A 526,792-nucleotide genomic window follows, 5' to 3' on the forward strand; every position below is an offset into this window, starting at 1 on the left:
TCCCCGCGCTCCCCCGCCCCTCCGGTTTCCACTTCAGGCCACACGAGGAGATGAGGTAGAACTCCGCAGCTTTGGGCAGCAAATCGCCTCCTCTATCGTCCCAGCAACCGGTGGGATCTTGCCAAAGCTGCCAAGAGAACACCAGACCTTAACCCAGGGCTACGGCTCCCGTCTCTGTACTTTGAGCTTTGAAGAATAAAAGAATCCCGCGAGTAAATGTTTCCTTGAACCTCGAGCATAAAGGTAGCTTTGATTCACGCGGATAAAAATGGCCTTGAACCTTTAGGGGCGGCGCGGCGGGGGCGGGGCGGCGCGGGACAACGTGACCTTAGCCCAACGCCCGGGCAGCGCACCAGCCCGGGAGGAAACGACGGGCGAGGTGGGCACCACCAGGGGCGGGGCAGGCGCCAGCCCGCAGCGCCTCCCCAGCGCCTGCGCTCGCACGTCGCGCCCCAAGACCATGGGGAAGCTGGTGGCGCTTACCCTGCTGGGCGCCGGCCTGGCCCTAATCGGGGAGAGGTTAATGACGCTTAGGTGAGTTGGCATCTTGATGGGAACATCCTCGGCTCCTATTCTCTTCTTCCAAGTTAGGTTAAGGGCTGCCCGGTGCCGCCTTCCTATAGCGGGTAAGAATGAGCAGTTTGGGACCCCATTCCTCAATCCCACCTAGCAAACTGTCCCTTGAGAAGCGCACATAGAGTGAGCTGACTTCTTGCCTTTCCTAAGATGGTGGGGCAGAAATGCCGCCCCGCACCCACCCCTTTCCCAGGTCGCCTTTAGCATTCAGCTCCTGAACAAACTAACTCTTTTGGAAGCGCTGAACTTGGGGTAGGGAGCCAGCCTATAAGCTGGATGTTTTTTGGCTGACTCAGAGGTTGCCCAAGGCAAGTTCCACACTGAGGAATACTGGGTTACCAACTCATCCCAGACTAAAAGAGCTAGGTGGACGGCAGGGAAATGAGCCAAAACCTGCAGGGGGAGCCTGGCATTTTGTAGGTATCTGACCTTTTGAGTTGGAAGATCTCTTGGTGATAGCCATCCCAGAAATATCTCAGGAAAAGTTAATACTGGGCTGGTAAGAAGAAACGTTAGGTGATGATGTGCATTTCTGAGTGGATCTATTAGCCTCTACTTGCCTTCAATTGTCTTTGGGTTGTTTTTATTTATTTCTTTAAGTAGAAACTGGTTGTCTCCTCAGAGGTTCACGTCTAGAATCTACTGAGGAGCCTAATGCCTTTTTTTTTCCCTCTTAATTTACTTATTTATTTATTTATTTTTGGCTGCGTTGGGTCTTCGCGCTGCTGCGCGGGCTTTCTCTAGTTGCGGAGAGCAGGGACTACTGTTTGTTGCTGTGTGCAGGCTTCTCCTTGTGGTGGCTTCTCTTGTTGCAGAGCAACGGGCTCTAGGCACGCCAGCTTCAGTAGTTATGGCACGCAGGCTCAGTAGTTGTGGCTCACGGGCTCTAGAGCGCAGGCTCAGTAGTTGTGGCGCAGGGTCTTAGTTGCTCTGCGGCATGTGGGATTTTCCCTGACCAGGGCTCGAACCCACGTGCCCTGCATTGGCAGGCGGATTCTTAACCACTGCGCCACCAGGGAATTCCCGAGCCTAATGCCTTTTGATAATACTTTCTAGTTCAGCTTGAAAGAGTTTATTGTTACATTTGCTCCCAATGCACCCAAGTGAGAGAATCATAAAAAAAAAAATAATTATAAAGCTGATCTAAGGAGTATTTTTTTTAAAGTGACAGTAGGATAAGTCTAAGTGTAGAGTCTTCCTGAATACAATTTAATAAAAATGTAAAATTATTCCTGGTATTTAGAAGAATGTTTCACTGTGGAAACAAAAACACTATTCAGAAATAGTTTGGCCAATTGTTTAAATTGTGGTCAGTTTAATGAATTTAAATACTTGCAAAGTAAATTAGCGTAAAAATTTAAAAATAATAAAGTTAAAGCAAAAGTTACAGGGTTTAGCTATTAAAATACCCTGTTGAATTTGGGAAAGCAGTAGGGGGCACAGGGATCAAAAGGCAAAACTATAGGGGGTTAAGGGAACCAAAGTGCAGATTTATAATAGGCAATACTTGAGCACATTAAATAATATTATTTTGTGCATTTAAATTAATATTTATTTACTATTAAATAAGTAATATAGGCACATTACCCAGATAATGTCCACATTATATAAATAAATAAAAGATGTTTACTTATTTGTGATATCATCCATAAATGATGAGAAAGAGAGTTAATGAATACGAAGGTGATTAAAGACCATGTTTAGACATTGATTTTGGATGTTGTGCATTGACCTCCAATGTTTTTATCTTCTACAGAGAAAGAACTAATGCATATCGAGAAGTGGAGCCAGTAGAACCCCAGAACTGCCACCTTATTGAGGGACTTGGTATGTATGTGACAGTACAATTTCTTGGTACCATCCACCTGACAAAGGCCGCCAGCTAATTTAATTTGCTGCTGCTACTTAAACCCTCCTATTGAGCCTTCAGCCTCATCAGCTGTACCCAAGCTACCTCATCCCACATCTCCAAGAGGTCTCCTAAATGTCAAAATCTGTGGCTTTTTCTCAGTCCTCTTTCTTACTGATATCTCTCAATCATTTGAAAAATGTTATTGACTACTCTTTGGTTGGTCCCTTGCTGAACTGTGCTCCTGTCCCTTCTGTGAAATTTCACTTCCTTCTCTGTCTTCTTCTGTTGCCTATCTCACTTCTTTTTTTTCTTCTCCCCTCTCCTTGATGATATTCCTAACTTCAAGTGTCACTTCCTTCAAAACTTATCTGCAAGTACTAAGAGGAATATGACTTAGCCCTTATTCTCAAGAACCTCACAACCAACTGAGTTGTTTTTTTTTTAATTAATTGAAAATCCATAGCTCGATCCCTAATCACTCAAACCGCAGGCCTTCTTTTCCCGTCTGAAATCTACTTTACCTTTCTGTCATTTCCTCCCTCATGCCCCCACCTATAACCAGCTCTTCTTCTAGACTTCTCCTAAGCATGGTACCCGCATTGTCAAAGAGACTCAGTTCAAAATTTAGCAACCATTTGTTGTCCCCTCATCGCTCACTGTTTCACGTGAGATATGTTGGCCTCTCCTGGGCCGCCACACAGAGCTGATCTCATTTACTCCTTACTGCCTCAACTGCTTCTTCTGGCTCCAAGTCTTTCACTGTCCCTGACAATACTACTAGAAAAACAAAATTCTAGCTAGATTCTGTTCACCGTTCTGGGAATGTGTTCTTTCATTTTCTCACCTTTGCTCATGAAATTACCCCCAATGATTTCTTCATCTCTGCTGGCTGAAATCAGCTGGAAACTCCTCTCGTACCTCTGAACTCTCACAGCACTCTGAAACTCTGATTCACTTGTGACACCTACTAAATGCTTTATTTTAGAGCCAGCAGTGTTCTTTCTTTCTCTCACAATCAGACTGTAAACCTCCTAGGGTCAGGGACTGTGATTTATTTCAGTATGTGACAGGATGAAAGCATAGTTTATTGTGACATAAGAGAGATTATATATATATTATATATTATATAGCTCTCCAAGATATGTTACTAATATATATATATATGTATATATTTTTTCTGATATACATATATACATCAGAAAAAATAAGAGCCCTTTTGATTTTAGTTTTCTGTCTTTTTTCCCTCTCAACTTCTAAAAAAGGAAGAGAAGTAGCCTGGTCCTTGCGCTCACTGGTCTTAGATGAGGTCTGTGCTGCCAGCTAGAAAGCAGAATGAACTGATGACAAACTACTTCCTGAGTTTGGTTTTTAAAAACCTGAGCTCCTTCAAGGGATTCTGATGGAGATGGGAGAAGAATATGTGGGTTTTCTGAATAACAAGGACCTTTGCCCCATTCTGGGGGAAGATCAAGACCTAGGAAGGAATGGTTAGAAAGTATCTTTAGGGAGCCTGGATCCTTTATACCGTGTGTCACAGCCCGAGCAAAGGTTATATGCACACACACGCAGGACGTGGAAGTGGCAAAATTGTCTAAGTTAAAGGGACCACAGGGGCTTGGCAGTGAGTAATTCAGTGGTGACTAGTGTAGAATAAAGGCCAGATGGACTTTCCCAAATATTCAGCGTCGTTTTAAAATTCACCACCTATGGTATCTGCACAACCCTGGCAGAGAGACTCAGGTTGAATTTCCCTCCAATTTAGTGGAACGTGGGCTCAGGGTCAGATTGAATTTGATTTAAAAAATAAGGAAATATAACATTTAATCATTTGTTCACTGTCTTGTGGAGTAATATTCATATTGACTACACATATATCTCCCAAAAGATAAGAGCCCTGCCAAGTAATTTAGAGGGGTAATTAGACTAGATCATTTCTAATATCTAGTCCAACTCTCAGATTGTATGATTCAAACAGACTTGAGAAGTTAAAACTAGAGCAGAAGAAAAAACTGTCATTTCGCTTCTCATGTCTGTTGGCCTGTGTACATTTTATATTTGTAGAACTAAACAAGTGAGAATGATCATGGGTCATTTGTCAGTAGGACAATATTGCTATATATCTAAAAATAATAATACTGCCTTATCAAAGGCCTAGTGTCTATGAGCTTTCTGCTGAGTCCTTTGGAAACGTTTACATCATCCTCACAACCACCCTATAAGGTGGGTGCTGCCATCTGTCTTTGTAGATTAGGAAACTGACACCCAGAAGAATGAAGTTACTTGCCCAGTGGTCCAGAACTAGAGGGTGACAGGCCTAGATTATGAGTCAGAGCAGTTTTCTTCTATGCCTTTGTACTCTCTGTTGTGTAACACTGCCTTTCTTATCTACTGACAGCACATTTTTATTATGAAGCTTCAGGGAAGTATGATAGCAGCAGAAAACAGAAAATCTGAGGTGCAAAAAGGTGAAATATTAATAAATAGAGCTGACCGAGACAAGGCAGGCTAGATATTGAAATAAACCTCACTAATAAGATAATACTCGCAAGACCCAACTATTCCAGAGTGAAAGCTTTATGAAACAATGGAAAACACTAAAGGATTGAAGGCAGGGTGTGGTAGGTAGGCAGTAACAGAGCTGGGGAAAAATTCTGATTTGTGTTTTCTTCAAGACCTAGAGTTTTGTGGTTAATTTTATTGGTGAACAAACTCTTCCTTTTTTTGTTTTCCTTCCCCAGTATTCTTTCTGGGAAGAAAGGTTGAAAGGTGAAATAATTCTAACCTCCAAAAACCATACCTCAAAGATCTTTTTGTGTTAAGTTCATCCTTTTTCCAAGGCTTTGAGGCTCAAGGACTGTCTTAACTAGGAAGTCCTTTGGTTAATCAAAGCTGCACTTGAAATATGAATAGCTTTATCAGCTTGCCCTTGGCAGGATTATCAAGTAGACAGACAGCCATTGTATGCGGTGTCTTCCTATCTTCCCCTCCATCTCTTTTCCCTCCTATAGCTTCCAGCTTCTCCAAGATATGTTTCTACTCCACGGTAGGTTCCATTTGTTTTCTTAGCTGGCTTTCAGAACCTTCTCTCCAAGATGTGAAATGAGGATAATATTACTTGATAGTAATTTGGTGTGACATTCTTTCAGGATGTCTGTAGAGAACTATTGGAGGCCAAAGAAATGAAGTTATGCCAACTAATAGGGTTGACAGATTAAAAGGCAGTAGATGCCTATTTGTAAGCCTTGTTTTAGACTTGGCAGTGGGGTTTTAAGGTTAGTTGTGCACAGGTTAACGAGTATGTGGAGGGGACTCAGGGGCGGGTTCCTGGGGACTCTTACTCCCACAGGTGCCAGTGTTTCTGAGATGCATTCGGCCATCATGCAGATGCAGTGTAGGTGGGGGAGGAGGGCAAAGGAGGGTCAGGAGTAAAGTACAGTCAGCTACTAATTCTTTTCCACATCTGAGTGCAAAGCACCAGCTTCCCTATCCTCTGGGTAGAGCAAGTAAAGACAAGCATAGTCCCTTTGGAAAATGCCCACTCCTGTTGCAGGTGAATTACTGAAGTGGTTAATGCTATCATGGGAGATATGCGACATGGTGTATGGAAGATAAAAAGACCAAACCAGAGAGTATACAACTCAGGACATCTTCTACTCAGAAATTAACACACACTTGTCAATAATTTAACTTCAAGACAAGACAAAGTTCAAGAAACTAAAGCAGTGTATAATTTTTAGTCAGCATACCAGCTTTTACTGAAAGCTTTTACAGTGAAAAGGCAGGTATTATATTGGGTACAAGCATACCGCACTGAATAAAACCTGGTCCTTGTTTCCAGGAAGCTTACTTTCTAGTAGGACATTAACAAATGCAGGAGGTCGCAGCCCAAGTGTGGAAAATGTCGTGGTGGATGCAGTCACAGGTGACTGTATTAGTACATAAAATGGATGCTGAAGCCAAGAGAGGTTGAAAAGGCCGAGAAGGTAGCATTCAACTCATCTTTAAGAGCCCGGGATACTCAGCCCAGTGGAGGTGAGGGTGGTGTGGGACAGGTGTGGGTTGCCAAGAAGCACAGAGCAGCATGTGCTCAGGCATGTAGGTGAGTAAGTTTGGCACGTTTTAGGAACTGCCGACAGAAGTACTGCAGCACACCTGGAATGGAGAGTGAAGAGTGGGAGCCCCAAGAATTGAGACCAGAGCCTCAATTCTGTGGAGAATTTGGGACTTATACTGCCAGCCCTAGTGGACCATTGGTGGGTTTTAAGCAGGGGCGTAACAAGGTCAACTTTGCAATTTAAAAAGATGACTGTCAACAGTGCAGAGAAGGGTTGTAGGGGAGCAAAGCTGACCCATTTGGAAGCTATTACAGAAATCCAGGAGGGAGTTCTAGAGCTTGAAAGCCTTGTGATTAGTTAGATTGGGGGAGTAAGGAAAAGGAAAGCATCAAAGATAACTCCAAGGTTCCTACTTTGTGTACTTGGGGGATAGAAGTGTCATCCACGGAAATTGAAATATAGAAAATGGAGCAGATTCAAGAGGGAAATTTCCAGGTCAGTTTGAGACATGTTGAGTATGAGAAATGAAAAGGCCAGGTAGAAATGTCTAATATACAGGTGAATACAGAGGCCTGGAAATTGGGCTTGATTTAGAGATTGGAGAATCAAGAGCATGTGAGTGGAAGCTGAAGCCATGGGGCTAGAGTCAATGATGCAGGTAGGATGAGTACTCTGCCCCTAGAAACAGCCAAGGGCAGGTAGAGCCTGGGGAGTATCCACATCCAGGATGGAGGTGGGAAGGAGCTCGGGCAAAAGGAAACCAAGAAGTGATTGTTTAGAGAAAAAAAAAGTGAGAGAAAAAAGTTTGTTCAAAAACTAACCCACCCATATTCAACATGATTTTTAAAATTGCTTTATTCATTTTGCTGGATTCTCCCAAAGTCTATTTTACTCCATGTAGAAAAAGCACTAAATCTTTCAGGCCATCAAAATACCATATATAGGTAAATCTTGATTAACTGGATTGCTTAGAAAATGGAAAGCTCTGATTAATGTAATTATTAGGTTACTGGTTGGGGATTAGTTTCAACCTTCAGCATAATCAACATGATTAAATCTCTGTCCTCCAATTTTCAGTGCCTATTGTTTATTATTCTGTTGATTCAAATTTGCATTTTCTTTGGCTTTGTTCCACTTTTCTTTCCCCTGTTCTCCTCTATCCTCTCTCAATTGCCTTTTGACACACTAATAACCCATTACCTTAGGTAACCATTTTCCCATGTATTCCATTTACTATAGCTGTGCAACAAACTACCCCAAAACTTAGGGACTTGAAAGGACAATAGGACTTCCCTGGTGGCACAGTGGTTAAGAATCTCCTTGCAGGGGACATGGGTTCGATCCCTGGTCCGGGAAGATCCCACATGCTGCAGAGCATATAAGCCTGTGCGCCACAACTACAGATCCTGCTCTCTAGAGCCAGCGTGCCACAACTACTGAGCCCACGTGCTGCAAGTACGGAAGCCCTCGCGCCTAGAGCCCGTGCTCTGCAACAAAAGAAGCCTCTGCAATGAGAAGCCCATGCACCACAACGAAGAGTAGCCTCCGCTAGCTGCAACTAGAGAAAGCCCATGCACAGCGACAAGACCCAACGCAGCCAAAATAAATAAATACCCTGTTTTTTTAAAAAAATAAAAAGGCAATAGTTATTTTGCTTATGAGTTTGCAGTTTGGGCAGGGCTTAGTGGAGACAGCTCATCTCTGTTCCATTTGCGTCAGCTACGGTGACTGAAAGGCTGGGAACTGAAGTCATGTGAGACTCCTCCAGACCTCTCTCTGCACTGTGTGGTCTCTCCACAGTCTCTCTTCTGTAGCTTTAAAATACCAGACTTCTTATTTTTAGGTTCAGGGGTCCCAAAGTACATGCCTTGAGAGAGAAAGAAAGCAGTGGCAGGTTTGGTTATGACTTTACCTTGTATGTCAGGTGGCATCACTTCCTCTTCATTCTGTTTGTCAAAGCAGTTAGGAAGGTCTACCCAGGTTCAAGCAGAGAGGATACAGATGTAGCCTCTTAATGGAAGAGTATGAACATCACATTTTAAGACAAGCATGTGAGGAGTGGTTCAAGATGGCAGAGTAGAAGGACGTGTGCACACTCCCTCCTGCAAGAGCACAGGAATCACAACTAACTGCTGAGCAATCATCCACAGGAAGACATGGGAACTCACCAAAAAAGATACCCCACATCCAAAGACAAAGGAGAAGCCACAGTGAGATGGTAGGAGGGGCGCAATCACAGTAAAATCAAATCCCATAACTGATGGGTGGGTGACTCACAAACTGGAGAACACTTATACCACAGAAATCCACCCACTGGAGTGAAGGTTCTAAGCCCCACATCAGGCTTCCCAACCTGGAGCTCCGGCAATGGGAGGAGGAATTCCCAGAGAATCAGACTTTGAAGGCTAGCAGGATTTGATTGAAGGACTTTGACAGGACTGGGGGAAATAGAGACTCCACTCTTAGAAGGCACACACAAAGTAGTGTGTGCATCAGAGCCCAGGGGGAAGGAATAGTGACCCCATAGGAGACTGAACCAGACCTACCTGCTAGTGTTGGAGGGTCTCCTACAGAGGTTGGGGTGGCTGTGGCTCACCACGGGGACAAGGACCCTGGCAGCAGAAGTTCTGGGAAGTACTCTTTGGTGTGAGGCCTCCCAGAGTCCACCATTAGCCCCACCAAAGAGCCTGTAGGCTCCACTGCTGGGTCGCCTGAGGCCAAACAACCAACAGGGAGGGAACTCAGCCCCACCCATCAGCAGACAAGCGGATTAAAGTTTTACTGAGCTCTGCCCACCAGAGCAACACCCAGCTCTACCCACCACCAGTCCCTCCCATCAGGAAACTTCCACAAGCCTCTTAGATAGCCTAATCCACCAGAGGGCAGACAGCAGAAGCAAGAACTACAATCCTGCAACCTGTGGAACAAAAACCACATTCACAGAAAGATAGAAAAAATGAAAAGGAGAGGACTATGTACCACATGAAGGAACAAGATAAAACCCCAGAAAAACAACTAAATGAAGCAGAGATAGGCAAACTTCCAGAAAAAGAATTCAGAATAATGATAGTGAACATTATCCAGGATCTCGGGAAAGAATGGAGGCAAAGGTCAAGAAGATAAAAGAAATGTTTAACAAAGACCTAGAAGAATTAAAGAACAAACAAACAGAGATGAACAATACAATAACTGAAATGAAAAATACCCTAGAAGGAATCAATAGCAGAATAACTGAGGCAGAAGAACGGAGAAGTGACCTGGAAGACAGAATGGTGGAAATCACTACCGTGAAACAAAATAAAGAAAAAAGAATGAAAAGAAATGAAGACAGCCTAAGAGACCTCTGAAACAGCATTAAATGCACCAACATTCACATTATAGGGGTCCCAAAGGAGAAGAGAGACAGAAAGGACCCCAGAAAATATTTGAAGAGATTATAGTCCAAAACGTCCCTAACATGGGAAAGGAAATAGCCACCCAAGTCCAGGAAGTGCAGAGAGTTCCAGGCAGGATAAACCCAAGGAGAAACACACTGAGACACATAGTAATCAAATTGACAAAAATTAAAGACAAAGAAAAATTATTCAAAGCAACAAGGGAAAAATGACAACATACAATGGAACGCCCATAACGTTAACAGCTGATTTCTCAGCAGAAACTTTACAAACCAGAAGGAAGTGGCATGATATATTTAAAGTGATGAAAGGGAAGAAACTGCAACCAGGATTACTCTACCTGGCAAGGATCTCATTCAGATTTGATGGAGAAATCAAAAGCCTTACAGACAAGCAAAAGTTAAGAGAATTCAGCACCACCAAACCAGCTCTATAGCAGATGCTAAAGGAACTTCTCTAAGTGGGAAACACAAGAGAAGAAAAGGAGCTACAAAAACAAACCCAAAACAATTAAGAGAATGGTAATAGGAACATACATATCAATCATTACCTTAAACATGAATGGATTAAATGCTCCAACCAAAAGGCACAGGCTTGCTGAATGGGTAAAAAAACAAGACCCATATATATGCTGTCTACAAGAGACCCACTTGAGACCTAGGGACACATACAGACTGAAAGTGAGGGGATGGAAAAAGATATTCCATGCAAATGGAAACCAAAAGAAAGCTGGAGTAGCAATTCTCATATCAGAAAAAATAGACTTTAAAATAAAGACTATTACAAGAGACAAAGAAGGACACTACATAATGATCAAGGGATCAATCCAAGAAGACAATATAACAATTGTAAATATTTATGCACCCAACATAGGAGCACCACAATACATAAGGCAAATGCTAACAGCTATAAAAGAGGAAATCGACAGTAACACAATAATAGTGGGGGACTTTTAACACCTCAGTTACACTAATGGACAGATCATACAGACACAAAATTAAGGAAACACAAGCTTTAAATGATACAATAGACCAGATAGATTTAATTGATATTTATAGGACATTCCATCTGAAAACAGCAGATTACACTTTCTTCTCAAGTGCACATGGAACATTCTCCAGGATAGATCACATCTTGGGTCACAAATCAAGAGTCGGTAAATTTAAGAAAATGTAAACCATATCAAGCATCTTTTCCGACCACAATGCTTGAAAGATTAGAAATCAATTACAGGGGAAAAAAATGTAAAAAACACAAACACATGGAGGTTAAACACTACATTACTAAATAACCAAGAGATCACTGAAGAAATCAAAGAAGAAATCAAAAAATACCTACAGACAAATGACAATGAAAACACAACAATCCAAACCCCATGGGATGCAGCAAAATCAGTTCTAAGAGGGAAGTTTATAGCAATACAATCCTACCTCAAGAAACAAGAAAAATCTCAAATAAACAATCTAACCTTACACCTAAAGGAACTAGAGAAAGAACAAGCAAAACCCAAATAGTAGAAGGAAAGAAATCATAAAGATCAGAGCAGAAATAAATGAAATAGAAACAAACAAAACAATAGCAAAGATCAATAAAACTAAAAGCTGGTTCTCTGAGAAGATAAACAAAATTGATAAACCTTTAGCCAGACTCATCAAGAAAAAGAGGGAGAGGACTCAAATCAATAAAATTAGAAATTAAAAAGGAGAAGTTACAACAGACACCGCAGAAATACAAAGCATCATAAGAGACTACTACAAGCAACACTATGCCAATAAAATGGACAACCTGGAAGAAATGGGCAAATTCTTAAGAAGGTATAACCTTCCAAGACTGAACCAGGAAGAAATAGAAAATATGAACACACCAGTCACAAGTAGTGAAATTGAAACTGTGATTAAAAATCTTCCAACAGGGCTTCCCTGGTGGCGCAGTGGTTGACAGTCCGCCTGCTGAAGCAGGGGACACAGGTTCGTGCCCCGGTCCAGGAAGATCCCACATGCCACGGAGTGGCTGGGCCCCTGAGCCATGGCTGCTGAGCCTGAGTGTCCGGAGCCTGTGCTCCGCAACGGGAGAGGCCACAACAGTGAGAGACCCACGTACCACAAAAAAAAAAAAAAATCTTCCAACAAACAAAACTCCAGGACCAGATGGCTTCACAGGTGAATTCTGTCAGACATTTAGAGAATAGCTAACACCCATCTTTCTCAAAATCTTCCAGAAAATTGCAGAGGCAGAAACACTCCCAAACTCATTGTATGAGGCCACCATCACCCTGATACCAAAATCAGACAAAGATACTACAAAAAAAGAAAATTACAGACCAATATCACTGATGAATATAGATGCAAAAATCCTCAACAAAATACTAGCAAACAGAATCAAACAACACATTAAAATGATCATACACCATGATTAAGTGGGATTTATCCCAGGGATGCAAGGATTCTTCAATATACTCAAATCAACCAGTGTGACACACCATATTAACAAATTAAAGAATAAAAACCATATGATCATCTCAATAGATGCAGAAAAAGCTTTTGAAAAAATTCAACACCGATTTATGATTAAAAAACTCTCCAGAAAGTGCGCATAGAGGGAACCTACCTTAACATAATCAAGGCCATATATGACAAACCCACAGCAAACATCATTCTCAATGGTGAAAAACTGAAAGCATTTCCTCTAAGATCAGGAACAAGACAAGAATGTCCACTCTCACCACTATTATTCAACATAGTTTTGGAAGTCCTAGCCACAGCAAGCAGAGAAGAAAAAGAAATAAAAGGAATACAAATTGGAAAAGATGACACAAACAGATGCAGAGATATACCATGTTCTTGGATTGGAAGAATCAACATTGTGAAAATGACTATACTACCCAAAGCAATCTACAGATTCAATGCAATCCCTATCAAATTACCAATGGCATTTTTACAGAATTAGAACAAAAAATCTTAAAATTTGTATGAACAAACAAAAGACCCCTAATAGCCAAAGCAATCTTGAGGGAAAAAAATGGAGCTGGAGGAATCAGACTCTCTGACTTCAGACTATACTACAAAGCTAAAGTAATCAAGACAATACGGTACTGGCACAAAAATAGAAATATAGATCAATGGAACAGGATAGAAGCCCAGAGATAAACCCACACACCTATGGTCAACTAATCTATGACAAAGGAGGCAAGGTTATACAATGGAGAAAAGACAGTCTCTTCAATAAGCAGTGCTGGGAAAACTGGACAGCTACATGTAAAAGAATGAAATTAGAACACTACCTAACACCATACACAAAAATAAACTCAAAATGGATTAAAGACCTAAATATAAGACCAGACACTATAAAACTCTTAGAGGAAAACATAGGAAGAACACTCTTTGACATAAATCACAGCAAGATCTTTTTTGACCCACTTCCTAGAGTAATGGAAATAAAAACAAAAACAAACAAATGGGACCTAATGAAACATAAAAGCTTTTGCACAGCAAAGGAAACTATAAACAAGACGAAAAAACAACCCTCAGAATGGGAGAAAATATTTGCAAACGATTCAATGGACAAAGGATTACTCTCCAAAATATATAAACTGCTCATGCAACTCAATATTAAAAAAACAAGCAACCCAATCTAAAAATGGGCAGAAGACCTAAATAGACATTTCTCCAAAGAAGACATACAGATGGCCAAGAGGCACATGAAAAGCTACTCAACATCACTAATTATTAGAGAAATGCAAATCAAAACTACGATGAGGTATCACCTCACACTGGTTAGAATGGGCATCTGCGGCGAGCCGTTTCTGACCGGCAGAATAACGAGCCGCCACACGCAAGATTCTTCTCGTATCACACTTTATTGGAGCACAGCTTGGTTGAAGAAAGATGGAAGGAAGACCCCGCAATCCTAGAGCAGTCTGCTTATATAGGGATTAAGAACATGTGTCGCTCTGTGATTGGCTTTCGCCGATGGTGCGATTTGTGAGCCAGCATCGGATAGGTCGCTACTTTAAAACCTCATTAGTATACTTAGCGCAAGCGCAGTGGCCACAGGAAGGATGACTCAGCTTATTTCAGCTTCCTGCTGCGTAGCAGTTAGCTGACCGCGCCCTACAGGCATCATCAGAAAATCTACAAACAACAAATGCTGGAGAGGGTGTGGAGAAAAGGGAACCCTCTTGCACTATTAGTGAGAATGTAAATTGATACAGCCACTATGGAGAACAGTATGGAGGTTCCTTAAAAAACTAAAAATAGAATTACCTTATGACACAGCAATCCCACTATTGGGCATATACCCAAAGAAAACCATAATTCAAAAAGACACATGCACCCCAATGTTCATTGCAGCACTGTTTACAGTAGCCAGGTCATGGAAGCAACCTAAATGCCCATCGACAGACGAATGGATAAAGAAGATATGGTACATATGTACAAAGGAATATTACTCAGCCATAAAAAGGAATGAAATTGGGTCATTTGTAGAGATGTGGATGGACCTAGAGACTGTCATACAGAGTGAAGTAAGTCATATATCGTATATTATTGTGTATATGTGGAATCTAGAAAAATGGTACAGATGAACCGGTTTGCAAGGCAGAAATAGAGACACAGATGTAGAGAACAAACATTTGGACACCACAGGGGTAAAGTGGGGTGGGGGGGTGGTGGTGGTGGGATGAATTGGGAGATTGGGATTGACATATATACACTAATATGTATAAAATAGATATCTAATAAGAACCTGCTGTATAAAAATAAATAAAATAAAATTCAAATTAAAAAAAAGAGCATGTGGCTTTGATACATCCTGTTTCTACCATATTTGTAAATTACAGTTTACCACACTCAATAACCATTGCCTTCATTTCACCCTCAATGCTGCCTGCTTGGGTTCACATTATATGTGGGTCTATCTCTCTACTAGAAGCTACGAGAGCCCCTTTTTCATCCTGTTCTTAGTCATATCTTACTTATCATATGCTCTTTCCATAGAAAAATGCTCATGACCAGCTCTCAGTGAGAAAAAGATCTGACTAAAATGTTTCAAATTCAATTATTTCCAATAGTTCAACCCAAGATCTATTGGTTTTATAACAGAGAACAGTTACTCAGTAATTTCCCAGTATGATAGGAGAAGGATAGATTTTTCAGGCCTCAACAAGTTGGAGAGGAGAAATACTTGGCAGAAAGGCCTTTAAGAGAGCTTCGCAGTGAGGACTTTCCAAACGTTATCACTTGGTCTGTAGATAAGTATTCTGTGGGGAATAAAGCTGAATCTCTTAGGACATACCCTGAGAGTTTTTATTTAAAGAATAAATCTAGGATATGAATTTGTTTTATAGTTATTTGCTTTTTTCCTCCTGAAAATGGACTTCTAAAAAAAAAAGAATTTAGTATTTCAAGAGTCTGGCTCAGGTTTTAGTGGCGTGTATCATGCCTGTGGCAGTCCTGAAAGTTAATATAGTTTCCCAAGTAAATAGTTAAAAAAGTTAAGGTAGTTTCCAGAAGAAGTTCAAAGTCTTGACTATGTGTGAGATTTACTTTTTAAGCCTTTGTACATGCATCTTTCTGATCCTCTGCTTCTTTTGCAGAAAATGGCTCTGAAGATATCGACATACTTCCTAGGGGGCTGGCTTTTATCTCCAGTGTGAGTATTTTCCATGTCCCTCAGATGCTCATGTCAATTGCTGCATGGACAGTACATTAATGTTGCCGACTACAGCTGCCAGATAGATCCCTATACATTCATCCTGCCCGTGGGTAAACTAGTCAACTAAAAAAGCCAAAATGGGATTCCAGAAGGCTAATTAAGATACCACGGAAATGCCAGGCTTGCCTAACCCTTGGTGGGCAGCTCCCTGTGGGCAGTTATATACCCAGTAGTGTCTCAATAAATGTATATTGAATTCCGTTAGATTCCTAGACGAGGCACCAGATTTGCTCAGCTGTTGTTCATCCTCATCATCACCCTATTTGCTGGGCCTCAGCTTCTGGAAATCATCTTCTCACTAATTAGTATTCCTCTCATCATGCCTTCCTATGTTTGGAGCTCAGTAAATGTTTGTGGATTGAACGTTAACCATGTTACTCAATTCAAAATCCTGAGCATTTTCCATCTTGGATCCCTTGCCTTTCAAAGAGAAGCTCTTTCAAAGAGGAGTAGGGAAAAACCTGCATTTTATTCTCAATACAACCTTCACAGGTTTGGGATGATGAGGAAGCTATGTGAAGGACTGAATTTCAATAAATTAAAATGTATATGTTGTGAAGATGTTGAAAATTATCATGTACTTATTAAATCAGTTGCATTTGGAACGGGACCTAGGATTTTGAAAAAAGTAGATTGACTACATTTCCAATGTGAATTCTGATTGCTGGAATTGCATGCTCTAATATTCCATTTTGGCCAATAAAATACTACCAAATAACATAAAATTTTTAAATCTATATCTTTTTGGCCAGAAACAGGGCATATAATATAATATAATATTCCTTAATGGCCCCAATTTCTAAATTCTTAAGTATAGTCAGGGTCTCATTTGGATTTTAAATTGCTGCTGCTGGTGGTACATGTGAGGGTGGGAGGGTGAGTGGGAGGGATTTTATTTCTTTAGTTTTCCTCCAAAACCAAAAATAAAACAAAGCTGTCTAGAAAAGCTTTTTCTTTGTTGACTTAAATTACCTATTGTCAATTTAGATTTTCAATGTTATGCCAAATAGACCTTTAAAAATAATTACTTTACAGCTAGGAGATTTCTTTGCTATTAGGAAATAATATTTGTAGTTCCTACTATATGTTTCTTTTCTATTTTCACTAGAACTAAGTGTACTAAATTCTTGCTATTCAGAAAGTAGAGATTTTCATCACAAATAATTCCATGAGAAATGTTAGCTCTTTTTGCAAAATAACAAACAACTCATTCTTATAGGATAAGGATAATGTTCTTTGCTTATTTTTAATCTTTCTGTACTGCAATAAATTGAAGTTCTTGTTCTTGGTTACCTCCTACTGCCCTTTCTTGCCATCCTAGAACATGTTTGGAAGATGCTGATTTAGAGAGTAATTCTGTGCAATAGATATCTTTAGTGTATTTAGAGGTGCCAAGCAGGCTGTTGCTTCCTTACCTTGGGACTTGGCATGCTCTTTGCCGGCAAGATTACTCCCTTCTTCAATGTTATTGACTAACGCCTAGTTCTCTATGAGGGCTCATCGTGGTGGCACTTTAATTCCTCAGGAAAATCCCTAACACTCTCTTTCTGGGCAAGGAGGCTCTTTGATGGTCCTACAGGTTCCCTGTGGTTAGGGTCTTAGATGCCACACCATATCTGATACACTTGCTCAGTGCTGCCTCCCTGGATTTCAATCCTTTTGAGACCAGGACTTTGGAATGTACATTGCCACACTAGCACCTAACATACTACCTGGCATACACAGGTGCTTGACTACTTACTGAATGTATGTACTGGTGAATGAGGGCAGTGGAGGAGTTCCATGCCTGTCCACATGTACCTGTAGTCTGTTGGTGGAAATAAGATGCCTGCACATGCAGGTGATTTTGACCATTTTCAGTAGTGAATGGTATCAAAAGAATTGCTTGCAATCACTTGCCACAGATTCTTACCCAACTGCCTTAAACAGAAAACCAGGCAAGTGTGAAGCCATTTCTTAGAAGAGTTTCATTCATCATGATGCTTAACGTAGGCCAAGTTTGTTTGCCATGCCCTACCCTTATTCCCCAATCAAATCATTTCCATTTCCAGACCACCCAGTCCTTCTACTAGCTGTCAGTGCCTTCACATTCCCCCAAGCTCCCACGGTACTTGCTGTGGTGTTCCACCTTGAGCTACCTTCCTGAGCAATATTCTCTACTGTCAAACCTTTCTTTACGGTGTGGCAGAAAGAGGCTGTACAACTAATGATCTGAGTGATTTAGGCAATTCACTTCTCTGGGCTTAATTTTCCTTAGGTGAAAAAGGGAAGAATTAGATGTCTCTGACGTTTTTCCCCCAGTGTTACTGGACTTGGTGACAAATTGACTATGGAGGGAAGGGTAGACTTGGAGACTCAATTTTCTGGCCTGATGTTGGGGAGAGCAGTGATTCCCTTAACAGAGAAGAATAGATACAAATGAGATCAAGGATTCTAGGAGAGATGGTTCTGGTTTTGACCATTTGATTTTGAGCTGCCCTTAGGAAGAAGTTGGGATGCAAGCTAGGGCTCCAAAGAGGGGTTCCAGGGAAATGTGCATATTTGAAAATCACTGGTATAGAAGAAATACCTGTAACCTTATAAATAAGAGCTACAAGGGAAGAGTGTAGAATGAGAAGGAAAGAGGGATGGATGAGGACAGAGGAGGAAAGGGCAGGAAGAGAATTTAGACTAGCCCTATACAGTATAAGAGCTAGAACAGGGCAAAGGGACTTGGCAAAGAATTTGATAAGGAAGCAGTAAGCAAAGAGTGAGTCTTCCTTAGGAGATGGGCTCTTGACTGACGATGGCAGATTCGAGCTCTGGAAGCAGAAGTTTGTGGCTAGGGACATGCCTATCTCTCCTCTAGGTGTGGTGACTTAAGGAGAGGGAATGATAGAGGGAATAGACCTTCCACTGATGGGCTTCAGTGGCCAGTATTGTCTGGGGAAAGCTAGATTTCCCATAAGATTTAAGCATAGAAGAACTGTTTTAAGAAAAGCTTGAAGATATAGGTGGGGTTGTTTGAAACTGAAGATTGACTACCCCAGGGGTTGGGGGCAGGGAAGGGAGGGACATTGGAAGGGCCAAGAATAGTATAATTGTAAGTAAGAGTGTGTGTGTGTGTGTGTGTGTGTGTGTAAGAAAGGAAGGGGAGAGGGAGAGCAAAGGAGAAGGTAGAGTAGGAAGAAGGAAGAAGGAGGGAAAAGAGAGGGAGAGAAGGAAAGAATTTAAACTGATTATAAGTGGAAATGAGGGTACAAGGAAAGATAGATACAATATTGTTGATGTTGATATACATCAGAGTGATGGGGGAAGGATACAGGGAGGAAGTGGGCTGAGTTTTGTAATTGGTATAGAATAAACCAACCCCAAGTTTTGACACAATGACCTGGGATGCAGCAAAGGCCCAATACATTCAGGATGCCTATTATTGGTTGATAAACACCTGGTTCTTCCAGGAGAAAAAGCCACTGTTCAAGTTACTGGAATGAACTTTTTACAATATTTGGAGAAAAGGATTCACATCCAAATCTTTGGACATATCTGTAGGAACAAAATAGGTCAGAAATAGTAAACTGTATGAAACTGGTTACCCTCTGTTAATTCTTGGCTGATTATTCTCTTTGTCATGACATAATATAAAGGATGTAGGATGGGAGCAGTGCAATAAACCCATACCTCCCTCTCTCTGCTTTGAGGAGCGTTCATTATATATAGAATAGGACTAGAAAGAACCTTCTCAATTAAATATTTTAATTGCCTCATTTTATAAATGAGAAACCTGTAGTACAGGCAGGTCAAGGGACTCAAACAAAGTAATACAGCTTAGTCTCTTGCATTATGCTTTTTGGTCTCATTCCTTCTCTATATATTAAAAATTGAACATAGGTTCTTCCCATATTCCCATTTGCAATGGCTTAGATGACATTGGTAATTCCTCAGATCAGATAATGGCAATACCTGACAGTGTAAAAAATCCCAGAAATCTAAAAGAAATTTAGAGCTTTGAACATTTTTGTTAGGCCTTGAGATTTTAGCTTCCATGTGAAAACGTTGCTTTGATATGTGTATATTTGCATACTTATTCTCTATATTTTAAAGGGATTAAAATATCCAGGCATGCCAAACTTTGCACCAGATGAGCCAGGACAAATCTTCTTGATGGATTTAAATGAGCAAAACCCAAGGGTCCAGGCACTAAACATCAGTGATGGTTTTGACAAAGCATCATTTAATCCACATGGGATCAGTACTTTCATCGACAAAGGTAAAGCTTGAATGCTTAAGAATAAGGGGAAAATGAGGGAAATACAAACCACTCATCCTCAACTCTTCAACATGTATGTGAAAGGAGGGAAGATGCTATTTTACCATGAAGATGTATATTTATAAGATAATAAATATGTATCAAAACATTTTTTAACGTCACGTTAAAGAGGGGGAGACTAGACTGTGGTCACACCCTCTTTCTCCTACCCCCTTTTCTTCTCATCTGACCATCAAAACCAGTTGGGATATTGTTCTCAGAAATCTAACATATAAACTAAAGGCCCTTTGAAAATAATCTCGTGACATTTATAAAGCAACATAAAAGGAAACAATGGATGAATTAGACATTGTTAAAATTAAAAACTTCAAAAGACACCATCAAGGAAGTGAAAAAACAACCTAAAGCATAAGAGAAAAAGATGTGCAAATCAGATATCTGATGAGGCTTATGTCCAGAATATATAATTTTTACATCTCAACAACAAAAAGACAAATACCCAGTTAAAAAATGGACAAAGGATCTCAGTATATCTTTCCAAAGAGATACACAAATGGCCAATAAACACATGAAAAGATACTCAGTATCCTTAGTCATTAGGGAAATGCAAATCAAACCCATGATGAGATACCACTTCACACCCATAGGGTGGCTATAATTTAAAATGACAGACAGTAACAAACATTGGCAAGGACGTAGGGAAACTGGCATCCTCACACTTTGCTGGTGGGATTGAGTGCAGTCATTTTTGAATGCAGTTTGACAGTTCCCCAAAATGTTAAAGGTAGATCTACCATATGACGCAGAAACTCTACTCCTTGGCACATACCTCAGAGAACTGAAAACATAGGTCTATACAAAAACTTACACACATATATTCATAGCAACATTACTCCTAATACTCAAAAGGTGAAAATAATCCAAATTCCCATGAAATGCTGAATGCATAATCAAAAGGTGGTATGTTTATACAATGGAATATTATTCGGCGATAAAAAGAAATGAAGTATTGATGAATGCTACAACATGGATGAACCTTGTAAACATTATCCTAAGTGAAGGAATTCAATGACTAAATGCCACATATTGTATGATTCCATTTATATTAAATGTGCAGAATAGGCAAATTTATAGAGACAAAAAGTAGATTAGTGGTTGGCAGGGACTTGGGGGGGGGCGGGGAATGGGGAGTGACAGCCAATGGATATGGGATTTCTTTTTAGGGTGATGAAAATATTCTGGAACTAGATAGTGGTTATGGTTGCACAACTCTGTGAGTACACTAAAAACCACTAAACTATACATTTTGAAAGTGTGAGTTTAATGGCAAGTGAATTATATCTCAAAAAAGCTATTGTAGAAAGCAAAGCATAGTTATGAATACACTGTATATGCTTTAAAACAATAATTTCCAATATTAGTTTTTACTTTATAGTTTATAATTCCAGACTAACTTAATTTTTAGACATTTGTGGGTCCACAGATCATGTAGGAGATAAGAATGAAGCCTCACTAGTAGTAACTATTAATACGTGAAGGGAAGGCCAAATGGAAATGTTGCAAATCAAAATTTTAAAATAAATGGTGTTTTAATTCTTCCAAATACATACTGAAGTTACAAGGCATTGTTAATTGTGAAGTTAAATTTGCTAGAGTGATTTAAATGAATAAAAAATGACTAATAATTATCTCAATCCACTTATCCAACCGATCAATGTTTCATTCTTTCCTCTGCACCAACAGACTTGTTCATTTTTAAACAAATGGGTACCTTTTAAAATGCTTGAATACTATTTTACTAAGTAGGTTAAATATTCCCCTGAAATCTAATATATGATGTTTACTTGCCTAGCAAGCCCTTCTTTAAAAGATAATTGTACCTAACAATTTTATATTGCTTTACAGTTTATAAAGCACTTTATATATATTTTATTCCTCAAAATAAAACTCTGGGCCTAACCTTGACTCTTCCCCTCTCCCTGTCGCATTCAGTCAACTAGTTACAAAGTTCTGTCCAATTTAACCCTCAAATATCTCTCCAAGCTGCTGACCTCTCCCCATCCTCACTGCACCATCCCAGTCCAAGTCCCCAACATGTCTATCCTAGATTCTGCAGTGGTCCCTGATTGCACTTTCCCTCTTGTACCAACTCAAGCCATTTTTATAAGCAAGCATTATTTTTTATACAAATCTGATCATGTCACTCCCTTGTGAAAATTCACCATATTGTTCCTGTCACTCTGAAGATAAACCCCAAATCTCCAGAATGGTTTCCTAGGTGCTACACCTACATATTCTGGCATCTGGATGCTCTCTCCAGCCTCAGTGGACACCCCTGTCTCCCTGACTCTCTGGACTAGTCACACTGGATTTCCTTTAGTCCTGCAGAATGCTGAATGCCTCAGGGACTTTGCATCTGTAATTCCCTCTGCCTGGAATGTCTTTCCATTTATTTCTGGCTTATTCTTTTTCATCATTCAGGTCTCAGCTTAAATGTCACCTTCTCAGGGAAGCCTTCCCATCATCTTATTTCAGGCTGTGAACCTTGCTATTATTTCTTCTCAAGGAACTTCCTCTTTTAGCACTCATCAAAATGGTAATTAATGCTTTTTATTAATGTTAAAAGATAACAACATTCTTTCCCTCTCCCACTATTGCTCTATAGTGGGCTCCTTCTCATCTCTAGATCCAAGCTTAACTGTCACTTTTCAAGTGGGTACCACTGTATGAAGAAGGCATATCTCCCCACTCCCATATTCTTTTATTTACTAATTATTTCCTTCCTGTTTTCTTCTCTAGAATGTAACCATCATAAAAGCATATGTGACTTGTTGATTGCTGGATTCCCAGAGTCTAGAACAGTGTCTACAGCATGTTAGGTGCTCTGTGAACATGTGTTAAATGAATAAATGAATGAACCCTATGAGTCAGGCAGGGCGCAGATACTGATAGTTTTATAGATGGAGAAATGGAGTTTAGAGACATGCAGTAAAGTGTGACTTCACTTCTGTCATTAGTAAATGGCAATGCCAGAAGTAGAACCCAGATGGTCTTACTTCTAATCCTACGTCCTTAATTCAGGTGAAATTTGGGCTCCTGGCTCTATTTAAATAATTTGAGAGTCATCACTTTTTTGCCTGACACCTGACTAGACATATGATGCTTCATTGGAGAAGGTGTAATGAGTGATCAGATTAGCCTGGAGCTATTTTATTCCATGGGATAGTGTTAGAGTTGGGTTTTTTGTGTTTTTTGTAAGGGGGGGAAGGGGAGGTGAGGGTTGGTTTTGGTTTGTTTTTTCTTTTTTTTTTTTAAGATGGGACCAGTTTACAGATTAATCCTCAGGCATATAATCAGGCTTTCAGAAGTTAAGTGTGTTATGATTGACAACTTATTTTATTTGTTAGTGACCTCCCTTAATTATGTATTTAATTCATAAGGCCAAAACATTACACATAAATTGGCATGAATGAGAAGACAGAAAACAAAAGTCTTCTCACCAAGCATCTCTTATATGAAAAGAGGATGCCTTAAGAAGGGGGTAAAGCCAGAGCAGCAATGTATTTTTCATGCTGTGTCCAGCAAGAATGTCTTGTCGAAGGGCCATGTGAGGGCTAAATGCTACTCAGGTTCTGCTTGCCAAGTCCCTGGAACAGAGTTGCCGTGCCCTGGAACAGAGTTGGGTCAGACCAAAAGAAAGATTCATCTGCGAGGGAGCACTTTTCCTTAATTCAGGTAAAGGTGCCCTTGTGGTTCAGGGGCCCTGAGTATAAGCCCCACATCTCAGGGCTCTGGCTTGCCCCGCTGCATGATTGGAAACCCCATCAAGAAAGGAACTGGGGAGATGAACGCAGATCAAATCCTGAATGGGAGCATGGGCCCAGGCTCTTTCAAACTCCAGAGTGCATCTGACTTAGAACTCCTTATAAGTCAGAAAACAGGACTCTGAGAAGCTAGAGTACTGCCCCCAATCCTGTTCACAGCAGTTCACATTCCAGTATGAGAACAGATAGGTGAACATTCCTGAGGTTGGTTATACCTAAAATGGCTAATCTATTTTCTTCTACATTCGTATTTACCTTCCACGTCTACTGGGTTCATGAATAACTAAATATCGTTACTGCAACCTCAGGTAGGTGACTTGTGTCAGGAGTTCATTCTCTACCTGGGAAATGTTCATTTTAAAATATTTACACAGGCCTGACACTTCTTGAACGTGTGTTGCAATGTAGGCAGTTCTCACAGAAAAGAATTCTCGGCAAAGCTTTGCTTGCTGTACCCACTTCTCTTGTTGAGGGGCCATCTTGGGAAACCACATCCGTGTTTATGTACCACTGTAGTTCTGCATCTTCCTGTTAGAGAGGGTGTGCAGGTGAGGCTGAAGGGAGCATTGCAGAAACATGTGGGCTTGGCTTTGCCACTGGGTGGTGATGAAATTGCTGATGAGTTATTAACCTTCTGAGTGTCAGTTTCTTCAATAAAATGAGGATTCTGGCATTTGTTTGACTTACCTATCAGATGGGTTGCAAGGATCAAATGCAAGATGTATAAGAAAAATCCTTGGACGTGACCAAGTTCTACACTAGGTGTAATAATAGTTGCAACAGAAGCAAACTTCTTGGAAATTATGTCTTTTTTCCACTTTAGACCAAATTGTTTATCTTTATGTTGTGAACCATCCCCACATGGAGTCCACTGTGGAGATATTTAAATTTGAGGAGCAACAACGTTCTTTGGTACACCTGAAAACTATAAAACACGAACTTCTCAAAAGGTATGGAATTGAAGTATTTCATTTGTGCCTCTGCTGTGTGCTTTGTTTTCTTTAGTTCACAGCCTTTGTTAAACTTTTGTTTTGAAGCTTTTTCTTCTAAAGCTTTCTAAAGGTTCTCATGGTGACACTGCCCAGCACCTCACTAGAAATTGCTGTATTCGGTATTGAATATCTTTATATTCTCCAACTTTTTGAAAGCATTTTAACCCTATAAAGTTGCTCTAATTCCATCCTCCATAACACAACAGTGCAGAACCTGCTATTGGGCTCTTTAAACACCCACACCCTTTAGTTGTCCTGGTAGGTTGTATTCTGAAAGCCATACCCATTGGGTGTTATAACCAGCCTCCAGAAGGACCATTCCTTTGTTCAATCAAAGTTTTAAAGTAACATTTGAAAAAAGGCCTGTAGGCCTATATAAAAATTCACATTTATTAAGTATTGACTATGTGCCAGGCACTGTGCCAAAATCCCTAATTCCCTTTCACTCTCACAAGTGCCTTTAGTAATAGGCATGAGTAAACAGAGACTTAGAGCAGTTTGGGGTAAGTTACTTACCCAAATTACATAATTTGTAAGTGGTAGAACTAGGGTGTAAACCTTGACCCATCTGAATTCAAAGCTGGGCTCTTAATCACTGTGGTGAACAGCTTTGAGAAAAATTGTAAGTTTTTTACTGGCTAGGTTGCCTGTTTCAAGCCTGTAACAAACAGTGAAGAATCTTTTATAAAATGGATTCAACGCTGAAAGACTGGTTCTAAAACAGTAGAGGTTAATCTTTCCATGAGGTAGAAGAGTAGGGAAAGAAAAGGAAGGAAGTTCATCTTCTCTCCTTTGCTCTCTTTTTCAACAACACATTTGAATTTCTCCCCATAGAATTTAGGGGCAACAAAAGGAGAGGCAGAAGTAGTAAGAGAACTTGAAGTTGTTGACTTTTCCCATGATGCACTGTGCTGGGTTCTGAGGCTCAGTGGGGACCAGGACTGCCACTGCTGTGTGACTGAGAAACTGTGGACAAGTCACTTAACCTGTGCTTCAGTTTTCCTCAGCAAAATGGGGTTTCCCTCAAAGGCCTGACTTACCTACCTGGTGATTGTGAGGGTCAAATGCAATAACATCTCCTTGTGGGAAGAGCGCCTCAGAAAGCACAGCCTGAGGGAAAACTCAAGACACAGCTCCTTTGTTAGGGAGTGCCAGCCCAGGATGCAGAAGTCAGAGACCAGCCTGAGGCAGGGAAAGCGGAGTGTTATGGGTTGAATTGTGTCTCCTCAAAATGATATGTTGACATTTTAACCCCTGATACCCCAGAACATGACCTTATGTGGAAATAGGATCCTTACAGATGTAATTAGTTAAGATGAGGCTGTATTAGAGCTGAGTGCGCCCTTAATCCAATATGATTGATGTCCTTATAAGAAGACAGACGGACACACGGGGAGAATGCGTGTGAAGATGGAAAGTGAGATTGGAGGGATGCGTCTACAAGCCAAGGAATGCCTGAGGCTACCAGAAGCTAGAAGAGGCAAGGAGGGATCCACCGGTAGAACCTTCAGAGGGAGCATGGCTCTGTCAACAATTTGATTTCAGACTCTGGCCTCCAGAACTATGAGACAGTAAATTTGTGTTGTCTTAAGCCACCCAGTTTGTGGTACTTTGTTACAGCAGCACCAGGAAACTCATATGGGAGAGAGTCTATAGCAAATGCATTGTTAAGCCAGCTACTGCTAAGTGCAACTGACTGCTTGAAACCATGGGATTGCCCTCCAGTAAGCAACATAAACCTCATTTCAAGACAATCTGGCCAAGATAAGAAAGGAAGAGGAGTTTATCCACCCCCGCCCCCCATCTCTCAGTAGTCAGAGGTTTGCCTCAAGGGGTGTTAATTCCTGCACATACCTTTTTACCCATGTGCAAGGCAAGTCTGGTGATATCCTGTGCTTTGAATTTGACACGGAAGCCTGGAAATGGGAGTAAGAGGCCTATAACAGACATGAGGTAAGGCGCCATAAGGGTACACTGTGGAAAGTCTGTCAGATCCTATGCAGAGCTGGTTGAAATAGTGCCAGCTGGAATAGGGCAGGCGTGGCTTTGAGGATCTAAAGAGGACCTTGAGAGGTGCCCTGATAAACACATACCCAAGCATTTCAAAGGGTAGAACAAAGTGCTATGGAACAAATTATGAGGGAATTTAACTTAATCTATGGTGATAATACTTTTTGGAAGAAGGACTGCGTAAGCTGAGACCTAAAAGACAAGTAGCCCAATAACATGGGGAGAGTCATTGTACAACAAAACCTCAAAGTATTTCCTGATTCATCCAAATTTTTCTTTCCTAAATTTAATGTAAACTTGTATGGATATAACTGAATCACTTTGCTGTACACCTGTAACTAACACATCATTGTTAACTATACTCCAATATAAAATAAAAATTTTTTTAAATCATAAATGCCATTAGAAAGGGTGACACATTAACTTTATTGACAATATTGTGTATTTTAGAAAGTTGCTGAGTAAAGAAGTTTCACACACACACACACACACACACACACACAGGTTCAATCTTTTTTTTTTTTTACATTTTTTTCTAGTCATCATCTCTTTTTTTCTTTTCCAAAATAGAAATGATTTTGTTTTAATTGTTGTGCGAATGAGACTTGTTCATTTAAAAATTTCAATGGTATTGAACATAAATAAGAAAGAATAACACTCATAATCCCACCTATGCAGAGAAAATATAAAGGTCAGGATGAACTGGGTCTTGCTACAATAATAGGAAAGAAAAACCCTAGCATCTTTAATGGCTCAAACCCACAAAGTTTTGTCTTGTTTTCATACTCATGCTACATATCCAATGTAGGTGATTCAGGGAGTCAGTTTTATGGTGTCCTCATTTAGAACCTTAAGAGAGGACCACACTCTCGTTTATCAGAAAAGTTGCTGGTTACTGTGGAAGAGTGAGTGAAGCATGGTGGATCTTGGACTGCCTCTTAAAGACTCCCATCTCGGAAGCTACATACATTACTTCATTTTTTTTTTAACTTTTTTTTTTTAACATCTTCATTGGAGTATAATTGCTTTACAATGGTGTGTTAGTTTCTGCTTTATAACAAAGTGAATCAGCTATACGTATACGTATATCCCCAGATCTCCTCCCTCTTGCGTCTCCCTCCCACCCCTCTAGGAGGACACAAAGCACCGAGCTGATCTGCCTGACCAGCTCTTTATCGGCAACCTGATCATGAGGTGGACAGATCAGAGCTTAAAGATTTTTTTCAAAATTAGGGGAATATGGTGGAGCTGCATATTAACAACAGTGGGAAATTACCCAGTTTTGGGTTCGTTGTGTTTGATGATTCTGAGCCTGTTCAGAAGGTGCTTAGCAACAGGCCCATCATGTTCAGAGGTGAGGTCCATCTGAATGTGGAAGAAAAGAAGACTCGAGCCGCCCAGGAAGGGGACCGCCGAGATAACCACCTGCAGGGACCTGGAGGCCCTCGAGGTGGGCTGGGTGGTGGGATGAGAGGCCCACCCTGTGGAGGCATGGTGCAGAAACCAGGATTTGCAGTGGGAAGGGGCAGTGCTCCAAGGCAGTGAATTGCTCTTCACCGATCTTCAGGCAGCAGTACAAACCCTAGCTCCCACAAAACGGTAAATTTCTTCAGCCAACCTTTGGTATCTTGGAATCTGATCCTAGTCTATCATAAACTGCTTAAGTTTGTAAAATTTTACTTTTTGTGTTAATGGTGTGTGCTCCTTAGCCCCCACCCCCATTTTAGTCCTTCACTTCCAATTTTGTGGAATGATATTTTAGGAAAAATGGATTTTTAAAGAAGAAAAAAAAAAGACTGCATTTCCCTGCTTTACTTGCATATACAGACTGGATTTTTTTTAACAGTTTCCCCAAAGGAATGTTTCTTCCTTATTACTGACATTTGATATGTTTCATTCACTGGAATATTTCTTACTTATTTTCTACATGTTTCAAAATCCTGGGAGAATTACAGGATTTGATAAACATTTTGAAGGCAGGAAAAACCCAAATTGTCTCTTCTTTGAGAGTCAGGACTACCTTCTGGTGCAGAAAAATTGCCGTTGGAAAAATTGACAATTTAGATTCTCTCTGGTATGGTTAAAAATGGAATAAAAGGTGTTAGTGGAGTTTTTCTTTGGATACGCGATCACCAAACAGTTCCAAAACCTACTGTTTTTACCACTGAAATTTAAATTGTGAGATAGGTTTTAAATGCCTAGAATGCAACTGATAAGCTTTTCTTGAACTGTTAGACTTTTTTTTGAAGTAGAGTTTTTTCATGTTTAATTTGTATTTGTAAAAAAAAGAAAACAAAAAAATTTTAAAAATCTGAATAACATAAAACCAGAGCAAAACTGTTGTGCCTTCTATTTATCTTTGATTCCAGTCTTGGCAATTGTTTAAAGAAAAATAATAATAATTTTAAAAAACCTAGATTTGTTCTATCAGGTTCAGAGTGTGTTGGGAATTATAGAATCCCTCTTTCACCTGTAAAAAAAAAAAAAAAACAGTCGCAAGCCAACAGATATAGATTTGAGGTTTATTTGTATACTTGTCTGTTTTTGCTGATTTCTGTGGAAGGGAGGAGTGAGAAAATAACAAATGGCTAAAAGAAAATCCATCAGGGCAATGAAAAGTCATGTACTTTCTGTGGAATCCTTTAATCCATACTAGTTCATGTATACTTTTTCAAACTGATGAATTTATTGGTCTTTGAGATTTAGTGATTTTAAATAGCCCATGGTTTTTTTCTTTTCCTCTCTCTGTCTCTTTCTTTTTTTTTTTTTTCTTTTTCATTTTAGTGTGAATGACATTGTGGTTCTCGGAGCAGAACAGTTCTATGCCACCAGAGACCACTATTTTACCAACTTCTTCTTGGTACTATTAGAGATGGTCATGGATCTTCGCTGGACTTACATTCTTTTCTACAGTCCAAGAGAGGTTAAAGTGGTGGCCAAAGGATTTATTTCTGCCAATGGGATCACCATCTCACCAGACAAGAAGTAAGCTCTTTTATAAATTCCAACCCTTTACCCTTGACATTTTCATGGATTCCTTCCCTGAAGAAGTGCTTACTTCCTGAGGCTTAAGTAGTCAATACATGTGTGGAGGGATCCAGCGTGGCCAGGGTTCACAATAAATGTGTGATCTTAAGCCAACCATGCCCTCTTGCACTTTAGGGTCCCCCAACAAAATGAGGGATTTTGACTCAAGGATATGAGGTCCTTGTTCCAGACTCTTATGTGACTAGAAAAGAGTATAAATGCAGGATACCTCTGCCCCTTATGAAGCTAGAAGGTCTTTAATCACTTATACTAAGTTCAGTTACCCAAAAGTTCTTATTGGAGAGGGAGACCCAACTTAGATTGGGCATTGGGATTGTATAAGTTTCAGACTTACTGTTATACTACAACAGAATTTTCTATGAGAAGACATTATTTTATGCAGCATAAAATTTTATGAGAAACTCTTTTAAAGTGTTTTTAAAATGGAAGGTTATTTAAAAAGAAGAGTACCATGAATATTAAATGTAAAGGTGACATAATAAATAGAGATGATCCCTGTGGAAAACTACACTAAGTATTCTTCCTCTTTTTAAAAATAATTGTGACTGAGTTTCATGATCATCTGCTACTTCTTTTCAAGCATGAGTTTCTGGAAGTATAGGCTCTATTGGACTTATGAGAAGTCCACTTACCTCCATTCAATTTAAAGAATAAAGTGTGATTCATAACTGATGAGACTGAGCCTATATGTCAGCTAGAAACACAATTCCATTACCTTATGGTCATATCTCGTATTCAACGCTTACTTAAAGCACTTCAAGAGTATTAAAAATACCAGTCCATTATCTTTTACTGTAGTTTAGAAAGGCACTGTAGTGGCACTTTGAGCTATTGTGAATTTGTATACTTCTTCTCCAAAATAAAAGTTAGTATCATCTCTCATTACTACTTGCTTAAATGTAAATGTTACTTACTTCAAAGGTATATCTATGTAGCTGATGTACTGGATAAGAACATTCATGTAATGAAAAAACATGACAACTGGGATTTAACTCAACTTAAGGTAAAAGTACCCTGTCTTCCCACACAACGTGTTCTATTACATTAGTTCCCAAGCTTGACCTGGGAATGCGCTCCCTGAATGAAGGAAACGAGACTGTTTTAGAAGAATGTTGGTGAGATTATGCTTGCACTTCTAAAATTCAGTAGCAAAAATCTAATTTCAGGAGCCAGAAGGAGCTGGTGGGAGGGAGGAGGTAGGGAAGAAAGTCAAAACAATGTCTTCACTACTTCCTCTTTGTTGGAAGGTAATCCAGTTGGGCACCTTAGTGGATAACTTAACTGTTGATCCTGACACGGGAGATATTTTGGCAGGATGCCATCCTAATGCCATCAAGCTGCTGATGTATAATACTGAGGATCCTCCAGGGTCAGAAGTAAGTTCTTATACTTCTCTACGCTCATGGGAAAAGCGGCAAGAACAATCAATTTGTTGAGGTGACTTGGGAGAATTTAGCAGGTCATATGTGATGTTCCAGAACTGAACAAATTCTGCATATGGGAAGAGTAAAGATTTGGGGCAGGATGGGGAGATACAGCCCATTAACCCCTTCAAGTCACCTGGTGACTGTTTAACATCAGTGCTAAACAGCATATCCCATCCTTGCAAAGGCTGTACTTGCTATTGGGAAACATGGGAAAATATGAGCTTGATTATTCAAATTGACCCAGATTCCCATATCATAGTTCCAATCAGGATGTAGGCTCTGAGCAGGACCTAAAGTTAGGCAAAGGGAGAGTCATATATGGAAACATCTTTCATACTGCCCAACAGGAAGCTCCCATGAAAGGGTTTAAACGACTGTAGTCTCATAACAAAATTAGATTTTGCCCGCAGGTTCTATTATATATGATAGTGTTGAAGAATGTCTCACTTTATAGATGTTCTTTTAAATCTCTTCTAAAATAATATCATATGCCATTGAATTTTATATGGCATTAGAAATAAAGCATTGCAATTTCTATAGCATTGAGCTTAAGAATAAAAAAATCTCTAGTGAATTTAAATACAGATATAAATTCTTGGCACACATACTAGGAGAGATTTTTTCACAAAAATTTACTGAGCACTTATAATGTACTAGTCTTTATTCTAATGCTTAGAAAATAATCAGAAAACAAAACATACAAAGATCCCTGCTGTTAGGGAGGGAGAAAGACAATGAACAATAAGCATAAGAAATAAGTAAATTAGATAGTAAGTTTGCAAGTGGTAAGTTCTATGGGAAGAAAAAGCATAACAGTAAAAGGGATCAGGATTACTGTGAACAGAGGGATGGCAGGTCTTATTAAATATGGAGACTAGGCTATGACTCATTGAGAAGGTAAAGTTTGAACAAAGAGGAGAATGTTTGAATCTAGGTTTGGGGAGTTGGGAAATTGAGACTCAAATCCCACCCTGGTAATTGGCCCAGTGGGTAAAGTAGAACATACAGTTATTCTGCTTCCAATATTGCTATTCTTTAGTCTAAAAAAATTGTTTTAAAAAGATTTGTTTCTTTTATTAACATATTAGTCACAACTTTTTTTGTTTTGTTTTTGGCTCTGCCACATGGCTTGTGGGATCTTAGTTCCCTGACCAGGGATTGAACCCGTGCCCTCGCCAGTGAAAGCCCGGAGTCCTAACCACTGGACTGCCAGAGAATTCCCTAGTCAACATTTTCTTGACAAAAACCAACAACAACCAAAAACAAACAAACAAACAAAACACCCCAAAACATCAAAAAATATAAAAAGAAACAAAAGTCCAGCCTGAGACTAGAACCTGAAGAATTGTTACCCTAAGCTACCCTGGCCTCAGATATATGCCCCCCAAAGTGATACACATAACTTTTCTACAAATGCCCAACAACATCTGCTTTAAGAGAATGAAAATACGATCCACAGAATGATAAGAAAATTGTTTAGACTCTTTTTCTTGTCTCCATTTTCAAGTTTAATCATTTGTTTATTTTAGATAAGACTTCTTTCTTCATAATTACTGACACCCTTTATTTTTGGTGGAGGCTAATGTTTTCTACATGAGTTCCAGCTTGAGTATTTCCATGTAACAAACCTGAGATAAAGTTGTAGGATCTTTCTCAAGATAAAACAAAAACAAAAAACCCTAAATTCTATTTTAATAAGAGATGTTGATATAGACTCATGACTCATGAAATCCTAATCCTCAATTAAATCCTAATTTAATTCACATCATGCCCTATTTGAGTGAACTTCATCCAGGCTATTTGGAAACCTGAGCACTTATGTATTTACTGATTAGCAAACTAAACTGTGTAAATCCTGTGGATCAATAACAGTACTAGGCAGTGATGTGTCAGATTGAATTCCAAAGTAAGCATTCTTTATGCTTCCTTGAGGGAGGGGTCCAGCTGTGAAAACTACCATCTACTGGTTCTGGGTTGGGTTGGCTGGCTAACTGGTTGTCCCTTCATTTTCTTGTCCCATGTTTCCCTCCTCATCCTGAATGCCCAGTCAAAGGCAAGAACCTTTCCACAGAGGGAGCAACACTGTTCACCGAAGATTAGATAAGAGCATTCACGGTTCTTACCTCTCTCTATAGAGAAGTCTGAACTATCAAAATTGTGTAAACCATCTGCTGAGGAATTTGGCTAATGTGAGATCACTAGTCCACTTGACTGACTAGATATCGTTAGGACACTGATACTTTCATCAGAAGAAGAAAAAGAAAAGATTGAAGATGTATGGATTTTTAGCTTATTGATTTCTGAGAAACATATTACTCCTGGAGTATTTGGGAAGGAAAACATCTCTGATGGCTGTTTGTTCATAGTCTACTAATGAATGATCTTTCTTGACAGGTACTTCGCATCCAGAATGCTTTGTCTGAGAAGCCCAGGATAAGCACTGAGTATGCCAACAACGGCTCAGTGCTTCAGGGCAGCTCTGTGGCTTCTGTGTACCAGGGGAAGCTTCTCATAGGCACCGTATTTCACAAAGCTCTGTACTGTGTGCTCTAGAGTCCAGATATTCCAAAAAGTCTACATATTTGGTAAAAGTAAACCCTTAATTACATAATGACTGGAACTGTAAGTAAATGACAATAAAAATAACTAAATAATAAATTTTTATTGGACACACCAATAAAAATGTGTCCGACTTTTCTCATGGATAGAAGTAAAGAAGCAGAGAGATTATGTAATATCCACCTAATTGCAAGTCAAGATAGTGACAGTCCAACAAGAAACTAAACCTCTTAATTCTTTTTATCTACCACCCCCAATATTCTTTCTACAATAAGATGAGTGAGCTGTGGTAAGTGAGGTGTCCAGCTCACCTAGGGCTCCTTGGTAACTGTGTGGCAAAATTAACCTCCTGCAACTGTGATGTTCTGAGCCTCCTGCAGTCCAGACCAGGAGAAAAGCTAATGTTCAAATATTTATAATTCCCCCTCTCTTCCCTCAATTGCACAAGGCACAAACTACCAATCAAGTGCCCAGCCCATGGATAAAAGCAAGAATTGGCATCATGGGACTGCCCAAAGTCCTCCTTGAACTCGCATTCCCCAACGTAGACACAGGAAATCAGATTCTGGAAAATCTGACAAAGACAGACCACACTGCCTACTTTAAGGCAGGGCAGGGCTAATCTGATCTTTGTAACAGGTCTTTATTTGTAGGGATATCTGTATCTGAAGTGTTGTAATCAGCTTGGCTCTGACCCAGGAGATGGTGCCTCAGGACTGTTATCCTCAGCTGCTTCAAACGTGCTCTTCTGGTTGATTCAATAAACACTTATTAAGCAACATTCCATACACCTGGCCCTAAAGAAGCTGAAATAAATAACTGTATTGTATTGAAATCTTGTCTTACGGACCAACTCAACCTTAGTTTGATGAGAATGAACAGAAGTGTCCCTTTCTTGGTCAAAAACCAGGACAACCTTTAGGAAATCATTAACAGGACTTAGTATACACAAGCACTCCACCCCCTTCCTTTTTTTTTTTTTTTTTTTGCGATACGCGGGCCCCTCACCGCCGCGGCCTCTTCCGTTGCGGAGCACAGGCTCCGGACGCACAGGCTCAGCGGCCCAGACCGGAGCACGAACCCGCATCCCCTGCATCGGCAGGCGAACTCCCAACCACTGCGCCACCAGGGAAGCCCCCTCCCCCCTTCCTTCCACAAAAAAGGAAGCACCCTCCCCCCTTCCTTTTTTGTGACTTTTGCTGGGGAGTGGTTGGTTAATTTTTTTTTTTTCTCTTCTGGGGATGGGGTGTTGGGGTGACCTTTTTATCTCCTAAGTCATTTTGCTCAGTTAGATGTAAGTTTTGTTGAAAAGTTTTGTAGCCGGGTAAATTTTTAGCCCATGTAACCCTTTCTGATTTAGACAATAGGATTGCAGTTTCCATTGCTTTAGGGGATGAATGACTCAGCAAAATGTTATAGTCAGTTCTCAGATTTTAATTTTGAGAAGCCTAACCATTAGGGGGACACAGAGAAAAATAACTAAAAGCATGTATACAGCCAGTTTCGGAAAATATGTCTTATTTTCTGTCCTTAACCCTTACAACTACAAATTAGATAAAGTTTACCAGACTAGGGGGGACATGGAGATCCAGAGATGAGAAGAATAAGTGTATTTAGATCCTGGTGTGTTCCTAAGAATTTGCCCTGCCTTCTTCCCAGGCCAGTTTAGGAAAGGCTTCATGATAAAACTCCCAGAGAGATTTGGGGGATCTCATTGCCAGGGACCAATATGTCCTTTCACAGAGAGGGCCTAGAAAGTTACAAAGCTCTAGAGTGTCCCTTCGTGTAGGCACTTCCAATCTTTATGTGTTTATCTTGAGCCTCTTCCCTCACTTGGCTTGGGAGGGAGAGGGATTGCCCCTCACAATAGATGCTGCATTTTGATGATTCCTTGCCTTTTCTTCCCCAGTCTTTCTGTTTAAATTGTCAGAGATGCAGGTAGGGATACTAGGGTGATGAAGAGGAGGTGGTTGAGCTCAGGAAAGAAAATAGTAAAGATAAGCGCAAAAACCAATGTGGTAGACAGCTCCAAGATGGCCCCCAATGATCCTTAATTTCTGGTATTCATTCTCTTGCACAGTTCCCTTCTACATCAAATATGGCTGATCTGTGTAATCAGTAGGATATTCTAGATGTGATGTGTGACTGTCGAGGCTAGGTTATACAAAAACACTTCCATTTCTATTTTGCTTACAAAAAACTGTGCATAGTGATAAAAGTTTCTGATTGTTTTAAGATGCTAAGCTCTGGACTAATTTGTAATGATAGTCAAAAATGAAACAGAAAACCACATATAATGCAGAGATTAAACAAAAGCCAAAAGTTCATTCTTTAAAAAGATTATTAAAAACTAATACACATCTGGTGAGACTTGCAAAGAAAAAAGAATGACTCAATTATCCAATGTCAGAAATAAAAATAACACATGTAGATGCTATAGATAATACAGAGATAAAAAGAGGGGTTGATGAAACACTTTGTGCCAACAAATGTGAAATTTTTATGAAAAGAACAAACTCCTAGAAAAAAATATAACACTATTAATTGGGGTAAGGCTGACCTACTGTAACATACAAAACAAAACATACAATGCCTAAAAAAAAGGATGATCTATTTCTCTTTTATTTTGCAGTTTTCAGGAAAGTGACTGATGAGGCAGCGTCCCTTGATGGGGCCATCCAGAGAGATCACTGATAGGAATTTTGCAGGAAAGAGAAAGCACACTCAAACAGGGCTGTTGAGAGAAGTTCTTTTAAGGGACTATTGACACAATGGTGGGAATGTAGAAAAGAAACTAACAAGAAAAAGTACAACACTCCATTGTTAGCAATGGAGTGAGAGAGATTGGGGGGGGGGCGGGGGCGGGAGTCCCCTAGGTTTGAAGGAACAAGGGGTGGAAGCAGTTACTAGAACCAGAAGAGAGTAGATAAAGTGGAGACTCTCTCAATAGATGCTCTGGTCATTGGTAGAAAGAGGCAGCTAACCTATGACAACTCAGCAGAGACAGCAGAGGGAATAAATATCTTGACTGAACTCCCCTGCCACCTTCCCAGCTAGAATCCAGAAGGCAGGGAGCTATTAATGGAGCCCAGAAAGCCTCCAGGACACAAAGCAATGGAGAGTTGCATAGAGAGTGTATCTTGAGCAAAAATAGCTTCATCTTATTGCTGCACCATTGCCTAGGTTACTATAGTTATCTGCATGGTGGAAGGCAGGTCACCCCCATGTCTGTATTTCATCAAACTGGAAGGAGAAAGAGGTTGGAGGATGTCAGGGAGAAATACCCCATGTCTTAAGGCCTAGAACCAGGAATGGTAGTCATTATTTCTACTCCCTTACCAATGGTAAAAACTAATCACATGGCTGTACCTAACTAACTGCAAAGAAAAATGGATGATGTAATATGACTGGGGAGACATATGTTCAAGGAGGAGAAAAATAATAAATTCTAGTGAACAATTAGTGGTCTGTGCCGCAGTCCACCTTTTAGCCAACAAATACCCATCTGCACCCTTCTCTTACACATTAGTTCCCTCACCAAGAAATATAACCCCAAATTCCATCGAATTTCTGCATCCAGCTCAAAGCACAGGATCTCTGGGTGATGTTTGGACCTCTGCGTTAGGTCCAGATTTGGCTGCATGAGGCGGCCTAGAAAATAAAATGATTGTCCCCACAATACATCCAATTACAATGGTTGAGTATGAGCTGAATAACTATAATAAACACTCCTAGTTAAAAACAGAAGAGGAGGAGGAGGAGGAGGAGGAGGAGGAGGGGGAGGAGGAGGAGGAGAAGAAGAAGAATAGGATATACTCAGTAGTCACTGGTCCATAACAATATTATTCCACCAGGGAGGAAATGAGGTGGTTACTTGTCTTGGCAGCGGTGTATTTTCCCATGTCCTCTATGAATCCAAATTTTGCCCTTTCAGAATTCTTTCTGGTACATTATGCTGTAAGGCCACATCTAAAGTGAGTCTTGGAAAGACTGTAATTTTAATAGCCTCCTTCTTATAGGTGTAGGTTTGAGAATCTGAGGACATTTCCAGGCAGGCCAGAGTTTTGGTTGCTTTTGAAATGTAAGTATCTAGAAATCTGATAAGCTTCTGCATCTATTTGTTTCCAGTAATTGCCATGTGCCAGCAACAACATTCAGATTTCTTTCTGGAGCTTAGTTTTTTAGCCTACTTTACTTCCCGGTTTCCATGTCTACCCACTTCTCTCTCCCTCATTCAAATGCTGTCTCCTTTGAGGCCATCTGAAGGAATAGGTAAAAGGAAGCAATATAATCTCCCACGGGGCTGGCTCCCTTGGCTTTCCTAACTGGGAGGCATTTGGGAAATGCTATGAGCTGTAGCAATTTTACTTCCTGGTGTTGGGGCACAGAACCAAATTTCTAGACCTTCTCTATAGCCTCTGCTTTAGGCCTGCTAGTTCTTACCTGAGCACATAATTTTATTACAGTCCTCTACTAAAAACATTAAGGAACAACCAACCTTTACATATGAACATTCTGGTTGCTCTCTGGGGAAATGGCCGGCCTTTCAAGATACTGCAGGAAATGGTTTTATTAAATATTTTCGTGAGGAGCGTTACAAGGATCTCCAGCTTTGTAGCCTGTGATGTTTCTTCAACTCTAACCACGTATTTCAGGTTACTTTTAGAACCACTTCTAGGTTCAAATTCCTATATTTTTAAGGTCACGCTAAGCTGTTGTAACAAAGTGACCTCTTATTTAGTGGCTTAAAGAATATAGAATTACTAAAAGATAGTACATCATAGTGGGTGAGAGCACAGATTGCGGAGCCCAATTTTCTAGATTTGAATTCCAGTTGTTACTTACTAACCGTGCAACTCTGGCCTTCTCTGAGTCTCAGTTTTCTCTTCTTCAAAATTGAGGTAGTAAGAGTAACTAGCACTTAGGGCCGGTAAGAGGATTAAAAGAGTTAGGATATGTAAAATTTAGAACAGTGCTTGTTATACACCCGTGTTATATACACGCTTCCTAATTTTAAAAAGCATTTATAACCTCTTTCACGTCAGAGATCTCAGATGACTGTTCCTGAGACGGATAAATATGAAAACTCTGATCCTTGTGGTACTCCAGGGGTCTAGTAGTTTTCACGAAGGAGCGTGTATTCTGCAGAGCATTAACATCTTCACGATCAATCATCATATTGGATTCCATTATATTGGATTCTATCCCATAGAAAAGGGAAAGAGAGGGTGAGGAGACAGGCCAAACATCTTCAGACCCAACCTGGAAATGGCACTCCTACTGACATTCTATTAATAACAGCATAGTCGTATGCTGACACCTAATTGGAAGGGAAGCTGGGAAATTTAGTTTAGCTGGGGAGCCTTATGCCCAGAGAGGAAGGATTTGGGTAGGTAGCCAGTGTCCTCTATCATAGTTCCTTAAACTGACTCAAGAAGAGTTTGTAAATCATTATAATTCTATTACCGTTAAAGAAATTGAGTTTGTAATAAAAAATTTTAATACTAAAAGAAACTAAATACTAGAGATAATCAAGTGTTAATAAAGTTGAAACGGATAAACACATTGTAGTAAACTCATACAATGAAATAGTACACAGCAATGTATACCACAACTAGAGCTATTTGCAACAACATGGATGAATTTCACAAATGATGTTGAGCTAAAGAAAATCAAAATTAATACATGCAGGGTGATTTTATTTGGGTTGAATTCCGAAAAAGGCAAAATTAAACAATGTTGTTGGGGGATGCATGCTTAGGTGGTTACATTAGAGAGAAGAGGAAGATGATGGTTATCACAAAAGTTAGCGTAGTGGTTTCCTCTAGGGAAGGCGGGGGTTGTTTGTGGTCAGGGTAAGATACAGGGGGAAACTTCCGGAGTACTAGCACTGTTACGTTTCCTGACTTGGATGGTAGTTTGCATTGATATTTCTTTATAATTATTCTATAACTGTGTATATATTTTTTTATACACTCAGGTATATACAATGTATCTCACAATAGATTTTTCATGCATATGGAAAAGCTAAGAACAACTTCAGAAAATAAAAATGAAGGGCAGGGATAGACCTAATAATAAAAACAGTTTAGTATTTGTGCAAGAAAAAACCAAACAGACCAATGGAATAGAACAGAGATCTCAGAAACATATTTCTGTCTAGGGAATTCATATAAGATAAAATTAGCAGCACCAATCAATAGGGTAAGGATGTTTGTTTAGGAAACGGAAGTGGGAGAACCGACTCGCACTATGGAAGGACATAAAATTATGTCCTACCTGACATCACTAGGTAACTACCAACCAAGGAGCAACTCTATAACCTTTAGAGTTAATAGGAGACAACATAGGAGAGTATCTTTATGACCTAAGGACAGGGAAGGACTTCTGAAACAAAGTTTCAAAAATATAAACCCTAAAACAAGAAAGTTGATTGAATGAATCACTGAAATTAAGGATTTCCATTCAGTGCAGGACACCATGGACAAAGATAATAGATGAATATCAGAATGAGAATTATTTGCAATGTTAAACTGACAAAATATTAATAAGTAGAATATATTAGGAACTCTTGAGAATAACAAAGTGGAGATAGTAACCCCAAGGAATAGCAGGCAAATAGTGTGAAGAGGCAACCTGCAGAAGAAGGGAAAAAAATAAAGCACATGAAAAGCTCAGAATCTTTAGTTATCAGAGAAGTGCCAATTAAAACAGCACTCTTAAATTACTTTATACCTATTAGGCCAGCAAAATTAAAAGGCTCAATATTGTCAGGTGTGGATGGGAAGTTAAGAATACAGGGAAACTCGTGCATCATAGGTAGGAGTGTAGATGATTTTGGCCACAATAAATAAGACCCAGAGCTCAAGGAATCGTAAGAACTGTAGGATCCAGAGTCATGCCTGCAGCCAAACTAGCAGAGCAGATGCTTGCTATACTGCCTCTTTTTTCAAGGTTTTAAATTTACTCTTGCTCAAGCACTTCTGATTTGAGACACAAAATCACCTCCTGTACTATGGCTTCAAGAGTTATGGAAGTTTAGGTTCTATTTTCCACCTCTTCAGGGTAGTATTAGAAGAGTGGTATCTGACCCCCCCCCAAAAAAAAACCCGCCCATGCCCCAGGTGAAGTTCAGGAACTGATATTCTATAAAACCTCCCTACATGATCTATTATGTAGCCAGGATTTTGAAACACTGCACCCAAAGGGTGTTGGAAAAGTGGTGGATGGTGCTGAGTTGGTGTCTCCACCACACCATCACAGAAGACCTAGGTGCACATACAGTATTATTGATGTACTTGTGTTCATATTGCTTGTCACAATACTGCAGGAAATTGTCTATAGAAAGAAAACAAATCAATTACTTTTTGCCAAAACTCATTTTTCCCATGCAATGTGGTTGTTCAGAAAGCAATTTACTGGAGATGTAAATGACCATAATTAGCACAGTACAGGGCAAGTCATTCAACTGAAAAAATCCAAGAGGAACATGCTTAAGTAGGAACAGAGAATGTAATGGAAACTTTTAACACACAATTTGATACTCTCTGCAACAGACAGAGCAGAAAAAGCTTGGTCCATCAGGGATGACTTTGGGAAATGGTGAAATGATTACTTACCACAAAATTGTGTTCATTGTGTTCAAAGCTCCAGACTTTGCCCACTAGAGGAGCCCTGTGGTTTCTAACAGCTAACTGGTATATCACATAAACCTGTAAAATGTCACTGATTCCATGAAGAAGTAAAACCTAAATGAAGTACTGATGGAGCATTCTGTGGACTGTTAGCAATTTTCACTACAGAAAAAATAGTGGCTTCTGTAGTGAATCTGAAGGCTGCCTGTGGGTAGAATGTAAGTTCAAGATCTTTGGAAAATAGATTATGAGTGGATTCTAGAGAAGCCCACTGGTGTTCAAAATAATCACATCATGTGCTAAAAGTCACACAAACACACACATTCACACACACCCATATACACACACCCCATATATAATTAATGGAAACAATAAGGTCAGATGTGCCCTACCATTAATAGGTTTAAATATTTTGATCCTTTCCTTTTCTTTATCTTGCTACCCTCACTCCTTTCCAGAATTTTTCCTGATGAGCACTCTCAGTAAATCATGTGCTTCTGAAATCCTCTGCTTCTAGGGAACCAGGCACTGACCTTCACTATGATTCCCATTAGCCCAAGAGAAAAGCTAGATACTCACTTTCTCAACCTCTACAGTAGGTTGGATAACTTTTGGCCCAAATATCCTTGTTGTTTTCCATTAGGCAACAACAGAGTATAAATAAATTAACAAGTTGACTTTAGAAACAGTAAGTGATGAAAAAAAATGTGATAATATCAAAAGGTTGCTGGAGGTGGCATGTGCTACTTTTAGCCAGACAGAGCGAAGATAATCTGTTAGAGTCACAGTAAGTGGCTTGAGCTAGGTGTGTACATTTTGGAAACACCAGCATACTGATGGTATGTAAATCCACTGGAATTGATGGGATCACCTTGAGGGAGAATGTAGAAAGAGAAGATACCTCAGAACTAGTCCTAGGGCTTCATCATTTTGAGGTCAGTGACAGGAGGACCCTGCAAAGAAGACCAAGAAAGTAGGAGAAAGACTGTGAGAGGGTGGAATCATGAATCCAAGAAAGTATTTAAAAAGAAGGAAGTGGTGATCTGTGCCCAATGTGGTTACAAGTTAAGTATGATTAGGGCAGAGAAGTAACCACTAGATTGGGTAACACGGATGTTATGAGTGGTTTAATAAGAGCCAATTCTGCAGCTGAGTCAAAGGAACACAAGCTATATTAGAATGGTTAAGTGGAGAATGAGAGATCAAAGATATTCCCTAAAATTAGTTACTGAACCAAACAATCATTTTCTTATGCTAAAATTAGTTACTGAACCAAACAATCATTTTCTTATGCTTATAAATAAGAAAAGAATTTGGGCAGGGCTCAGCAGGCATTCATAGAGACAGCACCAACTTCCGGGGAGGGATCTTGTGCCCCACTTTTCAATAGGAAGAGTGTCAAAGAATTTGTTTCCATCATTAATCTGTTACCAGAGGTGGTAAAATGGAAGCAGCAACTGTTGACATGTCTTTCAAAGAGATTTAAGTTTTTTACAAAAGGAGCAGAGAAAGAGAGCAGTAGGTAGTTAGAATGTGGGATCAAAGAGTATTTTCCCCAGAAAACTATGAGTGACCCTAAAGCATGCTGGTATCTAATGGCAATATTCCAGAAAAAAAAGAAGAGGTGGATGTTGTAGTAGGGAGAAGTTGTAACTGGGACCAAAATCCTTGAGAAGGAAAGAAAAAAAGGGACCCAGAGCAAAGAGAAGAGCCGGCCTTTCATGAACAGGAAACACTTCATTCATGGTAACAGGAGAGAAGGCAGAGACGGGTGTACAGAGGCACCTTCTCCCCTGCTTTGCTCAGAAGTCTCCTTGTCAGTGATGCCGCCCCGACTCCCCTTTCTTAAATGGTACCTCCAGTACGCCCTATACCCTTCCCTGCTTTATTCTTCTCCATAGAATATGTGCATATCCATAGTGCATATTCGCATTATCCATAGCACTGCATATGCAAGAGTGATATATTTTACTGAGTTCTGGCCCATAGCAGGGACTCAGTACATGTCAGCCAAGTGCCTGGAATGAATAAACACTGGAGAGATGTACTTGATGAGCTGTAAAGTCAGGAGTGGTGCGGAACGAGATGCTTGATACCCAGATGTCTGAAGGTGACACACGGTGGTAGACAGGTGAGAATAAAATTATATCTTAGGGGCTCCAATCACAGCCCTCCCTTCCTTCTGTACCTTTTCTGGCTGAGTCACGGTGGGTGATCAAGTTACTGAACCTGAGCCACAAAGATGAGGACCTCGTTAACACAAAGTGAGCGCTCCTCGAAGCCTGGCTCTCCTTTCCCACAGCCCTCCATTTCCTCCAGCCTGCTAGTTCTCCCCTTTTTGCCCGGTCTAGGCAGCTAGTTCTCGGTCTCCTCCCTTTAAAGCGCCAGGAGCGTGCAGCTCCAGGCCGCAGGCGCTGGGCCCAGCTCAGGCCGTCGGCTTCGGCGTCGGCGTCCGGGGCGGGCCGCGTGAGCTGCGCCGCGGGGAGGGGTGGAGCCAATCCCTGGGCGGCCCGAGGCTGCGGGCTGACGGGGGTCTCCCGCTCGTGTCCCGTCCTTGCGTCCGTGTATCCTTCCGTCGTCTGTCCCAGACCATGGCAAAGCTGACAGTGCTCACCCTCGAGACTGGGGCTGGCACTCTTCAGGGATCACCGCTCTTCTTATCTGTAAGTTGAGTTGTGCCGAGGGCTGCGGCCCACCCCGCTTCTTGTCCGTCCCACCCCCTAGCCAGGCCCTGGAGGCTCCCGCCACTCCCAAGCAGGTTCCGGGCTCTTAGAAGATCTGCAGGCGAGCGCTGGACATACGTCCCACAGCGATTGCATCAATATCCAACTTTCCCCGGCCACCTGAAAACGTACCCTTGCTCATGGCCTGGGAGAGAGATTAAGGAGAGTTGTTGTCGGTGTGAGTGGCCCAGCTGTTGGCACACACAAATTAATTTTTCATGAAATCGGTGTATCTTGGCTACAGATTCACTTCCCAACTTTGCTTCAAAATAGATAACCAGATTGGAGGGAGGCCCTGATATTGTGTAAATTTAGGGAAGGAGCTCCCGCCTTGGCTGCCCGGCCGTGGCACAAACCTTCCCAGCTTGGAAGAGACAAAAAACTCACGTGTGGAGCGGAGCAGGTGGGAAGGAATGGGCGCCGTGATGGCCCACCCGCTCCAGTGGGGGATGCGTGGGGCGTCAGGGGAGAGACCCTGGCACTGGCATTTGATGTCCTGGGCTCTTGCTGTGTCCCTTCCATTGTGGGATCTTGGGCAAATCACTTTACATTGCTAACATTAGCTGCTTCAGTAAGCCTCATATAGGAAGCACTTAACAATGTGCCTGGGATATAGTATTCAATAAATGTTAGTGCCCTGCTTTCCTTAAAGTATTTTTATAAAGCTTTAAGTACTATACAAGGGGAAAAAGGTTTCTAAGAATGTATCGGTAGTTTTGTTAGTAACTTTTTTTTTGGCTGCGTTGGGTCTTTGTTGCTGCGCGCCGGTTTCTCTAATTGCGGTGAGCGGGGTCTACCCTTCTTTGCGGTGCGCGGGCTTCTCATTGCAGTGGCTTCTCTTGTTGCGGAGCACGGGCTCTGGGTGCGCAGGCTTCAGTAGTTGCGGCACGTGGACTCAGTAGTTGTGGCTCGCGGGCTCTAGAGCGCAGGCTCAGTAGTTGTGGCGCACGGGGCTTAGTTGCTCCGCGGCATGTGGGATCTTGCCGCACCACGGCTTGAACCCGTGTCCCCTGCGTTGGTAGGCGGATTCTTAACCACCGCGCCACCAGGGAAGTCCTAGTAACTTTTTAATAGGGGTTCAAAGTCTAAAGATCATCCTAATCCCTAAGGCTTAATCAATAAAACCTCATTATTTACTTTGAAGTACAACATCACTAAAAATCAAATTGAACATTTTGGATTTTTAGAAAAAAATCATATGACCCTATGGACTGATTAGAAACATACATTCGGAATACGTTTTTGTAACTATTGGGCTTTTCTTTTCTTCTAATTGTTGGTTATTTTTGGTATCACAAACTGTTAGAAAAAAGTAAGAAACAGTGATTTGGGGTTTTTAATCATGTAAAAATTACGGTTTGTGGATTTTCATTAATCATGGTACTATTTGTTGCCAAAGGAGAATATATATAGTATGTATTACATTTATATGTATATAAATACATTATATATGTATATTTGTGCGGTATTACCCTGGTGTTACCCATTATGAAAATAAATGAGATGTAAATATCTGACACCCCTTCTAGCCTTTCTCCTTTTGATTCTCCATTTACATCTATCCCTGGGTTTGTTCTGCCCACACTCTTCAAATTGCCCCACACAATTTGAAGATAGGCCCTCACTCCTTACTGGCAGATCTGTAATCTTCTAAAGGATTACAGATCTGCCAGGAAGGAGTGAGGGTCTATCTTTCTGGTTTACCTTCCTTAATTTACTCTAAGGGTGGAAACTGTAGGCATTTTGTATATGCTTTTGTGTAAAAGTATAGCTTTACCACTACCATCCTAAAAAGTTTCTCTATCAACGTGAAGTCTTAGCTTATTTGATCCAACATTAATATTTCCCCAAGTTTGTTCACAAGTCACAAGGCATGCTCCATAAAAAATACGTTCCTTGGATAAATAAATTTGCGAAGTGTTGTCTACTGTAGCCTTTTCCCAGAGATTGACAGTGTTTTCTGGCATGTTGAAAGCTTTGAAAAGTCCTTCAGTAACAAAACAAACAAACAGAAAATGATTTTGCTTTGTCATTTCACAGACTTATTTGCCCACATCCTTCACTGCTCTTTTGGTACCATCTATAAACATCCTGTATAACTCTCTGGGATACAGTTTGAGACAGACTATTGTACACCATTGATTAGCACCAAGACTTAAATTTCAACTGAAAAAGTTGAGGCCTGGCCTTGGGCAGCAGATGGACCTTGGCCTTGGTTTCTGGGCCCCAAGCCTGATTCTGATTTGTCTGGAGGGACCAATGCACACTATGGTCATAACTGAACATAGTATCAGTCTCTGTGAGTCTCGCTGTTGGCCTTGCCTGTGGTTTCTTTTTGTGGATGGGGTGCCTGGTGGAGCTGCTTTGCCGTGGGGTTGCTGCAGTGGGATGACCTGGTCTAGTCTGAAGTAAGAACTTACTGTTTTACTTTCAGCACCTGGACCCAGCGAGTCCAGGGGAGGGAGCCTCAGTCCTTGAACTTCCGGCTGTAATCAGATGACTGAGAAGGGAAAAGAAAAGTGGAAGTGGGGTGGACCTCTGGTTTTTGAATAAAAAAGAAGGCTAGAGCAGCCACGGCAGAAGTAGGAGCAGGAATAGAAGCAATGGGCAGCTAGGAGGATGGGTGGTTATGAAGATGGAGGGCGGTTGCAGAGCCTTCGATTAGCCCAGATAGGGGAGGAAGGGAAATTGCACTCACTGTTTGAAAAGCTCTAAAGCCTCACTACTCAAAAGGACTGTGGACGAGATACATGAGCATCATCTGGAGTTCCCAGGACTTGCAGAATCTCGGGCCCCAGCCCACACTATTGAATCAGAATCAGCATTATTTCACAAGCTCCTCAGGGGATGTGTATGCATGTCTCTAAAGTGAGACAGGAGGGAAGGGGGCGGGCATAACCCTTGAAAGAATGACAGAGCCGTTGAGGACACAACAAAAACTGCTTAGCGCATAGCACAGGGAGATCCGCTCGGTGCTTTGTGATCGCCTGGAGGGGTGGGATAGGGAGGGTGGGAGGGAGGGAGACGCAAGAGGGAAGAGATATGGGAACGTGTGTATATATATATAACTGATTCATTTTGTTGTAAAGCAGAAACTAACACACCATTGTAAAGCTATTATACTCCAATAAAGATGTTAAAAAAAAAAAAAGCTTAGAACAGATTAGGCCCGAGATGGCAGAAGATTCCACTTGCAGGAGAACTTGAGCCTCATTATGCACTCATTGTAATATATTACCATATGCCAAACGACACACCCACGGGCGCCATGACACTTCCCCGGCCGACCACAGAAAGCCGAAAAGTGGGCGGTGACGCAATTCCTGGAAATCCTCTCCCCTTTCTCGAAATTGCTGGAATAATCCCCCCACTTGTTAGCCTATGAAATTACTCAGCCCATAAAAACTAACCACTTCTGCACCCCGGGCTTCTTGCCTTCTGAGCCGGCTGGCACTCTGTCTGTGGAGTGTATTTCTCCCAGAGCTGCTCTCCTTCTGAGACGCCCAAGTTCTGTCTCTGGAATGTGTATCTCTGCTTTCCCTTTACTCTGGCTCGCTCTTGAATTCTTTCCTGCCCAGAGCCAAGGACCCTCACTTGGCGGCCCGAGACCTGGGTCATGACCCTCCTCTCATGCCCCATTTTCCTGCAACCTCTTTACAAAGTCTGTTAATAAATCTACTTCTTACCTGTCACTTTGCCTCTCGCTGAAGTCCTTCTGCGCCGAGACATAAAGAACCTGAGGTTCGTTAAGTCCTGAGACTAGGTGTGCGGTTGCAATCAGAAGACTGTGGGTTCGAGCCCCCTCTTAAGCCAGAGATTGTGGATTCCAGCCCCACACGAGGCTCGTCTGTGTTCGCGTCCCACATGAGGTGTGACTGGATTCGAGTCCTATCTGAGGTGCTATCTGAGGTGCGTGGTTTCAAAAGGACGTTCAAATCCTGCGTCACGCATCTGAGAACCAGAGCAAGAGCTCCTGGAGGGTCAGTAAATTACCTTTATCCCCATTTGAGAGATAAGACCTCTGAATGTCAGAGAAAATCATTAATCTGCCCAAAGGAGTGAAGGGACGAGATTATGTCCTGAGACCGGCAGCAGGGTCGGGGTGAATCCGCAGAGGCGATACATCTTTTTTTCCTCAGAGACGCGGCGTATGCGAGTGGGGCAGGCTCGTTAGAAGTTATATAGTCCTGGGGCTGGAAGGAACTTGTGGAAGAATACTTGAGGGGTTCCCGGATGCTTCTGAGGTGATAGCAGCACAGAGCAAAGAAAGACGGGAGCTCCCCTGGATCAGTAGTCTTCCCTGCGCTTCTTTGTAGTTGGCTGCTGTGGCCTCGCGGGTTGTGCACTGCGCAAGTCCCGGAAGTGCCGAGGACTACGATATAAACAGCGTCCCCTGTAGTGTGGAATGTTGCAGCCCCGCGTCTCTGGGACAACTTCCTCATTCCTAAATTGCCCACTGTAATGCGTGAGACCCTTCATTAGAAGGAAACAGCAAAACTAGCATTAATATTTCTGCCACCCCCATGCCCACTCCAGTGGGAAGCACGCTCTAGTGGGAAGAGGGCAGTGGGGGAATTCCAACAGACCTGGGTTGCATCTCAGTTCTGCAACTTTGAAGTCACTTTGTCACTGACCCAGATTCTTGGACTTTTTTTTTTTTTTTTTTTTTTTTTTGCGATACGAGGGCCTCTCACTGTTGTGGCCTCTCCTGTTCCGGAGCACAGGCTCCGGACGCGCAGGCTCAGCGGCCATGGCTTACGGGCCCAGCCGCTCTGCAGCATGTGGGATCTCCTGGACCAGGGCACGAACCCGTGTCCCCTGCATCAGCAGGTGGACTCTCAACCACTGCACCACCAGGGAAGCCCTTTTGGACTTTTTAATCAACAGAAATTGATAACAGGTCAGAAGAGAAATTTAGGCAAGGCTTTTTGGGGACCTGTGCTGCAGCACAGGGAGCGAAAACAAATAACAGGTTCCCTTGCTCGCTCCCTGAGGGAGGGCGATCTGGTCCTTTAAATGGGGTGTGGGTAGGGGCAGATCCAGCAGCTGGGCCAGAGGGGCGGCTTAGGTGGCCTGCCCACCCCCTTGGTGGAGCTGTGTGCAGGGATCACGTGCAGTACCCTGTTTTTGTTCCAGACACCTCATGAATGGCAGTGGGTCTTTGGTCTTTTTGTATCATATTATCCATAATTTGTCCCAACTGCACATGCACGCAGTTATTTTTAGTCCCTTATAGTTTGTATTCTGTTGCTTGAGGAGATGTTTGTCCAAGTGCAAGCATTGCAGCAAAGGGTCCTGGGTCCCAGGTCCCAGCCTGTCTCAACTTTACCATTCTGAGCCTGTTTCTCCACCTAAATATTATGGGCTCATAATACATATCACAGTAGGATATATATCAAATCTGGCACATGAAAGATACTCTGTAAATGTTAGCTTTTATTATTGCCATATGCTATCTCAAAAATCTACCTATGAAGGTTGCAGGATACAAAATTAATGCACAGAAATCTCTGGCATTCCTATACACCAACAACAAAAAATCAGAAAGAGAAATTAAGGAAACACTCCCATTTACCACTGCAACAAAAAGAATAAAACACCTAGGAATAAACCTGCCTAAGGAGGCGAAAGACTTATACTCAGAAAACTATAAAACACTGATGAAAGAAATCAAGGATGACATAAACAGATGGAGAAATAGACCATGTTTTTGGATTGGAAGAATCAATATTGTGAAAATGACTATACTACACAAAGCAATCTACAAATTCAGTGTAATCCCTATCAAACTACCAATAGCATTCTTCACAGAATTAGAACAAAAAAATTTTACAATTCGTATGGAAACACAAAAGACCCCGAAGAGCCAAAGCAATCTTGAGAAAGATAAATGGAGTTAGAGGAGTCAGGCTCCCTGACTTCAAACTATACCACCAAGCTAAGTAATCAAGACAGTATGGTACTGGCACAAAACCAGAAAAATAGATCAATGGTACAGGATAGAATGCCCAGAGATAAACCCACACACATAGGGGTACCTAATTTATGACAAAGGAGGCAAGAACATGCAATGGAGAAAAGACAGCCTCTTCAATAAGTGGTGCTGGGAAAACTGGACAGCTACGTGTAAAAGAATGAAATTAGAACACTCCCTAACACCATACACAAAAATAAACTTCAAATGGATTAAAGACTTAAATGTAAGGCCAGACACTATAAAACTCTTAGAGGAAAACATAGGAAAAACACTCTTTGACATAAACCACTGCAAGATCTTTTTTTGACCCACCTCCTAGAGTAACTAACGGAAATAAAAACAAAAATAAACAAATGGGACTTAATTAAACTTAAAAGCTGTTGCACAACAAAGGAAACCATAAACAAGACGAAAAGACAACCCACAGAATGGGAGAAAATATTTGCAAATGAAACAACAGACAAAGGATTAATCTCCAAAATATAAAAACAGCTCATGGAGCTCAATATCAAAAAAACAAACAATCCAGTTAAAAAATGGGTGGAAGACCTAACGAGACATTTCACCAAGGAAGACATACAGATGGCCAAGAGGCAGGTGAAAAGATGCTCAACATCACTAATTATTAGAGAAATGCAAATCAAAACTACAATGAGGGATACCTCATGCCAGTTAGAATGTCCATTATCAAAAAATCTAGAAACAATAAATTCTGGAAAGGGTGTGGAGAAAAGGGAGCCCTCTTGCACTGTTGGTGGCAATGTAAATTGATACAACCACTATGGAAAACAGTATGGAGGTTCCTTAAAAAACTAAAAATAGAACTACCATATGACCCAGCAATCCCACTACTGGGCATATACCCTGAGAAAACCATAGTTCAAAAAGAGCCATGTACCACAATGTTCATCGCAGCACTATTTACAGTAGCCAGGACATGGAAGCAACCTAAGTGTCCATCGACAGATGAATGGATAAAGAAGATGTGGCACATATATACAATGGAATATTACTCAGCCATAAGAAGAAACGAAATTGAGTTATTTGTAGTGAGGTGGATGGACCTAGAGTCTGTCAAACAGAGTGAAGTAAGTCAGAAAGAGAAAAACAAATACCATGTGCTAACACATATATATGGAATCTAAAAAAAAAAAATGGTACTGATGAGCCTAGTTACAGGGCAGGAATAAAGAGGTAGACATAGAGAATGGACTTGAGGACATGGGGTGGGGAGGGGGAAGCTGGGTCGAAGTGATAGTAGCGTCGACATATACACACTACCAAATGTAAAATAGTTGGCTGGTGGGAAGCAGCGGCATAGCACCGGGAGATCAGCTCCGTGCTTTGTGCTGACACAGGAGTGGGATTGGGAGGATGGAAGGGAGGCTCAGGAGGGAGGGGATATGGGGACATGTATATGCATATGGCTGATTCGCTTTGTTGTGCAATAGAAACTAACACAGTATCATGAAGCAATTACACTCCAATAAAGATCTATTAAAAAAATCTACCTATGAATGATCCACTTAATGAGTGGTACTTGGATATATATTGTGATAATACCTCACTGAGACCATAGGCTAAGGACGAATAACTCACTGGCCCTCCTCTGTCAGTGCAACCAACATCATCTCCATCTGATGCACTAGCCTACTAATTCCACAAAACAATTCAGCAGACATCTACCAAGTACCTTCTTTTTTCCTCGAGTGCTGTATTCATGTGGGAAGTCACAGGGATGAATAGGATGCAGTATTCACTCACAGATTTCAGAGTTTATTGTGAGCAATGAGACCACAAACTGATTACTGTAAAACAATATAGTAAGAGCCTCTGTACCTGTATACGTGAAGGTTCATGAGGATAAATGAAGGAGTTACTAATCCTGTCACAGAGTATCAGTAGGAGCTGCAGACATCGTGAGTAAGAATCTTCCAGGTGGATTAGCAGGAAGGACTAGGTGGAGGGAAAACTTGCATAAGAAAGTGATGTAGAGAAAAGGGTCCTTGGTGTCATGGCACCTGATTTCAAATCCCAATTTCATCTTTTTAAGGATAGTAGGACCCAATAAGGAATATTGAATAATGAGGGGTGTGCAGTGGCAGAAGGTAGACCGGGCGATGATGCATATGGTCCCAAGGAAAGTTCCAGAATGGATTTCTTAATGCATAGCTAAAGATCCTTGCTTTCCTTTGTAAGGAGCTGGCATGTATTTGCAAAGAATAATTCATAGCAGGGAGTATGTGATTTCTGGCCAGAGTTCAGCAGCTTATAAATCAGCGACACATCTCAAACATTGAACTTTATCCTTTAGACCTGGAACATTTGGACTTAATCAAGCCCTTGACAAGATATTTCCTGATAATTGAAAATAAAATAGAAAAATATGAGCTGGCTTATAGTAACGCAAGCTGAATTGTTTTCTGGTACTTCCTTCAGCTTTTTGGAAGTGGTGATACTGGTAAGTTTTGCTGGGCAGAGGACCGAATGTGATCTTTGCATTCATACTTCAGTTCTAATCCCAGCTCAGCCACTTCCTAATTTTGTAGCCTTGAAAAGCCACTTAATCTTAGTCATCTATAAAATAGGGAAAACAATACCTCAGGGAGAGATTTGAGGATTAAAGCAGAGTAATTACAGTACCTGAACTGTGCTAGTAATGCTTAGTCTGTTGAGATTTAACTTCTTTTGGCCACAAATTTGAACCCAGAGCAACTGAGTGCTCACTTAATGCCTCCTTACCTACTGTGGGCTCCCTTTAACAGTGATTATTCTGCCTTTTCCAGGTTAGAGATCAACTTCCATGAGAGAGAAGCCTAAGTTAGAATACGGGCTGATCAGTTCTGCTTTTCTCTGCCCTCTGTGAACACATCACATTTAATGAACCTTGCAAGCCAGGCTGCATACCTCTTCCTCCTGTGTGATTTTGACTCTAAAAAAGCTAATTTGGCTATCCTTGGCATTTTTCCCAAGTCTTGACCCACTCACTGATTGCACGTCACTGACTCTTCTTCTGTGTCACTCTTTGTAATGTCCTTGATTATGACCTCCACTCTTAACATCTTGTACCTGTCCTTTGAGTTCCTTGGGGCACTCTGTGTATATTCACGGAGCTTTCTGTAGACCAGTGTTTTTCAAAATGGTGGATCACAAAATCAATTTAGTAAATTATGATCAACACTTACCTATTTATTTATTTTTATTTTATTATTATTATTTTTTGCGGTACGCAGGCCTCTCACTGTTGTGGCCTCTCCCGTTGCGGAGCACAGGCTCCGGATGCGCAGGCTCAGCGGCCATGGCTCACGGGCCCAGCCACTCCGCGGCATGTGGGATCTTCCCGGACCGGGGCATGAACCCGTGTCGCCTGCATCGGCAGGCGGACTCTCAACCACTGCGCCACCAGGGAAGCCCTATTTTATTATTTTTAAAATTGAAGTATAGTTGACTCACAATATTATATTATTTTCAGGTGTACAACATAGTGATTCAGTATTTTTGTAGATTATACTCCATTTATAATTATTATAAAATATTGGGTGTATTCTCTGTGCTGTACAATATATCCTTGTAGCTTATTTATCTTATGCATAGTAGTTTGTACTTCTTAATCTCCTACCCTTATATTGCCCCTCTCCACTTCTCTCTTCCCATTGGTAACCACTAGTTTGTTCTCTATATCTGTGAGTCTGTTTCTCTTTTGTTATTTTCATTCATTTGTTTATTTCTTAGATCCCACATATAAGTGATAACATACAGTATTTGTCTTTCTATGCCTGACTTATTTCACTAAGCATAATACCTTCCAGGTCCATCCATGTTGTTGAAAATGGCAAATTTCATTATTTGTTATGGCTGAGTAATATTCCATTGTGTGTACATATATATATATACACACACACACACACACATCCTCACCAATATTTGTTATTTGTATGACCAGCATCTTTAAATAAATGAAATAGAATTGAGTAGAAAAGTTAAGAATTTATTAAATGTATTAGGGTGAGTATCACTTTGTGAACTTTGTTTCAGGGGTGTGTGTGTGTGTGTGTGTGTGTGTGTGTGTGTGTGTGTGAGATGTGTGTTTCTACCATGTAAAATGCTTTTCCTAACGAGGGTCTTAGTCTGAAAAGTTGGTAAGGCACTGCTCTAAACTTTCCCTTTTATTTCTTTATTGCAAACTTTTTTGATTATAATGTCAGATTTCTATTGTTGAAATATCTTTTTGTTTCTCAGGTCATGGGGGCAGATCCCAAGTTTCCTTTGAAGTCTGCTTTCTAAGTTTGTGTCCATCATTCAGGGACCCACCCTCTCCTTGCAGGCCAGGCCTTCGTCATCTATCCATTCACCTCTGGATCTCTAGCGCCCAGGTTCTCTACTCTGTGCCTCAAGGTGAACTGTGGTGCTTTAACAAAGCTGATTACTGACCCCACTGCTAACCTCTTAGCTCAGACCCTCGTAGAGGGTAGAATTGATAGCCAGTGGCATGATAGTAGGAGCATGCTACATTTTTATCTGAATGAAAACATGAAATAATCAGTCACCTCCAAATTCCTATTATTTTATACCATATTGTTAGAAATTTTATGCAAAGTGTCCAGTCACCCTTAGCCCATCTTCCTCCTTCTATGAGACTAAATTATCCGTAAGGCAAAGTGAAAACTTTCTCTGCCTGTCTGTCTTTAGTCAAATAAGATTCCTAGGGATTGTTGGATAATTGTTGCTGCTCACTCTGACTGTATTGTATCATTAGTTCTCAAAAAATGTTTATTGTTTAGCTCTCTTGGCCGTGCTAATGTTGTGGTCCATTTCTTTCAAATGCTACGTCAATAGCTCTGTGCTGCGCCGGCAGCCTGCTGGTACTTCGTTCTCACATCTGTTCTTTTTTCCTTTGTCCTTCACTCAAATGTTCCCCGCAATGTTTATGCACTCAGATTTAGTGAGTCACTTTTGGGTGTGTGTATGTGCAATGGCTTTTTATATGTTGGCCTTGGGTATGATTTTCTGAAGTTATAAATCCTTTAAGCCCACCTGCATTTTTCAAGTAACACACCCGAAAGCAGATGTCCAGTCCAGGCTTTGGGGCCACACTGGGCAGATGGGCAGGAGGCCCATCTGTCAGCAGCCCTAAAACATCAATGGAATAAATTGGAACCCTGTTGCTATTTAACCCAAATTTCCACCTAGGACTCCTGACACAGCTGATGAAATAGTTCCTGTTCTGCCAAAGCGCACAGAGTCCTCAAGAGGACACTATGTATCTCCTTTGTGTATCTACCCACCTCTGCTAAATAAATACTGAATGTTGTGCCCAGGGACCCATGTGTCTGGCTCAGGTCTGGTCTGGTAGAATTGCTCAAGTTTCAGGGACCACTAACCCTGGGGTTGAAACCCAGGCAAAAAGTACAGTTAAGGAGAACTTTATTGGCTACTTACCTTTGCAACTTAATTATAATTTCTGGACAGTTTTATGCATAGTTGATTCCTTTTTTTCTCTCCCAGAACAAGAAAAAATGCTTCCCAAGAGTAAAATTGGTAGAACTTCCTAACTGTAAATTAGGGAAAGGAATAGGTAAGTATTTGAGAGGAGGCAGTATCTCGCTTGAAGTATTATCTTGCGAGTTATTTGGTTAATATACTTGTTAAATTTTGTTCAAAAATAAAACTACGAACCAGGAGAGTATTATTAAGTCAGTAGTTAGTTATGAATACCAAATTACTTGACTTTTGACTTTACCAACCTACTGTCAATGTTTTTGACTGTTTTTTGATCATTTGTTTTTGTTTGGTCTGTTTAGCAAAAACAATAGACAGTGTTTGATTTTATGGTAATATAACCTGAGCAGATGGCAGAGGAGGGACAAAAGAGGAATAAAAAACAATGAGTAAAGGATAAAATTTTTAAAAGACCTCACACACCTATGCAGTTACCACAGGGCTTCTCCTCATGCATCTCTCTTTTAATATCTGGGAGGAAAGTTTTTCCCAGAAACTCTCAGCAGATTTTCCCTTAGATCTCATTAATCAGAGCTAGACAACAGGCTGGTGCCCTAGCTGCAAAGGAAGCTGGGAAGGTAATTATGGGCCTCTTTTGTGGAAGACTGACCCTTCAGCAAAGATAAAAGGGCCAGGGAATAGCAGCTGGTAGGCAACCAACAGGAGTGTCGGAGGACTCAAGTCCCCATCTGGCTTCAACCAACCAGTTTTGTTATTTGAGAACAACTTGTTTGACATTCATGCTTTTGTTATTATTTTTTTTAATTTTTATTGGAGTATAGTCGATTTACAATGTTGTGTTAGTTTTAGGTGTACAGCAAAGTGAATCAGTTATACATATATATATATATATATATATCCACTTTTTTTTTTTAGATTCTTTTCCCATGTAAGTCTTTACAGAGTATTGAGTAGAGTTCCCTGTGCTGTACAGCAAGTTCTTATTTGTTATCTATTTTATATATAGTAGTGTGTGTATGTCAGTCCCAATCTGCTTTTGTTATGTTTTGAGGGTTTTTTTTAGAATTATTTATCTCAGTTGACTGAGGTTGGAAAGGCTAGACCACACGACTTAATGCAGTTAGCATCAGTAAGCTTGGTCAGATATCCTTTAGTGTAATCTTTTTTTCTAGAAAACAAACATGATATTGATATTAAATATCACTGGATATTTGAAAAACAAACATCTCCACTAAAATTATTAATACCAAATCAAAAATCCCATATGTCTCGAGATTGATTGAAATCCAAAAAATTTACATGTACTTAAAGCATAACTAATTTGGTGATATTTTATTGATGTTTATATTAATAGTAAAAGCATATTTGGCATATGAAATGTATCCCCATTTTAACCAAAGCATTTGGAATTTGTTTATATTTCCAATAGGGTTTTCAAAGAGTTTATTTGGTTTGGAATTATTAAGTATCAACATATATCGGGAGTTTATGTCTTTAAAAAACAGCAGGCTATTTTCAAATTACTGTACCTTTTGTACATTTAGTGAATTTCCATGTACTTTAAGAGGTTTTGGGCTCTAAGGAAAAAGTTCTAGCCCATCAATTTAAAACAAATATATTAAGTGTACATTTTAAATGTACTTTATTTCAATATATGCATCGCTTTTAATTTTTAAATAATCACAGTAGTCAACTGGAATAAATAAATGAACCTATCAAAGAAGAGCTAAACATGTAGCCCTATTTTCAAGTTAAAAGTGATAAAGAAAAGGACCCTTAGCTTCCTGCAACAGTATGAAACAATCTGTGCTGTCTATTCTCTTTTCTGACAGAAACTGGCTCTGAAGATTTGGAGATACTTCGTAATGGACTGGCTTTCATTAGCTCCGTAAGTGTTTCCTTTCACTTACTGTGCTCTGAATCATTTTCTAGGACTGGCAGCTTGTCTTTTGTTTCAGCCTTTTTCATACCAATGCCCATCTTCATAGAAAATGAGCAGTGATATGGTTCAAAAAACAAACCGTATATGCATTCATACTGATGTTATGATTTTGATAGTATATGTTCTATGCATATTTGTATTCCTGTGTGTACAGTGAACTCTTATATTCCCCTGTCTTCCATTGTGGCAATTTGTGAGTCCAGTGAGTTCAAGAATGGCTTCCCATTCATCTGTCTATTCCTTGAAGCACTTAAGTGGTATATTCAAATATTTGCTGAATTGAGTGTATATATGTGTGTATGTGTGTGAATATATATCCCCTCCCACATCATTTAGATTTTTATCTTTTTTTATACTTTTCAGAATAAGCCTTTTAATTTAAAATCGTTGATATTTTATTCCACAATTTCCAAACTTTGAAGAGAAAAGCCGCCATGTTGTTGACCCTCTCCTGCATATAGAACATTGCGGTTGGTGATATAGCTCAAAACAAGAGAAGTCAACAACCTAGTCTAGGAAAACAGAGTTGATAGGATACAGTATACAAGTCATCCAGCCATTGAAAACCCTTTGCTTCCTGTTGTAGTTCATTCAATCCAGTTTTCTCCTATGAAGATGGAAGACTAGTCATCCTATGTAGAAGTGTCTTACAAACTCTTTTTTAAAGGAACAGAATGTATATTTCCAGCAAAATCTTATATGGGACCCAGATATGTAAAACAAATAGATATGTGTCGTTGTTCTACCTTCAGGCTAAGAAAGGAGTTGTTCCCTTTGCTTACTAGACTTCCCCTAAACCTCGTCTCTGAGATGCTTCCAATAAACCTGCTAGGGGACAGTTTAAAAACCATAACCAATGTTCTGTCCGTGTTCCTTGCTTATATTATTGAAGCCCATTTATAAATGTCTCTTTGGTCTGCTCTTCTTTTTTTTTTCTTTGCCATGGGTTGGTAGCTTGATAGCTGTGATATTCGACACACACGGAAGGGTCTGTGCCTGTTGTGTGAGGTCACCTGGTGGAGCATGTGGCTCCCAGAGACCCCGTGGGCCTATTGCACAAGCCAACTAAGAGGCTTCCCATGTGGCCCTGTGGCCGGAACCAGACAGTGTGAACCCATGTGCCATCTACCACCTCCATCAGCATTTGAAGTATTTATAAAGTGCCTGTGTTTTCTCCTCCGTTATTCTATAAGGGATTAAAATATCCTGGAATAAAGAGCTTTGAACCCAATAAGCCTGGAAAAATACTTCTGACGGACATGAACAGTGGATCATGTCCACTGTTGAAGAGGATACAACAGTGTTGGAACTGAGGATCACTGGAAGTAACTTCGATTCGTCTTCATTTAACCCTCATGGGATTAGCACGTTCACAAATGAAGGTAACAATGTTTATTTAATGTTTATTAAAAATAAAGCCAAATTTAAAAAAAACAGAAAAATGTTAATGAAAGAATATTTCTTTTCATCCAACTAAAGTATAATCATGAACAATGTTCTTACTCTGGGTTTTAAACTTACCCTCATGTTAATTAAATATAAAGTTATAACCACGTAAAGGCTTGAGAATGCTAAAATATTTGAGATTTGCAAAACACCTAATTTTTAAAAATACCAACCTTCACATTATCTCTGTAATTACTATAGTAATGATATTCAGCTCTAATCATTATGGGTTTTTCCAGCTTAAAGAATTTTACAGATCCAGGCATTTACAGGCATAGATTTTTCTAACGTAAGACACCTGCAACCTACAGATCCACTGACGGATGGTCGCTTTCGATGCCTCCCTGCCCACTGGTGCCTCTAGTAGTCTTCAAACTGCTTCTCCACATTTTAACATGTTGCCTCATCCCTTATGCCTTCATCCCACTTCTTCCCTTCTTTTTGCAGCCATTTCCTTGGTCTCTACATTAACTCTCAATCCCGGTTGCACACACAAGCACCTGGAGAGTTTTAAAAAGCCTGATGTCCAGGTCCCAGCCCCAAATATTCTGATTCAGTTGGTCTGAGGGAGGCTTGGGCAGTAGTGCTTGTTACAAGCTCTCCAGGAGATAAAAATGTGAGACCAGGGTTGAGAATCACCCTGTCGTCCATCTCCTCATCAGACAATCCCTTCTTCGGTCCCTGCAGACTTTTCCCATTTTGGTGGGCTAAAATTGCTGCCTTGAAAGTTATCAGCAATGTCTCTCTCTCTCTTCCAACTCTCCCCCTCTGCCTCTCCTTCCTCCTTGCCCTCCCCTCCTCTGCTCCCTCCCTCCCCACTTCGTTCCTCCATCTCATTTTATACTGATCAATCGCCCCTCCCTGATATTCCAGTACACTTGTCTGTCCTCATTCTGATTCTGCTGCAGGTTGTCTCCCCTCTTTATTATTTTGTCACTCATTTAGAATTCTCTGAGCATTCCCCAAAGGACCAATATTTTGTCTCCTCTTTATTTTCTCTATTTTGGAAAGTTCAGCCATGTCACAACTGTAACTGTGCCGGCTTTCTAGGAGAACACCCCCAAAGTGGATGATGATGATGATGATGATATTTTAATCAACTCTTCAGTTCCCTCCCTTCAGCTTATTAGATACTTCTATTTGGGTTCCTCTCCTATAGCCACATTAAACTCAAAATGTTGAAAAGTAATTCTTTATCCTCTTATCTTCCATTCTTCATGTTTACCCCATGTGACTTCTCTTCTTCCATATATGTATCTATGAAATATATCCATATGTCCATATATCTTTCCCTTTCAATGACCTCTTCACCCATTTATCAACACTATATTTTATTTTCAAAATATTTTAAGTGCAAAGAAATAGGGTGTTGGGTGTGTGCATGCTCTTTTAAATTAAAATGGGAAAAGTAACCACATACATATTACACAAGTGCTCGTATAAATTGCTTTTGTATTAAACACTACATCATGGATTCCTTCCTCTGACAGTGCATTTAGAGCTACTTTACAATGGCTCTTTAGGATTTTGTTGTGTGGGAGTACCATAATATAGTTCATCTGTTGATGGATATTAAACCTGTTCCCACCTTTATGCTCATTGAAAACAATGCCAAAATAAACATTCTTGTACATACGTCTTCTGTGAATACTTCCTTAGGATAAATTCCTAGAGGTGGAACCTGCTGTGCAAAATGTGAATCCGGGTTTTAGTCCTCACTTATGTTTGATTTCCGACTCCCTCATTCCTCAGCCATCATCAGGGACTTTTGATACTTCCTGTCAAATGCCTCTCTTGTCCTTTCTTGTCTTTTCCTATCAGTGCCATCTTCCTGGTCCAGTCCCTTATCTCCACGTGCCTGGATTACTGCCATACGCACAGGTCATGTTACTCCTTGGTTGAAAGCCCCCTATAAGTAAGCCCTGGATCCCTATCCTAAGCCTTGAAGACTGGCCTTGGCTTCTGTTTCTGTGGCTTCAGTATTCCCACTCTTTTACTCCCCCAGCCACAACCTCACCATTAAGTGTTCCAAGGAAACGGGTGCCTCAGGCCCTTTGCACACTCTCTTCCTTCAGCCTGGAGCACTCTTTCCCCAGATATTCACATAGTTCAGTTTCTTATTTCGTTAGATCTCTGCTTTGACATCATCTTCTCAGAACTTCCCTGACTCCTGTGAAGAAGACATCTCATTACTCTCCATCCCTTTATCTGGTTTTGTTTTCCCTTGTAGCACTTAGCACCAATTAAAATAAACATTTGCTTGTCAAATGGACTAATGGGAAGCTTCGTAGCTGGCTTTTGTGTTCAGATTTCTTCAATGCAACCTCCTAAACTTTACACTATTTTCCTTTAAACACCAGTTCAGTCACGTCAAAGCTTTCCAAAGACTCACTGCTTCCAAAGGCAAAGACTATGGCCTAATTTCACTTGCTGGTTCTGATCAGACCTTCTTGACCACTTAAACTGGTCTCTTTCATGTGTCAGAGTTGCACTGACTCCCAGAATCTGCTTCCCTTTGATATTATCTCTCGCGTGCTCTTTTTATGGAATTGATCATCTCACACTGTGTAAATTACACCTGAGCACACCTTCTCTTATTGATATTCTTCGCATCTTTTATCTCTTTAATCTCAGTGCTGCATCTTGCTGAGACCATTTGCATTAGAAAGCTTAATAAGCTCTTTGGAGTTTTAGTGTCAAGGGCTGCTCATTCTTAAGTTGAGGATTTTTTTTCCCCTTGTGGAGTCTGGAGTTTTTAGAGACTGTCACTGGGTCTTCCTTTAGCCATTTTTCTTTGGAGCAATCACAAATGCTTCTCTACAAAGACATGAAAATATTCCATCTGCCTGATACCCTAAGTACTGGTTGGAGGTGGGTTGAAATTGCTTTCTGGAGACAGGGCTGACAGCTGACAGCTCGGTTAATGTTTCCATTTTTGTTTTTAATCTCTTCTCAGATAATACCGTGTACCTGCTGGTGGTGAACCATCCAGATTTTAAGTCCACGGTTGAGTTGTTTAAATTTCAAGAAGAAGAAAAGTCACTTTTGCATCTGAAAACCATCAAACACAAACTTCTGCCTAAGTACTGAGATATGTCATATTTCTGTTTTCCTTTAACACCAGTGGATGGTTAATCCACTTTTAGTGTTTCTTTTTGGCAGGGAGTGGGGGACGGGGTGGGGGGATAACGGCAACTCCCCTTTCTAATGATCACAAACTCCTCCAAGCGTTCTTCTGCAGAAACTTTTTTTTTCATATAATTTATTTATTTTATTTATTTATTTTTAGCTGTGTTGGGTCTTCATTGCTGCGTGCAGGCTTTCTCTAGTTGCGGCGAGCGGGGGCTACTCTTCGTTGCGGTGCGTGGGCTTCTCATCGCGGTGGCTTCTCTTGTTGTGGAGCATGGGCTCTAGGCGCACAGGCTCAGTAGTTGTGGCCCGTGAGCTCAGTAGTTGTGGCCCGTGGGCTCAGTAGTTGTGACTCGCGGGCTCTAGAGCGCGGGCTCTAGAGCGCAGGCTCAGTAGTTGTGGTGCACGGGCTTAGTTGCTCCGTGGCATGTGGGATCTTCCTGGACCAGGGATCGAACCCGTGTCCCCTGCATTGGCAGGCGGATTCTTAACCGCTGCGCCACCAGGAAGGTCCTCTGCAGAAGCTTTTGAGGACTCAAGCCCCTCAGAGAAGACCCATCCTCTTCCTCCCTCATTTCCCAGGTTGGCTGGATGCTGCGTCATGGCTCCTGGCCTCAGAGAATGTTCCTTTAATCTTTTAGCAAGAAAACACTCTGCTCTTCTCGAAAACCAGACTTAGTATTTCAAACTCAAGCCAGTTCCATAGACAGATTTCACATTTTGAGCTTATTTGTTATTTATTTTTATATTAAAAGATGTAATATTACATGTTTCTGAGAATTAGAAATACATACCTAAGAGGAGATCTGAAATCTGGTACCTCTAAGACCTCCCTGTGCTGCCTCTTCTGCTGTTTGTTTTGCACACAGTTTTTGAAATAGCAGCTCTTTGGTGACACTGAGCTCCATCCCAGGCTCCTTGACAGTATGACGTACAGAGAAAGAAAACACACCTGGATCCCTGATCCCCAACAACCCAACACAAAGTCAGCATCCTCGCTTGCCTTAGGGTTTGGTTTACGAGGTAGTGATGGATTTAGGAAAGTAATCAGACGCTATCTTCCCAAACAGTTTTTATCCTCTAATCATGATGATTTTCTAGAATCCTACCCTCTATTTGAATAATTTACCTGCAGAATTCAATTATCTCTGACTTTGTAAATCTAGATTTCTTTTAAACCGTGTGGTATGTACATGCAGGTACCTAGCAGAGCACCTGCTAAGTGATGTGTACTCAGTGTTATCAGTGCTCCCTCCTCTCCTTTCTTACCTGGTGGATTTGAAGATGAGGAAACCGAGATCGGCGAGAAATCGAGTTACTGGATGAAAGTCAGTCAACCAATTAGTGGCCATTACAGACTACAGCCCAGGTCTTCATCTGCATGAAAGTTCAGACAACAGCTTTTGGTGGGAGAGTTTCTTCATACATTCATTCAACAAATATATTTTGGAAAGAGAATGAGGACACTGAGTGTCTGGAGAATGTGCTAAATCCCAAGATCTAAATTAGGAGAAAGTATGTAGACTAGAGAAGCTGGGCTAATGGTAATAACAGTAGTGATAATCACAACTTAATGAGCTTCAACTGTAAGTTGGGTGGTGCAGTAACCAATTTAACAGATTATTTTATTAACTTTTTACAAATATATATTTTTTAAATTTTTGGCTGTGTTGGGTCATCATTGCTGCGCGTGGGCTTTCTCTAGTTGCAGCGAACAGGGGCTACTCTTTGTTGTGGTGCGTGGGCTTCTCATTGTGGTGGCTTCTCTTGTTGCGGAGCACGGGCTCTAGAGCTCAGGCTCAGTAGTTGTGCACGGAGCATGGGCTTAGTTGTTCCACAGAATGTGGGATCTTCCTGGACCAGCGATTGAACCCGGGTCCCCTGCATTGGCAGGCGGATTCTTAACCATTGCGCCACTGGGGAAGTCCCACAAATATCTTCTTAATTAGGTTTTATTTCTATACCAGTTTGGAGTAAAGAAAATGAGGCCTGGAGTATTTAATTTGCCTCAGGTGACACTGTCAATAAATGGTACAACTGGAACTTTAACCCTGGTTGCTGGAGTCTGGAGCTTGTGCTCTGAGTCACTATGAAATAGTGAAAACTTATTTTATTTGTTTTACCATTTAATCTTGGAAATCTCAATTTTGTCCAATTTCCCAGGGTTAGAGTATTTTTTTCTGGGCAATTGCAAATATATTGATCTTTGTCAATATAGAACCAAACTATAGTTAGTGCCACAATTAACTAAAATTCTGCTCTCTCCACCCAAGGATCAGCCGTGTATATTTTCTGCTTTGTGTTTGATGGTTGTTTATATGGTTGTCTACAACATTAATATTCCAATGACTATTATAATTTGAGCATGTTATTAATAATAATAACAACACAATGGTCATCATTGGTCATTTACTGTATGCCAGGCATGGTGCTAGGGTCTTTGATTCATTATTTCATTTTATTCTTACCCCAACATTTCAAGGTATGGAGAGGCTCAGAGTTTAGGGACATGCTGTGGCCCCATGGATGATAGCAAGCAACTCCGGAATTCAAATGGAGTTCATCAGATTTCAAAGCTATTACTCTAAACCCTTCTGCTCTTCTCCTTTTTATGAAAAATAGCAAAGGATTATAAAGCAAACTAATTTCAGAAATCTACCTTTAAAAAAGAGAGGAGGGCTTCCCTGGTGGCGCAGTGGTTGAGGGTCCGCCTGCCGATGTAGGGAGCGCGGGTTCGTGCCCTGGTCTGGGAGGGTCCCACGTGCCGCGGAGCGGCTGGGCCCGTGAGCCATGGCTGCTGGGCCTGCGCGTCCGGAGCCTGTGCTCCGCGACGGGAGGGGCCACAGCAGTGAGAGGCCCGTGTACTGCAAAAAATAAAAAAAAAAAAAAGAAAAAAAGAAAAAAAAAAGAGAGGAAAAAACCCCAGCTTGCAGGCTTATGCCTGAAGCCTGTACAGACTAATCCTAAATTCCTAGACCCTTTTTCTCATGTAGTAACTGTGGCTACCACTGATGGAGGCTTTGTGATTGGCGGGCTCCCCGCAAAGCATACAGCAGGCATCATCTCATTGTAATTCCCACTGCAACGCCACAAATGAAGATTCTGACCCTTAGTCGTCTACTAATGAGCTGTATGACTTTGGGAAAATCATTTAACCTCTCTTTACAGATGAGAAAACTGAGGCTCTGTACGCTTATCAAAGTCGCCCAGGAGCCCAGAGCTGCGTCAGAGCTGATGTGCTGGCCATGACGCCCTCCGCAGTGGAGCGGAGATAATTCTCTCCCAGATAATGGCCCCCGGGAACTTCTGTCACCTCAATCAGCGCAGCATGACTCACTTATGTGTTCGCTGTTGTACCTATTAAAGCAGAAAAATAGACTCATATATCTTAGATTTTCAGTAACACAGGGAGAATCAAAATCAGAACAGCACCAAAAAAGCCACAGCATCCTATTTCTGAGCATTCTTGCTCACAGACATTTCACTCCATTTAGAATTATGAAACTTCATGGCTGGATGTGATCCTGTAAGGCTGAAAGATAGACCAGTCCATCTACTCCTTTTTTATAGATAAGGAAACTGAGGCCCTGGGATGTGAAATGATTGATTTTCCGTAGATCACACAGCTAATAGTAGCAGAGCTTTCACTAGAATGAAAGTCTCAAGATTGCCAGGGTTTTTTGCACTGCCTGATGCTGACTTGGACTGTTCTATAGGAGCATCAAGAAATGTGTGGCCCTGATAATGATTCCCGGCCTAATTTAATGTCTGTGGAGTTTAGTCTATCTAAACATACACACACACACACACACACACACACACACACACACACACACACACACTTTTTTAAAGACACAGCTTATAGGATTTTTATGTTCCATTGCTATTAATTAATAACCTTTTAGGGTTTCTTAGGGTAATTATTGTCTTTGAGGATTGTATAGGTTGGACTGATTTCACATAATTCTGGGCTGTAACAGCTATTGTGAAGCCTCCATTCCACTTTTTGGTTTTATAAGTAGACATTAATGAATGCCAATGCATAATCCTGTAACGTACCATGGCTTCACCTGCACGTGTCATATGTGTGTGTTTGAATTGCAGTTTGAATGGCATTGTCGGTGTGGGACCTGAACACTTCTGTGCCATCGGTGATCACTATCTTGTTGACCCCTACCTGAGATCCTGGGAGTTGTATTTGGGTCTAGCGTGCTCATTTGTTGTTTACTACGGTCCAAATGAAGTTCGAGTGGTGGCCAGCGGACTTGATTTTGCTGTGGAATCAACATCTCACCTGATGGCAAGTATGTGAACTCTTTAAAATGCCATGCATGTCCCCAGATTCTCCTTAGACATCTTTAGAGCATATTCATTTCCTAAATGATGGGATGCATTTTAACATGTTATCCCAGTAAGAGGATTAGGGAAAATGTAAAATATCTTAATTTTTCAGGGGGTAACATATATCAAATCAGAATTTTCTGTTTTGTGAAGGCATACTCTTTTTAAATTTCTTTTTTGGGGAAAAAAGTGCATTTCAAGAGGGGGTACTGCAATAAACATTTAGTATTACTAAACAGCTTTGTTTTGAGGGAAGATTTTTGAGTGTATAATGAGATTAACAATTTGTAGGTGTGTATATATCAGTAGTGCTGGTTTGTGACACAACAAAAAGCTTGTACCAAAATGTACATCAAGGCACCACTTCCTTCATAAAGAAAGTGTTACCATGGAGAAAAAAGTCAGCCTCACTAAGTAGTGTGCTTAGTGATGTAGTTGATTTACATTATTTTCTGGTGGTGACCGTGAAACAATTCACAGACCAGCAGTGGTTTGGGGACCACACTTTGGGTAGCATTGGTGTGTATATAAAATCCTCCTCGTCTTGCATCATGAAGGATTTGTAACATACTTAGAAGGTTAGTAACATATTTAGAGGGTAGTAACATATTTAGAGAAAGCAACACAGACAGTTTTCAATTATTCATATCATCTCCTGGTCTTCACAGATAGCAGATAATCACGCAGTCATTTATCTCTTTGTCCTGGGATGCACTGTGCTTAGACTGGCCACAGATCGTTATGATGAATGTGACATTGCACTCAGGGTAGAGGGGAGGAAGTCTCCTCTCAGATACAGGCCGAGCACTTGTCTTCTCTTGTGCTTTCTCTGGCCTAAAACGAGGGGCTAAAATGCAGAACCTGGGGCTTGCCATTACGTTGACAAACCAAGAAAAGCACTGTCATGCTTTTGCTCCCAGTTATTTGAGTTAGAGTTAGTTCCTTCCCTACTAGTCAGTGCCAATTAGCTTCCCACCTTTAGAAATAACTTTTCAGAGATTAAAACTCCTCTGTGCTCTGTCAACTCATTGAGTTCCTTCAGAATTTGGTGTGCTTTGAGACAGGTTCCATTTTCCAGTCTCTAAGCAAAGTTCTTCCCTAGGAAGAGTTATTACAACTTCATGGTAACCTTCTGAATCACATTACTTCACGAGCTTTGATGTAGCTCTTTCTTCTTTGAAGGTATGTCTATATATCTGAAGTGCTGGCTCATAAGATTCATGTGTATGAAAAGCACACTAATTGGACTTTAACTCCATTGAAGGTAAGATGTATTCATACTATAAGTTTGCAGAGTGATAATTAGATTCTAATTGATTTGTGAAATTAAAAGTGAGGAAAAAAGGATTGTCTAATTGGAGTGGGTGAGAACCAATTTTTCACTCTTTTATTGAGTCATCAGCATCATATGGGTTTGTTGTTCACGTTTGCTTAGCTGCAGAGTGGGAAGCAGCAAACCACACTCATCACCTGTGAAACTGATTCTTCCTGCTCTAGTGAATTTTAAGCTTGGCATTGTGTTCTTCAGTTCTCTCTTTCCTTTCTTCCTTCCTCCTTCCCTCCCTCCCCGCCCCCCCTTTTTTTCCCCTCCATGTTGATGGAACAGACAATAGCCTCAACTTGTATACGACAGCACAATATTTACAAAGCCCAAGTACTCACAATGGCCGCCAGGTGCCCTGGCAGCCCATCCCTTTGCTGCCTTTGTCTCCAGCCCTTGGCCCGCTGCTGAGATACTCCTGCTTGAGTATTTCTGGGGCTCCCCCGGCAAGGCCCTGCCTCAGGACGGGGCACTTGTCTCTCTCCTCAGGTGCTCTTCCTCCAGATCTCCACGGCTCTTCCTTCATACCTTTCCAGATTTCGCTAAAATGTCACTTCAGCGAGGCCTTCCCTGGGCACCTAATCTAAACTTGCAATTCTGCTCCTTGCTAAACACACACACACACACACACACACACACACACGCACACACACACACACACACACACACACACACACACACTTCCTCTCCTTTATGGCTTTGTTTTTAGCATCCTTTGCTAACATATTTTGTATTTTACTTCTCTTCTCTGTTGTCTGTGTGCCTCTCCTACTAGGGTATAAGCACCACAGGACAGGTATTTTCCCTATGTGTTCCTGGAAGAATTCCCACACGTAGTAGGCACTGAACAAATTAGTTGTTAATTTAACATGCTGGGACAGGGCATTCTTCAGAGCTTCACCTTCACCTGAACCAATTCTGATCCAGTCTGAAGGTTTGGAGCAAAAGGGGTAAAAACACAAAGGAGAGGAAAGAAGAAGTAAGAGCAAAGTGGAGTATTATGAAAGTAATGCTTGGAAAAACACGAAGATGATGCTCCCCTGACACACCTGCCCACGGCATAGGAAGCGCTGTCCCCAGGCGCCGTGTGACTGTGCCTGTCGGCGCATCTCAGTGACTGTCCTGAGGGGCTTCACTCTGAGAAAATTACCTTGAAGCAACATCAAATGTAACATCATGTTTGACATTAAAATCACTGGCAGGGCTCGTTTGGTATTCAGCTGAAGTAAAATGGAATTACACACTCCTATTGGCTGGGGGAATAAAAACAAATTGTAGTTATAACTATAGGCACTTCTGCAAATTGAAAGTTAAAGGATTTTATAAGAATAAAACCCAATCCAGTATACATTCAACACAGAATCATAAAGGCACTGCTCTTGCCGAGGCAAGATTGAGGGCAAAGCTTATTTCAGGTTTGGCTCCCACTTCTGGCAGCAGATCATGCCTGTCCCCTGACATAACAATTCAGTTGAGACTCCCCCCCTTCAAGGGTAATGTTATTCTTTCTTCTGAAGGATCATATTCATTAAGAGCAGTTAATTGATACCTGGAGTGCCAAGAAATTTGATAAACTAGCTGGGATTGTTCTTAGAATTTGGGATGAGATGCAGATGGGTTTACGTCCTGTCAAAGTGGGGTATATACATACAATGAAATATTATTCAGCCTTAAAAAGGAATGAAGTACTAAATCATGCCGCAACACCTACGAACTTGAAGACATTATGCGAAGTGAAATAAGTTAGACACAAAAAGACAAATAGTGTATGATTCCAGGAACCTAGAAGAGGCACATTCATAAACAGAGAGCGGAATAGAGGTTACCAGGGGATGGGAAAGGGAGGAATGGGGAGCTCCTGGGTACAGTTTCTGTTTGGGATGAGGAAAGGTTCTGGAAATGGATCGTGGTGATGGATTCACCACATTTCGAATGTACTTGATGCCATTGAATTGTACACTGAAAAATGGTTAAAATGACAAATTTCAGGTTTTACATATTTTACCGCAATAAAAACGATCCCCTCCTCAAAAAAAAAAAAAAAAATCCAAGACACAACCAATGAATAGTCTCACTTCAGTGAGTTCCAACTCTCTAAAAATTGGGATATTTGTTAAGAGGTTCCAGTGTTTCCCAAAGAGAATAATTTACTGTTTCCCTTACCAAGGAATGTAAACATTTCCACTGGACTTTGTGGAAGCATGAAACGCGGTCTGAGTGTGCATCGTGGTGAGTTAGTATTGCTAGGAATTACAGATTTGCAAGGGAAGAGTTCATTGCTGAGCCCAAGCTGGGCTCCCTGCTGGACTGTCAGCTCTTGCTCAGCAGGACCCAGGCCTGCCCCTTGCTCAGCAGGTGTGCAAGGCAGGAGCTCATTAATCATGCAATGAATGGACGGGACCCCAGGTTTCTGTGTCCTTCTTCCACTCTCACTCCCCACCCTCATCTTTGCAGCCTTTCATCTGCCACGGAATTCACCAGCTGGCCGTGACCCCTTCCAAAGATAATAGCAGAACGCTGCGACAAACATTTTCCTCACATAAAGAATTTAACGTTATCAGCCTAGAATGTCTGACACTGGGATAGATGGGGTTTGGGGATGGAGGAGACTTGGAGCTGATTTTGGCCAGAGGATGTTTGCTCAGCCGCCTCCTTTGGCCAAACTTGCCGGTTTCCAGGGTAGGAATGAGTGATGGCACTGCATGAAGGTCAAAAGGAGGCTCTGCCTCAATGCTTGAGCCCTCTCGTCCCTTCCCGGCCATGTGGAGAGAGCTCATTTTGAGTAGGAAGCACAGGGCAGCGTGGGCTCACCACAGCTGTCTGCCCACGCTCTGGCCTGTGCAATGAGTCACCGCCGATTATTACAGGGTCTCTGGGTGCTGAGGTAGGCTGGCCTCTGTTTGAGGTACACGGTAGATATTGTTTCTCCAACTGAGAGTTAGAGGTAAACAAATAGATGCGATTTCTCCCCGGTAGAAGGCAGCCAGGATGATGAATGATGGAATTAAGAATCGTTGGTATTATTTATGATCCCGGTACAAAGCCGCGACAGCAATCTGTGCAGTCATCACATGCTTGCAACTTATATTTAGAAAATAAGCAGCAGAAGAACAGGGAGTTGAATAACATCAGGAAGCCAAGGAAGAAACTTTTCCTCAACTCCAAGGCACAAATTAGACCCCGGGTGATCATTTCCCCTCTGGCTGCAGAGCCTGTGATTAGCCATTAAAGAAGAGCCTACATTTCATTGATGTTCTCATCAGAAATGAATCTACATTTCCTGGTTGTTTTCTGAATGCTTATAAAAATATCATTTGCACATGCCGTTTTAGAAGGAACTGTTTTAGGCTGCACTTAAAACTTTTTTTTTTCTTTCAGTTTTAATTTCATACACAGATGTTAGTCCAAATGCCTTCATCTAACTTTTAACAGTCTTTTTTGGTTTTCTGATCTTCCCCCTCCCTCGTGTGTCCTGGAAACCGGCAAAATACTAGCATAGATGGAAAGCTAGAGGAATTCCCTTGAGTGCTAGTGAAATGGGGCAGAATTGTCATGTCCCCGGAGCCAGGAGTGTGGTGACCAAGGAAGGACAGGCTGATAGTTTTCCCTGACGTATTGCTCCATCACCTCTCAAATTTTTTTCACTTTCTCTCCTTCCTTCTCTCCTTGGTTTTCATCTAGAAGCCTCTGGACTTTAACACACTTATGGATAATGTATCCGAGGATCCTGTGACAGGGGACCTTTGGGTTGGTCGCCACCCCAATGGCACGAAAATCTTCTTCTATGACCCAGAGAATCCTACTGGATCAGAGGTTAGTTTGCAAAATGAATCATGTCAGTGGTTGAAAATATAAATCTCAATTATATGTGCAAATAAAAGGGGGACATGGATAGATGACCCCAGAGATCAGATATAAAAGGGAATGGGACTCCGGGAGGCATTTGAATCAGAGTCCAGGTGGGAGACAGATGGTACGTGTAAACTGGGCGATTTGAGGGGACTTCATGAGGGCACTACGTACAGAGGTGTAGGCACAGGCAGTGAACAGGGATAACGCAGTACCCCAAGGCTAACAAGGAAGGCAGGGATGGTAACCGGAAGCCAGACGAGAAGGGAGCTGTGTGTGGAGAAGGCGCTGGGAGGGGAACCTGACCTCTGGTTGAGGGATGTAGCCAACCAGCAAGGGCCTCACGGGGTTGGGGGGCTGGGGTCAGCACCCCACCTCCCTCTCGGCCCTCCCTCTCCCCACCGCTGCTGCTGCTCCGTGGTCAACCTCCACTGGAGGCTGGAGGGCAAGGGAGCCTTGAATGGGCTTCGTACAGGCTGAGCACAGTGGAGGGTGGGCCTGGAGGGCTGGGTTAGGATAGCCAGCACTGGACTGCGGTCCATATCTTTATTTCAATAGTGAGTTTCTCCAACTTGGCAATTCGCAAGAGTCTAAAAAATATACCATACCACATTGCTATGGTCTAATCATTTGTGTGTTACCTGCCTTCCTGTTCAACCCCCTTTTCCTGTGTGTCAGTACACGCACAAGTTTGTGTTATGGACCAGTCCTAAAGCAGGGATGGCCATCCTCTCCAAACCTTCCTGGCAGAATGGAAACCTAAATCCCTTGCTGGAATGATCTGGGCTTAAAAGAACTTCTCTTCCATCTTAGTTTTAGTACCCAAAGACCCTATTGGTGTCCATGGTCTTTTTTTCAGAGGATTGTTTTGGCAGTGCAAACAAGAATTTCAAACTCACTTTGCCAGGGGCATCTGAACGTTTACTATGACTTACCTGGGGTTTTTGACTCGGAGTTTTCAGTAGGTACTAACTGTACTTGTTATTTACGTCAGATACATGGTATACTTTCTGACATGGTTTACTGCTATGTATTCTTTTTAAAGCTCAGTTTTAAGAATCAGTCTCGGGCTTCTCTGGTGGCGCAGTGGTTGAGAGTCCGCCTGCCGATGCAGGAGACATGGGTTCGTGCCCCGGTCCGGGAAGATCCCACATGCCGCGGAGCGGCTGGGCCCGTGAGCCATGGCCGCTGCTCGAGCCTGCGCTTCCGGAGCCTGTGCTCCGCGGCGGGAGAGGCCGCAACAGTGAGAGGCCCGCGTACCGCAAAAAAAAAAAAAAAAAAAAAAAGAGTCAGTCTCATCCCACCCTCCACCCCTGAAAAAAAAAAATTTTTTTTTAAAGGCTACATCTCTTGGATAAGAAACAAAAACCAAATACATATTTCCATTTGCCTGTTGGCCCTTCATGCCCTTTATCTCTGGGTTTACAGGACAACTGTGATTATGGTGAACGGCAATCCTCTGTGCCTTCTGTTAGTTCTTAGCTATTACGACTGCCGTATGGTATGCTGAATAGAATTGAAGAAATGTATGCTGTGGCGTGTTCACTGCTCAGAACTGGGCAGAATGTTAGATTCTAATTTGTTCTTGCTTGTTAGCTCATTTGAGGAACTTGGGCCATTTGCTATAGCATGGACTTAGTTTGCTGTTCTGGAAAAAAAATACTTCCTTTCTAATGATGCATCTGGTAAGGTATAGCAAAAAGTAATAACGATCCATTGTCTAAGGCACTGACCCAGGGGAGAGTGATTTAGTTTTATTAGAAAGTGGTTTCCTAAAGCCAAGGTGCACCATCAACTATTTCCCAGTAACTAACTACGACATGTGAATGCTCCAGCAGTTTCCTAAGACATCTGTCTTTGCTGCCAGCTGTTTTGGAGAGGTCCTTTTAAATGCTCACGTTGACCCTTTCATAAACAAGCACTAGCCTTCCTATTCTGCCATATTTGGTGTTTTTGTATATCGGTATCTGTTCTTCAAGTCACTGTACTTTATCCTAAAGCCTTCAGAAGAACACGAACTTAAAGCTGAAAGCGAATTTAGAGTTAATATGGTCCCACCCATCTCATTCTACAAATGAGAAACAAACAGTTAAGTGGAAGATCCAAAATACAACCTCTGGGCTCCTGCCCTACAGTGTGCTCGGTATAGTAGGTGAATCGTATGAAATTACCATTTTATGGGCCAAAATGGTCAAACATCGGCTATCATGTACAGCCGTCTTAGATACTGTCAACACTATACTGCTGCTAATGATACAATCATATTTCTGCTCAACTAAATGAAGGAAACCAAACTCATGAAATCTTCCACATTTAGAGTTGGGACCCTAAGTTCAGAGGAATGATGAATGTGGTGGAGAGGTATGTTCTTTTTTGGGCAATGCTCTTTTTTGTGTTTGTTTTTATTGCCGCATTTAAAACCCAGGAATTAAGTGTAAACATTCAAATTCCTAGCTTACCTGAAAATATACAAAAACTGGCCTGAATTCCAGCATGGCAATAATTTGACTCTTACTGAGTAATACCCCCTCCTTCCCGCAATTTACCATAGTCCCTACTGCTCCTTTATGTCTCACACCCAGGCTGTACTACTGATTTATAGTTCTTGCCTCTATAGGTCTTTGAGTCTCTATCACTGTTAAAGATCATCTGATCAGAAGCTGTCATCTTGCCAAGGAGGAAACAGGTATGATATAGAGAGTAATTTTGGAACAAAATATGGTTTACCTAAAGGCTGCTTCTTATGGAGAAATGACCCCATATTTAAAGTTATGTCTTGAGTGACTTTAAAAAATATTAATCTAATGTTATTTTTCGATGGGTGCTCCAAATCCAGAAGATTTTAGAAGAACCCAAAGTTACAGTGGTTTAGGCAGAAAATGGTACAGTGTTACGAGGAAGTACGGTTGCCTCTGTATACAAAGGGAAACTGCTGATTGGTACTGTGTTCCACACGGCTCTTTATTGTGAGCTCTAACAGGCTGATTTGCACCCATGCCCTGACAACAGGGAGCTCCTCATTTCAACTGCTTGCCACATCTAAGGGGCCACAGTGATCTCATCTGAACAATGAATGCTGACCCTAAATCTGGACATCACAAGAGATGGAAGTATGTTTAGCTGGGAACAGATGTGATGCATAAGGCTTCTTTGAGAGTACAATATCAAATCAGTCTTGGGATATTTGACAACTTCATTTACCAGTAAAAATCCTTTAAATGGAATTGCTAAAATCATTACATCAGTTGTCAGGTCTTAAGTAACTTAACTATATGTGACCCAGAAAGTCCTTTCCCTAAAACACGTTTTCCCTGAGAGCACGTGAGCTTATTGCTGCCTTGCCTTGTCTTGTTCAAAAAGCAGGATGAACGCACATGTCATCAGAGCCCCAGCACCCAGAGCCTCCAGTTCACGTGCTGGACAACCAGACAGGCACTAAGAAGTTGTCCTCAGCTCCAGGCCTACCTCCTCAGCAAAGCCATTAGACATCCTGGCACACTCAGACCCATTCCCATTTCCCTTCTAAATATGGCTTTCCCAGTAAAGAGAAACCTAAATTACCCCACCTCTCCTTTTACTTTTGTTCATTTTTGCATTGCCAAAGGTTTAGTCACAGATAAATTATGGTTTGTGTGTGTGAGAGAGAGAAATTAATATCCCCCATTTGTTACATTCAGTCTTCTAAACATTTAAGGCTTTAGGAATAAAACTGTTGAAAGGATCCCCATACTCTGGGGTGGGCTGACTCTAAGCTTGCCCTATGCTGCGTGAGGCCAACTGCTTAATGGATTTGTCACAGACCTGCTCCTGGCTAATAGGTTTCAGAAGCTGTGACGGTGAAGCCATGATGGGGACAGAAAGGTGGACGAGGGAGCATGTAGTGGGAGCTTTGATCTTTTAACTTTATGCCCAGTTCCATAATTGTGCTTTCAAATGTAATTCTAGCTGCCAATTTACACTTTACCAGGGCAATTTACACTTTACCAGGGCTGAAACTTATTTTTAGTGTCATTTCCATGGAAAATGTGCACTTTGCTCTTGATTGATAGATGTATTTTGACAGTTAGTACAGGTTTACCCAGTCAAGGCTTGTTTTAGTTGAAAGTGAAAATGGAAGAGGGGGGAAAAAAATTACTTTGACAGACCTTGGTATTTCTCTTTTTATTGCATTCGTTGTCTAACAACAATAATACTCATTGGCAAGAAATTTATTTACACTAACAAATTAAATTTAATCAAGGAATTTTTAGATTGGTTAGAAAACAAAGGACCACTGTGATATTTTGCTTTGAATGCCTCTGAAAACCAAAGAGTAAGAAATGGCGTTTGAAACAGAACAATCTAGAGAAGTACACATTAACCAAGCACAAGAGAACAATCCAGACGTGGCACTATTGTCTCTTCCATGCAAATGATCAGACACCAAAAGGTACAAATTAAAAGTTTCAGATAACATGCTATCCATACTTACTGAACTTAGAATGATTTCCAAACAACTGTTTTCCTTTAGTGATACATAAAGAAAGATGAAAATAAGTCAACTCCTCTACAACGGAATAGAATTCATTCTCTCTCTTTTTTTGTTTTCAGCCGGCCAGTTTTGTTAGTGATACGTAGCAGATGTACTAGTGGTTTAACTGCAACACCATTAAAAGGTACGAAAGCAGCAGTGATGATCATAAATAATATTAAGGAAAACATATACATACATATTTAAGGGTTTTCACTAAGCACTAACTAACTCTGATGTTGTTGGAGGTGTTATCTAGCTGGAGTGCCTCCTAATTTCCACTTTCTAAGGGGATTTAATTATTTTGGCCAATTGTTCTTTCATGGGTGAAAGTTTAAATTCTTAACAGGAAACCTGGGCGTGTGAATAAGACAGCTGAAGGAAATAGAAGTGTACACCTTCCAACAACACACTCGCGCTCCTATCCACTTGTGTTATATTTGGTGATGAGCTAACTGTGGCATCACTCCACGAAAGATGGTGGAGGACCACAAATAAATGGTCCTGTGATAGCAACGCTGCCATCGGAGAGCCAGTAGTTAGTGACTCATGGATCACAGCGACCAAATATGTAATTTCAGAGCGTGAGCGAATGCACAAGAACACACAGTGCAATTTTTAGCCAAGGAAACTGCAATCTGCAGCTGAAAATCCCCAAAGCTGTATAAACTTCTGAGCTTCAACTCAGCAATGTGCAATCTTGACATCAAAGCATTAACCAAACGTGTGAGGAAATTTCATCCTGCTAAAATACCAAGTATCTAATAAACCAGTTTTACCAAAATATATAAACATGTAGAAGGATAAGTACATTTAATAGAAATACATTAAAAAAATCTCTTAAAATCTCATGAGCCATTCAATGTACACACACAAAAGAAGTGGCAATAAGGCTACGATACTGCTCAGGGTCCTATCTGACATTACCAAGTTCCATATACAATATATATTTTGATGCCATGTGATTGCAGTATGTGCATGTATGTACGGTGGGAGATATATTCACACGTATGTAGTTCTGTACGTCTACACAAATGGCATGCACATTCTTGAGACGTTGCCTCTTGTTCTCTTATTCTTTACCTCATTCATTCTCGCGTCCCTAGCGATTTGGGGGGGGGGCTGGGGGGAGGGGGCAAGGATTGGAAATCATCATGTTTCTTTCTTTCCCCACTCTGCAGGTCTGGAAGCGGGTCACGCGCCATGCTTGGTCCACCCACTCACACGTGTGAGCCTTCCAGTAACCACCATTCCCTCAGCGCATCCACACAGACACGCACACACAAGCACGTCAGGACCCTCTGTTGTGCATAAGGTAGAGCCTGATGTTTTCATTTTCCAGGGGAAGTTGCTTCTGTAGGCTTTTTCTTTGCCCTTTGATTTCTAGGTCGGGTCTATTCTATGCCGCTACTTTAAATACTACTGCTGTACTGTCTGGTGTTATTTTTTTCCCCAGTGTTTTGGACCAAGACTAAGTTTCCTGAGACTTTAAATGCCTAAGACAAATATGAACAAGATCTGCCTGCATACACAGGCTGTTCTTCAGGAGTGAATTTCTGTAGCACGTTTGTATTTCTTACAACGCTGCTTCTTTTTGAGAACTTACTTCCCACCCCTATCATCATAACGAAAGCAATTCTAGTAGAAAATATGGACATTTTATTTCTGGACTTCATCCTTAAATGCTTAGCTTCATAACAGTGTGCAGGTAGATCCTTGATTAGGTAAATTGGAAAAAGATATCTTAAAAACTGGGCTTTTCTTTTTCATTTTACCTTTTCATTCAGAAAGCACCTAAGGACTTGGCATTAAGCAGGTGACTTGAACCCTAGTGACTGCTGTCCACCAAGTTGAAATGCCCCTCATCTGCAGCTCTATTGGGACAGTAAATTTACTCCAATGGAAGTTGGTAATTCTGAAATACCTCCATGTAATGAAGGGGCTACATCACATCCCAAGCATAGACATTTGATTTAGAATTGCTGGGATACCTCCTTTGGAAACTTCTTCAATAGTATGGCCAAACACTGGTTCTCCTCTCTTGCAGCTTGGTCTGTATAACCTTTAACACTTACAAATGAGTTAGAATAGCCATATAAATGTGAGTTTTCATTTACCTTTTACAATATAATTTTAAAGCACACATTTCCTATTACACAAAGAACCTAGCTGAGAATTCTTTGTCTTCAGCAGAAACCATAAAGGCTAATTAAAGTGCTAGATCAAACAACCTGGCTGGGGCCTGCAGCTTGGGCCTGGGATATCTCAAGATTTCAGGGTAGCGATGACTACAGGATAAAACAAGGGTTCATTTGGTTCCTCTCTTGGCCTCCTGCCCCTCTGTTTCCAACGACAACAAAGAAGCACAAGGTAGTCTTCCCATTTCACGCCCCGTTTAGAAGCGGAGGGACCCCTATCACACTGCAGTCATGAACTGTTTGGGTTAAAATGCTTACGGGATGTTGAGGGTGGGAAATCCATGTCAACCCCAGCTAAAGGAGGATAGTATAGAGTAGCTTCATTGTCATGAAATTAATGCTGGACTTCAGCAGTGTGTTAGAATGGGCAAAATTAGATTTCTACCCTAACTTATCACTCTGCAGTAAACTTCTGATTCAGGCAAAGAAAGGAGAAAACTACTACATAACCTGTGAGTTACTTTAAGGGAGATAGTCTTTAAATAAAGTAATCTAAGTCCTTTAGTGGAACACCCTGCCCCAGACACCCAGCTCATACAATGCTCTCTGTCTACCGCTTGGCCTCACCACAATCTCCTGTCCCCCAAAGCATTACCTGCACCCCCAAAACACTTTTGGCTTTTGTTTGTTAGAGTCATACTGAGCCGTCGTTGAAGGAATATAGTTCCTAGTAACCAGATATTCCCTTTTTGTTCATTTTCTGATAAATAAAAAAACTACAAAGTCTGTAACGTTCATGAAGCAACAATTCTGGGCTAAACTGTAAGGATACTGAAAACCACTAGCGTTAAAGTTAGGATTGTGTAAGACGCTGGAACCTCAATTAGGCATCATGCACCAGAGTCAATAAAGGAAATAACAGGAAAACAAAATGTTCACAAGATCTGAGGTCCTTCACTTTGTTTTCATATCCTTTTATCAATATGTTTACGCTTTATCCTTTGTTGGACAATCGAATCAATTTCAGCAGTTTTAATTAGTAATGTTAAAATAACTCATTAAGACCTAAAATGACTATAATTTAACTTAAAAAATCAAAACTGTTATACTACAAACTAAATGATTTGAGGAATAAGAATTTGATTTATAATATTGTCAGTTGGTTGTTGATCTAAACATTGGAAGTGTACAAATAAAGTTAAAGAACAATACTTCTAAGACATCTAAAAATGCAATATAATAGATCATAAATTATGTGCAGAGACTGAGACTTATACACATTTCCAGTATATACTTCCATTTTCAAATATTACCAAAGTGTAAACATAACTTAACATAAATCATCCTTCTATTTCCACTCTTAAAATGAATACAGTGAAACTTCCAGTACGATCCAGATCACTTTTTTCCCCCAAAGATAAGCGAAAAGTGGCAAAAATTTACAATAGCAAGCACTAGCATTACCAGATTTTGACTAATTTAGTCTTTTAGTATTGAAAAGATTTGCTGAATTTTGTAGTTCATTGATAGTGGTTCCTGGTTTCCCATGATATTAATAAATAGCAAAGCACCACCTATCTCAAAATATTAATAGAGATTCTAGTATAGAGTTTCATTATCATACCCCAAATGACGATAGAAAAAAATAGGTAGTGACTTTGATAATTGTAAAACACAATGTTACTTTATGCCAGTGTTTCTGAGGATCAAATGAATGATCTATACCTAGTGACAAGGGAACTGAAGCTTAACAGACAACACTGTCACTGAAAAGGAAACAAGCCTTAGGGAAGAACAAGATTATAAATTTCTAGTTTAGACAATTTCAGATTTTGGATATTCAGACAAGCAAAAAAAAAAAAAAAAATCACAATGCTTCAAAATAGGAGATGGAGCTATATGGGAAGAAGCCCCTTTACATTATCTGTTACTTGTAACCTTCAAAAGCCTTCCCCTAAGCTCTGCGTATAGAGCATTTCCAGTGGAAGACAAGGACCGAGACCACCCCCCCTGCCCCCAAAAAACGAAGTAAAGGAAGTAAAATACTTGTCCAAGGATTGGTCTGGCCTCAACTCTTATTTTGAAACTCGTCCTCTGGAAAGTGGATGACCTCATTTTTACAGCCAATGCAGCAAAGAGAACCAGATGCATGAGCATAAAAAGCAAAACAACAACAACAATGACAACAAAAAATCCATCATTTGAAACTTCTCAAGATGAGTTTATTTTCTCCTCCTTCTGCCCCACTCTCCTGCACTTGCATTAGTTTGATGAAACACTGAAATCCTTAATACTGGCTTTAAAATAGTATAACTGCCTGCACTGCCAGCCTGCATCATGTGTACCGTCTTAAATAAACTTTAACTGTAAAGTGGAGATCTCCAAAGAATGAAAGAGAATGGCTCAGAAAAACCATTCAAAACATCTCTAAAATATAACTGACAGCTCTTCTTTATGGGAACATTCTGTGTGCTCAATAAAATTGCTTCTCTGGTTGAATGTTAGTCAAATCTAACTTTTCTCTAACTGGTATTTCTATTTTTCTTAAAAGTACATTTCTTAAAAGTCTAACTGAGCCCACTTGGGAAATCTTGAGTAGAAAATATGTGATGAGTTCCTGATTGTGTCATAGTCAGGCTGAAGACCAGCCAGAATGTTCCCCAGGAGAGGAAACCTGAAAATGTTGGTTTCCTTAAAAATCAATTTTCTGTTCAATTTGTTGGGGAGAAAAGGAACTGTGTTGTGTGTGTCGGTGCTGCTGAAATACTGAACATGCAGCAGTAGCAAAGTAAACAGCAGATCCCGATATCCCATGGCTGCACTAATGTCTGAATTTTTCTTTGCTTGGCTAAATCTGGAGGATAAATGTTACCCTCAGAACCCCAAGGTAATGCCCACATCCGCATTCTTAAGGCTTTTGCTTCCTTCTGGGGTTAACAAATAAGTGTAATTCTTTTCTCTCTTCCCAATGCCCAGCAGGCAGCACAGTTTGCTTGCTTTTTGCCACAGTAGGCAAAGAGCACCCACATTTCCACAGCGGGGTTGTCTCAGTGTCCAGACACAGAAATGAGGGGGAACCTTTCCCACACACCGGGACAGATTCTGCAGCCCAGATCTCATGGCAGAGCGGTGTTCTCGGCCATGCAGATATGTGCCGTTGCTCAGTTTCAGGATCGCATATTGAAAATGCATGGCATTCCATGGACAGCGCCACGGTGTGTCATGCTCTTGTTGAGCAGGATCACGCTGGTTCTTCAAGTGACACCACCCACCCAACACAAGGAAGAGAGAAACACTGCTACTTCGCACCTCTCACAAATGAGATCCTTGGTTTGTTACTAAACCAAAGGTGGCTTGGGATTATTTCAGTAGGTTAAGAGTGAGGGTACTCTATTAATGCAGAAAATGCAGTTATTGAACACACAGTTCCCCAGTCTGCCTAGAGCACATTACCCCTGTCATCAGTTTCTTCTTCATCCTCCGGAGGAGAGCAGGGCAGGAAGAGGCGGAAACTTCTCCGTGTGTGTCACTGCTCACCAGCACCCTCTGTGGCGGCTGCCATCTTCTCTGTCTTTTTAGACTTCCTCTGCATTTGCTCTTGTTCCTTCCTCCTCAGCTTTTCTCTTTGTTTTTCTATTTTCTCTTGGGCCTTCCGAGCCTTCTCTAGAGACACTTTCATTTCTTTGAGTTTTTTTTTGACCACTGCTCGGTCCTGGGATGATGTCATTCCAAGAGCCTAAGAAGGAAACACATAAACAAACTGAATTTGAAAACCAATGGCTTCTCTGCTTATGATGAGGTTGATATCACAAGATGTTCAAACTCAAGAACTAATGTAAACATAATCAAAGAGGTAGAAAGAGCTGATTACATTTGCCAAAAATCTACATACTGTGGGGCTGATCTTTATTTGTTCTTTTATACTTTGAAGTCCCTAGCACAGTACCTCCTAAACCTCAGCAAGTAAATGCTTTCTGAACTGGTAATTAATGGGTCAGTGAATGGAAAAAGGGCACAATTCTGCTTCTCCAACCTTTGGGCTGTAGACATTTACAGCCAAAAGTATTGCTAAACTCACTGATATTTTCAAAAGATAGGAGTGGGCACCTGCTGCCACGGAGGGTTCCAAGAAGGGCAGGAGGAATCGAAGTGGCTTCCTTTCTGCCCATGTATTCATTTACAATGGAGACCAAAAATGTCTCTGGGACCGGAATGCTCATGTCAGCATGATTAGCCATTCTCTCCCTGTAGGCAGACCTATAAAGGAAGCCTGATCATAATGAGGCTGCTCGATGAGCTTGGAATTCAGAATAAGGGGAGTTGGTTCCGTACTTTAAACGTTTCATGACCTTCAGAATCAACAGCGGGATGCATCCATCTCCCCATCAGGGACAGCCTTGTCAATGGGCCTTCATATTCACAGGCTATTGATTGATCTCTAACCTTTTCAAGACTGTCAAGAGCTACTCATCTGCCCGTCAGCCCAGCAGGGGGCCGAGGTTGGGGGTGGCAGGCTGGCTGTGAGCTCCTTTTGCCCTTTTTCCACAGGGGTAGGTGCCACCTCAGCCTCTAAAGGAGATGGACTGGACAGGTGAAAATGAGAGTGCCAGGGCAGGGGAGGGAAGACACGGCCTGCACTTGGTGGGGGAAGAAAGTTCTGGGGAGAACACAGTTCCATTTTTTGAGTGGAATGCAGGGAAGAGGGAGGGTGGGGGGAGCAATGAGTTAAAAAAAGGGAAGCTTCACGGACCTGGGTTTTAACTCTAACGTTATAGGAGAGTCCACATCGGCCATTATTAAAACTCATACTACATAGGAAATAAGTAGAGTTAATACATGGACCATGTGTTGCTTGGCGGAAGCAATGGAGTGAGCCTCTAGCTCTCCTGCTCGGCAGCCTACTGTTTGATTCAGAACCCGACGACTTTCCGAAACTTCCTTTACCACTCAGAAATCATTCAAGGTCCTTTCTGCTAACTGTGAGTGAGAAGTACCTCTCAGATATGCAGGATGCTCTCATCTAACGGAAACATTTTAGGCGCTATGTGTAATACAAATTATACTTGGTAACCTAACACAAACATATAATTCTTTACCTTAAGTTTATTTCCATCCAACTGCAGGAGTTGCTCTCCAGTGATGTTTTGGGCACTGAATTCAGAGACATACTGCTCCAGATTTAGGCTCATTAGCCAGTGAGAAACCTGCTGCACGCTCCATTCATGAACGGCCCGATTCAGACACTGACTGTGTTTGGGAGACTGTCCGTCATCAAGAATCTGAGGTAGGAATGTTACGCAGGGTTGTTAAAGGACCAAGAAGCTGTAGCTCAGTATGGCATGTGATGCTATCAAAAGCCATTTCTTGCCTACTAGAGCCACACTTGTTTTTAAACCATAAAGTAAACGAATGGTTCTAGCTGTATGTGTAACATACACAAAGTTATTAACTCTACATTTTGTTTAGGTATTTGGAAATATAAAAATTCCCCCAAACAAAGCATTTTAATGTAGGAAGTTTAAAACTGAAAAATACACTCCAGTGTTGCAAGTTTTTACATTAAAACACTATGGAAAGATTATCAGATGCAGAAAACGAATACATCATTAATCTCTATATGTAATGCATCACTGCACTGATCCTCTGCTAAGACATCAGAGATATGTAAAGATACATTTAAAAATACTGAGGTATATCTTTTACTTAGAAGGGGAGAACATTAAGTCCTCAAACATACTTAGGGGAAATTTCACAGCCATTATTTCACTTGAGCAGCAAGCAAACCTATGAGGAAGGTAGGACAGGTAATTTCCATAATTACTTTTAATAAACGAGGCAAGTGAGGCCCAGAAAGTCTCCAGATCTGTCCAGTATCACACAGCTAGTGAGTGGTGGAGCTCAGCATTTACTGGTTTATTCCAAATCCCAGGCTCTGTCCAATGCAGGACATTGCTATGAATAGTGCAAAGGGCAGCTGGGTTCCTAGAACCACTAAGCTGAGAGGAGAAGAAGGCAATGATAAATCCGGGAGGAGAGACAGGCGTCACCTCAGTGACCATGCAGGGAACACAGAGGAGGGGATGGGGAAGCTGAGGTGAAGGCAAAGGAGGTGAAACACAATGGGCTGTGTCAGGGTAATGGTGATGGGAGGCACAGCAAGGGAATCTGGAGATCCTCTTGAATGTCTTTTCAACTAAGATATAGACAAGGACAGAGAGTGAAACTATTTAACACGAGGAAACCCTCCACTACAGAGGAAAGTTTCTTGTCTTGTTTGATTTTAAATCATTTGCAAAGAAAAGAAGTGTCAGACAATACCATGTAAGCCACCACACACAGCCCACTGAGAGCTCACCTCGTCATCTATCATATCCAGGCTCTGAGTGAGAGAGCAGCAAAGGAACCAAAAAGAAAAGTGTTACAGGAACAGGAGACACACATGTACAGTACAAAGTTTTAATACAATTAAAATCATGCGAAGCCTGAAGAATACAGGCAGAAGAATTTAAGGGAAAAAAAAAGTTTTACAAAGCAAAAATCACATTAGAAAGAAATAACTAAGAGCAAATATTTAGGGTGAATATATCTTTACTTACAGCGCTTCTCCCCAGCCCCATCCCCGCCCCCAGTACTGGTATTTCTTCCTGCTACTTATCTCTTGGAGCACTAAGTCAATCACCAGTGTAATCTCCTGCCCTCCTGTACACATTATATCTCCTGAGAATCCATTGCAATGCACACTTGACCCCGGCTTCTAAGTAAGTGGTTCTCCCCCAGTTTTCCTTCCTTATCACAAGTGCACCTGTCCCCTGCGGTGATTCTCAGTCAGGGGCCACTCCCCACTCAGAGGGAACATCAGGGATGGTGAAAAAAGTGAGGGAGGAGGGGGATGGATTGTCTGTAAACTCCCTCGAGATTTTTTTTTTTTTTTTTTGCCGCACCTCGCAGCTTGCAGGATCTTAGTTCCCCAGCCAGGGATCGAACCCAGGCCCCCCTGCAGTGGAAGCACGGAGTCCTAAAGACTGGGCCTCCAGGGAATTCCCTCCCTTGGGATTTCTGGGCTGTTCCCTCTTGCTGCTCTCCAGTGCCCAGCCTCCCATTCCCAACCCTCTGTTGATAGTCATCCCATTTATATCAAAGAAAGGCTGAGGAGGTCCCTAGACAGCTTAAAGGGGCTCAGAAATAGTACTCTGCATCCACGTTGAGACAGAGAGGGAGCGAAATCATGAGGACTGATATGCAAAATCTGCCTAAAAACATTTTCCCCGGTGATAGTTCATCGGTAAAACGTATGATCTGAGAAAGCAGCTCTGTCGTCGGTGCCGTGCATGTACCTCATCTGATGAGAGCACCAAGGACTGAGAGAGCCCAGGTGTTTTGGGTTCTGCTCCCAGGCCGCTCAGGTCTGCTGAACTGGTACTGCTGGGGCTGAAGTCATCACTGAAGGTAAAATTCTGAAAAAACAAATAAAGCTCACTGTTAAATGAGCATAGTGAGTGAACCAGAGGTAGGTATGTTTGCAAGTTCTGGAAAGGTTCTTTTTAAGTAATCTTAGAAGAGATTCATATTGGGTTTGGTGACCTTCACCCGGCAGTGGTTGAGAACTGTGCCTTCTGCGCTGGATAGGGAATTCTGGGTGCTTTCTCCATCACATGAAAGGATAGATATCTTAGAGAAATGATTCTTCAACCTCTCTTCAAGGGTACAGCATTCGTTATCCTCTGCAACTGCTCAGAGGGGTAATATTAATAAGCCTATATTCTTTGACCCTAATCGTGATAAGTAACAGTGTAAGTAAAAATACAAGATGGTGTGGTGAGCCTGAGTTATTAGGAACAGATGGCAATCCGTATTAGAAAGGTAGCTTGAGCACCCCCTGGGAAGGATCGCTTGCTGTTGGCCGTGATAAATACTGTGAGAGATGGCAGATCCTCTCCTGGATGTAACCTTCAAGATGATGAGTTCTGGGGTAGGTCACAGTCTGCCATTACACTAGTAGTCACATGCTAAAATACAACTCTTGCACAGCACCAACGGAGTACCAAAGAGGCTGCAGCATGGACAGAAACACATTTCCAAATAACCACCTGGGGGTTGGGGAGGTTGAGGGTGTGTACGTAAAACTTCCCCAGAATTTCATTAAAATGTTCAGTGAATATTAAAGTTAAATAAATTCACAATGACTACATAGCTGCATTTGTAAAAACATTTTAAACCAAATCTGGTGTCTCTCCAGTGCAAGATAATGGTAGAATCTATTCAAACAACATTTAGATTTCTCAGACCCAAGACTGAAAATGTTTCAAGACCAAAGTGGCCTTCTGCTTCCAGAACTTCTTTTGCTAATAATTCTAGAAGGACTGGCTTTCCTGGAACTCTAAGCACCTGACCAACACCATCTTGTTTCCTATTCCCCTTCCTTAGGAACTGGACTGTTAGTTTTCCATTAGGTTCCCTTGCATTGGGTTTAGCTGGTTGTCAAGAATAAATACGATGCCGGAGGCTAGAGAATTCAGTACCAAACAAACGCCAAGTTTGCTAAAACTTCAGAAAAGGAGACGAAATCAGAGCACAAGGAGCTAGGCTAGTAAAACATTTAAGCAGGTGAGCATTTAACACAGCACATTACCATTTGACATTGTCACTGGAGATATGACCCCAAATTCTGTCAAAACCTTATGAGCTGTTGACCTCAAGAAAAGAATTAAATTCAAGTTAACATTAATCACAGGTTTCTGTTTGAGAGAGAAAAGTGAACATTGATAAAGGGAGACCAAACAACATGTGAAAGTTAGCCACTGTATGTGTTTCAATAAAATGTTAGGTAAGGTTTGCAGCGTCATGCTGGAAATAACCATCGTGCATTTAAAAACAAATAAGCATATAATTCCTCGTTCTGCTAAAGTTAAAAAACTTTGGTGATAGAATTGTAACAGTTTATCAACATGGAAGTTTGATTTAAAAGAAGAAATAAGGGTGCTATGTCAGCATTGGTCTGTTTGAAAGAGTTTCATTTAGATATATTGAACACATATTCAGTCCCAAATTTATTTGTTTTCCAGTAAATCTTGAAGAGCACAGCAAAAATAGTTTTGTAATGTAATTTAAAGTGGAATACTTGGTAACAGATCTATCATACTGTTCCATGATTCAAATGCATCTTTCCCAGCATGGCTTGACTGTCAAACTGAGATTAACTAGCAGTATGTGAAAAGACAGGCAAATCAAAGATTAACGTACAATCTAGAACGGAACAGTATTAAAGAAGGTGATGGTTAGATGAGGCTTTCTTCCTCCCCCACACAAGAAATACCATGCATTGTTTACTGCAGTGTTATCACATTGGTTTCTCGGATCCAGAGTACACACACAAGTTGAGAATGCTTTCCAAAGATCGAAGAGGAGGAAGGATTGGGGGTTTTCTTGTTTGCTTTTTAAATCCATGTGTTTTCTACCTTAGACCCCTTTTTATCTGAAATTAGAGTTTCAGGAGAAGGCTGAAGGGGACTTGCAGATGCAGGCAGGTTCCTGAAGGAATAGGATCCTTTCCGGCTTTCGTTAAACCACGAGAAAGGCAGGCCCGCTGATGGCGTGGAGGCCTGAGCAGTGGAGGACAGCTTCGGTTTCCAGTGTTCCAGCCTGCCGCTGAAGATCCTGGGTTATGAAAAGAACGGGTATGTTAGACAAAGAAAAGGCAGATGTAAAACTTACTGAAATGAATTCTGAAGGGACTCTGAATATAGTTTGAAGTCATAGTTTGAGAAATTATTCTACACAACGGATAGAGTAAAAATGTTGCCCTTTTGACTAGAACGTTAATCTTAATAGTTATCTTTTTTTTGTTAATTTTAATTTTTCTTTTCTTTGGGGCCACACCACGCAGCATGCGGAACTTCCCTGACCAGGGATCGAACCTGCGCCACCTGCAGTGGAAGCGCAGCATCTTAGCCACTAGACCACTAGGGAAGTCCAATAGTTATCTTTTTTGCATCTAATTGGATTCTATAACAATGATCAATATTTTGTTATCATTATTGCCACGATGAATTTTATGAAATGTGCCTAATAAATGTATGTGGATAAATTAGTATCAGGGAGGGGCATGGTCTTTTAGGAATTGCTATTAAGTTAATCATCACAGCATTCCCTTTATTTGGGTCACATAACAGTGCCTCACACTAGTGACATGAGCTCATAACCAGCATTCTACCCTGGCCTCCTCTGAGCACAGGTTCTCAAGAGTCTGAGACTTTAGAAAATGATATATTTAAATACTTGGAAATTTCTGGGCTCATGATACTTTAAGCAGAACACACACACCTTATTGGTTTTTCATCATAATCTTAGTGCCTTATCACAGGAGGAACATCAGACCCAAGGTCCTAAAACCGTACACACTTCCTGTGTACCTGGCCTTGGTCCTTCTCTCAGAGTCTATTTCCTCATCCATAAAAGGTGGATATTTTATATATATCATATGTGGTTGTTAAGAATTAAATTAGATAAGTGTGAAAGTGCTTTGAAAATGTAAAGGTATAAAGGTCTATGCTTATTTACTACTTAAAGGACTCAAAGGCATTTGAAAAACACAATTTGAAAACAGACTTTTGGGACTTCCCTGGTGGTGCAGTGGTTAACAATCTACCTGCCAATGCAGGGGACACGGGTTTGAGCCCTGGTCTGGGAAGATCCCATGCACCGCAGAGCAACTAAGCCTATGAGCCACAACTACGGAGTTTGCAAGCCACAACTACTGAACCCGAGTGCCACAATTACTGAAGCCTGTGCGCCTAGAGCCCATGCTCCACAAGAAGAGAAGCCACTGCAGTGAGAAGCCTGTGCACCACAAGGAAGAGTAGCCCCACTTGCCGCAACTAGAAAAAGCCCGTGCGCAGCAATGAAGACCCAATGCAGCCAAAAATAAATAAATTAATTTTAAAAAAAAGAAAGAAAGAAACCAGACTTTTTTCTTAATGCAGTTACCTGCATATCTATATTTACCTTTTGGTTAAAAAAATTTATCAGGAGCTGAGGCAGGAATGGGCAGTAGTTTCTATGCACTTGGAAGAAGTCACCCTCAATATGTCCAAGTGATCTCTGATAATAATGTCTATTATTTGTTAGCTGTTGATGTCATGACAACAAAGAGATTCCCCTTCAATTAAAAGTGCCTCAACAGCATGGCTAACGGACAACTTCTGTCCCAGATGTATACTGAATTTCAACCGTCTCACATCTCATTTCTCATTACTTTGAAATATTTCAAATTTACATAGGTAATACAACTCCTAACAATTTCTGTTCCATTTCCGAAGATTATTGTGAGAATCAAATGGAACAATTAATGTAAAAGCATCTTGTAAACTGTAAAGCAATATATGTATAAGGGGATTATGAGAACGATAACTAAAGAGAATGCAGAAGTCAGCAAAGTTTTGGTAGCATACTGAAACCACAGGTTGGGTCAGTAAAAGTGTTTCTCACACTAAAGATTCCAGCAGATCTGATGATTTTAATGGTGTATTTATTTAAAAAAACAAAACAAACCCAAAGGGGTCTGCAAGGATAATAAAGAACAACCAGAGATGTGTCAACCTTCAATTTTATCCTGACGTTGAAACTAAAAAAAATTTGTATCCTTAAATCCACTTACTATCAAAAAATGGGGGGATGTGGGTTTACAATAACTGAACTTAAGAAAGCATGCTAGCAGAGGCAGATTGGTCTTCTGTAAGAAGCACTTTTTATTCCTGGGTCTTGGACCAGTGCAGTGGTCCCCAAATAAGTCTGATAAGGATCATCTGAAGTAGCTATTCAAATACAAATTCTTGGACTTACCAAGTTAGAATTTGGGGGAGAGGGAGGAGTTGACCTGGAATCTGTATTTTTTAATAATACATGTCTGATCTCACTCTTAAAGTTTTTAATAACTGTATTTATTAATATTATCCTGAATACAAATGTGAGGTGTCTGGAGCAGAAACAGGTTATTATTTACTTACAAAATTTATTGCACTCGTTTCCCATGCCCTAATTTCCTCTTTCCAGGCTGCCACAATGGGAACAAGTTGTCATCGTATACTTGGTCTACATTATAGGTGAGGAATCTAAAAAATATGAATCTGGATGATTATATAGGAGAGGGACAGCTGTCTGCCTTCTTTCCTCTGAGAGGGAGAGATGTCTTATCTCCTTAATGTAAACAATTCAACTTGAGAAGGATCTTGGGTTCTTACGCTTTGGAAAGTAATATATGTCAGAGTAATATATGTAAGTAATATATGTCAGACTAGTGTCTCCAGCTTTGCAGCCCCGGGAACGTCTCCACAGAGTTGGGTCTCAGCCCCCTCTCCATATCCCCACTTCTGGAAAATGTAATCACATACCTCTGGGGAGGTAAATCTCTCTGCAGGTAAATCTGTCTATCTAGTCATAATGTAACTTCTCAGGCTTGTCGTTTAGCTCAGGTCCCACATTCCAGTAAAAGTGCTCACAAAGCTCTGACTGTGCAGAAACATAAAAATATTTCCCCTGTAGCCCCACACTCTTATGGGGATATTTGAGATTAACTGGACCTGATGATTATTTTCCTCCTCTTTGGTTATAAATTTCTGAATCAATTAATCAAAGTAACATGGGAATTTTTTAAAGAGTTCCATCCATAATTCAAGTAAGACATGGTAGTGCTTAAATATACGGATACTGTTTTAAAGGTTATAAACAGGCCATAATGAATGACAGCATGAGTATCTTGTCTTACTCCCAAGTGAACTGCCTTTGTCGCAATGCTTTTAGAACAACCACCACTACCACATTAAAAAAAATTTTTTTTAACATCTTTATTGGAGTATAATTGCTTTACATTGTTGTGTTAGTTGCTGCTGTATAACAAAGTGAATCAGCTACACGTATACATATATCCCCGTATCTCCTCCCTCTTGCGTCTCCCTCCCACCCTCCCTATCGCACCCCTCTAGATGGTCACAAAGCACCGAGCTGATCTCCCTGTGCTATGCGGCTGCTTGCCACTAGCTATCTATTTTACATTTGGTAGTGTATATATGTCCATGCCACTCTCTCACTTCGTCCCAGCTTACCCTTCCCCCCTCCCTGTGTCCTCAAGTCCGTTCTCTACATCTATGTCTTTACTCCTGTCCTGCCCCTAGGTTCTTAGAACCATTAAAATTTTTTTTTTAGATTCCATATATATGTGTTAGCATACAGTATTTGTTTTTCTCTTTCTGACTTACTCTGTATGACAGACTCTAGGTGCATCCGCCTCACTACAAATAACTCAATTTTGTTTCTTTTTACGGCTGAGTAATATTCCATTGTATATATATGCCACATCTTTATCCATTGATCTGTCGATGGACACTTAGGTTGCTTCCATGTCCTGGCTATTGTAAATAGAGCTGCAATGAACATTTTGGTACATGACTCTTTTTGAATTATGGTTTTCTCAGGGTATATGCCCAGTAGTGGGATTGCTGGGTCATATGGTAGTTCTATTTTTAGTTTTTTAAGGAACCTCCACACTTTTCTCCATAGTGGATGTATCAATTTACATTCCCACCAACAGTGCAAGAGGGTTCCCTTTTCTCCACACCCTCTCCAGCATTTATTGTTTCTAGATTTTTTGATGATGGCCATTCTGACCAGTGTGAGGTGATACCTCACTGCAGTTTTGATTTGCATTTCTCTAATGATTAGTGATGTTGAGCATCCTTTCATGTGTTTATTGGCAATCTGTGTATCTTCTTTGGAGAAATGCCTGTTTAGGTCTTCTGCCCATTGTTGGATTGGGTTGTTTGTATTTTTGATATTGAGCTGCATGAGCTGCTTGTATATTTTGTAGATTAATCCTTTGTCAGTTGCTTCATTTGCAAATATTTTCTCCCATTCTGAGGGTTGTCTTTTGGTCTTATTTATGGTTTCCTTTGCTGTGCAAAAAATTTTAAGTCTCATTAGGTCCCATTTGATTTATTTTTGTTTTTATTTCCACTTCTCTAGGAGGTGGGTCAAGAAGGATCTTGCTGTGATTTATGTCATAGAGTGTTCTGCCTATGTTTTCCTCTAAGAGTTTTATAGTGTCTGGGCTTACATTTAGGTCTTTAATCCAGTTGGAGTTTATTTTTGTGTATGGTGTTAGGGAGTGATCTAATTTCATTCTTTTACCTGTAGCTGTCCAGTTTTCCCAGCACCACTTATTGAAGAGGCTGTCTTTTCTCCATTGTATATTCTTGTCTCCTTTATCAAAGATAAGGTGACCATATGTGCATAGATTTATCTCTGGGCTTTCTATCCTGTTCCATTGATCTATATTTCTGTTTTTGTGCCAGTACCATACTGTCTTGATTACTGCACCTTTGTAGTATAGCCTGAAGTCAGGGAGTCTCATTCCTTCAGCTCCATTTTTCTTCCTCAAGATGGCTTTGGCTATTCGGGGTCTTTTGTGTTTCCATACAAATTGTGACATTTTTTGTTCTAGTTCTGTGAAAAATGCCAGTGGTAGTTTGACAGGGATTGCATTAAGTCTGTAGATTGCTTTGGGTAGTATAGTCATTTTCATGATGTTGATTCTTCCAATCCAAGAACATGGTATATTTCTCCATCTGTTTGTATCATCTTTAATTTCTTTCCTCAGGGTCTTACTGTTTTCTGTGTACAGGTCTTTTGTCTCCTTAGGTAGGTTTATTCCTAGGTATTTTTTTATTTTTGTTGCAATGGTGAATGGGAGTGTTTCCTTAATTTCTCTTTCAGATTTTTCATCATTGGTGCATAGGAATGCAAGAGATTTCTGTGAATTAACTTTGTATCCTGCTACTTTACCAAATTCATTGATTAGCTCCAGTAATTTTCTGGTAGCATCTTTAGGATTCTCTATGTATAGTATCATGTCATCCGCAAACAGTGACAGTTTTACTTCTTCTTTTCCGATTTGGATTCCTTTTATTTCTTTTTCATCTCTGACTGCTGTGGCTATAACTTCCAAAACTATGTTGAATAAGAGTGGTGAGAGTGGGCAACCTTGTCTTGTTCCTGATCTTAGTGGAAATGGTTTCAGTTTTTCACCACTGAGAATGATGTAGGCTGTGGGTTTGTCATATATGGCCTTTATTATGTTGAGGTAAGTTCCCTCTATGCCTACTTTCTGGAGGGTTTTTAATCATAAATCGGTGTTGAATTTTGTTGAAAGCTTTTTCTGCATTTATTGAGATTATCATATGGTTTTTCTCCTTCACTTCGTTAATATGGTGTATCACATTGATCAATTTGCGTATATTAAAGAAGCCTTGCGTTTCTGGGATAAATCCCACTTGCTCATGGTGTATGATCCTTTGAATGTGTTGCTGGATTCAGTTTGCTAGTATTCTGTTGAGGATTTTTGCACCGATGTTCATCAGTGATACTGTCCTGTAGTAGTTTTCTTTTTTTGTAACATCGTTGTCTGGTTTTGGTACCAGGCTGATGGTGGCCTTGCAGAATGAATTTGGGAGTTTTCCTCCCTCTGGTATATTTTGGAAGAGTTTGAGAAGGATAGGTGTTAGCTCTTCTCTAAATGTTTGATAGAATTCACCGGTGAATCCATCTAGTCCTGGCCTTTTGTTTGTTGGAAGATTTTTAATCACAGTTTCAATTTCAGTGCTTGTGATTGGTCTGTTTGTCTTTTATATTTCTTCCTGGTTCAGTCTTGGAAGGTCGTGCTTTTCTATGAATTTGTCCATTTCTTCCAGGTTGTCCATTTTATTGGCATATAGTTGCTTGTAGTAATCTCTCATGAACCTTTGTATTTCTGCAGTGTCAGCTGTTACGTCTCCTTTTTCATTTCTAATTCTGTTGATTTGAGTCTTTTCCCTTTTTTTCTTGATGAGTCTGGCTAATGGTTTATCATTTTGTTTATCTTCTCAAAGAACCAGCTTTTAGTTTTATTGATCTTTGCTATCGTTTCCTTCATTTCTTTTTCATGTACTTCTGATCTGATCTTTAGGATTTCTTTCCTTCTGCTAACTTTGGGGTATTTTTGTTTTTCTTCCTCTATTTGCTTAGGTGTAAGGTTAGGTTGTTCATTTGAGATTTTTCTTGTTTCTTGAGGTAGGATTGTACTGCTATAAACTTCCCTCTTAGAACTGCTTTTGCTGCATCCCATAGGTTTTGGGCCATTGTGTTTTCATTGTCATTTGTCTCTAGGTATTTTTTGATTTCCTCTTTGATTTCTTCAGTGGTATCTTGGTTATTTAGTAGCGTATTGTTTAGCCTCCATGTGTTTGTATTTTTTAGTTTTTTTCCTGTAATTGATATCTAGTCTTATAGCATTGTGGTGGGAAAAGATACTTGATATGATTTCAATTTTCTTAAATTTACCAAGGCTTGATTTGTGACCCAAGATATGATCTATCCTGGAGAATATTCCATGAGCACTAGAGAAAAATGTGTATTCTGTTGTTTTGGGATGGAATGTCCTATAAATATCAATTAAGTCCATCTTGTTTAATGTATCATTTAAAGCTTGTGTTTCCTTATTTATTTTCATTTTGGTTGATCTGTCCATTGGTGAAAGTGGGGTGTTAAAGTCCCCTACTCTTACACTGTTACTGTCAATTTCCCCTTTTATGGCTGTTAGCATTTGCCTTATGTATTGAGGTGCTCCTATGTTGGGTGCATAAATATTTACAATTGTTATATCTTCTTCTTGGACTGATCCCTTGATCATTATGTAGTGTCCTTCTTTGTCTCTTGTAATAGTCTTTATTTTAAAGTCCACTTTGTCTGATATGAGAATTGCTACTCCAGCTTTCTTTTGATTTCCATTTGCATGGAGTATCTTTTTCCATCTCCTCACTCCTCTTCTGTATGTGCCCCTAGGTCTGAGGTTGGTCTCTTGTAGACAGCATATATACGTGTCTTGTTTTTGTATCCATTCAGCCAGTCTATGTCTTCTGGTTGGAGCATTTAATCTATTTGCGTTTAAGGTAATTATAGATATGTACGTTCCTATTACCATTTTCTTAATTGTTCTGGGTTTGTTACTGTAGGTCTTTTCCTTCTCTTGTGTTTCCTGCCTAGAGAAGTTCCTTTAGCATTTGTTGTCAAGCTGGTTTGGTGGTGCTGAATTCTCTTAGCTTTTGCATGTATGTAAAGGTTTTAATTTCTCCGTCAAATCTGAAAGAGATCCTTGCTGGGTAGAGTAATCTTGGTTGTAGGTTTTCCCTTTCATCACTTTAAATATGTCCTGCCACTCCCTTCTGGCTTGCAGAGTTTCTGCTGAAAGATCAGCTTTTAACCTTGTGGGAATCCCCTTGTATGTTATTTGTTGCTTTTCCCTTGCTGCTTTTAGTATCTTTTCTTTGTATTTAATTTTTGACAGTTTGATTAATATGTGTCTTGGCGTGTTTCTCCTCAGATTTATCCTGTATGGGACTCTCTGTGCTTCCTGGACATGACTGACTACTTCCTTTCCCATATTAGGGAGGTTTTCAACTATAATCTCTTCAAATATTTTCTCAGTCCCTTTCTTTTACTCTTCTTCTTCTGGGACCCCTATAATTCGAATGTTGGTTTGTTTAATGTTGTCCCAGAGGTCTCTGAGACTGTCCTCAATTCTTTCCATTCTTTTTCCTTTATTCTGCTCTGCAGTAGTTATTTAATACACTATTTTATCTTCCAGGTCACTTAACTGTTCTTCTGCATCAGTTATTCTGCTATTGATTCCTTCTAAAGAATTTTTAATTTCATTTATAGTGTTATTTATCATTGTTTGTTTGCTCTTCGGTTCTTCTAGCTCCTTGGTTAAATGTTTCTTGTATTTTTTCAATTCTCTTTCCAAGATTTTGGATCATCTTTACTATCATTAGTCTGAATTCTTTTTCAGGTAGACTGCTTATTTCCTCTTCACTTGTTAGGTGTGGTGGGTTTTTACCTTGCTCCTTCATCTGCTGCGTATTTCTCTGTCTTCTAGTTTTCCTTAACTTACTGTGTTTGGGGTCTCCCTTTCGCCAGCTGCAGGTTCGTAGTTCCCACTGTTTTTGGTGTCTTCCCCCAGTGGGTAAGGTTGGTTCAGTGGGTTGTGTAGGCTTCCTGGCGGAGGGGACTGGTGCCTGTGTTCTGGTGGATGAGGCTGGAGCTTGTCTTTCTGATGGGCAGGACCACATCCAGTGGTGTGTTTTGGGGTATCTATGAACTTAGTATGATTTTAGGCAGCCTCTCTGCTATTGGGTGGGGTTGTGTTCCTGTCTTGCTAGTTGTTTGGCATGGGGTGTCCAGCACTGGAGCTTGCTGGTCATTGAGTGGAGCTGGGTCTTAGTGTTGAGACAGAGATCTCTGGGAGAGCTCTCGCTGATTGATATTACGTGGGGCCGGGAAGTCTGTGGTGGTCCCATGTCCTGAACTCGGCTCTCCCACCTCAGAGGCTCAGGCCTGACAGCCAGCTGGAGCACCAAGACCCTGTCAGCCACACGGCCAAACTTTAAGCTTGATTTATTTAATTCGAGTGCCCATCCTTGACTCTGTTCCCATATGGAATGGATCTTGATCTTATATATCCTTTTCTTAATCCTCCTTGGAACGAGGAAAAAGAGAGTAATGTATCACTTCATTTCCAGCATAGAGTTCACTGTCCACTACCACTTTTAATAGGTAGGAAATAAGAATATTGTTGCCAAATTGTTGTCATTCTAATGCCCTATTTGAAAAGGACTTTTGGTAGTTCAGATCCTGGCCAGGTAACGTTTCAGAGAAAATCTGCAGACCATGTCTCATTAAACCCTTTCATAAAATTCTCACTGCCAGGGAAATACTAAAGAGTAAAAATTCCATGTGGACTTGTACATCCAGCACTAAAGACGGGTCCGAAGGCCAATGTGATGAATGAGATCATAGAAGCTCAGCCTTGGATAATATCCAGAGGCTTTCTGCTCTAGCTTTCCACACCACGATAATGGAGGAACAAAGGAATAGTCACATAGAAAGCAAAGAAAGCCCACTTCTAAGGAGACAACCACTGTCCTCATAGCTGCAAACCACCAGATCCTGGGATATTTTGAAGACTATTTTCGAGGTCTGGCTGTGCCCCTGCTGGGGCTGTATCCTGTCCCCCTCACTTCTTTGTGTATCCTTGACTCTAAAACTCCCTGAGCTGATGGAACCTCTGTGTGGTTCCTAGTATCCTTCAAAAAACTGAACAGTGATATGCTTCCATTTGCTTGGACCTAGAGTATAGAATATTCATTTAAAAGAGCAAACTCTTCACTACTTTAAAATTATAGACCTATCAGCTCACCAGCTTTCTAAAATAAATGCCAATTTCCTTTTGGATATACAACTCTCGGGCCTACAAAAGGAGCAGAAAGGGTTTGGTAACAGTTATTCTACTATTGACCACTCTTATAGTCTGTTTCACTTTGTGGAGAAATCTGTTAAGAATAACATAAAATTCTTCCTTCCCTCCTTCCCTCCCTCCCTTCTTAACTTTTTTGACTCTGAGGGCAGGTTATGGGCCAAGGGGCATAAACTCCATACAGATCCTTAATAACTCCCTTGAAAAATCAAGATTGGTAGAAATGAATACTTAATAGATCTGAAAATAATTTCTAGAGGATCAAAACAGGTATGTGTTCTATACTTGCTTCATTTTCTTTTTTAGCTTATACACTAATGACTTACTATCATTTTTGGAAAAAATAGATTCATAAATCACTGCTATATCTCTGATTGTTTTATTGTTAGGAACTGGGAGAAAGCATGTCTTCAAATTAAGTCTCTATAATCCGAAAATGCCATTTGCTGGGGGTGTGAGGTGGGGAGAGTAACTGCCTCCTGGCATTTAAATGGTTTAACAACTCTATAAAACAATTAACTCATTTATATATCTTGAAACCAGTTTACCCTGGTGCTAGCACGCCAAAATTAAGTTGCTCAGGTAAACATTCCATGGTGATTTTTTTTTTTTTTGGTTTAATTTTGAATACAATTAAGTATTCAGAGTCTAATTGGATGTCATCAAAATATAATTAGGAGTTCAGGAACTTCCAGAACAGAAAAAGTATAAACAGAATATAGAATTCAAGCAGGTAGTAAAGGAGGTTAATTGAAGAAAGTTAGGTGCAACCAGAGGAAGGATTGCAGACCTCCATTTACTCAAATCAGAGGAAGTAATTCTGCAAGGTTCTAACATCCACCCCTTCTGTAGGGGACTGAGAGACCTGAACAGGTTAACAGCTATAACAAGCAGGTGTCCATCTGCAGCCAGGCCAACAACCTTGAAATATCCTGCTTCTAGATCCTGAGTTATGGTCTAAATATCTGATCAATAACTAACAGCCCATTAGAGATGGTCAGCGTAGAGTGCTTAACCTTAACTTATGATGGGGTTCAGGACACGCTACCCCCAAATAGGGCACACCTTGGCATAGTGAATATTTTAAGCTATGAATATTTTAAGGAATTTGAGAAATGGCAGGTGCAGGAAGGGCTCTCTGACCTTCCCCATCTCCCCTGAACCAGGTCATAAGACCCTCATGTAAGAGAGGTGCCCTCCCTATACCCAGAGGAAAGGAGCATCCTTAATTCCATAGATGGACAGATGCCAAGAGGAACCTGAGCCAATGAATGAACAGGCTTGGTTAAGTTTCCCCAGTTTACTGCCCTTAGGCTCATACCTTTCTGTCCTATCACACTTCCCCACAACTTTCCATGCTTCATCAAACCTACGATAAAAATTCTCCAGGCTTAACTCCTTCTTTGGGTCTTTATTTCCTAATGAAGGCTCCTGTGTCTCATAAAACTTACATTAAATTTGTATGCTTTTCCCTTGTTAATCTGTCTTCTGTCAGTCTAATTTACAGGACTTCAGTTGAAGAACCTAGGAGTGTAGAGGGAAAAATATATTTTTTTCCTCCCGTACACTCACTTGAGATGGAGAAACTGTTCCCTTAATGAGTCTCCCCCATACTGGGAAGATATAAAATGAAACAGCAAGATGATTATGTAAATAAAATCCATATTATCAAAACAAAAATATTAGTTTAGGAATAATAAATATACCGGTTAGTTTTTAAGAAAATTTGTATTATTAGAAACTGAGAAAGAAACTCGTCTATTGAGTCTACCTTAATATATTTAACTGATTTCAGATTTAACTAATTAGGTGTAAAACTACCACACTGATAAAGAGTATTGGGATGTTTAGAGTCACTGTAGTTATTTTAATTTAGTAGATTTTCAAGAGTTTTTTTAAGTAGGAAAAGTGTTGATTTGTTAGGAATGTAAGTTTGTCAGGTTTTAGGCACTGGAAATTACTTAAAAGGAAAACTAAATAGATTAAATTTATATCTGCAGCTAAAAACAGGACAGACAATTATGGGGGAACAGGTCTGCTCTCCTGAGGCTAAGCTAATATTGTTCGAACAATTTTTTTTTATTTCATATAAAATTTTTTTATTTCATATAAAATTTTTTTTTCATATAAAATTTTTTTTATTTCATATAAAATTTTACTCGATGTGTAAAACGAAATGACGGGATTTCTAAGTTGAGCTAAACTCAAAAAAAGCTAGGTTTTAAAATTGGACGCTTTAACAAATTACTCTTAATTTATAACCCAAATAATCCTCTTTTTAAGAACAAAGCTACTACCTTTGGGCATTAAAAATATCAAGTGAAGGGGAGAGCCCACGTGAGCTACATGGCCAAGGTTAAGTTCTCCAGTGGTGAGTTTTTGCCATCACTGTTCCTGGCCACTAGTGGCTTGGTAACGTGCGCTCTAAGACTTTTCAGGCTCAAATTATTCTGCCATTTTCTAATGGCCATTCTCCACCGGCATTTATAGCTACATTTTTGTTTCTTGTTTTTTAAAATGTTTTTTTTTTGAAGGAAAAAGCTGGCTCCTCTCTGGGGTGCCTCTGTGGACCGGGTTTAGGCAGAGAAAGGGGTTTCTCTCTCTGTGTACATGTGTTTATCCCACTCCTCAGCTCTTCTGAAAGGGTGTGTTTCAACTCCAGCTCAGGAGCAGAGGCTTGGCCCTTGCTCAGCAACAGGGCAGAACTGCCCTCCAGATACTTGTCATGCAGTATAATCTCAAACTCACTGTAGTACCATGATTTATCTAAAGTTTCTTTGAGAGAAATGGCATCTATGAAGGATTGCCTGAACTATAATCCATATAGTCCATGTATTCGTCAAGATATTACCAAAGTCACCCCTGCATGAATGAGACTGCCAGAAAAATATGTCCAGAAAATATTTAGTTTTATATCCCTGCAATAAGAATTACTTTAAGCGTTAATAGTGATGATAGCCATTTATATTTATTAAGGACTTAAAATGTGCTTAAATGTGATCTCAACCCCCTTAATGACCTGAAGAGGTAAATATATGTCTCCATCTTATTGATGAGAAAACTGAGGTACAGAGAGGTTAAGTAACTTGCTCAAGAGGACAAGTGGCAGAGCTGCGATTTGAACTCGGGCTCTTAATCGCCTTGACATTATGCTCTTGGCTTTTACTGGAGGTCACTGTTATATTTACTATGAAAGTACTGCTGAAGATGTTCTAAGTACCAACCTTACTTTTTGCTTTATCTTGTTTTACCCTATCTGATTTACTTTTAAAATAAATTATACTGTTGTACCATATATATTTTTGTATATAAACAAATAATATTTGGAACAAAGAGGAGTACATACAGATAAAAAAAGAATGAACAAACAAATGAATACATGCTAATTTACAGACCAACAAAATAAAGAGTCAGAAATCAAGAGTATGGTTTTCATAGAATCATATAGATCAACACTGTCCAATAGAAATATAATATGAACCACATAAGTCAACGAAAATTTTCTAGTGGCCACATGGAAAAAAAGAGGTAAAACTAATTTTTATAATATATTTTATCTCACCCAAAATATTCAAAATATTATTTCAACATGTAATCAGTATTATAAAATTATTAAGATACCAAGATATGTCACATTCTATTCTTTTCCATGCGAAGTCTTTGAAATCGAGCATGCTTTTTCTCCTACAACACATCTCGATAAAGACAAGCTACATTTCAAGTGCTCAAGGGCCACATCTGACTAGAGATTACCATGCTGGATAGTGCAGGCAGAGATGGATAGGGAGTTACAGACCATGTAGTTTTAGTTGACCACACTTATTTTTTGGTAGGAAACCAAAGTCCAAGGAATTCAGACTTACCTATGGCAAAGTCAGGACGAATACTGGATTCCAGCTCAGTGTTTTCTCCACTGTTCACACTTCTAAGGTGAAAGCAGATTTGCTTCCACAGAGGAGCGCCATCTCCCTTCCCCATAATTTTCCCACGCGCCACCCTCTAGCCTTGCTTTGAGATATCTGCTCACAGGGCTTTCCATTCAGTGACTAAAGTGGGAGCTTCTCCTACAGAGCTCACAGGGCTTTCCATTCAGTGACTAAAGTGGGAGCTTCTCCTACAGAGCTCACAGGGCTTTCCATTCAGTGACTAAAGTGGGAGCTTCTCCTACAGAGCTCCAAAAATAGACACTCCACTGACACCAGTGGCTCCTTACTCTTAAGGAGAGTATTTTATCTTACTCTTTGGTATGTACTTTAAGGGATGAACAAGCTCTGACGATTAAGCGTTTCCTGCTTTTGTTATCCGCTATGTTATCTGGTTAAATCAGAAAGTTCACTGAGCACGTATTTGAAAAGGACAGAACCAAACCATATATGTCTGTAGGGTTTACTTCTTCTTATTTTAATCTCATCTATTTGTTTCATGTTGGTCATGTATTTGAATCACTTTGTCTCCACAAGGAATACAGTTAATTCTTTACTCTTTGGGAAGGAAAAAACTAAAACCAAGACCACATTTAGAGAATGTCTGGCCTCTTTCAAGTCCGGTACCCTTAGGTTATCACTGATTGAATGACCTCATCAGATTTTTACAATCTTATAAGAACTGGATGAAAAGCCTAAAAGATAAGATTACTAACTCAATTTGTGAATCCTCCTTTTTCTGAGAAAACCTCACAGGAGTGATGAGTTTACCCCCAGTTCTTCTCCACAACTGCAGTGGGACCCTGCAGCTGATGGTGCTTGCCACCCACCTACCTTCAGGGGCCCTGTGAAACCAATTCAACTGCATTATGCTCCTACTGGGCAGTAACTGTACTTCCTGCAATATGTTCTGAATACGGTTCTGGCCCATTATTCATCTACATAGGAGAATGGAGGCTGTCATTAGATTTGATTACTGTTAACCAATTACTGTGATAGCTCAAAAATTTATTTTTTTGAAACTGAAAAAATCCTTCTTCTTCCCTGCCCTACTGTTTCAATTACATGAATTCCTTTCAGTCCTGTCAACCTTCTACTGTAATTACAAATAATTATGAAACTATGATTCTAACTGAAAACTACTTTGTAATGTTGTACACGTGAATTGTTTGTGACTACTGATGCGGAGAGACTGCAGAGTTAATGTTTTAAAATGTAGCTGACTAGGCAGCCTAGCTGGCTGCTGCTTCAAAAGCTGGTTATCGGCTGCCGTTAAGCAGCACGATGATGACCGCCCACCCTGGACTATGGTGGTTTTGCCTGGAGTAAGGTGAGTATTTGCCAACAGAGTCAAGACCTGCTTGACTTTCACCTGCAATTTACACAAGGGCGTGAGAACTCTCTGGCTCCTACCACGAAATTCAGTCAAACCTTCTCCCCTCCACTCTGTTGGATGCCTGCGCTTATGTCCCATTGAGGGTGGGGCCCCAAAGGTGAGAGGCAGTGGCTGCCTCAGGAGCCCAGGGACCGAAGGGAGCACAGTGTCACTTCAGAAGTGTTCAAGTTTCTCTCCCGTTGTGCATTTGGGCATCTCTCTCTCTCCCTTAAACGGTTTCACTATCTGTTGTTGTTTTTTCCCCTGAGCATATTTGATAGTTTTCTATTCTTAATTCTAAGGCATAAAGTAGACTGTTTTATATTTCTCACTCTAAAACCACACAAAGTTAAAAGTGCTCTTGAGTTGCATTATGGCCTTATTTTTCCTGAGATTCCTGTCCTTAATATAAACAGAGCTTTCTTGCCTTTCTCCATTGTACGGCATAAAGGAAACCCAGACTAACAAAAATAATTAATTTTGGAATTCTCTCTTCTCATCCCTCACCCTCTCCCCCATTCTCCTGTAATCCCAGGGAGAAGGTACAATTTCTCACCAAGGTGTATGGCAGAAAAGAGAAAAAAGGAAACAGCTGGGGACAACCTATAAAATGGATAGGTGGTCCCCAAATAATTTTACATTCTTTTATTCTTAGCATTTTGTCTGTTTCTTCCTTAGTCTATACTATTGGGATGATTCCCAAAATTCATAAATAAATGTAAACATCATTAGATGCTTAAGTAACTAGGAGGTGACATGCAGTGTTGGAAAGACATCTGGACAGGAGGCCAAGCCCCAGCTAACTGACATTAATTGCTTGTTGCATAATCATGGGCTAATCAATTAAATTCTATGAAGGTGAAGTTCTTCATCAATAAAGTATGGTATTATTATCTGCCCTCCCAATCTTATTGTAAGGATCAAATGAAATGATAAATATAAAACTTCTTTGTAACTTGCAAATAATAATAAGAATTATAGCAGATTGCTATCATTATTATTATTATTGAATGCCTCCTATGTGCCAGGTACCATTTTAAACGCTTTACATGAAAACTCATTTAATCCTTACACTAACAGGTAGCTACTCTTATCATCCTCATTTCATATATGAGAAAACAAAGGCACAGAGGCTAAATAACTTGTCGAAGGTTTTAAAGGTAGTGACTGGGAGAGCGCTGATTCAAACCCAGGCAGTTGGACTTCAGAGACAGCTCTGTGCTTTACTGTCTCCCTATATAAACCTAAGTTTACAATTATGTAATCTCAGCATAAAGTTGGGAAAGCTTGACAATGTGCTATACAAAGCTCACTTCTCTATAGGAAAGTCTCTATTGAACAGTAAGCATAGTTGATGGCGCCAGCAAAAATCAACCTAATAGCTGAGTTCAGTGAGACACTGGTCTTTCTTACCCGCATGTGGACCGAACAGTCTTGAAAGCCAACAATATACTTAAATGCAAAATTACCCTTTCAGACTTATAACCAGAAGACACAAGAATTGTGGGTAGCCAGGCAAAAAAGCTGAAATGTGTCTAACTGACACATCACATAGATACATTTATACTGTATTTAGATAAGCATTTATTAAAACTGTTCATGTGACCATAATTCTGCAATTAAGCCAATGGATCTACCCGAGGCCAGGTGTAGGCTTCAATCGGAGTAAGACAAATACCAACTGCAATTTGTTTTCATCTCACCTCTAGCTGTATCACTTCAGCACAGAGATAACGACCACTAATTCCGGTTAACAATGGAAAGGGGCCAGAAAGTTTAGATGCAGAGATACATCTGTTCTTAATCACCCACCCGTACCTGCTACCTGGAGAAAACCTACTGGCTTCTTTCTCTTTTTCTTTCCATTTCTTTCCCTTGTTGGAATTCCTTCGCAAAGGCGCCCTATAATGACAGCACACAGTCAGAAAGGGGAATTTGACATTTTCTCCTTTAATCCTTCTCTTACAGAGGGCTTGCTTTTTAACTTCATGAAGAGCTTACCCCAGATCCACAAACTTCCGCTTAATTTTTCCTCCTCGCACCACCAACAAACTTGATGCCCTCAGTGATCTGGGACCTTTGGCACCATCTAGGATATACATATATGTGAAAAAAGCAATTATTATCATTTTTAAAAAGCTACTGTCAAAAGTCATTGCGTCTCTGAATCTGTGGGGTTTGCATCAATTCCTAACAGTAAAAGAAAATACTGGATGCCTTTATTAACATACAGGAAACATAGCTATGTTGAGGAACATTCAGTCAAACCGGGAGAGGTCCTGTTAGACAGAAGCCCAATACTTATCACAAAGAATTTTAGCTTCAGATAAACTGGAATGAAAAAAAATAAGCAAGAATAAACGCTATCAAATCATTCTTTACATTCAAAGCAGGGACCAAATGACTTTCCTTCTGTTCCTTCTCTGGCTCCAACTCTTTGCTTCAAATGTCTGGGCTCTGTCCTCCATGCCTTTCTTGCCTTTGGGTTCTAGCACCTTCTGACAGGACCCCAGCTCACTTCCCCCATATGTCCCAAGTCCAGTAAAGAACGTCACCCCTGAGAGTCTGAGAGATTAGGGAGAAAGTGAGAGTCAAAGCTTTCCCTTCTCATCTGCCCCTTGCTAATGGCTTGTGGCCAGTCTTGGGATAGAGGAGACAGAACATGGGGGAGACTTCTCAAGCAGGAGCTCAGCTATAAAACATTTATATTTTTGAAAGGTCTTTTTTTAGAAGTTGGCTTTAAGCACAACTTGGCTGGCTTCCCATGATGTGGAAGACGCCAAAAACCTCCCCAGTGCTTGCAGCTGAATGATCTCTGCCTCTCTCCAGAGTTACGCTGGCACTCTAAAGCACAGCAGCTGCTGGGGGATGGGGACCCTTGAAATGATGCCAGAACCAATCAGAGGAGATGCTTTGCCAATGGAATTCAATGTCAGTTGTAGGAACTAGATTCCACTGGTGGCACTTACTCTACCTCGGACAAGGTAGAAACTCCTAAGGCTCTACTTGGAGCTATTTAGCAAAGAATGCTGTTTGGCATTATATTTCAGCATATCCAGTCATCTGAGATCATTAACAAGGGGTGTCTTTGATGCATATCTGTGTATGAAACTGCTCTTTCCCAATTGTCTGTTGGTGTCTTTCTCTTTCTAAAATTGAAAAGAAAATCCAGCAACCTTCTGGCATGGAGTGTAGTTCTCCTAAGAGAATGTTCAATTAACCTTGCAGTTAATTTTGCTTATGCTTTTTGTCTATTTCAGGAGAAACTTCTAAACACACATAACTTACAAGCCATGATGTGCACACAGTTCTCATTTAGGAGTCTATTTCCGAAGCTCTGAAGAGGCACAGGATGTTGAAAAATACTCTAAGGATTTTTAGCAATGAGCTTTTCATAGTTTTAGTTAATGATACACAGATTATAATAATCAATTCCTTGAAATGTACATAATCAAATAGAAGAGTAAGAAATATGTCCACGTCAAAATCCACTTCTAACCTCAAATATTTATTATGGCTCTTTGCATCATTACTCTTTGGGTAACTGAATTAAATAGCCACAGATGTGACACATGCACATAAAAAAATATACACACATGGCACAAACTCACTCTAAGGTGATTTTGCTAATGGACATTAAAAAAAAAAGCAGGATTTCAATTTTCTTAACAGAAGCTGAAGGAAAGAAAGTACTGGATTCTTCCAAATAAATTCTAGAGCAACTCTCAACAGCTAGGAATGTGCAAAGTTAAAAGGAGACTGCCTTATTAATTTCAGAAATAAAGGTGGCTGGGAGATATTTTAACGAGTGGTGCTAAGACCAGATGAAGCAATGTACGTGGCAACACTCTGTGACCTATTAGTGTGGCAGTTATGTGGACATCTTGGGACTAAAAGCCTGATTCTGCCCATCAGAGAGCCTGCTGCTAGGCAACCTCACATCATTATCTCACACATTTGCCAAAGTGTGTTCCAAGGAACACTTCAATGAATTCTTTCAAAAGGCCGAAGAGGCAAGATTAAGTAATATTGCACTTTCCCACTTTAAATCAATCAAATCCATCGTTAATGTACCTCAGAACTTCTAGTCCGCATAAAAACCAACATTGGACTGGTATGATTTCAGGAAAAGAAAAAGAATTGTGACATGTTTGTTTGTTATTTAGCTGTATGTGGAATTTCCATTAGGCTTTTTGAAATCTCTCCAATACTACCTTGACGAGCAATTAGAAGTCCAAGTCCTCACGTTGGGTGACCCAGCTTTAATCTTTGGCAACCTGGTCTTCATTTTCAAAGGTAATGATTGATTTCCTGAGCTAAATACTAAGGCCTTTTCTGGGACTGCATTCTTCTTAGTCTCACTGCAACAAGACCCTTGACTACCTCTTCTTTTATTCTGGGGACTCTGAAATCTACCTCCCAGCCCTGGCTTCTTTTTTTTTTTTTTTTTTTTTGTGGTACTCAGGCCTCTCACTGTTGTGGCCTCTCCCGTTGCGGAGCACAGGCTCCGGACGCGCAGGCTCAGCGGCCATGGCTCACGGGCCCAGCCACTCCGCGGCATGTGGGATCCTCCCGGACTGGGGCACGAACCTGTGTCCCCTGCATCGGCAGGCAGACTCTCAACCACTGCACCACCAGGGAAGCCCCTGGCTTCTCTCTCGAGCTCAAGACCTCCTCTACTAAAAATGAGTTAATCACCTTTCCCTCATAATGCTTCTGATTTCCTACTTTCTATCAATGACAAGACCGTGTTTTCTGAGGCTAGAACCCTGTGATCAGTTTTGACCTCCTCACTCTCTTCCCCCTGATCTCGTCAAGTTACATACGTTTCAACAGTTCTCATATCATTCTTTCCTGTCATTGTCTATTGCTCCTCCACCTTTCAGGGTCTCTTAACTCATCTTCCTCATACCTAGTGTCTTTTCCTTTTTATTCCTCTGCTCAGGCATCTTGTGGTTTTCTAGTAATATGATAAGGTATCTAAGGTATTTAAATTCTAGAGCTATAGACCTAACCTACCTGTTCAATTTTACGAGCAATCACTCTAACCTGAATACCACCAGGCTGGGACAGCCCCACTCCTGTCATTTCATCTTACGTGTGCCTGTCTCTATCAATGCCATCTCCCTGCCTTATATGCCTTCCTTACCTATCTTTTCTGTTTTTTTTAGTCCTTCAGTAGTTACTCTAATTGTATTTTCTTTGTCATGTCTCGTTTACCAATCTCAGCTAGGGTTAACCTCGCCGTCCTCCAAGCAATGATAAAATTTACTATTTCTATATGTATGAAGGCGTAATGCAACATAATAATAAGTGAATCCTGTAAAGATTTCTACTTGCAAGGACATTAATTCAACAAATATTTCTGAAGACATGTTCTGTGTTAGGCAATGCACTAACGGCCACATATACACTTAGAATAATGAACAAATCACAAACAGAAAACTGATAGTACTTCATTTACTCAACCTTGTCTGAACAAAGGCCCACTGCTATGTAAGTCCAGAGACTAAAACTTTAGTATTAGGCTACTCAAAGAATAGACGGGGGGAAAATATTTTCATGCCCTTTATTGCTATATAACTTGCTTAACAAACCTCTAGGAATAATCTTTTACTTTCTCTAATTTTAACTGAAATGGGGTTAGATGTTTATCATTTAGCCAGTTGTAATGGGATTCTTTCTATCCTAGTTTCCACTGAGGTCCCACAAATATGACAGCAAAATTATGACTTGTGAATGTGGTACTGGTGCAATTTAGAAGACACCCAACTTCAGTTAGGTGTTCAATTGAAGAACGGAGAATCTGCCCCAGGAATGTAATCAACTACAGCTGTAACTTAATTATTACCTTTGTGGTACCTTGTTAGATCAAAAGTAATGGTATATCACTTTAAAAAATCTTGATAAACAGCAACCAATGACTAAGACATTTTCAGAGTTTATCCAGCAATGTTGAGTGGAAGAAAATGTATGTCTAAACCAGGAGTCAGCAAACTTTCTGTAAAAGGCCAGAGAGTAAACATTTTAGGTTGTGGGCTACTGACTCTGCCACAGCCACTCAACTCTGCTACTGTAGTATGAAAACAGTATGTAACTGTTTGAGTGTGGTTGTGCTCCAATAAAACTTTACTTATAAAAACGGCTGGCAGGGGCTTCCCTGGTGGCACAGTGGATAAGAATCCGCCTGCCAATGCAGGGAACACAGGTTCAAGCCCTGGTCCAGGAAGATCCCACATGCCGCAGAGCAACTAAACCCGTGCACCATAACTATTGAGCCCACGTGCCACAACTACTGAAGCCCACGTGCCTAGAGCCCGTGCTCTGCAACAAGAGAAGCCACCACAATGAGAAGCCTGCGCACCGCAACAAAGAGTAGCCCCCGCTCGCCACAACTAGAGAAAGCCCACGTGAAGCAACGAAGACCCAGTGCAGTCAAAAATAAATAAATAAATTAATTAATTAAATAAAAGCATTTATCTCATCGGAAAAAAAAAAGGGGGGTGGTGGGACTTCTCTGGTGGTCCAGTGGTAAAGAATCCACCTTACAATCCTTACAATGCAGGGGACGTGGGTTCGATTCCTGGTCAGGGAACTAAGACCCCACATGCTGCGGGGCAACTAACCACAACTACTGAGCTCACGCGCCTCAACTAGAACCCGCGTGCTGCAAACTACACAGCCCAGGCACCTTGGAGCCTGCGCACCACAACTAGAGAAGAGAAAACCCACACGCCACAACTAGAGAGAAGCCCATGCACCACAACGAAGAGCCCGCACACCGCAACAAAAAATCCCACATGCCTCAATGAAGATCCCGTGTGCTGCAACTAAGACCCGATGCAGCCAAAAACTAAATTAAATAAATAAATAAATAAATAAATCTTAAAAAAAAAACGGGTGGGGGCCAAATTTGGTTTGACGACCTCAGTTCTAGAAGACTTGTACTGATTATCTAGAGAGACATACTTATTAATTTGTCCAAGAACCTTATTAACATCAATTATATGCATATACTTTACTAGGGGCCATGAATACAAAGATGAATCAGACAAGTAAGAAAACTCTGGCTCACACTTGACAACCTGATCAGTTCTTATCACACACAAAGTGACAGAAGCAGAAGTAACTGTGAAAATTTCTGTGGGATCAGAGAGAATAATTCACTTTGCCCGGGAATGGGGAGGGTGTGCAAAGGGTCCACTAAAGGAGGTGAGATTTAAGCTGAGCTTTGAAGAAGGACCAGAATTTCCTGGAGTGGCATGTTACGTATGAAGTTTGTACTTGTGAGTACAAATCCCATTCTAGTTCCTTTATTAAGGAGCCAGTGAGTTGTAAGAACCACACACATATAAACACATACACACAGATAAATCAGGCTAACCACACTTAACCTCTGTTGAGTCCTGCTCTGAATAGTCGATTCGTCTCACATGGCAAAGAACTCAAGGATTTCACAGAATGTAAAGAGTCTTGACTGATAGGTTTCTTTGCTATCTTTCAAGGTGCAACAGAGCCTGAGAGTGGAAGGCAGAAAGTACAGGGGCTTCCTGGTTATTGATGGTGGTGGTTGTGTGGTGTCAGAGAGACAGGGTCTGTCACCAAACAAACAAGCAAGCAATAAATCAAAGAGAGAGAGAGAAACAGAGACAGAGAGACAGACAAACAGACTCTAGTCTGCAAACTCCCTGCAGGAAAGGATGGAATATTATCATTGTATATTCAGCCTTTAGCACAATGCCGGACGCAGAGCAGGTGCTCAATAACTATTTGTTGAATAAATACATGAATGAATGGATTAATACTAGTGAACATGGAAGGCACAGGAAGCTCGTCAAGGCTGGAAACTTTTATCGGGAAGGAAAGAATGTGAGGCACTGCTTTCATCGGGTCATAGTTAATGTCTAATAATGGTTATCATACTAGTAACTATTTATAAAGTTAATACTTTATAAAAGTTCAATTAATTGCTGCTTTCTAGTTACCCAGAAGCATGATCAACCCAGGAAAATTAAAAAAATGGGAAAGCTTAAGAGTTTGTCTCTGGAGAAGAAACTACCCACCCCGTATTTCTTGGTCCTGCTTACTACAGCTGGAAGCTTAATCCCAAAGAAGGGGCAGTAGCAAGCAAAGGAGGTTTTGGAGAAAAGATGGAATGCTCACATTTTAATGCTAATCACTGCTAACCACATTTTGCTCTATATTACTGCTAATGGACTGTGAAACACAACTCACTTCCATGTAATACTTCTCCAATTTGAGATGAAACATTTGCTTTTAGAAGGAAAAGGAAAAGAGAAATAATCTAGACAAGATGTAGCCACTTTTAAAAAATTTTAGTCAGATTTCATGTGTGAGGGATCCACTCTCCGACTATAAAGCACTTTCTTTCAGACAGCTAAGTTATGCCTTATAAACTCAAACAGTGGACTACAAAGTATTAACCTATATTTCCAAAATATATGCTCCTGCTCTTTTGCCTTCTTATGAACCAAGTAAGGTCTATACATATTTTTTTTTTCTTGAGGAGATGACAGAGGGCTTCACACAAGTATATTTCTATAAAAGTGCCATTACAATCCACAATTTCGGTTAGTTAATGAGAGTTTCTGAAGCCTTCATTCTTTTGAAAGTAGGTCAAAATCACAGTGTAAGTCCTTCACCAACTTTACAACTGCTTTTGATGAATTAGCAGGCTTGACATACTTTCTCTTGCCTCCGCTAGTATCTTGTACTCCCTAAGTACTTATTTTTTACCTTAAAACGTCTTCTGGAAGACTTGTGCTTAGGACCAGTCTGTGGAAGATAATTCCAGCAAATCAACAGGCTCAGGGAAGGAAACCAGGGAAAATATCAGGGATAAAGCTATGACACTTACTAAGAGTTACAAAACAAGGTAAGCCTCCACCATCAACTGTATTTCTATGTTCAGGATGTATTTGTAGAAAGATTACAACTTTTGCTCTGGTAGAGATAAGTGCGCATGGACTTTTCAGTGTAGCGATGCACAATCGTATCTGTAATGAATGAGTGTGTCCCACATCTTTGCTAGCACTGGTTGGTGGAAGTAATCTGATGGGTTTCTAACTCAAATGACTATTTCTCTGATCATTAATGAGGTTGATCACCTTTTCATATTTTATAAGTAACATGAATTTTCTCTTCCATAAATTGACGATTTATTACCTTAGCCTATGCTTGACTTAAAAAATTCTTCAAAGCTACTTGTATGTTAGACATGTAGAGTCTATCAGTTAACTTTGTATATATATTATTGTCTACTGAAATCAAGAGTATTTTATAAAATAATTTTAGAGTTTAAAGGAAAAACAATAAAATAAACACCCATTTCATTTCTCACCCCACTCCCATGAAGTTTATACCTAGGAAGTCCCCAGTATATTCTCTTCCATTTTCGTTCCCTGACACTCCTCCCAAGTAATTAACTTTGTCATTCCATTTGTAACCTCAACATTTTGTTTGTGTCTCTAAATAATCTGCTAGTTTTGTGTGGCTTAAGATTCACTATTCAGTATGATGTTTTGTCATTGCTCTCTGGTGAATAATCTTATTTAGATGATTTTTTCCTAATACCTTCTTTACTTAACAAGTTTTTATAGGAAATGTCTGAAAAATTATATCAAATTCCTTTCAATGTCTAGTAATATTATAACACTTCACTTTTCCTTTGTTGATATGATGATTCATACAGTTAGATTTTCTAATGTTAAACCATCCTTACATTTCCATAATCAACCCTACATGATTATGGAATATAAGTAATTTTCACTCCTGGATTTAATTTACGAGCATCATATTTAAAATGAATCTACATTTAGATTTTATATAAGATTTTCTTATATAATAAGAAATAAGATATATTTCTTAAGGTATAATAAGATTTTCTTCTTCCACATGATCTTTACTAGTTTTTAAGACTCTAGCTACATAAAATAAATGAAAAACATCTCCTGGAATAATTAACATAAAATAGATGCTCTATTTTATCTTTTCCTATCTATTTTTTTTATAGGTGAGTCAGAATTCAGTTATAAAACCACCTGGGCCCGGTACCTTTCTAAATGGAAGCTATAAAAATATATATTATATTTCTGTACTTACTGGCTTATTCAGGTTTTCTTTTTCTTAGACCATTTTGAGTACTTTATATTTTGGTAGGAAATCCTCTATTTCCTCTAGATTTTCAAATCTTCCATAGAGTTGGCGTGCTATCTTAAAATTTTTTTTAACCTCTGTATCTCCTTTCTCATTTCAAACGCTGTGGGTGTTTTTGGTTTCTCTATTTTTTTTCTTAACCTGTCCTTCCAGGGGGCTATTCACTTTTACATAGCTTTGCTGCGTTTATTTTGTGGAGGTGTTAAGAGTAGGCTTTTCATGTTAATAAAAATTCATTAAACTCAGCTTTTATCTTCATTATCCCCTCCTTTCTATTTTCTGTTTTTTGGTTGTTCTTTCCCTTTATTTTGAATATTTATTTTATTTATTTTCAGTATTTATTTTTTACAATAAAAGCATTTAAAGCCATACATTCTCCTCTGAGTACAATCTACTCTGTCTACCAATTCAACTTTTGGAAATTTATTCTACAGAAATGAAAGCATCAGCATACAAGAATGTAAAGCATCAGAATGCTTATATCTTTTTCACAGTGGTAAGCAAACAAGCAAATAAACAACAACAACCTACCCCCACCTGGGATACAACTTAAATGTCCATCAATACTACAAGGGTTGCCTCAGTTATATTATCGGCTCACTATAGAAGATTATCTTGTCATTTAAATTTGTGTATATTGCACCAGAGGGATGTCCATAAAATATTATCATGTGTATAACAAAACTGCAGAATGTCATTTGTAGAATTCACTTTTATAAAAAAAAGTATATAAAACAAAACACACACCAGAAATTATTTTTGTTTATATATATATATATATATATATATATATACACACATTTGTTTAAAATATATGTGTATATATATACATATGGACACACAAACACACCATATATATCTATGTGCATTTCAGATGTGAAAATAATATAACCAAATCTTCTTGGTTACTTTAAAGGAACACATCAGATGTGGTAGGAAGAGAATGAACCTGTTCTTTATATATCTCTGCATCATTTCACTTGTTTAAACAGGAATTTATTACTTCTATAAATTAAAGCACACAATTAAAAGGACAACAATCTATTGACACTGCTATGAAATTCTGATGCTAATTCTAGGAGCATATTTTCAAATTTATTGACTAATCTCCCTGCATTATCTTTATCATAGCTTTTCTATCACATTCTTTGCAATATAAATTACTGTGAAAATTTCTTCTAAATAAAAACCAATTAATGGGTTAAGACCTATATTGTTTTCACTTTCATATATACATATTTTTTTCTAAATGATTATGTTAGTAGTTATCGAAACTATGGGCTACTATTACACAAAATCTCTCGAAGGCCTCCTGAAGAATTTCCTTCAATAGTAAACTTGTAGAAAGCTGAAGAAGTGAGGTACTAATCAGGTAGGAAAAGGTTTAAAAAAGTAAGATAAAGAGAGAAGGGTGTTCTCTTGTCCCATAATATAAAAGGAATGCAGTATTAATTATTAGCTATGAAAAGACACAGGCCTTGTTTTTGTTGCTTTCGTTTTTTTGAAAAGAGCCATTTTTACATGGCACAAATTGAGGTGTTAGTGAAGTCAGACAAAACAGAAGCTACACAACAACAAAATTAGCGGTACCTTTTTCTTGTAGTATTTTCTTGGTGGTGGCTTGATGGTGGCAAGGAGATTCTTCCATATCATGATCAGATTTTGAAGGAGAGGAGAATGACGTGTCTCCCCCAGTAGAGGAGGAAGGCTCCCTTTCTGGGTGCAGGGGTCCCTCTTGAAATTCAGCTATGTGGTCAGACGAGAAGGGCACACTGCCAGCCACTGGAGTGAGGGATGAAGCACCAGAATCTGATTCTGGAGAAGTTCTCAAACCCTTGGGCAGAAGTGATTTGGTAATGTGCATGTGGTTATAGAAACTGTTTGAAGGCTGTTGGTATAAGAGATTATAAAGGAGGTTATGCCACTGAGCATCAGTCCCATGTGATACTTACTTTGAAATCAGATGGACCTTTTTTTAGTAAATCCCTATGAAAACCCATTTTTGTTGGTTTACAGATAAGACTACATAGTTCACAACAATTCACCATATTACCTTTGTAGCTACCACAGATACCTAAGACATACAGAAACAATGACTTGTACACTCATTATTTACCATCAGATAAAACCAACAGCTGAATATCAAAAGCACCATCATGAAATATGACAATATGGATAATGCTCTTGGTTATTAGTCCATCAAATGAGTACAGAAAGAATTTGAATTACAACGATATATCGAGGTGAATAAGAATTTAGGAGACAAAGAAGTGAACTATTCCAGCTGTTTCCAACTAGAATACAGAATATGGCTGCAGGAAAATCATTATCTTCAATAAGCTGTAGGAACAAGGATACAGCCCAAACTCACAAGTCAGAAAGCGGTCAGGGGCACTCACCTTTCGCTCCAGACTGTCCTCGCCATCTGTTGAACTGACACTATCATAGAGTCTTGTCCTAGAGGGCCTCTGGCGTCTGTTCTTCACGGAAAGCTGGGCCCGGGTTTTCAGTGCTTTTGAATCCAGGCGTTCTGTCTCTGGGACTGCTTCATTAAAGTCTAAGAAAAGAATATTGCAAAATAATGTGTGAAAACTTTGGGGAGGACTGACAGAGACCATAGACACTGATAACAAAATCTCAAGGTTATCAGTAATACCAGGCAGGAAACAGGTGACAACCATGGCAGCCTGTTTGGTAACAGAGGTAACAAAGAAATCAGTGAGATTTAGGAGAAATGTACAAAGCCTAAGGAAAGAAACGAACACTAAAGATGACCAAGTCAACAACAAAAATCTAACATCCAAAGCCCATTAAAACCTTTCTACAACATAACTATTAAAAACACGCACTTGTATTTATTTATTTACAAGAATGCATGCTGGAGTGTTGGATGAACAAAGATACAAGAAGGTGTATCAAAGTTGGGAGATCTTAGAAATCAAGAAAAAAAACTAAAAAAGTCAGGTGCCAGGTCAAGAGCAGATAACAAAAGGTGACCATCAGCATAAATTTTCTACAGCAAAAGTTACCAAGACTGTAACTGTAAGGACTGTACCATTTTGGTCTTAATATATTTTTTTCCACCCAAAACAGAGTTTCTGAAAATTTAGCTTGTGCTTCTTTGAACTCTCTAGAAAGACCAGCAAAGAACTTACCTCAACAGCAAATTTAAGATAGCTGGGGAAATAAAACAAGGTCGGGCTATCCAAGCAAAACAAAAACAAAAAACAGGTAAACCACCACAAGTACTTAATTTACTAGTATTATGGATGAAGTATAATAAACTGACCATTGATAGATGGATGGATAAAGAAGATGTGGTGTGTGTGCGTGCGTGTGTGTGTACACAACAGACTTATTACTCAGCCATAAAAAAAGAATGAAATCTTGCCATTTGTAACAACATGGATGGACCTAGAGGGTATTATGCCAAGTGAAATAAGTCAGACAGAGAAACACAAATACTGTATGATTTCACTTATGTGTGGAATCTAAAAAAGAAAACAAATGAACAAACATAACAAAACAGAAACAGAGTCTTAGATACAGAGAACAAACAGGTGGTGGCCAGAGAGGAAGGGATATGGAAATGAGTGAAATAGGTGAGGGAGATTAAGCAGTACAAGCTTCCAGTTACAAAATAAATGAATCATGGGCATAAAATGTACAGAGTGGGGAATACAGTCAACAATAGCATAATATCTTTGTATAGTAACAGATGGTAAACAGACTTACTGTGGTGATCACTTTGTAATGTATAAAAATATCGAATTGCTATGTTGTGCAACAGGAACTAACATAGTGTTGTAAGGTCAATTATACTTCAAAACCCCCCCCCAACCAACCAAACAAACAAACTCACAGAAAAAAGAGATCAGATTTTGGTTACCAGAGGTGGGGGTGGGAGAAGGGGGACTTAGATGAAGGTAGTTAAAGGTACAGACTTCAGCTATAAGATAAATAAGTACTAGGGATGTAATGTACAACATGATAGATAATTAACACTGCTGTATGTTATATATGACAGTTAAGAGAGTAAATCCTAAGAGTTCTCATCACAAAGAAAAAATATTTTTTTCTCTTTTTCTTTTACTTTGTATCTATGTGAGATGATAGACATTGACTAAACTTATTGTGATAATCATTTCATGATTTATGTAAGTCAAATTATTATGCTGGGGCTTCCCTGGTGGCACAGTGGTTGAGAGTCCGCCTGCCGATGCAGGGGACACGGGTTCGTACCCCGGTCCGGGAAGATCCCACATACCGCGGAGCGGCTGGGCCCGTGAGCCATGGCCACTGAGCCTGCGCGTCCGGAGCCTGTGCTCCGCAGCGAAAGAGGCCATAACAGTGAGAGGCCCGCGTACAGCAAAAAAAAAAAAAAAAAAATTATTATGCTATATGCCTTAAACGTATACAGTGCTGTGTCAACTACATCTCAATAAAACTGTAAGATAAATAAAGTAAAAGAGCTGAAAAGTTAAAAGAAATACCGTCCCCCAATTTCCTTTTATTAACTTTTAAGTTTATATCCCAAGTTATGTGTATGCGTCTTTGTCTCATTTTGTTTTTCTTGGATATCTTCTCTCCCCACCAGAAACTACACTGATTTTTCAAAGGGAAGTGTTTAAGTCTTTAAATAAAAAGACTCAAAGAAAAACAGAGTGAAGTGGAACACACACAAAATGACCTGGTAAAGGCTAGAGGGAGAAACCACTCTAGTTCTCTTTAGTCTGCCTCTCCCCACCCCTTAATCTTGCTGCCCAGAGTCTAAGTCAGGACTCAAAAGTTGCAATTCTGAAAGGGAAGAGGGTAGGTTACCCACGAACACTGGCTGAATAGGCACTGGCTGAGGAAAAGTGTTCCCCTAGTTGAATTTATTTGGAATGCTATTGCTCCTTACATTTGCATATGTAGCCACTCCTTAGAAATAATGAAGTTTGGTCATTAACCCTATATTACCTTTTCAGAGCGGCAGTCATTAAATGAAGTCATAATGTTCAAGAAATTAATGATCAAGTGCTTCTTGGATTTAAATTATTAAGAATAAAGCAAATAACTGAGCTGTAGAAAATATTAATATGTACTGATATTAATAGAGTAAAACAATTTCTCACAGTAGCATTACCCCCAGGAAATTCTTTTCACAGTATTAAATATTATGAAGTATTATGTTCTAAATATATTATATTATAAAAGCAAAACAAGGAAGCACCTCAGGTTGTACCTTTCTTACCTATGGAACTTAGCACTTGGCATATGGTTCTAACAAATAAAATTAAATATATTTTTCCCTGAGAGGTACATCCACTGAATAAAAATATGTACAGGCTTGCCTTTTCATTTCATTTGCCTTTTCTTTCTTGAAAGAAAAGTGGATATTCAGAAAAGTCAGACCATTCAAGTATATTTAAAGACAGCTAAATATTTTCTATCAGTAGTCCCTTTATTTTTTACATGTCAATGAAGAAAAAATAATCTCCTTGATCACTTTAATTTCCTCTTTTCAATAAAATCTGAACTTGTAGCTGCCCATTAGGAGTTGTGATAATTGGGAGAGAATCAACTTCACCAGCTCTTGTTTACATATAAAAAGTGGAAATACCACATGGAGGAATGCAATAATGTAATTAGATATACTGCCATATACACACATCTTACAACTTATCTATCTCATATTTAGACTGTACATTTTATAACACCAAGCACTGTCACATACATCATCTCATTTGTTCCTCACAACAGCCCCAAGAGACAGAGCAGCCAAGTATATTTTTTCCTCTCCTGAAGCTCAGAAAACTTGACTGTCTTGTCCTCATCCACATATCTAGTTTATGAGCTGCCGTGACTACGTATTCTAGTTTTCTGACTCCTAGGCCACTAGTCTGTACACACCAATTTAGCTAGTGTTCAACAAATTATTAGAATAAGATTTTAATGCAATTAGAGTTCAGTGTGTTCAGCTGTCAATTCACAAATGATGTGACTAGTCTAGAAAATTCACTTCTCCAACATGTTATTATGAAATGTTATTAATCTTCCACATTCGTGGAAGAGCATAAAAAAGGAAGACGTTGAAAACTATAGAAAAACTATTTCTCGGATAATTTCTTCTTTGGTTTAGTAACAACTTTGGTTACCTGGTGACAAAAAGAACCAAGTAGGAAGCTCATTCTACTTTTGTAAACATGGTTCCTTTTGCAATAGAGACCTAACTCTGGAGGACCTAGCATAGTATATATAACATCCAGGATTGCAGTAGCTACCTCATCACTAGGTGCTGAACAAATAAAGTGAGGGAACGTGAGAACTGCTTATCAGCAGGGTTGAGAGTAGAGAGAATTATTCTGGGGCTTCTGCCCCATTACTGTTCAGTAATTTGCCTGGTCCTGGTGTTGGACAACCCCCAAATGGCAGTCTTGTATGCTTACTTTATCATCAGCTAGCACTGACTGGGTGCCCACCGCTGGAGCGCACACATGTAATGATACCTATTAAACATGAAGTTAGCTGGAGTCTGAGAAGCAGTGGTTTAAATCCATTATCCAAGTGGCCAACAACTCATCACACCCAATTAACAATTTTTGAGGGCCTGAAAACAAAGATCTCAGGGCCTCTTTATAGCAGTGATTAAAGGGTTATAAACCAGTCATCTGTATTCCCATCCTGAGGAAAAAAATTTTTTTAAGCTTTATAAAACTGGAATGGAGCTAAGGACTTTCACTTCAACAACTCTTATACCAGAAGGAAGTTGGAAGAAATGGCTGTCCAGAGGAAGCAACTACTAAAGACACCGCAAGTAACAACCCCCTCAGGAGTATTAGTGTGAGAGAGGAGGAAAATGTGTACAGGATTATGCTGCTGGGTAACTAGAAGGGTGATCTAATGACCACTAGAAGCTATATTTTTCTATCATGTCATATAAGAATCAGAACACTATAATTCAAACGAACCTTAGGGATTCTGGCCCAGCCTTTTGTCTCAGGTAGGAAAACCAAGGCTCCCAGGTCACTAACTTGTGTACTGACTTTATCACAGTTAATCTGTGGAAGACTGGATAGAGCTCAGTCCTCAGAAGCCTATCCTCTTTCTAGAAGGACACTCTCAAGTCTGAAAGTAAATTTCACAAGTCACCTTCCACCTTCTTCGAAACTTCTTTTTAGTCTTACTCTACGTTCCAAACAAAAATACATGTCAAGGGGTAACTTTGCACAGTCCCAGAAGGATATAGCATCGGAAGAAAAAATAAAATGGAGGGATTTTATTTGACTTTGTATTTATCCAAGGAATAAAATTCTTACATAGAAAAATTAGCTGTCACTTTTGTGGATGATGATGTGGCAGGAGAAATCCAACTGGGTCAACATTTCTAAGTTATGAGCTGCTCAATGTAAGGGCTTCGGTGGCCATGTTCTCTCACTGTCATTCATTCTCTACAGAGATCTTAATCAACAGAATAGCATAACACTACTTTCATAAACGCAAGACCCTGGGTTCTTCCTCTACCCCTTGTCTCCAGTGTACCTTGTTCTGCTGTCCATTAGAATTAGAGGAAAACTTCCTTTTCCTCTCTCCTTTCTTCTCTGTTCTTTCTTTCAGACCCTCCAGACTCTGAAATAGCCTATCTCTGACCCAAATGCAGCTAGAAATACAAAAGAAGAGCAGATACAAGTGGATCAATAAATATAGACAGACAAATGCAGAAAAGGTATGAAGTAGCTAATGATAATGCAGGTGTGAGTGGGTGGGACTCCACCTCAGTACACCTGCATTTTAAGTCTAGCTTCAATATTGCTTCACATTGGATCCTTTAAAAGAAGTTAATGGATTCGATCACAATTTTAGCAGCTGTTATGAAAAATGTTCTGTGAAATTAGGATGTTATAGATCATATCACACAGAGACCAGTTCTCTATAGTAATGCTCTGAGTCATTCAGTTTTTTCACTAGATTGACGTTATTTTTTGACGTAAATGGAATGCTGCTCACAGATCAGACATAGGCTGCGAGGGAAGTAGGGGAATGGTGCAGCATAACAATGGGGTCTGCTCCGCATTCTTACGTTCATTTTTCTCCTCATAAACAGTCATACACACCTTATACCATCACACTGCCTGGCTTGTGCTATTATCAACCGAAATGCCGAGCATAATGAGGCACTCGGTGGCATCTTTAAACTTGAACAGTATCTGCATATCGTTCAGTCACTGCAAGTTCACAAAAGATGGACTCATGGGGCTTTGGGTTGATACACACCGCATTCAGAGGTAGGCTAATGTACCTCAGAGAGGCGGTGTACAATAGTTGCCGTGAGAGGAGACCTGGAGTTAGTCTTCCTTGAACAGAATCCAAAACGGTGGCTCTGTCACTAAATTGGGCAATTCCTCTAATCTCTCTTTCCCTCAGAATCCTCAGCTGCTAAAATGGGCATGATAATAACAACATAATAATAACTGCATTGTCATGAAGACTAAATGCATTAAATAGATATACAAATGCTTGAAAGAGTACATTATAAGCACTCAACAAATGTCTTTACTGACATAAAAAGATTAGCAAGATATTCTTAAGTGACTAAAGCAAGGTGCAGAACAACATGTATATTCATTTTAAATATTAAAAAATCCCAGCAACATAAAATACATTTTTCCAACGGTAAATATATGCATATAACTGCATAGCAAGCGAGCTGGAAAGATATACTTCATACTGATAATGGTGGTTACCTCCAAAGAAGATATTAGATTTGGAGATGTTGGTCAACAGGTACTTTAGTCTTATTTGTAATGTTAAATTTGTGTTTTGTTTTTTTTGCATTAGGTATTAAAAAAGTCTATATATTACTTATGTAGTTAAAATTAATAAAAATGAAAAAACACATATTCAGTAAATTTACTTTTACAGACATCTTAATTCCATTCTAATCTGATAGCTCTAGTGTTCTAGGACTCAGGATTATCAGATGTTGGTATCAGCTCAGGATACTCTGTCAAAATCCCTGTGACTGTCAGCCTGCCCTATGTGAGATGGCTGTTCTTTCATCACATCTATGGAGACCGTTTGCCTGCCTTGCTATTTCACTGCCAGGTGACTGGGACTAAATAAGGGCCCTATAGTTTAGCTTCCTTCCAGTTACTACTTTGTTTCAGTATTGTACGGGGAGGATGTACTGAATCAGACATGGTAATTTGAGACCAAGTTATACAACTTCAGCTCATCTTATGATAGCACTTTGGTTAGGAACCCATCCATGGGTAACTCTCACTCTGAACTCTATTAATAGTCGAATTCTTTATAACCACCCAAAACCTGATAAATTTTGTATCCCAAGTAGTATTTATGAAATTTTAGGAGGCTGATTTGATTTCTTACCATTTTAGAACAAGCAGAAGATTATTGCTGTTTCTTAATTTTTTAATTAGGTCTGAGTTTATTGTTGTATGAACTATATATTTCATTTGCTAATCTTTGAAAAACATTGAGGAATTCTTTTTTTACCTAGTTATGAATAAATGCAATCTCAAAACTATCTGTATGGTTTTGAAACATAATTTGGTAATCTGTTTTAATGTAGTGCTTCTCCAGTGCAGTCTGATATTTAACTTAGCCTTCTTCAGCTTACGGTCAACCTACACTCCTATTCTCAAAGGGGAGAGAGGTCCAAATTTTGCTGTCTATATCTCTTAAGACTATACTTTCAGGGATCATTTCTACAGTTCATATCTCAGGAATGACTCTTTAGTAATGCCACTAGGCTAAACTACCCATGGAAGAAGTGACTACAAGTCAGAAAAAAACTATATAAAAAACTAAGTTCCATCATATATCATTTGAAATACTTGTAAGAGTTGCTTGATTCTGAGAACATAAAGGAATACAGAATTGCGATTTAGACAACAGGGCATTTAAATATCTTCGGACTCCTTCATTGTAAGCTGTCTTTAGACTCTGATAGAAAAGATTTGCATTACCCAAAATTTGAAGAAATGTAAAATCAAATCAAATGGGCAAACCGGCTGGGAATTGCAGACCTCTGTAAGACTATGAAGTCATGTCAGAGCTTGGGTCTAGGCAGGTGGTTTATGTGAATATCCTTTTCTTAACACTATAGTGTCTTTGCCATGACAACAATAAACAAGCTTCTGTATTCTCACTCAGGGCTGCTTATAGGAATCTAATCAGTTTTTCTGTCAATAATCTCTGGATATTAGTAATTCCAAGCATGCTAGTTAGGCAAGTCCCCAAATTATATACTGTGACATAACATCTTCCTTGATTAGTATGGGAAGAACTAAGATTTTACGTCTTTGGTAGAAAATAACCTAAGTTACCTGAGGTGATAATTGTTGGCTTCCAAAACTGTGCAAAAGATACTTGCACAGTATCTTTTGACTAGAGGAAGACTGAGTTGCATAATACAGCATTAGAAGATTTAAGAAAACTTTAAAGATCACAATACTTGTAAGTTTAATAGAACAGATGTATAAGAGCTTCTTAAGTACTTGCAAAGACTGTCAGTTGCTAACAATAGTACTTAAAAAGGAAATCAAATATAAAAAATTTATAAATGCAATTTTAAATGTTTGTACATGTTCAATTAGCTAAGTCTGTAAATAGGAACTAAATATTATTCAACGATCACTTAGCAGTGATTTGCAAATCAAGTTTTAAAATGTAAAGAACTAGGTTTTTGATAATATAACTTGAATAAATCAAACATTAAAACCAAAATAAAAATAAGAATGACTTTTTGGTGCCCCAAACCCTTCTGTTTCATCAGAAAACTCACAAGCAACAGAGTTTTCAGTTTCAAATTTTCAAATACGTTCTAATTTTTCCTAACTTTCCTCATAAGTGGAATTTCCTATAGGTCTCAGAAATAATCAGGGCACAGCATTGAAGTAGAACATTACTTCATGTCCACCTAAGAGAATTCAGTTATAACCTGATGTCTGTGCCCCATATTAACAGAAAAAACCTTAAGGATCTCAGTACTATAACTACTGGAACAATATGGTCAGCAGACTGTTCAGAACCATGCACACAAGAGAATTTTCTGGTCCTAATTCCAGAAATAGCTGTTCGAGTTTTAATTCTATAAATGCTGTGACCCCATGATTGATTGTGTTTCCCTCTTGGCTGGTAGACATCTTAAGTGAAATCTTAAAAAATCTACAGGAACCCACTGCACATACTTCATATATAAACCACCCCGTACAGCATCTTCTCCTTCCTACTTTTATATCCCTCCACCCTGATTTCCCAGCTAATTCGTTTAGTCAGCTTACCTTAGCATAATCATATGCTGTCTTCCAATCTATAAAATTAGGATTCCACGGTGAACCAGAGCATATTTATAAAATATAAGAAACACTTCAAAACACAGCTATCTTGTGACATTTCCTTGAAAAGGAGCTATATTCCACAGTTGGGTTAAAATTGTCTTGACTTCCAGAAGATCATAACCTACCTTTACAGTTCAATTGGCTTTTGAATAAAATTTTATTTTAATTGAATTTTATTCAAAAGCCAAAATAAAATATGAAGTAGCTTACTTTTCCTAAAATGAACAGAAAATTACTTAGCTTCTGAAAAAATAACTTGCTTTCCATCAAAACAACTTTAGATCTCTTCTAGCACTAATACATATTATCAGTATGACTGAAGGGTCTGGTGACTTCTGTGAACTTATGAAGATGCAGTGAGAAACATGAACCAAGGAGAGTTGCCGTTTTGCCACTAAATACCTCCTTTTGAATGCCTCATTGATTTGTCAACAAAAGTCTTAACGGCTTACACATAGACAGATGCAAAACTTGCACAAAACTAGACAGGCAATTTAGGTGCTTTGCTTTTTGAGTAAGAGAACAGATTTTGGCTTTAATGATATGCCAGAAAACAATCAATAAGTAGTGATTTCTCATTTATTTGGCTTGTTCATTAAAATTTTCCACAGTGATTTACTGGGAATGTTCAACCTTTAATTAGTACAATAATATTTCATGGTCAAAATTACTTACTGGGGATCAAGAGTTACTGAAGGGACTTCCCTGGTGGTGCAATGGTTAAGAATCTGCCTGCCAATGCAGGGGACATGGGTTTGAGCCCTGGTCCGGGAAGATCCCACATGTCACGGAGCAACTAAGTCCGTGCACCACAACTACTGAGCCTGCGCTCTAGAGCCCATGCACCGCTACTGAGTCCACGCGCTACAACTACTAAAGCCCACACACCTAGAGCCTGTGCTCTGCAACAAGAGAAGCCACCGCAGTGAGAAGCCCGCGCACTGCAACAAAGAGTAGCCCCCGCTCGCCTCAACAGTGAAAACCCAACGCAGCCAAAAATAAACAAATAAATATTTTTAAAAATTACTGAAAATAACCTGTTCAGGAAAAATAAAAATTGTGAAAGTTTACCAAAAATTTATATCTATAGGCATGATAAAGAAAGCTTGAATGTAGTCAAGAATTCTCCCCTGCCCCAATTTAGAACTAAACAACATGACAGCATGGAATAATTACTTCACTGCTCTGTATCTCATGCTCTTGTATAAGACACTCCTGATGATGTAGTGTAAGCATTCACTTTCCTTTTAATAACTTTCCATTTCATGAATTCTGACTTTAATCATGTCTTTAACCTTCTTTTAAAATTCTGGGTTCCAGTGCTAAAAGTGAATGTTTAATGTACTCTCAGACTCTATCAGGAAATAAATCAGATGCGGTGGTAGGAGTCTGGCCTGGCCTCAAATCTACAGGTAGCAGAAAAGAGCCACTAACATTGAGGGCTCAGGGAAACACAAAGACAACACATAGTTACAGCCTCAGCAGAAAATAATTTCTTGGAGGAGTCCAAACACCTCATGAACTTCCTTATCGATGTAAATGTCTGGCTGGTGCTGGCTTTTTTTTTCTTACAAATCTTAAACTAATATTTTAAGCCTAAAAATTTTTTGTGGTTTTTCTCATTCTCATCTTTTAATTATGCTACTTAATATTTTTTATTTTAAAATATTTTATTTATGCAAAAAAGTATACCATATATGTAAGTCATACAGAAATAGAAGGGGGAAAAAAAGACACCCATGTACCTACTATCAAGCCGAAGAAACAAAATTAGTACTTTTGAAGCCCTCTCTATGTCCCATTCCTAGTTATAACCCCTGTTTTTTTCTCCTAGTTATTCCACAAAAGTATCTCTAAAGAATATACTGATTAATTTTGCTTGCTTTTAAACTTTATACACATGGTAATGAACTGTACATAATATTCTTCAAATCATTTTTTTTGTTTGCTCAACATTATGTTGAAAGGTTTGACTAGAATTAATTAAATTTTTACTGTAGCTATTATGAATGATGTTGCTGTGTATTTTTGAACATGTCTCCTGGTACACAAGAATTTCTGGAGAGCATATATATACACAGGAGTGAACTTATTGGGCCATAGAATTTGTACATCTTCCATTTTACTAGATAATATCAAATTGTTTTAACAAAATAGTTGTATGAGTTTTCTCTTTTTCCCCTACATACTGGCTATCACATATTACTGTGAAACTTTATCTTTGCCAATCATTTTATTTTTATTAATGAGGTTGAATGTTTATTTATGTTCACCAATCTTTGAGTTTCCTCTTTTGTGAACAGATTGCTTATGTGTTCTGTCCATTTTTCTATTATGTTAGTTGTATTTTCTTATGACTGGGGAAAGTTTTAAGTATATTCTGGATAACGATAACAATCTTTTTTCTTAGTTACATGGGCTGTAAATATCTTCTCTCAATTTTTGGCTTCTCTTTCTATGTTTTTATAGTATCTTTTCATGATCAGATTTTCTTAATATTACTGTGGTCAAATTTATCAAACTTTTCTTATGATTTGGATTTTTGTGTGTTAAATAAGAGATCGCATAAGCATTCTCCTACATTTTCTTCTAAAAGTTATAAATGTTGCCTTTCATATTTGAGACTACAATCCATTTGAAATCTATTTCATGAATGAATTCTATTTCATGGGATCCAATTTCATTTTTCTCCATTTGAATCGTCAATTTTCCCAGACATTTGTTAGTCCATCCTTGCCCCACTAATCTGCAATGTCAGTTTTGTATCATTCTCAAACTAACATGAATGGATCAGTCTGTTTCAGACTCTATTCTGTTGCACTGGTCTACTTGTCAATTGCTCAGATTACACTACACTGTCTTAATACTATTGCTTTACAATGAATCTAAGCATCTGAAAGAACAAGTTCCCTCACCTTGGTTTTCTTCAGGAGTATCTTGACTATTCTGGGTCAAGTTGTTCTTCCACCTACATTTTAGAAACAACTTGTCATGTTCCAAAAAAAAACACAAACAAACAAAAAACCCTGTTCAAATTCTGATGGAAACTGTATGGAATACATAGATTAATTTGGCATAATATCATTTTTACAGTATTCAGGCTTCCTATCTCTTTTGATTTATATGGGTCTTCTTGAATGTCTTTTCATGGGTCTTCTTGAATGTCTTTTCATGGGTCTTGAGGTTCTTTTGTTAAATTCATACTAGCTACCTTATATTTTTTGTTGCTATCATAAATGGTAGCTTGTAAAAAATTACGTTTTTTGGGACTTCCCTGGTGGTACAGTGGTTAAGAATCCGCCTGCCAATGCAGGGCATATGGGTTCGAGCCCTGGTCCAGGAAGATCCCACATGCCACGGAGCAACTAAGCCCGTGCGCCCAAACTACTGAGCCTGCGCTCTAGAGCCCACAAACCACAAGTACTGAAGCCCGCGCACCTAGAGCCGGTGCTCCGCAGCAAGGGAAGCCACTGCAGCGAGAAGCCCAAGCACCACAATGAAGAGTAGCCCCCGCTCACCGCAACTAGAGGAAAGCCCGCACGTAGCAACAAAGACCCAACACAGCCAAAAATAAATAAATAAATAAATAAATTTATATTTTAAGAAGTTACGTTTTTTGTCAGAGTTGACTGATGTCTTATGATTCTAAGAGCCATCCACCCTGCTAAATTCTTAATTCTAATGACCTGTAGGCTCGAGTATTTTTATGTATTCAATTTTATTATCTGTGAATAATGATAGTTTTGCCTCTTTTCACTCCTTATATTTTTTTATCTCTTTTGCTTGTCTACTACTTGCTAGGACCTCTAGGATAACATTGAATAGATGTGGTAATAAACATTTAGTGGGGGACTTCCCTGGTGGCACAGTGGTTAAGAATCTGCCTGCCAATGCAGGGGACACAGGTTTGAGCCCTGGTATGGGAACATCCCACATGACGTGCAGCAACTAGGCCCATGAGCCACAACTACTGAGCCTGCACTCTAGAGCCCGTGAGCCACAACTACTGAGCCCTTGTGCCACAGCTACTGAAGCCTGCGCACCTAGAGCCCGTGCTCCACAACAAGAGGAGCCACCACAGTGAGAAGCCCGTGCACCACAACAAACAGTAGCCCCTGCTCACCGCAACTAGGGAAAGCCCGCATGTAGCAACGAAGACCCAATGCAGCCAAGAATAAATAAATAAATAAATTTATTAAAAAAAAACATTTAGTGGTGAAATGTTAAAAATATTCTTAATTTTAAAGGAAATTCTTGATTTTAACATTTGACCACTAAATATGATGATTGATAGAGACTTTTGTTAGCCTCACATAACAAGAAAGTTCCTATGTATTTCTAGCTTAATAAACTTCTTACCATGAATAACTGTTCAACTTTAGTGTTTGTCTTCATCTAATAAAATGATTATATACATTTTTCCTCTAGTTAATGTGTGAATTATATGAGTTTTAAAATGTTGAACCAACTTTGTGTTTCTTACATAGACACAGTTGGTCATGATAATATATATGTAGACTTTAAAATACATTTCTGGATTCAACATTTACCTTTGTGAACAAGTAGGTTTTTTTTTTTAAATAAAGAGAATTCTGGCCAGCCAGTGGGCGTTCACTCCGCTCATCTGAGAGTAGAGGAGGAACTCTATTCCAGAACACAATAATGTTAGTTTAAACCTCAGAAACCTGTATTAACCCCATATCCATCCTAACTGTTAAATATACAGATCTATACTACATTAGCTACACAGAAAACCATACTCAAGGCATTTGCCAGGGAGTATAACCTCTAACTTACTGACAATTTATATTTATTAAAAGCTCACAAAGAACTACAACACTTGTATAAAAAGAATGTTTTCTTGTTTTTAAGAAAAAACAAATCCCCAACGCTTTGAGGATTTTTACCAACTCTTTACTTGGTAATGCAGGTCATGCTCCAATTATGGAAGATATTTTTTTATGCTTAGTTGCAGTAAGGACTCATTCCCAAACAAGACAAGTCATGACTTCACATGGAACCAATAACTGGATTTTTTTTAATAAAAGGAAGACTGGCAAAAAAGCTTGCCCATTCAATTTCAAATATTGGTTATATATAAGGTATAGCCACCGATATTCTTTCATGTTTAGAAATTCTTTGTCATTATTCAAAAAATGCTGTTATTTTATTTTGCGGTACGCGGGCCTCTCACTGTTGTGGCCTCTCCCGTTGCGGAGCACAGGCTCCGGATGCGCAGGCTCAGTGGCCATGGCTCACGGGCCCAGCCACTCAGATCCTCCTGAACCGGGGCACAAACCCGTGTCCCCTGCATCGGCAGGAGGACTCTCAACCACTGCGCCACCAGGGAAGCCCCCCAAAATGTTTTTAATCATGTTAATAAACTTGTTTACAAACAAACAACCCCCCCACAACAGTTGAATGGGGACATCTTAATGAATAGTCAATCCATCCTCTCCAGCAAATATTCTAAATTTTATCTGTAGGTAACCACACAAAGAATAAAGTTAATATAGGAAAAAGTAAATAAGAAAAGAAATCCCCACTTGACTAATGCAAAAGAAGGCAAGAAAGCAGATAAAAAGAACAAAGGAAGATTTTTTGTTAGATTAGAAACAAATAGTAAGATGTTAGATTTAAACTCAATATATCAGTAAATAAATTAAATAGCAACGTTCTAAATGCATCTTAAAGATTGAGAAAATTTTTTAAAAGCAAGATTGAGACTGTAATAGAAATAAACAACTAGCCATTGCTTATAAAAGACATGGAAAATTTGCAGTAAAAGAATGGAAAAAGATACCACAGAAACACTTACTAAAAGAAAGCTGATACAGCTCTTCAAATCTCAAACAAAATCGATAACAAGGTGAACTACTAGAAATAAAGAAGGATATTTCCTAATGATCAGAGGTCAATCTACCAAGAAGGTATAACGATTCTAAATTGTATGTATCCATTAACATCACCTCAAACACATAAAGCAAAAACCGACATAACCAAAAGAAGAAACAGATAAATCTACAATTATAGTGTTATTTTTTGACGCATCTCCCTCAGTAACACACTCTAGAAGTTTTGAATATGGTTAACAAATTTGACCTGACATACATGACAGAGCACCTGAGCACCAACCTAGGTCAACAGAGAGCTAAGTACCATCATTTCTTATACATCCTCTCCTCTCAGTAATTTAAATTGCCTTTACTGAACAGTACATTGTATATTTATGTGATGCCATTAGTCCACACTGAGGTTCACTGTGTGAAAATGCCCTAATACAATCATCAGTGGATCTACTGTAAGGATGTTATCAATATTAATATCACTGCTCCAAATCATGCATTATTTGTACCAGTAGTTATACTTCTCTTGAGCAGATGGTTTATCTTAATCTTATGAACACTGTGTAGGATGTAATGGACCAGGGTTTCCATCTCCTTCTGATGACTAGAAAGTTTACAGCCAAATTAAAGACTTAGCTTCAGAAATAATAAAAATATGGTATATACACTTGTAGCATCATATCTGGTTCTACTCTGTCCTCAGCCTCATTGTTCTCCTTTATTTTGCCACTTTCAATTCACTCTCTCCTGTCATATAAAGGTGTCGCTCCAAGTTATTTCTAGACAGTGCATGATGAATGAAATATAAGAATTTAAAAACACACAGGTGGTGAAAAAGGCAAATACCCTTAATGGCAGTTGTTTACTTCCCCTTGCTCTTCCTGATAAAGACTTTATTTAAATATGAGTAAGTTACAAAAAAACGATTCAATTCAGGAAAATCAGATTCAGTGCAAACCAATAAGCTAACAAATGGGTCACAATAAGCAAATACCATACGATAGGGCCTACTGACCAAAGAATTAGCTGGCCTGAATATCTAAGCAGGCTCAGAGTTCTACTGATATGTCCACAAATCTCAGGTTTGGGACGATGCTTACTGGGTTCAGGATTCAAATGTGGACTACTATCTGAGATCTACTTTTAAGAAATCTGGGGCCTGAGACTTCCCTGGTGGTGCAGTGGTTAAGAATCTGCCTGCCAGTGCAGGTGACACAGGTTCGAGCCCTGGTCCAGGAAGATCCCACATGCCGCGGAGCAACTAGGCCTGTGTGCCACAACTACCAAGCCTGCACTCTAGAGCCCATGAGCCACAACTACTGAGCCGTGTGCCACAACTACTGAAGACCTCGTGCCTAGAGCCGGTGCTCCACAACAAGAGAAGCCACCGCAATGAGAAGCCCGCACACCACTACGGAGAGTAGCCTCCACTCACCGCAACTAGAGAAAGCCCATGGGTAGCAATGAAGACCCAATGCAGCCAAAATAAATAAATAAATAAAAATTAAAAAAAAAAAGAAACCTGGGGTCTTATTGCAACAGCTGAACCATTTTGTGGAAAAAGAGTAAGGGAAAAGAGAAACAGCAAGAAGATATTATTTTCATTATCATTATGCTCCTTTCTCTAGGATATTCTTAAATTACCTAAAAAGTAGCTAAGAAATATTTTTATTTTTAAAGATATTGGGATTGGGACTTTCCTGGTTGTTCCGTGGTAAAGAATCTGCCTTCCAATGCAGGGGACGTGGGTTCGATCCCTGGTTAGGGAACTAAGATCCCATGTGCCGCGGGGCAACTAAGCCCGTGCGCCACAGCTACTGAGCTTGCGTCTCTCACTAGAGAGCCTGCATGCCACAAACTACAGAACCGAAGCACCCTGGAGCCTGCACACCACAACTAGAGAAAAAAAACCCGCACAATGCAACTAGAGAGAAGCCCGCAAGCCACAACAAAAGATCCTGCATGCCGTAACTAAGACCCGATGCAGCCAAACATAAATAAATAAATAAATAAATAACAAATCTTAAAAAAAAAAATATCAGGATTGACTAATTCCAGCCACAATTTACTATGAAAGTCTCGACTTTCCTATAATCCTCTATCTTGCAATTTAAGTCTTTTTTCTTCTTGCACAGTTCTCATTAGAGTTAAGAAATAGTAAGTAACTAAAAGAACTAAGGATAAAATGCTTTATATACCACCTCCATGTTCATACTTTGGAGAAGACAACTTGCAGTGTTATCTAATCAGTGCCCCACTGGCTGAGTAGATGGGTGTGAAATAAAAGAAGCATTTGGTACTAATGCCCAAACTTCAAAGGGATCCTTGAATTACACTTACAAACCTAGCAGTGACCCAGTTCCTGTTATGCCTCAAAACTATTAACGGTATTGCTTTGGATTTCCTGACTTCCTATGATTTCAGCCTTTTCTGGGGGCAAAGAGTTCCTATCAGTTGTCTAGGAGAAGCAGCAGACTCCAGAAAACCAGTACAGTTCAGTTGAATAGTTAAGAAAATGGGCTGTGGAGCTGGATGAGTCCAGCTCCTGGTTCTACCTCTTGCTCACTGAGTGACCTTGGACAGATGGTTTAATTTCTGCATCTGAAGTTTCCTGATCTGTAAAATGGGATGACAGCAATACTACTTCTTAGGGTTGTTGTGAGGATTAAATGAATTGCTGTAACTTAAAACACTGCCTGGCCCGTAGAAACACTACATCAGTTCCCAAGAATAATTTTTTTAAGTGAAGTATGGTTGATTTACAATATTGTGTTAAAGTATTGTTTGTTATCACTACTGCTGACTTTGCAAATGTTATCTTTTTCCATTAAAAGAGTTTTTAATTTCTGAGAAAAAACAAAACTGTTAATGGGTCACAATGCTTACAGAATTAAGTATAAGCTCTTCTTCCGGCATCCAAAGACTACTTTTACTCCAAGAACACCCTATGACACACTTTTAACATAAGGTCCCACTTTTAACATAAGGTCTATGAATCAGGAAAAAAATTATTCTAATTTTATTCACTTTTTTCTCTTCTTCAAACTCCCTCTCATCTCTTAAAATGTTTCTATCATCTATTTGTTTCATACCAAACCCTTCACCTGCCTCAGGAAGAGCATGGTATTTAAGTGAGTTTTTTAGAGAAGTTAATCAAACTACGACTACAACCCTTTTTCCTACCAAGATCTCTCTAACATGCCTGTTTTCTGCTCTTTTTCTAATCCTGACTTGAATATCTGAGTGGCCACAGACATTTCTAGTCACTTCGGGGCCTTTGGATACAAGGTAGAGAACTCTTATACAGACCAGCATTACTCAGACACTAAGAAATTATAAATATGAAACATGGCAGTGGGACAAAACTGTCATTTTTCACATCCTGGAACACATGTAAACTAGTATCTGACCAGCATACTGGTGTAAACTAGAAGGGATTTAGAGTTTGTTTCATCTCTTGGTGAAAAGAAATTGTTATAGTTGCTTTATGGATTTTAAGAAAAAAGTATCAGAATGTGTTAAATAATATATTTGTATATATAATCTGCCAACATTTTTTTTTTTTTTTTTTGGTGACCAGGGATTGAACCCAGGGCCCTCAGCAGTGAGAGCGTAGAGTCCTAACCACTGGACCTCCATGGAATTCCCAATCTGTCAACATTTTAATGAGATACTTGAGTAGGCTTAGTTTATAGAAAGAACCATACATATGATGTTTGGATATAAATTTAACTGTGGCAAATTTTTGCATGGTTTGAAAAACGGTTTTATCACTCTAAAATGTACAATAATTTAATATCGAGAGTCACATAATTAATCCATCCCCAGTTGGGACTCTCGTTCCTAGAAGAACATGAGTTCTTGTGAAGAAGCAGCTGCTAACATGCTCTGCCTTTCCTCCTCTTACCTTTCTGCCTCCTTCACTCTCTCCTTCCTTTTCTTTCACATTTCATTCTAACATAGATTTTCACTGACCTATAACTGATAATCCTTTTGCTTCACTGAGCTGCCTCAGACCCAAAAAGATGCTAAACCACTCATCCTATCAATAAAACACTCCAGTGCTTGGAAAACAAATCAGAACTGGACAGTCCACAGGAGGTGGAGAGGTAAAGCACTGCACCTCAAGGGCGCAGACTAGCAGAACTGACTTCAACCGCTGTACCCATCCTGTTGCAAAAAGGTGTGTGTTGGGGGGGAGGGTGATCATTAAATACCAAATGGCTTGCGTTTGGTCCGCTGCTTTACTTCCTTTTCTGAACCTCTAGGACTTCAGCGTTCCCTAGCAACAGAAGCAAAGGATCACTTTAGAAAAGTGCTTTCCAGAGCATTCCTATCTAGCTACTGACCAAGCCATTTTAGTTTATGTGATCAAGCAACTGAAATTCAAGGAGATTTATCACTGACTGTCCTCGGCAGCAAAACTGGAAGAGTACCGCTTGATATGTATGCTACTAATGTCTGAGATGACTGATTCTACCTCTACTGCACAAGCATGGATTGGTTTCAGGAAGAATTAGTAGTCTCTGCATCTCACCGTGAACCGACAGTGTTGCTAGGGAAACTGATAATTATGTGGCAAAATGGAGGGTGTAGAAGAGAAGAAAAAGGGTTCAGAAGAAATGTAAGGTTTTAATCCAAATCAGCATGTTTATAGTATAGTTTGCTGATATTCTGTAGTAATATAATTTAATAAATACCATTAATTATATGTTTGACAGGATACAGATTTCTGAACTAAAAGAAATGAACAGAAATGAATTAGACTGTGGAAAGCTACTGGTTACTGATCATACTTTGTGTATGGCATAGCAGGAATATATATTTATTATAAACTACGACGAATTTGAAGAATTAAAATATTCAAAAAGGTAAAAAAACACATTGATTTGATTTCTGACTTTTTAAAGAAAACAATCTTATCGAGTTCCAGATATAAAAATTGTAACTCCATAAAAGCTCTAATAAAATTTCTTTTTTTCACCTCAAACACCCTTTAGGGTGAAGAAGAAAGAAGTGTTGCCATTTTGATGTTATACATAGTAAAAAACCAAGCCAGAGAAGTTGAATGACCTTCCTAAAGTCACATACCTCTTCAGTTAGTGGTAATGTGGGTGCTAAATACTCTTCTTTAACTGCCTGGGAGGCATTATTTACAGATTATGTCTTAATAAGGGAAAACACAGCAAAAGGATATAACCTTAGTGAACAGATGCAAATCTCTAAATACCACTTTACTTTTAAATGAAAATTTCCAATACTTCTCACTTTCAACGGCTAAGAGTTTAGTTCTGAAAGTTAACGATATGATATAAACACTTGTTTATCAGGAAAATCTCATTGGAGACATTTTAATATGTGCGAAAGAGCATCAAAGAATTAAACAGCTCATTAGTGATCACAGTTTTACTGCATGTCAAACCACTGCCTGTGAGTTGTCAGTCCCTTCACGACAATGCTGCCACATGACATTCTTTTATTTTCACTTTTTCTAAGGTCTACTAGGTACCTATTTTAAAAGATGAAATAAAAAGTTTTATGTCCGCCTGTGCATTTATCGTTATAAATTCTTATACATCCTCTAATTTATAAATACACTATACGTATTAAAACATTCATACACATTCTTATACACACAGTCTATGCACGGGCGTGTGTGAGGGAAGCAAATAAGTGATTTATTTATGGTTGGTGTATGAAAGAAGACAGCCATTCACAATACAAAATGCTTCCCGTGTTCTGGTCTGATTTGGTCTCTGACAGGAAAGAATGAGACGTATACACAGGACATCGAGGTAAGAGCAGAAAAGTACACAGAACTTCTTAGTGAATTCCAAGTGCTAGAAGTCAGCCTTCTGATGTTATGAAAAAGATCTTCTTTCTAGGGACTTAAAAATCACTCATTTTAAGCCTTACTAATTAATACTTAAGTAGTGTAACTCACCCTATATGGGACGAGCTATCAATTTAAGGCAGTTTATTAAGCTTATCAATTTTATGGTGGTTTAAAAATAATATCTGATTTGTCCGATTTGGAATTTTGTTAATTCTTTACATCAAAGATTTATTTTTGATAAGATGAGAGAAAAATTATAACTTCCTATTTTGATAAGCCCATTTTTCTTTCCCACAGCAGGAAGACTTTTTCAACTTTTAAATCTCTGAGTTAAAAAAAGAAGAATGTAAGGCCAAATTTTACAGTCATTAAAAACATTTTTTATGGTTAGGTTAAACAAACCTTGACTTAGGCCATCTTGACAAGGTGTCTGCTTGACATCCAAGTTCTCCAAGGTATCTCCTTTAGAGACCTCACTAAGAGATGTTCTTCTCTCAAAGATGTTGTTGTTATTGTTAACTTGAGTCCCATTTTGCTTCAGTAGCCGGAACACCTCAGCTTCCAAATCTCTAATCTAAGAGAGAAAAAAAATATCTATTCATGAAACCCTAAATCAGCACTTCTCTCCAAGCACGAGGCAAAACTACCCTATTCTTTTTTTTTAAATTTTATTAAAACATAGTCGATTTACAACGTTGTGTTTAATTTCTGCTATTTAGCAAAGTGACTCAGTTATACATATATATATCCTTTTCAAATTCTTTTCCATTATGGTTTACCACAGGATATTGAACATAGTTCCCCGTGCTATACGGTAAGACCTTGCTGTTCATCCAACCTATATATAATAGCTTGCTTCTGCTAATCCCAAACCCCCAGTCCTTCCCTCCTCAACCCTCCCGCCTCTTTGGCAACCACAAGTCTATTCTCTATGTCTGTAAGTCTGTTTTTGTTTCATAGATATGTTCATTTGTGTTGTATTTTAGATTCCACATGTAAGTGATATCATATGGTATTTGTCTTTCTCTTTCTGACTTACTTCACTTAGTGTGATAATCTCTATTATTTCATTCTTTTTAATGGCTGAGTAGTAGTCCATTGTATACATGTACCACATCTTCTTTATCCATTCATCTGTCAATGGACATTTAGGTTGTTTTCACATCTTGGCTATTGTAAATAGTGCTGCTATGAACATGGGGGTGCATGTATCTTTTCAAATTATACTTTTGTCTGGCTGCCCTATTACTCAGTGGCTTTGAGCATATAACTCACCCGTACTTGTAGGCCTTGAACTTCCACAAGATGAGCTTTTTCCAAATCTTCTATTTTCTTTCTTTCTGCTTCCTGTCTTTTGATGAAATCAAGTTCTCTTAAGAAGAAAATAATAGATCTCATTGCATCAAACACTCAACAAATGAGGAAATGTAAAAATTCCTATCAGAAGCAATGAACTGCACAGTGAAATAAATAACTAGACAGCTGTTTAAATAAACAAAACTCAATCACAGAGAAAAGGTATCTAGTAATGAAAGCAAATAAAATGTCTTAATGGGGGCTTCCCTGGTGGCGCAGTGGCTGAGAGTCTGCCTGCCGATGCAGGGGATGCGGGTTTGTGCTCCGGTCCAGGAAGATCCCACATGCCGTGGAGTGGCTGGGCCCGTGAGCCATGGCCGCTGAGCCTGCGCGTCCGGAGCCTGTGCTCCGCAACGGGAGAGGCCACAACAGTGAGAGGCCCGCGTACCGCAAAAAAAAAAAAAAAAAAAAAATTTTATTGGATTACAAAGTAAAGAAAAATGCTTTGATCCTGCTTACTAAGATTTTCATCTGTAGCTCCTGACTCTAGAGCACCCGTTCATATTTAGATAGAAGCTACTGAACTAATGACCCATGTTGGATAATTTAGTGGAGATAATTACATGTCAAGTAGATATAATTCCACATTTACCTAGTAAACTGATGGAACTGGATGGTAAGAGTTTTAAAAAGATAATTATAATAAGATTGCTTCCTATAAATGGCAGTAGAGGGGCTGTTGGGTCAGAAACACTGAGGGGGAGCTGTCACTACATGCCTGAGGATAATATCGGGAGAAGGAGAAATACCTCCATTTTAAAAGTCTGGAATGCAATATGCAAATTTGGTAGAATTTATTATAAAATTATTACATGAAATAGAGTTAGGTATATTTTTGGTAAAAAGAGTTAAAATAGTGATGTAGTGAATTCATGGTCATAAGAACAATTCCCCCCTTTCTAATACACTTTTTATAGCAATATCTTTTAAACATTACAAACATTATTTCCATGATAGGAAATAATAGTTACGGTGACTCTTACATATATGCTTAGGTTTTTAAAATTTTTTTGCAGTACGCGGGCCTCTCACTGCTGTGGCCTCTCCCGTTGTGGAGCACAGGCTCCAGATGCGCAGGCTCAGCGGCCATGGCTCACAGGCCCAGCCACTCCGCGGCATGTGGGATCTTCCCGGACCGGGGCACGAACCCGTGTCGCCTGCATTAGCAGGCGGACCCTCAACCACTGCGCCACCAGGGAAGCCCTATGCTTAGCTTTTAAGGCTTGACATAGAAGACCAGATGAGATACTGGTGCTACTTTCTATTATTCTAGTTAGCCAGAAGTTAACTGTTGAAAAAAATCCGTAAAAATCTCCCTGGTCAGTCTCCCTGAAATTACACCAAGATTCAACAGATGGAAGCAAAGCAGCATTAGCTCAGAAATAGCAGTTGAAATTTAAAAGCAGAGTGTGGTGATGGTCTCTTACTGCAGTGAACCAAGGCCCTTTTGATTCTCTCAACAGCTGAAAGAAGGAAACTGGCAGGGCAGGAGGTCTTGCTAGTCAATATTTACACTATCTGTAGTGGGAAAATTCTGAGGTTAACTGATTCTAAGAATAGACATAGAAGCAGCCTCATCAAGGCCCCAGTTGCTGCTTTGTAAGTACTTTATCCAATAGTCATTCTGCATGACTTCAGCTGGGCTTCTTGCTTCTAAATCACAGATGTTTCAAAAAGGATAGAGGTTCAAATGGTTTAACAGTTACTATTAATGATTAACAACAACAACAAAACAGGAGGTTGCCAAAAAATTATAGAAGAAAAACTATAATTGCATATGAAAAATGATGCAAGAGATTTCTAAAACTTAATGTCTATTTATGCATTAACTATGCTCCTTAGGGGCATGACTCTGAGGTCACCTTTTCTTTTCCACTAGATATTATGAAATTACTGGATATAAACCTTCTTTAGATACACACAACTATTCTTTAGTCATTAGAAGCTGCTTACTTTTGTTGAAAATCCTTGATCAGTTTCTTTGCCTTGTTGTACTTCTTTTCCAAGGCTTGATACTGGCTTTGAGTCTCTTTGAGGTGCTCGTTCACCGTGTGGCATAACGTTTGAGCCTCAATCCAGTAGCTCTCCAACTTCAACATTCTTTCTTTATTCTCTTCTATATTCTGCTGGAGTTGGGTTTTTTCTAGTTCCCACCTCACTTTCTCATTTTCTGCTGCTTGTAGCTGGACAAAGCAAATATCAAAGCAAGCATTATCTGGGTACTTCTGTAGCAAAAATCCCTCATATTTTTATAGTGTATTTTAAATTCCATTGTTACATATACTCAAATCATCAAACACACTGAGATGAGAAGAGCAAGTATTATTTTCATTATTACACAGATTATAAAATGGAGGCCTTGAAAAGTGAAAATGTTTGTACAAGGTCACACATCTGATAAATGACAAAACGTGGATCTGATTCCAACTCCCATGATCTTTACATCACACTACGTGGTGTATGAAATTCTCTGAGCAGGAAAAAGTATTTTAGAGTTTGATTCTATCCAATGAACTTCAACACGCTTTCTTCTAGAGTTTTTCTTTTTTTTTTTTTAACATATAATTATAAATAAAAAGTTAACTAAAAAGGGAGTGGGGAGAGGCAAGCTGGGAAGGAGAGAGGGGCAGAAGCACACAGTATGGCCTAATGGATAAGAGGGGGACCGTGGGGTCATACAGTTTAGATTTGAATTCCAGGCTCTGCCATTATTGGCCTTTAAACCTTGGACAAGTAAATGAAGTCCTCTAAGACTAAATTATGTTATCTTTAATCGGAACTGTGATATAACACATCAGCACGCTTGGAACAGCTCCCTGGGCATAATAATCTGATAAAAGTGATTTTTACTTTGTTTCTATCCCTTTTGATGATATTATCACATCTTTTATTTCAACTGACATGAACATAGCTCATTATTTTGCTGACACTGTTCTGAGTTTCTAGAGCCTAATAAATCCCGATTTCAATAAAAGTATAAAAGACAGTGTGAGTAAAAATATAAATGATTTCTGAATTAATTTAAATCTCTCTGATGGGACACAAAGGCAGCTTCTTGTGGTTTCTGCTTTCAGGGAAGCTTAGGAACAGATAACACACTGGTCCAAATCCCTCATTTCTGAAGAAATTCAAGACTGATCTCTCAGGTAAGGGGTCAAAGGTCATTTATTCACAATTAACCAGCCAACCTTTAAATGAGTGCTTCACCTACTTCACATGCCTCTGTTAAAGTTCAAAAGGATGCAGTCATTATAAACTATCAATTTTCAAAATCTAAAACATTCCAAAATCATTTGGGAAGTGGAAATATATGTTTTTATGTATATTTTAAACTAAACACATTGGCAAAACAGGTTACAAAGTAAAAAGTAGTCAAAAACATTTCAAAATTAGGAATTCTATTATCAACTTGGATATAAAGAGTCATAGTAAAACAAGCTAATCTATGGCTATTATATGCCAATATGATATTGAGAAAAATATAAAATACTAATTTATAGAATTTTCTAGATTAAATATCTAACACATAAGCTCTGTTAAAGCACTTGCAATCCCAGGTGAATCTTTTTCCCTGATTGTACCTAACAACTAAAAAGAAATCTTCTATTCTTCCGTTCTATGACAAGAAACATGGCAATTTAAAACAGGACTGGGTATTTGCTGCATCTTTTATTAAGCAATGTTTCGTGTTCGAGTTGTTTATTTACCAACCGCTACTAATTTAAAACTTATTATTCACAGAGCTTGGTTGAAACCATGAATGATGTATAGACATGTTTTGACTAAAGAGCTGCAGAGTTATTAGCTAAAAATACCATTTAACCAAAATAGCCTTGCTAAGTCATCTCCATTTAAAACACATGGAAAAACCAAAACAAGTGTATCTAATGTGAACAGGGAAACGGACTGTTAGTAGTGTGAGAGCAATTATGTCTCAATTTTTAAAAGACCATAAAAAATAAAGATTATTGTGTTTTTAAAGTAACTCAAAAGATCTTTTTAAATCTTTGAAATTATGTACTCGATAAAACTAAACACTGTTCAAGAAACTTACAAGTACCTTATAATTTACCAATTAAAAATGCCCTTCTGAATTATGTATTATTTCATATATAAACTAAAAACATATACTCCTTTTATCAAGACCTGTATTTCTCCACAAATTTAAATAACATGAACTAAACTTGTCTAAAGATTTCTGGTAGCACCTGGCACCTAAAATAAATTATTCATATATTAATTAAATTTCATAATACTTAATTACTAGAAATTGGAAGTTTTCTCTATGAAAGATAAGTAATGTGCTATGTTAAAATACATTATCTCTGATGAATAAGTTAAAAATAAATAATTAAACATTTAAGATAAGATAAAGAGATATAGTATAACAGCTTGTGCTTAAGGAATTAGTGGTCAAAATGTAATTTGGATTCTTGAACTACTATAAACATTTACTTTTTAATTTATTTTTTTAAATAGCAGGTTCTTATTAGTTATCCATTTTATACATATTAGTGTATATATGTCAATCCCAATCTCCCAATTCATCACACCAACACATAAACATTACTTTTTGAGGAAAGCTCAGAGGGAACGGGCCACATACGTGCAAATATGTAATTTAAAAATACTGTGCTATTTTCACTGAGGGGTATGGTGGTGCTGACGCCCTAAGAGTATGCACTAGCAGGTTTTTCCGCTAACAGTGGAAATGAATCTCTCACATTTGTATTCTTTCAAATGCACAGAAACAAATTCCTTTAGTCCTCAGGTTGAATTTATTCATAGCATCTGAAGTTTAAAAAGTACAATTCAAACATCATGTATTGGTGCTTACCTTGGTCTTCAATTTTTGAATCTCTGCTTCTGTAACTGCATGTTTGATTTGCAACTGAAAATGGAAAAGAAAGAAAAAATCTGAACTAATTGTATCTATATTTTTAAAGCTTCAGCAGCTAGCAGAATACCTTATTATATAGCTGAAGGCCTAGAAAAGTGCTGCAATGCAGCAGGTTGTAAATTAAAATGTCTAGTGTGTAAAATGACTCTAGGTGCAAACTAATTAACCATGGGGTTTATGGCTCACACTCCCTAACATCAGATTAGGTTACGAATTTAATTGCTCAGGGACCAAAGAGAAGGAAACACATTTTCTTGCCCTCTTTGCAGCTCTTCCTTTATGATTTGAGGGTCAATGAATTGTTTCCTTGCAGTCTTGTGGATTGAACAAGCCTCGGCAGGCAAGTCAGCCAGTGGCCGCGGGAAGCTTCAATTCCAAATCTGGAAGAAAGGTGGCGCTCTGGTTCCGTGAGTCGCACGCATTTTAGGCTTAGCAGCTCTTTTACAGCTCAGGCTGCTGCAAAGCTGGAGAAGAGGATGATGCAGTTCCGCGGCGAAACCTGTAATTTTTTTTTTTTTTTAATTGCAGGAAAAGTACAGATCTAGTTTTCTGTCCTTTAAAAGATCTACTCCTATTGAGGACCTAGACCCCCACCCCCAAAGCTTCAGCTACAGTTTATTCTCCTGAGAGCCACCATTTAGAATTGTTTTGCTTCTCCCCTCCCCCCCCCCCTTTTTCTTCATAGGGAAGAAAAACGAAGGAAACGTTCATTCCTTAAGGGATAAATAAGTACACCAAAATTTACGGAAAACGATTTATGGGTTGAAAGTCACTTTTCTAAAATCCTTGGGGCCAGATGGTTTTGGAATTCCGAGTTCTTTCAATTTCAGAAACGTAGTAAAATGCGTTTTTCCATAAATTGCTTATTGCCCACAGCAGGGTCTGTGGAGGCAACTCTGTAATCAGATACATGAATATGTTTGCCACCAAACATGTGAATATTCTCACTAAGGGGGGGTACCTAAAGACCGTAGACTGTAGCATCCTGTCAGTTTTGGTCAGATTTACTACCCAAGTGAGTGTGCCACAAAATTATTTTTAAAAAACTGTCTCAGACCATTTTGAATTTAGGATTGTACAGAGGGACTGTAAACTTCCCATATTACTGTAATCAAATAAGTCCAAGATTTTCTTATCAGAAAGACGGCTAATGAACAGACAGAAATGTGAACCTTTGGAGATCACACCGCCTCATAACCCTCAGCTCTCTCTCTGGTTTGTAATCTGTACTTCCTTGGTTTTCACCTGGCCAGCAGGGGCGTATGGGAAGGACGACGAGGGAAAGAAGTTAGAATCAAGGACAGGGTTCATTCAACACCCTTAGATGCTGATGAATAAAAGCCCAGAAACTGAGAGGCCCCACGCTCCCTGCAAAATGCCCCCTCCGGGATGCTTTCAGGTTTCCTGTCGGGCTTAAAGCTCTGCGGGCTCTGCAGCTACAGCTCTGCTCCTGCTGAGGGGTGACCTTGAAACTTTCAGATGTGATTCTGCCCCACTCTCCTGCTTTCAGACCTGGTCTCTCTTGCCTCTTCGGCTCTTGCTCCTTTCACCCTCACTGTTCCCAGGGCCTTCTGTGCTCTAACAGTCTCTAGAGAGGAAGTACTCTTTGTTAGCACAGTGTCTAGCATAGAGTAAGTCCTCTATAAAGTTAGCCAAGAATAAGAAAGAATGATTTGAAGAACTCAGATATGATTACCCTAACTCTACTTCTCAGTTAGAAGTGCTAAATGCTGTAAAACGTTGCACCTGAAATAAAAGCCCTCTGGTTCTAAGCTGAAGAGTAGCAAGAAATCAAAAAGGCAGACTTTTTGATGAACACCGCAACTAGGAGGAAGTGCTGTCTCTTATTTTCTCGGTGGTTAACTCCCTGTAGGGTAATATATTGCAATACAACTGGTTGGGACTTTGGATTTTCTTTGTTCAAATCGCCATGTTCTCTAGCAAGCTACTTCTCTGGGCCCCGGTTTCCCATATGAAAAATGAGAGGGCTAGGTGGGAAGAACCCCAGGGCCCCTGCAAGTACTCCAGGTGTGACACTTACGAAATGAAGGGCCTGGAGATGGCTGTCAAGGCTGCAGAGTCAGGGAATTCTCGTCCCAAGCCAGCATTTTCTTCCCTATGAATGCATACACTAGACTAATCCGCTGGTGTGTGGGACAAACTGACGTGAAACTGCAGAGCAGCCAAGTTGATTTTCAGTTATCCTGCCCCTCCCATCTTAGCAAAACAGATAACAGAAGACAGCTGAACTCGTAAGCGGTGAGGTGAGAACGCTGATAAAAGTTTGAAGTGTTACTCAGTATAGCCCAATCCTTTAGCTACAGGAAAGCAGAATGAGGTCTGTAAATTCAGACATTATTCAGAAGATGGACAAAAGTTTTAGTGTGACGTTTCCCCCAGTACTCATAAGGCTGAAAATTATAGATATGTGATTATTTTAATCCTGCATGCACATGAAGAGAACTTCTACAAATCCACCACTATTAACAGGAAAAGCATTAAAAATAAACTAATCTAACATTTTCATTTTATATAGGAAGAAACTGTGTTTCAGTAGTTTAAGTTGCAGAGCTAGTAAGTGTCAAAGCCAGGTTTTACAAATTCCAGTCCACAGTCCTCTCCTCTAATACTAAGTTTCTTACATTCGTAGGACCCTTTTTCCCTTTTTCATCATCTCCTTCCTCACTGCAAATGAATCTGTAAGGGAGGCAGGACAGGCACTGTTAACCTCGCTGTTCAGACAGGGAAAGAGGCTCACAGAAGTTACATGGCTTCTTCAAGTTCCCAGCAGAGGCAGGTGGTGGAATGGAAATTATCCCAGGTCTGACTCCACCTACCTCTGTTCCTCCCTTCCTTATGCCCCTCATCTGAACCAGCTTTGGAATACATTTTTCATTTGATCATCACAGAAACCCTGAGGCATATGTGATCATTGTGACCTCCCAGATGAGAAACTAGGACTCCACCTGGAAACCACGGATCACTTCTGGTAGGCTGAGTATTCTGGCACTACATACAACATGGTGCTCAGTCAGCTGTTATGAGTCATGGAACTTAGAAAGAAATCTCTCCCTCATTATTCAACCAGCATTTACTGAATGAGACTGCGTGCCAGGTGCTGTGCTAGTTGTTGAGGATACACGAAAGCGACATAGAACCTAACTTCGAAACACTTATTACAGGGAAATTAATATATACCACCTCCTGATAGAAGTTCCCAGATGCCTCAGAAAAACTTGGAGAGAAACTTCAGGTGACCTGCGGCTTTGGCCTACGTGTCATATCTCCAACTATGGACCCTGCCTCCCAGGCAAAGTGGGCACGATGGGCCTGGGATACCTCCATTTCACGAGCAAGAGGAAACTGATGTTCAACGAGGTGAAGTGACTTGACAAAAGAAGCACGGTGCATACAAAGTTGAGTTTTCTTATTCTAGAGCAGTTCTCCTTTCATGTTTAATAGGCTTTCCAGAGTACAGCTGTAAGGGTTTGCAGACAACCCCCGAGACTGGTCAGGCTGACTGCAGGGGGGGCAGGGTCTTCAGGGCTGGTTAATAGAAACAGAGCCTGAAATACCTGTTGGACCTTTTGGGCTTCAGAGAATCTAGGTTTGGTGAAAAGACTTGGGAAGGGAGGATACAAATAAAAAGAAAAGGTTAAGGACTGCAGGTCAGTGTCTCTCAACGTATAAGATCAATCTCTTTCATCTCTTCTGTCATCTTGAACATGAATGGCATCAATATCCACCACAGGATTACAGCACAAATAAATACACACACTCCTATGGAGAACAGTAGCTCTCATATAACATTCTGCAGGTGTACCTGCTGTGTTTATTTTCTGTTTATTTCTTTCAAAAATATGAATACAGCACATGTACTCACATCACTGAATCAATATAATCCAAAGATAACTGCACTAGAAATAGAAACATCCTTACACATAAACATTGTAAAACTGAACTTCTGCACTCTTTACTTATCCTGTGCAAGCATGAAAAACAGTTTTCTTTAAAAAGGAAAAATGTTATCTTTGCAGGAAAGATTTTAAGGGCGCTCTAGTACTAGAGATTTTACGGATAAGAGCGACATTCTCTGTTTTTACTTTACAAGGGCAAAATAATAACTGATATTTGCATACAACTTTATGAAGTAGTTTCAGCACTGGAATCAGAATTTTTACAATGATCTCTGTGATACTTTGACTGCAGTCTGTCTTACCTATGACAGTGTAAGTTCCACAAAAGAAGAAATAAGTGCTGTTTTTGCCTATACTTCGGTGCTGTTAAAATGAAACTACGCCATATTGCTTTATAATTTCTGCTCAAAGGTTTATATATGGTACCTATCTTTATATTAACAAAAGTGTTTTTCTCAGGAAACATTATGCAAAACTAGCTGAAATCAGCTGATTGAATGATATCATAACCTAATGTGAATGGCAACACTAACTGCAGTATATGCAGCACAGGGTCACTCTCTAAGGAGGTGCTCATAAACTGGTTATTGATGGTGAAGGTGCTGGATGTAGGTGACAGCCTGTAATTACAGCTACTCTTTAAGTAACTGTTTCTTGTTAAGTACATAACATTTTTTACCTTCTCTACATATTAATGGGAAGTTCCATAAAGATTACTATCTAATGCATTAATAACTTCTTCTAGATTACTTTTCATAGATTCTCTATGACTTAAGTAAGCAAAATAACACAATATTTTACACTCCATATTTTTTCCTCAAGACAAATGCAGAACTGTTTTTACTGGGAGCTAATATCTATGGCTCCCGAGAAGGAGTGGTGGAGGGGAAGCACCGCACAGTCCACTGAAATGGCACCTGGCCAGCAGTTTCCGATTCAGCCTCTTCCTACTTCCCACTAAATTTCCAGTGAAATCACATTACAAAAGAAAAACTCACAACCAAATTGACACTGAAACTAGAAACAACTGTTACTAGAATATGAAGGAGTCATGAAGTTGAATTAAGAAAAATCTATCCAAGCTTCACTCCCAAGACAGGGAGATGCTTTGTGTCTCTCTCACTGATTGCTTGAGATACCAGGTCTACGCAGTGAGGAAGATGGGCAACCTCTACTGTCCTTCCCAGGAGCTGTCCTCAAACCAGGTTCTCTAACTCTCCACCTTCCATATTCATTCAGAAAGCAACTGCTAGATGAGGAAAAGAATGCAGGAAGGGTGGCTGATAGTGGCACATTGCCTACTTTCACCTGCAGACCCCAAAGTGCAGCAATACAGACAGGGGCAGTCACAGTAAGTGCTTTGATAGCAAGGAATAACTTTTTTTTTTCCCCTTTAACTTCAAGAACTGAGTGGCGAGATTTGGATATCCCACCTTAGTACAGAGAACTGCTTTAGATGATAGGTTGCCAGAAAATAGCCACCAGGCTGGAAACTAGGCACATAGATATGTCCTCCTCATGTAGGTCTGGAAATGGAATTCGTAATTTTTAAAAGTGGCTAATTGCTGCTTGAATACAAAAAAAGGTTTTTGCCTCATTTCAAGATAAATAAATGAGAAGAAGGCAAAACTGAGCCTATTACTAAATACTTCAGATCAAGGAAAAGAGAGCATCAACTTGAAAATTCAAATAAGTCAACCTGTGAAAATTATGTATCCCATAAATAAAAAGACATTTTAAAGTAACTCTATGGAACACCAGGATGAAGAGAAAGTGAAGAAGCATGAGGAATAAGTGGAGAGTAAGGAAACTAAAAATGTAATTAAAAGTCATTTTAGAGGTGCTAAAGAGCATACCTGAACTTGAAGTTGAAAGCATATTTAATGCTACAGAAAACTGAATCATTGACATGAGAGGACACATTTGAGAACAATCTCAGAAATAGAAAAAAACAGAAAAGAAACATAAAAAAGATAATACTGAAGACAGGGTTTCTAGAAAAGAAACAGAAACTGAAAAAAATTTAAAAATGAAGAAAATATTCATAGACTAAAATGAAAACACAAACATAAAACAAGGAAAGCAGATTGGAAGAAAAAAATTAATGAAAGGAGGCCTACTTCAAGAAACTGTAAAGAAGATGTGGCACATATATACAGTGGAATATTACTCAGCCATAAAAAGAAACGAAATTGAGTTATTTGAGGTGAAGTGGATGGACCTAGAGTCTGTCAGAGTGTGAAGTAAGTCAGAAAGAGAAAAACAAATACCATATGCTAACACATATATATGGAACCTAAAAGAAAATAAAAAGGTTCTGAAGAACCTAGGGGCAGGACAGGAATACAGATGCAGATGTACAGAACAGATTGAGGACACGGGGAGCGGGAAGGGTAAGCTGGGACAAAGTGAGAGAGTGGCATGGACATACATACACTACCAAATGTAAAATAGCTAGCTAGTGGGAAGCAGCTGCATAGCACAGGGAGATCAGCTCGGTGCTTTGTGACCACCTAGAGGGGTGGGATAGGGAGGGTGGGAGGGAGACACAAGAGGGAGGGGATATAGGGATATATGTATACATATAGCTGACTCACTTTGTTATACAGCAGAAACTAACAGAACATTGTAAAGCAATTATACTCCAATAAAGTTGTTTAAAAAAAAAATTGTGATAAAAAATTTAAAGTACAAGGTTAAAGTAATACAAGCATCCAAATATCTGTTGTCATTAGACTTTTCCTTTACAGTATGCAATGCTAGTTCAAAACAACGAAGCTTGCCCTACAACATTTTCAGGGGAAAAGGTTGTGAATCAAAGTATTAAAACCAGCTAATTATCATTCCTGTGTCACGATAATTAGAATGAGAGGAGAGGAGAGGTAGATAAACATATGCTATGGCTATCATTTTGTTAAATGGTGAAGACATAGCTGCTGATCTCCTTTCTATATTGCTGGGAGAAAATATCCTAAGACTGAGTCAAAGTTACTCAAGGGTAATCTCTAGAAGAATAGGATAAAAATGTATAACTTTTAAGCAGCAGATGAAAATTTGATGTATCTAATGGCAAGTAGGTAAAAAGATCAAAACAAAACAAGAAGCATGGTAACTGTAATATATGAAATAAGGTGGTAGATGTAAGTTCTAATATTAAAATGATTAAAGTAAATATAAATGGGGTAAACTCACCAGTTAACTGACAAAGACTCCTAGAGTAGTATAAAGGATTTAGGAATAGGTTGACTGAAGGAAACACAATTGTGCAAAAGGATACAGAATGGCTGAAAACAAAGAGATGGAAGCAAAAGCAGATATGAAGCAAAAGGAAGACAGTGTTGAATTTTTACTATCAGACAAAATAGAATTTGGAGTAAAATGCATCATTAGAAACAAGGGCGATGTTACAATAAATCGAAAAGCTGTAATAATCCTGAACATATAGGCAGCTAACAGCAAAGATTTAAAATGTATAAAACTACAATTGCTAGAATTATAGGAAGAAAGAAACAACTGTAGCTGGCAACTTTAACATATGCTTTTCAGAATTAGTACATCAAGCCAACAAAATCTAAGCCACACTGCAGAGAAGACGTGTGTGTCTGTATTATTAATCTTATCTATATAAATTTAACTTATATAAATTTCATACCCAAGCACAGAATATGTGTGCTTTTTACATACATGAGAAATATTTAAATACAACTATTTATGAATTAAGTTACAAAAGATGTCTTGAAAATTCTAAATAGCTACCATATGGAATATGTTTTCTGAATAGTGTGATAAAATTAGAACCCAATAACAAAAGGATAGCAAAATAAAGTTGAAATGTGTGGAAAGTAAAATATGCCACTACATAATTCTTGTGTTAAAGAGGAAATTGCAAAAGAAATTACATCTAAATGGCAGTGGCATTCTAAATGTAAAAAAAAAATTGTGACATGTAGCTAAAGCAATATTCAGAAAAAAATTACAGCTTTAAATACACTTATCAGACTGTAAGGGTTATCAAAAGTAAATGTACCAAGTGCAACTGATTAATGCCAAAAAATAAAAAAGGAGGAAAAATAAAGGTATCGATAGGAAATAATAAGTATTTTTTAATTTAAAAAGAAATGTAGGGCTTCCCTGGTGGCACAGTGGTTGAGAGTCCGCCTGCTGATGCAGGGGAAACGGGTTCGTGCCCCGGTCCGGCAGGATCCCACATGCCGCGGAGTGGCTGGGCCCGTGAGCCATGGCCACTGAGCCTGCGCGTTCGGAGCCTGTGCTCCGCAACAGGAGAGGCCACAACAGTGAGAGGCCCGCGTACCGAAAAAAAAAAAAAAAAAAAAAAAAAAAGAAAGAAAGAAAAAAAAGAAATGTAAAGCTAACAGGACAGATAAATTCTAGAAAAAAAACACTGAGAAAAAATTGAAAGTACTCAAATAAAGAAAAGAATAAAAAAAGGAACTAGTTATAGATACTAAAGATTTCAGTATTTTAAAGCTATATTATAAAAATATAAGTTAATAAATATGAATGCCTAGAGGAAATATATGAATTTCTTGAGAAATACAAAATACCAAAATTGGCCCAAGAAAAACCTGAAAACTTGAAAAGACTAATAGTTATTGTAAAAAAGTATTTCAAATCTTCCTCCACAAAGGCACAGATGGTTTTACAGCTGAGTAATAACAAACTTTCAGGGAACAGAAATTGCCATCTTATGCAAGTCATTAAGTGTCTCTTATAAAAGTCATTTCTGAAAATGAAAAATAGAGAAGACTTCTTAACTTATATTGGAGCTAATATAACCTTTGTGGCAGCTTTTGATTAATCCACTCTAGTTAAGATTTTCTTAGGTGACGTTTATATAATAGAGGGGACTATAAAATTTGAGAAAGGGTCAGAAAAAAAAGGCTTGAATTAAACAGATACATTCCATAAACTTGGATTAAAAGAGTCAATGTGATAAAAATGCCAGCTTTCCGCAAGTTAATTTACTATCTTAATGTAATTACAGTACGAAAATGCAAGGAAGTTTTTTCAAGGGAGTTAAAGTGATTCAAGTGTTTTCTTGAATAAGTTGAAAAGTAATGGAATTTCTGAAGAGAAGAGTTAGATGGATCTGATTTATTCCATCAATGTTTTATATATATTCTAACAGTACGGCACCAAAAATTAATGAGAAAGTGGAATACAATATGAAGACCAAAAGCAGTCCAGAGTGTTAAGGCACAAATACTGTAGGTAATAACGCTGGGCCTCCAACCAGAAGGAAATGGGTAAATGAGCATGTAATAAAAGTGCTAGCCCCCTTGTCAGCTATTTGGGAAAATTCAATTAGGGAGCTGTCTTGTTTATACAACAAATTCTAGTATATGCTTGATACCATTCATTCACCAAATATTTAACCACTAACTCCATGCCAAGAACCGTGCAAAGACTGTGGGTACAATATTCAGCAAAAACAGAGGAGCTTAGATCTAGTCCAGCAAGATACATAATGGGCTAAAAGTAGGAATGACTGAGAGAATGTTAGTCTAATTTGCTTTGCCCAAACAGTGTAACATATACTTTTGCTTGAAATAATGTAATTAAGAGAACTCTATGTAATATGAGACTTTCTACAGACTCCAACACAAAATGACTCTCCACCTCCACCCCAGGTTTTGTGTATAATCTTGTGAAAAATATCTAACACTGTACAGTATTTGGGCGCGTATGTTAATCACATAAAGAAATTTCAAACTGTGGTAGTGGCAGTGTACAAGATACAAATCCTGTGACAGGGGGCCACACAGTTGATACTGAGTAGCAATCTCCTGAAGAAATAAATATATTCATATGTTAAATATAAAACAAAAGAGAATAAAAGGATTAGAAGTGAAATGATGTGGTATTTGTCTGTTCTAGAGGTGGTGACAAACCTCCAATTCTTAAAAGCCAAAATTAAAACTACAGATTTGGTTACTCAGGCTAAAACTAAATCAGCCATGCTATATAGAATGGGTCCAGATCATGGAGCAGCCTACACCAACGCCAGCAGCCATTTTCTGTAGAAGTCCAAAGAATTTAGGATTTGGAGGCCATATGGTCTCTGTACAACTACTCAGCTTTACTGTTGTAGAATAAAAGCAACCACAAACAATAAATAAATGCACATCCATGGCTGTGTCTGAATAAAGTTTTATTTACAAAAAAAGGCAGCAGGCCCAATTTGGCCAATGGGCCATAGTTTGCCAGCCCCTGGTCCAGATCACGCAGCTGTCTGCACTATGGAGTCAACTTCAAACAATATTTATGGAGCACTGAGTCCTTGGCTCAATTCAGAAAATGGAGGCTATAACCTTCCATATACTATTTCGGCTTTTTAGGCTCTTTAGCTTCCATTAAAAAAATGTGTACCCTATTTCCAGCTCAATTATCTAACAAAGAGTAGGGGTCATGCTTACCTGGCAACATGGAAGAGCTATATAATAGGCTTTTGCCAGGGTACACAACCTTGTCCTCACTGCCTCAAAGTTGGATTGAGAGTTACAACATTCAAAGAAGATTTTTTTTTTTTTTAGATTCCACATATAAGTGAAACCACATGGTATTATTCTTTTCTTTTTTTTTTTGATTGGAACAAGAATTTATTTGAACAGATTTATCAGAGTTTCACCAAAATCACAGCAGCATCAACCACAACTGCAACCACAAACACAAAACAAACAAAAATATAATACTTTAGAAGACCCTTGGAATTCCATGGGCAACTATCAAGGACATTTGTGAATGATCACAGCTCTTTATTCCTCTATTCCTTTCATTAGATGTATGTCAGAAGATGGGAAGGTGAGTGGACAATAACAAAGAGACAGACTAAATTGAGAGTGTTATATTAATTAGTGCAAAATATGTGAGGATTTCCCAAAGTGTAGCAAGAATGAGATGAGGAAAACAATACAAGCTACAATCAGTAAAATCAGGAATATAAGCAAGGCAGGGGCATCTACTGAATATGACCGAGTCCTCTTACATTTCCTAGAAGGTCCTAGGGTCTTTTTATTTTTATTTTTTAATACAGCAGGTTCTTATTAGTTACCTTTTTATACATATTAGTGTATACATGTCAATCCCAATCTCCCAGTTCATCCCACCACCACCCCCGCCTTTTCCCCCTTGGTGTCCATACATTTGTTCTCTACATCTGCATCTCTATTTCTGCCTTGAAAACCTATTCATCTGTACCATTTTTCTAGATTCCACATATATGCATTAATATACGATATTTTTCTTTTTCTGACTTACTTCACTCTGTATGACAGTCTCTAGGTCCATCCACGTCTCTACAAACGACGCAATTCCATTCCTTTTTATGGCTGAGTAATATTCCATTGTACATATGTACCACATCTTCTTTACCCATTCATCTGTCGATGGGCATTTAGGTTGCTTCCATGACCTGGCTATTGTAAATAGTGCTGTGATGAACACTGGGGTGCATGTGTCTTTTTAAATTATGGTTTTCTCTGGGTATATGCCCAGTAGTGGGATTGCTGGGTCATATGGTAATTCTATTTTTAGTTTTTTAAGGAAACTCCATACTGTTCTCCATAGTGGCTGTATCAATATACATTCCCACCAACAGTGCAAGAGGGTTCCCTTTTCTCTGCACCCTCTCCAGCATTTGTTGTTTGTAGACTTTCTGATGATGTCCATTCTAATTGGCATGAGCTGATACCTTATTGTAGTTTTGATTTGCATTTCTCTAATAATTAGTGATATTGAGCAGCTTTTCATGGCCATCTGTATGTCTTCCTTGGAGAAATGTCTATTTAGGTCTTCTGCCCATTTTTTGATTGGGTTGTTTGTTTTCTTGTTATTGAGCTGTATAAGCTTTTTATATATTTTGGAGGTTAATCCTTTGCCCGTTGATTCACTTGCAAATATTTTCTCCCATTCTGAGGGTTGTCTTTTCGTCTTGTTTATAGTTTCCTTTGCTGTGCAAAAGCTTTTAAGTTTCATTAGGTCCCATTTGTTTATTTTTGTTTTTATTTCCACTACTCTAGGAGGTGGGTCAAAAAGGATCTTGCTGTGATTTATGTCAAAGAGTGTTCTTCCTACGTTTTCATCTAAGAGTTTTATAGTGTCTGGTCTTACATTTAGGTCTTCAAACCATTTCGAGTTTATTTTTGTGTATGGTGTTAGGGAGTGTTCTAATTTCATTCTTTTACATGTAGCTGTCCAGTTTTCCCAGCAACACTTATTGAAGAGACTGTCTTTTCTCAAGGAAGATTTCTTAAAGAACAAATAGTTCATCTACTCTTCAGATAATATGTATTATTGGGCCAATTCAGAGCCAAAGAGAAACAGATTATACCACTTCCTCCCACTCAGTCACTTCCTGCAGAAGAACTTTCTTTTTCTGCATTTTTCTTTGGTTTGAAGATATCAGTTAATCTAGAAAGACTTTATAAGAAATGGTCCTAAGGTAGGCATTGCTACTTCTACTATAAGAGAATTCTAATCATTATATAATAGTGTACTTCATTGTCACTGAGACGTTTGTATCTGATTTAGAACTAGGAATAGTCATAAATCATCTGAAAAACCCATGTATTTTGTCTCAAGGACTCTGTGAACTATATAAATGGAAATGGTTCAACCTGACTAATAACAATATGTGGAAGAGAAATGGGCTCAAAACCACTGGGTGACATAAATAGAAAAGCCATTCTGGTGGCAACTTGGCATTAAGTACAAGTCCCCAAAATATTCATATTCTTTGATCTAATAATTCCACTGTAAGAAATTATCCTAAGGATAATTTATTGCAATATTTATTGCAACATTACTTTTAATAATTTAAAAAGACGTGGAAACAAAGGATATGTTCCAAAACAAAGAATTAAGTAAATTATATAAGATCCATAAGATGAAACAGTAAATAAGCATCATTTATGGAAAAATATTTGATGACATGGGAAAATCCTAATAATACACTTTTAAGTATCAAGAGCAGGAATTTAACACAGTATACATCCTACAATCCCAAATACTACAATACTGGGATTAAGAATGATTTTTTGGCATTTATACAAATCTGTATTTTCTAAAACTCTATAATGAACATAAGTTGTTTTATTTAATAAACACTTACATTTGAAAAGTACATTCACTTTGACACTGGTCTCACAACTATAAATTTGTCATAGGGAATTAAAAAGGTAAGTCAATGTACTAGGTGTATTAGGTAAAACATGAGAACATATAAAATTGACCTGTTTATAATACATCAAAATTAGAAATTATAAATAAATTTATAAATTATAAATCTGCAATTATAATCCTTGTTTTTCATGAATAGGAGAATATATTTTCCAAGTGGTCAAGTCCCTAAGAGACTTGCAACCACAAAACAATGGTTTTCAAGTCTCAGTGCTTCAGGGTTATTGTGGGCAGGCTGTAAATAATGACACACTTGTTTCCAACAACGGAGGATGTTCCACAAAGCAATGAAGAATAAAATGCTTGTGGACCCATTCATCACTGTTTCTGTTTTACAAGTTGGGGGTCTGAGAAGTTCATCTGGAAGAAGAGTTTTTGTGGTTATCTGCATTCGCCCCCTCAGGATCCATTCCTGGTCCTTTTCTGACAGCTCCTGCCTCAGGAGGCTAATCTCTTCAGATTTCAAGACTGAATCTCCCAGGCTCCGCTGCCTGGGTTAAGCTGATGGGAGGCATCAACAAGAGGACAGAAGGGTCTTGGTATATTATCACCCTTACCCCCAGGATGTAGTTTTTAGCAGTGGTTGCATCTTACAAAGCTGCAGTTGTTGAATGGCCCTCCTTCAAAAAAAGGTAATCTCTTTCCCTCTTTACCCATTAAGCCAAAAGATGGTAACAACTTCCCCTGTGGCCAGTCCCTCTACACTGCACCATCCCTTGGTAGTTCTGTTAACTCTACTCAAAGTTCATTCATTAAACTTTCTTCAGTTAAACCACTTGGGAATATCATCGGATCCCTGTTGGAACCTTGTCTATTTTAGGAAAAGAAAAACAAAAGCCTTTTTAGAAATCACTGCCTTCGAGGAAAGCCAGGTTCCAAAACTTTCATAAAGCTTTACAAATATAATCCTGACACGAAAACTGCAAATTTAAGCTATAGCTTGAAACTATGGAACAGACAAGTTAAAAACTGTCACTATGACAAATAACAAGCATTTAAATTAATGACTGTGGAATGAGATCTACTTAACTTTTGCCTTGAAATTCAATGAGATTCAGGACAATCTGTTACTGAAAGGCTTTCTTTAAAAAACTGATTATTCTTAATACACTTTTCAAACAAATATATATACTTAATAATGAAATGGACAGCTATAGAAAAATACTTTGCAGATCAGCAACTTACCTCTTTGAACTTGTGACTGAGCTTGCTTGTGTCCAGGTCTGATGGGGAAAACATGTCCTCATTCTCAGGCAGCTCGAAGACTTCAATGGCGATGTCACTGCCAGGAAGAACAGGTCCTACCTCATCCTCCTCTTCATCTGTGGCATATTCTCCTGTCTGAAAGGAAGGGGATTTCAGAAATCCAGCTGTCCTTACCCATGTGGAGGTGGGTTATTTTAAAATATTTTATAAAAGAGAAATAAAATATGTCACCAAATGGTAAAAGTGTAAGTAGGCTTTTGAGTCAAGCATGCCTCATTCAGTCAATGTTACAAACAAATGTTAGTTCAAAAATCCAAAGTGACATGTCTATGCCATTTATAAGTGCATTTCTAAAAATCTAAGAGCATCAGCAGTATCTTTAGTAAAGCAACAAAACCTTTATTTTAAATCAAAGTGTTTGATGTTTTTACTAAATAAAATTATGTTGCTAAGGGAAATAAGTAATTCCTTTAAATTCCCAACACCTGTAATGAATAAGTCACCCAATATTGACAGCAGGGAAGAAGGAAGGGGAGACCAAAAGATTCATCGAGTTGGAAAGGACCTTAATTAAGCCTTACAAAGGTTTAGTAGATTGATTCTCCTAAGTTTTAGAGTTTAATCAACTCTGTTTCATTTGCTTGTCTAACTAACGTGGTGGTGAACTAGTGACCTGAAGAATTAACCAAAGGTTTCTAACTTACAGCCCACACAGGTGTATCGCTTTGCGTATACAGTACTACTTTAATAAATCTCAGCATTTTGGCAATGTTAAAAACTTTCACCTATTCTAGATTTCCAGTTTTTCTTGAGAAAGCCAAAGATCTGGCAATATAAGCACATAACGACATGATAACCACTGGCCAGAGTCAGCAGTCGTTGTCCCTTTACACAGGTACACTTTGTAATACACCATAACTTCCATAATTCATTATTCTAAGCTGTTAGCATCACTCCTTCGTGATACCCATGGGCACCTGTAGGTATATGAGTTCATGACCCTTGGAATAAATATTCCTCCTCACGACTAAGTTCCTTAACATTATTAGAAAGTAGCTCCTCTCCTGGCAGCATCAGGCTATGAGACTCTAATTCAAAATAATTGTTTGAAATCTATACCGTCTGATATAATTTAAAGATAAATCACTGAGTCACAGTGTTGAAAAACAAAGTTCATTTAATTCACCCCTGTTCCTTCAGGTAGTATTACATTTCATACATAAAACAGCTAGGGATTCATACTGCCTTTTAAAAAAAATTTCATAGCATACTGAGTGATCTATTCCTTTGATCCAAGAGGCTTAGCATCTTACTGTTATTTTTTCTTTTGGCTCTACACTATATTCTTCTTGCTAAACCTGAAACGGTATTTACTTGACTATGTTTGCACATGAAGGAAATCCAATCCTTAACCTCAACGTAATAATTCCTAATTTCTGCAAGACCATTAATGAATTGCCGTTCTGACTTCTCTGAGTAAAATAATTCTAGTTTCCTTGTAGGTCTCATTCTCTGTAATTGTCTTTGCGCCTGTACTCTGACTTCTCTCCAAGCTCTCGGTATTTTCTCTTAAATTGTGGTGTCCAGAAGTAGATACAGTATCTATTAAGGAATCTGGCAGGCATTGACCACGATGAACAAACAAAGGATGCCTCAGCATCCTCAGACTCTTTTTCCACACACAGAGACTATTAGCATGAAGACTTTGACTTTGGTGGCATTTGTGTATAGAAGTAAGGTCAGGATATTTCATACAGAGCAGTGATTTTCCAAACTGGTTACATGTTAGTTAGAAACCCCCTTCCCCCGCACAGCCCTAATATAATCAGCGATGCTTTGACTGAAAGGGAAAGAGGTGGATGGCCTCCATCTTTTTTTCTTTTAATTTTTTTAATTTTTGGCTGTGTTGCGTCCTTGTTGCTGTGTGCAGGCTTTCTCTAGTTGTGGTGAGTGGGGACTACTCTTCGTTGTGGTGCGCAGGCTTCTCATTGCGGAGGCTTTTCTTGTGGAGCACGGGCTCTAGGCGTGTGGGCTTCAGTAGTTGTGGCTCAGAGGCTCTAGAGCGCAGACTCAGTAGTTGTGGCGCACGGGCTTAGTTACTCCGCATCACGTTGAATCTTCCCGTACCAGGGCTCGAACCTGTGTCCCCTGCATTGGCAGGCAGATTCTCAACCACTACGCCACAGGAAAGTCCTGGCCTCCATCTTTATACTATATAGCTCATCAGCACCTGGAACCCTAGGGGTCTTTAGAAACCAATCTGAAGGGAATTCCCTGGTGGTTAAGAATCTGCCTGCCAATGCAGGGGACACGGGTTGGACCTCTGGTCCGGGAAGATCCCACATGCCGCGGAGCAACTAAGCCCGTGTGCCACAACTACTGAGCCTGTGCTCTAGAGCCTCTGAGCCACAACTACTGAGCCCATGTGCCACAACTACTGAAGCCCTCACGCTCTAGGGCCCATGTGCTGCAACTACTGAGCCCACGTGCTGCAACTAGACCCAATGCAGCCAAAAATACATAAAATTTTAAGAAAAGAAAGAAAGAAAGGTCTGAAGTCTTCTGCCAGTGTTCAGTAGGAGGGGCAGGACGGGAATAAAGATGCAGACCTACTAGAGAATGGACTTGAGGACATAGGGAGGGGGAAGGGTAAGCTGGGACGAAGTGAGAGAGTGGCATGGACTTATACATACTACCAAATGTAAAATCGATAGCTAGTGGGAAGCAGCCGCATAGCACAGGGAGATCAGCTCGGTGCTTTGTGACCACCTAGAGGGGTGGGATAGGGAGGGTGGGAGGGAGGGAGACGCAAGAGGGAAGAGATATGAGGATGTATGTATATGTATAGCTGATTCACTTTGTTATAAAGCAGAAACTAACACACCATTGTAAAGCAATTATACTCCAATAAAGATGTTAAAAAAATAAATAAAATAATAAAAGAGAAAGAAAGAAACCAGTCTGAAAATGTCTAAACTGGAAATACCATTTTAAGTGTCTTTGGCACTGGCAGGGCAAGGTAGCTGAACAGTGGGGCTGGTTGGTTCCAGATAGCTTCCATTCATGGTATGATTAGTTCCTATAAACCTTAAAAGGACTCTTAATTCCAGACTTGGTATTTTTTTTGTGTGATATTCTGTAAATTAATTCATCTCCTATTTATACATACTTTTAGAACTAATAGGTACTTTATGAATCCCAGTGATGTTATTAATAGAAAGGTAGCAAGGCTGGCAAAGTGCACAATCTCAAGATAACCGGATGAAAGTTTTGATTTAGAGATATAAAACTCTGTGCTTGTTTTTGACCCTATAGTTACAACTAGCAGCAAAGCCGGGTGTTTATTATGAAGGCCTAAGCCAGGTACATAAAATTCACTTCTATATCAAATCAATTTGATGACTATCATGAATGACTCAATAAAATCTTAAGTTAAATTTAAAGTCTGATGACAATGCAGCACATTTTAAACATAAGAGTTGAAATGAACAATTTGACTTCCCTTTGCCAGCTTGAAAATAGATACTTCTTCACCATATCTAAGGGAATGAACATAAGCCTGTGCCTAGGAGGGGGCCTAACCTATAACAGGATCTTAACAAACATTTTTAAAAGAATAAATCCAAGAACGCCAATTCATTTACTTGGTAATATCTATAACCTGCTAAGGAAGTTTTCAATAATATCCAGAAAATGCACTGTAAAGTCATTTGATGAGAAGGCAGCATTCTATCATATTTATTTTTTTAACGCTCCTTTTAGTGAATAACAGGATAAGGGTTGTACAATATATACAATTCTTACCTCTAAGTATAATTCTGGCTTTGTTACCCATTTGAGTCATCAAAATTATCTCCATAAATGTAAGTTATTAATAATTCTTTCGATTCTTTTATTTTTTTTACTCTACCGGTCTCTCTCCTCAACACCCAAATCACCTGCAATCTGCTAAAGTTTTTTATCTCTCATTTCATCTTTCCATTTACTAATGTTTTCTGTTTCTAATTAGTCTCATAAGCATCCTGAGGACAAAATGTATATTTTACTGTCTTGATTCTACTTATTACTTACTAGAGACTCTGGATAGGGCGTTTAAAAACGTTATATTGCCATTCTCTCTCACAGATCATTTACCAATCCCATCCTAAATAGGCTTTAGAATAAAGGGTGCCTTTACTACAGAACCTCATAGACACCTGGAAGTTAAAAAGTTACATTTGGTAGACTTAGCGTATGTGTTCTTCTGATTTTTTTATCTTTGTGGAAAATGGACATTATTTTTATGGTAATCTGCAAATAAAATAAATTACATGGAATGATATGTTAGCAGAATTTCATAAACCTCAAAATTAAATTGGACTGAATCTGACATTTACAGAGGAAGACAGACAACGTTGTACCCCCCAAAAGTTGCTACAACAAAGTATTTCCAGTGGTATCCAGGTCCTTCTCTTTATCTCTTTATTCTGAAAAGATTCAGCATCTTTCAAGTAAACAGAGACTCTTGAAAGTTCTTCGTCCCAACCTGCAAATCCACTTTAAATGAGGCAAGAATAGTTCTTGCCTTTTCATCTTCTTGTCTACCTTCTTGATTAATATCTTATACTCTTTAATGGCTTCCCATAAAGGGTCAAAAAAAGAATAGTGATTATTTTGTAACTTACTATGTGCCCACCACTGTACCTTCCTTAAAAAACTAATATAGGTATTACTGTACCGTGTTAGCTTGAGGAAACTGAGGTTCAGAGACTTTACCCAAGGTCAATTAGTTATGTTGCTGAAGCCTACACATCTAACATATTCCAAAGCCCATGCTCTTTCTTCTATGCTATCCTGCTTACAGTCTACAGAACTAAAGCTTTGTAAAAAAAAAAAAAAAGATGGAAATACATTCCTTTCATTTTTCTCCAACCAAAAACCCTGGTGCATAATCCTGTGGTGTTGAAATTCACCCTCCACATCTTTGAACATTATCATTCAGTTCACTTTGAAGACTTGCACCTGCCTGCAATGAGCTCCAAAGTTCCTGTCCTCTTCTTTTCTCTCATAATATGCTCACCCTGGGCAAGCGCATAGAAGTCCCCTTCAAAAGGTTTGGCTCACAGGTATGCTGACTGATGTTTCATGCACTTTTTCTTATATAAACCAGAACCAGAGCATATAATCTATAGAATTAATGCAGTGTCTTAAAATGGATGAAAAAGGGCTTCCCTGGTGGCGCAGTGGTTGAGAGTCCACCTGCCGATGCAGGGGACATGAGTTCGTGCCCCAGTCCGGGAAGATCCCACATGCCGCAGAGCGGCTGGGCCTGTGAGCCATGGCCACTGAGCCTGTGCGTCCGGAGCCTGTGCTCCGCAACGGGAGAGGCCACAACAGTGAGAGGCCCGTGTGCAGAAAAAAAAAAAGGATGAAAAAGATTCTTGCAGGGCAAAATGAGTGCTAAGGTCCTCTAGATTTTTATGGTTTTTCTCTTTTACGTTTCCTTCTCACATCTAATTTTCTTGAGCTACCAGTCTTCACTGAATCTTTGCAAAGCATTGTATCTGCTTTCATAGACACAATTTCCTTTATACTCATATGCTATTGGGGGATTTAATATTTTATTAAAATACATAATTACAATGTTAAGTACAACTGACAGGTTCTGCCTCTTCTGGTGGTTCTGGTGGGACCAGAAGCATGTAGACATATTAGAGCCTTGAATACTCAGGAGGGCTGTAGATCTCAGTGTAGGTTTTACAGAAGGAACAGACAGTATCTGTTATAGTGGTGAGTTAAGTGGTGACCAATTAAAGCATCTTGGTTTTGAAGTCACGTAGGCCTGGGTTCAAATCCCGGCTCTTGATATTGGTAAAGTTAGTTTTCAGATCTAAGTTTCAATTTCCTCATCTATAAAACGAGGATAAAAATAGTTCCTTAGTATAACAAGGTTGTCATGACATTAAGTTAGATGGTACCTGTAGAGTGTTCAACACAAGGTCAGGAACATGGCAATGCTCAAAATAAGTGAGCACTGCTGCTGCTGCTGCTGCAGTACTTATACTACAACAGCAACAGGCTAAAGCCTTCATCAAATCTTGTAACCAGACATCTGCTAACTTTTGGTCTCATAAATATAATATCCTAGAAGACTTTGCCACATGAATCTTTTGAAAGCAAACTGGTCGGGCTTCCCTGGTGGCGCAGTGGTTGGGGGTCCGCCTGCCGATGCAGGGGACACGGGTTCGTGCCCCAGTCCAGGAGGATCCCGCGTGCCGCGTAGCGGCTGGGCCCGTGAGCCATGGCCGCTGGGCCTGCGCGTCCGGAGACTGTGTTCTGCAGCGGGAGAGGCCGCGGCGGTGAGAGGCCCACGTACCGCAAAAAAAAATAAAATAAAATAAAAAAAGCAAACTGGTCATTTCTGAAGTAAAACTTCTCCTTTCCCTAAACCTGCTCCTCTTCTTGTATTCCCAGTTTTGGAGTAGGTACCAGCTTCTACCCAAGGCCAAGCAAACTTCCAGGCCTCTGTTCTCCTCACTGATCGACTCCACTCCTGCCCCAGTGGTCCAAGATGAATATCCATCTACTTAGCACATCCCGTGAAGCTGCTGGCATAAGACTCTTCTAACTCACTCCTTTACGTTTCCGTGGCATGCCTTCTGTCACTCAGGAAGCTTGGCTGTTTTTATACCTGCCTCCTCCCAACAACTTCTTTCAACTGTAGGTTCCCTGAGAATGCCAGGCATAATCTATCCCTGTGATCCCAGTGTGGCTAGCACACTGCTTGGCATACAGTAGGCACCGAACAAATGTTTGCTGAGTGAATTGATACAGTTTTAGTCACATCTGCACAGCACAGCAGAGCCTGATTTTCCTGTTAATTCTCAGCTTTCAAGTAAGAAATACAGTGAAGCACAGCTGCAGCTGGGGCCTAAATGACCCTTTTGGGGATTTTCTCTTGTTGTTAGGTTCAACCATTAGCAGTAATTTTTGCTGCAGCAATGTTTGTTCTGGTAAATTCAGGGAAACTAAATGGTGCTAATCATAAAAATAGCCTTAATTACGCAGTTTTTGTTGGAATTTGTTTACTGGAATTGAATTTGGTTATATATATTTTCAGACTCAGTTCTGTGGGAGAATAGAAGAGAGTTGCTTTTTCTCTGGAGGAGGAAGACCTCAAACTAACACTTTAAGGTTTAAAATTCCTAAGTCTGTGCCAACCATCCAGATGGCTTTCAGCAAAAGCATCCCCTTCTCTGCAAAGGCATCTCTCTTTCCATTTTCTGTCAGTTGACTTCTGTGTGTCCTGATTTTGTAGTGTTGGGCTACTTAGTCTCTTTTCACATCACTGGGAATAACAGCACCTTCTTCATAAGGTGGTTGGGAGAATTTCTAGTAGTGATATATTCAAAGTATTGATCATAGTGCCTAGAATATGCCAAATGACAAGATGACTTTATGACTACGATTATTTTCACTGTCCCTCGTTTCTCCAGGACAATGCCACAGAACAGTACAACAAAAAAAGAGCATGACTTGGGGGCTGGAGAGACCAGGGCCCCAAAAGAGAAAAAACAACGTCACAGCTGGATGATAGTGGGCAAGTCATTTAGCTTGTATCTTCCGTGATCTCCTCTTCTATAAAATGGTTCAAAAGATACCAATCTCATAGGTATTGAGAGGATTCAAAGAAATAAAATATGTAAAACATCCAACATGATAGCCCAAGATATATATTCATTTATCAAGTCATTCAAAATTTTCTTGTCACTCTTTGTTCTCAGAATGTTTTGACATTGCACTCCATTCTTACTGTCTAGTCGCCAAATCAAGAAACATCTAAAATCTCTATCTTGATTACTCATAAGGCCTCTTGTGTTCCCTGCCTTCAGGTGCTCAGTGCCTCAGGTCACTGATAATACTGCTGGCAAATTATTCTTCCTAAAATTCTGATATAAGATTTAAGATTAAGATTTGCCTATAAAATCTTCTGTAACAATTCAAACGCACTTTTCCCTTCTTAAAATTGTTACAGCAATTGTGGTAGACCATTCAAAAATCAGAATTAGATGTTACGGAGTTTTAAAGTTTTTTTTTTTTAGTTTTTTTCTCCCTTCCTTTTCAAAAGTATACTCCTCAAAAGCAGGGACTCTCTTTACCACTCTGGTAGGAAAATGACCCCTAATGATCCCTTCTTCCTGGGCAATCATGCTCTTGTATAATCCTTTCCCTTGAATGTGGACTGGATCTACAGACTCACTTCTTTTTTTTTTAATTAATTTATCTTTTAGTTTTGGCTGCATTGGATCTTTGTTGCTGCACGTGGGCTTTCTCTAGCTGCGGCGAGCTGGGACTACTCTTCGTTGCGGTGCGTGGTCTTCTCATTGTGGTGGCTTCTCTTGTTGCAGAGCACGGGCTCTAGGTGCATGGGCTTCAGTAGTTGTGGCACATGGGCTCAATAGTTGTGGCTCATGGGCTGTAGAGCACAGGCTCAGTAGTTGTGGTGCACAGGCTTGGTTGCTCTGTGGCATGTGGGATCTTCCCAGACCAGGGTTTGAACCCGTGTCCCCTGCATTGGCAGGCAGATTCTTAACCACTGCGCCACCAGGGAAGTCCCTACAGACTCACTTCTAACAAGCACAATACAACAAAAGCGATGGGGTGTCACTTCTAAGATTAGTTTACAAAAAACTGTGAGTGGCGTCTCTTTTGTCTTCTTGCTCTTCAAAAACAAGCCACCATGTTGTATGTGGCCCCATGGAGAGGCGCACATCACAAGGAACTGATGTTTCTGGTCAACAGCCAGCAAGGGCCTGAGGCTTGCCAAAAGGCACATGAGGGAGCTTGGAAGTAGATCTCCTGCATTCTGCCAACATCTGTGAGCGAGCTTGGAAGCAGATCTTCCTCCAGTTGAGCGTGTATATGACTGCAGCTCTGGCTGAAACCTTATTTTTGGCCTTGCAAGAGATCTTGAGTCAGAGGTATCCAGGTAAACTGACCCACAGATACTGTAATGTGTGAATACTTCTTATTTTAAGTTGCTGAGTTTTGGTGGTAATTTGTTATAGAGCAATAGAAAGGGGGTACTGCCATAACAAATATAGAAAAACAGGGAAGTCTGGAAACAGGCAGTGAATGAAGGCTGGCAGGAAGAATTTTTTTTGTGTGTGTGTGGTACGTGGGCCTCTCACTGCTGTGGCCTCTCCCGTTGCGGAACACAGGCTCCGGACGCGCAGGCCCAGCCGCTCCGCGGCATGTGGGATCCTCCCAGACCGGGGCACGAACCCGTGTCCCCTGCATCGGCAGGCGGACTCTCAACCACTGCGCCACCAGGGAAGCCCTGGCAGGAAGAATTTTGAAGAGTATGTTAAAGCAGCCTAAATTGCCTTGAAAAGACTGTAAGTGGAGATCTGGAAGGGGGATCCTTGCTGTGTAGTGGCAGAAAGCTTTGCCACATTATCACCTTCTGTAAGGAAAATGTAGGAAATATCCCTACTGAACCGAGTGAGCCAGGGAAGTAGATTTCCAAACAAAGTGCTGAAGGCGCTGCCTGATTTCTTCCTGCTGCTTCCACTAAAATATGACAAACAGAGATCAATTGAGAGGACTGTTGAACAGAAAGGAACCAAGACTTGATGGTTCTGAAAGTCTTGATTCTAAAATTAAGAAATGGCTTCCAAACAAAGTTCAAATCCAGGATACTGTCATGGTCTAAAAATGAAGCAGCAGCTGTGACCACAAAACTCTTTTGTTAAGAATTCTGAGCTTAGGAAACTCAAATTTTTTATAATAGGCGGTAAGCAAGTCTGTCACCTACCCTGGAGATACTATCTCTATTTTCCAAGGTTGTTCATTATACAAATATCATTGAAAAAATAATTTGAAACAAAGGCCAACATGCCTCTGCTCATAAGACATGCAGAGAAGTGAGAGAGCCATGGGGGAATTGTCTCCCAACAATATCCACCCTCATTTCTACACTATCTTGACAACTGGTGAATTTTTCCATGAGTATGACATTCCCTTGACTACACTGATAAGTGTGACCAAGACTGGCTAGGACCAAAACTGTTCAGTCTGTCTCACAGCATATAATTAAAACTACTATTAAAAGAACTCCAAACAGCAGAATGAGCCCAACTTGCAGTACTGAGATCAACCATACTCGCCAGGCTTCCAGACTCTACTGGCTAAACAAATCCCATAAATGATCAGGGGTTACCTTAGAAATCCAGGTAGCTTTCTCCTTAAGCTTCTTCACTGAGTTTTCCACTTGGCCTAAGGTATTAATCCAGGTACAGCAGGAGGTATCGGTGATTGCACAGACTAGGCATTGGACCACAGGAGGAAATCTAGGGTTCAGGGCGATTCTATCACCCACCACTGGCCAGTGAGTTGAGGTCAACCTGAATGCCTTCCAGGATAGAGGTGGTGTCATTGATAACATCACCTAAAGTTTGGAACAAATTTTGAACCACCTTATCTAATTAAATGACTCCAAACCTAAGAATAATTGCATATAAATAAAAAGTCAGCTATCCCCCAGGAAAGCAACCCCGATTAACTAAGAACAGCCTCACTTCCGAGGGATCTCTAATGTCATCTGAGGGCTACATGATCTGATAATTACAGTATTTCTTTTAATACATGAAGGCCTCTTATGACTACCCCTAAGCTTCATGAAAAGTCTCAAGAGTGTGACCAATTGCCACAATTTGTTTCTATAGTTTGCCATCCTAAACTTTAATCTGTAATTTTCCAAGTGACAGACCAACAGGCTGTTGACAGCAGCTCAAAAATCAGTAAAAATATCACAAGGTTCCTCAAGGGGAGTACTGGCCAGAGTTATAAGTATGACCTTGAATTCTGCCCAGTGAGCAAAGTGACCATGTTCATTTTGGGGTCTGCATAGCTAGTGCTGAGGTTGGAAAGCCAAACAGGTGGAGTTGGACAGCTTGGCTGAACCACTGGTGAAACAAACCCAGGGATTTAAGGAAACCTCTATGAACCAAAGGCCTCATTGAGCTAGAGGCCTTGTTTCAGGAGGATAGTTGCAGATAGTTCCCCCCAAATAAAAAGCTGCTACTCGTTCATGTACATCTAAGATGCTGCTGGGCCAGGCTAGCAGCTTTCTTGAATCTGCCATTTCCATTTGACAAGCAAAGTCTGTTGGGCCCTTCCAACCTTATTCATCAGTGAGGTCAAGCTGACCCACATCAAACTGAGAATATTAGGCCAGAGAGTGACAATGCCTCCATGGGTCGAGTATTCAGGTTCAGTTTCCATAAGAGCTTAGCAGGAGGTTAAGAGCTACCCCATCTCCTCTTTCTTTGGTTGCTGCATCAGGCATGCAGTGTTGTGTTGAGAAATGGCCTGAGTATTCTGGCAGCCATTAAGTGTTTAAAATAAACTGCGATATACCCTTCTCTTCCTGTGATTCTATATTGTTTCTACTGGACCACCTGGAATAAAACAGGGAGAGTCATCTACATATCCTATCACTTCTCTATATGTGGCAATCCTTGAGTGGGAGAATCACCACTGTCACTAATGGCACAAAAAACTGCAGGCATATAAGAAATCAATTCCATTGCAGAGTTAGCAGTGGAAGAATAACAGCTTTACGCTGCATCTGCCAAAAGGGTCCCATCCACCCTTTAAAGGCCTCTCCAGCTTTCCTTCTTGCTTTGGACTCTGCCCAAACCACATCAGTTGAATCTGGATATTCTTTCTCACTATGGGATCAGGTGAGATGCTGACTGGTGAGCCAGCATCCACAGAACCATAAAGTTTGAGTGCCTCCCCTCCCAGTTTCCCAGTATATTCAAGGGGTTCATATAGCATTTGATCTCTCTGGAGGACAAAGAGATCTATCTTAGCCTGACCCCTCATCATCTTTCTCCTAAAAGCAGCTGAGGTTAGGGTAGTAAGAGGGGACATCAAGGGGCACGGAGGCAGGGAGAAGCTCTGTGCCTGTAATAAGGTGCCGTAATAATTCATTTCCAGTTATTCAGTTGATTTAATCATTCAATTTCATGTAATAAGTAATAGTGCATTTTCAGTTTTGAGCAGTGCAGTGGTTAATATGTTTTAACCAAACTTCCAATGTCTGTGCTCCACCTAAAGCACTATGCAGGGTGAGTCATCATTACTGATAGACCCATTTAGCTTCAGGGAGTTTTTGACTCAGAAGCCTTGTCCTTGACTCCTACAACAGGGACTCTGTTATGGCGTCCATCTCAATCTGGAGTCCAGTCATTAAGTGTAGTGTGAACATAAGGGATGGGGACGTTTTTCAAGTGGTAATGCTGACTGCAAGAATTTATCCAGATTGTTTTGAACAAAATAGTGTCTCATTCTCTGGTGAGTTACTTTTATCAGCATTATAGACCAGTTAGGACCCAAATATTCATCCATGGTTTACCACAGGAGTTTGTCAATTTGAAAGAAATCTCCCCGACAGGGCTAATCTTCCCTTATGGCAGTCAAGACCCACTGCAAAAAGCTTCACGACATTTTACTGTCTGAGTGAATCTAAAGTTGGCATGATAAACTGCAGGAGGGGTTGAGTCAAAAGGCAGCTCAACTGTTGCTATTTCTCCTTAACTAGCATTATGTTCCTTGTCCCATAATCTCCCCAGTGAACCAGCCAAAGTTTTAAGGATTTACCAGGCTTTTGACTATGACAATGACAAATTCCTTCCCTTCATGCTCAGTGTCAGTATGTATCCCTGTAACTGCTGTCTGAACAAGGTCAAGACCTTCTTCTAACCCAGAATGGGTCTTCATACTAGTTGATTTTTGTATCACGATTTTTGTGTTGGTATCTCAAGCCACAATTTCCAAAGAGTGATAAGAGAGCCAGAGGATTCCTGAACATGCAGGCATGTCAGTAGAGACACCCAGACATGCCTGGTAACCTGCATCTTTCATAACAGGCAGTAAGTATTACTGTCCTTGCTCGAGAGGGAAAGTCTACCTGTATCTTCCAAGACTGTTATCTATATAAACATTTGAACAGATAGTCTAGAACAAAGGGCAGTCAATGCCTCCGAAATGTTAGAGCCTTGGAGAGAATTGTTTCCTGATTTTTTTTTTACTTATCAGAGTCTTCTGGTGTTGACATTTTACCTGCTCAAATGAAGCACAGAAACCTTATTTCCCTTTACCCCAATTATTATTTAATGGAAAAAATGTCTAGAAAGTCAGCTGATTTTCAAAGTCCCTACAATATTATTCAGTTTACCTTTTCAAAGACTTTCCAACCATTATTCCTTTCTATATACTCAGCTCTGCAGGTAAACTGGTCTTTTTATTTCTTGAGCACACCTAATATTGGCCCAGCTTCTTAGTTACAGAAAACAAATAAACAATAACAAAAAACAACTTCTTGCAAATAAAAATTGAAACCACAAATCTCAAATTCATGCTTTTACTTTTGTATGTCCTTTGTTGTGATGATTCTTTTATACTATGGTTATCTGGCCTTTTGACAGATTGCCTTGAAAATGATTTAAATTCTTTACCATATATATTTATTGTTTCCACAGCAAAACAGCAAGCTTCTTGGGAGTATAAACTATATTTTTCTATGACTCAATATTCCTAATTCAATTCCTCTTAATAAATGATAGCTACTTACTAAGACATGAATGCCGTTGTCTTTAAATCTCTGATAAATATATTCTATATGAGGAGGGAACCAGTGATCCCTATTTTTCCCACTGAGATCCAGAACTAAACAGTCAATAGACCAAAGTAGACCTCTGTATTCAAATGTCACATTGTAATTTCAAATTGGCAGCCTTCCTTGAGTTTCATTTTACTTGCCAAGGAAACAATGAAGCACTTATTCTGATGCCAGCAGGACTGTGGGAAGAGACTAAGAGATTTGTATTTCCCTAAATCTTTAATCTGCAGAAGAGAACAACTACACTGACCAAGTGGCACATGTTATTATTATCTTAATAATTCTTTAATCTTACAACGAACTGAATCTTGGAAAATATGGTGTATTCATATAAAAATTGACTCATGATTGCAAAAATGCTGATTATCACATAGAACCAGAAGTTACAGCTACAGAATTTATAGTAAACAAAAAAGTAAAACCAACAAAAATATTATTGATGGTATTTCTACGGATTATCTACAGATTAATAATAAATATAATCTCAAACTTATAATTTCCTATGAGGGAGAATAATTTTACTCCTTTCCTCATTATGGCTATCTGGTGGTTTGTGGAAGCAATTTCTTCTTGAGAAGTGTCTGCAATACCAGGACTCAAAAGTCTTTACATCAGTTTTCCTGGCATCTTTAAACTGGACAACTCCAGCTCTGATTGCATCTAACCCTTCCCACAAACTCCCATTACCCTAGGCTATTTACAATGCATATTCTGTTCCAGCAGGTGTGAGGCTGAGTGGAGAAATCTGCAATCTTAAAGAAATACTATGAGAGTCCCACTTTAAGACACAGAGTCTCAAGTCATTTTATAGGTCCTTGGAGAGCAGAAATCATGTCATATTCACTTTATATCCACATAACTATTCAACATAAGCAATTGGACATGCCAGATTTTAGTTTTCTTCATTAAATATTGAGTTGACACAAAGAGTATTTATGAAATATACAAAAAGTATAATGAATAATGATGTAACCACCACCAATTAACTAACAACTTAAGGAGCAGTACCACTACATTTCAATTATAATCCTCTCTGTGTGCCTCCCTGATTCTATTTTAGTCGCCTGCCCTTCGGAATAATTCTGCTGAATTTTATTATTCTTGTTGTTCTTTAGTTTTACTATATTTTTTTAATGACTAAACAATATATCATTAATTTTTACGATTTTAAACTTCATATAAATGGAATCATGTATTCTTCTGTGCCTTTCTCGTTTTAATGGTATGCTTCTGAAATTCCTCTAACTGTTGTGCACTGCAGAAACAACTTCTGTGTATCGTTCCACTGAATGAATATACTACAATATATTTACCCATTCTCTTCTTCATAGAAATGTCAGTTGTATCCAATTCTTTTCTATTACAAGAATGATATTATACATGTCTTACACCTCATGAATTTAAGAATTTTACTAAGGTGTTTAGTAAGAAATATAATTGTTGAGTCAACTTTACTAGATAATGCCAAATTGTTTTTCAAAGTGAATGGGCCTATTTATACTCCTATTGCAGAGAATAAGAGCTCCTTTTACTCCATATCCCCACCAAAACTTAAAATATCCGATTTAAATCAATTTAGTAGGTAGGAAATAGTATTTCATTTTGGTTTTTAACGTTTACATTTTGATTCCTAATGTTTGGGCATCTTTTCATGTATTCGTTGGCCACTGAGATTTCTTCTGCTACGATATGACTATTCAAGCCAATAGCCCATAAGCAGTCTTTCCCACTGGCTCTTGGAGGACTTTTTAGATAATTCTCTTTCAGTTATTTAGTTTTCAAATATTTTCTTCCAGCTTCTGGTATGTCTTTTTGCTTTCACAAAGGCATTCTTTTGATGAATAAAAGTTCTTAATCTTAATGTCAATTTTCTCAATTGTTTCCTTTATGGCTTTGCTTTTCTTAAGTGTTCCTTAACGTAATGACCATTTCTTACACTGAAGTCTTAAAGATATTCTTGTACAGTCTTCTAAATTTTTTGGTTTTGCTTTTCACATTTGAGTAGTTAATCTGCCTGGAATGTAGCCCATGGGGCTCTAGCTTTACGATGGAGTTCTTCAATTAGAATTCCACTTTGGGTGGGCCGTGGGCTTTTTCTATTGTAACCCAAAGCAACACCAATTACAGTATAATCATAATATAGAGAACACTTAGGATAAGTATGACATTATGATAGAGATATGAAAGAAGCCAGACATTAAAAAGTATGTACTTTATGATTCCATTCAAATGACATTCTAGGATTGACAAAATTATAGTGTCAGAAAGCAGACTGAATGCTTTTTTGGGGCTGAGAGTGACTGCAAAGTTCTATAAGGGAACTATTTGAGGTGATGAAAATGTTCTGTATATTTATTGTGGTGGTGGTTATTCATCACACGGTTAACCTAAACACATATGAAATTGGTGCATTTTATTGTATATAAATTATTCTTCATTAATGTTGATTTTAATATGTGAAATATGGATATATAGTAATAAAAATTATCAAATTATACAGTTAAGATCTGCACATTTTGTTCTATGTCAATAAAATAATTTTCAAAAACCCCTTTAAAAACCAGAATTCCAGAAATCAATTAAGAGTTTTTACCACCACCCTTACTAGCATCAATATCAGTTTAAAATAAATGGAGCCCTTATCAGACCAGGTAAACCTCCACAGTAAGGCATCTTCAGGACGTCAGTCCTTGGTCAGGTCACCATTTAGTTTTTCCTGCTGATGAAAATGTATTTCTATGATTGAAGCCTATTTCTAAGTTAATACAATGGGCAGGAGAAGATGGTTATCTATGCAGTATTGATCTTGGCATCATTTAGGCCATTTCAACTATTCTATTTCTACTACATGTTTATTCATTTATGACTAAAAAGTCATGTCAATGTGAATCACCAGGTTGCCATTTCTAAGGTCCTAAAGGTTTTCAAGGAATGAAATAAGCATATTTATTTTTTTGGTTTTACATGCAGAAGATTTTGGTGCAGTGTGATAGAGATAGGGTCTTCTTGTAAATTCATGGTCTCTCAAAACAATTAAAATGTGGTAGCAAAAGCCCACAGAACGTTGCTAAACCCCAAAGTGCCAAAGACAAGTACAGCTTATTCCTTCAGCCCTTTCCCTATCTTCAATCTCTAGTCTAACTAGGTTTGACATTTCTTTTATCTTTGTATTGTATGCCATTCTTCCTTCACTATTTCAGATTATTCTCCTAACTAAATTTCATTCTCCTCATTTAACTCTACTCTCCACTTTTCATCTTAATATCCTTTGGGTGATTCAAGTCAGTTCAATTTCTTGGCTTCCTCTAATCTGCCCAGTGCTGTGCTCATCCCTGTATGTATTAAAAATCAACCAGCTGGGCTTCCCTGGTGGCGCAGTGGTTAAGAGTCCGCCTGCTGATGCAGGGGACACGGGTTCGTGCCCCGGTCCAGGAAGATCCCACATGCCGCAGAGCGGCTGGGCCCGTGAGCCATGGCCACTGAGCCTGCACGTCTGGAGCCTGTGCTCCGCAACGGGAGAGGCCATAACAGTGAGAGGCCCACGTACCGCAAAAAAAAAAAAAAAAAAAAATCAACCAGCTATCGAGACCTGTCATTGAAGACATTACAAGCTTATGGGTAAAAAATGATAGAGAGCGATACACAAGGTGCTACTGACTCAATTAAGAAAGGGCCCTCAGCCCAGCTGAGAGAGCCCAGGAAAGCTTTTTGGAGGAGACAGATGAAATCTAAACAGAGACCTGAATGGTGAACAGGATTAGTGGGCACAAAAGAGCAACAAAGAGTGTATGGAATGACATTCAAGGTAAAGAAAACAGGAGGAGCAAAGGCATGGGAAACCACAGGATCCTTATGGCCCACTGGAAAGTTAGTCAGTTTCTCAAGCTAATAAGGCCCATCTCTCACTATGCATTTTAGCATTTTAGAGCTTTTTGGTAAAAAATTATATTCAATTTATAAATGCTTTTAAAGTTGGAAAAAATGCTATCATTTGTGTTTGTTTCTGTGACATTTCTGTAACACTGCAAACTCTGTGGTTCATCACTGAATTGTTCTATCATGGTTTCTAGAAAGTACAAAGTCTATAATCGCAGAGGAATTTAATGGCTTAGAAGTACTTGATAAAGTGTATCTGATATTTCATATTTGGCTCATGAATTAATATGACAATGTGGTAGTTGGAAAGAAAATAAGAAAACATATTCAAATCACTTGAATTATGATAAACAAAATAAAACGAAAAAAATGAGCTACAAAAAGATGGCATTATTTAGGCAAAGGTTTCTATTCTAACTTCTAATTTCCCTTTACAATGCACATCTTCCTGTCTCTGCTCCATGTTATAAATAATAATATTTCTATACACAAAGAATATTTCTAGAGAGGACCTTTCAAGTAGAGGAAGATGTCCGCCTCCTGGGGATAGTGCATTTATGTGGGTGTATATGTGCATGTGCACACATGCATGTGCACACTGCTTAGGTAAGACCAAGAATGGATACAGTCTTTAACTGAATGTCTTCCAAGCACCTTATGATTCTGGGTTTCGATTACAATGACCACTACTATAGATTTGGGGATCACAAACCAAAGGACATAATTAAATTAAATAATTTTAAAGGTCCAGTCAAACTGGAGTCTGTAAACAAGCTGTTTTTCTTGTTTTGTACTTCTTCTATTCTTCTGTTTCCTCTGATCACCATAAAGCAATCTCCCTTTTAAATATACCTGACTTTCCATTTCTAAGTTATTCTGTCACTGTTACTGGCAGCTAAAGATAGTGAGAATTAGTTTATGATTTAAAGTGTAAAATCTTTTTACACATTTTAGTATGCCTACCATATAAATTGTGCAAACAAGTACTATTATAATTTAAATATATATACATTTAGTTTTTTGAAAAATTAAGAACTTTGTATCAAACGATCCTTTTCTAAAAAAATAATCACTGGATTTAAAGATAATATAAGTCACCGTGTATGTTATATTTTATGAACATCATACAGCTCTGTTGTTGGATATCTTTTTCTTCCCTTTAATATAAATCACAAAATATTTAAAATGTTAGGGGTTTAAAATACCCATGGTTAAATATTAGGAAGTGAGCCCAAATTGCAGAAACTGTGCCTAAAATATGTGCTATGTTTCAGAGTTAATTATTTTTCAATTGGTTATTTTCAAACTATTATTCAACATACAAAACACATGGCTCTAGAGAAGTTCTTCCAAGCACAGAGCTAGTTAATAAGACACACAGAATATTTAACTTCACACATGAAAGCAGGAAGGTACAGATAAGCATTATTTTCCACCAAAAAACAAACCTTAAGGAAATAGTTGTTATTGTTATTGCAGTTGCCAGACACTCCTTGCAATTCAGCCACAGTGTTCTAAAATGGTTGACAACAAAAATTAAAAAAGGCTTTTTCCCCCACTAGAGAGAGCAGCCTAATGAGAGAAAAAACACTGAAGTTCCAGTGCTTGCTGTAACATGAACTTTCAAGAACTAATACCCCTAACGCTTAGTTCCTTAGCCCTATACACACAGCATAAAGCCAGTTCACATTACTAAAAGGCCATCCATAATAACTGCAGTCTCTTGTTCACACGACACCAGCTGCTTCCAGACAGGGACAGCAAACAGCATGAGTCAAGTTTAATGTTATCCCTTTAATGCTTTTCACATAAAAATTACATTGTTGTAAACCTTTAACACATGCAAACCATAGCTTCCATTGTATTTCTGCCTCTAATTATTACATATTAACACAAGCAATAAAAATGCATATCCATGTAGGCAGTTGCTCTAAATGGTATTCAATACTCTAAAAGATTCTAAAAAAATAATGTTGTCATGATACAGTTGTTAATAATTTCTAGTAATAAAAACAAATTATGAAAGAAAGATTAAGTTATATTTTAAGAGAAGGAGCCTTGGTTTCTGGAGTGATGATTAATCTTGCTTTGAACTACTACACAAAGCGGCTTTGAAATGTCATATATACTCTAAGACTTTAAAGTGTAATAAATATTATATTTAAAGAAGCAAGACCAAAATAATCATATAATTTAAAAAGTGTATGTAAAATAATTCATTTTAATGTGAACGACCATTATATACTTTCTAATTTAAAAAAGTGGTACAGTACCAGTTCATACTTCATTTCCAGTCTGAGCCCACAGTGTTTCACATTGCATATTGCTCTTTGATAGAAACAGATACCGAAAATATACATACATGACCTACACTACATAAAACATATACCAGAATTACACCACCTCACCATGAAAAGGTAAACATTGGTAACTGTGGCGTATGAATGGAAATTAAACTTGTTATTGAAAATAAAATCTAGTTGAAAAATTTACCATACCCCCAGAATTTCGTGGGATAGTGCTGACTGTCTGAGGGGTTTACTGAAATCCTCCATGGTTACCTTTCAGATTGTTTAAAAAAAAAAAAAGGAAAGAAAGAAAGAAAAAGAAATAAACAATAATTCTATAAATCCAGAAGTACAATCACCCAATCACAGATATATTCAGATCTACGTTTAAAATTTTTCAGTGGTTCAGATTTATACCTCTCTCTTCTTTATAGGATCCTCCCTTTTATTTTTCAGCCTTTAGGCAGAGCCATTTTAACTTTTTTTAAAAATCATAATGTTTAACAGAGAATGAACAGAAACAGGAATGCAATTCTAACTGAACTGGGTGTTTGCTTATTTTAAACTCTATTCTAGTTTAAATATTTGAAGGAAAAAACCCCAGAAAATTCAGAAATTTAAATGAAGTTTGGGTATTATCTATATATTTTAAATTCTACTGGAGTATGATTTATAATTTCTTAAAACATTAAAACAGATATATGTAAGCACACACAATACATAGTAAGGTATTCTTAACCCTAAATATGGTTATGATAAGATGCCCACTGAACTTTTACAATTTCAGGATATATTTCTCACATTGCAATGTTTTCCCTGTAGGCAATTCAAGCAAGCAACTCCCCTCTGTCAATGTGACAAGTTCCAAGTTAGAATCAACCTTGGATTATTTGACCAAAACCAGAGCTATCTATTCTTCAGCAGACAAAGCTGATCTAAGTGCTGGCTCTGGAAATTAGTTGGATGAACATGGTTGTTCTGCATTTAATTAGAGGTTTTCCTGGCTGGCCCAGGGAATGTCACAGGGGATATTATCAAATAAAAACGATTCTAACTTTGAAATCACAGGATGATTCTATAAATGATAAGAAAAACAAGAAACCAAGTGATTGATTATACAACTCAGGGTTAACAAAGATATGTAAATCAATAAATTGTTCAATTACATATAAAATTAAATCAATTATTCAAGGACCATTTACTCACTCGATAACAAATATTGGTTCTTCTCATTTCCATTATGTCTCTTACTTTTCATTAACACAGAGACAGAATAAATAAAAAATAAGGACATAACACTCAGATCAATCAATTTAACAATATCTGGTTAAACTGTAACCAGATAGTAAAAAATTAGTAAAAAAATGAATTTAATCAAGTAAATAAATTAACATGTGTACACAAAAGTAGATTTTTACTATTTGCAGGGTGTTCATCTCTCTGATGTACAGAAAATTAATGGTAGGTTTTAATTGGGCATGCTTTGGTGAGGCAGTGTGTAACACACAAGAAAGGGAAAAACGTAGGTCAGAGAGGAACAGGAGAGAGAAAGAAACAATGGGAAAGGGTTCCTTGACCTTTCCAATAAAGTGAAGGTTACTTGGAGTAGCATAATAGCAAGCACCTGCTTTCTATTTCTACAACTTACAGACAGAAGAAAAAGTTTAACCTAAAGCTAAACTCTGTTTTTTTTGTAAAATAGCTGTATACTTAGCTATTCTTCCCTTTAAGCCCTATCTTCATAGGCTACTTCTGAATTAAGTATTTACCTATAGTAAAATAATTCTGCAAGTCTTCAATCCCCCTATTATTAGAAATATAGAACAAAGAATTACAGAACCTAAGTATTACAAGAAACTCCATAAGCCAAAACAGGAATCTTCCTTCCAGCATCTCTTGTTCCCCAGTTACTCTGTGTGTGCCTAAAAACAGACAGACCCATCAGTCTACTCCATTCAAAATCAGCAGTGTGTTGCAAAGAGTCCAGGCCTTGGAGCCAGGAAGACCCTGTTCCCATCCTAAATCTGGCAACTACTAGCTATACCACTAGAAAAAGCCTCAATTACTACGTTTTTAGAAAAAAAAAAAAAAAGATTCTTCTGCTTGCTGTAAAGATTACATGAAATCATGTAGGAAAGGCACCTGGCCTAGTGCCTGGCACTGAATATTTATTTACCCTCCTTGCCCCTGAGAGTATCTGCTCAGGTGACAATCAACTAACTCCGCTTTCCTTATAAAAACAGGCAAACAAACAAACAAAATCCATATGATGTACTCCTAAGTATAAATGTTGAATGATAAATATTCCTTTTGCATTTAGTCAAATTTTTAAATTAGAGAAAATCTGATATTAAGAAAAAGCTTTAGCTGCTTAAGTTGAAAACCTTGGGGGATGAATATGATCATTTCCTCAAAATAACTGGAGGAACTATGTAGTAAATGATCTAAAAATTTCAGTTGGGAAGCCTCAATGAAAGAACTATCTTATTTTCCCTCTTTCCTTGCTACACCTGATGCTTCATTTCACAGGCTCATGGAATATTAGAAACTGGAAGGAATTTAGAGATTTAGCCCAATACCTGTACTTTAAAGCAAAGACAGCTGAGGTCCACAGAGACTGAAAAATTTGGCTTCCTCACCTTCCACCACTTGATGTCACCCGTACTCCCCTGAACCTCAGATCCAAATTCTTTCTAACAGAGTGAGCAGGTAAAAGCCAAACCTGCCGAGAATGATTCTACAATCCTAATTCAGGCCTGAAGCCAAAGCAAATCAGTGTCTCTGATAAAACACAAAACTGAAAACTAGGGAAGATGAAAGTTCAAATATTTGAGGAAATCACTTTTTTAGTTTCGAAATCCCAGATAACATTTTCATATATAATACCTTAGTATAGTAAAAAAACAAAAACAAAAAAACTTGCCATTTAAAATGAATTCTGAACGTGAAAAACTAAATCAACTAAATAGAATTCTAAGAAACTAATTCACTCAAGTGAAGAATTTCTAATGTTTACTCTTAGATTAACAGTTAACTGAAGCACCATCTTAAAATTTTGTACTATAATAGAGAATACATCCTCACTATACTACAAACAGATGAAAAATTAAGATACATTTGGGTTAGAACACTCCAGACTAAAAATACATGAAAAATATTTGAATGTCTCTTTATTGATCTTCACTAGGTCCTGGCTAGAAACCAAGAGAAGTTCTGGAAAAAGAATATATTCAGATGAGTAGAGGTTGAACATATGAAGTTACACTATCCTTATTTATATCAGCTGGTATGAAGAAGAGTATTTGTTTTACCTGAATATTTACTATGTTTATGAGGTATGAAATACTGCAACTAAATTGTTGACGGATCCTTTGACATGCCAATGTGAAACATATGCATGTTTAAACATGTTTATAATAAAGCATGTTGTCCCATTTTATCAATGTACATTTGGCATTTACATTAGAAATAGACCAGCATCTGTATTATATTACAACACACAAGGGTTCCATAGAGAAGTTTTCACTTGGGGGTTAGCTTCTATTCATTTGCTTGATCTTCTGCAGAGAGCAGGATGCAAAATTATTCCAGTATGTATCTACTCTATGGAATATGTGCTGGTGGAAAAGCTTTGTTCTGCATTATGTTAGCACAAATCATAGTGAGCAGATCCAAAGAACTTTCTCTTCCTGGGGGGGGGAAAAACCTGAAAACACTCAGCAATTTTCAGTACTTTTCTGTGTATGTTTGTGTATGTATATGTGCCTTTTCACTCAATGTTTACCAATTTAGAAAATTTAGAAAAAATTGAAAAAATATAAAGCAGAGAGAGAAAATCACCTAATTCCAACAAAAAGATAGCTACTATTCACATTTTGGTATTCTTACCCTTTTTTGTTTCAGTGAATTTATCTTAATACTGTGGTAAAAGAGGACTTATTTGATCCAGAAGTCTTCATACTGTAAATATGATACAATTACTTGATTGATAAGCTAATAACAAACGCAAGTAATATTTCCTTTCTGTGAGTTGAATGTCGACACATCCTCCTTGAGAAACTGCAAAGACCTGTCATACTGTTATACGGTAAAGAGAGGTTTATCAAGTAGGGATGAAGTAAGAAGAAATGAAGGAAAAAGAACGTTTGCAAATGCAACTTACCTCATCATCGTCGGCATCATACTGGGCATAGTGCTGTTCAAGCAGCTCTCTCTGGCGCCTTTCTTGTTCCAGCGTTTGGCTTATCAACTGGGCAACCTCACTCACTTGTCCTGGTTTTTCTCGCCCAATAACAAATCTATACGAAGGTTAAAGAAAACTGATATAGTTAGACTCTCCAGCAAAAAGGAATGCTAAGAAAAGTAACCAAGCTTCATACTTCATCAGGGTACATCAAACCTCAAAAAAATAATACTACCTATATTTTTTGAAAGGTATGCCTGGGTAGAAGAAGAGGTTAGCTGAGCAATTAAAGTGATTTTTTCAGCCACAGCCCAAAGGAAAAGAAATGGGAAAAGTAAAGGATCATAAAAAATTATTACTTTAGGAGAAGACAAAACAGATGTAATCCATTCTACAGTACTTTACACATTTTTGATGCCCTGCAAAATGAAAGCAAGCTCATAATTTACTGTACCATTGAACTTCAGAATCATTTTCATAATTATGTCCTCTTTATAATGCAAAAACTACTTCAAAAATATTTTGAGGTATGGCATACCCTATGTGAGTAAATAAATAAAGAGGCACTGACCTGTTGCTAAGCAATTGTAACTCTGGAGATAAGAAAAAGAAGGGGAAACAAATGTAGTTTTTGTTTTTGTTTTTAAAATGAAAAACTAAAATAAGGAGAGGTGGCAAATTAGTTCATTTCTTTTGGAGAAAGACGCTATGAGGAAGGATGTGGCCTCAAGAAATAAAGAGTCAAGGTGAAATATCTGTTGATACTAATTCCTATAAGTATAAAGAAAAAAACAGGAAAGCCATTTACTTATTGCCAGCTAGTCACTTATGATACACCCTCATTGATCCTATGTTTCTTCCTCAACAAATTAATATTCACTTTTTAACATCTTTTCACACTAATATATGGTTCTATTTTTCTAAAAATACAAATAATATGTCTCCATGATATAGTTTCCATATATTATTTAACTTCATTATTTTGGATGTAACTGTTTAATCTTGCTTCTATGCTTAAATGATGATTTCCTCTGATTATAATATGTTGCTATTTTCAATTACAATTTTAAATGAAATACTGTACCATTCTCTGTACAAATTCACTAAAGGTCAAAATTTTTATACTTGGATGTTAGTAATTAAATGTCTTTTTAGAAATATTTTTATGTAGTTTCAAACAGGACTTTTGAAATTATGCTTGGGTGTTCATTTATCATCTGAGTTATTTTCCTTTGGGAAATTACTAATTATTGAGTTATAATAACTGTTTATATATTCTGGATATATATCCTTATCTATAAATGTTATAGATACATACACATACACAGATACATACATGCACACAAATCATATATGCATATGTTTATTATCTTCTCTCAATCTGTGCCTTGCTTTTTCATCTTCTTAATTATGTCTTTCAAGGAAGTCCAATTTATCGCTTTTTAAAAGATTGTGCCTTGTGTTTCCTACCTAAGAAATCTTTTCCTGATTTAATATTGCTGAGATTTTTCTCCCATTTTTCTGGTTAACGTTTTGATTTTTTATTAGGTATGCAAAATCTTTCAAACTAATTTTCATGCATGATGCTTGGTAAGGGGGGAATTTCATTATTTTCCAAATGAGTAACCAGTTGTTTCCATACCATTTCTTAAAAAGACTATTCATTACCACCACTTGAATTACTCAGGGACATTTGTTGCAAATCAATTGACCATGTACTTGTGTGCTGATTTTTGGACTTGCCAATCTGTTCCATTGATGTATTTATCCTTGTACCAATACCACACTGCCTTGATTACTATATAGTAAATCGTGAAACTAGGTGCTATGAGTTATCCAACTATGTATATCTTTTTCAAAATTATTTTGACTATTCTAAGTTATCTAACGTGCTATATAACTTTTACAACCAGCTTGCCAATTTCATTTAAAAAGCCCATTGATGGGTCCACTTCCGGGAAGATGGCGGAAGAGTAAGACGAGATCACCTTCCTCCCCACAGATACACCAGAAATACATCTACACGTGGAACAACTCCTACAGAACACCTACTGAACGCTGGCAGAAGACCTCAGACCTCCCAAAAGGCAAGAAACCCCCCACGTACTTGGTTAGGGCAAAAGAAAAAAATAAACAGAGACAAAAGGATAGGGACGGGTCCTGCACCAGCGGGAGGGAGCTGTGAAGGAGGAGAAGTGTCCACACACTAGGAAGCCCCTTCGAGGGTGGAGACTGCGGGTGGCGGAGTGGGGGAGCTTTGGAGCCACGGAGGAGACCACAGCAACAGGGGTGCGGAGGGCAAAGAAGAGATTCCAGCACAGAGGATCAGGGCCGACCGGCACTCACCAGCCGAGAGGCTTGTCTGCTCACCTGCCGGGGCGGGCGGGGCTGGGAGCTGAGGTTCCGGCTTCAGTCAGAGCGCCGGGAGAGGACTGGGGTTGGCGGCGTGAACACAGCCTGCAGGGCATTAGTGCACCGCCGCTAGCCAGGAGGGAGTCCAGGGAAAAGTCTGGACCTGCCGAAGAGGCAAGAGACTTTTTCTTCCCTCTTTATATCCTGGTGCCCGAGGAGAGGGGATTAAGAACGCTGCTTAAAGGAGCTCCAGAGACGGGCGCGAGCCGCGGCTAAAAGTGTGGACCCCAGAGACAGACATGAGATGCTAAGGCCGCTGCTGCCGCCACCAAGAAGCCTGTGTGCGAACACAGGTCACTATCCACAACCCCTTCCGGGGAGCCTGTGCAGCCCGCCACTGCCAGGGTCCCGGGATCCAGGGACAACTCCCCCGGGAGAACGCACGGCGCACCTCAGGCTGGTGCAACGTCACGCCGGCCTCTGCCGCTGCAGGCCCGCCCTGCACTCCGTGACCCTCCCTACCCCCCCCCTCCCCACCCCCCCCCCCTCCCCGGCCTGAGTGAGCCAGAGCCTCCGAATCAGCGGCTCCTTTAACCCTGTCTAGTCTGAGCGAACAGACACCCTCCAGCGACCTACACGCACAGGCGGGGCCAAATCCAAAGCTGAGCCACTGGGAGCTGTGAGAACAAAGAAGAGAAAGGGAAATCTCTCCCAGCAGCCTCAGAAGCAGCGGATTAAAGCTCCACAATCAATCTGATGAACCCTGCATCTGTGGAATACATGAATAGACAACGAATCATCCTAAATTAAGGAGCCGTGTGGATGAAAGGCTCTTGGTGCTACAGCCAGGAGTCAGTGCTGTGCCTCTGACGTGGGAGAGCCAACTTCAAGACACTGGTCCACAAGAGGCCTCCTAGCTGCACATAATATCAAAAGGCGAAAATCTCCCAGAGATCTCCATCTCAACGCCAGCACCCAGCTTCACTCATCCTATGCCAAACAACTAGCAAGACAGGAACACAACCCCACCCATTAGCAGAGAGGCTGCCTAAAATCATAATATGTCTACAGACACCCCAAAACACACCACCGGACGTGGACCTGCCCACCAGAAAGACAAGATCCAGCCTCATCCACCAGAACACAGGCACTAGTCCCCTCCACCAGGAAGCCTACACAACCCACTGAACCAACCTTAGCCACTGGGGACAGACACTAAAAACAACAGGAACTACGAACCTTCAGCCTGCAAAAAGGAGACCCCAAACACAGTAAGATAAGCAAAATGAGAAGACAGAAAAACACACAGCAGATGAAGGAGCAAGATAAAAACCCACCAGACCTAACAAATGAAGAGGAAATAGGCAGTTTACCTGAAAAACAATTCAGAATAATGATAAAAAGATGATCCAAAATCTTGGAAATAGAATAGACAAAATGCAAGAAACATTTAACAAGGACCTAGAAGAACTAAAGATGAAACAAACAATGATGAACAACACAATAAATGAAATGAAAAATACTCTAGATGGGATCAATAGCAGAATAACTGAGGCAGAAGAATGGATAAGTGACCTGGAAGATAAAATAGTGGAAATAACTACTGCAGAGCAGAATAAAGAAAAAAGAATGAAAAGAACTGAGGACAGTCTCAGAGACCTCTGGGACAACATTAAACGCACCAACATTCGAATTATAGGGGTTCCAGAAGAAGAAGAGAAAAAGAAAGGGACTGAGAAAATATTTGAAGAGATTATAGTTAAAAACTTCCCTAATACGGGAAAGGAAATAGTTAATCAAGTCCAGGAAGCACAGCGAGTCCCATACAGGATAAATCCAAGGAGAAACACGCCCAAACACATATTAATCAAACTGTCAAAAATTAAATACAAAGAAAACATATTAAAAGCAGCAAGGGAAAAACAACAAATAACACACAAGAGAATCCCCATAATGTTAACAGCTGATCTTTCAGCAGAAACTCTGCAAGCCAGAAGGGACTGGCAGGACATATTTAAAGTGATGAAGGAGAAAAACCTGCAACCAAGATTACTCTACCCAGCAACGATCTCATTCAGATTTGATGGAGAAATTAAAACATTTACAGACAAGCAAAAGCTGAGAGAGTTCAGCACCACCAAACCAGCTCTACAACAACTGATAAAAGAACTTCTCTAGGCAAGAAACACAAGAGAAGGAAAAGACCTACAATAACGAACCCAAAACAATTAAGAAAATAGGAATGGGAACATACGTATCGATAATTACCTTAAACGTAAATGGACTAAATGCTCCCACCAAAAGACACAGATTGGCTGAATGGATACTAAAACAAGACGCATATATTTGCTGTCTACAAGAGACCCACTTCAGACCTAGAGACACATACAGACTGAAAGTAAGGGGATGGAAAAAGGTATTTCATGCAAATGGAAACCAAAAGAAAGCTGGAGTAGCAATTCTCATATCAGACAAAAGACTTTAAAATAAAGACTATTAGAAGAGACAAAGAAGGACACTACATAATGATCAAGGGATCGATCCAAGAAAAAGATATAACAATTGTAAATATTTATGCACCCAACATAGGAGCGCCTCAATACATAAGGCAAATACTAACAGCCATAAAAGGGGAAATCGACAGTAACACATTCATAGTAGGGGACTTTAACACCCCACTTTCACCAATGGACAGATCATCCAAAATGAAAATAAATAAGGAAACACAAGCTTTAAATGATACATTAAACAAGATGGACTTAATTGATATTTATAGGACATTCCATCCAAAAACAACAGAATACACATTTTTCTCAAGTGCTCATGGAACATTCTCCAGGATAGATCATATCTTGGGTCACAAATCAAGCCTTGGTAAATTTAAGAAAATTGAAATTGTATCAAGTATCTTTTCCGACCACAACGCTATGAGACTAGACATCAATTACAAGAAAAGATCTGTAAAAAATACAAACACATGGAGGCTAAAAAATACACGACTTAATAACGAAGTGATCACTGAAGAAATCAAAGAGGAAATCAAAAAATACCTAGAAACAAATGACAATGGAGACACGACGACTCAAAATCTATGGGATGCAGCAAAAGCAGTTCTAAGAGGGAAGTTTATAGCAATACAATCCTACCTTAAGAAACAGGAAACATCTCGAATAAACAACCTAACCTTGCACATAAAGCAATTAGAGAAAGAAGAACAAAAAAACCCAAATGGTAGCAGAAGGAAAGAAATCATAAAAATCAGATCAGAAATAAATGAAAAAGAAATGAAGGAAACGATAGCAAAGATCAATAAAACTAAAAGCTGGTTCTTTGAAAGGATAAACAAAATTGATAAACCATTAGCCAGACTCATCAAGAAAAAAAGGGAGAAGACACCAATCAATAGAATTAGAAATGAAAAAGGAGAAGTAACAACTGACACTGCAGAAATACAAAAGATCATGAGAGATTACTACAAGCAACTCTATGCCAATAAAATGGACAACCTGGAAGAAATGGACGAATTCTTAGAAAGGCACAACCTGCCAAGACTGAATCAGGAAGAAATAGAAAATATGAACAGACCAATCACAAGCACTGAAATTGAAACTGTGATTAAAAATCTTCCAACAAGCAAAAGCCCAGGACCAGATGGCTTCACAGGCGAATTCTACCAAACATTTAGAGAAGAGCTATCACCAATCCTTCTCAAACTCTTCCAAAATATAGCAGAGGGAGGAACACTCCCCAACTCATTCTACGAGGCCACCATCACCCTGATACCAAACCCAGACAAGGATGTCACAAAGAAAGAAAATTACAGGCCAATATCACTGATGAACATAGAGGCAAAAATCCTCAACAAAATACTAGCAAAATACTAGCAAACAGAATCCAACAGAACATTAAACGGATCATACACCATGATCAAGTGGGGTTTATTCCAGGAATGCAAGGATTCTTCAATACACACAAATCAATCAACGTGATACACCATATTAACAAATTGAAGGAGAAAAACCATATGATCATCTCAATAGATGCAGAGAAAGCTTTTGACAAAATTCGACACCCATTTATGATAAAAACCCTGCAGAAAGTAGGCATAGAGGGAACTTTCCTCTATGGAAATAAAGGCCATATATGACAAAGCCACAGCCAACATCATCCTCAGTGGTGAAAAACTGAAAGCATTTCGACTAAGATCAGGAACAAGACAAGGTTGCCCACTCTCACCACTCTTATTCAACATAGTTTTGGAAGTTTTAGTCACAGCAATCAGAGGAGAAAAGGAAATAAAAGGAATCCAAATCGGAAAAGAAGAAGTAAAGCTGTCACTCTTTGCAGATGACATGATACTATACATAGAGAATCCTAAAGATGCTACCAGAAAACTACTAGAGCTGATCAATAAATTTGGTAAAGTAGCAGGATACAAAATTAATGCACAAATCTCTGGCATTCCTATACACTAAGGATGAAAAATCTGAAACTGAAATCAAGAAAACACTCCCATTTACCATTGCAACAAAAAGAATAAAATATCTAGGAATAAACCTACCTAAGGAGACAAAAGACCTGTATGCAGAAAATTATAAGACACTGATGAAAGAAATTAAAGATGATACAAACAGATGGAGAGATATACCATGTTCTTGTATTGGAAGAATCAACATTGTGAAAATGACTCTACTACCCAAAGCAATCTACAGATTCAATGCAATCCCTATCAAACTACCACTGGCATTTTTCACAGAACTAGAACAAAAAATTTCACAATTTGTATAGAAACACAAAAGACCCCGAATAGCCAAAGCAATCTTGAGAATGAAAAACGGAGCTGGAGAAATCAGGCCCCCTGACTTCAGACTCTACTACAAAGCTACAGTAATCAAGACAGTATGGTACTGGCACAAAAACAGAAATATAGATCAATGGAACAGGATAGAAAGCCCAGAGATAAACCCACGCACATATGGTCAACTTATCTTTGATAAAGGAGGCAGGAATGTACAGTGGAGAAAGGACAGCCTCTTCAATAAGTGGTGCTGGGAAAACTGGACAGCTACATGTAAAAGTATGAAATTAGATCACTCCCTAACACCATACACAAAAATAAGCTCAAAATGGATTAAAGACCTAAATGTAAGGCCAGAAACTATCAAACTCTTAGAGGAAAACATAGGCAGGACACTCTATGACATAAATCACAGCAAGATCCTTTTTGACCCACCTCCTAGAGATATGGAAATAAAAACAAAAATAAACAAATGGGACCTAATGAAGCTTAAAAGCCTTTGCGCAGCAAAGGAAACCATAAACAAGACCAAAAGACAACCCTCAGAATGGGAGAAAATATTTGCAAATGAAGCAACTGACAAAGGATTAATCTCCAAAATTTACAAGCAGCTCATGCAGCTCAATAACAAAAAAACAAACAACCCAATCCAAAAATGGGCAGAAGACCTAAATAGACATTTCTCCAAAGAAGATATACAGACTGCCAACAAACACATGAAAGAATGCTCAACATCATTAATCATTAGAGAAATGCAAGTCAAAACTACAATGAGATATCATCTCACTCCAGTCAGAATGGCCATCATCAAAAAATCTAGAAACAATAAATGCTGGAGAGGGTGTGGAGAAAAGGGAACCCTCTTACACTGTTGGTGGGAATGTAAATTGATACAGCCACTGTGGAGAACAGTGTGGAGGTTCCTTAAAAAACTGCAAATAGAACTACCATATGACCCAGGAATCCCACTACTGGGCATATACCCTGAGAAAACCATAATTCAAAAAGAGTCATGTACCAAAATGTTCATTGCAGCTCTATTTACAATAGCCCAGAGATGGAAACAACCTAAGTGTCCATCATTGGATGAATGGATAAAGAAGACGTGGCACATATATACAATGGAATATTACTCAGCCATAAAAAGAAACGAAATTGAGCTATTTGTAATGAGGTGGATAGACCTAGAGTCTGTCATACAGAGTGAAGTAAGTCAGAAAGAGAGAGACAAATACCACATGCTAACACATATATATGGACTTTAAGGAAAAAAAAATGTCATGAAAAACCTAGGGGTGAAACAGGAATAAAGACACAGACTTACTAGAGAATGGATTTGAGGCTATGGGGAGGGGGAAGGGTAAACGGTGACAAAGCGATAAAGACGCATGGACATATATACACTACCAAACGTAAGGTAGATAGCTAGTGGGAAGCAGCCGCATAGCACAGGGAGATCAGCTCGGTGCTTTGTGACCGCCTGGAGGGGTGGGATAGGGAGGGTGGGAGGGAGGGAGACGCAAGCGGGAAGAGATATGGGAACATATGTGTATATATAACTGATTCATTTTGTTGTGAAGCTGAAACTAACATACCATTGTAAAGCAATTATACTCCAATAAAGATGTTTAAAAAAAATAAATAAATAAATAAAAAATAAAAAAAAAAGAAAAGACTGTGGCATTTGAGTAGAACCTTGCAGAAAAAAAAAAATTTAAAAAAAAAACAAAATCTATAACTAGGGTTTATGTTTTTACAGCATGGCTTGTTTCTAGTGTTTAAAACAATCATGCATTTCAACATGAATTATTTTACAAAGAACTGTCTCCTCTGCCCCTCAGGCTGAGATAAAATAGGCAAAGGCAGATAGATCAGTTTTTCCTTTTCTTTTCATCGATTATAAGACAAAGCAATGTCCACGTACTGTCCTTTGGAGTTTAGATGACGAGATTATATGGAATTCATTTGATTAGTTTATTGAATTCTCTGGTGAGCTGTCAAACAAAAACAAACAAGTATAAAATCCCATTTACAATTTGCTGAATTGTAGTCATAAAGAATGATGTGAGAGGTTATGTTGAAAAATGATGATTTATGAGTGTCTGTTTTTCCGATATAAGTTATTCCAATAAAAGTGATACATTAGTCAAAAATGGCACTTATTATGACATCAAAACTTTTTAATTATAAATGTGGAATTAAGCTAATCTAAAAAAGGAAAAGCTAAATCAGGATATAGTTATTAGTTCTAATAAAATCAATTCTTTCATTCAAATATTCTATAAACAAATACTTATCATATGCAAAAAACCTTAATAATAAAAAGAAAACTAGATGCACAAGACCTATTATCATTTTACTTCAGGCTTGGATCACAAGATCACATGGTGCTTTTAAACATTTTGGTAAAAACTCATTTTTTTCTATATTTGATGACATCTTACGGTGTGAACTTGATAGCTTTTAAAATATTTAACTTAATTTTACTGAGCAATGGTGGCAAAAGTATATCCATCTCCCTTCACTAAAGTTGCTGATTGTATTCAGAGGCTGAAGTTCTGCACAACCAGGCTTTTCCCTCTTTCTTATACTTGAAGACTCTTACATATGTTTCCTTTCCATATTGGCATCTAGATTAATGTACTATATATTTAGCATTTAAAAATTTTAAAATTCATCTAAAAATGTTTGCTTTTAAAAGACAGATCTGAAATATTTAAACCTAATTGTAAGCCTTAGTTCCTGGAAATGAATTTTGTATCTAACCCAACTCTGATTATAAAGAACTTCTTTCTACACTATAGTTCAATGTAAGAAAAAAAAGTAGTTGGATTATTTAAAAAACATTGCCTAACTTATGCTACGTCAAGGACTATATATTTTCTAAAATGCTACGTCCTTTCAAGAAATGACATTTCTCTATTTAATAGTTAGCTCTGATGTCTCAGGTTTAAACGTTTACACACAAAAATACTAAAAAGGATTTTTTGAGAATGTTAATCTGTACATAGTGACACCAGAAAACATCTCATTAAGCCAAAGTCCCCTTTAAGTAGTTTTCTGAAATCCCCACTGTCTTTAATCTTCTTCCTATCACTAGTTGTTGCTGACTATTCTCATATATATGAGAGTAAACTTTTATTATCCACGGTCCCAACTTTAGAGTGGCTGCTCCTCTTATCTGAGGGAAAGGGGATATAGTCTTAGGAGTAATGTAAGTACAAAATCCACAATGACTCATGATTTCCATGAACATGATAATACCCTCACCACCCTCCATTATGTATGACACTCCATTACACCCAACCACAAAACCAAGGCTCTGTTAAAAAGTGAAACTCTCAATTTCCCCTTGTGTTGTAATGGTGACAAAAATTCTTATTAAAATGATGTGAATAAAGTGAAAACATTTCAATATTCAATGCATTTCAATAGAGATCTCAAATACACCAATGACATTACATAAAGAAAAATATTTTAAAACTTCCATACTTAGAAATTACATGCCCAGGGGTGAATCCAAAATAAACATGAGCATAGCTATAAAAAAGTCACTTATCATTCACTTATATTTTCTTTTGAATATCAATAACCTCTTCCAAAAAGGACAGAGGAATATTTAAGACCCTCAGATTAATTTATTTTCTATTGTGTGTAACTATAGTTCCTATAAAATCCTGACCTCCAGAAGTGTTATATGACTTGATGTCAGAAAGTTGTTAAATACATTCACTGGGGATAAAAGCATGAGTGCTTAGTGATTGAGCACAAGTAGCAGGTACTTTTCAGAAAGCATTTAAAGTTTAATGTGAACAGCACTGAAGAGCAAACATAAAATTTATTAGAAATTTCTCATACTGAAGCACAATCTCTTCTATAGCATCACTTTCCTATAACAGCTGCCTTTCAGTACTAGGAAGGCTGTCTGGAGTTAAAAACAACAACTCATCCTTGTTCCAGAGTTCACTCTTTCAAATGCTTGACAATTGTTACCATGTCTTTTAAAATTTTTCTATATTTTAGGCAAAAGTTTGTATAATCTTTTATGTATAGAAGGAAAAATGTTTAGATCTCTCACCATCCAAAGGTCAGTCTTTCTTAAATAGTCTCAAGGTTTTCAGGGTTCTTAAGATAAGGTATGCAACGTTAAACATAAATTGTATTATGGTATAACATTAATCCGTCTGCCTGTCTATCCATCTGTCCGTCCATCCATCCAACTAATTACTGATCACTAAATAATAGTCAGCCTCTAAGATGTATTCAAGTAATCTCTGTATTCTTATATTTATGTCTTGTGTAATTCTCTCCCGTTGAGTGTGGGATGGACTTGTTGACTCACTTTTATCAAATAAAATACAGAACTGATGGAATGTCACTTCGGCTCTATGAAAAGATGGCAGATTGCATCTTGGCTACTCCCTTGCCTCGCTCCCTCTGGGGAATCTAGTTTCCATGTTGTGAGGCATCCCTGTAGAGAGGCTCTCATGAGAAAGCGGGGAAGTGGATCACAGAAACTGAGATAAAAAAAGTTGCTGTTTCAAGTTGCTAAATTTGGGAGTAATATGTTATGCAACAATACGTACACCAATTATGCCAGGCACATAGTAGTAAATAAGATAGTTAAGGTCCCACTTAAAGCTACAGGCCCAAAAACATGAGTTCTTAAAAGTTACGTTGCAAGTCTATGTTTGAATAAGGAAAAGTGTCCATACATAATAAAGAATTTTATATAGATATATTTTTTTCTGGTAAAAACCCAATAACAAAATATTTTAAAAATAAAAGTATACAGCACAATAAAATCTACATATTGTTAATGAAATTGTTTGACTACATCTGCCTTTCTTAAAGAAACATGATACTCCTTCCCAAATCACCATCACCTCAATATAATTAGTTAGCATAGCACTTTTTAAGTTAATTTTAACTATTATCACATATTTTAAGAATCAGTTTTACTGAGGTCAAGTTTATATACAACAAAATTTACCAAATTTAAATTGTATTATATGTTTTGACAAATATATATACAGTTGTATAACAAACACAATAACCACAATATAGAATATTCTGTCACCCCAAAAATGTTCCCTCTTTCTTCTTTGCAGTTTAAATGGATTCAAGCAGTGTAAAGCCTTTTGTGTCTGGCTTCTTACTCAATATAATAGTTTTGAGAGTCATACATGGTGCTAAATATATTGGCAGCTCATTCCTTTGTATTGCTAAGAAATATTTCATGGTATGGAATATAATACAATTTGTAGATGCATTTATCAGTTAAAGGACACTAGAGTTGTTTCCAGTTTGGAGCTGTTTTGAATAAAGCTCCTAAGAATATGCAAGTATGAGACTTTGGGTAGATACATGTTTTTACTGCTCTTGAGTAAATAGCTAAGAGTGGAACTGCTGGCTGGTATGATAAGTGTAAGTTTAACTTTATAAGAACCTGTCAAACTGTTCTGCAAAGTGGCTGTGTTATTTTGCATTCCCACCAGAAATGAAAGGATGTTATATTAAAGTTGCTCTACATCCTTGTCAATGCACAGTAGTATCAGTCTTTTAAATTTCAGCCATTCTAGTGGGTGTGTAGTTGTACCTCACTGTGGATTTAATTTCCATTTCTCCAATGATTAATGGTGTTGAGCAGCATTTCATGAGCTTAACTGTATATCTTCCTCAGTGAAGTCTCTCGTTAATTGATTTGCAGGTTTTCAACAGGGTTATGTATATTCTTATTGAATTATAAAGAGTTCTTCATATCTTCTAAATAACAGTGCTTTATCAGATAATTGTTTTGCAAATATTAGTCAGTAGCTTGCTTTTTTATTTTAAGGGTATTTTTCAAACAAATGTTTTAAATTTTGATGGTTTAACTTATCATTTCTTTTTCTTAAATTTCTTGCTTTTGTGTCCTAAAAGATCTTTGATTAACCCAAGATCATAAAATTTTTGCCTGTTTTCTAGAAATTTTATGGTTTCAGCTGTTGCACTAAGGTCTATGATCAATCTTGAGTTAACTTTTGTACACACTGTAGGATGAAGGTCAAGTTTTGTTTTTTTTTTTAATGTGGTTTTCCAATTGTTCCACCACCTTTTGTTGAAAAGACTATAATTCCCCCCATTGAATTACCTTGGTGCATTGGTCAAAAATCAGGCCTATATTAGAACTGTCTATTCAGTTCCATTAATCTATATTTTTATCCTTATGCTTAAACCAGACTGCTGTAACTAGTGTAGTTTTCGGACAGTGGCAGTCCTTCAACTTTGTTCTTTGTAAAAAAAAATGTTACTTTCTCCAAAAAAGCCTGCTGAGATTTTCATTGTGATTGTGCTTTAATCTGCAGATTTGGGGGAAACTGAAATCTCAACACTATGAGAGTCCCGTACCACACAAAGAGTTGGGCTTCTTGGTACCACGCCCATGCCCATGGTGGTTTAAAATCTGGAGATCAACAAGTCCTGTGAAACCCAGTGGAGGGATGATAATGAAGACTGTCTGATTCCTCCATGCCCACTCCTTCAATGCTTATCTTTCTCCTGCTGTTGTTGTGATATATCATTTCTGAGTATAAACTATTTGAGTCCTGTAAGTCCTTTCCCTAATCAATTACTTAAAGGAATTAACATGGTTAGCATAGTACTCACCAAGATCTCACTATGATTATTTAGTTTTAAATGATATCAGTAAAATTGAGGAAATAATAATGGTTTTCCAATGCTTTCAGCCAGGCCTGGGCTTCTAATGCCCCAGGAATATAGCCTGGTTTGAGCTGAACCACTTACTCACAGTGGACTAATATGCTTTAACTCATATAAAAGATGTAGGGTTGAAAAACACATATGCCCTTGGAAGTTATCATATTAAAATACTGGTCTTATAATTTCTCTGGTGTGTCAAAAATGGCACACCAAGGAGGTTTTCATTAGTACTATTAGTTCACAAATTCAGGTGTAACAATTCAAAGTTTAATAAAATAAAGCAGACTACGGTCAGATAAAAAGTGATTCTCTATAAGTGTGGGTGAAGTCAAAAGAACTTCATTGTGTGATTTTGATTTATATCCAAATGCTGGCACCAATTTCATATGCATTTCCAGGAAATAAATGTAAAAATCTATCTCCAATACTTAAAATATAATCACATTCAAATCTCAGCTTCGATTTCCTTAACACTATTAGTTTCTTATCTTTCCCCTTCCTGGCTCTTTAAAGCCATAAGTTTCATACATTCCTTCCAGATCTGTGCTTAGTAGTTAGAAAAATTCAAACTAAATTTAGTGATTTTTCACATATCCCTTTTAAAAAATAAATTTTAGTAACCACTAAATGTGATAGCTAGCTCACCAATAAATAAAAAATATAGAACCATACATGTTTTAAACCCTCAGTTTAAAATGATTCATTAAAAATTCGGGTCTAGTTTTTGGATCTTGTTTTTTTTTTTTTTTTGCAGTACGCAGGCCTCTCACTGCTGTGGCCTCTCCCATTGCGGAGCACAGGCTCCGGACGCACAGGCTCAGCGGCCATGGCTCATGGGCTCAGCCGCTCCGCGACATGTGGGATCCTCCCGGACCGGGGCACGAACCCGTGTCCCCTGCATCGGCAGGCAGACTCTCAACCACTGCGCCACCAGGGAAGCCCTAGGGTCCCATTTTGATATAAAGATTTTGCAAAGTGAATGAGGAAATTAAATGTATGCCTTTAAAAAATTAAAGTGGAATGTTCTGTGACCTCAAAGTCAAAAAAGTGGTATGAATGATGAATGTTACCAGGATGAAGAAATCACTAGGGGATAGGGAGATCAAGGAGGATTTCTTGAAGGGCAAAGGAGCTAAAATATGTTCCTCAAGATAAGTAGGTTGTAACCAGACGACAGTATTTTAAACAGAAAGAATGATAGAAAGGCACAAAAACAATAATGCACAAGTCATGTTTGAAGGATGATGACTACATTAGTAAGACTGTACTAGCGCATGAATATAGGGAGAGGTAAGAGATAAGACGGGATGAAAGACTTTCAATACCAGGATAAGAACTTAGATTCTGCACAGAATGGAGGGCCATTGAAGGTTTCTAAAGAAGAGAGGGACATAACGAATGCAGAATTATTATTTCCACCCACAGGTCTTAGTTCTACTACTAGATTTATGTAGAATGAGTCGATTCCTTTTTCCATGATAGCCCTAAAACCTGCTATTATGTTCTTCCATTAGGGATAAGGATGAGAAGGACAGATTAAAGAGAGAGACTGAAATCATGAAACAGTTAAGCCATTCGCCATCTGTACAAGGCTTGAAATGAGCACAAAATTATGAACAGAAAGAAAGGGATGGCTATGAGTTCATGAAACCACAAACTTTTTTCCAAATGAGAAATGTTCTTATAAGTTGAACATATTTCTTACTTAATTTCACTTTAAAATTCACTGCAGAGTGTAATGAGCAGCTTCAAAACCAAGTTCTTCACTGACACAGAGAAGTGCTGTCTCAAGAACAGACAGCAATTCTGCAGAGACAATCACATTTACTGAGGGGCTCACCCGTGCAGCTCTGAGAGTACATCAGACAGTTTTCCCTGCACTCTTTCCAATTATTTTACATACTTTTCTTAGGATGACGGGTATTCTTGAAGCATTAAAATAGCATCCATAGAAGTCATTTAGGTTGTATTCTTTAAACACTCCTTTCATTGTTAAAGGATGTTTTCCAATTGAAAAAGCCTAAATTATAAAACCTAAACCCATGCTTGTGCAACATAAAATATGCTGCAATAGGGCTTCCCTGGTGGCGCAGTGGTTGAGAGTCTGCCTGACGATGCAGGGCACACGGGTTCGTGCCCCGGTCCGGGAAGATGCCATGTGCCGTGGAGCGGCTAGGCCCGTGAGCCATGGCCTCTGAACCTGGGCATCCGGAGCCTGTGCTCCGCAACGGGAGAGGCCACAACAGTGAGAGGTCTGCGTGCCGGGGGAAGAAAAAAAAAAAAAAAAAAAAATATATATATATATATATATATGCTGCAATAAAATCCTAATGTTACTCTCTTTATAGCAATATTAACTAATCGATATTTTCAGAATATTTGGCAGTTTCATTTTGATGATGATAACACTATAACACTTTCATAACTACACACAGTAAATAATATCCTCTTATGTGTTCCTTTATAGGATTTATGGAAAAGTATAAGGCATAAGCAATACTATATTAAAAAATAAGTACCCTGTGACCAAATAAAATGGATTTCAAACCTTGACCTTAGTTGGCTCAGGACTACTTTGTTTTCCAAGCTACAAATTTCAGGACCCCAGGGTTAGATATAAATTTAAGGTCCAAAATAATGTACCCTCTGTCCTATTAAGTTGGAAAAGTTATAGTTTACCAAAGATTAGTCCTTCCTGATTCTTTAAAACAATAAAGAGATTTAAAAATGCATTTATTAACCTTTTAAGGTTAATGATTTATCATTCAGCCTGCTTGTCTAGTAACATGTATCACTGGATATATGTATCATCATTTCAATTTCAATTTACTGTATAACTGGTTTTATTGAAAGGATTTGGAGTCTAAATTCATATTTATTGAGAAATTCTATCTTCCTAGAAATTACTGCTATGTTAGCAATAAGACAAACTAACATAGCTTGGTAATTAACCATATTGATTCACACTGTACACTTCATATCTTTGTGTCTTTCTAGAATACTATAATTTTTAGTTTTAAATTACATTTATGAACTAATTACAATAAAGAAGGAAAAATTTTAAACTAAAGGCAAGTTTTTCGTATTTAGATAAAATTCTTCCTGTAATTATAGGTACAGTTAGAGAGAAAACTAAAATTCAACAAAATATCAAGTAACCAAATTGTACATCTCAAGCCACATACCTGACATTGCCCTTGGTGTTTCTGAGAACTGTTGCAGCAAAATTCTGTGTGACACCCACCAAGCTGATTCCATCCACTTCCACAATCTGGTCATTGACTTGTATTCTTTGGGAAGAGGGAAAAAATTACCCACAATTAGTTTTTCCGATAATATATTACCGTTCCCAATAAATGAGTTGACAAAATTGATTTTCAAGATACTCTTATTGATTCAAAATTTGTCTCCAAGTTCCAGATCTTAGTCAAAAGCTTAATGTTTTTTAAAAATTATTTTGAAAAACAGAAATAAGCAATAAGTGGAGAGATTCCGTTTATCCAACATCCATACTCCTATCACAAAGAATTGATAACTGCTAATGGATGACATATTTAAACCATATTTTAGCCCATAATAAATCACATAAAACATAACAGAGCCAACTGAAATACCCTTTGGGCCTCATACCTAACCCTCATCCCACCTCTCCTCCCCAAGGAAAAATATCACCAGGAATTGCAGGGAATCCTTCCAATTCAAGTTGTATACTTGAATTATGTAATGCTTGTTAAGTGTATGTGTAATGCTCATAAGTGTATCTATATAGGTAGATAGATATACACACGTATATAAATGTACATATACACACACACGCACATACATGAGTGTATGTGCGTGTGTATGTATATTTATTTATGTCCAGGAGCTATATATAGTATTATTGTAGTTTATCATATAATGCCTTTAAAGTTATATACATGTTTTATATGTACCATTTTTTATTCCTCAAAATGAAGTATTTCAATCATGGAGAAATGCAGAGGGAATTAGATAATAAACACTCATGTACCCAACACCCAACTTTATCAAATCCCAGCACTGCAATATTTGAGTCAGACTTTTTTCTAAAAACAATATTACAAAAAAGCCAAAGCCCCTTTATTATTTGTCTTCAATTCTATTCCCTTCTCTGCTTCTACAGAAGTAACTATCATTAATTTTGATGCTCAGCCTTTCTACTGATGCTTTGAAATATAAATAATACATACACATGAAGAGGCACAATATGGGTACATCTGCAGTTTTCAAACATTATGAAATATACCTCTCTTTCTACAATTTAGTTTTCTTCACTCAACATTACATATGAGATTTATCCATGGTTATAAATACGATTCTAGCTAGTTCATTTTATTTTACTTAATTTAATTAAATTAATTAATTTATTTTTTGGATTGGCAGTATTTTTATTCTCTGTTCTGGTAGGTCTAAATAGGAAGCCAACTTAATTCAGAAGTTGATAAGTGATAACCTAGCTAGTTCATTTTAGCAAGCATATAGTATTATCTTTCATGAATATTCTAAAATATATTCATCCATTATTTTGCAGATGGGCACTGTATTGTTTTGAATTTCAGCTATTATGAATACTGATGTAATAACTAATTTCATATGTCTCCTTACGTACATGTATGAGTTTCTCCAGGACATATAGCTAGAAACAGAATTTCTGAATCAAAGAACACAGGCATTTTCAACTTTGGCAAACGGACACATTTCAGTTCAAAATGCTTATACCAGTGCAAATTCCCAACAGCACTGTAGAGAGGTTCTGAGTCTCTCCACACCCTCACCAATACTTGGTATATTCAGACCCTTTAAATACCACCAAACTTATAATTGTAAAAAGGTATCATGTGATTTTAATTGCATTTCCCCGATTATAGTGCGGTTCAATGTTTTTTCGTAAGTTTATGAGTCATAATGTCCCCTTCTGAGAACCGTTAGAACCTTTTACCAATCTTTGTTGAGTGTTTTTTCTCATAGATTTATATAAGATGTCTTTATCTTGTATACTAACACTTTCTTAATTAAATATGTTGCAAATATCTTTGGCCCAATCTGTAGCTCATCTTTTCACATTTTTGAGGGAAATGGTGGTTTTAAGAAGAACAGTTTTTAAAAATATAATCATATTTTTAATTTTGGCTTTATATTAGGTAGTTTTTGTGTTTTGTTTAAGGAATCCCTTTCTGCCTCAAGGTTATAAAAACATTCTATATTTTCTTTTAAAGGTCTTAAATTTTGTTTTTCTGCATTTTTAGTTATCCACCTGTAAATAATTTTTTATTATGATATGTGTTAACAATCTTCTTATTTTTTCCAAGTATATAAACAATTGGGTTAACAACATTTAATAGTCCACTTTTTACCCACTGAGTTGTAGTGCTGCCCCTGTCAGGTTTCAAATGTGCATCAATGTGGTTTCTACTTGACTGTCTATTTTTGCACACTTACATTGTTTCATAATTAGTTTTGACATTTCATAGGGTAATTCCCTTTACCTAGTTCATTGTCTTCAAAATTTTCTGAGCTCTTCTTGGGCTTTTTCTTTTCATAGTTTGTTTTGGATTTACTTGCCAAATTCTCTAAGAACATTTTTTGGAGTTTTAATAAAATTATACTGATTTCTAAGATAAGTTTGGGAAAAACTGAATCTTTATCATATTGATTCTTCCCATCAATAAAAATTAACTGCTACTATAATTATCTTGAGCAGATGTTGTATATATCACATGCTGTTGCTATGTATTAAGAAAAGTTATTTAAAGCTTGGAAATAAAAACCAAAGGAGAGGCAATATGTTGTTTCAATGTCATGTACATACATTATTAAACAGGCCCAACCAAGGATAATTTGGGGGAGTGTATTTTAATTGATCCACTGTTTTTAAAATTGATTAAAAGTCTTAGACATACTAAAGTAGAACGTTAATTTGTAGACTTTTGTCCTAAATAAAATCAGATACTTTTCTTCTGTTATTAAAGATAATCCCATAGGTCATGGTTTATTTCCCTGTAGAATATTAACTGGCTTTGTATCTATCTTAGCAATGTTATTCTAACATTACTTTATTAACTTGCATGTAAACACCTACTCCTAAAATGTTCTTTGAACCACACTTACCATCTCACTGGTTCTCTCATTAATTAGTGAGTTGAATAAAGTCTGATACATGTACGTTTTATATTTATGAAAGTCATCTGTTAAACTCTGAATATTAGCCTGTAATAGCTTTGGAGTTTCCATAAGAGGCCAGAGTGGATTCACAAAACTAATTCAATTGTGTTACCACAGAAATGCCTTCATGGACTTTTGCTTGGTCCCCAGAGTTAGTCTAAAGCAGCAACAGAACTTTATCTTTGCTATCATGTTTTTTTCTAATTCAATACTTTTGACTTTTTTCTTGGTTCTTGGCCATGTTGGTTCTGGACCTAGTTTGTACTAGATAACAGCAACATCAACAACAACAACAACAATAAATAATTCCCCACTGGTAGAAGAAATGACTGGGAGTGTAACTTCATAATCTGCCCATTTGAGACTTCTAATGGGATTATGGGGATCTGTTATCTCCCATGTAAGAGAAGATAAAGAATTTGAGTTGCTATCCTTTAATTTCTTTGTCTATTTGTGATCTCACACTATTTCATTAAAAAAAATTCATGAACACTAGAAAGCAAAAAGCCCTTTGAATCTTGACTAGTGAGTTTTTTGTTTCTTGGATTACTTAACCTGTTTCTGAAGTTGCAGAACTGAGGCTACAAATTCTCTGTGCTGCTGTAATTGAGAGAACCCATGATCTCACTGTGTGCGTATGAAGTATGTTCCTAACTTAGAAGGGTATTAATAAACTAAATTATAAAGCCTCTTAAATTAAAGGAGCGATAATCTAATTGGTTCATAGAGAATAATAAGCACTTTCATAAATCTTATATTTTAGTATCTAATGAGAGTTTAAATGTGCTAGACGTTTAAGAAAAAAAATCCTTCTTGGAGATTCTGCTAGAAGCTCAGAAGTATTTTCGTATAAGAGACCAAGTTCATGTAATAAAAGTCAGTCTTTGGACAAATAAGACTAACTAAATAATTTTGGTTTAAAATACCTATCTATGTTTTCTCCATGATTTTGTAAAGGTGTGGGTTTGTATTTTTCTGAAGAGACCAGTTAATCTGAACTTCCTAAAATTCTGATACAAATACTGATCAGATAAATTAAGTTTAAAAAGCATAAAAAATATAAAATTGTGCTCAACTAAACTGAATCATAATACTAACAAACTTTTATATCAATGGTAATTATGTTTTATAGAGTGTCAGCTTAAAACATGATTTCCAAGATTCTTAGTTATTTCCAAAACCTTGGTCATAAAGCTTTTAATATATACAACTCTCCTTATGTTAAAATGTTACAAAGTTACTATAACTTTGCATCATGTTAATGAATGTGTTTATTCTTGCACTTTAAGAATATGTAAAAATAGTACATGTGGCTGTAGAAAATTGTATTTGTTAGTCTGCTAAATTGCTTGTGTATGATAGGTGATTATTATCAACTTCCTATCTATGAGTGAAGGTTGCTTCTAAAAGGTGGTTAGGTAGACTATGAGTTAAATTTAAAATGAGTAATTAAGACTATGCTAACAGCAATGCGATAGAAAAAAAAATGAGTAGGTAAGGTAATGGAATGAATTTCTGTTTTTCAAGAGAATGAATAGCAATTTAGTCCAAAAGTATCAGCCTGTTTTAGAATATGAAAGAACATAATGAAGATCAAAACTTGAGTGTGTGGAGAAAGTTGAGGAAGGTTTAAAGAAGCGATTTTTATTTACCTTGGTTTATACCATGTGGGGCCAGAAAGATGCTATAAAATGTGCTGCATTTTGACAAAACTTTTTTTTTTTTTGCGGTACGCGGGCCTCTCACTGTTGTGGCCTCTCCCGTTGTGGAGCACAGGCTCCGGACGCGCAGGCTCAGTGGCCATGGCTCACGGGCCCAGCCGCTCCGCGGCATGTGGGATCTTCCCGGACTGGGGCACGAACCCGTGTCCCCTGCATCGGCAGGCGGACTCTCAACCGCTGCGCCACCAGGGAAGCCCAAAACTTACTGAGTTTTGAAGGATTTATTCAAAATATAATTTAGAAGAAAAGAGTGTAGTTCTTCTACTACCAGAGTTACATAGAACGAGTCAATTCCTTTCTCCATGATAGCCCTTCATATATTTGAGAACTGCTAATATGTTCCTCCATTAGGGGTAAAGGAAGAGAAGGACTGTGAAGAGAGACACTGAAATCATGAGACAGTTAAGAAGCCATTTGCCATTTGTACAGTTTGAAATGATAACAGCACAAAATTACGAATGAGAGCTCCTTTTACTTCACATTCTCATCAGCGTTCATGTTGATAGCATTTTAGGTTTTGGCCATTCTAATAGGTATCTAATGGTATTTATCATGGTTTTAATTTGCAGTAACTCATAGATTGGAAGAAAAATTTTAAATATCATATATCTTATATGGGGCTGGTATCTAGAATATTATAAAGAACAGTTACAAACCAATAATAAAAAGACAAACAACCCAACTTAAAAATAAGTCAAAGAAAAATATTCAATACCATATGATCCCACTTACATGTGGAATCTAAAAAACAAAACAAACAAACAAAACAAGAAAATCCACCAGCTCACAGATACAGAGAACAGATTGGTGGTTGCCAGAGAGTAGGGGATAGTGGATGGGCAGACTGGGTGATGGGGGTTAAATGATACAACCTCCAGCTATAAAATAAATATGTCATGGGGATGTAATGTACAGAATTGTGACTATAGTTAATAATATTGTAGTGCCTATTTGAAAGCTGCCAAGGGAGTAGATCTTAAAAGTCCTCATCACAAGAAAAAAAAAAGAAAATAAATTTTGTAACTAAATCTGGTGATGGAATGTTAACTAGACTTATTGTGGTGATCATTTCACAGTGTATACAAATATCAAATCATTATGTTGTACACCTGAAACTAATATAATGTTATATGTCAATTATACCTCAATTTCAAAAAGTGAGCAAAGGATCTGAATAGGTATTTCTCCAAAGAAGTTTCACAAAAGGCAAATAAGCATACGAATAAGGTGCTCAACATCATTAGCCATCAGGGGAATATAAAAACTAAAATAAGACCCCTCTTCACACCTACTAAGATGGTTATGATCAAAAGAAAGGTAGTACCTGAAACTGAACACAAAATTGTTAATCAACTATACTCCAGTATAAAATAAAATTTTTTTAAAAAGACAGATTGTAACTTTAAATGGAGCATAACCTATAAAAATATTGATTCACTATGTTGTACACCTGAAACTACTATAATATTGTAAATCAACTATACTTCAATTTAAAAAAAAAGATTACAAGTTTTCATGAGATGTAGAGAAACTATAACCCACATAAATTACTGGTAGCAATATAACATGATGCAGTTGCTTTGGAAAACCATCCAGCAGTTCTCCAAAAGGTTAAACATAGCATTACCATATGACTCAAAATTCCACTCCTAACTACATACTCAAGAGAAATGAAATCATGGCCACACAAAATTTGTACGTGAATGTTCAAAGCAACATTATTCAAGATAGCCAAAAAGTAAAAACAATCTAAATATCAATCAACTGCCAGAATAAACAAAATGTGGCATATGCATTCAATGGAATATTATTTGGCAATAAGATGAAATGAAATTTGATAGGTGCTACAACATGAATGAACCTTGAAAATAGTATACTAGTGAAAAAAGTCATCACAAAAGATCACATGTTATATGATTACATTTACATTAAATGTCCAGAAGAAGCAAATCTCTACAGACAGAAAGTAGATTAGTGCCTAGGAGGGAGGAGGGGAGAGATATATTTTTCAAATTTGCACAAAAGTACAGTATGAGCTAGCAGTGGCCATACCATGCTGGATAGGATAGTCTAGGGCACTAGTTCCCAAACTGCCTAACTGCAATGGAAGAATGGAGCAATTTTGAAAATAAAAGATTCCTCAAGTTGCACCTCCTCCAAAATTCTCATTCAGAAGGTATGGAGTAAAGCACAGGATAGACATTTGTTTTTCAATTTTGTCTATTATGAATAAAGTTGCCATTCACATATAAGTGTTTATGTAGACATACATTTTCATTTCTCGGAAAATACCAACAAGTAGAATTGCTGGCTTGAAAGGTTAAGTATACTTAAACTTTAAAAGAACTGCCAAACTGTTTTCCTAAGTGGCTGTAAAATTTTATGTTCCCACAAGCTATGTAGGAGTGTTCCATTTCTCCACATCCTTGCTAACATTTTATATTGTCAGCATTCTTATCTTTAGCCATTCTAGTAGATGTGGTATCTCACTGCAGTTTTAATCTGTCTCTAATGACGAATGATGTTGACCATTTTTTCATATGCTATTGACCATTCATATATTTTTCTCTTCAAAATAACCGTTCAAATCTTTCATCTGTATTTTTAAAATTGAGTTGTGGTTCTTTTTGTTATTCAGTTATAAGTGTTCTTCATATTCTTGACACAAGTCCTCACATGAATGTTTAACAAATATTTTCTTCTTGTCTATATAGCTTCCCTTTATCATTTCATAGCTGTGCCTCTCAAAGAACAAAAGTTTTGACTTTAATAACGTTCAGTTTATCAGTTTTTTCTTTGATGGTCCATGCTTTGAGTCCTGTCTCAAAAATCTTTACTTAATGGTAGGACACAAAGATTTTCACCTATGTATTCTCTTAGAGATTTCATGGTTTGAACTCTTATGTCTAGACCTATGATTAATTTTGAGTTAATTTGTATATGGGGTGAGGTAAGGTTTGTGGTTCAGATTTTTTGTTTTTCCATATGGATATCTAATTCTTTTTTAATTTTTACTTTATATTGGAGTATAGTTGATTAACAATGTTGTGTTAGTTTCAGGTGTACAGTGAAGTGATTCGGTTATATACTGAATCTGTATCTATTCTTTTCCAAATTCTTTTCCCATTTAGGTTATTACAGAATACTGGATATCTAATTCTTGTAGGACTACTTATTGATTGTACATTTTACCACTGAATTATCATGGCACTTTTTTTTTTTTGCGGTACGTGGGCCTCTCACTGCCATGGCCTCTCCTGCCGCGGAGCACAGGCTCCGGACACACAGGCCCAGCGGCCATGGCCCACGGGCCCAGCCGCTCCACGGCACGCAGGATCCTCCTGGACCGGGGCACGAACCCACGTCCCCCACATCAGCAGGTGGACTCCCAACCACTGCGCCACCAGGGAAGCCCTATCATGGCACTTTTATTGAAAGTCACCTGACTATATCTGTCTCAATCCTTTCCTTACTTTCTATTCTACTTCACTGATCTCTGTTTCTATTTTCATACCAGTATCACATGGCCTTGGTTACAGAAGTTAGTAGTAAGTCTTGAGAAAGGTAAGGTTAGTCCTCTAACTTTATTCTTTTTCAGAATTGTTATTCTAGGTCCTTTGCATTTCCATATGCATTTTGGAACCAGATAGTCAATTTCTACCAAAAAAAAAGAAAAAAAAGAAGTCTCCTGAGATTTTTATTGTATTTCTTTGAACCTACAGATAAATATGGGGACATCTGACTTCTTAACAATGTTAAGCCTTCTATTCTATAAACACTGTTAAGTCTCCATTTATTTATCTAACCAAATATCACATTACCATCAATCCCTAATATCATCTCAACATTTTTCATTTTTTATCCAACAACATCCTCACATAACTAAAAGCTCTAAGATAAGCCATACCCTGAAAAGACTGTTCACATTTGTGTTTTTGTACCTTTTACAAAATATCTGCCAAAAATCCCTTCTCTACCCTCTCAAAAGCCTTCTCCTAAAGGCCCAGCTCTTCTCTTTGAGGAATTATCTGCTTATCCAAGCCTAATGAATTTTTAAATTCTTGAACCTCTTCTAGATCTTATATTTTATACCCCCACGTAATGTTGATGCTACCAGATAGTTTGATACTCCTTTTTAAATTTTTTTGGATTTTTAAATTGAACTCTGGTTGATTTACAATACTGTGTTAGTTCCAGGTGTATAATCAAGTGATTCAGTTATATATGTAGATAGATAGATAGATAGATAGATAGATTTAACAATGAATCCAGGGATACACCATACACATAACATGATGAAAAACAAACACAAATGCATGTGCTACAGTCTATTACATTTAAGGGTACAGAGGCCAAGAGTTCAGCTGGGCTCAACTTATGGCAGTTAAATGGTTTCATTGAGGAACTGGATACTAAGCTTAGCCCTGAAGTAGAAGGTAATAAAATGTTGAGAAAAATATGATTCTGGGTAGGGTGAAGAGGATGAAAGGAAATGTGGCAGTAAGAAAAAAACCTGAACCTTGGAACGCTCAGATCTAAATTTCAATCCCAAAGCTTTCAGTTACTGATAATCTAAAAGAAGTCCCGACTGCTCATCTCTATGTTGTTAATATTGTTAAATTTGTGTGATGTAGAGAAACACAGAAAGGAATTACTGAAAGATAGAAAAAGAAAAGAAGGAGAAAGTAGATGGCAGACTGGGAGTGAAAGTTTCTGCAAAGGAGCCTTGGAAAGAGAGAAAGAAATCTGAGGTAAAGTAAACCCAGACCTAGTCTCCTATCTTGCAAGCATAGTGAAAGTTAAGAATGAATAAGGGAGATGGATGGCTTGAGCTATAGAGTCCCAGACCTTGGTAGTTAACAACTCCAAATTTACAAAACCAGAAAAGCAATGAGTATTTGAAGAAACGATGATGGATTGGGGAAAAAAATGCCACTTAAAATACACACCATTACCAATAAGGTAGAACAAACTTACAACCATTTTCCTGATACTGGATGGGGGTTAGAAAGGGATATCCTATTTAAATGTATGTAGCATGCAAAATATTAAATGTAAATTAATGATACTATACCTATTACAGCAAAATTTTAAAATGTGTAATTGATAGTCTCTTTCTTTACAATGCATTTTGATTCTTTTATTTCAGCAAAAGTTTATTTATATGCTTTCACTCATTTACCTCACACCACAGTTTTCTTAATCCTGTTTTCTATAAAACCTTAAGTTTCTTCAACTATGAATTCCTGAAACAATTAATCCTTAGTTTAGATAGAGAAGGTCTACTATAACTACCACGTAAGCTGGTTGTAAAGATCAGCAAAAATCATATGTAAAAGGATTAGTGCAGTACTGACATATCATACAGCCTTAATATACTGTAGATTTAGTACTTATTATTTTGACTCAGATGTGCAAGGAGGTTGGGGAAGGAAACTAACAGAGACAATAATGTACTTTTCCTGAGTAAAGTAGAGAGTATGTACTTAAGAAATAACACTGGTATCCAATGTCAACAAGATTCTGGGTTATGACTGGTAAAAAATGTAGAGCAACTATATGCTGCTATTCAAAAGGGCTGCGCAAACAAAGTGACAGTTGCAGAAGAATAATCTTGGGACCAGGATAAGGATAAAATGGGAAAGATCAGCTGAAAGAAGCCCACAGACACAAGGAATAAGAGAAAGGCCTGGCCCAGAGATGTGGCCCAGAGAATGAACACAAAAGAAGAATCTGAGGGACATTCCAAAGAAAAAAAATATACAATACAATACAATATTAATGGGTAAAATAAATGAAAGAATAAAAGATGACTAGAAAGTTTACATCTAAAGTGATGACAAACAGAATCAACACAGAAAACACAGGTTGTTCATATCAAGGGAAAGAAAAAAGAATAAGGAAAAGAGGAATTAAATTTCTTTTATGATGAATTTGAGATAAAAATAACATATATGTGAAATAAATGAATAGGTCTACATGCAATGAGACTGGGATACAAATTCGGGAGTAATTTATGTAGTCATTTTAAAAAATCAGTTCATTGGCTGAATACAAAAATGAGGTCAAGAAGCTCAGCTTGGAAGAGAAGCATTCTTACAATGCAGGGTGAAAAACTGGAGTATCTATATAGAAGGAGAACCTGGGAAGCCTCTCTTTCTCTCTCTCACAAACATACACACACACACACACACACACACACACACACACCAACAAAAACAAAGAAACAAAAAAATCAAGGAAAGGGACATGGATCTCATTAGAAATAAATGACTATAATGACACTGAGAAGTTTAAGATTAGGTCTAAGAAAAGGTTACTTAAATGTCTCAAAAAGTAGGTAAATAATTTTTGAAGCAATAAATTTGACAGAACATTAAGGCTCAAAACTAAATACAGAATTTTACTGTATTAAGTTTAAAGTTGCACTTTAAATCTGTTTATTGGACTTGATCATTTTTGTTATCAGAGTGGGGGAGTAGACGAGAAAGTTCCTTACAGTTAAGAAGTAAAGCCAGTTGGTAAGGACCACTTATTTGTAAAGATTAGCATTAAAAGAACAAATGACAACACAGTTGTGAAAAAGGAAACAGGAAAAAAGCACACTGAAAATAATTTATAAAAAAAGAAAAATACAAGCATCCAGTAAACATCTTAAAAGATGCAAAAACAAGAAATTATCAAATTATTCAAGATTTTATAACACAATATTCAATCTTAATCTTAAGGGTGCAGTAGATTACTCTTCGACACACTCCTGGGGAATACAAATTGAACAACCTTTCTGAAGGGCAGTTTAGCAATGTGTTTCTAAAGCATTTAAAATGTAATGCACTTTGACACAGTAATTCCGCTCCAAGGAAGTACTTTCAAAGAAATAATCAGAGATATTCACAATGATTTTTATATAAAAATGCTAACCTCATCAATACCTTGAAACAACATACTAGTATAACAATATGAACAATAAATGGTTCATATATATAATACTACAGCATAATATATCCTTAGATATATTCTATTGTTACAAAAGTATTTAGTAATGTTATATAGTATAACATATTATTTGAGCATAGGCTCTGGAATAAGATATCCTAAGTTCATAGCCAGGCTCTGCCACTTATTTGCTGTGACTATATAAGAGGAGCCATTGTTCCTTATATCTAAAACAGAAATAACAATAATTTTAGGTATTTAATCAGGGCTATTAGAGGGATTAAATAAGATACAAAATATAAAGAACACAGCATATTGCCTGACATACAGTAAGCACTCAACAAATATTATCTTGATGAATAAAATGTACAAAACCCCATAAAGCTATATATTCACTGATTTTAATCTTTGTTAAGTAAGTAAACAAAGGCATATGCACAGAAAAAACTCTGGAAGAAAATTCACCAGCAGGATTTTAAGAGTGGTCAACTCTACTTGGTGGGATTACATGAGATTTTTATTTTCTTCTTTACGTTCTTCTACACTTTCCAAAATTTCAACCATGAACATGTATTACATTTATAACTCTAAAATGTTCTCTAAAATTAGCACACGCTTATTTGACAACTGATGATGGCATTTTACAGTGACTGTGGAAATAGTCTAAAAAGTTTTCCTCTAGACTGAGGCATTATAGTCCCTTGTTCTTTATTAAAGATGCATATGTGAATAACCATAAAATAACTACACTAAAGGTTCTGGACTCAAAGATCTATAATCTCTAACCCAAAGCCAAAAAGACATTTTCTCAAAAATGTAACAGATGGGAGAACTCATACAAATGGTTTTGGGCTTCTGTTTTTCAATAGAAATTTTACAATGCTTATCATTAACTTAAGCAGAAAATAAACAATATTGATATTTATATTATAGCACTTCCTAATTTTCTTAATTCATCTGTGTCAATGTCCTTATGTTCATGCACATCCATGAGCCTAAAATTAGAAAAAAAATATGGGAAAAGTTCTAAATGGAAAAAAAAAACCCTGCCAACCTAGAATCCTATACAAAGAGAAAATATATTTTAAAAACTCAAAGGTGAAACAAAGACTTGTTCAGATAAACAAAGCTGAAAGAATTCGTCACCAGCAGACCTGGTGATATAAAGGACGTCCCTCAGGGAGAAGAAAAGTGATGCTAGGTGGAAATACAGATTCCACAAAGGAATGAAGAACACTGGTACTGGGCTTCCCTGGTGGCGCAGTGGCTAAGAATCTGCCTGCCAATGCAGGGGACACAGCTTCGAGTCCTGGTACTGGAAGATCCCACACGCCGCGGAGCAACTAAGCCCATGCTCCACAACTTATGAGCCTGCACTCTAGAGCCGCAAGCCACAACTACTGAGCCTGCACGCCTAGAGCCCATGCTCTGCAACAAGAGAAGCCACCACAATGAGAAGCCCACACACCACAATGAAGAGTAGCCCCCGCTCTCTTCATCACCTCAACTAGAGAAAGCCTGCACGCAGCAACAAAGAACCAACACAGCCAAAAAAAAAAAAAAAAAAAAAGAACACTGGTACTGGTCACTGAGAAGACAAGAAGATCGTCGAGCTTTAAAGCATTCCATGCAACAGGAAGAGTGGTAACAGACATTTGACTGAATTTGCTCTCTGCATTCACAGCCCAGTGTAAGAAAGGAGCATCCCACAATTAAATTGCAGGTTTCTGATCCTACATAATTCTTCCTGCCTGCCTTAATACAGCAAGCATTAAGGGGATGAAAAAGAGCTCAATATTATTTGATTATTATTTTCATTAAAAGGGTATTAATTTTTAAAACTTTTTTTCTCATTTCAAAGTGATACAATCATTAAAGAATGGATTTGAAAATCTGATACAAAATTAAAACAAGGAAATAAAAGCCACCTTTAAATTAGAAAAGAGGGAGGGAGGGAGGAAGGGAGGGAAGTTCTACAGAGTTTGCTATTTTATTTGAAGGGCATTTCAATTTACTTTTTAGAGGTAAGTTGTGTGGTGATTACTGTGGAGACAAACTCAAGAAACTGTAAAAATGAGCAGAAGAAGGAGGAGACGTAGAAACGATTGGACAGGGGTGATAGGAGTAAATAATATCGGTTACAAAAAAGGGCACCTGTTCAGGGTTACTGCTACCATGGACTGACCCTACAAGCCACAAGGTGATGAACCAGCAGGGTACTTACTACATAAGTGGTTATTACGGTAGGGAAAAGTTTTCTGGCATCTGATACCTACTTTGCTTCAATCTCTTACCCTGAGAGAAGGTAACTTTTAGATGCAATCTCACTAGTAGTAGTAGTTGATAATACCTCTCAAATCTTGGTTCATAATCAGAAGCACAGAAAAGACAAAGGATGAGTCCTGGTGGTAAAAATTAAATGGACGGCTCTCTGCATTAGACCACCCCAGAGTAGAAAGAATACAGATAACAGACTTTCCAAACTTTTTCCAGAATAGCAGAGGAAATAGCCTGTTTTCCCCTGGAAACACTGTCTACTGGAATGGAATTTACAGGAAGGCAGCTGGCTAGTTTGTAAAAGGCATCTAGTCCTGGCCATTTCTTCAATGTTTCCATGTGCTCATAAACACAAGTGTGCAATACGACTGCTTTTCGACCTCAGTCTGATATTTCTGAAATCCCTCAATTTTGAATCTAAAAACCAGAATCAGTGGGGGTAAGGCTAGTAAAAATACCTAAGTTGGAGTACTCTGGAGTTTGTTTAATGTTACTGGGCAGTTATTTATTGACATGATGTATCTGGGATGGGGAAACAAAAACAAAAATCCTACCTCACAGGGCTTATATCAACAAAGCAACCAAGGATGAATGAAAAGGAAAAGAGCTGGAGCAACATTAATGAACACTGGACAACATAGAGTTTTCCCCAAAATGCTAGAGAGCAAAGTTTTAAATGCATATGAAAATACATATCAGAGCAGTAATATCCCAAAACTCTCTAAGGGGTGAAGATGCTTAATTAGAAGAGCGACAAAAGAGTGTGTGTGCAGAGAGGAAACCATTGACTAAGGAATTAGGATATATGGACACATGAAAACAGAAGTTCCTATTCAGGGCTGTCCCAGGCTTGAGGATACCTCATGGGGACAGACAGGTCCTGCAAGGAGGGAGAGTTTGCTGCAGGGTAAGCAGAAGAATAGGATTCTTCATCTGTTTTATATGTTAGTGTTACCAGAAAGATTGTCCAAAATGATTAAAATCATTTAAACCAACACGTGAATGAGGATAAACTACATTGCACCTTAAGTTCAAATTTGATTATCTTTTCCAAAAAACTGAAAAATAAACAGGACAGTGTTCTAAAATGACAGTGTTCTCAAGCAAAAGCTTGAGAAACAAACATAAGGAGCCAGAAACAAAACAGATTTTAAATGCATTTTCAATTTGCCTCTTTAGCCCAGCATTATTAATATCTTTTGTCAGTTACCATCCACATGATTTATTCTACTATCAGCGTTTTCAGTTGTGTTATTATAAAATTCATTTTGCTTTATAGATTCATTAAAGAGGACTGGAGAAATAATTAGTGTGTTAAAGTGTCCTGTGTACATTCATAAAATTATGGCAGCAAAAACTAATGGTTAATATATTTAGTATTAGTTTAATAAAAATTTAGAACTAACACAGAAAGTGTAAATGGCTATCATGCCACTCAGCTAAATTACAAGATAAACTATAAGAGGCAAAGTAGCCCAAAAAAAAGGAGGAGAAGAAAAGAACAGAAAAATGTTAGGTCCCAGTACTAAATGTCTTGAAGGAGATTAAAGCACAGGTATTCACTCATTCAACAAATACTTATTGCGCACCCCCTACGTTTCAGGTGTCATATGAAAAGATACAGACAGATGTGAAGAGACATTTAGAATGTTACGACATCATATCAAATAATAAGGAAGACTCAAAACTTTTTAACTATATAGATGACTGGAGATAAATATCCATGGCAAATTTTTAGAAGTACTCAAAATGTGATGAGTTTATGAGACATTTGGAAGGGGTAAAAGCAACACAACAAAAATGGCTTCTTGTATTGTGGGTGGGACGGGCAGAGGAGGGAGAAAAGAATTTCTCTATATACCTGTTTATTTGACATACCTTGAAGGGAGTTTGCCCAAATCTGAGATTAAATTGAAATCATTTTCTTAAGTAGAGTTATTAAGAAGCTAGAAGCAAGCCAGAAAGCTATAATACAGACTCAATCTTTTAAAGCTAAAAGGAACATCTAACCCAGAACTTTAATTCTGTCCACAACTAAGGTCTGAAAAGTAACTTTCCCAAGGCCACATGGTGATAACTTTATTAATTTTAGTTGCAGGTTAAAATGTATAAAATATTACATATTCTCTATACAAAATTAAATATTCCATATTAGATGAAATTTAAAAAGAAACACAGACTAGAGCCATTCAACACTTTGGTGTATATTAAATCCAGGTTTTCTGAGAGAGAGAAAGAGAAAAAAGAGAGAGACAGAGAGAGATGGGGGCGAGGTGGGGGGAGTGATGAAAAGAATAGAAAACATATCCACACAAGAATGGCATTATACTAATCATACTGTTTTGTAAATCCTTAATACAATATCTTTCTATATCAGTAAGTATACATAACAAAACTTTAAAAAATTATTGACTGGAGGCAGCAACCAAGTGTTCCATTTGTAGTTTTTTAATACTGATACCTTTTAAATAGCAAACATTAAAATACTGTGCAAATGAGCATACCCATAATGGTCGTAATAATAGTGTAATAATTTATTGGGTTGGCCCAAAAGTTCATTCAGGTTTTTCCATAACATCTTACGGAAAACCCGAATGAACTTTTTGGCCAACCCAATAAAAGATGCGAACACTGCCATAGGTGTAATAATGTGACCACTTATTTTCAAATACACACACTCAATTTTCAAATAAAATGAAAGGTATGGAAAAGATCTCTAAAGTCCCTCTGACCTCCAAAATCTTATGATTCTGTACCTATTTCATACATCTTTCTATAGTTTTTCATAAGACTTCCCATAATAACTATTTTTAATAAATTTCAAGCTTATGCCTACTTCAGTCAAGAACAGCTTCATACACAAACAGCACTGTGGAAGGTTTTTTATTTATACATGCTTATTTAATGCATACAAAAATCCTGCAATGTAGAAACCTGAAAATTAAGTAATTGTTCAATATCCCTTAGCTGGTAAGTAGAGGGTATGAAATTAAGACTCCTGGTCACATGATCCCAAAGAGTCTGCTCATTTCATTACATCAAGTTGTCTTCTTTAAGATATTCACTGAGGCATTTATTAAGCATCTATTATAACAACAGCAGGATTACTGTATTAGGTAAACATTCATTTAGAAGGATTGAGGAAATGCACACTGGGACTGATAAAGCAAAGTTCTCATATCAGTGTAAATATTATAACTACACGGGAGAACAAATCAGTAAATAGGTTAATAGAAAACAAACCTAATTTAAAAAATGAGGGCAGAAAAACAAATAGTTCTGAGTTTAGAACAATGGGAATTGACTAACTGATGAATACAAAATTATCTACTTTTTTGCTTTTTAATCAATTTGTAGTTTGCCTTGGCTTTGTGGCTCATTTACTTGAGAGGTGATTTATAATAATTTAATATGTTTGAATATTAACAGTAAGAATTATTTCCTATCACTATAGAATGACTTAAGTTTTTCACAAAGCATGAAGAGAAAAGATACAGATTTTACAAACAGATTTTAGCTCACTTGGAAGAAAGGTTCTAAATTAATAATAGGAAATATTTACTACTACCATTATATAATTCATTGAAGGGGCAAAGAGGTTATTTCCTTAACTACTTTGAAAAGGAGGAAGACAATAAATTACTTTTAAACACAAAATATTAATATCTCACTTCCTTTGTTTTAAGTGTGATAAACATTCACTCAGCTGAACATTCACTCAAAACATTCATTTCAGACCTTCTCTGTTCAAGTGTCATGGGAATACAAATAAGGCTACTGGCTAAGATGTGGTCCCTAACCACATAGAAAGAGATGGTACTGAAGGTGTGGCTTTCTATTTAAATAAATCAATTTAGTTCCTCTTGGGAAACATCTGTGTATATAAATATGTTTTTAAAATAATGAAACAAATAATACTACTATTGGTCTCATTGGAGGTTCACAAATGATTTTCCACATGGTTTATTATTTCTGGATAAGCTGGTTGAGTGATACATACTTAAACCTTGAAAAAAATCAAAGCCAGTTATTCAATGTTCCTAAAAAGAATAAGATGACATTTCTTTGAATTTGGCACTCATAGTTTTGAGTCTACTTTTATTTCTGTTTCAGCCCCAACTTGATGCATCAGGAGCCTAGGGTCAGGATTAATCAAATCTTTAAAGGTACTTGTAGCTTGAGATGATGAAAGCTAAGACATAAAACAATGCCCATCTGATGCTCTGGTGTGCATCCAAATTACCCAAGGTGGATGTTTAACCCTCTCCTAGAGATTTGAATTCCAGATTTAGGTGGCACTCAAGGACCTGTGTTTTTAGACAGAACACATTTTGAGAGACACTGATCTCCAGAATTACCATCATTGCAGAATTAGTTCCTATTTTCCCTCCTACCTCTGTCATTTTCAGAAGTGCCAGAACTACTATTATTTGTTTTGATACCTCTGAAGTGAAAACTATATGCTGATCTCCACAGTACATATTCTTAAATGATACACACCCATGATTCTGCTCACCTTCCACTGGCTAGATAGATGAATGGATAGATACAAAGGTAGACAGATACAGATAACAGATCCATCCACCTATTTATCTAATATACATTAAAGGAATGTATTCTGCCTGCAAATCAGAAAGTAATTCAAGTGTTTTAACATTTTCCACATCTGAGACACACTCTGAAATTCTGTTCTAAAAAGTCAAAAGAAAGCTACCATTGAAAGAAATTCCCAGAAACATTTCCTAGGAGATTTGAGTTATTAACAACAGTAGTTGGCTTACCTGCCATCTCGCTGAGCAGCACCACCTTCCGTCACTGTCTTGACAAATATTCCCAGCTTTTCAAGTCCAGCATCTGCTCCAACACCCATTCCAATAATACTTATACCAAGTCCATCCTCATCTATGAAAAAGGAAAAAAAAAATGAAACAACCTAAGTTTTACACTCGTCCACAATTAGCTGCTGAGATCTATTTGCTGCTTTTAATTTTGTTCTTTGTGAACTATATTGACATGCTTCCTCTGACAGAATTTTTATTCTATGCTGGGGAGCAAGGATGTCAAATTAGACCCCTCAAAAGGCTCATTAGTTTAGTCTCATTTTACTACTGCCAGTGGCTCTTCCATTGTGATCCCTCAAAAAGGTAATAATTTGGTTACTGAGCAATCAATCTGCCTGACTAAATAATATTTTTAAGCACAGACCATACATCCTCAAACATATATATATATATATATATATTATTTAAATAAATGTGATCATAATATATCTGGAATTTCCCCTTTATTTATGCGGTCTTCTTTTCTTTTTTACTTGGTCCATATTCCCATTCATGTTAATAAGATGGTATGTGTTTCTCAGTACTTTCCTCTGTCCTACTATACAAGCATATAAACGTATCATCAGATATGATATATACATTATATGCATATAATATACATATTATATATGGCTTAATTTTCCTTCTTATTTTCTTCACACAAACAAGATCATATTATACCTATTTCTCTCTACAGCTTACTTTTCTAATCCAATGATACCGCATGGATATCAACTTACATAGCCTTAAATCACTTATAATGCATATTTCATGGTGAGAAGCTGTCGTAACTTATCCAACCATTTCTCTACTAACAGGCATTCACTTTTGTTTCCATTTTACTGGCCCTTTGAACAATACTGACAAACATGTTTTTTAATTCAGTTACAAATCCATATTTCCAATTCTCCTCTCTGTGAACACATATTTTAACATTAATGAAATAAAAGATACACTATGTGCATTCCACATTTTTTGGTTAACATTCAAAGTTATTTTCTGATAGTCTCAAAGTCTTTATAGTAATGGTGTATTAGCTGCATAAAAAATAGATGGTATTAGCTAGTCAGCAGTGGTGGAGTGTTAAAGGAAAACGGGCTCATGTGCTCAATAGAATACTTGATGCTTTTAAAAGCCTTTTTAGCAATAACCTTTAATTTGTTAAGTATTCTCAACTAGTAATTTTTTTTTTTTTTTTTGCGGTATGCAGGCCTCTCACTGTTGTGGCCTCTCCTGTTGCAGAGCACAGGCTCCAGACGCGCAGGCTCAGCTGCCATGGCTCATGGGCCCAGCCGCTCCGCGGCATGTGGGATCTTCCCAGACCAGGGCACGAACCTGTGTCCCCTGCATCGGCAGGCAGACTCTCAACCACTGCGCCACCAGGGAAGCCCTCAACTAGTAATTTTTTGAATAAGGTTCATCTCATTGATTATTAGTTACTGCCAGCTTCTGCTTTAAGTATTTCTAAGTACAACTCATAATCCTACATCTTTATTCTACATATGTTTAAAAGTATGTCATTTGGCAAAAGTGATGTGTTTGCTCAGCTGTGTGCTAAAGAAAGCTATGTAGAGTGCTCTCCCTGGAGGAAATGTTTGATGTGATCCCCAGCTGAAGGCACGTCCTCATTGATTCTAGGCACAGGTATCTAGTGTGAAAACTGCTGACTAAATGAGTGATCACTGGAGACTTTCCTTCCTTCCTTACATTTAGAATATTTGCACACGTCATTTCCCATATTTATTACATTCTAATCGTTTCCCCAGTATAGATATTCATGTTCATCAAGAGGCATTCTCCTGCTAAAAACTTTCCTACATTCATTACAGTTTTCGAGTTTCTCCCCAGAATGAGTTTTCTTACGCACATGAAGGTTAGATCTGTGCGAAGGCTCTTCCTCATTGGTCACATGTATAAAGTTTCTTCTCTCCCACATGAATTCTCTTATGTATATGAAGGTTAGCTGTATTGCTGAATTATTGCACATATTCATCATATTCATAGGGTTTCTCTAGAGTGTGAATTTGTTCATGTTGATAAAGGGATGAATGACGACCAAAAGCCTTCCCAGTGTTTACATTCAAAGAAGTTTTTTTTTCTTCCTCCAGTGTGTTTGCTCTTGTGTAGTTTAAGAGATGATCTCTGTAGACTTTTCCACATTGAAAAATGTCATAGGGTTTCTCTCCTGTATGAAATCTCTGGTGTGTATTAAGTGTTACCTGAATTCTTCTTCATATTCATTGTATTTATAGGACTTTTTCTTCATTATGAATTATCACGTGTCAAGCCAATGTTGAGTTCCCATACTCAGTATATCGAAAGGGCTCCCCTCAAATGTTGATTCTCTATACTATCATGACATTAAATATAATAGTTACTTCCTGCAAATAACCTGCATGAAAATTATATCTGAGTTTTTAAATCCATTTTCCCTGCCTGGACTCAGGCTTTAGTAAAATTATCTTCTTTCCTTCCATAGCTCCTCTTGATGCTCTAACTGGAAAATTACTCAGATTTGCAAAGCTGAAAACCAAATGTGGGCAAAACTATAATATCAGCTTGAGCCATCCTCAATCCCATTGCCAACCACATGAAAGACATGGTGATAACCGAAGGAAAATTAAAGAAAGAGTACAATCAACCCACAGAGACCAGGTGACTAATCTCATCTCTGCACAGCTTCTTTGAGATGTCAAGCATGGGTGAAGTCCAAGCCACAACTTCAAGGCCCTGATTCTTGTGGTTGCATCATCAAGAACCCAGCAGCCATCCTGTCTTCCTCTGTATATACTCTCCTAGGAACAGGCAGAGCACTAAGCATGCAAAGCAGCCAGGACAAGATGGAAACAACTATAAGGCTGTGTTAGGAAGATGTTATCACCACCCTCTGGAGGTCAGGAAAAAAAATCTCATGTTAGTTCAGCATTCCCCTCGTTGCTAGTGAGATTTGAGCTTGTATACATATGAACTTGGGCCATTAGATTTCCTCTGAAGTAAAGGGCCAATTTTTCTAATGAGTTTTGCCTGACTCTTTTTTCCTCAACATTTCCGAAGACTCTTAGAATATTATAGCTATTAACTCCATGTCATCTATGATAAATATTTCCCCCTTCAAATGTATCACTTATCTCTTGGCTTTGTTTGACAATATTGCCTTTAAGAGTTTAAAATTTTGGATGAGTAAATTGGTCCATCTTTTCTTTTATAATTTCTGATTTTCCATTTTGGTTAAGCCCCTCCTCCCACAAGCCCAGATGATAAATGTAGACATAAATTTTCATCAAATATCTTTGTCATTTTTAATATTTTATTATTTAATTCACGTAGAGTTATTTTTATATATGATATAATGAAAATGATGTTTTCCAACTTAATACTCTTTCAGATAGATGCTTTATGCCAGAACAATTTGTAAAGCACCCTGTCACTTCTAAATTAGAGTATCTTATGTGTCATGTTATTAAATTCTCATGCACACTAACATCTTTCCCTGGACCTTGTATTTTGTTCCACTGATCAACTGCTATATATATACAATTTGTTCTGATTATAGAGGCTTCACGTTACATTCAGATAGTTGGGAAGTTAAATCCTTTCACATTATTTTCCATACTTCCCTTATGTCTGTATTTTTCCATATAAAATTTAGTATTGTATTATGCAATCCCCTCTAACAATGAAACTCTGATGGCAGTTCTACTTGAACCGCATTAAATTTATTTATTCATTTATAGGTATAGAAGACAGAATAGGAGAGACTTTCCTATACTGAGTCTTCTCATCCAAGAATACAGAATATCTATTTGCTCAGATCTTGTATCTTTAATAGCTATAATACAACTTTTACAGCTTTAATAGCTACAAAATGACAATGATATATCACCTCACACTTGTTACAATGACTATCATCAAAAAGATAAGAGATAACAAGTGTTGGGAAGGATGGGGAGGAAAGAGAACTCGTGCACTCTTGGTGGGAATGTAAATTGCTGGAGACACTATGTAAGACAGTATGGAGATTCCTCAAAAAATTAAAAATAACTACTTCATTTAGTTCTCTTCTATTTTTTCTAGTTTAACCTTTACTATGAAATGTAGCATACAAACAAAAGAGTTTATAAAAACATTTACCTACAAAACATTGCGTAAAACAAAAATAAAGCAAACTTTCATGTACTAACAAAGACAGAAAACATTACAAATACTCCAAAAGCCCACTAATGTAAGCCTCCCTGAAATCATCACTCTTCCTTTGGTAACCATTATCCTAAACATGGTGCTACCATTCCTCCCTTTTCTTAATACTACTTTTTAAAGCTATTTATTTGTGTATTTCTAAGGAATATGCTGTTTAATTTTTCCTGGCTTTTAAATTTAAATAAATGGAATTGTACTGAATGGCTTCTTCTGTGATTTGCTTCCCACCCCGCCTCAATTTCATGTTTGTAAGAATCATAACACACTGCTACATGGAACTGTGGCTCCTTCATTTTTACTGCTGAGTAATATTTTATGGAATAGATAATGCTACAATTTATATACCTTTTCCTATCATTGATGATTACTCAGATTGCTCTCATTTTTGCTATTGTAAGCAATACAATGGCCCACAGCCAAATCCAGCTGTCTTTGTATGGGCCATAAGCTAAGGATGGTTTTTACATTTTTAAATGGATGAAAAGTGTAAGCTTCACTCTTACATTCTCTTTAACCTCAAATGAAAGTGTCTTTTATAGGAACAATTATTGGCCAGTGTTGTTTAGTGTAATAATTGGTATTCTTTATATATTTTTCATCAAGCAATTTTATGCTTAGTACTTACATAGTTTTCAACTCTCTTTCCCAAACATTTGCTGTGTTGAACAAGCTGTTCTTTGTTTCTTTTCCTCCTTGCTAATTGAGAATTATGAAGGAGATATGTTCTTTAAGTCCTTACATATAAGCACATTTCTTTCTTTCATCAGGATAGGTAAATATTCTGGGATGGATAAAGGATCCTTGGATCATTATCCTTTTTCTTCTCAGTGGTGTGTGAAATCATACATACCTCCCCACTCCCAGTGTTACATATAAGAAGTATGAGGCTAGTCTAATAACTACCTTTTTGCAAGTACCTTTGCTTCGTTTGCTTTGATTTTGACCTGGTATTTTGTAAGATTTTCACTTTATGTTTGAAGATTAGAATTTTCTCAGGCTGTGCCTGAGTATGGGGATTTTTTTTAAAGTCCTTTCACTTGCAACAAATTGGCTAGGACCTTTAAATTATGAGGTTCAGATATATTTTGAGCTCAGAAAAATTTCTTCTATTTTGTCTAATATGTCTCTTATCCTGTACTGTCTTTTCCCCTTCTATTACAACTTATATATTGGGTCTCCTTCATGATTTTTCTTGGATTTTTTGCTCTGTTTGAAAATTTAAAAATTACTTTGGGACATTTCTTATGTTTGACCTTCTAGATAACCAATTTGAGTCTTAACAATAACCTTTTCAATTCCTCTACTGAAATTTTTAATCTTAAAATAAATATTTTTGTTGTTGTTAATTTGCTTAATTAAGAATGTCTTTTTATATATATATTTATTTATTTTATTTATTTACTTTCGGCTGTGTTGGGTCTTCGCTGCTGCACGCGGGCTCTTCTCTAGTTGCGGCGAGCAGGGGCCAGTCTTCGTTGTGGTGTGTGGGCTTCTCATGGCGGTGGCTTCTCTTGTTGCGGAGCATGGGCTCTAGGCGCGTGGGCTTCAGTAGTTGTGGCTGGCGGGCTCTAGAGAGCAGGCTCAGTAGTTGTGGCGCACGGTCTTAGCTGCTCCGCGGCATGTGGGATCTTCCCGGACCAGGGATCGAACCTGTGTCCCCTGCGTTGATAGGCGGATTCGCAACCACTGCACCACCAAGAAAGCCCTAAGAATGTCTTTTTAAAGCCACACTTGAACATCTTTATTTGGTTTCTTTGGGTTTTTTTGTTATTCAAGTTGTCATCTGTTTGTTCTGCTTTTTTCCAAAGCTCTCTGAGATGTGCTATTTTTCTGTTCATTAGGTCCTAATTCAGTTCCCAGGTGATGATTTATGATGGTAAACACAGCAGGCTCTGGTCCCGTAGGTCCCAGTTACTGTAGCAGGCAGTCTGTGATTCCAGGGAAAAATCAGGAGCAAACCCCTCTGCTCCTGTCCTCCCTGCTTTCCTTTAGCTTTCTCCCCTCAGAGATGAAGAGGATTCTACTGCCTTCATTCCAAAAATCCACCATTTTCTAAAGGCCCAGCACTCCCCCTATCTACTACATGCAGAATCTAACCATGACCACTCTCCCTCCACCAAAAATCCCCAAAGCAACCACCTGCTCCAAGCTCTCACTTACGGCAGCTCTCTCTGGACTCCTCACCTGCACCAGCGCTTTGCAGGAGTACCAAGAAAACATCAGACCTCACTCACACCTCCCTACTCCTAGTCGCCAACCCAGCCAACTAAAGTAGATGGGTTTCAGTGGAGTGTGTAAGGGAGGAGTCTTTCAATCCACCATCTATACAGAATTCATATAAACTATTTTTGAAATTTAATAAATAAAACCCTCCATGAGAAATAAAGCTTTATCTAATCCTTGGGGGGGGGGGAAAGGCTATACTTAGGGAAAATAAAGTCATTTCTACATTATTAACATAGCAATATAATATTATTAACATTGTAGAGCTCATATACCTTTCTCTAGTTCCACTGGGAAAAGTTCCAGCTTTTCTACACGCTTTTCAAGTTCATACTCGGCTGAAGCAGCCACAGGGTCAACTTCATCATTTCTCCTGTCATAGTCTTCATTGGAGTATGTGCTGAAGACCTGTAGTAAGATATCAACAAAAAGATGAAAATCTAAAAAAGACAGTTTTCTTGATAAAAAAAAAAATCTGCTACATATCCAAAACTACGTAAGTTAAAAATTTTGTACGAAGAATTTCTTCTAAACAACTGTTTTGTCATAAAATCAACTGAGATGTTAAGAAAAGGAAAACTGAATCAGAATAAAAATAACTTACTAATTTAAAAAATGTACCACTTTTAATAATTTGAGAGACAGCATTAGCCACAGAATACATTATATGGTTAGCAACATTTATCACTTTTTATAGTATCAGAGTATACCATATTAGCTGCAGTAAAATTAAGGTAAAGCATCTTCAGGCTTTATTTACCGAAGCAAATACCCGCACTGAACCCATTTCATGCTATGACCTATACAAGCCCTGATGTTGCAGTGTGCTGGTTTTATTAGAATTATATTTCAAACACAGAATCATTGAAACTGACTTCTATTCTGTACTGGGCTGTGTTAAGCTCTCATTTGTCATCTCTCATTTTACTTCCATGTAGATATAAATTAAATCCTCATTGAACCTTTTAATGAAATGACTATCAAAATATTGCTCAAGAGCTGCAGAACAAACAGGATATTGGTAGCTCTTTCTTTCTGACCTAAATCATTCAAAAGACTACTAAATGTGGTCTTCAGATGTAGCTGTACATCTTCTTTCTGCTGAAATATTTGTTTTATTTGAAAAATATTTGTTTTATCTTCTTTCTGCTGAAATATTTGTTTATTTGAAAAAGTATACAACCCCTCACTTAATACACTGAAGAATATTTTTTAAAAAGAAATGTATAATTCATCAAGCCTAATTAATTTGCATGATAAAAACTGACATTTTCAATTAAATTCAACAATTATGAAGTATCTAGACTGTGCCTGACAAAACTTTGTCATGTCCTCCCAAATCTAGGAGTGAGTAGTTTTTAAAAATATATACTTTAAAAAGTGATAATCAAAACATCAATAGAAAGCAGGACAGAAGGTCAGAAATGAAAGAAATTAAGTCTATTGCCTATAAAGCTGGCCCTGCTAGTCCAGATGTGCTTTACATTCATATTATTGGAAAACTGGCAACTCTTACATGCTGTATATGGTAACCTATAAACCAGAAATATATACTGCGTACAAAGAAACAGATGTAGTGTGGTTCCTAATTCTACATACTTCTCAAAATCGTGTCATTTATAGGTTTTGTACCAGAATGCATAACTGTTTTTCTTCCTGACTTTCAACATGTTTTCATAGCCTTGTACCATTCACTTGGTCTCTACCACATTTCTACAACACAATAAACATTTCTACATCAAAATGAACACTTCTAAACTATGGGGTTTGTACCTTTTAAATTAATCTTTTCATAAAATATGCTTCCTATGCCCCTTCCATAAAACCTTCCAATATTTTTCTTAAATTGTCATGTTTATGACTTTCTCTTAGCCTGTTTGATCTTTCACTTCCCTTATGTTTTGGTAATCACTTATTTATTCATTCATCAAAAATTTACAAAGAATCAACTCTATGCCAGACATCGTGCTAGACACTGAAGAAGGTACAGTTTCAAGTAGCTCACAGCTCAGTAGGGACATAGAAATCAAAATAAACTAAAATATATGTGATAACTGATGTAACAAAGGAATATACCAAGTAATTTTTTTATTGTCATGAACTTCATGGAGGGGAAAATATTTGAGTTGAACCTTAAATAAACAAAGATTCACATATTCAAATGTAGAAGGGGTGGAATGTATATTTCAAATATAAGACACTAGAAAAAATCTATATCTGTATCTTTTGGAAAACATCGACAGTTGAGTGGACCACAGTGCAGCATGCCTAGGGGAGCAAACTTTAACAACATACAAAGAAAGTTACTTGGATCTGGAACGTACATGTCCTGGAAACTATCGGCAGAGATGACCGGAAATTATTCCATTGATGTTTGCCACTTGTCTACTTCTGCTAATAGGTTCAAGTATTAGCAGATCCTAAACAAGGATTCAAACGATATTTATACGGGAACATAACTCAATTTTGCTACCAACTTAATGTATGAATTAAAAAATGTGTGTATACATACACATGTATATATGTGTATATGTGTTTGTGTGTATACACACACATCTGCTATCAAATGTCCTTCCCCAATCAGTCTGGTTTATAAAGTCCATTTGGGGATAACCAGAAATTAAATAAAACAAACAGAAAACTAACTATATGACTACATATTGGAAAACAGTACTTTAAATAATGTTTGAGGCATGTAGCAATCAGATGACCATATCACCATTTAATTCTGTAGAGAAGAAATAATGTAATATACTTTTCATCTTCAGCTTGTTCATAGTCTGGTAAATTATGTGGGCACAAAGGTAAAACCTATAAATACATGAAACAGAAAAGCCAGAATTCATTATTTGCAAATTAAGCTTTTGTTTACCTGGAGAATCCAAGAGGTTAAACAGAAAAACTGTTAGAATGAACAAGAGTTCAGTGAAAACAGAATTTCAAAACTACCAAAAAAGCCCATAATAGCTTTAGAAAATATAACAGAAAAGATCAGAAATTATAAAATACTCAAGAATTGCTGATTATAAATGTGCAAGGATATCCTTTATCTATAAAACTTAACTGAAAAATTCAAAAAGCCTTGAAGAAGTGTAATGCCATACTATGTTATTGGATTAAAATCCTTAATATTGTAAAAACCTCTATGATCCTAAATTACTGTAAATGTCTCTTTGCCCCAATTTAATTTATGAATTCAGGGCAATCAAAATTAAAATCCCACTAACATTTTTCATGGAAACTAACAAGCTGCTAGCAAACAAGGAATAAGGATGGAAATAGACCCTATCAGATACCAAAACATACAATAAAACTTAGTTTATTAAGGCAGTGCAGTTTGCCCCAAGACAGATCTATTTTTGTACTCTATTCTGTTTCACTCCTCTACTTTTCTATTCAAATTAGCTTGGGTGGTCTATTCAATAAATAGTAGGGAAAGAATGAGATATCCATATGAAAAAAGATTCCTATTTCATATGATTAACAAAAAGTAAAACTTAACATTGGTTAAGAACAAAAATTATAAACTATTAAACTGCTAAAAGAAAATATGGGAGAATGTTTAACAGGCTAGAGAGGACATTCCCAAAAAGCCGAAGACCCTAGAAATCCTAAAGAAAATGAGTAAACTATTTGATTAAAAATTAATGCTAAAAACTTCTAGGTAACAAAATATACCATAATGAAATTACAAAACAAGTCAAATATTAGGAGAATATATTGCCAAATATCAAATTGAAATATGAATATTCATAATATAAAAAGGGTTTTATCAACTTAACTACATCTGTAAGTAGGGGAAAGGAAACTGAGAATTCAACAAAGACATATCAATAAATGATGTAAAGATGCTCAACTTCATTAAAAATTAAGCAAATTCAAGAAGTAAATACTATATATTCACCCACAGGATGATTTTTTTTTTAAAAAAAGACTGCACATCCAGTGTTTGTGAGGATATAGGAAAAAGAATACACTTGGAAAAGCAGGAAAAAGGTCGCAGTTTGAGAATAGCTATCAAGATTTTAAATGTAAATGCCTTTGATCCAATAACGCTATACCTAAGTATTTATAGAGATACTTGCAGGTGTGCACAGATACCTGTGCAAGGAAGTTCATTACAGAACTATTTATAATAGCCTAAGATGGAAAATTACCTAAATGTCCAATGATAGAGAAAATGTCTTACTAAATTATAATATATACAAATATGTAATTTCATGCAATGATTTAAAAGATCTCCGCTGACATGAAAGTCTCTGAAATACATATATTATTTAACCAAAAAAGCACATGGCAGATATACCTATATCTACTGATATATCCTTTTGTATCTATTTATATATTTCTATATATACATATATAGGTATAAATATGTTCTCAATTGGTATGATCCTAACTTTAAATTAAATACCTCCTAAATTCTCTAGCTATGTAGCTCTTGCCAAATTGTAAAACCACTCTAAGCCTCAGTTTCATTATTCACAAAATGGCTATTATAATAATAATACCTACCGCATAAAGTTGCTGTAAGAATGAAATGAGATAGTCCAAATAATTACGCTGGGTTCAATGTCAGGGGAGGGAAAGATGTTCCAGGGTAATATGAGAGATAACAATATTGCCCCAGATACCTACACTCACCTCATATTCTCATTTATAAATAAGTTTTGAATATTTAATCCACTATGATGCTTAATGCCCTTGGAACAAAAATCTGCAAGACTAATTTAGTATTATAATGTAGACTGGCCTGCCAAAATCCCTACCTGTGTCCAGAGCACTACAGTATCATTACACAATGGCTCATCATCTGCCACCAGGCTTTGTTTTGCCTTCATCAGGTAGAACCTCAGAGATGAAAGGAAAATTGACCTAGGTAAAGACTTCCCCTTTCATCAATATGGTCATGACTCTTTCAGTATTCTTATAATAGTTCTATCATTTTTATTTATATTACCATAACTGCTCTACAAATATATATGAATAGTTAATTACACAAATAATAATCAGAGCTCCATCATGATACCACTGCAATGCAAAAAACTAAAGGCCAACAGCATCCTGGGTCCTAATATTCAACGCCATTCAAGATATAAACATATATATTTAGTTCAGTCACCTTCACATTGTTCCTGCTTTATTTCACTGAGAAAAGCAAACAAAAGGATGTTTACGTTTAAGACTTCTTGTTTCAGAGCCAACGAGTGATATTCTATTCCTTGATCAAAGGAAACAAAACAAGACCATATCCCTTGCTTTGCAGCAGAGGCAGGCTTTTAGGGATAACAAGTTTACGAATACAGTTAGCAATGACATTTCTGACCCAGCAACCCAAGGCTATGGAAAACAAATAAAGTTAAAATTAGCTTATAAGATTTCAACTAGAATCATTCTTTTTCACATTTCTGGTAGTTTGAGCTCCAACACTTTTTCAAAACAACAGCAACATTTTTTTCAACAATAAGGAAAAAAAAACCTTATTTCCTTTACTTCCTTATGACACATTTTCTTTAGTCAATGCAGGTCAAAATGAATTCAGGATCAGTCCATATCTTAAAGTTTTAAAAACAAATCTGGCGATAAACCATCCTCAGAAAGGAGGATCCTGACAGCCTTAAAACTTCAGTTTCCTTTTTGTCCCTCACTGATTTATGATATAAGAATTATAGTTTCTTGACTGCCTACTGTGTGCCAGGGAGTATGTTAGCTTCTTGTTCTAAATTGACATAAGCCAAACTGAAGTGCACAATTATCAGGCATTTGGGGGTAAGCGTTGGCAATCTCCAAAGATTCTAAATAAGTGAGAGCTTTCTGCTGCATATAAACACATTGATGAGCAGGAGGATGGAAGAAAAAGACCCACAGCTCTTGCAAGCTCAGTGAAGTCTCAGATTTCTGTCCTTTAGTTATTCTGACAAGTAACCTGCATGGAGGTATACTTAAAGCAACTGTGACAATATTCTACAGTAGGATGTGTCTAATTTTCTAACTGGATCCCTCAATGGAATCCTACATTTCAGAAAACAGGACCAAATGAGAACTAGAGTTAGGTGTTACTCTAAAAGCTTAGCTTGCTTGACTCAAAGTCCATTTACATAAAATATTTCTAAAACCAATCCACACATGTTCAACATTATGCATTTCACCAATTATTTGTAACATCCCCAACATTAATAAACCTTACTATTTAAAGTATGCATCGCTGGAATGTAGACTTCTAATTAGGGACTTTCAACTACTAATCCTAGAGTGAAGATTCATGATTGTTATACCTAGAATGCTAACTAAAGGCTCCTAAAACAAAGTTATTACCATAAATATGGTGATATGTGTGCTGAAATAACTGGAAGCAAATTACAGACAATATAAAACATTACACAAGTAATCTTTAACTCGTGTACCAACTGATCCAGTAAGTAAGGCAGAAAAGAGGAAAGATTTGAAGCTCAGAGAACAATATACATGGTATATATGAGGATAACTACTAAAGACAAAGTCTATAAGGACAAAAGGTATATTTCACTAATTGTAAGGCTAGTATTTTCATGAATAACTAAAGAACAGGAAGTGAAAAAATAAATATACATAATGGGAGGTAGACAGCAAGGCTAGTCAAAAGGAAACACAGGATTGAGGGGAAGATGGCGGAGGAGTAAGACGCGGAGATCACCTTCCTCCCCACAGATGCACGAGAAATACATCTACACGAGGAACAACTCCTACAGAACACCTACTGAACGCTGGCAGAAGACCTCACACACCCCAAAAGGCAAGAAACTCCCCACGTACCTGGGTAGGGCAAAAGAAAAATGAATAAACAGAGACGAAAGGACACGGACGGGACCTGCACCAGTGGGAAGGAGCTGTGAAGGAGGAAGGTTTTCCACACACTAGGAAGCCCCTTTGCGGGCGGAGACTGCGGGTGGCTGAGGGGGAAAGCTTCGGGGCCGCGGAGGAGAGCACAGCAACAGGTGTGCGGAGGGCAAAGCGAGGAGATTCCCGCACAGAAGATCGTTTCTGACCGGCACTCACCAGACTGAGAGGCTTGTCCGCTCACCCGCCGGGGGCGGGCGGGGCTGGGAGCTGAGGCTTGGGCTTTGGTCGGAGCGCAGGGAGAGGACTGGCGGCGTGAGCACAGCCTGAAGGGGTTAGTGCGCCACGGCTAGCCGGGAAGGAGTCCAGGAAAAAGTCTGGACCTGCCGAAGAGGCAAGAGACTTTTTCTTTCCTCTTTGTTTCCTGGTGCGCGACGAGAGGGGATTAAGAGCGCTGCTTAAAGGAGCTCCAGAGACAGGCGCGAACCGCGGCTAAAAGCGCGGACCCCAGAAACAGGTATGAGACGCTAAGGCTGCTGCTGCCGCCACCAAGAAGCCTGTGTGCGAGCACAGGTCACTCTCCACACCTCCCTTCCGGGGAGCCTGTGCAGCCCGCCACTGCCTGGGTCCCGGGCTCCAGGGACAACTTCCTCGGGAGAACGAACAGCGCGCCTCAGGCTGGTGCAACGTCACGCCGGCCTCTGCCGACGCAGGCCCGCCCCGCACGCCGTGCCCCTCCTCTGCCGACGCAGGCCCGCCCCGCACTCCGTGCCCCTCCCTCCCCCACCCCCCCGACCTGAGTGAGCCAGAGCCCCCGAAGCAGCTGCTCCTTTAACCCCGTCCTGTCTGAGTGAAGAACAGGCACCCTCAGGCGACCTACACGCTGAGGCGGGGCCAGATCCAAAGCTGAGCCCCTGGGAGCTGTGTGAACAAAGAGAAAGGGAAATCTCTCCCAGCAGCCTCAGGTGTAGCGGATTAAAGCTCCACAATCAATTTGATATACCCTGCATCTGTGCAATACATGAATAGACAAGGAATCATCCCAAATTGAGGAGGTGGCTTTGAGAGCAAGATTTATGATTTTTGCCCCTTTTCCTCTTTTTGTGAGTGTGTATGTGTATGCTTCCGTGTGAGATTTTGTCTCTATAGCTTTGCTTCCACCATTTGTCCTACGGTTCTACCCGTCCGTTTTTAAAAATATTTTTTCTTAACAATTATTTATTATTTTAAAAACTTTATTATATTTTATTTTACTTTATCTTCTTTTTTTCCTTCCTTCCCTCCTTCCTTCCTTCATTCCTCCCTCCCTCCTTTCTTGCTTTCTACTTCTACTAATTCTTTCCTTCTAATTTTTCTCCCTTTTATTCTGAGCCGTGTGCAGGAAAGGCTCTTGGTGCTGCAGCCAGGAGTCAGTGCTGTGCCTCTGAGGTGGGAGAGCCAACTTCAGGACACTGGTCCACAAGAGACCTCCCAGCGCCACATAATATCAAACGGCGAAAATCTCCCAGAGATCTCCATCTCAACACCAGCACCCAGCTTCACTCAACGACCAGCAAGCTACAGTGCTGGACACCCTATGCCAAACAACTACCAAGACAGGAACACAACGCCACCCATTAGCAGAGAGGCTGCCTAAAATCACAAGAAGTCCACAGACAACCCCAAAACACACCACCAGACGTGGACCTGCCCACCAGAAAGACAACATCCAGCCTCATCCACCAGAACACAGGCACTAGTCCCCTCCACCAGGAAGCCTTCACAACCCACTGAACCAACCTTAGCCACTGGGGTCAGACACCAAGAACAGCGGGAACGACGAACCTACAGCCTGCAAAGAGGAGACCCCAAACACAGTAAGATAAGCAAAATGAGAAGACAGAAAAACACACAGCAGATGAAGGAGCAAGATAAAAACCCACCAGACCTAACAAATGAGGAGGAAATAGGCAGTCTACCTGAAAAAGAATTCATAATGATAGTAAAGATGATCCAAAATCTTGGACATAGAATAGAGAAAATGCAAGAAACATTTAACAAGGACCTAGAAGAACTAAAGATAAAACAAACAACGATGAACAACACAATAAATGAAATTAAAAATACTCTAGAAGGGATCAATAGCAGAGTAACTGAGGCAGAAGAACGGATAAGTGACCTGGAAGATAAGATAGTGGAAATAACTACTGCAGAGCAGAATAAAGGAAAAAGAATGAAAGGAACTGAGGACAGTCTCAGAGACCTCTGGGACAACATTAAATGCACCAACATTCGAATTGTAGGAGTTCCAGAAGAAGAAGAGAAAAAGAAAGGGACTGAGAAAATATTTGAAGAGATTATAGTTGAAAACTTCCCTAATATGGGAAAGGAAATAGTTAATCAAGTCCAGGAAGCACAGAGAGTCCCATACAGGATAAACGCAAGGAGAAATACACGAAGATACATATTAATCCAACTGTCAAAAATTAAATACAAAGAAAAGATACTAAAAGCAGCAAGGGAAAAACAAGAAATAACACACAAGGGAATCCCCATAAGGTTAACAGCTGATCTTTCAGCAGAAACTCTGCAAGCCAGAAGGGACTGGCAGGACATATTTAAAGTGATGAAGGAGAAGAACCTGCAACCAAGATTACTCTACCCAGCAACGATCTCATTCAGATTTGATGGAGAAATTAAAACTTTACAGACAAGCAAGTGCTGAGAGAGTTCAGCACCACCAAACCAGCTTTACAACAAATGCTAAAGGAACTTCTCTAGGCAAGAAACACAAGAGAAGGAAAAGACTACAATAATGAACCCAAAACAATTAAGAAAATGGGAATAGGAACATACATATCAATAATTACCTTAAATGTAAATGGACTAAATGCTCCCACCAAAAGACACAGATTGGCTGAATGGATACAGAAACAAGACCCATATATATGCTGTCTACAAGAGACCCACTTCAGACCTAGAGACACATACAGTTGAAAGTGAGGGGGTGGAAAAGGATATTCCATGCAAATGGAAACCAAAAGAAAGCTGGAGTAGCAATTCTCATATCAGACAAAATAGACTTTAAAATAAAGACTATTAGAAGAGACAAAGAAGGACACTACATAATGATCAAGGGATCGATCCAAGAAGAAGATATAACAATTGTAAATATTTATGCACCCAACATAGGAGCACCTCAATACATAAGGCAAATACTAACAGCCATAAAAGGGGAAATCGACAGTAACACATTCATAGTACGGGACTTCAACACCCGACTTTCACCAAGGGACAGATCATCCAAAATGAAAATAAATAAGGAAACACAAGCTTTAAATGATACATTAAACAAGATGGACTTAATTGATATTTATAGGACATTCCATCCAAAAACAACAGAATACACATTTTTCTCAAGTACTCATGGAACATTTTCCAGGATAGATCATATCTTGGGTCACAAATCAAGCCTTGGTAAATTTAAGAAAATTGAAATCGTATCAAGTATCTTTTCCGACCACAATGCTATGAGACTAGATATCAATAACAGGAAAAGATCTGTAAAAAATACAAACACATGGAGGCTAAAAAATACACGACTTAATAACGAAGTGATCACTGAAGAAATCAAAGAGGAAATCAAAAAATACCTAGAAACAAATGACAATGGAGACACGATGACCCAAAACCTATGCGATGCAGCAAAAGCAGTTCTAACAGGGAAGTTTATAGCAATACAATCCTACCTTAAGAAACAGGAAACATCTCGAATAAACAACCTAACATTGCACCTAAGGCAATTAGAGAAAGAAGAACAGAAAAACCCCAACGTTAGCAGAAGGAAAGAAATCATAAAGATCTGATCAGAAATAAATGAAAAAGAAATGAAGGAAACGATAGCAAAGATCAATAAAACTAAAAGCTGGGTCTTTGAGAAAATAAACAAAATTGATAAACCATTAGCCAGACTCATCCAGAAACAAAGGGAGAAGACTCAAATCAATAGAATTAGAAATGAAAAAGGAGAAGTAACAACTGACACTGCAGAAATACAAAAGATCATGAGAGATTACTACAAGCAACTCTATGCCAATAAAATGGACAACCTGGAAGAAATGGACAAATTCTTAGAAATGCACAACCTGCCAAGACTGAATCAGGGAAAACTAGAAAATATGAACAGATTAATCTTAAGCACTGAAATTGAAACTGTGATTAAAAATCTTCCAAGAAACAAAAGCCCAGGACCAGATGGCTTCACAGGTGAACTCTATCAAACATTTAGAGAAGAACTAATACCTATCCTTCTCCAACTCTTCCAAAATACAGCAGAGGGAGGAACACTCGCAAACTCATTTTACGAGGCCACCATCACCTTGATACCAACACCAGACAAGGATGTCACAAAGAAAGAAAACTACAGGCCAATATCACTGATGAACATAGATGCAAAAATCCTCAACAAAATACTAGCAAACAGAATCCAACAGAACATTAAAAGGATCATACACCATGATCAAGTGGGGTTTATTCCAGGAATGCAAGGATTCTTCAATATATGCAAATCAATCAACGTGATACACCATATTAACAAATTGAAGGAGAAAAACCATATGATCATCTCAATAGATGCAGAGAAAGCTTTCGACAAAATTCAACACCCATTTATCATAAAAACCCTGCAGAAAGTAGGCATAGAGGGAACTTTCCTCAGCATAATAAAGGCCATATATGACAAACCCACAGCCAACATCATCCTCAATGGTGAAAAACTGAAAGCATTTCCACTAAGATCAGGAACAAGACAAGGCTGCCCACTCTCACCACTTTTATTCAACATAGTTTTGGAAGTTTTAGCCACAGCAATCAGAAAAGAAAAGGAAATAAAAGGAATCCAAATCAAAAAAGAAGAAAAAAAGGTGTCACTGTTTGCAGATGACATGATACTATACATAGGGAATCCTAAAGATGCTACCAGAAAACTACTAGAGTTAATCAATGAATTTGGTAAAGTAGCAGGATACAAAATTAATGCACAGAAATCTCTGGCATTCCTATACACTAAGGCTGAAAAATCTGAAAGTGAAATAAAGAAAACATTCCCATTTACCATTGCAATAAAAAGAATAAAATATCTAGGAATAAACCTACCTAAGGAGACAACAGACCTGTATGCAGAAAATTATAAGACAGTGATGAAAGAAATTAAAGATGATACAAATAGATGGAGAGATATACCATGTTCTTGGACTGGAAGATTCAACATTATGAAAATGACTCTACTACCCAAAGCAATCTGCAGATTCAATGCAGTCCCTATCAAACTACCACTGGCATTTTTCACAGAACTAGAACAAAAAATTCCACAATTTGTATGGAAACACAAAAGACCCCGAATAGCCAAACAATCTTGAGAATGAAAACCGGAGCTGGAGGAATCAGGCTCCCTGACTTCAGACTCTACTATAAAGCTACAGTAATCAAGACAGTAATGGTACTGGCACAAAAACAGAAAGATAGATCAATGGAACAGGATAGAAAGCCCAGAGATAAACCCACGCACATATGGTCACCTTATCTTTGATAAAGGAGGCAGGAATGTACAGTGGAGAAAGGACAGCCTCTTCAATAAGTGGTGCTGGGAAAACTGGACAGGTACATGTAAAAGTATGAGATTAGATCACTCCCTAACACCATACACAAAAATAAGCTCAAAATGGATTAAAGACCTAAATGTAAGGCCAGAAACTATCAAACTCTTAGAGGAAAATATAGGCAGCACACTCTATGACATAAATCACAGCAAGATCCTTTTTGACCCACCTCCTAGAGAAATGGAAAGAAAAACAAAAATAAACAAATGGGACCTAATGAAAGTTCAAAGCTTTTGCACAGCAAAGGAAACCATAAACAAGACCAAAAGACAACCCTCAGAATGGGAGAAAATATTTGCAAATGAAGCAACTGACAAAGGATTAGTTTCCAAAATTTATAAGCAGCTCATGCAGCTCAATAACAAAAAAACAAACAACCCAATCCAGTAATGGGCAGAAGACCTAAATAGACATTTCTCCAAAGAAGATATACAGACTGCAAACAAACACATGAAGGAATGCTGAAGATCATTAATCATTAGAGAAATGCAAGTCAAAACTACAATGAGATATCATCTCACTCCAGTCAGAATGGCCATCATCAAAAAATCTAGAAATAATAAATGCTGGAGAGGGTATGGAGAAAAGGGAACACTCTTGCACTGCTGGTGGGAATGTGAATTTGTACAGCCACTATGGAGGTTCCTTAAAAAACTGCAAATAGAACTACCATATGACCCAGCAATCTCACTACTGGGCATATACCCTGAGAAAACCATAATTCAAAAAGAGTCATGTACCAAAATGTTCATTGCAGCTCTATTTACAATAGCCAGGAGATGGAAACAACCTAAGTGTCCATCATCGGATGAATGGATAAAGAAGACGTGGCACATATATAAAATGGAATATTAGCCATAAAAAGAAACGAAATTGAGCTATTGTAATGAGGTGGATGGACCTAGAGTCTGTCATACAGAGTGAAGTAAGAAAGAGAAAGACAAATACTGTATGCTAACACATATATATGGAATTTAAGAAAAACAAAATGTCATGAAGAATCTAGGGGCAAGACAGGAATAAAGACACAGACCTACTAGAGAATGAACTTGAGGATATGGGGAGGGGGAAGAGTAAGCTGTGACAAAGTGAGAGAGTGGCATGGACATATATACACTACCACATGTAAAATAGATAGCTAGTGGGAAGCAGCTGCAAAGCACAGGGAGATCAGCTCAGTGCTTTGTGACCACCTAGAGGGGTGGGATAGGGAGGTTGGGAGGGAGGGAGACGCAAAAGGGAAGAGATACGGGAACATATGTATATGTATAACTGATTCACTTTGTTATAAAGCAGAAACTAACACACCATTGTAAAGCAATTATACTCCAATAAAGATGTAAAAAAAAAAAAAAAAAGGCAACACAAAGTGGCCTTTATTTGTCAGTGTTCTCCAGAGAAACACAACCAACAGGATGTGTGTGTATAAAATATTTAATACATACTATATTTGTATTTATATTAAACGATTCATTTTAAGGAATTGGCTCACGTGATCGTAGAGGCTGACAAGTCCAAAATCTACAGAGTAGCAGGCTGGAGACCCAGGGAACAGTTGCTGTTGGAGTTCAAGTCCAAAGGATTCTCTCTGCTTCAGGGGAGGTCAGTCTTTTACTATTAAGGCCTTCAACTGGTTGGATGAGTCCCACCCACATTACAGAGGGCAATTTGCTTTATACTCAAAGTCTACCAATTTCAATGTTAAACTCACTCAAAAACACCCTCACAAAAACATCTAAAATACTGTGTGACCAAATATCTGGCCACCATTGCCTAGCCAAGTTGACACACAAAATTAACCATCACAAAGGCCTTAAAATAGAATATTCTCTGGCTCCAAAAACTAGTCTTTTGACATCTGATGAAGATAATCATATCTAGATAGTGTCTCTCTTACATCATTGGAGTGTTGTAAATTTTTTTATCCCCAGATATTCATAGAATGTACACAAAACCCATGATAAAATCCAACATACATTTTTGTATTATCAATGGCACCTATCACTTCATACTTGTAGATTATCAACAACCAAATATGAAGGATGCAAACTCTTCAAATTTAGAATAGCTGTGGTTGACTCTGTAGAAAGATAAATGCAAGGAAACTTTTTATGAAAGAACATTTTAAAATAAGTGGAGTTTTATCAAGGTAACATATACAGAAATTATCCATGAGATAAAAAGATTAGAAGGTCCTATATCTCTTCATTTTGACAAAATAGAATTCAATTATAATTAGCACATTTACCCACAAATATATATAGTTTAAGTACTTGAAAAATCTTAAAATTAGGTTTAATATCTCCTTACAAAATCAGTTTACGTCTTTAATATAATCAGGAAGAAATTCCGTCATAAATAGATATAAACTTAGCTCATTCGAAACTTGGACAAATTGTCCAAATTAGTGCGTTTTTCCACTAGACAGTTTAACCGAAAACTGGGCAATTCCACTGATGTTCATGTTTTTCACTGTATTTTTCAAATTATAATAAACAATTAAACATATCCATGAGAAACTAGCAATGTTCTCTTTCAGCTCAGCCAAACTTTTCGTTTCAACCAGAGACATATGCTTTACAAAACTGACAGCTGGTGGCCAGCATGAAATAAATTGGTGGCCTTGGTCCTGTTCCCACTGGACAGGTGTCTCCATCACAGAAAAAAATTAACTAATTGGCACCTTTTTTGGGGGGACAGGGTAATCTCCTTAGAGGAATACCTGACTTCCCATTCACAGAAGTTAATACTCTTGTACATATACAACAGGATGAGTTATGAAGTCAGGGTCTGTTCTAGCATTTGTTTTAGCAGTTGGTATTCACTTCTTTTACTACCAGAGCCAGCACTGTGTTTCTAAAAGCCCATGGAGGGAGATTATTCTGAACTGTCTAAACAGGAAAACAGATGGAGGAGTACTATAGCATGTGTGGTTAAAGGGAAGAAAGGGGGCCAATGACCAAACCAAAGAGGCTGAGAAGGGAAAGACTTCCCTAGGGTATAGAAGTTGCTCAGGTATAGAAGTTTACACTCCCCCATGCAAAGCTCCCAAGGGTGACTGCACCTCTGATGGGAGGGCTAAGGGGTATCATGAGGACTAAACTGTAAACTCTGAGGTTTTAGGAACCTTGGGTTTTAGGAACCCCAGGCCCAAAATTTTGCCTGGAAACAGAGTAAAAGAGCCTTGAAGGGAACTTGACCATCTGTTCAAGAATATCATCAGAAGTAACAGTGCAGGTTAAAAGGAGAAGGACTCCTAACATAAGGAATTCTGTAAAACTCTCAAAAATTGTGCACTTACCCAGGGTAATGGGAGAAAATGTGAAAACATGGATGGGACTAAATACCAGCAAGCAAGTGGGTAAGGATCTCAAGAAGGTTAACTTTAGTACAGCAGAAGAAAGGAATGTGATGTAAAGCATCCTAGTGGTAGGTGAACTAAAATTGATTCCTATCTTTAGATAATAAAATGGGCTGAAGACCAGGCTCCTTACACCTCCTGTGATGGCCTTTTGATATGCCAACTTGACTAGGCTACAGCCCCCAGTTATTTAATCAAACACTAACCTAGGTGTCACTGTAAGGTATTTTGTAGATGTGATTAAAGTCCAAAATCAGTTGACTTTAAGTAAGGGAGATTACCCTAGAAAATCTGGGTGAGCCTCATTCAATCAGTTGAAGGGCCTTAAGAGCAGAGTTGAGGCTTCCCAGAGGAAGTAGAAATTCTGCCTTTGGACAGCAGCTTCAGTCTATTGCAGAGTTCTATCCTCCCTCTCATCTTGATGGCCTGCCCTACAGATTTCAGCCTTACATACCCAGCCCCTACATTTGTGTAAGCCAACTGCTTGCAATAAATCTCTTAATATGTATCTTCTACTGGTTCATATTCTCTGGTTGAACTCTGACGGATACACCAACACTCCAAGTATAGGACAAAGTACAGTTATTTGGAGCAGTGGTTTCCAAGGTGCTGACTGTGACCTATAAGGGTTGTAAAATCAATCTAGTAGGTCATGAACAGCATTGAGAAAAGTTAAATAGAGAAGAATAGAAAACATCAGTGTTCATTACAATTAGTAAGAGTATGTATTATAACTAAAAACTTTCAGTTTGATTTAAACACACACATACACACATGCATGTACCATGTCTTGATGTAAAATGGTTATGATGTAGACGCTAAAAAAAGTATGCTTAAGCAATAATTTTTTAAAAACTCTAACCCACAGAGAATTCCCATTTAATTTACATTCTATTCTAAAAGTCAAAACAGGCAATACAAGCTTCTCAAACTACTGAGCCTATGAATGATGACAGTAGGTACAGAAAAAATTACTCTTCACATTTCTTCTCCTTCCTGAGCCATTGATTCTTACTTCAATTTTTTATTGAGCGCCAGCTCAGTGGTTGGCACTGTGGTCAGTACTGGGAGCACCTAATCATCTCAGACCTATGACTGTAACCAGAATAAGAGCTGTAAAAGAGAGGAGGACAGTGCTATGGGAGCACACGGTGGAGGCATCTAAGCCTGCCTGAGAGAGAGGGAAGGAGAGGTGTAAGCAAGAAAGGATGAGAGATCTTAAAAGCACAGACTTCAGGGCTTCCCAGGTGGCGCAGTGGTTGAGAGTCCGCCTGCCGATGCAGGGGACACGGGCTCGGGCCCCGGTCCGGGAAGATCCCACATGCCGCGGATCGGCTGGGCCCGTGACCCATGGCCTCTGAGCCTGCGCGTCCGGAGCCTGTGCTCCGCAACGGGAGAGGCCACAACAGTGAGAGGCCCGTGTACCGCAAAAAAAAAAAAAAAAAAAAAAAAGTACAGACTTCAGCCAGCTATGGTTACCATCAGCAAATAATAATAAGTGGGGAAGGGAAGGCATGTGGAAGGCATTCTGGGAGAACGAATAATATGTGCAAGGTAGGAATGAGAGAGAAGAACAGAATTATGGACCAAGAAATAATTCAATCTGGCCAAAGCTGGAGTGGTGAATGAACGGTAAGAGATGGGAAAAAGTATGTAGGGAGAGCTTTGTGACACATGGTTTGTTGTGTGAATAAAATTCATATGCTCTAACCTTGAAAGATAATGGGAGTTTATGAAGACGGTTAGGGGGGACCAGAATTGGAAGGGGAGATGAGCTAGAAGCTCTAGGAATCCTATATCTTCACCCCTTTGGGGGGACTAAGTGGGAGCCTAAGTCCTCAAGGTACTAAGAGACTTTCCCCAAAGTGCCCCTGGTGGCGCGGCCAGTCGTTCACATGACAATAAAAGGCAGTCAGGGACATGGGCACGCTGCCCTTGCACAGGGACTGGAAGCAAAAAGAGCAGAGGCATCATCAGTCTCAGAAGGACCATGAGTAAACCCAGGTACTGGGAGCTGAAGCTCCTCTCCAAGGTCAGCTAAAACAATAGAGGCACATGAGTGACAACAGCAACAAAAGACTATCTTTAATGCATTGTTCGGGTGAAATTATGTAGAAATCATGCAAGATAAAGGCCTATCCAACATCCTGCACTTCAGGAGTGTGCTGGTCTCTAGAAGAGAGCATCTATACTTGAGGTTTAACACCTTTTACCAGAATCTATACTTGAAGTTTCACATTATTTTATCAGAGGTCAAATATTAAAAGCAAAGGCTGCACAATTTTCCAAAATCTCCGACAGGTTCAAATGCTGATAGAGCTAAAAAACAAAAACAAAAACAAACCAGTAAAACTGTTGTAGCAAGCATTTCTACCACCAGCTGAGACCTACAGAGCAAACTGAAAATTTTAATTTTTGTAAAGGTCATGAGTAAAATACGCTTAAGTTTTAAATTCTGCAAGCTGAGGCCAGACATCACATGGTGGAAAAAACTGAAAAACAAGACCGAAGCACAAATAACCAATTGTTAGGGAATGCATATATACATGAGGACACTGATGCTATGTACAAGGCTGAACTTGTAAACTAAGCCTAGATGCGACAGGAACTGTACTACATTCCGCACAGCTGTGATCCAGTGTTAAAACTAATTACGTTACCCTACAAAGCAGGCAAGACTGCTTTCTTATAAACAAACTGTCCCTTCCATTTAGACTTCTCCAAGAACTATAGTCAAATGTAATTGACCGATTCGGGATCATCATTGAAAATGTCAACATAATGCTAAATCTACAAACGGTATCTGTCTCCTTCTTCCCTTATTTATTGGCAAAACCTAAAGGGCAGCCGTGCTTTACGGGAAACAAGACAATGGGCAATCTTTGTCAAAACATGTGGAGGACAGTGCTGTCACATTAATTCTTGGTGTGTTTGAGGTGAAAGCTGCCATCACTTCCATTACCATAGGATTAATGGTCAAAGCTGCGGATCACTGACCCTTGAATCACAGTAACTTTGACCTCATATACCTTGTAATAGAAATGATGACTTTGTAAATACTGTGTTAACCACTATGCTTCTTAAATCAATTGTTTCCACAACCTCAGAAACTGTCCATACAGAAAAAGATGTCAACAAAGCTAAGTGGTAATTTGTTAAAAATAGGTGACTGCTCTGCAAACAGAGAAGAGGGTGCAACAACCACTGCTACCTGGGCCCCTGATTTATGCATAGTCCACACTTCTGGGCCAGTTCAATGCCTTCATGACACCTCAAACTTAAAGGGGCCCAAGGCAAAACTGTAGTGTCTCCCATCCTCTACAACAAACTTGGGAGGCAGGGTTGGGGTGGGGAACAGAAGGAGAGAGAGTGGTCTATGAGTGATTTTACATTTCTTCCGCACACCTTTTCTGTGCCTTCCAATTCTGTATAATGACCAAGTATTACTTTCTTGGGGGTGGAGTGGGAAAGACATTCTAAAAAGCCTCCTAAGGTCCTCCTCTCCCACAGGAATAAAGTTGACATATTTAGAAGGACATCAAAATTCTCCAAGATCTGACTCCAGCCTACCTTGCCAGCCTTTACCTAGCACTACTTCCTTTCACTCACCCTATGGTGCAAAACTTGTTACTACTTTGTTATATGTCTGCAAAACTTCTTTCACCTCTCTTGGGGTCTCTCCTACAGAATTTACCCCATGCTATATATTGTATTTATCTGTGATCACATTTTCTATTCAAATAGAATGTCAGCTCCCTGGGGCTGGAGTAGGTCTTATTCATCTTTCTACTACCTGCTGGTTTTGTTTTTGTTTTTTGTTTTCCATCTTTATTGAGGTATGATTAACAAACAGAAATTATATCTTTTTAACAACATGATGTTTTGATGTAAGTATACCTTGTGAAATATTTACCACAATCAACATCACCTACTGTTAACAGTAAAATGTCTTAAAAGCAACGGGTCTTTTATCATTGTCAGTGATCTATATATGGATGGTATCTTAAGTCAGAACTGCTTCTGAACAAATGAAAAGTGACCTTCACAAGGCAAAAGGGAGCCTCAATCCTAAAATGCTTCAAAATAAAACTTACAACTTCAAAACAAAGACGTCTTCACATATGCACAGTTTGGGATGATCTTTAGTGGTCATCCATTAGTCAAATAAACCTGTGATAAAACCCAGTTAGCATAAACATTTGCAAGGCTGTATTCTAGAAGAGATGACTTAATAACCCAGTCTTAATGATTATTTGTGTCAGAGATCAAGTATTACCAAAGAATGGATATTTATTATTAAAATTAATTTTAAATCCTATTGTAGATAATACCAAAAAAGGACCACTGCCCCCCTTTTTAAAAGGCCAGTTAGCTCCTAGTAAGAAATTTTATAATGTTCCCCTTTTGATCAGATTAGTATGACTGACAAGAGAAGTCAATTTGGTAGAACTGATTGTTTTTTAAATGTATTTTGAAATGCTAATATAAAAGTGTATTGGTACGAATAGGGCAGTCAAGGGTAATTAGCTCTCTGAAAGTGTAACATTTGAAGAGCTATAATAATATCTAATATTGGGTTCTCTGCTTGAAATGAAACACTGGCAGGAGAAATTGTAAAGTATTTCACTTGTGTTTAGACAGTGGATTTAAATATATAAAAGTGGTTGGCTCCTTTTGTAGCCTTGAGTGCAGCATCACTTCCTAAGTGAGAGGGGGTCAGTTAAGGTCCTAATGTCTCACAACTGTGGCAGATTTGCTAATTAAATCCAGCAGTCACCCTTATAGTTTTGTGTTCTGGTCACGGTGGTCCATCCATGAGAAACTCCATCTGCTGGTACCTATCCTCTCTCAAGCCAAAAATTACAAACAGTGCAGTGTGTAAGAGCTAAGTCTACCAAAACCTGTTCCCACGTCATCTCCACCTGCCATACTGACATCGGGAGGGTAAATGTGTTTGTCATGTGCCTAAATTTGATGTCCTCAAATGCCCATCTGCCTTTTGCTAATCAACCTGACATAGAAGGTTTAGAAGAAAAGTTTAATACAAACGAGAATGTACCTCACCCTTTCAGATTGGAAGAAGCAAAAGACACTGTCTGGAAACATAGGACTCAATTCCTTAAATATTTTGGAGCCTCATTATGATAATATCCTCCAACATTCGATCACTTCCTTCTTTTCCAGAACTCCTTGAGTCCTCTGTCAATCACTTAGTGCTTATATCCTGCCTTTTATTTGTTAATAATATTTTATGTGTTTAAATCTTGTTATCTGGCATCTTCAACACAAGATTAAAGTCTTATTCCCCAGTGCATCTCCAACACTTGGCATCATGCTTGACACAAGGTGCCTACTCAACAGATGTCTGTTGACAGAAGTGCCTTATAAGGGAGGCTGTTGGATAAATTCATTTCTTTTGGAAATTCTGTAACTAAACTCTCTTGAATAGGTTCTCCATTCATTCAAATAGTTATTCAAGTTTTCCAGATAAGTTGTCAACATGAGCAAAGGAAATCTTCCTGTCTGGTCTACCCGGCTAGCTTCCACTACAAGCTCTGGCATTTAGGGCACTGAGATTCTGGCAGCAGCTAAGAGCAGCATAAAAATGCAACACAGGGAGTCAGCCCTTAATAAAAAAGTAGTATCAGAAACGGGACAGAAAAAGCTGGTCCTCTCGTAGTTAGGCCAATCAGCCCTATCATCAGAATTGAGAAGATGATTTCAATAGTGACCATTTGGTGGACAATGAGGAGAACCCACCCACTCTGTTTACAAGCAAACAGTAAACGTGGATAGAATTTTCCTTCAATTTTGTTCAAGAATATCTAAACAGAGAAATGACAGTAGGTGATCATGAGGAGATGAGGAAGGGGAAGATAACTGTAGCTATCACTGAGTGACTCTTCTGAGATAAGTGTTCCATAATGGTCCTATTTCACAGATCAGTGAATGTCAGGCTCAGAGATGACAGGTAGTTTGCCCCCCAAAGACACATGGAAAATACATGTGACGACTGAAATCTAACCCCAGGTCTGGCTGGATTAAAAGTTCATGCCCTTTCCCCCATGCCATACAACTTTGGTAAAGGAAGCATGATTAAAAACACCAAAATTTAAAATAAGCACCCCGTGTAGAATAAACAACACACACACACGCATGCACACACCCTACAACTGCAAAGGACCAATAAAATAAGGGGGGAAGATTCCAACCCATCAGAAACTAAAGAAATGCAAATTACATAAGTCATTTTTTATTTACAAAGATTTAAAAACAGGCAAAGGGACAAACTATCACTCTAATACGCTATGGATAAAGTAAACTGGTATAAGTTTCTAGAGAGCAATATGTGAAAAATCTTGAAAACTTTAGTATCAATTGACCTAATAGATTCTAAGGATTTAATCTAGTGAAATCATAGATTATATTTACCCAGAAATATATGTACACTGACATTAATCACAGTATTATTTACAAAAGGAGAAAAATTCAAAGTTAGCTAAATGTCAAAAAAGGAAGGATTAATAAATAATGGTATATCCATAAGATGAAACACACTGATTCTTACAGGTGTACCATAATCATCATGCTTTGTAAGATTATTTAATAACACAAAAAATGTTAAAATATAGGTAGGTGAAAAGATAAGAAAACCACGTGTGTGTACACACACATAGAATATGAATGAGCTTGATTATGCATATGCATACAGACATGATAATCTGGGGTACTAAAATTATAAATAACTTTATTTTCTTTATACTTTTCTGGCTTAAAAAAAATAGTGTTGGTAAATAAATGAAAAATAAAAATGTTACTTTTAAAATAACTCATTACCAAATCTTTAATGATCAAAAAGCATAAGTCTTTCTGTAAAAGCAAGTTTATCTGGCTTTATATTAATTTAAAATATATTTTAATAGCACATCCAGCATTAATTTATATCATGATAACTGATGTTTGCAATGATGAATCTAAGGAACAAAAATCTTCAATGCAGAATAAAATCACGTTTGGGTTTTTTTAATATAATTTATGTGCCAAGCATTTATGTGCCACGCAGTTAGAAACTATGCTTTAGAGTTAAGGTACTATTCATGAAAAAAAAAAAAATTTGAGAGTTCTGACCTTAAATACTAAGACACTACAAAAGCCTTGATCCTCAATAACAAAGGAGATCTAGATCCCACTTCCTATGCAAGAGAGCTTAGTTACTGGAACACTCTGGTTTTAATTCTGAGCATATGCTATAGGAAAGTCAGCTGTACATTTTCTTCTTTCAGACATCTGGCTGAGGGTCTGCTCAGTGGAAAATCACTACTCATGCTGAGCAAAAAACTAATACTATGCTTTGGTTGAAGTTTTCTGGGCTGTTTGTGTGTTTATGTGGAATGGTTTTTTTCATCATGTGAAAACAGAAGAACTGGTCCCCTGAGTTATATCTATAGATAAGTATGGCAAGCTGATCAGTGTGAAGAATATAACTTTATTTAAAACTCAGGTAAATCAACTATACTCCAATAAAAGATAAAAAATAAAACTCAGTGAAATTATAAATCGGTTTAATTCAGAAAAAAATTAGCTTCTAACGTATACAGCCACAGAATTTTACAACCAGATGGGATCGTGGCAATGCCTACATGGGGATACAAATAAACACCACCACACATGATACTCCCCCTCATTCTGTGGTGGATTAACCAGGTGAATAATGCTAGCTAAACTGAGCCATCTCCTAGCATCTTCAATGTAGTCACTGTTAAGTGATCAAGTCAGGGGAAGGACAAAAGAAACAGTTTGCCATATTTGGTCTAATCTCTCATTTTAGTTTCAGGGGAAGCCATCCAAGATCACCCAGTTAATCAAACCTGATGTTATAACAGTAATTTCAAGATGTTATAGAGTATTCTTGATACTACCTTGTATTCCTTCAGAATGGTTCTCTATAAAAAGACAAGTAGCAAAATAAGTCCTTTCATATGAACCAAAATGGGCCCTCCTCAGAAAACGATTCCAATTTGGATGTCGCAGTTATGCTCCACATATAAGTTTTAAGCATTAAAAAGCTTTTGAAAAGAAAACATGTAAAACAAGGATAGTAGTTGTTTTAAGGTAGCTGAATTATGAATTTGCTTTATTGTTTTTGTTATTTTCATCTTTTTTGTTTTCTGCACAAAAATGGAAATGAAGAAATTCACTTAATTTTTGGTTGAAAAAGCAATACATTAGCATTCCTCCTTATAAATAGATGTCTGCAGGGTGACTCAGAAGATCTGCTCTTCCACTTGTGTTATCTTAAGAAAGTTGACCTTTTTAGGTCCACATTTTCCTCATCTGTAAAAATGAGAGGAGTGAAGTAAATGGTCTCCAAGATCACTTCCATCTCTGAAATTCCAAAATTGTACCTACAATAATCTGCTATTTGAAAGTAGAATATTATCATTAATGGTTTCCAGTCTTAGCAGTGCCACTGATTGGGAGAAAAGGAACCACTTTTTCCCTGGCTTTATTTTTCATGGGAAGGAACATCAATTAGTATATGCCTTCAGACTCAGGTAAAAATGATCTACTTATCTGTCTGGTCCTTTAGGGATAAGAAACTAGGTCTGTGTGACTCTGCTCTTCTCTTTTGGAAGCAGGTACTCATATTCTGGTCTGCTCCTCAATGTTTTAATTTTTAGGGCTTTCTCTTGGCTGGAGAGACCTGTTATTTTCCATTGCCAGCAGGAACTGAGTGGTAAGTCTAATTTTGGAGTTCAGAATTTAGAAAGACTGACGTTCCTACAAACCTAAGGTACACCTTCATACCCACTCTTTAACAGGGAAACTTTGATATCTATAGCTATAACTTTACCAAGTTATCTCACATGTGGTGCAGTTTTATCAGAGAAGAGGAATACTGTCCACTGGGATCCTCAAACTCTAAACCTCCAAAAAGGAAATTTTGTTCAGGAACACAGACCATTATGGGTGTAGTTCAACCTCTTTAATCTTTAAGGTTCTCCGACCGCACAGTGTTTTCTGAGTACTTACAAACTTCAGTAAAACTTCCATGTAATACAGAATGCTATGCTCTTTAAAAGAAAAAAAAGAAAGAAAGAGACTCTTGTAAGGGCACCACCATCCATTTAAGTCTCTTAAAGTAAAAATCAGAGTAATGAGTACAATATACTTCGCCTCCTTAAATAGTCTGAGTTCCTTTCTCTCTTCCACAGTGACAGAAGCTCTTCTCATTGATAAATTACACTGATTATTATACATCAATTCTCAGCTACTACTCAGGTACCACTCTAATCACCGCATATTGTCACTAGAGCACTCTTCTAAAAACCTGAATTTCATTAGGACTCTGCTCTGCTTAGAGAGATAAAAAAAATTTTTTTGGTTTCAAATTTAAAACCTTCAAAGGATTCTTATAAGCTACCAAAGTTCCAACAATATAACAGATCTTACAAGATTTTAAAATATTCTCACTTCTCATCCTCCCCCAATACACTCTTATCAGTATCTCCAACAATCTCAACATCTCTAACTACATAAAATAACCAGAATTCCCTTTCATGGTCCTGTTACCCATCTTACAAACAACTTAACCTTTAAGATTCCATGTAGACATTACTTCATTACCTTTCTTGACTAACAAAGCTGGAGTTAGGAGCTTCTTCTACTCAAGTTCTATACTCTCCTCTATTACAAACTGGTGACCTTGGTTCAGTTCCAGGAGATATTCATAGGTGTTGCCTTAAAAAGGATTTCCTGGCTACATACACCTGGGAGAAAATCAAACACTACATTCACGATGAGTATTATCAGATTATAGCCACAGAGAAGACCTGGAATTACGAAACAACAATGACGATAACAACAAAAAAACGACAAAGCCCAGGATTTGCCAAACTTATTTGATCATTTTTTGGCAGCACACTTGTAACCATCCTAAAGAATAGTGTTGCACGGGAAACACAAATCCATTAGATCATCTACCCCTTTACTATATATATTTCATCATGTTTCACGTTTCCCATGAAACTTGAGTCCTTCAAGCATTATAGATCATGATCTGGTAAAGAGACTGCCCGTATTAGGGATTCAATAGTACTGTGAATAAAGGAAATTTATTTTATTTGTAGTTTCAAATACAACTAGAGTGAGGAGACAAATTTCTAATGAGCCATAATTAATGTTACATTTCAAAAAGTACTTATCTTTAAATAAACTATTGCGACCATATCTGATTAGAAAAAGAGAAATCCAAAATACATCACCAATTTCTCAATATGATAAAAGTAAACAAATACCTGGTGCTATACATTCACATCTGAATTGTGTTTACTTCTATGCCTTAAAGGGTGAGGAAATGAGAAGGCAGACTCACATTCGCAGCACAACTACAATAAGTGTGTTAGGCTTTACAGAATGGAATGACAACAATTTGATCAGCTTTATGCTTTTGTCCCTCTCGTATTCTAAACTCTTTTTCGGAAGTGAAATAGCATTTTCATGAATTTCAATGACTTCTTGTCTAAAGTATCAACTACTTTATAAGTTATGATCGCTATTTTCCTTGATATTATTTTTACACCTCTTGAGCTGAAGTTCAAATGTATTCTATATCCTTTTATGAGTCTCCTAAGTTACAGAAGATGAACCTTTGCCCCTAATCCCATAGAAATGGAATAATGCTTGACACTGAGGAGTTGAAAGCGGCTCTTTTGCCCCTTTCCTGTTTGTCCATTTTTGTTCCCCTCTAACCTCAAAAGAACCCAATTAAGCAACCAGTGCATTTTTTCATCTGTAGAAGTTTAATTTGGATTTTAATAACTTCTATGTCTCTATCTCATACTATTCAATCTTTCCTCTAGCATCTCAAACACACAGAACAGTCTAAAAAACTACTGTGATATACTTGTGTACTAATTCCACCATTTGTGTCATGTCAGCATCAAAAGATTGCTTTTTCTTCTCATTATGCTTTTTTCCCCCTGCTTCTTTATATCTTGGAAAATCCTAATTGAATGCCAGATACTGTGAATTTTACCTTCTTGGATTATGGATATTTTTGTGTTTCTACAAATACTCTTGAGCTTTTTTTCTGGGATATGGTTAAGTTACTAGGAAATGTCTCGCCCATTCAGGTCTTGATTTTAAGCTTTGTTAGGAAGGAATGAAGCCGCATTTAGTCTAGATTTAATTTTTTCACCACTAAGGAGGTGAGACCCTTCTTTGACACTCTAATCAATACCTATAGAATTATGAGGTTTTCTACTCTAGTTGCTGGGAATAAGCCCTCTTTAACACCAGATATGATACATGGGCACTGTTCCCTCTTAATCCTTTCTGGTGTTTCATTCCCTGACCATGCGTACTTTTCTCACATGCATGCACGGATCAGTACTCATCTCAGTCTTTAAGAGGGGACCTCTGTAGATGTCTAGAGTGTTCGCTCTGTGCAGCTCTCCTCACTAATCTGCCCATGGACTCTAGCTGTCTTGGCTTCCTCAGACTCCCAACTCTGTCACTACATCTCAGTGATTGTTATGATAATCTCTGTCTGGGTTCTCCTTACTGCACAATGGTCTGGCAACTTCCTTCTGGTGAATCTGAGCAATTGCAGGATCACCATTTTTCCCGTCTCTCAGGGATCACTGACTTGCACTGCCTGATATCCAATGTCTTCACTGTAATTATTTCATTCAGTTTGTCCATTTTTTTTTGGTTTCAAGGAGGAGGGTAAATCCAATCCTTGTTAGTGCATCCTGAATGGAAGCAGAAGTTGAATTTACTCTTGAAATGAACTTGTGTAGACTGACTTTTATTCAACTTTATTGTTATTTTAAATTTTTCTGCAGATAATGAACCCTATGTATAGCCTGTACTTAAAGCACATCACTCCCACTGCCCTGCCCTTGGTGTGCCACTGATGCACATAAAAGCACTGAGAAGCATGCATAGACTAATGAAAAATAACTACATTGCACTAACGAGCTTTCTCAGGAAAAATGTGTTTGTGCGTATTTGATAAAAAATACCAGTCAGCCAAGAGATTTATCAAAATGAAGATCTCAAGAATTGGAAATTGATAGTATGAAAAAACTGGTGCTGAACCTCAAATAATTTGTATAGAGCAGAGGTGAACAAAATACAGCTCACAGTCTGCTTTTGTACAGCCCACAATAATGGTCTGTACATTTTTTAAGGGTTGTAGAAAGAAAATAAAAATAATAAAACAAAAATTATATGAAAGAAACCATATGTGTTCCACAAGACCTAAAATATTTGCTCTCTGTCCCTTTAAAGAAAAACTTTCCTAACCCTTAATACAGAGAATGAAGGCTAAACGACTCTGGAACTTACATAAATATATAAAATAAATATCATAAACATTTCCTGTGTAAAAGTAAGGTCAATAAAATTGCTTGTGTTCCAACAAAAACTATGCACCTTACATAGCATAACCTTCTGGGTTAAGGAAATCTAGTTCCATTGTTGTCTTTGAGCTATTTTTCAACTTTTGTAAATTATAGTTCACTGATAGATATGTAAATTCTGACCTGCCTGACAGTGTTTTGGCTTCCTACTCTCTGGAGAAAAACCAGTTTTGCTTTCACTTGTAAGCCATCTCAACATTTCTCTACCTCATATCAATCTATGCTGTTCTTTCTCTGAACCTGTTATAACATCTACTTGGTTCCCCCATATCATATGAGTAAATTAAATTCTTTAATGCATGTGCATTATTAAATCTGTATAAAAGACACGATTTTACATTTTTCTGAAAATTATCCTTTACACAGCAAATGAAAATCAAAAAGATGAGAAACAAGTCAAATAAAGGAAATGGAGGTTGTAGGAGAGGAAAAATTTTTTCTCTACCCTCTTAGGTTCTGTAAATGGGGACAATAAATTAAACTGACAAAAGACATATTAACAGGAGAAGGGGCATACAAATTCTACTGTTGTCTTTAAAATCCTAGGGGCTTCACAGAAAAGAAGCGAAAACCCAAAGAAGTGATTACACCTGGGGGCTTATCGACCATTTTACCAAAGGGCAATAATTTGTGAGAAGTGACTAAACAAAGAACAAAGGACTTTGGATTCCTAGAGGTGGTGAATAGCAGAAAGGTAACTAAGAAATGTAAGGTTTAAGCTGTTTAGAAAGGTTTGTTGTACAGACTCAAGTCATCTCCAGTGGTAAGAATCACTGCCCTCTTCTTGGTACAGGAAGGGAGGTGGGAAGGGGGCATGTTTACAAATGGATATTTATTTCACCTTTACAAAGGAAAATTTATGCCCTATTTTTAGGCAGAAAGAAGGCAGGCAAAGAGCTCCTTTTATATCTGCTGTTTCTCACTTGCCTTCAGTTCAAAGTAACTTATGCCACAATGGCATATTTGGGGGCAGCATATTCTGATCCCCTTCAAAGTATACTAATAATCTTCATATTCAATAACAAGTTGGTAATTGTCTCTACTTGATTAAAAAGAATAAATTATATAACTGGAATTTTTAAAGATCACTACTAATGGTAATAACAAAAATATGAACCATAAAGCAAAAACCAGAAAACAAAGGAAGCACTGAAAACAAAAACTATAACAAAGTAAGTGGCTAAAATTAAGATCAAACATTTTTGTCATAACAATAATTGTTTACTGAGCAGTCAGCTATTTAAATGAATAAGAAATTTGAGACTGGATTAAAAACTAAAAGCCAACTGTATATTTACATAAAAGGCTCATTTAGAATAAACTCCCTCAAAAAAGTTGAAAGTAAAATGGCACTTTGGAAAGAATCATCCAGTGACATGAGAAAAGAAAAAGAAATAAAAAGTATAAACACTGGAATAATGGCATAAATATTGGAAGGAAAAAGACATGACTATAATTTGCAAGCAATATAACTAAAACAAAAAGCAACTGGAAAATATTAGAAACATTATATTGATAATTAAGTAAGGAGTCAGGTTATAAAACTAATATGTATAAACTGAAAGCTTTCTCGTATATATAAAATAATGACAGAAAATCTAATGAAAGAAAATATCTTTATGATTACCTTAGAAATTGTCCCACTGAATATTAAGATATTAAATTCCACTGAACTTACAAACTCAATGGAGTCTCACTTAACCTACAAATTTTGTGGGACTTTTATTTTGAAATATGACAAAGACGTTTTAGTTCGCCAGAAAAAAAAATACACACTGAAGAATGAACTAGAAATTTCGGGATAAAAATAGTGTTGGGGAAGGTAGCTAGAAATAAGAGAAATTTTAAAATATTACAAATAAACAATAATAAAGAATGCTTATTACTAGTATTGATAAAATAGTACACTGACAGATTGATGAAACAAAATAGAGTACAGAAAGCTCCAACTCAAGTACATTTATATATATACACACATATATGTATATAAATATCTGCAACTTAAGTTTATGAGAAGTACAATATTTCAAAATAGTGAAGGGAAGATGGAATATTCAATAAATAGTATTTGTAAAATATTCTAACCATCTAAGAAAAAATATAAAGCTAGATCCTTACTTCATGTCTTATACGAAGGTAAATTTGCAATGGATCAAAGATTTAAAGGTAAAAATAAAATTATAAAAGCACTAAAGAAATAGATAATTAAATCTTATCTTCTTATATTCATAAAGATGGTGATGATAGTCTGTTGATCTATACTTTCAATGGTTATTACCAAAGTCATGGTAGAATTTAAGAAAATTTTTAGTCTCTTTAGCCTTTACCCTCCAAGTTACTGCTTTAATTCACCCTACTAAATAGGGTATTGTTCATATTCTGACACTCAAGTTGAGGAAAAATTTTATGGGAACATATAACTTTAGACTACACTTTAGAGACCTTTTAATCTTGTATTCATTTTTAAATGAAATTTCAACTGTTTCTTGTGCACGAGATACTGTTCAAACACAGAAAATGGCTGATATTAATTTTGAAGAATTCTGTCCTCTTCTTACTGGAAAAAAACCTCAGGTTTTGAAGTAAACCTGCCATTGAAACACACATACTAGAAATGTTCAAAGAAAGTCAAATCCAAATTTAATCCTCTGTTAGATTTTATATGTGCCTCTATCTTTACATGCAGCTATAACTAAAACAATATTAATTCATAATATAAACACTGAAACATCAAAACGATTAACTCTATATAACTCTTTATAACTCTATAACTCTTTTCTTTTTAATAAGGCAAAAGTTGTGTGTATTACACAAATATTCTTACTGTAAAATGTAAATAAAAGTTCAGTATCCCCTAAAAAAAAACCTAAATGGTGAAAGAGTTAGTGAATACGACATGGTTTTAACATGAATATTTGTATTTCTTTTATAATAAACTTAGTTAATAAAATCAATTTTCTTAAATTGAACATTAACATATGGTTCACCCACATAATGTAATAGTTTGCAGCAATTAAAATTATATTGCAGAACAATATTTAAAGAAATGGACTACTATTTAAAATATATTAAGGTAGGGAAAAGATGTTAAGAAGGTAGATAAAATATGATCCCTTAAAAAAATAAAAGTATTTGTATTCATAGCAAAATAGCCTGAAAATCTACTTTCACACTGTAATAGTAATTAACACTGGGTAACAGAGCTACAAAAAAAATTTATTTCCTTCTGGCGTATATTATTTCTGTATTTTTTACAAATAATAGTTTTTAAAAATTTTTTAAATTTTATTTTTTTAATTTTAATTTTTTTTACATCTTTATTGGCATATAATTGCTTATCAATGGTGTGTTAGTTTCTGCTTTATAACAGAGTGAATCAGTTATACATATACATATGTCCCCATATCTCTTCCCTCTTGTGTATCCCTCCCTGCTACCCTCCCTATCCCACCCTTCTAGGTGGTCACAAAGCACTGAGCTGATCTCCCTGTGCTTTGCAGCTGCTTCCCACTAGCTATCTATTTTACATGTGGTAGTGTATATATGTCCATGACACTTTCTCACTTTGTCACAGCTTACTCTTCCCCCTCCCCATATCCTCAAGTTCATTCTCTAGTAGGTCTGTGTCTTTATTCCTGTCTTACCCCTAGGTTCTTCATGACATTTTGTTTTTCTTAAATTCCATACATATGCGTTAGCATACGGTATTTGTCTTTCTCTTTCTTACTTCAATCTGTATGACAGACTCTAGGTCCATCCACCTCATTACAAATAGCTCCATTTCCTTTCTTTTCATGGGTAATATTCCATTTTATATATGTGCCACATCTTCTTTATCCATTCATCCGATGATGCACACTTAGGGTGTTTCCATCTCCGGGCTATTGTAAATAGAGCTGCAATGAACATTTTGGTACATGACTCTTTTTGAATTATGGTTTTCTCAGGGTATATGCCCAGTAGTGATATTGCTGGGTCATATGGTAGTTCTATTTGTAGTCTTTTAAGGAACCTCCACACTGTTCTCCATAGTGGCTGTACAAATTCACATTCCCACCAGCAGTGCAAGAGTGTTCCCTTTTCTCCACACCCTCTCCAGCATTTATTGTTTCTAGATTTTTTGATGATGGCCATTCTGACTGGAGTGAGATGATATCTCATTGTAGTTTTGACTTGCATTTCTCTAATGATTAATGATCTTCAGCATTCCTTCATGTGTTTGTTTGCAGTCTGTATATCTTCTTTGGAGAAATGTCTATTTAGGTCTTCTGCCCATTACTGGATTGGGTTGTTTGTTTTTTTTGTTATTGAGCTGCATGAGCTGCTTGTAAATTTTGGAGTTTAATCCTTTGTCAGATGCTTCGTTTGCAAATATTTTCTCCCACTCTGAAGGTTGTCTTTTTGTCTTGTTTATGGTTTCCTTTGCTGTGCAAAGGCTTTTAAGTTTCATTAGGTCCCATTTGTTTATTTTGTTTTTATTTCCATTTCTCTAGGAGGTGGGTCAAAAAGGATCTTGCTGTGATTTATGTCATAGAGTGTGCTGCCTATGTTTTCCTCTAAGAGTTTGATAGTTTCTGGACTTATATTTAGGTCTTTAATCCATTCTGAGCTTATTTTTCTGTATGGTGTTAGGGAGTGATCTAATCTCATACTTTTAAATGTACCTGTCCAGTTTTCCCAGCACCACTTACTGAAGAGGCTGTCCTTTCTCCACTGTACATTCCTGCCACCTTTATCAAAGATAAGGTGTCCATATGTGCGTGGGTTTCTCTCTGGGCTTTCTATCCTGTTCCATTGATCTATATTTCTGTTTTTGTGCCAGTACCATACTGTCTTGATGGTACTGGCACAAAAAAGATAAGGTGTCAAAGATATCAAAGATAAGATAAGGTGTCCATATGTGCGTGGGTTTATCTCTGGGCTTTCTATCCTGTTCCATTGATCTATCAATGGATAGATCAAAGATAAGCTGTCCATATGTGCGTGGGTTTATCTCTGGGCTTTCTATCAAAGATAAGGTGTCCATATGTGCGTGGGTTTCTCTCTGGGCTTTCTATCCTGTTCCATTGATCTATATTTCTGTTTTTGTGCCAGTACCATACTGTCTTGATTACTGTAGTTCTGTAGTATAGTCTGAAGTCAGGGAGCCTGATTCCTCCAGCTCCGTTTTTCATTCTCAAGATTGGTTTGGCTATTCAGGGTCTTTTGTGTTTCCATACAAATTATGGAATTTTTTGTTCTAGTTCTGTGAAAAATGCCAGTGGTAGTTTGATAGGGATTGCATTGAATCTGTAGATTGCTTTGGGTAGCAGAGTCATTTTCAAAATGTTGATTCTTTCAATCCAAGAACATCGTATATCTCTCCATCTATTTATAATATCTTTATTTTTTTCATCAGTGTCATAATTTTCTGCATACAGGTCTTTTGCCTCCTTAGGTAGGTTTATTCCTAGATATTTTATTCTTTTTGTTGCAATGGAAAATGGGAATATTTTCTTGATTTCACTTTCAGATTTTTCATCATTAGTGTATAGGAATGCCAGAAATTTCTGTGCATTAATTTTGTATCCTGCTACTTTACCAAATTCATTGATTAGCTCTAGTAGTTTTCTGGTAGCATCTTTAGGATTCTCTGTGTATAGTATCAAGTAATCTGCAAACAGTGACAGCTTTACTTCTTCTTTTCCGATTTGGATTCCTTTTATTTCCTTTTCTTCTCTCATTGCTGTGGCTAAAACTTCCAAAACTATGTTGAATAAGTGTGGTGAGAGTGGGCAACCTTGTCTTCTTCCTAATCTTAGTCGAAATGCTTTCAGTTTTTCACCACTGAGGATGATGTTGGCTGTGGCTTTGTCATATATGGCGTTTCTTATGCTGAGGAAAGCTCCCTCTATGCCTACTTTCTGCAGGATTTTTATCATAAATGGGTGTTGACTTTTGTCGAAAGCTTTCTCTGCATCTATGGAGATGACCATATGGTTTTTCTCCTTCACTTTGTTAATAGGGTGTATCACATTGATAGATTTGCATATACTGAAGAATCCCTGCATTCCTGGAATAAACCCCACTTGATCATAGTGTATGATCCTTTTAATGTGCTGTTGGTTTCTGTTTGCTAGTATTTTGTTGAGGATTTTTGCATCTATGTTCATCAGTGATATTGGCCTGTAGTTTTCTTTGGGACATCCTGTCTGGTTTTGGTATCAGGGTGATGGTGGCCTCGTAGAATGAGTTTGGGCGTGTTGCTCCCTTTGCTATATTTTGGAAGAGTTTGAAAGGATAGGTGTTAGCTCTTCTCTAAATGTTTGATAGAAGTTGCCTGTGAAACCATCTGGTCCTAAGCTTTTGTTTGCTGGAAGATTTTTAATCACAGTTTCAATTTCTGTGCTTAAGATTAATCTGTTCATATTTTCGACTTCTTCCTGATTCAGTCTTGGCAGGTTGTGCCTTTCTAAGAATTTGTCCATTTCTTCCAGGTTGTCCATTTTATTGGCATAGAGTTGCTTGTAGTAATCTCTCATGATCTTTTGTATTTCTGCAGTGTCAGTTGTTACTTCTCCTTTTTTATTTCTAGTTCTATTGATTTGACTCTTCTCCCTTTGTTTCTTGATGAGTCTGGCTACTGGTTTATCAATTTTGTTTATCTTCTCAAAGACCCAGCTTTTAGTTTTATTGATCTTTGCTATCGTTTCCTTCATTTTTTTTTCATTTACTTCTGATCTGATTTTTATGATTTCTTTCCTTCTGATAACTTTGGGTTTTTCTGTTCTTCTTTCTCTAATTGCATTAGGTGCAAGGTTAGGTTGTTTATTCGAGATGTTTCCTGTTTCTTAAGGTAGGAGTGTATTGCTATAAACTTCTCTCTTAGAGCTGATTTTGCTGCATCGCATAGGTTTTGGGTCGTCGTGTCTCCATTGTCATTTGTTTCTAGGTAATTTTTTGATTTCCTCTTTGATTTCTTCAGTGATCACTTCGTTATTAAGTAGTGCATTGTTTAGCCTCCATGTGTTTGTATTTTTTATGGATCTTTTCCTGTAATCGATATCTAGTCTCATAGCGTTGTGGTCAGAAAAGATACTTGATACAATTTCAATTTTCTTAAATTTACCAAGGCTTGATTTGTGACCCAAGATATGATCTATCCTGGAGAATGTTCCATGAGCACTTGAGAAGAAAATGTATTCTGTTGTTTTTGGATGGAATGTCCTATAAATATCAATTAAGTCCATCTTGTTTAATGTATCATTTAAAGCTTGTGTTTCCTTATTTATTTTCATTTTGGATGATCTGTCCATTGGTGAAAGTGGGGTGTTAAAGTCCTGTACTATGAATGTGTTACTGTCGATTTCCCCTTTTATGGCTGTTAATATTTGCCTTATGTATTGAGGTGCTCCTATGTTGGGTGCATAAATATTTACAATTGTTATATCTTCTTCTTGGATCGATCCCTTGATCATTATGTAGTCTCCTTCTTTGTCTCTTCTAATAGTCTTTATTTTAAAGTCTATTTTTACATGAGAATTGCTACTCCAGCTTTCTTTTGGTTTCCATTTGCATGGAATATCCTTTTCCACCCCCTCACTTTCAACTGTATGTGTCTCTAGGTCTGAGTTGGGTCTCTTGTAGACAGCATATATACACGTCTTGTTTTTGTATCCATTCAGCCAGTCTGTGTCTTTTGGTGGGAGCATTTAACCCATTTACAGTTAAGGTAATTATCAATATATATGTTTCTATTCCCATTTTCTTAATTGTTTTGGGTTTGTTATTATAGGTCTTTTCCTTCTCTTGTCTTTCTTGCCTAGAGAAGATCCTTTAGCATTTGTTGTAAAGCTGGTTTGGTGGTGCTGAACTCTCAGCTTTTGCTTGTCTGTAAAGGTTTTAATTTCTCCATCAAATCTGAATGAGATCATTGCTGGGTAGCGTAATCTTGGTGGCAGGTTTTTCTCCTTCATCAGTTTAATTATGTCCTGCCAGTCCCTTCTGGCTTGCAGAGTTTCTGCTGAAAGATCAGCTGTTAACCTTATGGGGATTCCCTTGTGTGTTATTTGTTGTTTTTCCCTTGCTGCTTTTAATATGTTTTTTTTGTATTTAATTTTGTCAGTTTGATTAAAATGTGTTTGGGCGTGTTTCTCCTTGGATTTATCCTGTATGGGACTCGCTGTGCTTCCTGGACTTGATTAACTATTTCCTTTCCCATATTCGGGAAGTTTTCAACTATAATCTCTTCAAATATCTTCTCAGTCCCTTTCTTTTTCTCTTCTTCTTCTGGAACTCCTATAATTTGAATGTTGGTGCATTTAATGTTGTCCCAGAGGTCTCTGAGACTGTCCTCAGTTCCTTTCATTCTTTTTTCTTTTTTCTGCTCTGCAGTAGTTATTTCCACTATCTTATCTTCCAGGTCACTTATCCATTCTTCTGCCTCAGTTACTCTGCTATTGATCCCTTCTAGAGTATTTTTAATTTCATTTATTGTGTTGTTCATCGTTGCTTGTTTCATCTTTAGTTCTTCTAGGTCCTTGTTAAATGTTTCTTGCATTTTCTCTATTCTATGTCCAAGATTTTGGATCATCTTTACTATCATTATTCTGAATTCTTTTTCAGGTAGACTGCCTATTGCCTCTTCATTTGTTAGGTCTGGTGGGTTTTTATCTTGCTCCTTCAACTGCTGTGTGTTTTTCTGTCTTCTCATTTTGCTTATCTTACTGTGTTTGGGGTCTCCTCTTTGCAGGCTGTAGGTTCGTCGTTCCCGCTGTTCTTGGTGTCTGACCCCAGTGGCTAAGGTTGGTCCAGTGGGTTGTGAAGGCTTCCTGGTGGAGGGGACTAGTGCCTGTGTTCTGGTGGATGAGGCTGGATCTTGTCTTTCTGGTGGGCAGGTCCACGTCTGGTGGTGTGTTTTGGGGTGTCTGTGGACTTATTATGATTTTAGGCAGCCTCTCTGCTAATGGGTGGCGTTGTGTTCCTGTCTTGCTAGTTGTTTGGCATAGGGTGTCCAGCACTGTAGCTTGCTGGTCGTTGAGTGAAGCTGGGTGCTGGTGTTGAGATGGAGATCTCTGGGAGATTTTCGCCGTTTGATATTATGTGGCGCTGGGAGGTCTCTTGTGGACCAGTGTCCTGAAGTTGGCTCTCCCACCTCAGAGGCACAGCACTGACTCCTGGCTGCAGCACCAAGACCCTTTCCTCCACACGGCTCAGAATAAAAGGGAGAAAAAGTAGAAAGAAAGAAAGAGGATAAAAGTAAAGAAAATAAAGTAAGGTAAAATGAAATAAAGTTACTTAAATAAAAAAATAATTTTTAAGAAAAAAATTTTTTTAATTAAAAATAAAAAAAAGGACGGATAGAACCGTAGGACAAATGGTGAAAGTAAAACTATACAGACAAAATCTCACACAGAAGCATACACATACACACTCACAAAAAGAGGAAAAGGGGAAAAAATCATAAATCTTGCTCTCAAAGTCCACCTCTTCAATTTGGGATGATTCGTTGTCTATTCAGGTATTGCACAGATGCAGGGTACGTCAAGTTGATTGTGGAGATTTAATCCGCTGCTCCTGAGGCTGCTGGGAGAGATTTCCCTTTCTCTTCTTTGTTTGCACAGCTCCCGGGGTTCAGCTTTGGATTTGGCCCCGCCTCTGCGTGTAGGTCGCCGGAGGCGTCTGTTCTTCACTCGGACAGGACAGGGTTAAAGGAGCAGCTGCTTTGGGGACTCTGGCTCACTCAGGCCGGGGGGAGGGAGGGGCACGATGCGGGGCAAGCCTGCTGCGACAGCCGGCGTGACGTTGCAAGAGCCTGAGGCGCCTCATGCGTCCTCCTGGAGAAGTTGTCCCTGGATCCCGGGACCCTGGCAGTGGCGGGCTGCACAGGCTCCCCGGAAGGGAGGTGTGGAGCGTGACCAGTGACCTGCTCGCACACAGGCTTCTTGGTGGCGGCAGCAGCAGCCTTAGCCTCTCATGCCCGTCTTTGGGGTCCGTGCTGTCAGCCGCGGCTCGTTCCCGTCTCTGGAGCTCCTTTAAGCAGCGCTCTTAATCCCCTCTCCTCGCGCACCAGGAAACAAAGAGGGAAGAAAAAGTCTCTTGCCTCTTCGGCAGGTCCAGACTTTTTCCCGGACTCCCTCCCGGGTAGCCGTGGTGCACTAATCCCTTCAGGCTGTGTTCACGCTGCAAGTCCTCTCTGCGCTCTGAACGATGCCCGAGCCTCAGTTCCCAGCCCAACCCACCCCGGCGGGTGGGCAGACAAGCCACTCGGACTGGTGAGTGCTGGTCGGCACCGACCCTCTGTGCGGGAATCTCTCCCCTTTGCCCTCCGCACCCCTGTTGCTGCGCTCTCCTCCGCGGCTCTGAAGCTTCCCCCCTCCGCCACCCGCAGTCTCCGCCCTCGAAGGGGCTTCTAGTGTGTAGAAACCTTTCCTCTTTCATGGCTCCCTCCCACTGGTGCAGGTGTCGTCCCTATTCTTTTGTCTCTGTTTTTTCTTTTGCCCTACCCAGGTATGTGGGGGGTTTCTTGCCTTTTGGGATGTCTGAGGTCTTCTGCCAGCGTTCAGTAGGTGTTCTGTAGGAGTTGTTCCTCGTGTAGATGTATTTCTGGTGTATCTGTGGGGAGGAAGGTGATCTCCGCATCTTACTCTTCTGCCATCTTCCCCTAGATCTTCACAAATAATAGCTTTTATAATAAACTATTTTCTTTCATTTTAAAAATCCTGATCCTCAGCTATTTGAAAATGTTGACTATTGAAAATAATGGTCCTAGATAGCGAACATTTTTGTATGCTCTACACTTTGTGCTCACTTAAAATTAACAAAAGTAGAAGGTGAATTGAGCCAAGCTATTCACAATTCTGGTTTCGCCACACTCTATGAACTGCCACACACAAGACGTTCAACTAGATGTTGTACCCAGGAAAAATAAAATTTAAAAACTCAAAAATTCTCAAACAAGGATCTGATACTGTTTACCTTTGCAAGGAACCCTGATAATAGATTTATCTGTATAATATGTCCCCAGTCTCACCCTCTTCCTCGTTTGCTAGTTTCGCCCACTATATTACAAATCCTTCTGTGCCATTGCTAATTCACAACAAAGAGGATGGGCTCAGGTAGTTATTCTCTAAATCCTAAAATCTCATCATTTTATAATTTGTTTGAATCACTAATATACTTGGAATTTGCTATAATGAGATATTGCTTGCTAATCCTACCAGATGCTGAGATAGTGTCAAATCATCTCTAAGTATGATCACTTAGTTGTATGAGCACTGGATATAAGTGAATCAAGTGAAAATCTTAATTTATAGTTACAATTGAAGGCCAGATTCCAGTTTGAAATGAATCATAAATAAATGTTCCTAGTACACTAATGAAAAGCTACTTTTTTTCTCTTGACATTCTAAAAAAAGTTTTCTCAAAGTCTAATCCTTTCTGGGTTTTTTTTTTGGGTTTTTTTGTTTGTTTTTTGCCAATTACCATTATCCTGATCATCTGAAGACCTCCTCCAATTGAAAGTTTTAAAGTAGAAGCCACTGTTCACTAATATTCTCTCCTTTCATATGGGTAGAATTAAAATGATGATTTTATAACATTCTGAAAAGCACAAAGATATTAAATACCTCTAAGTAGAAATAGGTAATGACTGTAAGAAGAGCGGTGGGGGGGTAGGGGAAGCACGACCTGACGAAATACTCCAAGGAATCACAGAAAGTATTATTCGTCACGATACCGAACTTATAATTTCTTAAGTACATGAACTCTGACAAAAGAGTCTTATTTCATAAGCAAAAACAGCATCTTATACTTTTCCACCAGAGATGAAAATGACTGAAATTTAAACTTTAGCATCAGCCAAGTGTGGTAATTTTTCTGCTTCTATGAGATACAAGACTGTTACAGTTCGTTTCCTCTCTTTGACCACTGGTCTTCAGCAATTCCCTAAATTTGCTTTCACTGAATGGTTTCACAGTAAACTGTTACAAGGTCATGGTGGTCTATGTTTACTCAAGTAAATGCTTCAATATCTCTTCCTTGAGCTTACCTCCATTCAACAATATTATTTTCAAATATAATTAAACCCAAATCATTTCTAATTGACATAAAAAGTCCAGCAACTACATCCTTCCATGACATATAATGAAAGAAATAAGGTTTGCAAGGGTGTGAGGTTGACAACTATGGTTTTTTACACACTGTGGAATGACTTCTAGAAAATATCAGGTGCCACTGGAATGTTACATCAAGGTTAACAAAGAGGGCTGAGTAAGCCAATAGCTCAGGAAACCCTAGTGTAAGATGGGCTGGAAAAAGTTTCCTTTTGCAATAACGTAATACTTGCACCCACAAATAGCAGTCATCATATATAAAAAAAAAAGGTACCTGAGGACAATAGGAAATGGAAAGGAATTATATGGTTCTAGCCTCAGAGGGTAAGAAGAGACCATTTTATTGTGTGTTAACAACAGCATGTAATGAGATTTTCTGCACTGCCTGTAGAAAGTTGAAGGACCCCAGTGCCTAAGGTAAAAAGTAATGGTTAATTTTACTCTCTTCTCTTTTGGCTGTCTCTTGTCTGTCTGTTCACTCTGTCTCTGACAAGAGGATTCCCGGGGGCAAAAAAACCCACAAAAAAACCCATACAAACCAAGGGGTTTCAAAGGCACAGCAGGCACCTAACAAGTATAGCTTTTAAGTGGAGAATCCTGGCTGCTACTATCTACATATGTCAACACTGAAAAGAAAGCAGGCTGACTGTTGAGCATATAATTATGGAACAGTAAAAAGGCTGGGGCATATTACTTTATATATATATAAACTTTATATACATAACCTATATAATAAAATTGAGCCACCTGATGGAGAGTCTCCAAGGTGCCCTGATTTTTCCTTTTCCCCCACTCTCTCTCCCCCCACAAACTACAGTCGGCCTTATGTACGCAGAATCCACGGATACAGAGGGCCGGAGGCCCAGAGGGCTAACTGTAAGGGACTTGAGGATCCTCAGATTTTGGTATCCAAGGGGAGCCCTGTAACCAATCCTTTGCAGATACCAAGGAACAACTGTACAGTTGACCCTTGAACAATGAGGGGGTTAGGGGCGCCCAACCCCTACGCACTCGAAAATCCACGTGTAACTTTACAGTCACCCTCCCTATCCGTGGTCCTGCATCCACAGATCCAACCAGCTGTGGGTCGTGTAGTACTGTAATAATACACATGAATGGATCCACACAGTTCAAACCCGCATCGCTCAAGGGATGACTGTACTTTAAAAACCCCATCCTGCAGTGGATGAACTTCCTCCTTCACTTTCTTTCCATTTTAACTGCCCCCCCCTTATGAATGTATTCTCTTAAATCTAAAATGTAGCTCTCCTTCCTTTACTAACATTAATATTTTTGCTAAAAGGATATAAGTATAAAAACTTTAAAGTCAAATAGTACTATTAGGTTTGGTTTATAACAAAGAGTAATCCTCTCCCCACTTCTGCACACTCTTGACTCCTGCCCCCTCCCACCTCCTTTTGGGCAGTCACACACACATCACTCTCCTCATGTTAGAAAAAGTCAATATTCAGTATTTTCATTATTATTTAAAAGTTGTTTACACATAAGCTACTTTGTGTATATACTTACCTTTTCTTTTTTTTTTTGCAAAACTTTTTGTTAACTCTAAGGTTTATAATTGCCTTTGTTTTTTGGATAACTGTTTTGTGTACTTTTACTAATTCAGTTCAAGACATTCCAAAAGGAAAACAAAACTTCCCTTACTCCAGTGCAACACCTCAGATAATATATCAGTTTCATGCCTGTTTGCTTTTCACATCCTCCTGGGGTCTTCTAATCTGGACTGTATCCTCTCTAGGCATTTAACCAACTATTTTCCTAAAACCTCACTATCACTCCGGGAATTCCCTTTATTTCTCTCTGCTGGACCCCACTCCCACATTTTCCTTTCTCCATTAATTCCCTTAAGTTGTATGGTATACAACTCCAGTAGCTTCCTGAGAAAGGGTAAAGGAAAAATGTTTTTAAAACACTGCTTTTATTCTATTCATGTACATGATCGACAATCTTGGTGTAGAATTCTATGATGGAAATTATTTTCCCTCAAAATATTTAAGATACTCTCTGTTTCCAGTTTTCTTTGTTATAACTGAGAAATTTTGTGCCATCCAGATTTCCAAACCATTGATGTAACCTCTTTTTCTCCCCTGCAGGTTTTCTTAATTTTATCTCTGGTGCTTTAGAATTTCACAATTGATAGTGAAGTCTTTTTCTTTACTGAACATTTAATAAACCTTTCTATCTCAATAGTTACATGTTTTAATTCTAGGAAAATCTCCTTATATGATTTATTTGGTAATCTCTCCTTCCCTTTTCCTCTCTTCTCTAGTTTTCTGGACTCCTGTTAGTTGAACGTTGGACCCCTTTGGTTGATTATCTTCTACTATCTAATTTTTCTCTTCTATCTTCCATATCTACCTCATTGGGAGGTTTCCTCATCCCTATCTTCAAAACCATGTTGAATTTTTAAATGTCCACTCTCATTTTTAATGTCCAAAAGCTCCTTTTTGTCCTCTGAACATCAACTTCTTAGGACACCCAATACTTGTTTCATAGATGTACTTACTATCTTCTCTTACGTTACTTATAGTATTTTAAACTAAATTGCTTTCTTCTTCCTGCATTATCTCCACTCTCTTTAACTCCCATTTTTTGTTTGTTTGTTTGTTTGTCCATCCTTGATATTTGGCTCTGTGTACTTAATTACAAGCACATGTATTAGTTTGTTAAGGCTGCCATAACAAAGCGCTACAGACTAGGTGACTTAAACAACAGAAATATATTTTCTCAAAGTTCTGGAGGCTGGAAATCCAAGTTGTTGGCAAGTTTGGTTTCTTCTAAGGCCTCTCTCCTTGACTTGCAGGTGGCCACCTTCTGGCTACATCCTCACTTGGTCTGTTCAAACAAATCTGTTTGATTTTCAAACAAATCTCCTGATCTTCTTCCTATTGCACATTCCAATTTTTAGAGGTACCTGGAGTGTCAACTTTTGATATTCTCAATGGTTCTTCATTTCTTTATGTGGGTCCAAGTTTCTGTCTGGTATCATATTCCTTGTGTTTGAAGAACTTCCTTTAACATTTCGTGTAGCACAGGTCTGCTGCTAATGAATTCTCTCCATTTTTTAGTTTTCTAAAAAAAGTGAGTTTTTTCACCTTTATTTTTGAAAGATATTTTTACTGAGTATAGAATTTTGGGTTGACAGGCTTTATTTTTCCCAGTACTTAAAAAAAAATTCACTCTACTGTCTTATATTTTGAAAAGTTTCTGAAAAGAGTTCAGCTAAAACCCTTATCTTCATTGCTATGTCTGTCATTTATCTTTTTTTCCTGTCTTCAAGATTTTCATTTACTCTTTCATTTTGGACAATTTTAATATTAATGTGCCTAGGTGACTTTTCTTAATACTTATCCTACTTGAGAATCTCTGAATTCCTCTAAACCATAATTTAATGTATTTTGTTAACTTTGGAAAATCTGGCTATTATCTCTCCAAATATTTCTTCTACTACATACTCTCTCTTCTTCTACATTCCCATCACACAGACATTAGACTATTTAGTATTGTTCAAGAAGTCTTTGAAACTTTACTCTCTATTTTCCTCACTCTCTTTTCCTCTTTATTTTTTGGTTTGGGTAGCTTTTATTGATCTACACTCAAGTTCACCGATTCTTTCCTCAACTGAGTCAAGTCTCCAAATTAGCCCATTGAAGGCATTCTTCATCTCTGTTACTGTACTTTTAAAAACATTTCTGGCATTGGTCATGAGTTAATGTTAATGAATCAGCAATATTACATAAAGTGTCTTTACACAGAAACACACAATATAAAACAAGTTTTATATATATATATATATATTTTTTTTTTTCTTGTTGTTGTTGTTGTTGTGTTGGGTCTTCGTTGCTGCATGTGGGCTTTCTCTAGTTGCAGCGAGCGGGTTATACACTGATTGGTTGATGAAAATGTTGTGACCAGAGGCTCACAGGAATCTAACACTATATTTTCCCTAGGAGCAAAGATTCAATATGCACTAATACAGTGTTTGCAGCAACTTTACAGAACATAACTACTGCAAATAATAGTAACAGACTGTACTTTAAAAGATAAAAGGAAAAATATTCTGCTGAATGTATACAGTTAAACAATTTAAGGTCCAAGTTAACTATTACCAAGATAAGTAGATCTCAAAGTCCCCCTTTTTATAATAAATTTTGTAATGCCCTCTTTACTGGGTTGAAATGAACTCACATGATAAAAACTACCCCACACATAATGACAAAATAATAAGTATTATGACCTAATTAAAATATGAAGGAAAATAATAATAATAATATGATAAACTAATATGCATGTCATTATAATTATAACTCAGACTCAACTAAACTAAAAGACAAATCTCCATAAATTTCCACAACTCTTGAAAATCACCATCCATTTATTCATTTGGCTCTACTGCAGTTTTAAGAAAACTGTGATTGTAGGGTACAGTGCAGGCCAAAGTGACATCTAATATGCAAACTCACCACATACAAAGTCTTATGCACACGTAAGAATCTGTGATACAGGTAAATGTACTTTTAACTGAGTAAGACACATATTACAGAGTGGTACAAGATTAGTTTGTGGAATGAAACCTTCTTAAAGTAAATAATTGAATGGCTTTCTCTTTCATCAAAATACTCTATCAGTGACAGTTTTTCCAATCATCCCCTAGAGGCGTCTTAGGGTCACAGCTCACCAATTCTCTGCCAAGAAACCACATCCACACTGCTCAGCATAAAAGTTTCCATGGCTCAGATAAATGCTTTTGCTCTTTTTCAGATTAGACTTTCAACTCTGCTTCATCACAACGACACTCTATTTGACCAGTCAATTTGCAATGGAAGTTTATTTTAACAATATTTGCAAGACTGCAGCTGCAGCCCTGCCATCCCCCATCTGCCATCAAACACCCACAGCCACTCCCGCTACCAAGCAACACTCCCCCTTTCATAAAGGAGAAACACAGATATAAGTGCTCTCTGACAGCAAAACCTGTTGTGGATACTTTTCTTTAAAACATTTAGTGGCTCTGCTGGAAGTAAAAAGAAGGGTAAAGATATAGTTTTATAATCGTACTATGACAATCATAGCTGAACGGGAGAAAAATCACTCATCTATGAGCTGAGCTGCTTCCATCTGTAAGAGCAAGAAGGACGTGCAAAGAACATTTTCGGTTCTCTTTCACACCAACACATAGGGGCCTGGGGAAGCTGGGGTTTGCAATTCCCTTCTTATGCCCTCTCAAATGTTAATTGTCATGTGCTTTTCATAAAAACAAGGGTGAGAATTTGAATCTGAAGACACTGGTTTCTGAATCTGTACAATAACAGACGAAGTGTGAGGCGGATTGCTCCACTCACCCTGAAAGGTCACCTAATTCATTCCCCTGACTCCAGGCACCTGTCAGCTGTGCAAAGGAGGATCTCTTCTATCTTCAAGATATACACAATTGCTCTTGTCGAAGAAAAATGAGAACCAAAACAATTTCCAGAGGATACAAGCTAATGAGATTCTCTTCAATTAAACTGCCTTGATGGTTTAATTTAAAAAGAATTTGGGCCCCTAGTATAGCATCTTCTCATGGTAATCCAGGTTTGTTCAAATCACTAAAGTATTTTAAGAAAATTCTATATTCACTATCCTAGTATATCACTGTTTTTATTTTAAGAACACTAATTTACAAGCCATTTTCAGGTACAGTGCTCTGTATTAATAAAGCTTTGTTGTATTTTGGGTAACAGTGACATTACCCTGCATCATGTTGTTAATAGAGACAAAGCCACAGGTTATTAATGCCATTCAAAGAATGATGACAACTCATTTTTAAAGGCCTGTGGTTATTTTTTAAATTACTTTATCACATAAATGATAACATTCCAAACTTCAGATATTACAATATCACTGAAGGAATTTTTGCCCAACTACTTAATTTTTTATAGATGTTAGCTCACACATGTTTAAAACTTCCTATAGATTTCCATAGAGAACTTCCCATTGGTGGCACTGCATTGAGCCTAGCACAAGCCCAGGAAGATAAGAAGGCCAGAAAATTCCAGGTGTTTTGTTTGTCCAGGTGTTTTCATTGTCGGGATGTAGGACTCCCTTTACAATGCAAATGATTTTTCTAAACTGCATGTTATAATAGGATTCTGTTGCAATAAATTTATATCTCGATATACATAATATATTTATTTATTTATTTTTACATCTTTATTGGAGTATAACTGCTTTACAATGGTGTGTTAGTTTCTGCTTTATAACAAAGTGAATCAGTTATACATATACATATTTTCCCATACCTCTTCCCTCTTACGTCCTACATAATATATTTAAAGCTGAAGGTAAAGTTTCTGTCTGAGCTCCCCATCACCACTCCATACCCCGGCCACTACTATTGGCTCCCAACTTTCCTGTGTCATCTGCCCCATAAACTAGGAGTATCTCTGGCCTAACCACTGTACATTCATAGTCTGAATTCCACTGGGATTAATGGAGTATTTATATTCACTAAGAGGCCTCATCTGGAGAACGTACAGTTAGGTGATGTAGGTATGAGCTTGCTGCCACATGGGACAAGCTTATTATGTTAAAGCTGTATCTAAATTGGAATAATCTGACCCAATGAAGTTTGGATGGGGTAAAAGAGCTGCCTTTCTGAAGCTGCAAAGCCACTCTTAGATGATGCCAGCATCTAAATCTAATTATAACTTGTGGTGACAGTTTGGGAGCTCTTGACCTTATCTCTTTAACTGTGGTACAGAACTGAGTGATTCCAGTACCTAATTTCTATAAACACCTGCTCTTAGTTTTCAGTACTACTTAGGAAGGACCCTCTCACTGGGCACTAGTGATGGGGGCATGGCTTGGGTGACCATGGGTCATGGCCACTTCATCTTTCTTTTATATTTTATATATCTGGTCTTTATTAGTTAGTGTCCAAGTGCAATTCCTAACGTATACCTTAATCCCTCCTCCATAATAAAGCCAATTTATATAAATCCCCAACTCTGCCCCACCTCCTTGCCAAAGTGCATGGCTGCCTGGAACTCCCACTATCAGAGGTTCCCAGTGTGGGATATTCAACCTACACAGATACTTATTTGCACAGCAAGAACTCAGATCCTTGGACTGCAGTTTCTTAAGTAAGCCTGGACATATAGAAGCTGAGCTTTAACCCAATTAGGCCTGAAGGCACTAAAGCACTTACAAAGGTAATGTTTTAGACTCAGACTTGTGCCCTGTACTGTGTCGGAGACTCGAGGACGGTAGATTTTAGAGGATCATCAGTCTATATCCCGGATTTTTTCCATCTCCAGGACCGCTTCCAAAATGTCTGCTAGACCCTGCTCAGACTGTAGATTCTCCCACACTTAACCCCTCCCAACATCAGAGGCAAAACATCCGTCACACGTTTTTCAGAAACTCCTTGATGTTCCTATATCCCCTCTCACTCTTTCAGGACAAAAGCAAAAGGGCTAGAAGGCGGTCTGGATCAGGATCCAAGGTCTGGATCTCAATCTAAAAAGGACCCAGTACACACTCAGAATGAAGGAAACAAAATAAAATCCAAATTCAAGGCTGAGTGGTGGAGTTATTGAGCTGCAAACTTATCTTGTGGGGTTAATACATCGCAGAAGTTTTTGTCCTTAAAGCCCACACTTAATGTACATAAAGTTCTGTCATGCTCAAGCTCACACAAAATGCCAACTGCTTACGTTCTAGAATTAACAGATATAGAAAGATGAAGTAATAATATATTTAGGACTACCTTTAGTGCTCAGGTCATAGTCTGTTTGGGGTTATGCTTGGGCAGTTTAATCATATGGTCACAGAGCAGACTGGCTCACAGCTCTCCGAATTCTGAGCTGAGAACCTAGAGCCCCTTATTATTCTGTTATTCTCTTGTACTTTGGAGAGAGTGGGATTTTAATAAAGACTAAAAAGCTACTGTGATAGATTTCTCTGGGACTTTATAAAAAGAAACACAAAAGGATAAACAAAAAACTAATCAGGATGGTTGTTTAAAAGGAGTGAGGGTTAGGCGTAGAAGAAGCCTGGGATGATTGTGAAAGTGAGTCTTAAATATACCTTTTTATAAAATTTTTATTATTTTTAACCATGCAATATCACCTATAAAAGTAAAGAAGAAAAAGAATGAAAAGTAATTAAGATGGTGCTTAGAAATTTAAAAAAACACAGAGATGGTACATGAATAACTAAAGCTGGAAAAATACCTCTTTGATACGAGAACCTTCCACCCCACCCCTCACTGCCCCCCATCCTTTTTTCCTTTGGTGAAGCCTATTTTCTAGTCCTCATTTTACCTGACCTTTTATGGCAGCTTCAACACATTTGAATATTCCCTCCTTGCTGCCATGATACACCATCCCTGTCTTCCTCCCACTTTTCTAGCAGCTGCTTCACAGTCTCTCTCAGACCCTTTCCCCTTTAAACAAAGGCTAAAGTCAATATTCCTGAGGACTCCACACGGGCCCTCTTTTCTTCTCATTTTACATTCTCCCCTAGGAAGTCTTCTTTACTAGACTGTTTCCATCTCCAGCCCAAGTATATATATCTTCTGATATATATATATATATATTTTTCTTTTTCTAGGAAAAACATCTTATAATTTTTTGTATTTTCTACCCTACCCAGCATAACACCTAACACCTAGTAATGAATCCATTAATAGTCCAATTAATTACTTTAATTTAGCCTAACCCATTCTTCTTTACTTAAAGATCAACTAAACAGTCCAGCTAAAGATAATATTTTCTGGGGACTTCCCTGGTGGCACAGTGGTTAAGAATCCACCTGCCAATGCAGGGGACACAGGTTCGATCCCTGGTCCGGGAAGATCCCACACGCTGCGGGGCAACTAAGCCTGTGCGCCACAACTACTGAGCCTATGCTCTAGAGCCCGCGAGCCACAACTACTGAAGCCCACATGCCACAACTACTGAGCCCACGTGCTTCAACCACTGAAGCCCACACACCTAGAGCCCATGCTCCGCAACAAGCGAAGTCACCACAATGAGAAGCCCGCACACTGCAACGAAGTGTAGCCCCCGCTCGCCACAGCTAGAGAAAGCCCGCAAGGAGCAATAAAGACCCAACGCAGCCAAAAAAAAACTTTCTGGAGGTAAATCTACGCAGGAAAAAATGCTCTTTTTTTTCTTTTAAAACCAATTCTTGAAGTATCATTTAAGGTGACTAAAGAACAACACTGTTGTCCATTATTTCTAGCACTTATTCACAGGGCCACGTAGGGCTTACTAAGTCAGAATCTCTAGGTCAAACTTGAAAATACATGTTTCCAATGTTCTCCATGAATCTCTAGTATTCAGACAGGTTTATAACCATTACTCTCTATATCTCCCTAATTGGCAAATATGGTCACCCCAATTATTCAGAACAAAGGCCTTTCCAAATCCTGACCTACTTCCCATAACTAAAGTTCTAAATGAGAAGAAAAGTAGATGATTAGAAAGGAGGTAAATGAAATAAATTTAAGATGAATTGTTCAATATAATTAATTTCTCTTCAATACTATACTGAAAAGGTACAGGAAGAAGGAATCAAATGGATTTTGTTACACAGAAAATTATTCCAAGTAGTAAATTGGGTAAGTGAAAGGGATAAAAATGAGTAAGTAAAGAAGAGAGTTATTAACAAATGAGCTCAGAAAGGATTAGAAAAAAATAAAACACAGGTTTTCCAAGTTTTAGAGGTTGTACAAGCTATCTGTATTTATTTCTTTAATGTACCTAAAATTCACCTTCCAGTTCCTTGTTGGGAAAAATGCCTCAAGTTCATGGAGGGAACCCACATTAAACCTCTCTACCATAACTGTAACTTCTTATAAACCACCCTAGAGATGTAGAATATTCCACATCTGCACTAAATGAGAAACAAACCACCAGTATTTGATGCTACATTAAAAGCAAGGTAGTTACTTACTAATCTATAGCATTTTGCCTGAATGGATTATTTCATTACTATGGAGACAGTTTAAATTTTCCCTGTTTTGTTTTCTTTTCAGTATTCTTTGCTTTTCACCATATTCAGAAAAAGATCAATTTCATACAACTACAGTTTGTGGCATATTTAAAACAGCTGTGGCTGAATGATGTAGTATTTGAAATCCCCTAAATTATGTGAGTGCAAAGACTGAATTTCTTGGGAACAGACAACAGTAGAAAAAAAGAAAAAGCTCAGCATGAAGGCCAAACACATTTCCTAATGAGGTTCTTGATGAAGTCATAAATTCCTCCTTTTCTTCTCTAAGTGAAGTCTCCAAACAAATAATGTGTCACAAAGACAGAGAACTAAATTCAACACTTAAGCAGTAAATCATATTGATAATTTGATCAACTTTATATGTAATCTGAAGTTGTCTCACAAATTCTAGCAATGGTGTGTCTGATTATTTTTAGAACTGCCCTGCCTGAATTACATAGCAAACAGCCACACATAAATATCTGACTTAGATTTTGGCCTTTTCAAGATTCAAGAGTGTAAAAATTCAATTTTTCTTAAGAGCTGCTGTTGAAGCAAATACCTGCAAAAATATACTAGTTAAAATATCTGTTTTAAACAGACCAGTGATAAGTTTCATAAGTTATATACAGCTGTAAATGCCATTAGTATTACTTCAGGCTAACTTGGCTATCATTAAGCAACTTCTGGGAATATGGTAATACAATGCATGCCGTATTCACAAACTGAAAAACGCAGCAAAATCATATGGCAGGGGAAAAACATTATGGCAAGAAAAACCTGTATTTTGTAACATCATAAGCTCACTATGATTAATAAGAATGCAACACTTCATTAACCTCAGACTACTGTGAGCTCCAGGGTTTGAAGTAACCAGTAATAAAAGAAAGAAAAAAAGAAACCCACTCTGCTGCTCTAAGTATTCCACTGTTGTACTGAAATTATCTTTGCATGACTATAACCCAGCGTGTTGGTCTGGGGGATTGCAGAGGGTGAATACCCCATAAATCCATGGTTATAAACTTGTTCCTGGATAATGAATGATTACAAGGGAATTAGCAAATTCACTGAACTTCTGTCATTCCAGTTTAATTGTTTAGATAAGAACTTCTTGGACCATTAAAGTTCTTCAGCACACAAATTCGTTAAGTATCAAGTGTGCCCTACGATAAGAAAAGTCAGCCTTTAGGAAATATAAAACATATATGCAATTTTAACAAGTATAAGTGAGAACTTAATATCTCTAATATGTGCAAGTGAAGAAGTATGAGACATGGGTATTGCCTTCTGAAAGCATTTCAATTTTTTAGTATGAAATCACATTTATATACAACAGTTAAATAACACAAGTTAGCAAATAACTGCATTAATACCTTTTTGGGTTGCTTTGTGTTGATTTTTGTAATTATTAAGTAAAACATTTGGAATATTATTCCTGGCATATGGTAGGTACACAATAAATGGAAGCAAGAATAGGTACAATGTTTCGTAACAGAAAACAAGTGCAAGAAGTTTTTTAAGTATGCTGAGATTAAATGTGGGTTGTATTGTCAGGAAAGACTTCCTGGAGGATAAGGTACTTGAGCAGAAGGGCACTCAAGTGGGGCAAAACCACAGAAATAAGTGTATTAATAAGAATACAAGGGGATGGACACGAGGCAGAAATCAACTCCAGCTGACTGTAGAAAATCCCAAAGGCAAGTCTTAGAAATGTGGATGTTTTTAAATAGGCTACAGGGATCACTGAAGGTTATTGGAAAACATCTTTTAAGGAAGATTAACCTGCCTTTGGTGAGCCAGATGGGAAAAAGAAAAAGAACATGTTAAATATTATCATAGTAATCTAGGAAAAAGTGATGAGGCAGCACTAGAGTCAGGTGTTAAGTAGTGGCAATAAAAACTGAAAGTGGAGATGTTTCAAAGGAAGAATTAATAGAGCTTAGGGCGTAACTCCATGTCAAGAACAAAAGAGTGGGTAGAGTTAAGACTATTTCTAAGGTTTCCAGCCTGGAGGCCTCAATAGAAACTGGGAAGTTGGAAAACAGCAATATTTTAAGTGGGAGAGAAGTCGAACATGTATAGTAATGCCTTCTAATTATAAAAGCCCGCTAACATTTATTCCTTTCCCAAACATGTATCTTATAATGGTGACATGGGCAATGCGGATGTTACCTCCACTTACCAGATTTGAGGAACAGGGAGGGAAGAACCATCAGTGAAGGCCTAAGGTAGTCCAAGAAAATAGTCCCTTCTGCCTCCTATACCAAAGTTCTCTTCCCCCAAATAAATTCTGTTTACAACCATGATAGATATAATTCATCAGAATGGATCATTTAAGCTGTAATTATTAACTTGTTTTTATTCATTCAACAAATATTTTTGAACCTTACATACCAGGCACTGTTCTAAGCACTGGAAGTATGGTAAGGAACAAGATAAACACCATCCCTGCTCTTTATTTTATGGGGAAAGACAGACAAATAAGTAATTAAATACACAAACACAACATTTCAGATGGTGTAAAATGCCATGAAAAACAAAGGTTGGTGAGCTAGGAAACAGAAGGGCTCATTTAGATGGATGGACATAGATGGATGGATAGGGAAGTCCTCAGCAATGAAATGATATTTGTGCTAAGGCCTGAATAACAAGAAACTAGCCATGTGAGATCTGGCAAAGTGTTTCAGGCAGAGGAAGAGAAAGTATACAGGCTCTAAGGCAAGTACAAACCTAGACTAGTCAAGGAAGAGAAGAAAGGCCAGTGTGGAAGATGAGGAAAAGTGGTAGATGAGGTGGGAAGGACAAGCAGGGACCAGGGAGCCAGGACCCATAGAGCCTCAGTGTTCAGGTAACTGTACATCCGCCTAAGACAGAGCTAGGTATTCCTGTTCTTCAGGTGCAATTAGTAACAGCACTTCTCTCACTCTCAAGAGTTCTGACTTCAGTGATAAATTAAATGGTCACCATAGTTCCAGGCAATGTATGGTAAAGACTTAGAATTAAATCCCAAATACAATGGGAAGCCACCGGAGGAAGCCACAGTGGATTAATGTAAAATGACCAATGTACCCATTTTAAAATGTCATGCTTCTGTACTAACCTAAGTTATTTATATAGGCTTATTGTAGCTGTTTTTAACATTCTCCTCCATCAGACATCTTTTTAGGCTAAATATAGTTTTGTGATTACACTCCAAATCTTTCCTATCTTCAATATACCTAAATGAGTTGAACTATCTATACTTCTAGAGAGCAGAGCACAGACCCATCATGTGATAGTGGATACACTTGTAACATCAGCTGACTGAAAGGACATATAATAACCAAACAGCTACCATGAATTTGATAACGGTATAAATAAGTTCACATTCATTGAACAGAATTGCTTCTACATCCATTTGGGAAACAGCAATACATACGTGAGTCACATATTATGAATTCAACCTACAGTCGATACTGGGATTTGCAGAACTCTGAAAATCACCCATCATACACACACAAGTTGGAAATCCCTAGAAAAGCTTATTCCAGAGGTTTTCTTAAAAAGCAGAGTTAATGTAAAATAGGTTACTATACTAATATTTCTATTATTGTACCTGCATAATATTTGTTTATCTTTCACATCCAAGTTTCTCAAGTTAGCTCTGAGGAAAAAACTATCCTATTTATCTTAAAACCCTACCAAGTCACAAAATTTTTTGAATGAACACTTAAAATGATAAGTTAATGAATGGGTTATAATACAAGAAGACATAAAATAGAGTCAACGGATGCTTTTCTTTTTTTTTTTTTGCGGCATGTGGGCCTCTCACTGTTGTGGCCTCTCCCGTTGCGGAGCACAGGCTCCGGACGCGCAGGCTCAGCGGCCATGGCTCACGGGCCCAGCCGCCCCGCGACACGCGGGATCCTCCCAGACCGGGGCACGAACCCACGTCCCCTGCATCGGCAGGCGGACTCCCAACCACGGCGCCACCAGGGAAGCCCCAGATGCTAACTATTAAGTAGGAAAATGCTCCTGAATTTTTATCGTTTTAGTTAATGAAAATTAAACATCAATATTTGTACATTATGTTTTACATTAGACCTTTTTGTACTACCATTTAATATACATTTTGTTTTATGTAAAATTAGATGAGAAATTAAAAACATAATAAAGTCCTCTTATTCTATTTACAGCTGTTCCCTTTTAAAATAAATATTCAATCTGGAAAACTATAGTCTTATTTTAATTTAATCTTACAAATAAAACTGTAATCTAAGAAAAAATATTTATTAACCAGCATGGCTTTATACTTATATTTTGTATAAGTATACATTTAGCATACAGCATACATTTTTTAAGAAATCGTCAAACAACTTCTATATGGATTACTTCCAACTGCCAAGGCCTAAACAATATGTCCCTTTTAAATCTACACATACCACTATGCAAAAAGTTAAAGTGGTCCCCAATGAATCAGTATGCTGGCAAAAGTTACTGCAAATTCAAAAGGAAAACTGAAGGCAGCTAAAATAGCCTAGAGAGATTGGGAAAATTCTTCAAAATCTCCTTCTTCAGTTTCAGCAAAGGTAGAGCCTGAGAGAAAGTGTACTCAGAATAGACTTTTCAGGCTCAACAAGAATGTCAACAAGGGCACTCAACTATATTTACAACAAAGCAGTATCAGAAACATTCTTTACTGTGAATAAACAATCAGGTCATTCAAAACAGGCACAAAAAGATCCTGGAGAACTGAAGGGACTGTGGCTCAAGAAGAGAAATTTTAAAAAGAAAGGTTTACAGTTAGTTGGAAAAAGATAGTTAGAGACTATGTCATTGAAGACAAAGTATCAATACTGATGGCCCTCTGTAATTGACATGGTACACAACAACTAAAAAAATGTACTATAAAACATTTGTTCTGAAAAACTTACTTAATAGTCACTACTGATACAAGTTATTCATCTATACTACAGAAGTAAAAAGGCCCTTAAAAATAATGCAAAAAGATGACATGTTGACTTTAATCTTGTGGCTGGAACAATTATAACTCCAGTGGAAGTAAATGTGAAATAGCTCTCAGCTGCTGCCAACAATGGTGTGTGTTACACAGCACCTGGAGGGCTCTCCCTGGCCCCTCTCTGCTCTCCTGAATGACTCCCTTGTTGAAATCAAGAAATCCAGGAGAGGGGCCAGCACCAAAACCAAGACATACAAAAAGCTTTCGATTACAAATGTCACAATACATTCAGCTGGGCCGTCACAGACGGCTGCAGGTCATTGTTTCTCTGAGAAGGAATGAGGAAAAAAGACTTGATCAACCAAGTTGGTTATAAACATTCAGAAATAATTTTGGAATTGCAGGGTCAAGAAGACCTGAATGTTTGCTTTTTTTCTTTTTTGAGGATCCGTGGTATTTTATTTCTGGTCTAATTTAATCAAATATGATGGATTATTTAGAGACAAGCAGTTTCATACTGGTATGAAAAAGAAGGAGGTGAAAAGTCAGTAGCAAATAAAACAGCAGCTGATATCCCCGCAACTGGAATCCATGGCAGAGAATCCTCAGGACTCAATCCAACTATTACCCATGTAGGCCGCCATCTTTTCTCTTTAAAAAAGTATCCTCTTATTTTTTTTAAAGTATCCTCTTAGAAAATGTGCATATTAAGGAAAAATTTAAATATAACAAGAGAAAATGAAGTACATCATATGATGCTCCAAATTCCAATGGTATAAAATAGTAAGAGTCCAAAGGGTTATAGGGAATACAAGAGGTCATCAGGTCATCTGCTTTTAGGAAAAATATCTAAAACTTTCCTTTAGTAGCTTGTTTCTGTGTCTAATAACACCTTAATTCAGAAATTTAACTATTCTCTGTTGCCACAATTTAAGGCCATTTTCTCCATTTGATTTTTGGAGAGATATCAAGTATAGTATACGTCAATATAATAATACTTCATATGCGTGAAGGAGTTAGAGTTAGTCATCTTACCTGATTTTATAAGGACAAATAAAGTCCCAAGCCTTTTCAATTTTACTCTTAGGACTTATTTTCTGTTCTTTTCATTCTTGCTCTTTACTGAATCCACTCAAATTTTACCACATCCTTTTAAACCAAATCTATTCCTCTAATAAAAATTGGATCAAATTATTCCAAGCACAAACAATGGAAAAAGATAGTTAATAACAACTTATTTATTGTACAGCCCTTTACAGTTTTCAAGCCATTTTGATATTTATTTTCCTCTTTTAGACCCATTAGAACCTTTCAAGTTAAAAAAAGAAAATGGATACTATATTTCTATCTTTCAAATACCATAGGGGCAAAATGCTCACATTTTTTTCTTTTAAACTTCAGTTGCCTTCCTATGGGAGAGGAGAATTTCATACAGTGGAAAGAAAAAAAAAGAGTACGAGTGATGAGGAAGAGCAACTGTTAAGGTGGAAGGAGAGGGAATCCACTTCAGGTGGCCTCAATCTTGTCAATGAATAGGAGGTGAGAATGATGGATGAAGGGTGGCTTTCAAGACTTGAGAAGAGAGGAAGCAGGTTTAGAACAGCCCCTGGGAGACAGGGAGCCGATATTAACCACAAACAACAACAACAACAAACAGTAACTGCCTCATTTCCTTCTCACTTAGCCTAAGGCTTTGCTTGGTGTTTCTCCTTTTCAGTCAACTTTTGAAACACGGAACCTCCAATGTGTTATTTTTCTTCTGAGATAAGTGGAAGTTAAATCTTGGCCAAGCTAAAGAGTAAGCCACTAAATCTTACCTCTGAATTGCTTCAAAAGCTAAGAAAATTAGTGAAAAAGAGGCTTAGGTATCTAAGGACAGAACTAGGCAGAATTATTAAAGCAAAAAGTAGAATAAGGAGTAGCAAACAAATGGGTTGAGGCAGCCTGTAGGAGGTAGAAAGTTAAGTTCAAGTTTGGAAATGATGTTATAACAGTTTATTATTAGAGGAGTACATCACTCACAAGTTTTCCGTTCATTTGTGCTGTATTTATGTATTAATATCCAAAGTATTTTAATTTTATAGAAAGTACAAGCAAGCATATTTATTTAGTGGTGTGGGTCTGTTTTTTCTCAGCACAATTATTCAAGGCAGAAGTAAGTCTTTCCGCTATGCCTGTATTATCCTAATGAGGCACCACTAAATACCTCAAAGCACACACATACCTCCAATAAAAGAGAACCCAAGGGGAATTTAAGTCTCTCTAGAATTTAATTTGAAATCTCATTCCCTTAAATGATGAAAATATCACGAAGGAATACAAGAATATAGTTTTAAAGAAAGTAAAGAAGAAAAGACTTAATTTAGCAGTCTCATTTTTTTATACATTTACTGTGACTTCACAGTAGCAAAATTTCCATGTCTCTAGCTATGAAAGGAAAACATTTTAAAAATATGGTTCTAAGTTAGAGAAATTGTACAGCAAATGGAATACCTAAAATCTTTCTTAATGGAACACTTTTCCAGCAAAAATTTATTTTATATGTATCAGAAATATAATAATTCCAAAATGAGAATTATCAGCTAAATGTCTAGGACTATTTGGAATTTATTTCAACACGTGGATGATGCTAAAAGCATTGTATTTTGGTAGCTTGATCTTCTCTTTGTCTTGATCATGAAAATAACATTAGACAATCTATTGGCTAAATTCAACATCAATATGAAGTTTCTTTAGATCAAGACATCATGAGGTTCCCATAATATACTTCTTAGGAACAGGTACACTGTACAGGCAGAGATATTTAGAGATTGCATAATAAAGAAAACTGACATACTGCAAATGATCTAAAACTTAAATTAATCACAGTGTATGGTTCATTTTTCAAGGATTCATAAATGAAACAGGTTTTACCAAAATTTGATATTTTTATTTGGTGAAACTAAAAATGGTATAGATACCTTAACACAAAAAACAGGATCATAAAATAGCATTCTTAAATCCATTTGATGTAAAAAATTTTCTATCTAAAGAGACATGCCCTCTGCCTCTTCTAATAGAGCATTTTTCAGTTTCAAAAAGTAGTAGCACACACACACACAAAAAGTAGTAGCACAAGTAGGGATTTCAGCAATTTAAGCCAAAATTTTAGAAAGAATTTTGCCATGATGCATCTGTAATATGGATTTCCTAAGCACTTTTTCTTCGTTCTTCACTCCTAATTTTACATCTTCTGAAAAGTCAATATTTATGGTATAATCCTACAAAGCCCAGAGATAAACCCACACACCTATGGTCACCTAATCTATGACAAAGGAGGCAAGAATATACAATGGAGAAAAGACCGTCTCTTCAATAAGCCGTGCTGGGAAAACTGGACAACTACATGTAAAAGAATGAAATTAAAACACTCCCTAGCACCATACAAAAAAATAAACTCAAAATGGATTAAAGACCTAAATGTAGGACTTCCCTGGTGGCACAGTGGTTAAGAATCTGCCTGCCGATTCAGGGGACATGGGTTCGAGCCCTGGCCCGGGAAGATCCCACATGCCGCGGGGCAACGAAGCCCATGCACCACAACTACTGAGCCTGTGCTCTAGAGCCCACGAGCCACAATTACTGAGCCCACATGCCACAACTACTGAAGCCCACACACCTAGAGCCCGTGCTCCACAACAAAAGAAGCCACCGCAAGTGAGAAGCCCACGCATCGCAACAAAAACCCAGTGCAGCCAAAATAAATAAATAAATAGACCTAAATGTAAGGCCGGACACTATAAAACTCTTAGAGGAAAACATAGGCAGAACACTCTGACATAAATCGCAGCAAGATCTGCTTTGACCCACCTCCTAGAGTAATGGAAATAAAAACAAAAATAAACAAATGGGACCTAATTAAATTTAAAAGCTTTTGTACAGCAAAGGAAACCATATAAACAAGATAAAAAGACAACCCCTCAGAATGGGAGAAAATATTTGCAAATGAAGCAACTGACAAGGGATTAACCTCCAAAGTGTACAAACAGCTCATGCAGCTCAATATCAAAAAAACAAACAACCCAAACCAAAAATGGGCAGAAGACCTGAATAGACATTTCTCCAAAGAAGATATATAGATTGCCAACAAACACATGAAAGGATGCTCAACATCACTAATCATTAGAGAAATGCAAATCAAAACTACAATGAGGTATCACCTCACACCAGTCAGAATAGCCTTCATCAAAAAATCTAAAAACAATAAATGCTGGAGAGGGTGTGGAGAAAAGAGAACCCTCTTACACTGTTGGTGGGAATGTACATTGGTACAACCACTATGGAGAACAGTATGGAGGTTTCTTAAAAAACTAAAAATAGAACTACCATATGACCCAGCAATCCCACTCCTGGGCATACACTCAGAGAATCCCATAATTCCAAAAGATACATGCACCCCAATGTTCATTGCAGCACTATTTACAATAGCCAGGACATGGAAGCAACCTAAATGTCCATCGACAGAGGAATGGATAAAGATGTGATACATATATAAAATGGAATATTACTCAGCCATAAAAAGGACTGAAATTGTGCCATTTGCAGAGACGTGGATGGACATAGAGACTGTCATGCAGAGTGAAGTAAGTCAGAAAGAGAAAAACAAGTATCGTATAATATCACTTATATGTGGAATCTAGATAAATGATACAGATGAACTTATTTGCAGAGCAGAAATAGAGACACAGATGTAGAGGACAAACGTATGGATACCATGGGTGGAAGGTGGGGTGGGATGAACAGGAGATTAGGACTGACATATATACACTACTATGTATGAAACAGATAACTAATGGGAACCTATTGTATAGCACAGGGAGCTCTACTCAGTGCTCTGTGGTGACCTAAATGGGAAGGAAATCCAAAAAAGAGGGGATATATGTATACATATAGCTGATTCACTTTGCTGTACAGCAGAAACTAACACAACATTGTAAAGCAACTACACTCCAATAAAAATTAATTTAAAAAACTACTTATGATATAATCCTCAAGTCAGATGCTTAGGCATAGGCATATTTCATGCACAACTAGACTGGGAACTCCCCAGGCAGTAAGAGGGCACCTGGCCACCTGCCCTCCCTAACAGCCACACCCACAGTTACCTACAGACTCTCCCACACCAAGGCCTGGAACCAGATGGGTATGAGGACCCTCTCCCACCTGTGAGTGAGGCCTAGAAATACTCTCCTGTTCCTAAGGATGAACTACATGACTTGCCATGCATTTTGCCCTCTAACTACTATAAAAAGGTCCTATGTAAAGTGTTAAAGGTCCCATTTGCAACACCCTGTGTGAGTGGTCAGTCTCTCAGTCAGGGCCTCCCAGTCCAGGTGCTGGAAGTCTCACTGAAAACAGTTTAAAGAAATAATGAATTTTTAAATTGTCATAATAACTAAAACATAATATATAATATAATAACAAACTACAATTAATATTTTTGATGTGTCCTAAGTCACTTCAGAGTGATTAAGTACTCCTTAATGACACGACAATAAATAATTATCCCTATTCCAATAAAGCAAGAGGTTTTCAGTCACAAGAAATTGCAAATAAAAACATAATTAACCACAGGCTTTGTGAAAGGAACATTATCAGGTATACATTCAGATTTTAGGATGACAACGTAAATGTAAATAATATTTTAGGGAGGCTATAAAAAAGCAGCACAAAAATTCATAAGAAATGAAAATGCGTTATTCTTCTCAAATTTGCCAAATAAGCCTACACTCACATTGTTAAAGTGAAACATAACCACAAATAAAATAAAACTGAGCTGTCTGCAAGACTAAATTCTGCCAATGCAAGTTTCCAGAAACATGGTTAAAATCTTTTTTCTCCTGAGATTAAGAGCAGAAAGATTTTTCCTCCTATTTTTCTGCATGACAGTCTTTGCAGATTATAAACAGACACAGAGGATCACTCCTAAAACTCTTGGAGAAGAAATCAGCATTTTGAGAATCATGTACTAACATGTGTCATGACCTCATATGCAGCTGGCCTCCATGTGCATTACTACCAAGATGACTTAAGTCATGCTTTTCTCTCCTGTTCCCATTCCCCAAAGTTCACATTCTTCAGTCCTAGCATTTCCCAAACTGTACTCTGCAAAACATAAGAGACCCAGGAGACATCAAATAGATGTTTCTGTCAAATAAGTTTGGAAAATATTTCATGGGGTATCTCCCCCCACAAATCATAAAATACATTTTGGGGCAGAATATAAAGGTCCTTGAAAGACAGGCCTAAGAGGTAGATTTTATTCTGTAGGCAAAGTGAGAAGCATAAAAGAGTTTAAGCATGGGAGAGATATGATTAATCTGGTTCATGGAAAATGTATAGGATGCTGGAAAGATGCTATTGTGGAGAAGAATGAAGGGATCATCACAATAATCACGCAAGATAGGCAAGGGTTGAGGCAGTAACTGTAGAAATAAAGAGGAGAGAGCACATTAAACAATTTCTGCAGAGAATGCAGAGTGCCTTGTGAAAACTGGATGTGGCCTGAGGAAAAGGGTGGAAATGAAGATGGCTTACGTTCTCCATTGTTACTATTTTCTCAATGAAATAGAAGGCAAGATAACCTGAGTGAGGGACAGATGAAAACTGAAAGAGACATGATGAAGGTCAAGTTTTGGGTCAACTACTGCAAACAAAAGGAAAAGAAGTAAAATAACTGCTTAACACCATCATTCATAGAGCTGCTCCTGACCTGCCCAGTCAGTGCTATTTTTCTTCCCCTGAGTCCCCTATTACTCTTTTTTTGGTACCTCCCGGGGAAGAGTGGGTTATTAGGTCTTATTTAGCCTCATCACCTTTCATAAAACATGACACTTAGCAGGCATTTAAAACACCCTTGTTAAATTGAAAGTATAAATACATGTGCCTTTAATAAGTGTCACCTTGCTCAACATCCACCTTTCTTATCTTTGGTTCCTCCATAGGTAAGGTATTTTCCCCCTCTGGCTTATTTCAAGATTTTCTTTTTGCCTTTGGTTTTCAGCCATTTGAATATGATGTGCCTAGGTATGGGTCGTTGGTCTTTGTTTTTCATTTGTTTGTTTGCTTGATTGTTTTGGTGTTGATGCTACCTGGTATTTTCTAAGCTTCCTGTGTCTGTGGTTTTCTGTCATAAATTTTGGAAAGTCTGGGCCATTACCAATTCACTTTTTTCTGCTGTTTTCGCTCTTTATCCTCCTCTGGCATTCCAATTGTGGATCTGTAACACCTTTAAAAACTGTCCCACAGTTCTTGAATATTCTTTTTTCTTGTCTTTTGTCTTTGCATTTCAATTTGGGAAACTTCTATTGACCTATCTTCAAACTCACTGATTCTTTCCTTAGCTGTGTCAAGTCTACTGGTGAACCCATTAAAGGCATTCTTCATTTCTGTTACAGTGTTTCTGATTCCTAGCGTTTTCTTTTGATTCTTTCTTAAGAGTTTCCATCTCCATTCTTATATAACTCATCCATTCTTGCATGTTGTCTACTTCTTCGATTATAGCCCTTTACATATTAATCACAGTTGTTTTAAATTGCCTATCTGATAATCTTCACAACTGTGTCATATCTGAGTCTGGTTCTGATAATTGCTTTGTCTCCTCAGACTGTTTTTTCTTGACTTTTGGCATGCTTTGTAATTTTTTGTTGAAAGCAGGCATGTTGTACTAGAAAAAAGAAACTGAAGTAAACAGACCTTCAGTGTGAGAATTTATGTTCATCTGGCATCGTGGGGTTGTGTTTAGTGTTTGCTGTAGCATAGATGCCAACAGCACCAAATTCCTCTCATGTCCTTGTTTTTGTCTTCTGTCTTGACTTTGGGCTTCCCTACAGACTCCTCCTCAGAGGGAGTCTGTGTCTTGCAGTTCTTTCAGCTGTAATTCACTGTTATTATACTGGAGACCTGTTGGTGTACTGGTAAAATGTGGGTGAGAGGTAGCATTCTATAATCTTCTGATTAAATTTCAACTTTTAGCAGGCCTGTCTCTGACCTTTGACTTTTACAAGTGTTTCTTCTTGAATAGCTTTTCCCCTACTTCCTTAGATGAGACAGGAAGGCAATGGGAGGCTAGAGAGGAATGCCCTACTCCCATGGCTCTAGGACAAGGCTCTGATAAAGACTTTCACCCTAGAGAGTAGGCTTTCTATGGAGAAGGTTCTGGGTGTATTTTTGTGATGATTACTTGTCCACTCCTCCTGTCAGAGCCATGAAGGGATCTGTCTCAGATCTTCTGTGAGAACTTGATGGGGTTCCTATAGGAAAGGCCCATGAACATGTGGACTAAAACTGCAGCCCCCAGGAGTTTCTAACCCTCACTAGTGCATACTCAGCCTGTGGCAATTTATCAAAATTACCATTTAAACGTCACTGCTTCAGCAGCTTCTGCTCTGGGTAAGCAGATCTTGGCTAACACCATCTGGATGCACCCATCTCCCCAGATTTCAAGGTGGTAGTCTGCCCTGTACCCTCAGTTCTATGGTGGGAGACATGGATTTTTTAATTTGTCCAGCTTTTTCTTGCTGTAAGGATGAGAGTGACAACCTCCAAGATCTTTAAATGTCAGAGTTGAAATTGGAAGTCTCAACATCTACTTTTCTCATTAATACAGCATTAAAATACACACACACACACACACACACACACACACACACATTTTTTCAGATCCCTATTCTCAACAAGAGGTAAGGGAAGAAAATGCATGTACAGAGCATATTCAAAGATGCTAATAACTGATAACAGCTTAAGTATACTATATGGTGCAAACCTGATATTTTAGAGTCAGAAGCTCTGGACTTAATACTTTTCAGATGTAATACATGACATCTACCTTTAACTCTTTTAATATTAATTCAACCAGATAGATATGAAATCACTTTTTGGTCATAACATATGTGTGTGTTAATTATTATAACTCCAGGTAGCATTTTCACTTTAAAATAAGAAGATGAGAGTGACAATGCTTTACATTTATGAATGCAATCACTACTGAAAAAAATTCATAAAGTGAGGAAAATCAATATTCTTCTTTGTACAGGTCTTTATCACTGTGGTTCAGTTTCTTTGTTTCATTGCTTCTGTTACTCTTCGCAAGCGTAAGAACCAATTTTTTAAGTTAATTATGAGCAAAGACTTACATTTATATTTTTTAAATTTCTAGTTACGGAATTTTCAAACATGTTCAAAATTGAGAGAAATAATGGACCATTATGCACCCATAATGCAGTCTCAATAATGATCAACATTTTTGCCAATCTTCCCTCGTCTCTCCCTCCCACTTTTTTTTCCAGAATATTTTAAAGCAAATCCCAGATAACATACAAATACTTCAGTATGCATATCTACTGGACAACAGCATCCATTCACTGGGTACAATGGCTTTATCCTAACCTCTTTTAGGGAGAAGTGAGCTCGATTCTTTGCAGGAGTGACGGCTGCACATTTTTGCTACTAGTGGTGTTGTTTGGAAACCTACACATGAGTAGAAGAGCATATGTGAGTTTTGAGAAATCAAAGGGGTAAACTAAGTTGGATATTTTTCACTGATTCTCTCATCTGCCCTTCTACCCTCCATCTTGATAGCTGGACAGGTCAATAAACTAAGAACATTTCTCTTGTACTCAGAATTCTGGATGAGAGAAAAACAAATACCGTATGCTAACACATATATATGGAATCTAAAAAAATTTTAAAAATGGTTCTGAAGAACCTAGGGGCAGGACAGGAATAAAGATGCAGATATAGAGAATGGACTTGAGGACACGGGGAGGGGGAAGGGTAAGCTGGGACGAAGTGAGAGAGTAGCATGGACATATATATACTACCAAATGTAAAATAGATAGCTAGTGGGAAGCAGCCACATAGCCCAGGGAGTTTTGTGACAGCTTGGTGCTTTGTGACAACCTAGAGGGGTGGGATAGGGAGGGTGGGAGGGAGATGCAAGAGGGAGGAGATATGGGGATATATGTATAGCTGATTCACTTTGTTATAAAGCAGAAACTAACACACCATTGTAAAGCAATTATACTCCAATAAAGATGTTTAAAAAAAAAGAATTCTGGATGAGAACTAGTTCTACAAATACAAGCAACTCATTTAAGATGATGAAAACAAAAGTGCAGCAGAGCCCATTTTCCTTTCGGCTGTTTCAACTGCAAACAAAGACAAGGAAATGTGAGATTTTCTACTATATGTAAGCAGGGCTTGTAGTGGCACCTTCCAATTTTCTGGTGACAAGAGGCAACTGAGGCCACAGCAGCAGCAGTTTAATTCTGATTTCCTAATTACCGGATTGCAGCTACGGGAGTATGTTCTTAAACTCATAGCTCCAGCAACAGCCTCACATATAAGCAGCTCTTAGGTGGATCAGTTCTATACTCCCTGCAAGTCATTCCAGTAGGAACAACCTTTTATAAGCACCTAAATCCCTTGCATTAAATATCTTCCTGTTTAAAACACATGTTGTTTCTATTTCCTGGACTAAATCCTGACATACACCGTTTGATAGATCTGTAAGTCTGTGGAAATGACACTAAATTTTCATGAATTAATACTTAACTTTATTGATATACTAATTTTTCTATTCTACTTGTCCCATTTAAAATTCCCTTAAATTTATATTCACTTTTAAATTTAAATTTCCATACTATTCTACACTATTCATTAAATAAAATGCTGATTACAATGCGTCAAATCTATTTCATGACCCACCAACAGGTTGCAAGCCTCAGTGTAAAAGACACTGCTTACACCACAGTCTAATGAAAAGAGCTACAAGTATATTGTAGAAAAATCACAACAGCATTTACTTATTTTTCTTTTACTTCATCCTAGCCTTCAAGGTAGACAATATGGAGTTTTTCCAGCTATCATTTTATTGACCTTTACCTAAGTAGGTGATAGCTCTCAGGCAAATCTCCACATAGCTAAGAAATATTTTAGAGAAACAGACAAAAGTGGAAAACAGAATAAGAAAAAAGGAGTATGACTGACATTTAAGATTGAGGAAAAACTGCTCTTGATTTAAAAGAATGCAAGTTTTTCATAAAATCATTCTCTGAAAGGTTTCATTAACCACACTTGATTTTGTTACTAAAACATACCTCCAGAAACCATATGCAATGTTTGAATTTTTTTCCTCCATCTACTCATTTATTTCAAACAGAAATAAATCTAATGAGCACCAAAGGAACTTTTAAAAACTAAGCATCCTTAAATCTTGTTATATGAATAGTGAACTATATTCAATTTTTAGTTCTTAATTCCAAAACCAATAAAATCACAGTAAAATGTTCAATGAGTTCACAGATCTCAAAGGATTACAGATCATAAAACTCCCACAGATTTGGCAAGGTGGCAGTCACTGACAGAAGGAGAAAAGATATATAAATATAAGCAAAGTTCCACATTTTTCCATCCTAAAAAATTGAGCTTTCAATATTAAAAAAACAAACAACCCAATCCAAAAATGGGCAGAAGACCTAAGTAGACATGTCACCAAAGAAGAGATACAGATAGCCAAGAAGCACATGAAAAGCTGCTCAACATCACTAATTATCAGAGAAATGCAAACTAAAACTATAATGAGGTATCACCTCACACCAGTTGGAATGGGCATCATCAGAAAATCTACAAACAACAAATGTTAGAGAGGGTGTGGAGAAAAGGGAACCCTCTTGCACTGTTGGTGAGAATGCAAATTGATACAGCCACTATGGAGAACAGTATGGAGGTTCCTTAAAAAACTAAAAATAGAATTACCATATGACCCAGCAATCCGACTACTGGGCATATACCCGGAGGAACCCATAATTCCAAAAGATACATGCACCCCAATGTTCATTGCAGCACACTATTTACAATAGCCAGGACATGGAAGCAACCTAAATGTCCATCGACAGAGGAATGGATAAAGATGTGGTACATATATAAAATGGAATATTACTCAGCCATAAAAAGGAACGAAATTGTGCCATTTGCAGAGACGTGGATGGACCTGGAGACTGTCATACAGATTGAAGTAAATCCAAAAGCAAAAGCCAAATATCGTATATTAACGCATATATGTGGAACCTAGAAAAACGGCACCGATGAACCGGTTTGCAGGGCAGAAATAGAGACACAGATGTAGAGAACAAACATATGAACACCAAGGGGGAAAAGTGGCGGGGGGGCGGTGTGTGTGATGAATTGGAAGATTGGGACTGACATATATACACTAATATGTATAAAACAGATAACTAATAAAGACAGGCTGTTTAAAAAAAAATCAAAAATTCAAAAAAAATTGAGCTTTATGTGAAAAGTAGAGTTCTTTACTATAAAATATTTTTAACAAATAGCTAGCATTAATGAGTATTATATTTATGCATTATATTTTTCCCTTCTATCGGAAAGAGTGATTTGAATTAATTTCAATCATAAAGCTCAGCAGGCTTAAACTTTGATTTTAGTGTTTTGAATGGAAATCTTCCAAAATGTATTATCTTCTTTCTTGCTCAGTGAAACAAAATAAAATGAATATTAATTAGTCTTTTGACGGTTTCTCATTATCATAATCAATTACCATCGCATTCTGAAATACTGTGCTGCCCTCAGGAGCTACTTACAAAATGTTAAAAGTGAAAACATAGGATGTTGGTGTTAGACACAAACTGGTTTAGATCAAGGTACTCACAACTTTCTAGCCCTGTGTAAATGGGCAAACTAATTAACATCACCACATTTAAGTTTCGTCTGCTATAAACAGGGCATAATGCTGTATTCATACGGTTGCTAGAAGGACTAAATAAGCATATATAAGAGAATATATTAATGCCATTAACAATATAAAATCAAACATTTGTTACTTCTCAAATTAGAATATTTCCTAATTCTGAATAATTGATACAACTGTACAAACAACTGCTGGGTACTCAGGGCACTACTTTCTTTGTAGAATCAAATAGCATAAACTTTTAGAGTGGAAAGCACAAAAATAAGGTGGTAAATTTAAACCTTATGTTGAAATATATTTAGAATAAATGTTTTTGCACATTGTATCTTTTTAAATGTTATTTTGTTTGTTGCTGCTATATATAGACATACAACTAATTTTTATTTTAATTTTGTATACCAGAAACCTTGCTAAATAGGAATATTTACAAACATCCAAAAATAACTTTGTAAAATTTTTTGAGACATTTAACAAAACCTAGATAAATGAGGAGATATAGCATTTATATGGCTTAAAGGATCAATTTATCCCAGATTGTTCCATGGATACAATGTAATCACAATCTAAAATTACAAAAGAGTCTGTGTGGAAATTGACCAGCTGATTCTAAAATTTATTTCGAAATGAAAAAGGGCAAGAATAAACAAGGCAATCTTGAAGAACAAAGTGTGAGAACTCTATCAATTATGAAGAGTTATTATAAATAGTGATTTATTTATATATATCTCTAATACATATAAAATATATTTATATATTTGATAAACTTGATAAACTTGACTAAATTAAAAATAATAACTGTTGTTCAGCAAAAAACATAATAAAGAGTGAAAACAAATGGTATAGAGTAAAACAAGATACAGTCACCCATACAAGCAACAAATGGTTTCCAGTCAAACTCTAAGCAGAAATTCTGCAAATTGATAAGACAGCACCATAGAATGAAAAAATGAGCAAAGAACTTCAACATGTAGGCAAAAGTGAAGAGCAAAGTGGACCACTTAGGAATACATATAAGAATTTTAAAATAATTTTATTCAAAAAGAAACAAAGTGCTTACCATGAAATCAGGGATAGTTGTTACCTCCAAAAATTAGAATGACTTCTGAGTTAAGGACAATATTCTATTTCTTCATGTGGGAGGTAGTTACATGGGTATTTATGTTATAATTATTCATAATTATACATACTATACAATTGTTTTATATACTTTTGTGTATATATTTTGTAATAAAAGCATATTTTCTTAAGTGTGCTGAAAGAACTCAGTTTAGACCAGACAGTGACAATTTTCCAGATAACCCAGGCTATATACCAAAAATAAAGATTCTCCTTAAAAATATAATTTCTAGATTCATATTTTCCCCATTTTGTTTTTCTAGAGTCAGACTGACCATTGTAGGTCATATTTTACTTTCTCCAGAGAAGGCTACATGGAAGATGTATCATATGGTCTGGGTCTTAAGGGATAGGAATTAGACATGGGTAGACTGAAGAAGGGATTCAATTAGTTGTACCAATCCTACTGTCAGTTTGTTGATGAGTAAATCCTCCTGAGTGAGTTTGCTTCCCTGGATTTCAGTTTTCTCATTAAATTAAAAAAAAAAAAAAGGATTATGCCATAATAAAAATTCAAGTATCAAGTTTTCTCCCCCTGGTGATATGCTTTCAAAATATGCATGTCTGACAAGAAGTCCATAGATGTGCCCCATCTATTAACTCTCACTGTGATCTTAAGCAGCCAGACTACAGAGGATACCTTTGGCTGGCTATGCAGGAAAAGTTACAAGCTGCATTTTTTACCCAACCAGTGTGAATAATGAAATTAGATAGATCAGGAACCAAGAAAAATTCTGGGCCTCAAGTTTCAAATAGACACAATAACTTCCATGTTACATATCTTGAAGGTCATGTATCTTAATTGTTGCTAAAGTGATCTGAAGAAGACAAACTAAAGACAGCCATTGCTTCTTAACACAAATAGGATACAGTAGAAATAACAGGAGACAGAACAGACGTTCTGGCTCAGGCATTAGGCATTTATTTACCAGCTGGGTGACTGACCATAGATGAGTTGGAACAAACTGGTTAAGATCATTTAAGGTTTTTTTCCCAACTCTATGATTATATGTAAATTAGCCCTTCCAAAACTATATACTATCCAGGGTTCTGTTCTCTATTAATAATGCTTTTAGGACTTCCCTGGTGGCGCAGTGGTTGGGAGTCTGCCTGCCGGTGCGGGGGACGTGGGTTCGGGCCCTGGTCCGGGAGGATCCCACGTGCCGTGGAGCAGCTGAGCCCGTGTGCCGCAGCTTCTGAGCCTGCGCTCTGGAGCCTGTGAGCCACAACTACTGAAGCCCGTGTGCCTGGGGCCCATGCTCCGCAACAAGACAAGCAGCCACAATGGGGGGCCTGCGCACTGCAATGAGGAGAGGCTCCCGATTGCCGCAGCTGGAGAAAGCCGGCGCGCAGCGAGGACCCAAGGCAGCCAAAAATAAAAAAATAAATAAAAATAAATAAATTTATAAAAAAAAAAAAATAAAAAAAAAATAATGCTTTTATAACAAACTTAATAAATAAAAATTCAATATTATAACTAAGATAAATTAAAATCATCACTTTCTGAAAGAACTTAAAATAAGATTTCTTTAAATAGCTTTCTCAGAGCATATATTTCCATTTATTAAAGCTAACACTTTACATATACCTTCCTAAAAACACAATTAATGTTATATTAAGTTATACCTACAACTAACACCTACAGTTGATTAAAGAAAATAAAAAGGATGAATGAGCTTCTGTAAAACAAAATTGAAAACCAGGTATAACGAATCCAGTTTTAGATATACACCTTTAGGTAAGCTCGAGGTTATATTCAATAGTTACATACAGGTTTCTGTACTACTTGGCCAAGAGTTGAGCTGCAGTTTAACAGAGGGCCCGAGTTCCACTTTCCCACACAAGCTGCCCAGTCCCCTCAGCCAGAACCCTTGCAAGGCCACCTGCCCTAACCTCCCCACAATTCCACAACTAAAGATCGAAGCCCTAGTAGAACAGGATGTCCCCAGTACACTGTTCTAGTCCCAACTCCCTGGTGCCTAGACCATACTGGTTGTCAAATATTTGGCACTCTTGGGTAAACTGGAAGTAAAATGTTTATTTTGCATTCTAAAGGAAAAATGAGAGGTTAAGTGGGTGTGACTTATCAAATTTTACTATTTCATTGGTTGAAATTACTGATTACTGGCAGCTTTTTGTAGATAGACAGCCAGAGTCACTCTTCACCCTTTTCTGGATTACCACAACTCTCACATTTGTTGTCATTACAATAACAAGAAGTTCAGAAATAAAACTTGGACAAGAAAGCTCTGCTAGACTAAGTACAAGGTATTTGCCTCTAGGAAATCAAGACAGCTAAAAGTATATGTCAGTTTCATTCTCTAATCTCAACCTGTGCAAAAAATATATATATACACATATGATTACAAAAACGGCTTTTAAGGAAACATTAAAATATACAGATTTTTCTAACCACAGTCTCAGAGGAACTTAATAGAATAGTGCCTACTGGCTATATAAAATACCACCAAATACAAAAAGGGTATCATTCAATTCAATTTACTGAGGTAAGATAACACTTGAATTTTTTTTTTTTTTTTTTTTGCGGCACGCAGGCCTCTCACTGTTGTGGCCTCTCCTGTTGCAGAGCACAGGCTCCGGACACACAGGCTCGACAGCTATGGCTCACAGGCCTAGCCGCTCTGCAGCATGTGGGATCTTCCCGGACCGGGGCACGAACCCGTGTACCCTGCATCGGCAGGCAGACTCTCAACCACTGCGCCACCAGGGAAGCCCAACATTTGAATATTTTAAAGAAGCTTTTTCTAAATACTATCTCATTTGAGCTGACCATTTATCTTGAGATATATGCTATTATCTCTGCTTTACAGATGAGGAAATTGACGCTCTGAGACATCTGCCCAATACTCATTTGGTAAGTAAGAGAGCTGGATTTGAATTCTGAAACACTGACATTTGGAAAAAGAGCACTAGCAAAGGACTAGGCACAGTGTACATCACAAAGAAGCCTAAAGTGTTACCTAAAGAAACTTAAAATTCTAACTAAAGAACAAGCTCAGAGAGAGAACATAAAGTAGAGTCTATGGGGCCTCTCTCTTGCACCGTCATTACCATATTCACCCTACTACTTATTCAGGCTCCTGAGAAGCAATGGAGGGAGCATGGCTCCTACTAGCCGTGATGCTCAGGCCAGGGCTACTGTCACTTTAAGACCGTAACACAAAAACTACAGGACAAGCACCAATCATGTAATACACTAAACACCAACTAAAATGGTAACGTATGTCAGTTCTGATTCAGTGAAGTATGCATCAGAAATCAAACACACGTCCAAATAATTTTCCAAGAAGCAAAAAACTAATGAATAAGATAGAAAAGACATGCTTCAAAACAGAATCTTCTTCCCTGAGAACTGTCAGATAAAACTCTCATTTAAAAATTAATTATACGGCTTCCCTGGTGGCGCAGTGGTTGAGAGTCCGCCTGCCGATGCAGGGGACACGGGTTCGTGCCCCGGTCCGGGAAGATCCCATATGCTGTGGAGCGGCTGGGCCCGTGAGCCATGGCCACTGAGCCTGCGCGTCCGCAGCCTGTGCTCCGCGACAGGAGAGGCCACAACAGTGAGAGACCCGCGTACCGCAAAAAAAAAAAAAAAAAAATTAATTATAATAATTTTAGCAGTAGAGTGTTATAAATCTGCTATACCTAACAGTTCTTTAATGAGCTTACTAAGGAAAAAAAAAACTATTTCACTTTATATACATACACACATGGCTTCTTCTATAATTTCTTAAGTCTAAACAGGTCTTTTGGGCTCCCTTCAATCACCGATGACTGAACAGTTAATTATCATTTCAATATGCATTCTGTCAAGTTGCTCAGAATTTTAACATCATAAGTTATTGCCTGATATCAATTACCTCAATCACAATTTTCCTAGTTTTTTTTCTAAATCAAAATCTGGCCTGCTTCCACGGGCTCTAAACCTGCTTGCATTTCCAGAATACGAGAAAGTTCCACTAATGTAGGACTCACTAAAAACAAATATAATAATAATAAACTTTAACTGATGTTTTCACACCACCTTTTAAAAACTGGCTTCACCATCCATGAAACACTTCCTCACCCTATGGAAAAGATTTGTGTCAGAGCAGTGTGAAAAAGGCAAGTATTTGGTGCAAAGAATACACAGAGCCTCTGTATATTAACATTTTATCAATGGTACAGTGTCTAGGATGTAGTCTAGAGCTTATCCTCCAAAAGGCAAAAAATATTAAATGAGGCTCTTCAAACAGAGAGGCTCAGCTGTGACATATGCACCAAAAACAGGGGCTCTATTTTCCTTGGCTTTTTAAAAATAACTTCTGAGAATGACTTCTGAGACCAACCCACAAACAGACTGTTCACACTGACCTCCTTGTTTGTCCAAGCATGGCCTAAAGAGTGAAACCACAACGTTTGGTCAGTAAAGCTATCTTCCTGCTTCAGGCTCCACTCAAAGAAGGCTATTCTATCAATGCAGTCCTGGTACAAGCAACTTTTGTAGGTGTTTCATTTCTGTCACCAGGGAACATCTGTCTATGGAATTTGTATGTATTAAACAGGATGTTCTTTATGTAACAAGTATATTAAAGTAAAACTTAAAAGCATATATACTAAGAGCATTAAACTTCAAAAAGATTTTTTTCTTAACATTAAAAAAACACTTTTTCTTGATTCTCCACACCCATGTTCCACATTCTGTTCAACCAAGTGAACACACATTCTTTCCCCTATCCCTAAGAAGGTTACCTAATACTCATCCCATTACATGATTTCTAATAAAAACTTACCTAGATTACTACATGTGGACATGTGCAATTGCATTAACAATATATTAATAAAATTTGTTGTGTTAATTTTTTTTTTTGCGGTACGCGGGCCTCTCACTGCTGTGGCCTCTCCCGTTGCGGAGCACAGGCTCCGGACGCGCAGGCTCAGCGGCCATAGGCCGCGGGCCCAGCCGCTCCGTGGCACGTGGGATCCTCCCGGACCAGGGCACGAACCCGTGTCCCCTGCATCAGCAGGCGGACTCTCAACCACTGCGCCACCGGGGAAGCCCCTGTTGTGTTAATTTTAAGATTCCTCGAGCAAAGCATGAGATAGTTCTTCTAAGTCATTCCAAATACACAGTAAGCAATATGAATTCATTTTTATGTAACAAAAATTCATTTTTCTTACATTTCACTTATACTCCTGATTATAAATACTAGCTAATCCAGACAAAGACTGGCTTTTCATCTTTGGATAGCTGTTTTCTAGTTGTCCAACTTTTCGTTACCAGATTGGTCTAAATTTATTCAAAATGTTCTCTGAAAGAATTAACATGAACTCTATGACTAAATATTCCTGATCTCATTACAGTGTTCTCTTGTGAGGTGATTCTGAATCCCAAAAGACCAACTTATCCACAATTAAATTACAGAATTTCAGTAATCGAAGAATCTTTGGTGGTTATCTGATACAACCCTAAATTTATAGTTGAGGAAAGTGAGGCCAGTTAAAAATTAAATTGCTTTTCTGTTATCCCCAAACCTATGTGGGACCAAATGGACCTAAACAATATACAGGCAAATGATTCATGAGACTGCAATCAAAAATACATGAACTAAATAAACATGCATCTCTTTTGTATAATAAAGCTGCGTTTAGTAAACTGAATATTCTAAAAAATGATAATAAAATATTTAATTTGAAATTGTGTCTTCCTTTTCCCATTTTATTGAGATTTAATCGACATACAATGACCCATATATATTTAAAATGTACAATTAGTTCTGACCTATATATGTCCATGAAATTATTACTACAATCGAGATAACAAACATTTCTACCAGCCTCAAGAACTTCCTTTCAATCCTTTATAATCTATCCCTCACTCCACCACTGTTGCCAGGCTAATGCTGATCTGCTTTATGTCATTACAGATTCATTTGGGCTTTCCAGAACTGTATGTAAGTAGAATTATATAATATGTACTCTTTGTTTGGCTTCTTTAAAGGTAATTATTTTGAGATTCATTCATAATGTTGCATGTATCAGCAATTTGTTCCTTTTTTACCGAGTCCACTGTATGGGTATGACATAGTTTATCTATTCACTTGTTGACTTTTGGGTTGTTTCCAGTTTTGACTATCACAAATAAAACCACTATAAAAAATTCATGTACAAATCTTCGTGTGGGCGTATGTTTTCATTTCTCTTGTGTAAAGACTAGGATTAGAATGACTGGTTTATAGGGTTCATGTACATTTAACTTTTTAAGAAAGTGCCAAACTGTCTACCAAAGCAGTTATACTATTTTACATTATGTTCATATGTTCAGCAACATATAGAAAGTTCCAGTCGCTCTATATGCTCACCATTCTAATGGGCGTGTAGCAGGATGAAACTGTGCTTCCTTTGCATTTCTCTGATGACAAATTATGCTAATCATCTTTTTATGTGCTTATCCTTCATTCATGTATTTTCTTTTGTGAAGCCTCTGTCCAAACATTTTTCCACTCTTTTTTAATTGAATTGCTTGTTATTATTAAACTAAAAGAGTACTTTGTAGATTCTGGACAGAAGTCTTTTGTCTGATACATATTTTGTAAATATTTTCTCAAAGTCTTGCCTTTTTTTACCTAATGGATTTTTAAGAGAAAAAGTTTATTATTTTGATAAAGTCCTATTAATCAATATTTTCTTTTATGATATGACTTGCTGTGTCATATGCCAAGGTTGCAGAGTTTTAAGTTCTATGTTTTCTTTTTTCAGTAGTATAGTTTCAAGTTTTACATGTAGGTCCATGAGTCGTTTTAAGTTGATTTTTACATCTAGCATGAGGTAAGGGTTGATGTTCACTTTTTTCTGAATGTATATCCAGTTGCTCCTGTGCCATTTGCTGAAAAGACTTTCCTTCCCCTTCTTAATTCTCTCAGTACTATCAAGAACTATGAAAGGTCTGAATTTTACCTTACTTGCAAACTACAAGTTAGCATGCCACAGTTTCCTTGATATTAGCAGAAGACTCAAGACTCCTGGGTCAGAGATAAAGCACTTTCTTACCCTTGGCATATCAGGCAGCATGAGCTTCACGTTCACTTTGGCTCTCTTTGCCCTCAAGTCCCACAGGGGACATGCAGAGGTAAATTCAGGTGAAGGCTGCATACACAGTGGGTCTGGGTCACAGCTGAGGGACTATAACTTAGGAAACACCAACTCATATAAAGGGGCTGCTAGCAAACCTGCCCAGCCTTTGCCTGAGTGGAAGACATTATGTTTCTCTTTCTGGAAGAAAACAGATCCAGCCTCTGCCCCAGAGAAAGGCACTATCCCAATATCCCAAAGCTGTTTGCTATACAAACATCTATGCAAAGATAGTCTGGAACAAAGATGTCAATGCCGCTTGCTCAGAAGATGTGTAGAAATTTCAGAGAATCAAAGGAATTGTCTCATAAAGGAGCTTCTATTAAAAATCAATTGATCAAATGGAACAGAATAGAGAGCCCAGAAATAAACCCACTCATATATGGTCAGTTAATACACAACAAAAGAGACATACAATGGGGAAAGCACAGCCTCCTCAATAAATGGTGCTGGGAAAAATGGACAGCCACGTGCAAAAGAATGAAACTGGACCCCTATATTACACCATACACAAAAATTAACTCAAAATGGATTAAAGACTTAAATTTAAGGCTTTTGTGAAACCATAAAACTCCTAGAAGAAAACATAGCCAGTAAGCTCCTTGACATTGGTCTTAGCGATGTTGCTTTGGATATGGCTCCAAAGGTGAGGGAAACAAAAGCAAAAATAAACAAATGGGACTATATCAGACTAAAAAGCTTCTCACAGCGAAGGAAACCACCAACAAGACGAAAAGGCCACGTACCGAATGGAAGAAGATATTTGCAATCATATATCTGATAAAGGGTTAATATCCAAAATATATAAAGAACTCAAACAATTCTACAACAACAAAAATCCGATTAAAAAATGGGCAGAGAATCTAAATAGACATTTTTCCAAAGAAGATATGAGGATGGCCAACAGGCACATGAAAATTTGCTCAACATCACTAATCATCAGGGAAATGCAAATCAAAACCACAATGAGATACTACCTTACAGCTGTCAGAATGGCTATTACCAAAAGATGAGAAATAACATGTACTTACTGGTGAAGATGTGGAGAAAAGGGAACCCTTGTGCACTGTTGATGGGAATTTAAATTGGTACAGTCACTATGGAAAAGAATATGGAGGTTTCTCAAAAAATTAAAAATAGATCTACCATATGATCCAGCTACTACAGTAGCTGTAATCCAGTTCCGCTACTGGGCATCTATCCAAAGAAAATAAAAACACTAATTTGAAAAGATATATGCACCTACATGTTCAATGCAGCACTATTTACAATAGCCAAGATATGGAAACAACCTAAGTGTCCACTGATAGATGAATGGATAAAGAAGATGTGGTATACACACCACACACACACACACACACACACACACACACACACACACACACACACACAATGAACTACTACTCAGTCATTAAAAAAAAAAAACAAAAAAAACCACAATGAGGGCTTCCCTGGTGGCGCAGTGGTTGAGAATCTGCCTGCCAATGCAGGGGACACGGGTTCGAGCCCTCGTCTGGGAAGATCCCACATGCCGCGGAGCGGCTGGGCCCGTGAGCCACAATTACTGAGCCTGCGCGTCTGGAGCCTGTGCTCCGCAACAAGAGAGGCCGCGATAGTGAGAGGTCTGTGCACCGCGATGAAGAGTGGCCCCCGCTTGCCACAACTAGAGAAAGCCCTCACACAGAAACGAAGACCCAACACAGCCATAAATAAATAAATAAATTTAAAAAAAAAAAAAACCACAATGAAATCTTGACATTTGTGACAACATCGTGGACTCTGAGGGTATTATGCTAAGTCCAAGACGGCATACAGAGAAAGACAAATACCATATGATTTCATTTACATGTATTCAATAGAATCTGCAAACAAAACAAACACCCAGATTCATAGAGTGAAAAAATACAAAATATTGCTAAAAAAATGTAAAGAAGCTTAAACGAATGGAGGGATTAAACCACATGAAATGGGTGAAGGGGATCAGGAGATACAAACTTCCAATTACATAATTAACTAATTAATTTAATTAAACATGGGGAATATCCTCAATAATACTATATTAACTTCATCTGGTGACAGGTGGTAAGTAGATTTATTGCGGTGATCATTTCACAACATATACAAATGTTAAATCACTAGACTGTAAACCTGAAATTAATATAATACTGTATGTCAATTATACCTCAATAAAAAAATCAACTGATCATTTATGAGTGGGTTTATTTCTGGATTTTCTGTTCTGTATAATTTCACCATACCAAATTATATTGATGACTGTAGCTTTATATAGTAAGGCTTCAAGTTAGGTAGGGTAAGTTATTCAACTTTGTTCTTCTTTTAAAACTGCTTTGGTTATTCTAGGGATTTTGAGCTTCCATATGAATTTTATAATCAGCTTGTCAGTTGCTCTCCCCCCAAAAAAAGCCTGCTAGAATTTTGATTGGAATTATGTTAAATCTATAGAGCAATCTGAAGAGAATTCCCATCTTAACAATATCGTGTCTTTCAACCCATGAGCATAGTTTAATCTCTCCATTTATTTAGGCTTCCTTAGTTTCTTCAGCAATATTTTGTATTTTTCAGCGTAAAGTCGCAAAGTTGAACTCAATGCAAAGAGTCTGACGTAGACTCCATGATTTGGGAGTCATCTAACGCATTCAAAATAAAAAGTGGAACAGAGTTAAAGAAAGAGCTCCCCTAAATGTCCAACAACAGATGAATGGATAAAGAAGATGTGGTAAATATACAATGGAATTTTACTCAGCCGTAAAAAGGAATGAAATTCGGTCATTTGTAGAGATGTGGATGGACTTAGAGTCTGTCATACAGAGTGAAGTAAGCCAGAAAGAGAAAAACAAATTTCATATATTAACACATATATGTGGAATCTAGAAAAATGATACACATGAACCAATTTGCAGGGCAGGATAGATACACAGAAAATGGATGTGTGGACATGGAGGGTAAGGGGAGGTGGGATGAATTGGGAGATTAGGATTGACATATACACTGCCATGTGTAAAATAGATAGCTAGTGGGAACGTGCTGTATAGCACAGGGAGCTCTGTTCGGTGCTCTGTAGTGACCTAGATGGATGGGATGTGGTTGGGGGAGGGAGGTCCAAGGTGGGGGGGATATATGTATACATATAGTTGATTCACTTTGTTGTACAGCAGAAACTAACACACCATTGTAAAGCAACTATACTCTGATAAAAAAAAAAAAAAAGGAAGAGCTCTCTTTCCAAGCTGACACTGATTCATGTAGTCCATTCACTTTTAGAGTCTTTAGCCATCCTGCTGTGAATTATTTTAACTGAACAGTTGCTCCCTTTAATAGAGTAGTTTTTAAATGTCAGTCCTCATGATAATTCCTGACTAGTAGTAATTGTGTGATTAATAAACTTTAATTGAATAAAATTTTTAAAATTAAGGAATTATAAGAAAAGGAATTATTTACAGAGAAAACAGAGATAAAAGGATAAGAACACATACAGGGTGATGGCTGCTGAAACATTACTGTAGGTTTTAACTTATTGCCCAGTTTTTTAAAAAAACAAAAAATAAAATAGCACCTTTGCTTCCCCCTACAATCAGTAGTTCACAAAACAAGACCACAATCTGCCAGAGTGCTCCTTTGAAAAAGACCAAGCTTGCCAAAATTTTTCAGATGCTTTTACTTGTAAGATAATCTAAAAATCAACCTCGAAAAAGAATATTCTAATTCCACATCTAAAAGTATAAAATTAATTTTATGTGCTTAATTCAGTTATTAATAACTCTCATTTTAAATTTAACATACTATTTAGCATGAAGTATTTTGGATGTAATATGCTGATATGAAAAATATCTTTAGAGAAATGCTGAATTCTGAAAGGCAATATTGTTATCTTAAAAAAAAATTCAGGCCAAGTGCAGCGTTCTATTCAAAGAGGAAAATTCTCTTCTCAGACTGCATTTCTGTTAGGCAGATCATCCAATTCATCATTTTTAATCTACTAGCTATGTGCAATACTGACATCAATGGAACTTATGTATTTTTATGGACAATAACATATACAACTAAACACAAAACATCAATACAAGAATATTGTTCCATTAAATCCTATTTATGTTCAAATTTTGAAAATGTTATGTTACAGTAACAGAAGGCAGAAGCTCAGAATGAACTTCTTCAAATTTCCCCCAAAGTCTCTGTAATATATATACGTATATATAGAATTTTTATCAGTGAGAGTTATTTAAAATAAAATACTATGATCACTCTGCAGTCTGATGAATTTCTTCCTGGATGAAATAGTTTTAACTGTTAAAAGAGCAGCATATAAAAATTTTTTTGAACTATGTATTTTGATTATATATTTTAAGGTAAACCAAAGGAGAAGACAAGAAAAAAACTATTCCAAGACTTACTAACTACAGAAAATATTCATCTGTGCTGCTCAGGATACACTGTCAATACTGAGTAGCTACACTAAAACACACAAATATTAATTTATATATTATATAACTTGACCCCCCTGCTGCTTGCTACAAATGCATTATGAGTGGAATTCAGTGACAGAAACCAAAAAAAGACAGAGTAAAATTAAAAGAACAAATTCCCTTCCATTTAAAAGCAGAGATAGTTATCAAACTTGCAAAGAAAAAAATGGGAGAAGCTCAGAAGTTAGATGGCACTTGGAGGAAGGTATGAAATTTAATATCTGTAAATAGTCTTTGATATTAACATTCTTGGAACTGTTATAGCACATACAGTACTAAAAATGCTAAATATGTTTTTTATAAGCTCTCTGGCATGGACAGTTTCTTAATAAAATATATCATTCATTAAACAAATGATTTAATACAAAGGTCTTCTGTTTTTCTTATAATCAAACAATTTTCTGCCCACCTGACCATGGCTATAAAATCTGAAGAGCCATTTGCCCTATCTGGCAAGGAGCACTGCTTTCTTGCTAAGTCATTCTGCCCTCTATTGTCCTCTCTACCTAGCCAGGATACACTAGGGAGCTATATGCCATGTACACAATTCCAGCCTCTATACCTAAGTAACCAGAACTTTTCAAACTTCGCCAATCTATGAATATATATATATATATATATTCATAGATCTATATATCCCATTTCAATTGCCTCTTGATGCTTCTAAGCTCCTAGCTGCTTGGCCAACAACTCTAAGCTCCATCTACTTGACTGCCAGAAGCCCGCCATTTGACAGGGCAGCACAACTTTCCAGTTTTCTCAGGAATCGAAAGGAACACTTGCAAGAGTCCACGGATGGATTATTCTTGATTTCTACTTCCCATCACAGGTCATCCAGATCCAGCCCTGATGGTTTTAGAGAGGTGGTAATCAAAGCAGCACCCATAAATTCCCTAATACCTAGCCACTGGTAGCACTGGCAAACCACCACATCTCATTGTCAAGAGGTAAGAATTCCAGCATTCCTGAATGCTAGGGAACAATGCTATAATTCTGGTCAAGATAGTAAGCAGCATCCACTTGCTTTGGGAAAAGAGTCTAAGCCAAAGCCAAATCCATTCTTCCTCAGTCTCCACAGGGGTACATATGGCCATTACACCAAGTTCTCACCAAAGGAAGAAAAATAGAATATGAGCAGAATTCATCTGTCCACTTCCAGATCATTGCTTTTAGGAGAGCACAGATGACTCTTCCACACTCTTATCTCCTCCACCATCTGGACAACAATGAAGCTTACAATGGGCATGGTGACTCCATTAAATGGAAGGAGACTCAATTTCTGAATGAATGCCTGCCAACTTGAAGCAGCCAGGACTATTATGTAAGTAGGAAATAAACTTTACTGAACCAGCCATTAAATATTTGGGTTTGTTACTGCAGACTACCCTAACTGAAACAGGATCCCACAGTAAGGATGATACACTCTCAACCATTGTCCTTTCTTGCAATCTACTCTACAAAGAAATATACACAGAAATCTATAAGGAGTCTCCGTAGTGCATATTAAAAGCTCATTTATAACTTTTTTATATATATGAATTTATTTACTTATTAATTTTTGGCTGCATTGGGTCTTTGTTGCTGCATACAGGCTTTCTCTAGTTGTGGCGAGCAGGGGCTACTCTTTGTCGTGATGCGCAGGCTTCTCATTGCAGTGGCTTCTCTTGTTGCGGAGGGCGCGCGGGCTTCAGTCGTCGTGGCTCGCGGGCTCAGTAGTTGTGGCTCGCGGGCTCTAGAGTGCAGGCTCAGTAGTTGTGGCGCATGGGCTTAGTTGCTCCACGGCATGTGGGATCTTCCCAGACCATGGCTCAAACCCATGTCCCCTGCATTGGCAGGCGGATTCTTAACCACTGTGCAGCCAGGGAAGCCCAAAAGCTCATACATATCTAAATGCCACCTCTGGGGAGATTTCAAGTAGGTTTTCTGCCCCCTAGAAATCCTTTATGTAAATCAGAGTATGCAAATTGTAAAATAGAGGTAAGGGTACCATCAAACTACACCCACCAAAAGCATTTGACTTTTAGCTGGGCTTAGCCTATTATATTAATCGTTTAATTTGACCCTCTCAACAAAACAGTGAAATAGATATTATCCCCATTTTACAGAGAGAAAAAGTTGGAACGTAGTTTCCATAACTTTGTAACAGCCCAAATGGAAAACTAAGCATGCACTTTAAAACTGAGCTAAGAGATACCCAAAGGTAACTCTTTTATTTATAATATACTTGGATTATACTGTATTTCCCCTCCAAGTTTTTATGTATTTGTTGGTATACACCAGCTATAAAATAAACATTTCTACACAGTATAATCGGGCCTTGAAATAAAGTTACTATTTCAATTCAGTCAAAATTTACTGGGCTTTTTTTTTTTACGTATTATATATAATTAGAAGGGACACGTGTGTGGTTCTCAACCATACTTTGGCCCCCCACAGGACATTTGGCAATGTCTGCAGACATTTTTGGTTGTCAAAAATGGAGGGAGAACGACTTCCCTGGTGGCGCAGTTGTTGGGAGTCCACCTGCCGATGCAGGGGACACGGGTTTGTGCCCCGGTCCAGGAAGATCCCACATGCCGCGGAGCGGCTGGGCCCGTGAGCCATGGCCGTTGAGCCTGCATGTCCAGAGCCTGTGCTCTGCAATGGGAGAGGCCACAACAGTGAGAGGCCCACATACCGCAAAAAAAAAAAAAAAATGGAGGGAGAAGATGCCACTGATATTTAGTGGACAGAAGTCAGGAACACTCCTAAACATCCTACAATGCACAAGAAAGCCCCTCGGAACAAAGAATTATCTGGTTCAAATGTCATAGTACATAGGTTGAGAAACCCTACCCTAGAGTAATTTACAATCTAGGGCAAAACTCTACGCTCCAGTGAAGCACCTAAAATTTAGGATGACCATTCAAATAAAAAAGATTGCTCCAAAAAGATGAAAGGGTAGACCATGTATTTAAAACACACACACACACGCACACACACACACTTATTAGACCTTGAAACTGTGTATCTCAAAGGACAGCAGAAGGAGGCAGTGGTAAGATAACTAAATTGCTGGAGAAGCAAACCAACCCTGTCAGACCTCAGGCAGACCACATCAGAATTGAGAAGGGGAAGGGTTCTAGAAAATTACTCTTTAAAATCAAAATGTAGTCACTTTTATTTTTTTCTCAAAAGGTTACTAGAAGGCATTATCCTACTGAATGAATAGTGAATTTCTTGCATGGTAAAAATATTTTTAAACATCAGTTATAACAAGCTGTATACCTTATTCAGGGCCTTCTTTTCAGAAATCAAAGGCATCAAAAATGTTCTTAAGATCTCAATTTATTTTCTTCCTTATGTAAATTGCAAATTGGAACAAGTGGCTCAGATCTCTCAGCAAAATTAGCAAAAATTAGCAAATAAGGCTAGTACAAAAATACTAAGGCACGGAAAGCTTAATTAAAAATTCCTCCATAAAAATACCACTAAGCTTTTTACAAAATTATAATCCATAATCAAGATGCTAAAAATAAGTCTAGATTATTTCTAAGACCCTCTCCTTTTCTAAAACTGTATGATTCTGCACATCATCAATTTTTTGTATAACTTTAGGTGAGAATAATTTATTTCTAAGACCCTCTCCTTTTCTAAAACTGTATGATTCTGCACATCATCAATTTTTTGTATACCTTTAGGTGAGAATAATTTATGCCAGATAACAGAAAAAAGCTAATTAATTTTCCTATTAGCATCTGTTTGAGGTGGGTAAAAGAATTCACAAATATTGTGAGTTGGTAAGTTTACAGCACTTATTTATACAGGCCGCTGTAAATACAGCCAGGACATTTTTCTGAATCATAGATCTTACAGAAATTCTGTATTAACTTTTCTCATAGATGTTGACTGTAACCAGGTGTTGGTGTATATCACATTTTACAATATATACGGTCCTAAAATGATCTGAAATTTGAGTTTTTGAAAATAAAATTAGGTTTAAACTTACTAGGTGAGTAACTTAGAACCATCCCTTAGAAAAATTTTTACACAATTAAGAGTTTTGAGATGTGAATAAACCAGTATGATTCTGAATGGAATTCTTTAATATATTTATACCTGTGATTACATGTGTTAGAATGTTTTAAAATCTTATTTAAACTCTTATAAAGGTTTACTGTAAGAGAAAGACTCAACACTAATGTTCAAGTCATTAGTTTTTTAACTGTTATTCTCTGTAAAATTAATCCATAAATTATTCACAAACCATCAGTTTTACTAAGTGTCTTTAATAAATTGTAAAAGATTACCATATTTAGCTCTGTGGAGAAAACTGTAAGCGGATTACATCATATAATTACAAAGTGAAATAACAAGAAGAATGAAAAAGTTAAAAAGTAAATAAATGACTTCATCAAAATTTAAGACATTTAATTTTTATTGATGATACAATAGTGAACAAAACAGACAAAATCCCTGCCCAGATGCAGCTTAGAGGCTACTGGCCTAGAACCCAATCAACAGAATGCATATTCTAGCATACTTTACTAACAAAAGAGTGCATGTTTCCATAAAAATTACTTCCATCACCTCTGTTCTAGGATAATCAAAAATCTTTACCCAGTTGATTGACCAAAACAATAGACTTCTTCTTTTCCACCAGGAAACACCCATCAGATCTTTGGTAGGGTATATACTGTCATCAATGGGAAGGAATCATCATTTCTGATGTGTTCTTCCCTTCAACATGGCAGTATGCAACAGCAAATGTTGGATGAAATGAGTGTTTAACCAGCGACTACAGGGTTGCAATTTCTAACGGTTATACCAGTTAGACTACATACATACTCCTCTGGATTGGGGGGAAAAAAAGTTAATTTAGGCATATAGTGTCCAGAATTGCTATTAACATGACAGATCCTTATTCTTCTTTTCAGTCTTTAAGCAGTTCTATACACATGGAACTCATTCAATAGATATGTATTCACAAATCAGTTAATTTACAAGTGCACAATAAAGTTTATACCAAAAAAAATGCACAGAAAAGGGATAACGACAAAGTGAGCTTTCCTCAAAGATTTTAAACCCTTCTCAGATTTTTTAAAAGAAGCACAATGTAACCCAAGTGTGTGTCCTCTCTCTCCCTTCTCTCTCACTCTAATAGCTTTTTTTTTTTTACTTTCTTCCTGTTTTGAAATAAATTTCTGTACAAAATTACCAGTGCTTGCTCTGCCAAAGCTTAGCCAGAAAGCAAAAAGGAATGCTTTTAACTTCATTGGTTTGAAGTGATAAACACAAATCTGTTCCATTCATATATTTTTCTGACAGATTGCCTGATACTCTTGGCACAGTAATTTTTTTCCTAAAATGCTAAAAAAGCAGGAGATGGTCAACTTTTTACTCAAAGTCAAGCAAAACCAGAGAAGCAAAAATAATCTATCATTCCTTCACTCCTGGCAAGAAATGCCATCGCACTGCAACATTCAAGAACATTACTTCCAGTACTGCATAATAGCCCATGTGCCCCGCTACACAGGATGCAAAATCCAGGCCTTCAGCTGCTCCCTTACCTTGATCCCTTAAAATAAGCACAGATGGGTAGCTAATGCTACAGGTCACCTTTTTCCTCCTCTTTCCCCTTCTGACTTTATATGAAGACAAAAGAAAGTTTAACTGAATGTTTCCAAGGCAGTGGTTCTCAACTCTGACTACATGTTAGAATTACCTATGGAAAAAAGTATGGAGATTCCTAAAAAAAATTAAAAATAGAACTACCATATGATCCAGCAATTCCACTCCTGGCTATTTCACAAAGAAAACAAAAACACTAATTAGAAAATATATATGCAGCCCTACATTTATTGCAGCATTACTTACAATAGCCAAGATATGGAAGCGACCTAAGCTCCCATCAATAGATGGATAAAGAAGATGTGTTTATACACACACACACACCCACACCCACACCCACACACACACACACACACACACACAATGGAATATTCCTCAGCTATAAAAAGAATGAAATTTTGCCACTTGCGACAACATGGATGGACCTCAAGGGTATTATGCTAAGTAAAATAAGTCTGAGAAAGACAATACCATATGATTTCACTTATATGTGAAATCTAAAAAACAAAATAAATGAACAAACATAACAAAACAGAAGCAAGTTATAGATGCAGAGAACAAATAGGTGGTTGCCAGAGGGAAGTAAGGTGGGGGTAGGAAAGAAATAGGTGAGGGAGATTAAAAGGTACAAACTCACAGTTGCAAAATGACTGAATCAATAACTATGTAATATGTATGGCGACATATTAGAACTAGACTTGCTGTGGTGATCATTTTGAAATGTATATAAAAAGAATCACTATGCTGTGTAACAGAAACTAACATAGTGCTGTAGGTCAATTATACTTCAAAAACCAACCAACACACAAACTCACAGAAAGAGAGATCAGATTTGTGGTTACCAGAGACAGGGGTGGAGAGGGAATTGGATGAAGGTGGTCAAAAGGTACAAACTTCCAGTTATAAGATAAATAAGAATTAGGGATGCAATGTACAATATTATATAAATATAATTAACACTGCTGTATATTATATATGAAAGAGAGTAAATTCTAAGAGTTCTCATCACAAGGGAAACATTTTTTTCTATTTCTTTAATTTTGTATCTGTATGAGATGATGGATGTTGACTAAACTTATTGTGATAATCATTTCATGATGTACATAAGTCAAATCATTATGTTGTACACTTAAAGTTATACAGTGCTACATGTCAATTATATCTCAATAAAACTGGAAGAAAAACGAACAAAAAAAAGAATTACCTATGGAACTCAACCACCGCTGAGCCCCACACTAAACCAATAATAAATCAAAATCTCTCGGGGTGAGACCACATTGGTAATTTTAAAAAGCTCCCCAAGTGATTCTAAAGAGCAGCCAGGGTGGAAAACCAATGTTATAGGTCAAAAAAATAAGGAGACAGAGCTGCCTCTCTCTACTTTAAATTATTGCTGTAAAAATTTATACATAGATTACAACCAGGGTTCTCATCAAAAGAGAAACTTTATGGCTGAGTAATATTCCATTGTACATATGTGCCACATCTTTACCCATTCATCTGTCAATGGACACTTAGGTTGCTACCATGTCCTGGCTATTGTAAATAGTGCTGCAGTGAACATTGTTGTACATGTCTCTTTTTGAATTACAGTTTTCTCAGGGTATATGCCCAGTAGTGGGATTGCTGGGTCATAGGGTAGTTCTATTTTTAGTTTTTTAAAGACCCTCCATACTGTTCTCCATAGTGGCTATATCATACAGAGTGAAGTAAGTCAGAAAGAGAAAAATACCATATGCTAACACATATATATAGAACCAAAAAAAAAAAAAAAAGACAATGGTTCTGATGAACCTAGGGGCAGGACAGGAATAAAGACACAGACATAGAGAATGGACTTGAGGACACTGGGAGGGGCAAGGGTAAGCTGGGATGAAGTGAGAGAGTGGCACTGACATATATACACTACCAAATGTAAAAGAGATAGCCAGTGGGAAGCAGCCGCATAGCACAGGGAGAACAGCTCGGTACTTTGTGACCACCTAGAGGGGTGGGATAGGGAAGGTGGGAGGGAGACACAAGAGGGAGGGGATATGGGGATATATGTATACATATAGCTGATTCACTTTGTTATACAGCAGAAACTAACACACTGTAAAGCAATTATACTCCAATAGATGTTAAAAAAAAAAAAAAAGACACTGGGGAAAAAAAAAGAGAAACTTTTTGTTTTGAGTATCAAGGGAAAAAAAAAAGAGAAACTTTTTGTTTTGAGTATCAAGGGACAAAACAAATGTTATATTTTTGTTTCCTAATCAGAGAGTTTTAAGATTGAAGAAATATACCCTTTAAAAGTATCATGGTTTAGGGACTTCCCTGGTGGTCCAGTGGGTGAGACTCCATGCTTCCCCTGAGTTCGATCCCTGGTCAGGGAACTAGATCCCACATGCGCGGCACAGCTAAAAAGAAGTCCACATGCCTCAACTAAGACTTGGTGCAGCCAAAATAAATAAATATATTTAAAAAAATTTTTTTAAATAAAGTAACTAAAAAAAAATTCATGGTTTAACATTCACATGGTAGACTTTAATTTCTAAATGATTTTGCTTGGAATCAATACTGAAGAATTCTTTCCACAAAGTACAGGATAATAGCTGAGTAACCATGTTTTGTAACAACTAACAGAACCAGGAAATTGTATTTCCTTGATCATTTTAGAGACAGGCAGGCACCTACACTTTATGCATGATTCTTCATATTAATTGAGACACAAAATAATTATTCATAAGTTTTTCATAGCAGGCTTGAATCTGACTACTGAAAACAGAAGAAAACAATTGTTATCTTTAGTCACTAAGAATAACACCTCACTAATATAATTATTAATGAATCCTAAGGAGAAAAATGAAATAATAACTCAACATTTTTAAAAGGCAATTTTCTGGAGATTTATTCTTACATACTTTTTTAAACACATGTCCTTTACATGTATCTGGTAGGGCTTTTTTATAAGCTACAATGACACCAGCAATTCTCCAATCAGAAAGCCTCCTGATCAGGTTCCCATAGACATAACCACTGGACAGTACTACAGTGTGGCTATTCAAGGAATTATGAGGCTGGCCTTCTCTTTTCTAGACATAGCTATTACTGCTATCACTGATGGAATGTAAATAAAGAGTAAATTCAGATGAACACTTTCATTACAGTGTAAGGACATCAGAAGAGCACAAACTATATACAGGTAAGTTAGACACCTGTAATGCCATTCAGTTAGTGAATCTCATGTTGAAAACATACCTGATTTCTTTCTGTTTCTCTTCTCTTTTTCCTAGGAGATGATACTTCCTCTTTCACTTTTCCTTCCTGTTAGATCATTCTACTTCTGATCCTAGGCCACATAATAACTTTCAACTCTGTATATTTTCTCTTAACTCTGGGTTTCAAGCCCACAAATACATTCTCAGGTCTAAGCTATTCTCCTTGCCTTCTCCTGAGTGTTCTTTCAGTGAAGATCCCTGCATTCTCCTAACAGGCATCCCCAACGAGACTTTCCTTTGTTTTTAGCCACCTAGCACCTTCCTCAGGTTCCCTAAGGCCAAGCTTACTCCCATCGTAACTTGCCTTACCTAGACACCCACCCCAGCTACCTCTCAGCTCTTCCTCCCTTCGTTTCCTGGAATCTACAGGACTTGGATAGACTCCCAGGTGGCTCATAATCCTGACTTCTGCTTCGAAAACCTTAAGTGGAATATTATTCACATCAATATATTAGACTTAGTGTATAAAGAAATCTTATTCTGTAATATTGTAATTTTTGTAATAATATTCATATACTTAAAATACCATACGCATATACTTTTAAATACATATTTTTGAACAGTTTGAAGCCTCCCCATTACCATTCCCCAATGGTTTCAGTATGAAAAGCAATTTTCACTTCCACAAAGTATTTTGAAGAGCTACCTATTTCCTGTGCAATAGATCAACATCAGTATTTACCATAGGTGAAGCCACTTTAAAAGTTCTCTTTTCTAAAAAGCATGGCTTGTGAGGTTCACACGAATACTAGAACACTTCAAATAATTTTGTCAATGATTAACTTTTAGAGTAGACATACTTGAATAACGCCACTTAGAAAGAACACTAAAGTTTCATTTGTTTGTTTTTCAAATGTGCCTCTAGAAAGGGAGAGAATAATATCAGATTTTAATGAATTTCTCTGTCTTTAATACATTTAGAAAACTTCTCATGTAGGTAGACTTCAGCTTTCAGAAGGCAGTAAAAATTAACTCCTTTTGAACTGATGATCAAAAAACACTAATCAAAAACATAAGGAATACAGAAATGAAAGATAATTAATTCTAAATAAATAAGGCTCACAAATCAAAATAAAATTTGTGTCTCAACTGATTAAAAATGTTGCAAAAATCCCTCAAAGCATCATTTTATTCTCCTCATACAAGGATTCTTCGTGGGAGTCACATGGCAATTAGATCTGTTAAGAATCTCAGAACATTTCTTTTCAATGTATTATATGACACAAAGGTTCTTATTCACTGAAAGATTTAATACCTTTTGACTTTCAACTTTTCTGCCTTTATATAAATGCCTATCACTGTAATGGTTATTCAGTATAACAGAGGAAAAGACCATTTTGAGAATCTGCCTGCCAATGCAGGGGACACGGGTTCTAGCCCTGGTCAGGGAAGATCCCACATGCCGTGGAGCAACTAAGCCTGTGCACCACAACTACTGAGCCTGTGCTCTAGAGCCCGCGCGTCACAACTACTGAAGCCTGTGCACCTAGAGCCCATGCTCCGCAACAATGAGAAGCCCGCGCATGGCAATGAAGAGTAGCCCCTGCTCGCTGCAACTACAGAAAGCCCACGTGCAGCAATGAAGACCCAATGCAGCCAAAAATAAATAAATTCTTTTTTTAAAAAAAGAAGAGCTTCAAATTTTCTATCTCAAAAATAAAGATTTTTCTTTTAATAGTTCAAAGGAATAGGTACATAAAGATTCAAATTTTAATTATAATTCAGGCTAAGTCCTTGTTTACAACAGCCTTCCTGAATTCAAGTGCAATACACTTCCAGATCTAAACAATATGGGCCCCCTGAGACATGTGAATTCCAGACTAGCCTCCCATCAGTCAAAATTCTTATCTGTAAAACATCAAATTACCACAGCAACAATAACAGATCTGGAAATCATTTTCTCACCATCTGTTTATATCAGAAACAAATTATCAAACTGAGGATGTTAAGACACAAGGCCCTAGACAAGAGAATTATGATGACAAGATTAAACATATAAATATATATATATATGATATAGATATATATCAAAATCACCCTTTGAAATTATATTGTCTCCACTGAGTACAGTGTCATTTCCTTTAATCAAAATGACAAGTCAGTTCTAATAAAAGTTAATTAAAGCAAATAGATTGTATCACTTTTTAAAACATAATATACAGATACAGTTTAGAATCAGCAAAAAGAAACTGGCCTCAGAGTTCTAACTCTGTAACTGAACTGTGTAACTTTGACATGGTCAATTAATCTATCTGCATCACTTACTTTAGCTGGCTACCTACCTTACAGTGAAGTTGAGGCAGCAAACAAGATAACATGCATGAAAACCCTTCCTAAATTGCTCTTTTATAAACGTTAGTAATCAGTCCAAAAGCTACAAGTTTTATTTCCAATAGGTGGTAAGTTTTCACCTGGGTAAAGGAAAAAATATCAAATAAATTCAAGTTATTTAGGCTATAAGAAGAGTACACAGAAAAAGTATCAAATGCTACATTAAAAATTTAAGACTTTTTAAAAATAAAAATTTCTAATCAATGTTAGAAAGGAATGGCTACTAAGAGATGTCACAAGTAGAGAGTAAAAATATGTGTATGTGAAGTGTATATGCAAAAATCCACATGAGATTATTACAGTGATGAAAAAATAGCTTTTTCAAGACCTGCTAGGCCTGTCCATGAGTGCAATGAAATGTGACAGAACAAACTTCTTGTCTCATTCCACAAACACTTCCTGAACACCTATCATGGGAAAAACACGATGATGGGTGCTGAGAAAGAGTAAGATGAGTAAGAGGAAATTCTCCTGCACTCCTCATGGAAAGGCTGTATCACCATGGCATGCCTAGCCTTAACATAAGAATAAGGTAACTTGACTGGTTTTGCCGAAGAGTAATCAAATTCTTCTTGTTCTGTAAAGTAGTACAGTTCAAATAATAGTACAGCTCATCAACATTTTCTTTTGGGATAGGGTATTTGTTGGGTTTAGTTCATCTCTTCATTAGCAAATATTCATTGAGTCTCTAATAATTACAACGGATGTGTCTCAAAGGAAATCTTAACTATAAAACTATACAACATGGACATAATGCACAACTAAAGTATTTGGTGTTTTCTTTTGAGTTCCTTTTTCAGTAAGAAGAAGAAAATTTTTAAAAAATAGTGGCAACATTATTCTTCAATATTGAAATCTAGCTACAACTGGTAGACTGAAAAGAGTGAACTAATGCCACATCTATCCTGCCTGTCCATCTCTCATCCATCTATGGTGATTGTCCCATTTCTACACAATAGACCACACTAATAAAGCAGTGAGTGAACACAGGATGGCTTTCAGGATGAAATAACTGAAGCATAAGCTCTTAGATTCTGATTGCAGACAGCCCCAGGTACACACAAAGCAGGTTTTTGCCAAGAAATACAGTGCAAGCTGTTGACACTCTGTTTCCTTCAATATGAAAACCTCCCCAACAACTCAAGGTCACAACCAATCATCCACTATTTAGAGTTCAAACTATAGCATTATTTAGAATATAGTCCAAGTAGGTTCCAGGAGATTAAATAACATAGCCACGATAAGAGAAGAGGAGCAAGGAATAAAATAAGGGTATGTAACCATCTTCATACAGAGTTCTTATAAAATGGATAAGCAGAAATCTATCATACAGAAACACTGAGAAAGCAGAATAAACCAAAGTGCTGGACTGGTTTTAAAACAAACTATTCTAAGACTGTTTAAACAGCTATAAGTTACAATATAGTCCATGTGAGCTCAATGTACTACACAAAGGTTAATAGGAAATGGAGTTCTCTAAGAATCTCATGCTGAAACAGCTCAAAATCAAAGGGACCTTTTTTCTTTTTCTTTTTTTTTTTCCCAATCAAGCTGACCTAAGCAGAATAAGACACTGAGTTTGGATATAAGAGGTCTTATTTCAAATGCCAGGAAGTCCATATGAGCAAGATAGTTTAAGACTCATTACTTTCGGACAAAACATTTGACCTTTCTAGAAGTTAGTTTCCTCATACGTAAAATGAGAAGGGTAAATAGTTCACTGGTCTTCAAATTTTATTTTCAGGAGTACCAGACTGCTTCAGGGTTAGGTGGAAACCAAGCCAGCTCCAAACCTCACTTAAATGAGAGCAGATGAAGTTTTAACTAGTTTCTATATTGGAGTCCTGTGTAGAATTTCATTTGGAAAAAAAGGGGGGAGAGTTCTGCTGCTGAAAAGAATTACTCAGAAAACAACAAAAATAAATAACCGCAGATCACATTTATTTAAAATCATGATTGCAATAAACACTTCTATTGAAAACAGAAAGTGTTTTACCCTTGCCATAATGCCCTCTCACCATAAACAACTAGAAAATTGGAAAAAAGATTTTTTTTGGACACTAAAAAGATAGTTTTTTGGAGACAGACAATAGGCAACCCAGGACTTATGACCCGTGAATGAAGAAAAACAGACAGTGAAACTCTTCTTCCAAGAGGCACTTTCCACAACAGAGTGCAGGGAGGGGAACCTCCTGAAAGGAGATCATGGAAGTCTCACTGAGTTGAAGAGACAGAAGTAAGATTTAGGGGAGACAAAAGAGGCTGGAGTTTGTGGAGCAGAAAATCAGAGTTGGGAGGTTGGCAGAGGAAAAGCTCCAGAACCTGCACAGAGGTCCTTTGAGTCTATGGCTGACTATTAAACTACGCTTATGTATGGAGAAAACTCCATGAGGTTTGGTAAACCATCTGGGAGCTGTAAGCTAAATAATTCCGAGTGGCCTCACTGGGCTGGGAGAACAAGTTCTGATGGACATGAGTGTAGAGAAACTGACAACCCCAGACACTGAGTGCAGAAGGGTCATATCTTAGTAGGCCTAAACCAGCCTACATAAAAGTGTCACTAGACCCACCCCAACAAAGCTTTGAAAAAAGTCTCAAAAAAAATCAAGCTAAAGCACAGTAACTTAGCCACCACCTGAAACAAATTTCAAAAAATTTAAAGGAACACAATAAAATCTAAACACTTAACAGCATAATAGTCATACTATCCAACACCCAATCAAAAAATTCTAGGTGTTAACGGTAAAAAGATAAAAGTGAGATCCATAAATGGGTGCAGAAAAAAAGAGAGAACAAAACAGACCCCAAGATGCAAAAAATAATAAACGAGGGAACTTTAAAACAGCTTATACAAATATGCTCAAGTGTTTAAAACAAAATATGATAAAAAGGAAAATGGAGGGACTTCCCTGGCGGCACAGTGGTTAAGAATCTGCCTGCCAATGCAGGGGACATGGGTTCAAGCCCTGGTCCAGGAAGATCCCACATGCTGCGGAGCAACTAAGCCCGTGCGCCACAACTACTGAGTCTGCGCTCTAGAGCCCACAAGCCACAACTACTGAGCCCGCGAGCCACGACTATGAGCCCGCAAGCCACAACTACTGAAGCCTGTGCGCCTAGAGCCCATGCTCCACAAGACAAGCCACCACAATGAGAAGCCTGTGCACCGCAACAAAGCGTAGCCCCCACTCGCCACAACTAGAGAAAGCCCGCACACAGCAACAAAGACTCAATGCAGCCAAGAATAAATAAATAGATAAATTTATTAAAAAAAAAAAAGGAAAATGGAAGGGATAAAAATGGAACTTAGGGAGATGAAAAACACAATACCCAAAATGAAAAGCTCAGTAAATTTAAAAACACAGGAACTAACAAAAGTAGGAGAAATTTTTAAAGGACTGCAAAAATGAATAGATCCTAAGTAACCTGTGGGACAATATTAAACAGTCTGATATATGCACAACTAGAATCAAGAAGGAAAGAAAAAAGGTCAGAAAAAGAATTTGAGGAAATAATGGCCAATAATCTTCCAGATTTTTATAAAAATAATAAACTCACAGATAGTAGGAGCTCAGGTAGGATATATACAATGAAAACCACACCATAGTATTTAAATCACATTACTGGAAATCGATGATAAAGAGAAAATCTTAAAGCAGCTGTACTTTAAATAGTCTACATAGGAGTCTTTTATCAGATATTGTAGGGCAAATACTTCGTCCTAGTATTCCTACTCATTTTTTAACAGTGTCTTTGATGAGAAGATTACAGTTTTTATCATGTCCAATTTATCAATTTTTCTTTTACGTTTAGTGCTTTCTATGTCCTGTATAACAAATCATTTCCTACCTTCAGGCCATGAAAATATTCTCCTATGAGCTCCTATGATCTATCACAAATTAATGTTTATATATATCATGAACTAGAGTTCAAGGTACATTTGTTTCCCAAATATATACCCAGTTGTTCCAGCCAGACTGGAAAACACCGTAATTTATGGGGCATTGCATAGAGTACTCAGAAGGGCCTTGCCTCACTAGTGAAGAATAATGAGCCATGGACTAAATGCTGCTCTTGCCCTGCCTAACAAATATTTAAAAGCAAGATCCAAAAGAATCAAATTGTTTCCAAGTAACTTAACTGCATCTTAGGAAAAAAGCTCAAAAATATTAGTAGGAATACAAAAATGTTTAGTACCCAATAATGTCTGGCATCCAATCAAAGATTCTAAGAAATTCAAAGAAGCAGGAAAACTTGAACCATGACATGGAGAAAAATCAATCAATTGAAGCTAACCTAGAACTGACACAAATTTTAGAAATGGTAGATAAGGACATGAAATCATCACTTTAACTGTACCGAATGGTCAAAAAGTTAAGTAGAAATATGAAATATTTAGGGATAAAGCTGGCAAAAAAAAAATGTGCAAGAATGTACACTGAAAACTACAAAACTGCTCAGAGCAATTAAAAAAGACCTATATAAATGGAGAGCTACATCTTGTTCATGAAAATTCAATACTGTTGCGATGTCAGTTCTCTCCAAATTGATATATAGATTCAAATCAAAATACCAGCAGGTTCTTTTGTAGAAATTGACAAGCTAATTCTAAAATTCATATGGAAATACAAAGTACCTAGAAGACCCAAACAACTTTGGAAAAGAAGAACATAATTGGAAGGCTAACTCATTCTGATTTTAAGACTTATTATAAAGCTACAGTGATCAACACAATGTGGTATTGGCAGTGTCCAGAAATAGACCCACACGTACGACAACTGATTTTTAGCAAAGGAAATTCAGTAGAAAAAGACAGTCTTTTCAACAAAAGGTACAGGAACCTCTAGATATCCATATGAAAAAAATAAAGAATACTGATCCGTATCTCACAGCATATATAAAATTTACTCAAAATGTTATACACTAAAAAGTAAAATCGAAAACTATAAAAATCTAGACGGAAACATAGGAGAATATTTTTGTGGCCTTGGATTAAGCCAAGACTTCTTAGATGTGATACCAAAAGATGATTCATAAAAGAAAAAACTACAAAACTGGACATCAAAGTTAAAAGATTCTTCTATCCAAAAGACATTGTTAAGAGAATAAAGGGACAAGCCAAACACTGGGAGAAAGTATTTGCAAATGCATGTATCTGACAAAGGCCTTGTATCTAGAATATATAACAAACTTTTAAAACTCAACAATAAGAAAATAAACAACTTAATTTTAAAAACTGGGAAAATATTTCATCAGAAATTCACAAAATAAGATATATGGATGGCAAAAAAATATCACAATAAAAGATGCTTGATATCACTAGTCATTAGGGAAATTCAAATTGAAACCACAGTAACATTCTCCTACACACCTATTAGAATGACTAAAATTAAAGACTGAGCACATCAAGTGTTGATGCGGAAGCAAAGGTACCAGCACTCTCACACACTGTTAGTGGGAGTGTAAAGTGGTACAACCATTTTGGAAAACAGTTTGGCAGTTTCTTAAAAAGTTAAATGTACACCTACCATGTGATCTAATCAACCCACCCCTACATGTTTACCCAAAAGAAAAGTGTATGTTTATACAAAAACTTGTATACATACATTTCAATATTTGTAATATCTAAAATGTAAACAATCCCTATGTCCAACATCAGGTAAATGGATAAACAAATTGTGGTACAACACAAAATAGAAGCCTATTCAGCAATAAAAAGAAATGAAGAATTGATATGTGCACAGCATGAATAATTATACTGAACAAAAAGCCAGACCAAAAAAAAAGTACATACTGGATTATGCTATGTATATAAAATTCTAGAAGATGCAAACTAGGTAATAATGACAGAAAGTATCTCAGTAGTTGTCTGGAGTGGAAGGGGGGACTCAAAGAAACTTTTGTATATGATGACATGTTCATTATCTTCATTGCTGTGATAATCTCATAAGTGTATACACTATGTCCAAACTTACCAAACAGAATACTTTAAAATATGTGCAGTTTATTGGACGTTGACTGTATCTCAATAAAGCTATTTTAAAAGAAGAAACCATAACCAATCAGGCTTTGGAAAGCAAAGGGGGAAACGAGAAAGAGAAATGGTGAACAACAGCAATTTAGCACACACTTAAAGATTTCCACCGTGCAACAGCCGAAGTATTATATGCTGTTAGTGCTTAAGAAGACCATGACTCTCATTTGGCTCTATCATCCCAATTTTGTATGAGAAAACAGTGGTCCAAATGCAAGCGCCTGTCATCACAAGAGCCTTGCTGCAGTTATCTTTATGTTCCCACCACCACTGTGAATTACAAATTCTATAACCTACTAGCTACGAAAGGGAAATGAACCATGCCTGACCTCCTAAAATTAGTGCTCTTTACATTATACTGGTTGGCCTCTTAATATACTGGGTCCTTTTAAAAACTGAGAGGACTTCCCTGGTGGCGCAGTGGTTGAGAATCCGTCTGCCAATGCAGGGGACACAGGTTCGATCCCTGGTCCAGGAAGATCCCACATGCCGCGGAGCAACTAAGCCTGTGCACTACAACTACTGAACCTGAGCTCTAGAGCCTCCAAGCCACAACTACTGAGCCCGCACATCGCAACTACTGAGCCCACATGCTGTAACTACTGAAGCCCATGCACTCTAGGGACCCTGTGCCACAACTATTGAGCCCGCATGCTGCAACTACTGAAGTCCACGCACCTAGAGCCCGTGCTCTGCAACAAGAGAAGCCACGGCAATGAGAAGCTCGCACACTGAAGAGTAGCCCCTGCTCACCGCGACTAGAGAGGAAGCTCACATGCAGCGACAAAGACACAATGAGGCCAAAAAAAAAACACAAAACACTATGAGAAACATTTTATCATGTGTACAAAGATTAAGATATACCCTAATAAAAGATCTTCAATTAAAATTTTTAATATTTTGATTAATCTGATGCTTTATGAAGCACATTTTTAAATGGATCAAACCAGAGCCTTTTTCTAGTTATGTTCAAAAACTTCACAACTATTTTATTACCTAAATGCATATTAAATTCCTCTACAGTCAATAGGTTAAATTTTTCAACTAATGGGAGCAACCTGACCTAGGTTTTTCAAATAATAAATTGGCTACATACACAATAATTTGTATGATGGCAGAAAACACGTGATTTAATAAAAACGTGTTATAGATGCAATAAATTCTTACCCTGTTAGCATTAAAAATTGCTTCTCAAACTTCAGAGTGCATCAGAGTCACATGGATGCTTTGCTAAAAAGGAGATAACTACCTTTAAGAGCAAGTTCTACAGTAAATAACTGTAAGGAAACTGGGAATGAGAAAGAAGATGACAGTGTGCTGCAGTGGGAAAATATGGACTTTGTAGTACACACCCTTCCTTGTCATCTGATCCTAGTCTTATCTGTGACCACTCAAAGTAAGCTGTAAATAACTGATTATCATAGATAACCAAGAGCAATGCAAATAATTCTCGTCTATAGACAATCCATCCAGTGGAGGTTCAGTGAGTCCCTGAAATGGAAAAGGCCAATTTCCTGACCACTTATAAATTCATTTCAGTATTTCCTACACTGTACAAATTTGTATTTCTTTGACTCTACTTTGAACTGGTTACAACATAGAGCTGGTTCCCTCGTTAATAATGATTTAAATAATGATTCATCATGTGTACAGTATTTATAAAACTCCTTGTATATCTCTGAGAGTGATGATTTTACCTTTTTTTTGAAACTTTAAGAATGAGTTGCAGAGCATACATGCTAAAGGAGTGGGGTTTTTTTCAGTGTGGTACCCATACGAGCAGCATCAGCATCACCTGAAAACTTATCAGAAACGCACATTCGCAGGTCACATTCAGACCTGCTAAATGAAAAAATGTGGGGATAAGGGCCAGCAATCCTGTCTAACAAGCCTTCCAGGTGATTCTGATGCAATCTAAAATTTAAAACCTCTAGGCTAAAAGATTCCTTAAAATTGAGATAACCATTGTTTGCGGGCTAATTACATTTTCCTTGTGTTTTTTTCCCCCTTGTCAAAGGGACCACCATATTTAACCCTTAGTTTTATAAAGAAGTAAATAACCGAAAAGATGTAATGCGAACTTGAAAGTACTGAACAGCTCAGCACTGAAAAAATCTGGAGAAAGCAGGAGTTATGCAATGTAAGAAATACAGGTTAATACACCACCACCACCACCTAAGGGGATGGAGGTGGAGAGGCAGGGGATCAATCACTCCAAAATGTTAGGATAAGGAAAAGTACATGGATTTGAGTTACAGGTATTCTACTTCACACCTAAAGAATGGTCTCCTCTCAACATATATTTTGATTCATAATTTCTTATTTTCACTTGTAAAGACTTTTTTCTAAGACCAGTTTCAAGTTTACAACAAAATTGGGAGGAAGGTACAAAGATCTCCCATATACTCCCTGCCCCCGCACATGCATAGACTCCCCAATTATCAACATCTTTCACCAAAACAGTACATGTTTTACTAAGGATGAACCTACATTGACACATAATGATCACTCAAAGTCCACAGTTTACCTTAGGGTTTACTCTTGCTGTACATTCTATGGATTAAGACAAATTATAATCACATATAGCCATATAATATCATAGAGTATTTTCACTGCCCTAAAAATCCTCTGTGTTCTGCCTGTTCACCTCTCCCCTCTCCCCCTCATGTTTCATAAAGTACTGTAGTAGAAGTTTCTCATTTTACTTTTCCACTGTTTTCAACAAAGGTTAAGAAAATGTAACAGAAATAATTACCTACATAATTCAAATAATCAAGTCCTGTTTTTATATTCAGTAGAAATTATTTAGCCTGGCTTTCTAATCTAATCAGATCTGCTGGAAATTGGCTCATCTTTCCAATTCACTAATTACTTAAATACACAGTATTACCATTTGGAAACATTAAGAAAAAAACACTTACAAAACTGCTTTGCTGGCCTTTTATCCAGCAAATTTTTTAAAACTGGATAGGTCTGTTCTTAAATAGTTAAATTACAAATGTCTAAAATAAATAGTAGAATATGAGAAGCTATGAAAGTTCTATCATTAAATTATAAAGGTGTTTTAATATACTTGATTTTTTGTTTGTTTTAACTGAGCTATTTCCTCCAGAGTTGCATTTGGGTTATGCCTACATACTCCCAACATCTGCTGCTAACAAAATTTTCTAGTATTTTAGTTGTAATGAAGACCAAATATCAGAAGGTAAGAGTTTCCCATCTGGAAACACAGATGACAAATTCCTAGGCTTTTTGCCCACAAATGTCCAGGGTAATGAACCTCTGACCCAATAGCAAGTATTCATTGTGTTACCTATTTTTTAAGTCCAACAAACCAAAACTTATACACAGAAACATGTTTTTTCTCAATTTTGAGCTATGCTATTAAATACAAATACAAGAAATACAAATACAAATATAAATACAAATACAAGAGAGCTGCACTTCAAATGACAATCAATATTTTACAAGAATAAACCTAGAAATCTGAATAACAACATAAATGTATGTAATCGGATAAGGAGCAATTGGTAGAAAAGTAAGTAACCAAACAAGTCAGAAGGGAAAAAAAATTATCCTGAACATGTTGTCAAAAGGTAAGGGCATTTTTTGAGAATTAAAAAAATGGCTCATACATAAGTGGTACAAATTTAATTGTGTAAAACATTTTTACAAGACCCCTGTTGCTATAATAATTCCATATATCCCTTTTAGTAGAAGATTGGGTACTATAGCATTCCAGGAAGATACCTAAAATTTTACACTTTAAGATAAGGATACACACACACACACACACACACACACACACACACACACACATGAGTAAGGATATATATGTTCACTAGTATAAATAATGCTATAAAGAACATTTCCCTCCTTTTGGATTATTTATATAATATACAGTATGAGAAGTAGGCCTACTAACTCAAAGGATATAACATGTCTTGACTGATTTTACTGGAGAAACTACCTCTTCTCCTACTGTCTCATACTTAATGCAAAAGGAGTACAACTTTTTCAATATCTAAGATACTGTTTTCTTAATAGGATTTAATTTCCAAATATTCACTTATTTTTATAGTTTCACTGAAACTACATTTTTTTCCATGCTTCCAATGCAGGGGGCGTGGGTTTGATTCCTGTTTGGGGAACTAAAATCCCACATGCCACGCCACGTGGCCAAAAAAAAAAAAAAAGAACCCAAAACACAAAAAGTTATTTTTATGTACACTGTCGTAGTAAAACATTCCATAGTTACAGGGCACCCTGGAGATCAGCTAGGCCAAGATCATGCACATAGCCAGTCATTAGACAGTAATGTGTTTTGAAATCAATTTAGTTCATGTACAATAGTTTTTTAATTAATTAGAATAGAAAAACATTCTAATGTACCACATGATGTAAAGGTAAGTATTATTTCATGAAACTTTTACATATATATCACATATTACATATTATAACTAATTATTAACACATACATGAACAAATATATGCACATAAATGTGTAGAACTGTACACTGGGTTAGAGTGTAGAATGAATTCTTACTGTGAGTTATGAGTTAAATTTCTTGGAAAAACACTGATCTAGACAATTATACCAATGGTTCTTCACAAATATGAATTTTCAGATCTGGTATTGCAATCTGCAGAGGTAAATTCTAAAAGGTATTCCAAAGCCAAAAGATAATGATTTTTACATTGCCAACCAGTATGAGTTATACACAACTCTTTTCCTCCTCTTATTAGACAATTAAGAACTATGTCTATATAACACCTAGCTAAAACTGGCTTCCACTACGTTTAATAACTGGCCATAGGATATAGAAGATAGCTGCATAGTTACCATTCAAAACAAAAACTGAGGAATGAGCCTTCTTCTTCCACCCAAGTCGCCGCAGAATTTGATATCTCCTCTGCGGAAAATCGAGAGGTAATAACTATACATGGTTCAATGAGTATTCAGAGATCTTCTGTGGTGTGACTTTGATAATAACAGATTACAAGTATCTGCAAGTCAACTGACAACAGCTTTCTAAAAAAAAATTTTTAAGTCCACATTTTCTAGAAGTAACCTAAAATTACTGTCAAACCTTTGCATCCATTTGCTAAACAGCATTTAACATTAGTGCTTATTATCTTCCATAAAAATATAAGGGCAATACACACAAACCACACATCCCATTGAGAGATCTCCAACCAATTTCACATAAGATAGCACTGATTCATGGCTGTACCGTCCTACAAAGACTCACTGATGGAGAGGTGGAATACGCCTGGCCATTATTAAACTGAAATTAATGCAAATTATGACTGAAAAACTCAAAATTTGATCAGGAATTACAAATACATGACAGATCTGACTTACAAAACAGTAGGAGTTTGTTCCAACAATCAAATTCTAACAGCAAAAATTTCTAGAAACACAGAAAAGTTGAAACAGGTTTTAGAATACTTACACTGGGTCATGATTTCATTCTAAGTAAGACTGGTGTTTATTTCAGAGAAAAGCACAAGACAAAAATCTGCTGAATGAAAATGAGTACAACCCCATAAAGAAAGACCAAGACAGAAAAAACAGTGAGGAATGACATGGCAATGTGGAATTTTTAGGCAACCTCTGAGAAAAAAAGTAAATGTATAGGAAAAATACTATTCACAGCTAAAATTATTTATCAGGCCTTCAGAAATTTATTTAAAGGAGAACCTGTAACATTTACTCATTTTTTCAAGCATTTATTCTTTCAATAGCCATTTACATGTCATAAAAAAATTTACTCTATTTTGTAATAATAACTCGATTAAAAACATAAGCTCTATATTTACTAGATAGCCATGGTTTGGCTTCTTAGTACAATTAGATCTCAGGTAAACTGCAGCAACTTACTTTCCTAGATTATTCCTTGGGAAAATGTTCTGTAAGAAACTATTGGCCAAAAATCAAGGCTGCAACCTAGAGCTCTAGGTGACCTTGGCCAGACACCCACCCTTCCTATCCCTCCACTTTCACCGGCTTTGCATCACAATCCACTTTGAAAACTATTAGGGCTAAACACATCACGTCCCTCAGCCCACTTCCTGTCAGTCACCACAAGATGCCCAAGGAGCCCAAATACCCTTCAATGCCTGCTCTCTAGTCCCCATAACACTCTCTATATCCAGATTTGGTCTTATCTCCCATCCTTCCTCAGCTTCTGAAACGCTGCCACTGCGCCCTCTGGAACTCCCTACTTGTCAACTGACTGTATACCTGGCTTTCATTTCTCTCCTTTAAATTCTCTCCTGAAATTGAGGCTTTTGTTTCCACCTCCCAAGAAAATGACTTGTCAGAAGTCAGCAATGTCCTCAATGTTGTTCAATCAATGGTCAATTCTCCTATTAGCTGAACTACAAGAAACATTGAACAGAATTATCATTCCCTTTTTCTTGAAACACTTTTTTTTTTAACATCTTTATTGGAGTATAATTTCTTTACAATGGTGTGTTAGCTTCTGCTTTATAACAAAGTGAATCAGCTATATATATACATACATCCAACCCCTCTAGGTGGTCACAAAGAGGGTGGGAGGGAGACGCAAGAGGGAGGAGATATGGGGATATATGTATATGTATTTTTTTTTTTTTTTTTTTTTGCGGTACGCGGGCCTCTCACTCTTGTGGCCTCTCCCGTTGCGGAGCACAGGCTCCGGACGCGCAGGCTCAGCGGCCATGGCTCACGGGCCCAGCCGCTCCGCGGCATGTGGGATCTTCCCAGACCGGGGCACGAACCCGTGTCCCCTGCATCGGCAGGCGGACTCCCAACCACTGCGCCACCAGGGAAGCCCTATATGTATTTTTTTTAATATTTTTTTTTGATGTGGACTATTTTTAAAGTCTTTATTGAATTTGTTACAATATTGCTTCTGTTTTATGTTTTGGTTTTTTGGCCGCACGCCATGTGGGATCTTAGCTCCCTGACCAGGGATCAAACCTGCACCCCCTGCCTTGGAAGGCAAAGTCTTAACCGCTGGACCACCGGGGAAGTCCCGAAACACTTTTTAACTTGGCACCAACGGTCTTGGTTCTTCCAGAAGTTCACTGCTCTTGTCTCCTTTGCCTGTTTGTTATCTCCCCAACCCCTCAACTTTGGAGTGCTCCAGGGCTAATACTTTGGACCTCTCCTTTTTATATATCCACTGTCTAGTAACAATTGACAAATTTCTATCTTCAACCCAGACTTCTTCCCTGAATTGCCTATTAAATATCTCAATTTAAATGCCTAACAGGTACCTCAAATTTAATACATAAAACCATATTCTTGACCCACCCCAGTGACTCCAAGCCCCCATCTCCTGCAGTCTTCCTCATACTAAGAAAAGGCAGTTACATGCTTCTAACTACTTACGCCAAAATCTCCACTGATATTCTTGACTCTCATACACTATAGCCAATCTGTTAGCCAAGTGGGATCTACCTTCACAGTATATCCAGACACACTATATGCTTACTTACGCAGTTATTGTTATTCTCTGTACTCCCAACAAGAATATAAGCTACAAATGGGAAGGGACCTTGTCTGTTTTGGTCACTGTAGCATCCCCAATACTTAGACTAGAGCCTGACACATAACAGACATTCAATAAATATATGTGGAATGAATAATTAAATGAATGAATGAGAGGTTCCAGATCCTCAATTCCACTCAAAACAATAGTAAATCTCATTAAGGTAAAACATTCCTTATGGTTGAACTTAAAACAGCCTTAATCATTCTTTCACAGCACTCCTTTCATTTAATGAATATATGTTCACCAACGATGACCAGTCAAAATGAAATATGGGGGCTTCCCTGGTGGCGCAGTGGTTGAGAGTCCGCCTGCCGATGCAGGGGACGCGGGTTCGTGCCCCGGTCCGGGAAGATCCCACATGCCGCAGAGCGGCTGGGCCCGTGAGCCATGGCCACTGAGCCTGCGCGTCCGGAGCCTGTGCTCCGCAACGGGAGAGGCCACAAGAGTGAGAGGCCCGCGTACCGCAAAAAAAAAAAAGAAATATGGAATAAGAACATAATATGTTAATTATAATAGAGATAATTTACTATGCATGGCTCACCAAAGTTCAAAGCATTAAGATATAACAGGCAGTGTTATAATAATATTTCATATAATTTTATGTTGTTGATAATTTAGTAAGTATTTCAGTATTTTGCCCTGGACAACACCAATCACCACCATCCTTGCCAGATAACATATAATTTCCCAAATAAGCTTTACATCCTAAGCCCTCACCAGTCTCATTTAAGACAGAAAGTGATTAACCTTATTAATTAATGCTGGTTATGAAGTACAGGAGCACTAGACATTTTATAGCCAAATCTGTTGTTACAGGCAACCCCTGATTTATGAACATGCACTTAATAATGGCCCACATTTGGGGAGGGAAGAGGAGAAAGGAGAGAAAGTAAAGAAAGAACAGTGAGAAATGGAGGCCATCTTTCTGAAACAGGAATTACCTGGGGAGTGAATAACCTAGAAATGTTCCGTTATAATGGGGAGAAGATAGCTATTTACAAATGTACAAGTTAGTAAATTACTGGTTCCCAGCTTAACAGTGACACCTTCTGAGAAGACCCCTATCCCAGCTAAGCAAAGATAACCCATTTCTTTCAAACTGATTTGGAATATATTTTCCCACAGAAACAAAAATATCACCCTTAATGAAGTGAAACTGTACAGTTAAAATTTAGGTACATTTTGGGTTAAAAAAAGATTTGTGAGCTGGCCTGGGAACATAGCCAATATTTTTTATACTGTTTCAGTAAGAGGGAAAAAAATGTGTTCTGAGTTCCAAACAGCTGCCTTACACATAAACTTTAGAAACACAACTGGCTATGCTGGAAACTATCTGTATACAGGTTAGGTTTCATGGGATTCAATTTGGCCCATGGCATTTCTGAATATGTTTAAGAATAAGTCACTTTATATTAGGTCTCTTCCACTCAGATGGTGCAGTTAGAAAGACCTCCAGCTTGTCCAGAGGTGAATAAGCTTGCTTAACATTTTATAAAATATACAGCAGAGCCAAAAGAAGGGCTTCAAGCTACCAGGCTACTTTTCTTCCTTTATGAATGGACTAAACTTCCTTTATCACAATGAGTCACATCAATCTGGGAGCTGAAGTAGAATGCCACTACTTATTTGATTTAGAGACCAGAGCAATTTATATATACCCAGACTCTTCTAAACAGTGCAACACAGTATTTGTTTTCCAAATTAAGAGAAATTAGAATTAATTTTTGAGAACTTCAAAATACTAGCTAAAATTATCTGCAGAGCTTTCTGGGAATCCTGAAAAATATGAATTAAGAATCACTTATAAATGGGGTTATCTCAGATACTATTAACATAATAATGATGCCAGTGCCTACATTGGAAGAGGTAAGTCATTGACATATCGTCACAGATTAGTGCTATAATTATTAACAGTGCTTTATCCGTTTATGAATTATTTCAATGTGCCTCAACTGAATAGCTCAAACAGCTGTCTACAGTGGCTGAAAAGCTATGTCAAGACCAGCTTGACTCCACCAAAGACATTTATGTACATTTCCCAAGAGTTGAGAAAATAAAACAAGAAATGTCAGTGTTCTTTTAGAAGGAAAATAAGAAAGCCGTGTTGAGATGACTTAAGAGCTCCAGCAGTGCCTGGTGTTTCTGAGGTAAATTAATCAGAAAAAGGTCAAACTCTGATCTTTGTCCAACACCCTTCTTCCTGATACATTATCCACTCTCGCAGCCAGACAGATGCGCTCCATCCAATGCAAAGACCTATTTTGACAGGACAGCTCTTTCCACTTGGATGTCCTGCCATCAAACTCACCATAGCAAATAAAGATCACACTCAGCTTGTCCAAAACCAAACTTACCATTTGCCTCACAAATTTACTCCCATGATTTCCATTTCTTCATCCCAGTATGTTTGATTATCCCAGTATGTTTGGCTGGAAACTTTTGTTTACTGCTTATTCAGAATTACCTAGAGTACCTTTGAAAAATGTAGATTTCTGTCCTTTCCCCATCCTTTCAAAATCAGAGCCTCAGAGGGTGTTATCTGGGAATCTCTTTACCAGCTCTTCAGGTGATTCTAATGCACATACAAGCTTAAGGACTTCTACCTTAGATTCATCCTTTACTCACTCAATTCATCTAATATCACATCCTTCCCCCACAAATCCTATTGCTACCAGAGTCCAAGACCCTAAAACCACAATCAACTTCCTAAATGATGTCAACAATTCCTCAAATTAAAATTTCTAAAAACACCATTTTTGTTTTCCTGCTCTGTAACTTGTCTTGACTTACATACCATAATTTTAAAAACTCATCTTGCTAATTTTTGAGACTCTCTACAATCTGATCCCAAGCTCTCTCTCTTGTCCCCCATGAACCCTCTAGTCCAGTCACAAATCCTCATTCAAATTCCTACTTCAGTTTGACTGTACTCAGTCTGACACACTCTACCACAGACAACTCACTCCCCCAAATCTATAATGTCTACTCCTCTCTTATCTATGTATCAGTCCCTCGGGGGAAAGCTTAAGTCCCAAACTCCCTTCTTGGCTCTTTACACATCACATTATTACGACTGCTTTCAGACATCATCTAGCCTTCCATTTGCTCCATATCTCTTAAACAACAATGCTACCAAAGCACTTTTTAAAACTCCCTCTCTTACTCAACAATAGCCAGTACTGGTCTTTATTACCCCTTCAATGATGTCCAAATCCCAGGGCTAGCATACAAGGCCCCATCAACTATACTATATCTACTAACTCCAGTTGTCCCCAGAACTTGATTTTATTTATACTCTTATCTAGAAAGATCTTCTCCTTCCACCCTACCAATCCAAAATCTTTTCTTTCTTTTTTGAGTATAAGACTCAGCTTCAGGGCTTCCCTGGCAGCGCAGTGGTTGAGAATCTGCCTGCCAATGCAGGGGACATGGGTTCGAGCCCTGGTCTGGGAAGATCCCACATGCTGCAGAGCAACTAGGCCCGTGAGCCACAACTACTGAGCCTGTGCAGCTGGAGCCTGTGCTCCGCAACAAGAGAGGCCACGATAGTGAGAGGCCCGCGCACTGCGATGAAGAGTGGCCCCCGCTTGCCACAACTAGAGAAAGCCCTCGCACAGAAACGAAGACCCAACACAGCCAAAAATAAACATACAAATAAATAAATTAAAAAAAAAAAAAGACTCAGCATCAATTGATTAAATAAACATTTTGGTCCTTTTAACTGTAGGAATTTATAATCTAAGGTAGAAAATACCTTACTGAACAATAATAACTAAAATACACAAAGACATATATTATTTTTATGATGCCGTGGATGTATTTTTTACTTTACATTTTGTGGAGGTCCCTTGTTTTCACAGCATTTAAGAAAAGGGACAAAAATCTCATAAAGCAAAAAAGTGAAGGAAGTAAAATCTCAGCATTATTTTAAAGAACTGGAGCATTCAAGAAATCTAGTAAGTCATTTCTACTTCTGTGGGTTTTTTTCTAATTATTCAGTCCAGAAAATGGTTATTTTCTCACCAATAAAAATCTATTCATTTCATTGGTCTTCGTATACTACAGTGGAATGAAAAGTGCATGGAATTTAGAGTCAGACAGTGTATATTAAATCCAGCATGGGACAACTTTTGGGCAAGTGCCTCTGTCTCTCTAAGATTCAGTCTCTTAGTAATGGGGTAGCTACCTGTCTCCATGACTTGGCAAAAGTTTACATTTAGATCATCAAAAGCCTAAAGTATTCTATGTGCTCTCAACCTGTCTTCAGATTAATCCTCCTCAGGGCCAAGCCAGTACAAACCCATTACAAATCCATTTAACTGACCATTCATTTTCTTCTTGCTCAGAAAGCCCAGTTCCTGAGAAGAAAAACCAAATCCAGGAAACACAGCTGGAACAAGTTAGTATCCTAGCCACTCTGCTAATGCTAGAAAAATCATAAATCTATTATTCATAAGATAATGCTTAGCTTCTTGTGACAAGTTGAAGGTTGAGAAAATATTTGCACAAAGAGCCACCATACCAGCTGAGTCAGGGCCAAGGTAGAGGTCACCGCCAGAGAATGAGCAGCCTGCCACATTTGTAGTGAAAAACAGAGTCTTAACAGCATAAGTTAAGAATGCATTGCTTCATCTAAGAAAGGTTGTTTCTCTTCTCTCTGTTCTATGTTTCATTTGCGTCAGCGTAATAAATCATGAAAGCTGAGGTCAGTATGAATCTTTCCCACTTATAGATCTGGAACCAAAACTCAGAAGAGATAAACTGCCTAATTAAAATAACAAGACCCTGAAATAATACGTATAGTACAAAACCAAAGATGTATGAAAAAACAGATAACTGCATTCATGAATTAAAATTAAGTGTTATCATTCATGTCCTGCAGTCACCTTTCGGTCATCATGGCCAGGGCAGATATATCTCCGTAATTTTATTTTAAATCAATCCATTAGGAGAATACAAACTAGGTAATAAATTACATATCAGTATTCAAGAAAATAAGATAAGGGGAGTTTTTAATGATGGAAGCCTTTCTTTAAAGGAAGCTTTAAATCAGGTTTTAAAGGAAATGATGATTATAAAAGACAGGGAAGAATTTGGGAGGGGAAGAAAGAATTCTTATATCTTGATTAAAAATTCCTGGAAATTTCAATTTATGAACAAAGTTAATTGTATTTTTCGTTTTAATAGCACTAAAGAGTTTTTTTAATACTTCAACTAGATTTTTGATTCTACAAGTTAGAACAACTCTCAGCACACCTTTTTTGGTTGTTGTTTTGTTTGTTTCGCCAGTGACCCACAATCATTTACAAACACTCCTATGGGAACACCACCACGATTACTACAGATTACCACACAGAGAGGATTCCAAAGTTACACACCCTTCACCTGCTGGCTACAAAACGAATAGAAAACTGTGAATTCTCTCAACAAAAGCAAAAATCAACAAGTGGGACTACATCAAACTAAAAAGCTTCTGCACAGCAAAAGAAACAATCAACAGAATGAAAAGGCATCCCATGGAACGGGAGAAAACACTTGCAAACCATCTATCTAATAAGTGTTAACATCCAAAATATACAAAGAACTCGTACAACTCAATAACAAAAAAACAAACAAACCAATTTAAAAGTGGGCAGAGGAACTGAATAGACATTTCTCTAAAGAAGTCATACAAATGGACAATGGGTACATGAAAAGATGCTCAATATCACTAATCATCAGGGAAATGCAAATCAAAACTACAATGTGACATCACTTCATACCTGTTAGGACGGCTTTCACCAAAAAGACAAGAGATAACAAGTGTTGGTGAGGATGTAGAGAAAAGGGAAGCCTCGTGCACTGTAGGTGGGAATGTAAATTGATGCAGCTACTATGGGAAACATTATGGAGGTTCCTCAAAAAATTAAAACTAGAACTACCATATGATCTAGTAATTCCACGTTTGGATATATACCCAAAGGATTTGAAAACAGGATATCAAAGAGATATACACACTGCCATGGTTTCTGCAGCATTATTCACAATAACCAACATGTGGAAACCACCTAAGTATCCATCAATGGATGAATGGATAAAGAGGATATACATATATATATCTATATATATATATATATGTGTGTGTGTGTGTGTGTGTTTGTATACACACACACACAAACACACACACTAGAATATGATACAGCCATGAGAAAGAAGGAAATGTTGCCATTTGTGACATGAATAGACCTTGAGGACATTATGCTAAGTGAGGTAAGTCAGACAGAGAAAGACAAGTAATGTATGCTATCACTTTTAAGTGGAATCTACAAAAGTCAAACTTACAGAAAAAAGAGAGTAGATGGTGGTTACTAGGGGCAGAGAGGTGAGAGATTACGGATATATTGGTCAAAAGGTACAAACTTCCAGTGAGAAGATGGATAACTGGAATACATCTGGAGATCTACTGCACAGCATTGTGACTACAGTTAACAATGCTGTATTCTATTCCTCAGAGTTGCTAAGAGACAAATCTTAAATGTTCTCACAACAAAAAAGAAATGGTAATTATGCAACACGATGAAGGTGTTAGCTAACACCACAGTGGTAATCATATTGTAATATATAAACGTATCAAATCAACATCTTGTGCACCTTAAACTTTTACTATATTATACCTCAATAAAAAAGAAAGAGAGAGAGAGAGAGAGAGAGAGGGGAAGGAAGGAGGGAAGGAAAGAAGGAAAGAGAGAGGGAGGAAGGGAGGGAAGGAAAGGAGGAAAAAAGAAAAGAAGGGAGGAAGAAGTGGGTGGGTCCAAGAGCCTCAAAAGTAAACCCCCCCCCAAAAAAAAAGACTTTACCTGTCAGTTCTCATGGAAGTAAATTACCCTCCACATAGGTGGTGCTCAGCCACTGCACTGCAGTCTCTGAAGGGAGTTGCAGTCAAGACTCAGGCCTCACAATTACCATTTCACCCATTCCCAGGGTGAAGCTGGCCATACTTCTACAGAGATCTACATTCCTAGCCCAAACAACTCCATTCTGAGGCTTTCACAACTAGAGACCCTCAGCCAAGGCCATTCCTACATTTCCTCGTGAGGAAATACGTAACTACTAAAAAATTAAATGATTATTCAACAAAGCTTAATTTCTTCTTAAGAAAAAGAAAACTGAATTTTCCCATGATGATTGCCAACAGTTTCGAAGGTGACTAAAATAGTTCAAGTAAGAGTTCAAGTGAGAGTTAAGAGTTATTTTAAGCTTAATCAGCTTGTTTTACATTCTTCTGCAATGAGAAAAATAAGGATGAAGTCTGGCAATGAATAGTAAAAAAAAAAAAAAAAATAGTGTTGCTGTTTTTTCTTGCTTGGTCAATTTCAACAATTCATTCACCCAGAATTTTAAGTGTGAAATAATCATCAAGTAGCTTCTGTTATAAAATGACATTTGCCCATTCATCCACTTGGCTGACTTCCTGACGGTTGCTTAAGCATCATTTCCATGAAGAGATTTCCCCAGACCTCCTTGCACCCACACCCACAGTAGGTGAGTTACCACCCCTCAGTGGTCCAACAGCATTCAGTGATTTCCACCCTCCTCTGGGCATGCACAACACTGGCTTCTAACTGTTGACTATGAGCTCTGCTTTTTCTGTCCCTCTCCCCACCTGCCTACTAGCCTCTAAGCTCCCCCGAAGACTCACTATCCCCAAATCCTTGCACGAATCTGTCAGAGTAGATACTTAACAGATGTTTGGTGAATGAGAAAACACACACACACACACACACACACACACACACACACACACGTACACACACAGAAAGAGCTTAAGAGTTTAAATGGATCTTCCAATTCAACTCTTACTTGCCATATAAGGAATCAGAGGTACAAAAGGTTTAAATACTAGAGCCAGGATTAAAAATACACATTTCCACTAGTCAAAGATGTTGCCTTATGTTAGTTCATTTATACAGAACATTATTTACTTTTAACAATGTAAAATTAATGTTTTCAATTACTAACTATACACTTTTAGATATATTTCCAAAAGATACGAAAACCTATGTCCCTACAAAAATGTACATATGAATATTCATAATAGCCAAGAAGGGGAAAGAATCCTAAATGTCCATCAAGTGATGAATGGATAAATAAATATGGTATATCCATATAATGGAATATTATTTGGCCATGAAAAGGAATAAAGTATTGACACATAGTACAACATGGATGAACCCTGTAAACACTTCGTTAAGTGAAAGAAGCCAGACCCAAAAGACCATATACTGTATGATTCTGTTTATACAAAATGTGCACAACAGGAAGAAATAAATTAGCTGTTGCCTAGGGCTGGGGTGAGAGAGGTATAGGGGATGACTTGGTACAGGGTTCCTTTTAGGGCTGATGAAAATATCTAAAACTGACTGTGGTGATGATTGAGTAACTCTGTGGATATACTGAAAACAATTTACGGTATATGAATTATAACTCAATAAAGCCATTATAAAAACTAGTAACTATAGTTGAAAACTGATTTATCTGGCATATTAGAATTCAGAAATTCTCATTCACAAACTTTCATTCCATGCTTCACCAATACAGGTTAAGTGCTGCTTAACTGGTAACCCAAAATTCATTTTAAATGTCTAAAATGCCACGTTTAAGTCATAAAAAACACTACTTATATTCAAAGGAGTTTTGATATTAAACATAATTTTAATATTTTGAGAATTGGTTGTCCATGTAAAGGTTATGTGGTTACATAAACCTGAATGCTTGATTCTTCAAGCATCTTAATATAGAGAGATTTTTGCTGTATTTAAATAATTCCTATTTGGAATGTTAAATGCTGTGACTTCATGTATTCAAAAGTAAATTGTTTCACTGATTAAGCATATATGAAGAGGAAGCAAGTCCAGGAAAGGAAATTTATTTCTCTAAGAGCTACTACTTATTATCCTGTTATTCTGTAGCAAGTCTTCTGCCTACACTGAAACCCACAGATACAGAAATTCAAAGGGACCTGTGTTAATAATACTAGCTTGATTACAGTGGGAATATACTTAGTCCTTTTGTGTTGAAGTCAATGACACTGTAGTAACTCAGACTTCCAAGATCAAGCCTAAAATTAAGGTGAGTTTCACTGCACTTAAGGTATATTTATTTTTTAGATTCCACACACATCATTTCAACGTATTTTCTAAGGCAAGGTGATTTTGCTAGCTAGTTATCTGAATTGTCAACATGAGGTGTTTTTTTTTTTTCACTTGAATACTATCTGCTTATAAATAGAACTCTAGATTTTCTCCTTACAAGGAATAAATTCTACATTTCTTTAAACAGAAAAGGTTTTCTTATGGGGAAGAGGTTAAAGTAATCTAATTTAGGGTCATATGTCATAACCCAATATAGGGGGGAAAAACTTTTGAGCATTTGTAAAAATATTCAGTAGAATTTGTTTTAACCCACTAGTTTCAACTGACAACCAATATAATAATATCTCACAATCCTGCTTTATCAGGAAGTTCTTTAAAACTCTAAGAACACTTAAGCCACTAGAGTTGACAGTATATACTTTAAAAATTAATTAATAACTGATATCTGAGCAGTAGCACATTTTTATGGCTTACAAATTTTAGGAACAGTAAACTGCACAGAAATATAGCATGAGCTAATCTGAGAGTGAATTAGGCATTCACTAATATTTTTTAAAACCCATTCTTTATTAAAGGATGGATACCCAGGTGGACTGCACCAAAAAAAATAAAATTAAATAAATTAAAAAATAAACTAACTGATTCTAGGAGAATGAGATCTGATACTCCTGACAGTTGATAAGATTTAAATTAGGACTAGAGGATTAGTCCATCTGCAGTGAATCCCAGGAAATTCATTTGAATCTAAAGTAAGTTTCCATCCAAAAGCCCACTGAAGATTCAAAAAGTAAATTCAATATATCTTTCACAAGATACAGACAAGTCATAAAATGACCATTCAGATATTTCTATAATAATTGACAATATTCATAAATTAAGGCAAAATGAGCATCCTCTGACATACTGACCCTCAGGCTGTGTTCAAATACATTGGCTGTACCAATAAACATCTGTTCTAGGATATGTGCTCAAATCACAAGTAAAACAAGAGTGTGTTAAAGGACAAGAGGCAAACATTTTCCAAATGCTTTAACTCAAACTTTAAATAGTAATTTGCTGCCTAAGAGACCTTTTACATCCAAATTTGGCACTATTTGCTATCACAGTGGGTACAGATATTTCCAAATAGTTTTTGCAAAGGGGGTACCAGTCATTTCTAAAATTAACCTTAACCTAGATGCTCCAACTTCCTATAAATAACCATCTAGAATTCCTAAATCTATCTAATTTTATATTTACAATGAACCTCATAGTCTTCCCTTTTGTTTAAAAAGATTACAGATTTTCTACTCTGAGTTAGCCTGAGGTAAGTGATTCAGGTTATTCATTTTCTTATTTACTTACTAAAGAAATAGGAATAATACCTGTCCTATCCAACCCACGTGGCTATTAGAATAATATACTGATTGTTAGCCTTGATACCATTTTGAAAAGCATAAATATTTGATATAGCCAAAAGATACCCCAGTTATAGGAAAAAATGAACTATCCTTGTAAGGTTCAAGTTTCCCTTTTAGATGTCAAGGAAAAAAGCTTTTCCTCTACTCTCTTAGGTTCAGTAATGGTGAGCCTGCAAATTACACTAACAAAAGATAGGTTAACAGGAGAAGAGGCATACATTTTTTATTAATATTTTAGGTGCATGGGAGGTCACAGAAAAGAAGTGAAACTCAAAGAAGTGGTTAGACTCAAGGGCTTATATACCGTTTTAACAAAAGAAAGGAGGTTTAGACTTCAAGGGACGATAAACTGTGGGTAAGTGACTTGGAAATATATGGGGGAACCAATGGAAGATCAGCTATTTTAATAAGATTTATTTATGCAGACTCATCTCGGTGCCGACTCTCCAAATCCAGTGATAAGAGCTGCTTTCCTCTTCCTGGTATAGGAGAGGGGATACCTTCACACGGGAAATTTATGCCCTGCTTTTATGCAGATAAGAGGAGGGCGGAGAACTCTTCCTACATTTGTTGACTCTTATTTCCTTCAGCTCAAAATAATACTTATGCCAAAATGGCATATTTTGGGGTAGCTTATCCTAATCCCGTTCAAGGGCAAATGTGTCACTTTATTGGCCAGCTTTGTTTCCTTCCTATGAAGCAGAGGGAGGAGAACAGAACAAGTCAGAGTCGGGAAGGTAGTGAACTCAGGAGCTTCCCTTCCAGACTAGGAGCATCATATCATTATTCAGTTCTCCCCTTTACCTAATCAAGCTCATTTACATAGAGTAAATGAGTGGATGCCAGCTCCACAGAACTTGTTAGAACTTCCAACAAGTGAGTCTACAAAACCAATAGTGGTAATTTAGGAAATGCACTGAACTTTAGCTTTTCTACTAAATATATTAGCAGGGGAAATAAGCAAATGTGAGGAAGAAACATATTTTTTTAATGAACACATCTACAATTTATTTTCATTTATCTTCTGCCACGACAGGCAAAGAGGTCTGGATATGAACAGATCTAGATTCAAATTCTGGCTCCATCACTTAACAGTTTTATGAACTCTGGCAAGTTTTTAACCTTGCTGACCCCCTATCTCTTTATCTATAAACAAAGACACTTTATGAGGAAATAATAATACCTGCCTGGCAGCTATATGGTTAAGAATGAAATGAATTTAAATCAGATAATGTATGTAAAACACCTGGCACAGTGTAGGGCTTAGTGTTGTTTCCTTTATTGTCCCCTACTTTCTAAAAGGATTTGAGTTCTCTCTTCATTTTATGTTGACCCAAACTAAAAGGAACAGAGGCTATCATTTATAATATAAAGATATCATAGGATTAGCATCAGTGTACCTTTTAAGAGTACTTTCTTTTTTTCACCCCTAGTAACAGGACATCTACAAACCCTTGAAGAAGGGTTAAGAGACTAACAAAAGTTCACTGTTCACTTTTAACTCAATATCAGTGGAATGACCTTGAAAGTTGTAACTGAACACAGTCTTGAGAGAATGCCAGCATTCAATCAGATATTTTTAATATCAGTAAGATTTTTGTGCTCCAGCCAGGAAGAACATTGCAAAAAATTTCCACTAACTTCAAAAGTCTTGAAAGTTTGGTGAAAAGACATTTAATTATTTAATGAGCCAAAGAAATACAAAGTCCAATCAGGTACTACAGACAACATTGTATACATGACTAGAATAGGATTATGGGCATATGGTTAAGAAGGGAATAACTTAATACGTCCTTGTCATCTATAAATAAATTTTAATGTGTCTGTGACAAGAACCGACAAGAATCTGATAAGCATCCAGCTCAAATTCCTCATGCAGTGTCAAATGGTTGAGAAAATTGCTTGGAATGGTATAACCCTGAGGAGATTTAAATTAAATGTAAAAATATTTAGAAGAATCAAACACATATCATTACCATTTTATGATAAGTTCAAGTATATTTTAAGTATTTGTGACTTTTAAGATAACCTGACCTATTAGGGTGATAGGTCAGCCTTGTAATTCCAATTAAAATACAAAATTGAGTAACTGATTTAGACCAATGATTATAAGTAGGAACCTCACTAGCTTGATACATGGTGTTGACATATTATGGGAACTTTCAGAGTCACCATATTTATAAGTTTAATTTGTGAGATGTATAAGAATTATGTTGGTTTTCTGAAAAGCACTTAAATCAAATATAATAAATTTTATATGAATAGTTTTAAATGGTTTAAGGTGTTTAAGTTCGTAAATGTGACTAAATATCATTCAAAACCTTCAATATCATTCAAAATTTTTACCAATTTGATATAATAAGAATAATATAATTTATATGCTGGACTTATAAAACAAAGGTAAAACTAGGAATTTGAATCTGTAATTTTAAATATTAATTTTTAAAGTCAATATAATCCCTGGATAATTTTTTTCTGTACACAACTACTATGCTCAGGAGTATCAAAAACAACATATCGAGTAAAGTAAATTTAATGACAGGCTCTAAAAGTGGCTACTTTTTCTACAGAATGTGAATTCATAGACTCCCTTAACTATATATAGGTGGTTACTAGATACTAAGGCATAAGTAAATACTTCTTTCCGAAAGTAAAATTAAATACTTACTATTCTTGTGTCTTTTGATTTATATCCAAACTAAATCTAGAGTGCCCTTTCATTATCATTTTAGATTTGATTTGGATATAAATGAAAACTTTTATTCTACTTTCTAGTGGTTGTTCATTAACTATTTTCATTAGCTTTGTCCTAGTCATTTATTAACTATTTTCCCAACTTTGTAATCTGTAAAAATATGTAACTATATTCATCCTTGGAATTTTAAGCCATACTGTTGTAAAAGCCCTAAAGGGAATTTGGGCAGCAATACAGAAAATGTCTCTTTTGTTTGAAAATAACCAAGTCAATTGAAAAAGGAAATTGATTATATAATCTGGGATTTTAGCCAGGTTGCAATTTTTGTGAATGGAAATAAATGTATAATCAATATAATAAGAAAGCAAATACAACAGCAAAGCTTAATTTAATATTGCTGATGACTTAATGAAACTATATTGACCTGAGAGCCCTAATTCGATATGGCCAGTCATTATATTTTAGGGCTCCGCTATGATTTATTCCCATAATAACTTACACAGTGCCATCATACCAAATAACAATGATCCAAAAAATCTGAATGAGAAAATGTACACATTCAGTTAGGGAACATTTTTGAGCACCTGTCTTATACCAGGTACTGACCTAGTCCCTGGGGATAAAGAGGTGAATGAGAGAGACAATGTCTCTGCTTGTCCGGGGACAAAAATTCTAAAAGGAGAGAAATAACTGAAGAAGAAAACATCAGGTATTGATAAGTGCTATTGTGGAAACAAAAATTGTGATATGATAGAGCCTAAGAGGCTAATTTAAACTGGAGAACATGGAAGACCTCTAAGGAGGTGACATTTAGGCACAGTGACCTGGATATCAAGAACCAGCCATGCTAATATCTGGAAGAAGGGACATTCAGCCCAGACAGATGCCTAGTTCAAGGCCAGAAGCCAGTGCAAGCATGAAAGCCACAGTACCTGGAGCCAAATTCATAAACTCCTTATGGCACATCATTCACAAAATTTACCTAGTTTCTACTATGTTCCTGGCAAGGGCTAAATCTACTGAAACCAGCAACCACATCATAGCCTTTTTGCAAACAAAGTACACATTACGCCTTTCTTCAGGTGGGCACTTATAATTCACACTGGTCGCTGATTAACGATTAATAAAGAATAAGGGTCTAACAGCAACATCTCACCCGCTGAGCTACTTTCTAATCTAGAAGACAATATTACCTACTTGTAAAATTTCTACCCAGAAATCATGACAACAGGCCTATCAAATCTACAGGTGCTTTTTCATAACTACTTGGTTAAACAGAGAGAGAAAAAATTATAATTGCTTTACTTAGTATGGCTTACCTCCTACTATTACTGTTGTTCTATAAACAGAGGTGTGATTAGGGGTTTCAGCAAAGCAGGCTAAGTATGATATCCCAGGTGCCAATTTTTAACTGTTCCAAAGCTAATCACTACAGGCCTCTTTGAAAGCAACTATATTTTATGCTTCAGCTATGATGTAGTGCCAAGAATAAGTCCACTATTAACAGATAAAGTTTGCTGCAGTATAGATTTAAAACAAAAAAGAATATAAGAAACCAAATTTTCTATTTTTTCCAAAATAAGAGATAAAATTTAAGAACTTTGTGATTCCATAAGTCTCATATATGCTAAAAGAAATAAAGTGTATAATGATAATTAAATTCTGAAAGATATATTTAAACATGATACAAACCACACTGATGTTTATTTAACACCTTACTTGTGAAAAGGTGATCATGTATACCGATATCTGGATATAAAGAACTGCAGGAAAGTGGTTATCTTACAATCATCTACATCTTTGCAAATACTGACAAATGAAAATTCGGAATCTAAACTTTAATGCTAGCTCATCTGATTGACTTCTATTCAAACACTGATTGAAGCCCTGCTATGCACTGTGGGCAAGCATTGAGCCAGGACTGTGAAATAAAACAAGGTAAGATTTGCTTTCAGAGGGCTGACAATCTATATATCCATATACACTTTTTTACCTTAAGTAAAAAGTGGATATTCACCAAGAAAGTAAACATAAGCGAAAGGCATGTGGATTCAGAAGGAAAAAAAATTACTTAAAGATACCAGTTTGATGACATTTGAGAAAAGAAATCTAATGCATTTACCACTCTCATTTACCATAATATACTCCAAAGTATAGCTCACAGGGGCAAAAATGCATGTTCTGGAAAAAACTTTTTACCACTGCTGTATCAATTTATAAAATTGCCACTGCTAAATTTTAACCAGTCCCACTACAGTGAAACTTGCACTAACTTACAAAAATTAATCACTGGGTAGCAACTAAAAATGAAAGAAATCAGGTAATATTTCAGTACTGTAAAAAATAATCCATTTGTTTAGTCAAGTTAAATATGACAAAATAATATGAAATGCAAAATACAGAATGGGGCTTCCCTGGTGGCGCAGTGGTTAAGAATCTGCCTGCCAATACAAAGGACACGGGTTCAAACCCTGGTCCGGGAAGATCCCACATGCCGCAGAGCAACTAAGCCCATGCACCACAACTACTGAGCCCGCGCTCTAAAGCCTGCAAGCCACAACTGCTGAGCCCACATGCCACAACAACTGAAGCCCGCGCGCCTGCAGCCCGTGCTTTGCAACAAGAGAAGCCACGACAATGAGAAGCCTGCGCACCGCAACGAAGAATAGCCCCCACGCACCTCAACGAAGAGTAGCCCCCGCTCACCGCAACTAGAGTAAGCCTGCACACAGCAGTGAAGGCCCAACACAGCCAAAAACAAACAAACAAACAAAAAACCCAAATAAATATATAAATAATTTTTTTAAAAAATAAAGAAAGAATGAAAGTAAGAAATCTATCTTTATATATAAAATAAGCAATTTAAAATTCTACTGTTACGGCACACAGGTGGTAGTTATATTTTTGTTTGAAAATAAACTAAAACCAGACAAAGAATATTAATATTAACACTCAATATGTTTTCAATAAAAAGGTTTCTTACTTGCAGCTAATTTTCTCCTGAAAGCTTGTGGAACAAACCAACTTTGTCCTTTCCTAAATGCCAACTGCTACATTAGAACAGTGGTTCAGATACCAACAAAATGGGCTGTCCTGGGAAATTAGACATGCCTACTGAAATGATGGGCTTCAAAGTTCATCCAGCAGCATTCACTAATGGAAGGAATCCAACCAACCTGTGGGCCAGCAGTAACTGGAGAACACAGCATCAGGCAACAGGATAGAGTGAGCAATGCTGTGACAGGTATAGGCTGGCAGGTAGGCAGGCAGGCCTGGCAGCAGATAGCGAGATCCTAGCTAAGGTTGCCAAGGTACCATGAAGGCAGATAACCAAACACGGAAAGCAAGACAGGGGCTCCCATCCTATAACAGGGGCACAGAAAATCTCATCTTCCCCACCTTGAAACAATACTGGCCCCAAAGCCTAAGTAAGTTAGGAAAGTGGGGCAAGCTTATGGGAGATTGATAGAATTAGACACACTTAGTCATGCAGCTTATCACAATGTCCAAACTACAAAAACACAAATGAAGAAATTTTAAGTCCAATTTCTCCCTCAAATAAGCACTGATTTTTAAAACCGTAAGAAACAACACACTTGCAATAAATGAGAACGTACTGATAACAGCTATTCCCTCCCCTTTTATGAGGAAATTCAGTGCCCAGACAATTAAACGAAGTAAAGAAAATTAACACAAGTCAAGTTAAGATATTTTTATAGACCAGCAATTAGAGCAAAAAAGAAAGTACTCTCCAGTGGGAATCAAAAGAAATAGGAGAACTATTTTTGGGCCAATTTTGTAATAGGAAAAAAGATTATGAATCTCCTACAAGTTATTCTTTTTTTTTTTTTTTTTTTTCTACAAGTTATTCTTGATTATCCATGCCACAGAAAGAGTATAAGAGTATGGATAATACAAAGCAATAGCTGTTACAAAAATCATTACACTTTCATATACATTTTAAGAAGTAATATTTTTACACTAAATTTGTTTTACTACAATAGGAATCAGATAGTATGCTATTTAAGGTGGCTTAAAAATAAGCATAAAATTTCAGATAAAAAATATGAGAGGGCTAATACCAACAATCTGTTATTAAAGGAGGTACCCTTCAGGAAAAAGAAAACTAATCCAGAGGAAAATCTGGAATACATGAATAAACAATGAAAAAAGAAAATGAAAAACAGGTATATAAATCATATTAAATAAACAGTAATTGTGTTAATAATAATTGTCTAATTTGATAAATTTTTAAAAAGACCTAAAATATGGACAATTTTGTAAACACAGGAAGAGTGGTAATAAAAGTTACTTTCTAGTTCAGGAACAGAGTAAAAATATTGAATAACTTTAGACTTTAGACTAAGATATTACATATATATACACATACATACATATTATACACACAAAAACATATAGTTGACCTTTGAATAACATGGGATTAATTCACATATAACTTATAGTCAGTCCTCCATATCCCGAGTTCCTGGCATTTGTGGATCCAAGCAACCATGGACCTTATAGTACTGTAGTATTTACTATCAAAAAATATCTGCATATACGTGGACCTGAGCAGTTCAAACCTGCTGTTTTTCAAGGGTCAACTATAGTTCTAGAATAACCAGTTAAAAGGGAGACTCTATATCTTCCAAACTAGTGGAGAGTACAAAACAAGCCAAAAGGAAAAACTCAAAAACTCACAAAAAAAGAGAAAAAAAGAGACAAACAATAGAAGTGTGAATGCATATTAAAAAATGCTCAAAATAAACATAAATCTATTGTAATCATAATAAATCTAAGTAGGCCAGGCCCTCTATTTAAAGGAAAAGTCTGATTTTTTTAAAAATCCAATGCTATGTTTTTCATAAAAAATGCCTAAAAAGCATAAGGACAAAAAAAGTCTGCAAGTAAAAAGATAAAACAAGATTACTAGGTCTACAAAAGAAAGCTGATATAGCTATAAATTTATATCAGAGATAGAATACCTTAAGCAGAAATAACAAAATGACATATAATGATACATAAAAACTGATTTAAAAATTATAAAGCAAAGTGTAATAACTCTGAACTTGTATATACTTAAAACTAGCTTCAAAATACGTAAACTAAAAAATTGTCAATGAGAAAACACAATTCTCTCATACTGATACATAGAGCTACCAAAACGCTTAGCAAAGATATATAATTCAACAACAGAAGTATCAAACTTGAGTTAATGTGCATATATAGAAAACTTGTCATGAAATGGAGGCCTTTCAAGCACACAGGAAATGGCTACAAAAACTGATCATAACTAAGCCTTGAAGCCACTCTTAATTAAAAATAAAAATCTGTATCATATAGACCATACTGTATGATCATAACGCAAGTTAAGTTCAAAATAAATAATAAAAACGTAAGTGGGAGGCATGCATTAGGAAATTTCAAAACACACTTTTAAATAAATCGTAGATAAAAGAGTAATCACTATAGGAATCAGAAAATACCTTAAAATGAATAATGAAAACATATGAATATAAAAATTTGTTAGATTTAGCTAAAGCAGTACACAAAGTAAAATTTAGTCTTAAAATCTTGTATTAGAAAGAAAGCCTGAAAATTAATGAGCTAAACATCAAACTAAGAATTTACAAAAAGAACACCCAAAAAAAGGAAAATGGAAGAAAAAAACTAGAAATTAATAAAACAAAAAGTTAACAGAAGATCAACAGAAACATAAGTTGGTTCTTTTGAAAAGATTAAAAATGGCATACTTTTGTAATAAATTAATAAGATATGTTAACAATATTAGGAACTATAGGTAGAGCAGAAATGTAAAAAAAAGAGAATATTATAAACAACATTATGGTAGTAATTTTGAAAACTAGGACAAAATGGGCAATTCCCTAAAAAAATATAACCTACCAAAATTGACTCAAAAATGGCATTAAACATAAGAGTGCTATAATCTTTAAAGATACTGAATGAAAATTTACATCTTCTCACAAACAAAAGAAAATGCCTATATGGTCTTACAAAAAACTGAATCAAACACTGAAGGAAGAGATCAATCCAGCATTACACAAACCATTTCAGAAAACAGCAGAGGAACCACTCCCCAGGTCGTGTGTGAGACTGGTACACTCTTATTACCAAAACCGAGCAAGGACAGTAGAAGGAAGGAAAATTATGAGTCCTATCTCACTCACAAACACTGATGCAAACCTCCTGAATAAAATATTAGCAAATAAAATTAATCAGTGAATAAAAAATATAAAATACAACAAAGTTAAATTTATCCCAAATTTATCCCAGAGATTCAAGAGTGGTTTAACACCAAAAACACCTATTAATATAATAAAAGAAGTCCTATATGATCATGCAAACAGATACAGAAAAAAAGAAATCAATGAAATTCAATATCCATTCAAGATTTAAACAGCAAAATGCCAAATAAATGGCAATTGAACAAAGCTTTCTTAACCTGATAAACGATATCAAAAAATTATAATAAACAGTATATGTAATAATAAAATATTAAAATAACTTCCATTAAAATCAGGAACAAGACAAAAAAGTCCACTACCACCACCTCTGGTCAATATTTGAAGTGGGTCCAAGTAAGACAAAAAAAGACAAAGGTATAGGCTTAGAAAAGAAGAAATAAACTATCATTATTAAGCTATTATATGATCATCTTTTTAGAAAACCCAAATAATCTACAAGTAAATTTTTATAATTAGTAATAATTGAGAAGGTCACCAGACATTAAGAACAATACTAAAAATCAACTGCCTTTCAATTTATAGACAAAAAAAATACCATTTACAATAGCAACAAAAAATTTTAAATGAAAGTCACACAATAACTTACAAAGATATTAAGGAAGACCCAAAGAAACAGAAAGGTATAGCCATATACCTTTCCCTAGCCACACTAGAAAATACAAAAATCTCCATAGACAGACTAGAAAATACAAAAATTCTCTCAAACCTGATGTACAGATTCAACGAAATTTCAATCAAAATGGAAAAAAGATTTTTGAGGAATTTCACAAGCTGCTTCTAAAATTATACAGACTAGCAAAGGGCTAAGATGAGCAAAGCCACTCTTAAGAAACAACAAGGTAGGGGAACTTGAATATCTGATATCAAAACGTATAGAATGTGACAAAATGAGTTTGTGATTGATGTAGAAATAAAGACAAATCAATCATTAGATCAGAAAAGAGACCCAGAAACAGAACTCTACCTACATAGAAATGAACATCAGAAAGCTGGCCTAGTCCATTATCCCTGGGTTGGCCATCCAGCTCTCTGAATACACTGAACTATATGAAATGTAAAACTTCCAATATCCACTATTCATGCTCCAAAAATGACAATAGAAACCTCACTCAGTCTATCTTCTTAAGTCAAATTTGATGTATTTTTTAAAAGGTATAAATGATTGGAGATAAGTGAACAAAGGCAAAACAGTAGAGACAAATACTTTTCATAGAAACTTAATTCATTGTACAATAGATATGATCCACCCAGACAAAAACATTTTGAGGTTTTCAATAACTTTTGTGTAAAGAAGTCTTAACACCAAAATGTTTGAGAATTCCTGAATTTAAAAAAAGGCGGCGGGGGGCGGGGGCGGTGGGCACCTCTTAAAAGAATAGGAATTTTGACTGGGGAGAGGCAACACATGTCATTTTGAAGCATGAACCATAATAATCTCAGTAGAGAAGTACCCCAGTGGAGAGAGGAGCAAATGACCCCAAAATGATACCCAGTGGTTTACCTTGTTTCCCCCATCACCACCCCACCAGTCCCGAGATGAGGCTCCTGCCCTATTAGGAAACATTCCAGAGCTGTGTGTTCCTGTTATACTTCTGTCATTATAGACATCAGCACACTTCAATGAATTCCCACCACTGTCGAAGCCACTAACTGGCCTAACAGAGACCTCAAAGTCCCTAAAATAAGTCATAGTTACCTTTTATTTTGGGTAAATCCCATTCTTGTTCTATTTGAGAGCCACAGCATTCACCCCTATTCTGAAGACCTTCCTTGAGCTAACCTGCAAGGTGTCCCATTCCCGGCTTCATACTTCCAACCAGAGTCAGAACTAGCAAGAATCTGAATACTACCCTTCTTAATATAACCACTGAACCAAATGGGCCTCATGAAATTCACCCTTTATTGCTCCCTGTCCTTCTTGTATCAGTGGGTGAATGGTGAAAGTTTGTGGCAGGGGTAGAAGCAAAAGAACAATTGAGAATTTCAGGAGAATTAGACACAAACTACCAAAGGTAAATCCTAGCCCTTGAATTTGCCCCATCTAAATTGAGCAAAGCTCTCAAACAGGCCCAAGCCCTTTGTGTTGGTTCTGCTCACTCTAATCAAAACTGGAAATAGATGGGTAAACCTTGTAATATGTTTCTCTCTTTTAAAAAATACTTTTTAACATTCTTCCTTAGTATTTAAGGATTTAAGGCCAGTGTTTTCTAAGGATCATTAAGGTGTAAGTTACCCAGGGTATTCCCAGAGAGCTTTATAGTGCTAGTTCTAGACGGGAAAAGAAGCTTTCAGAACTTTGCTATAGTGCAGGTATCACTTTAGTTTGAGAAGAGTCTTAATCTTTTTCATGTGGAATTTTTAACTTTTTTAAGAATCTCTCTACCTTCTTAGCATCGTATTAGATTTCTGATGACTGCAAGTTCCCAGAATTAATGCTATGGAAGCCACCAATCTAGTAAAATAATTTAAAATTAAAATTCAGACTAATGAAACAAAATCCAAAAACTAAATTCTGTATTCATGCAAACCTCTTTGTCAACAAGTTCTTTCACTTCTATTTATACTGCTTTGTGCATGTCAAGCAGACTACTAAGAAAATATTTAACAGATGTAAACTGTTTTAACAAAACATATTTACATCTTTGCTAATTCTTTTCCTCCAACATTTCCAAATTTCAAAACATATGTTCATAAATTTTTTAGCCTATTTCAATTGATATACTTGAATAGAACGTAATCGTCTTCTCACTGTGACTAAACAGCAAGAGGATGTTTGTGAACTGGGCATAAATATGAAGTGACTAAAATGGCAGTTTTATGCCAATTTCATACAAAACAAAATTAAAAATTGGCAATTTATCAGTGAACAGGAACAAGTACAATGAATCAATTTAAATTTAGACACCCTCCCTGAAATATGTCCCTCCACCCCCTTAAAATTATCCAGATTACCCTCACTACGTTCATTTCACCTTAAGAATCCCTGTTTTTTATATATGTCATGAAAATAAGCCTCACAATCTCCATTTCAGAAGGTATAATCATCATCATTTTGTAAGAGGAAAGAAAAGCACAAGAGGTTAAGTAACTTACAACAGGTTACTTAAGCTTGCAAAGAGCTGGGGGACCTGACCTAAACACTTTTACTACCATCCTACTCTGATTTTTCAACATACATGTGTATCTTATGAAAGTGAAGACATCATAGACCATCCTCTAAAACCCACTGGGTGGAGAATCTAGACTTAGAATCCAAAATGTGATTCAGAGTTTCAACTTTTTGACTCCTTGGAATCTAATTAGCCATACATCTGAAAAGCTTTATCCCCAATGCCCTGAAATAACAGAATTCAATTAAAATTCTACAGTTGCTCTCAAAATCCTCTTCAGATGTAACTAGAATACAAAATCCAGTCAATCTGCTGTTTTGAGAAAAAGAATCAGAGCCCAACAAAGTATACAAAAAAGTGGCGACTAAAGAAACTGCTCTGGAAAGGGATTGGGATTTCTACAAACGAACAAATCTATCAAAAAAATGTCTCTGATCACAAGGTCATCACTCTGGTTTTAGTCAAAGTTTAACTACAACTGCAAGTTTAGGAAATGGGGGGCCCTCTTCCCCCTTGAGTAAAAATTAGCTGATCTAAAGAACCATAAATCAACTCCAAGGAACAGTAGTAATCATCTTTTTTTTTTTTAATGGAGCACATTTCTACTATAGTCACAAACTACTTCACTAATTGTATGTTAAATGTTTAGTAAGTGTGTAAAGGACACAATGTTGATAACATCCAACATTATTTCATTTAAACGTCAAAGACAGATATAAAGGGGCAGGTGATCAAAGAGGGTATATGTGTTGGGTGGGAGGGCAGGGAAGCCTGAACTGGTTTAATGAAGAAGTGTTGTTGGAAACAGACTTGGAATACAGGCCAGACACTCATAGAGATGACTGGATAGAGGTAAGCATTTTACCAACAAAGGGAACAAACTCAGAAATAAGCAAACTGACCACATTTAAGAAACAAATATTCCAGTTTTGCAAAAATACAAGTCACAATTTAGCCTTCCCTGATTCTGTAATAATCATATCCCACTGCAAGAGATCTGAATTCTCAACACATGACTCTAACCTCCTTTTTCAGCTGTCACTATCTACCTTGCATACAAATGATGGTAATTCATAGACCTATCTTTTAAAATGTCAATATGGACAAGGGCCTACCTTTGGGTCTAAAACATACTTGATATATTTTATCTCCACCCCACTTCTACTCCCTAGGGTCTACCACACTGCCTTGTACTGTGACAGTTCAAAATACATCATTAGATAAAGCAGATACAGACAAAACCTTTACTTCCAAAAACAGATGTCTAGATAATAGAAATAAAAATGCTTATGAAACTATTTTAATCAGCAGTTTATTAAGTTTAAGTAACCGGGAAACAAGTGTACAGATGTTCTGGGAAAAAACATGAATTATTAATAATAAAAACTACGGGACTTCCCTGGTGGTCCAGTGGTAAAGAATCCGCTTTACAATGCAGGGGACGTGGGTTCGATACCTGGTCACGAACTAAGATCTCACATGCCGCAGAGCAACTAAGCCCACATGCCACAACTACTGAGCTTGCATGCCTCACTAGAGCCCACGTGCAGCAAAATACAAAGCCCACGTGCCCTGGAGCATGCGCACCACAACTAGAGAAGAGAAAACCCGCACCCCACAATTACAGAATAGCCTGCGCGCTACAAAGAAACATCCCGCATGCCTCAACGAAGATCCCGCATGCTACAACTAAGACCCCAAGAGGCCAAAAATAAATTTTAAAAATAAATAACAAATAAATCTTTTAAAAATAATTTTAATAAAAACTACACGTTCTACCCAAAACACCTAATTAGTCCAAGAATAGTGAAATAATGAGATCTATGAATTCTAGATCACATTTTAGTTCACCCAGACTCAGTGTAGCAAACTCTCAGAAGTTATGAGATCGGTTTTTTAATGAGAAAATTAAGAGTTATTCAAACATGAACATTTCAGACAAAGTTTGTCAGGAAACATTCACCTAAAGAAACTATCACGGAGGTGCCCGCGAGCAGTTGGAGGAGATCTGGACTGCTGATGGGGCTTTGTGATCCACTTCCTGGGTGCTAAGGGACTGCTAGGCTGGGGCCAAGGTGGGCAGCAGCCCTCAGAGATGGCGCACAGAGGTGCTTCTGCCAGGAAAAGGCTCCCATGGTGATGCAGGTAGCCGGGCCATGTGGCTGACAGGGTCTTGTGTTCCGGCCAGGTGTCAGGCCTGAGCCTCTGAGGTGGGAGAGCCAAGTTCAGGACATTGGTCCACCAGAGACCTGCTAGCCTCACACAATATCAATCAGTGAGAGCTCTCCCAGAGATCTCCATCTCAATGCAAAGACCCAGCTCCACTCAAGGACCAGCAAGTTCCAATGCTGGACACCCCATGCTAAACAACTAGCAAGACAGGAACACAACACCACCCGTTAGCAGAGAGGGTGCCTAAAATCATACGAAGTTCACAGATACCCCAAAACACACCACCTGACGCAGTCCTGCCCGCCAGAAAGACAAGATCCAGCCTCATCCACCATAACACAGGCACCAGTCCCCTCCGCCAGGAAGCCTACACAACCCACTGAACCAAACTTGCCCACTGGGGACAGACACCAAAAACAACAGGAACTACAAACCGGCAGCCAGAGAAAAGGAGACCCCAAACATAGTAAGTTAAGAAAAATGAGAAGACAGAGAAATACACAGCAGATGAAGTAGCAAAGAAAAAGCCCACCAGACCAAACAAATAAAGAGGAAATAGGCAGTCTACCTCAAAAAGAATTCAGAGTAATGATAGTAAAGATGATCCAAAATCTTGGAAATAGAGTGGAGAAAATACAAGCAACATTTAACAAGGACCTAGAAGAACTAAAAAGCAAACAAAAAATCATGAACAATGCAATAAATGAAATGAAAAATTCTCTAGAAGGAATCAATAGCACCCAGGGAGGACAGGGAGAGGAATGGATAACTGACCAGTAAGATAAAATAGTGGAAATAACTACTGCAGAGCAGAATAAAGAAAAAACAATAAAATGAATTGAGGACAGTCTCAGAGACTTCTGGGACAATTAAATGCACCAACATTCGAATTATAGGGGTCCCAGAAGAAGAGGAGGAAAAAAAGGTCTGAGAAATTTTTGAAAAGATTATAGTTGAAAACTTCCCTAATATGGGAAAGGAAATAGTCGATCAAGACCAGGAAGCACAGGGAGTCCCATACAGGATAAATCCAAGGAGAAACATGCCAAAACACATATTAATCAAACTATGAAAAATTAAATACAAAGAAAAAATATTAAAAGCAGCAAGGGAAAAGCAACAAATCACATACAAGGGAATCCCCATAAGGTTAACACTGATCTTTCAGCAGAAACTCTGCAAACCAGAAGGGAGTGGCAAAACATATTTAAAGTGATGAAAGGGAAAAACCTACAACCAAGATTACTCTACCCAGCAAGGATCTCATTCAGATTCGACGGAGAAATTAAAGCCTTTACAGACAAACAAAAGCTAAGAGAATTCAGCACCACCAAACCAGCTTGACAACAAATGCTAAAGGAACTTCTCTAGGTAGGAGACACAAGAGAAGGAAAAGATCTACAGTAACAAACGCAGAACAATTTAAAAAAATGGTAATAGGAACATAAATATCGATAATTACCTTAAACGTAAATGGATTAAATGCTCCAACCAAAACACATAGACTGGCTGAATGGATACAAAAACAAAACCCATATATACGCTGTCCACAAGAGACCCACTCCAGACCTAGAGACACATACAGACTGAAAGTAAGGGGACAGAAAAAGATATTCCATGCAAATGGTTATCAAAAGAAAGCTGGAGTAGCAATTCTCATATCAGACAGGATAGACTTTAAAATAAAGACTATTACAAGAGACAAAGAAGGACACTACATAATGATCACTCCAAGAAGAAGATATAACAATTGTGAATATTTATGCACCCAATGTAGCAGCACCTCAATACATAAGGCAAATGTTAACAGCCATAAAAGGCGAAATCGACAGTAACACAATCATATTAGGGGACTTTAACATCCCACTTTCACCAATGGACAGATCATCCAAAATGGAAATAAACAAGGAAACACAAACTTCAAATGATACATTAAACAAGATGGACTTAATTGATATTTACAGGACATTCCATCCAAAAACAACAGAATACACTTTCTTCTCAACTGCTCATGGAACATTCTCCAGGATAGATCATATCTTGGGTCACAAATCAAGCCTTGCTAAATTTACGAAAATTGAAATCATATCAAGTATGTTTTCTGACCACAACGTTATGAGACTAGATATCAATTACAGAGAAAAAAACTGTAAAAAATACAAACACGTGGAGGCTTAACAATATGCTACTAAATAAGCAAAAGTTCACTGAAGAAATCAAACAGGAAACCAAAAAATACCTAGAAACAAATGACAATGAAAACACGATGACCCAAAATCTATGGGATGCAGCAACAGCAGTTCTAAGAGGGAAGTTTATAGCAATACAATCCTACCTCAAGAAACAAGAAACATCTCAAATAAATAACCTAACCTTATACCTAAACCAAGTAGAGAAAGAAGAACAAAAAAACCCTAAAGTTAGCAGAAGGGAAGAAATCATAAAGATCAGATCAGAAATAAACAAAAAAGAAATGAAGGAAACGACACCAAAGATCAATAAAACTAAAAGCCGGTTCTTTGAGAAGATAAACAAAATTGATAACCATTAGCCAGACTCATCAAGAAAAAAAGGGAGAAGACACCAATCAATAGAATTAGAAATGAAAACAGAGAAGTAACAACTGACACTGCAGAAATACAAAGAATCATGAGAGATTACTACAAGCAACTATATGCCAATAAAATGGACAACCTGGGAGAAATGGACAAATTCTTAAAGAAGCACAACCTTCCGAAGCCAACCAGGAAGAAATAGAAAATATAAACAGACCAATCACAAGTATTGAAATTGAAACTGTGGTTAAAGTCTTCCAACAAACAAATGCCCAGGACCAGATGGCTTCACAGGCGAATTCTATCAAACATTTAGAGAAGAGCTAACACCTATATTTCTCAAACTCTTCCAAAATATAGCAGAGGGAGGAACACTCCCAAACTCATTCTACGAGGCCACCATCACCCTGATACAAAAACCAGACAAAGATATCACAAAAAAAGAAAACTACAGGCCAATATCACTGATGAACATAGATGCAAAAATCCCCAACAAAATAATAGCAAACAAAAGCCAACAGCACATTAAAAGGATCATACACCACGATCAAGTGGGGTTTATCCCAGGAATGCAAGGATTCTTCAATATATGCAAATCAATCAATGTGATACACCATATTAACAACCTGAAGGACAAAAACCATATGATACTCTCAATAGATGCAGAAAGAGACTTTGACAAAATTCAACACCCATTTACGATAAAAACTCTCCAGAAAGTAGGCATAAAGGGAAGTTACATCAACATCATAAAGGCCATATATGACAAACCCACAGCCAACATCATTCTCAATGGTGACAAACTGAAACCATTTCCTCTAAGATCGGGAACAAGACAAGGTTGCCCACTCTCATCACTAGCCACAGCAATCAGAGAAGAAAAAGAAATAAAAGGAATACAAATTGGAGAAGAAGAAGTAAAGCTGTCACTGTTTGCAGATGACATGATACTATACATAGAGAATCCTAAAGATGCCACCAGAAAACTACTAGAGCTAATCAATGAATGTGGTAAAGTTTCAGGATACAAAATTAATGCCCAGAAATCTCTTGCATTCCTACACACTAATGATGAAAAATCTGAAAGAGAAATTAAGGAAACACTCCCATTTACCACTGCAACAAAAAGAATAAAATCCCTAGGAATAAACCTACCTAAGGAGACAAAAGACCTGTATGCAGAAAACTATAAGACACTGATGAAAGAAATTAAAGATGATACCAACAGATGGAGAGATATATCACGTTTTGGATTGGAAGAGTCAATATTGTGAAAATGACTATACTACCCAAAGCAATCTAAAGATTCAATGAAATTCCTATCAAATTACCAATGGCATTTTTTAAGGAACTAGAACAAAAAATCTTAAAATTTGTATGGAAACACAAAAGACCTTGAATAGCCAAAGCAGTCTTGAGGGGAAAAAACAGAGCTGGAGGAATCAGACTCCCTGACTTCAGACTATACTACAAAGCTACAGTAATCAAGACAATATGGTACAGGCACAAAAACAGAAACAAAACCAATGGAACAAGATAGAAAGCCCAGAGATAAACCCACACACCTATGGTCAACTAATCTATGACAAAGGAGGCAAGGATACAATGGAGAAAAGACAGTCTCTTCAATAAGTGGTGCTGGGAAAACTGGACAGCTACATGTAAAAGAATGAAATTAGAACACTCCTTAACACCATACACAAAAATAAACTCAAAATGGATTAGAGACCGAAATGTAAGACTAGATACTATAAAACTCTTAGAGGAAAACATAGGCAGAATACTCTTTGACATAAATCACAGCAAGATCTTTTTTGATCCACCTCCTAGAGTAATGGAAATAAAAACAAAAATAAACAAATGGGACCTAATGAAACTTCAAAGCTTTTGCACAGCAAAGGAAACCATAAACAAGACCAAAAAACAACCCTTACAATGGGAGAAAATATTTGCAAGTGAAGCAACTGACAAACGATTAATTTCCAAAGTATACAAGCAGCTCATGCAGCTCAATATTATAAAAACAAAAAACCCAATTCAAAAATGGGCAGAAGACGTAAATAGACATTTCTCCAAAGAAGATATACAGATTGCCAACAAACACATGAAAGGATGCTCAACATCACTAATCATTAGAGAAATGCAAATCAAAACTACAATGAGGTATCACCTCACACCGGTAAGAATGGCCATCATCAAAAAATCCACAAACAATAAACGCTGGAGAGGTTGTGGAGAAAAGGGAACCCTCTTGCACTGTTGGTAGGAATGTAACTTGATACAGCCACTGTGGAGAACAGTATGGAGGTTCCTTAAAAAACCAGAACTACCATATGACTCAGCAATCCCACTACTGGGCATATACCCTGAGAAAACCATAATTCAAAAAGAGTCATGTACCACAATGTTCATTGCAGCAGCATTTACAATAGCCAGGACATGGAAGCAACCTAAGCGTCCATCGACAGATGAATCAATATAGAAGATGTGGCACATATATACAATGGACTATTACTCAACCATAAAAAGAAGTGAAATTGAGTTATTTGTAGTGAGGTGGATGGACCTAGAGTCTGTCACACAGAGTGAAGTCAGTCAGAAAGAGAAAAACAAATACCGTATGCTAACACATATATATGGAATCTAAGAAAAAAAAAAACGGTTCTGAATAAACTAGGGACAGGACAGGAATAAAGACGCAGACATAGAGAATGGCCTTAGGACACGGGGAGGGGGAAGGGTAAGATGAGACGAAGTGAGAGAGTAGCGTTGACATATATACACTACCAAATGTCAAACAGATAGCTAGTGGGAAGCAGCCGCATAGCACAGGGAGATCAGCTTGGTGCTTTTTGACCACCTGAGGGGGGTAGGGAGGGTGGGAGGGAGATGCAAGAGGGAGGGCATACAGGGATATATGTATACGTATAGCTGATTCACTTCGTTATAGAGCAGCAACTAACACAACAATGTAAAGCAATTATACTCCAATAAAGATGTTAAAAAAAAAAACTTAAAAAAAAAGAAGAAAGAAAGAAACTATCACAATCTTCTAAGACAGCGATTGGCAAATTTATTTTGGGAAAAAAAGCAGATAATAAATATTTTAGAGTTTGCTGGCTATACAATCTCTTTTGCAACTACTCATTCTGCCTTTAAAGTGTAAAAACGGTCATAGACAACACTTTAAAAAATAGGCGTGGCTGTGCTTTATAAAACTTTCTTTATAAAAACAGAGGTCTAGATTTGGCCCAGGGGTCATAGTTCACCAGTCTCTGTTCTGAACTATTCAATTATGATGACTGCCTTCTAACTGAAATTGTTAACTTATTCCTAGATAGGTTCATACTCTTTTCGTGCTCCCACCCAAGTCAAGAAAGTGCCCATTTCCTAATGTAGAATACAGAAGGAAAACTAATTTGAAGCTCAAATTAAACTCTTAGGGAAGTCTATAACCTAGGGAAAGTGACTTTTGTGCTATTATGGCTTCTGAGTGATTGGTTCAGGGATTAAGAATCAGAGAGAAATATTCTAGCGTACTGAAAAGAAGACAGAAGTGGGGAAAATAATATTTATTGAGTGAATCTATGTATCACACCCAAACTAGGCCATTTATATACATTTCATGTAACGTAGAAAGCCATACGAGGCAGAAATTATTCCTATTTTCAGGTGAGGAAACTGAGGATCAAAGAAAATAACTTCAGTCCAAGATCACAACAAGGATGTGAAAACTGAAACTTACATAACCAATTCGATGCTCTCTCCAATGAACTATACTGTCTTGCTAAAAAGTTCAATGATTTTGTTTTCTCATTTCCTTGACTACTTTAAAAATAAAGATAGCACCCCAACTTTTATCAAGATAATTTAAAAAAGATTTTAACGATGTATAGATATTAAAACTTAATTGTGCAAAAATCAAGATTTAAATCGAAATTAGATTCCCACACCTGCCAGCCCACAAAACTTATCAGACGCCCCAAATATGAGTGGCTTTTAATTCCGGGAAGTTGGTCAGCCTAGGACAAAAAGGTTGGGGGGGTAAGTTGCCAATTAATTGCGGCTTGACCATTAGGTATCAAATTGTATTTCTGGAACCTTCAGCTAAACTCCTTTCTGAAATATGCAAACACACTTCCATGCCGTCTTAAAAAGAGTGCACTGACGAGGTTCAAATTATCAATAAATCATACTGTCGCATACGTGGGGGTACAGACGCTAGTTTCAAGGGCTAAAAATCCACATAAAGATAATTCCAATGTCCACATCTTCTCTAAGGTTTAGGTGACCTACACTGGCTCACACACACTCCGTCTCACTACCCACACACACTCTCATCACTGCCACCTGTTCATGGCAAAACCCATCTTTGCTTCGTCCCTTAGTTACTACCTCTAAGTGTCTGTCCCATCTGATCTCTGCAATAGCTTCTAAATGCCGCTGCCTTTTTTTAAAACCTCTTACTTTCTCTACTTCCATTTTATTTTTGTCCTTATATGTTACTGCCTGTCCTGCTATCTCTCAATTTTTAAAAAGTGTTGGTCTTTCACACAGACAACATCAAATCAAGTAGAAGATACTCATCTTTCATGCTTTCTGGCAAAATGAAGAACCACAGTGACAGTGTGCATAATGAATCTTCAATTTTTCAGTTCTCAGATTTCACTGCTGCTGGAAGAGGTATGTTCTTCATTGGGAAAGACTTTCTATGGCTCACAGAAAGATGGGAGCTGGGCAAGGTGCTCTGGGCAGAGTTAATACTCTAAAACTTCCAGTTTCCTAACTTATTTTTTTAAGTTTTCTTAAAAGATTTTCCCCAAACTAAAAAATAAAATAAGCCCATTTCCAATCTTCAAATTCTATGAATCTACCAAAAATCTTGTATATGATGATTCATTTTTTGATCTTGCATTCTGGTCATGAAAAGAAGCTGGTTTCAGTAGAGAAAGATAATGAAGTAGATGAAGACATTTGGATGGATTCAGACCGGACTTTTAATTATTTTCAAGAACTCTAGAGGCTAACAGAACTGGTTCATTTTACTTTAAAACTTGAAGCTTTCCTCTTCCTTTATTATAAAGATAATATTAATCCCAATCTCATGTTTGTGAGCTATGATTAGCATCATCTTTGGCTCATGGACCAAGAGAGGGAGAGACTCTTCAGAGTAAGTAGGAATGAGTTAGAAGGGAATGGAAATAGTATTAAGGAGGATACTGCACATCTGGCTGAAATAAGCTAAGCTCAAGTTAACTCAGCAGAAGTGAGAAGAAAAGAAAAAGCAAAGGTTATGGTATACTTGATCCTCCTGAGTGGGAGAAAGGAAGAAATAGGAGATAGCTAGAAGACATCAGGCAAATTATCTAACCCCTCTAAGATGCCAATCCTCCATACATAAAATGTGAACAGTAACAGTATCCTCCTTAAGGTATAAGGAGAGGATGAAATGAGTTACTGCCTATAAATCACTCAGCATTTACATGACACATTGTAGGGTTTAATTAAGGTGAGCCACTGTGACGGTTATGGCTCAAGTTCTTTCCTGAACAAACACTGCCAAATCAGGACCTTCATCTAGTCATCACTCAACAATACTTACTGAGCAGCTGTTATGTCCTAGGCACCATATCAAGTACTTGTGGCACAGGAGTGAGTGACACACACCCCTGCACTTGTGGAGCTTGCAGTCAGCAACCAGGACAGGTCAAGGACCACATAAGGTAGGAAGTAAAGAGACAGAGTATATCTAGCAGGCTGTAGGGTTGGGTTAGCTCATCTTGTCCCTGCTACAACACTATATAATTCCCTGGGATTGAACACATGATAGGCTCCAATCAGTGTTTACCTAAATGATTAAATACTCAGTACATAGTGTACATTCAATAAATAGCTATTTCTTATGTAAACTGTTTAACAACATAAATAATTTGTATCCTCAATCTGTTTTGTTGACTAAAGTGCTGTATAGTCCAATGGAATATTGAGTAGTCCTTCATTATAATTATTATTAAAATCATATCTCTGCCAAATATCTGTGTTTTAGAAGGTAAATATTTCTTTTCTGGACTTGGAACATACAGAAGGAATAAAATAAAAATGGATAAAAAAATAAAAAATAAAAAATAAATAAATAAAAATGGATAACCTAAATGTTTATGTTAAGAAGGAAACTGTTCCAGCTTAATTTTCCCCTGGCTCATTTATTTAGCAAGTATTTAATATACGCCCACTATCTACCAGCACTGCAGTAGATGCCGGCATAGTAACAGTTCAACTTATCAATGTAGGTAAAATTTTTAAGTTTAGAAAGTGCTTTCACATATTCTCTTATTTAGTTCCCAAAACAACACTATGAAAAAGTATTATCCCTTTTCTAGATGAAGAAAGTGAGACTGGGAAGAGATGTACACAAAGTTACGTGACTAGCAAGTTCCAGAGCTGAATCCCAAACTTGATCTTCTCCCTCCAAATCCATCATCCTAGCTGCTTTACCTCAAGGCTTTCTCAGTGATTCATCTACATCACACACAATGAATTCTGGCTTAGCATCCCTATACCGGCAAAAAAATAATAAAACATTTGCTCATATGGGCTTCCCTGGTGGCGCAGTGGTTAAGAATCCGCCTGCCAATGCAGAAGACATGGGTTCGAGCCCTGGTCCGGGAAGATACCACACGCTGCGGAGCGGCTGGGCCCGTGCGCCACAACTACTGAGCTCTAGAGGCCGTGAGCCACAACTACTCAGCCCATGTGCCACAACTACAGAAGCCCGCACGTCTACAGCCCATGCTCCACAACAAGAGAAGCCACCGCAATGAGAAGCCCGCACACTGCAACGAAGAGTAGCTCTCGCTCGCCACTAGAGAAAGCCCACGTGCAGCAACGAAGACCCAACAGAGCCAAAAATAAATAAATATAATTTTTTAAAAAGTGTGTTTTTTTAATTTGCTCATAAAATTCATATACTTTTTTTCACAGTGTGGAGGGAAAATCACCATTTTTCTCTCCCTTAAAAAAAAGGGGGGGGGTAGTGTATTCACATCATGATACTTGTCTGAGGTTATACAAAAAAGTACTGTCAGAACTCTTTTTTTTTTTTTTTTGCGGTACGCAGGCCTCTCACTGCTGTGGCCTCTCCTGTTGCGGAGCACAGGCTGCGGACGCGCAGGCTCAGCGGCCATGGCTCACGGGCCTAGCAGCTCCGCGGTATGTGGGATCTTCCTGGACCAGGGCATGAACCCATGTCCCCTGCATCGGCAGGTGGACTCTCAACCACTGCGCCACCAGGGAAGCCCAGGTGCAAGCATTTTTAAAAAGGACATGTTGGGGAAGATCTGCCAGTGCTGATAAACACTGTATTTGCAGGTTGGCACCAAAGCGTCACTGATTCAGGCACCACCATTATCACTTTCTTTTTCAATCCATCCCATTTATAATTTCTGGGATCAATTTCCAGCTCAACCACCAATATCTTAGAGAATTTTCCTTCTCTCTCTTTAAAAAAAATCAAGACATTTGCCTAATTCCTTGCTTCTGGCTCCACTCTCATGGATCATGTCTTCCTCCAAGGTCTGTCAGCAGGTTGTCCATCCCGTTTGCAAGCCAGAGACTGTTCTCCCTGGCAAGGAAGCCAGTGGCAGCTGGGAGAGGGATTGTGCCTCTTTTTTTTTTTTTTTTTTTTTCCGGTACGCGGGCCTCTCAGTGTTGCGGCCTCTCCCGTTGCTGAGCACAGGCTCCGGACGCGCAGGCTCAGCGGCCATGGCTCACGGGCCCAGCCGCTCCGCGGCATGTGGGATCTTCCCAGACCGGAGCTCGAACCCATGTCCCCTGCATCGGCCGGCGGACTCTCAACCACTGCGCCACCAGGGAAGCCCGTCAGAACTCTTTTAATCCCCAGAGCTACATACAGCATGGCATATTTCACTTTTGTGCCCCCAAAAGAACTTACTTAGAGAAGAATCAACCAATTCTATCTCTGCTAGTTTATGCTCTTGAAACTAGTTTTACTGTTTATTCACAAACTGGTCTGATGAAACTTACAGATTAGTTTAAAAATGAGTTTGAATGTATAACATTCACTTTGCTGTATACCTGAAACTAACACAATGCTGTAAATCAACTATACTCTAATAAAAAAAGTTTTTTAATGGTTTTAATCAAGAATGATGAGAACCAGGACCATTTCTGATCTTTTGACAAATGTAATCTAACTCACTTGGAAACAGGACCAGTCAATGAAATTTTTCAAATAAACCTCATTAAGCAGGATGACAAGAGAAGAAAGACATAATGGTAGTAAACGCCTGGTGATGACAGCAACACGACAGTCAACACATTCATACCAAGAAAAAACATTGGGGGAAGTACCGTATATGTCTGAACGGCCAAAAAAAAAAAAAAAAAAAAGACAGTAATTGTCTAAAATCTCTGATACGTCTCACACTTATAACAATCTTCTACTCTCTACCAGAGTATCCCAGAGTATTAAAAACTATGGTGGATGTGCTGTCGGGTCCGTTCCCCTGAAGGCTGGAAACTCTGAAGGTGCCTGGGAAGGGAACTAACATTTCCCTAGTGCCTATCATATCTAAGGCCCATGTTAGGCATTTCACACTTAAGACCTCCTTTAATCCTTCCAACACCCTACCTTGTTTTTTTGTATCTATATATTTTGAATAAAAGGAATGTTTACTTCTTTTTGTACAAGCATCTTCAGGTCTTTCCAATTTTATAGTTTATATTCATACCTACAAGTCTAGATGATTAAGAAAGGAATCCATTTTTATAGGTTGAAGAGGTTACCCTATCTTAATACATAATACTATCTTCCTTTTACAGATGAGGAAACAGGGTCTCACAGAGATCAATAAACTTGCCCTAAGTAAATAACTATAGTGTGCCACAGAGAAGATGCTTGCAAACATCTGATGCCCAAACCTGTATTCTAGTCGCTCTACCACAATGCATATTACATAAGGCTTCTCATGCCTTGATTTCTAATTAGGAGAATTATCTCAAGAGACTTGTAAAACATTTCATTCTGTAAGAAACCACGCCTGTGTAACTGGGTCATGCCAAGCTTCTGAAACTTAAGTTGCAAAGAACAGGGGAGCTTCTCTTTATGATGATGGCTACGTATATCAGGAGAGCTATGTTGTCATGACGCAAATGCAATGGAAAGAAATTACTGGAGAGTTAAAGAAGTCTGTAAGAGACACGTCAAGGCTTTAAAATAAAGGAGTTGGATACTGATTTCGAGTTTCAAGTTAAGCTCAAATTTATTTTTAAATACTGTGTGCCCAGTGCTAGGGACACAACAATAAATAAATCACAACCTCTATCCGCTGAGAGTATCTAGTGAAGGGAACTGCCTCATACTTACAATAAAATATGGTCCAGCACTGTGCTAGAGGGATGCACAGGGAGCTTGAGGCACCTAGGAGAGATAGGCATAACCCAGTTTGGAGGACAAGGAAGGACTCTGAGTAACACTACTTCTAGGAATCTGTCCCACAACAACGCTCACATGTGCACAAAATACATCAAGATGTTAACTGGGCATTACTCATAGAAGCAAAGAGAAAAATTGGAAATAATCAAATATCCATCAATAGGGGACAAATAATAAATTATAACATCTATACTAAGGAGCTATTAGAAATGATGATACACAGGCATGTAATGACATTATAACGGCTTTAACTATCATACTATTAATTGAAAAAAGAAACATGAAGACAAAAAAAATGTGGTCTTATGTTTACTTTTCTATGTATAAATTTATTCAGATAAGTCCAAGTATATATATGAACTGAGGAGTCTCAGAACTGGAGAAATGATTTTCCCAAAGTCAAGGAAGCAACTATGGGCTGGTCATTCATTAAACTGAACATATTAAAGAATTAATGTTTGGTGATATTTCCCCTCAGTAATTTTAGAATTCTTACTTATTTTGAGTTGCTAGGTTATCCTTTGAAATAAATAAATATATGTGTATGTATATATTTTTTCCATTCTCTTTGTACTTAGTTTATTATTTTATTAATATTAAACACTTTTAATATTATTTCAGGCTAAAGTACTTTCAAAGATTTTTTTTCATATGATCTTTGCTCAGGTTTCCCTGTTTATAAGCCTTCATAAATACATCCTACACAAATAAGATGGTTCTATTCAAATCCACAGAATAAAGAAGATAATGCATGAAATAAGATAGAAAATAATAGGATGAAAACAGAGAATCCCTTTTTCCTGGACCTCCAGTATTATTAAAAACAAAAAGTGTTATTGGTCTAAGACTGATTTGGTATTAAAAGCTTTTCCAAGCAAAAAAAGGAATAAGAACTGAAATTTTTGTTTAGATATGGAACTAAAGGAAAATGAGTTTAGGAGCTGGAAGAGTCTTAAAAAGATCATCTAATAAGACTTCCATTTCCAGAAGAGGAAACTGAGGTTCTTAATAAAAAGATCACTCATAGCTAATGATTACCAACAGGAGAATATAGCTGGGAAAGTGTAAACGTATCCTCACTCTAAGTCCATTGCCTTCTCTGGTACCCATATAGCAACACTTAAACCTAGTTATTGAAGAAAACTACTTTAATTTAGGCTTAATTATCTAAATGGTCTAACTCTAGGGGAAGAGATTACTACTCAAATCTCCTTTTCCAGATGTAAACAGAGCCTGAAGTATTTACTTCACTCTTTTCAACTATTTAAACAATAAGAAAACAGAATGTTTTTAATTTTCTTATATTTTATGGCAATATAGTTATCATGAGACAGAAAATATAGCATGCTATAATCCAGACTGATTCAGTAATTAAAAGAAAATTTAAAATCCAAAATCCCTGGTTTCTAAAATGAAATAGCAACAAGCTTTACTGAAAATTGAAACTACTTCATCATAGCAGTACTTTCATTAATTGAAACCACTTTATTATAACCCAACATCCATTATTATTAAATTTCAGATTTCTGGGATAATCACTGGGGGAGTGCAATAAGAGCAAATGAACCTTTGAAATGCAATTTAAAAGAAAAATTCTGTTTTAAAAACTGTACAACAGGGACTTCCCTGGTGGCACAGTGGTTAAGAATCCTCCTGCCAATGCAGGGGACACGGGTTCGAGCCCTGGTCTGGGAAGATCCCACATGCCACGGAGCAACTAAGCCCGTGCGCCACAACTACTGAGCCTGTGCTCTAGAGCCCGCGAGCCACAACTACTGAGCCCACGTGCCACAACTACTGAAGCCCACGTGCCTAGAGCCCGTGCTCTGCAACGAGAGAAGCCACTGCACTGAGAAGCCTGCACACTGCAACGAAGAGCAGCCCCCGCTCACCGCAACTAGAGAAAGCCTGCGTGCAGCAAGGAAGACCCAATGCAGCCAAAAATAAATAAATTTTTTTAATAAAATAAAATAAAAACTGTACAACAATTTTTCCCAAAGTGTGTTCCACAGCCATGGAATGCTACATGATACCATGAAATGCTAAATGAAAAAGAATAAGATGCGAAGAGATTCTTTTCAAAAATGTGACAGTCTCCTTGAAGCCTTGAACAGGCGGATAGTCTTGTGATTCTCTAAGAAGGAACTACGATGTAAAGTTTTCCGAACATATTTAACCACAAAACCATTTTTTCGCAGTGCTCCCTAAAGAATTAATATCCAGTAACACACATCTTTGGGATATGCCAGCACATCTTGTTATTGGCCTCTAGACTGTACAAAGCCCTTGCTCACTAGTGTTCTAAGAAGGGCTATGGAAAGGAATAATGTAGCTCAGCCTTATCATCCTCTCATACCTTGGCAGAGAGAAGAGAACTGAAGATGACTAATTTCAGGCAATGAAAATGACCCTTCCATAATGTATGAAAACACAAAGTACATTATTTATGAGCATGCAGTCTACACGTCGTAAAGCTCAAACCACTGCATTTATTATTCTCACACTTTATTACATGATATTCTGTTCGAATTGTTGGCTGACCCAAAAATTATATTCACTACTCCAAAACATAAACGTATGTTAGGTTGCAGGTATGGAGCTGAGACGTGTGACATGGTTCACCAATGTGCATCCTGGGGAATGCTAGTTTGACAAGCTGTTAATAGATGTTTGTCAAAACATAAACATATTTTAAAAAGATAACCTACAGAATAAAACACGGGCCCCCCAAATGACAAAGGTTCAGAAAATAGGCTAAACAGAATACAAACGTACTGTGAACTGCTGGCTGTACTCATTTTGCAGTATTTTCTTAACCCTTCACTGAATCTGTTCTGAATTCACCAGCCAGATTTTTTTGACAAAAAAAATAATAATAATTTATAAACATGAAAGGTAACACTTGGATGATAAAAATCAGGATAGATCTCAGTAGTTAATGCTGAGAAGCTCTCAAATTTATACCACTTGTTAGAGATCTTGAAAGGTCACATAAGAGGAGATTAAACAAAGGTCTATACGTTCAAAGCAAGTGTCTGATGTCTAAATTGTTAAGGGTGTGCTGCTGTGACTCAATTATACTTACAGAGCTGTCAGTAAGTCTGGTACAGGAAAGACACATGAATGATCGATGGTCTGATGCTCTACTCTGGACATAAAATGCACATCCAGTAAAAGGCCAAAATGTTGCTCAAACAGAATTCTACATCCAAATTACTCCTGGGTCATCTCTCAATTTACCCTGATCTTATGGACCTAACTCTGCCTCTGGTTCCCCATCTGTTAAATATGAACTTCTTCACAGAAATTTTTCAAAGACTAGTCAATAAATTAACAAAGAAAAACACAATGTTAGAGTTTTATTTGTCTCAAATTGAGAACCTGAATTTACTTTGATTATGCTATGCGATGGCAGTCAGTTCTAAACTCAGTTAAAAGCATTAATAGAAAAACTATTTTCCAAATAGGATTAAAAATTAGAAAGAAGGGGACTTCCCTGGTGGCACAGTGGTTAAGAATCCTCCTGCCAATGCAGGAAACATGGGTTCAAGCCCTGGTCTGGGAAGATCCCACATGCCAAGGAGCAACTAAGCCTGTGCGCCACAACTACTGAGCCCGTGCACCACAACTACTGAGCCTGAGTGCCACAGCTACTGAAGCCCACCTGCCTAGAGTCCGTGCTCTGCAACAAGAGAAGCCACCACAATGAGAAGCCCGCACACTGAGACGAAGAGTAGCCCCTGCTCGACACAACTAGAGAAAGCATGCGCGGAGCAACGAAGACCCAACGCAACCAAAAATAAATAAATAAATAAAATTGATTCTTTAAAAAAAAAAAAAAAAGAAAGAAGACAGCTTATCATGAAGGGCCCATTCTAAAGGCCCTTCACTAGTAACGCGCATAGTCTCCAGGGCAAGACCACCTTGACCACTAGGCTCCATGCTCAAGTGTGCTGTTTCTGGGCTTCCACTGCTGTAAAGTGACTGGCTATCCTAAGGACTAAAGGAATTAACACAGATAAAACCCTATAAGTAGTGCTTTTGCGTGGTAAATGTTAGGTATTTCTATTATCATCATCATTATAGTGTCCCGTGTAAAAACTTTTTCTTTATAAACAAAAGTTTTGTTGCTTCTGAGGTTAAAAATGCTGCTAGTCCTTAATATCAGAAACATGTAACTGAGTATACCTCCTTTCCACTATGGTTTATAGGATGTTCAAGATCACATGTGAAGCCCAAGCAGAGCAACCAATTCTGCTGATTTACAATCTCCACATTTGGGCTCCTCTTTGCTTTATTCCTGATTCTCTATTTTTATTCGGGTTTTTGTCTTCTTGTAAATCACTTGGAATCCTCTGCGTAATACCATGTACAAAGTTACCAAAAAAAAAAAAAAAAGACTTCTAAAATACTTCTTTTTCAAGTAAGAAACCAATGTGTTTATGTAAGCAAAATAAAATGAAATGGAAAACAGCAGAAAATGTTACTAGAATAGGGATCTAATGAAAAAGAGTATAGACGGAAAACCCTAGAATTGAGGACAAAAAGTCTGAATATTAAGCGATGGCAATGTGGGGAATTCTATGAAGAGACTTATGGGTGAAAGCAGCCTTAAAATGGCAATTTAATAACAAAATGATACATATCAACTAGGGAGTCTGAATCTCACAAAAATTATAACCAAATTACATCTGAAATAAAACCAGATTTAAATTTCTGTTGCTGAAACAGAATCACAAACTTAGTTATGTTAAAAGAAAAAATTATTTGATTGTATCAACTCCAACCATACGATGTTTATGCATAACAAAAGACAAAGACAGCAGATTCAAGGGCTCCAATTACTTTCTCACAGGGGAAAAATTACACCTTATAAAAGGAAAACGCTGAAAATATAAATGCATTGGGAAAAAACAAATAAAAGTTACACATAAAATAGTTATGACGATATAAAATCTAAGCAATATATTTCACAATCAATACTTTAAATAAAAAGCATAATCCAGATGAATAAGAAATTTAAACACCACTTTTGTGCACACCCTGACTTCTACAAGGGTACAGTAAGAAGATGCTTGAAATTCAAAGCACCTCCTCCACTGGCTAACAAGTTACATACGCCGTTTAAACAAATAACACCTCAAATATCTGCTCCCCTCCCATAAGCACTGTCATCATTTTGCTGGGATAATGGCAAGGGAAGAACAAATCCCTCCGTGAGCATATGGAGAGATGTCTAAAATATCACCATGCCCAAAGCAAACACTCAACAAATAAGTATATGCAATATTACAACCTATAAAAGAAAACTAATTCTCAAAGTTACTGTAAATTAAACAAAGAAATGAGATGGCTTGGCCACCTATCCAAAATGCTATACCAATTTACAGGTAAGACAAATATCCATCATCAGGGCCACGTTACCCAATGGTCTGGTTGAGGAACCAGGCCATTAGATATCTTGAATATCTTCATCTCCTCAAAAGTCAGACAGAAAATGGGACTTCCCTGGTGGTACAGTGGATAAGACTCTGCACTCCCAATGCAGGGGGTGGCTTCGATCCCTCATCAGGGAACTACATCCCACATGCATGCCACAAGTAAGAGTTTGCATGCCACAACTAAGGAGCCCACAAGCCACAACTAAGAAGGCCACCTGCCACAACTAAGACCCAGTGCAAACAAATAAATTTTTTTTTAAAGTCAGGTAGATAAAAAGAAAAAAGAAGATATTGTTATTTCGCTAATCTTCTATAAAAAGCAGTTCATATGAGAGGCATATAGTTCTTTATGAAATCAAACCACTAACGCCATATACTTGTAATTCTAATTAATATCTAAGAACTCTGGAAATCATGACATATGTTCTTGGAACTAAATTATGGGAAGACGGCTATAAAGTTTCACTCATTCGAAATTAATGAACACCTAATTTGTACCATAGGCAGTGGGGACAAAAAGTTACAAAGACACAGAGCTACCCACCCTTAAGGAGCTCCTAGTCACATAGATTATTGGTTGAAGCACAGTAACAAAAGGATCTTTAAAAGAAGGTTGTGAGACGGAATACAAATGAATATCCTAGAGATTTAAGGGGTTAGGCTGAGCAAGCACTCAAACACTTGTTTGATTGTTGATCCACTGGTAATGCACAGCATACTTATACTCAAGAACCTACAGAGGCTAGGAATAAAAAATGTTTCCTCAAGTGGTAAGGAATATTCCTTCAATTATGAAGAAATCCCTAGGTAGTTACAGAATAGAGACAAAGTAATTAAACTAAATTTTACTCAGGTGACTTTATCTGGGGGCTGCAAGTACCCTAATCTCACTATATCTCACTGCTTTGCCCTATGATGCTACTCTTCAGCTCATCGGAGTTCCTCGGGGTAGAGGACCTGAGCACACTGATTTTCAAATATAAGCACACAGCATGAGCCACACTGGCACTGTGTGCAATACAGCTGAGAGAAGGGAGGAGAATGACTCCCACTTCACGTTCTATTCTGATCTCTCTGCCTGTCTACCTAAATTCAGTGATGACTTAAGCACTTTGATACTTTACATGCTTCAGCGGCATTTCTGCAAATGGTTCAGAATATTTTAACTTCACCTTGGAGCAGCCTGCAGTTAAAACCTGAACCATAATAAACTTCTCTCTGTTAATCTCCTTGTCAATTTGCACATTTCCACAGTGTAATCATGGCAAACTATGTTCCCAGAGAATTTCTTTCAGTTTTGAAGTTTGATGATGTAACTATTCTTAATAATTAAAGCACTGAAATTTTCCTACATGATGACAGGACACTATATATGCTATATACATACATATGCATAGAGATGTGGATGTATGTATATAGCCAAAGACAATCTGTGTGTGTGTGTTTTATAGTCAAAGTTAATTCTTTCACGATTAATCATATAGTCACATATTCCGTCACTTAGTGCTATTCTATAGATGTATACTGCATTCCTGACCGTCTGTTTCACAGTTATGTGATACCAGTCACACAAGAGATCAAATCATAAAATGTATACGAATCAAAACCCTATTACAAAGCATATGTCCCAGGTAGATCAGAATCTCTGTCTCCATCTTTATAAATGAATAGCAGCATAAAAAAAGATGTATCATAATTATCATTGGTAGAGTAGGTGGTTAATTTAATTCATGAACTGTCATGATGAGTCCTACCATTCCCCTTTCCCTTCCTCTCAAACACTCCTACCTATAATTCCAAGGTCAAATGCTATGAATACATATTCTGTCAATTTTAACATAGGACTAAATTTAACCTCTAGAATTAGCTCTACAAAACTTTGCCTCAGTTCTAATAAGCTTAATAAACACTAAATTCACACCTCAAAACAACATTTACCAAAGTAAAAGGTCTATTTACATAGCAAATTAAGAATTATATAATAAAGGCTTGAAATTTTATAGCTACAGGGGACTTCTAGATATCAAGATCATCTAGTCCAGCATCTTCATTTCAGAGAATTCAAGTATGGAGTTGGTACCAATCCAATCTTGTTGACATAACTTACAACGTCATGAGGCAAAATATAACGATACAAAATCCAAAGCACCTTTAGGCTGGTAAATACTGCTTTGTTTAAAAATAATCATAATCATAATCCATTCTTTCTAAAGAACGGCAAGTAGCGCTATCTCTAGCCACTCCTGAGATAGAAAGGCTCAAGCACAAGCATTTGCCAACTTATTTTATACAACAGCAAAGAAAACTAAACTTGTCCTTAAAACTGGCTATGCCCAGCCCAACACCCACCTCAAACGAAGTAAATGCCAAGAGCCAGGTCAGTGTAGGTTCAACAGCGAAAACTCCCTGAAGAATAAACAGTCATGGAAACAGCCACTCCTATCCAAATACCTTAGGAGGCAAACATTCGTACACATAGAAGTGGTATTTTAAGAATGCACAGTCAGTCTAATTCATGCAGAAAAATCCCTTAAAAGGAACATTTATATTATTACGGTGTTGGTTAATATACCTAATACTTGCATAAACTTACATTGTGTGTTCTCTCTATTCATTTTCATGACTAATTTTAGTATTTTTATAAGGTGACATCTGTTTCCAGGAATAAAATCTCCTAAATCATTAGAATCACCTAAATCATTAGAAATCACCTAAAACATTAGACCAATAGGAAAAAGATTTTAATTTACAATGACCTGTCTAAAGGTTATTCTTCAAATCAACTAGAGAATCAACTCTGGAGTATATTAGGAGTTACACCAGAATACCACCTGAACCTCACCATGCCTTCAGGAAAGAAAACAAACACAACATCTTACTGATGAGCACTTATTTTTGCAATGTAAATGAAGATTGAAAGAAATACTAATTCTGTCTACTGCTTAGAATGATATTCATGTACATTACTCTGGAGGCTTTGTTTGGGATCATTACAGATTCAATATACCAGAGGGCAAAATACTACAGCTAGAAAAATCTGCAAAGGAAAAAAAAAAAAACTTCCAGCTGAGCATGCAAAGTAATTCTACAGAAGGTAACAGCAGTCTGCATACTTGACTATCTTGGATAGATATATTAATAATCTAGGCTTAACTTGCAATATTCTGACAGCTAGACATGGCACTGGTTCTTTTAGACCCTGAAATCTGATTCCAAATCTGTCACCAACCTTATACACAGCTGTGACTTACTATTACATATTTTAAATGGTACAATAATACTAACCTACTTTATCAGAAATAAATACTTGTCAATATCCTTACATTTCTGTACCTCTCTTACCTTCCCTGATTAGAAGAGCTCTGCCCCAGTCTCAATCCATAAATACCACCAGCTTTCCTCAGAATTACTCAGTTTGGTACTTCATCTACCAACCCACCAGGAAGGTTGTTAAACCTTTACACTTCTTAAAATCTTTCTAATCTCATTGGAGATTTCTCCAAAGCACTATTTCTCAAACTCTCTTCCTCCAAAATGTGGGCTTGCCCCATCATGCTGCCTCCCACCACTCATCAGGTCTAACCCCTTATTCTTTTTTTTTTTAATTTATTTTATTTGTTTATTTTTGGCTGCATTGGGTCTTTGTTGCTGCGTGCGCACTTTCTCTAGTTGTGGTGAACCGGGGCTACTCTTTGTTGCGGTGTGTGGGCTTCTCATTGCGGTGGCTTCTCTTGTTGCAGAACACGTGCTCTAGGCGTGCGGGCTCAGTAGTTGTGGCTTGCAGGCTCTAGAGGGCAGCCTCAGTAGTTGTGGCTCGTGGGCTTAGTTGCTCCACAGCATGTGGGATCTTCCCAGACCAGGGCTTGAACCCATGTCCCCTGCATTGGCAGGCGGATTCTTAACCACTGTGCCACCAGGGAAGTCCCACCCCTTATTCTTATCTCTCCTCACAGGACCCCAATGATGTAGATATCTAGATCAAACCCTCAGATCCACAGCCTTTGCTCAAAGGACCCCATTAGTTCATCCACCCTATTTTGCAGCTGTTGGATCAAACATAATCAACTCCCTCTTGATGTCCAGCTAATTTCTTCACTATCTCTCATTTGCTGAGTACCCGCGTATAAACCAAGCATGAGGCAAGGGAAAGACAAGTAGATAGGTGAGGGACTTCCCTGGTAGTCCAGTGGTAAAGAATCCGCCTTCCAATGCAGGGGACACGGGTTCGATCCCTGGTCCGGGAACTAAAATCCCACATGCCGCGGGGCAACTCCAGCTTGCCCTTTGGCTGTCTTAACCCCTATCCTTACAAACACTCACCAGTCTTATCCCTGCTCATGTGGACTCCTGCATACCCATCCCACCCCCATCTCCACACCTGCTCCTTCAACCCACCTTCCTTCCTCTATCAGAGTGGTCTTTCTAATATACAAATTCAACCTTCCATTGCAGGCTCAAAACCCCTTCCCGTGACTGGTGAGTTTTCAGAAAAGCATGGAGAGTCCTAAGTCCAGCAGCAGAAAGACCCCTTCCTGATCTGCCCCTGCCTTACCTTGTACCAACAATATTAAACTACTTTAAGATCCACAAAAAAGAGCATGCTTTTCTCTGTGTCTTCCTGCTACCTTGCACACCTGCACCTTTCTCTGCAAAACACTTACTAAACCTTCAAAACTTAGCTAGAGCTCATCTCCTCCTAGAATCTTCCCCTAACTAGCACCCAGAACCCAGGCACCCTTCCTCTACACCCAGAGTATCCTGTGCACACCTCTATCAAACTGCTTCTCTCACAACATCTCTCCCACTGGAATGCAGGCTCCTTGAGAGAGGACACGTTCTAATACATAATTTAGGTGATTAGCTTAGTCCCTAGCCAAGAGCAGACAGTCTCTACAAGAAGATGCGCTCTTAGCCAAAGCAAACTGGATTATGAATTTGTCAACTAATTGAAAAAGGCAGTTAAGTGGGAAATCATAAAAACTGATACATATTTTACCATGTCTATATTAATGTAAGATATCTAAAAGTGCATTCATTCACCAATCTCTGGATATCAGGCCAGGGCCTTCCCTTTGAGTTTAGGTCTGCAGATTAACAATCAGCATTATCCTTCTGCATAATGCACTGGCTATTGACGGCCAGTTTGGCTTTCTTAAAGTGTACCCAAAACTTAAAAACACGTGAAAAATAATTGGAGTAGTCAATCTTTTTAGATTATTTGTTCAGTTTTATTCATCCATATCGCCCTCATTTAATTCAACAGCAGGATTTTTAAGTGATCCCTTTATCAAATCTTTCCAAAGAATTCAATTTACATTTTTATTTTTATCATCTCACACCACTCAGAATGGCCATCATCAAAAAATCTAGAAACAACATATGCTGGAGAGGGTGTGGAGAAAAGGGAACCCTCTTGCACTGTTGGTGGGAATGTAAATTGATACAGCCACTGTGGAGAACAGTATGGAGGTTCCTTAAAAAACTAAAAATAGAACTACCATATGACCCAGCAATCCCACTACTGGGCATATACCCTGAGAAAACCATAATTCAAAAAGAGTCATGTACCAAAATGTTCATTGCAGCTCTATTTACAATAGCCAGGACATGGAAGCAACTTAAGTGTCCATCATCGGATGAATGGATAAAGAAGATGTGGCACATATATACAATGGAATATTACTCAGCCATAAAGAGAAATGAAATTGAGCTATTTGTAATGAGGTGGATAGACCTAGAGTGTGTCATACAGAGTGAAGTAAGTCAGGAAGAGAACGACAAATACCGTATGCTAACACATATATATGGAATTTAAGAAAAAAGAAAATGTCATGAAGAGCCTAGGGGTAAAACAGGAATAAAGACACAGACCTACTAGAGAATGGACTTGAGGATATGGGGAGGGGGAAGGGTAAGCCGTGACAAAGCGAGAGAGAGGCATGGACATATATACACTACCAAACGTGAAATAGATAGCTAGTGGGAAGCAGCTGCATAGCACAGGGAGATCAGCTTGGTGCTTTGTGACCGCCTGGAGGGGTGGGATAGGGAGGATGGGAGGGAGGGAGACACAAGAGGGAAGAGATATGGGAACATATGTATATATATATAGTTGATTCATTTTGTTGTAAAGCAGAAACTAACACACCAAAAAAAAAATAAGAAGAAGAAGAACCAAGACAAAAAAAAAAACTTTCTTTCACACTCATATTTCATCAATTTACATAATATTCAATTAAATACACATTTAGAAAGACAAGAAGTCAGCAAAAAAAACAGGTTTAGAAATGTACATAACCACTCACAGTTAGCCTACAACTCAATATGGCAGGATGATGGTGGAGGCATTCTAAAGAATAGTCTTTGAGCCAGGATCACTCAGATGGGCATTAGTCAGCACAGTTTGTCCAGCAAATGGAAAACATCAGTTAGCCCAGAAAGCAGGTTAAATAGAAGTTGGCTGAAAGCTTCTTAGATAAATGTTTACTGAAAGAACATAAGGAATGAAAGAGAAAGCATGGAGAACCAATGAATTTCCTCCAACCTTCCATAACCACTCACAGGAGTGAAGCACTACAGCAAAATGATGAGGTCATCCATCCCTCAAAGTTCTTCAATGACTCCCCACAGTTTGCATTTAACTTCCGACGCCTTAGGATACAAACACTACCTGCCCACAATCTTACCCTACACACACACACGCACACACACCCCTACTGTTCCTCCAGTTGTTCCGATTTATTTGCAGTTATCTCAAAAATGCTTTTCCCTGGACTTAGGATGTCCCACTTCTCTACCTAATTCTTAAGTCATCTTTAAAGTTTCACGTATCACTTCCTCTAAAAATCTCTCCCTTATGATACCCCTCCTCCTAAAGAAGGTAGACACCCTTGCTCGGGAGCACCTCTGCACCCTGTCATATGTAGGTGACAATGTGAACTGGCTGCCTTGGGTCAGTCATAGGTTATGCCTGTTGTCTCAGCATAAATATTGGCAGAACTCATTTCACTATTAAAAAGAGTCCCAGTCTGATAATAAACTAAATGGGCACCCTAGACATTGTACAATACAAAGAAGATTAAGCAATGGTCTATGCTCTTATTTAAAAAAAAACACATACACTCAGACTATCCCATTTCTCAAATATGTGTAATTATTATTCACCCCGTTTTTATCCTGAAAAGAGTCACATTTGGACAATAAATGGTTGCCTTATGTATATACCTATATACATTACAATACCATTCAATGTTTTCTTCTCTATCTCCTTCATAAGACTATAAATGTCTCGAGGAGCAAGGAAGGGCTTATTTATCACAATATCCACACAGCAGAGCCCAAGCTCAGTATATATTAAGTATATTCATTAATGTTTGTTGACTGTTACCAATCAATTCAGAATATAATCCTTCTCTAAATAGCTGCAGCATAACCCGTTATTTATAAACAGCTGACTAAGTGATTTATTAACCTTGACTTATGCCCATACAGTAGTTATAGAATGTTATAATCATATTAGTCTCAAAACAAAAAATATCATCACCAGTAATAACGTAACATTTGACATACTGACTCAATTCATTCACATAACATGATGAACTCACATATTGTCATATATTCTTAACAACATCACTAGCATTAAAAGGTAATTTTTACAGAACACTTTTTTGTGTCTCCAGAAATGCACATAAACCCTAAAAAGTAGTTATTGTATTTTTATTTAAAAAGAAAAATGCAGAAAACAGCTTAGCAATTCTCTTTCTTAGAGTGCCATTAAAAGCTACTTCTGCCTGGGGAAAATGATACACATTTTGTACGTAAACAAATTTACAAGAACAAGCAAAGCCATTTCATATTTTAGCCTAATAACAGCTGTTAGACATCTTCCACGTAACATAATTCATGGAGAAAACATACAAGCAACATACAGGCAAAAAATATGATTTGAAGACCTTGGATTATTTGTTCCCATGTAGTTTATTACTAATTACTTAAAAGCGCCAAGAAAAATGGAAAACTGTTTTTCTGGATAAGTAAAAGTCATACTCAGCAAGAGCTTGATCAGAAAATGAGACAACTGGCTACCAAAATACGTATAAAATTATGACTTAGGTCTGGAATTAAAACCAAGGACATTTCTAAAATCAGTATCAAGGGGGTGGGGGTAGAAGTGATCCAAAAAGGTAATTCCTCTCTAATCACTGAAAAGAACAAAAGAAACCACATTTTAATAAACAGGTCAGGAAATATAAGGTGGGGAAGAGACTAAACTGTAAGAAATAATTCAACTGCCTTCTTTAATTAAATTTTCAATAATTTTCATGAAAGAATATAGATATATTCACAGACTCAAGTAACCAAAGATGTGGCAAATTACTGCAATTTCTAAATAAGTAACTTTACAACTTTCATATGGAGCCCAATTTTTATATTATCTTGCAACTAATTACAAGCTTGGGCAACCACTCAAAGCAGAAATAAAGTTAAAGCAAAATGAATACTCTCCCCCTTCAACTTTCACAGCCATATCTCATGCAACCATACTTTAATAACTGTTTCTGGTTACTTAGAAACTGTCATTATCTTACCAGGCAATAGACTGAGATTTTCCAAATGAAAGAGAGCACAACAGCTTCAGCAAGCCAGAGCAGGGGCCAGAAAAGATGACAATCTGTAATGGAATCACTCAGCTTTCATTTATAACTGCTAACTTGAAGGATTTTACCTATAAATAAATTATGCAATCATTATACATGTACAAATATTATCCCATCATCCCAACTTGGACCTTGAGATGTGGGGAGAGTGAACAGGAAAGGGCAAGGAGCATGGGTGACGGACATCAAAGATTACTAACACAATGGGCTTCCCTGGTGGCACAGTGGTTGAGAATCTGCTTGCCAATGCAGGGGACACGGGTTCGAGCCCTGGTCCAGGCTTATCCCACGTGTCGCGGAGCAACTAAGCCCGTGCGCCACAACTACTGAGCCTGCGCTCTAGAGCTCGCACGCCTAGAGCCTGTGCTCCACAACAAGAGAAGCCACCACAATGAGAAGCCTGCGCACCGCAACGAAGAGTAGCCCCCGCTCGCCGCAACTAGAGAAAAGCCTGTGCACAGCAACAAAGACCCAACACAGCCATAAATAAATTAATTAATTAAAAAAAAGATTACTAACACTGATTATGTGCCAGGCAGTGTGACAGTCCTGGAGACACAACCATAAAACAAAGTCCCTGCCTTTAAAGTTTAAACAAACTTTGTTAAGAAGATCATATGTCAGCAGGATCTGAATCCAGGTCTGATTCCAAACCATGTGGTCTTTTTTCTACTACTACTGCTACTACTACTACATTCTGTCCCAAAAGGAAGAACCCCTTTGGCAGGTTTTCTAAGAATGACAGGGGCAGAACAACTCTTCCACTAAGGTGTGTGGGGAAATTGAGGGTTTTTTCCCCCTGAAACAGTTTCAGAGGGTACAACCAAATAAGAAAACCTGATTGTGATAGTTAATTTTATGTGTCAACCTGGCTGGGCCATAGTGCCCAGATACTTGGTCAAACATTATTCTGGATATTTCTGCAAGGACATATTTTTTTAATTAATTAATTATTTATTTATTTTTGGCTACATTGGATCTTCGCTGCTGTGCACATGGGCTTTCTCTAGTTGCAGCAAGCCGGGGCTACTCTTTGTTGCGGTGCACGGGCTTCTCAATGTGGTGGCTTCTCTTGTTGCGGAGCATGGGCTCTAGGCACGCGAGCTTCAACAGTTGTGGCACACAGGCTCAGTAGTTGTGGCTCGCGGGCTCTAGAGCGCAGGCTCAGTAGTTGTGGCACATGGGCTTAGTTGCTCTGCGGCATGTGGGATCTTCCCAGACCGGGGCTCAAACCCCTGTCCCCTGCATTGGCAGGCAGATTCTAAACCACTGCACCACCAGGGAAGTCCCTGAAAGGATATTTTTGATTGAGATTAACATTTAAACTGGTTGACTTTAAGTAAAGCAGCTTGCCCTCCATAATGTGGGTGGGCCTCATCCAATCAGTTGAAGGCCTGAATAGAACAAGACTGACTTCCCCTAAGCAAAAAGAAATTCTCCAGCAGACAGCCTCTGAACTTACACCCTGAGCCTCTAGCCTGGGTCCTTCCCTAGGTCTCCACTTTGACAGCTTTTAGACTTAAACTGCAACATCAGTTCTTCCCTGGGTCTCCAGCCCACCAGCCCACCCTGCAGATCTTGGACTTGCCAGCCTCCATAATCATGTGAGCCAAATCCTTAAACATCTCTATTTCTATCTTTCTCTTTTTCTCTCTCTCCCTCTCTCCCTCGATATCTATCTATACACACACATACACAAATACACACATACACACATCGTATTGGTTCTGTTTCTCTGGAGAACACTGCCTAATATATTACTTAAACATTAAATACATGACATGGAAAAAAGACAACTAAAAAAGTATTTTGTATCAATATTTACAGCTTATTTCCACCATCCTCCAGTGAGAGGGATCTACTACTTAGTCAATGATTCATTTCTAGATTAAGGGTAAGAATTTCACAAAACAATAAGTGCCAAACCCAAGTAACTTCAAACTAAAACTTCTAATTGCTACTTCTACAAGTGGAGCAATCTACTGAGAGCTCTCTAGTTCCTTAAATATATTACTCACAGAACTCATTATTCAGAGAAGGAACCAGCAACATAAAAATTCCACAAGCATCACAGTCCCCAATGGAAAAACACAAGTCTCATCTCAAACTTGGTTGAGTACCTAATAATGTTGCCCTCTTTCCTTTAAATAATACTTACAATTATGTATGTAGTACATATCTAAGTAGTACTATTATAAATTCAGTATTCAATAAAGTACAAATAGAATTTATTAGCCATATCACAGTAAGGTTTAAGTATACTTAATGAAAAATGATAATGCAGCACCAGATTATATAGTAAGGCAGTTTAAAGGACTTCACCAGAACTTATAAAATGCTGGAATTGCTTGAAACTGTAAGATTTATCAGCTGATCTAATTAGGCCAAAAGCAACACTTTAACATTCTGATTTCAGAAAACTCTGCCACCCCCAAAAATATTTTTCTTATCATTTATATACTACCAAAACTTTTCATAGGTGCAACACTATCCAGTGCATGAGGGTAACTGACCCTTTGATGCTAACTAAAAATATTATATACTACCATATACTCTAATCATATATCAAATCAATCTTTTCAGCTAAAACTTTTGTTAAGAATAACAACAGGAAACTACATATTGGCTGGTGTTTTAGAAAACATATTCAAAAGGATGCTGTGGAGACCTAGGACACAAAATCCCATTTTTAACTGAGTGCATGCAAGTGTTTTCATAGGATTACATACAGGCAAGATACTAAACTTGACATCTCTACTCTCAGCTTCTGAAAGACAAAGCCTGTTAAGGCTCAATAATTTAATAGACCCAAAAGAAAGATGTGATCTCACAAGGGAGAATTCTTAGGCTTTCTTTCAACAAATTTGTATTATTTTGAGTAAGACTATGCATTAATATATTTTTCACTTCAGATCCAGAATATATGCCCAGTTTTTAAAAGCACATTTTAAGTAACACGTTAGGATATCATACAGACAACAGCAACTCAAAGAAAATATCTAACACCTATGCAAGTATTATCATCATAATTTAAAATTCATTAGAAAGTCCTGCCCCACATAATACTTACAAGCTTAGCCACAAATATGGGATCAATTTTACCAAGGATTAGAAAGTATGCGCTTAAGGAATTCAACTGTCAAAAGTTCACTCATTTTCTTAAACCAACACCTTCTTCAGTATTCCATAAATTTATACCCCAAAATTTTTCTCTGTGACCTCCAAAGAAAATTACATTAAAAATTAATTACTAGAATCACAGGCAGTATTTTTTTAAGTTTTTGTCAATTTTAGAGTTGTTAGGGACTTCCCTGGCGGTCCAGTGGTTAAGACTCTGCACTTCCACCGCAGGGGATGTGGGTTTCATCCCTGGTCAGAGGAACTAAGATCCTGCATGCCACGTGGCACGGCCAAAAAATTAAAAATAAATAAAATAAACGAACAAAAAAATAGAGTTGGTATTGCTGATTGTTCCAAATGTGTCCCCTGTTTCTTTTTCTTTATAATTAAAGTAATATATCATCATTGTAGAAAATTTAGTAAATCTAGAAAAATTAAAATAATTTTATAAACATCACCTTTATTCTCTGCATCCAGAAATTACCAGAGTTAACATTTTGCTATATGCACTTTCAGTCTTTGCTCAGTCTTTTAGTTTTAAAACTAAAATTGTGATAAAAATGCATATTAAATATTTAACCAGTCTTTTTATTCTATAGTATATTGCAAAATATTTCTCATATTTAAAAATTTTAGAAAACTTGATTTATAACAGCTTTATCTTATTACACTATATGTATACATATATATATATATCATAATGAATTTAACCATTCCCCTATTATTGAATATGTGAGTTCTTTTAACTTTCTACCAAGACAAATAACACTTTGATATACTCCTTACTAACAATCATTGACAAAAAAAGGCAGTAAACACCACCCAAAATTCATATCCAAAAATTGCCTGTAAACACAAGAAAACATTCAACCTCACCAATAAATCAACATAATACATAGAAATTATGAGAAACCTAATAAGCTGAAAACTATAAAGCATATATATAATACCAAGTGCTAGTACAGGGATTGTGAGAAAGCCATTCCAGTGCAATGCTAATTATAAACTGATAAAATCTTTTTGAATAATAATTCAGGCTGTGTGTATCAAAGGCTTTAAAATATTTTAGTAATCTATCCTAAATAAATAATCATAGATAATTCTAGATGCTGACCAAGAAATATAGGGTTAATTCCTTTTCGACGTTAATTTAACATTGAAACAAAACATAATGTGTTATGCACATGTAGCAAAAGTCAATGAAGGGCTTCCCTGGTGGCGCAGTGGTTGAGAGTCCGCCTGCCAATGCAGGGGACACGGGTTTGTGCCCCGGTCCGGGAAGATCCCACATGCCGCGGAGCGGCTGGGCCCATGAGCCATGGCCGCTGAGCCTGCGCGTCTGGAGCCTGTGCTCCGCAGCGGGAGAGGCCACAACAGTGAAAGGCCCGCGTACCGCAAAAAAAAAAAAAAAAAAAAAGTCAATGAAGACCTGAACTATATATTAACATTCTTGTATTCTGCTTTCCCTATTGTATCACAGATTTTCATTTCTGGCTCAGCTTTTATGTTTCATAAGATTTGTGTGTTTGTTTGTTTGTTTTGCGGTACGCGGACCTCTCACTGCCGTGGCCTCTCCCGTTGCAGAGCACAGGCTCCTCAGCGACCATGGCTCACGGGCCCAGCCGCTCTGCGGCTTGTGGGATCTTCCCGGACCGGGGCACGAACCCGTGTCCCCTGCATTGGCAGGCAGACTCTCAACCACTGCGCCACCAGGAAAGCCCTGTGTGTTTGTTTTAATGTTCAGTGATCAGTCTTAAAATTTCTAAGAGGAAATGTACGCTTTGGGCATTCATATGTTAAAACCGATGCACTGGGAATTTCCTGGCGGTCCAGTGGTTAGAATTCCAAGCTTCCACTGCAGGGGGCATGGGTTTGATCCCTGGTTGGGGAGCTAAGATCCTGCAAGCCGTGCAGCCCGGCCAAAAAATAATAATAATAATTACGTTTTACATATTGGTGCACAAGATGATAGTCAAACACCCTATAGTAAGTTTTGCCTTTCCTCTGAGGAATGGTTTCTTTTCTTTTAATTTTTTTTATTGAAGTATAGTTCATTTACAGTATTACATTAGTTTCACATGTAAAACATAGTGATTCAATATTTTTATAGATTCTGCTCCATTTAAAGTTATTACAAAATAATGGCTATATTTCTCTGTGCTGTACAATGTAACTTCCTTCTTTACTTATTTTATACATAAATAAGTTTGTATCTCTAGGAATGGGTTCTTTAAAAAAAATACAATAGTTGATTCATAATGAAAAGTGTGAATTTATGTCTGTTTCTTTCTTACAAAACAACTTTGCACATCCATTTTATCTGAAACAAGTGCTTAGTAAAAAGAACCCATCAATACAGCACTGACTCACAAGTAGACCTTAAAAAACAACCAATAAACCTGTTTTTCTCCCTCCTCTATTGAGGTCGCTTACAGTGAAGGAAAACCCTTCAAAAGCCTGAATAGGCACCTTTCACTTTGAGTACTATTTAAAATCCTTCTATCAAGATTAGACAAATTTTGCAGTATGAATGTACCCTCCACGAAGCTCTATCCTGACATATGTTCTGACAGAAGAGAAGTAAAAAGCAACTTTTGGAGAACAGATCTGAAGTGGAAGAGAGGGAAAGGTCCCCCTCACTGGACCGTGACAGACTCAAGGCACAAAGCCATACAGTTTCTCAGGATCATACCAGTCTAAAAGCATCAAGGGAGAAACACCAAATACCTACTCTCGAAGCCTCTCACCTGGACTCTCCCAGGTCACCATTCTGTTTATCTTTCTGACCCTTGTCAGCTACTATGTGTCCCAACCTAGCCCACTGTATTTCATCTGGCACAGAAAATAATGTGGAAGATTAGCTTTCCCCAGAACAAAACTCATTCATTATCTGACTTAAAAAAAGAGAGAAAGAGGATAACATGTCTGTGAGCCGATGCATTTAAAACCACTTTTCTTCACACATAAATATACATGGAATAGTTTTGACTGTACAAACTCTTTTTTTAGTCCCTCTGAAATATATTAAATAAGCAACAAGACTTTGGTCCTCCTAAAATATAAAATTTCCAAATATCTTTATATACTCTGCCTATTTCATTGTCCTTTTTGTAAGGATAGGGGCCTGAGAAAGAGAGAGCAAGTTTGGCTAAAAAACTGGGAATCGTGCAAAAGGTTATCAATGTCTCAATCATGTTGAACAGTGCTGTGAAGCTATTTCCAGAACAACAGTGAGTGAAGCAATTAATATGTCAGCAACTATATTACAAAACATTTCTTTCTTTATTCGTAGGTTCCTCAGCAAGGTATTTCAATATATAGTTCAAGCCACACTTTCAAAAGTCGAGTTGCTCTAAAAGGCACTTTATCAAAATGTACTCCATTGGATTTAACCTTTTAATCATCTTAAAGTTTCTACTATAATCTACAGCATATATAACATTCCCAAGAGCAATTTAATATAACTTCTTCATTTTGAAATTTCAACAAAAGATGTTCAAATTTTTCCCTTTGAAATAACGGCACAAATATTTATGATAATGGTACTGTACAAATATGTTTAAGAGATAATGAAGATAACAAGAGGTTAAAGCTTAGAAGAGGTCTTAGTGATAAATTACAAGTAAGAGAGCCTCAATTACAAATAAGAAAACCAAAGCCTCAAGACGCAGGTTTGTCCAAGTTTACAGAATATCAAGAAACTTTTGGTGTTACTTTCATTATCAATTAATATTTAACAGTGATGTATATAATATACTTTAGTTGACAATGTGCAATAAATTAAATAAGTGCCTGCCCAAAATGACTTATCTCATACACGGTTATATTATAGATAATAGCAAGTATGGCATATAAAATCTATATTGAAGTACTGAAGGAGGAGGAGAATTTTTAAAATAAAGAGTGAAGTCTGTCCATGAACAATTCCAATCAACATAAAAGAATAATGAAAGCAAGAACATAAGAGCAGTAGGATGGAAATAAGCATCAGGTCATTACAAAAGGGCAAGGGTCTCCGCATGCTAGAAAAGACCAATGTAAAGATGAAAATTGGCATTAGCGCTTTTGTGCCTTTAAAGATACACTATGCTGAAGCAATCACTTAGCTTCATCAACAGCAATTTCAGATTATGTGAAGAAAAGTGCAGTGTCCCAAGGTAGGGAGTGATTCTAACCATCCTCTTTGCCCCGTACACTAGTCTTCTTCAGTTAACAAATATGCTCATCCCTTTCTGGATCCTGCTGTTACTTCAGCTTCCTGTCTTCTTTCTCTCCATGAACTGCATTAACAGGCAGGCAGCATTTGTTGTCCCCACATTGCCACTTCATCTTAAGACCATGTCACCATCCCAAAATTCCTTTATCCTTGCTCTCTAGACCTTCCTAAGGTCTGCTGCCCTCATGGTATCTTAAATTTTAACATATCTCACGCCATACTCATTGCGTCTCCTACACTCCCTTTAAAAAGCATGCCCCGGATCCCATTTATATGAACTGTCCAGAAAAGGCAAATCCACAGAGACAGAAACTAGATTAGTGTTTGCCAGAAGACGTGGGAAGAAGGGGAATTAGGAGTGACTGCTAACAGGCACAGGGTTTCTTTCTAGGGTGATGGAAATATTCTAGAATTAGATAATAGTGCTGGTTGCACAACATAGTGAATATACTGAAAACTGCTGAATTGTACACTTGAAGATGGTGAATTTTATGTTATTTGAATTTTATCTTAATAGAAAATTGCAAATTAAAAACATGAAAATAAGTAAATATAAGAGCGCGCACGCACACGCACACATACACAACATGTCCCTCCTTCTAACTTTCCTTTTGCCTTGAAAAATAATAAACTCCCCATAAGTGGAATTATTCAAGCAGAAGCTGAATGATCATCTGTCAGCAATGTGCTATTGAAGGGCTAACTGAAGTGATTGGGGCAATTACACTAGATTACCCTTAAGCATTTCTCATCTTTAGTTTCTATGTCACAAACCAAGAGGAAGAGATTAGAACCAGGGAAATTTTCTTAAGTGACCAGAAAGAAAAAATATGAAGCATTACTTGAAAAGTATTCTCCTATTCAAAATGAAAACTGTAGAATATAATGAAGCAAAAGAACAAAAATGAAATAGATCCAAAAAGAGCATAGGAAATTAAGAAAAAATAGTAAATAAATTAGATAACAGCACAAAAATCAATAAATGATATTCAGAGTTTAACATAACAATATTTGTTTTGTTTATACAGAATTTATCCTGTATCTAACTGTATTTTTCTATAGAAATTCTGAAGCCTTTTTCTTTTTGAGTGGTGAAGAAGATGTTAGAAAAAAATCTAATGCAGACGAGATTTAAATCAAATTACTGCTGACTGGCATGTGACTGGATTAATAAAGTAAACAATGCATGGATCACATAATAGAAAGTTATTTTCCCCCAAATTCAGCCTCTTGTCTTTAAAGTCCATTACCCCAACACTAGCATCCTTTGTGAGGAAATTTAGAGGGGAATAAAAAATATTGTTGATGACACAAAAAGCAAGAAACTTTAAATCTTTCTACTACAAATAAATGCCGGCAAACATCTATAATAGTCTGCTGTAGAAAAGAATCTCTTTTAAATACTAAATGACCAATGTTCAGTGAAAAAAAAAAAGAGGTAGACCCACGCGGTATTCATTCAATAACTATTCATTATTTGATTTTACACAGTACATTAAAATATTTGACTTATTTACCTGGTTATAAACCATCAAATTTTAAAAGGAAGTTCAATTTAAATGTTATCCAAATAAAAGCAAGCTATATAAGATGATGATGCTTATACTCTCTCTAGAAGTTTTTAAATTTAGGCTTCCAAAAGGATGAGAGAAATGGAATTTCTGAGTCTATCAAGAACTTCCTACTCCTGTCCTTTTATAATTAAAAACTTGGACCACTGCGCTTCCCTGGTGGCGCAGTGGATAAGAATCTGCCTGCTAATACAGGGGACACAGGTTCAATCCCTGGTCCGGGAAGATCCCACGTGCCGCGGATCAACTAAGCCCATGCGCCACCACTACTGAGCCTGCGCTCTAGAGCTCACAAGCCACAATTACTGAAGCCCACGCACCTAGAGCCCGTGCTCCACAACAAGAGAAGCCACTGCAATGAGAGGCCCACGCACCGCAACGAAGAGTAGTCCCTGCTTGCCACAACTGGAGAAAAGCCCGCGCAGCAAGGAAGACCCAATGCAGCCAAAAATAAATAAATAAATAAATAATTAAAAAAAAAAAAAAAAAACCACTTAGACCACACAAAGAGTCCAAGATATGACTTTTTAATGACCCAAACTCCTTATGAATTTAGGGCTCATAATCCACTTTGGTATCCAGAAACAGAGTGCTTCATGCACTTCACAAATTTACACCTGTTTCATCTTCAAAGAATATGATCCCATACAACCAGCTACAGCAGACCCATCTGTAAAGCAAATCTGTTAAGTGAGCTTCCCCAACATTTCGTTACAAGCCCCTTTCAGAAGCCAGAAGATTATACTTCAAAATCATACTGCAAATAGTGACCAGCAGCATCAGCACCAACTTGAGAGCTTGTTAGAAATGCAAAATCTCACCCCGGACCTACTGTTTGAGAGTTTGCTATATTCCTTGAGAATATTAAATTCTGTTATAAAGGTCAAGAAAACAAATGGAATGGATGAAACTCTAAGAAGTGATAATCACTGATGGTAAGTGAGCTAATACTCAGAGACTCAGTTAAGTATAGATAATGAGAGCTTGTAAGGCCAAGACAAAAGTTACAAGATATTGTTAAAAATAGGTAAGTTAGTAACCTGTAAGACATTCCAAAGTAGGAAATATTGTGGAACAAACAAGAGATTTACTTGTAGATAGAAAGGGGTGGAAAGACCAAGTCATTACCATACCATCTCTGCTCTGACAGGTATGCCATCTCCATATCGGCCACCCAGTATGATCCTATTCTGGGACCCACAGGTGCTCTAACCAAGAAATGCAAACAACGCCCATGGCTCATCAGCAGGCAAACTGGCAAAGCTACAGCTGTATCTAAGTGTACTTGTCCCCACTCTCTTCCATACAGCAAGTATGTATCCCAGGAAGTACGATGCCAAGGGCATCATGAGTCTGTGGAGTTCTTGCTCAAATATCAACTCTAGTCCTCATAACCACACCATCAATGGCAAAGGCTGATACAAAAGAGAGAGGGACAGGACACATGAATTTTGTGTACCCAGGACTCAGGTAGTGTGGTCCTTCCTTCCAATCTCTTTTGCACCTTAAGTGTGTTAATTTACCCCTCACTGCTTTCCTCTTGCTTCTGGCTGTGTGCTTTAAACTAATTTGATAAATCGTGTGATTCAAGCATTTAAATTTGGTTGCTGAGCCTATCTATTCCATACCTCCAGGATAGCTGGGAGTGTACCTGGAGGCTAACCACTGCATCAAGGTAATTTCCTACAAAACAACTACTGAATAAGAAATATGCATTTTAAAAGGTCCCCAGGTGATTGATATGCAAATTCAAGTTTAGAAGCACTGAGCAGGACTGTTAGAAAGAGAACGCTGCACAAAGACAGAAATTTGGATTTCAGAACTACGCTCAGAACACCATCCTGAATAAAAGGCCTCGTGTACCCCCTGACAATAACTCAGAGCCCCAAAAGAGGGAGAGAATGCTAAGAAACCCATTTTCAACAACTATCATGTAAGTCTCAGAGAAGCATTGCTGCCCTTGATGACTCTCCTTTGAACACCAGCTCTGTAAAGCTCGAGGCAACTTGAGAAAACACACAGAAGAGTATAGCATTATGTATCCCAACATTAACCCAGCAATTTCATTTTGCTGGGAATTAGGAAAATAACCTTTTTCAGATATGCTATGTTTCAAGAACACCAATCCAAAGGACATAAGGCTACCAAAAACAGAAAAAGAGTCATGACTTCCTTAACAAGATTGCAGTGATGATCTTAGAAAGATCATCCAAGAACAGAGTTGAGCAGAATGACCTAAGAAGTGACCTTAATGGGCTGTACACCTCCCACCGACCACCGGTTCCTGACTTGATCAGCTCCAGTCATTTTATGTATTTATTACATTTGCATTGTTCCTGACACATAGTAAGGGCTCAATAAATGTTCTGAATTAATAGAAAAAATAATTTTAAATGTCACCCTTTCTATCTTTGATTTATCTAAGACAAATTTAATTCAATTCCTTGGTTCTGAGAAATTCCTGAGAATGAAGGTATAATTCCACATCTCAAATTAGCATCTTCCTAACACTCCCTCATTCCATATCTCGAAGTTGGATTTTACATTTTCTATTATTAATTCCATTCTAACTTTCCATGACACTATGAAACACATTAACCTATCCATTAAGAAACAATCTGACCATTTCTAAAAGTCACCAAAAATTATACATAAGGGATATACTACACAGGAAAGATCAGCTATTATTTTGATATTTTTCTAGGTTCAGATTTAAGACATCTTAGGGAAATATCTATTTAAAACATCCATAGAAGAACTGAAATAGAAACTGAGGACATTGTTTCACACACACAAGATCTAAGACAAAAGACCAAAAGTGTTGAGAATGTTTACTCTAGTGAAGAATAAGATGAGACTATCGGGAAAAGAATGTAAAAGTTCTAAAAATCATTTCTGTAAGGAATATGCTCCCTATTACTTCTAAAATAGGGAATGTGTTTAAGTTTCAAAGGAAAAGATTTAAGTTGGAAATCATAACTTCCATTCCATAAATATATATTTATAAAAAGAATAAGGAAACACACATAGGGAATGGCTGAGTGTATTCCCTTCCAAATGATCTACCAAATCCTGTTCACTCCATGCATTTAGTATAGCCAAGAACAGTTAAAGTACTCATAGGACATTAGACACTTCAGCACAGGTTTTCACACTGTGTTTCATGGGTTTTAAATACCATGTGTTTAAGAACTGAATCTACAAGCTCACAGAGGAAAGAGGGAACCTTATAGATTTTTGTGTCCTCTGCAGCTAACAGCATGAGAATAGACACATGATAAGCCTTCAATAAACACTTACTGAATTTAATTATTACCACTCTCTGAGGCAAAAATCTTAACTGGAGAATAATCTGAACACTACCATCATCACCAGTAGAAAAGTAGCACTCAAAATTTCCACTTACATGTTAAACAATGGGAACAAGAAAGAGTAATTGTCTTATTCATCACAAAGGGCTAAGAATGAATCTTCTGTTTGCAAACTTAATCCACTCCAACTAGTACTGTTAACTGCCCACTAAAACGCAGCACATTAGCTTTCACAAATCTGATGCTTGATCCATATTCTTAATGAAATGTGTTGAACTTAAATGTACGTAATCTAGTTCATTCCTTGTTACGTGAAATACACAGTCTATTACGTGAAAATTCAGAGGCAAAATGCTTATTGTTATAAATGGCAGAAAAAAAAATCACTTCAATTTCAAAGTATCACACCCAAAACCTGGTTTGTTCACAAAAGAGCATCCAAATTTCAATGATAAATCCTTTAAAATCCATTAAACCTATTACTATGCAGTTACATATTGTGCAGCATAGGACCCAAATACAAGGCTGGTGCCCCATTTGGTTGCCAAATTTTCATAAACTGCTATCCCCCATTAGGGACTCAGCCACTGGTTTTAACAAACTCCCTGAAGAGTTCATTTCAGTTATTCCTGCCTTGCTCAATGCATAACAATTTAATCTTATTGCTTTCTTCCTCAGGAGTAAAAAGATGATGTTCCAAGGGGAGCACCTGCAAAGCGGATGTAAAAGATGAAATTTAGAAGCTGGCTGGATAGGCCTGAGGGAAAGGCAACTCTAAAGAGAGTACCTACCATTGGGGGGTAGGGGAGAGAATGACAAAGGAAGGTGGGAAAGGGCAGCGGAAGAAACTTAGCTTACTTAGAAACTAGATTCACAACTCCAGTAGTTATTTCAAACATAGTTTAACTTGACATGGCCCATTCTGACCCAGAACTTTTGCTTTACACTATGAAAGAAAAGTTTGCCTGCTAACACCAGTAAATAATTTCATAGATTATTAGTTTATTTCATACTTACAGAAAGGTCATATTTATCTTTGCTAGGTAAATTATGTATCTTAAAGCCTTATATGAAAGTTTCATAAGATGGAAATAACAATAGACAGTGACTTTAGATTTTGAGGAGAAAATTTAAGAAGATACCAGATCTAATTCCAAATCTATCATATATACACACTGTGTAAGCTAAAAGCCCCTAGAAAGTGGTTTCAAACTACATATTCTGCCACGACAACCCCCCAGATTCCCCTAGGAGGGCATGCCAGCATCTTGGGGCTGAGCCGATGGACAAGTACACTTTGAAAAAGCACTCCAGGAGATTCTGATACTCAACCAAACACCTCCTGTCCCACTGCCATTATCAGCTAATAATGTTTCACCACCCGCTGCGGATGTACTTTGTGCTATTCTTCTATTCCAAATGTTAACTAAGTGAAGTCATTAGAATAGAGCGCCTGAATTCAATTGGCATTTATCCAGATTTTAAGAGGTAAAAATAAATCCATGAATGGCAAATCAATTTAACATCTTTTCACACAATTTCATTTTAAAGCCATATAACAAATTCTGAACTCAAAGCTATTTAGAGTCATAGCTTTCCAATTAAAGTATTTAAGTCCGCTAACGTATTTCCACGAATCCAACATTCACTACCAAGTAGCAATACAAAAAAAAAGTTCCAACATTCCTCACAATCCACTTACACTTAAGTAAGGGATAACTCGGATTTTTTAAGCAAGTAAATAAAGAATATTATTTCAAGGTTATCATAACTCTCCCTTTGTACATTATACCTCATATCCTACAGTGTTTCGATTCAGATAATTTTATTATTCATGGGTAATTTCAAGTAAAACTAGTTAAAGAAGTAATTCTATTTCAAACTAACACTCCTGGTTTTCAGTGTTCATATTATTCATACACCCATCCATTGGAATGTCTCTCAAAATCCCCAAACTTCTTCAACTTCAGTATTACTCAGTACTGGTTTATACAACTATAAAGCACATCAGGAAATAATATCTCTCAAACTCCAAACTTTTAAAATCACCTGACAACGTGTGTATATCAACAACCTTGAATTCTTTATAGCTGTCAAAGCTAGTCTACATACAGTCAGGCCCAAATACTAAAAAACAAACAAACAAACAAACAAAAAACTTAGAAAAAACTTCAAAAACAAACTGAGAAAACATACTTACCTTAATTGGAGCACTACTAAACTTAATTTTCCTATTTGCCGGGATGTCTTCTTCTTCTGGCAATCCAACGATTTCTGAGTATTCCATATCAGGTTGATAGTAATTGTTTTCATCACTATCTTCCTGCTCATCCTGTTCAGTGCCTGTTTCTCCCCAGTCTGAATTATACCTGGATCTCACCCTATATATATTATAGTCACTGTGCATGTAAACATGGGAGCTCCCAAAATTATTTGAATCTTCGAATACTTCCTTTCCACAACTGAATCTAGATGCATCAGCAGAGGTAAAATCACCACCTGCAAGTTCTTTCTTCTGTTGCATTGCTGCCTCACTCCCAACCAAATGAGCTTCTGCGTCTTCTGAAGGTTCGTTTTGTGGTGAAGGGATTTCAGGCTCTGTAACTGCCTTGTTTTCAGCACAAGGTCCTTCAGGAATGTCTCTGTCAATTCTGTCAGGAGTCTCTTGGTTAGATGTGGAGTCCTCGGCTTCCTTGCTCTGCTGTGCCTCTTCACTGGGCACTGAAGCTAGAGAGGTACTTTTCGAAGCCACTTCTAGTACTGGAGTTGTATTACTCTTCTGAGCATCCTCTGCATCGTCACTGTGTTTGCTTGGAGGAGACCAAGAATTAGAATCCTTAAGGTGCCCAAAGGTGTCAAGATTTGTAACAGTAACCGACGGTAAATTCAGGGGATAATGCCCAGTCACTGAGTATGCACTGTTCTCAGCCTTCTCAGAAATGATGGCATTGGGGGAATCGGTGTTCTCCAATACTGCACTCAGTTGACTCACAGTTGGGGAGACAGCCTCCGTCCGGGAGCTAAGGCTGTCCAAGGAATCAGTACTGCCTCTGTTGGACTTAGAACCACCCCATTCGTCCTGAGGTTCACTCCCTCCAGTTTTCTCCTTCTTTGGGGAATAGCGGTTGTTCTGTCCTGATTCATGCACACTTCTCTCAAACATCTTGCGAGTTTCTGTGAACTTAGAATATGAAGGGCCATCGTACATTGTGTCAAATCTACTAATTCGTTCTGAAACAGAGGACTCCAACTTAACAACTGAGCCATCTGTTTTTTCCAGAAATTCTTTGGGCTTCATTCGCCTCTGAGGGGATGAAGATCCACCTTTCCCCCTTGTTTTGGCAATGACTGCAGCATTCTCACTGGGTTCCATACCCATCTGCATAAATAGATTTTTAATTCTGTTGACATTGGAGCCATATTTCCTTCCCCTGCTCTGCTGGGATCCCTCACCTTCTTTTGTTTTTTGTTCCCCATCTGACTTGGGTTTGTCAAAGGTACTTTTCAGTGCCTGGAACTCAGTTCTATATGCATTCCTGTGAGGAGAGGCACTTCTGAGAGTGGTACGTTCACCTGAAGACTCGGTTTTCAACATTTTTACTTCAGGGGTGAAAAGCCAGTGTTCATAATGATCAGGAAAAAAAAAACAAAAAAAACCACAAAACACCTCTCTTCTCTAATCACCAGTATCTGGTCAAGAAAAAGTACCTCTCAAATGGCATACTGTGTCAGTGATCCTCCCAACAGGTGTATTAGGAAATTATGCAGTCAAGAGTTACACAAAATGGCTTTTTCAAAGCAAGACTAGAGGTTCATCTGTAATAGAAAAGAACGAATTTCTGAATTCATTTACTTATTTGAATTTACGGTCAGTCAACTATTATACATTTTTTTTTCCAAAGTGGCTTGGCCACATGTCAAATAAGAAGAAATTACATATTGAAATGGGAATTTCAAAGCCAAGAATTTAAAAGTTATAACTCTGATTGGTCTTTGGTAACAAAACTGTTTCAAACATAACTTGAGATCCCTACCAAAATCACACACATACACACATACAAGTGACACATAAGTACACTTCAAAGCAATACTTTAGCCCAAGTTTTGGTTGGTTTTGTGAATGACCTTAAAAGAAACCAGCAGTTCCTAGATCTTTAAGAAATCATCAAACTGTCCAGAAAAATGAAATTCACTTGAGATTCTCCACATCAGGTAGAACTTATTCTTTCTATACAAGCACAATTGAAAGTTCAGAATCTGTTTACAAACTCCAAAACGTGTCTACAGAGGCTTATTTCATTCTTTCTGGTCCAATATTCTCATCTACAGCATCCCCAAAACAACACTAGTGCAATTTCAGACCAAAACAAACAGAAGAAAGTTCTTAAATGGCAGTAAGTTTCACTCTAAGTTCAGAACCACATCAAATATTTGGAAGTTTCCTAAGAGTGAACATTACTAATTATAGAGTGGGATACAGGATATCATGGGAATAAATGTATGAGAACGTGAGGATCAGAAAATAAAGGACCATGAAACCTCTTTTCATAGCCCTGATTTGTTTATTACACTTGCCTCTAACTTACTACAAGCTCAGAATACAACGCAATACGTGCTGGCTGGTCTCCTCTAGCCCACAGCTGTATTTCACATCAATATGCCAGCAAGCAAATACTTCAAGATCCGCTGAGGAGCAGATGTTGTAGTTCTAAAGATTTTTCATTTTGTTTTTGTTTTGTTTTTTAATATTAGGCGGAGCCCTATCACCCTCACGCACCATCAGACGAGGAAGCACACACTTTCACTTAAACCGTCTCCAGACTCGGCTCCTGGCCCAGCACGCATGCATGGCCCATGCAGACAAACAAGAAAGGCTTCAGAGTGTGGTGCCTGTTTTTTTTGTCAAGCTTCGACAATCTCCTTCTACCCTGACATTTGTTTAAGCCATACACACCCTCCCCTCCCCCCCAACAACCCCCCCAACTCCCTCCCCCGCCAATTCGAACCCGAAGGGGCGGGGGGCGGGGGCGCTGGGGCCGCCGGGGTATTCAAAACCTGCCCTCACAAAAGACAAACATAAATAACACCAACTTGAGAGACAGCCGATTCCCGAGCCTGGTTCGGGATGCAATCCCTCGGCCCCGGGCAGGGGCAGGGCCGGGAGAGCAGGTGACGCCAAGCGCTATGGTAGGAGGTCGCTGTCTAGCTTTGTGCCAAGAAGCACCTGAAGTCCTAACACATTGGCTGCGGCTCCCGGCGGCTGCCAGGCGGATCCCAGTGTGGCATGGGGAGAGCCGAGCTCCCCGTCCACATTAAAAAAAGAAGAAGAAAAAAAATTACGGGGTAATACTAATAAATCCCTTTGTTTTTCCTCCCAGTGTGCCAGGAAACAATAGATCCCACCGATACTGCCTCAGATCCTCAACCTAACGCTCCCCAACCGCAGCCCTCCCCCACCCTCAGCCTGCAACTCAGCCTTTGTACATCCCGATTTTTTCCTCCTCATCTCCACCCTCCCCAGCTCCTCGCCCCGCGCACATCCTCCCCCTTACCCGAGCGGGAGCCGCCGCCGGTGGGGAGGGTCGGGCGGCCGCGGCTCCCACCCCCGCCTCCGAGGCGCCCCCCGCCCCACGGTGGCCGCGGCTCGGCTCGGCGCCGGCCCGCTCGCTGCCCCTCCACCCGCTCCTCCCGGCGCAGCGCGATGGGCGGCTGCGGCGGCCGCTTCCACGCGCGCCGCGGCCCCCCACGCGCGCCCGGCCCGCGGCGGGCGGCCCCGGGAGGCGCGCTGCGCTCCCTAACGCCATTGCGGGCGGGCGGCGGCCAGGGCCCCGACGAACTCGCACACTCGGGCCGACCTGGGGAGGGGGGTCCCAGCCCGGGCAGGGGCTTCGCCCACGTGCGGTCGCCCGCGCCGGGCCGTTTGGCTGGCGGCGTAGCGGGGGTGTAACGGGGGAGAGGCCGCGGGGGTGAGGAAGGCCCGGGGTAACAGGTGCCTCACCTCGGCTGATGGGATTAACTCTAGGGCCGCAGAGAGAGGGAGCCCGGCAGCAAAATCCCAAGAGAGGGAGAGAGAGGGAGCCTCTGGCGGCCAACGGAGGGCGAAAAGCACCGGCCCGAGGCGAGGCCGCCCCACCCCCTCGGCCGTGGGCGAGGGGCCCCTCGGGCCTGGGGCAAATCCTGCCCTTCAGCTCGGGTCCTGGTTTCGCGAGAACTGGGTTCTTGGGCTGTCTGTTGCTGGGGCCCCACGAAGTCTGCCGTTAACTCCGTGACCCCAGGGCATCCAAAACCCTGGGCCACGCTCCTGGCAGGGAAGGCCGGCACCTAGGCCCAGATCCAGAGTGGCCTCCACTCCTCCGCTTAGGCCACTTGTACTTCGCCTAATACCCACCTTAACCTTCCGCTGCTAAAAGGAAAGAGGTGAGGAAATCTTCTGACTTTCTTATCAGGAAAGAGCTTTTCAGACTCCCCTTTTATAAATGCTCAGTTACCCCCTCCTTTCCCCATCAAAAATTTCGGAAGTGTTACAGCCTTACTGCAAAATATAAAACCAATCATAACCGTCAATATAGACCTTTAAACCAACTCTCAAAAAAACTGTGGAGTAGAAACTTTTAAGGATAATTTTTCAAGAAGGTAAAAATATACTCTAACAGAAATGTAAAATGAAGTTGTGTCAAAAATGTTATTTGACTCATCAGTTAGGGAGGGAACACCAAAATATTGCAACCCATCCAAATGAGAATGTGAAGAGCAAAGCTTTATGGAAAATCAGAAAAGAGGCAAAACTGGTTAATAAGGCACTAAAATGTAATATTTTGAATTATCTCCTATACAGGGCAGTGATAACTGTATCTCTAAGGAACAAAATAATTTTGCATATGTATAGATGAGAACCATTTACAGTATCGTTAAGTTTCTAGGGCTTATAGAGTCGTAAAAAGTCAAAGGCAGGCAAAGGTGCAAACTACTGTAGAACCATGAAACTCCAGAGTCCTTTAGATAACATCCAGCATTCCACTGAAAGGACACTAAATAATCTTTTGCCCATTTCAAAGTCTTACAGGAGTTTTTCCAACAGAGCTATTGTTATCTACATTTTACAGATGGGAAAACTGAGGTTTAGGTTTTGTAACTTACCTACAGCTTTATCGCTAGTAAATGATTATGGTTGCATACGAACTCCGGCAAGTCTATACACAGAATTTATACTCTGGAAGCAAAACCTTTTCTTGCTTAATTTCAAAAGAGCTTTGTAGCGGCTCAATTCTATGTATCTCTTACTTTGAACAGTGGAATTTTTTCTTCAAGCCTCACCAAATTCTGGGTGCTTTCCCAAGAAATTGGTATTCCCTGTCTACGACGTGGATGTCACTTCTATGAGCATAAACAGATGTAACAGGCAATGTGAGGGGGCTTGTGGTTCCAGTCTCCACTTTTGGAAAGAACATTTGTGTTGTCTGGGGTAATTAGGTGGAAAAGTTCCTGTCATTTATTTGCAGTATGGAAACCATGTTTTTTAGGAGAATAACCTAAATAAATGCAGGAACCTAATCACTACAGTTCTATCTGTAGAAGAGGGGGCAGAGTTGGCAACAAAACCAGTCTTACACCTCTTTACAAAAAGATGATTCATACAGAAAAGCAGCCTAAAGAATTTGGTTGGTTTAGGTTTCACTTTTTTTTTATTGTGAACCTTCTGGAAAAATTCATACTGAAGGGATGAATGACAGGGTTTTTTTTTTAACTATTTTTTTAATTTATTTAATTTATTTTATTTTTGGCTGCATTGGGTCCTCATTGCTGCCCGCGGGCTTTCTCTAGTTGCCGTGAGCGGGGGCAACTCTTGGTTTTGGCGCACGGGCTTCTCATTGCGGTGGCTTCTCTTGTTGCAGAGCACGGGCTCTAGGCACGCGGGCTTCAGTAGTTGTGGCACGCAGGCTTAGTAGTTGTGGCTCGCGGGCTCTAGAGTGCAGGCTCAGTAGTTGAGGCACACGGGCTTAGTTGCTCTGTGGCATGTGGGATCTTCCCAGTCCAGGGCTCGAACCCATGTCCCCTGCATTGGCAGGCGGATTCTTAACCACTGTGTCACCAGGGAAGTCCAATGACAGAGTTTTAAAAACATAATTTTTCATAATTTCAGATTCCTGGATTGTCCATAACCTACCTTCCATTTCTAACACTTACCTGAGTGTTTGAAGGGACTGCTAGACCAGTAGTAATTAACCCAATACATGTGCTTATTTAACTTTAACTCAAATACAATTTAAAATTAAGTTCCTTAGTCCCACTAGCCACATTCAAAAGACTCAGTAGCTACCTACTGAACAGTGTAGATACAGAATATTTTCATCACAGAAATTTCTATTGTCAGTGCTGTCTTAGACAACATTTGCACTTCCATAAATTAGGAAAGGTATTTTAACTTTATAAGGATCAAAACTTAGTTCAATAGATCATTAATGTACTGAGGATAAGAGGTCATAAATTTTGCCTGTTCTAATCGAAAAGGGACTGGGGCAGTGTTAGGTGAAGTTTAGTACTGACATGCAAGGCACCCAAAACGCAATGTATTATATTTGGGAAAGAGGGGGATTTTGATTTTCATATGTGATTTATTTTATAAATCATGTAGAATATTGTGGGCTATTACTCTTATTTCCTTTGTAACCAAGAATGGACCATAAGATTAGTCAATAAAAAGTACAAAATGTATTCTACATTGTTTTAGGGGTTTTCTCAATATATTTTTTTCAGTTTTCATAATGGATATTCTGAGTATCTATTCAAATAATTAAATTATTCATATGTGAAAGTGAAATGTTGGGTGTAGTTGTGAAATTAAGCCTAAATCAAACCCAAATAAAATTTTAAGACTAGAGAAAATTGACTAAGCTGAGCCTGAAAACTGCCTATCACTCCTTGATTTATAGCATGAAAGCACCTGGTTGATTGCATGTTAACAAGTCCATAAAGGGAGAGAAAAAAATAGAACGAACTTGGAGGTCTCTAGAGTAATTTCTTTATGGAATAGGTGAAGTAATGGAAGATCAATTCCTATAGGTAGTTTTACCCATAACTTTAGCTTAAAAGGATATTTTACTCATACTACTGTTTCTGTACCAGTACTAATAAGACAAGTGTGTTGACAGTAATGAGGCACTTGTTTACCAGAAGTTTAGTTATAACTGCTTATTTTACGTTTGTAAATATCAGAGTGCTTTGTCATCTTTAGATGTGAATGTTGATATTCTGGCATCTTAAAGGTCCATCTTTTAAAATAACCATCCCTATTTAAGGGTAAAAAATTAAGTATGTACTTTTTAGTCTTACAATATTTCACACACATTTCATTGTAGAGGTAAAATATACTTCTGTAAAATAGTGATAGAGTCCTCAGGCTTACATTCAGAATGCATCAGAGATATCTATGAACAGTCTGATTTTGTGATGCTGGTTATAAAATTAGCTTAAATGGATTTTGTAATCTAGAAGGTATAATTTTTGCCTAAATAAATTGATAATGATTCAGCATGACTTTCTACCTACATTCATGGCTAGGGCGTGCCATTGAAAATTTATACCATCATTTTGGTTCATTTCGCATTCTACAATACAGCCAGTATCTTGGCTTTTCAGCCTGAAGTAGGTTCATGATAGGTTTGAATATTTACTTTTAGTTGCTACAAATAATAAACTATAGAACTTCTTGGGATTTCTTAAAGTCATTTTTAAGTTATTATTAATACATTAGCTCTACAAATGAACCACAGTAGATTTACACAGCACATTTAGGCCAAGGTGATACATCTTCTCTCTTTTCTCTATTTTTACTTTGTTTGGTTGCCCACACAAAACACAGAAAACCAAGAGTTTTATTGCACCAGACCTGTGTGTGATGTTTTTATTACTGTCGCTGCTTCTCAGGTTGAAACAATACCTGCTATACCAATTCTTTTTGGTTTTCAGTTTTATAGTGGTGCAAATTGCATGTTGAAAAACAAGTGTTAGGTACTTATCTGTCTCTACAGAAACCCATTTTACTTTCAGCAGATTAGCCCCTCTGGCAGAAGGATTCTAGGAGTGGTATACAACCTGCCAATCCTCTACCCACAAGGTGCACCTGAACTCTGGCATCCTTGCAATTGGCAGGTTGTCTACTCTGCTTCGGAATAATTTATTATTTCAAGACTGAAACAAATAAGAGAGACACAGCGACCCTTCACTGAGAGAACAGTTAGCAAAGTGTCAAAATGAGATTCAAATCGAAAACCTTTTCCTGAAATTCATATTCAGTACTTTTTTTACCGTAGAGATGCTAAGCCTAGTTATTGAGCTGTATAATAGCGTAGCTCTCTTTTGCACACAGCTGTTGGGGGAAATAGTTGTCCAAAACAGTCTTAATTGTGAAAATATGGGGGGAAAAAATCAAAGAATAACAAAGGTATCTCAGTAGCTTCTCCATTCCATGGCATTAGCCTTGCTGAATTAATTATTAAAGTAAGTAAGTAAACATCCCTGTTTGTCTCCAATTAAACAGGAGGTTTCTGTGATTTTATTTCCATTTCCAGTCTAGTTCTAGTAATAAAACCTCCTTGAGGAGGTCCATTGCAGTCCCGCTTTACACAAAATTCAAATTATAACACACTGCATTTTAAGAAAGCTCTAGTATTTAATTTGTAGATGTGGTCATCTGCTTTTAGAAATAATAAAAAATTTGCTCTGAAGTTGTTAGTACATTTTCTATAGGTTCCTAGCCATAATCCTGATGTCCAGCATAGAATCTTGTCAATTACCATTAACACAATAGTTTCAAATAAAGTTTGAAAATATAGATGAATGACTTACATGTTTATACACTATTAAACTTTTGAATTGGGTGAATAATGAACAAGAACTTATCCCAATCAGCGAGCAGATCTTGAGCAACCAACCCTCTTGTTCTTGTCCTAGAATGGTTCCCAACGCTGTGATTGTATTTGGAGATGTTGCTGGCTTTAGAGCTAGTTTCTTCTTGATTAAGCCACTACAAAGTTCTTTACTTAACTAGTATCTTTCATTAGATTCTACATGTATATATGGATCACATACTTTCTCAGGGTTTTTTTTTTTTTTGTATTGTTTTTAGAAGAAAAAAGCTTTAAAACTAAAATTATAAGGTGTTAGTTTTCTAAAAATGTATTTATATAAGCTGAAATAAAGCGACCAGTTAGTCTAGAAAATCTTGTGTCTGAATCCTGCTCTTGATTTTTGTTTAGTTGAGCAAAGCACTGTTAAATTCTACATTAATAATTATCTGGCCTACAAGCTAAGTTTTGTTCCTTCATATCACATTACTTTTAAAAGAAAGCCATGGGCACCAACATGGTACATGTCTATGGAAAAAATCAGAATACTACTTATCTCCTTATTGCAGTGTGACAAAACTTGAACAATAATCTAAGCCTCTTCTTTATTTTGTGAATACAGTAACAATAGAGTGAACAGCTGAAAATAGTTTAATACCTAGCTGGGTCCTCAAAGGAAATGGAATTCATATTTATGATTCTGAGAATAGAAACAAACACATTAATGAGAGATGAAATTGAGCTTTATTAATGAAAATTTTAGAAGGGGGTTAAATAGTATAGTTTCAAAAACGAAAACAAGATATTATCTTTGCTAGAAATGTAAATTTGACCTGACGTAGGTTTAAAGGGGAGGAAACTGAATTTTGTGGATTTTTTTAAAATTTTTGCTTTGTTCTAGAAGCTAACAATTTAGTCTGACATTACTTTGTGAAGCCTGAAAACTTTCTTATAATAAATTACATGTATTTGATTACAGTGTGCTATAATATTATTTATGCAAAGTGTACATATTTTGCAAATTCATAAGTTGAGCCCACCTCAAGAGCCTCAGAAAGTAAGCAAGACCAGCAACATAGAACCAAATGATAGACTACCACATGCTCGCCTGAAGGAGAGTTGGCCCAAGGCCAAATGAAGCATTTAGATGCATAGTCGTTTATTATGGGATGTAGTTTTACTTTCTGAAAAGCACATGCACCTTCAAAGGTCTAACACTAGGCATAAAACTGACACTGAGATACCCTCGCATGAGTGCCAACCCAGAAACTTACATATAGGCACATTTTCCAAAATATCTGTACACCATCATCACCTCATTAAAACTGTTTGATCACTTATGTGGGATTTTCGAATCACAAAGTCAATGTATACTATAATGATTTTAATTTTGCTTTAAATGAAATTGTCTCCAGCTATGGAAAATACGACTTCTCTGAAAGATCCTAGCCATATGTTTGGGTATATAAAACCTAAGAAATATAAGGAACAAAGAATTCGTAACTGAGGAATTAATAAAAATACAAAATGTTTCTAATATATTACTATCTTGTAGGTTCTCCATGTAGAAATCAAATACACAATTGATTTTGAAATAGTTATCGGTAGAATTTGACATTATAAAAAGGAAACTGACTTGCATATTACTTAAGTTCAAAAGAAACCAATTATGGTGGCCTATGGAATCGTTATTAAATAAGTTAAGACTCTGTGATTTTCCTTGCTCATAGAAAGTTTGATTTAATTCAAAATATTTCTCTTTGTTAGTATCATATCCACTGACTTCAAACCTTGTGTGAAAATGAGAGTCACCTAGAGTGTTCGATCAGATTCAAATTTCTGGGTTCTACGTCAGCCTTCCTGAATAGGAATCTCTGCGATGGAATCTAGTAAACTCCAAAATGTTCCAAAGGTGATTCTGTTGTACAGCTGGACAGTGGATGGATATTTGGGAAGCACTAACTAGATGTTGTAATGGATACTAGAATCTAGTGAGTTGCTCATGTCTAGCATATACCTGAAGTTCTCACTCCTGAATCACCGTTTGGTGAACCCTGTATAGCAGGGTTGTCATATATGTGGGGAAGCTTCTGAGACCATGAATAGGAAGTATCAGAAACCATGATAGCCCCATCTTCCCTGTTACATTTTTGGTTATGGAGGTCTACTCCTGGCTTTTTGGTTAAGATGATAGTGACAGCCATTGCTTTATAGTTGCTATTCTTATTAGCTCTCTACAATGATCCAAGTAGGCTAGAAAAACTTATAAATGTGGTACTCACATGTCCACGAATTGAAAAGTCTTCTTGAGTTCTTCTGCTCAAAACTTTCCTGTAACTTCAAGACTATCCAGAAAAATACTCTCTTAGAATGTACTTAAATTTGACAGTACAGTGATATGATAGCTACCTTTGTTGAGATTTCAGAAATTTCTCGACCAACTGGTGGATACTTCTCAGAGCCACTGAAATTCTAATTCCACCAGAAAATGGAGAAGTTTTGGGGGCAGCCAAATATCGAGCATGTTGTTAAAAGATCATTTTCCAAAAAGGCGAAATCATGACTCCCATACAGATTTAAAAATGAAAATGTGTTAATGATTTTATTTAATTCATTAATAACAAAACTAATAAGATATTACAACCAGTTCAAGGGAGATTATTTTTTAGACACATATTTATAGATCAGAAATATTGAAATTAATGTCTAAATGAAAGTAAAACTGGCCTCTTCCTCAGTTGGGGAGGGAAGGCGAGTAAACCTCCACCTGTCAGAATTTATTGGTCTATAGAGAGGAATTATTTTGCTTTGCTATCAGCTGTCTACACATAGGGAGCTGTTCAAAGATGAAGGAAGACCAGAATCAGATAGCTGAAAGAACGTGATCTAAACAATGCACAGCTTTCCTTGAAGCATAATGTCCTTCTCACAATGCCAGACATCAGGACCTCCACAAGGGTTCTCTTCTTTATTTCCAAACACTTACGTTAACAGTCTTTGACTATAAACAGGAATGTTCATACCAGCATTATTAATAATAGTTCAAATGGGAAAGCAACAAAAATATCCATCAAATGCTGAATAAATAAAGTGTAATGTACCAATACAGTGTAATATATTTGGCAATGAAAAGAAATGAAGTAGTGATACATGCTACAAAATGGATAAAGCTTGAAAACATAGTAAATGAAAGAGGTTAATCACAAAAGGCCACATATTGTATGATTCCATTTACACAAAATGTCCAGAATACGCAAATCCATAGAGATAGAAAGTAGACTGATGCTTACTTAAGGCTGGGACTGGGGGGTTGATGCTGGGGAGTGACAGCTGATGGGTGTGGAGTATCTTTTTGAAGAACAGGAAAATGTTTTAGAGTTATATGGTGGTAGTGGTTGCACAACCCTGTGAATATACCAAAACACACTGAATTGTACACTTTAAAGGGGTCGGCTGTATGACATGTGAATTATCTCAATAAAGCTGTAAAGAAAAAAAAGACAACTTTGACTAATCTATAAAGAAGTCCACAGCCCCATAACCGGTTGCCTAGTCAAGTATGATTCTCATATTTTAAATCAAGTTAACTTCATTCATTAACCTGTAGTCTGTCACTGAATGGTCCTATATATACAGACCAATGGAACAAAATAGAGAACACAGAAATAAACCCTTACATATATGGCCAAATGATCGTCAACAAAGGTGCCAAAGATATACAATGTGGAAAGGCTAGTCTCTTGAACAAATGGTGCTGGAAAAACAGAATATAAAGCTGCAAAAGAATTAACTTGGACCCTTATGTTACACCATATATAAAAATTAACTCACAATGGGTTAAAGACATGAAAATAAGACCCAAATCTATAAAACCCCTAGAAGAACACATAGGAAGAGCTTCATGATGTTGGATTTGGCAGTGATTTCTTGAATACGACACTAAAAGCACAGGCAACAAAAGCAAAAGTAGACAAATGGGACAATATTAACTTAAAATGTCTGTGGAGCAAAGGAAACAATCAATGGAGTGAGAAAACCTACGGTATGGGAGAAAATACTTGCAAACCATATATCTGATAAGAGGTGAATATCCAGAATACATAAGGAACTCCTACAACTAAAAAAAGAAAAAAGTCCTATTTAAAAATGAGCGAAGAACTTGAGTAGACATACCTCCAAAGAAGATACACAAATGGCCAATATATGGCCAAAAAGTATATGAAAAGATGCTCAATATCAGTAATCATCAGAGAAATGCACAATGAGATATTACCTCACACCCATTAGAAGGGACACTATCAAAAAAACCAAAAAAAAAAAAAAACCCACAAGAAAATAACGATTATTAGTGAGAATGTAGAGAAATTGAAACTCTCGTGCACTGTTGGTGGGACTATAAAATGGTACAGCTGGTATTGAAAACAGTATGGCGTTTCCTCACACATTTAAACATAGAATTACTATACCCAGTAATCCCACTTCTGGGTATTTACCCAAAAGAGTTGAAAATCAGATCTTGAAGAGTTATTTGCACATCCACATTCACTGCAACATTATTCACAATAGCCAAGATTTGGAAGCAACCTAAATGTCCATCAGCAGAAGAATGAACAAAGAAAATGTAGTATATGCATACAATGGAATATTGTTCAGTCTTTAAAAATGAAGAAAAACATGTCATATGCTACAACATAGATGAAGCTAGTCACCAAAAGACAAATACATCATATTTCCACTTATATGAAATATCTAAAACAGATTCTTAGAAACAGAAAATAGAATGCTGATTGCCAGGGGCAGGGGGAGGAGGGGGAAAAAGAGAAGTTGTTCAATAGATACGGAGTTTCAGTTTTGCAAGTTGAAAAAGTTCTAGAGATCTGTTGCACAATGTGTATACAGTTAATGCTACTATCTTAACTACTGTACACTTTTGAAAAGTCAGTAGCAAGTTTTATGTTATGTGTTTTTGACCACAATAGAAAAAAGTGTTTTTCATTGCTGCAAGGTGAACCTATAACACAGAAAATCAATTTTACATGTATAATAATCCCTGGAGAATCATCGAAATTAAGGTGAATTGGCAGGAGAAGGTAATTCATACACAAGTGTACTTTCCCGGTTTCACATTTTTGACTTCACAGATGCCTCGGAAGGTATGAAAATTGCTTCCGGTCTTCCCTGGTGGCGCAGTGGTTGAGAGTCTGCCTGCCGATGCAGGGGACGCAGGTTTGTGCCCCGGTCTGGGAGGATCCCACGTGCCGCGGAGCGGCTGGGCGCGTGAGCCATGGCCGCTGAGCCTGCGCGTCCGGAGCCTGTGCTCCGCAACGGGAGAGGGCACAGCAGTGAGAGGCCCGCGTACAGAAAAAAAAAAAAAATAAAAGAAAATTGCTTCCTTATTTTTCAGGCACTTTATTACTTAACTGTGTTATAAAATCTAAGTGCCATATACTTTGAAAGTAAATAAATGCTTAAGTTCTTTTAAACCTGACTTTTGTATTTGTAATGGCAGGTCTGACTTCTTTACTGATGTACAACAAAAAGTCAGACAACTGTTTCCTCATGAATCCTGATGCCATTTTGATTCTTCCCATCTGATAAGGAATGATTTTAGCTGTTCCAGACTAACTCAGATTCATCTTTATTCTGATTAATTGGGTGCTGTCAGTTCTCTGGGCCTTCTGCTATGAAGTTAATCCCCTGAACTTGAGCCAGAGAAGACTCCAATTGCTGTTTGAACTCTGGAGTTCCCATATCATTAGGCCTCACCCTTACCCACTTTGAATTCTCTCTCTCTCTCTCTCTCTCTCTCTCTCTCTCTCTCTCTCACACTCATCATTCTCACCAGCCAAGTGGAAACTGTATACCTAGTTAGCCATGAACATCTATAAATAGCAAATACATTTTCATTTCACTTATTCCACGTTAGCCTAAGAAATCAAGTTGAATTTCTTGATTCATTTAAAAAGCAAATTAACAGTACATTTTATTGGTCTAATAAAAAATCAAGCAGCTTGGTTATTGGTCTGAAACTTTATATTTGGTTTCATTAAATGTTTGACAAATTTTAACATATTTATTGTAAATTAGGCTGAAATTCCAAACATGTTAAAACCTTTCCTATTGATTTAGATGTATACTAGTTTATAAAACAAGTGTAAGAAAACCAGTGGTGTGCTGATAAATGTTTAACATCTGGCTCTCCACAGGGATTAGGGAAGCCCTAATTTTCAGTATTTGCCAATTGCCGTGGTATAATGACTCCAACCATGGCCAATTTCAAACTACCAACATACAGTTCCTGAAAATTTAATGGTCAGTTCTCATAGGCCAATAAGACCCAGCTCCAACTCACCACTGAAGAAAACCCACATATTATTAAAAAGAATACATTGACAGGTAATTAGTTACAATAAAATAATTATAGATTTTCTTTAAGAAAATGTTTTACAGTAAGTTTTTGAGCAAAAAATTGTATATACAGTAAAATTTGATCAATATATTATTGCTCAAAGTAAAATATGAGATTAAAAGTGCTTGCTACTATATTTCTATTGTATAAATTCATAAAAGGCATATTTTTTGACAATAGTGAGTTATGTCATTAGCAACAACTTCACATTTATCTAAAAAATACTTTATACTTTTTTCTTCTAAAATACTAAAACACAGGTGGCTGGCATAAGAGAAAAAGATTATCCAGTAAAAGCAAGTCACTGAGAGATTCAAATAGTTAGATTTGAGCCTTAGCTAAATTTTTAATGCTGGTCTGCTCCAAAGGTGTTTCTAATTGTAGGTTTCATTATTATTCAGGTTTGGTGAACCAAGACATCAGGAGATGATTTCTGTTGCAAAGATAGCTTGTTTCTCACAGTTCCCAGGAGGAAGGGCACACCACACCACGCAGGGCCGTGCAGGGAAGTACCACAGTCAGTCAGGAGGCAGAGGGAATGGAAGAAAAAAATTTAAGAGCCTCTGTTGAGTTTTCTATTGGAAGAAACAGGTGAAGCAGGATAAGCGGGTTTATGATTGCCTAGTTTGAATAATTTCAGCAGGCTCTGGGGTGTAAGGGCTGTTTCTAGTCTGGCACATGGCCCTTGGAGGTTTAGGGCTAGGAAACAGTGACCCTGAGTGTGAGAACTCTGTGAGAGCCCAATAAAACGGAGGTTTCAGGGTATGGGCCCCTGATTGGTGGGTTTGCATTTGAAAGGCACTCTCACAGGTGCCTAGGAATTAGCTAGCCTTGGGAGGGGCAGTTCCTCCAGGATCAGCAAGGCCCCAGATGTCAAAGCATCAAAACTACCGAAAATAAAAATGCTTGATTAATACAAACGGAGAAATATACGTAAAATACTTCTATTAATCTTCTAATAATTTTTCCCCTACAGGGGTTATAAGAATTGAGCAATAAGCAATCTAGGACACACTCTTTGGTAGGAGTTTGGAATTAACATATGCTATTTTCCCAAATAAAGACAGATTGATATGCTCTGACAATCAACTAATTGTCAAAGTAGGAAGATTCCTTCTTATAAAAATGAAGGCTGCCGAGGAGGCACATGTTTGGATAGAAAGCCAGACTGCTTCCAACAGAGATGAGCCAAGGGCCTATTTTTAGACAAAGCCAAGATTTTCTTCCAAAAGTAACTCTGTATCTTAGCATATAGATAACTGGATAAAGGAGACCTCAGTGTCCTACTTTATAGAGCGACAGTACGTTGCCATAATTATGTTTGCTTGGGGAATATCTACAGGAGATGATGCATAAAAGAATTTGATAAAGCACCCGTAAAATATCTAATTTTTAAAAATGTAATATTCTAGTAACCTTCCAAGATGCACTAGTTACAAAATACATCCCTAGGGATATTGACTTGATCTCTTATATAGGGTCATTAGATATAAGTTTATCAAATATTGGCAAATATCTGCCCAAAATAATAACTTACATTTCATACTGGTTGCTTAAGCCATTCTTTCTGGGAACGATTTGGGATAATAATTAGTTCATTAACAACAAAAATATTTTATCAGGACCTACAGTACTCACATTCATGTCCCATCAATCAACAATTATTTACTGAACATTTACCATATGGGGGCACTGTGTGAAACACTGGGAACTGTTATCCATAAATTGTACCAAGTTATTCATCAATCTATTAATTAATTAATATTCTTCCTCTGATCTTTGTGATATATATATTATCAACATACAAATTTTAATTTAGCTCTATTTTCTGGGGATTTATGTTTATTGCATAAAGCAAAGTATACCATAAATGAGTATAATAAACACATGTGACCAAATACACAAATATAAATACATATATGTATGTGCACAATTTTAGCTTTGGTTTTCTTGGCCGGTCAGTGCAGTAGCTTCTCAAGTTTAAGGATGGTCAGCAGAAGGGGTGGGAAGCAGCCAAAGGCCAGCCCAGATGGCAAACTGCATCTTGGATTCATCTGTGTAGAGTCTCTAGCCTCTCTGGACCCCATTGTTCCAGTCTGTCAAATGTGGAGGTTGGACTACCTTTGTGACTGACTTCAATGTATTCTGTCATTTACAATTAATTAGGTTCTTTTTGATAACTATGTGTAGCCACCAATATTTAGAGGTAAAGTTGGGCACGACCTGGCTATTAGGTGGGACGTAGTACAATGAAGGAAATCTTAGACAAAATTCCATCACACATGCACACACATTAGCAAGCAGACACAAGCTCTTCTGTAAACTCAGAAAAGTCCCAATTATTTGTTCTGTTCTTTTTGGCACCCAAACAAGCTCTTTGTATGAAAGCTTCATTTGGGGATACTGTACAATATTATAGCAGCAGGATTCAGCTAACCTTCTTTTAGGAGTCAGAGGGCAAAATTTTAAGTTACAGAATTGAATATAGGGCCAGAAAAATATTGTCTAGAGTGCCATTTATTGCACTTCAAACTTTAATGTGCACACAAATCTTGTTCAAGTACAGATCTCGTTAAAAACACAAATCTGGTTTAGTAAGGCTGGAATGGGGCCTGAGATTCTGCATTTGAAACAAAATCCTTCCTTCCTGTTACTGGTGCTGCTAGGCTAGAGCACACTTTGAATATCAAGGATATAGACCATTGATCTTGATAAATCCTAATACCCTGTTCATGCAGGGGCTGGAGGACCTATACAGTCTTCCTAGCCAACCACATATCTTAAAGAGCAATGAAAATTTTCTGACATTTCTTATGCTATTTTAAAACACACCTGATGTTGATAATAGTAAGAATAGCCACCTCTCTGAAGCCTAGAGTATAGAATTGCTTAATCTTTCAAGTAGAAACAACCTACCCCGGGACTGTGCATTGCTTAATCTTTCAAGTAGAAACAACCTACCCCGAGACTGTGCATTCAGGACTAGGATATTTGAACTGTTAACTCACTTCTGTATTACAGTGCCTATGCTGGATCATTTGCAATAAACTAGCCTCTTTCCTGCTCTGAAACTCTAAACCCTATCCTCCACTTTCCCCTTCTCTCTTCTCTGTTTCAAATCTGAAAGTAAGTAAACCTGGGTAACTCCAAGAACAATTAAATGAGAATCTCTGGGAATGGATCTCCAAGTAGCCGTCTTTTGTAAACCCTCCCTAGGTCATTCTAATATGCAGCCAGGGTTGAGAATCATGACTCTGGTACACTGATTCGTTTTTTTTTTTGAATTTTATTTAATTTTGTTTTATACAGCAGGTCCTTATCAGTCATCAGTTTTATACACATCAGTGTATACATGTCAATCCCAATCGCCCAATTCAGCACACCACCACCACCACCACCACCACCACCACCCCATAGTATACTGATTCTTAAATGTGTCTACATGCTGTAATCCTCTGGTGAGCCTTTGAAAAATGCTTGGGTCCCACCCCAACAGGTCCTGTCTTCATTGTTCTGGAGTATGGCCTGTGATTCAGGATTTTTAAGAGCTCTCCAGGGAATACTAACATGTCTCAAAATAGAACCCAACTTGGTTCTGTTTATAACACCAACTTCCAGGATTGGTCAAAGTAAACTAGCAGGATGCCTAGCAATCTCTTTTACGCTAGGGAAAAGGATTCCATTTACTTTTGTTACTGAAAGCTCGGCCTGTCTCTCTGTGCACTGGTGCCGAATCAAGTCCCGGAGACAGAGTTTTGGGTGAAGTAGAAAAGGATAGCTTTATCGCTTTGGCAGGCAAAGGGCTTCTGCCTCGAACCCCAGAGGATATGATGAAGGGTTCTTTTTGTTTTTTGTTTTTGGCTGTGTTGGCTCTTTTTTGCTGTGTGGGCTTTCTCTAGTTGCGGAGATCGCAGGAACTACTCTTCCACATGGCGCACGGGCTTCTCATTGCAGTGGCTTCTTTTGTGGCAGAGCACAGGCTCTAGGTGCGCAGGCTTCAGTAGTTGTGGCGCATGGGCTTAGTTGCTCCATGGCATGTGGACCAGGGCTCGAACCCGTGTCCCCTGCATTGGCAGGGGTATTCGTAACCACTGCGCCACCAAGGAAGTCCTGATGAAGTGTTTTATAATACTGGTTCCAGGGTGGGGTCTCTGACAAGATTAGGGTGTGAGCAGGGCTTGCCCTCCCTGAATCTCAGGTGGTCTTGATGAGCTTCTCTGGCCCCTTTAATCTGGCCTCAGGTGGTTTCTTGGCTGCTCCTCCTGTTGAGCAACTGTTGGAATCTACCCTTTGGAACTCAGGGAAGGTCATGGAGGCTGGAGTCTTGCCTATAAGAAGTGGTGGACAAAAGAACACTGTTGCTTGTTTCATTATATGTACACTCCAAAGGTACACTAGTGGAGTTCTCAATTTTTGAATCACATAACAGTCACCTGGAATGCTTGTTGACAATGCAAATCAAAATCTCCAGAGATAGGCTGGAAAGAGGACTTATCAGTCTGCATTTTTAAGAAGATCCACAGGGCTTCCCTGGTGGCGCAGTGGTTGAGAGTCCGCCTGCCAATGCAGGGGACACGGGTTCGTGTCCCGGTCCGGGAAGATCCCACATGCCGCAGAGTGGCTGGGCCCGTGAACCATGGCCGCTGGGCCTGCGCGTCCGGAGCCTGTGCTCCGCAACGGGAGAGGCCACAACAGTGAGAGGCCCGCGCGTACCGCAAAAAAAAAAAAAAAAAAAGAAGATCCACAGTTGATACACTTGTGAGATTATGGTGAGCATACCATGAAAGTAGATCTAAGTACACGCTTGGGTAGCCATCTAATTGTCTATATGGTTGTATGAGGTTGAAGAAGAGCAGGATATGCCACCCCAAAATATGTCACTTTGACGTAAGGATTGTTTTGAGCTGAAGGCAATTGACAGTCAGCAGATGCAGAAGAGTTCTCCAGCCTCCTCTTATCTGCCTAAAGGCTGGCATAAATTTCCCATTGTGAAGGTGTTCCTTCCCCTTCCTATTACCCCCTCCCCTACTCCCTACCAGGAAGCAACTCATCACCGGGGATGGAGAGTCAACACCCACCTAGATAATTTTTCATAAACAAACCTTACTAAAATACACCTTATCTCCTGTTAGTTACCTAACTTATTTCCTAGTCATTTCTCTAGGATTTATCATCACTGGAAGCCCAAATCCTCATTCTTTTGTTAAAATGGTATATAAGCCCCCAGGTATAACCACTTCTTTGAGTTTCACTTCTTTTCTGTGAACTTCCATGCACATAAATATTAATAAGAATTGTGTGCCTTTCCTCCTGTTATTCCGTCTTTTATTTTTTTAATTCACAGGCCCCTAGTACTGAACCTAAGATAATAGAGGAAAAGTTTTTCCTCCCTGACTAGGTTCACATGTAGGGCTACCCTACCCACCAATACCTCATTACTGGACTGGCTATGGTGATTATAATTTCTACTCTGGACTTATATTGTCAGGCCACTCAAGATGGCTGTCCTCTTACTGCTACACCTACACCGTACTCACCTGCTGCCCTTCCTAAAAACTTGCCCCAGGCCCCAGCTAATGATTGTTCTAACTGTAAATGGGAACATCTCCACCTGATAGCTGATCAAAGGGGAGGTGAGGGGCGTGCCCTCTGCTATTTTCCCTGGTAACCAATGAGCCCACCTGACCTCAATTCCCCCTATAACTGCTAACCTGCCCCTCCCCCTGGGAGTGAAGACTGCCGCCCTGGTTCTTCCTGCCTTCTGCCTCAGACGGTGGGGTGTTGCTCCAGTACCTTGCTTCAGACATGTAAGCTCCCCCTGTCCATGAAACCATTGTTGTTGACTCCAGGCTCTTTCTTTGGTCTTGAAGCTGGGCAGGTCTAGGGCTTATAGGCCTGCGGGGTGCAGCCCAACAATTGGCAGAGCAGCCAGGAGACTCAAAAAACTCCCCTGAGCCCGGAGATGTCAGGAGGTAAGGACGGGTGAATGGAGGGTTGCAGGCGTCGCCCACTAGCCTATGCGGCCCAAACGTTGCCGGGGTAATCCAGAAAGTCGTGGGGGTGATCCCAGGGTGGCTGCCCACTCGTATGTGGGGCCCTCTGGTGACTGTCCTGGGTTAACGGGGGCCGCCAGGAGAGTTCTGAGAACTCACAGACACCCCCAAGGCTGTTGCGGAGGTACTGGCCGTCATTCCGGTGGGAAAAAAGTGTTAGAGGTAATAAGGCGGTGGCCACAGCTGTGGGCTGGCTGTTGCTTTTATTTTAAGAAAGGCCGCAGAGGCTGAGCTACCAGCTGAGGTAAAGGTTACCTCGAATGCTGATTCCTGTTCCTCTGAAAGTGAGGCGTGCGAATGTGAGCGAATGATATGTATTATTGTTTATTGCTGTTATTGCTTTAAACTGAATTAGCTATGTAGAAACGGAAAAAAAAATCCCTGAAAATGGCCAAGACGGGAATCTTTTGACATTCTAAAACTGGCTTTTGCATACACCATCAGAGGAAGTTAGCTTTCTAGAAGGAATTGGTATTTCTGTTTTGGGGCTTTTGAGATGTAAATGTTCTACTTGGACTCTCAGGATCTTTCATTTAATCCTACGTGGTCTCTAAGAGTGAAGGGAAAAAAAGAAGGTCTTTTCAAACTGTATAGGAATAATTATGTTTTGGGAATGTCTGTGTAAAACAGTCTCTCCGTATTATGGTAAACTAAGTTAAATGAAGAGAATTCATTGACTATCTGGATAGTCATTTCAAATAGGATAAAATACTGGAGCATGAATTGCTGGGCGGGTCTAAATTTATCTGCCTTGGCCTTCTTAGGAGAGGAAGACTCAAGCATAGTTTTCCTGCTGGTATGACAAATAGTTCACAATCACTTGCTTCTTGCTACAGATTAAGGTTTTTAAGGGTTAAGATGATAATCAGTCATAATTCTAGGTATTGTGACCAAGTTTATCGATTACATCAGAATCAGGTGTTTGACTGTGCATTTTAGTCTTTTATCATTTATAGATAGATATTGTACTCTGATGCTTTTGCAAAAGTGCTTCATCATCAAGAAGATTCATAGGAAGGACTTTTATTTATTTATTTTGCGGTACGCGGGCCTCTCACTGTTGTGGCCTCTCCCGTTGCAGAGCACAGGCCGCGGGCGCACAGGCTCAGCGGCCATGGCTCACGGGGTCCAGCCACTCTGCAGCATGTGGGATCTTCCCGGACCGGGGCTCGAACCCGTGTCCCCTGCATTAGCAGGCAGACTCTCAACCACTGCGCCACCAGGGAAGCCCGGAAAGAATTTTTTTTAACTGAAGTATGGTTGATTTACAATGTTGTGTTAATTTCTGCTGTGCAGCAAAGTGATTCAATTATATATATATATGTGTGTATATATATATATGTACATATATATACATTCTTTTTTATATTCTTTTCCATTATGGTTTATCACAGGATATTGAATATAGTTGCCTATGATATGTAGTAGGACCTTGTTGTTTATCCATTCTATATATAATAGTTTGCATCTGCTAACCCCAAACTCCACTCCATCTCTCCTCCACACCCCTCATCCTTGGCAACCACAAGTCTGTTCTTTATGAGTCTGTTTCCGTTTTGCAGATAAATTTGTTTGTGTCATATTTTAGAATCGACATATAAGTGATATCATATGGTATTTGTCTTTTTCTTTCTGACTTCACTTAGTATAGTAATCTCTAGGTCCGTCCATGTGGCTGAAATTGGCATTATTTCATTCTTCTTTATGGCTGAGTAGTATTCCATTGTGTGTATTCCAAGTAGTATTCACATGTTTATCCATTTATCTGTTGGGCATTTAGATTGTTTCCATGTCTTGGCTATTGTGGATAGTGCTGCTATGAACATAGGGGTTCATTTATCTTTTTGAATTAGAGTTTTCTCTGGATATGTGCCCAGGAGTGGGATTGCTGGATCATATGGCAACTTCATTTTTAGTTTAGTTTTTTGTTTGTTTGTTTTTTGCGGTACGCGGGCCTCTCACTGTTGCGGCCTCTCCCGTTGCAGAGCACAGGCTGCGGACGCGCAGGCTCAGTGGCCATGGCTCACGAGGCCCAGCCGCTCCGCGGCATGTGGGATCTTCCCGGACCGGAGCATGAACCCGTGTCGCCTGCATCGGCAGGCGGACTCTCAACCACTGTGCCACCAGGGAAGCCCATTTTTAGTTTTTTGAGAATCTCCTTACTGCTTTTTATAGTGGCTGCACCAATTTACATTCCCACCAACAGTGTAGGAGGGTTCCCTTTTCTGCACACCCTCTCCAGCATTCGTTATTTGTAGACTTTTTAATGATGGCCATTCTGACTGGTGTGAAATGGTATCTCATTGTAGTTTTGATTTACATTTCTCTAATAATTAGAGATGTTGAGCATCTTTTCATGTGCCCTTTGGCCATCTGTATGTCTTCGGAGAAATGTCTATTTAGGTCTTCTGCCCAATTTTCATTTGGGTTGTTTGTTTTGCTGTTGTTGAGTTGTGTGAGCTGTTTGTGTATTTTGGAAATTAAGCCCTTGTGGGCACATTATTTGCAAATATTTTCTCCCAGTCCATAGGTTGTCTTTTCATTTTGTTTATGGCTTCCTTTGCTGTGCAAAAGCTTATGAGTGTGATTAGGTTCCATTTGTTTATTTTTGCTTTTATTTCTATTGTCTTGGGAGACTGACCTAAGAAAGCATTCGTACGATTTATGTCAGAGAATGTTTTGCCTATGTTCTCTACCAGGAGTTTTAGGGTGTCATGTCTTATATTTAAGTCTTTAAGCCATTTTGAGGGGTTTTTTGTGTGTATGGTGTGAGGGTGTATTCTAACTTCATTGATTTGCATGTGGCTGTCCAAATTTCCCAACACCACTTGCTGAAGAGACTGTCTTTTTCCTGTTGTATATTCTTGTCTCTCTTGTCTTCTTGTTAAAAATTAATTGACCATAGGTCAGTTTAGCAGGAAGCCTTTTAGCTTTTTGCCATTGAGTATTATATTGGCTATGAGTTTGTCATAAATAGCTTTTATTAGGTTGAGATATGTTCCCTCTATACTCACTGTGGTAAGAGTTTTTATCATGAATTGATGTTGAATTTTATGAAAATGCTTTTTCCGCATCTGTGGAGATGATCATGTGGTTTTTGTCTATTGTTGATGTGGTGTATCACATTGATTGATTTGGGTATGTTGAACCATCTTTGTGAACTTGGGATAAATCCAACTTGGTCATGGTGTATGATCTTTTTAATATGTTGTTGGGTTTGGTTTGCTAATATTTTGTTGAGAATTTTTGCATCTATATTCTTGAAATATCTTGGCCTGTAATTTTCTTTTTTAGTGACATCTTTGTCTGGTTTTGGTATCAGGGTATGGTGGCTTCATAGAATGTCTTTGGAGATAGGTAGGACTTTTGACAAATAAAGGTCTCTGATAAATTTAAGATGATAGTGCTGAACTGGGTAAGAAAGTAAAGAATCCTAATGGAAAACTTGATGGTTTTGTAAAAAGTTAACAAAAGGATTGGTTACTGAATGAACTGGTGAATATGGTTATGATTTTATTGTTTTTGTCTAGACTATTACTGGCTTTGATCTGTGTTTTACAGATATAGGGAAGCCTTTCTCAAGTTAGCTATGACTTACAACAATTGAGTAAACTATACCTGTGGGTAGAATTGAAACATTTCTCTTTTCTCTCTGCCTGGACCCTCCAGAAATTAAGAGACTTGGGTTCCCAGCAGCCTTATTAAGCAAGTGGGAAAAACCGTCTCCTGGCATGTGCAGGAATCTCGATATTTTGAGAACCTCTAGAAGAGAGAAATCCACCGAGGGGAGTCTGATGGCTTTCCTGGCCTTGAGAGGCCTTTTCTGAATTCAGCCTGAGGCTCCATCTGAGGAGTTCCATGAGAGCCGGTTTGGAGTAACCTATGTGGTCAATTGACTAGACTTATTTTGTGAACAAATTAGTCTTGATTTGGCAGTGTTTGGTGGAGATGAGGGTAATTTTAGAGAGGAAAAAATGTTATGTTTCAGTGGATAGTAACTTCTTGCTCTGCTGAGGTCTGTACTTATGAAAGCTATTGTGTTAGCCATACTTTTACCCTGAGATTCAGGAGGGAAAGAGAATTCTCTCGTGAAGTTGTCAGAGTATTACTACGCTGAGATGATATATCATGAGATGATATATAACACTACTTGCTTTAAGTCTATTCCTAAAAGCACATGTACAATGTTTGTGTAACAATTGGGTATAATTGATAAAATGTATAGCCTCTAAAATGTCCCCCACTGACATACCTCTGAGCTTGTGTGATCGGTTTTCTCCTTATGTGGATAACTAGGCAAATATGAAGAAGGCCTAGCACTGAGGCACATGATCTGGACATGATCTGGTCCCAGGACATATACTTTGGTCTATCAAAAGATTTGCAATCAAAAGGGGAAACGATGGAAAAATCTTCACATGTGGAAGTCATTCTGGCTTATACATCATTTAACTTAAAGTTTACTGACCTCAGTGGCCTATGGAACATGCATTGTACATCTGCTTTGGCCATTGTGGAGGGGAATGCATTTAAAAGTCAAAATGAGGTAGCTGTAGTTCAGACATCCAAGGTAAAACGAGGTGGCCATTGTAGATGTGATTTTGGACATGTTCCTGTGTTACTGAAAACTTGAGTTTTCTGAACTGTATTGCAGACCAGGACAGAAACCACAGGCAGGTGTGGTATTTTGCTTAACGGTCATGATCTCCCCTGTGTTGTGCCTGTTAAATGTCTTACATTTCTTCCCTAGCTTGAGCGGAGGAAATCTATTTGAGGTTTGAGCAGCAACACTGGCCTCACTGCAAAATAAGTCTAATTGCTGGGTCTACAGCGAGATGCTCTTGTCGTCCTCCTCTGGACTTCCATGATAAATTGACCCAACTAATGTGACCATGTGGGGATGACTGACAATGGGGGGAAAAATCTCTTACCATCTTCCTGTCCCACATATTATTATGTCAGAAGGACCCCTGTCGGTAAACGTTACTGTATAACATGTCATACACTTTGCCAGGTTGACTGCCCATCAGCCCCCCTGGGCTACATGGTGTGGAGTGGAATAGTCTGGCTTCTGGACATACAAGTCCAATTAGTGGGATTAACTGTCTCTTTTTGGATAAACCTAATAGGTTTACCCCTAAAGGCACCCAACATAACATGGGGTGGACACCTAAAGGACAATGCAATCAGACTTTTAATGTAACTGCTGACTCCTGGCTAGGCCAGTAGAATGTTTCCTTTAAAGCCAGAGCCTTCCCCTCCCCATGGGACTCTCTGGGTTTGTGAAAACCAGGGGCGGCTTTACCTTTCTTATAACTGGACAGGGCATGGCCACCATTGACTCCCTCTCCATTAACCTGGTAACCGCTTGGCTCCAAAATTTGCCCACATCCTGGTGAATGACTGGTTTTAGCATACCTAGGTATCTTAACTCTTGATAACTTTGGCTGCTGGTGTCTGTATTGCATGTGTGGTATCTGGTTGCAGTGCCCCTCTCCATACCTGACCCCAGGGATATGGCAGAAGAGCAGTGGACCAAGATTGTAAGGGTTCTGCAGGGTATGTAGGGATGGAGTGTATGGTCCAGCCACTCAAAATGGCTGTTCTCTTGCTCTCTGTACATCCCCTGCCCAACCAGGGCCTGCTTCACCTACACCCTATGCACATGACTGACCTTCCTACATACTTGCTCCAGGCCCCAGCTAATGACTGTTCTAGCTTTAGATCAGAACGTTCCACTATGCTCATCAAAGGAGCAGTGAGGGGCACATCCCTCTGCTGGTTTCCCGTGGTAACCAATGAGCCAACCTGATGTCAGTTCCTCCTATACTGGTAAGCTCCCCTTCCCCAGGGAGAGAAGACTGACACCATGTTCTGCCCACCATCCACTGCACGTGGTGGGGTGTCACTCCAGGACCTTGCTTCAGATGTGTAAGCTCCCTCATCCATTAAACCATTCATGTCTCTGTCACTGACTCCAGTCTCTTTGATTTTGTAGCTGGGCAAGTACAGGCCTTGTAGGCCTGTGAGGTGCAGCCTAACAGGACTTACTGCTAAGATACGGGGTCTTTTTCCCAACAGGGAAAAAATGCCAGTATGTTACTTGGAAGTAAGGCATTGTCACTATTATTCACCACTGTCCGTTCTTGTATTCCCTATAAAACACATAGGATATGGAAATAAAGAAATGGAATCCAAATAAAAGATATATTTTGATAACAATAGAGTCAGGATGTTCTAAAAAAAATAGCACACAAACAGGAAGAGCAAGGCCAGGGATGGAAATACTGGACTCAGTCAGACAGCTGGGGAAGGGGATGGGTGTGGAGGTTACTGGGGTAGGAGAATGGGCAGAGAGGGAAGCACCTGTTCCAGTTTGGAGGAAAACAGTAAAAAGGATTTAGGAGGGAGTGAGGGCAGAAAGACATGCACATTCACCTATATCAATATTTGGCCTCTTGCTAAATAGTAACAACTTTTATTTATCAAGGGCAATGTGTATGCTAGGCACTGTACTAAGCCTGTTACATTGACGCTGATATCAATTCCTGCAGTATCTCTATTAGGTATGCTCCTGGGAGGGGGCAACCCTCTAAAACTCGGAACATTGCATAATCTCCCTAAAGCTATTAATAAAGACCAGGGTTGGAGTATGAACCAGCCTAGTACAATTCCAAAGCCCTCTCTCCTCCCTAATATCTTCCATTAAAAAGAAAAAGGCAAATTAAAGTTTTGTGGATGAAGAAGAAAAACTAGCAGAATCTAAGCTCCATTTGTTTTAACCGTGGTGATTGGATTAACTCATCAACATTTGCTGAGAATTCATGAATTGTTAATGGATTTGTGGAAGTACTATCACCTTTGCTGTTGTCTGCTTGAATAGAGCTCCTTATTTAACTGCAGGGTATTTAAATTGTTTGGCTTCTCAGAAGCTTTTAATAGGCCTTGACCTGGAAATTGGCCAAGAGCTCTTGATAATAGAGTGGCCGCTACACCGAGAAAGCTTATTTCTTGTACTATGAGAAGCAGAGAAAAAGGGAAAACTGTCACCAATATTGCTTTATTGGTCCAGATTATGTGTCCTGTAGATTTTAATGGTGGGCACATATTACCATGAAAGTAGACAACAACACAAAAATGTTCTCATTTGAGAAGTAAAGTAGCTTTTCAGACAGCACAAGACTATAGAAGTCAGGCGCTCCGACTTCTTCCTCTGTACTAGCCCTTTTTAAAAAACACTAATGGACCCAAACAGCTCAAGGGCATTATAAAAAAGCAAATGAGGCTCATACTCTAATTAGAAACAATTTGAACCAAAGAATATACACGGTGGCCTAGACTGCTTCATGAAATTGAATAAAAACATAATGACTTGTACGTATAGGGGCACATGAATACTTACCAGTGATACTGGTAAAGTAGGAATTATGCAAAGTTGCATTCTTAGTGTCCCAGAGAAAATATGAATGAATAAGAGAACGAAGAGGAGAAAGTATGAAAAGGAAGATCTGTTAACATTGAATACCCAGGGCAAAATAAGTTCATTGTGCCAAGCAGAGGACAAGAAGAGATCTTAATTATTATATTATTTAATTTAATTATTTATTTTAGTTTAGTTAAAAAAGTAATCTCAAAGATGATGCATTGGGCTTCCCTGGTGGCGCAGTGGTTGAGAGTCCGCCTGCCGATGCAGGGGACGCGGGTTCGTGCCGGGGTCCCGGAAGATCCCACATGCCGCGGAGCGGCTGGGCCTGTGAGCCATGGCCGCTGAGCCTGCGCGTCCGGAGCCTGTGCTCTGCGACGGAAGAGGCCACAACAGTGAGAGGCCCGCGTACCACAAAAAAAAAAAAAAAAAAAAAAAAGATGATGCATTAATCTTCCTCGGGTAATTATCATGATAACTCACATGTAGTATTTCTTTTTCTTTGACAATCTGTACTAGCACCCAGAAAAACCAGCTGGAATTCTAATGGATTCCTAGGCTTTTGTAATCAGCATTTTAGATATTTAGATGACCTCACAGGTCATCTAGTCCAGTGTTTAGTAGTAGAGTAGTCTAGAGACTACCTGAGTCAGAATTGGTCAGAACGATTAATAAAAATGCATATTCCCAGAAATCACACCAAACATACTAAATCAAAATCTCTCATAGAAAAGAGTCCTAGCAGCTTACTAACTTTGCGTGTATACAATGTTTTCTTTATTTACAGATATCATGGGAGACTTACAGAGGAATACCCAGGCCCTGCCTTCTCCCATCCTTTCCCCAATTTCAGAGGACTTGTTTAAAATACCTACTGTTAAGGACTGAATGCTGGTGTCCCCCCAGAATTCATGTATTGAAGCCCTAAGGAAATGTGATGGTGCTAGGAAGTGAGGTCTTTGGGAGGTAATTAGGTTTAGGTGAGGTCATGAGGGTGGAGTCATCATGATGGGATTTGTGTCATAAGAAGAGGAAGATAGACCAGAGCTTCCTGTTTCTGTCATCACCTGCGGATACAGCAAGAAGGTGGCCATCTATAAGGCAGGAAGAGGGCCTTCACCAAGAACCGAATCTGTTGGCACCTTGATCTCAGACTTCCCAGGTTGCAGAACTGTAAGTAGTAAATGTCTGTTGTCTGTTTAAGCCTCCCAGTCTACGGTATTTTATTAGGGCAGCCCCAGCTAATACCCTCATCCTGAGCTTGCCTTCTGTGTGATTTTCTGTAACTAGGACGTAGTTTTGCCCTTCTTCTTATATCTGGCATCTATAAAATGATTATCATAAAATGAATTTTTGTTGCACCTATTCCTATTATCAGTGGGATGATGTCTGAATTATGTTGGAGTAAGACATGTAGGCATTTGGAATTTGTAAGTCCTGTGCCTGTCAGATTTTAAGTTTTATAAAGTTCATACATATGAAAGTTAATCGTGTGTGGTCTTTTAAACCCGGCAAGGGGCACAGACAGAATTTAAACTCAGTTCTGGTTCAGTACTTCATTTTCACCTGTATAATGCCATTTTTAACAATTGTGAATCTATTATATAATGTATGCCAAATAAAGATAGTGTTAGGGTATTTGAATTAAGGGCCAACTACTACTGTGAAGGTCCATTAAGCTGTTGTTGCTGTTTTTAATTCAAGTGAAAAAAATTATAAAAATGATTTGTTTCAACATTTCAATAGAGGATTACAGAAGGGAAGTCTCTTAAACATAATAAAATATGGCCTCCTTATTTTACAGATGAGAAAGTAGATTAGTAATCTGATGCTTAGTCATGAAAAGTGTTGACACCTTAGTTGCCATAAAAGGCTAATGAAAAAGATGGGGGATGAATTATTATTTATTTTTGGCTAATAAAACATATCAAAAGGCTATTAATAAAAAAAACACCCCCATTCCATTGTCAAAGATAAGTGTGACATCTATATAGAAAATACGTAATGTTTTTACAAAGAAGACCTAGATCTGTTGGAATAAAGAACATGATGCTTACTTGCAGAGGAAAACCACTGCATTGATGGCTGTAAGGAAAAAAAATTCATTAGTAGGTGGATTTGAGCACCATGTATTCCTTATTAACAAAGAGCAGTGTTCACAAAAACTAAGTCTTCCTTCAGCAAACATTTGTTTAATATCTACCATGAGTTAGAATGTGCAAGAACACTTGAAATTCAGATTGGAAAGAGACAGGTTCCTAGCCTCTAAAAACATGCCAGAAAAAAGATAAACTAGAATCCCATGTAAATATTTCTTAAAGAAACTCAAGAGTGGAACAGTACTAATAATTAGTACCTATTAACTATGTTACCTTTCAAAGACCTTTTTTGCACATTAGCTTGTTACTGCCCCCCTCGTGAGAAAAATACATCTTGAATTCCTTTTAACCGACAACAAGAAAAATGAGGCCAAGAAATTACGTGATTTACTTACAGCAACCAGGAGGGTAAACTAGTGTTAAAAATTTTTTTATCCAAAACTTGAAAATGGGGCGTGGAGCATTATTACCTTCCAATGTAATAAAGGCCATTGGATCAAAGGCCAACCAAGGACTATTTAATTCTCTGAGAGAGTGTACTTGTGCTTGAGTTTGCTATTTTACTATTTGATTAGAGTACAGATACTGTAAATGGCATGTTAACTTATAGATTTTTATTTGGTAGAGATGATAACAAAGATTATGGTTTAATTGTCCTGTTGGAAATTAACTACTTTGTATTTAATATTCTCCCTCCTACTATTCCCAAAATGCCTGTAAGTAACCAGTTTCTCAGAGTGGTCTTTGAACAAGCTTTACCATCTTAATGGCTCCAACATTAATGACTTAATATATCTATGACAAATATTTATTCTGTATTTTGCTTTTTGCTAATTATACTTTGACACTATACAAACGATTCAGAAATTTATTGAATTCCATAATTATGACAATTAAAAATGACATTATTACTCTGAATTTAAAAAATAAAGTATTCTCTAGTTCAGCAACCAATAATTAAATATCATTTGTATTCTTATAGCATTGTCTGTGACCCTCATTGTATATTCAATATGGATCAGTGACTTTTTCTGTGTACAATTTCTCACCCTAACCAGATTTTAGACTATGCCTCTTGTTTGCATCCCTCAGGCCAGAGGGAAATATGTAACATTAATGTGCACATGGCCAATATGTCCAAATTGGTATTTACAGTGGAAGTTTAGACAGTTCAAACAAAATAGAACTGGAACTGGCTGTTAGAAAGCTGAAAGAGAGAAATGGTAAGATTTACATGTTTCATATATCTGTAAGTCTATATGTCCAGACTGGTTGGAAGAATAATTTAAGATTACAAGGACCAAAAAAAAAAGCAAAAACAAAAACTTCCACCTATAGCAATGTAGCACATATTCAAAGCTGAGTAGAATAACAAAGAAAAGAAAGTGAGAACTTCAATCAAGATTGGAAAAACAGGCTCAGAATGACAGATATTGACAGATATAACCAGGGTTCCAAGTTAAAAACTGATCAGAGTAGAAGACTTCCTAGGTTTGCTGTGGCTATGTAGAGAAATAAGGGAAAAAAGACTGTAGAACTAATGACTTCTTGACTTTCAATATCATTATATTGTTGTTAGAACATAAACAGTCTCTTTAGCCTTTTTCTTTCCTCTGTCCTTCTAAGTCCTGTATTAGTATAAGCAGTATTACACAATCAAGATATATAGTTAAATTACCAAGTTTTTGCAATATCAGTCCAAAAAGTTCGTGGAGATCTCATTTTTTTCCTTTAAAATGGTTTAGAAGGATAGAGGTGACTGGAACATTTGGTAAATTGTCAAATAGTTCTGGCAATAAAATTAATCACTCAAAAACAGTCAAAATTATCTTCCAAGCTTTATTTTCAGAACATGCAGTACAGAGCTCTCAGATATGAAACATTCTCAGCACTAAGACATAGAAGATAACAGGCAACCCAAGATATCAAGCATAGTTAATTAAACAGCCTTCATGAAAAATGCAAGTAAACAATTGTTTTAGGGCTAGCAAACAGCCTTGTATAGTTTTACTCATTTCACATTTGCTTATTTCACAAAGACATGGTTTTTCTTGTGATTTGTTATAATGCCAGATTGCATGCTGGGAACACTCATAACAGTTTTCCAATTTAGCTAAATATTTGTACAGTTTTATTACAATGTTTATTTTTGTGAATTTATTGATTAAATATCTCCCCTGCAGCCTTTGCTTAATTTCTCCTTTTATTTCACAAATGTAGTCAATTCACATTATCTACACTAATGCTAAAGAAAAATAACACTGGTATCTTAGAACAAAGAGGATCCAGGAGTGACTAAGAGTATCATTTACTGTCATGTCAACCCCTAAACATACACATAGCATCCATCTTTACCCAGCCTTAAAGCTTTTCTGGTTTTGCCCTATAGGACCATATGGAGGAAATGTCTGAGGAAATGGTGAAATGAAAGAGATAATTTGGGAACTTGGCTGAAAGGTAGGAGGATGATAGTGTGTATATGTGTGTTTGTATTCATATATATTAACAGTACACTTGCCCGGAACATGATGAACCAGGATGGTTACATCATAGAGGGTACAAATGAATGTAGTGTTCTAGATTCTGGTTAGGGAAGTAAGATAAAAACAGGAAAAATTAAAAACCACTTGATTTAATCACTTGATTTGAATCCCACCAGGAACCCTCGAGAAATCTCCCTGCTGTTATAAGTATCTGCATTGATACCAGTGTTCTGTTATCGATGACCTCTTTTGTAAGCCCATTGCCCACAAAGTTTAAGTGAAGTTTTTATTATTCCAGTGTTTTGGTCACAGAATAAGAAATCTTCAGCGTGTTCCGGAGCATGTCTCACTTAACCAGCTGCAATGACCTGCTGCCCAGGACCCTTTGATTTCATGGCAATATCCCATCTCCACTGTCTCACCCTGGTGACAGTCATTGTAGGGCTCCTGTTGGCTCTACTGTCCTCTGCTGGTGCAGCCCAACATTTTCTTGTCATGCCTTCTCTTAGGCATCCAGGTCATCCACAGTCCTTGGAGATTTATTTAACAAATATTTAATAAACACTGGTCTTTCGCAGGCATTGGTGCTAGCCACTAGCCACCTTAGATATCTTCAAGAGAAACTTCCAGGAGTTTTTAATCTGGCTGATGTTCTCAGCAATTCCAGTTTACCCTGCAATTCTAGCCTCAGGGTTCCAGATCTACTGGGAGGTGCTCCTTAGACTAACCCCTTGTTTTATAACTCAACCCAGTCTGCAAACACAGGACACTGTAGTGGGGTCACTATGACTCTGAACATCACTTATCTCTTACTCATTCTAAATCTTAGAATGATGTATAAATAATAGAAAAAGTAAAATCAAAAGCTTTTTTTGAAGAGAGCAATAAAATTTATAAAATACTATTCATAGTATCTGAAAAGAAAAAGAAGATAAAAATTGCCAACTATCTGTACATCCTATAGATACAGAAGGTAATAGGGGGATTTTATGAACAACTTTATACCAATACATTCAACAGCTTATATTAAAAGGGCAGGTTCCTCTAAAGACATAAAATGCCAAGTCTGACTTGAGAAAAAAATAGAAAATCTGATTGCTTTTATCTTTTAAGTATAGTTGTCCCTTGAACAACGTCGGGGTTAGGGTTCCTAACCCCCCTCACATTAGAAAATTCATGTATAAATTTTGACTCCCTCAAAACTTAACTATCGGTAGCCTACTGTTGACCAGAAGCCTTACCGATAACATAAATAGTTGTTTAACACATATTTTGTATGTTATATGTATTATATACTCCATTCTCACAATAAGCTAGAGAAAAGAAAATTATTAAGGAAAGCACTTTTATAGTACTGCACTGTATTTACTGACACCATTAAGTTTTTGTCTGCTTACAAGTTGTCTGTCAGTATCTACATCAATACTGCCTTATATGATACAAAACAATGTAGATGTTGTATGTATTACTAACATTTGACATCAAAAATGAAAAGATAATGTGAAAGAAATTCATATTTATTTGCAGCTATAATGATTCATGCATTGCTAACTAACAAGCAGCAATATGATTGTTTTATGATAGCCTAGTGTAATTGATATGAATGCTTCATGGTAACCTAGCCTCTTTGCTAATGAATGTATCATCATAAAATTTTATGGTATACAGTATTAGTTATATTCATAATAAAATATTGGAAACATCGTTAAATTTTTTTAAAAAAAGACTTATCTATGATGATAGGCTGATATGTAGTTTTTCCAGTTACAAGAAAGAAGCATACTATACAGTAGTGTATTTCTTTAAAAGCAAACTTACAAAACAGTAAGAAAAGTAACACATTATTAACTTTATATTAAATATCACTTGCCCTGTGCCTACGCAAGGACAGACTGTTCACTTCAATACAAGTCTTACACACGTCGTTCAACAAGACGAACACTCTAGTGACGTTGATGATGATGACACAAAAACCCCTTGCTGTCTCAGGGGTGGCAGAGGCAGAAGAGGTGGAGGAGATGGAAGGAGAGGCAGGCACACTGAGGGTAACTTTATGAAAATACACTGTAATTTCTCTAAAAACGCTTCAGATTTTTCATTTCTCTAAAAATGTTTTTATATGGTACCAAGGCTTCTTCCACTGTTTGCTTTAGTTTCAGTACCCATATCATGTTGTAAAAGAAGTCAAAAGCAGTCTTGTATAATTGGAACCCTTCTGCCAGATTGTCTAATGTCAGTTTGTTTTCTGGCACTGTTTCTTCTGTATCTTCTTCCTCATCACGGAGCACTGGTTTGAAAACACTCATCTCCATCAGGTCGTCTTCTGCTAATTCATCTGGTGTGGTGTATATTAGTTCTTGAATTTCTCCACAATCTGTATCTTGAAACCTTTCATACAACCCCTCTCTTTTTTGCCATAACCGCAATATCTTTCATGATTTCCTCGACTGGCTCTTTTGTAAATATTCTGAAGTCACACACAACATCTGGACACAGTTTTCTCCAGCAGAAATTTATTGTTTTGGGCTTGATGGCTTTCATGGCTTTTTCTATAACGACAATGGGATCTTCAGTGGTGTAATCCTTCCAGACTTTCATGATATTGTCTCTATCACGAAAGGGTTCTCTTCATCGCATTGACAAACTTTTTTACAGAGTACTGTGTATAATGAGCCTTAAAGGTCCTTATGACCCGCTGATTTAGAAGTTCGATTAAGGACACTGTGTTTGGATGCTAGTAGACTACTTCAGTGCCTTTGGTGTTGAACCCATGGGGTTCTGGGTGGCCAGGGGCATAGTCCAATATGGAAAGAACTTTAAAAGGCAGTCCCTTACTGGCAAGGTATTTCTTGACTTCAGGGACAAAGCAACCATAAAACCAGTCCAGAAAATGGGTTCTCGTTGTCCAGGGCTGCTTGCTGTACAACCAAAAGACTGGCAGTTGGTGTTTAATCTTTTCCCTTCAGGGCTCAGGGGTTAACAGCTTTATAGATAAGGGCAGTCCTGATCATAAACCAGATTGCATTTGCACAAATGAGTAGAGTTAGCTTATCTTTTCCTGCCTTAAATCCTGGTACTTACTTCTCTGCTTTACTAATAAATGTCTTTCATGGCTTTTTTTCCCCCCCACGAATGGAACACCTTTTTCTGCATTAAAAACCTATTCAAGCAGATAACCTTTCTCCTCAGTGATTTTCCTAATGGCATCTAGGAACTTGTCTGCTGCCTCTTGATGGGGAGAAGTTGCTTCTCTTGTTATTTTGACGTATTTTTAAGCCAAACCTCTTTTTAGAATTACCAGACTGTCCTTCGCTGGCATTAATTCTCCAGCTTTAGATTCTTCACCTTTCTTTTGCATTAAGTTGTCATATAATGACTTCACTTTTTCTCAAATCGTATTAGAGTCTATAGGTATGCCTTTCTTATAGCAATCCTGCACCCACATAAATCTTCATTTTCAATATGAGATAAAAAAAGATATTTTGCAAAAAGTGCAAGGTTTTCACACCTGCTGGCATAGCTGCAGCAGCAGCTTCACAAATTTCCTTTTCTTTTTCTTTCTTTCTTTTTTTTTTATACAATGGTCTTCGCACTGGATTCATTTATCTTGAAATGGTGGACAACTGTAGCTGCAGACCTCAATCTATGGTACATATCAAGCAATTCAACTTTTTCTTATAATGTCATGATTTTTCGCTGCTTCTTGGGAGTACTTTCATCATCATCAGTGGTACTTCATATGGGTCCCATGGTGTCATTCAAGGTTTATGGTATTGCACCAAACACGATGGAAAATATAGGAAAATCACGAGAGAGGACTTTTTACTGTGATACACGATTTACTAGAGAGATGAACTGCTCACATGGAGATGATTAGCCACACACTGTGTTTTAAGTGGATACTCACAACACTTGGCTCACCACAATAGCAACAGGAGGTGGCTACAAAATTATTACAGTAGTACAGTATGTACTGTAGTTAATTTTATGAAGTTATGATTTAATACTATATATTTACATTTCTTTGTTTTTCTCAGTGGTGAATGGCTTGATATAGGTCTGTGAGTGTTTGTATAAGTTTTGATAAATTTTAACTTTTTATAACAGATTTGTTTATTTTTTTATAGTAATAAATGATAAAATAGATGAGTAGGTACATATATTTTATGTATTCACCACATGCCTTTTTTTTTCTCAATTTTTTTTGATATTTCTAGGCTATGCAATTCTTCCTCAAGCTTTTTCAAATTGTCACAAATCTAAAAAAATAAATTCCAATATGTTCACTGGAAAGAACTCACATATAAGTGGACCATGCAGTTCAAACCTGTGTTATTCAAGGGTCAACTGTGTAAAGAAAACTCCAGGCTCAAAGTGGATCAATGGTAAGTTTAATAAACATTTAAGAGTAAGATAATCCGAATTCTATACATCTCTCAGAAAGCAGAGGAGGAAACTTTCTTCAACTCATTTCATGAGGCTGTTACAAGAAAAGGAAACTATGGAACAGTATCCTTCATAAACATAGCCACAAATGTCCTTAACAAATATTGAGCCCTCTTTTGGTTGGATGAGGTTATTTAAGTAGATTTGGCCAGTGATTATGAGAATACATGTATCTCACTTCTCTGTTGAAGAATTTATTGCTGATATGAAACTCTCCAAAACGATTTTGTTCCCTCTGCTATGCTCCAGGAGCAACTTTTGAGATAGTAGTTGTTGGAGGACAGAGGAAATAAAAAGTACCCACTGAACTGAGAAAGGTATCTTGAGAACAGAAAGACAAGGCAGGCAGCTCCATGTAATCAATGCATCAGTTTGTTTTTTTTAACATCTTTATTGGAGTATAATTGCTTTACAATGGTGTGTTAGTTTCTGCTGTATAACGAAGTGAATCAGCTACACGTATACATATAGCCCCATATCTCCTCCCTCTTGCATCTTCCTCCCACCCTCCCTATCCCACCCCTCTAGGTGGTCACAAAGCACCCAGCTGATCTCCCTGTGTTATGTGGCTGCTTCCCACTAGCTGTCTACCTTACGTTTGGTAGTGTATATATGTCAGTGCTACTTTCTCACTTCATCCCAGCTTACCCTTCCCCCTACCCGTGTCCTCAAGTCCATTCTCTACATCTGTGTCTTTGTTCCTGTCCTGCCCCTAGGTTCATCAGAACCTTTTTATTTTTTTAGATTCCATGTATATGTGTTAGCATATGGTATTTGTTTTTCTCTTTCTGACTTACTTCACTCTGTATGATAGACTCTAGGTCCAATCACCTCACTACAAATAACTCAATTTCATTTCTTTTTATGGCTGAGTACTATTCCATTGTATATATGTGCCACAAACTAGTGGTTACCAGTGAGGAAAGGGAAGGTGGGGGCAAGATAGGGGTAGGAGATTGAGAGGTACAAACTACTGTGTATAACATAAGCTACAAGGATATATTGTACAACACAGGGAATATAGCCAAGATTTTATAATAACTATAAATTGATCATAACCTTTAAAAATTGTGAATTACTATGTTGTACACCTGAAATTTGCATAATGTTGTACATCAAATATACCTCAATTAAAAATAAATAAAAGCAATTGGAAAGGAAAAAAAGAAAAGAAAACACTTAGAAGGGAGCAAAAGAGATGAGTTTAAGTTTTTAGTTGATTCTGGGAGACTGTACAATCCATTTTACATCCTTATTATTTCTTTCAGTGATACCTCCTGTTCTTATTGCTCTGTGTAACCAATGCCCAAAGGTCCAGTTTTGCTTTATTATTCTTACTTTCATTTCTGCCTTGGTATTTTCTACATACTTCCTGCTATATCTACCTAGATATCTTCCAAATCAATTTCCCAATAAGGGACATTATTCCTAAATTTGAGAATTGAAGAAAGATTTATGGGTCTTACAGCCTCCTAGTTACACTCAGTCCTCATTATTCATGGATTCCATATTTGCAAATTTGTCTCTCACCAAAATTTATTTGTGACCCCCAAATCAATACGTGCGTCACTTCTGTGGTCATTCATGGACATGCATAGAGTGGTGAAAATTTTGAGTTCTCTGACATGAATTTTCCCAGATGAGGTCAAACAAGGTGTTGCTGTGCCCTCTTCTTTCATCTCTCGTTTTTGCAGTCTGTTTAATGCCACATCTTATGCTCTTTTGTGTGTGTGTAGGGGTGGGGAGGGGGCTTGGTGATTTTGCTGTTCTAAATGGCCCCTAAGCATAGTGCTGAAGTGTGGTCTACTGTTCCTAAGCAGAAGAAGGTTGTGATGTGCCTTATGAAGAATGTATATGTTCTAGATAAGCTTTGTTCATGCATGAGTTATAGTGTTGTTGGCTGCAAGTTCAATGTTAATGAATCAACAACATATATTAAATAAGGTGTCTTTAAGCAGCAATAGGCATAAAACAAGGTTATATATTGATCAGCTGACAAAAATATGACCAGACGTTAGCAGGAACATAATCTTGTATTTCTCCTAGGAGCAATGGTTCAGTGTCTGCTAATGCAATGTTCATGAGAATTTTTTAGAACATGACCATGAATAAAGAGACACAACTGTATTTCCTTCTGAGAATCCCCTTGTGTCTCACACAAAACATGCTCAAAAAAGCTCATATACTTCTCAACAAATAAAAATACTCCTCATTTTTTACATGTCACTTGTAATATATACTCAAAAATGTTCAAAGTTTCACTAATTTTAAAGGCAGAGTTAAATGATTTTTTACTATACGCATACACTTGAGAAACTACCAACTAGAGCAAGATATAAAGTTCCCTCATATCCCTTCTCAGTCAGTATCCCCAACCTGAGGTAAGCATTCTTCTAACATCTATTACTATCTATTTCATCTGTTTTTTGAATTGCATGTAAATGGAATCACACTGCATGTACACTTTTGTGTCCAGCATATTTTTTATCAACATAAAGTCTATGTTAGCAGTTGTATTTATTAGTAATGCATTCATTATGTATTACTGTGTAGTATTCCATTGTATGAATTAATCAAAATATATGTATCCATTCCCCAGTTGATAGACATTTGGGTTACTTCTAGTTTGAGGCTATGATGAACAAAATTGCTTTGAACATTCTTGTGCATATATTTTGATGGATGTATGGACTTATTTTTCATAAATAGATACCTAGGACTGGAACTGTTGTATGTTCCTCCATCATAAGATAGATGTAGGTTTAGCTTTACTAGACATTGATAGTTTTCTTAAATGGTTAAATAGTTTTCCTTCCATCAGCAATGTATGAGACTTCCAGTTACTCCACATTCACCAACATTTGCTCTACAGATTTTTTAAAAAATACTTTAACCATTACAATGAGTATGAGATATTCTCTCACTGTGGTTTTAATTTGCATTTCCCTGAAGACTAATAATAATATTGGTCACTTAATATTTATTAATTTAATTAATTTGCTGGGTTTTGTGTTCTGTTTAAGAAATATTGCTTATTCCAATGTCATGAAAGTATTCTGTGTTATATTCCGGAAGCATTACTGTTTTATCTTTTAAATATAGGGCTTTCCAATATGGATATCCAATTGGTCCAGCACCATTTACAGGAAAGACAGTCTTTTCACTTTTGAAATTTAAATGAAATGAATCTATTTGTCTCAAATCAGTTGCTCGTGTATGTATGGTGTGTTTCCATACACTTTTCTATTCCATTTGATTCTTTGTGTATCCCTTTCATTAATATAACATTTCTTAATTGTTACAATTTTCTAGTAAGTCTTAAAATCTATTCCTGTATGCCTTACATCTTTGTTGTTTTCAAATTTTTCTTGAGTATTCTATATCTTTATGGGTTCCCATACATTTTAAAATCAGCTTTTCAATTTCCTGTGGAAATTTTCTTCTGAAATATTTATTGGAATTATGTTGAATTGAGTTCAATTGAATTGAATACTTAGATAATTTTGCTAATAACTAAGGTCTTAAAAATCCTGTCTATAGATAGTAAGATATCTAAAAATTTTTATTTGAGTAGTATTGACAAAGCTATGGAGAACTTTTTTCCTTTCTTTGTTTTCCTTTTCTTTCCTTTTTCTTTCTTTCTTTTTTAATTTAATTTTTTTAATTTTTATTTATTTATTTTTTTGCATAGTTAGGGCTTTCTGAGGCAAAGAAAACTGAAACCTGGCTAAAATATAAGCCTTAGAAATGAAATGATAACCAAACAGATGGTGAGAACTTAAGAGATTTACTTTCACAGAGGTATGTTTTTATTTCAAGGGGATGCGTCCTGCAGCCAGGGAGGTAAAATCTTGATTATAAACTCAAAGATGCTTGTCTTATCTTCCCCTAAAGACATTTATTTACATTCTAAAAGGTAATAGCCCAGAATCATTCCCTTTCTCCTCTCAAGGACTGTTTACAATAGGGAACTATGTCTTCTCTACTCTCTCAGAAGGGAAAGCCATCCCTCTCCTATTTAAACTTCCATATTCGTATTTTTATGGTTCTTTAGCCTACAGGACAGACTGCAGTACTGGTAGGGTAACATCTAATCTGTTTCTTTTCCAGAAGAGAAAAGAATTGGGGCAAATGGGAATTGATATGGTTAGTGCTATGGGTATATAATCTATTCCTGCCCTAGAAAGCTCATGATTATTTTCAGACAATGCAAATAAATATAGATACTAAAAACTTGTCAGTATTTCATACTTTTTAGTGAAGAAGCTTTTCATATCTTCAATGGGTTATATCTGAGTAGTTGATGTTTTAAAAATTCTAATATAAGTGATATCTGCAAATTTCTTTCTTCCACTAATTTGTTGCTATTATATAGAAATCCAAAAGTTTGTTAGTAGCATATAGATATCCAGTTGATTTTTGTAGATTTGTATATATTTTATGTATTAATTGTATCCATCAGCCTTGCTAAATTCACTTATTCATTTAACAGTTTCTTGTAGAGTATTTGTTTTAATCTTTTTTCTCCCCTTGCCCCCGTCTTTTTTGCGGGTGCGGGGGGGGTCTTGCAGTAGTGACTAAGACCTCCATCACAATATTGAATAGAATTGTGCTTATATTCAGTTTGTCTCGTTTTGGATTTTAGGGAAAAAGTATTCTCTGTATCTCCATTTAGTATAATGATAGAAATGGGTTTTTCTAGATACCCTTTTTCAGATTAAGGTAGTTCTGTTCCTACCTTCCTGAGAGGAATAATTATGACATGAATGGAAGTTTAATTTTTTTTTAAGTTGTTTTTTCCATCTATTGAAATGCTGATGTGATTTTTTTAAATTTATTTCGGTAATGTGGCAAATTATATTATTTGCTTTTCAAATGTTAAACTAATGTTGCATTCCTGAAATAAAAACCAGTTGTAATGTAAAACAACTATATATGTATATATGTATATATGTATATAGTGGTTATATATAATTCATATATATTCATACATATTCACTGCTAGACTTACTTGGTAATATTTTGCTCAGCATTTCAAAATTCATGTTCATGAGAGATATTGCCTGTAATGTTACTTTCTTGTGATGCCCTTGTAAGAATTTGATAATTTGCTATCAGAATTATGCTAGATTCATAGAACAGATTGTGAAGTCTTTCATTTTTCTCCATTGTGTCAAAGAATGTGCGTAAGATTCATAGTATTTTTTCCTTAAATGTTTGGAATAATTTGCCTTTGAAATAATTTGCCTTTGAAATAATCTTGGCCTGGAGTTTTCACTGTGGGAAGGTTTCAGTTACATTAATAGGAAAAAAAAGATTACTCAGATTTTCTATTTCCTTTTTTTAAAAATTTATTTATTTTATTTATTTATTTTTGGCTGTGTTGGGTCTTTGTTGCTGTGTGCGGGCTTTCTCTAGTTGCAACGAGCCAGGGCTACTCTTTGTTGCAGTGCGTGAGCTTCTCATTGCAGTGGCCTCTCCTGTCGTGGAGCACGGGCTCTAGGTGCGCAGGCTCAGTAGTGTGGTGCACGGGCTTAGTTGCTCCATGGCATGTAGGATCTTCCTGGACCGGGGCTCGAACCCGTGTCCCTGGCATTGGCAGGTGGATTTTTAACCACTGTGCCACCAGGGAAGGCCCTCTATTTCCTTTTATATTCGTTTTTTAAAGTTACATTTTAAAGGAATTTTTTTCATTTTATCTAATATGTTAAATTTACAATATCCTCTGATTTTAAAAATTGCATATAAAATATCTCCCTCCCTTTCAGGAGTGATATCACCCTTTCCATTCTGATGTGTAATTTGTGTTTTCTCATTTTTTAATAATTTCAGGATCAGTCTTCCAAGGGGTTATCAATTTTTTAAATATTTTCAAAAAACTAACTTTAAGTTCTACTGATTATCCCTATTGTATGTCTGCTTTCTATTTAATTTTCTTATATTCTTTTATTACCTTTTAATATTTTTTGGTTTAATTTATTCTTCTCTTTCTACCTTCTTGAGATGCAAACTTCATTTTTCATTTTTCTAATATATGAATTTAAAGCAAGCAGTTTCTCTCTATGCCCTTAACTGTATTCCTCAAATATTTTCATATGTCATTATGTTTAGTTCAAAATATTTTCTAATTTTCATTGTGATTGTCTTCTTACCTATTGAGATGTTTAGAAAGGTGTTAATACATACATTAGGGCATTTTCTGTTTCTATTTCTGCTCTCAATTTCAAATATGTTACTCCAAAATTTCAATCCTTTGTAATTTTTTGGAGACATACTTTATGGTCCAGTATGTGGTCTATTTTTGGTAAAGTTTCTTATGCACTTAAAAAGAATGTATTCTGCAATTGTAGTATGTAGTAATCCAAACACGTCATTTAGGTCAAATTGGTTAATAGTATTGTTCAGATTTTTCATATCCTTATGATGTTTTTGTCTGCTTGTTCTAACAATTGCTAAGAGAATTGTCTTAAATATCTTCTACTCTGATTAAGGATTAGTCTATTTGTCCACTTTGGTTTTGTCAATTTTTATTTTATATATCTTGTTACCATAATTAGATGGAAATAAAATTAGTATTTTTGTGCTTAGTGAATTGACTCTTTTATCATCGGATGTCCACCTTTAACGCTAGTAACACTACTTGTATCAAAGTTTACTTTGTCCTATATAACGTAGCCACATCAGCTTTCTCCTGGTTAACATTTCCATGGTACATATTTTTTCATTCTTTCTCTTTCATTCTATCAATTTTCATATTTTTAAGTGTGTCTATTGTGAATAGAATATATCGAGCCATTTAAAAAATCTGCCTCACTGTCTTCTCTTAATTTTAGTATTTCATCACTATTGCATTCAGTATAATTACTGGTATAGTTGGATTTAAGTCTGTCATCTTGCTATTTGTTTTCAGTTTTTGTTCCATTTATTTTTGCTCTAATTTGTTTCTTCTTTTCGTTTTTGTTGTATTAAACAAGTATTTTAAAAATTATTCCATTTTATCTCTTCTAACATTTTAGATATACCCTTTGTGTTAATATTTAAGTGGTTATGTTGCCCGTTATAGGTCATCCTTGAACTTATTTCAGACTGTCATATTAGTAATTTTACCATTTTATGAATAATTCAGCAACCTTTCAATAGTTTAACTATATTTAACAATCTTCTGCCCTCATGTGATTACAGACATAATTTCACTTCTATATTTGTTATAAATTCTAGAAGACATTGATGTTATTCATGATTTAAACAGATAATATTCTTTTGTATTCACCCACATACTTACCTTTTCAGATACTTTTCATTCCTTTCTGAAGTTCTGTGCTTCCATCTGACATCAGTTTATTTCAGCCTGAATAATTTATTTTAGCATTTCTTGTACTGTGGTGTGTTGACAAGTATGTCAGCTTTTGTTGTCAATAAGCACGTTTATTTCACTTTCATTTTGAATGGTATTTTTGCTGAATATAAAATTGTAAATTATTAGTTTTTTTTTCTTTCAGCACTTCAGAGTTGTCCGTTATCTTCTTCCAATGTTTCTTTTGCAAAGTTATCTGTCGGCTTTATTTCTATTACTGCAATGCAAAGGGTCTTTTTCTCTGGCTGATTTTATGAGATTCTCCTCATTTTTGTGTTCAGCAGTTTCACTATAATGTGTGGTTTCCTTTTTTTAATCCTGCTTGGAGTTTCCTGAGGTTCTTGTATCTGGTGTTTATATATTTCATTAGTTTATGAAAATTCCTGGATATCACTTCCAATATTGTTTCTGCCTCATTTTCCCTCTCCCTCTCTTTTCCATCTGGGTCCTCATTTACTTATAATAAACTATTTGAGTCCTTTTTCACTTGGTTATTTATTTTTCAGATATTTCATTGTTAGTGTATAGAAACACAACTGATTTATGTATGTTGATTTTGTATCCTACAACTTTACTGAATTCATTAATTAATTCTAACAGTTTTTTGATTGTCTTTAGGATTTTCTATATATAAAATCCTATCATCTGCAAATAAAGAAAAATTTACTTTTTCCCTTCTGATTTGGATAATTTTTATTCTTTTATCTGATTTCTCAAGCTAAGACTTCTAGTACTTTGTTGAATAAGGATGGTGAGAGTGGGTACCCTTGTCTTATTCCTGATCTCAGAGGAAAAGCTTTCAAAATTTCACCATTGAGTATGAAGTGTGTGGCTTTTCCCATAGGGCTTTTATTATGTTGAGGTATGTTCCTTCCATACTCAATTTGTTGAGGGTTTTATCATGAAAGGATGCTGCATTTTGTCAAATGCTTTTTTCTGCATCTGTTGAGATGGTCATGTGATTTTTATCTTTCTTTCTTTTAATATGGATATCATGTTTAATGTGGTTTATGTATGTCAAACTATCCTTTCATCCCAGGCATAAATCCCACTTGATCATGATGTATGATCCTTTTAATGTGCTGTTGAATTCAACTTGCTAATATTTTTTTTTTTCAAAGGAGACATACAGCTGGCCAACAGATACATAAAATGGTGTTCAATATCACTAATCATCACGGAATGCAAATCAAAACCACAATGAGATATTACCTCACACTTGTTAGAATGACTATCATCAAAAAGACAAGAGATAACAAGTGTTGGCAAAGATGTGGAGAAAAGAGAATACTTGTGCACTGTTGGTAGGAATGTAAATTGGTACAGCCACTATGGAAAACAGAATGGAGATTCCTTAAAAACATTAAAAGTAGAATTACCACATGATTCAGCAATCCTTCTGGGTATATATTGAAGGGGAATGAAAATAGGATATTGAAAAGATATCTGCACTCCCGTGTTCATTGCAGCATTACTCACAACAGTCAAGATAAGGAAACAACTTGTCTGTCAATGGATGAATGGATATAGACATATATAATGGAATATTATTCAGCCATGAGAAAGAAGGAAATCCTGCCTTTTGAGTCAAGATGGATGGACCTTGAGGGCATTGTGCTAAGTGAGCTAAGTCAGAGAAAGACAAATACTATATGACTTATCTGTGTAGAATGGTGGTTAACAGGGACAGAGGAATTAGGGAGATAATGGTCAAAGGGTACAAACTTCCAGGTAGAAGATGAATAAGTTCGGGAGATCTACTGTACAAAATTGTGATTATAGTCAACATTTTTATTCCTCGAAGTTGCTAAGAGACTAGATCTTAAATGTTCTCACAACAAAAGAGAAATGGTAATTATGTGATGGAGGCACTGGCTAATGCTACAATGGCAATCATATTGCCATATATAGATAATCAAATCAACACATTGAACACCTTAAACTTACACAACATTAGGTTAATTATATCTCAATAAAGCTGGGGAAAAATCGGATGTTCCTCTTTAGGAGTTTAGAATCTAGTCAAAGTTACAGAGCCCACACATTAATAACTGTTGGGCATACTTACAAAGCGACAACAAAATGGGTGCTAACTGGTGGAAAATGTCAAAGCAAGTGAGAGATTGATTAAACTGAGCAGAGCTCAATCCAGGAGATTTGGACCAGATAACTAGGTAGAGGAAGTCCTTGTAGTGGCAGCAGGAGTGAAGAAGTTATTTCAAATTGGAAGAGGAGCTTGAACTGAGAGGGAAAATAGGAGGTAGATATAGTCTCATGTTGTGATTTAGAGGAACAAGCAGACATAGAAAGGTCATGCTGTTCTCCTGGGAAGCTATAGTCTCTGCACTCAACACTTATAAGTGCTCTCCATTTCATGAGCAACATGTCTTGGTCCTGGTTTGAAAAAAAAAACTCATTACTATGATTCCTGCAAATTTAATTGCTGTTGTCAGTTTCTACCCACCCACCTCACATTCTGTTGCTAATCAGTTTTACTTCAAGCTTTGCTTATGTGTTTTCTCTTTCAATTTAGTTATGGATGCTCTGCTTGCAGCCGCCTTAATTCTGTACAACATACAAACACCATTTAGCAATATTCCCCTCATTTGGTCTCACACATGTCCTGGCCAGCTGACTCCTGGTGCTGTGAATTCAGCTTTTCAGTGTGAGCAGACTGGCTGCGTTTCAAGACCCCAATGTAGTTCTTTTTTTTCTTTTAATTTTAATTAATTTATTTATTTATTTATTTATTTTTGGCTGCTGTTGGGTCTTTGTTGCTGTGCATGGGCTTTCTCTAGTTGCGGCGAGCGGGGGCTACTCTTCATTGCAGTGTGCGGGCTTCTCATTGTGATGGCTTCTCTTGTTGCGGAGCACAGGCTGTAGGCATGCCGGCTCAGGAGTTGTGGCTCGTGGGCTCTAGAGTGCAGGCTCAGTAGTTGTGCCACGCGGGCTCAGTAGTTGTGGCTTGCAGGCTGTAGAGTGCAGGCTCAGTAGTTGTGGCGCACGGGCTTAGTTGCTCCGCAGCATGTGGGATCTTCCTGGGCCAGAGCTCGAACCCGTGTCCCCTGCATTGGCAGGCAGATTCTTAACCACTGCGCCACCAGGGAAGCCCCCAATGTAGTTCTTAAGACAGTGAAGATGAAAGACTTTGTGTGGGCTTCAGTCTAGGAGAAGACCACTTCAGCTCCATGGTTTTGCACTGATTCTACCTTTAGGACTCTGTGATGTAATGGATTAGTCTCTGTGTAACTTACTCGGCTGGGCTGGACTGGGCCTTCTTAACTTCATCTATTCCTAACTTGGCTTTATACCAACAGTGCAGCCACCAGCCAGCACCTCACAAGTTCTTCATAGAATAATCAGGAGAAATTGGTCTTACACAATTGTTTCATTTCTATTCTTAGTTATTGTGATTCATATGGTTTGAAAGCTGAGTGCTGGAAGCAAATCTGAAAGTCTATTTGTCTATTTTTGAATTTGTTTATGGGTTTTATATAAAACAATTTTTGAAATGTAAAGGTAAGCGCAACTGTAGGTGTTATTGGATACATTTTAGTCACGCTAATAAAAGCATGTGTACTAACACATTATGCAAATTAACAAATTTATTTAGCACAATAATTCTGAAGCACTGAGGCATTTTTTTAAAAGCACAGCCCTTGCTAACAAAGCCTCAGAAGTCATGTAGCATCTTTCCTGGCACATTGTATTCATGGACAAAGGCTCCCCAGGGTCAAGTGGAGGAATCATAGCCTCTTCTTCATGGGAGAAGTCAAAGAATTAGTTTGTGTCAAAGAATTTTTGTAAATGTTTAAAAATCACCGTAATTACTGACTCTATCCAAAATCGAGGTATGATTTTGGTAAATTGCATTATTTGTCCAATTCTTCACCTATCCCTTTAATAACAACCCGTCTCAGCTTGGGCTGCTGTAACAAAATACTAAAGACTGTGGTTTAAACAACAGACATTTATTTCTCACAGTTCTGGAGGCTGGGAAGTCCAAGGTGCTCGCAGATTCGGTTCTTGTGAAGGCTCTCTTCCCGGCAGGAAGGAGGCTGCCTTTTTGCTGTGGTGGAGAGATGAAGCTTTGATGTCTCTTCCTCTTCTTATAAGGGCACAAATTCCATCATGGGATCTCCACCCTCATGATCATATCTAAATCTAGTTCCCTCCCTAATCCCCACATCCTCATCCCCATGCCATTACATTGAGAGTTAGGGCTTCAACATAGGAATTTGGGGGTTGTGGGCACATCCAGTCCATAACACAACCTTTCCAAGTGACTTTGCAGTCCCTTCTTCTTCTCCATAGGAGAAGTACTTTTTCCTGCCCTTTGACTTTGGCCATGAACATGAGGACTTGCTTTGGCTAAAGGTACATTAGCAGAAGTAACATAAGCAGAATTAGAAATCCTCTTGAGTCATGAAACTGCCTTTACCACTAGTATTAGGAGAACATTCTCCATCTGTTAGGGTCCAAACAGGAGGATAGAGATGTGTAGAGAAGATCCATCCCAGTTGCTACAACATAAAGTACCCTAGCCAGTCTGAAGAATTATAGGGAGAAGAAGAGCTGCCCAGGCAAGCTCCTCCCAGGCCAGCTAAACCCCAGCAAATCTACAAATAAGTAAATATTTTAAGCCACGTAGTTTTGGAGTGGTTTGTTATATAGCACCAGTCAACCAAGACAGTCATATTATTCAAGCATATCTTGTGTTCCACAGCGGAATTACAAAATATTTTTATATGTGTCCTTTACATTTCCTTTCAAGTGTAGTCCTGAGTGTTTTTGCTTATGTGTTGTTACTTTGAATGGAATATTCACCATTACATTTTATTTTATTTATTTTTTATAAATTTGTTTAGTTTTGGCTGCGTTGGGTCTTCGTTGCTGTGTGTGGGCTTTCTCTAGTTGCTGTGAGCAGGGGCTACTCTTCATTGTGGCGCACGGGCTTCTCATTGCAGTGGCTTCTCTTGCTGCGGAGCGTGGGCTCTAGGTGCGAGGGCTTCAGTAGTTGTGGCACACGGGCTCAGTAGTTGTGGCTCGTGGGCTCTAGAGCACAGGCTCAGTAGTTGAGGCGCACGGGCTTAGTTGCTCTGCGGCATGTGGGATCTTCCCTGACCAGGGCTCGAACCCGTGTCCCCTGCATTGGCAGGCAGATTCTTAACCACTGCACCACCAGGGAAGCCCAGCAGGTGGATTCTTAACCACTGTGCCATTGGGGAGGCCCCACCATTACATTTTAAAACTGTAAATAACAAAGCAATTAAGATTTAAATATTAATTTTGTGTCCAACTACCTTACTGAATTGTCTTATAATTACTAATACCTTTTCAACATTGATGAAAAAAACTGCATTCTATTTTGTATAGAATCTAGTATAATCATCTGTACTAGATGATTATATATAAATATATGTTTCACTGTATTCAAATCTAACACCACATTTTTTCGTTCACAATGTCTTACCTGTAAGTTTGTTATTTCAAGTCAACTTTTATGTAACTGTACTATATTCTCAATAAACTCTATGTAGGCATAATTTATATGCAACAAAATACACAAATTTTAAGTGTACAGTTTAATGAGTTTTGACAAATGTATACAACTGGGTAAACACCTCTATAATCAAGATGCAGAATGTTTCAATTACTCTAAAAATTGAATGTTTCAATTACTCTATACATTATACTCTATACATTTTGACAAATGTATACAACTGGGTAAACACCTCTATAATCAAGATGCAGAATGTTTCAATTACTCTAAAAGGATCCTTTGAGCTCTTTGAAGTCAAACTCTATCCTGAACCCCAAAGCATCCACTGATCTATTTTTTTGTCACTATAGATTAATTCTGTCTCTTCTAGAAATTAGTTAAATTGGAATCATACAGTATGTGGTCTTTGGTATCAGGTTTCTTTTGTTCAACATAATATTTCTGCAATTCATCCATGTTGTTGCATATATTGGTAGAACTGGTATTATTATTTTTTTAACTGCCAAGTAGTATTCCAGTGTATGATTATATCACAGTTTACTCATTTACTAGTCAGTGGACATTTGGGATGTTTCCAGATTTGGGCTTGTATTATAATTATTTATGTATTTTTTACAAGTATTATTCTTATATATGTCTTTTTTTGGACATGTGTATTCTTTTAGCTACATACCTAACAATAAAACTGCTGGGTCATGGGGTAGGTGTATTTTTAATATTACTAGAAGTTGCCAAACACATTTACAAAATGGGTATACTATTATACACCCCCACCAGCAGTATATGAGTGTTCCGGTTGCTCCACATACTTGTCAACGTTTGGTAATATTAGTGCTTTCAACTTTAGCCTTTCTAATGGATATGTAGTAGTATCAAATTGTGGATTTAATTTACATGACTAAGGATGTTGAACATCTTTTCATGTACTTAATGGCCATCAGATATCTTTTGTGAAATATCTACTTAAATCTTTAGCTTATTTTTTAAATTGGGTTATTTGTATTTTTAATCAATTAGCAGAAGTTATTTATATATTCTGTGTCACATATATGTGTTATAAATATTTTCTTGTCTGTGCCTTTCCTTTTTTCATGTACTTAAGAACAGTTTGGGGAGACACTTCTTCGTAGGTTTCTCATGTTTCTTCATTTATTGTGAGCAAGTTACTACCTGAACCTTTTTCTGGACTATCTTTAATGGGTGTTTGTACAGCAAGTAGCTTTGGAAGAAAGAGATGATATCTCCTTCCAGAGCAAAAGGCAGGCATGTCAACTGTCCAGTACAATAAACATAATGTCTCCTCCTGGAGCAAAGGGCAGCCACTGCATACTGCACATCATAAAAGATTAGAGTTCCCTCCTCTATAATGCAACTAACTGCATGTTCAAACATCCATCTGGGCCCATCTGCCTCACCCCTGTGAGATCTGAGGACAAAGAAAATTGGTGGAAATATGCTAATAGTCATGCTACTTGCTGTGCCATGAGTAATAAAGCTTTGACCCAGGAGTCTTGGATGACAGCATCTATGAAACTATGGCAGGCTAAAACATTAGTCTGCAAGTTTGGGTAAAATGTCAGATCCTTCACAGTTACTGGCAGGCAGACATACAGATATCAGTAATCTGAGTTATCTTTCTTTAGTTATTGTTCAGTTCAGCTAGCATTTTAACAATTTTATTACCCTTCAGAGAACATCTTTCTGTTTTATTAATTTTCTCTGTTTTCTGTTTTTTATTTTACTGATTTCTGCTCTTACTATTATCATTTTTAACCTACATTAGGTTTAATATTGCTCCTTTTTTTAAAAAATAGCTTCTTAATGGAGAATCCTGGATAATAGATTTTAGACTTTTCTTTTTTTCCTCATGTAAGGATTTAAAGCTATAAATTTTCCTCTAAATAATTTCTTTAGTTGCATCCCACAAATTTTATTATGTTCTCTTTTCATTTTCCTTAGTTCACATTTTCTAATTTCCATTGTGATTTTTTTGGACCCGTGTTTATTTCATCAATGTTTTCTAGTTTTCAGAATATAAATCTTTCACTGCCTTAGGTTTATTCCTAAGTATTTTATTTTTTGGTGCTATTGTAAATGATATTGTTTTCCTAATTTCATTTTCAGATAGTTCATTGTTAGTGTATAGAAACACAACTGATTTTTGTAATGTTGATTTTTGTATTCTGCAACATTATTGAATTTATTCGTTCTAACAGTGTTTTGATGAAGCCTTTGGATTTTCTACATATAAGATCATGTTGTCTGCAAACAAGGACAATTTTATTTCTGCCTTTCCAATTTTGATACCTTTCCTTCCTTCCTTCCTTCTTTCCTTCCCTCCTTCCTTCCTTCCTCTCTTTCTTTCTCTCTTTCTTGCTTTCTCTCTCTTTCTCTTTCTTTCTCCTTCCTTCCTCCCTCCCTCCTTCTTTCTCTTTCTCTTTCTTTCTTTCTTTCTTTCTTTCTTTCCTTTTTTCCTTCTTTCTTTTTTTCTTTCCTTCTTTCTTCCTTCCTTCCTAATTGCACGGACTAGGACTTCTGGTACCATGTTGAATAAAAGTAGCAAGACTGGGTATCCTTGCCTTCTTCCTGATATTAGAGGAAAAGCTTTAAATTTTTCACCATTGATTAAAATGTCAGCTGTGGGTTTTTCACATGTGCTTTTCTTTTGTTGATGTACTTCCCAAGTTTGTTGCGAGTTTTTATCATGAAAGGGCACAGGATTTTGTCAAATGCTTTTTCTGCATTTATTGAGATGGACATGTGATTTTACACTTTATTTTGTTCATGTAGCGTATCACATTAATTGATTTTCATAAGTAGAATCATCCTTGCATCCCAGGGCTAAGCCTGCTTGATCATAGTGTATGGTGCTCTTAATGTGCTGTTAAATTTGGTTTGCTAGTATTTTGTTGAGGATTTTGGCATCTATATCCCTCAGGGGTTTTAACCTGTAGTTTTCTTTTCTTGCAGTATCTTTTTCTGGCTTTGGCATCAGGGTAATGCTAGCCTCAAACAATGAGTATGGAAGTGTTCCCTCTCCTTTAATTTTTCAGAAGAGTTTGATAAGGATTGGTGTTAATTCTTTACATATTTGGTAGAATTCACCAGTGAAGCCATCTAGTGTCAAACTTTTCTTTGTTGGGAGGTTTTTAATTATTGATTCCATTTCCACAGTACTTATAGTCTCTTCAGACTATTTTTTCATGATTCAATCTTGGTAGGTTGTATATTTCTAGGAAGTATCCATTTCTTCCAAGTTGTCCTGTTTGTTGGTATATCATTGGTCATACTAATCTCATGATTCTTTTTACTTCTGTGGCATCAGTTGTAATGTCTCTTCTTTCATTTCTGATTAAGTTTGCATAAGCTTCCTTTTAGTTCACATATTTGGTTTCTTTTTAAAATGATACTTCATTTGTTTGTAACTTCAATGAATTTTTGTTGAAACCATTGTATTTTATACATTGATGATGCAGATAAGAAAAGAATCAGATGAGATCTCTCCCTTTATGGATCTTGGAATTTATTGGTATGGTTATGCTAATGCTTATGTCTTCTGGAATAATATGAACCTATGTCAATGTTAAATATTTTTTAAATTTCTTTTTCAGTGCTAAATTAAATTCTCTTTATTTTCCTTGTTCAAATCCAAACTCATAAAGCCCAGATAAATTTCCTCTCCTTCCGTATTGCTTTCCTTCTCTGTCCAATGGGTATCTCCCTTCTTCTCAGATATTATATTATTATCTGTACCAATGTGCAGGCTTTATATCACACACTCTCAATTTAATTAATCAAAGTACTATCATAGCGTATTTATTCTGTATTATATTGTCATTTTGGAATATATTTATTTTTCACGCTAGAATATTTTCTTTAGACCTATCAAAGATAAAGCCAAACATTAGTTAAAGTTAGTAAAAACAGAGTCTATTCAGTAATTACTAACAGTAGGCAAAGAGCTGAGCTCCATTCCAATTTGTGCAGAGGTGACTGAGTATTTTAAAGGGATAATGAGGGATTAGGGAAGGGGAGTGCTCAAGCAGTGTCAAGGGAGTGGAAAATTAAGAAAAGTGGGTAAGGGGCTTCCCTGGTGGCGCAGTGGTTGAGAGTCCGCCTGCCGATGCAGGGGACACGGGTTCGTGCCCCGGTCCAGGAAGATCCCACATGCCGCGGAGCGGCTGGGCCCGTGAGCCATGGCCGCTGAGCCTGCGCGTCCGGAGCCTGTGCTCCACAACGGGAGAGGCCACAACAGTGAGAGGCCCGCGTACCACAAAAAAAAAAAAAAAAGAAAAAAAAGAAAAGTGGGTAAGAGGGTCAGTTAGTATACATGCAATTAGGCCAGCTGTATCTCCTGGCTAGCAATGATTGAAGTTAGGATTATATCCTCCCACAGAGATTGGGAGACAGAGGTCCTATCCTTTATAAAGTTTACATTTTGAAGGAATGGCTTTCAGTCCTTGAGAAGGACACTCCATGGTGATAGGAGCTATACACGCATATATCTCAAAGAGATGGATGAAGGATTTATGATTGCAAACTTTCTTTTTTTGTTTTGTTTTTTTTAGTAAATGTTCTAAGAAGGGGAGGTAGCAGGGGCCTAATGTTGGGTGTTGGCTGGAACAAACATTGAATTCTTTTGATAGCCTTGAACTTTTTTATGTAGGAACTCAAAAGGAGGGCTGGGTAGTCCCAGGGAAGTGGCCTTGGGCTGCCAAAAGCCATGATTGGTTTGGTAAAGTCTCTTAGTGCAGAGGTTTGAAGGATTCATTAGTGGTGAGGGTTCTTTTGCAGTTCTTAGCTCCCATCTTTGTATTTCTTACACAGTCTTCATGGCACATAGTAGGTTCTTAAAGTGTGGGACAAATTAGTTTAAATACTAGTAGTCCTTTTAGATAATATTTATTTTGATAAATGCATAATATTTTAAATTTAACTTTAGAGGAAAGTTATGGTTATATGACATTGCATAGATCACAAAGAATAGTGTTGAAAACATCCTATTTCCCTAAAAAAATAGTTTCTCAAAATTATTGTAGTTTTAAAAATTTTTTTAATTTTTATTTTACGTTGGAGTATAGTTGATTAACAATGTTGTGTGCAGAGATTCAGTTATACATATATAATACATGTATCTATTATTTTTCAAGTTCTTTTCCCATTTAGGTTATTAAAGAATATTGAGCAGTTCCCTGTGCTATACAGTAGGTCCCTGTTGGCTATCCATTTTAAATATAGCAGTGTGTATGTGTCAATCCCAAACTCCCAATCTCTCCCCCCCCACCCCTTCCCCCCATGGTAACTATCACTTTGTTCTCTGAGTCTGTTTCTCTTTTGTAAATAAGTTCATTTTTATCATTTTTTTTAGATTCTGCATATAAGCGACATCATATGATATTTGTCCTTTAATGATAACAGTCTTTTAGGAATCAGATTCCAATTACTGTTTTCTGTTGGTATTGATTGGCCTGTTCTGCTCATCACCGCATACTCGTGATCCAAAGCAAGGGCTGCCTTATACAGTTGTGCAGTTTATATACTGCGCAAATATGTCTGGATGAAGATGTGAGGGAGACCTTAAATCAAGCTTGTGCTTTACATGCTGTGAGTCCCAGCAGCAGCACTCATATCTTCTAAATCACACAAATATTCATGTGGGCTACTGGCTATCTTGCCAATTACAGTGCCTGGATCACAGGGTTCTAAATGATACCAGATGGACATGTTCTAACTTTTTGTTCTGAAGAGTTGAGGTAAAAGCAGTTTGACGCCAAAACTTTCCATAATTACCTTGATTTTTGCCTTTGCTTTGCAGCAAGAGAAGTTTCATTTGCTAAGGTTCAGGTGTCTGAACACTGGGAGCACAAGTTAGTACATTATAAGAATCTGTTTTATTTAGATTCCACTGAAGATCTTCAGGAGAATGGATTTTTAGCCAGGGGCCTCTCAAATATAATCACTACCTTGGTAACTAGTGTCACAACCAAGAGAAACACAGATTCCTCTCTAGGGAGCTGACTGCCTTTTTGTTAATTTTGGTTTGGGATTGGAATAGATTTATCTGCTTTTATTATCTTTTTCTATACAAGTTTATGCAGAGATACTTTCAAGTAGGGTCATGATTTGTTCTTGAGTAATACCAATTTTCTTTTTTACATTCAGGGGTTATTTTTTAGACTTTGAAAGGTTGTACCTGTTTTTCAACTCAGTAGTTTGCAAGTGTTTCATTCCTTCACATACTGACTTATGCATTCCCATTAATCCATCCCAAATTTTACTCTACCAAGAAAAGCCCCAAAACATAAAAAATTAAAGACCAATTTTGATTTTTTGTAGTGTCACAACTTAGCATTTTATATGCCATAGGAAGTAATTAATTAAAAATCAACGAGAATGGAAAGTGATATATTTGCTTGGATTAAGAAAATTAGTTTTTAAAGATACACCAATGTGTATAAAATTGATGACTAATAAGAACCTGCTGTATAAAAACAAATAAAATAAAATTTAAAAAAATTTTAAAATAAATAAATAATTTACCTTGAAGGGTAACATAAGCTGATCAAATTAATTATGTGCACAGATAGTAAAGCTTTCTGAACAATATGTCTTATATTTAAAAAAAGACAATTAGTTTTTAAAGTTCTTCATGGTAGTATAAGATATTTAATTTTTTTGGAAAAAATATCACGGAAAGGCTAAAAGAGCTGGGATGTATATCAGTATCCTATACTGACCTCAACTTTACTGACATCTGCCTTTTAAACTTTGTGTAATTGACAGAACTGGCTTTTTTCCAGCCTTTGTCTGAAACCAAAATAGATTCCGGTGTCTCCCATTAAGCATCAGAGAAGTAAATTGCTGCCCACTTGTAGGAAGCAAAGATGCTTATTTGTCTGTTTCAAGACTTATCAGAGCACATTCTTCAGTTACCATGGAAACTATCTCTAGCTAAATTTGAGAGGGTCTCTGGGCAGACCTGAAATGAACACTAATAGAAAGAACCATGTTTTAATTCTTTGCTTTTATTTATTTATTTATTTTGCCTTATGTGAAGTGACAAAGTATTTAGTCAGACCACATTGACTTGACTTGGCTATTAATGATTCTGAAGATAATACTTAAGTGAGAAATTTTTTTTGATAGGAAAAGAAGAATTAGAGAGTTGGAAAACAAAAGCTGATAGAATTCATACTGACAAACAAATTTTTAGATTTCAAAGTTGGGCATTTCAGTTATCTAGGTTTTACTATTGATTTCATCAGTCATACTCAAAAGTGAATGCTAGAATAATTCATGCTGGTCTGTATTTATATGTTCTCAGATAATTAAGTGGCAGTCTGTGAGATATTTTTTTAAGTTTTTCATAATCTTTAACATTTAATATAGTTACTTTTTTTGGTCAATATATCAAAAATACTGCAGGATGTCCACGTTTAAGTGATATTTACAGTTTTGTCTTACTTGGCACCATTACAGGTATTGTTACAATAAATTGAACATTTTGCCTGTAACAAAAATTCATAGTTGGATTATAAAGGACATTTTAGCTTTTTAGATCAAGTGTATAAGAAAAACTATTTTCTTTTTTTCCCCCATGGTAGAAATATCTATTTAAATTTTAGATGCTTGTTTATGTTTTCATAAACATAAGAATTTTATTTGGAATTTATTTTTCATGATGGAAAAATTTAGAGAAGACAGTGAATTATGAAACGGAAGAGGAAGAACTTAGGCATTTTCTAGAAGTCAGCCCAGCCCTCTGACTTTCCATTAGAGGAAAAAAATCCCAGGTGATTTCCTAATTACATCATGTCTCAAATGTAGTATGAACACTATTGGAACCTGAGGTTCTTAGTCCCTCATCTAGTGTGGTTAGCCTTTCCACTTGACTTATTTATGTTACCTTTGTATTTGAAGACTATCCAAATGGTAGTGCTATGTATGTCTATTAAAGTAGTTGAAAAACCCAAAAGCTTACTAGATTTCTTGGCTTTTTGGTCACAAGTATAATTTGAAGTACAGTACTTCAGTAAAAGAATAATACACCCTCAAGTTTTCTGAATATTTGTGTTTCAGAAACCCCAGTATGTGTGGCCCTAACTAAATATTTTGAACAGAAAATATGTGGGAAACAATTAGACGTTGACTACATGGTGTTTGTCATGAAACGTATAAATGTGAATGGATGTGGAAACACATTGACCTCTTTACAGGTGGAACCGATCTCTATTTCAAGTGGTACACTAGTTATGATGTTTTCATTTTTTCATGCTAATGCTCTTTATTGGCATGGGTTATCAGAATTTACTATACATGCATACATCCTGTTCCTATGGAGTGAAACCTTGAAAATATTGTTTCCCATGCTGAAATACAGAACAAGGTTTTAATAAACCCTGATTTGAAATAATGTAAAGTCAGAATGTACAGAATATGGATACTATCATCTTTTGGTGACAGCACTGGGTGTAGCGTTAAAAGTCTTGCATTCAAATTCAACCACACCACTTATTGGCTCTTGTAAATTACAGATTTAGTAAGAACCATGACAAGTGACTATAAGCAGGAGAATCAAGGGCTTTTCACTCAGACAGGTTTTTGTACTTCTATGATCATTTATTTGTAAAATGCTGACTGTATTATATAAAGGTCTAACAATTGGGGCCTTTCTCATCATCAATACTGGTTACACTAGCATGAATACTTTGCTGATATTTATTTTGTCCCAGAAGATACATACAGGAGTTTCAAGGATTTTTTTAAAAATTTATTTTTTGGAGTATAGTTGATTTACACTGTAGTATTAATTCCTACTGTACAGCAAAGTGATTCAGTTATACATATACATTCTTTTTCATATTCTTTTCCATTGTGTTTTATCACAGGATATTGAATATAGTTCCCTGTGCTATACAGTAGGACCTTGTTGTTTATCCATTCTATATATAATAGTTTGCCTCTGCTAATCCCAAACTCCCAATCCATCCCTCCCCCACCCCACCTCCCCCTTGTCAACCACAAGTCTGTTCTCTGTGTTTATGAATCTGTTTCTGTTTTGTAGATAAGTTCATTTGTGTCATATTTTAGATTCCACATGTAAGTGATATCATATGGTATTTCTCGTTCTCTTTCTGATTTACTTCACTTAGTATGATAATCTCTAGGAAGGACAACTGTCATTTTGTGGAGCTTTATTCCTAGGCTGACTGAGTAGCCAGATGATGTGTTATTTATTAATTTGTCTACATGATTATTTAATGAAATTTAGCATAGTAGTTATTCCACCCTTGTTTTATGTATTTCGAGTATCTATATAATGTACTTAGATCCTGTGGTGACTCTATTACAAAAGAGACAATTTATAAAATTGACTACTTAATAAATTATGTCTCCCTGGTAGAAAAGATAACAAATTGTTATTATAATGTTCATTGATTATATTGTTTCCCCTCATACAACCCACAGATTGAAATCTATTTTATTCCCTTGAGGATAATATTTAATGAGAGACGATTAAATACGATTGAATATTGATTTCATTAATGAAGTAGCTTTTTTTAAAAAAAAAGTATAAAATGTTTAACAAAAGCATGTTCTGCAACTGATATCTGCTTAAAAGGTCTGAAAGCTTATGGTACATTCAACACGTTCATCTATCACACAGTCAAACTGTTCAACTTTGCAAAAGTTAAGCCATCTATGTCCTGTCACCACTGATAGTAGCTCACAAATTCTGCTTTGAGCCACAGTCATAAATAGATGAGGACATATGTAACAGTAGGGAAGAGGTGAACTATAGTGGTAGTAATGTAGCCCTAAACCAACAAATTTATGCATAAATCTTTCTTTTTCAGTGACCTGTTTTAGAGGGTTGAAAAATGTATGTGGAAGTTCTCACCTGGAAAAGTAAAAGTAAATAATTTGAATCATTTTATTATGGCATGCTTCATACAAATGTAGAATAAACATGTGTCAAAGATGTCTTTTACTTAATAAGGGTGCCAGTAGAATGGTTAAACTGGTTCAAAGGACATTTGAAATATACATGTATGTGTATATATGTATGTGTGTGTATATATACCTATATATATATGTATGTGTATATATATGGGGAGAGAGAGAGAGAAAGATTGATTTATAATAAGTTAGTCAGGAAAAAAGACTTGCTGAAATAAGTTTACTCAGTGAGAGATAAAACTGCTTAGGGCTTCCCTGGTGGCACAGTGGTTGATAGTCCACCTGCTGATGCAGGGGACACGGGTTCATGCCTCGGTCCGGGAAGATCCCACATGCCGAGGAGTGGCTGGGCCCGTGAGCCATGGCCGCTGGGCCTGCGCGTCCGGAGCCTGTTCTCCACAACGGGAGAGGCCACAACAGTGAGAGGCCCGCGTACAGCAAACAAACAAACAAACAACAAAAAAAACCTGCTTAATATCCTCCAGGGCAATAAAACTATAACCTTTTGTATTATCTTTTCTACCAGACAGAAATCATTTGCACCTCTACTGGAAAAAAAAAATCCATACCATTGACATATAATTCACAGAATCTGGGTCTTAATCAAAGGTAACTAGTAAGTCAAACAACGGTTCATTCCCTAGAGAATTAGGTAATCCTTGGGTGGTCCCCTCAGACAATGTTCAGTAGGATATTGAAAGGACATACAGTCATACTTTTGTCCTGTTTCGAATAGGTATAATTTTCTTTAGCGGTACCAGTTTCTTTCCCCAATATCTAAAGGTGTTTTCTGTACTTGTAACACCATCATGCTCTAGTAAAACCCCCCTAGTTTGAACTGAATTCTCCCCCTTAGCATCGCAGAATATGCAGTCTTGCACAAAGGGAAAAACAACTTTCTTTCTGGAATTTTTCTGGGGTTGTGCAGAATTTTAATATCAGGGAAGAGTCTTTGATCTTAATAAATATTCTCCAAAACAGAGGAAAAGGAATTGACTCTACATTTATATAAATATGGCAAATAGGCCCCCACATATATTCCTATGCTATATTGAGAAATCGTGAAAAAAGTGAAGACCTTCATTATTTGAATGTTCTTTCCAATATTTTTAAATATTTTCAATTTATGATGTACTTTGAGTTGTTTTTTTAGATTTTGTTTTGCTTATTTATGTTCTTTTTGCCCTGGCTGCCATTATTTAGTCATTGTTGGAATAACCTGTGCAATCCTATACTTGAAGTTTCTCATTTCAGGGTCACTTTCAGCCCTCAAAATCCACAATTTTCACATATTGCACTGTATTTTGTTTATCTCACAAGGCACATTTTCCTTTTCAGAGCAAAAGTAATATACGTGAGATCCGTATTTTAAATGCAAGATTTATTTGAACCTACAACAGGAAGAACAAATGTCCTTCACTCAATAAAATTGAAAACCCAACTCTAACTCCACAATGTATTGTTTCTGAAAGGAATTTTTATTAAAAGAATATTGCAGTAAGAGTTTACAGAATAGCATATTGAAGAGCATATAGGGAAGTTTTCGCCTGAGGGAGTGAGAGTAAATAACTTTGAATCACTTTATCAAAAGAATACGGTTAACATTGCAAACCAAGGAAAGAATAATAAATAATAACTCAATACAATTGACCTTTAGGCTGCTAAGAGTTTATATATACAATCCCAAACAAAGTGGACTTATTATACTTCAACATATACTTTAAAAAATATAAACATTATTTTTTAAGAACAGTTATAGATTTACAGAAAAAGTGAGGTGATAATACAGAGCTCCATTACACCTCACACTCAGTTCCCCTTATTGACATATCAGTATGATACATTTGTCACAATTAACGAACTAATATTGATACATTATTATTGTTTAAAGTCTATATATTATTCAGATTTCCTTAGTTTTAACCTGATGTCCTTGCTGCAGGATTTCATCCAGGATACCATGTTACTTTTAGTCATCATGTCTCCTTATATTCCTCTTGCCTGTGATAGTTTCTCAGACTCCTCATTTTTGATGGCCTTGACAGTTTTGGGGAGTACTTGTAGAAGTCTCTTCTATTGGGATTTGTCTGATATTTTTCTCATTGTTAGACTCGGGTTACAGATTTTTGGAAGGAAGACAGAGGTAGACTGCCATTTCCATCACTTTCCATCTCCCTTCCATCAACATGACTTATTATTGTTCATACTAACCTTGATCAACTGGTTGAGGTAGTGTTTGCCAGGTTCCTCCACTGTAAACTTACTTTTCCCCCTTCTTTCCATATTGTGTACTTTGGAAGCAAGTTACTGTGCACAGTCCACATTAAAGGAGTGGGGTTATGCCCCTATTTCTTGACAGAGTACCTACACAAATTATTTGGAACTCTCTGCACAAGAAATTTGTCGCTTCTGTTCTTTATTTATTCAATCATTTTGTTCTATAAGTATAGACTGATAGATATTTATTTTATACTTTGTGTTATAATTTAATACTGCTTTTTTGTTGTTGTTGTAGTTAGTTTTTTTTTTTTTTTCTGGTTACCCAAACTGTTGCAGCTTTGATCACTGGGAAATCTTCCAGTTTGCTTGCATCTCCGTTTGACATGTCCCCATCATATGGGTTTTTTTTGTTTTTGTTTTTGCACTTTCACTCTTCAAGCACTATAAGATGCTCCAGGGTAATCTTATTTCCTGCCCCTGCACTACAATTGGCCATTTCTCTACGGAGCCCTGGTTTCTTCTTGGAGAATGGTATTAGAAACCAAGATCTAGGTGTTAAGTATGCTCATTGCTACTGGGGTGTCACTGCTTCAAGCCCTCTCAACTGATAGAGCAAGCAAGGAAATATATATGTGTCTACTAACCACTGAGTAAACAAATATACATATACATGTATGTATGTATACATATATATACATATGTATGTATACATATACATATATACATATATATGTGTTTATATATATGTATATATGTATCTATATATATGTAACCATCTGTATTTATTTTAATTTTTTAACATCTTTATTGGAGTATAATTGCTTTACAATGGTGTGTTAGTTTCTGCTTTATAACAAAGTGAATCAGCTATACATATACATATATCCTTACATCTCTTTCCTCTTGCATCTCCCTCCCTCCCACCCTCCCTATCCCACCCCTCTAGGTGGTCACATAGCACCGAGCTGATCTCCCTGTGCTATGCGGCTGCTTCCCACTAGCTATCGGTTTTACCTTTGGTAGTGTATATACGTCATGCCACTTTCACATCAACCCAGCCTACCCTTCCTGCACCCCGTGTCCTCAAGTCCATTCTCTAGCAAGTCTGCATCTTTATTCCCGTCCTGCCCCTAGGTTCTTCATAACCATTTTTTTTTTTTAGATTCCATATATATGTGTTAGCATACGGTATTTGTTTTTCTCTTTCTGACCTACTTCACTCTGTATGACAGACTCTAGGTCCATCCACCTCACTACAAATAACTCAATTTCATTTCTTTTTATGGCTGAGTAATATTCCACTGTATATATGTACGACATCTTCTTTATCCATTCATCTGTCGATGGACACTTAGGTTGCTTCCGTGTCCTGGCTATTGTAAATAGAGCTGCAATGAACATTGTGGTACATGACTCTTTTTGAATTATGATTTTCTCAGGGTATATGCCCAGTAGTGGGATTGCTGGGTCGTATGGTAGTTCTATTTTTAGTTTTTTAAGGAACTTCCATACTGTTCTCCATAGTGGCTGTATCAAGTTACATTCCCACCAACAGTGCAAGAGGGTTCCCTTTTCCCCACAACCTCTCCAGCGTTTATTGTTTGTAGATTTTTTCATGATGGCAATTATGACTGGTGGGAGGTGATATCTCATTGTAGTTTTGATTTGCATTTCTCTAATGATTGATGATGTTGAGCATTCTTTCATGTGTTTGTTGGCAATCTGTATATCTTCTTTGGAGAAATGTCTATTTAGGTCTTCTGCCCGTTTTTGGATTGGGTTGTTTGTTTTTTTGATATTGAGCTGCATGAGCTGCTTGTAAATTTTGGAGATTAATTCTTTGTCAGTTGCTTCATTTGCAAATACTTTCTCCCATTCTGAGGGTTGTCTTTTGGTCTTGTTTATGGTTTCCTTTGCTGTGCAAAAGCTTTGAAGTTTCATTAGGTCCCATTTGTTTATTTTTGTTTTTATCTCCATTTCTCTAGGAGGTGGGTCAGAAAGGATCTTGCTGTGATTTATGTCATAGAGTGTTTTGCCTATGTTTTCCTCTAAGAGTTTTATAGTGTCTGGCCTTACATTTAGGTCTTTAATGCATTTGGAGTTTATTTTTGTGCATGGTGTCAGGGAGTGTTCTAATTTCATTCTTTTACACATAGCTGTCCAGTTTTCCCAGCACCACTTACTGAAGAGGCTGTCTTTTCTCCATTGTATATTCTTGCCTCCTTTATCTAAGATAAGGTGACCATATGTGCGTGGATTTATCTCTGGGCTTTCTATCCTGTTCCATTGATCTATATTTCTATTTTTATGCCAGTACCACATTGTCTTGATTACCATAGCCTTGTAGTATAGTCTGAAGTCAGGGAGCCTGATTCCTCCAGCTCTGTTTTTCTTTCTCAAGATTGCTTTGGCTATTCAGGGTCTTTTGCGTTTCCATATAAATTGGGAAATTTTTTGTGCTAGTTCTGTGAAAAATCCCATTGGTAGTTTGATAGGGATTGCATTGAATCTGTAGATTGCTTTGGGTAGCATAGTCATTTTCACAAGGTTGGTTCTTCCAATCCAAGAACATGGTATATCTCTCCATCTGTTTGTATCATCTTTAACTTCTTTCCTCAGTGTCTTACAGTTTTTTGCATACAGGTCTTTTGTCTCCTTAGGTAGGTTTATTCCTAGGTATTTTATTCTTTTTGTTGCAGTGGTAAATGGGAATGTTTCCTTAATTTCTCTTTCAGATTTTTCATCATTAGTGTATAAGAATGCAAGAGATTTCTGGGCATTAATTTTGTATCCTGCTACTTTACCAAAATCAGTGATTAGCTTTAGTAGTTTTCTGGTAGCATCTTTAGGATTCTGTGTGTATAGTGTCATGTCATCTGCAAACAGTGACAACTTTACTTCTTGTTTTCTGATTTGGATTCCTTTTATTTCTTTTTCTTTTCTGATTTCTGTGACTAAAACTTCCAAAACTATGTTGAATAATAGTGGTGAGAGTGGACAACCTTGTCATGTTCCTGATCTTACAGGAAATGGTTTCAATTTTTCACCATTGAGAATGATGTTGGCTGTGGGTTTGTCATATATGGCCTTTATTATGTTGAGGTAAGTTCCCTCTATGCCGTATTCTGGAGGGTTTTTATCATAAATGGGTGTTGAATTTTGTCAAAAGCTTTCTCTGCATCTATTGAGATGATCATATGGTTTTTATTCTTCAATTTGTTAATATGGTGTTTCACACTGATTGATTTGTGTATATTGAAGAATCCTTGCATACCTGGGGTAAACCCCGCTTGATTGTGGTGTATGATCCTTTTAATGTGCTGTTGGATTCTGTTTGCTAGTATTTTCTTGAGGATTTTTTGGATTCGGTTTGCTAGTGTTTTCTTGAGGATTTTTGCATCTATGTTCATCAGTGATATGGGCCTGCAGTTTTCCTTTTTTGTGACATCTTTGTCTGGATTTGGTATCAGGGTGATGGTGGCCTCATAGAATGAGTTTGGGAGTGTTCCTCCCTCTGCTGTATTTTGGAAGAGTTTGAGAAGGATAGGTGTTAGCTCTTCTCTAAATGTTTGATAGATTTCTCCTGTGAAGCCATCTGGTCCTGGGCTTTTGTTTGCTGGAAGATTTTTAATCACAGTCTCAATTTCAGTGCTTGTGATTGGTCTGTTTATATTTTCTATTTCTTCCTGGTCCAGTGTCAGAAGGTTGTGCTTTTCTAAGAATTTGTCTATATCTTCCAGGTTGTCCATATTACTGGTATATAGTTGCTTTTAGTAATCTGTCATGATCCTTTGTATTTCTGCAGAGTCAGCTGTTACTTCCCCTTTTTCATTTTTAAATCTATAGATTTGAGTCTTCTCCCTTTTTCTTTCTTGATGAGTTTGGCTAATGGCTTATCAATTTTTTTTATCTTCTCAAAGAACCAGCTTTTACTTTTATTGATCTTTGCTTTTGTTTCCTTCATTTCTTTTTCATTTATTTCTGATCCGATCTTTATGATTTCTTTCCTTCTGCTAACTTTGGGTTCTGTTTGTTCTTCTTTCTCTAGTTCCTTTAGGTGTAAGGTTAGATTGTTTATTTGAGATTTTTCTTGTTTCTTGAGGTAGGATTGTATTGCTATAAACTTCCCTCTTAGAACTCCTTTTGCTGCATCCCATAGGTTTTGGGTCGTCGTGTTTTCATTGTCATTTGTTTCTAGGTAATTTTTGATTTCCTCTTTGATTTCTTCAGTGATCTCTTGGTTATTAAGTAGTGTATTATTTAGCCTTATTGTGTTTGTAATTTTTACAGATTTTTTTCCTGTAATTTATATCTAGCCTCATAGCATTGTGGTCAGAAAATTACTTGATACGATTTCAATTTTCGTAAATTTAGCAAGGCTTGATTTGTGACCCAAGATATGATCTGCCCTGGAGAATGTTCCATGAGCACTTAAGAAGAATGTGTATTTGTATTTATTTTAAACTAAACATGAGTTTATACTGAAATCTCTAATCCATTACCACAACAAATACTTTTTGTGAAGAAGAGGAATTTTCTTTTTCATGTAATGGAGTTACTCAATTCAAACCATCTTTAAGTTACAATTTTGAGTTTGATTTTATTACCCTCTGTTTTACTTTTTAAAAAAATTATTAAAATCAACTCAGTTAAACATGTCTGTCTGATATTATTTGGTTGATTCAAGTTGAATACCTTTTATTCTTCTAGGTATAAAATTTTATTACTTAGCAGTATCTTGGTATCATCATCGAGTTGTGTCTTTCAGTTTGATTACTCAGGGAAAAGAGAAATTCCAAAGAGGTAGCTTGGCCTGATAATAAGTTCATTCACTCATTAAGGCATTTATTAAAAATTTTTTTGGTTAGTGAGAAATGAATATTGGAAAAATCATAGCAAACAAACAAACCAAACCAGATAGTCAGTGGGTTAATAGAAAAATCAGAAATATGCAAAATTAGAATGGGTTATATCAATAATATTTCCTTCACTGGATTTTTACTAGTTTTGAAGATCACTAACAAGTGATTTTGTTCAAGGGATTTAAGTATCAGATGGAAAGTGACATTAGACTTAGGTAAGAGCTTAACTTAGAGATTCAGTGATTTTGTGATAGTCGGTCTTTATATGGCCATCCTAATCCAAAGAAATATATTATGTAGAAAGATCTATATCTTACTATAGTTTGAATAGTTTGAAATCAGGAAGTGTGATGTCTCCAGCTTTGTTCATTTTTCTCAAGTTTACTTTAGCTGTTCATGTCTTTTGTGGTTCTATATAAATTATTGGATTTTTTTCTGTTTATATAAAAAATGTCATTGGAATTTAGATGGGGATTGCATTGAATCTGTGGATCACTTTGGGTAGTATGGACATTTTAATTATATTAATTATCCCAATCCCTGATAATGGAATATCTTTCCATTTATTTGTATCTTCTTCAATTTCTTTCATTCATGTTAAGTTACAGTTTTCAGTGTATAGGTCTTTCACCTTCTTAGTTAAATTTAGTTAAATTAGTTAATAAATTAGTTAAATTTATTCTTAAGCATTTTACTCTTTTTGATGCTATTTTAAATGGTACTTTTTTTTCTTAATTCCTCTTTCTGGTAGTTTGTTGTTAGTGTACAGAAACACAGGTAATTTTTTGTGTAGTGATTTTCTGTTCTGCAACTTTGTTGAATTCATTTTATAATCTAAAGAGTTTTTGGTGAAGTCCTTTAGGGATTTTTTTTTTTTTTTTTTTGTGGTATGTGGGCCTCTTGCTGCTGCGGCCTCTCCCATTGTGGAGCACAGGCTCCAGATGCGCAGGCCCAGCGGCCATGGCCTACGGGCCCAGCCGCTCCGTAGTATGTGGGATCCTCCCGGACCGGGGCACGAACCTGCGTCCCCCTCATTGGCAGGCAGACTCTCAACCACTGCGCCACCAGGAAAGCCCCCTTTAGCGTTCTTATATGTAATACCATGTCATCTGCAAATATAGACAGCTTTACTTCCTTTCCTGTTTTGAAGCCTTTTATTTCTTTTTTTGCCCAACTGCTCTGGCTAGGATGTCTGATACTATGTTGAATAGAAGTGACAAGAGTGGACATTTTTGTCCTCCTCGATCTCAGAGGAAAAGCTTTCAGCTTGTCACCATTGAATATAATGTCAAGTGTGGGTTTGTCATATATGGCCTTTATTATGTTGAGGTACACCCACTTTGAGAGTTTTTATCATGAATGGATGTTGAATTTTGTCAAGTGCTTTTCCTGCATCTGTTGAGGTGATCATATGATTTTTATCCATCATTTTGTTAACGTGGTGTATCACATTGATTTTTTTGTGTATATTGAACCATTCTGGCAACTCTGGAACAAATCTCACTTGATCATGGTGTATGCTGCTTTTAATTTTACTGTTGAATTCAGTTTGCTAATATTTTGTTGAGCATTTTTGCATCTACATTCATTAGGAATATTGGCCTGTAATTTTCTTTTCTTGTAGTGTCCTTGTCTGGCTTTGGTGTCAGGGTAATGCTGGCCTCATAAAATGAGTTTGGAAGTGTTCCCTCTTCTATTTTTCAGAAGAGTTGTGGATTAATTCTTCTTTAAACGTTAGAATTTCCCAGTGGAACTGTCTCATCCAGGATTTTTCTTTGCTGGGAGGTTTTTGATTACTGTTTCAATCTCCTTATTAGTAATTGGTCTGTTCAGATTTTCTATTTATGATTCAGTCTTGGTAGGTTTTATAATTCTAGGAATTTATCCATTTCTTCTAGGTTGTCTAATTTGTTGCTGTATAATTATTCATAGTCGTTTATGATCTTTTGTATGTGCTTTATATCCATTATGTCTCCTCTTTATTTATAATTTTATTCATTTGAATTTTCTCACTTTTTTTCTTGGTAAGTCTAGCTGATGGTTTGTGTGTTTTATTTATGTTTTCAAAAACCCAGCTCTTAGTTTCATTGATTTTTTTTTCTATTTTTTTTTAGTTCCTATTTCATTTATTTCCACTCTAATCTTTATTTCTTTCCCCCTACTGATTTTGGATTGCATTTGTTCTTCTTTTTTTAGTTCTGAGTTGCAAAGAAAAGCTATTTGAGATCTTTCTTATTTCTTAATATAGGAGCTTATCATTATAAACTACCTTTTTAGAATTGCTTTGCTTCATCCAGTAAGTTTTGGTGTGTTGTGTTTCCAGTTTCATTCATCTCAAGATATGTTTTGATTTCTCTTTTGATTTCTTCTTTGACCCATTGGTTCTTCAGTAACATGTTGTTAAATCTCCACTTATTTGTGAATTTTCCAGTTTTCTTTTTGTAATTGATTTCTAGTTTCATATCATTGTGGTCAGAAAAGATGCTTGATATGATTCCAATCTTCTTGAATTTATTAAGACGTTTTGTGGCTTAACATTTGATCTACCCTAGAGAATGTTCTATGTGCAACTGAGAAGAATGTGTATTCTACTGCTGCTGTATGGAATGTTTTAGAAGTGTCTGTTAGGTGTATCTGATCTAATGTGTATTTTAAATACAATGTTTCCTTATTGATTTTCTGTCTTCATGATTGCAAGTGGAGTTTTGAAGTCCCCTAATATTATTATAATGTCTATTTCTCCATTCAGCTCTGTTAGCATTTGCTTCATATATTTAGATATTTCTGTTTTGGATGTATAAATATTTACTAATATTACATCTTCTTGAGGAATTTACCCCTTCATCATTATAAAATGACCTTCTTTGTCTTTTGTTACAGTCTTTGGCTTAAGTTCAGTTTTGCCTGATATAAGTATACCTACTCCTGCTTTCTTTTGGTTTCCATTTGCATGGAATATCTTTTTCCACCCCTTCACTTTCAGTCTATGTGCATTCTTAAAGCTGAAATGAGTCTCTTGTAGGCAATATATAGATGGATCTTGTTTTTTTGATTTTGTGGGGTTTTTTTAATCCATTTAGCCACTCTTTGTCTTTTAATTGGAGAATTTATTCCTTTTATATTTAAAATAATTATTGAGGAACTTCCCTGGTAGTCCAGTAGTTAAGACTTTGCCTTTTAATGCAAGGGGTGTGGGTTTGATCCCTGGTCGGGGAGCTAAGATCCCACATGCCTCATGGCCAAAAAACCAAAACATAAAACAGAAGCGATATTCTAACAAATTCAATAAAACCTTTTAAAAAATTAATTATTGAGAGGTATGGATTTATAATTACCATTTTATTATTATTTTTTGATTGTTTTTTAATCCCTTATTCCTTTGTCCCTCTTTGCTCTCTTCCTTTGTGATTTGATGATGTTCTGTAGTGGTATGCTTTGATTCCTTTCTCTTTATCTTTTGTGTATTTATTATAGGTTTTGCTGTATGGTTACCATGAGACTTACATAAAACATCTTACATTTATAACAGTCTATTTTAAGTGGATAGCAATTTAGCTTTTTCTAAAACTTTTTATTTTATACTGGAGTACAGTTGATTAACAATGTTGTGTTAGTTTTGGGTGTACAACAGAGTGATTCAGTTATACATATACATTTACCTATTGTTTTTCAAATTCTTTTCCCAATTAGTTTGAACTTAACTTTGAATGCATGCAAAAGCTCTACATTTTCATTTGGAAAATTATTTTGATAGGATGTGGATTATATGTATGTATGCACTTGTCAAAACTTATCAATTGTAGACTTAGGTTTTGTGCAGCTAACTGTAAGTTTTGCCTAAAATCAAATCTGTGAACAAAGGTCTTGTTAGAAGGCTTACTTTTCTCAATAGTGTGAGTTAACAATTCTGAAACTTTTTGTTTACTCTAGACTTGTGCAAATAAATACAAATATTGAGGATAATGGGATCCAGATTTTTCACTGTTCAGGAACAGTGAAAGAGGGATAAAAATATGGAAAGAGGAGAATCAATAGGTGCCCTGTGGTATTGAATTGGAAATGAAACTCATAGTTATTAATTTAGATAAAGAAATAGAAACATAGATATAGAAATAAATACAGATAAAATGTACAGATATAAATAGGCAGATAAAGATTATTTCCTAGCTCTTTTTGCTGAATGGGACTAGAGGCGATGACACATCAATAGCAATGATCATACCTAGCATACAGATCTTAGTGTCTAATGCCATTCTTAAATAAAAGCAACCAGGTTTCCTTAGAAGAATAAAAGTAAGAAAGTGTTCAAATAATCATGGAGATATGTCAAAAGACTAAAGAGGGAGCTTGGTGGAAGCATGGACTGCAATCCCAGGCCCCGCTGATGAGTAGAAAGGAGCACAGGCAGGGGTATTGGTTGGGAACAACTCAATAGGGAGCACAGTCTCCAACAAATACTGGCTCTTTGGCTTCCTCAACAGGCTCATTCATTATGACATTTAAGTAACAATTAAAAACCCCACCATGACAAGTGAAAACCAGAGACCAAGGAAGAAAGAATCCCAGCATACATGCAAAGAGGGTTACAAGAATTCAAGACAAACAATGATAAAGCCACAGAGAATTTGTCTTCACAGATTTATAAAAGCAAGTCTGGACTCTTCTCTGTTTCTTATGTATCTGGGACAAAAATCTTGGAGGAAATTACATCATCTTTGTTCATTGACAAACACATTGATGAACTCAAAGGGCAATCCTGTCAGCATTTAAAAAATGAAAGCATTGGATAAACAATAATATCCTACTGTATAGTACAGGGAATTATATTCACTATTCTGTGATAAATCATATTGGAAAAGAATAAAAAATTTTTTAAAAGAATGTAAAAAAAAAATGAAAACATGGAGTATACAGAGAGTAAAGATCTACAAACTCATACAATGAATGAGGGTGAAATGGTTACAGAAAATCAAAAGTTTTGGTGGATGATATAGATTCATGGTCCAAACACTAAAGTAATATTATTAGAACATTAACAAATCCAATGAGGTCTTCCTCCCATAGCATAACAAGAAGATAGTTATCCTAAAGGTAAAGACAACAGACACTTTTCCAAAAGCTACTGCATTAAAAACTAAAATGGTGAAAAACAAACAAGAGAAGATTAATGTGTTTGACATCTGATAGCATGTTCTATTTTACCTGCAGATTATTTTCTTACCAAGTCAAGGTTATTCTGATTGGAGACCTTTGCGTAAAAGGTTGAAATTTCATGAGGCAACTTCTATACATCACAATTTGATTTATGCCTGAGTATACATGGAAATAAATCTAAAAACAGGAAACAGTTAATAGAGCTAATGAAAAAGCAATATAATATGAAGGTTAAGAAAAAAAGGATAAGGAAGACAACTTCAGAGGACTCACACTGGGTAAATTTGGGATTAGTAGTATACCAAAATGTATATAGTAATGAATTATAACCAATTTAATAACATAAGAATTCATGAACGACAGAGATAAAGAATAAAAAGGAAAGAATAAATAGCTTTCCTTATAGTAAAATGTCAATAAATACGGAAAGAATGGTTGAGTTAAAAATCAGCAAGAGATGTTAAAATTAATGAATGAAACAGATCAGAACATTTTCGTAGTCTCAAACTCTCTCCACGAATTACTTATTAATGAAAAGGGAATAAATAATTACTCTAAAGTGAAGAAACCTGCAGACACCACCTTAACCAAGTGATCAAACTAACATCACATTTCTCCTTATACCATACACTGAGAATGACACAACATCACTTCTGTGATATTTCCACCAAAACACACAGCCTAAATCTTATGAGGAAAGATCAAAGTCATATTGAGGGACATTCTGCAAAATAACTGCAAACTGTTCAAAACTTCAAGATCAAGAAAGAATTCTTCCAGACTAAAAAAATCTAAAGAGATGTGATAACTAAAGCAATGTTATACTGTAAAGGACATTACTGAAGCATAGGTAAATTTGAATATGGACTGTGGATTCAATGTTAGTGTATCAATGTCTGATTTCCTAATACTGACAACTATACTGTGGTTAAGTAAGAAAATATCCTTGTTCTCAGGAAATACACACTGAATATTTAGGGAAAAATAGGCATATCTTCAACTTACTCCCAAACGGCTCAGAAAAAAATAGTATAATGTAGAATAGTGGTAGCAATGCATATATGATATACATTTTATATATAATATACACATATAAATAATATAGCAAATGGGGAAAATATAAACAATTGGTGAATTTAGGTAAGGGGCAGCTAGGTATTTCCTACCCTACTCATTCAACTTTTATGCAAGTTTGAAATTATATTAAAATAAAATTTTACCAAGGAAGTTTTTAAAAGTGTTGATTTTAAAATAACCTCTACATAATCTAACAAAAAATAATAGAAAGTAAATACAAATAAACAAATTTAAGAATGAGAAAGCAGATATCTGCACAGGCCAGAGGATACTAAAAGGTAAAAAGAAAATACTAGCATAACTCTACCAATAAATTTGAAAATAATTATCTGGAAATTATAGATGGAATACTAAGTAGCAATAAAAATTATGCTGTTGAAGATACTAAATGGAATGAAAAAAGCTCATATATAAATTTTAAAATCTGGAGCAGTTTGCAAATAGACTCTAGTATTACAAAAACAGATATAAAATCAGAATTAGAATAATATATAATAATAAATTATAATTATATTATAATTATATAAATAATCTAATAATAAAAAACAATCTGATGACAGAAATTCTCTCCATATAAATGGGTTATGGCTATTTTCTTCCTGGGGACTTTTCTGTATTTTTCAAATGTTAGGCAACATTATGTGTTACTTTTTCAATAGTTGTAAAAGAAAACACAAAATTTTAGTGAAATATCTATGAAAACACACATTAGAAAAACATGCGCAAAGGCTCTGGAAACTAAGGATTAGAATTCATCATATATCAGAAACTTGGAAGGATTTATACTAATTACAGGCAGATGTTAAGGTTTAAGCAAGTCTAATCATAGCCAGAGAATGCTTGACCTTTTGCCCTAGAACAATGCAGTAGGGAATGGATGCAGTCCTCTGACAGGAAGAGGGTCAACAACCGGAAATTGGCTGGATACCACCTTCTCATTGTAGATACTTTCTGAGGGAGGAAATTCTTGTCCCCAGTCTCCCCTCCTCATTAGCTCTTTTTTTCTACATTCAGTTAGAATATCTAAGAGACCTTGAGAATTATCTGAGTGGATATTTTGCCTCCACAGCTCTACTTTGTGGCTCAATCAGAGACCAGCAATCCCCAACATCAGAAAAAAACAGAGAATGATAGAAGAGAGAGCTGGGGCACAGCAGTACAAAAATTATTTCATTTTGGCATACCATTTGACAGAATTAGAGGTTTAAATATGGTTGATTACAGTAGAGCTATATAATAGAATAAATTACTAAGGGAAACATTTTTAAAAGGTCAATGCAAGAAGCACACAGGAATGGAAACAAGGCTATAACAAAATATATAGATAAAACAAAATCAAACTGAACAATTGATTTGGTTAAATTCCCCCATGAAAAGATAGACTTCCAGATTGATTTAATAGAATCTAGCCATGTACTGACTGCAAGAAACAAAGGATAAAAATAAAGGGATGGGGACTTCCCTGGTGGCGCAGTGGTTAAGAATCTGCCTGCCAATGCAGGGGACACAGGTTCGATCCCTGGTCTGGGAAGATCCCACATGCCATGGAGCAGCTAAGGCCGTGTGCCACAACTACTGAACCTGTGCTCTAGAGCCCGCGAACCACAACTACTAAGCCCGCATACCACAAGTACTGAAGCCGGCATGACCAGAGCCCGTGCTCTGCAACAAGAGAAGCCACCGCAATGAGAAGCCCGCGTGGCGCAACTAAAGAAAGCCCACGCACAGCAACGAAGACCCAACTCAGCCAAAAATAAATAAATAGATAAGTAAACTTTTAAAAAATTAAAATAATAAAAAAAAAGGGATGGAGAAAGATATATTAGGCAAATAGAAATTTTAAAAATCAGAGGATGATATTAATAATATCAGATGTAGTAGAATTAAAAACTATTCAACAAAAGTGGGATATTTATAATGATAAAAATACAATAAAAATTGATACAACAATCACTGATATTTATCAAACAACTAAGAATATAGAGATTTTGAACAGAACAGTCACCAGCACACATATATATGTATATGGAATTTTGTATCTCTCTATCACTATATGTACTGTTATTTTATTACACTCACAGAACAATTGTAAAAAATTATCTGTAATTGGGCAGATAAAAAACTTGGAAAATTTTTAAATGTAGAAAGTTACTATTACTCTTTCACTAAAATGTGAAAAAACTAAAATTAATAACAAAAAATATAAACTTAGTTGCTTCATAATTGAAAACACTCTTTAATATGATCCCAAGAAGAAATATGATTTTAAAATGAAATGTAAAATCACCAAGGGAGTAATGGAAAAGATAGCATTTTGGATAAAAACCTAAAAGAACGCAGCTAAACCTCTGCTTCAAGTAGAAGTCTTGATACTCAATTTGGTAAATGGAGAAAAAAACAACTAAAGTAACCAGGAGTCAACAAACTCCACCTATAGGCCAAATCTGGCTTGCTGCCTGTTTTGCAGTTTTATTGGAACATAGCCACATCTGTTTCTTCATGTATTGCCTATGGCTGCCTACATACAACACTGGCAGAACTGAGTAACTGTGACAGAGACCTCAAGGACCACAAAGTCCACTACCTATCCCTTTATGGAAGAAATTTCCTGATCCTGAAATAGACCACAAAAAAATAGCAAAATGATTATAGTTTTTAAAAACTGATGTACAGAAAATTAAATCAATTAGAGAATACCCAGAAGAGTAAGTTTTATGTAGATTAGTCAGGGGAAGTGAGTCTGAGGAGATGCTGAGGTCTATAGGGTGAGACTGGTTGACTTGTAAAGAACTAGGGAGAAGGCACTCCTGGCAAAGATAACAATATGCAAGAAAGGCTTAGTGATCTTTGGGAATAAAAGGTAGGCTAGCGTGGTGGTATAGTAGAAAGCAAGGGCCAAGAGTGAAATTGGTTTGGAAATAGGTAAGAACCAGATCCTACAGGGCATGGGAAGAAGTCTGGGATTTACTCAAAGAGCAATAGGATTTACATAGAAAGGCAATTATAATTAGGTGATCTGTCAAGGTAATATTTACAATTACGAAAAGCAAAAATATGTGATATCAATCGATAATTTTTTAAAGCTTGGTAAAATTCATTAGCCTTTCCTGATTAAAACTCTAAGCCAAAAGGAACAGAAATTCCTTAAAGGCAGAAAAAGCTTTTGTTAGAAACTACCGTCAACAACAAAAATAATACAAAAAAGAAAAATACTAAAGGCGTTGACATTAAAACCAGAAAAAGAGACAGGAATATTGCCTATCACCACTATTATTCATATTTTTTCTGAAGAATCTAGCTAATATAAAAAGTACAAGAAATAAGTACAATTATGGAAAAAATTATTATTTTTACTTATTATTAATCTATACCAAGAAAATCCAAGAGGCTCAACTTTGAAAATTATGACAGCTAGTTCAAAATTTAATAAACACCTAATAATAAATGTATAAAATTAATAATTTTTATATTAGAAATCACCAGATAGAAATCAAAATGGAAAAATTCCTGCATCCATAATAATGAAAAAAATTACATGATATGTAGGAATGAATTTAACAAGAAAAATAAGATTTCATGAAAAGAACTTTAGAAAATTATTAAGTACTGGAGACCTTCAAGTTGGCAGAAGAGTAAGACGTGGAGATCACCTTCCTCCCCACAAATACATCAGAAATACATCTACATGTGGAACAACTCCTACAGAACACCTACTCAACGCTGGCAGAAGACCTCAGACTTCCCAAAAGGGTTTTGGTGCTCTGGCTGGGTGTCAGGCCTGTTCCTCTGAGGTGGGAGAGCCAAGTTCAGGACACTGGTCCACCAGAGACCTCCTGGCTCCACATTATATCAAATGGCGAAAACTCTCCCAGAGATCTCCATCTCAAGAAAAAATGATGATGAAGAATCTAGGGGCAGGACATGAATAAAGATGCAGACATAGAGAATGGACTTGAGGACACGGGGAGGGGGCAGGGTAAGCTGGGATGAAGTGAAAGAGTGGCATGGACTTATATATACTACCAAATATAAAATACATAGCTAGTTGGAAGCAGCCGCATAGCACAGGGAGATCAGCTCGGTGCTTTATGTCCACCTAGAGGGGTCGGATAGGGAGGGCAGGAGGGAGACACAAGAGGGATGAGATATGGGGATATATGTATATGTATAGCTGATTTACTTTGTTATAAAGCAGAAACTAACACACCATTGTAAAGCAATTATGCTGCAATAAAGATTTAAAAAAAAATTACAAGGAAGTATCACCTCACACCAGTCAGAATGGCCATCATCAAAAAATCTACAAACAGTAAATACTGGAGAGTGTGTGGAGAAAAGTATTCCTCTCTTGCTCTGTTGGTGGGAATGTAAATTGTTACAGCCACTATTGAGAACAGTATGCAGGTTCCTTAAAAAACTAAAAATAGAACTACCATATGACCCAGGAATTCCACTACTGTGCATATACCCGGAGAAAACCATAATTCCCAAAGAGTCATGTACCACAACGTTCATTGCAGCTCTATTTACGATAGCCAGGACATGGAAGCAACCTAAGTGTCCATCAACAGATGAATGGATTAAGAAGATGTGGCACATGTATACAATGGAATATTACTCAGCCATAAAAAGAAATGAAATTGAGTTATTTGTAGTGAGGTGGATGGACCTACAGTATGTCATACAGAGTGAAGTGAGTCAGAAAGAGAAAAAAAAATCAGTATTTCCTGATTTCCTTTATTTCTTTGTCCATGGATTTCTTTAGCTCCTTGAGCACATGTACCCCCATTTATTAAGATCTTCATCTACCTAAGTACAATGTTTGTGTTTCCTCAGGGGCAGTCTGTGTTCATTTCTTTGTTTTTTTTCTGTGGAAGAGCCATATTTTTTTCTTTGTTTGTATACCTCATAATTCTTTTTTTTGTTCTTGAAAACTAGACATTTTGAATATAATGATGTTGTAAGTTTGGAAATTAATATTCACCTCTCCAGGATTTGTTGTTTTTGCTTGCTGTGGGTTGTAGTTGTTTGTTTTAGTGACTTGTCTACAGTATTTTTGTAAAGACTGTATTCTTTGTCACGTGTGTCTTTGAAGTCTCTGTTCCATTAGTTTAGTTGTTTTAGTAAGTTTTAGTTAAAGATTTTCTGAAACTCCTGGAGAAGGAAGGAAGGAAGGAAGGAAGGGGGGAGGGAGGGATGGAAGGAGGGAGGGAGGGAGGGGAGAGGAAGGAAGGAAGAGAAAGAAAAAAAGGAAAAGAGGGGAGGGAGGAAGGAAGAGAAGGAAAGAAAGAAAGGAAGGAGGGAGAGAGGGAGGAATCCCCCCCAGGTCTTTGAAGACTAGCACTATGTTGAGGCACTCCTTCATTAATTAGCCAGTCTGTTTAACTCCCACTTAGACTTCACTTCCGGCTTTCACTGAACCTAAAGAATAGCCAGAAGTGAAAGGTTATGGTCTTCTCAGTTCTTTTCTGAGCAGGCATCCTGCCCTGGGCACGTATGTGGTTTCCTGGGTTCCCCATTACAGGCAAGAGCTATTCAGAGCCCATATTCCCCAAAGAGTCTCACTCTCCAAATTTTTATTCCTGGCTTTCTATGTGTCTATCCTTTGTCCCAACTGATAAATACATTTATTGCTCCACCTGGCAGAAGTTCATTCTTCTGACTTTCAGTGTTTAGAGAAACATCCTCCATGTAGCTGCTTCTCACCTTGAGAGGGTTCCAAGTGACGTGAAACAAAGGCAGGCCCCTGGCATCAGTCCTCAGGGAACCCAAGAACAGGCCAAAAGAAAAATAACACCATTTCCAGGCACAGAGTCTGCTTGGCTCACTCTGGAATCATGTTTCCACATCAGGAACACAGGTTACTATCTTCAAGACTGCTATTGTACTGCGGAGAGGGGCAGTGCAAGGCTAAGTTAACTGTCACAAAATTCTCTGACCTTTTCTGTGGCCTTTCCTCTGGTTGCTGCAAATCTTTTACTATCTTCCAGTCTTCATAAAAGGCTAATTCTGAAAGATTTCCCCAGATTTTTTTAATGTTTCTTGGGAGAGCCAGGCACCTGGAGGTTTTTAGTCCACCATTTTCACTGATGTCCATGTGTCTTGAAATTCTTCTGTAATGGGAGGGTTGGAGAAACTTTTTTTTCCCTTTACAATACCAAAAGGCAATAAAATTGCAGACAAAATGTTAACTAACAGACCAATTTTATCGATCATTATGTCAAAAAATTTTGTGTTTCCATGGAGACTGGGCATCATCTGTATTATACCCTTCCAGGTTATCAGATTCTAGCATTGTTCATTCTTTGAACTACCCTGCATTTCTGTTTATGTTTGGGTAGCTTATAAATATATAAATAATGCCTTGTCTGGTAATGATTTTGATTTCCTCTCCTGTCTGGAAAAAACATTATTGCCCCCAATTTGCAATTTCTCTCAACATTCCTTTACTCCATATAACTTTCAGGTTTTTTTTTTACATATTTATTCGAATATAATTGCTTTACAATGGTGTGTTTCTGCTTTATAACAAAGTGAATCAGTTATACATATATATATGTTCCCATATCTCTTCCCTCTTGTGTCTCCCTCCCTCCCACCCTCCCTATCCCACCCCTCTAGGTGGTCACAAAGCACTGAGCTGATCTCCCTGTGCTATGCCGCTGTTTCCCACTAGCTATCTATTTTACGTTTGGTAGTGTATATATGTCCGTGCCACTCTCTCACTTTGTCACAGCTTACCCTTCCCCCTCCTCATATCCTCAAGTCCATTCTATAGTAGGTCTGTGTCTTTATTCCTGTCTTACCCCTAGGTTCTTCACGATACTTTTTTTTCCTTAAATTCCATATATGTGTGTCAGCATACGGTATTTGTCTTTCTCATCCTGACTGACTTCACTCTGTATGACAGACTCTAGGTCCATCCACCTCACTACAAATAGCTCAATTTCGTTTCTTTTTATGGCTGAGTAATATTCCATTGTATATATGTGCCACATCTTCTTTATCCATTCATCTGATGATGGACACTTAGGTTTTTGAATTATGGTCTTCTCAGGGTATATGCCCAGTAGTGGGATTGCTGGGTCATATGGTAGTTCTATTTGTAGTTTGTTAAGGAACCTCCATACTGTTCTCCATAGTGGCTGAACCAATTCACATTCCCACCAGCAGTGCAAGAGTGTTCCCTTTTCTCCACACCCTCTCCAGCATTTATTGTTTCTAGATTTTTTGATGATGGCCATTCTGACCGGTGTGAGATGACATCTCATTGTAGTTTTGATTTGCATTTCTCTAATGATTGATGATGTTGAGCATTCCTTCATGTGTTTGTTGGCAGTCTGTATATCTTCTTTGGAGAAATATCTATTTAGGTCTTCTGCCCATTTTTGGATTGGGTTGTTTGTTTTTTTGTTATTGAGCTGCATGAGCTGCTTGTAAATTTTGGAAATTAATCCTTTGTCGGTTGCTTCATTTGCAAATATTTTCTCCCTTTCTGAGGGTTGTCTTTTGGTCTTGTTTATGGTTTCCTTTGCTGTGCAAAAGCTTTGAGGTTTCTTTAGGTCCCATTTGTTTATTTTTGTTTTTATTTCCATTACTCTAGGAGGTGGGTCAGAAAGGATCTTGCTGTGATTTATGTCATAGAGTGTTCTGCCTATGTTTTCCTCTAAGAGTTTGATAGTTTCTGGACTTACATTTAGGTCTTTAATCCATTTTCAGATTATTTCTGTGTATGGTGTTAGGGAGTGATCTAATCTCATACTTTTACATGTAGCTGTCCAGTTTTCCCAGCACCACTTATTGAAGAGGCTGTCCTTTCTCCACTGTACATTCCTGCCTCCTTTATCAAAGATAAGGTGAGGGGCTTCCCTGGTGGCGCAGTGGTTGAGAGTCCGCCTGCCGATGCAGGGGACACGGGTTTGTGCTGCGGTCTGGGAAGATCCCACATGCCGCGGAGCAGCTGGGCCCGTGAGCCATGGCCGCTGAGCCTGCGCGTCCGGAGCCTGTGCTCCGCAACAGGAGAGCCCACAGCAGTGAGAGGTCCGTGTACCGCAAAAAAAAAAAAAAAAAGATAAGGTGACCATATGTGTGTGGATTTATCTCTGGGCTTTCTATCCTGTTCCATTGATCTATATTTGTTTTTGTGCCAGTATCATACTGTGTTGATTACTGTAGCTTTGTAGTATAGTCTGAAGTCAGGGAGCCTGATTCCTCCAGGTCCATTTTTCATTCTCAAGATTGCTTTGGCTATTTGGGGTCTTTTGTGTTTCCATACAAAATGTGAAATTTTCTGTTTGAATTATGTGAAAAATGCCAGTAGTAGTTTGATAGGGATTGCATTGAATCTGTAGATTGCTTTGGGTAGTAGAGTCATTTTCACAATGTGCATTCTTCCAATCCAAGAACGTGGTATATCTCTTCATCTATTTGTGTCATCTTTAATTTCTTTCATCAGTGTCTTATAATTTTCTGCATACAGGTCTTTTGTCTCCTTAGGTAGGTTTATTCCTAGATATTTTATTCTTTTGGTTGCAATGGTAAATGGGAGTGTTTTCTTGATTTCACTTACAGATTCTTCATCCTTAGGGTATAGGAATGCCAGAGATTTCTGTGCATTAATTTTGTATCCTGCTACTTTACCAAATTCATTGATTAGCTCTAGTAGTTTTCTGGTAGCATCTTTAGGATTCTCTGTGTATAGTATCATGTCGTCTGCAAACAGTGGAAGCTTTACTTCTTCTTTTCCGACTTGGATTCCTTTTATTTCCTTTTCTTCTCTGAGTGCTGTGGCTGAAGCTTCCAAAAGTATGTTGAATAATAGTGGTGAGAGTGGGCAACCCTGTCTTGTTCGTGATCTTAGTGGAAAGGCTTTCTGTTTTTCACCATTGAGGACGATGTTGGCTGTGGGTTTGTCATATATGGCCTTTATTATGTTGAGGTAAGTTCCCTCTATGCCTACTTTCTGCAGGGTTTTTATCATAAATGGGTGTTGAATTTTATCAAAAGCTTTCTCTGCATCTATTGAGATGATCATGTGGTTTTTTTCTATCAATTTGTTAATATGGTGTATCACATTGATTGATTTGCATATATTGAGGAATCTCTGCATTGCTGGAATAAACCCCACTTGATCATGGTGTATGATCCTTTTAATGTGCTGTTGGATTCTGTTTGATAGTATTTTGTTGAGGATTTTTGCATCTATGTTCATCAGTGATATTGGCCTGTAGTTTTCTTTCTTTGTGACATACTTGTCTGGTTTTGATATGAGGGTGATGGTGGCCTCGTAGAATGAGTTTGGGAGTGTTCCTCCCTCTGCTATATTTTGGAAGAGTTTGAGAAGGATAGGTGTTAGCTCTTCTCTAAATGTTTGATAGAATTTGGCTGTGAAGCCATCTGGTCCTGGGCTTTTTTTTGTTGGAAGATTTTTAATCACAGTTTCAAGTTCAGTGCTTGTGATTGATCTGTTCATATTTTGTATTTCTTCCTGATTCAGTCTTGGCAGACAGTGCATTTCTAAGAATTTGTCCATTTCTTCAGGTTGTCCATTTTATTGGCATAGAGTTGCTTGTAGTAATCTCTCATGATCTTTTGTATTTCTGCAGTGTCAGTTGTTACTTCTCCTTTTTCATTTCTAATTCTGTTGATTTGAGTCTTCTCCCTTTTTTCTTGATGAGTCTGGCTACTGGTTTATCAATTTTGTTTATCTTAAAGAAACAGCTTTTAGGTTTATTGATCTTTGCTATTGTTTCCTTCATTTCTTTTTCATTTATTTGTATCTGATTTTTATGATTTCTTTCCTTCTGCTAACTTTGGGGTTTTTTTGTTCTTCTTTCTCTAATTGCTTTAGGTGCAAGTTTAGGTTGTTTATTCGAGATGTTTCCTGTTTCTTAAGGTAGGACTGTATTGCTATAAACTTCCCTCATAGAACTGCTTTTGCTGTATCCCATAGGTTTTGGGTCGTCGTGTCTCCATTGTCATTTGTTTCTAGGTATTTTTTAATTTTCTCTTTGATTTCTTCAGTGATCACTTTGTTATTAAGTAGTGTATTGTTTAGCCTCCATGTGTTTGTATTTTTTACAGGTCTTTTCCTGTAATTGATATCTAGTCTCATAGTGTTATGGTCGGAAAACATACTTGATACAATTTCAGTTTTCTTAAATTTGCCAAGGCTTGATTTGTGACCCAAGATATGATCTATCCTGGAGAATGTTCTATGAGCACTTGAGAAAAATGTGTACTCTGTTGTTTTTGGATGGAATGTCCTATAAATATCAATTAAGTCCATCTTGTTTAATGTATCATTTAAAGCTTATATTTCCTTATTTATTTTCATTTTGGATGATCTGTCCATTGGTGAAAGTGGGGTGTTAAAGTCCCCTACTATGAATGTGTTACTGTCGATTTCCCCTTTTATGGCTGTTAGTATTTGCCTTATGTATTGAGGTGTCCTATGTTGGGTGCATAAGTATTTACAATTGTTATATCTTCTTCTTGGATCGATCCCTTGATCATTATGTAGTGTACTTCCTTGTCTCTTGTAATAGTCTTTATTTTAAAGTCTATTTTGTCTGATATGAGAACTGCTACTCCAGCTTTCTTTTGGTTTCCATTTGCATGGAATATCTTTTTCCATACCCTCACTTTCAGTCTTTATGTGTCTCTAGGTCTGAAGTGGGTCTCTTGTAGACAGCATTTATATGGGTCTTGTTTTTGTATCCATTCAGCCAGTCTGTGTCTTTTGGTGGGAGCATTTAATCCATTTACATTTAAGGTAATTATTGATGTGTATGTTCCTATTCCCATTTTCTTAATTATTTTGGGTTTGTTATTATAGGTCTTTTCTTTCTCTTGTGTTTCTTGCCTAGAGAAGATCCTTTAGCATTTATTTTAAAGCTGGTTTGGTGGTGCTGAACTCTCTCAGCTTTTTTTGTCTGTAAATGTTTTAATTTCTCCATCAAATCTGAATGAGATCCTTGCTGGGTAGAGTAATCTTGGTTGTAGGTTTTTCTCCTTCATCAGTTTAATTATGTCCTGCAAGTCCCTTCTGGCTTGCAGAGTTTCTGCTGAGAGATCAGCTGTTAACCTTATGGGGATTCCCTTGTGTGGTATTTGTTGTTTTTCCCTTGCTGCTTTTAATATGTTTTCTCTTTATTTAATTTTTGACAGTTTGATTAATATGTGTCTTGTTGTGTTTCTCCTTGGATTTATCTTGTATGGGACTCTCTGTGCTTCCTGGACTTAATTAACTATTTCCTTTCCCATATTAGGGAAGTTTTCTACTATAATCTCTTCACATATTTTCTCAGTCCCTTTCTTTTTCTCTTCTTCTTCTGGAACCCATATAATTCGAATGTTGGTTCGTTCAGTGTTGTCCCAGAGGTCTCTGAGACTGTCCTCAGTTCTTTTCATTCTTTTTTCTTTATTCTGCTCTGCAGTAGTTATTTCCACTATTTTATCTTCCAGGTCACTTATCCGTCCTTCTACCTCAGTTATTCTGCTACTGATCCCTTCTAGAGTATTTTTAATTTCATTTATTGTGTTGTTTATCATTGCTTGTTTAATCTTCAGTTCTTCTAGATCCTTGTTAAATGTTTCTTGCATTTTCTCTATTCTATTTCCAAGATTTTGGATCATCTTTACTATCATTATTCTGAATTCTTTTTCAGGTAGACTGCCTATTTCCTCTTCATTTGTTAGGTCTGGTGGGTTTTTATCTTGCTCCTTCATCTGCTGTGTGTTTTTCTGTCTTCTCATTTTGCTTTCTTACTGTGTTTGGGGTCTCCTTTTTCCAGGCTGCATGTTCGTAGTTCCCGCTGTTCTTGGTGTCTGACCCCAGTGGCTAAGGTTGGTTCAGTGGGTTGTGTATGCTTCCTGGTGGAGGGAACTAGTGCCTGTGTTCTGGTGGATGAGGCTGGACCTTGTCTTTCTGGTGGGCAGGTCCATGTCTGGTGGTGTGTTTTGGGGTGTCTGTGGACCTATTATGATTTTAGGCAGCCTCTCTGCTAATGGGTGGCGTTGTATTCCTGTCTTGCTAGTTGTTTGGCATAGGGTGTCCAGCACTGTAGCTTGCTGGTCGATGTGTGAAGCTGGGTGCTGGTGTTGAGATGGAGATCTCTGGGAGATTTTTGCTGTTTGATATTACGTGGAGCTGGGAGGTCTCTGGTGGACCAGTGTCCTAAAGTTGGCTCTCCCACCTCAGAGGCACAGCACTGACTCCTGGCTGCAGCACCAAGAGCCTTTCATCCACACGGCTCAGAATAAAAGGGAGAAAAAGTAGAAAGAAAGAGGGTAAAAGAAAAGAAAAGAAAGTAAAATAAAATAAAGTTATTAAAATAAAAAAAATAGTTATTAAGGAAAAAAATTTTTTTAAAGTAAAAAAAAAAAAACAACGGATGGATAGAACCCTAGGACAAATGGTGAAAGCAAAACTATACTCATAAAATCTCACACAGAAGCATACACATACACATTCACAAAAATAGGAAAAGGGGAAAAAATAATAAATCTTGCTCTCAAAGTCCACCTCCTCAATTTGGGATGACTCGTTGTCTATTCAGGTATTCCACAGATGCTGGGTACATCAAGTTGATTGTGGAGATTTAATCCACTGCTTCTGAGGCTGCTGTGAGAGATTTCCCTTTCTCTTCTTTGTTCTCACAGCTCCCGGGGTTCAGCTTTGGATTTGGCCCCACCTCTGCGTGTAGGTCACCGGAGGGGGTCTGTTCTTCACTCAGACAGGACAGGGTTAAAGGAGCCGCTGATTAGCGGTCTCCGGCTCACTCAGGCCCGGGGTAGGGATACAGAGTGCGGGGCGGGCCTGCGGCGGCAGAGGCCGCCGTGACGTTGGAGCAGCCTGAGGCTCGTCATGCGTTCTCCCGGGGAAGTTGTCCCTGGATCCTGGGACCCTGGCAGTGGCGGGCTGCACAGTCTCCCCAGAATGGAGGTGTGGATAGTGACCTGTGCTCGCACACAGGCTTCTTGGTGGTGGCAGCAGCAGCCTTAACGTCTCATGCCCGTCTCTGGGGTCCGTGCTTTTAGCTGCGGCTCGCGCCCATCTCTGGAGCTCCTTTTTTTCTAACTTTGTGTTTTAACTTTTCCTGTGAACTAGTGATAACATCTGTTTGGTTTCCTCATATGATAGGAATAAAACAAATTATTTAATATGTGTTTACTTTTATATTTGTATAAATAATTGTCCCTTTTGCTGAAAATTATTTGTTAGTAAGTATAAATGCTTTTATTCTCTATAGAAATATATGCAATTAGAATTTAGCACCACAATATCATATCCCTTCCCAGGAATGCAAGGTTGATTCAATATTAGCAGAGCTATTGGTGCATATTATCAAATTACAATATTTAAGGGAAAAAAGTATATGATGCTTAAGAGCTCAAATTTTTAATGGTTAAAGTATAATTTTCAAAAAGTAAAATCATGTTTCTCAGGAAAATATCAAATGAACACATGTCAGAGATTTTATTCAACTTATCAATCAGTGAGGGAACCGATAAGATGTTACAGCTAGTCCAGAGAGCATTTGAGGAGCCAGGAATCTAAATTTTAATCTAACAAAAGAATATCACTATTAGATTTCTGAGGTATATACTAAGCTGTTTCATATCTTACAGGACAATAAATGATACAGCATAGAAGTTATCTACATCTCTACTGACCAGAAATTCTGCACGTTAACCCCTGTCCCTTCAGAGTTATAAAGTAGTGCAGGCAGTAGGAAGTTAAAGCTGCAAGCACAGCACTGTGCTGAACGAATACCCAGTACTTGCTTTTGCCGATTTCTGATTTGGGGATAATTTTTCTATCACATTGATGGTGATAATATGTTATCTTTCCTGCAGGGCTGGATAGTATTTCACTGACTGTGTCTTTGGTAGAGTGAGACAAAATGGCATTTTCACTCACATGTGTTGACCTTGCAATTGGGGATCCAGTAGCATCATCTTTACCTTGGCTCCAGGTGTGATTGGTGGTACTCAGGAACTTTGATAGCTGGAAACCGAAATTTTTCAAATGGGAACATTCTGAGTGCAGATGTGGAGATAAACAAAGACAACCCAAGTGAGAGTAAACGGAGGTTATTTATTCAGAGTTTGCTATAGCAAGGCAGTCAGTCTCCATCCCTTGCATTTGGTAGGGACTCAAAGGCACACAGGGGAATGCAAAAGGTTTATAGAGGAAACAAGGGGCTAACTAGAAATGGGGCATCCTATGCAAATAGTTTGGTAGAGATTACTTAGCTTCCTCTGTTTCCTCCTGAGTTGGCTAGGGCAAAAATTAGGAAAGCTCGCAGTCATTGGCCAATTTTTGATCCTTCTGGGCCGATGGCAGCAGAAATTGTGGCTCAGAGTGGGATTGAATATATGATCTGGCCAATGTCCACTTGTATATTTGGTCTCTCAGTCCCTTCCTCCCCACACTTTGGTCATTCTGTCACTTGTGAGAGGTTGACCTATTTAGGGAAGGCTAGAGATACAGATCTTCACCAATTGGGGATTGTTCAGTTATCTCCATAGTCAACTGTACTTCAAGATCTTCAATTCATAGAGAAGTGTTACAAACTCCAAAAGATTTGGCACCCGATATCTGCAATACACAATTAAATTAGGAACTCTCTCAATTGTCATTTTATAAGGAGTGTAGGATAAGTTTGGATGTCTTCAGTCTAATTAAGAGAGAGTGTTTTTCTCTTTTTATTAGGTCATGCCCTAAATAATGAGTGGTGTTTTGGAAAAATTGTAATATCTTTGGAAACGTGATGTCTTTTTTTCTGCTCTGACTGTAAATGGCATCTTTTTTACAGGCTTCCTTGTTCTCTGAACAAAGTATGACATCATCTATGTATTGTGTCAGAACTGAATCACAGGAGAAATTTAGCTCTTTTAAATCTTGATTGAGGAACTGTTCCTATAGTTTCATCTTTTTTTCTGTTTGTATAATTCAATTACGGTCCAAACAATTTTTATTGGAAATGTTTCAGATATGGCTTTTAGGATACCTTGGTCCCCTTTTTGAGCTTCTTTCTGACCCTTGGGTTTACTGTCAGGAGAGAGATCTTGTAGGTTCCTTTCTGAGTTGGTTCAATCAACTTTTGCCATCTAAGATTTATCATCGGAAGTTCTAAACACCATGTGTACAAGTTGATCGAGGCCAGGTAACCCTGGGTCATATGCATTCAAAAGAATTCTAAATTCATCTATGAATAGTTGTTGGTCTCGTCTGGGTTTAGGGAAATCCTTAATTACAGCTTTTAATTCACCTCTGTTCAAAGGTTTAAATTCTATAGTTGTCTGCTTACCTGGCTCATGAGAGGCATGGATTTTAGAAGCAAGTGGTATTTCAGGGTCTTTGGAGAGTCATTGTTAGGAGGAAGAGGATCTGGACCAGGGAAGACGAAGAAGGAGATCAGAGGATGGGGGCTGGGAGCTGGGAAGGGATATAAGGAGGCAACTGGAGAACCTACTAGGGAAATGAGACTAGTTTGCTCTTGTTTGAGTTCTTTAAATTCTCATTGTTTTTGGCTAAAGACTCTTAGTGAAGCAATTTTTGATTCAGGATTTCATTGAGAGGTCTCTGCGTGCCAGTCGAGAACTGCTGCCCATGAGGCCCGAGAAATCATATACCTTTTCTTTTCTAAGGCACCTCTCAAGTGAACAATTTCATTCAAGTTAAATATTCCCCAGAGTGCCACTGAAGGCCCAGATCATCCTGGTGAAGTTGTGCCATTTAGAGGGAGAGGCTCAAGAAAAAGGATTGTAATGAGAGTACACAGAGGAAAGATTCTTTCCCGAGGAGAGGATTTAGGCTTCAGTGATGCCATGAGAGCTGGCAATGGTCAGTAGTAATGTGATGCGTGTGCGCCTCACGTTTTGGGCCCCTAATGTGAAGGTTGGCTGGCTACCTCCAAATGCAGACCCAATAATCTTCATTCCCCGCCCCCCAACTCTTCACCCTACAGGCAGAAAACCAGAGTGAACAGTCTATCTGGATCAAAGCCAAGCTCTCAAGATAAAAAGTCAAGAGGGAAGGAAAAACTCATCAGGTTTTTGGTGACCCTCAGCAGAATTCGTCCAAATGGACACCTGAGTAAGAAGAGCAAATCCACGGGTCTGTGAGGTAAGCTGGAACAGGCTTTTTGGGCCCAGACCTGTGTTTTAACCTGCAATTCTCTTATAACAAACAACACTTGTAGACAGCACAACACAAAACAGAAAGCACACAACCTTGCAAAAAAGATGAAAAGGAATGACCTGATTCCACCAAGGATGCCAAACAAATGGGAACCAGTAACAAAGCCTGCCTAATAAACTGAGGATAAATAGCAGAGGAACTCTGCAAAGATAGCAGAGTTCAGACCTGGTGCTGACTCACCACACCAGCGTGCCCTCCACAGGCCATGAGTAGCAAGACACCTGGGCCTCCCTCCTTGGGTCCTGCGTCTGGTCAAAGGCTGGGGTCTGGGGCCACAGGCAGAGCAGACAGTATCTATGTTGCGTCTCCGGCAGAACTTTGGAAATAAATGAGGACTACCCAAATTAGAATTTTAGAAGGCGATGTATTCAGAGCTTGCTACAGCTCTGAATTGCAGTCAGCCCCAATCGCTTGCTTTTAGCAGAGACTCCAAGATAGGCAAGGACGCTTGATAGCGAAGAAAAAAAAAATGGATAGGCCTCCAGTGTGCTGATTGGAGGCTGTCAGCATGGGGAAGCCAGAGTGAGCTAATGCGAAGTGGGTCGTCCTACATGACTGATTTGGGAATCTTATATGGCTTTCTCTGGTTGGTCCTAAGCAACAAACAAGGGCCCCAAAATGAGAGGAAGCTAGCAGTCGTTGACCGTGTCCTGATCGTTCGGGCTGATTGCTGCAGAGGCATGGGGCCAAGCTCTACGTGATACATGTTCTGGCATTATCTGTCTGTATTTTCAGCCTCTCCATGAAGTCAGTGGTTTTTGTTGTTGTTGTTGTTAATTTATTTTATTTATTTATTTTTGGCTATGTTGGGTCTTCGTTGCTGCACGCGGGCTTTCTCTAGTTGCGGCGAGCGGGGGCTGCTCTTCGTTGTGGTGCGCGGGCTTCTCATGGCGGTGGCTTCTCTTGTTTCGGAGCACGGGCTCTAAGTGCACGAGCTTCAGTAGTTGTGGCACATGGGCTCAGTAGTTGTGGCGCACGGGCTTAGTTGCTCCGCGGCCTGTGGGATCTTCCTGGACCAGGGCTTGAACCCATGTCCCCTCCATTGGCAGGTGGATTCTTAACGACTGCGCCACCAGGGAAGCTGTGTTTGTTTTTTTTTTTTAATCTAAAAAGTCTTTGTTGAACTGATAGTTGGACCAAGTCCTGTGGTTAGTAAGAGGTATAATTTTGGATGGGTTTCTCCAGTCCCTGCTTGACATGTTCCATTAAACCACTGGTCTGAGGATTTCTTTGGAGACAATTTCATTTTTATAGCCTACTTGTCCTCATTTCCTTTCCTCTCATCCTGCTGTGTGACTCAGAGCCCTGAAGCGACATATGGCTGCAGCATGTCGCCCTGGGCTTGCCTGCCCAGAAGTGTTCCATATTCCAAAAAGGCTGTTAGAAACTCTTTGAAGTCCAAGGCTTTTTCTTTTGTTATCTTTTAGATTGTCAATAATACTAACACAGTCATCTACCCACAGAGGGTGATCAATAAGTGATTCTGACTCATTTAAAAATGTGCCTCAGATTCACCAAAGCCCAAAGCTTCCTTAGAGAGAAACTGGCTCATTAAAATGGTATCACACCAGGTCATCCTTATTACCTTCCCCCCAAATTATTAAATGTACATGTTACTGAGCAGGGTGCTTTGCAGACTACTTAAAAAGAAAAGAAAATCTATTTTTGATTGTGAAAAAATCTTTGAGAACTGGAGACAAACTGCCTTTGCACCTGAGCAGAATTATGTTACTCAGTTCCGGAGAGGAAGAGAGAATTAAGCTGCTCATTATCAAGGCTCCTGGTAGCCTTGGCGCCCCACAGGCTCAGGATGACCCGAGAACTCGCAAACTGCCTGCTGGTGAGGCAATTAACGAATAAAGAACTGAGGAAAGGCTCTGAGGTTAAAAATTATCAAGAAGGGTTCGATATAATTTAAATAGGAAAACGAATACTCTGCATCTCCATTTTTAGCCGTGGTTTTCTGCAGTCGTTGAGTTTAGTTCTGTTTCTGTTCTACAGAATACCTAACTTGCTCACACTGTCAGTGGCAGTTAACAGCTACTCAATAGCTGCTGCAACCCAGCTCTCATTCTCTTCTTTATGTTCGGTATTATTGCCTGTGTGAAAGTGAGGGGTTTTTCTTTTGATGCCCTCAAGGACAGCTTTTATGTGTAGAAAAGACCATTTAGAGGTTTACTTAGGTTTCTTTTTAAATGAATATTTTATTTACTTGATTTTGTCTTAAGCTTTTAATGTACCTTTATAGTCTTTGAATTCTTTTTAAAAGTGTAGCAAATTTTTACAGTTGCTTTTAAGGGAGATTTCAGAACCTTATTAAATTCCCTTAAACATCTTAGTTTATTAAATTTCCTTTTACGTTTAACATTTTACATTAAAATGTTCAATTTTCTTTTCAGCAAAACCATTGTCTAACTTAAATACAGTCTTCCTGGCTACTTAACTCTTCTTAATCTCATAAATTAAACTTATAAATACCTCAAGGTATCTTGAATTTTTAAAGAATGTACATATATTTAGTAAGAATTGAATTTAATACCACACACCTAAATCAATTACACAAGTACACTTTAGAAAATGGAATTACAAGGGTATTAAGACAAGTAAATAAGAAAATACAGTGGCAAATATGCAAGATTCCTTAATGCAAAATATTGACACTATGGATTTTATTATCTGAAGATTTTTATACATACTCCTAATTCTCCCTGGGCGAAAAGATACTTAATCACTAGAGAGACATTTATGTCATACCAAAAATGTTTAGAAGTGCCTTCTGCATAAGGTGAGCTTCTAGAATGATTCTTTTTTCCCCCCTCTTTTTTTCTTTTTTACTGGTGTAAAAAATGCATAACATAAAATTTACCATCTTTACCACAAGTGTACACTTCAGTAATGTTGAGTATATTAACATTGTTGGGCAACCAATCTCCAGAACTTTTTTACCTGGAAAAAGTTGAAACTCTATATCCATTAAAAAAACAACTCCCCATTTCTCCCTTCCCCACAGACCCTGGCAACCACCCTTCTACTTTTTCTTTCCATGAATTTGGCCACTCAAGATACCTCATATAAAGAGCATCATACAGTGTTTGTCTTTTTGTGCCTTACTTATCTCACTTAGCCTAATGCTCTCAGGGTTTATCCTTGTTGTAGTGTGTCAGAGTTTCCTTCCTATTTAAGGCAAAATTCTAGAATGATTCTTAATGACAACAGTGAGGGAGCTCAAACTAAGTCTTAGTTATAATCACTATACCTTTCAAAAGGGGATGGAGAAGTGTTTCACATAGTTCATGTCCACGAATTTAAGCCTCAAATAAGTCACAGTTTTTCTAATATAGGCATAAACTGCTGATTCTCTCCACAGTTATGGTTTTCCCACTAGGATGCCTCTTGGATCTTAATACTCCTAACTTCATAAAACATTTATCTCTCAAAACAATATTTTAGGCTGGGGCTTATATGGGAACAAATGTATATTTATATCCCCAAAGCTCAATGCAATTTTTTTTTTATCAAGATGATGAGAGGGAAAAGCTTTGAGTTGTGATCCAAATACAACTGACAGAATGACAGAATCAGTGTAGAAGCCTTGACAAGCATACCATAACGTGAATAAAAACTCTTTTTATTGTGACTCTTATGATGTCCGTAGGGTAAAGAGAAGTATGGAAGCACTGCTGTACACAATACAATATTTAATTACAGTTATTTCACATCCTAATGTTAGAGTCTGTTACTCACATGCAGTTGTTTTCTGTATTTTAAGAAATTGGTTGGAGGCATTGAGTTGATGGTTAACGTATTAAAAGTGTTCCTGTTTAAAATAATTGGACATAGGCTTCTGTTAACAATTTTGTGCATAACTGCAGATTGTCAGGAATAGTTTACTGACATTAATCAGGAAATGCCTGCATTTGTCTTCTAAAAGGACTGTGTGGCCCCCACTAAGATTGTTGCCACTTGCTTCATCATCTCATTTGGCTTTCCACTTCGTGTCCTAAAATACTTAAACAGCTTCCTATCTTGAAAAACCTCTGGACTTGACCATATCTTGCATTCTTTTCATCTTTCTATCTTCTAGGATTCTAATTATTATACATATTAGAAGATATCTAATTAACTTCCAGACATCCCCATAGCTTTGTTTTCTTTTGCACTCTTGACTTTTAAAATCTTTCAGCACTTGGACACACAATGTGACCATGTTCTTTATGTATCTGTATTGCCTGTCGGTGTCTGCCTCTTAATCTGCCTTGTCAAATTAAAAAGCTCTTTTGGATGGGTTACAGAAATGTTTCTAATATTTAGCGAGTCCAATTTAGGTTTTAATTCTCTGTTTTAATAAATGAAAGCAGTAAATATGTATTTCTGGCTCCCATTCAAGCTGCTTCACTTCGTTAAATGGACAAAAAACATTTTTGCTCTAATCCAAATAATGAAACAGTCACATTACAAAGTGACCAGAGTGATTTTGTCATCTGTAATCTTATTTTTTATTTTACCGGTCGTGTTAGAATGAAAATGTCCAACTTGTTTGCTTTACAAAAGGGTCATAAGATCAAACTGTTAATTTTTCTCAACTTAGATTTTTATGGCAATACCTGCAAAATATTAAAGTCAGAAGAAATTGTTACTAGCTTTAGAAGTTTGATGAATTTTTGCTGTCTATGAATGGGAGCAGATTAAGGAAGGATAGACCAGTGTATCCACAGAAGCTGGAAAGAATCTGAGATCCAAACCCTGGCAAAACCTCTTTTAACTCTAATCTGTTAACAGCTAGTACCCCATTTGCAAGAAAATGCGAAAAAGAAACATTTCCAGACCAGTGAAAGGATAATACCATTCTAAAGAAAGGGTATATTCTGAGGAAACAGAAGAAAATTATTCCTCTGAAAGATATTTACTAATTTTTATGGGAAATCATCTGAAAGCAATGATACTTTCCAGGTATACCACTGGGCAAGCCATAGTAGAGGTCACAGAACAGAAAGGTTCTGAGACCTCAGACCACCTGTTCCATCACAACACAACTGTTTGTTCTAGAGAACTCTGGCCCAAGGAGATAAGACTATAAATCAGTAAATTTAACTATTTGTTCAGGGAATTTCTACAAGCCAATTTTGTCCAGGTAAATACTTTGCTCATTTGGATAAACAGTTCTCCTATTGAGACAATACTTGCTAGCTGGCTTGGGCAAACAGCTTCCTAATCCTTCAGCAGTTTACTCATCAAAACACCTTGCTGTCTCCACCAATCCCAAATTATTGTGTCAAAACTATCACAATAATAAACTGCCATGAAAGACTTGCTCTAAAACTTGTAAGTCCAGCTCCTTAAACCCTACAAATACTACTTCTTGAAATCTCCCTTCTGATATACTACGAAGACTATCATGGGGGTGCTCCCCCTTGTGACAGTAACTCTAATAAACTTAGCTTTGCTTGATCAGTAGGTTTCTCTGATGTTCTTTTGTGGAATCGACACTGACAACCCTGAAGACACAAGAAGATCTGATTGAGACCCGCTGGCTGACACAGCCCAAGGCCCTCAGCTCTGAAGCCACATGGACCCTTGAGGCTTCTTGAACCTCATGTTCAGGGACCTCTCCCACTGCAGTGGTCAAATAGGTCCTGCATTGGTGCTCAGGCCCAATAGATTTATGTGAAGCTCACTAAAACTGAGTTTATTTTGTGTCCTGGGAATGAGAGGATTCCTCCTGGGAATCTTTGTCTATCTGGTCAGATTTGAAAACTCACATTTGGAGGGAAACCTAGCTTGTTATTTATAACACAATGTTTGGGTTCTTTTTCTGTTCTTGTCACTTTTTGCTGTGAGGCTATAAGAGAAAAGTCACAGGGGAAAGGATTAGCATAGGTTTAATAGTTTGTTTCTCAATCCATCCCTGAGTACTGACAAGTTCAAAATGCCTCATCAGACCCACATCCTTATAGGACCAATTTTGCCTTGGACCACCTATCCAAAGCTAATAAAACTGTACCTTCGTCTGGCCTGTGTTTCTTTGATAGTCACTTAATTTTGTTTCTTTTGCTTGGAGCTGGAAGTCTGAAGCCTGTGAGACTTGGTGATTGGCCAGATTCTCACCAAGTGTTGCAGTTCTCATGAGGTCGTCTTTGACACTCTGGGGCACACATGTGCTGCCTTCATGCTTTCATTCTTGTGAATATTTCTCTCATCAGCCTATTTCGCCAAGGAGGTTTTAGAATTACTGTGGCCATTTCAGGGAATTTCTGACTTGAACAAGATGCAAATGGGAAGAAAACCTTGGGAGGAGATTCTCTGATTTGTGTGTCCAAACAAGAGGTTACTTTTTTAAAAAATTGAATTACAATTGTTTTACAATATTATATTAGTTTCAAATGTACAACATAGTGATTTGATAATTTTATAGTTTATACTCCATTTACAGTTATAAAGTATTGGCTATATTCCCCATGTACATCCTTGTATCTTATTTATTACATCCTTGTATCTTATTTATTTTATACCTAGTAGTTTCTACCTCTTAATTACCTTCCTCTATCTTGCCTCTCCCCCCAACCCCTTTCCCCACTGGTATCCACTAGTTTGTTCTCAGTATCTCTGAGTCTGTTTCTGTTTTATTATATTCATTTATTTATTTTATTTTTTAGATTCCACATGTAAGTGAAATATCAATACCCATGATATTTTTCACAGAACTAGAACAAATAATACTACCACAAATACTAGAAGAAATACTAGAACAAATAATGCAACCACAAAAGACCTCAAATAACCAAAGCAATCTTGAAGAAAAAGAACAAAGCCAGAGGTATCAATCTCCCTGACTTCAGAATACACTACAAAGCCACACTAATCAAAACAGCCTGGTATTGACACAAAAACAGACACATAGATCAATGGAATGGAATAGAGATTCCAGAAATAAACCCACACACATATGGTCAATTCGTCTATGACAAAGGAGGCAAGAATATATGATGGATAAAAGACAGTCTCTACGTGGTTTGGGGAAAACTGGACAGCTACATGTGAAAGAGGTTACTGTTTAACTTAAGAGATCCACCCCTCAAGTTTTCCTACTTTGGTGATTACTGAGTACCAGCTTTTTAATCATAAGTTTTGATGGAATGGTTAAAGGCCCTAGTTATTGTTTAAATAAAGTGTAATGCTTTTTTCTCGTGTGTATATCTGTAAAAATAGGGTTTCTTTCATCTGACCCCTTTCCCTTGCTTGCAGATCTTAGATAATTAGCCTTTTATTGATAATTTTATATCTATCTTAAGCTGGCTTCCTCTTGTTTCTTCTTTCCCTTTCTTTTTCCCTTCTCTTTGGAATTTTAGAAGTTAATTTGTTCATGAACATTGCTCTGTAATGATGTGTAAATTCTAGAATATCTAGTGTAGATATAAAGTTTAAAGTTTCCAAAATAAAAAAAAGGGGAAATATTAGATTGTTTGTGCTGCTTTGTATGATTTTCCTCGCCAAGAATGAAACTCAGCAGAAAAGTTAGCTGTGATTTTAAGTAATGGATGTGGCTCCCAGCTAGAAAGAAAAACTCAACACTGAGAATTTTTGGCCAAATTTCACAGTCTTTAAATTCTTTTTTTTTTTTTTCCGGAATTTTTTTTTAAAATATCTTTATTTCAAATACAACAAAATAGCATACTAGTTAAGAGCACAATCTATGGTTCCAGAATCCCTGAGTTCAGACTCTGGCTCTGCCACCCATGGACTATATGACCTTGGTGTAAACCTGCATACCTCGGTAAAATTCTTAATATTATTACAGAGACTTATTTATATATGAAAAATCAGGAAGATATTCTTCTTAGATAGACAATTCTTTGGACAAATTAGAGTAATTTAACTGTAGCTTTTAAATCAACATAATGTCTTACTAATTTTATCAACATGTAAAAATGTTTAGCAAAATATTTTAGTTAGTATGAGTTTAATTTTTCATGATTTAAATGTTTAAGATTTCCTACATCATTTCCATGGATCCAGTAAATTATCTTTGTTTCCACAAGTTTTTTTAGGATTAAAAAAATAATGAAGTGTGTTTAAATGAAAATGTAATGAGAGATGTCTTTTCAAAGAGTTTAATCTTTTAAATTCTTGTTATGTGGCCTAAAATGTCAACAGCGCCAAAGTGAAGAAACTTTGTTTTAAACCAAAATTATGAATCCAGTCGGAATTGTCCAAGATTTCACCTTGATAATGAAGATTTGCTTCTGAAGTAAGCTTCTTTAGAATTTTTTTTTTTTTTTTTTTTTTTTGCGGTACGCGGGCCTCTCACTGCTGCGGCCTCTCCCGTGGTGGAGCACAGGCTCCAGACGCGCAGGCTCAGCGGCCATGGCTCACGGGCCCAGCCGCTCCGCGGCATGTGGGATCTTCCCGGACCGGGGCACAAACCCGTGTCCCCTGCATTGGTAGGCGGACTCTCAGCCACTGCACCACCAGGGAAAACCAAAATAAAATTTTTAGGATGTCTTTTTCATTTTTTTTTAATTGTGGTAAAATATACGTAATATATATCTTATATTTTAACCATTTTTTAACCATCTTAACCATTTTTAACTGTACAGTTCTATGGCATCAAGTACAAAAAGTTACTTCACAATATTGTGCACCCATCACCACAATCCATTGCCAGGACTTTTTCATCTTCCCCAACTGAAACTCCATACCCATTAAACAATATCTCCCCATTCCTCCTTCCCTCCAGCCCCTGGCAACCATCATTCTACTTTCTGTCTCTATGAATTTGACTGCCATAAGTAGTTAATGGAATCATATAGTAGTTGTCCTACCGTGACTGGTTTATCTCACTTAGAATATCTTCAAGTTTCACTGTGTTGTGTCATGTGTCAGAATTTTCTTCCTTTTTAAGGTTCAGTAATATTCCAATGTATGTATATAATACATTTTGTTTATTCACTCATCCTTCATTGGACACTTGGATTGCTTTCACCTTTTGGCTATTGTGAATAATACTGCTATGAACATGGGTGTACAAATATCTCTCTGAGATCCTGCTTTTAAGTCTGTGCGGTATAGACCCAGAAATGGAATTGCTGGATTAAATGGTAATTTTATGTTTAATTTTTTTCTAGGAACTGTTATACCAATTTCCATAGTGGCCACACCATTTTATATTCACACCAGCAATGCCAAGGGTTATAGTTTCTCCACATGCTTGTCAACACTTATATTCTGGTTTTTGATAATAGCTATCCCAATGGTTATGAAATGATATGTCATTGTGGTTTTGATTTGCATTTCTCTAATAATTAGTGATTTGAATATTTTTTTCATTTGCTTATTGGCTATTTGTATATCTCCTTTGGAGAACTGTCTATTCAATTCCTTTGTCCATGTTTAAATCTAGTTGTTTATTTCTTTTGTTGTTAAATAGTAGGAGTTCTTTATATATTCTAGATGTTACCCCCTAATTAGATACGTGATTTGCAAATATTTTCTCCCATTCCATGGGTTTCCCTTTTACTCTCTTGGTAGTGTTATTTGAATACACAAATGTTTTAAATTTTGATGGAGTCCAATTTATCCATTTTTTTCTTCTTTTGCCTGTGCTTTTGGTGTTATATCCAAGAAATCATTGCCAAATTCAAACTCATGAAGCTTTTCCCATATGTTTTCTCCCAAATTTTTTTTTTTTTTGGCTGCGTAGGGCCTTCGTTGCTGCACGTGGGCTTTCTCTAGTTGCGGCGAGCGGGGGCTACTGTTCGTTGCGGTGTGTGGGCTTCTCATTGTGGTGGCTTCTTTTGTTGCGGAGCACGGGCTCTAGGCGCACAGGCTTCAGTAGTTGTGGTGCGTGGGCTTCCGTAGTTGTGGCGCACAGGCTTAGTTGCTCTACGGCATCCTGGATCCAGGGATCTTCCTGGACCAGGGATTGAACCTGTGTCCCCACCTGCACTGGCAGGTGGATTCTCAACCACTGCGCCACCAGGGAAGTCCAGTATTAGCTCTTATGTTTAGGTCTTTGATTCACTTTAAGTTAATCTCTTGTATATGGTGTAAGGTAAGAGTTCAGCTTCATTCTTTTGCATGTGAATATTCAGTTTTCCTGGCATCATTTGCTGAAAAAATATGGAACACTTTACAAATTTCCATGTCATACTTGTGCAGGGGCCATGCTAATCTTCTCTATATCATTCCAATTTTAGTTTATGAGTTGCCAAAATGAGCATTAGATGTCTTTCAAAATTAAAATTATATTTGGGATTTCTCAAAGAGCCCCTGGAAAATCACAGTGATTTACACATTTATCTTATAAAAAGAGAGATGCCAGAAATATTTTAGGTTACTTTGATATACTTTATACTCCTGAACTAGCTCATTACTGTATAAGGAATTCATGAGAATTATCAAATGAAAAGATAATTTTGTACAGAGTAAATGTTATTCATATAAAATATTATGAGATTGTGCACAATAAATTGACAGAGTCAAGAGATTTGTTGATGCCTTCATTGTCCATGATGTAATCTAATCCAAGGAAATATATTAATAAAATTCTTATCTATTATACCATAATGGAAAAGTTTACTCTTTTCAATTTTGATACTGTTAGTCACTGTCATAAGTCAATCTCATCAATTTAGTTATACTATGAAGCAGGCAGTTCTGCTTCCTCAGTGGTTATAATACAAAACTATTCTTAACCAGATCCAGGAGCTATAGCACTCAAATAATTCTTCAAGAGAAGGACTTCAAAAACTTATGTTAAAATGAGAAAACATAATGTGTAAGCCATGTGTTGTAAAATTACTATAAACTACTATACCCCCAAGGCAATTATTTTATTTTGGAAAGATCTTCAGAAATAGCCTGAAAACACTGCTTTGGTTTTTTCAATTAAAAAAAAAAATTAACAAATCAATTTTGTTTTTGAAGACTATGTTAAAACTGCAGTCATTTTTGCTTTTTTTGATGTATAACGTTTAATTATACATTAATATATTTCAAAACATATATTCAGTCCCAAATAAAGCCTATTTCATTTTAAATATAATTTTTGGCATAGTAGGCTTTGTCTTTAATTAATTAAAGGAAATTAAGCACCTTTGTGTTTTACTCTTTCCAATAGGAAAGAGTCTAAATTTATGCTTATATATTTTAAAAATGACCAAATATTAAAATTTTAAATATTTTTAAATATTAAAATTATTACTTTAAATGGATATTGTATTGTGTTCTTTGTTGGTGTGCAAAATAAAATTTATATATAAATTATTAAATTTACTTTTTTATTGTATACCATACAAAAATGGATAAAATGTTTTTTTAAAACTTGGGGAGTTCATAAGTAAAACATTAGAAAATTTTAGGCTATCTACTTTATAGAAAATTTTCTTAATAAAAACTAATAATACATCTATGTTAGTGAAAAAAGTAACCCACAATTTTATAAAAAAATAATTCTCAATGAAGAGGGAAATGTTTCTAATCGATAATATACATAAATCCTAATTGTGTCTAGGCATTCATAACATTTATATCAGCGGTAAAATACCATTTAAAAAATGTTGGGCTTCCCTGGTGGCGCAGTGGTTGAGAGTCCGCCTGCTGATGCAGGGGACACGGGTTCGTGCCCCGGTCCGGGAATATCCCACATGCCGCGGAGCGGCTGGGCTCGTGAGCCATGGCCACTGAGCCTGCGCGTCCGGAGCCTGTGCTCCGCAACGGGAGAGGCTATAGCAGTGAAAGGCCCGCGTACCGCAAAAAAAAAAAAAAAAAAATGTTGTAGCTGCTTGTATAGTGAAGCCACTCAAGATGGCTGTTTGTTTTTTGGCCACGCCTGGGGGCTTGCAGGATCTCAGTTCCCAGACCAGGGATTGAACCCGGGGCCACACAGTGTAACCATTACACTGGACCTCCAGGGAACTCCCAAGATAGCTGTTCTCTGGCTCTCTGTACATCCCCTGCTCAACCAAGTGCCTGCTTCACCTACACCCTATTCACATGACTGACTTTCCTACGAACTTGCCCCCCCCCATCCCAGCTACTGACTTCTAGCTTTAATTAGAACTCTCCACTGTGCTTCTCAGAGGGAAGGTGAGGGGTGTACCCCTCTGCTTGTTTCCCTGGTAACCTATGAGCCCACCTGATGTCAATTACCCCTGTGATGGGTAACCTCCCCCTGCCTCTGGGAGCGAAGACTGGCACCACGTTCTCCTGCCTCACACGGTGGGGTGTTGCTCCAGGACCTTGCTTCAGACATGTGAGATCCGCTTGTCCGGTAAATCATTGATGTCTCTGTCACTCTGTTTCTGTCCCTGCCTCTGGGCTTATTCTTTGGTCCTGAGGCTGGGCAAGGCGTTGTAGGCCTGCGCGGTGCAGCCCAAGAATTGGCAGAGCAGTCAGGTGACCCAGGAAACTCCCCGTGAACACTGAGATGTCCGGAAATAAGGATGGGGGATGGGAGGTTTCAGGGGCTGTCCACTAGCACGTGGTGCCCGAAAGTTGCAGGTGTGATTCCGGGGTGGCCGCCCACTCGTATGTCGGGCCCTCTGGTGACTGTCCTTGATGAATGGGGGCCACCGAGAGAGTACTGAGAACTCACAGGCACCCCCAAGGCTGTTGCGGAGATATTAGCTGCCATTCTGGTGGGGAAAAAAGAAGTTAGAGACAATAAGGCGGTGGCCGCAGCTGTGGGCCGGCAGTTGCTTTTTGTATTAAGAAAGGCCACAGAGGCTGAGCTACCAAGTGAGGTGAAGGTTAACTTGAAAGCTGATTCCTGTTCCTCTGAAAGTAAGGCGTGTGAATGTGAGCGAATGATATTGATATGTATTATTGTTTATTACTGTTATGTCTTTCAACTGAATTGGCTTATTTAGCAACTGGAAAAAACATCCCTGAAACTGGCCAAGATGGGAATCTTTTGACATTCTAAAACTGGATTTTGCATACGCCATTAGAGGAAGTTAGCTTTCTAGAAGGAATTGGTATTTCTGTTCTTGTGCTTTTGAGATGTAAATAATCTACTTGGGCTCTCAGGAACTTTAACCATATGTGATCCTTAAGAGTGAAGGAAAAAAAAGGAGGCCTTTTAAAACTGTTTAGGGCTTCCTGGTGGTGCAGTGGTTGAGAGTCCGCCTGCCAATGCAGGGGACACGGGTTTGTGCCCCGGTCCGGGAAGATCCCACATGCCACGGAGCGGCTGGGCCCGTGAGCCATGGCCGCTAAGCCTGCGCGTCAGGAGCCTGTGCTCCGCAATGGGAGAGGCCACAAAAAAAACAAAACAAAACAAAAAAACCCTGTTTAGAACCAATTATGTTTTGGGAATGTCTATGTAAAACAGTCTCTCCAGAGTTTGGTAACTTGCAGCTCGACTAAGTTAAATGAAGAGAATTCATTGATTATGTGGATAGTCATTTCAAATAGGGTAAAATACTGTAACATTAATTGCTGGGCGGGTCTAAGTTTACCTACTTTTGCCTTCTTAGGAGAGGAAGAATAAAGCCTAAGTTTTCCTGCTGGTATGACAAACAATTCACAGTTACTTGCTTGTTGCTTTTTGCCAGAGATTAAGGGTTTTGTTGTTGTTGCTGTTGTTTTTCCAGCTTTACTGAGATATAATTGATATATAATATTGTATACATTTAAGGTGAACGTGTTTATTTGATACATTTATATGTTGAAAATGATTACCACCATAGCTAACACCCGCATCATGTCACATAATTACCAATTTCTTTTTGTGGTGTGTACAGTTAAGATCTACTCTCTTAGCAACTTTAGGTATATAATACGGTATTATTAACTATAATCACTGTGCTGTACACTGGATACCAGAACTTACTAGTCTTAGAACCGAAAGTTTGTAACTTTTAGTGGCTATATATTTTTAAAAATTTATTGTTTTGAAGTATAGTTAACTTACAATGTTGTGCTAATTTCTGCTGCAGAGCAAAGTGATTCAATTATACATATGTACATTCTTTTTCATATTCTTTTCCATTATAGTTTTTTACAGGATATTGAATATAGTTCATTATGCTATACAATAGGACCTTGTTATTTATCCATTCTAGCTATAACAGTTTGCATCTGCTAATCCCAAACTCCCAATACTTCCCTCCCCGGATCCCCTCCCCTTTGGCAACCACAAGTCTGTTCTCTATATCTGTGAGTCTGTTTCTGTTTCATGGACAGGTTCATCTGTGTCATATTTTAGATTTCACATAGAAGTGATATCATACAGTATTTGTCTTTCTCTTTCTGATTTACTTCACTTAGTATGATAATCTCTAGGTCCATCTGTGTTGCTGCAAATGGAATTATTTCATTCTTTTTTATGGCTGAGTAGTATTCCATTGTGTGTGTGTGTGTGTGTGTGTATATATATACACCACATCTTTATCCATTCAACTGTTGATGGACATTTAGTTGTTTCTGTGTCCTGGCTATTGTAAATAGTGCTGCTATGAACATAGGGGTGCATGTATAATTTCAAATTATAATTTTGTCCGGATATGTGCCCAGGAGTGGGATTGCTGGTTCATATGGCAACTCCTTTTAGTTTTGTGAGGAACCTTCATACTGTTCTCCTTAGTGGCTGCACCAATTTACATTCCTACCAACAGTGTAGGGGGGTTCCTTTTTCTCCACACCCTCTCCATTGTTTGTTATTTGTAGACTTCTCAGTGATGGCCATTCTGACCAGTGTGAGGTGTTACCTCATTGTAGTTTTGATTTGCATTTCTCTAATAATTAGCGATGTTGAGCTTATTTTCATGTGCCTTTTGGCCATCTGTATGTCTTCTTTGGAGAAGAATTTAGGTATTCTGCCCATTTTTTGATCAGGTTGTTTGTTTTCTTGTTATTGAGTTATATCAGCTGTTTGTATATTTTGGAAATTAATCCCTTGTCTGTCACATTATTTGCAAATATTTTCTCCCAGTACATAGGTTGTCTTTTCATTTTGTTTATGGTTTCCTTTGCTGTGCAAAAGCTTATAAGTTTGATTAGGTTCCATTTGTTTATTTTTGCTTTTATTTCTGTTGCCTTGGGAGACTGACCTGACCTAAGAAGACATTGGTACAATTTATGTCAGAGGATGTTTTGCCTATGTTCTCTTCTAGGAGTTTTATGGTGTCATGTCTTATTTTTAAGTCTTTAAGCTATTTTCAGTTTATTTTTGTATATGATATGAGAGTGTGTTCTAACTTCATTGATTTTCATGTGGCTGTTCAAATTTCCCAATATCACTTGCTGAAGAGACTGTCTTTTCCCCATTGTTTATTCTTGCATGCTTTGTCAAAGATTAATTGACCATAGGTGTGTGGGTTTATTTCTGTGCTCTCTATGCTGTTCCATTGATCCATATGTCTGTTTTTGTGTCAATACCATGCTGTTTTGTTTACTGTAGCTTTGGGCTATTGTCTGAAGTCTGGGAGGGTTATGCCTCCAGCTTTGTTCTTTTTCCTCAAGATTTCTTTGGCAATTCTGGGTCTTTTATGGTTCCATATAAATTTTAGGATTATTTGTTCCAGTTCTGTGAAAAGTGTCATGAGTAGTTTAAAGGAATAGCATTAAATCTGTAGATTGCTTTGGGTACTATGGCCATTTTAGCAATATTAATTCTTTTAATCAAAAAGCATGGGATATCTTTACATTTCTTTAAATCATCTTCAATTTTCTTTATTAAAGTCTTATAGTTCTCAACATATGTCTTTCACCTCCTTTGTCAGGTTTATTCCTAAATATTTTATTTTATTATTATTATTTTTTTATTTTTTATTTTTTTTGCGATACGCAGGCCTCTCACTGTTGTGGCCTCTCCTTTTCACTGTTGAGTATTATATTGGCTGTGGGTTTGTGAAAACCAGGGATGACCTTACCTTCCTTATAACACTGCTGCCATTAACTCCCTCTCTATTGATCCAGTAAGCGCTTGGCTCCAAAATTTGCCCACATCCTGGCGAATGACTGGTTTTAGCATACTAAGTATCTTACTCTTTTTTTTTTTTTTTTTTTTTTTTTGCGGTACGCAGGCCTCTCACTGCTGCGGCCTCTCCCACCGCGGAGCACAGGCCCCGGATGCGTAGGCCCAGTGGCCACGGCTCACGGGCCCAGCCGCTCCGCGGCATGCAGGATCCTCCCAGACCGGAGCACAAACCTATGCCCCCCGCATCGGCAGGCAGACCCCCAACCACTGTGCCACCAGGGAAGCCCGGTATCTTACTCTTGATACTTTGGCTGCTGGTGTCTGTATTGCATGTGTGGTGTCTTGTTTCAGTGCCCCCTACGTGCCTGACCCCAGGGATGTCATAGAAGAGCGGCAGACCAAGATTATAAGGATTGGGCAGGGTATGTAGCGGTGGAGTATATGGTCAGGCCACTCAAGATGGCTGTTTTCTTGCTCTCTGTACATCCCCTGCTTGACCAGTGCCTGCCTCACCTATACCATACCTACATACCTGCCCCGGGCCCCAGCTACTGATTTCTAGCTTTATTTTATTTTATTTTATTTTATTTTATTTTATTTATGGCCTCACTGCGCGGCATGCGGGATTCCCCAACCAGGGATCGAACCTGTGTCCCCTGTAGTGGAAGCACAGAGGCTTAACCACTGGACTGCCAGGGAAGTCCCATGGTATCTAGCTTTAGATCAGAACTCTCCACTATGCTTATCAAATGGGAGGTAAAGGGTGTGCCCCTTTGCTTGTTTCCCTGTGCTGATTTTCATAACTGATGAACCTATAACTAATAACCTACCTCTACCCCATGTCCTGCCTGCCACTGGCCACACACTGTGGGGTGTCACTCCAGGACCTTGCTGCAGACATATAAGATCTCCCTGTCCATTAAGCCAGTGATGTCTCTGTCGCTGACTCTGGGCTCTTTCTTTGGACTTGAAGCTGGGCAAGTACAGGCCTTGGCCTGCAGGGTGCAGGCCAAAACTGCTGAATTTTTAAGTTTTACTGAACTTTAGAATTCTTTGTTTTAGAAGAGTATTTTGACATCTTATCCATTTTATAAGGCATCTAGATTAAAGAGGGCTTCTTAGCAATGTTTACATAGTAAGAGTTTGGTAGCTGAGAATAGAAATATATATAGCCTTTGTAGTTTCAACTTACAGATAAATCCCCTTTCTTTTTTTCTGCAGCCTCTGGTCCTCATAAGTTCAAATATTTTGCTAATGGCAAATTCACTATGCCTGGGACTTTCAAGACTGTTAAAGCCTCCTATTCTTCATGACACATAGGAAAGTACTGGGATGGCTTCTGAGCCTTTCAAAGAGTATTATTTTTATCGTTTTGTGTGTGTAAAGAAACTACAGGAAACAGGGTTGTTTGAGGATACTTTCAGTATCATCTAAGGTAATTGTTGAGCATCCCTCCAGCTTCAGAACTTATTTGTGGAAACCTCTTTATCTACCTGCCCCTACGTGTGACTTCTAGATTCCCGACCGTGTTTTGAGGTGTCATCCTGAGGGTCAAGGATTTACAGAGAGTATTTTTTCAGCCTTAAATTAGTATATTCAGATTACGTGTGTGAATTCTGGGCTACAGTTTATGCTGTTTATGTTGTTACAAGAATATGAAAGACATTTTCATATTGAAGTTGGCATCAATCAGAAGAAATACTTGGGGAAAAATAAGAACAACAACAGAACAATTTTGGAAGAAGGATATTTTTGTGGAGTATTTTTTAGAGGAAGAAGAGCTTAAAGCATTTAATATTCTGAATAGAAAAGGAAATTTTACAGGTTGATTATTCCCCCTTCTCCATCCCCTGTGACCAACAGTCAAATGCTTTTCTATTATCAAGCCTAAAAAAATAGGAAACAGCTGAATGGATTACTGTCAATTTGAATATCCAACAGTGCAAGCTCTAGGTGATAAAATATATTGCAATTAAAGCCTTCAGTAACCTCAGCTATGTTAAAAATACTTAAGAAAAAAATACTGGAAGAACATAAATCAATTACTTACTTAAAATTGAGTCAGGAGAACGAGTTTATGGGTTTTTTCACCTTCATAACATTTTACTCTGCTCTCCAAATTTTGTGTAATAAATCAGTTCAGGGCTTAACTAAAAATAAAAGAAACTGAAACCTACAAAACCCTCCAGGATGCCCTTTTGAAACTTTAGGCTGAAGAGAAGGGAAAGATGTAGACACATAAGGTAATATAAATCAAGTTTTAATTTAATTTTTTTCACTAACCACCATACTGCTATGTCAAAATAACAAACATTTTCCTATGTCATTAATACAGAAAATATTGTTCCTATATTGGGAATACACTTGTAGAAGAGTTATGGAGCACCTGGCAAAAAAAGTAGCCAACTTTATGATAGAAAGTTCTGTATTCCCCTGGTAAATGCATGTTTGTTATTCCAGCTTTGGCAATAGCAACTAAGCACTTCTGTTAAAGTTACCAAGTTACATACTCCCCGGTTTCCATGGTAACCATTTTTTTTAGGGGGGGATTAATATATGTAGAAATCACAAAATAAAGAGTAGAGTTTTTTCCAGAAGTAAGTTCCACAGCACAAGGCTGAGAGGTGTGTGGTCTGTGTTGTTGATGGACCTTAAAATGAATTGACACTTCTGGTCCCTTTGTAATGATCATAATGTATTGTTGTTCAACCAAACTAAAGGAAGATGTGGAAATGAGAAGAAACAATCAATATCAGATTTAATTTCAAAAACAGGAGAAATACTGCTTAAAACTGAGCATGCTAATTGACTAGAGCTGAAGAGCTGTGAAAGTAATTCCCTCACAATGTTTCTTTTGTCTGCCCCTAGAAAGGAATGCATAGGTTACACACATAGAATCCCTTTACTATGGTAACAGCAACTTTCCCCAGGGCAACAGGAAATAGGAAGGGAAAGTTTTTCTGCAGGTCTGCTGTGGAGTTAAATAGGTGAACTTTTTGGTAAACAATTAGTCTTCGCCAGGCTTTGACTCTCCCTTTGCCAAGGACCCCTTCTTCCTTTTCTTCCCTTCTTGTATCGAATAAGGTCATTATGTTATATATTATAGATCATTATATTAGATATTTACTCACGATAAGGAATATGCTCATAACCACAAGGAATTATGCTCTAAGGGTGGCATTTAAAGCATAAAGAGAGGTTAGAGAAAAGACAATCCTTTACTACTACTGTGAGTCCTGGGAAATCCCTAACCTTTTTAGTTCTTTTGTATCACTGTTGGCAATACAATACTACTCCTGTAGCTGCCTTCTTATAAGGCCATAAAGTTAGTCCTATTCAGAAAGATTTATATATTTTTTTCTATTTTTAATTGTGGTAAATAACATAAAAATTACCATATTAACTCTTTTTTAGTTGTACAACAATGTGTATACTTATATTGTTGTTCAACATATCTTCACAACTTTTTCATGCTGCAAAACTGGAACTCTATACCCATTAAATAACAGTTCCCTATTTCTCCCTCCACCCCAGCCCCTGGCAACAACTATTCTACTGTTCAATAAAAATTTGGCTACTTTAGGTAACTCATATAAGTGTTATAATACAGTGTCTGACTTTTTGTGACAGGCTTGTTTCACTTAGCATAATGTCCTCAAGATTCATCTATGTTGTAGCACGTGACATGATTTCCTTCCTTTTTAAGGCTGAATCATATTCCAAAGTATGTATATACCACATACTTTTGGACTGATTCTAACTCTTGGTTACTGTCAATAATGCTACTATAAACATGGGTGTGCAAATATTTCTTCAAAATTCTGCTTTCAGTTCTTTTGTATATATACCCAGAAGTGGGTTTGCCAATTGTATTTTTAATATTTTAAGGATTAAAGTACTGTTTTCCATAGCGTATACACCATTTTGCATTTCACCAACAGGGTACCAGATTTCCAATTTCTGCACATCCTTGCCAATGCTTGTTATTTTCTGTTTTTGGCTTTTTTTTTTTTTTTTTTGCTGGTCATTTTAACAAGTGTGAAATAATATCTCATGGTGGTTTTGAAGACTTTTTTTTTTTTGCGGTACGCGGGCCTCTCACTGTTGTGGCCTGTCCCGTTGCGGAGCACAGGCTCCGGACATGCAGGCTCAGCGGCCATGGCTCACGGGCCCAGCCGCTCCGCGGCATGTGGGATCTTCCCAGAGCCGGCCACGAACCCATGTCCCCCGCATCGGCAGGCGGACTCTCAACCACTGCGCCACCAGGGAAGCCCCTTGAAGACATTTTTTGATACTACTTTGTTTTTTGCATTAGACCATCCAATTTATAAATGTTAGCCTATAGCTTCTCTAAATTAATATATCATATAGCTGCAAATATTACAGTACTTGGCCTTGTATTGCCAACAGTGATACAAAAGAACTAAAAAGGTTAGGGATTTCCCAGGACTCACAGGAAATTAGTGATAAATTGGGAGTTCTCAGAGGAAATTAGTGATAAATTGGGAGTTGAATTGGTAGCTATGGATCCCCCAGCTATTTACTTAATTCTTGGAAGCACACCTAAACTTCCATGTTTTGTTACTATTTCTATGTGCAAAAATATGTATTTTTTATTACCTAATATATTTATTTATTTATTTTTGGCTGCATTGGGTCCTCGTTGCTGCGCGTGGGCTTTCTCTAGTTGTGGCGAGTGGGGGCTACTCTCCATTGCGGTGCTCAGGCCTTTCATTGCAGTGGCCTCTGCCGTGGCGGAACACGGGCTCTAGGAGCAAGGCTTCAGTAGTTGCAGCACTTTGGGCTCAATAGTTGTGGTACGCGGGCTCCGGAGCACAGGCTCAGCAGTTGTGGTGCACTCAGTTAGTGGTTCCATGGCATGTGGGATCTTTCCGAACCAGAGCTTGAACCTGAGTCCCCTGCATTGGCAGGCGGATTCTTAACCACTGCGCCACCAGGGAAGCCCCTATTACCTAATATAGATGTCACCAAATTTTTATGAAGAACCATGTTGTATATTTCCATGTTAATATAAAAAGGACTCTTTACAAGCTACTTAAGTGATAACAAGGAGGAAATTAATTCTGATTAATGATAATCATCATATAAAACAAGTCAGTAAACAGTTCAGGGATACACAAAACAATTAGATGTAAACTAATTATATCAAAAACAGTAATCATGAGGGAAGGAGACTACAAATGCAGGATTTTAAAAATGCATTTGAAATTAAGAGATCAGCAACTTAAAACAATCATATATATATATAGACTGCTGTAAAAAAAAAACCTCATAGTAACCACAAACCAAAAATGTACAATAGGTATACACACAAAAAAGAAAAAGGAATTCAAACATAACACTAAAGATAGTCATCAAATCACAAGAGAACAAAAGAAGAAGAAAGGAAAAAAAAAGAACCTACAAAAAAACAAACTCAAAATAATTTACAAAATGGCAATAAGACTATCCATATTGATTTAAATGGACTAAATGCTCCAACCAAAAGACACAGAGTGGCTGAATGGATACAAAAATAATACCAGTATATATACTGCCTACAAGAGATTCATTTCAGATCTAAAGACACACACAGACTGAAAGTGAGGGGATGGAAAAAGGTATTCAATGCAAAGGGAAATCAAAAGAAAGCTGTTGTAGCAAAACTTGATAAAGCTTAAGAAAATGTAAAAGCCCATAAATCTGAGGCAAGGAAAGGAAGCCTGTTGAAATAACATAAGATATTGAAAAGTAGTTTAATGTTTCACAAAATATGTAATTTTTAATTTAAAAGATGTTATCTTGATGGTTTGTGTACAAAACTTGATTAAAATTATATAATAAAGTCCAGAAGAGCACCAAAATTCATTTATTCATATCTATTAATGTATATAATTTTACAATAATATTTCATGTTATCTTTCACTGTATAGAAATTATTTCCATCTTTATTCAACTAAAGTCTTGTTAAAAGATAAACTGAGGCATATTAAATTTTTTTTAAGTTTATTTGAGCAAAGATCAATTCAAATTGGGCAGTGTGAAACAGGAAGTGGTTAGAAGTGCTCAGCTGACAGGAGCCAAGAAAGGAAATTATTTGACTGACTGTATCTTAAAGCCTAGTTGGCTGTTCATGATTGGTTGTCCTTAGGATTCAATTTTGTAAGTACAAAGCATTTACAGGCTTAGGTTTTGGTTTCTTACACAGACTATCAATGCATTAGAGCCACCTCAGTCTGATGGTCTCCTTGTTTAATTAACAGTCTATAAATTAATGACTGAAAACTTTAATTGATAGTGTACAGCAGGTCTAAGTAAGCACCTTCTTCTATGTTAGCAATTCTGTAATTGTAGTCCCTGGATCAGGACCATCTGCATCACGTGGGAACTTATTAGAAATGAAAATTCTCAGGCCCCCATGCCAGATCTAGAGAATCAGACACTCTGGGTGGGGCACAACGATCTGTAATTTAATAAGTCCTTTGAATGATTCTGATGCACCCTGAAGTTTGGGAACCAGTTCCCTAGATAATCCTTGTGTAACTGTCAGCACAGTATGACATGGTGCATGGTACCCAACTTTTCACCTCACTTTCAACTTTTGCTTATTTTTTCATAACAAATAAAAATACTCTTAATTTTTCCCAGATTTTGAAAATGCCTCCCAAGGTCACTGCCACATTTAGAGCCAACTTCTGTCCCTTACTCCTCTGGCACTTTTATAGGATGAGTCCCAAATATTAAATAAAGAGAAATGCTAATGTTATAATACTTAAATAATCTATGGGCATATAATGTTATGTACTCTGTAGAGAAATTTGAGAGATGTGGGTTAGCCAAATTATAATGGAGCCTACAAAGCTCTATATTTGCCAGGTTAGACCTTAGAAGACATTTCATCTTCTATTGCTAGTAAGCATTATTTCTTCTGCATGATAAATGTTATATTGTTAAATGAATAGTTAACATTGACTCTTTTGTTACACATTCCTAACAAAATTGTAGTTCTTTTAAGGTGTGCTGACAGAATTAATTTCTAATCTCAGTTTTTATAACTTTGTTATTCCTTTATACAATACTGCCAAACAGTACTAAGCAGTCTAAGGAGGAAAAAACTTCCAGCAGTAACACATTCTATTTCACACTGATTCTCATGAGTCATTTCAATAATATGTTGTTTTGAAGGTCAGCAGCTGGCAGGAAAAAGTAGAGAAGAAATAATGCATGAAGTTTTAAACTTCATAGTACACACAAAAAACTCTCTGCAGTCAGAATATATAAGGCTGTTTATGCTTTTAGATTTTCCATAACTTAAATTTACTGCTCTCAAAAATGTAATTACTTTTTTATGTAGCTATGGGCATGGTATAACAGTAATTTAGTGCAATAGTTGGGACAATCCCAACTTGAAAGTTCTCTAGCCTACAGCTAAATCCAGTTAGAAGAGTTAAATAACGTGAAAGTTCTGACTCATGGAAAATGAAAATCCACCATGACCTCCTGGGCTGGAGTAAGGTAAAAATGTAAAATCTGACCCTCAAATGGACATGAGTGGACATGAAGAAAACAGCGAAGGATATGTATCTTCAGGTTGAAATTAATTAAACCATAGTGGTCCTTTCCTTATTTCACCATTTCAGGAAGGTTAGTAAGTTGTCTCTCTACCTTTTACCTATGGGCCCTTTAGAAAAGATGCTCTTTAGTCCCTGACAAGAAGCATTTTTAAGCTTTTAAGCTTTTCCCCATCACATTTATGGAAGTTAATGCTTCTTTTTTGCGGGTGTAGGGGGAGAGCAAGTTCTCAATAGGAAAGAAAACTTGAAAATGACCAAGGAATTCCATGACACCTAAACTGGTGAACCAAGTCCTTCATTTATAAATATGGATATGAAAAAATAATTTGCCAGGCATTTTGAGGAAAACAAATAGCTAGAAAGAGAGACCCCATAATGAACACACAAAAATAGACAAAAAAGTTAACCTACAAATTTACAATTCATACCTTCAAATATATTTGAATGATTACTACATCCAAAACATGAAATTATTAGAATAAGAGAATTCTTGGGAATTAAAAACATGATACTATGATATTTTTGAAAAAGAACTCAATTATAAGACTAAACAGCAACAAAATATATGTAGATGACCTAATGACTTGAAGATAAAATAGAAAGAAATTTACTGTTTTAGGCACTAAGCAAAGGGGTGGGATATATGAGAAAATATTGTTAAGAAAATATGTAGTAGACATTTGTCATTCTACCTGCTCAGCAGTTTAGAACATCTTTCCAATATTTGAGGAATTTCCCACCTATGAACATCACTAAGGTGGAAGCCAGACCCTTTCTTTCCCAGCCTCCCTTGTTAGTTGAAGGCAAAATTTGATTAGTTAAAAGTAACTATTGCAAGGTTTGGAATAATCTCTACTAAATTATTTTTTAGAAAGAAATATAATTTGCTAAAAGTTGAGATAGATGGAATCACAAAATGCTCAACTGAACCACATAAAGCAGAAAAAGGGGAAGGAAAATGAACAAAAGAAAAAAACCAAGCATAATGAATAGAAACAGTTATAAACCATGAAGAAATTAATTAATTGATAATCATTTTAAATATGAATAGTCTAAGTATGCCAATTAGAAGACAGAGATCGTCAAAGTGAATAAAAAATCAAACCCAACTATATGTTGTTTATAAAAAAACACTTTAAATATAAAGACACAGATAGATTAAAAATAAAGGGATAAAGAAAGATATACTATGCCAACATTAATAAAAAATGAAAGCAAAACTATATTAATTTCAGAAAAATCAGACTTCAGAAAAAATTATTAAGGATAAAGACATGCATCACATTAAGGTAAAAGTGTCAGTTCTCCAAGAATACCCAACAATCAATGTATGTATACCTAACAATAGACCTTCAAAGTACATGAGGCAAAACAGATAAAACTGTAAGGAGAAATACTTCAGCACTCCTCTGTAGGTAATGCATAGATCAAACAGGCAGAAAATCAATAAGTATAATTGATGGAAATAGCACTATCAATCAACTTGATGTAATTGACATTTATAGAATATACAATAACAGCTGAATACATATTCTCAAGCCTACATGGAACATTCATGAAAGTAGATTACAATCTGGGACATAAAATACACCTTTAAAAATGTTAAAGAGTAGAAATCGTACAAAGTATGCTCTAAGACCACAATGGAATTAAACTAGATCAATAAAATTCTAGATCTGAAAGAATTCCCAAATATTTGGAAATTAAAGAGCATACATCTAAATAACACATGGGTCAACAAAGAAGCCTCAAAAATTATAAAAATTTTGAATTAAATAAAAATGAAAATACAACTTATCAGAATGCGTGGAATGCAGGAAAAACAGTGCTTAGTAGGAAATTTATAGCATTAAATGTCCATATTAGACATGAAGAAAGTCTAAAATCAATAATCTAGGGCCTTCCCTGGTGGTCCAGTGGTTAAGACTCTGCACTTTCAATGCAGGGGGTGTGGGTTCAATCCCTGGTCAGGGAACTAAGATCCTACATGCCACCTGGCACAGCCAAAAAAAGAGTCTAGTTCAGGAAACTAAATAAAAGCAATTTATACCTAAAGGAAGCAGAAGAAAAGAAATAATAAAAATGAAAGCAGAGGTTAATAATATTGAAAAGAAGAAAACAGTAGGGAAAATTAGCAAAACCAAAAGCTGGCTTAAAAAAATAATCAGTAAAATTGATAAACCTATGGTCAGGCTAACTAAGCAAAAAGAGAAAAGACCCAAATTATCAACATCAGAAATAAAAGAGGTGTCATCACTACAGATCCTATGGACATTAAAGGGGGGAGGGAAAAATTAGATATTTGGGATTAACATATATACACTAATATATATAAAATAGATAACCAACAAGGACCTACTGTATAGCACAGATAACTATCTCTCTCTATATATCTATATATCTATCTACCCATATCTATATCTATATATATCCGAATCACTTTTCTGTACACCTGACACCAATACAACATTGTAAATCAACTATACTTCAATTAAAGAAAACTGCAAAAAAAAAATAATATGAACAACTCTGCCCACAAATTTGATAATCTAGATTAAATGGACCAATTCCTTGAAACATTCAATTTGCCAAATCTCACACAGGAAGAAATAGGCAATCTTTATATCTATTAAAGAAATTGAATCAATCATTAATAACTTCCAAAACAGAAAGTGCCAGGCCCCAGTGTGTTTGCTGGTGAATTCTACCAAACATTTAAAAAAGAAATTATACCAATACTCTACAACCTCTTTCAGAGGACAGAAGCAAAGGGAATAATTTCTAAGTCATTTTATGAGGCCAGCATTACCTTAATACCAAATCCAAACAAAGACATTACAAAAATGAAAATTATAGACGAATCTCTCTCATGAACATAGGAGCAAAAAGTTTTAACAAAATTTATAAAAAGAATTATACAGCACAACCAAGAGGGATTTATCCCAGGTATGCAAGGCTGCTTCAGCATTTGAAAATCAATTAATCTATCATATCAACAGGCTAAAAAAGAAAAATCACATGATCATACCAATAAACATAGAAAAAGCATATGATAAAATACAACACAGATTCATTGCAAAAAACCCCCAGCAAACTAGGGTAGAAGGGAACTTCTTCAACTTGATAAAGAATATCTACAACAACTTTACAGTTAACGTTGTACTTAATGGTGGGAAGCTTGAAGTTTTCCCACAAAGATCAGAAACACTGCAAGGATATCCCCTCTCACCACTCTTTTTCAACATTCTACTGGCTATCCTAGCTAATGCAGTAAGACATGAAAAGGAAATAAAATGTATACAGATTGGGAAGGAAGAATTAAAACTGTCTTTGTTTGTAGATGGCATGATTGTCTATGTAGAAAATTAGAAAGAATTGACAAAAAGACTCCTGGCACTAATAAGCAATTATAGAAAAGTTTTAAGACACAAGGTTAATTTAAAAGGTTATAGCTTTCCAATATACCAGCAATAAACAAGTGGAATTTTACTATTCATACTTTGAAAACTGAGCCAATTATACCAAGTGGTTATATAAGATTTGAACTTATTTGAGATAGGACTAAGCACAAAAATACACTTTAAAGTGCCAGAGATCATGTGAGCTTTTAGGTGACACAATTATTGTAGGTGCAAGGCATGAATGACACATAATAGAGTTAGGACTCTTAAGGGAGAACACAAGGAAGATAAGGAACATCATAAGCAAGCTGGTGTGAAAATAAAGGTTGAGTTTAGTCCTGGGATATGTGGTGGACTGGTGGAAAGACATTTCCTTTGTGAAATAATTCATCTTGAATTAATGAAGGTAGATAAAATTTATTAGAACAATAAATGCATCTGAAAGATCCAGAATCTTTGAATTCTATCTCCCATTATGGACACCCCCAAGAAAAATATGGATGAATATGTTAGAAGAGAAATGTCAAGGCTCCTCCCATCAGTGCTGTCTGTCCTCTTGGTAGAAAAGAAAGGGGGTCAACCTCAGAAGCAGGTAAAAAAAATGTAAAAACTCAACTGGGACAGTCAAAAAAGAACACATAACAACAGGGGGGAAAAATAAAGAAAGAAAAGGACCGCTACAAGTGTATCTCACCTGCTGGTTCAAAGGGATATTATAATAAGTTATCTCTGATGCCATCAAAGTAAGAACAGTGATTCCAGGCCCAGAAAGACTAGAGTTAGAATAATGAATAGCAGAGGGCAGATTAGAATGCTCCTTACTGAACCCCTGAAGATAGGCTTTGGAGGTATCAACAGCAGCTGAAGTTCAGAGCTCTGCTGAGTTTCATTCTCCAGTTGGCTGCATGTGAGGCAAGGAAGAAACTATCCCAGAACCAAATTCAAAGGTCTAAAGATTTTCAGGATAATGGGAGAAGAACCAAAAATGCCTTGGGAAATTGGCAGGAAATGAAGAAATACAGATAGAGAGTAAGAGATTTGGAGAGTGGGGAAAGCAATGGGATTAACTTTATTTAAATAATATCTTGATATAGATATGGGGAAATATGCTGAAAAGAGGGCATGGAGCAATATCATGATAGGCAATCTTCTTGAGAAGGAGTTCAGGGTAGTGTTTGTAAAGATGATCAAATAACTAGAGAGAAAAATGGATGCACAGAGTGAGAAGTTAGAAGTTTTTAACAAAGAGAAAATGTAAAGAACAACCAAACAGACGTGAAGAATACAATACTGAAATGAAAAATACAGTAGACGGAATTAACAGTAGACTAAACGATACAGAGAAACAGATCAGCGAGCTGAAAGACAGAGTAATTGAAATCACTGATGCTGAAGAGAAAAAAGAATGAAAAGAAATGAAGATAGTTTAAGAGACCTCTGGGACAACATCAAGCACACTAATATTTGCATTTGCACTAATATTTGCACACTAATATTTGCTTTTATTTCCTTTGATTTAGGAGACAGACCCAAAAAAATACTGCTATGATTTATGTCAAAGAGTGTTCTGGCTCTGTTTTCTTCTAGGAGTTTTATGTTTTCCAGTCTTAAATTTAGGACTTTAATCCATTTTTAGTTTATTTTGGTACATGGTGTTAGAGAATGTTCTAACTTCATTCTTTTACAGGTAGCTGTTCAGTTTTCCCAGGACGACTTATTGAAGAGAAAGTCTTTTCTCCATTGTGTATTCTTGCGTCCTTTGTCATAGATGAATTGACCATATATGCATGGGTTTATTTCTGGGCTGTCTATTCTGTTCCATCAGTCGGTCTGTTTTTGTGCCCATACCATACTGTTTTGATTGCTGTAGCTTTGTAGTATACTCTTAAGTCAGGGAGTGTGATTCATTCTTTATTTCTTCCTTTCTTTTTCCCTCCCTCCCTCCCTCCCTCCCTCCCTCCCTTCCTCCCTTCCTTCCTTTTTCTTTCTTTCTTTCTCAAGAATGTTTTGGCTATTCAGGGTCTTTTGTGTTTCCATACAAATTTTTAAATGATTTGTTCTAATTCTGTGAAAAATACCATTGGTATTTTGATAGGGATTGCACTGAATCTGTAGATTGCCTTGTAGTATGGTCATTTTAACAATATGAATTCTTCCAATCCATGAATATGTTATACCTTTCCATCTGTTTGTGTCATCTCCAATTTCCTTCATCAGTATCTTACAGTTTTCTGAGTATAGGTATTTTACCTCCTTAGGTAAGTTTATTCCTAGGTATTTTATTCCTTTTGAGGTGACTGTAAATGAGATTGTTTCCTTAACTTCTCTTTCTGATAGTTTGTTGTTATCATATAGAAATGCAATCAATTTTGTTTTTAAAGATTATTTATTTATTTATTTATTGGCTGCATCGGGTCTTAGTTGTGGCACGCAGTATCTTTTGTCACAGCACGCGGGCTTCTCTCTAGTTGTGGCGTATGGGGTCCAAAGTGCATGGGCTTTGTAGTTTGTGGCATGCAGGCTCTAGTTGAGGTGTGTGAGCTCAATAGTTGTGGCGTGCGAGATTGGTTGCCCCGCAGCGTATGGGATCCTAGTTCCCTGACCAGTGATCGAACCTGTGTCCCCTGCATTGTAAGGTGGATTATTTACCACTGGACCACCAGGGAAGTCCCTGCAATAGATTTTTGTATATTAATTTGTATCCTGCAACTTTACCAGATTCATTGATGAACTCTAGTAGTTTTCTGGTGGTGTCTTTAGGATTTTCTATGTATAGTGTCATATCATCTGCAAACAGTGACAGTTTTACTTTTTCCTTTCCAATTTGGATTTCTTTTTCTTGCCTGATGGCTGTGGGTAGGACTTTCAATACTGTGTTGAATAAAAGTGGTTGAGAGTGGACATCCTTTTCTTGTTCCTGATCTAGAGGAAATGTTTTCAGCTTTTTACCTTTGAGTATGATGTTAGCTATGGGCTTCTCATATATGGCCTTTATTATGATGAGGTATGTTCCCTCTATGCTCGCTTTTTGGGAGAGTTTATCATAAATGGATATTGAATTTTGTCAAAAGCTTTTAGTGCATCTATTGAGATATCATAAGATTTTTTATCCTTCATTTTGTTAATGTGGTGTATCACATTGATTGATTTGCAGATGTTGAAAAATGCTTGCATCCCTGAAATAAAGCCCACTTGATCATAGTGTATGATCCTTTTAATGTATTGTTGAAGCCAGTGTACTAATATTTTGTTGAGAATTTTGCATCTATGATTGTCAGGGATGTTGTCCTGTAGTTTTCTTTCCTTGTAGTGTCCTTACCTAGTTTTGGTATGTGTAATGCTGTTCTCATAAAATGAATTCAGAAATGTTCCCACCTCTTATGTTTTTTAGAAGATTTTGAGATTTTTGGTATTAATTCTTCTTTAAATATTTGGTAGAATTCATCTGTGAAGCCATATGGTCCTGAAATTTTTTTTAATGCTAATAATATATTTTATTTCATGCAGTATAAAAAACTATTGTAATTTTAACATGTAGTCATAAAGATTATTAATATATTTTACTTAAAAAAGTCAAGTCTTCAACATCACATGTACATTTTAGACTTAGAGCACATCTCAATTTACATTTCAAATAGGGATAGCCACATTTCAAATGCTCATTCACCACATGTGGCTAGTGGCTACCATGCTGAAGAGTGAAGATTTATACAACTCTTCCATGACTAATAAGAAATTCTGAATGTTTATAAAGACCATAGAGCAAATATGTTTCTTGGTAAAGGCTAACTCATCCTTCAAGTCTTACCTCAAAGTCATCTCTTCTGTAGGACTTTCACTGAGCATCCTGGCCATAACATCCCATACATATTTTCCTAGCATATGTTATAATGTTATATAATTATTGCATTATATAATATTTGATTTTTTCTTATACAAAGTATTGATCTTAATGGCAAGAGCTGTCTGCGTATCTACAGTCATAGTACCTTGCCTGTACTTTATCAATTAAACAAATATTTATTGAGTGCATACTGTCAAGCTCTGTTCTTTGTGCTTTAGATATATCTTTGTAGAATAAGATCACTGCCCTATTAGGGCTTACAGTTTGGGAAAATCTGTGCTCAGTAAAAAATATTGTTGACGTAAGTGAAATTCAGGTGTTAACATTTTGGTAGTAGTCTGTAAACAATGGGTTAAACTTAAGAAAGTGATATTTAACAGGTATACATATAAAGGCTTGCAATTTGATTTAAAACAAAAACTTTCTACAGAGTTTTAGGATAGGGAAAAAACTGTCTTAATGGTAGTTTACATGACTGAGTGGTTTTTTTATTGTAATTATATATGATATGTAAATTTCAGGTGTACAACAGAATGATTCATGCTTTTAAAGGTTATATTCCATTTATATTTATTATAAAATATTGGCTATATTCCCTGTGTTGTTCAATATATCCTTGTAGTTTATTTATTTTATACATAGTAGTTTGTATCTCTTAATCCCCTACTCCTGCCTTGACCCTTCCCCCTTCCCTCTTCCCACTGGTAACCACGAGTTTGTTCTTTATATCTGTGAGTCTTTTTCTTTTTTGTTATAGTCACTAGTTTGTTTTACTTTTTACATTCCACATATAAGTGACATTATACAGTATTTGTCTTTCTCTGTCTGACTTATTTCACTTAGCATTATACCCTGCAAGTCCATCTGTGTTATTACAAATGGCAAAATTTCATTCTATTTAATAGCTGAGTAATATTCCATTGTGTGTGTGTGTGTGTGTGTGTGTGTGTGTATGCCATATCTCCTTTATCTGTTCATCTGTTGATGGACACTTTGGCTACTTCCATATCTTGGCAATTGTAAATAATGCTTCTGTGAACATTGGGGTGCATGTATCTTTTCAAATAAGTGTTTTTGTTTTTTTAAGATATATACCCAGGAGTGGAATTGCTGAGTCTATGGCAGCTCTATTTTGAGTTTTTTGAGAAACCTCCCTACTGTTTTCCACAGTGGCTTTACCAATTTACATTTGCACAATAGTGTACGAGGGTTCCCTTTTCTCCACATGCTTGCCAATATATGTTATTTGTGGAATGTACCTCAACATAATAAAGGCCATATGCGACAAGCCCACAGCTTACATCATACTCAAAGCTGAAAGCTTTTTCTTCAAAATTGGGAACAAGACAAGGCTGCCCACTCTCACCACTTTTATTCAACATAGTATTGGAAGTTTTAGCTTGAGCAGTTAGGCAAGGAAAAGAAATAAAAGTCCTCCAAATAGCAAAAGAAGAAGTAAATCTGTCTATTTGAAGGTGACATATTATATGTAGAAAACCCTAAATATTCCACACAAAAGCTGTTATACTAATAAATGAATTCAGCAAAGCTGTATGGTACATAATCAATAAACAAATATCAGTTGCATTTCTATAAACCAATAACAAACTATCAGAAAGAGAAATTAAGAAAACAGTCCCATTTACAATTGCATCAAAAAGAATGATATACCTAGGAATATTTTAACCAAGGAGGCCAAAGGCCTGTCAACTGAAAGCTAAGATACAGATGAAAGTAATAGATCATACAAATAAATGAAAGGGTATTCCATACTCATGAATTGGAAGAATTACTGTTGTTAAAATGTCCATACTGCCCAAAGCAATCTATAGATTCAATACAATCTCTATCAAAATTTCAATGGCACTTTTCACAGAAATAGATTAAACAATCCTAAAATTAGTATGGAACCACAAAAGATCATGAATAGCCAAAGCAACCTTGAGAAAGAAGAACAAAGCTAGAGGCATCCTGCTTCCTGATTTCAAACTATATTACTCAGCTATAGCAATCAAAACAGTATGGTATTGACATGAAAACAGACACACAGATCAATGAAACAGAATAGAGAGCAAAGAAATAAACCCACATATGTATGGTCAATTAATATATGTCAAAGGAGCCAAGAATATACAATGAGGAAAGGATGGTTTCTTCAATAAATGGTACTGAGAAAACAGGACCGCTATCTTACACTGTACCCAAAAATCAACTTAAATGGATTAAAGACTTGAACGTCAGACCTGAAACCATAAAACTCCTAGAAGAAAATAGGTGGTAAGCTCCTTGATCTCAGTCTTGACAATGATTTTTTGCATTTGACACCAAAAGCAAAGGCAACAAAGGCAAAAATAAATAAGTGGGACTAAATCAAACTAAAATACTTCTGCACAGCAAAGGAAACTGTGAAGAAAATGAATAGGCCCACCAAATGTGAGAAAATGTTTGCAAATCATCTACCTGATAAGGGGTTAATATCCAAAATATATAAAGAACTCATACAACTCAACAACAGAAAAACAATCTGTTATAAAAACGTGCAGAAGATCTGAATAGACATTTTTTCACAGAAAACATACAGGTAGGCATCAGGTACAAGAAAAGATACTTAAAATCAGTAATCATCGGGGAAATACAAATCAAAACCACAATGAGGTATCACCTCACACCTATTGAAATGGCTATCATCAAAAAGGCAAAAGGGGGGCTTCCCTGGTGGTGCAGTGGTTGAGAGTCCGCCTGCCGATGCAGGGGACACGGGTTCGTGCCCCGGTCCGGGAGGATCCCACGTGCCGCGGAGCGGCTGGGCCTGTGAGCCATGGCCGCTGAGCCTGCGCGTCCGCAGCCTGTGCTCCGCAACGGGAGAGGCCACAGCAGTGAGAGGCCCGCGTACAGAGGAAAAAAAAAAGGCAAGAGGGGCTTCCCTGGTAGTGCAGTGGTTAAGAGTCCGCCTGCCAATGCAGGGGACATGGGTTCAATCCCTGGTCCGGGAAGATCCCATATGCAGCTGAGCAAGTAAGCCCATGCGCCACAACTACTGAGCCTGCACTCTAGAGCCTGTGAGCCACAACTACAGAGCCCGTGTGCCACAACTACTGAAGCCTGTGCGCCTAGAGCCTGTGCTATGCAACAAGAGAAGCCACCGCAGTGAGAAGTCCACACACTGCAAAGAACAGTAACCCCTGCTCGCCGCAACTAGAGAAAGCCTGCGCACGGCAACGAAGACCCAACACAGCCAAAAATAAATAAATGAAATAAATAAATTTATTTTTTAAAAAAATATGGCCTCTCAATTAAAAAAAAGGGCAAGAAATAATAAGAATTGGAAAGATGTGGCTAAAAGGGAATCCTTGTGCACTGTTGGTGGGAATGTAAATTGGTGCAGCCACTGTGGCAACAGTATGGAGGTTCTTCAGAAAGTTAAAACAGAACTACCACATGATCTACTTCTGGACATTTATGCAAAGTAAATGACAGCATTAACTCAAAAAGATATCTGCACCCCCAGGTTTATTGCAGCATTATTTACAATAGCCAAGAAAGAAACACCCTAGTGTCCATTGATAGATGAATGGATAATACATACACACACACACACACACACACACACACACACACACACACACAATGGAATATTATTCAGTCATAAAAGTATGAAATCTTGCCAGTTATGACAACACGGATGGACCTTGAAGGTATTATGCTAAGCGAAATAAGTCAGACAAAGAAAGACAAATACCATATAATCTCGCTAACTTGTGGAATCTAAAGAAAATCATATATACAGATTGGTGGTTACTAGAGGTGGGGGACGGAGGGTGTGTGAATGGGTGAGGGTTGTCAAAAGATACTAACTTCCAGTTATTAAAAAATAGTCCTGTGGATATAATGATAGCATGGTGTCTGTCGTTAATAATAGTGCATTACATATTTGAAAGTCGCTAAGGGAGTAATTTAAAAAATTCTTCACCACAAGAAAGAAAAAATGTGTGGCAATGGACGTTAACTGAACTTATTGTGCTGGTCATTTCACAATCTATACATGTACTGAATGGTTATGTTGTACACCTGCAATTAACATAATGTGTCAATTAAATCTCCATAAAAATTAATCCAAAAAATTTTTAAAAGAAGCACTTTAGGGCTTCCCTGGTGGCGCAGTGGTTGAGAGTCCGCCTGCCGATGCAGGGGACACGGGTTCGTGCCCCGGTCCGGGAGAATCTCACATGCCGCGGAGCGGCTAAGGCCCGTGAGCCATGGCCGCTGAGCCTGCGCGTCCGGAGCCTGTGCTCCGCAACGGGAGAGGCCACAGCAGTGAGAGGCCCACATACCGCAAAAAAAAAAAAAAAAAAAAGAAGCACTTTAATCCACATCTAACTTCCTGTGTTCATTCTCAAGCAGGTTCAAAAGAGGAGAGTGGTAATCAGTGAACACTCTCCCCAACCCCAGCTTTGATTTTGGTGAGTTTTAGCACCTAGTAACAAGGCTTAAACCTAGTTCTTAGAATTGGGCATTATTTCAGTGTTGTACTGACACAAAATAGGCAATTTGATATACAGAGTTTGTGGCCCTAAAGCTAATAAAACGCCATTACCTTACTTGCGATTAATCTTAAGAATTGCAGGCAGTGATGAAACTTGGGGTGGTACTCAGGTGTTCATTTCAAAGTTACAGAAATGAACAGTATATAGTCTTGAAGTCAATTTAGGTTTAGAAGGTAGGATGCTGTGTTTTTTATTAGGCTTATTCTAACATCAGGTTCTTTCAATAATGTTGAAACCTTTTAGAATAGATTAAATGTTTTTTGTTATTTTTTAAAAGAATTTAATCTATAATCAATTTTCATGATTGGCTGTCTCTGGCTATAACTTTCACCTATTCCTTCCTTGGTTTATGACATGGACTGCAGAAAAGAAGTAGCCAGTGATACAAAGTTATATAACTGATCATTTTAATGTAGCTACTTTCTTACGTTAGGACTATAAGGCCTGATATAAAACAGTAATTAATGATCTTTCAGAGTAATTAATAATCATTATTGTCCTGGATCAAAATGTTATTCTGTAAATTAACCTGAGTTTCCAGGAAGCAAGATTTCTGATGTACATGTGTCATCTATCTCTAGTGATTATCTGAAAATAGAATTAGGGAGGTTTATTGTACGCTAAAAGCGTTTCTTTTATTTATTATTTGGCTGCGTTGGGTGTTTGTTGCTGCACGTAGGCTTTCTTTAGCTGCGGCGAGCAGTGGCTACTCTTCATTGTGGTGTGCAGGCTTCTCTTGTTGTGGAGCATGGGCTCTAGGCGCACGGGCTTCAGTAGTTGTGGCATGTGGGCTTCAGTAGCTGTGGCTCGCGGGCTCTAGACCTCAGGCTCAGTAGTTGTGGCACATGAGCTTATTTGCTCTGCGGCATGTGAGATCTTCCCTGCCCAAGGCTCGAACCCATGTTCCCTGCATGGGCAGGTGGATTATTAACCACTGCGCCACCAGGGAAGACCTAAAAGGGTTTCTTGGAAGGTTAATTTGGGAGGAGAGGGTCATCTAGCCTCCCTTTCTCTTGTTGATCCTTTCTAATTCTAATTTAAACACTAATAAAAACAAACACTTGAGAAATTTAGTGTATTCTAGAAAAATTCTCAAATACCAAACATTAAGAAAGATTCTTTGTCTGCACTAAATGATGATTAAATTGTGCCTGGTCACAAATAACTTGGGTAACAATGGTGCCTAAGAAAGTTGGGGTACCCTGGCAGGAGAATCCTTGGGTACTCATCCTTTAATTGCATTTGGTATCTCAGTGCACGGTCTGTGCATTGTGTCCCCCAAACCTGGTCTAGTGTCTGGCACATTAAAAGAAATCAATAATTATTGAACACACACATATATTTATTTAAATATTTATTATTTATCCCCCTAGATTCTTCTCTATATATATTCAAAGAAGCCAGAACACACACACGCACACACACATACACACTTTTTTTTAAAAACATTTTTATTGGAGTATAATTGCTTTACAATGGTGTATTAGTTTCAGCTTTATAATAAAGTGAATCAGTTATACATATATATATCCCCATATCTCTTCCCTCTTGCGTCTCCCCTCTTCCCACCCTCCCTATCCCACCCTTCTAGCTGGTTGCAAAGCACCAAGCTAATCTCCCTGTGTTATGCGACTGCTTCCCACTAGCTATCTGTTTTACATTTGGTAGTGTATATATGTCCATATATACACTACCACTCTCTCACTTTGTCCCAGCTTACGCTTCCCCCTCCCGGTGTCCTCAAGTCCATTCTCTAGTAGGTCTGCATCTTTATTTCCGTTTTGCCCCTAGGTTCTTCATGACCTTTTTTTTTTTTTAAGATTCCATATATATGTGTGAGCATACGGTATTTGTTTTTCTCTTTCTGACTTACTTCACTCTGTGTGACACACTCTAGGTCCATCCACTTCACTACAAATAACTCAGTTTCGTTTCTTTTTATGGCTGAGTAATATTCAATTGTATATATGTGCCATGTCTTCTTTATCCATTCATCTGTCATTGGACACTTAGGTTGCTTCCATGTGCTGGCTATTGTAAATAGAGCTGCAATGAACATTGTGGTACATGACTCTTTTTGAATTATGGTTTTCTCCGGGTGTATGCCCAGTAGTGGGATTGCTGGGTCGTATGGTAGTTCTATTTTTAGTTTTTCAAGGCACCTCCATGCTGTTCTCCATAGTGGCTGTATGAATTTACGTTCCCACCAACAGTGTATAAGGGTTCCCTTTTCTCCACAGCCTCTCCAGCATTTATTGTTTCTAGATTTTTTGATGATGGCCATTCTGACTGGTGTGAGATGATATCTCATTGTAGTTTTGATTTGCATTTCTCTAATGATTAATGATGTTGAGCATTCTTTCATGTGTTTGTTGGCAATCTGTATGTCTTCTTTGGAGAAATGTCTATTTAGGTCTTCTGCCCGTTTTTGGATTGGGTTGTTTGTTTTTTTTGATATTGAGCTGCATGAGCTGCTTATAAATTTTGGAGATTAATCCTTTGTCATTTGCTTCATTTGCAAATATTTTCTCCCATTCTGAGAGTTGTCTTTTCATCTTGCTTATGGTTTCCTTTGCTGTACAAAAGCTTTTCAGTTTCATTAGGTCCCATTTGTTTATTTTTGTTTTTATTTCCAATTCTCTAGGAGCTGGATCAAAAAGGATCTTGCTGTGATTTATGTCATAGAGTGTTCTGCCTATGTTTTCCTCTAAGAGTTTGATAGTGTCTGGCCTTACATTTAGGTCTTTAATCCATTTGGAGTTTGTTTTTGTGTATGGTGTTAGGGAGTGTTCTAATTTCATTCTTTTACCTGTAGCTGTCCAGTTTTCCCAGCACCACTTATTGAAGAGGCTGTCTTTTCTCCATTGTATATTCTTTTTTTTTTTTTGAGGTACGCAGGCCTCTCACTTTTGTGGCCTCTCCCATTGCGGAGCACAGGCTCCGGATGCGCAGGCTCAGTGGCCATGGCTCACGGGCCTAGCCGCTCCATGGCATGTGGGATCTTTCCGGACCGGGGCACGAACCCGTGTCCCCTGCATCGGCAGGTGGACTCTCAACCACTGCACCACCAGGGAAGCCCTCCATTGTATATTCTTGCCTCCTTTATCAAAGGTAAGGTGACTGTATGTGCGTGGGTTTATCTCTGGCCTTTCTATCCTGTTCCATTGATCTATATTTCTGTTTTCGTGCCAGTACCATACTTTCTTGATTACTGTAGCCTTGTAGTATAGTCTGAAGTCAGGGAGCCTGATTCCTCCAGCTCCGTTTTTCTTTCTTAAGATTCCTTTGGCTATTCAGGGTCTTGTTTTTTCCATACAAATTGTTAAGTTTTTTGTTCTAGTTCTGTGAAAATGCCGGTGTTAGTTTGATAGGGATTGCAGTGAATCTGTAGATTGCTTTGGGTAGTATAGTCATTTTCACAATGTTGATTCTTCCAACCCAAGAATATGGTATATCTCTCCATCTGTTTGTATCATCTTTAACTTCTTTCCTCAGTGTCTTATAGTTTTTTGCATACAGGTCTTTTGTCTCCTTAGGTAGGTTTATTCCTAGGTATTTTATTCTTTTTGTTGCAATGGTAAATGAGAGTGTTTTCTTAATTTCACTTTAAGATTTTTCATCATTAGTGTATAGGAATGCCAGAGATTTCTGTGCATTAATTTTGTATCCTTCTACTTTACCAAATTCATTGATTAGCTCTAGTAGTTTTCTGGTGGCATCTTTAGGATTCTCTATGTATAGTATCATGTCATCTGCAAACAGTGACAGCTTTACTTCTTCTTTTCCAATTTGGATTCCTTTATTTCTTTTTCTTCTCTGATTGCTGTGGCTAAAACTTCCAAAACTATGTTGAACAATAGTGGTGAGAGTGGGCAACCTTGTCTTGTTCCTGATCTTAGTGGAAGTGATTTCAGTTTTTCACCATTGAGGACAATGTTGGCTGTGGGTTTGTCATATATGGCCTTTATTATGTTGAGATAATTTCCCTCTATGCCTACTTTCTGGAGGGTTTTTATCATGAATGGGTGTTGAATTTTGTCGAAAGCTTTCTCTGCATCTATTGAGATGGTCATATGGTTTTTCTCCTTCAATTTGTTAATATGGTGTATCACATTGATTGATTTGCATATATTGAAGAATCCTTGCATTCCTGGGATAAACCCCACTTGATCATGGTGTATGATCCTTTTAATGTGCTGTTGGATTCTGTTTGCTAGTATTTTGTTGAGGATTTTTGCATCTATGTTCATCAGTAATATTGTTCTGTAGTTTTCTTGTTTTGTGACATCTTTGTCTGGTTTTCGTATATGGGTGATGGTGGCCTCGTAGAATGAGTTTGGGAGTGTTCCTCCCTCTGCCATATTTTGGAAAACTTTGAGAAGGATAGGTGTTAGGTCTTCTCTAAATGTTTGATAGAGTTCACCTGTGAAGCCATCTGGTCCTGGGCTTTTGTTTGTTGGAAGATTTTTAATCACAGTTTCAATATCAGTGCTTGTGTTTGGTCTGTATCCTGGTTTAGTCTTGGAAGATTATGCATATCTAAGAATTTGTTGATTTCTTCCAGGTTGTCCATTTATTTGGCATACAGTTGCTTGTAGTAATCTCTCATGATCCTTTGTATTTCCATTGTGTCATTTGTTACTTCAGCTTTTTCATTTCTAATTCTATTGTTTTGAGTCTTCTCCCTTTTTTTCTTGATGAGTCTGGCCAATGGTTTATCAATTTTGATTTTCTTCTCAAAGAACCAGCTTTTAGTTTTATTGATCTTTGCTATCATTTCCTTCATTTCTTTTTCATTTATTTCTGATCTGATCTTTATGATTTCTTTCCTTCTGCTAACTTTCACGTTTTTTATTCTTTCTCTAATTGCTTTAGGTGTAAGTTTAGGTTGTTTATTTGAGATGTTTCTTGTTTCTTAAGGTAGGATTGTATTGCTATAAACTTCCCTCTTAGAACTGCTTTTGCTGCATCCCATAGGTTTTAGGTTGTCGTGTCTCCTTTGTCATTTGTTTCTAGGTATTTTTTGATTTCTTCAGTGATCTCTTGATTATTAAGTAGTGTGTTGTTTAGCTTCCATATGTTTGTATTTTTTACAGATTTTTTCTGTAATTGATATCTAGTCTCATAGTGTTGTGGTCAGAAAAGATACTTGATATGATTTCAATTTTCTTAAATTTACCAAGGCTTGATTTGTGACTCAAGATATGATCTATCCTGGAGAATGTTCCATGAGCACTTGAGAAGAAAGTGTATTCTGTTGTTTTGGGATGGGATGGCCTATAAATATCAATTAAGTCCATCTTGTTTAATGTATCATTTAAAGCTTGTATTTCCTTATTTATTTTCATTTTGGATGATCAATCCATTTGTGAAAGTGGGGTGTTAAAGTCCCCTACTATGATTGTGTTACTGTCGATTTCCCCTTTTATGGCTGTTAGTACTTGCCTTACGTATTGAGGTGCTGCTACGTTGGGTTCATAAATATTTACAATTGTTACATCTTCTTCTTGGATTGATCCCTTGATCATTATGTACTGTCCTTCTTTGTCTCTTGTAATAGACTTTGCTTTAAAGTGTATTTTTTCTGATATCAGAATTGCTACTCCAGCTTTCTTTTGATTTCCATTTGTATGGAATATCTTTTTCCGTCCCCTTACTTTCAGTCTGTATGTGTCCCTAGGTCTGCAGTGGGTCTCTTGTAGACAGCATATATACGGGTCTTGTTTTTTTATCCATTCAGTCAGTCTATGTCTTTTGGTTGGAGGTTTTAATCCATTTACATTTAAGGTAATTATAGATATGTATGTTCCTATTACCATTTTCTTAATTGTTTTGGGTTTGTTATTGTAGGTCTTTTCCTTCTCTTATGTTTCCTGCCTAGATAAGTTCCTTTAGCATTTGTTGTAAAGTTGTTTTGGTTGTGCTGAATTCTCTTAGCTTTTGCTTGTCTGTAAAGGTTTTAATTTCTCCGTCAAATCTGAATGAGATCCTTGCTGGGTAGAGTAATCTTTGTTGTAGGGTTTCCCTTTCATCACTTTAAATATATCCTGCCACTCTCTTCTGGTTTGCAGAGTTTCTGCTGAAAGATTATCTGTTAACCTTATGGGGATTCCCTTATATGTTATTTGTTGTTTTTCCCTTGCTGCTTTTAATATTTTTTCTTTGTACTTAATTTTTAATAGTTTGATTAATATGTGTCTTGGTGTGTTTCTCCTTGGATTTATCTTGTATGGGACTCTCTGTGCTTCCTGGACTTGATTAACTATTTCCTTTCCCATATTAGGGAAGTTTTCAACTGTAATCTCTTCAAATAGTTTCTCAGTCCCTTTCTTTTTCTCTTCTTCTTCTGGGACCCCTATTATTCGAATATTGGTGCATTGAATATTGTCCCAGAGGTGTCTGAGAATGTCCTGAATTTTTTTCATTCTTTTTTCTTTATTCTGCTCTGCAGTAGTTACTTCCACTATTTTATTATCCAGGTCACTTATCCGTTCTTCTGCCTCAGTTATTCTGCTATTGATCCCTTCCAGAGAATTTTTAATTTCATTTATTGTGTTGTTCATGATTGTTTGTTTCATCTTTAGTTCTTCTAGGTCCTTGTTAAATGTTTCTTGCATTTTGTCTATTCTATTTCCAAGATTTTGGATCATCTTTACTATCATTATTCTGAATTCTTTTTCAGGTAGACTGCCTGTTTCCTCTTCATTTGTTAGGCCTGGTGGGTTTTTGCCTTGCTCCTTCATCTGCTGTGTGTTTCTCTGTCTTCTCATTTTGCTTAACTTACTATGTTTTGGGTCTCCTTTTCGCAGGCTGCAGGTTCGTAGTTCCTGTTCTTTTTGGTGTCTGTCCCCAGTGGCCAAGGTTGGTTCAGTGGGTTGTGTAGGCTTCCTGATGGAGGGGACTAGTGCCTGTGTTCTGGTGGATGAGGCTGGATCTTGCCTTTCACTGGTGGTGTGTTTTGGGGTGTCTGTGACCTTATTATGATTTTATGTCGCCTCTCTGCTAACAGGTGGGGTTGTGTTCCTGTCTTGCTAGTTGTTTGGCATAGGGTGTCTAGCACTGTAGCTTGCTGGTCATTGAGTGGAGCTGGGTCTTGGTGTGGAGGTGGAGATCTCTGGGAGATTTTCGCTGTTTGATATTACGTGGAGCTGGAAGGTCTCTGGTGGACCAGTGTCCTGAACTTGGCTCTCCCACCTCAGAGGCACAGCCCTGATTCCTGGCTGGAGCACCGAGAGCCTGTCATCCACATGGCTCAGAATAAAAGGGAGAACAAAAGATAGAAAGAAAGAAAAAGGTAAAATAAAATAGAAGTTATTAAAATGAAAAACAATAAATAACTATTTCAAAAAAATTTTTAAGTTATTATAAAAAAGAAAGAAAGAAGAGAACAACCAAACCAGAAAACAAATCCACCAATGATAACAAGCCCTGAAATCTATACTTAAAAACAAAACAGATGGGCTTCGCTGGTGGCGCAGTGGTTGAGAGTCCACCTGCCGATGCAGGGGACACGGGTTCATGCCCCGGTCTGGGAAGATCCCAAATGCCGTGGAGCAGGTAGGCCTGTGAGCCATGGGCGCTGAGCCTGCGCTTCGCAACAGGAGAGGGCACAACAGTGAGAGGCCCGCGTACCACAAAAACAAAACAAAAAAAAAGGGCAGAGAGAACCCTAGGACAAATGGTAAAAGCAAAGCTATACATAGAAAATCACACACAGAAGCATACACATACACACTCACAAAAAGAGAAAAAGGGAAAAATATATATATGTCGTTGCTCCCAAAGTCCGCTTCCTCAATTTGGGATGATTCATTGTCTCTTCAGGTATTCCACAGATGCGGGGTGCATTAAGTTGACTGGAGATTTAATCCGCTTGCTCCTGAGGCTGCTGGGAGAGATTTCCCTTTCTCTTCTTTGTTCGCACAGCTCCCGGGGTTCAGCTTTGGATTTGGACCCGCCTCTTCGTGTAGC

General features: G+C 37.7%; 3 protein-coding genes, 1 long non-coding RNA gene, 1 other non-coding gene and 1 pseudogene across 5 annotated transcripts; 4 read left to right on the forward strand and 2 right to left on the reverse strand.

Annotated features, from left to right (window-relative positions):
• Positions 1–360: 360 nt before the first annotated feature.
• PON3 (paraoxonase 3) lies at positions 361–34,480 on the forward strand. Its single transcript, XM_019927607.3, has 9 exons — positions 361–534; positions 2,333–2,403; positions 15,472–15,527; positions 19,674–19,839; positions 24,487–24,613; positions 29,450–29,650; positions 30,635–30,716; positions 30,961–31,089; positions 33,535–34,480. Exons 1-9 carry the CDS (start codon positions 461–463, stop codon positions 33,691–33,693), a joined length of 1,065 nt encoding a protein of 354 aa, XP_019783166.1. The 5' UTR covers positions 361–460; the 3' UTR covers positions 33,694–34,480.
• An 8,938-nt stretch (positions 34,481–43,418) lies between these two features.
• On the forward strand, positions 43,419–74,498 carry LOC101323091 (serum paraoxonase/arylesterase 1). The gene is given in 12 exon segments (XM_019930461.2): positions 43,419–43,443; positions 43,716–43,996; positions 55,539–55,608; positions 57,326–57,381; positions 58,629–58,700; positions 58,703–58,817; positions 61,838–61,964; positions 66,115–66,284; positions 66,287–66,314; positions 67,534–67,615; positions 71,357–71,484; positions 74,342–74,498. Coding segments are annotated over 12 exon segments (1,311 nt in total).
• Positions 74,499–80,369: 5,871 nt separating this feature from the next.
• Positions 80,370–397,097, reverse strand: PPP1R9A (protein phosphatase 1 regulatory subunit 9A). Its single transcript, XM_073809700.1, has 19 exons — positions 396,995–397,097; positions 393,643–395,258; positions 223,084–223,216; positions 216,350–216,470; positions 197,637–197,741; positions 180,579–180,714; positions 156,563–156,718; positions 142,200–142,253; positions 139,316–139,545; positions 137,282–137,378; positions 136,409–136,580; positions 115,379–115,536; positions 114,570–114,867; positions 104,805–104,892; positions 104,622–104,705; positions 87,625–87,823; positions 85,504–85,623; positions 83,266–83,448; positions 80,370–81,905 (listed from the first exon to the last, which is right to left on the reverse strand). Exons 2-19 carry the CDS (start codon positions 395,035–395,037, stop codon positions 81,696–81,698), a joined length of 3,939 nt encoding a protein of 1,312 aa, XP_073665801.1. The 5' UTR covers positions 395,038–395,258; positions 396,995–397,097; the 3' UTR covers positions 80,370–81,695.
• On the forward strand, positions 122,665–122,756 carry LOC117313665 (small nucleolar RNA U3; annotated as a pseudogene).
• Positions 397,098–423,258: 26,161 nt separating the features above from the next.
• Positions 423,259–483,466, forward strand: LOC141279467 (uncharacterized). The gene is made up of 4 exons (XR_012333725.1): positions 423,259–423,344; positions 426,660–426,727; positions 430,971–431,138; positions 483,307–483,466. It is a non-coding gene; the product is annotated as an uncharacterized lncRNA (long non-coding RNA).
• A 10,183-nt stretch (positions 483,467–493,649) lies between these two features.
• LOC117313700 (U6 spliceosomal RNA) lies at positions 493,650–493,756 on the reverse strand. The gene has a single exon (XR_004528283.1). It is a non-coding gene; the product is annotated as a U6 spliceosomal RNA (small nuclear RNA).
• Positions 493,757–526,792: the final 33,036 nt, after the last annotated feature.

This window comes from Tursiops truncatus, chromosome 9 (assembly GCF_011762595.2).
Source record: "Tursiops truncatus isolate mTurTru1 chromosome 9, mTurTru1.mat.Y, whole genome shotgun sequence".
Classification (NCBI taxonomy): Eukaryota; Metazoa; Chordata; class Mammalia; order Artiodactyla; family Delphinidae; genus Tursiops; species Tursiops truncatus.

What these genes read in the sequence shown, in the direction of transcription:
- PON3 (XM_019927607.3), top strand. Translation starts at nt 461, where the DNA reads ATGGGGAAGCTGGTGGCGCTTACCCTGCTGGGCGCCGGCCTGGCCCTA. An exon ending in AAACACGAACTTCTCAAAAG is followed by an intron (nt 24,614 to 29,449) that starts GTATGGAATTGA and finishes TTTTCATTTTAG; the next exon opens with TGTGAATGACATTGTGGTTC. An exon ending in GGGATTTAACTCAACTTAAG is followed by an intron (nt 30,717 to 30,960) that starts GTAAAAGTACCC and finishes CTTTGTTGGAAG; the next exon opens with GTAATCCAGTTGGGCACCTT.
- PPP1R9A (XM_073809700.1), bottom strand. Translation starts at nt 395,037, where the DNA reads ATGTTGAAAACCGAGTCTTCAGGTGAACGTACCACTCTCAGAAGTGCC. An exon ending in CCCAGTGGAACTAGAGAAAG is followed by an intron (nt 216,471 to 223,083) that starts GTATATGAGCTC and finishes CCTTTTTCATAG; the next exon opens with ATGAGGATGGACTTGGTATA. An exon ending in AACACCAAGGGCAATGTCAG is followed by an intron (nt 180,715 to 197,636) that starts GTATGTGGCTTG and finishes ACCTTCGTATAG; the next exon opens with ATTTGTTATTGGGCGAGAAA.